The sequence below is a fragment of the Homo sapiens genome, chromosome X (genome assembly GCF_000001405.40).
Source record: "Homo sapiens chromosome X, GRCh38.p14 Primary Assembly".
In the NCBI taxonomy this organism is placed as follows: domain Eukaryota; kingdom Metazoa; phylum Chordata; class Mammalia; order Primates; family Hominidae; genus Homo; species Homo sapiens.
The window spans coordinates 46776065-47285837 of record NC_000023.11 but is presented as its reverse complement, the minus strand read 5'-3'; the positions used below and the strand labels follow the sequence as shown (position 1 = coordinate 47285837).

At 44.0% G+C, this 509773-nt stretch overlaps 8 protein-coding genes, 5 long non-coding RNA genes, 1 other non-coding gene and 5 pseudogenes across 64 annotated transcripts, besides 38 other annotated features; 7 read left to right on the top strand and 12 right to left on the bottom strand.

The window, feature by feature from the left end:
• RN7SL785P (RNA, 7SL, cytoplasmic 785, pseudogene) lies at nt 4775-5027 on the top strand (annotated as a pseudogene).
• On the bottom strand, nt 6608-6711 carry LOC124905277 (small nucleolar RNA U13). Its single transcript, XR_007068440.1, has one exon. It is a non-coding gene; the product is annotated as a small nucleolar RNA U13 (small nucleolar RNA).
• Nucleotides 11376-13697, top strand: NICN2P (nicolin 2, pseudogene; annotated as a pseudogene).
• On the bottom strand, nt 37510-52829 carry USP11 (ubiquitin specific peptidase 11). Its single transcript, NM_001371072.1, has 21 exons — nt 52619-52829; nt 46659-46768; nt 46357-46487; nt 45931-46048; nt 45388-45533; nt 45190-45251; nt 44962-45064; nt 44388-44561; nt 44139-44297; nt 43532-43756; nt 43316-43399; nt 43118-43212; nt 42236-42442; nt 41288-41340; nt 40914-41156; nt 40752-40822; nt 40356-40468; nt 38617-38766; nt 38419-38534; nt 38139-38227; nt 37510-38045 (listed from the first exon to the last, which is right to left on the bottom strand). The coding sequence occupies exons 1-21, from the start codon at nt 52792-52794 to the stop codon at nt 37908-37910; spliced, it is 2763 nt and encodes a 920-aa protein (NP_001358001.1). The 5' UTR covers nt 52795-52829; the 3' UTR covers nt 37510-37907.
• Nucleotides 51891-52474: an enhancer, noted in NCBI's record as "NANOG-H3K27ac-H3K4me1 hESC enhancer chrX:47092763-47093346 (GRCh37/hg19 assembly coordinates)". NCBI's record gives its function as "activates a minimal SCP1, AML or CMV promoter by ChIP-STARR-seq in primed H9 embryonic stem cells {active_cell/tissue: H9 hESC(primed)}" and the evidence as "EXISTENCE:reporter gene assay evidence [ECO:0000049][PMID:30033119]".
• Nucleotides 51891-53174: a biological region, named in NCBI's record as "CRISPRi-FlowFISH-validated HDAC6 regulatory element 1". NCBI's record gives its function as "regulatory_interactions: HDAC6".
• Nucleotides 51952-53174: a transcriptional cis regulatory region, noted in NCBI's record as "promoter|chrX:47092063-47093285 region (GRCh37/hg19 assembly coordinates) targeted for CRISPR interference". NCBI's record gives its function as "positively regulates HDAC6 gene expression in K562 cells {active_cell/tissue: K562}" and the evidence as "EXISTENCE:mutant phenotype evidence [ECO:0000015][PMID:31784727]".
• Nucleotides 52900-52949: an enhancer, noted in NCBI's record as "active region_29588". NCBI's record gives its function as "activates an Ori minimal core promoter by ATAC-STARR-seq in GM12878 lymphoblastoid cells {active_cell/tissue: GM12878}" and the evidence as "EXISTENCE:reporter gene assay evidence [ECO:0000049][PMID:35858748]".
• On the bottom strand, nt 55841-67535 carry CDK16 (cyclin dependent kinase 16). Of its 14 annotated transcripts, none has more exons than NM_001440783.1 (17): nt 67174-67535; nt 63496-63577; nt 62079-62286; nt 61320-61453; nt 61095-61220; nt 60948-61004; nt 60736-60850; nt 59972-60066; nt 59811-59873; nt 59436-59559; nt 59135-59255; nt 58929-59026; nt 58739-58844; nt 58615-58657; nt 58369-58459; nt 57194-57271; nt 55841-57107 (listed from the first exon to the last, which is right to left on the bottom strand). In NM_001440783.1, exons 1-17 carry the CDS (start codon nt 67224-67226, stop codon nt 57070-57072), a joined length of 1632 nt encoding a protein of 543 aa, NP_001427712.1. In that variant the 5' UTR covers nt 67227-67535; the 3' UTR covers nt 55841-57069. The 14 variants fall into 14 exon arrangements, with proteins under 14 accessions (NP_001427712.1, XP_011542223.1, NP_001427713.1 ...); XM_011543921.2 differs by having other exon boundaries at nt 55841-56818; NM_001440784.1 differs by having other exon boundaries at nt 63496-63565.
• Nucleotides 56448-56948: an enhancer, noted in NCBI's record as "H3K4me1 hESC enhancer chrX:47088289-47088789 (GRCh37/hg19 assembly coordinates)". NCBI's record gives its function as "activates a minimal SCP1, AML or CMV promoter by ChIP-STARR-seq in primed H9 embryonic stem cells {active_cell/tissue: H9 hESC(primed)}" and the evidence as "EXISTENCE:reporter gene assay evidence [ECO:0000049][PMID:30033119]".
• Nucleotides 56949-57449: an enhancer, noted in NCBI's record as "H3K4me1 hESC enhancer chrX:47087788-47088288 (GRCh37/hg19 assembly coordinates)". NCBI's record gives its function as "activates a minimal SCP1, AML or CMV promoter by ChIP-STARR-seq in primed H9 embryonic stem cells {active_cell/tissue: H9 hESC(primed)}" and the evidence as "EXISTENCE:reporter gene assay evidence [ECO:0000049][PMID:30033119]".
• Nucleotides 66431-67070: an enhancer, noted in NCBI's record as "NANOG-H3K27ac-H3K4me1 hESC enhancer chrX:47078167-47078806 (GRCh37/hg19 assembly coordinates)". NCBI's record gives its function as "activates a minimal SCP1, AML or CMV promoter by ChIP-STARR-seq in naive H9 embryonic stem cells {active_cell/tissue: H9 hESC(naive)}" and the evidence as "EXISTENCE:reporter gene assay evidence [ECO:0000049][PMID:30033119]".
• Nucleotides 66644-66713: a silencer, noted in NCBI's record as "silent region_20802". NCBI's record gives its function as "represses an Ori minimal core promoter by ATAC-STARR-seq in GM12878 lymphoblastoid cells {active_cell/tissue: GM12878}" and the evidence as "EXISTENCE:reporter gene assay evidence [ECO:0000049][PMID:35858748]".
• Nucleotides 66724-66833: a silencer, noted in NCBI's record as "silent region_20801". NCBI's record gives its function as "represses an Ori minimal core promoter by ATAC-STARR-seq in GM12878 lymphoblastoid cells {active_cell/tissue: GM12878}" and the evidence as "EXISTENCE:reporter gene assay evidence [ECO:0000049][PMID:35858748]".
• Nucleotides 66854-67013: a silencer, noted in NCBI's record as "silent region_20800". NCBI's record gives its function as "represses an Ori minimal core promoter by ATAC-STARR-seq in GM12878 lymphoblastoid cells {active_cell/tissue: GM12878}" and the evidence as "EXISTENCE:reporter gene assay evidence [ECO:0000049][PMID:35858748]".
• LOC105373194 (uncharacterized) lies at nt 67188-81570 on the top strand. Its single transcript, XR_949047.4, has 3 exons — nt 67188-67335; nt 68704-68832; nt 80488-81570. It is a non-coding gene; the product is annotated as an uncharacterized LOC105373194 (long non-coding RNA).
• Nucleotides 67214-67283: an enhancer, noted in NCBI's record as "active region_29587". NCBI's record gives its function as "activates an Ori minimal core promoter by ATAC-STARR-seq in GM12878 lymphoblastoid cells {active_cell/tissue: GM12878}" and the evidence as "EXISTENCE:reporter gene assay evidence [ECO:0000049][PMID:35858748]".
• Nucleotides 67404-67523: an enhancer, noted in NCBI's record as "active region_29586". NCBI's record gives its function as "activates an Ori minimal core promoter by ATAC-STARR-seq in GM12878 lymphoblastoid cells {active_cell/tissue: GM12878}" and the evidence as "EXISTENCE:reporter gene assay evidence [ECO:0000049][PMID:35858748]".
• Nucleotides 67714-67823: a silencer, noted in NCBI's record as "silent region_20799". NCBI's record gives its function as "represses an Ori minimal core promoter by ATAC-STARR-seq in GM12878 lymphoblastoid cells {active_cell/tissue: GM12878}" and the evidence as "EXISTENCE:reporter gene assay evidence [ECO:0000049][PMID:35858748]".
• UBA1 (ubiquitin like modifier activating enzyme 1) lies at nt 70710-94991 on the bottom strand. 15 transcript variants are annotated; one of them, XM_047442421.1, is made up of 28 exons: nt 91814-92009; nt 88814-88891; nt 87483-87529; nt 86919-87035; nt 86732-86790; nt 86461-86629; nt 86224-86358; nt 84838-84944; nt 84472-84562; nt 84228-84360; nt 83585-83682; nt 83334-83480; nt 83024-83200; nt 82791-82895; nt 82624-82704; nt 82142-82297; nt 79725-79890; nt 79394-79590; nt 76151-76215; nt 75715-75910; nt 74922-74996; nt 74613-74802; nt 73326-73414; nt 72975-73067; nt 72657-72848; nt 71410-71511; nt 71201-71301; nt 70710-71044 (listed from the first exon to the last, which is right to left on the bottom strand). In XM_047442421.1, exons 2-28 carry the CDS (start codon nt 88845-88847, stop codon nt 70909-70911), a joined length of 3258 nt encoding a protein of 1085 aa, XP_047298377.1. In that variant the 5' UTR covers nt 88848-88891; nt 91814-92009; the 3' UTR covers nt 70710-70908. The 15 variants fall into 15 exon arrangements, with proteins under 15 accessions (XP_047298377.1, XP_047298378.1, NP_001427740.1 ...); XM_047442422.1 differs by having other exon boundaries at nt 88814-88888; NM_001440811.1 differs by lacking the exons at nt 87483-87529; nt 88814-88891 and adding an exon at nt 89369-89482.
• INE1 (inactivation escape 1) lies at nt 79977-80990 on the bottom strand. Its single transcript, NR_024616.1, has one exon. It is a non-coding gene; the product is annotated as an inactivation escape 1 (long non-coding RNA).
• Nucleotides 86445-87644: an enhancer, noted in NCBI's record as "CDK7 strongly-dependent group 2 enhancer chrX:47057593-47058792 (GRCh37/hg19 assembly coordinates)". NCBI's record gives its function as "activates an origin of replication core promoter dependent on BRD2, BRD4, P300/CBP, MED14 and CDK7 cofactors, with strong dependence on CDK7, by STARR-seq in HCT116 cells {active_cell/tissue: HCT116}" and the evidence as "EXISTENCE:reporter gene assay evidence [ECO:0000049][PMID:35650434]".
• Nucleotides 91737-91886: a silencer, noted in NCBI's record as "silent region_20798". NCBI's record gives its function as "represses an Ori minimal core promoter by ATAC-STARR-seq in GM12878 lymphoblastoid cells {active_cell/tissue: GM12878}" and the evidence as "EXISTENCE:reporter gene assay evidence [ECO:0000049][PMID:35858748]".
• Nucleotides 91927-92106: an enhancer, noted in NCBI's record as "active region_29585". NCBI's record gives its function as "activates an Ori minimal core promoter by ATAC-STARR-seq in GM12878 lymphoblastoid cells {active_cell/tissue: GM12878}" and the evidence as "EXISTENCE:reporter gene assay evidence [ECO:0000049][PMID:35858748]".
• Nucleotides 91927-92169: a biological region, named in NCBI's record as "ReSE screen-validated silencer GRCh37_chrX:47053068-47053256".
• Nucleotides 91981-92169: a silencer, noted in NCBI's record as "fragment chrX:47053068-47053256 (GRCh37/hg19 assembly coordinates)". NCBI's record gives its function as "represses an EF-1alpha promoter that drives an FKBP-Casp9 reporter gene in an ReSE screen in K562 erythroleukemia cells {active_cell/tissue: K562}" and the evidence as "EXISTENCE:reporter gene assay evidence [ECO:0000049][PMID:32094911]".
• Nucleotides 94304-94844: an enhancer, noted in NCBI's record as "H3K27ac-H3K4me1 hESC enhancer chrX:47050393-47050933 (GRCh37/hg19 assembly coordinates)". NCBI's record gives its function as "activates a minimal SCP1, AML or CMV promoter by ChIP-STARR-seq in naive and primed H9 embryonic stem cells {active_cell/tissue: H9 hESC(naive and primed)}" and the evidence as "EXISTENCE:reporter gene assay evidence [ECO:0000049][PMID:30033119]".
• Nucleotides 94304-94874: a biological region, named in NCBI's record as "H3K27ac-H3K4me1 hESC enhancer GRCh37_chrX:47050393-47050933".
• Nucleotides 94825-94874: an enhancer, noted in NCBI's record as "active region_29584". NCBI's record gives its function as "activates an Ori minimal core promoter by ATAC-STARR-seq in GM12878 lymphoblastoid cells {active_cell/tissue: GM12878}" and the evidence as "EXISTENCE:reporter gene assay evidence [ECO:0000049][PMID:35858748]".
• Nucleotides 94905-94954: an enhancer, noted in NCBI's record as "active region_29583". NCBI's record gives its function as "activates an Ori minimal core promoter by ATAC-STARR-seq in GM12878 lymphoblastoid cells {active_cell/tissue: GM12878}" and the evidence as "EXISTENCE:reporter gene assay evidence [ECO:0000049][PMID:35858748]".
• On the bottom strand, nt 99025-140617 carry RBM10 (RNA binding motif protein 10). 14 transcript variants are annotated; one of them, NM_001204468.2, is made up of 24 exons: nt 140322-140617; nt 138340-138481; nt 116340-116523; nt 114580-114810; nt 112641-112710; nt 110746-110819; nt 109252-109338; nt 106675-106735; nt 106343-106519; nt 105798-105958; nt 105529-105626; nt 105332-105419; nt 104437-104623; nt 104192-104331; nt 103972-104089; nt 103796-103887; nt 103512-103676; nt 100634-100783; nt 100471-100536; nt 100208-100396; nt 100048-100122; nt 99667-99773; nt 99451-99580; nt 99025-99364 (listed from the first exon to the last, which is right to left on the bottom strand). In NM_001204468.2, the coding sequence occupies exons 1-24, from the start codon at nt 140389-140391 to the stop codon at nt 99239-99241; spliced, it is 2988 nt and encodes a 995-aa protein (NP_001191397.1). In that variant the 5' UTR covers nt 140392-140617; the 3' UTR covers nt 99025-99238. The 14 variants fall into 14 exon arrangements, with proteins under 14 accessions (NP_001191397.1, NP_001427790.1, NP_005667.2 ...); NM_001440861.1 differs by having other exon boundaries at nt 105801-105958; NM_005676.5 differs by having other exon boundaries at nt 140353-140617.
• Nucleotides 106115-107314: an enhancer, noted in NCBI's record as "CDK7 strongly-dependent group 2 enhancer chrX:47037923-47039122 (GRCh37/hg19 assembly coordinates)". NCBI's record gives its function as "activates an origin of replication core promoter dependent on BRD2, BRD4, P300/CBP, MED14 and CDK7 cofactors, with strong dependence on CDK7, by STARR-seq in HCT116 cells {active_cell/tissue: HCT116}" and the evidence as "EXISTENCE:reporter gene assay evidence [ECO:0000049][PMID:35650434]".
• Nucleotides 128063-129451, top strand: ITPK1P1 (ITPK1 pseudogene 1; annotated as a pseudogene).
• Nucleotides 140324-140593: an enhancer, noted in NCBI's record as "active region_29582". NCBI's record gives its function as "activates an Ori minimal core promoter by ATAC-STARR-seq in GM12878 lymphoblastoid cells {active_cell/tissue: GM12878}" and the evidence as "EXISTENCE:reporter gene assay evidence [ECO:0000049][PMID:35858748]".
• NDUFB11 (NADH:ubiquinone oxidoreductase subunit B11) lies at nt 140347-143622 on the top strand. 2 transcript variants are annotated; one of them, NM_019056.7, is made up of 3 exons: nt 140347-141365; nt 143094-143254; nt 143398-143622. In NM_019056.7, the coding sequence occupies exons 1-3, from the start codon at nt 141159-141161 to the stop codon at nt 143519-143521; spliced, it is 492 nt and encodes a 163-aa protein (NP_061929.2). In that variant the 5' UTR covers nt 140347-141158; the 3' UTR covers nt 143522-143622. The 2 variants fall into 2 exon arrangements, with proteins under 2 accessions (NP_061929.2, NP_001129470.1); NM_001135998.3 differs by having other exon boundaries at nt 141136-141365; nt 143094-143224.
• RNU12-2P (RNA, U12 small nuclear 2, pseudogene) lies at nt 153014-153166 on the bottom strand (annotated as a pseudogene).
• Nucleotides 154648-156514, bottom strand: LOC107985720 (uncharacterized). The gene is made up of 2 exons (XR_001756002.2): nt 156395-156514; nt 154648-156289 (listed from the first exon to the last, which is right to left on the bottom strand). It is a non-coding gene; the product is annotated as an uncharacterized LOC107985720 (long non-coding RNA).
• Nucleotides 155984-156063: an enhancer, noted in NCBI's record as "active region_29581". NCBI's record gives its function as "activates an Ori minimal core promoter by ATAC-STARR-seq in GM12878 lymphoblastoid cells {active_cell/tissue: GM12878}" and the evidence as "EXISTENCE:reporter gene assay evidence [ECO:0000049][PMID:35858748]".
• Nucleotides 156094-156203: an enhancer, noted in NCBI's record as "active region_29580". NCBI's record gives its function as "activates an Ori minimal core promoter by ATAC-STARR-seq in GM12878 lymphoblastoid cells {active_cell/tissue: GM12878}" and the evidence as "EXISTENCE:reporter gene assay evidence [ECO:0000049][PMID:35858748]".
• Nucleotides 156288-160118, top strand: LOC105373193 (uncharacterized). 3 transcript variants are annotated; one of them, XR_949046.3, is made up of 3 exons: nt 156384-156473; nt 159463-159592; nt 159995-160118. It is a non-coding gene; the product is annotated as an uncharacterized LOC105373193 (long non-coding RNA). The 3 variants fall into 3 exon arrangements; XR_949045.2 differs by having other exon boundaries at nt 159988-160118; XR_007068223.1 differs by having other exon boundaries at nt 156288-156473; nt 159463-160118.
• Nucleotides 160119-192524: 32406 nt separating this feature from the next.
• On the bottom strand, nt 192525-207395 carry RGN (regucalcin). 7 transcript variants are annotated; one of them, NM_152869.4, is made up of 8 exons: nt 207129-207395; nt 204902-205521; nt 204531-204708; nt 201238-201420; nt 195847-196062; nt 194029-194160; nt 193623-193777; nt 192525-192941 (listed from the first exon to the last, which is right to left on the bottom strand). In NM_152869.4, exons 3-8 carry the CDS (start codon nt 204691-204693, stop codon nt 192891-192893), a joined length of 900 nt encoding a protein of 299 aa, NP_690608.1. In that variant the 5' UTR covers nt 204694-204708; nt 204902-205521; nt 207129-207395; the 3' UTR covers nt 192525-192890. The 7 variants fall into 7 exon arrangements, with proteins under 7 accessions (NP_690608.1, NP_001269777.1, NP_001269778.1 ...); NM_001282848.2 differs by having other exon boundaries at nt 204531-204659; NM_001282849.2 differs by lacking the exon at nt 195847-196062.
• RNU6-1189P (RNA, U6 small nuclear 1189, pseudogene) lies at nt 198226-198332 on the bottom strand (annotated as a pseudogene).
• JADE3 (jade family PHD finger 3) lies at nt 224596-373537 on the bottom strand. Of its 2 annotated transcripts, none has more exons than NM_001077445.3 (11): nt 373498-373537; nt 300898-300954; nt 300046-300125; nt 287561-287718; nt 260924-261114; nt 257735-257946; nt 252050-252217; nt 246773-246889; nt 231210-231680; nt 229639-229756; nt 224596-227671 (listed from the first exon to the last, which is right to left on the bottom strand). In NM_001077445.3, the coding sequence occupies exons 2-11, from the start codon at nt 300941-300943 to the stop codon at nt 226761-226763; spliced, it is 2472 nt and encodes an 823-aa protein (NP_001070913.1). In that variant the 5' UTR covers nt 300944-300954; nt 373498-373537; the 3' UTR covers nt 224596-226760. The 2 variants fall into 2 exon arrangements, with proteins under 2 accessions (NP_001070913.1, NP_055550.1); NM_014735.5 differs by lacking the exon at nt 373498-373537 and adding an exon at nt 373119-373417.
• Nucleotides 237537-237831: an enhancer, noted in NCBI's record as "tiled region #7060; HepG2 Activating non-DNase unmatched - State 7:EnhWF, and K562 Activating DNase unmatched - State 5:Enh". NCBI's record gives its function as "activates a minimal TATA promoter and a strong SV40 promoter by Sharpr-MPRA in HepG2 and K562 cells {active_cell/tissue: HepG2 | K562}" and the evidence as "EXISTENCE:reporter gene assay evidence [ECO:0000049][PMID:27701403]".
• Nucleotides 322020-322199: an enhancer, noted in NCBI's record as "active region_29579". NCBI's record gives its function as "activates an Ori minimal core promoter by ATAC-STARR-seq in GM12878 lymphoblastoid cells {active_cell/tissue: GM12878}" and the evidence as "EXISTENCE:reporter gene assay evidence [ECO:0000049][PMID:35858748]".
• Nucleotides 372630-373039: a silencer, noted in NCBI's record as "silent region_20797". NCBI's record gives its function as "represses an Ori minimal core promoter by ATAC-STARR-seq in GM12878 lymphoblastoid cells {active_cell/tissue: GM12878}" and the evidence as "EXISTENCE:reporter gene assay evidence [ECO:0000049][PMID:35858748]".
• Nucleotides 373350-373644: an enhancer, noted in NCBI's record as "tiled region #4088; K562 Activating DNase matched - State 4:PromP". NCBI's record gives its function as "activates a minimal TATA promoter and a strong SV40 promoter by Sharpr-MPRA in K562 cells {active_cell/tissue: K562}" and the evidence as "EXISTENCE:reporter gene assay evidence [ECO:0000049][PMID:27701403]".
• Nucleotides 373480-373609: a silencer, noted in NCBI's record as "silent region_20796". NCBI's record gives its function as "represses an Ori minimal core promoter by ATAC-STARR-seq in GM12878 lymphoblastoid cells {active_cell/tissue: GM12878}" and the evidence as "EXISTENCE:reporter gene assay evidence [ECO:0000049][PMID:35858748]".
• Nucleotides 381627-381886: an enhancer, noted in NCBI's record as "active region_29578". NCBI's record gives its function as "activates an Ori minimal core promoter by ATAC-STARR-seq in GM12878 lymphoblastoid cells {active_cell/tissue: GM12878}" and the evidence as "EXISTENCE:reporter gene assay evidence [ECO:0000049][PMID:35858748]".
• On the top strand, nt 386134-398421 carry LINC01545 (long intergenic non-protein coding RNA 1545). Its single transcript, NR_046101.1, has 4 exons — nt 386134-386234; nt 391257-391314; nt 395459-395545; nt 398146-398421. It is a non-coding gene; the product is annotated as a long intergenic non-protein coding RNA 1545 (long non-coding RNA).
• On the bottom strand, nt 403480-448795 carry RP2 (RP2 activator of ARL3 GTPase). Its single transcript, NM_006915.3, has 5 exons — nt 448636-448795; nt 431697-432362; nt 425736-425850; nt 408248-408333; nt 403480-406152 (listed from the first exon to the last, which is right to left on the bottom strand). The coding sequence occupies exons 1-5, from the start codon at nt 448735-448737 to the stop codon at nt 406069-406071; spliced, it is 1053 nt and encodes a 350-aa protein (NP_008846.2). The 5' UTR covers nt 448738-448795; the 3' UTR covers nt 403480-406068.
• Nucleotides 448664-448803: an enhancer, noted in NCBI's record as "active region_29577". NCBI's record gives its function as "activates an Ori minimal core promoter by ATAC-STARR-seq in GM12878 lymphoblastoid cells {active_cell/tissue: GM12878}" and the evidence as "EXISTENCE:reporter gene assay evidence [ECO:0000049][PMID:35858748]".
• Nucleotides 449114-449193: a silencer, noted in NCBI's record as "silent region_20795". NCBI's record gives its function as "represses an Ori minimal core promoter by ATAC-STARR-seq in GM12878 lymphoblastoid cells {active_cell/tissue: GM12878}" and the evidence as "EXISTENCE:reporter gene assay evidence [ECO:0000049][PMID:35858748]".
• Nucleotides 471916-472041: a silencer, noted in NCBI's record as "fragment chrX:46673232-46673357 (GRCh37/hg19 assembly coordinates)". NCBI's record gives its function as "represses an EF-1alpha promoter that drives an FKBP-Casp9 reporter gene in an ReSE screen in phorbol 12-myristate 13-acetate-treated (for megakaryocytic differentiation) K562 erythroleukemia cells {active_cell/tissue: K562(+PMA)}" and the evidence as "EXISTENCE:reporter gene assay evidence [ECO:0000049][PMID:32094911]".
• Nucleotides 473010-473304: an enhancer, noted in NCBI's record as "tiled region #10799; HepG2 Activating DNase matched - State 8:EnhW". NCBI's record gives its function as "activates a minimal TATA promoter and a strong SV40 promoter by Sharpr-MPRA in HepG2 cells {active_cell/tissue: HepG2}" and the evidence as "EXISTENCE:reporter gene assay evidence [ECO:0000049][PMID:27701403]".
• Nucleotides 488955-489004: an enhancer, noted in NCBI's record as "active region_29576". NCBI's record gives its function as "activates an Ori minimal core promoter by ATAC-STARR-seq in GM12878 lymphoblastoid cells {active_cell/tissue: GM12878}" and the evidence as "EXISTENCE:reporter gene assay evidence [ECO:0000049][PMID:35858748]".
• Nucleotides 489095-489144: an enhancer, noted in NCBI's record as "active region_29575". NCBI's record gives its function as "activates an Ori minimal core promoter by ATAC-STARR-seq in GM12878 lymphoblastoid cells {active_cell/tissue: GM12878}" and the evidence as "EXISTENCE:reporter gene assay evidence [ECO:0000049][PMID:35858748]".

The window sequence follows — 509773 nt, the reverse complement described above, 5'->3', positions numbered from 1 at the left end:
TCACGCATTTCAAGGAAATCACTTCTCTTCTAACTACAAGCAGCCAGAAAAGAACAGACAATAAAACACAGATAAGACAGCTCAGGCACAGAGGAAGGCAGGGAGAAAGTCTCTTGGGTAACTGCCAAACTTCACCTTCATACAAGGGGCCCCAGTGAAACAGTGGGCCTTAATAAGCACATTCCTTTCCCTTCAGGTGCACTAAGATAGGGAAGCTAAAGGCAGACTCGGGATGCCTGCAACTGCAGGAAGATGTATTGGAACAGACACAAAACTCTCCCTCCCAGATAAGCACAACAAAGAGACACAGAAGCAGTCCAAGCCTCTGATAAACTCTCCCACCCTAAATCCTTAAAAATTCTTAGTCTGTAAGAGAGTGCGGCTTCTGACGTAACTCAGAAGGGTCAGAAGTCCCTCCCAGGTTTAAAATAAATCTGTTGACTGTCAAGCCACCCTTCATGTTTCTCTCCTCTTTCTTTAATTCTTACAGAGGCTGCAGTGAGCTATCATACCACTGCACTCCAGCCTGGGTGACAGACCAAGACCCTGTCTCAAAAAAAAAAAAAAAAAGAAGCCCTGGCGAGGTGGCTCATGCCTGTAATCCCAGCACTTTGGGAGGCCGAGAAGGGTAGATCACTTGAGGTAAGGATTTCAAGACCAGCCTGGCCAACATGGCGAAAACCCATCTCTACTAAAAATACAAAAATGGGCTGGGCGCAATGGCTCATGCCTGTAATCCCAGCACTTTGGGAGGCCGAGGTGCATGGATCACCTGAGGTCAAGAGTTCTCGACCAGCCTGGTCAACATGGTGAAACCCCGTCTCTACTAAAAATACAAAAAATTAGCTGGGCATGGTGGCGGATGCCTGTAATCCTAGCTACTCGGGAGTCTGAGGCAGGAGAATCACTTGAACCCAGGAGGCGGAGGTTGCAGTGAGCCGAGATTGCACCATTGCACTCCAGCCTGGGCAACAAGAGCAAAACTCCGTCTCAAAAAAAAAAAAAAATTAGCTGGGCCTGGTGGTGGGTGCCTGTAATTGCAGCTATTTGGGAGGCGGAGGCAGGAGAATCACTGGAACCCAGGAGACAGAGGCTGCAGTGAGCCGAGATTGCACGACTACACTCCAGCCTGGGCGACAGAGTGAGACTCCACCCCACCACCCGTCCCCACCCTCAAAAAAAAAACAAAAAAAATCCAGGGTCTTAAACTCTAGCTACAGTTCATGCCCCAAGAGGGGACCTCGTCTTACAAGGACATCAGGCCTACACTTGCTTGCACACACAGACCAGACTAAGCTCTCCAACATGAATGGTGAGGAGCAGTCATATTGCCCTGGATTTCCTGCTGGTGGCCAGGGCTGGCTGTGTGCAGTTGCCGACACCTCTTGCTGCACCTGGATTAATGACCGACTTAGCTGGCTTGGCTTTGACCAGGAGCCTGACTGTGGTCTGTTCTCCAGGTGGGTCTGATCATTCTACTTGATCATAGCCACAGTTATTCTCATCTGATGTCACTTAACGCCAATAGAAAGGATTTCATCCATGCCACTGTCACAGTACAATTAATTGGGGCATCTGATAGGGTGGCCTGTGTTTTTTTTTTTTTTTTAGTCAGAGTCTTGCTCTGTCGTCCAGGCTGGAGTGCAGTCGCACCATCTCGGCTCACTGCAACCTCCGCCTCCTGGGTTCAAGTGATTCTCCTGCCTCAGCCACCCGAGTAGCTGGGACTACAGGTGTGTGCCACCATGCCTGCTGATTTTTGTATTTTTGGGGTGTGTGTGTGTGTGTGTGTGTGTGTGTGTGTGTGTTTTGAGACGGAGTTATGTTCTTGTTGCCCAGGCTGGAGTGCCGTGGCTCGATTTCGGCTCACTGCAACTTCTGCCTCCTGGGTTCAAGAAATTCTCCTGCCTCAGCCTCCCAAGTAGCTGGGATTACAGGCGTCCGCCACCATGCCTGGATAATTTTTTGTATTTTTAGTAGAGATGGAGTTTCACCATGTTGGCCAGGCTGGTCTCGAACTGCTGAGCTCAGGTGATCTACCCACCTCAGCCTCTCAAAGTGCTGGGATTACAGGTGTGAGCCACCGCACCTGACCTGGCCTGTGCTTCTTGAAAACAAATTCTTAGCTGGTTACACAAAAGGCCAGGCAGTGCAGTTGTAGGGACCAGGTCTGCCATGATGCCATGGAGACCTTGCACATCTCCACGTGGGCGAAGGCAAAGGCTTACCTGAAGTCTGACTTGAGTCTTGGCAGAACGTCCTGTGATTTTTTTCCAGGAAGTGGGCAAGACAAGAAGCCTGGTGAGGAGCCACCGTGAGGCAGTTTCTCATCGGCCTCCCTGGCTCTGGTGTGGTATCGGGCTTTCTACCTTGCCCAGACTTAATTTCCAGCTGCAGGCTTCTGTGTAAGTCTATTACAAAACTGCTTGTGGTCGTTTTTGAGTTGGCCCTTCAATGTCACCTGGCCCCTCTGGTTCAGTGTCATCCTGTGGGACTAAGGATGTTGGAGCTGACACCATGATGGTCTTACTGTCTCTTTAAGCAATAAACTGTCTGAATGCAGTTGGGCTCACCATTTCTTTAGCGGCTGAATCCGTGGACACGTGACAAGCCAGCCTAGCAACCGCCTCCGCACCGTTGCTTAGGAACTGTTTGACCACTTGACACAAATGTGCAGAAATGTGAGGGAGGATATGCTCTCGCACACTTCGGCATTTTGATGAAATATCTTTCTAATGTCACCTTACTTTACAATTTCCCGCAGCAGCTTCCTGGGTCACATTGCCCTAATATATCAATACCCGTGAGCACTAAGGAACCCTGCACCATATTAGGACTGGAAACCCACTGGGAGCTTGGATGTGGGGCGTTACTTAAGATATTCTAAAAAGGAAGACAAGAAACCATAACTGTACTCTTACTAGAAAAAAACTGCAGTGCAAAGAAATTACTGCATCAGTGTAACCTAAGATTGCAGATCACAAACATTTCACAGTAAAAAAGGGTATTTGGAGATCAGTTAAGCCCAAAACCAAACTAAACCAAATGGGTCCATAGTCTTGTGTCTGTCATACAGGTCAGGAAACAGAAACACCAAACTGTAAAGTAACTTATCCAATATCTCACTTGTGCAGTTGAGACTGACAGTTTCCCTTTCTTCCATCAAAAATTGGTCTCCTTACACAAGCTGTGTAAGGGGCTGTGAACAAACACGTACACCTACAACAAAGAATATGCTCTTAGTCTTTAGTTTGCAATTCTCTTCCCCTTTGAAAAGTTAGGACAGCCTGTAATCTCAACACTTTGGGAGACCGAGGTGGGCAGATCGCTTGAGGCCAGGAGTTCGAGACCAGCCTGGACAACATAGTGAAAGCCTGTCTCTACGAAAAGTACAAAAAAAAAAAAAAATTAGCTGGGTGTGGTGGCACGTGCCTGTGGTCTTAGCAACTTGGGAGGCTGAGCTGGGAAGATCACTTAAGCCAGGGAGGTTGAGGCTGCAGTGAGACGAGATCACATCACTGCACTCCAGCCTGGGCAACAGAGCAAGCCTCTGTCTCAAAAAGAAAGAAAGAGACAGACAGGGAAGGGAAGGGAAGGGGAGGGGAGGGGAGGGGAGGGAGAAAGGAAGAAGGATGGAAGGGAGAAAGGAAGGAGGAAGGAAGGAAGGAAGGAAAGAAAAGGGAAGGGAAGGGAAGAAAGAAAAGTTAAAGCATATTGTTGCATTAAGCAAAATCTTGAAGCAGACCAACAGATGAAATTTTTCACTCTTATAGAAAGTGTATGCCCTACATGTTGGCGCGTGCCTGTAGTCCCAGCTACTCCAGAGGCGGAGGCAGGAAAATCACTTGAACCTGGGAAGTGGAGGTTGCAGTGAGCCGAGATCACACCACTGCACTCCAGCCTGAGCAACAGAGCCAGACTGTCTCAAAACAAACAAGCAAACAAAAAAACACAACAAAAAGAAAACATATGCCCTAAAAATGTGACTATCTGGGGTGCTCTGGGAATGTGGCAAATGCTAGTCTATAGCACTGGTAGTTTCGGGGGTGCAATACTAGCGTGCAAGTGATAGTCTTTCTCTCGGTACTCACACGTGAAGGGCATCACTTGCCTGCGCGCCACTGTGCCAGTGTTTGTAATGATTTCGCCTCTATGGCTGGCCACCCTCTCACTCCTGATCTCTGTTCTGAGGCCATCACCCCACCCTTGCATGTTGCATATTCAGATGTCTATCTGGGTTTGTAGAGGGATATTAACAAGATAACCAAAAGTTTATTTTATTTGCAGTTTTTGATTATACACATTAATCACACTTTTTGCACTACTTATAGTGAGTTACATAACAAACATAGTCTCAATATTCGAATAAGAAGCAAAATACTAGAAAGATCTGCCTTCTCTACCTGGCTTTTTTATTTCTTTTCTAAGTTGCAATGTGGCTGTTAGAAAATATCCTTACAGTAACTGAATCACTTTGATTAAATTAAAGTGATAGCAACATGTTGATGTTTAACATGTTAACTTATATCTTTTTAAAGAAAATTAACTTTATTTCATAATTTGTGTCCTTAAAAGAGAATGTTTGTGTAATCACAAAACATTTTTCCAAGTTATTGGGTTTTTTGTTTGTTTGTTTGTTTTTGTTTGTTTTTTTCCTTTCTATACTGGGGTCAGCACTACAAAAACAAAAGTTACTGAATTTCAGCTGAATACTACTGTTTGGTAGAAGCTCTGGGCCTGAAATCTGCTCCTCTGTTGTCAAAAGATGTACTAGGCCAGGCACGGTGGCTCATGCCTGTAATCCCAGCTACCCAGGAGGCTGAGGCAGGAGGATTCCTTGAGCCCAGGAGTTTCAGGCTTCAGTGAGCTATGATTGCACCACTGCACTCCAGCCTGGATGACAGTGAGACTCTCTCTCTCTTTTTAAGAGACAAGGTCTCAATCTCTGGTCCAGGCTGGAGTGCAGTGATGCAATCATAGCTCACTGCAGGCTCGAACTCCTGGGCTCAAGTGATCCTCCCACCTCAGCCTCCCAAGTAGCTGAGACTGCAGGTGAGAGCCACCATACCTTCCTTGTAGAGACAGGGGACTCACTAAATTGTGCAGGCTGGTCTCAAACTCCGGTCCTCAAGTCATCCTCCTATCTCAGCCTCCCAAAATGTTGGAATTACAGGTGTAAGCTACCTTGCCTGGCTCCTGCCTTTTAAAAAAAAAAAAAAAAAAAAAAAAAAAAAAAAAAAAAAGATATACACCATGGAGGCTGAAGGAAACTGGGGAAGGTACCGTCTGTTTCCTGCTGTGCCCATTAGTTCCATCAGAGATAAATAAATGCAGTTTTACTTATGTTTTAAAATGTGGGCCAGGAGTGATGGCTCACACCTGTAATCCCAGCACTCTGAGAGGCCGAGGCCAGTGGATCACCTGAGGTCAGGAGTTCGAGACCAGCCTGGCCAACATGGTGAAACCCCGTCTCTACTAAAAATACAAAAATTAGCTGGGCGCAGTGGTGGGCACCTGTAATCCAGCTACTCAGGGGACTGAGGCAGGAGAATCACTTGAACCTGGGAGGTGGAGGTTGCAGTAAGCTGAGATCACGCCACTGCACTCCAGCCTAGGCGACAGAGTAAGATCCTGTCTCAAAAATAAATAGGCCAGGCGCGATGGCTCACACTTGTAATTCCAGCACTTTGGGAGACCGAGGCGGGCAGATCACGAGGTCAGGAGATCGAGATCATCCTGGCTAACATGGTGAAACCCCGTCTCTACTAAAAATACAAAAAATTAGCTGGGCATGGTGGCACCCACCTGTAGTCCCAGCTACTCAGGAGGCTGAGGCAGGAGAATCGCTTGAACCCGGGAGGCAGAGGTTGCAGTGAGCCAAGATCACGCCACTGCGCTCCAGCCTGGACGACAGAATGAGACTCCATCTCAAAAATACAAATAAATAAAAATAAATAAATAAATAATAAATAAAATGTGCACCAATTTAAAGAAACATGTTAAGTAAATAATGTTCATTTGGTACGTGGATATGGCAAAAGTGATGGTTGTATCTGAAGTACTGAAGTCTACGCTACCCTGGCCTATCTCTTGTCATGTGCATATGCTTTATGTGTGTGTCATATATAACATATATAATATGAAATACAAATATATTTTAATATATACCCTCCATGTTAAAACTTGGGAATTATGAAGAAAGTATCACAGTCTTTGGATTTCTTTTCTTTTCTGTTTTGTTTTGTTTTGTTTTGTTTTTTGAGACAGGGTTCCACTCTGTCACTCAGGCTGGAGTGCAGCGGCACGATCTCAGCCCACAGCAACCTCCGCCTCCCAGGTTCAAGCGATCCTCCCACCTCAGAGTTCCGAGTAACTGGGACTATAGGTGCCCACCACCATGCATGGCTAATTTTTGTTTTTTGGTTTTTTTTGTAGAGACAGGATTTCGCCATGTTGACCAGGTTGGTCTCAAACTCCTGACCTCAAGTGATCTGCCCACCTTGGCCTCCCAAAGTGCTGGAATTACAGGCATGGGCTACTGCTCCTGGCCGGATTTCTTTTTCTTTTCCAAAAATGGCATTTAGAACCATAACCTTTTTTCCCCTCATGTCAGATGGGTAATGTGCCTGTGCTGTAACAAGGTTGGAGAGAGGCATGTCTCACACATAAGCATGAAAACCGAACCACCATACTTATGAACCACAAAAGGGTGGGCAGCTACCATCTTTATGAAACAGTGTATTGAGGAGAAGTCAAAAGGAGAATTAGGCTATGAATTTATACATCACACACCAACTTCAGAGAATGGGCTTTTGTGGCCATGGCTGTGTTTTGAGCACCACCTGGTTAGCAAGCTGGAACTCAAACCAGTTCTCTGAACTCCAGTGTTAGAGTAGCTTACACGATGCTATGTACTGAGAAAACCATACGGGATGAGAAAAACATATGGTAATGGTAACAGAAATTGATTCATTCCACTGTTCACACAATGCAAACATGCCAAAGGAAGGACTCAGCCTGAACATATTTCCATTATGATGTAATTCTACAACTACAATCTAGTGTCTACACTTTACTTTTCTTTTTATTTTATTTTATTTTATTTTATTTTATTTTATTTTATTTTATTTTATTTTATTTTATTTTATTTTTGCGACGGAGTTTCGCTCTTGTTGCCCAGGCTGGAGTGCAATGGCACGATCTCAGCTCACTGCAACTTCTGCCTCCTGGGTTCAAGCAATTCTGAGGGATGCCTCAGCCTTCTGAGTAGCTGGGATTACAGGCACGCGCCACCACGCCCAGCTAATTTTGTATTTTAGTAGAGACGGGGTTTCCCCATGTTGGTCAGACTGGTCTCGAACTCCTGACCTCAGGTGATCTGCCTGCCCTGGCCTCCCAAAGTGCTGGATTACAGGCATGAGCCACCGCGCCCGGCCAGTGTCTACACTATTACAGGTGAGTGACAAAAATGAATATTATGGAACATTTCAATTCAGAATGTTGCCCTGTAGTGTTAAAAACGGAGTAGGGGGAGATATGTGTATTTACCGGTGAGGGTGAGATATTTATTTTATAGTGTTTAAAATGAAGCAATCCAGCCAGGGGCAGTGGCTCACACCTGTAATCCTAGCACTTTGGGAGGCCAAGGCAAGAGGATGGCTCGAGCCCAGGAGCTCGAGACCAGCCTGGCCAACATGGTGAAACCCCGTCTCGACAAAAAATACAAAAATCAGCCAGGCATGGTGGGGTGCACCTGTAGTCCTACTTGAGAGGCTGGGGCAGGAGAATTGCTTGAGCCCAGGAGGTTGAGGCTGCAGTGAGCCATGATCGCGTTACTACACTCCAGCCTAGGAGATAGAGAGCCTGTCTCAAAAAAAAGTTATTTATGACCACCACGGTGGCTCACACCTGTAATTCCAGCACTTTGGGAGGTCGAGGCAGGTGGATCACTTGAGCTCAGGTGTTCGAGACCAGCCTGGCCAGCATAGTGAAACCTTGTGTCTACTAAAAATACAAAAATTAGCCAGGCGATGTGGATTACAGCCAGGCGTCTGTAATCCCAGCTACTCGGGAGGCTAAGGCAAGAGAATCACTTGAACCCAGGAGGTGGAGGTTGCAATGAGCTGAGATCACGCCACGGCACTCCAGTCTGGACGACAGAGCAAGACTCCATCTCAAAAATAAAAAAAAGAGAGGGTCCCAATCCTGTTGTGTTGCCAGTGTCCACATTCCAGCTTTTTGCTAATCAACAAAGCCATTCTTTTTTTTTTTTTTTTTTGAGACATAATCTCACTCTGTCACCCAGGCTGGAGTGCAGGGCTTGAGGGTTCCAGCAAACACCTCTGCCATCTGTCTGCCTGCTTTTTCTGTCACTTTTGAAATTCTGGTATCATGCCCATGGTCAAAGCAACTAACTTCTGTGGCTACTAGAACTTTCTTCTTCCTTTTTTTTTGAGACGGTGTCTTGCTCTGTCGCCCAGACTGGAGTGCAATGGCGCGGATCTCTGCTCGCTGCAACCTCCGCCTCCTGGGTTCAAGCGATTCTCCTGCCTCAGTCTCCCAAGTAGCTGGGACTACAGGCACGTGCCACCATCCCTGGCTAATGTTTTGTATTTTTAGTAGAAACAGGGTTTCACCATGTTGGCCAGGCTGGTCTCGAACTCCTGACCTCAGGTGGTCTGCCTGCCTCGGCCTCCCAAAATGCTGGGATTATAGGCGTGAGCAACTGTGCCCTGCCTTCTTCCTGCTTTTCTCACTCTGCATTTCCTGCTGCTGTCGATGAAACTCAGCTTCTTATTCCCAGGCACTCTCAGAGTGAGGATCCATAGGAGGCTTTGATTCTCAGGACAGATAACCCCATCTTTCCTTTGGTTCTGACCTATTTTTCTGTGTCCTTGTTACTGTGGTCATACCCAGAGAAGTAACATTTTGTCTTGCATTTGCAAAAATCTCCACCTTTCCCCACAAAGGGATTTCAGCACAGTGGCTATTTTAACAGATACCATGCAGCACGTACCACACATTCCCTTCCTGAGTCCTCGAAAGTAATTTTCAGCTTTTGATTGGTTATATTTTTCTTCCCAGCTACATTTTTGGGAAGTCCAGCAGAATAACTTGCTACTCTTTTAAAGGTTCTAATGATAAAATGAAACAAAACATCCCCTTTATATCATCACCCACAAAGCCCTAATGCGTGCAACAAAGATTGTGAAATGGCCAGAGAACAGTTTGTGAGACAGAAAGGATGGCTTTGATGGCCAGGCATGATGGCTCATGCCTATAATCCCAGCACTTTGGGAGATCGAGGTGGGTGGATCACAAGGTCAGGAGTTCAAGACCTGCCTGGCCAACATGGTGAAACCCCTTCTCCACTAAAAATACAAAAATTATCCAGGCGCAGTGGCAGGCGCCTGCAATCCCAGCTACTCAGGAGGCTGAGGCAGGAGAATCACTTGAAGCCGGGAGGCGGAGGCTGCAGTGAGCCGAGATCATGCCACAGCACTCCAGCCTGGGCAACAGAGCGAGACTCCGTTTCAAAAAAAGAAAAAAAAAAGAGAAAATATATTCTATGGGCCATGTGCGCTGGCTCACGCTTATAATCCCAGCAGTTTGGGAGGCAGGAGGATCGCTTGGTCCTAGGAGTTCAAGACCAGCCTGGGCAATATGGAAAGACTCTGTCTCTATTAAAAAAAAAAAAAAAAAGGCCGGGCACAGTGGCTCATGCCTGTAATCCCAGCACTTTGGGAGGCCGAGGCAGGTGGATCACCTGAGGTCAGGAGTTCAAGACTAGCCTGGCCAACATGGTGAAACCCCATCGCTACTAAAATACAAAAACAGCTGGGCATGGTGGTGGGTGCGTGTAATCCCAGCTACTTGGGAGGCTGAGGCAGGAGAATCACTTGAACCCGGGAGAGGTTGCAGTAAGCTGAGATCGCACCACTGCACTCCAGCCTGGGCAACAGAGCAAGACTCCATCTAAAAAAAGAATGAGGCGAGGCAAGGCGAGGCGGGGCGGCTTGGGGTGGGACGAGGCGAGGCGTTGCGTTCTGCGCTTGTGGTCCCAACTACTCTAGAGGCTGAGGTGGGAGGATCACAAAAAATACAACCCTGTACATGAATGTTCATAGCAGCTTTATTTGTAATAGCCACAAAGTGAAACAGCCCAAATGCCTTTTCAACATTAGGGATGAATGTTTATCTCTGTGATATGTCCATACTATGGAACAGTGCTCAGCAATACAAAGGAGCAAACCCTTGATACATGCAACGATTTGGATGGATTTCCACGGGATTATGCTGAGTGAAAAAGCCAATCTGAAAAAACTGAGTATTGTATGATTTCTTTTATACAATAACCCTGAAATAAGAAAATAGAGATTAGGTGCTGCGAGGGATTAGGGTGGTGGAGAAGGTAGGTGTCTGTTCCGTTTATAAAGGGGTAGCACAAGAGAGCTTTGTGGGGATGGAAGCCTTCTCTGTTGAATGTGGTAGTGGTTACACGTGAAATAACTGAATGGAATTAAACTCACACACATAAGTGCACACAAAACTGGTGAAATCTGAATACACTCTGGATTGCACCAACGTTAATATCCTGGTTTTGACATGGTACTAAATTTATGCCAGATGTTACCATTTGGGGAATTGAGTGGAGTGCATGGGTCCTCCCTTATAATTTTTGTTACCACTGCATGTGAATCTATACTTATTTTAAAACAAAAAGTTAAAAATCAAAATAGGCCGGGCATGGTAGCTCACGCCTGTAATCCCAGCACTTTGGGAGGCCGAGGTGGGTGAATCACCCGAGGTCAGGAGTTTGAGACCAGCCTGACCAACATGGAGAAACCCCATCTCTACTACAAATACAAAATTAGCAGGACATGGTGACACATGCCTGTAATCCCAGCTACTCACGAGGCTGAGGCAGGAGAATTGCTTGAAACCGGGAGGCAGAGGTTGCGGTGAGCCGAGATCGTGCCATTGCACTCCAGCCTGGGCAACAAAAGCAAAACTCCGTCTCAAAAAAAAAAAGAAAAGAAAAAGAAAAAGAAAAAAGAATCAAAATAAATAATGAAAGGAATGAATTATATAACCTATTGAATAAATTAGAAAACCGTGAGTCCATACTGCCATAAATAAATTAATGAATAAATGGAAAGTTTGATGAGGAATGGGATATTGACATAGCCTCAAAGTACCTCCCCACTCCGAACTGAAATAGGAAAATAATAACTTTAAAGTACAGAAACATGGCAAATACCATCTTAACGAAGGAATCAAAGTGAATATCATCAGTATTCAAATCCTGTGCCACCTCATAGGCTGAAATGAGGACACAGCATCACCTCTATGATCTTCCTATCCAAGATGAGAACCTGAGGATGGCAGGAAGGGCTGGAGGTCGGGGCCTGGAGCAGCTATTGCACTTAATCGCGGCTGCTAGCACCATGTCCCGCGTTTTGGTGCCTTGCCATGTGAAAGGCACCGTAGCCCTGCAGGTGGGGGACGTATGGACCTCCCAAGGCCGGCCTAGTGTGCTGGTCATTGATGTCACCTTCCCCTGTGTCACTCCGTTCGAGGGGATCACATTTAAGAATTATTACACAGCGGCCGGGCATGGTGGCTCACGCCTGTAATCTCAGCACTCTGGGAGACCGAGGCAGGTGGATCACCAGAGGTCAAAAGTTTGAGACCAGCCTGGCCAACATGGTGAAACCTTGTCTCTACTAAAAACACAAAAATTAGCCAGGTGTGATGGTGGGAGTTCAAGATCAGCCTGACCAACATGGAGAAACCCCGTCTCTACTAAAAATACAAAATTAGCCGGGGTGGTGGTGCATGCCTGTAATCCCAGCTACTTGGGAGGCTGAGGCAGGAGAATTGCTTGAAGCCGGGAGGTGGAGGTTGCAGTGAGCCGAGATCGCACCATTGCACTCCAACCTGGGCAAAAAGAGCGAAACTCCATCTCAAAAAAAAATAAAAAGAATTACTACACAGCTTTTTTGAGCATCCTGTCTGTCAGCACACCTCAGCACACACACCGGCCAAGTGGGTGACCTGCCTGTGGGACTACTGTCTGATGCCCAACCCACACAGTGAGGAGGGAGCCCAGGAGTATGTGTCGCTGTTCAAGCAACAGATACTGTGTGACATGGCCAGAATATCGGAGCTACACCTGATTCTGCAGCAGCCATCACCACTGTGGCTGTCTTTCACAGTGGAGGAGCTGCAGATCTATCAGCAGGGACCAAAGAGCCCCTCCATGATCTTCCCCAAGTGGCTCTCCCACCCAGTGCCCTGTGAGCAACCTGCACTCCTCCATGAGGGTCTCCCAGACCCCAGCAGGGTATCCTCTGAGGTGCAGCAGATGTGGGCACTGACAGAGATGATCCGGGCCAGTCACACCTCCGCGAGGATAGGCCACTTTGATGTAGATGGCTGTTATGACCTGAACTTACTCTCCTACACTTGAGTGGTGGCTCCTAGCCAAGATGTTGGCCTTTCTGTGCCCACTCAGACTTGGTTTGGGCCACCAGAGGCCGAAATGTGTTTTCTGTGCATTCCAAGTGTTGCCTGCATGCCTGTTCTGTCTGGGCAGCATTCACAGATTCAAGATTCTCCGGGGCTGACTGTGTTGCTTCAGCATGAGCTCCTGGCAAGGGGGCACTCTGTCTTCACCTGGCTGCAACTCAGTTCTTCCTTCTACCCAAAAACACTCCAGTCAGTTGTACTTACTAAGAATCCCTGAGTGCCCTCTGCCCCTCCTGCCAACATGCACTCTCCTGTCTTCTGCCTGCTCCTTCACCTCAGTGCAGTTGGGCTGGGCTGACCTACTAGAACGTGCTCCATGTATGGACCCAGAAGGCCATTGCTGCCATGGCACTTGGGATACTTGAGGAAGAAACAGAAACCTTATTTCTTCCTGTGTGTCCCCTAGTGACTTTCTTTCCCTTTGTGTTATGCCATAAAAAGAAAATTTCCTGTCTAAACTCTTCTGCTGCCTGCCTAGGAAGCAAAGCTGAAGATTTGGGCAGCCTGAGTCTCTCAGTTTCTGAGCTGGCTCCTGAATATATGTCCAAATGGGTGTGCCCATAGGGCCTCGGCAGGTGTCTCTAGCAAAGCCAGGGCCTGAGAATAAGAACTGGGATCTGTCTGCCATCTGACATAGCCCAAAGCACATTCCTATCCTTTCTCCCAGTTGCCCCTTTCCAAGAGACATGCTCAGCATGATGAGAGATCAACCATGGTGGGGAATGGGTCCAAGTAAGGGTTCTCATTGGTGCCTTTTAAGAGGCCTAGGTCCTCCATTAACTCAGGCCAACCATTAAGTGATGCAGGCTGCTCTTCCTTCATGTGAGAAAACCCTGTTTCCCTCTGGTTCTTCCTGGCTTCACCCCTGGTGGCTATTATAAAGCAGTACTGTTGTATGTCTTGGACCTGGAAAACTGGACATGTGTGCGACTCAACAGTTTTCTTGGGGGAGTTCAGTGACCTTTTGGTGGTCACCCTCTGCTCTCATCCATGAGTTCTTACATAGCCCCATTCAGCTGCTTCTGAAAGGGTGATGGAACAGTAGTCCTCAGTGTGTGTGTGAGTGAAGAGGACCTTGTGGTGGCAGGGACCATGCTTCATTCGTGGCTGTGTCCCCAGCCCAGGGCCTGGTATGCAGCAAGATCAGTAAATACTTGTGGAATGCAAAAAAAAAGAAGAAGATGCAGAACCTGACCTAGCCAGAAGGAAACATCAGACAAACCCAAACTGAGGGACAGGCTACAAAATAACAGGCTTCTAACCTTCAAAAGTATCAAGGTCATGAAAGTCCAGAATTTCTTTTTTTTTTTTTTTTTTGAGACAGTCTCACTCTGTTGCCCAGGCTGGAAGTGCAGTGGCGCAATCTCGGCTCTCTGCAGCCTCCGCCTCCTGGGTTCAGGTGATTCGCATGCCTCAGTAGCTGGGATTACAGGGGTGCACCACCACACCCAGCTAATTTTTGTATTTTTAGTAGAGACGGGGTTTCACCATTTTGCCTAGGCTGGTCTCGAATCCCTGACCTCAGGTGATCCACCGGCTTCAGCCTCCCAAACTGCTGGGATTACAGGCACGAGCCACCGGGCCTGGACTTCTTCCTTTTTTTTTTTTTTTTTTTTTTTTTGAGACAGGTTCTCCCTCGGTTGCCCAGGCTGGAGTGCAGTGGCGCAATCACAGCTCACTGCAGCCTTGACCTCCTGGGTTCAAAGGATCCTCCCACCTCAGCTTCCTGAGTAGCTGTGACTGCAGGCTCGAACCAACAGGCTCAGATGGTTTTTGTATTTTTTGTGGAGACAGGATCTCCCTATGTTGCCCTAGCTGGTCTGGAACTCCTGGGCTCAAGCAATCTGCCCACCTCAACTTCCTAACGTGCTAGAATTACAGACGCGAGCCACCATGCCTGACTAGAAAGGACCTTATTGAGACAACTGATAAAACTTAAATGGGGTTTGAGATTAGATGGTAATAACATATTACATTTTGATGGCTATATTTTGGTTATATGAGAATGTTCTTTTTTTTTTTTTTTTTTGAGACAGAGTCTCCCTCTGTCACCCACCCTGGAGTGCAGTGGTGTGATCTCGGCTCACTGCAACTTCTGCCTCCCAGGTTCAAGTGATTATCCTGCCTCAGCCCCCTGAGTATCTGGGACTGTAGGCGCCCGCCACCACATCTGGCTAATTTTTGTATTTTTAGTAGAGATGGGGTTTCACCATGTTTGGTCAGGCTGGTCTTGAACTCCTAACCTCAGGTGACCCACCGGCCTCCGCCTACCAAAGTGCTGGGATTACAGGCATGAGCCACTGCGCCTGGCCAACGTTCTCATTTGTAGGAAATACACACTACAGCATTCAGGGATGATCAGGCATCAGGTTAACAATTATTTTTTTCAACCAAAGTATGTGACTAAGCACCTTAACTTTAAGTGGTTCAGAGAGAAAAGTTATGTGTACTATACCTGTGACTTTTCTGTAAGTTTGGGATTGTTTTAAAGTAATATATTCTAAAACACTAACCAAGGTTATCTGCACACTTTTTTTTTTTTTTTTTTTTTTTTTGAGAGGTAGTTTCACTCTTTCGCCCAGGCCAGAGTGCAATCTCAGCTCACTGCAACCTCTGCCTCCCGGGTTCAAGCAATTTCCTGCCTCCAGAGTAGCTGGGATAACAGGCCCCTGCAACCACACTCGGCTAATTTTTATATCTTTAGTAGAGATGGGGGTTTCACTATGTTGGTCAGGCTGGTCTCGAACTCCTGGCCTCATGATCCACCCACCTCAGCCTCCCAAAGTGTTGGGATTACAGGCGTGAGCCACTGAGCCCAGCTTACTTAAGGTTTTGCACATGGCTGGGCACGGTGGCTCACTCCTGTAATCCCAGCACTCTGGGAGGCTGAGGTGGGTGGATCATGAGGTCAGGAGATCGAGACCATCCTGGCTAACACGGTGAAACCCCGTCTCTACTAAAAATACAAAAAAAAAAATTAGCCGGGCGTGGTGGTGGGCACCTGTAGTCCCAGTTACTCGGGAGGCTGAGGCAGGAGAATGGCGTGAACCCGGGAGGTGGAGCTTGCAGTGAGCCCAGATAGTGCCTCTGCACTCCAGCCTGGGCGACAGAGCAAGACTCCATCTCAAAAAAAAAAAAAAGGTTTTGTACGGAGACTAGTACAATAAATGTTCATATGTCCACCATCTAGATTTAATAATTATTAAAATGTCATCAGGCAAAAATTTCCAGACTGAGCACTGGGGTCATGTGAGGTCCAGCAAAGAAAAATAACGTGCCCAAGGCCACACAGTCGGCTAGTTGTGACAGAGCTTGACTTTGAACCCTGGCAGTCTGGCTCCAGGATCTTTTTTTTTTTTTCTTTTTATTGAGATGGAGTCTCGTTCTGTCACCCAGGCTGGAGTGCAGTGGCGCAATCTTGGCTCACTGCAAGCTCCGCCTCCCGGGTTCACGCCATCCTCCTGCCTCAGCCTCCCGAGTAGCTGGGACTACAGGCACCCGCCACTATGCCCGGCTAATTTCTTTTTTTGTATTTTTGGTAGAGACGGAGTTTCACCGTGTTAGCCAGTATGGTCTCGATCTCCTGACCTTGTGATCCGCCCGTCTCGGCCTCCCAAAGTGCTGGGATTACAGGCGTGAGCCACCACGCCCAGCCAGCTCCAGAATCTTAATTACTACGTGAAACTGCCTCTGTACAGATATAAGGAAATGTTTATGTAGTTTAATTTCAGTCATGTGTCTGTACATGACTTACAGTCTTTTCTGTACTTTTTCCTGCAAGGTTGCATTTATTTATTTATTTTTTATTTTTATTTTTATTTTTATTTTTTGAGACTGAGTCTCGCTCTTGTTGCCCAGGCTGGAGTGCAGTGGTGCAATCTCAGCTTACTGCAACCTCTGCCTCCCGGGTTCAAGCAATTCTCCTGCCTCAGTCTCACGAGTAGCTGGGATTACAGGTGCCCACCACAATGCCCAGCTAATTTTTTATATTTTTAGTAGAGACAGGATTTCGCCATGTTGGCCAGGCTGGTGTCTAAGTCCTGACCTCAGGTGATTCGCTGCCTGGGCCTCCCAAAGTGCTGGGATTACAGGCATGAGCCACTGTGCTCGGCCTCCAGCCATTTGAAAGTAAGTTGCAGACAGCAATCTCCTTCAATTCTAAATTCTTCAGCATGCATCTCCTAAAAGTAAGTACATTCTCTTACATTATCATGTTACGTTTACACACCTAAGACAATTAGCAATAATTCCCTAATATCACTTAATATCCAGTCCATGTTTAATTTTCCCCAGTTGTCCCATACATCTTTTATAACTTTTTTAAAAGACAAGATTCAGTCCAGGCTCATTTATTCCATACACATGCACCTCTTTAGTCTCTTAAACTAAAACAGTGTGTTCATTTTAAAGATGCCAATCCCCAGCATTTAAAGACCCCTGTAATCCCAGCATTTTGGGAGGCCAAGGCAGGAGAATCACTTGACATCAGGAATTTGAGATCGGCCTGGACAGCATAGTGAGACCCCCCCCTTAATCTCTACAAAATAAATAAATAAATAAAATAGGCAGTGTTTTGTTTTGTTTTTGAGACAGGGTCTCACTCTGTCACCCAGGCTTGAGCGCAGCAATGCAATCTCAGCTCTCTGTAGCCTTGGCCTCCCAGACTCAGATGATCCTCCCATCTCAGCCTCCTGAGTAGCTGGGACTACAGGGGTACACCACCACACGTGGCTAATTTTTGTTTTTTTTTTTTAAGGGACGGGATCTCACTATGTTGTTCACAATTCACAATGTCATCCAACTCATCTTTTAACTTTTTCTGTGAAGAAGACAAAATGCCACCATCAGGCACGGTGGCTCATGCCTGTAATCCCAGCACTTTGGGAGGCCAAGGCTGGCAGATCACTTGAGACTGGGAGTTCAAGACCAGCCTGGGCAACATAGCAACACCACCTCTTGATTATAACATTATTACTTTTTGAAAAATGCCACCAGTTCATGTATTTAGACAACTTTATCACTATTGCTCAGGGGAAAAGCCTGTCTTGGTCTAGGAGAATTCCACAGAACATTCTTTTATTTGGTAAAGTGGGAAATTCTAGGATCTGGTAGTGCATTAATCTAATTACCAAAATGATACCACTCATACCACGCTTGGATTAGTAACTTTTCAAATAATTTGGAAACAAACAAAAAAACCATTTAACATTAAAATTGAAAATAATTCCAACTTTGTTTCACTTGAAGAAGGCGGGTCCCAATCCTGTTGTGTTGCCGGTGTCCACGTTCCAGCTTTTTGCTAATCAACAAAGCCATCCTTTCTGTCTCACAAACTGTTCCCTGGACGTTTCACAATCTTTGTTGCACGCATTAGGGCTTTGTGGGTGATGATAAAAAGGGGATGTTTTGTTTCGTTTTATCATTAGGACCTTTAAAAGAGTAGCAAGTTATTCTGCTGGACTTCCCAAAATGTAGCTGGGAAGAACAATATAGCCGATCAAAAGCTGAAAATTACTTTCAAGGACTCAGGAAGGGAACGTGTGGTACGTGCTGCACGGTATCTGTTAAAATAGCCACTGTGCTGAAATCCCTTTGTGGGGAAAGGTAGAGATTTTTACAAATTCAAGACAAAATGTTACTTCTCTGGGTATGACCACAGTAACAAGGACACAGAAAAATAGGTCAGAACCAGAGGAAAGATGGGGTTATCTGTCCTGAGAATCAAAGCCTCCTATGGATCCTCACTCTGAGAGTGCCTGGGAATAAGAAGCTGAGTTTCATTGACAGCAGCAGGAAGTGCAGAGTGAGAAAAGCAGGAAGAAAGTTCTAGTAGCCACAGAAGTTAGTTGCTTTGACCACGGGCATGATACCAGAATTTCAGAAGTGACAGAAAAAGCAGGCAGACAGATGGCAGAGATGTTTGCTGGAACCCTCAAGCCCTAAGGAAGAGTCTTGATTATGTTATCATCACTTCTGATCACTTTAGCGACCATAGCTCTCAGTCTGTGAGGAAAAGCCCTGCTGGCCTTTGAGACTGGTGTGAGGGACTGTCCTGCTCTGGGAAATGTGGGAGGGCTAAATCGGAAAAGCCCAGGCAGGGTTTCCAATCTTTTGGCCTCTCTGGGCCACACTGGAAGAAGAAGAATTGTCTTGGGCCACACATAAAATACGCTAACACTAATGATAGCTGATGAGCTAAAAAATAAATGGCAAAAGCATCTTGTAATGTTTTAAGGAAGTGTAGGAATTTGTGTTGGGCCTCATTCAAAGCCGTCCTGGGCCACATGTGGCCCAGCTTGTGCACAAGCTTGGCCTAGGGTTTCTTGGTTAGATAAAAGCTGTGATGGGGCTTTGAAGCTCAAAGCATCATTTTTTCACAGTCGTTTTGGTGAGTAATCAATTAGCATTTTCTGCGTGGTTGTTTGGGCATCACAAGAAAAGGGCTTCTGAGAAAGCCCCGGCTCCTGGGACAACAGCACAGGTCACACCTTCAACCTCCAGCCCTTGCAATGCGCAAGGAGAGAACAATCGTGCTTCCTGTGGCCATATTGGCACGATTGTTCCAACACCTTTATCATGGCCCATGGGTCACAGAGGGACTCAGGCCCTGCCTGGCTCCTTCTTAGAATGTGCATTTTCACAGCTCATGGGGCAGGAGCTGGTGAAACTGGCCCCTTCCCCAGGGAGCACTGATGCATTTCTAATACCAGGATGAAAACCAGTGCCAGGCCATGGAGACAGCTCTGTCACCCAGGCTGGAGTGCAGTGGTGCAAACTTGGCCTACTGCAGCCTCAACTTCTTGGGCTCAGGCAGTAATTCTCCCACGTCAGCCTCCCAAGTAGCTGGAACTACAGGTGCATGTAACCATGCCTGGCTAGTTTTTTAATTTTTTGTAGAGACAGGGTCTCACTATGTTGCCCAGGCTGGTCTTGAACTTCCGGCCTCAAGCAAACCTCCCACCTTGGCCTCCCAAGTCATTAGTATTACATTTGTGAGCCACAACACCCAGCCAGGGTCTGAATCTATAATTCAGTGTCCTAGCTGTGACCCCAGGAAGCCTCAGATTTGTCATGTTAGACTTTGCATGGCCATCTGGTTTAATGGGGCTGATGAAGATGCTTCTTAGCAGTTCTTAAACTCCCATCATGAGATGTTAGCAATTGAGGCCCTCAAAGAGTTGTCCCCAACGAGCATAGTACAACCCAGTGTCTCACCAAAAAATTTCCTCCAGACTCATTTAAATAAAGAAGCTGAGCTGGGTGTGGTGGCTCACATCTATAATCCCAGCACTTTGGGAAGCTGAGAGGGGTGGATCACCTGTCGTCAGGAGTTTGAGACTAGCCTGGCCAATGTGGTGAAACCCTGCCTCTATTAAAAATACAAAAATTGGCTGGGTGCAGTGGCTCATGCCTGTAATCCCAGCACTTTGGGAGGCCAAGGTGGACAGATCACCTGAGGTCAGGAGTTCAAGACCAGCCTAGCCAACATGATGAAACCCTGTCTTTACTAAAAATACAAAAATTAGCCTGGCATGGTGGCGGGTTCCTGTATTCCCAGCTACTCGGGAGGTTGAGGCAGAAGAATCTCTTGAACCCGAGAGGCGAGGTTGCAGTGAGCCAAGATTGTGCCACTGTACTCCAGCCTGGGTGACAGAGCAAGACTCTATCTCAAAAAAAAAAAAAAAACCCAAAACAAAAACAAAAAACAAAATTATCCTGGCATGGTGGCAGGGCACCTGTAGTCCCAGCTACTCAGGAGGCTGAGGCAGGAGAATTGCTTGAACCCGGGAGGCGGGGGTTGTAGTTAGCCGAGATTGCACCACTGCACTCCGGCCCTGGCAACAGAGAGAGACTCTGTCTCAAAAAAAAAAAAAAAAAAAAAGAAAGAAGGAAAGAAAGAAAAAAACGGAAGCTGGCCGGGCACAGTGGCTCAAGCCTGTAACCCTAGCACTTTGGGAGGTGGAGGTGGAAGATTGTTTGAGCCCAGGGGTTCAAGACCAGCCCGCGCAAAGTAGTGAGACCATATCTCTACAAAAAATTTAAAAATTGGCTGGGCAAGGTGGTGCATGCTTGTAGTCACAGCTACTCAGGATGCTGAGGTGGGAGGATCCTTTAAGCCTGGGAGATGAAGGCTGCAGTGAGCTGTGATTGTGCCCCTGTCCTCCAGCCTGCGTGACAGAGTGAGACCCTGTCTCAAAAACAAAAGAACAGAAGCCCCAGCCTGATGGCAGTGCTTAAAGGACAGGGTCAACGCAGACAGGCATGTCTACATCACCATGAACAGCTCATGGGGGTGGTGGGAGGAAGTACATACTGAAGTCATCTTTTTCTGAAGTAATCACTTGTTTGTTCCAGAAAAGGTTAAAATGAGTCATCTCTCTCCCGGTGTGTCCTCCCCCAACCTCCTCCACAGCTTTTCTGATTCCAGAGCAGAAACAATAGCGGAATTATCACAGCCACAAATAATTGATGGTCACAAAATCATGATCATCAACATAAGATCATTTATATTTTAAAATGTGATTCACCAAAATGAGTAAAACATGCATACACAGGGTCAACAGAGGTTGCCATAGAGATGGTCAGCCATATTGCGCCCAGTTTTATTGTTTATCGTTGCTTGGAAGCACATTCACTGCAATTCTTGTCTTCCCAGAATACTAAAACACACACACAGGCTAGATACAGTCAAGTGAGTGTCACGTTCCTATAAAATTTAGGTTATGCTGTGATTTCATTTGTGCTCTTGGAACCATGAAAACTCAGAGCTACAGGAGCTCTCTGTTCATAGGATCATTCAATTTATTACTTTTACAGCTGTAGAGAATGAGATCAAGGCCAGAAATGGAGGTTAGGAGGAGGGCTCTGACCGGAACCCAAGTATGCTCCTTTACCTGAGAGCAAGACGGCATGGAAGAGACACCAGGGAAATGCGACCTTCAGACCAAGGAAAGACTCGGTGACATTTGAGAATGATGTCTATGACATATAAAGCACCTTTTTCAGGACATTACGGAGCTCTGGGATGTGAATTGTTCCTTTATGTCTAATTCACTCATCTAAATGTTTTAAGAGTGCAAATATCACTTTTTGAAGCTATACTTTCAGTGAAAGTGTTAAGTGAATGCTGTAGTTTTTAAAATTGTGCTTCCAAAATAGACACATAACTCCTGATTTCTTGGGAATACTCATAAAATTCTAACTTAGAAAGACGCAAACATATTTTCCATAAATCCTACTCAGGAGACTGTTGGAGGAAAAGTGGGGGAAGGGAGCAGATGGAATGCTTAGAAGGGAGAGAAATGAGAAACATCACAGCAGTCCAATAAGAAATTAAAGATGGCGGCCGGGATAGCTCACGCCTGTAATCCCAGCACTTTGGGAGGCTGAGGCAGGCGGATCAGTTGAGGTCAGGAGTTCCAGACCAGCCTGGCCAACACGGTGAAACTCCATCTCTACTAAAAATACAAAAATTAGCTGGGCATGGTGGCGGGCGCCTGTAATCCCAGCTACTTGAGAGGCTGAGGCAGGAGAATTGCTTGAACCCAGGAGGCAGAGGTTGCAGTGAACCAAGATCGCACCACTGCACTCAGGCCTGGGTGACAAGAGCTTAACTCTGTCTCAAAAAAAAGAAGAAGAAGAAATTAAAGATGTCTCTTCTTCCCTCAAAAAGCTCTCTGGAGCAAGGTGCAGTGGCTTATACCTGTAATCCCAGCACTTTGGGAGGCCGAGGCAGGCAGATCACCCAAGGTCAGGAGTTCAAGACCAGCCTGGCCAACATGTTGAAACCCTGTCTCTACTAAAAATACAAAAAAAAAAAATAAGCTGGATGTGGTAGTGGGCGCCTGTAATTCCAGCTATTCGGGAGGCTGAGGCTGGAGAATCACTTGAACCTGGGAGGCGGAGGTTGCAGTGAGCCAAGATTATGCCACTGCACTCCACCTTGAGCAACACAGCCAAACTCCGTCAAAAAAAAAAAAATTCTCTGGAGCAAGGTGCAGTGGCTCACACCTGTAATCACAGCACTTTGGGAGGCTGAGGCAGGAGGATTGCTTGAGCCCAGGAGTTCGAGACCAGCTTGAGCAACAGAAGGAGACCCTGTCTCTACAAAAATAAAAAACTACCCAGATGTGGTGGTGCACACCTGTAGTCCTAGGTACTCAGGAGGCTGAGGTGGGGGCGATTGCTTGAGCCTGGCTGGTCAAGCCTGCAACCGTGATTGTGCCTGGATAACGGAGTGAGAGACTCTGTCTCAAAAAAAACAAAACAAAACAAAACAAAACAAAACAAAACAAAAAAACCTCCCTGGAGAACACAGCAGCTGTGGATTCAGTGCACTCTCTCCTTGCATGCTCAGACCCCTTTGCTGACATTAGGGCTTCAGATGTAGTCAACGACAAGTAACACATGCACTGGATACATTTCCTTGTTATCTATTTAATTCAGTAAATCCCATCAAAGTAGCCTCCTTGCTGGGGTCTGATGCTACTGGGCAGTTCTCTGGCCTACAATCTCCAAGTTTCTGTTGCAGCTTTTTTTTTTTTTTTTGAGACACAGTCTCGCTCTGTCGCCCAGGCTGGAGTGCAGTGGTGCGATCTCGGCTCACTGCAAGCTCCGCCTCCCGGGTTCACGCCATTCTCCTGCCTCAGCCTCCCAAGTAACTGGTACTACAGGTGCCTGCCACCATGCCCAGCTAATTTTCTGTATTTTTAGTAGAGACGGGGCTTTGCTATGTTGGCCAGGCTGGTCTCGAACTCCTGACCTCAAGTTATCCGCCTGCTGCAGCCTCCCAAAGTGCTGGGTTACAGGTGTGATCCACTGCGCCCAGCCTCTGTTGCAGCTTTCTGCTGTTTTAACATCAGAAGAGATGTAAGCTTTGGAATATGATTGTTACAAACTCTCTTCATTCTCCAAATACAAAAAATAATCTTTTTTAGCTTCTTTTCTTGTCAGCGTTCACCTGAACTCTGGCTATTTCCACAACAGCACAATCTGAGGCTTTTGGTGTTTCTATGTCCTGTAAAAATGGGGAGGCAGTCCTGTGACCTTGGTGGTTATGGGAGGTAGGAATGGAGACATAGATGAAATACATTGTACCAGTCAAAGCAGGTGATGTTCTCTCTTTGTTCCAGCAACAGAATAACAAACCTCCAGTTTTTGGATTCCGGATTAAGACAAAGAGATACTGCAAATAGCTGAAATTTGAAAACAAAAATCCTAGAGAAAGTCAGTTACTGGTTGCTTTCAAACCTCATGCCAGAGCCACAAATAAAGTAGCAATCCCAGCAAATTCGCAACATCTGCTGCCTTGCCCATCCTGTGATGGAATGCCCTTCACAAGCTAAGATGTCATTAATCCCACCATGGCAGGGTAGAAAGAAGTAAAGCTAAAGAATAAGATGATCTAGAGCAGGGGTCCCCATCCCTGGTCCGTGGGTCCATACCAGTCCATGGCCTGTTAGGAACCAGCCACACAGCAGGAGGTGAGCAGTGGGTGAGCCAGCATTACCGCCTGAGCTTCGCCTCCCATCAGAGCAGTGGCGGCGGTAGATTATCATAGGAATTCAGACCCTATTGTTAACTATGCAGGTTCTCCTTATGAGAATCTAATACCTGATGATCTGTCACTGTCTCCCATCAGCCCCAGATGGGACTGCCTAGTTGCAGGAAAATAGGCTCAGGGCTCCCACTGATTCTACATTATAGTGAGTTGTATAATTATTTCATTGTGTATGACAATGTAATAATAATAATGGAAATAAAGTGCACAATAATGTAATGGCTTGAATCATCCTGAAACCATCCCCCTCCAACCCCTGGTCTATGGAAAAATCATCTTCCATGAAACCGGTCCCTTGTGCCAAAAAAAGTTGGGGACTGCTGATCTAGAATAACTAACTGATTTCTAAAGAGTTGACCCTATTCACATGGCTCACCCCTTTGAATAATAGGAATACATTTCTTTTCTTACATTTTTTTTTTTTTGAGACAGTCTCGCTCTGTCTCCCAGGCTGGAGTGCAGTGGCCCAATCTCGGCTCACTGCAACCTCCGCCTCCCGGGTTCAAGCGATTCTCCTGCCTCAGCCTCCTGAGTAGCTGGGACTACAGGCATCCACCACCACTCCTGGCTAATTTTTGTATTTTTAGTAGAAACAGGGTTTCACTATATTGACCAGGCTGGTCTCGAACTCCTGACCTCGTGATCTGCCCGCCTTGGCATCCCAAAGTGTTGGGATTACAGGCATGAGCCACCACGCCCGGCCTCTTAAAATTTTTTTATTGGCCGGGTGCAGTGGCTTACACCTGTAATCCCAGCACTTTGGGAGGCTGAGGCGGGCGGATCCCGAGGTCAAGAGATTGAGACCATCCTGGCTAACACAGTGAAACACCGACTCTACTAAAATACAAAAAATTAGCTGGGCGTGGTGGTGGGTGCCTGTAGTCCCAGCTACTTGGGAGGCTGAGGCAGGAGAATGGCATGAACCCGGGAGGCGGAGCTTGCAGTGAGCCGAGATCGCACCACTGCACTCCAGCCTGGGTGACAGAGCGAGAACCTGCCTCAAAAAAAAAAAAATTATTTATTTTTATTTTTTGAGACAGGGGTCTCACTTTATCACCCAGGATAGCGTGCAGTGGCACCATCTCGGCTTATGGCAGCTTAGAACCTCCTGGGCTCAAGCAATCCTCCTGGCTCAGCCTCCCAAATAGCTGGGACTATAGATGCACCCCACCACACCTGGTAATTTTTTTTTTTTTGTAAAGATGAGGTCTCACTATGTGCCCAGGCTGGTCTCCAACTCCTGGGCTCAAGGGATCCACCTGCCCCTCCCAAAGTGCTGGGATTACAGGCATGAGCCATCATGTCTGGCTCACATTTCCTTTTTTTTTTAAGCTTACATATAATCATATTCGTTAGGAGGACTGAAAAGTAGTTTCTTTTACTGTAAGCAAATAAAATTGCTTTTAGGTACATGTTAGAAGCAACACAGTAGAAAGGGTGTGGCTCTGGAGAGAAGACCTAGCTAAAGATACCCCTTACGTGCTACATGACCTTGGGCGAGATGCCCAACCTCCCAAGCGGCTGCTCCACATCCCAGAGCATTATCACAGAGGACAAACGAGAATCTACCTGAAAGCCCTTTGCAATTTCTTTTTCTTTTCTTTTCTTTTTTTTTTTTTTTTTTTTTTTTGAGACGGAGTTTCACTCTTGTTGTCCAGGCTGGAGTGCAGTGGTGCAATCTCAGCTCATTGCGGCCTCCACCTCTCGGGTTCAAGCAATTCTCCTGCCTCAGCCTCCCGAATAGCTAGGATTACAGGCGTCTACCACCACGCCCAGCTAATTTTTGTATTTTTAGTAGACACAGGCCTCAGATGATCTGCCCACCTCAGCCTCCCAAAGTGCTGGGATTATAGGCATGAGTCACTGTGTCTGGCCGCCCTTTGTAATTTCTGAAGTCCCCTATACATTATTGCTTTTATGTCATTGGAGCAGTGCACAGTTTTTGTTGTTGTTGTTGTTTTGAGACGGAGTCTCGCTCTGTTGCCCAGGCTGGAGTGCAGTGGCGTGATCTCAGTTCACTGCAACCTCTGCCTCCTGGGTTCAGGCAATTCTCCTACCTCAGCTTCCAGAGTAGCTGGGATTATAGGCATGCTCCACCATGCCCAGCTAATTTTTGTATTTTTAGTAGAGACGGGGTTTCACCATGTTGGCCAGACTGGTCTAGAACTCCTGACCTCATGATCTGCCCCCCTCGGCCTCCCAAAGTGCTGGGATTACAGGTGTTAGCCACCGTGCCCAGCCAGCAGTCCACAGTTTTTAATAATTATTAAAGTATTTTTGTAGCTTATGCTTGTAATCTCAGCATTTTGGGAGACCAAGGTGGGAGGATAGCTTGAGCCCAGGAATTCCAGACCAGCCTGGGCAACATGGCGAGACCCTGTCTCTACAAAAAATATAAAAATTAGCCTGGCATGGTGCCACACGCTCGTAGTCCCAGCTACTTGGGAGGCTGAGATGTGAGGATCACCTGATCCTGGGAGGCAGAGGTTGCAGTGAGCTGTGATCGTGCCACTGAACTCCAATCTGGACAACAGAGCGAGACACTGTCTCATAAAAAAAAAAGAAAAGAAAAGAAGGAAGGAAGGAAGGAAAGAGAGAGAGCGAAAAACAAAGAAAGAAAGAAAGAGGAAGAAGAAAGAAAAGAAAAGAAAAAAGAAAAGAAAAGAGATGAGTTTAAAGCTGGAGACAAGGACAGGAGTTTGGGAAGAGGCAGTAGTGTTACCAAGAGGACACAAAATCTGCTGCCTTCAGAACAATTTCCTTTTGGAAAGAGAAGAGTCCTCTCCACCTCTGCCCCATTACCAGCTAGGCACAGAGAAGCCTACTGCCTGGGAAAGAAAGAAGCAGAAAATACCCTCAGCCAGGGTAGTGCTATAGCAAACCAACACCAAAATGTTGTTGGGTTCTAGGATGAAAAGAAACAAGATTCTAGAGCTGCTCAGAAGTTAGGACATAGATTGTCTATGACAATGGGAAAAAACTGGGTGGTCCCTTGGAACCCTGGTTTCAGACACTGTTCATTTTTAACAATACCAAAAAGCTATATTCATACTTAAGTTTTCTTCTATGGTGTTGTTACATATTGTTTTTACCATTTTATAGAGTAGCTAACACAGGTAGTGATCAGATCAGTGGGGTGGGTGGCAAATGCATGTGGACCATGATCAGCTATGCATTGCATTCTATGGAAACTTTAACTAAAGATTCAGAAATGGTGAGGGATTACACGCCATTTCTGTAAAGGTCGTCCATGTGCTACTCATTTTCCCTACTTTTCTATTCCTCCTTCTCCTTGTTTTCATCTGCCTTCTTCTCTTTTTAATTTCTGTATTTCTCTCTGTCCTATCTCCTTATTACACTGAAAGAATGTGCAACTTTTTTTTTTTTTAATGGAGTCTTGCTATATCGCCCAGGCTGGAGTGCAGTGGTGTGATCTGGGCTCACTGCAACCTCTGCCTCCCAGGTTGAAGCAATTCTTATGCCTCAGCCTCCCGAGTAGCTGGGATTACAGGCGCCTGCCACTATGCCCAGCTAATTTTTGTAGTTTTAGTAGAGACGGGGTTTCACCATATTGACCAGGCTGGTCTCGAACTCCTGACCTCGTGATCTGCCCGCCTCAGGCTCCCAAAGTGCTAGGATTACAGGTGTGAGCCACTGCGCCCAGCCTTTTATTTTTTTATTTTTTTGAGATGGAGTCTCACTTTGTTGCCCAGGCTGGATGAAGTGCAGTGGTGCAATCTCAGCTCACAGCAACTTCTGCCACCCAGGTTGAAGCGATTCTCCTGCCTCAGCCTCCTGAATAGCTGGGATTACGGGAGCACGCCACCACGCCCAGCTAATTTTTGTATTTTCAGTAGAGATGGGGTTTCACCATGCTGGCCAGGCTGGTCTCAAACTCCTGACCTTAACCGATCCGCCCACCTCAGCCTCCCAAAGTGCTCGGATTACAGGCGTGAGCCACCGCGCCCGGCCAGAATGTGCAACTTTTAAAAGGTGCAGTAAGAAAAACTTTAAAATCATATAGGTACCCATGTTGATATCAATTTTTGTCCGGTTGCTAAGGAAACATTTTTAATGATGAGAGCTGTGATGGCACACACAAAAAAGACTGTAAGCATTTCACAAAATGGATTACATTTTTTGGATATAAAGAATTATAAAAATCCAACAGTGTTAAAAGTAATAAATATATGTATATGGAGTTTTTGCTGTCTTTTAGTATCTATGATTAGAAACATATCAAGGCAAAAAGTTTGAATAAGTACTGAGCTAAGTAAGCCTCTATCTCAAGAAATGAAAAAGAAGAAGAGCAAAGTACATTTGTAAAAGTTGTGGGAAAGCACTTCTGCTTCTGGTCAAGATGGAGTAACAGGGACAAGACTTACTACCTGCTTCAAACAATAGATTTACACAAAATACATGCAATGACAGCTTTCAAAACAATAACATCAGAAAATGGAGGACAGTGGAAACAAATGATGTGAGCCTGTTAGCAGTGGCAAATCTGTCCAGGTCTACAGCAACCTCAATTCTTGCCTCCTCAGAAGAAAGAATTTGACTGGGCGTGGTGGCTCACACCTGTAATCCCAGCACTTTGGGAGGCTGAGGTGGGATGATCTCTTCAGCTCAGGAGTTTGAGACTGGCCGGGGCAATACAGTAAGACTTTGTTTCTACAAAAAATATTTTTAAAAAATAGCCAGGTGTGGTGGTGCACACCTGTGGTCCCAGATACTTGGGAGGCTGTGGTGGGAAGAACCCTTCAGCCCAGGAGATCAAGGCTGCAGTAAGCCATGATCATGCCACTGCACCCCAGCCTGGGCAACAGAGTGAGACTCTGTCTCAAAAAACAAAAAATACCAGCCGGGCGCAGTGGCTCACGTCTGTGATCCTAGCACTTTGGGAGGCCGAGTCGGGTGGATCACTTGAGGTCAGGAGTTCGTAACCAGCTTGGCCAACCTGGTGAAACCCCGTCTCTACTAAAAATACAAAAATTAGCCGGGCATAGTGGCAGGCGCCTGTAATCCCAGCTACTCGGGAGGCTGAGGCATAAGAATTGCTTCAACCTGGGAGACAGAGGTTGCAGTGAGCCCAGATCACACCACTGCACTCCAACCTGGGTGACAGAGTGAGACGCTGTGTCAAAAAAAAAAAAAAAAAAAAAAAAACCCAGAAAACAATGACATTCTTCACAGAAATAGAAAAAACAATCCTAAAATTTATATGGAATCACAAAAGACCCAGAACATCCAGTCTGTCCCTGGATCTAAGGAAAAAGGAAAATAAAAAAGAGAGAGAGAGAGAGAGGCTCCTAAAAGCCAAGAGATCTTGAGCAAAAAGAATAAAGTTGGCCGGGCACGGTGGCTCACGCCTATAATCCCAGCACTTTGAAAGGCCGAGGCAGGTGGATCACTTGAGATCAGGAGTTCGAGACCAGCCTGGCCAACAGGGTGAAACCCCATCTCTACTAAAAATACAAAAGCTGCGCATGTTGGAGTGCCCCTGTAGTCCCAGCTACCAGGGAGGCTGAGGCAGGAGGATCACTTGAACCCAGGGGACAGAGGTTGCAGTGAGCCGAGATTGTGCCACTACACTCCAGCCTGGGCGACAGAGTGAGACTCCGTCTCAAAAAAAAAGAAAAGAAAAAAAGAAGGGCAAAGAAACTGAATAGACATTTCTCAAAAGAAGACATATGAATGGTCAACAGGTATATGAGAAAAATGCTCAACATCACTAATCATCAGTGAAATACAAATCAAAACCACAATGAGATACCACCTCACACCTGGTAGAATGACTATTATCAGAAAGGCAAAAGATAACAAGTGTTGGTGAGGATATGGCATGAAGGGAACACTTGCAGGCTGTTGGTGGGAATGTAAATTAGTATAGCCATTATGGAAAAGTGTATGGAGGTTCCTCAAAAAGTTAACAATAGAACCACCATATGATCCAGCAAACCCACTACTGGGTATATATCCGAAGGATATGAAATCATGTTGAAGAGATATCTGCACTCCCATGCTTGCTGCAGCACTATTCACAACAGCCAAGAAAGAAAGAAAGAAAGAAACAATGAAATGCATCCCAGAACAAAAGCTCCAGGATACTTATAGGAATACAAAATATCCAGCAACCATAAGGTAAAATGCACAATGTCTGAGATCCAACCAAAGATTACCAGGAATGCCTTTGAAGGGAAAAAGGACCCATAATGAGGAGAATAATCAATCAAAACAGACTCAGAACCAACAAGGATGTTAGAATTAGCAGTGAAGGACATTAATACAATTATTATTATAACTTTATGTGTGATATTGTGATATAAGAGTAAGTATATATTTGGTCTTTGTTCCTGGTTCCTGGCACAGAGCTCTTAAAACTCTTACAATTTCCTGAATGGCGAGGTGAGAGGATCATCTTGTTGTTCATAACATGCCTCTTTCAATCATCCCTGAGTTTATGATCATCCCTGAGTTTATGCTAATGAGGTGACTCTTGGAGGGCCCCTAGATAGCTTCAAATAAGGGCTGTTTGCCAGCCCCACCCTGGGCCTCTGGGGAGGGGAGAGGGTCTGGAGATTGAGGTAATCATCCATCTCCAGCCAATGGCTTCATCAATCATGCCTACATGATGGAAAGTCCATAAAAACCCCTGAATGAAGGGTTTGGAGGGTTTCTGGGTTGGTAAACACATCAACATGCTGGGAGGGTGCCCCTTCCATATCTAGTCCTATACATCTCTTCCATTTAGCTGTCCCTGAGTCGTATCCTTTATAATAAACCAGTCATAGTAAATAATGTGCCTTCTTGAGTTCTGTGAGCCATTCTAACAAATTATCCAACCCGAGGAAGGGGTTGTGGGAACCCCTGATTTACAGCCGATCAATCAGAAGTATGGGAGGCCTAGGGTTTTCAATTGGTGTCTCAAGTGGAGGCAGTTATGTGGGACCAAGCCCTTAACTTGTGGGGTCTGACACCAATGCCAGGTAGTTAGTGTTAGAATTGAATTGAATTGTTGGACACCCAGTTGGCATCTGGAGAGTTGGCGAACTGGTTGTTGGTATGGAAAAAACCCACACATTTGGTGTCAGAAGTGTTCTGAGGAAAAACAATTCAGAGTATGCCATATGTTAAAAAAGTTAAATAGAGACATTGAGGATATAAAAAATACATTGAATGGAATTAATAGCACATTAGACATTGCAGAAGGAAATATTAGTTAACTTGAAAGCATAGCAATAAAAGCAATTGAAAACAAAACACACAGAGAAAAAAAACTCCAAAAATTCAAAAGAGCATCAATGAGCCACGGGACTTCAAGCAGTCTAATTTATGAGTAATTTGTATCCATGAAGGAAAATAGAGGAGAACTTCAGAAAAAAAAATTGTTTTTGAAGAAATACTGGACAAAATTTTTCCAAATTTGATGAACACCAGAAACCTACATATCCAGAAGGCTCAAACGACCTCAAACACATGAAGAAAATTACACCAAGGTATACCATAACGGAATTGCTCAAAACCAGCGCTAAAGAGAAAATCTTAAATGCAGCCAGTGGGAAAAATGGGACATGTTATATACATAGGAACAAAGAGAAGGATGACATCAGATTTCTCACTTGAAACAATGCAAACAAGAAGACTGGGAAGCGGCCGGGCGTAGTGGCTCACGCCTGTAATCCCAGCACTTTGGGAGGCCGAGGCAGGTGGATCACCTGAGGTCAGAAGTTTGAGACCAGCCTGGCCAACATGATGAAACTCCGTGTCTACTAAAAATACAAAAATTAGCCAGGTATGGTGGCATACACCTGTAGTCCAAGCTACTCAGGAGGCTGAGACAGGAGAATTGCTTAAACCCAGGAGGTGGAGGCTGCAGTGAGCCGAGATCACACCACTGCTGTCCAGCCTGGGTGAGACAGAGCAAGACTCCATCTCAAAAACAAAAACAAAAAATCTTCAAAGTAATAAAAAATTTTTTAAAAACTGTCAACCTAAAATTCTATACTCATGAAAATATCTTTAAAAAAATAAGGTGAGTCAGGGCACAGTAGCTTTTTGCAGAGACCCTCCTCTCTACAAAAAATTGTATTTCTTTTTTTTTCTTTTTTCTTTTTTCTTTTTTTTGAGACAGAGTCTCACTCTGTCGCCAGGCTGGAGTGCAGTGGCGCAATCTCAGCTCACCGCAACCTCCGACTCCCAGGTTCAAGCGATTCTCCTGCCTCAGCCTCCTGAGTAGCTGAGATTACAGGTATGTGCCACCAAGCCTGGCTAATTTTGTATTTTTAGTAGAGATGGGGTTTCTCCATGTTGGTCAGGCTGGTCTCAAACTCCCAACCTCAGGTGATCCACCCACCTCAGCCTCCCAAAGTGCTGGGATTACAGGTGTGAGCCACCGCGCCTGGCCAAAAAATTGTATTTCATGTGTACAGAATCCCAGTGCTTTGGGAGGCCGAGGTGGAAAGAGTGCTTGAGCCCAGGAGTTCAAGGCTGCAGTGAGCTATGATTTTGCCACTGCACTCCAGCCTGGACAACAGAGTGAGACCCTGTCTCACAATAAAAAGAAAAAGAAAAGAAAAAAGAAAATGGACTGTTTCAATAAAAATAACAGTGTATTTTGGGGTTTATAACATACGTAAAAGTAAAATGCATGATACAACAGCATAAAGGCTGAGCAAGAAGAAATGGAAGTACACTAAACATCTTATACTGTATGCAAAGTGGTATATATCACTTGAAGGTAGACTATGATAAGTTAGAGGTGAATAATATAAACCCTAAAGCAATCGCTAAAATAAAACCAACAGTTGGCTGGGCGTGGTGGCCCATGCCTGCAACCCCAGCACTTGGGGAAGCTGAGGCAGGAGGCTCACTTGAGCCCAGAAGTTTGAGACCAGCCCTGGCAACATAGCGAGACACCATTTCTACAAAAAATAAAAAAAAAAATAGCTGGGCATGGTGGCACACGCCTGTAGTCCTAGCTACTTGGGGGGCTGAACTGGGAAGATCGCTTGAGCCCAGGAAGTCAAGGCTGCAGTGAGCCATGATTGCACCACTGGACTCCAGCCTAGGCAACAGAGTAAAACCCCGTCTCTAAAAATTAAACAAGAAACCCAACTTTTACACTGTTGGCAGGACTGTAAACTAGTTCAACCATTGTGGAAGTCAGTGTGGCGATTCCTCAGGGATTTAGAACTAGAAATACCATTTGACCCAGCCATCCCATTATTGGGTATATACCCAAATGACTATAAAACATGCTGCTATAAAGACACATGCACACGTATGTTTACTGCGGCACTATTCACAATAGCAAAGACTTGGAACCAATCCAAATGTCCAACAATGATAGACTGGATTAAGAAAATGTGGCACATATACACCATGGAATACTATGCAGCCATAAAGAATGATGAGTTCATGTCCTTTGTAGGGACATGGATGAAGCTGGAAACCATCATTCTCAGCAAACTATCGCAAGAACAAAAAACCAAACACCACATATTCTCACTCATAGGTGGGACTTGAACAATGAGAACACATGGACACAGGAAGGGGAACATCACACTCTGGGGACTGTTGTGGGGTGGGGGGAGGGGGGAGGGATAGCATTGGGAGATATACCTAATGCTAAATGACGAGTTAATGGGTGCAGCGCACCAGCATGTCACATGTATACATATGTAACTAACCTGCACATTGTGCACATGTACCCTAAAACTTAAAGTATAATAATAATAATTTTTTTTAAAAAAAAGAAACCCAAACCAAAAATCTAAGAGTTATAGTTGATAAGCCAAGAAAAGATAAAGCGGGCTAGGCATAGTGGAGTGGCTCAGGCCTATAATTCCAGCCACTTGAGAGGCTAAGGCAGGGAAGATCCCTTGAGCCCAGGAGTTTGAGACCAGGCTGGGCAACATAGTGAGATCCTATACCACCCCCCCAAAAAAAAGAAAAGAAAAGAAAAAGAAAAGATAAAAATCCATGTTGTGTGTGGAAAAAAAAAAAAACCCATAACACAGAAGAGGAGTGATGTCAGCCAGGCATGGTGGCTCACGCCTGTAATCCCGGCACTTTGGGAGGCCAAGGCAGGTGGATCATGAGGTCAAGAGATTGAGATCATCCTGGCCAACATGGTGAAACCCCGTCTCTATTAAAAATACAAAAAAATTAGGCCGGGCATGGTGGCTCACGCCTGTAATCCTAGCACTTTGGGAGGCTGAGGCGGGTGGATCACGAGGTCAGGAGTTTGAGACCAGCCTGGCCAAGATGGTGAAACCCTGTCTCTACTAAAAATACAAAAATTAGCCGGTTGTCGTGGCGCGTGCCTGTAATCCCAGCTACTCAGGAGGCTGAGGCAGGAGAATCGCTTGAACCTGGGAGGTGGAGGTTGCAGTGAGCCAAGATCATGCCATTGCACTCCAGCCTGGGCGACAGAGCAAGACTCCATCTCCAAAAAAAAAAAAAAAAAAAAAAAAAAATACAAAAAATTAGCTGGGCATGGTGGCACGCACCTGTAGTCCCAGCTACTCAGGAGGCTGAGGCAGGAGAATGGCATGAACCCAGGAGGCAGAGCTTGCAGTGAGCCAAGATGGCACCATTGCACCCCAGCCTGGGCAATAGAGTGAGACTCCATCTCAAAAAAAAGAGTGATGTCACCAAAATGGAAGACTAGGAAGCTCCAGGCTCTGGCTCCTTAACAGAAACATCAAAAAGCAAACAGAATTGTTAGAGCTAACTGTGTCAGAGTGCTGGAAAATAGTTGATATGGTTTGGACTTGTGTCCCCGCTCAACTCTCATATAAATTGCAATCCCCATTGTTGGAGAAGTGGCCTGGTAGGTGACTGGATCATGGGGGCAGATTTCTCCCTTGCTCTTCTCACCATAGTGAGTTCTCATGACATCTGGTTGTTTAAAAGTGTGTGGCACCTCCCCACTTCACTCTCTTCCTCCTGCTTCAGGGCAGGTAAGACGTGCCTGCTTCCCCTTCACCTTCCACTGTGATTGTAAGTTTCCTAAGACCTCTCAGCCATACTTCCTGTACAGCCTGCAGAACCATGAGCCTTTTTTATAAATTACCCAGTCTCGGGTATTTCTTTATAAATTACCCAGTCTCAGGTATTTCTTTACAGCAGTGCGAGAACAGACAAATACAATGGTCAAAAGTTTACAGCAGGCCGAGCGCGGTGGCTCACGCCTGTAATCCCAGCACTTTGGGAGGCCCAGGTGGGCGGATCACGAGGTCAGGAGATCGAGACCATCCTGGCTAACATGGTGAAACCCCGTCTCTACTGAAAATACAAAAAATTATCCAGGCGTGGTTGCAGGCGCCTGTAGTCCCAGCTACTCGGGAGGCTGAGCCATGAGAAAGGCCTGAACCCGGGAGGCGGAGCTTGCAGTGAGCGGAGATCGCGCCACTGCACTGCAGCCTAGGCAACAGAGCGAGCCCCATCTCAAAAAAAAAAAAAAAAAAAAAAAGTTTACAGCAACTGTCCAACCAAGAAAAAGCCATCTTCAAAATGGGAGTATTGTGGCATTTTTACTTGCCCTTCCCCCACTGTCTGCCTGGCACGATGGCAGTCTTGATCAGTCTCAAAGCAGCTGCCTCATTCCCAGTTCCCTCCCTTGAACTGGAGGGAGCAGAGATCTTATCTGCAAATTGTTGTGTACGTGCTATTTGTCCACCTGTTCTCTATTTCTTTATTCTTGCCTTCTTCTGGATTATTATTCTTCATTCTATTCTCCCCGTTTGTTTGAAACTTACTATTTTTCTGTTCTTTAGTATGATATCCTTTTTTTCTTTGAGATGGAGTCTTGCTCTGTTGCCCAGGCTGGAGTGCAGTGGCGCAATCTCAGCTCACTGCAACCTCCGCCTCCTGGGTTCAAGCAATTCTCCTGCCTCAGCCTCCCAAGTGGCTGGGATTACAGGCATGTGCCACCATGCCTGGGTAATTTTTGTATTTTTAGTAGAGATGGGGTTTCGCCATGCTGGCCAGGCTGGTCTCGAACTCCTGACCTCAGGTGATCCACCCACCTCGGCCTCCCAAAGTGCTGGGATTACAGTCATGAGCCACTGCGCCTGGCCCTTACAGCCCATTCTCACCCAGCTCTTTATGCCTGCTTCCTTATCTGCAAAATGGGGTGATTGTAGTGCTTCAGTCATATGGTCTTCACGAGCCTTCGATGACAGCTTCTGAGTTCCTGGATCCAGTCATACCTGAAACTAGTATTTCTGTTCTTACTTTTGCTAAGTCAGTTTGAGCTGGGCTCCTCACAGCAACTGCCTTGACTTCTGCCTGTGTCAGCAGAGTGACTGGGAGGTTTGCGGGTGGCGATGCTGGGGCTGAGTGACCCTCACAGTGGGTCTGCCCAGACCCAGTGCAAAGGCAGAAGGCTGGGGGGAGTGTTGAGGCCCTGGCCATGAGAATGGCCTCTCAGCTGCCACCGATCAGGATTCCCCTCACCCATCAGTGTGAAGGGTTGGATGGCTTATTTATGTCCAAATTCCTGCGGCAGGTGTTCAGTGTCGTCTGGGGTGAGGTTGGAGGGAACCTGCCTGGTGTGGGAGCTGGGGTCATGATGGGAGAGGGGGCTGACTACAGGGGCCACACACAGACAGCACATTTGTCCTGGCAGGTTGGCTGGTCTGCCAAATGCATGTACCATCTCCAAAGGAGGTCTCAGGGGGACAAAATCTTCTCAGAGGACACTACTGGGGGTCTGTGAGGTGGTCTGGGGAATAGCATCCTTTTTTTGAGATGGGGTCTTGCTCTGTGGCCCAGACTGGAGTGCAGTGGCACGATCATAGATCACTGCAACCTCAACATCCAGGGCCCAAGTGATCCTCCTGCCTTGGCCTCCCAAAGTGTTGAGATAACAGGTGGCACCTGGCCTGAGAGGAGTATTTTTATGTCCCCAAACCACAAATTTGCCCACATGGATGCATCCGTCCCACGTGCTCCATTTCCACATTGCCTGTAGGGCAGCTCATGTCTGCAGATTGAGTAGCAGTCCTGGGTCCAGACAAGCCAAGCACCCACTCCAGGGACCGACTCGGGTAGCACATGAGGTATACTGACCTCCTGACAAGCCCTGAGCAATTCTGTGACCTCTGTACCTCAGTATCCCCATCCGAAACTGGAGATGACAACTCTTGCATGAGATTGTTGTGAGGATTACGTATCAATATTTGGAAAATATTTTGGAAAAAACTGGGCATGCCATTGGTGCTTGGAATCGTGCCTGGCACACAGAGGGTGCTTTCAAAGCACTTAGAACAGCAGTACCCAGCCCACAGCTGGTGCTCACTAACCACTCAGAGCTGCACCCATCACACATCTGGCCTTTGATAAGAACACAGAACACAGGCACAAAACTGGTGCTTAGTTAAGTCCATGGAGGAAAAAACCACACTGCTGAGTGGGGAGCAGACTGGTGCTTTATATATACACACACACAGCAGAAGGTACAGGGCCTCAATAAGAAAATACACTCTGTGTTCAGGTGAACCCCCATCACCACCCACGCAGAACACTCTGGGCTGAGGAGAGGGAAGGGCACGACCATAAATAAAGACTAGAAGGGAGGGTCACTGCTGGAAGGGCAAACACAGGCGGGGCGCGCACTGCTAGGAGGAGACACGACCTGTTCTTTCCCGGGAGAGAGCGATGCAGCGGCACAGGAGAACAGTAGCCACGACTAAGCCTGCAATGCCTGGCGGGGGCACCTAACACGAATAAGAGAAGCGGGGCGGACACGAGAAGCGAGATTGCAGAGAGGGCTTTTTTTTTTTTTTTTCTGTGGCAGGACCCAGGGCTCTCAATTAACATCCATGAACTCAGAGCTGGGTGGGGAGCTGCAGGCAGGGGAGGCTGGGGCGCCAGATGAGCCGGCCGGGGACAGCAGGCGTCGCGCCACGTCCTGGCGTTGGTAGAAGAGGACATAGGCTGCCTTGGACTGTGGGGAGAGGACAGGAGTCAGTGTGGATTGTGGGGGTGGGGAGGTGGAATCAGAAAGGAAGAAGGGGAGGAGGTAGGATGGAAGTCACACCTCGATCTGATTCTCATTGACAGGGGAGACGCTGTTGTCATCAAAGTAGTGCCACTGGCCGCTGTCCTTGTTGCAGGCAAATGTTGTGTCTGAAAGGGAAGGAGAGTTATCCTCGCCTACCCTTCCTGCCTCTCAGAAGTGTCCAGATTCACTCTTGTCACTCCTCCCACCACGATAACCTCACCACTGGCTCACATCCCTAGTCACTCACTGGGAAGGTCCTGATCGCCCCCCTGCCCAGAACCCCCAGGGCAGGCCCCACCCACAGCCTGGCACATACAGTGTCCATCACGCATGCCCCCATAATGGTTGGAAACCGCGATGAGGTCATATTTGTACAGCTCCGGATTCGACTCATTCTGTGGCTGGATGACAAACTCAGAGAAGTCCAGGTCCCTGTGGGTGGGGAGAGGGTTAATACTGGTACACCCCCTCCTTTCCCTGCCTTCCCCCAGCCATCCTCTCCCTGGCCCCTGACCGGATAGGAAACTCCACGAGGGTGTCCAGCTTCTCTCGGGAGAACTTGGTGTAGGAAAAGCGTTTCAGGTGGATGATGAGAATCTCCGGCAGCATCCACAGGTCCAGCTTCTTGGTTGCCAGCTGGTGCTGCTTGCAGGAAGGGCAGTACCTACAGACAGAGCCCGAGTCAGCAAACGGACTTTTTCTTTTTTTTTTTTTTGAGACAGAGAATCGCTCTGTTGCCCAGGCTGGAGTACAGTGGCGCGATCTCGGATCACTGCAGCCTCCACCTCCTGGGTTCAAGCGATTCTCCTGCCTCAGCCTCCCGAGTAGCTGGAATTACAGGCATGCACCACCATGCCCTGCTAATTTGTGTATTTTTAATAGAGACAGGGTTTCACCATGTTGGCCAGGCTGGCCTTGAATTCCTGACCTCAGGTGATCCACCCGTGTCGGCCTCCCAAGGTACTCGGATGACAGGCATGAGCCACAATGCCCAGCCAAAACAGACTTTTTCTGAGCACCTACTGTGCGCCCTTTGTACTGCCTCTCACGTGCCATGTCTGGCTCACAGAAACACTGCTCTTACTATTAGCCCATCTAGTATTCTAGTTTGCTCTGTTCCTGTTAAAATCCTTTCACTCACTCGTCAAGTGCTTACTATCTTTTGTATATGTGCTCATACTATTTTTTGTATTTTTGTTTGATTTCTGTTCCATGAGATGCTAGTCTTATTTTAGAGCCCACCTCTATCCTTCTAGTTTCCTCTCTTCGTATTTTAGTCATTCATTCACTCCCCAGTATTTATTGATTGCTTGTTTAACCCTTTGGAACTATTTTGTATTTCTGTTCCATTTCTGCTCCACGGACATGCTGCTCTTATTTCTGAGACTAGGGAGTGTGGTTTTGGTTCTCTTTTTGTTTATTCTGCAAGTGTCTACTGAGCATCAACCGAACACTCAACACTATTATAAACAGGTAGAAGCAACACACAGTGAACTTAAGTCTTCACCCTCGAGGAGTTGACTCTAACGAAGATGACAAATAACACAAAAGTGGATACAGGACATCACATCAAGTGGCATCGCTGAGCTAGAAAGTAATGCTTGGCTAGGAAGAAAAGAGCAGAGAGGGGATGGAGAGGGATGGTGGGGAAGGGTGATTTTTAACAGGGTAGTCAGAGGAGGTCTCTCTGATGAGGTCACATTTGATCGGAGACCTGAGCATCGTAAGGAGTGAAGTCCTGTAGATCACTGGGAACAACATTCCTGGAGAAGGAACAGCACAGGCCAAGGCTCTGGGGTAGGAGTCTGCTCAGGAGATTGGTGGCCAGGTTGGCAAGAAGGGTTTGAGTGTGGAGGAGGGAGGAGGAAGGTATACTTAAAGAGCTAAATATAGGCCAGGTGTGGTGGCTCACGCCTGTAATCCCAGCACTTTGGAAGGCCAAGGCGGGTGGATCATCTTTAGTCAGGAGTTCGAGACCAGCCTGGCCAACGTGGCAAAACCTGTTTCTACTAAAAATATAAAAATTAGCCAGGCATGGTAGTGGGTGCCTATAATCCCAGCTACTCAGGAGACTTAGGCAGGAGAACAGCTTGATCCTGGGAGGCAGAGGTTGCACTGAGCCGAGATTGTACCACTGCACTTCAGCCTGGGTTGACAGAGCCAGACTCTGTCTCAAAAAAAAAAAAAAAAAGCTAAATATAGTAGTTCCATCCAATGAAACCCCCACACACAGGCCCCGCTCTGGCCCCTCACCAGGGGTTTTCCTTCTCCAGGGTCTCCACAGTGGTGAAGAGCTCAATGCACTCCTGCAGCCGCACGGGAGCCTTCTTCATCACGTACCCGACGCAGTCATGCTTCACGTAGCCCTAGGATTGGGTGAACAGACAACCAGATGGCCGGCTGTGAGGACAGATGGAGAAATGGGGAGTGGGGGCCCAGCGGGGGAGACACACACTGAGTGGGTCAGAGCACCGACTTTGAAGCTAGGAACCTCAGGCCCTGGAGCTCTCAGTAGGTGTTCAGGCCCCAAGGCCAAGCTTGACCTGGATCTCTTGGCTCTGTTCCCAGCTAGAGGAGTTGTGGGGAGGATGTACGAAGAGTTGAGGGGCAAGAGCTGGAAGTACCCCCCATCCCTGGGATCTCATTTACCTCAGCCTCTACCTCGTCATAGTAACGCTTCTTCATCTCTGGCTCCCAGTCGATAGCAATGTACGGCTGGGCTGGGGGTGAGGGAGAGGTGGTCATGGATCCTGCTGCCAGGAAATCTCCCCTCCAGCCTCCCCAGCCCTCGCTGATAGCCAAAGGAAATACCATGGACTTCTTCAGGGGAGGTTGTGCGGTCGCTGGTCCCATTGGAGTTCACCGTCTGCAGGGTGAACAGCTGCTTGCGTCGTCGCCTTGGGGGCCACTGAGATGTGCCAAGGCAATTGTCCAGGAGGAACGGGCACCTGTTCGTGACTCCAGAGCTGGGCCCAGCCTGCTCTGGCTCAGGGTCTCGGAGGCTGCCCCCAGTTGAGGGCCCAGGGACGTCATCTTTATCCTCCTCGTCATCTTCTAGGACAGGAGGATGTCAGAGATGGGAAGGTGTGAGCCTCAAGTGCTAAGCTGCAATGCACACCTAGACGAACCCTACGTGGGTCAGACCTAACCCAGAGCCCCCGCCCACTGACTGTTAGCCCCCTCACCTTTCTCATCCCCATCGTCCTCATCATCTGAGTTGGGTTTGGTCACGTAGCGTCTGCAACAGAGCAGAGGAGACTCCCAAGACGGGTACAAGGACAGTGGGGATAGAGCCCGGGATTTTACTTAAGATAATGGGAAGCCATTGGTAGATCCACATGTAAACCGTTCTGAATCTGAGGTGTGAGAGGGCTGAAGGGGTGACGCGTAAATGCATGAAGAGGCCAAGGCTGTCAGCAGTGGCCTGAGAATGAAGGAACTTGTGTCCCAGTCAGAGGTGTGGAGTGTGATTAGCTGGGCGTGGTGGCGCGCGGCTGTAATTGCAGCTATTTGGGAGGCTGAGGCAGGAGAATCGCTTGAATCCGGGAGATGGAGGTTGCAGTGAGCCAAGATCATGTCACTACACTCCAGCCTGGGCAACAGAGCAAGACTCCATCTCAAAAAAAAAAAAAAAAAAAGGTATGGAGCGTGGACTTTTACTCTAATAAGCCACTGCTAGACAAGACACATACCGGCTGTAACTTCCCATCAGGGAAAGCCTCTGGGGAATGACTTTTGAATGCAAAATGAGGGGGGAGAATTCTGATAACACAATGCTTTGTGTGCCACAGTAAAGACTCTAGATTTTAGGCAAAATGAAAATTTGTCAGCAAAAAGACAAAAAAACCAAGACTCTCCCAGGAGGGACAACAGTCTCCAGGAGAGACAACTGAAGACAAGATGAAGTTGTCTGTTTTGTGCATCTTGTTCACCTCTGTATCCCTAGCACCCAAGACAGGCAGTAGCAAAGCCAGAGGTCTAGAGAAAGAAAAAACCCTACAAGTTCTTCTATGGCCATGTTAAGTTTGGACTGTCTTTTGTTTGTTACAGGGGAGGTGTCAAATAAGCAGCTAAACACCCAAGTCGGAGTTCAGACCCCTCCGCCCCCCACCCCCGGGGAAGAGGACACTTACGAGAGCCGGTACATCAGGACGTTATACAGGCCCTCCCAGGTGAAGCGGTCCCGGGGCACTGATACCAGGAGGGGGTGTCCAAAAAGCATCAGGCCGTAGTAGGAGTTGTTGTAGTCACGGGCAGGGGTGCGCTCCCGCAGGTAGACAGGAACCACGATGTCCTCTCTTGAGCCCTCAATGGCCTCAATGCGACCTGACACCTCATAGCTGTGGGGGGTGGACAGCAGGCACACCTGATCAGGGCCCCCAGAGACTCCCTGACTCTGCCCTGGCTGCCCCACCCACTCATCCTCACAGCCTGAAGGCATTTTTATTTTTATTTATTTATTTATTTATTTTTGAGACGGAGTCTCGCTCTGTTGCCCAGGCTGCAGTGCAGTGGCACGATCTCGGCTCACTGCAAGCTCCGCCTCCCGGGTTCATGCCATTCTCCTGCCTCAGCCTCCCGAGTAGCTGGGACTACAGGCACCTGCCACCACGCCCGGCTAATTTTTTGTATTTTTAGTAGAGACGGGGTTTCACCGTGTTAGCCAGGATGGTCTCCATCTCCTGACCTCGTGATCTGCCTGCTTCAGCCTCCCAAAGTGCTGGGATTACAGGCGTGAGCCACCGCGCCCGGCTTTATTTATTTTTGAGATGGAGTTTTGCCCTGTCGCCCAGACTGGAGTGCAGTGGCGTGATCTTGGCTCACTTGAACCTCTCGGGTTCAAGTGATTCTCCTGCCTCAGCCTCCCAAGGCATGTGGCTGAAGCTCTGCGCAGGGCAGGTGCCCAGTGAACGAGGCAGAGGCAGGGAAGAGAGAAGGTGGTTAAGGCAGGACCATACAAAAGGAAGTGGACCAAGTTCCTGAGGAACCACCACCTCCCTGCCATCCCCACTCACACGAAGATATCATCACGGTCCAAGATGCTGCTCAGAGGCTCCTCTAGCTGATAGAGCTTATAGAAGCGGTGACTGAAGACATCAGCCACCATCATCTAGGAATGGGATATGGAGAGGGGACTGTTAGTCTGCACGGCCTCCCAGGCCCTTCTGCCTCCTTGCCCTGGAATCCCATCCAGCCTCCTTCTGCAGTCTCACCCTCTCTGGCGAGATGCCCGTGTGTTTGGACAGAGCCACACATAGATCCGAGATCTTGCCTTTCTTGGGGACCACGAGCCGGTGCTAAGGGAAAAACGGTATCCACAAAAGACCAAAAGGGCTTGTGGTGAGTTAATGCAAGAAGCCTTGAGCTATGGCAGCTAATCAAACTCTATGTGTCCATCATCATCTCCCCAGGCCCCCACTGCCCCACACCTGCTCTGGCTTGCGGCGCGGATCCATGGGGATAAAGAAGACCTCCAAGACCCTCTTGTGGCTGATAGGCAGTGGAACACTGAGGTAGCAGAAGGGGTCGAAGGTCACAGATACATTGCCACAATCGGGGCACACCAGCGTGGACTTGAAGAGGCCGTGGAAAGTGTCCACGATCACAGAATCGTTCCGCCGTTTGTGGTTTTGCCATGCCTCCTGTGCCACCTCCTGTTGATAGTGTCATGGTGGGTGGTGGGGCTTGCCCAGGGTAAGAGGAAACCATGGCTTGGGGTGCATTCAAATGGGGTGAAGCGGAAGGCCACTGCTAAAGTCCAGAGGCAGAGCTCCAGCTAGGGATACACAGAGACTATGTTCACGGTCAAGACTGGGGGTCATTTAGGGCAGGAGACTGCGCTGGGGTTTACTCTGGGTTGACTGTGGGGGCAGATATGGTATTGCAACTAAGGTTAAGAGTAAGGCTGGAGTTGAGGTCAGGTAGAGAAACTTAACAGAAAATGGTGGCGTGTTAGATACCCCAGGGAGGCCAGAAAATCCCCGAGGCAGAGGCCTTGGTGATGTTAATTGGACTGCAAATGCGGGGGCAGCCTACCTGATCCGGTCGCCCAGCAGCATCGCACAGCTCCACATACTCCTTCTTCTTCACCCGATTAAGGTCCTCATGCAGCCCGTCCAGGAGGAATGACAGCAGCTCCTGAGAGTCATGCTGCTGGTAGCCCAGAAATTGGGATGCAAAATGGCCAACCTTGTTCTAAGAAGATGGGCAGGGTCATCAGAGAGAGAGGGAGTTAGGAGAGCCAAGAGACGTAGGGGGTCGGGGGTGCCCAGGGTTGAGTCACACCTTGAACACATGTGGCACAATGGAGCGGTGGTGGCCAGACCACGCCTGCTTCACCAGGTCTGCATAGGCCTCTGCGATCTCACCCTTCATGCCCAGTGGGTTGCGGAAGTTGAGCTCCTCCAGGTAGCAGTTGTTGAGGAAGTACTCGGTGAGCTGTGGCACATTGCTGAGGCACTGCAGAGGCCAGAGACCAGGTGAATGAGGCAGAGGGGAGACAGAAGGTTCAAAGTGAGGATACACAAAAAGAAGCCAGGAGGAAAGAGAGAGGAAAACAAGAGAGAAGGGGAAGGGAGGAGAGAGAGGAGCAGGAGAGTAGGGGAGAGAAGGCATTAGGATTTCACGAGAAGGAAGAACGTGGGAACAGGGAAGAGAAGAGGGAAAATGAGGGCAAGCTGAGAGAAGAGGCTGATAGTTCAGGAATGAACGTGGGCGTGCCACTTCAGACTTGTGGGGCCTCAGCTTTCATCCTGACCCCTTGCCCTGTAGTCCCCTCAGGACCCCAGCTCTGTCCCCAATCCTCAGCTCTTGAAGCCCAACCACGTGGCTGTGCCAGACACAACTATAATGGCCCAACCTGCAGGGCCGAGTTCATGAAGCACGTGTTGCCCAGATTGGTGAGGCCACAGATGCCTGGCTGACCCTTGAAGTCCTCATCCTCTTCCGACATGTTGTTGTTCCTGGGGTTAGATGAGAAACTGTCAGCTGAGGGCCTGCTGCATGGGGGTGCAATGTGCTCATGGGCTAAATCATTTTGCCTACTGTGGGACGCCCCCGCTCTGGACCAGATACCCCAAGGGCTCACATGACATGCAGCTGTGCGCTGGGCCAAGTGCCATCTTTCTTGCGGGTCTCCATGATGATCAACTGGGTTGGAGAAAGAGAAAGAAGGAAAGGTATTAATGGAGGACATTATGGGTACCTAGCCTTCATTTCCCCCGAGTACTGCCAGGTGAGTCTATCTGCCAGTCCACCTGAACAGAAAAGCCCTCCCCACCCTTACCTGCCCAGTCTCAAGGGCCGCATCGAGAACCGTGATGTGTGTGTCATACAACCTATCCAAAGAGCCTTCTGAGTTCTTGGCCCAAAGCCGAGTGTCTTCCTGGGGCTCCACCAGAAACCGCTCCCGAGCTGTGCGCAATACTAGGCCTGTGCGGGGTGATGGAGTACATTCAAGATCTTTGTGAGACCCAAAATGATCAATCCATCTGGGCATACCTGACTCATCCCTACGGACCTCACATGCTTGGCCAATACCTGTGTCCTCAATCAGTCTCCAAATGACTGGCCCACACTCCAGACTGGAGATCTCCAGCAAATATCCTCTGCCACACCACGTAAGCCACTAGAATGTAGCTCACATACCCTCAGGGCTCTAGTAGATCCCCTCAGTGCCTCCACCCAACTTAGCCAATGCCTTCTGGGTCTTCCAAAGTCTGACCAGTGCCTTCTCAGTCAGCTTCAGCTTAACCCTATGCAACCTCAAGTCACTGAGTTGGGACTAGTAGCTAGGAACACCAACCCATTGCGTGACCCTTAGACTCACCAATAGAATCGGTATGGCTGAACTGAACAGTGTGAGATTTGCCCAAATCATTGTGCCGGACAAGCAGCAGTTCTACTGGGTACACTTCGACCTTCTGGATGTTGGGCAGCTCTATGACCTGTAAGAGTAGAGGGGTGCAGACACAGGTGTACTCACACAGACACAGCGCTGTGACCTCTCAAATGAGAGGAGCACACACTCTGCCTTACAAACATAGCATACAAACACACATATACAATGGTCTGTAAAGAGAGCCACACAGGGGAACACACACAGCAGACAAAGATACCTGTATGATGAGCTAGGAGGGGGAAGAGAGCAGACATATGTGTACCTACCCAGCATACATGGATCTGTACCCATGCTGGGCCTACAAGGCTTTCTTACTACGCACTCCCCGCCATGCACCCTCCCCATCCATTATACCTTGCGTTCAATGGGTGGCTGGCCATGCTCTAGACCATACCAGCTGACCAGGTAATGCCAAGCAGCTGCTGGGAGCAGCACATAATCCTCGCCTTCCACCAGTCCCTCCTTGAGGCGCCAGTTTATCTCATCTGTGGGGCGGGGGTGGAGGTGGCAGAGGAAGAATCAACAAAGGAAACTGACGAATGACTCTGGCCACCCCACCAGTGACCTAGCACACAGAATGGGCTTATGATCATCTGTAGGGACGGAAGGGACAAGAACTCCAGGGCTAGGGTGAGAAGGAGGCAAAGGCCTTGTACCTTGAAAGAGTGTGGCATTGTTGATGCAGCCAGGGAAGGTGCTGGAGTCCTGGTCCCCTCCCTGCACGTATGCCTCCCACTGCTTATACCAGTGCTTCTCCACAAGGAACCTGGGGCCCAGACAGGTAACAAGGGTGTTACATGGGTAGCTGAGGGTTAGCTATACAACTTCCCATGCCCAACAGACTGAAAGTATTGACACATTATAATTTAAGATGAAAAGTTTCAGCATCATATAAAAATAAATTCGAAGCAAAATTTATTCAGTGAAACTCAGATTTGTATGTTAGATAACTTCTTAGTATTAAAAAAGAAATCTGATTAAAAACAGAAAATGTGGTTAACAATGGCAAACAAACCAACAAAAAATCCATACTTATAGTGCTAGGAAACATGAGGTTTTATTATAGAATAAAAGATGATTCATTTGAATTAGTCTGTGGGATAACCCAGTTAAGTTAGGCTCAAGATATGTGCCATCTGCAGCTAATTTTATAAGGCTTTAGCCATTCATTATGTGTTTGTTTCTAAAGGATCTATCAATGGAAGCATAATTCTTCAGCTAAGAACTAGATTTGATAAATGGTGAAAAATCTGCTTTTAAAAGGAGCAAAGAATTTAAAATGCTAAAAAGAATCATAAGGTTTTCCTTCAAAAACTGCATACTGAAAAAAAAAAAAAAAAAAAAAAAAGACCGGGCACAGTGGCTCACGCCAGTAATCCCAGCACTTTGGGAGGTCAAGACGGGTGGATCACCTGAGGTCAGGAGTTCAAGACCAGCCTGGCTGACATGGTGAAACCGTCTCTACTAAAAAATACAACAAATTAGCCAGGTGTGCTGGCACGTGCCTGTAATCCCAGCTACTTGGGAGGCAGAGGCATGAGAATCACTTGAACCCTGGAGGCAGAGGTTGCAGTGAGCCGAGACTGCATCACTGCACTCCAGCCTGTGCGACAGAGTGACTCCATCTCAAAAAAAAAAAAAAAAAAAAGAACTGCATATTGCTATTGTTCATCATTTTTTAATTTAGAATTTACTTTGGCTTTATAGTAAATTCCTGAGCTTATGGTTCTCTTAAAAACTGTGATAAAAACATGTAACATAAAACTTACCATCAAGCATTTTTCAGTATACAGTTCAACTAGCTCTCTTTTAAAGGTGAAACTTATATGTACTACAAGGATAACCATTTAGAACTATATTGAAATCTACCTTTGTGAGAAATCCTGAAGTTTGGAAAATACTTGACATATAATAAGTGCTAAATGAATTTTAGCTGTCATTGTTCTGACAGCTTGGACTTCAGGACTTGGACATAAAAGCTCACAGACATAAACCTCCTCCTGCCTAAACACACACACACACACACACACACACACACACACACACACATACACACACACCTGTTCTGCTGTGGCATTTCTGACACATAAAAGGCTATCCCAAATACTGAGCAGCCTCAAATAAATGCTTTTTAAAAAATAACCAAATTTGATGAAATGCACATAACATTATATTGGCTGGTTTTCAAGCAATTTAACCTCATTATTATTATTATCATTTTTTGAGACAGAGTCTTGCTCTGTCGCCCAGGCTGGAGTGCAGTGGCACAATCTCAGCTCACTGCGACCTTTGCCTGCCGGGTTCAAGCGATTCTCCCAATTTAACCTCATCAATGTGATTCTTTAAAATGTCAACTTTCCCTTGTTCATGAAAGGATCAGAGAGGTGGGAGGATGGAGGGACAGACAAATCTTGGAATAGTCACAAGTCACCTAGATAGGCAAACATTTCTGTGGGTTTTTTGTTGGTTTTGTTTTTTTGCTGCACTGACCCCCACAGACCCTGCCCCATATCACTCACACCAGGGAAACAAACCCTTCTGTGCCGGTGGCTCAATGCTCAGACCCAACCCTGCACCCCACACACCACCATCCACCCTTTGTGGCTTTACTTGCCTCCATAGCCAGTCTATGAAGTTAATTTGTTCAGTAAAGCTATAGTTAACAGTACCTTCCAATGCAAAGGTAGGCACTGCTCAACTTCTTTTTAAGAGCAGATTTTGAACAAAAAATAACATTAAAATCACGCTGTAGAGTGGTAAGCAAAACTTCCAGACCTGGTCACAGGCTGAACTTCTATAGATTTCATAGAGGACTGACATTTTACATAATTTTTCACAGAAAATTATTACCATATTGCTTCAAGTCAAAGACACTTTAAAAAAATCATTGTTAACATCTCTGAAATCAGGATGTCTCACAATCTCTGTCAGGCCAGGTGGCAGTCACAACAAAGGTGTCATGGTCTGTATCAATAACACCCAAATTATTATATTTACAGCTGGGTATTCAATTTTTTGGATGCTATCATAAATGGTATCATAAATTTTAATTTTCTAGTTTCTTGCTGCCAGTATATACAGGTACAACTGATCTTGCTAAAGTCACTTAGGTTTATTCGTGCTTCCTCAAATTTGTTGAAATGATATGAAATATGTGCTTATGGAAAAAAGTTGCTAAACAATTCTTTATTTTCTGTCTTCTAGTTTTCTCTTGTGTCTGATTTGTGTTTGAAGATGGTTCATCCCACAAAAGGAAAAAGTGAAAATTTCCAAGGAGGCTATATTATTACAGATTTGAATTTGCCTTAAAATACAAGCTTCTCCCAGAAATTAAATCAGTTGTGATGACCAAATTAATTAACTACCCTCACCCAAATCTGCCAGCTGACAAAAGACAGAAGGTGCAAATATTAATACTGATACAAGATATATGATTTGGGGTTAGTCCATGACTTCAAAATGCTTTATAAACACATATATCCTGGCCACTTAAGCAAACCCCTGTAAAATGGAAAATGGACAGCAATAAAGAACCTTGAGATGCTTTGCTCTTACTAGAGAAGCATTAACAAAGTGGAGTTTAGCAAAAATGCTTCATGATAATACCCATGACAGCAGAGACAAACCGGCTTCAACACTGAACCAACACTGGTGTGGTAATTTTTTTAATGAGGTGAAATTCACATAACATAACATTAACCATCTTAAAGTGAACAATTCAGCGGCATTTAGAACATTCACAATGTTGTACAACCACAACCTCTCCCTAGTTCCAAAATATTTCATCATCCCAAAAGAAAACCCAGTACTGGTGGGGTAATTTTAAAGCGTATTATCAAGGATGACAGGATGTCATGTCCTACCAGTGACACAATCACAAGGCTACAAAGGTAGGAAGAGGCAAGGATCAAAGCCTCAAGGCCCTTTTGAACATCTTCAAATGAGTTACAAAACACTGTGGTTATTTTGTTTATTCTCAGGATGAAATGAGGCTTTTTCTTGCTGGAAAAGTGTGACGTAATGGCAGAAAAACACGGCTTGGGTTTGTATTCCCGATTTGGAAAATCTCAACTCATCTCCCCAGTAACAGAGATACACATTTCACTGGTGTGGTTATTAAAGAACTCTGTAGTGAGTAAACCTCACTCGAAAAAGCCCTAAGGTTAGATGTGTTTGAGGAACAGCAAGAGTCCAATATGGCCGGCCTGGATGGAGACAGGGAGGGAGTGCGTAATCAGAGGAGAGATATGGGAAGACATCAGAATGCAAGCAGGAGACCAGCTTCATAAAGGCTTGCAATTCATTGTAAGGATTTTAGCATCTACGCTGCAAGAGATGGGAAGCTGTTAAGAGTATTTTGAGGAATGGCTGGACATGATACATGTTTTAAAAATAATTACTGCATATGTAAAGAGGAAAATGGTACCTTTACAGTTGAGAAAGCTGGCCAACACTACCATAACCAAGTGATCAAGGTTAACATCACCAATGATGCCATGTGGATACCATGTATTACCCGATGCGAAGATAAGGGCTCACAGTATGCATCCAGTAGAATTTTATATATATGTATTCCATATATGTATAAAGTGAAAGCTTAGACAATACATACCGCTTAGGGATGCATACAGCTGTGGTAAAACATTAAAGAAAAGGAAGAGACTGTTAACTCAAAATTCAGGATAACAGTTTCCCATGGAGCAAGGAGGGGAATTTCCATCTGGGAGGGGCACAGAAGGATTTCTTAAGACAGTGTTCTGAATCTTAACATGGATGGTGAATTCACACGTTTTTATTTATTATTTAATTTTTAAACTTTGAAATAGATTGAGAAAAATGGCAAAAATAATACAGAGAATCCCCATATGTCCTTCATCCAGATTCTCCAAATCTAATATTTTACTCATTTGCTCAATCGTTGTTTCTTTACATGCATTTTTTGGTATTTTTATTTATTTTAAAATGGACAAAAATTGCATATATTTAGAGTGTACAGCATGAAGTTTTGACTTATGTATACATTGTGGAATGACTAAGTCAAGGCAATTAACACATCCATTACGTCACATACTTATTTTTTGGGGGGTGGTAGAACATGTAAAATCTTCTCTCAGTAATTTTCAAGTATACAATGAATTTATTAACTATAGTTGTACAATAGATCTGAACTTATTTTTCTTGTCTAACTGAAATGTTGTATCCTTTGACCAACATCTCCCCAATTTTATTTCCCCTCGCCATATATAAATTTATATATGCTAATTTTTCAGGCATTTGAGAATAAACTGCTTACACGATGCGTTCTTATCCCTAAATTTTTCAGTATTTCCTATAAACAAGGATATTATTTTTCACAGCCACAATGATCACAATTATTAGTAGTACTAGTATCTACCCACTTTAATAAAATTTCACCGACGTTTCCATTGCCTTTTACAGTAAAAGAGACAAAAATAATCTTATGATAAAAAATTGATTTTTAAAATAATTTTTTTTTCTGTTCCAGGATCCAATCGAGGATCACATGTTGCATTTAGTTATCATGACTCGTTAAATTGCATTAATTCCTTCAATTTGGAACAGTTCTTCAGCCTTTGTCTTTCATGATCCTGACATTTTTGAAGAGTGTAGGCCGTTTATTTTAACAGGATGTCCGTCAATCTGGGCTGCGTAAATGTTTTATATAATCTTTTTAAGTCTTACGTATTTCACAATTAAAAAACGAGATGCAACTCGGCGAGAAATAAAATGAACTCAGAAGCAGTAAATTTCAAGAAGGACTGTTTAGCAAGAAATCAGTAAAACAAGCCGATTTATCAAAATTCTATTTTTTAAAAAAACGACTTTTTCTTGATTCTAAAAACAAAACAGTACCAACACAGAAAACCAATTAAACATGGAAGGCCCCTCCGGTGCTAATCACCTGCACGTTCTCTCGACTCGGGAAGGCTTCCGCCAGAATCAAAAACCACGGCGCGTCATAAACTTTGCTTATTCGCAGGCGCCATTTTCTGCCTCATAGGCACCACCTCCCCTCCACTGTCGTCCCTCGGCCTCAGAGCACGCCCCTCAGCTCACGTCACCAACCTAACCTCGTTCCCAGGCTCCAGGCTCCTCCCCCCTCCCCCACGGAGGTCCCCGCTCCCTCCCTCGGACCGTTCGGCTCCATCCCGCTCTTCTGCTGACGTCACAAAGCTCGCCTCGTTCCCAGCCGCCCCGGAGCAATCGGAAACCGCTCCTCGCCCCCAAAAGTTGCATTACGCAGCGCAGGCCGCGCCCCCGCCTTATGTAGCAGAACCCACCTTCTTCCCAGGTTCCTACGCAGTTTCACTACGCAGGCCCGGCCCCACCTCCAGGACCGAAACTGGTCTCATCACAACAAACCCCATTTTGTTCTCAGGCGTCAGACTGCACCACACAGGCCCCGCCCCTTTTCCAGACGTTGCGATTCATTCAAAGGCACTTCCCCGCCCCTTTAGCCCGCTGTCCCGCCGGCCACTCCCCCGCCCCCGCACCCCGCAGCAGCTTTCCCGCGGCCCTCGGCCGCCGAATCCCCAGCGGTTGTCAATGCCCCCACCGTTCCCTCTGCCGAGGCTCCACCGCAGCCCAGCCTCACCAGCTTTCGCCGGCCCGCAGTGGACGTTCTCGCCCACTCTCGCCGTTTTCTATCTGGCGCCACTGGCTGTCCAGGCCTGGCAGCTCCTCGTGCTGTGGCTCTCTATCCTCAGTCACCGCCGCTGCCGCCGCCACAGCCGCCGCAGCAGCAGCTGGATTTGCTGCGACCGTCGCCATCGCCGTCCGTTCTCTTCTACAGCCAACGCAGCTGTGCGAGATTGGAAGACGCCCCTCAACAGCCACTTCCGGATTCTGGTCCCGGAAACGGAAGCAGAGCCCCCCAAACAGTCGCGGGGCTACTGCCATATTGGAAATGGCCCCGTGCACAGACGCGTCGAAGGGCTAGGTGGGGTAAAATCTTCAGTGGGAACCAAGAAAGACAAAAGTGCCTTGTGGGGTCCTAACGCCCTGTAGACTTAGGGCACAGGTGGCATGGAAAGTGGAGGCTGAGGTTCCCGAGGTGGGCTAGGACTCCTACCCTGGGAGCAGTGTTTTTGTTAGCCTGATCAGAATGCCCTTCATTGTACCATCAAAACCCAATGCAAAAGAGGTTTCCACCTCCAGAGACCCACCGAGGCCTGCGGGCTGTTGTTTCTCTTCCTGAACTAGATTTATTCACTAGACAAGGTGTTGAAGACAAGTTAGCCCCAGGCCCTATGTTTGTTGGAGTCATAGCAATCATAACTAAACTAGCTGTCCGCCCAGTTTAAGTGCTTTATTGGACTAAAATAGTAGCCTCAGGCAGCAGGTACTGTCCTTGTCACCCATGGGTAACAATGGGGACGCTGAGTACCAGAAACGTCCCTCAGCTAATTAGTGGTGGAGCTGCAGTTTAGACTTGAGAAATCTGGTTTCAGAGCTGTGACCTTAAACACCAGGCCAAACATTCTCCAACCGTGTGGTCCCAGTGGTCCCAGCCTGTCTACCGGTCCAAAAATCCTCTTGGGGTTTCACAAAATGAAAACTATTTTCACAATACTTTTTCACTCTCATTCTCTCAGGGGTGTACAGTGTGATTATCCAGAGGCTTCTGAATCCAGAGGCTATATGACATAAGCAAAAACTCTTTTGAATATCTTAAACTTTTAAGAACATAAAGGAATCCCGAGACCCAAAGTTTGAGAACCCTTGGACTAGGCCAGGGTCTCTCAACCTCAGCACTGTCATTTCTTTGTTGTGGGCATTGCAGGATATGTAGCAGCATCCCTGGCCTCTACCTACTAGATACCAAGTAGTACCCCTCAGGACAACCAAGTATCTCCAGACATTACCAAATGTCCTTTGGGGGAAAAATGTCTCTGGTTGAGAACCACTGCTCTAGGCTATGCTATTCTTTCCTCTGCTGGGGCTGCCAGCCCCGTTGATGATGACTTTAATTTCGAACCTCCCTTCCCCCTCACAATTTCATAATTTACCTATTTTCAGTTAATCTCTGCGGGGCAGGGATTGTGTCTTTATTACTGTGATTCCAGCCCCCAGCCCAGACCTGGCATAGATGAGGGGTCACAAACTCAGTTGTGTAAGCTCTGGGTGAGGAAAGGGAGCAGGCCTTTCACTTAAGGGTCCCCAAAGAAAGTGGCATTTGAGTTGAGTCAGACACATGGCAGATAGCTGCTCTTCAAGCCCAGTTGAATCTTGTCAGATTCTCTGAATTGATTCTCCCCATTGCCCCTCTGCAGACTCCCCCTCCCCATTTATCTGGGCAGCCAGGTAAATCCAAGAGACCTCCTTTCCCAGCCCTAGACCGTTTTTTTTTTTCCACCTTCCAGAGGCCAACCTCTGCCCACACCAGTGACCCTACCACTTCCCAGAGCAGTTGGGTGAGTTCTAGACCTTTTAAATCCAGCCTGGCAATCCTGTCCCCCTTTGCAAGGCCCTCCTTTTCCCATCCTCCCTTGCTGCCAGAAGTGGCCATGTCATCTGATTCTAGCCAAGAAATGGCACAGGAAGTCTGCTGAGGAGCTTGTGGAAGTTCCAGCCGTTAAAAGAACACAGACAGGTAAGGAAGGTGTTCTGTCTTCCCTGCTTGCTTTTCCATCTCTGGGGACATGGCAGTCATCATGGCACCATGAGGCTGCAAGCTGAAACATCACTAAAGTGCTTAGAAAGACACGGTAGAGGCTGGGCTTGGTGGCTCACACCTGTAATCACAGCACTTTGGGAAGCCGAGGTGGGTGGATCACTTGAGGTCAGGAGTTCGAGACTAACCTGGTCAATATGGTGAAACCCCATCTTTACTAAAAATAAAAAATTAGGTGGGCGTGGTTGTGCACGCCTGTAATCCCAGCTACTCAGGAGGCTGAGGCAGGAAAATCGCTTGAACCCAGGAGGCAAAGGTTGCAGTGAGCCAAGATTGTGCCGCCACATTCCAGCCTGGGCGACAGAGACTCTGTCTCAAAAAACAAACACACACAGTAGAGTGATTAGAAGTTCATGGGCCCCCACCACTGGGCTTTAGTAAACAGCCACTTAATTAGGGTTGCCATTACTTGCAGTATTTGCCTGGCCCTGCTCACCCCCTCTTCTGCTTAGAAAACAATCCTTGGCTTTGCCCAAGATGGTGGGACTGGGGCTGGAACTCACAGGACAAAGAAAATAAGTTTCAATTATCCTCATATCTGAGGGCAAACCCCAGGTTGTGTCATTGATCCCTGGCCTCTTGCAAACTCTCTCACCCATGCCCATGGTTTCTGTTACTTCCTGGACACTAATAATTGAAATTTCCAGGTCCATCTATGGCCCCACTGCTTAATTTGATCCATGTATTAAAGGATTTCTCTACCTACTCAGTGGTCCAAAATCTACCCCCTACCGTCCTGAACATTCCCTCCTCTTCATGGTTTCCTAGTCAGATGGCCATACTGGGCCTTTGCCTCATCTTCCCATCCATGGTTCTATTGGGCCGTCCAGTGTCTTTCAAACATCGTCTCTCCACTTCCCTGCCTCCACCCTCTTATCAGGCTTCCTCATATTCCTGGGCAAATCTAACTCCCCTTTCTGCTTCTCAACCCATCAACACCATTCAGCCTGCCCTACCTGCTTCAACTCCATGTTCTACTGTTACATATGCAATACCTTAGATGCCTTTTTCATAGTCGTGACGTGTCCCTGGCCCACTCCCAGTGTTTTCCTAGACAGTGGTGATGAGGTATGAATTCTCCAAGGTCCCAATAATCACCCCAGCTCGGCCACCCTCCACCCCTACAGGGATTTGCAAGCAGGCTTTTCACTTTAGACTTTTTAATATTTCATACAGCGATTATGGTGCATTCAGGAACCCAACCCCCCAAACCCACTAGGAGGGCTCCCACCCCTGCCCTCCCACCCCATTTCAGGGCCCCAGGGCTTAGGGTGGAGGAAGGGGAGGTAACCACCCATCCAGGGACTGACCCTGGAGACTGTCCCTGCCCTGCCTCACCCTCCCCAGGAGATAGGGGGCAACACCTGGGCACAACCCCTCACACCCCCCTCCCCCAACCCTGCTTGTGCACATATGCACATTATGGCTCCTCGCTGAGCTGGTCAGTTCCTGGCAGGGCCCCTACCCAACAGCACCGAGTGGGATGGGAGCAAGGGGACTGGGCTGGGGAGACCCTGAGAAGGAAGGAGGCCCCAGCTACGGGACTGCAGGAGAGAAAGAGTGGGGCCCCCCACCTTGTCCATTTCCCAGAGTCTCTGGTAGTCCCCAGATCCCCCTGCAACTGGGGATGGCGGGCGGGGGTAGGAAGGCGAGTGGCTGTGGCATGCTTTCCCATAGCCAATCCCAGGGTCTGGTGATGATCAGGGTTCCAAATAGGGGCTGTGTCCCTGTCTCTGAAAGGCTGGGAGCAGGGCTTCATTGCACAAAATACTGTGGGAGGGCCACACGCAGGGGGTGGGGCCCAGCCAGTCTGTATACAGAGATATTGCATTTAAAAAAAACAAAAATCTCATTTAAAATAATTAAAAAAAAAAAAACAATGAATGAAACAAACAAAAAAAGGCCCACACAATATGAGGCAGGTGGGGCAGGCAGGAAAGCAGGCAGAGGATGCCTCAGACTCAAGGCATTGTCACCATCTTGTCTGAGTCGAGATCCCCAGCCTGGGCTAGCTCTGGACCCCTGGCTGGCCGTGGGGTAGTGGTCCTGGGGGCTGGTATGATGGGGGGTAGACCTGGCCTCAGTGTGGGAGGCTGGCACGGCCATGCTGTCCACCGGCAACTACCAAGACAGAGACAGACAGACCAAGTGAAGGAGTGATGAGAGCTTTGTTAGCACCCAGCAGACAGGCCAATGGGTGGGTTGACAGGCCAATGGTGGGGTGTTTGGGCAGGCAGCAGGGGACAAGTGGGCAGGTGAACATGGCTCAGGCAGGTAGGCAGAGAGTAAGCAGGGAAGATGTAGTTGGGGGCTGCCCTGTGAGGGGTGTGGCATCCCTCCAGCCGCTGCCTGCTGGGGCCTCGGTCTGTGGCTTAGAACTCGGTGTCCACCACGCGGAAAGCTGGCCTGCCTGTGGGGGAAAGCAGAGCAGATGGCTGTTGGTGGGTAAGCAGGTAGGTGGGTGGGGCAGGGAGGAAGACAAGGGGCTATACCTACCTGAGTCAGGCATCGACGAAGACCGAAGGCTGGCCTCCTTTTGTAGCTGAATCTCCTTTAGTGCAAATATGGAAGTAGCTACAGATGGGGGAGACATAGAAGTGGGGGATGACCCATGAGGTCATCTAGGACCAGCCCCATATGACCCCATGGGAAGAATTAGAAAAAGCTGCCCCTTCTCTGAGAGGCTTGACCTTTATCTGTCAAACAATTCCATACACAAACCAGCTACAACCAGGGAAGATGAAATATAGACTATTACATGACACAAAGAAATCATTATTAACTTTGTCAAGTGAATTATGGTATTGCAATTACCACCTGTTAAGTCTAGGTGATGGGTGGTGTTTGGGGTTTGCTTTATATATTAATCCAGTGGGAAGATAGGGAAAGTGAGCAAATGTTTTTTGTAGGTTTGATAATAATATTGTTGTTTTAAAAAAATCTTTTATAGGTATATGCTGAAATTATTTAAGGATAAATGCTATGATGTCTGGGATTGGATGTGATTCAAAATAATCAGAGAGAATATAGATAAAACCAGATTGACCATGAATTGATGACTCACTGGAGTACTTAGGGACTCATCATATTACTTTGACTAATATATAAATACATATATTTGAAAATATCCATATTAAAAAGTTTTTAAAAGCCAGATATAAAAAGAACATCACATGTGATTCTATTTCTATAAAGTACAAGGACAGAAAAAACTTATCCTTGCTGTTAGAGGTCAAAACAGTGGCCACCCTTTGGGAAGGGGCTGGGAATAACTGAAGGAGATGCAAGGGAGCTGGGGGTGGGGAGCTTTTAACATTCTGTTTCTTGACTTTTGTGCTAGTTACAAGGATGTGTTTCATTTATGAAAATTCATTGTATAGTATACTTATGATTTGTGCATTTTTTAGCACATGTAAGGAAATGTCTACTTTAAAAAAAGTAAAGTGCTATTGCATATATTTTTATGTATGTTTTAAATTTTTCATGAAAGGTAAAAGGAACTGAAAACTAAAAAATGTTTTCATAACAAATACAACCCATCACACACGTGAACAAGATGTCCCCCCACGTAGAGGTGGCACAGCCAGAATCCTACACAACCCGCCAGCTGGCCCCAGCAGTCCTGTTTCCCAGTCCCCACGCTGGCCGGTCCATTCCCCAGCTCCACTCACTGTCAGGAAGTTTGTGGATCCGCTCCCCCAGACTGAGGAAGAATGGATGTTTCATGGCATCCTCTGCGGAGATCCGATTTCGACCCTCAAACTGAGTGGGGGTGCGGGGAGGGGGATAGTATTGATATCTTCAACAAGTAGGTCTCTCTGCCCACCTCAGACCCTGCCCCTGGTTTGAGGGGGGGGGTCCCTGTTTCCCCACACTTGGAATCCCATACCCCCAAGGCTGACCCAAGGTGGTCTCACCTGCAACAGCTTGGTGAGGAGGTCGGCCCCGTCGCTATCAAGTCTGCCACAAGGACAAAGAGACCTGATTTAAAATGAGTTTGGACACTCTGGCCCCTAACGCCCACCCACCCACCAGCCTCACCGGGGTGCGTGGCTCAAAAGGGCCTCGGCTCGGTACTTGGGGTAGTTGTATGTCTTGAACTCCTCGTTGGACAGGATGCCTGGCCACGTCTCCTCAGTTGGGGTTCCTAGTAGGGAAGAGGAGTTATCCCAAACATTTCACAGGTCCTCCCCGTGTGTCTCCACAGCGCCTAGGGCCCATGCCTCCTCACCTAAGATACGGAAGATGAAGTGTAGCTGTTCCTCCACCGTGGAGCCCGGAAAGAGGGGACGGCCTGTGGCCATCTCATAGAAGATGCAGCCCACACCCCTGGGCAGGGAGGGCACAGTGAATAGAAAGGCAGCTGGCTGGGTGGCTGTTGTGACCAAGCCACCCCCTTTACCACATGGCCCCTGCCACACTTCCACCTGTCCTTACCACATGTCAATCTGAGTGGAGTAGTCCGTGGACCCAAGCAGGATGTCAGGGGGCCGGTACCACAGTGTCACCACCTCATTGGAGTATGTCTTTGTTGGGATTGACTTGGCTCGGGCCAGGCCTGGAAATCAGAGAAAGGACAGCTAGAATGAGGGAGTCATGGGCAAAGTCTCGGGGAGAGTGCAGTTGAGACTGAGGGTGTCCTAGGCAAAATCTGGCAAGGCTGAAGGGAAGTGAGACTAAGTGGTCATGGGAAAGTAGGAGGCTGGGGAGCCAATAAGAAAGGGGAGGCCAGTGGTACCAAAGTCAGCCAGCTTGAGCTCTCCCCTCTCGTTGATGAGCAGGTTCTGGGGCTTGAGGTCTCGGTGTAGCACCTTCTGCCGGTGGCAGTAGGCCAGGCCACGGAGCAGCTGGAACAGGAACAGCTGGGGACCCAGGAATGGCAGGCAGAGGTCAAAGACTATCCACTAGCCCGACCCCCAGCAGGCACTGCTCCCCTCCCAAACACAGACACTAGGCCCAGAGCCTTGTCACACAAAAGAGGACAGGGTCCCAGTGCCCTCCAAGGGCTCCTAGCAAAAAAAGCCAAAGGGAAAAGTCCGTTTCTGGGAGATTTGTGGGTTGGAGTGGGTGAGTGGGGGCCCCCTTGTGCCCCTGCTTCCTGCCCCACACCCACTTTCACGTTGTGCATGTTGATGATGTTCCCACAGTCATCCAGGTACTGCTTCAGGTCCTTGTCCTGAGGAAAGAAGAGGTGGTACAGGAATGAGGGTTACTTCCTATGGCTCCTGGCCTTCTCCTCACCTCCCCCTGGGACCTACTGCCACTCAACCTTACCAGGTACTCAAAGACAAGGGTGAGGGACTTCTCCGTGTGGATAATGTCATGTAGCGTAACGATGTTGGCGTGTTTGAGGTCCTTGAGCAGGGACACTGCAGGAAGCATGGGAGTGGGACAGGGGAAGAGTCAGGGTCCTACCCTCAGGACAGAGGTGAGGACAAGGACTAGAAAGGGACAAGCCCAGGTTTTCTTTCTTTCTCTAGACAGTTCAGGGTAATGCCTCGGAGCCACCAGCTCTAACCCGCCTCATGCCAGAAGAAAGTTGTGTCTCCATGTTGCAGATGTGGAAAATAAGACTCAGAGGAGAGTATGGAGCAAGAACCTGGGATTGCAGCCCCAGGCTCATGTGACACTAGATTTTCACAACCTGTTTTTGGTTTCTGGGAAGGGGCCTGGCTCCAACCCTCAGTACATAGGCCTGCAGCATCGCGTGAAATCGAATTTGCACACTAAATTTCAGTGCAATTCAAATTCATTCCATGTGATATTCTGACTAGAAATTGTTACAGTAAATAAACTGGTGAGCACTTTCAGGGGTGTTCTCAGAACCAAACCCTGGTTTGCAATTCATCTACCTTTTATCCAAATGGGAACAGATTCCTGGTTACCCTGATTATTACCTGGATATGTGGGTGACAGGCATTCCCATGAAAGCCAGAGTGTTTTGGGGGGTCTTAGAACCAGTCTTTGTTCTCATTATGGAGTGTGTGCGCCAGGGGTGGGTTGGGGAAGCCTGGGGCAGATGGGATGGGGGTGTGTACCTTCCCGGATGGCGGTGCAGGGTGCCCCCTCTTCATGTTCCAGTCTGATCTCCTTGAGTGCCACAAGGTTGTCTGTGAGCTTGCTTTTGCCTTTGTAGACGGTGGCATAGGTACCCTGGAATGTGAGGAAGTGTGACAGGAGAGGTGCTATGAGATTCCAGGAGTTCCCACTGACCTTCATCCCCACCATGGGCCTCCTATTTGCCTCTCACCTCGCCCAGTTTGTCCAGCTTAATGTAGGTCTCCAGTTTCCCAAAGCCAATCTCAGACTGTGGGACAAATGAGGCAGGTTAAAGCTGGCTCAGGAGAAGGGTCTGGGAGAGAAGAAAAAGGAGAGGACGGGAACAGAAGGTGCTTACTAGGCTGACACGACGGAGGCGGCGGCTGAGGGGCTTGTCAAAGATGGGGCTATTGAGGGTCAGCTTCTCCAGGTAGCCCTCAGGCAGCCGGATGTCAGCTGGTAGTGATAGGCGCTTGTTGATGTCCTAGCAGGTAAGGCAAGAGAGAAACAGGATCATGAGCTCCACCTCCCCAGGTCCAACCCCCTTTTCCAGTTCCTCCACCATCCAGACGGGGTCAAGCACCTCAGTGGAGATCTTGCGTGGGGGATGGTTGCGCATACGCACTCTCACTGGAGACTGCACCTCATCCGAGGACGTGGCTGAAGCCTGGTCACTCTCCCCATCAGACCCCATCTTCAAGTCCTCGTGCACAATCTCTGGTGGCAGGGAGAGGGGTAGGGCAGGCCAGGTGGGGTCAGGAACCACAGGACACCCCATCCCCCACGAAACATATTCCATCATCACACATGTGTGCACGTGGCCCCCACAGGAAACCTGGAGTCCCTCGGGGAGAGGGTGATGTACCTGAGCCCAGGGAAGCTCAGGTACATCTAGGGCAGGTTGAACTGGGGGGTGGGGAAGCAAAAGTCACCTAGTGGAACCCTTCCTTCCAAGGGCAAGCTGAGCTCAGAGCCGGCAGCTAGGTGGTGGCAGGGGAAGCCAAGGGTCCTGGGAAGGCAGGCCCAGGGCAGGCAGGTACCAGAGGACTGAGGAGGCCATCATAGAGGGCAGAAGGGCAGAGGGAGCCTTGGGGCAGCTGTGACAGGCAAGGCACCTTCTGTCCCCCACCACGGGGCCTGGGCAGAAAGGCAAGAAGAGGAGCGCAGATGGACAGATAGACAGACGGTGTTGAGAGAAGATGGGAGGGAAGGGGGAGAAGAGAGCACATGGGGGGCAGAGAAAGGGCAGAAAATTTAGAGGAAAATGAGGAATGTGACCAGGAGGCAACACCTGGGAAGCAGCCTGGGGCCATATGGGAGAGGGGATAGCCAGTGGACCCACCTGGTGCAGAGCTGAGTGGGCCCCGTGCAGAACGAAGTTCCCCAGGAGCAGCACGTGTGGGGGCCTCTCCAGGGTCACTGCCGCCACCACCACCACTCTCATCCAGGCCTATCTGCTCAGGGGCACCATTGGTCTTGTCTATGCCTCGGCCACCTCGGAGTGTCATTGACAGCTGCCGTTTGATCTTCTTCATCCGATCCATGGCGATCTGAGCAAGGGACAAGGATGGAAATGGGTCTCTTATTAGCATTTGCTTGATCACCATGGGTTCCCTAAAGCCCACAGCCTAGCAGGGGGCACTGACATGAACTTGTCAGTGCTCACTCAACCACTATGGACCCCAGAGCCACTCAGGAGTTCTGGAAACCCAGCATGGATGGGGATCTTTGTCAGTACCTGCCCACCCACACAGCCAGCCCCACTGGGACCCTGCTCCTACGTAGCCCACCTGAGTTCTCAGATTTAGGTGGCTGATTGAGGGCAAGGGCCCTAACGATGGATTGTTGGGATCTAGGGGAAAAGCCCCACTGCAGGAGCAGAAGGCTCCATTGCAGATCTTCTCAGGTACAGCTGCAGTGATGGGCCCAGCCATGGGTCGGCCAGGGCGTGTGCCCAGAATTGAAGGATGGGTGACATGGTCTCGAGCACGGCCATAGAGTGGCATAGTTCCCCTAGCACCACCCTCAAAGGCCAAGGCAGACTATTCCCTGTGGCCACAGGGACCCTCTTCCTGACTTCTCTAGCACTCATCGTCATGACAACCACTGCATCATCCCATTCATCTACCCAGGTGGGGGGGGGGAGGGGAGCGTGTGTCAGGGTGTCCTGCCCAGACCCAACCACTGGGTGGGATTGTGTGGAGGGCGGGGGGGTCTCAGTGTACACCAGCTCTTCTCAGGGCTGCCAGAACGGTTTGATCAGGTTAGGACCCCTAGGGTCCAATCTAGACTTTTACAAGCCAAGTCACATTTCTCCTCTACTCAAGAATGTACATTTTTCATCACCCCAAATACACGCCCCAGTCCTCAATGTGGCCCACAGGTGTTTCTTTACCTCATTTGCCCCTATTGCCTCTTGCCCACGGCCCCCCCCCACCCCCACACCCCCCCGCCATCATTCCTAGTTGCTGTTCTGCAACCACACCCAGTAGAGTCCCACCTCGGGGCCTTTACACTGGCTGTTCCTGGTACCTGGAACACCCTTCCCCTAAATTTCGAAATGGCTCACTCCCCTCTCCCTTTGGGCCATTGCTCAAAGGTCACCTTTTTCATGAGGCCTCTGTGAATAACCCTATTTAAAATCTCAACCATCCCGAACTCCCTCACCTTGCCAGTTATCCCCCCAGCACTCATTACCTCCTCAGAAATGACACCACCTACTTATTGGTTTCTTTAGTCTTTACTGTCTATCTCCTCACCGCCACAACTAGAAGATCAGCTCCGCCAGGGTAGATTTCTGTGTTTAGGTCACGGCTATATCCTGAGGACCTGGAATAGTGACTGACACAGAGTAGATGCTCAAAAAGTGCTTATGGCAGAAATAAGTGAATCAGGGGGCTGAGGGCCTAGGACCAACCTCTGCTGAGGTGATGAGTCCCTGCTATTCATTGAACAACCCTAAACAAGGTAGCCCAGGGATGCTGGCATCGACAGGAAGATGACCTAGATGGATTGCTGAAGGGAATGGGGCCACCAAAAGGCTTAGGCCAGCCGTCTTCTGCTTCCTCTTGGGCTCTGGGCCAGCAAGGAGGGGGAAAGACCTGACCCAGGAACCATCTGGACTCACAGCAGGGCCTAAGATGGCCCTGGGCCCAAGGGAAGTAGAGCTAGATAGGAGGTCGAGGATGAGACTGGGGCTGGATTTGAGGAGAGAAATGGGTCATCTGCTACCTTGAAATCAGGTGCTTCCCCCAGCAGTTCTCGCCCCCACCTGGCTGAACTCACTATCCCCAGGAGGGGTAGGGGCCACCCTAGCAGAAAGACCTCAGATACAGGATGAGGTCCATCCATGGAGAACCCAGGATAACCACAAAACATCCTGACCTGGGAGGCTGAATACTGGGCCTAAGGCAAGGAAGGTAAAGCATGGCCAGCTCCCAAAGACAACCTTGTGTCCCCATATGGCACAGATACCCAGTTGCTTTGCATGTTGTGACAGGGAGTAGGGGAGGGGCTGGGGGAGACTGGAAGTAGGGCTGAATGGAGGATGGGGAGGAAGCCAGGAGGAGCCATGGGTCCACGACCTCTAACTGGAAACCCCAAGGGCTGGACATGCTCTGGAGTTCAGTTTTTTGGGATTTTAGGAAGATGGGGTGTAAAATCTGTATATCACATAACACTCCCAGAAAGGGGGATGGGGGTCTCAGACATGCCCCTGTGAACAGAGATAATTGAACATTTATACGCAAGGAAACTTTTAAATATCATTTCAGTTGAATGAGCTTTTTAGATTTCAAAAAAGGAGGGAGCAAGAAACTGGACATAAAACCTTACCCCAAAAAAGGCACATGTCCTGCCTGACCCTTCCTGATCCCCAAAGACATACACCCATCCTCAGACTACTCTCATACTCAAGGATACTCAACACACCAACCACTAAGGACTTGGTCATCGCACCCTATGTCCTGATCCCCATTAATACACGCTAGACCCTCAAGGAGGCCTCACTACATCTTACCTGCTATTATCTCATATACCCATCAGCATTCAAAGCCCTAACACATAACATACCGCCCTGAACTCTGTCAGCACACACTTAGCCTCCTCTAAGTAACTCTTGCCACCACATTCTTGGGCCCCTCCCTGGCCTAGCTGCTTGTTACCTTCTCCATAGTACTGACTCCCCTCATTAACGTACTGTTCCCCCTACATGATTCTGACCTCTATTAACATGCACTTGGGGTACTCTATAGCTGACCCACATTAGCACTCACTGGACCTTCTTCATGCTGCTCTGAATGCTATTAACATAAAGTGAACCTTACAGATAGATCTCTAACCAGTGTTACCCACACTCAGGCCCCTTCACAGCTACGACCATCCTTAACACACATTCCAGTCCTTCCACTGTCCTGTCCCCTCTGTCAGCACAAACTGAGTCTTCACTCAGGCCTGATTTCTATTAGCACACGCCGGGCCTCACACAGTCCTGCCTCCCCATTAGTGCACCCTGAACCCTTACTCAGCCCTATTCCGCAGGGACACACAAACACACTGTTCTACCATGGCCTGACCCTCATTAGTGCACACAGGTCTCATTCAGCCCTGACTCCCATTAGCACACACTTCAGCCCTCCCTAGCTGTAATCCACTTTAGCACACCGAGATCATCACACATTCCTGTCCTCTATTGCTCTCTGCTCAGAGATATCTCCACAGATATAATCCTTGTTGGTTCACACTTAGATCCCTTCATGAAAGCCCTGATCCCCCTTATTACACACTAGATCCCCTCCGCAGCCCTACCCCCGAGTAGCACCCCCTGGAACCTCAACATACTCTGGTCCTCCGCGGACACAAGGGCACAATCTTCACAAGGTTCTGATGCTTATTAGCATATTCCAGACTTCACACAGCTGACTCTCGAAATGGCACACATTGAAGTGCCTCTATGTCTCTAAACCCACATTAGCAACCACCAGTACTTCTATTACCCTGCTCCTTCCTAGTGTGCCCTCGAGACTCACATTCCCTGTGTCCATGGACACACTCACACCTCACATCACCTTTACCCTTCGTCCACTAAGCCTCTGACAGTGCTAAGACACTTCCCCACCACTCCTTCCTGGGCCCAGACAGACACGCAATTCTCATCTCCTTTAGGCCAGGCTCAGGTATTCCACAGTCCTTCCTCCGTTAGATACCCTCAGGTCCTTCCTCCACTCTGCCCTCATTAGCATATACTGGGTCCCAAACTACCTAGACCTTCGAGGCCACAGGCATACACCCTCTACAGCCATGACCCCCACTGGCGCACACACCACACTCGAGTCCTTCAGCTACCTGCCCTCCACAAGCACACACTGCATTCTCACACACTGCAGGCCCCACGGACAGACACGCAGTATTAACACCATCCAGGGCCTCATCGCCACGCACCAGGCCTCAGAGCCCTGACCCCACCAACACACGTTCTGGTACCTGTGCCACCCTGTCCCCCATGAACACACACCGGGCCTCTCTGCGGACATAATCCCTATGAGCATGTCTTAGAACTTCCTCGACACCCTACCCCCCGTTATACACCCTCGGGTCCCTCACCCGCTCCGCACCCCGCCCTCCTTCCACAAGCACACACGGGGCCTTGAACCTTACACGACTTATTGGCGTGAGGCTTACTGCCACATGCTCCGACCCCCATCAGCAACCCCCCCAAGTCTTTCACCCCATTGTCACCCATTTCCACACCCTTTGGTCCTTTGACTCCCCCAGGTCCCCATTAGCACCCACAGCACTACCCAACCCCAGCTCCCAGGACAGGCCCAGGGCGGGGCCAAGGTCAGGGAGGCCCCAAATGACCCCCCGCCCCGGTGCATTCTGGGAAATTCGCCGGGGGTGGGGGCACCTGCCAGCCCCGCAGCCCAGACCCCTGGGCACCGCCCGAGGTGGGTTCTGAAGGAGGAGGGGCAGCCTCCACGCCTCGGGGACGCGCTCACCGGCGGGGGCGCGCGAGCAACCTCAGAGCCGCGGGGCCGGCGCGGCGGCGCCTGGGGCGGCGGCCCGGGATGAGGCCGCGCGACCTCCTTCTCCTCCTGTTCGCCGCAGGCGCCCGTCCCAGTAGTCTTCAGCCATGGTTGCTGGGCCCGGGCCGCCGCCGGCTGAGGAGGAGGAGGCGGCGGCGGCGGCGGTGGCTGAGGCGGAGGCGGCGTCCCGCTCAGCCGGCCATGAGCTTGGCCGCTGCGGGCGATGCCCCCGGACTCGTTGGCGCCGGCTTGAATCCGAGTGCTCACGGCGGCTCGCGGCACAGAGCGGTCTGATCGCGGAGTGGCGGCGGATCCCAGGGCCGAACAGCCAACGGCCCAACCGCCGCGCGCGCCGCGCTCCGCGCATGCGCACGCAGGCGCTCGGAAGGGTGAAGTGGAAAGGAGGGGACTCACCTCGGACTGCATGTACCAAAGGACCCGTCCGCAGCGGGAGGGGACGCGGCCATCGCGAGCCCAGAGGAGGATGCGGCGCCAAGCCGGAGACGGCACCAGGGAGAACTGTGGAGGCTGTTTAGTACTCAGTTCCGATCTTGGCAGAAGTTTGCTAGCGCCTAGGTGAGCAGTGGCCAGTAACCTGGCGCGTCAATCACCACTCGTTCCCCCTACTCGGTCTCACTTGGTACATCCCCATGGTGGCAAACGGGACTTTTGCAAGGAGGAAAAAAGACAAATGAAGCACTCAGTTCTAGTCCCTTGAGGTGCTTGGGGAGGAAGGCATTTTAAAGGTTCGCGAGAAGATGACTTTTCGAGGAGAGGCAGCCTGAAGAGTTATTGGCCTTTACCACCTTAGCTAGGACGGCCTATCCCCGCCCAACTGCCCCCTCCACCGCTACCTCATTCCCGTAGTGAACGTGTGCAGCCCCGCCCTTTGAGGTTGTCGCCCAGCCAATCTGATTTGCTCTCTGTGGCGAGGCCGAGCAAGAATAAAGGGCGTGGCTGACTGAAGAGGCGTGATTTCGCTCTCTACCCGACTCCGCACGCCTCCGCCCAGGTTTCATAGGTTTTCACCGTCGGCGGGGGTGGGGTCTCCTTTTTGTTCTGAGCTCCTCCTTCGCTATAGGCCGAATATTCCGCAAGGTGATTGGTCATAATTGCGCTCAATCGAGTCTCGTCCCGCCTTTAGCCCGCCCTCCATCTCATACAGCGGGCCTCCCGGGGTGGAACCCAGGCTGAGAAAGAAGGAAAGAGGCGGATCCTTAGAGGCGCAGGAGCCGCTACTGCGCATGCTTGGAACTTCGAGCGGGGCGGAGCCTCTTTTCTGCCTCACACGAGTATTTGCATAGGCGCCGTGCGTTGGATTTTCCTGCCACCTCTCTTGCCCGGCACAGCCCCTCCCGTGCCTCCCCTCACTCTGAGGGTTTTTTGTTTTGTTTTGATGTCAGTCAACACAAGTAGAACACTCCGCGGTTTTATTTCCATTTTATTTATTGGGCGCATGTTGTGTGCCAAGTACTACCAGGCCGACCTAATCCTTCACTTCCTTCTGCCTGGAAAACCACACTATCCCCAAGTCCAGCTCAAAGGGCTGCAACCTCCAGCAGGCCTTCTGGCACATCCTTACACTACCCTGTTCCAAGGCAGCCTCCCCGCCTCTTCCGGGCTTCCCTTTATGGCAGCCTTGATCACAGCAGTTAGGATTTTCAGTAAGGTTTACATTAGTGAGATTTCCCGGGCCATGATGGGAGTGGAAATATTTGACAAAGATAAAAGTCCTCGCCTTGGCATAGAACAGGCTCATCACTTCTCTGACCTCATCTCTTCCTCTTCTTCCCCTGACTCACTGCCACCATACTAGCGCTCTTTCTAGCTGTTTGAGTGAAACGGGCACAATCCAGCCTCAGGGGTTTTGCATTTGCTGTGGTTCCCTTTGCCTGGAATGCTGCTGGCCCACATCCACGTGCCTCATTCTCTCACTTCTTCCAGGTGCTTGCTTCAAAGTCATCTCCATGAAGCCTTTCCGATTTAAAAATTCCTACCTGCACTGCCATCATTCCAGATCCCCAGATCGGGCTCTATTCCTCGCCTTTTGAAGAGCACTGATCAACTTCTAAGGTACAATTTGCTTACTGTGTTTATAATCTATTCTGGGTGTCAACCTAGCAGAACGTAAAACCCCAAGAGGACAGGGATCTTTGTTTTATCCACTGCTGTCTCACGTGCCTAGAAAGTGACTGGCACACAGCACACAACAAATGTTTGTTGAATGCCTGCCAGAGCAGGCCAAGAAAATAAAATGATCAGAAGGAGGTGGGCAAATAGTTCCAGGCAGTGACAAGAGAAACCTTTGTCCCACCCTATCCTTTGTGGCTGCTGGGTGCAGGGGGCTCGGTGCAATGACGCAACCCCCGCCTGCTAAGCCCTGATCTCCCATCTGGCTGGTGTTAACAATGGTAGACTGGTAGACAAACCGCAGAAGTAAAATGGAATGAGGTGGAGGGGGAACAACTAAGATGCAACCAGGATTCATGCATGACTCAAAAGCTTGTTTTGATGGAGAAGGGTGTCAGGCACGAATAAGGTGTCAAGGAGATCCAGGAGTTGTGGTGGGGAAGACATGGAGCCGTAATGGGGGAGGTGCAGTGAACAAGGTGTCTATAGAGTATCCGCAAAGGAGCTGGCATACTGGAGAAAGAAGACAACAGTTGTGTTCAAGCCTCAGCTGCTGTAGTGGTGTGGCCAGTGGACTGCGGTGTGGAGTGTCTAGGGTACTCTAGAGCAATAATGGGAAAGTTCCTGTGGTGGGAAAAACTTTCCCTTTGACAGTATCACCACTAGATACCAAAGGGAAAATGCCTCTGTCCTCAACGTCCTAGTGGGGAAGAAGAAACTGTGGAAGGATAAGGTCACCCAAGCAGAGCAGGCCAAGAAAATAAAATGATCAGAAGGAGGTGGACAAGGGCATATACTGTGCCCAGGACCAGGAACTACTGGCCCAGGAGGCAGCAGATGTGGGCACAGGCTGTGATGGGAATCAAGCCAGTTCAGAACAGGTTGAGCTATTCCTTACACTCAGGTTTGAGTAGAAGAGTGAGGGATCTTGTTTCTAAGTAAGGTAGATAAATTATTGGTTAGTTGAGGAACAGAAGTATGAATGGACTCCTCAGGCACCAGGAGCCAGTACAATAGAAGAAGGCAAAGATGTAGCAGTGGCCAGACTGGTGCTTTCAATTGTCTGGAGCACTCAGCCAAGACCAAGGACAGAGCACGGTAACTCTGCAGTCCCGGTGGGGCTGGTGTTAGGCCTCCTGCTACCTGCTCTAAGCGATGAACACCCCTCAGTCCCCACAGCCAGCTGTCTTCTCCAAAGTAGGAGGCTGAAGATCCTCAAGGGGAATACAGGCAGACCTGGGGCTGGGGCGGCGGCAGGGCCGGGGGAAGCGTAAGGCAAGCAACGGGCTTTTCCTCTACAGATGTTCTCAAGTATTTCCATAAAAATCACGAAGTATGCCTGCAGGCACTGGCATTCGGCAGAGCTGTTTAAGACACCCCTGCAGCAAGGAAATTGAACTAAGAGCAGCACAGGCATTCCTGGTGCTGGGAACCATGACCACAAAAGGCTGCCCAGGGTCTGAGTGCTTTGAGCCAGGTGGGAGGGGATCTGCCCTAAGGACATAAGGCACGCTGGCCATGCCCTAGCAGCCTGGTCACCGTAACTTTCCTCTTCACAGAGCAAGGAGTTAGGACATGGAGAAGGTGAGAATTGAACCCAGCTCAAATTAACAGTCACATGGACCCAAGTACCTGCTCACTATGGCCTCACTGGTGCCTCCATCTCTTCCTAGGCAGAGAGGGCAGGAAGAGGTGGCAATTACATTTTCTTTGTCCAGAAAACTGGCAGGTGTGGTGGGGTTGAGCCCTCTGAGTTATCATCTGAACCAGACAGCTCCAGGAAGTCCCTTCCTTCCCTGGAACCAGCAGGGCAGGCGATGTGGGAGTTATTAATTCTTTATTAGGATTCAGGTTTCAAACAAGGTAGAAGGCAGTGGCAAGAGGGGTTCAGGTAGGGGGATGATGAGGGAACACCAGACTTGGCTAGTTGGGCCACTGCCAGAAGCCAAATGGGAACCCTGGGCTGGAAGGGGTGTGGAGAGGGGTGGACAAGGGGCCAGCCTAGAGGAGCAGACGGGGTCAGCGGATGGTGTATCGGACATAGGGAACCTCGACATCCTCGCCGCTCTCGTCGTTACAGCACAGCTCAAGCACCAGCGCCCGCACGTGGCGGCCCAGCTTTCGCTTCGACACACGGCTCACAATCTCTGTCATCCTGGGGATAGGGGGATGGGAGTATAGGGTCAGGAGGGCAGAAAGCAAGAGAGGATGGGCAGGTAGGTAGGGGCAGTGAACTGGAGTGGGACAGCTGGATGATGAGGCTCCCCAACCCATACAGGGCCTCCCCTAGCCTGGCCAGTGTCCAACTCACGGCTGATCCAACCGTTCCTTGAGCTTGGCAGCTGGCATGAAGAAGGAATAGAGCATGGACACGCCCTGGGACAGCATGGTGATCTCTAATTTGTGCTCTGTCTGGAGAGGGAGGGGGAACAGCAGGGTCATGGAGGTGGACAGGCCAGCAAGTCACCGTGTACACCTCGCCCCCTGAGGTGGGGTGACAGAGTAAGGGAGGGGCCTTACCTTAAAATAGTCGAGGAACTGTTTGAGGGTCATCTCCTCACCATTAGGCTGCAGCCCTTGTACCTCAAAGCGATCCCACAATGTCCACTCTTGGTTATAGTACTGCAAGACAAAGAGGGGAGTGTAAGATGGAGACCATCCCAGAGGGTCCAGCCCCCATCTGTCTCCATCCCCCCTACCCCCATGCAGACGTGTTTAGTCAGATCACAACCCTCTTTTGTTCGAAATCCTCTTGTGGTTCCTATCTCACCCTAAGCAATGAAATTCTGTTTTCTTCTCATCTCCTACCCTCCTCAATCTCACACTCACTCTGGGGACTTTGAATTCCTCCAACTTGCCAGGCACACCCCTATCTTGGTACCCTTTCAAGAACTGGTCCCTCTGCCTGGAATGTGTCCCCACTCGCCACCAAGCCTGCACAGTTTGTCCCCTTACATCCTCCAAGTCTGATCTCAAATGTCATCTTTTCAGCAAGGCCTTTTCTGACCATCCTACACAAAATCTCAAATACATCCCCTCGCCCCCTGGTATTCTCAAGTCCTCTTTATCTTTTTTTTTTTTTGAGATGCAGTCTCGCTCTGTCACCCAGGCGGGAGTGCAATGGCGCCATCTTGGCTCACTGCAACCTCCGCCTCCCGGGTTCAAGTGATTCTCTTGCCTCAGCCTCCCGAGTAGCTGGGATTACAGGTGCCTACCACTACGCCTGGCTAATTTTTTGTATTTTTAGTAGAGACAGGGTTTCATCATGTTGGCCAGGCTGGTCTCAAACTCCTGACTTCAGGTGAACCACGTGCCTCGGCCTCCCAAAGTGCTGGGATTACAGGCGTAAGCCACCACGCCCGGCCTCTTTTTATCCTTTTTTGATTCCAAAATCATTTAATAGGTTATTTATATAATCTACTTGAGGAACATAACTTAGAAGAGTCCCTGCACACAAAAGGTGCTCAATAAATATTTGAGTGAATTCATTAATGAAGCAAGCAAAGCACTTAAGTGTAGGAAGCGTCCAATAAATTTTGGCTGCCATTATTGTGTAGTTACTAATAATCTCCCAGGGCACAATTCAAATATCCCATCTTTTCGCACGTACTCAAATAATGTGATTAATGAATAAGTGAAAAAGGATACACAAAAAGGGTAGGTACACAGACAGAAACCCTCACCTGGTGACAGGGTATGACGTGAATCAGAACCAGATCTACACAGATACACCCCACCCAAACCCTGCTTCGGATGCAGGCCCCCACCTGGTGACGTGGTGCGGCAAGGGGTTCAGAGAAACCAAAGAAAGGCAGGGCCAAGTTGAGGAAACCATTCTTGTAGGAGTCAAGCTGTCGGTGCCCCTGCACAACCTTGTACAGCTCCAGACACACAAGGCCAACCACGGCTGCTGTGGTCGTGGCAATGGCTGGGATGATCTTCCCTGCAATCAGCTTGCTCTGAGAGACAGAAGGGACAAAAGAAGGTGGTAGTTAAGTACAAGAGCCTCAGGGTCTACAGAGGGGCTAAGTGTGGGTAACTCAAACCTGGAGGAGGGTGGAACATCAGATTTAGATTCCCCTCACCTTGTGCCGGTCTGCAGAAGGAATGTCATAGTTTTCTGCCCGGAGGTTGGATGCAGCCACGATGAAATCCATATGAAAGTTGCTGTCATCATCCTGTTATGAGTGGGGAGGGTGTGAAGGCAGTGGGGAGAGGATCAGATAAAGAAGATGTGTATCCTCCACTGCAATTGCCTGCTGGACTCTCCCAGATCACAAAGGGATGGCTGGGAACACCTACTCATTCAGAGCCATATGGCAGGCCCACAATCTGATCCCCACAAAGGCCCGGGGCTGGCTCCAGATACTCCTGTTTTCTCCAGCCTGTCTATGCTTTGCCCATCCTCCTTCCCTGTCCTGAGCCCCACCCCATACCTTCTCAAAGTCAATGGGGTACATCTTGAATCCAGGGAGCTTGTCTGGGCTGGGCAGAGTGGCTTTGAGCTCCTCTAGACGACTGTCATCTGCATGAAGAAAGGGACACTGTCAGCCCTTTAGATCCCAGGCTAAGGTCTGAGATGGAAATGAGAGCCCAGGGTGGGGCAAAAGGTATTCAGGTACAAAAAGGATTTGGAAAGGAGAGACATCCTGGGAGAGAAAAGGGGCAAGGAGGAGAGGTAGAGCAGAGCAGAATACAAACCTGAAAAACACAGAGAAAGAGCTGAGGCTATCAAGAATGATCTCTCTAGAGACACTAAGGAACGGAAATGAAAATGTTAGGAGAAAGTGGAGATGGAGAGATCAAGATGGGAGACGTAAAGATCTTGGGAAGAATGATGTAGAGCAAGATGGGGGGAACACAGAGGATACAGGGAGGAAAAGGGGAGTAAAAAAGATATATGGAGGGGAAGTTGGGGGGAATACACAGATGTGGACATAGAGGAAAGATATGGGGGGAGATGGAGAAGATATAAAAGGGGGAGAGTGGGGGTATATACAGAGGGCGAGGCAGGTGGGAGGAGAAAGATGGAAGAAATATATGAAGGTGATGAGAGCTATGGAAGGAAAGATTGGAAGACATACATAAAGGAACATGAAGGAGTAGACATTTCAGAAGGAAGATGGGGACCATGGAAGGGGAAATGGGAGGAGATCTATGGAGAGGAAGACGGGGGAGATATAAGGAAGGTAAATGTAGGGGGCGTTACAGAGCTACAGAAGCATCATATACAGAAGGGAGGGGTGGTGAAAAAATATGCAGATGGGGTGGGGTGGGGGTGTCAGTAAACCGCAGCCCCAAACTATGGAGGGTGAAGATGCACAGAGAAACATGCAGGTAGATGTACAGATGGGGGCGGATCTGGAAGGAGACAAGGCAGGAAAGTATCAAGGGAGAGAGACTGCTGGTAGAGATCATACCTCCTAGATGAACAGATCAAGAAGAAACAGAAGAAAGAACAAAACTAAGGGAAATACACAGAGCAAGAGTAAAACAGCAAGTTCTCCTGAGGGCCAGATAGTGGGAAGGAGGAGGAGGGAGGGAGATAATTTGCCCCAACCTACCCTCTTCATGTCAAAGGGAGGCTCAAAGGAAGGTGTGGGTAAACCTCAGGCCTGGGGTCACAGAGCAGAGCAGAACCAGGGGTAGAGGACTGGTGGGGAGGCTGGACTAGGCCGGGGACATGTGGGGTGACTCCTGGCCAACTGGCCAAACACCCTCACCAACAGAGGCATTGGCGCTCTGCAGCTCCTGGTCAGAAACATGGATCTTGACGCCAGACTTGGGGGTGAATTCGGGGACCTGCACAGACTGCAGGAATGTGGCCACAGCAGCTCGGTCCTGAGAGCCTGTCAGCCCGTAGGTCTGGGCAAACAGGTTGGCAGCAGCCATCACATAGTCCAGATGCAGGGGCTAGGAGAAGGCAGGGCAGGGAAGGGTGAGCACATCAGCCCTCGAGTGGGGAGCCGCCACCTCCTTCCCACCTATTCACCCTCCACCTGACCCCAGAAGACCCTAGAAAGGAGACTTACATTGTTGACATCAAAGGTGAGCGGGTGTGGACAGCGTTTGGGCCCAGACCAGAACGGCGCTCCTGAGCTTGTGAGCTAAGGGATGGAGAGATTTTTGAGAACAGGACCTGAGAGTGAAGGCCTCTCTGACAATCTTCACGCTTCACCTAGGCCCCAGATGTGCCCCCAATTCACTATCTTGGGTTGGGCACTCGATGCGGACTGGAGCCAATCACAAAATACCTCAACTGTAGGGTCCCACAGGTTGAACCAGAGATCTGGCTGAGAGAACAATTACCAATCACTGGGTAGCCATTTTGTGCTAAACAGCCCATCATTTAACAAACTCTCATGGATTACCAGGCATTGTACTAACTTCATTTTAATAAATACCAGTTAATCCTCCCCAAACCCCCCATGAGATAGATCACTATTATTTCTACTTCACAGACGAGGAAACTGAGGTACAGAGAGAAGTTACGTGATTTGCCTAAGTTCAAGTAGAGTTTGGATTTGAACCCATATTGATTCCTGTGCTCTTAACTCCAGAATTTCTCCCCCATAATCCCTACAGCCCTGACTGGGAATCAGGTATGACGCAGCCCACACCACAGTCAAGGGCAATAGCAACCAAGCCTCTTTGCTCAAAGGAACTAGGGTGAGGAAAAAGCAGGTCAGGATCAATCACTCTTCTCAGATCCCCATGCCTCAGGGCACCTGCCACAGCTGGACTCCACAGTGGGAGGACCCACACTGCAGGCTCCCATTTCAGGGAAACACATTCTGCCAAATGGACCCAACAACTGGGCATTACCTGGTCAGGAGGGAAGTTGTGCAGCAGCTGCCGGATGTTGTTCGAGTACTGGGTGTGCCAGTGGTGGCAGGCCCAGGTCACGCAGTCAGCCCAGGTCTGTGGTCGCTGCAGCACCAGGCTGCGCTGCACAGCCTCCAGCACCTCCAAGGGCTGAGTGCCTGCCAGCCGCAGTGTTCGCTCCACAAACTTGGGGTCTCTATCAGGAATCGAAGAGGACAGAGGATAGGATTACATGTCAGCCTCAAGAGTGGGCTCCAGAGCAATCTTACTTTCTCCATGGAAAACTAGTCCCGACCCCAAACAACATGAGGCCCCAACAGCCACTCATTCATGTGAAAAGTGTGCCTGGTGCCAAGTGTTACTGTCATGAGGAAAGCAGCCGGGATGCCTTGGCTGGTGGACAGGGACAGGGCGAGAGGGCACTCGAGTTACTCACGTGAGGTACTGGTTGACATTTTCTGCTGGCTGCTTGAAGAGGCCTTCAAACTCATCCCGAGCCCACTGCAGACAGAGCAAACAGATTACATGTGGCCACAGTTGACAAAATGGGTTTCCGCAGGCATTATTAGAAGGACCATCAGTGAATAAAGCAAGTACAAGGCGCACAGCTACTCTGGAAGTGGGGAAGCCCTCTAGCCTTCCCCATTCCCCCACCTCAATTGAAAAACCAGGCCAGGCACAGTAGCTCACACCTGTAATCCCAGCACTTTGGGAGGCTAAGGCAGATGGATCACCTGAGGTCAAGGGTTCGAGACCAGCCTGACCAACATGGTGAAACCCCATCTCTACTAAAAATACAAAAAGTAGCTGGGCGTGGTGGCAGATGCCTGTAATCCCAGCTACTCAGGAGGCTGAGGCAGGAAATCTCTTGAACCCGGGAGGCGGAGGTTGCAGTGAGCCGAGATCATGCCATTGCACTCCAGCCTGGGTGACAGAGGAAGACTGTCTCAAAAAAAGAAAAATCAATGAAGTTGATTTGGGCAGTGGTTACAATAGTGCTGTGTATGTGGAAAACTGTTTTGTTTTGTTGTTTGAGACAAAGTCTCACACTGTCACCCGAGCTGGAGTGCAGCGATGCAATCACGGCTCACAGCAGCCTTGACCTCCCAGGTTGAAACGATCCTCCCACCTCAGCCTCCCGAATAGCTGGGACAGCAGGCACATGCCACCACACCCGGCTAATTTTTAAGATTTGTTGTAGAGACAGGGTCTTGCTATGTTGCCTAGGCTGGTCTTGAACTCCTGGGCTCAAACAAACCTCACTCCTTGGCCTCCTGAGTGCTGAGATTATAGGTGTCAGCCGCCATGCCCAGCCTAAAAATGTATTAAGATCTGAGTGCCAGGCGAGGTGGCTCACGCCTGTATTCCCAGCACTTTGGAAGGCTGAGGCAGGAGAATCGCTTGAACCTGGGAGGCGGAGGCTGCAGTGAGCCGAGACTGCGCCACTGCACTCCAACCTGGGCAACATGAGCAAAACTCCACCTCAAAAAAAAAAAAAAAAAAATCTGTGTACCTTATTCTAGATATGTTATGCCTCCATAAAAAATAAAAACTTCAATTAGGTATATCTTACCACAGTTTTTTAAAACACAAAAAACTCAGACCAAACCAACAATGATCCCTATCCAGGCCCTGAGGACTTGGCAGAAAACAAGACAGAGGCCGGACACAGAGGCTTACACATGTAATCCCAGCACTTTTGGAGGCTGAGGCAGGTGGATCACTTGAGCCCAGGAGTTTACAACCAGCCTGGTCAACGTAACGGGCACGCGTGCGTGCGCACACACACACACACACACGTACACACACTTACACGTACACACAGACACTTACACACACACACACACACACGTACAGACACTTCCCAGGAGTTGGAAGGTTGCAGTGAGCTATGATTGTGCCAATACACTTCAGCCTGAATGGCAGAATGAGACCTGTCTCAAAAAATAAAATAGCAAACAAGACAGAACTTCTGGCCTCTGAGAATTCCTAGGACAGTTCGCAGTCATTAGCGAGGTGGTTTGGAGTGTACAGATGTTAGAAATTCAGGTTCAGATTCCAGCTATGCCACGTATTACCTAGTTTTGTGACTTCAGGCACACAGGATAACATCTTTACCTCTGTGCCTTGTCTCTAAAACAGGTGTTACAACAGTGATACCTACCTTCATGGGGTTGCTAGGAAGAAATGAGCAAATACATATATATTTAAAGCTTGGTTAAAACAGTGCCAGGCACACAGTAAATGCCAAGTGGTTCACAATAGTCCTGTGAGGTAGATGCTGTCATTCCCATTTTACAGAACAGGAATCTGCGGCACAGAGAGGTTAAGTTCAAGGTTACACATGACCTAGCAAGACTGTGGTTGGTGCACAAATACAAACATACCCACTCTGGAACTGCAGTGTCAGAAGGGAGAAAGTGACAGATGGAACTGTTTTTTTTTTCCCTTCCCTATTTTGTTCCCACCCTCATACTCCTACTATTCTAAATGGTTTGGCCTCAAACACTGCACTAAGAATTATTCTGACAGCACAATGGTAATCCCTAGGTTCTGTTTCTTGGCCCAGGTGGTGGTCACCTGTGTGTTCACTTTGTAAAACTTCAGCTAGATCAAGCTTGTCTAACCTGTGGCCCATATGCAGCCCAGGATGACTTTGAATGCTGCCCAACACAAATTTGTAAATTTTCTTAAGACATTATGAGATTTATGCACGGATCTTTTTTTCTTTTATTTTTTCAGCTCATCAGCTATCGTTAGTATTAGTATATTTTATGTGTGGCCCGAGACAATTCTTCTTCCAATGTGGCCCAGGGAAGCCAAATGATTGGACACCCCGAGCTAGATAATATATGCACTGTTCTGTAGATAAATGCACCATACACACAGAATCATCCTGACAAACCAGCTGTTAAACTCATTTTGAGTAACAGCTGGGGAAAACCTGAATATGGACCATTAGAGACAAATAAATAACTAGAAGAGATGGTAAGAATGATTGTTAATTTTGCTGAGCATGAAAATGATGTTTCTGTTAGACAGAAGTAGTTCTCAACTGGGAGTGATGTGGCACCCCTGGGGACATCTGGCAATGTCTGGAGACATTTTGAGATGTCATGATGGAGGGAGAGTGCTATTGGCATCTAGTGGGCAGAAGTCAGGAATGCTGAGAAACATCCTACAGTGCACAGGGCATCCCCTCTCCCATGACAAATAAATAACCAGCCCCAAATGTCAGTAGTGCTGAAGCTAAGAAACCCTGTTCTACAGCAACATATCCTCACTTGGCAGAGGCACTGAAATAGTAGGGAGTAAAGGGCTGTGATGTCTGTGACACATTTAAGCACAAAGAAGAAAAATCTACATAAATCTAAGAAGAAAATGTGGCAAAACATTAAGAATTGTTAAATTTAGGTGAGGAATGGTATTTGAGTATTCATCATAATATTCTTAATATTTGTCTATGTGTTGAAAAAAAAATCAAAATAAAAGTGAAAAAAGAATGAGTCATTCTAGAAACCTAGGCTGCCTGGTGGGAAGTGAGGGAGGGAGGTTTGGAGAAAAGGCACATCTTACACTTAGGCATGCAACATCTGAAGGCAAGGCAAGGGCCTGGGGGCGGAGAGGCAGCAGCCTGGCCAGATGCCTGGCCTCTTTCCCTTCTCCCACAGCTTATCACCTGCAGGGTGTGCTCGATGGCATTAGGGAAGTTCTTCAGGGTACAGATGGGGATGGACTTCTCAGGTGGGTCCTGGCTGGAACTGTACGACTCTGTCAGGAAGGGGATCACCACCTGCACATTGCCTTTGGTGCCCAGTGTGCCTGACTCCAGCAGTGGCTTCCGGTAGTAGACACAGCGGCGGTCCATGTACATGCCTGTGGGGAGCACAAAGCGAGAGCTAGGAAAGAAACATCAGGAGAGGACAGAAAGACGGACACCCCTCTTGGTATATACACACCGAAACACACACAACTTTGCCCGTGACCACCTCACCCGCCTCCAAACTCACGGGCATCCACGTTGTCCAGGGCATTGGCCACGCCATCTAGGTTTTGGAAAAAATCGTCATCATAGATGCGCTCCGTGTCAGGACCCACACGGTTCTGGTGGCTTGTCACCCGGATATGTGGATTCATTTGGCGCACAGCTGCAGCAGCCGTGTCAGACTTTAACTTCTAAAGGGTTAAGAAAGTGCAGTTCCAGGGTGGGGATGGGGGAACAAAGCTCACTTATTTGTGCATTCACCCAACAAACATCTTTATTTTTTTTGAGACAGGGTCTCTCTCCATCACACAGGCTGGAATGCAGTGGCATGATCACGGCTCACTGCAGCCTCAACTTCCCAGGCTCCAGCGATCCTCCCACCTCAGCCTCCCGAGTAGCTGGGACCACAGGTGTGTGCCACCATGCGTGGCTAATTTTTGTATTTTTGGTAGAGACAGGGTTTTGTCATGCTGCCCAGGCTGGTCTTGAACTCCTGAGCTCAAAGACCTCGGCCCCACAAAGAGCTGGGATTACAGGCGTGAGCCACCGCACCTGGCCCAAACACCTATAAAGGGCTGTCTGCCTGAGACTGATTTACTTAATGCTGGGGAAGACCCAGGCCCTGAGTTAGGAGGCTAGCAGGAGAGACGGTCTGTGACAATGCCACATGGCCAGGATGATGATGCATGTGGCAGGGGCTCAGCATAAAGGGAAGCTGTGGACAGGAACAGACTGGAGACAATGGGCCAGACATCTGTTCTTTCGTCTAACACCTGCTATTTTTTCAGGTAACAGCACCCAGGATTGATGCAGACTCCCCCAACCACCACCAGGATGCTGGCACACAGACAAGCAGGATCCTTTCAAAGCCCAAATTGGGCCACGTCCCTCCTCTGCTCAGAATCCTCCCCTGGATCCCACCTCCACTTACCGTAAAATGAGTTGGCTCCCTGACCCCTCCCACCTCAGGATCTTTGCGCAGGCTCTTCCACAGCAGAGGGCACTCTAGTCCCTCATATCCTTGAGGTCTTTGCAGAACTCAGGCCTTCCTTAACCATTGTCATCAATACTACAAACCATTCTCCCTGACACCCCGACTTCCCTTGTCTGGTTTTAGTTGTTTCCTTTGAGGAGCACTCATCACCAACATTAACTATATACCTCACGATCGTATTGTGTCTATTGTTTGCTGTCCGTTCCCCTCTCCCTCCAGGAATCTTGTTTTATTCCTTGGTATATCCCCAATACCTAAAACAGTACTAAAACTATCTGGTGAATAAATGAAATAAATGAAAGGGGGAATAAATCCTGGGTAAGCAAAAACGACACTGCTCCTTACAGAAAGCTTCTCAGAGAACCCTGCATAACCAACCCAGTTTCCATATGTGCAGAGAAGTGTAAGCCTAGGAGACTGAAACTACAACCCTTGGAAAGGCCTGCTTCCAAGGTCGGCTCCTTGGCTGGTGTCTGGGAACTTGGAATTCAGGAAGGTTCCCACCGCTCCCTACCTGGTATCAGTGGTTCACTGTGCCTAAACCGTTCATGCAAACAATACAGTTTACGCTGAACACCTTTCCTTCTGGGAGTCTGGAAATTTTGTTATGTGCCAGGAAGGGGGCGCCTACATGACCAGCCCCAAGTAAAAGAGGTGGTGCTGAGTCTAACAAGCTTCCCTGGTTGGCAACATTTCATGTCTTGTTACACCTTGTTGCTGTTATTTCTGTAGTTACTGTTGCTACTGGGGAAATAAAGGCCGCCTTGTTTAACTCCCGCTGGGAGAAGACTCCTAGAAACTTGCACCAGCCTTTTCCCTTTGCTGATTTTGGTCTGTATCCTTTTGCTGTAATAAATTGTAGCCACAAGCACGACTATATGCTGAGTCCTGTAAGTACTCTAGGTGAATTGAGCTTGAGAGTAGTTTTGAGGACCCCAGACACACTGTCCCAACCAGCACTAAAAAGAGGTTAAGGCAAAAAAAAAAAAAAAAAAAAAAAAAAAACAGAAGCTGAGGGAAAGAAAGGCCAAAAAGAAGGGCTTCTGGCAGAGGCAGAAAGATCTCTGACAGAAAGAATGGGAACAAGAAAAAGGAGGGGTGAGGTGTGGTGGCTCACGCCTGTAATACCAACACTTTGGGAGGCTGAAGCAGGCAGATCACCTGAGGTCGGGAATTCGAGACCAGCCTGACCAACATGGAGAAACCCTGTCTCTACTTAAAATGCAAAATCAGCCGGGCGTGGTGGCGCATGCCTGTAGTCCCAGCTACTCAGGAGGCTGAGGCAGGAGAATCGCTTGAACCCAGGAGGCAGAGGTTGTGGTGGGCCAGAGATCACGCCACTGCACTACAGCCTGGGCAACAAGAGCGAAACTCCGTCTCAAAAAAAAAAAAAAAAAGAAAAAGGAGGAAAGTGAGACGACAAAGCCCCAACCTCCTACCCTACTCACCGTGACATCCCAGGGCCGGAAAAGAAACTGTCGATTCAGATTTGACTTCTCAATGGTGTCCATGTCTGTAACGATGATTTCTCCACCCTCCCCGCAGCCCAGCCCAATCATGGCAAAGTTCTTGAGCAGCTCACAGCCAATGGCCCCCGCACCCACCTAAGAAGCAACCAAGAAGACAGGCAGAGGCTGGTCAGGGTGATGCAGGTTAGTGTGAAGCTACCCATCACCCCTCACTCCCCTGAGAGACGGGGAGAGGGGCTAACACCACATCTTCAGGTTGCAGGACTCTAAGAAATGACACGCAGTCATGTGAGGAAGGAGGCACCAGAAGGGGAAACGAGGGATGCACTGGGCTTCCCTTCAAGATAAGGAGAATGGCAAAGAGAATGCGCCACCGGTTGCATTGAGATGCCGAAGGAAGCCCCAGGGGTGATGGCCAGAGGCCAAGATGAGGGGAGCAGACATCCAAGGGGACCACTTACCAGGAAATACTTCTGCTTGCCCAGCTTCTCTTGCAGGTCTGAGCCAAACACAGCCACTTGCCCGTCATAACGGTTCTGGCGCTAAGGAATGCAAAGGGAGGAGGGTTAGAGAGGCCTCCCCAGAAATGTCCCCAATGATGCCCTCCCCACAGGTCCCACCCACATACCTGGAGGCACTTGTCCTCTGTGAGGACCTCTTTGTCCTCAGGGAGACACTCAAGGGCATCAAAGTATAGCCACTGCATGATGGGCATGAACTTCCCGGAGCAGGCCTGGAGAGGGGAAGGGAGAGAGGGGGTGGTCAGTGGTTAACAGGGGCCTGACACAGACAGAGAGCAAGTGACAGAGTCATGGAGGAACCTGGCCCACCCCAATCCTGCCTCTCCCCACCCGTGCTGACCTTCATGACTTCCTGGGCAGCCAGGCCCCCAATGAAGGCGTTTATGGGTGCCAGATCCCCAGCAGCCACATATGCCAGCTTCCGGATGAGGTCCTCGTCCAGGTTATTTTGCTGCACTGCTGGCAGGGCTCGAGCATTCACAGCCTGTGCTAAGGCTACCAGTTCTGCTGCATCCTCCTGGTGGGCCAGAAAGAACCAAGAGAGGATATGTCAGGCCACAGTGAGGGCAGGGAGTGTGGACACGCAGAGAGGCATGGTGAGCCTGCAGTGCCAGGCATGTCTGCGCTGGCTGGCTCGCCCACTCACCCACCTCATTGCGGGGCCGAGGTGGCCGGCCATGCTGAGCACAGAACTGGTGCAGGGCCTGGAAGCCAATGTGCAGCTGGGCAGGGCGAGAAAACTTGGCGAAGTCCGTCACCACAAAGTCAGGTTCTGCCAGTGAGGCCACCAAGGATTTCTGTGGCGGGGGGAGAGGTCATCAGAACCAGAAGAGAGGAATGGAGAACTAGGGAATGCCTAGAACCACCCCCCACAGCCCACTGATCCCATCGACACACTCACAAAGCTAATCTTCTTAGGTACTTTGACCTGACTGACGATGCCTCCACGGATGTAGTCGGAGAAGTTGGAGGTGTCACAGATGCTAAAGGTATAAGGACCTACAGAGGGCAGGAAGAGAGCTGTCAGTCTACCCATTCTCCCTAAAATCCACAACCCCTGCAAGATAAGGAACCTCCTGCCCCGACTCAGCTCAGACATCAGAAGCTGTCTTCCCTCAGCTCCAGGCTCCACTTGGACATCAGAAACCATCTCTCCTGTGCCCCAGACTCAGCTCAGACCCCGTGAGACCCTGTGTCCCTGGCTCCAAGTCTACACGGGAAGACCTTCTCTGCTTCCCATCCAAATCAGCTCACACACAAGTAGATCCGCTGATCTGCCCTGTTCAAACACCAGAGACTTTTTCCCCACTCAGCTCAGATACCAGGGACACATTCTCCCAGGAATAGCTCAAACACAGTACCTCTCCCCCATGCCCACCAGCTCTTATTGGACCCCACAGGATTGTCTGTAGTTCATCTCAAACACCAGGATGTGTCTTCCCAACTCTGAACCAAGGGCCATGTCTTCTCCCTTCAACTCCCCGGCCAGAACCCAGGAACATATCTTCTAGTTCCCCTCTGCTTCCCCCATGGTCGCAGCTCACCCAGGACTTTGATCTCCATGGGCTGATTTCCGTTGAGTTCAACCATGCCCTGTACTTCTGAAAAGGAGACAAAGTCCCCGCTCTCAAACCCGTGTCGGGCCTCATCCAGGCAGGTAACCACACCGGGGTTGTCCTGGTTAAAGGAAGAGTGAGTCTCAGAAACAGGCCCAGGGTACCAAGAGCAGACAGGAAGGACTACTGCAGCCCACCTGCCTGCCAGGAACCCTAGGGCTGGTCTCCTTACCTTGGTAACCATAGAAACCATAGCACTGAGTGGCTGCTCCCCATTGGAATCTGTGAGGATCATTTCCTCTCCAAAGTCACAGAAGAGCTGCCTGTAGAGGGAAGCAATAGGGCTGGTGCCTGTGTCCCATGCACATACAGGTCCCACGGGTCCCTCAAGATGTAGTGAAAACTTGCTGAGCAAACTCAGCCTATCACTGCTGGGATGTAAGATGGTACTTGTGCCACATGGGGAGAGATGAAAACACAGAACCCAAAACCTGGGTAGCTGAGAAGGGATGAGGGCAGGGAGAGCCTAGAGTCTTGGCCTGGGCTTGGTAGGAGTTGGGGGAAAAGGGGACAGGGAGGGAGGTGGGCTGCCACTCACCCAAACAGGCCCCGCGTGTCTGCCACCACCAGCTTGATGCCACGGTTGTGACAGAACTCACCCACTCGCAGCTGGTCCTCCAGGGGGGTGTTGGTGAGCACCACCACCTGTGGAGAGATGGAGGCTCAGGCCCAGCATTGGGGTGAAGGGGAAAAAATGGAGGGCTGGTGTGGAGGACTCAGGCAGTCCTCAAGGCAAACACATCCAGGCTTTGCTGGGTCAGCCTCTTTCACAAACACATAGCACCTACTGTGTATCAGACTCTGTGGGGGTCGAAAATGAACCCCTGGACTATACCAGGAAAGGTGAAGAGGTAGCTGGGAGGAGGGAGTTTGGAGAAGAGCTGACTCATTTATTTGACAAACACCCGCTGCTGTCTGTCTGCCATGCCCTGTGAGACACTGGAGTAAAACTCTGTCTCCAGCCAAAGTCTGAGCTCACTCCTACCACACCCACCTGCTTCCAATTCTCAAGACGACGCCTGCTCCGCCATGATCTTTGGGATTTTGCTCTCTGCCTGAATGTCCATCCTTCCCCACCAGGGTGAGCTCCTACTCCTCCATCAGGATTTAGCTGCAGTGCCCTGGCAACCTGGGATACTCCAGGGACAACTCTCAGCTTCCAGAGCACCTCTTTCCGGCCTGGACTTTTTAATTAACAAACACCCATCCAGTCCTTATATGCCAGCTGCAATTCCACGTGTTTAACCCTCACAAAAAGTCCATGAAGTCAGTGCTGCTACCACGCACTGACTACAAACAGGAAAACAAAGGTACAGGAGATGAAACAACCTGCTTGAAGTCACACTACCAAGGCTGGAGGCCTGCAGCAAGGCAGTATGGCTCTACAGTCTGTGCCCACAACCACTATGCTGTACTGTCTGTACACATCTTCCCCACTTGAAAAGGCGGGGCCAGGCCGGGTGCGGTGGCTCACACCTGTAATCCCAGCACTTTGGGAGGCGGAGGCGGGCGGATCACAAGGTCAGGAGATCGAGACCACCCTGGCTAACACAGTGAAACCCCGTCTCTACTAAAAATACAAAAAAAAATTAGCCGGGCGTGGTGGCAGGCGCCTGTAGTCCCAGCTACTCGGGAGGCTGAGGCAGGAGAATGGCGTGAACCCAGGAGGTGTAGCTTGCAGTGAGCCGAGATCGCGCCACTGCACTCTAGCTTGGGCGACAGAGCAAGACTCCGTCTCAAAAAAAAAAAAAGAAGAAAAGAAAAGGCAGGGCCAGGGGCTAACTGCTGCCTGCATACTCTAGTCCCCCAGCACAAAACCTGACATTCAGGCCGACCCATTAAATCAATATTGAACACTACTGAATAAACCAGAGATGGGCTCTGAGAAAACTGGGCAGAAGGCTGGGTAGTACCCCCAAGATACCTGGAAACCACTAAGGAAGTCCTCAACGAGGGGTCCAGTGTAGGCAGTGACAGGCACATAGCTGTTGAGCTCAGCGAGGCGGGGCTGTGATACCTCGGCCCGGTTTTTACCGATGTCCTCCTCCCGCAGGTAGAACTGTAAGGGTGTGCAGTAGGGAAAAAGATGAAATGGCTGTGGCACCGGGAACAGTGGTGCCTCGGGAAGGGGGAAAGGGGGAAGGGTGCTAGGAAGAGGTACCTGGGAGGAAAGATCAGCCCACTGGGCAGTGCCCTGGTCATGTAGGGTAACAGCCTTGACCCCACCAAGGATGATGTTCTTAGCGATCTCCACGCCCAGGCCCCGCAGGCCTGATACCAGGACACTGGATGTCTGGAGCCGCTTCATTGCCTCATGGCCCAACACATACCTGCCAGGTTAGGGGGTACTCTAGGTCAGGGCCTGCCCCACCCAACCTTATCCTCTCAATGTCCCATTCCACACCCCTCAGCCCGGCCTTGGCCCCACTTACAGCTGCCGGGAGTAAAGGCCCTCGTCTATGTCTGCTTCACTGCCGTTCTTGGCCATTCCCTAGGAATAGAGGAAAAGAACAAGTTTAGGGAGACACACAGGAGTGGAGCATGGATAGACAGACAGTGATACAAAAGACTTTCCCACCCACCACCTCGTCTGCCAGTCTCCACGGAGAGGACACTCACGTTGGTTGGCACCGAGGGCACTTCGGACAACACGGACTGGGCAGGGGAGCAGTTAGAACCCGGCTTTGGATCAGGCCCGGACACGCGACGTTTCTTGGACAGCGGCGAGCTGGACATCTGGAGGAAAAAAAGGTCAGAGGTGACCCTGGAGCACATGGGTACCGTTTTTCTGTTTGTTAGTAGCAACTGTGGGGGAAGGGAAGACTTAAGTATTAGTACCCCCATTTTACAGCAAAGAGGGGACAGGCACAGAAAGGTGAGGACTTGCCCAGGGTAACACAGCTGTCAGACCTAAGATCTGAACCCAGGTGGTCTGATTTGCAAATCCACACTGCTGACCACTAAGCCATTTGCTTCTTCCCAGCCCAGCATAATGAGGGAGAGACTCCAATCCTGGAGTGAAAGGAATGACAAGAATGTACTTGTGTCGAGGTCAGGGGAAGGATGTGGATTCAGGACAGACCTGGTTTCAAATCTTGAGCCTGCCACGCACTAACAGTAATAATTAACCGCCACAGGCCTCAGTTTTCTCACCTGTGAAACAGGGGTGATAATACCACTTACCTTCCCCACGGGGTTATCGAGATGATAAATAACACAGAGCATAGAACCTGGCACAGAGTAGGTAGGCAGTAACAAGCAGCCATTCTCCTCTCCCTTAATCCCAGGGATGGCGGCGGGAGCGGGGAGTGCAGGAGGGAAGTGAGGCTTGGACATCCATCAGGGTGGCATGATGGCAGGAGCGGTAACTTGCTGAGAACCCAGTCCCCAGAGGGGCTCAAGTTTTATAAAGCCCAACCCTGCCCCCAGCTTTGGGAGGGGAAAACCGACACAGACCAATAAAAGAGGTTGCAAAAAGATAGAAAACAAACACATCCCAAGCCTCATCTGCATGCGGAGTCCCTTAAACAGGTTAACCACAATGATAAATGAGTATTAGATTGATCAGGAGTCCTCCTTGTGCCAGATGCCATAGTAAGCACTTCTCTAAACCTCGTCTCACTCTGTCCTCAGGGTACTCCTGTGGGGTTTGGACTGCTATCAATAATACCCCCAACTTTAAAGTGATGGAAAAAAATTCACTCAGGGACGTTCGGTGACCAAGGTTCCCACACACTGAGCTGGGACCAGACCAGGATCTGCTGACTCTGAAGCCCAGGCTGCTTCCTCGTGTTATCACGTTTCATCCCCTCCATGACCCTGACCCAGCAAGGCAGAGTTTAGTGTCCTTGCCGGACAAATGAGAAGTAACTTGCCCAGGGTCACCTGCTAGGTCCCAGAGACAGAACAATAAAGCCTGCTGTGGAAGTGAAATCTGGTGGTGGGGGTGACTGGGTCCACATGCTGGAGATGGGAGGACCCAGCGTCACTTCCCCTCACCCCAAGTGCTCCTCTAGGCACTGAGTCTTCTGTTCACACAAGTCCTCCCACACTGAGACTTTTATGACACTAAGTATCCCAATGTACCTAAGATTCCATCTTGGCACTTGTCACTAGCACCAACCACAATGACAAGAGCTCCCTACTATCTACCAAGAGCATACTGTGTGTCAATCAAAGAGGAAAGGGCTTTGTCTAATCTTAACAATCCCCATGACCCAGATAACCCTATGCCCAAATCACAAATGGGAAAAGAAAGGCTTAGAGAACCCCATTCACTCGCCCAGAGGCATGCAGCTGGTGGGGGACTGTTTGCCAAATGCCCCTGGGCTCAGGGCCCAGTCCACAGGGCTAAGGAATGGGAGATGAGGGGAGGCAGCAGGCTGGCTGGAGCCCCTGAGATAGCCAGGTGAATTGCTTAGAATGCTAAGAGCCAACCTGGGTAGCAAGAGGCTTGGTGAGTTAGTAGAGACAAAGGTGAACCATATTTTCCATTTACTGACTCTCTGACTGACCTGGGGTAGAGATCTCATTTCCTCTGAGCCTCATTTTCTCCAAAAGCTGGGACAAATGAAACTGTCTTCAAGGGGCTGCTGGCAGGGTTAAAGAAGCCAAGGTCTGTGGTCAGAACTCACTGACCTGAGGATGTGAGTTCCTCCCTGGGCACGTGTAGTGGCCTCTATTACTTAGTTATCTCCTTGCCTTGTCATTGGTCAGTTTGTTTGGGACATGCCATTTCCTCACTCCATAAATTAGAGATGATCCAGGGCCAGAGAGCACTTTAATATCTGGACATTTCACCTCTGGATCCCCAGTGCAGGCAGCAAGAGTCTAAGAAGTTTCAGATGATTGTTCAAGTGGATTTTGACTGCAAAGGTTTGGAACAGCCCTGTCTCAAGGCAAGCAGGAGTCTGGGACAGAAACTCTGCAGAGGAGCTAAAGATCCCCCACCCCCAGCAGAAAAACAATCTACACCCTTCCTACCTCAACATTTGCTCAGGCCCCCACCATAACATACACACTGTGAACTGTTTGGCAAAGCTGAGCTGTGGCTTAGTTTCTAAACATACCTGAGTCTCCAAACTGAAGATTTTCAAGCGTAAGCATTCTCTATTCCCAAACCAGAGGGTTTGAGGGAGGAGTCTTGGAGGTGTGAGAGGAGGCAGGTTAGCAGGATGGAGAAGCTAGGGCATAGAGAAGGGGGGCTGGAGCATGTCAAGCTTTCTGGGAGGGGTTAACTGAGAAGTCCATGGGAACGTGAGAGGAGAATCAGGAAGTGGGTGTCTAAGAGCAAGGAGGCTCTGAGACAAATGGGAAAGGAGATGTTAGAAGTCCTGGGAGGGAAAGGACTAGGCTAGGGTATTAGGAAAAGACTCAAATTCGGATCTCTGGAAAAGGATCTTTTGGAGAAAGGCTGAAAAATTGCAGTGGAGGCCCCCAAGGCTGCAAGGAGGTAGGAGGACAGTTGCTGGGCCCCATGGAAGCTGCAAAGGGAATGGGTGGGGGATTCTAGAGTCTGAGGAGGCAGCAGGAAGATGTTGGGGTCTGGGGGGAGAGGCAGCCTCCATCAGGAGGATGTTGAGGCTCTGGAGGACTCTGGAGACAGATGCTGGTAGCAGAGAGAAATCTTTAACCAAAAATAATAGATAGGGACATGCAAGAGGAGAGGTGTATCTGACATTCCTACTACAGAGTCCCAGGAGGCTGTGAGGGTGGATGGTGAGGGGCTGGGAGAGGTTTCTAATGGAACACAAAGGCCCTGTGTCAATCTCTGACAGGACATGCTAGGTATCACAGCTGCTCTGAGGGTGTGGAAACGGGAAGCTGGGCCCAGATAGTGCAGGCCTTAAAAAGGTTAATAAGCAAACACTGGCTAGGTCCCCAAATGGGGTTGGGTTTCTCTGACCAATTATGTAGGACCCCATGGAGGCGCTGAAGGTAGATGCTGAGAAGAGGGTTTTCTACTGCAGTAGAAAACAAGAGGGCCATGGCCAGGCGCGGTGGCTCACGCCTGCAATCCCAGCACTTTGGGAGGCCGAGGCAGGTGGATCACCTGAGGTCAGGAGTTCGAGACCAGCCTGGGCAATATGGTGAAACCCCATCTCTACTAAAAATACAAAAAATTAGCCAGGCGTGGTGGTGCATGCCTGTAATCCCAGCTACTCGGGAGGCTGAGGCAGGAGAATCGCTTGAACCCAGGAGGTGGAGGTTGCAGTGAGCTGAGATGGCGCCACTGCACTCCAGCCTGGACGACATAGTGAAACAATTCTGTCTCGGAAAAAAGAAAAAGAAAAAGAAAACAAGAAGGCCTGTGGGGGGAAGGGACATCTGACAATGATCCTGGGGTCCAAGGAGGCTGAAAGCAGAAGCTGAAAACCCCTGACTGCAGACGTTAGGGACCTTGAAACGATCTGAGGGCAGATTCTGAGGCCTGATGTGAGGATAAGGGATCTGTGAAAAAAGCAGCTAGAACCCAGGTTGGTTTTTGAAGGCAGAGGCTGGGTCTAGGGTGGGGTTGGGGAGGCGAGTCTCTGATGGAAGGGGCTAGAAGCCAACGGGATCTGCAAGAGCAGATGCTCGCAGGGGCTCTTTGATGGAGGATTATGTATCCAAACAGTTCCTCCCTGGTATCTGGTGCACTGGAAGGCTCTGGGGGTTCAAGGTGCCTGATGGGGAAGATGCTGAGGCCTCTCAGTAGTCTCTGAATACTGGAAGTATAAAAAGCGAGAAATTCCATAAAAGTAGAGAAAGTGTCAAAGGACAGAGTCTAGGAATTGAAGAGTCTCTCAAGGCAGATGGTAAGAGGGGTCTCTGAGTAGAAATACTGGGCAGAGTCTCTGATGGAAGATGCTAGGGCCAGGGTGGGGTTAGGAGACCTGACGTGTGGCGAAGAGGGGCCCCCGACACAAAGGCCAGGCCCAAATGGCCTTTCACAGGGTCTAGTACCCCTGGAAGCTCTGAGCGCGGCTAGCATGTGTGTGGGATGGGGGTCTGAAGGAAAATGCTAAAGAGGACTCTCTTACAGAGATAAAGGGCCTATGGACCCCTTCGAGATCTAGCCCGTCCTGGAAGCCTTGAGGACAAATACTGAGAAGCTAGGAAGTGTCTCAAAGGAGATTCTGGGGCAGGTCTTTAACGGCATTCAATGGTGAGGAGCTCTGATCAGCAATGCTGATCCACGTAAATCTCTATTGGAGACTGGGGAAGAGTTCTGATCTGAGATACAAGGTTCGGGACGGAGTCAGGTCCCAGACTAGAGATGTTGGGCGTGAGTCTCTAAAAGCACATCCTGGGGGTCCGACTCCAAGGTCAGATTTTGCAACCAGAGGGAGCCGGAGTGGTCCTGGCCGGGGAAAGTCGGCCCCGCCCCAGGATCCGCTCCCCCTCCCTACTCCGCTGATTCCTGGCTCCCGAGTCACCGCGGCCCGCCCCGACAGCAGCGTGGCTCAGGGCCCTCCAGTGCCTCCCCGAAACCCCTGCCCAGGGCGAGGCGCAGTGAAAGGACGTTTTTTTACCAATGCCGGTTCCCCGGGTCGCGCCGCCGCCAACTCCTCAAGGAGCCGAAGCCAAGCCCGGCCGCCACCCTCCTCCTTCTCCTCCTCCCCGCCGCCTGGGCCGCCTAGAATCGCCGCTGCCGCCTTCTCCTCCCCCGGCCGTTGTGGTTGTGGTTGTCCCTGCCACCTCCTTACAGCCGAGCCGCCGACACAAGATGGCGGACGCTGAGCCTGGGGCCGGAACAAAACCTTGGGCCCCACCCCCAGAAACCCGGATGCAAGCGGGCCGCGCCTACTTATGAATCATGCATAAAGTTCCCTACTCGGTTGCGATTCATTCGGTTAGAAGTGGAACAGCACCACCTGGTGGACATTGTGGCAGTAACAACGAAAACAGGTAAAACAGAGGCCACGCCTCATGGAATGCGACTAATGAATGAATTGTTGCAGCCAGGCTGTCAAGGAAGCGAAGAAAAACCGTTAAGGCCATGCTTCCTGATTATAAGTTATGCATGAAGTTGAGTGGTTGGTAGACTAACAACCAGCAACCAGAAAGCAGATGTTAAAACATGGAAGCCACACACCCCCATTCATGAATAATGATGATCTTGCAGGGGCCCGGAAGCCAAGGAGACCCAGGCCACAACTTACTCATGAATAATGCATGAGGCCCAGTGGGTTGGAATAAAAGGGGCACGCCCGCCTATTGCTGCATCTAATACACTGTAAGCAGGGAAATGGGGCTGCTGCAGGGAAAACACACTCTCCCAGGTCCTGAATAATGAATTATGCTGCTGCAGTAGCTCAACCTGGAAACTCAGAGAGGTCAAGAAAGGTTCCACCCAATTTATGAATTATGCATAAGGCGAAGAAACACCCAAGACTGCCCTGCCCAGCAAATAGGGATTACGATGCTATAGCCAAGGCAAAGTGAGCACGCCTTCCTGTTCATGAATAATGAAAGATGTCACTGCAGTGCCACCAGAAAACCCAGGGGACGTGTACTCCCTGCCCCCACCTCCCCTCTCCACGCCTCCCTCCATTCTCCCCGCCTCAGGAACAAGGGCTGCCTTGGTCCAATCAAACCCAAACTCACTACATGTCTTTGGCAGGTGCCTCAGTTTCCACAACTGTAAAATGAGGATAGTAATGTGTTATTATGAAAATCAGATGACGCCTGTAATCCCAGCACTTTAGGAGGCCGAGGCGGGTGGATCACCTGAGGTCAGGAATTGGAGACCAGCCTGGCCAAGATGGTGAAACCCTGTCTCTACTAAAAATACAAAAATTAGCTGGGCATGTTGGCGGGCGCCTGTAATCCCAGCTACTGGGGAGGCTGAGGCAGGAGAATCGCTTGAACTCGGGAAGCAGAGGTTGCAGTCAGCCGAGATCGCGCCATTGCACTCCAGCTTGGGCGACAAGAGAGAAACTCCGTCTCAAACAAAAGAAAATCAGAGAATATAAATTATGGGATGAGCCTTAGAACATTGCTGGCACAAGGCACTGTTAAATTTTTAAAATATTATATATTAATATAAAAGTAATATGTTAAGATATGTAAATATATATTTACATTAATATAAAATTAGTTATGAATACTCAGCCACTAGAGAAACCCCCAACTTGGGCCACTGCTTCCCCATCCATAAAATAGGAATAACAGCAACTTACCTTGCGATGGAGTTTAAATGAAGAAATAAGTAGAAAGGGCTTAGACCAGTGCCTGGCACATGCTAAGTGTTATATTAGTAGTAGTAGTACTATCAAATGGCGGCGCAGGGGAATGGGGAGGGGAGACATTATGGCATCTGGTTAAGACTACAGATTGCGGAACTAGACCCCAATTTGAATCCCGGCCCAGCCACTCACTGATTGTGTGACCTTAGGCAAATTACTTAGCCTTCCTGTGTCCCAGTTTCCTTATCTATAAAGTGGGGGTAATAATGACCTACCTCCTAGGATTGTCGTGAAGATTAAATGCGCTAAGTAGCTAAACGAGTGTAAGCTAATCTTATCGTTATCCTCATACCCATTATTCAGGCTTACAAAACGATTTGCCAAAGATCACACAACTGGAAAGGATCGATGGGATTTGAATCCAGAGCCGGCTGATTATCTGGGATTACCAGGCCATAAGAAATGAACAATGTAGGAGGCCTCATCCCTTTGCTAGACGCCAGGTTTTAACTCTGGTACCTGCAAGGGAAAGCTAACCGCGGATCACGCAGACAAAGCTGCAAAAGCCACGCTCCTCATGAATTAAGCACGGAACCCCTAGAAAAGCCACTGAAAACTCAGGGTGCTACTTAACTTTTGCGAATCATCAATGAACTCGTTTGCGCGGCAGACTTCAGAACGCCCCTTCAGCACGTCCCTTCGGCACGCTGATCCGCCCCTCGTGAATAATTCACAAGCCGAGAACCTTCAGCGGACCAGGTGCGAAAGAGGCAAAAAAACTGCCGCCTACCACAGCCCCACCTTATTATGAATAATGAATAAAGGCCGGGTGGCGCCTCGTCAGCTCAGGAAGAGCTGGGCTCCGGTGTCCCTTCCCTAGCCTGAGCTGGGAGGCTCCTCTCCCTAGAAACATCTGGGCCCCCGACGTGTCCAGTCTCGCAGTCCTGAGCCTCCAGGCGCGGGGAGGACCTCATCACAAAACCAGAGGTCACAAAGGCCTGACACCTCCACAATGCCACGTCGGTCCCGATTGTTCTGTCACCAGGACCCCGTCCTGAAACAAGCCCTCCCCCAGTCCCGCCTTGACTTTAGTAACCTCAAGCTTTGCTTCTCCCCTTGAAGAATAACCCAAATCCTGCTCCACGGACAAGGGTGCCCATACACGGACCCTAAGAATCTCCCCAAAGCCCCCCAAACCCTGCCTCCGAGGGGTGCTCCCCGAAACAGACTCCCAAATCCCACCCCGAAGTCCCCAAACGGCACCCCTTAAGGGTCTCAAAAGCAGACGCCCCCTAAATATCACCCCGGGCCCGGAGGCTCCAAATACGCCCATGAGGGGTTTCCCCGAAGTTGGGATTAGGGAAGCACCCTCCTCCAAATGCTGTCCAGAGGCTTGGGGGCACGGTGCTCCAGCTCACCCCCTGTGCCGGGCGGAAGCCTCGCCTTCCTGCCAAAGATGAGCTGAAGCCACGGGGCAACGGAAGAGCAAACCACCTCTGTCGTACAAGAGAAGCCAGAGTTTGCGCGGAGCTCGGAAGCGCGGGGCCTTGGAGAGCCCCGGGTCTGGGATGTACCACAGATGCTTTGCTAGAGGGGCGTCAGTCCCTGCTCCCGCGTCGCTGGTGCCCGTTTCAGACCCAGATGACCCTACAGGTTGTGGTACGGCCCAAATGCGCGCGGCATGCTGGGGGTGGTAGTTCTGTCTGGCCAGTGCCTGGTGCACGTGGTGGGCACCAGCGTCCAGAATATGGGAAAATGTAAGCCTGAGCTGTGGAATTGCCGGAGCCGTGCTCTGTAGGGTGGGAAGAGGAAACGGAACGTGTGGGTGCCTCCACATGGAAAGGCACACCCATCCTACAGATGGGGAGACCGAGACTCAGGTGGCCAAAAAAGTTCATTTGACATGGGCCAGGTGCTGGAAATTCTTCCTTGGGCTCATGGAGCTGACATTCTAGCAAGATACACAGACCATAAACATAACAATAAGTAAAATTATAGTTTCACATACAAACCCGTATTATAATAGATATCTGTGACTATATACAGTAATATAAATTATGGATATACAATCATGTGCTGCATAACATTTTGGTCAACGGTCCTATAACACAGAAAAAATTTTACTGTTATCTTTTCTATGTTTACATGTTACCATAGTGGAGACGGGATTTCGCCACGTTAGCCAGACTGGACTAGAGCTCCTGAGCTCAGGCGATACCGCCCGCTCGGCCTCCCAAAGTGCTGGGACTATAGGCGCGAGCCGCCGCGCCTGGCAAAATTCTTTAGCCTTTTAATAAATGGAGTCTTGGCCGGGCGCGGCGGCTCACGCCTATAATCCCATCACTTTGGCAGGCTGAGGCAGGATGATTGCTTGAGCCCAGGAGTTCAAGACCAGCCTGGGCAACAAAGTGAGACCCCCCCACGCCCCAACATACACACACACACACCCCACCACCACCACCTGGTCTCCACAAAAAATCAAAGAATTAGCTGGGCATAGTGGGGTGCATCTGTGGTCCCACAGTGAGCCCTGTGGAGGCAGGAAAATAGACAAAGGAGAGGGAGAGGGAGGGTGGAAGAGAGGGTTGTACTATTTTGCATTGCCTCCAGCGATGTATGAGAGTGCCTCTTCCTTCGCAGCTTCAGCTAACACTAGCCTGTTAAAATAGACATCTTTTCTTTTTTCTAATATCTAGAACAACTTTAATAAGAAAGGAATTAACTTTAATAAGAAAGGAATCCTTGGGAGTTTGGTAGAATGCTCTTATAAAAACCATCTGGGCCAGGCGAGGTGGCTCATGCCTGTAATCACAGCACTTTGGGAGGCCAAGGAGGGTGGATCACCTGAGGTCAGGAGTTCAAGACCAGCTGGCCAACATAGCGAAACCCCATCTCTACTAAGAATACAAAATATTCCCTGGGTGTGGTGGTGCACACCTGTAATCCCAGCTACTCAGGAGGCTGAGGCAAGAGAATTGCTTGAACCCAGAAGGTGGAGGTTGCGGTAAACTGAGATCGCACCACTGCACTCCAGCCTGGGTGACAGAGTAAGACTCCATCTAAAAAAAAAAAAAGAAAGAAAGAAAGGAACACACACATACACACATCATCTGGGCCCTTTTTTTTTTTTTGTGGGGAAAGGGAAGATCTTGACAACCATTTCAATTTCTATATTACTAATTGCTCCATTTGAGTAATCAGTTTCTCCATGGAACAGTTTTGGCATTTGATATTTCTCTAGGAATATATTCATTTCATCTAGATTTTCAGATACATTCTTTATTTTTAAAAGCTCTGTTGCATTTGCATCTTCTATCTTCTTCAATTGACCAGTCTTGCCAAAAGTGTTTCCTCTTAATTTTTGTTTTCAGATTCTGCTTTTGGTTTCTATTAATCTGTCATTTTTTGTTCTCTATATCATCAATTTCTGTTCATTATTTCCTTCTTATTTATTGAGGTTTGCTGTGGTGGTGATTTTCCAACTTCTTGTATAATTTACATACAATAAAACACTCAGATTTTAGTTATACAGCTTGTTGGACTTTTAAATAGGTATACACCCATGTGACCAGCACCCCAATCAAGACATAGAAACTTTTCATGATTCCAGAAAGCTACCTTGCAACCCTTTCCAGTGACACCCTCCTCACCTCAACCCTCTTCTACTATCACCATAAAATTGTTCTGCCTGCCTTAGAACTTCATATAAATGGAATGAAACATTATGTGTTTTTTGTGTCTGGCTTCTTTCACCATGTGAACAATCTCACCATGTGAGACTCATCCTTTGATATCTGTATCAGCATTGTGTTCCTTTTGATTGCTGAGCTGTAGTCCATCCTTTGAATATACCACACTGTATCCATTCTCCTCTAGTTGGACATTTGGGTTGTTCCCAGTTTTTGGCTATTAGGAATACAGCTGCTACAAATATATGTATGCAAGTCTTTTGTTGACATGTTTTCATGTATTTGGAGCTAAATATCTAAGAGTAGAATTGCTGGGCCATAGGTTAAGCATATGTTAACTTTATAGGAAGCAGCCAGTTTTCCAGAGTGGCTGTATCATTTTGCACTCCTGCCAGTTGAGCTTTGAGGGTTCCTTGTGGGATTTTGGGAGCAGTGCTCTGGGGTGGGAAGAGGGAAGGGAATGTGGAGGCGTCTCTGCTAAAAGACACACCCATCCTGAGACTAGGGCAGCCTCTTTTTTTCAAGAAAGGGTTTCACTCTTGTCCCCCAGACTTGGGTGCAGGGGCGTGATCTCGGCTCGCTGCAACCTCCACCTCCCGGGCTCAAGCAATCCTCCCACTACAGCTTCCTGAGTAGCTGGGATTACAGGTGTGTGCCACTACAGCTGGCTAATTTTTGTACTTTTTTTTTTGTAGAGACGGGGTTTCACCTTGTTGCCCAGGCTGGTTTCAAACTCCTGAGCTCCAGTGATCCATCTGCCTCGGCCTCCCAGAATGCTGGGATTACAGGCGCGAATCACTGCGCCCAGCCTAATTTTATTTATTTATTTATTTTTGTAGAGACAGGGCCTGGCTATGTTATCCAGGCTGGTCTTGAACTCCTGAGCTCAAGTGATCCGCCTGCCTCAGCCTCCTAAATTGCTGGGATTACTTACAGGTGCAACTCACTGTGCCCAGGCCCAGGAGGCCTCTTTTTAATCCTGTTTCCTTCACCCTTTTTTTCTCCCATCCCCTTCCTTCATTGGGCAACACCCACCACCCCAGATCAGCACCATCCTACCTCTAGGGGTCCCCTTCTAACCCCACCTCCTATGACTGTTGCAGGGTGGTGTCACAATGTATATTAATAAATGGGGGAGGGGCTTTGCACCAACTGGTCTTCTAGCACCATCCCCCTTTCACGCTGTGGCCCTCTGAGGCTTGGAAGAGGGCAGCCCCAGCGTCACGGTCCACTGTACCCAGAACCTCTGCCGAGAGCACAAGCACATACTTGGGAATCATGGGTTGCAGTGACTAGAGGGGTGGGGCACTGTGGTAACAACAGAGAAGGTAGGCCTGAATGGTTCTCAAAGGGCATCCCTGGGACCTGGCCTTGGATTTGCAGGCCAAGCTCCACCTCCACCCCTCTGTCATCAGCCTGTTGAGGGCTCTGGGCCAACTGGAACCTGAGTACCTCTTGTATTCTACTTGGAGATGCCTGAGGGCATTGTCTCCAGATCTAGGGATGGCAAAATGCAGTTTAGCCTTGGGACTGCAGGCTAAGTAAAGCCAGGGGGCAGCAAGGACAGGGGATGGGGGTTCCCAGTCCTAGCTCTGATCAGGGGGCGCTTCATGCCTGGTGGTGCTAGATTTCCTGGTACAACATAACCTGCTGGAACCAACAAGGGAGAGGGGCCATAACCAGGATATTATGGGTCGGGGTACAGGTCAGAACCCCATGTTCTAGTAGCCATTATGTTCCAGACACTGAATGCCACCACTGCCATCCACCTTGGCCTGATAAGGTCCCCTGTCCATCTGCTTGGGTCCCCGTGTCTGTATAGGCTATACAACTGTGCTAGAGCACGAGAAAGAGGAGAGGCCAACATGCAGACTTTTCAGCTTTTATTACAAAACAGGACGTGATCCCAGCCCAATTTTCCAACAAAAGTCACCACCTCAATTTGATTTGGTCAAGCCCTCTCTGGCTGGGGAGTGGGCTGGCCGACAAGAGCAAGGCCCCGTCCCAGCCATCCAACACTCTGTCCTTCCCTGCCCCAGGATGGACACCCAACATGTGGAGAAGTTGCTCTTGAAGCTGCTCACTGGGCCTCGTTGAAGCGGGTCACCATTGTCTTGTGCAGTGTCTCCTTGTAGGACTCGGTTGAGGTGACCCCGTAGGAGCTGCCCCGTGCACCCAGGCCGGAGCCCCGCACCCGTGTTTGGGCCTGTGTGAGGGAGGCAGGCTCTGTCAGGCTGGTGGGGGATGCTGTGAGGGGTGCTGGGGGATGGGACAGGACTGCCTGAGACTCACCTCGATAGGCGTTACAATGCCCTGCTTCTTGCGGCCCAGGCCGCTGCCCTCTTTCCAGCCCATGGCCTGCAGCATCCGACTGCCAATGTTGTCACTGCCCAGCCCGTCCCGAGTAGGCTGCTCGAAGTCTCTGCAGGGGCGGTGCACAGCATGAGTGGTCGGCCTGCCGGCCCCGGCCCCGGGCTCCAGACCCCCTCACCTGGCCCAGCCACTCACACAGAGGCTGTGGATATGCCGCCGTACTTCCTCCTCTTGGGCTCTGGCGGCTCGGGGATGCCATACTTTTCTCTGCGTTCAGCTGCACGGTCCCGGTACTTCATTTGCTGAAAGTTTGTATGTGTATGTGAATGTTGGGGAGCTGGTCTCTTTTCTCAGGCAACACAGGCATGGGGAGTGGGGTCCCACAGGGCATGCCATCTGGCTAATGAGGCTCAGGTCCTGAGGGTCAGGCCATCACAGGCACAAGCAGCCAGGATAGGAAAATGGGGAAGAAGGCTCACGGGGTTAACACGTGAGAAATTGAACTCCAGCTGCCTGAGGTGATGGGGACTTGGAAGGGACACAGGGGAGGGAGCCCAGGGTCAGGTCACACCTCACCTCCATGTCATTCTTCTCTAGTGCTTCTAGCTCGTTTTCTGACAAGTGGGCTCGCCGGTGAATCTCAAGGTTTTGCTGCAAGAGGGACAGGATGAGAAGTGAAGAGGATGAGCCTCAGTGGGCCAGGCCCCAGCATGCCCTGCCAACCATCCGCTGTTACCTTGTGGAGCCCTGAGAGCTGCTGGTGCCGGATGAGCGCCTCTTTGCTGGGGAACTGGCGTCGGCAGAGCAGACAGGCCAGCTTCTGCCAGTCGGTGAGCTTCTCCTCCCGCTCAGGGCCCCCACGCTCCTGCTCCTCCTCACTGTCACTCTCCCCGCTGTAGGCTGCCACCAGTCCTCGCGGAGGGCTCTGTAGAGGGTGAGGGTGGGCGGTCAGGCCTGGCCAGATCAGAGCCCCCGCCCCTCTCTGCCTTGGGCACTCACTGGGCGGTCGTCACTGGCCAATTTCGGGAGATCCATGCTGGTGTGCTGTCTCTCGGCTAGTGCTCCCTGGGGTGGAGGGACACAGAAATTCAGGGACTCCACAGAGGGCCCAAAGGAAGGACAAGATTGTGGGGCAGGGTGCAGGGGGGTGGCCCCAACACACCTTCTTCTCGAGGATGGCATAGCCAGCATCTGCAGTGGCTGACTCCCGCCTCTCGTCATCTCGCAGGGAGCTGATAGGCTGGAAGCTATTTTTGAAGTTTTCTTTTTGTTTGTTGAGACTGCGGGCCCAGCGTTCCATGTCCTTGGCAATCTGGGGGTGAGGGTGGAGGTGAGGTTCCCAGAACCCTCATGACCCTGGGGCTACTAACTCTATCTGCTGACCCACTGCCCTGCATCCTCAAACACGGGCCAGCCACTATCCCTAGTCCGAACCACTGCAGAAGGCTTCATCTGGCCTCTGGGCTACGGCTCCTGACCACCTTTCCCAGCAGAGCGCTCTTTCATGAAGTATAAGCCACTCCCACCCCCAAATACAATGTCCTTAAAACCCTTCCTTCGCCTCCCATCACACCAAGAATAAACCCAAACTCGCAACCACAGCCTGCAAGGCACTTGGCACCTGGCTACTCCTGACCTCATCACTGAACACACCCTGTGCCCCCACCCCCACTGGTTTGCAATGGTGAGGTGGCAGAAGCAGTGTGGACAGAGTGGCGGGCCCATCTGGGAGGCAGATGAGTGGAAGCTGAGGCAGAACAATCAGAAGGTGAGGGACACAGTAGTGCAAGTTCCTATTTTCTGTCACCAGTCACCAGTGCTTCTTGCCAAGCCCCTCTCTGGCTGTGTTCTCTGCTATGTTTTTTGTCCCTCAAAGTTCATGTGTCAGAAATGTAATCCCTAATGCAACAGTGTTCACAGGTGGAGCCTTTATCCCGGCTGAGTGCAGTGGCTCACACCTGTAATCCCAGCACTTTGGGAGGCCAAGGCGGGTGGATCACTTGAGGTCAGGAGTTTGAGACCAGCCTGGCTAACACAGTGAAACCCCAGCTCTACTAAAAAAATACAAAATTAGCTGGGCGTGGTGGTGGATGCCTGTAATCCCAGCTACTTGGAAGGCTGAGGCAGGAGAATTCCTTGAACCCGGGAGGCGGAGGCTGCAGTGTGCTGAGATTGCACCATTGCACTCCAGCCCAGGCAACAAGAGTGAAACTCCATCTCAAAAGATAAATTTAATCCCTGATGCAACAGTGTTGACAGGCAGGGCCTTTCAGAGGTGATTAGGTCACAAAGGCTCTGCCCTCCTCAAGAGATCGCGGCTGCTTTTTAAAGAAATTGTATAAGTTTATGGGGTAACAAGTGCTTTTGTAGCCAGGCGCGGTAGCTCATGCCTATAATCCCAGCACTTTGGGAGGCCGAGACAGACACATCACCTGAGGTCAGGAGTTTGAGACCAGCCTGGCCAACATGGCGAAAACCCGTCTCTACTAAAATTACAAAAAAATTAGCTGGGCATGGTGGCGGATGCCTGTAATCCCAGCTACTCGGGAGGCTGAGGGAGGAGAATTGCTTGAACCCAGGAGGTGGAGGCTGCAGTGATCCGAGATTGCACCACTGCACTCCAGCCTGGATGATAAGAGCGAAACTCCATCTCAAAAAAATAATAAATAAATAAATAAAATAAACAAGTGCTTTTGTTACATGCACAGATTGTATAGTGCTGAAGTCAGGGTTCTTAGAGCATCCATCAGCCAAATAATGTACATCATACCCATTAAGTAATTTTTCATCCTTCACCCCCTCCCATCTCCTCCACCTTTATATATATATAATATATATATATTTTGAGAAGGAGTCTCGTTCTTGTTGCCCAGGCTGGAGTGCAATGGCACGATCTCAGCTCACTGCAACCTCCGCCTCCTGGGTTCAAGTGATTCTCCTGCCTCAGCTTCCTGAGTAGCCGGGATTACAGGCGCCTGCCACCACGCCTGGCTAATTTTTGTATTTTTAGTAGAGACGGGGTTTCGCCATGTTGGCCAGGCTGGTCTCAAACTCCTGACCTCAGGTGATCTGCCCACCCCAGCCTCCCAAACTGCTGGGATTACAGGCATGAGCCACGGCTCCCGGCCCCCCTCCACCTTTTGAGTCTCCATTTAATGCCATCACTGAGTGGGTTCCAGATAAAAAGGGGGAGTTTGGCCCAATTTTCTCTTGCTCTCATGCATGCTCTCTTGCCCTTTGCCATGTTATGATGCGGCAAGAAGGCCCTCACCAGATGCCAACACCACTGGGCTTCCCTGCCTACAGAACTGTGAGCCAAATCAATCTCTTTTCCTTATAAATTACCCAGTCTGTGGTATTGTTATGGAGCAGCAAATGGATGAAGACACTCCTCTTCCCCTGACATACACCCACGCTGTCACATTTGTTGTGCATTTCCATTTTATCATTTAAAAATGCATAGGAATGTTTATTTGTGTATAACTTTATATGCATGACACAATGCCACATTCTATATTTCCATGTTCCCCCCAGCACAGCACCATTTTTAGAATTCATCAGGTTGCTAAGGTAACACTTAGTGCTTGCTTGTAAACGCTACGCTCACAGTGTCACACCCTTTCTCCACAGAGAGACACTGAGGTGCCCTCCATCTGCCCACTCCCACAAAACATTGCAGGGCTTTTTTCCTGCCCACCCCCTTATGGCCTGTGAGAATTTCTCTGGCATACATGTATATTCACCAGCAGAATGTGAGGGTCCCCACCATGGGACAGAAGACACCTGACAGGGCTCACTCGGATGGCACAAGCCACCTCCTGGAGTTGGGCAACCCTGCCACACACTGAGGAGACTGCTCTGGCTCAAGGCCATTCAGCAAAGAGCAGAGCTGGGGCAAGAGCATGGTCTGCTAAGCAGTCACTGCCCACATCCACACCTGCCCGCCATCTCCCTTGGCAGGAGAGGGCAAGAGCTGACAGAGTGCCGTTGCTGGAAGACACCACACAGCCAGCCAGTGACTGCTGGACCCTGGTGTTCACCTGTTGAGCTGTCTTGGTCTTGTGCTTCTCCTTCTTCTCTTTGCCCTCCTTCGAGGGTGCCCCTGTCTCCTTATGTCCGTCGGCCGACTGCTCCAGGGCGGGAACATAGGTCCGCCTCTCCCCATCCCAGTACAGGTACTGCTGGCTCTGAGCATTGTAGTAATACTGAGGGAGGAGGAGGGAAGAGGGGATGTGAGGGAAGACCTTGTGAAGGGAACCTGCAGGGCTAGCTGTTCCTGACGCGACCTGACCCGATCCCATCCCTCCCTGGGCTGCCCTATTACCTGGGAGTTGGGGTCATAGTAGAGGCCGGTCTGGGGGTCATAGTAGTAGCCGGAGGTCTCATCGTACTGGTAGGTAGAGACGTCGGGAACAGCTAGGGGGTGAGGGGAACGGGGTCACACTATTCCCTGCTTTATTAAGAACTCCCCACCCCTACCCACAGGCTGTGGCTACTCACGGTACTGGCTGTAGGATTCCTGGGCAGTGGGGCTGGTAGCCGGTGGGAGAGCAGAACTAGGATGGGTAGGGCTCTGGAGCTCAGATTTGAGCACAGCGGGTGACATGATGGTATACGACTGGTCATGGGGCCAGACAGGAGAACAGGGCTCAGTGTCTGCCCATGCCACCCCTGCCGCCTGCCTGCCTCCCCGGGATACATACCCACAGGGCTCACTCACCTGGCTGTTGGCAGCAGTGCCCTGGCTACTGCTCGCCTCGGCTGATTGTTGGTAGATGCCAGGAGCAGCACCAGGCTGGGCGCGAGAGAAAGCCTGCATCGACACAGAGTCGGCCCCAGGCTCTAGGGAGGCCTCGGGACCTGTAAGGAGGGACAGGGCAGGGACAATGCCTGTGAATAATGGGGCCGGGGACTTTATGCCTGCTGGCCCCCACCACAGCTGCAGAGAGAGATGCTGGGGCTCACCTGCTCCAGTGGGATCCCCTTTGGTTCCAGTGATGCCAGGGCCCTTGGTGCCCTTGAGGTAGCCATGGGCATAGAGGGAAGACTCTGTGCCCTGGCTGTTGCCATAGCCCTCATCCTGTTGGTAGTAGCTGTAGTCGACCGGCGGCTCCTCGGAGGTGGCCCAGGTACCCTCCCCACCTTGGGAGGCCTGAAGGGCAGGTGGGAGGGGTTCATTAGAACAGGAAGGTGTGGGGGTGGGGGGTGGGGAACCTGCTAGAAGCATCTGTCCCACACGTGGGGCTAGTATTTCTACCTGACAGACAAAGCATGCAGCCTTAAGACAAGTGGAAAGCGAGGGTTGCCTGGCCACAAGAGAACAAATAGGCCAGTGGCAAACACAAGACAGAAAAACAGATGAACGCCAAAATGTTCCAGGGCTGATTCTGCTGATTCTGCTGTGTGTGGCGTGTGTGTTGGGTGTCAGGCCAAGGAAGACACCATCTTCTTACTTCTTTATTCTCTTCTCCCAATTTTCTCTCAACCACTTATACGTTATTTTTATTCAGGAACATATGATACGTGTATATCATATATGTATATATTACATATAAGGATATGTGTATATCATACCTATTCAGGACAATAAAAACCCCACCAAACAGCACAGAATGCCAGGCACAATGGCGTCGTACATGAGCGCATGGGAGGCAATTGGGAAGAAAGCTGCGGTGATGATGAAGGGGAATGTCCCAGGGGGTCTAGAGAGCCAGGAGCAAGGTAGAATAGCCATGCCAGCTACTGGGAGAGGGTTTTGCATCCATGGATAGCAAGCCAGCCTTCCTGCTTCAGAGAGGGTGCAGGAGGGTTGAGAAAGCCCAGGTCTCAGGACGCTGGGAGGCACAAGGGGTCTGAGTACCTGTGAGATGGCCCACTGGGCCGCAGCAATGGCAGTGCTGGCCACAGAGGCAGCACTGATGCGACTGCCTTCATTGGAGGCCATGTCCCTGAGGAGGATGTTAGAGACTGGGAGTGAGATAGGAGGCCCCAAGCGGTAGGGGGGAGTGGGAGGGTGGGGAGGGGAAGGGTGGGAAGGCACACAGGTGGGGCCCTGACCTCTTAGAACCCTTGGCAAACTCAACATTGATGGTCTTGCCGTCGATAGTGAGTGGTGGGTGCAGGGCCTGCAGGATCTGCAGCAGCTGGGCTGCCTCCTGTGGGAGGAGGGGAGGCAGGGACAGAAGGGTCAGGCCCGGGGAGGCCCCCGGCTCCATTGCCCGATTTCCAGGCTGGCAGCCGCGGTGGGAGGCTGGGGAAAAGGACCCTCGTCTCCACCCCGGGGGCCGGGACCCTGGCTGCCCGGCCCCCAACTGTGCCGCCCTCACCACGATGGTGGAGAGCTGGATGAAGGCAAAGCCGCGGTTCAGTTGGGTCTGCTTGTCCTTTATGACGCGCACGTTGGAGGAGGACAGCACCGCGTAGGGTGCCAGGGCCCCCAGGATGGAATCCATGGTGCTGTGTGGGTTCAGGTTGCGCAAAATGATGGCTGTGGGAAGGGGCCCAATGTTAGAGGACACCCCTGGCACTCTTGCCAGCCCTGCCCTTCAATGCCCCCACTGCTCCCTTTCCTCTGCCCCCACTCACTCCGTGCCTTTGCAACTGCCGCTTCCCTCACTGCTTCCTCCAGGATCAACTCTGCTTGGCGGTCCAGGTGCCAGCCTGGCTGCCTGTCTGCTGAGAACCTTCCCGACACACCCCCAAAGTCAGGTGGGATGTTGCCACTCCCCCTGTTCTCCCTACATCAAATGTCTATCCCCGCACCAAGTGGAGATTCCATGAGGATGAGGTCCTGCTCACTGCCATTTCTCTGGTCTTGGTGAGCCCAGCCCGACACCCTAGGGCACAGAGGAAGAAGGAACAACTGACTCACTGTCATTGGCGTTCTCTGAGCTTGGCTCCGAGCCCTGTGACAGGGCTTGGGAGGCCAGGACTCCCTGGGCCTGGTAGGGCTGCGGCAGGGGAAGCAGGCCCTGGCTCAGCTCCCGGCCACCCAGTGGCAGTGTCTGCTGATCCAGCCTCGTGCCGAGGGGCAGCTTCTGCTCTGCCTCTGTCAGGGGCAGTGGGAGACAGGCTGGTGATAAGGGGAAGGCTCCACGACTGGTCACCCTCCTCCCTATACCAAGCCCTGAGCACAGACCCCTCACCCTTCCCTTCTCCCCAACCGCTCCGCCCTGGAGAGCACGAGAGGTAGGTGGGCCTCACCTGACTTGGGCACGCCACATTTGAAGCACTTCTCTCGGCGTTTGAAGTTCTGGACGCCACACTGTGAGGCACAGGCCAGGCCGTCAGAGGGAGCAGGGATTTCCCACTGCACCCTCCAAACTTGGATGAAGAGATCTCCCAGGGACCCCGCAGTGCCCCAGGAAGGAAAGCCCCTAGGCAATGGTGGCAGGTGCCTTCTGAACCTTCTGATGTTGTTCTCAGTACTGTGCATCTTCCCTTTCCAGACTCTCATTTGTCCTCTGTGCCAACCCACTCAGCTCAGGAATAAACAACTCCCCCATTTGGTACAACAACTCCCTCCTCTCCTTCCTCTGCCTTCTTAAGGCCACCAACTCCCAGGACTGTTCCCCGCCTCAGGTATTCAATCCCTTTATTAGGTTCCTCTCCCTGAAACTTGCTCCTCTATTCAGAAACCTTTCAGTGTTTCAGCCCTAGAAGTCAGTAGCCAGACCCGCACCCCTCCTCTTAGCTCTAGGACTGGGTTGGATCCTGCTACGCTTGAGAAATTTTCCTTGAATGTTCCAGCATCTGGAGACCCAGCTTCTACCACACTCCATCTCTGTTCCAGACTCAGGTACTAAGCACCACTCCTGGGCCAGGCCCTGCTGCACATGGCCAGAACATGGTCTCTGCCCTCATGGCCTAATAGCACAGGGGCAGATGCAGCATGAAGAGGGGCAGGTCGGTCTGCATGGACCATCCAGCAGGGGCTCGGGGAGGGAAATGGGCTGGGGGTGGGGTGCCATTTACTCGGCAGGGACAGTCCCTGCACAGAAGCAGGGAGGTTTGACCTGGGATGCCCAGAAGTTTCATTTTGTTAAGCCTTGCTGGGGAGGGATTGTTATCGGAGGGAACAATGGACTTTCCGAAACTGGTGTGGGAGAGTAAGGGGAGAAGCAAAAGCCAAGGCCGGGGAAGGAAGCCAGTTAGGTAATGGAGGATCTTATGCTTAAGCTGAGCTGGGGCTGGTTAAGCAGAGGAGGAGAGGCGTGGGTAGTCAGAGGTGGTTTTGAGGAATGTTCCAGGTGAGGGCGTGGGAGAAAGAGGACAAGAGGCCAGCATACCAGAGAGGGCTCCACAGTGAGTGGGTGAGAGCGTGACGATTGGCATGAGCAGCGGGAATGGCGAGGGAGGGAAGGTGGCGTTTCTGTGATGGAAGTGACAGGACCTGGTGGCCAACAGGATGCAGGGGAGGGGAAGGAGTTCAAGAGAATTCCCTGGTTTTGGGCTGGGCGTGGTGGCTCACGCCTGTAATCCCAGCACTTTGGGAGGCTGAGGCGTGAGGACTGCTTGAGCTCAGGAGTTCAAGACCAGCCTGGCAAACATGACGAAACCCTGTCTCTACCAAAAAAAATAAAAATAAAAAGGCAAAAATTAGTGGGTGTGGTGGCATGCGCCTGTGGTCCCAGCTACTCTGGAGGCTGATGGCTTGAGCGCTGGAGACAGAGGTTGCAGTGAGCCCAGATTGCTGCACTCCAGCCTGGGCGACAGAGCCAGATCCTGTCTCAAAAAAAAAAAAAAGAGAATTCCCTGGTTTTGAGGCTATCTGGAAACACAGGAAGGAGTTCCACTGTCACTTTGTCTTTATCTCTCCAGAAATGTTAAGCACCAATCCTCTGATGGGACTTTTTTTTTTAAAACAGATGCACCACTCTCCCTGACTAGGCAGAGTACTTCCTGGGGAGAGGGTTGGGGCCTCTACAAACTGTGGAATCACAATGCTGGCCCCAGGGCAGACCTGAAGCCACTGTGGCATCCAAGTCCCTGTGATCAGGAGCAAGGCACAGGGCACAGCTAAAGGTTCACCCATGGTTCCACCTCTCTGAGCCTCAGCTTCCCCTCAGGGAAGACAGAGGTGACTACAAAACCACAGCCTCCAGTTTCAGGTTTGACTTGGCCTGGTCAGAGTGGCCTTCAGGCTTGAGCTACCTGCTATGGGCTCTCAGAACGCTCTGTGCTTTTCTTTCATGATTACAGTTAACAATTCGACTGTGTTAAATGTGGGCCAGGCACTGTTCTGAGTGTTACTCTCTCATTAACACAGCTGAATCCTCCCAACCACCTTTTGGGAGAGGTGTCATTAATATTCACATTTTAGAGATGGGGAAAGTGAGGCAAAGAGAGGCTAAGCACCTTGGCCAAAATCAAGGCCGATCTGGGATAGTCTCATTTCAGCCAGTCTGGCTCTGAAGCCCACATTCTCCACACCACCACTTCAAGTCTACACTGTCACTAATTCATCATCCACGTATATATTTCCTTAAAGTCTACTGGAACTCCAGGCAAGACTGCATTTTAGGAGGACAGAGCCTGCACCAAGTGAACGCTCACTACACATTTGTATATGGCTGGCTAGGAATGGTGACTACTCAAGCTGAGCTAGCAAGGGATAGAGAATGAGAGAGAGAGAGAGAGAGAGAGAGAGAGACAGAGGGAGAGGAGAGATTGGGGGAGGGGGAGAGATGGAGGGAGAAAGAGCGGGAGAGGAAGGGAGAGATCGCCGCCACTGCTGTTGCTGTCTCTGTCCATGACAACTGCTGCCCACCGCCCCTGTACCTTATTGCACAGCCAGTCCTCATTGATCTTGGGCTTGGGGTCACTGTAGTGCATCGACACCTTCTGGCCCAGGATGTTGAGGGAGTGCTGCGGGAAAAAGCAGAGCACAGTGAGGTCCAGGCAGCAGTGCCCCACGCACCGTTTCAGCATAGGAGAAGAGAGTGAGCGAGCCCTTCAGCTGGATGGATGAGGGACAGGGAACGGAGGGAGGTCGGAGAGCGGATGGAGGGAAGAAGGGAGGTAGGGAGGGAAAGCGCCACAGCTCTCGGGCGCAGCTGTTTGCTGCTCTGCCGGGCACACGCACGCACACATGTGAACACACACCACCAGGCACACAGTGTTCGGCTGACCGACGCTTGCCGGACAGTGGGGAGAAACCCCCACTCGGCCCTGACACTGCCAGGCCACACCCAGGGCCAGGACTACACAGGCTACACTTGGGGGGTGAGGGGAGACAGGGAGGGGGAGGGAGAGGGGAGAAAAAGAGAAAGAGAGCGCAGGTGCGCTAGTGCTGGAGAAGGGGAAAAAGAAAGAGCCATTTCGAACAGATGGAAGTTTCTGCCATGAGGCCGTCTTCCCATGGATGGCTGGGTCCTGGGCCCATGGCACTAGCCTACCAACCCCGAGGAGACGGCCCCAGGGCTGCCTCTGCCGGGATCCCCCATTCTACCACCTCTGCCCCTTCCTCCCCTGAAACTGCTCTCCAGTGCCCTACACCAGGGATCTGGGCAGGGGTGGGTGACCAGGCAGATCTTTGGGTCTCGGAGGTCCCAAAGCTGCTGAGTTGGGATCCCGTGCCAGGCTTGGGGGACAGGCTCCCCCCAGGGCTGACTGTGCACAGGTCCTTGCCGAGAAGACAGAGCTGCCTGAGGTGGTGCCTCCTGCGAGTGTGGAGATGTGATAGGAAGGGTAGGGGCGGCGAAGTGAGGCCAGGGTGTCGATAAAACTATCATACTCGACGGGAACTTGAGATCAACAGAGCAGTGCTGTCCCCTTGCATGAAAATCAAAGGGCCAAATTCACATGCAGGGATGGGGCTGACAAAATGAGTCTTGCTAGTGACTGTGCCAATAGCTAAGCTCCTCACTGGCAGGACTTCCAGTGGTCCTGAGGGTGGAATGAGGTCCTGGCTCTGGCTAACCCCAGAGAGGGGTGCCCCCCCCACCAGCCCCGGGGGAGTGGGAAGCTAGGTGAAAGAACCCACCCTGGCAGCTCTTTCTCTGAACGCTCAGCTGGGAGAGGTGAAGGGGCAGCACTAGTGCCTGGTGGTAGGAAGGGGCCAGTGGTGAGTGTGGGCTCTGGATGAGAAGCCCAGTGGGGTAGCGAGAGATGGGAAGAGGAGATAGTGAGGGTCAGGAAGGGGAGAGAGGGGGCGGGGGGATGGGACACAGGGCCACAGGGCAGGGAACTGTGTCCATAAGAATCAGGCGATGGGGAGCGCTCGATTACAAAGTAGTATTTGTTTGGGGGGGGGTTCAAGTGCGGCAAAGCAACCTGATTGGCTTCCATCCATCGTGTAGCGTCCTGCAAGTGACTAAACTCGACGAAGGCGAAGCCCCGGCTCTGACCTGGAGACAGCATTCAGATACAGACGCAGTGGGTTAGTCAACAGCTTTGGACACACGGCGTTCCCGGGGGCGGGACCCGAGGGGAGAGGACGGGGGGCAGAGAGGGAAAGGGGAAGAGGAAAAAGGAAGAAAGAGAAAGAGGCAATCAGAGAGAGAAAGACTAGCGGGCGTGGGGGGCAAGGTAGATGGCCAGGTGGGGCAGGGAAGGTGGAGGGAGAAAAACAGAGGCCAGAGGTCGGTAGGGGGAGAGACACACACACCAACTGGGAAGAGAGAGATGGGGCTCGGGCAGACCTGCCCAGCCAGCCTGGGGTGACAGAGACGGAGAGAAGCAGCTGGGAGGGAAAGAATACGAGAGATCTGCCTCCAAAGAAGGAGGGAGGGGATGGTGGGCAGGCTGCTGGCTCCACACAAGCCACAATACGTAACTCCAGGGCGGGCCCAGCTCAAGGCCAGGGGTGCCCAGGAGGGGTCCTGTAACAGGTGTTGAATCACAGGAGCAAAAGAGAAGCTGGGCCAGGCTGCTCTGCGAGGCTAGGAAGGCTCTTGGCCCATTGGAAACCAGGGGCGGTTAAAGACACGACCTCATCTCAGCCTCACCGCAGCGCAGGGGAGGCGGGCCTCGCTAGGGAGCCACCTCAGGGCCACAGGGTGGAGACTACAGCCACAAACAGTCCAGGTTCCCCTGGACAAAAGGAGAATGGTGGCCAGGATTGGCCAGGAGGACCTTAGAGGTAAGAATCAATGGGTGCCTGGGAGAAGCGCCCAGGGCCATTGAGAAGGCCGCACCTGGAACACCTCCTTGTGGAGAGAGAGACCCAGAAGCTGTCCGTGTGTGGTGTAGTTGGGGTGATGCAGAGCAAGACCTACATGCAACCAAGATTCCAGGCTTGGGAAAGGGATTCAGGGTTGAGGCCTCAGGATAGCATGTCCTTTAGAGGCAGATACATGGGGAGGGCTTGGATGAGAGGGGCTTGGGGGGGCATGCTTAATGTTCAAAAGAATAACCGTTAGGATGCATAGGAGGATGGAATGAATAATATAGTTGGGGGGGGCAGAGAGAGAGAAAGAGAGAGAGGGAGAAAGAGAGAGAGAGAGAGAGAGAGAGAGAGAGAGAGAGAGAGAGAGATGGAGGTGTGGGGAGGAGAGACTGAGAGATGGAGAGAGAAGCCCAGGCAGAGTGAGGCCCCACTGTGCCTGCCTTGGGGAGCCTGGGCAGAGGTCCTGTAGAGACAACTCCCCCCACCACCACCCTGCTAACCTCAGGCCAGCTCCAAGCAGCCTGCAAGAGGGAGGGAGGGAGGGAACAGGCGAGGCCAGGAAGTCCTGGCTGTTCCTTGGGATGTGTCCTTGGATAAGAGCCATCCCCTGCTTCCCCCTTGGGACACACATGTGGGACCACCACGTCAGAGCTACTTTCTGGTCAGAGGCTGTTACCAAAAAATGTGGGGGAAAGTGAGGGGCAGAGGAAGGAGAAGAAAGGAGAGGGAAGGGAGTGTATGGGAGGGGGTTACCATCTCAGATACTCAGAGTCCCAGAGAGGAGGTGCCTGGGAGCCTGGCCCTGGCCCTGACCCCAGGGAGCACCCAGCTCAGCTCAGAGCTGCACCCCTGCCCCGACAGCCCCATTGAAGAGGCTTTTGGCTGGAGCTGTGAGGAGAGTGTGGGGAGTGGGAGAGAAGAGAGGGCACCCCCCACGCTGCCCATTCCCAGCTGTGGCAGGAAGGTGGTGGAGGGAGTGGGGGAGAAGGCAGAGGCAGGAGGGAGATTCGGAGGCTGAGGCTGGCCACTTGAAGGGGAGGGCACTAGAACAAAAGCTCACCTGAAGATTTGTTCCGCATCAGCCGAACCTCCCGTGCTTGCACGCCGTGCGACTGCAGCTGGCCACGGATCTATACGGGGAGATACAGAGTAGGGCAGGCTCAGCACAATGGGGCCGCTGGGTACCTGAGGCTGGCTGGAGGCCTCTGGATCCCGAGGGGTCATCGGTGATGTGCACACAGTCTCCTCCGCCTCTTTCGCAGCTTTTCCCTGAGTGACAACAGCCCCAGGCCCACACCAGTTCACAGTCTTGACTTTCAGCCCCAGACTTGCAGAAAGTGAATCAAATGAAGAAATGGGCACAGAGCAAGGTAAAGCATGGCAGCAGGACGACCCTCAGGGGCACAGAGAACAAGAGAGCAAGTGAGCCAGCCACTTAAGAACGGTGGGCAGGGTGATCTGACAAAGGGCTCGCTGGCAGCCACGAAGTAAGGAAACCTGGGATGCAATTCTTGCCCTTGGCAAGGGGATAACCCGCACCCCCGCCCCTGCCCTGCTGACCTGCAGCTTGCGTCAAAAGAGATCCATGACATAAATGTCAAACTGGGGAGGACAGGAGTCTGAGCAAATCCCAGCCATGTGCCCTAGACCATGACTGTAGCAATAACTTAGGGTGGAGACAAAAAGCAAAAAGATGTAGTCCTGGGGATTGCTTCCCAGATGGAGTAGGCCAGAGGGAAACTGCAGAGGCAATTCAGGATTTGGCCCAGGTGAGGCAGGGTCTCTAGGCCAGTGAGGTCTCTCACTGAGGACCAGGAGCCTATGCCAGCCATTCTTGGGAAGGAGTCTTCATGTCTCTGGGCCTCAGTTTCCCCACCAGGTTAAACAACAGACAGGACATTAGCCTTACACACACCCATACACAGGGTGAAAAGGAAAAACACACAGAAGAGCTTATCAGGACTCCAAACTCAGGGAAGGCTGAGGAAGCAGCAAAAAGTGGGCTCTAGGGTCCAGCTGCCCGGGTTCAGACTCCAGCTCTGCTCTGCCACTCACTGGCTATGAGACCTGGGGCAAGTCACATTCCCACTCAGGGCTTGGTTTCCTCATCCGAAGGATGGAATACAAAGAGTACCTTCCCTGCTGGGCTGCCATGGGGACTGAATCATACCTAACACATGGCCCACCCTGAGATACATTCTCAACAAATGTCAGCAACCAGCTACTGTCTGACCCTGAACAGGGCAGGTGGGCCAGACCTTAGAAACCCTCAAATACACAAGTGGGATTTTCTCTGTTACAAAATGAGCAGCTAGCAGATTTCAGAGGAGGGCTGATCAGAGAATTCATGGGGGTAGGGGGTGAGGGGCGGCGGAGTAGACTAAGAAGGACCAAGATCAGGACACTATTCTTGGAGGTTATTCTGGTAGGCCTCGTGGGGCTTCAGTGTGGCTGTCATGAGAAGTATGTATGAAAAGGAAACAGGAGGAAAGGGAGGCAGGCGTGGAGGCTGTTAGCAGCCACCCAAGGCTCTGAGGCCAGGCCAGGCTGCTGACAAAAAAGGATGGGGGAAAAAGAGAAGGAAATTTCAGAAAATCCCATCCCTCCCCCAATGGTTACAGGGCCCCAGTGTCATCTCTGCTACCAGCAATAGCCAGCACTGGCCCGGTGAGCGTCTGGCCCATGATGCACACATGCAAAATGGCTGGATGACCAGTGGAATGTGCAGGACTGCTCTTCTCCCGCCCATACCCACCACTACCAGACACCCATGGCCAATGTCCCTTGGCCAAGCCGGCCTCTCTGACACTCCTCCCTCCAGACCGGGGGGCCGATGGGACCTGCCCACAGAGGACGGATCAGTGCTGGGGGATAGGAGCTGGAGGGGGAGAAGGGATGAAAGGCGCTGAGGTTGCAGGTGAGGGAGGGGTGGGGAGAAGTTGAGGGCCCTGGAGGAGACCCAGCCTGGCCTCCTGCCCGGGGCCATGGGGGGCACGTACGTCATCCTCAGTGGCTGCCTGTGGCAGCATCCTCAGCATGACGATGTTACTGGCCTTCTCCTCCTCCTCCTCATCCTCCTCCTCCTCCTCCTCCTCCCCTTGCTCGGTCCGATAGTCCTGGTCCCGATAGTCGCCGTCTCGGGGGAAGCCTGGCGGGCCGGTGGGGCTGTGCCTGTGCCGCCGCCGCCGCCTACGCTGAGTCTCGGAGCCCGGGGAGGCCTCGTAGGAATCCTGGCCGACAGAATGAGATGAGTGACACCAGACGGGCAGTCAGTCTGGGCAGGCCTAGGAGCTGGCCGCTGGCTCTGTGAGGCAGGCAGGCTCTGAAAGCCAGGGATGTGCGGGCTCCGGCTAAAGGCTCAGGCAGGCAGGGTGGGCAGGCCCCGGCCTGCAATCTTTCTGGGACTGTAAATTCTCCATGGGGTCCTTTTGGGGGCTGCCTTCAGTGGGTGGGGAGAGGTAGGTGACAGTATTGGTGTGGGGGGAACTCCCAAAGGTAGCTGACAAGACACAGCTTAAACCTCCTTGGGGCAAGATGGCCTGGGGTCAGCACACCAGACCCCACCCTTGATTTTCCTCTCCTCTCTGGCCAGCTCAGGGGGTGTGCTCAATTGCTTCACTGTACCACCGAAGGCTGCATGTCTCCTACGGTTCCACCCTGCAACCAAGCTGGGGGCATAAGAACAGCTTCAGATCTCAGCCAGAGCCAGGCAGCAGGAGCTGGTGGAGGTGGTGTGAGGGCTGCAGACACTCCCTCCTCAGTCCCTGATCCTCAGCCTTGGCCAGTCCTCCACCACACACCACGCTCAAAACGGTATGGCTGTTGGGCTCTGGGCTGTTGCCCAATCCATCCATTCCAGGACTAAGCAGAGCAGGCCTGGGGCCAAAGCCCTCCCGCCCACAGTGGGGAAGCACCAGATAACTTGGTGCTCCATTCCCACCCTGGCCAGGGCCCAGTGCTCCTGGAGACGTCTGGGCACAGCTTGACAGCTGCCACTGGAGAAGCCTGGCAGTCCACCAAAGGGGTTTTTGCCCTGGACCCTCCAGAGGGCAGTGGGCAGCTCACAGACTGCCCCCCAGGGCTGGGCTTGCAAGAACTCCCTTCCCAGCCTGCTGGACAGGAGAGCTGCCTGCTCGCATGGACCAGGTCCCTGACTGCCCCTCCAACTGGGATTCCCCTAAGGCAAGCCTGTTTCTTCCCCTCGGGTGGGGGCTCCCTGATGGTGTAAACATCGCGCCTCATCCCGCAGGCTAGGGTGAACTACCCAACATGGCACTGGCTTCTCCAGAAGGGTCCTTCCCTTCTGTCTAGGGGCTCTATCACCACTGGGAATGCCCATGGCTGGCCTCCCAGAGCTCCTCAGCTTGGTGGTCTGCAGTCCCCTTGTTGTCCTCCCAACCCCAGACGCCGGGTCCCATGGAAGAGGCTCTTCAAGTGCCCAAGTTGGCTGGGAGCGGGCAGTACAGGGTTCACAGTGAGCCATGGGCCCGAACTGAACAACAGGGAGAAAGGGAAAGAGTGGTGGCCAGGGGCCCTCAGAAGTACAGAGCCAAGCATGTGGAAGCCAGGGAGACCCAGGTTGGGAGAGGAGCCCTCAGAGAGGGGAGTGGGAACAGGCCCTCCAGGTGAGGCAAAGCCACCGAGCACAGTCTGAAGGCACGGGAGTGGAGAGCTGCCTGCACACGGTGCTGCAGCCAGACACAGAGGGCCCTTGGGAGCCCATCCCAGCCAGGCCTGGCGCAGCGCGCCCCCTCCTCACCTCCGCACTCTGCTCCTCAGATGAGTCGTCATAGTCATGCTTGCCCTCCTGGCTGCCATACTCGCGAGGATATGAACGGTAGTCCATGTCCCGGTAGTCGTGGTCTCGGCTGCGGTTCTCCCCACCATCATCCTGCGAGCGGTCAGTGGCTCCATAGCGGCCAGTCCTGTCACCACGACCACCACTAGTGGAGGAAGAAGGATGGGGAGGGATCAGAAGGTTGCCCTTTCTAAAAGGTGCAAGAGGCCCAGGTGATGTGTTCTCGTAGGGTTTTGGTTTTTTTGGAGGAGCATACAACAGAAGTGAGGTGCCCTTCTGATCCTATCAGAGAAAGAAGTACATGATACCACCATGACTTAGCTCTGGTGATGTTAACCATGGTCATCTGGTTAAGGCAGTGTCTGCCAGGTTTCTCACCCTGTAAACTTTCTATTTTTCCCTCCCCCTACTCTATTCTTTGGAAGCCCTCAGGCCCGCCCCCATACAGGGATTCCTAAATCCCTGCTCCACATCTCTGAAGTGCAACCTGCCTCTCTCCATCCCTATGTCACTCTCTGGTCCATGCCACTGGCTTCCCTCATGGGGCACCTTGGTTGTGGCCTGGCTGTTCTCCTCACTTCTACCTGGACCTCCCCAGTTCAGTCTCTACATCCCAAATCCCAAATGTGAGTGCTTTCTAAGGCAAAGCCACTCAAACCCATCTCACTCCCTTTAGTGGCTCCCCCTCAGTCTCAGGATCAAATACCAAAATGCTCACCAAGGTCTCATTCGGCTTGCAGGATCCCCGGGGGTGAGGCTCCTCCTCCCTGTCTTGCACCACGTCCCCTGCCCCTGCTTCACTGTCACCTTGCCGACACTAGCAGCTCTTTCATTAAAATTTCTCCTACCGCAATAACTGTAAAATAATGATCTCAAAGCTGATTTCATCTGCATTTCTTTTCTTTTTTTTTTGAGAATGGATCTGGCACTGTTGCCCAGGCTGGAGGGCAGTGGCATTATCAGGGCTCACTGCAGCCTCAACCTCCCAAGCTCAAGCCATCCTCCCACCTCAGCCTCCTGAGTAGTTGGGACCACAGGCACGCACCACCACGCCCAGCTCATTTTTGTATTTTTTGTAGAGATGGGGTTTCACCACATTGCCAGGCTGGTCTCAAATTCCTGGGCTTAAGTGATCCACCCACCTCAGCCTTCCAAAGTGCTGGGATTACAGGCGTCCACCACTGTGCATGGCCTAATCTGTGTTTCTTTGGTGAGTTAAAAAATTACTAGAATATGGGCTCCAGGAAATGAGGGGACCCTTAGCTCACTGCCATATTCCCTAGCACTCAGTAGGCGCTCAACAATTATTTTGAACAAATAATGACTAAAAAAGCATTCTAAGAGCAACCAATATATGTTTATTTAAAATAGAAAAAACTAGATGCCACAGAAGAATGCTACTATACTAACAGGATTCCAATTCTGGTCGGGAACAACATTAGAATGTCCGTTATCAACAGCATTCTTAACATTATTCTAAAGACACTAGCTAAAGCAATTAAACAGGGAAGGAAGAAAAGAGGTTAAAAGCTGGAAAGGAGAAGGTAAAATTACCATTATTTGTAAATGATATGAGAGTATACCTGCAAAGCCTAAGAGAATCAACTGAAAAACTTGTTATAAATAATAAATCAGTAAGGATGCTGGGTACAAATTAATGTAACCACTGTTTAGAAAATAGAAAGGTCCCAAGTACAATTCATCAAAAAGGTTAAATACCTAGACATGTGCAAGATATTATGACTATACTTCACATATATACCAGGATATATTTGAAATAGATCAAAGATTTAAACATAAGAAATGAAACCATAGGCCAGGCGTGGGTGGCACCCTGGGAGGCCGAGGTGGGCAGATCACTTGAGGTCAGGAATTCGAGACCAGCCTGGCCAACATGGTGAAACCCCATCTCTACCAAAAATACAAAAATTAGCTGGGTGTGGTGGCATACGCCTGTAATCTCAGCTACTTGGGAGGCTGAGGCAGGAGAATCGCTTGAACCCGGGAGGCGGAGGCTGCGGTGAGCCACTGCCAGTCTGGGTGACAGAGTAAGACTCTGTCTTAAAAAAAAAAAAAAAAAAGAAATGAAATCATAAAAGAAAATATAGAATAACTGAATAATTTCTTTATAATCTTGAAATGGGGAAACCTATAATCCAAATCCAGAAGCCACAGAAAAGATTACTAAATTCAACTACATAAAAATAAAATACTTTTGCTTGGAGAAAAAAACAGAAAAATAAAAAACATCATTAACCAAGTCAAAAGACAATAAACTAGGAAAAAATATGGGGAAAGGAAGTAAACAGAATTCACAGATAAAAATATCAATGATGTGTATCTGAAAAGATGCTCTATCTCACTCATAATGAAAGATGAAAATTTTGCCGGGCGCGGTGGCTCACACCTGTAATCCCAGCACTTTGGGAGGGTGAGGTAGGCGGATCACAAGGTCCAGAGATAGAGACCATCCTGGCTAACATGGTGAAACCCCGTCTCTACTAAAAATAAAAAAAATCAGCTGGGTGTGGTGACACGCACCTGTAGTCCCAGCTACTCGGGAGGGCGAGACAGGAGAATCGCTTGAACCCAGAAGGCGGAGGTTGCAATGAGCCGAGATCGCACCACTGCACTCCAGCTTGGGCGACAGAGCGAGACTCAGTCAAAAAAAAAAAAAAAAGAAAATTTTGCTAGGTGAGATGGCTCATCCTGTAATCCCAGCACTTTGCGGGGTGAAAGTGGGAGGATTGCTCGAGGCCAAGACCAGCCTGGACAACATAGCAAGATCCCGTCTTTACAAAACCACCATCACCACCACAACATATTAGTTGGGCATGGTGGTGTACATCTATAGTCCCAGCTACTCAGGAGGCTGAGGCGAAAGGACTGCTTGAGCCTAGGAGTTCTAGGTTACAGTGAGCTATGATTGTACCACTGCGCTCCAGCCTGAGTGACAGAGCGAGACTCCATCTCAAGAAAAAAAAAAAAGAGAGAGAGAAAGATGAGAATTAAAACTACATTGGATAGACTGTTTCAAAATAAATTTTATTTTACTTGAGACAAGGTCTCGGTCTGTTGCCCAGGCTGAGTGCAGTGGTGCAATCATAGCTTACTGTAGCCTCCACCTCCTGGGCTTAAGCAATCTTCCCATCTCAGCCCCAACCAGCTGGGACTACAGGAATGCACCACCACATCCAGCTAATTTTCAAATTTTTTGTAGATACAGGACCTCACTATGTTGCCCAGCCTGATCCTGAACTTTTGGACTAAAGTGAGCCTGTCGCCTCAGCCTCCCAAAGTGCTGAGATTACAGACGGGAGCCACTGCACATGGCCTAAAATAAACTTAAAATTTTAATTTTTGTATATTTTTTCTAGATCATTTTGTATTGTGGTAAAATATACATTTACCATTTAACCATCCTTTTTTTTTTAAATTTTGAGATGGAGTCTCGCTCTGTCACCCAGGCTGGAGTGCAGTGGCACAATCTCGGCTCACTGCAGCCTCCGCCTCCTGGGTTCAAGCGATTCTCCTGCCTCAGTCTCCCGAGTAGTTAGGACTATAGATGCACGCAGCCACGCCCGGATAATTTTTGTATTTTTAGTAGAGACGGGGTTTCACTATGCTGGCCAGGCTGGTCTCGAACTCCTGACCTCGTGATCTGCCCACCTTGGTCTCCCAAAATGCTGGGATTACAGGCGTGAGCCACTGGGCCGGGCCTCAAGCAATTCTTGTGCCTCAACCTCCCGAGTAGCTGGGACTACAGGTGTGTGCCACCATGCCTGGCTAATTTTTGTATTTTTAGTAGAGATGGAGTTTCACCATGTTGGCCAGGCCAGTCTCGAACTTCTGACTTCAGGTGATCCGCCTGCCTCAGCCTCCCAAAGTGCTGGGATTACAGGTGTGAGCCACCGCGCCCAGCCTCTTTTTTTTTTTTTTTCTTTTGAGACAAGTTTCACTCTTGTTGCCCAGGCTGGAGTCCAATGGCGCAATCTTGGCTCACTGTAACCTCTGCCTCCCGGGTTCAAGCGATTCTCCTGCCTCAGCCTCCCGAGTAGCTGGGATTACAGACATGCACCACCACTCCCGGCTAATTTTGTACTTTTAGTAGAGACAGGGTTTCTCCAAGTTGGTCAGGCTGCTCTCGAACTCCCTACCTCAGGTGATCCGCCCGTCTCGGCCTCCCAAAGTGCTGGGATTACAGGTATGAGCCACCGCGCCCAGCCAACCATTCTTAATTATCTAATTCAGTGGCATTAAGTATACTGACAATGTTATGCAACCATCACCTTTTCCAGGAATTTTTCATCATCCCAAACAAAACCTTTGTACCCATTAAACAATTCTCACCCCACCCCACAGCCTCTATTCTACTTTCTGTCTCAATGAATTTGCCTATTCTAGGTACTTCATAGTAGTGGAATCATATATTTGTCCCTATGTGTCTAGCTTATTTCACCTGGCATGTTTTCAAGGTTCATCCACAAGGCAGTATGTTAGAATTTCCTTCCTTTTTATGGTGGAATAATACTCTTCTATTGTAGTATGCATATTTTGTTCATTCATCTGTTCGTGCACACTTGGGTTGTTTCCACCCCTTGGTTATTTTGGACATTGTGAATAACGCTGCTATGAATATTGGTGTCCAAGTATCTGTTTGAATTATTGCTTTCAATTCTTTTGGGTATATATCTAGGAGTGGAATTGCTGGATCATATGGTAATCCTGTGTTTAACTTTTTCTGGAACCGCCAAACTGTTTTCCACAGCAGCTGTACCATTTTACATTCCTACCAGTGTTGCACAAGGGTTCCAATTTCCCCGCATCCTCACCAACACTTGTTATTTTGCATCTTTTCATGTGCTTACTGGCCACTTGTATATCTTTCTTGGAGAAATGTCTATTCAAGTCCTTTTGCCAATTTTTTTTTTTTTTTTTGAGATGGAGTACAACTCTGTCACCCAGGCTGGAGGGCAGTGGCATGATCTCAGCTCACTGCAACCTCTGCCTCCCAGGTTCAGCCTCCCGAGTAGCAGTGATTACAGGCGCCTGCCACCACACCTGGCTGATGTTTTGTATTTTTAGTAGAGACAGGGGTTTCACCATGTTAAGTCAAGCTGGTCATGAATCCTTTGCCCATTTTTAAATTGGATAATTTTGTTGTTGTAAGAGTTCATATATTCTGGATGTTAATCCCTTACCAGATATATTATTTACAAATATGTTTTCCCATTGTGGGTTGTCTTTTCACTTTCTTGATAGTGTCTTTGGAAGTATAAAAGTTTCTAATCGGCCAGGCACAGTGACTCACGCCTGTAATCCCAGCACTTTGGGAGGCCAATGTGGGCAGATCGCAAGGTCAGGAGATCGAGACAATCCTGGCTAACACGGTGAAACCCCGTCTCTACTAAAAAATACAAAAAATTAGCCGGGCGTGGTGGCGGGCGCCTGCAGTCCCAGCTACTCAGGAGGCTGAGGCAGGAGAATGGCGTGAATCCGGGAGGTGGAGCTTGCAGTGAGCAGAGATCGCGCCACTGCACTCCAGCCTGGGCGACAGAGTGAGACTCCGTCTCAAAAAAAAAAAAAAAAAAAAAAAAAAATTAGCCAGGCGTGGTGGCAGGCGCCTGTAGTCCCAGCTATTTGGGAGGCTGAGGCAGGACAATGGCGTGAACCTGGGAGGCGGAGCTTGCAGTGAGCCGAGATCGCGCCACTGCACTCCAGCCTGGGCAGCAGAGTGAGACTACGTCTCAAAAAAAAAAGTTTCTAATCTTTTGTTGTTGTTACCAGCAGTCCCTGAACCAGAATAGGTTCAGAGAGACTTCCAAAAGTTTCTAATTGTGGCCAGGCGTGGTGGGCTCACACCTGTAATTCCAGCACTTTGGGAGGCCAAGACGGGCGGATCACATGAACCCAAGAGTTTGAGACCAGCCTGGGCAACATACCGAAAACTCATCGCTATAAAACCAACAAAAATAAACAAAAGTTTCTAATTTTGATGAAGTCAAACTTCTTATTTTGAAATAATTTTACATTTGCAGAAAAGTTCAAAGAATCCCTGTATACCCTTCACCCAGCTTCCCCTAATATTAACAAAACTAAGGCACATTTGTCAAAACTAAGGAATTAACTAAACTACAGATTATATTAGGATTCCACCAATTTTCTCGTTAATATCCTTTTTCTGATCCAAGATTTAATCCTAAATATTACATTACATGTAGTTGTCATGTTCCCTCAGTCTCCTCTGGCCTGTGAAGGTTTATCAGTCTGTCCTTGTTTGTTTTTAATGACCTTAACAGTTTTGAAGAGCACTGGCCAGGTATTTTGTAGAATGCCCTTTAACTGGTTTTGTTTGATGTGTTCTCATGATTAGACCTAAGATTATGGATTTTTTTTTTTTTTTGGAGAAGCATACAACAGAAGTGAGATAGTGAAATGCCCTTCTGATCATATCACAGAAGAGTACATGATAACAACATGACTTATCTCTGGTGATGTTAACCATGATCACCTAGTTAAGGTGCTGTCTGCCAGGTTTCTTCCCTGTAAAATTTCTCTATTTCTCTCTCCATACTCTATTTTTTTTTTTTGAGATGGAGTCTCGCTTTGTTGCCAGGCTGGAGTGCGGTGGCGCCATCTCAGCTCATTGCAACCTCCACCCGGGTTCAAGCGATTCTCCTGCCTCAGCCTCCCAAGTAGCTGGGATTACAGGCACCTGCCACCACCCCCAGCTAATTTTTGCATTTTTAGTAGAGACGGGGTTTCATCATGTTGGCCAGGCTGGTCTCGATCTCCTGACTTCACGATCCGCCCCCCTCGCCCTCCCAAAGTGCTGGGATTACAGGCGTGAGCCACCACACCCGGCCTCCATACTCTATTCTTTAGAGGTGAGTCTCTAAGACCAGCCCACAGTCAAAAGGAGGGTAATTAAGCTCTACCTCCTAGAGGAGGGAGTATCTACATTATTTGGAGTTATATTAAAATTATTATTTATGATAACTATTAAATAATATAGTATTGTACTATACAATAATCACTAGTAAGGAAGATTTGATAGAACATTTTTAATCTAACAGATTTACAACAGTCCAATGTTTGAAAACAAACAGCAAGACTGTATGGAAAACAGGTACTTTCATATTGCTGGTAGGAGTTAAAAATGGAATAATCCTTATAGAGGAGAATTCGGCAATAGCTGACAAAACTAAAAATCTATATACCCTTTGACCCACAGTTCTACTTCTGGGAATTTAAAGTATACACATACTTGCACATGTACAAAAAAGTTACTGTAGCATTGTTTTAAAAAACAAAGGACAGGCTGGGCGCAGTGGCTCACGCCTGTAATCCCAGCACTGTGGGAGGCCAAGGCAGGCGGATCACGAGATCAGGAGATGGAGACCAGCCTGGCCAACATGGTGAAACCCCGTCTCTACTAAAAATACAAAAATTAGCTGGGTGTGGTAACGCGTGCCTGTAATCCCAGCTACTCAGGAGGCTGAGGCAGGAGAATCTCATGAACCCAGGGAGCAAAGATTGCAGTGAGCCGAGATTGCGCCACTGCACTACAGCCTGGCAACAGAGTGAGACTCTGTCTCAAAACAAACAAAAACAAAAAACAAAGGATAAGCCAGGAGCAGTGGCTCATGCCCCTAATCCCAGCACTTTGGGAGGATGAGGTGGGCGGATCGCTCGAGCCCGGGAGTTCAAGACCAGCCTGGGTGACATGGCAAAACCTCATCTCTACAAAGAAATACAAAAAGTAGTTAGGCGTGGTGGTGCGTGTTTGTATCCCCAGCTACTTGGGAGGCTGAGGCAGGAGAATCACTTGAGGCCAGGAGGTCAAGGATGCAGTGAGCCATGATCGCGCCACTGCACCTGGGCGACAAAGCCAGACCCTCTCTCTCTCTCTCTCTCTCTCTCACTAAAAAAAAAAAAAAAAAAAACTAATGAGTTGAGAGGAACTCTAGCAAATATTAAAACATTATAAAGGTAAATTAATTAAAACATGAATAGACAGATCAGTGAAATAGAATAGAATCTACAGCATACAAAAACACACTTGGAAATTCAGTATAAGCCAAAGGTTATATTTCAAACTAACAAGGGGAAAACAAATTAGTCAATAAATAATAGTTACAATAACTATCTGGCCTAGGAATCAGCAAACTATAGCCAGTGGACCAAATCCAGTCTCCTTAAATAAAGTTTTAGTGGAGGCCAGATGTAGTGGCTCACATCTGTAATCCCAACACTTTGGAAGGCCAAGGCAGGAGTAACCCTTGAGTTCCAGACCCAGCCTGGGTAACACAGTAGTCAGACCTCGTCTCTACTGGAAAAAGAAAAAAAGAAAGAAAGAAAGAAAGAAATTAGCTGTGTGTGAGGCTGAGGTGGGAGGATCCCTTGAGCCAGGGAGACAGAGGCTGCAGTGAGCTCTGATCGCGCCACTGCACTCCAGCCAGCCAGGGCAACACAGCAAGACCTTGTTTCAAAAAAAAAATTAATTAAATAAAGTTTTACTGGAACACAGCTATATTCATTCATTCATAAATTGTCCGTGACTGCTTTCAGTTTAGTTGCAACAGAGACAGTCCTGCAATGCAATGCCAAAAATATTTACTATCTGATCCTTCACAGAAAAGTGTTGCCCACTAAGAAAACAAAGTTTACCTCACTTCTTACGCCAAATAAATTATGGATGGGTGAAAACTTAAATTCCCAAATAGAAACCATAAAAATATTAAAGAAATCTCTCTCTCCAAAAAAAAATCTCGAAACTGCTTTCTCCCATGACCAAACTAGTTTGCATTCCCACCAACAGTATATAAGCATTCTTTTCTTTGCAGCCTCACTAACATGTTTTTTTTTTTTTACTTTTTAATAATTGCCATCTGACTGGCATGAGACGGTGTCTCCTTGTGGTTTTGATTTGCATTTCTCTGATGATTAGTGATGATGAGCATTTTTTCATGTTTGTTGGCCACTTGTATGTTATCTTTTGAGAAGTATCTGTTCATGTCCTTTGCCCATTTTTTAATTGGAAATTTTGCTTTTTGCCTATTGATTTAACTTCCTTGTAGATTCTGGATATTAGACCTTTGTCAGATGTGTAGCTTATGATTTTCTCCTATTCTGTAGGCTGTCCATTTACTCTGTTGGTAGTTTCTTTTGCTGTGCAGAAGCTGTTTAATTAGGTCCAAATTGTCAATTTTTGGTTTTGTTGCAATTGCTTTTGGGGACTTAGCCATAAATTCTTTGCCAAACCCTGTATCGAGGAGGGCATTTCCTAGGTTTTCTTCTAGGATTTTTTTTCTTTTTTTTTGAGGCAGAGTTTCACTCTTGTCGCCCAGGCTGGAGTGCAATGGCACAATCTTGGCTCACTGCAACCTCCGCCTCTCAGGTTCAAGTGATTCTCCTGCCTCAGCCTCCCAAGTAGCTGGGATTATAGGCATGCGCCACCACGCCTGGCTAATTCTGTATTTTTAGTAGAGATGGGGTTTCTCCATGTTGGTCAGGCTCGTCTCGAACTCTCGACCTCAGGTGATCCGCCTGCCTCGGCCTCCCAAAGTGCTGGGATTACAGGCATGAGCCACCGCGCCTGGCCTTCTAGGATTTTTATAGTCTGAGGTCTTACATCTTAATTTTTGTATATGGTGAGAGGTAAGGGTCCGGTTTCATTCTTCTGAATATGGCTAGCCACCTATCCCAGCACTTATTGAACAGGGAGTCCTTTCCCCCTTGCTTACTTTTGTTGATTTTGTCAAAGATCAGATGGTTCTATGTGTGCGGGTTTATTTCTGTGTTCTCTACTCTGTTCCACTGGTTTATGTGTCTGTTTTTGCACCAGGACCATGCTATTTTGATTACTGTAGCCTTACAGTATAGTTTGAAGTTGGACAATGTGATGCCTCTGGCTTTGTTCTTTTTGCTTAGGATTGCTTTGGCTATTCGACCCAGTAATCCTGCTACCGGGTATATACCCAAAGGAAAATAATTTATTCTATCACATGCACCCATGTTCAAAGCGGCACTTTTTTTTTTTTTTTTTTTTGAGACGGAGTTTCGCTCTTGTTGCCCAGGCTGGAGTGCAATGGTGCAATCTCGGCTCACCGCAACCTCCACCTCCTGGTTCAAGAGATTCTCCTGCCTCAGCCTCCCGAGTAGCTGTGATTACAGGCACGTGCCACCACGCCTGGCTAATTTTTTATTTTTAGTAGAGATGGCGTTTCTCCATGTTGGTCAGGCTGGTCTCGAACTCCCTACCTCAGGTGATCTGCCCACCTCGGCCTCTCAAAGTGATGGGATTACTGGCATGGGCCATGGCGCCTGGCCACTGCAGCACTATTCACAATAGCAAGGACATGGAATCAGCCTGAATGCCCATCAATAGTGGACAGGATAAAGAAAAATGTGGTACATATACACCATGGAATACTATGCAGCCATAAAAAAGACAAAATCATGTCCTTCACAGCCATATAGATGGAGCTGGAGGCTGTTATCCTAAGCCACCTGCCACGAAAACAGAAAACCAAGTACTGCATGTTCTCACTTATAAATGGGAGTTAAATGTTGAATGTACATGAATGTAAATATTGGAATATCAGACATTGGGGATCACTAGACCGGGAAGGTGGGAAGGGGGGCATGGGCTGAAGGACCATCTGTCGGGAACTAAGCTTACTGCTTGGGTGATGGGATCAACGGGGCCTCAAGCTTCAGTGTCACGCAATTTACCCATGTAAAAAAACCTGTACAGGCCAGATGCGGTGGCCCATGCCTGTAATCCTAGCACTTTGGGAGGCCGAGGGGGGCAGATCACTGAGGTCAGGAGTTTGAGACCAGCCTGGGCAACATGGTGAAACCTCGTCTCTACTAAAAAATACCAAAATTAGCTGGGCATGGTGGTGCACACCTACAGTCCCAGCTACTGGGCAGGCTGAGGCACGAGAATTGCTTGAACCAGGGAGGCGGAGGTTACAGTGAGCCGATCGCACCACTGTACTCCAGCCTGGGCGACAGAGTGAAACTGCGTATGAAAAAAAGAACAACCTGTATGTGGGCCGTGAGCTCCAGCTGGGTGGCCAGGGGTGGGGGGGTTGTGGAGACCGTGACACCACGCGGCCCTAACCCCGCACCCCGAGCCCTTTCCACACCCCTGCCACCAGGGGGTGCCCGCACGCTCCCAGCGCTCACTGGCCAACAGACTCAGCCTATGGGCAATTTCCTCAGGACCCAGGCTCCTTGCCCGAGGAGGAAGATATAGACCTTTATGAAAGGGAAGAGAGTTGGCTACTGGCTGCATGAGAAGAAAATCAAGAAGCTCAATTTCCCGGCTTTAGCGGAGGTGTGCAGGAAGTGAGGGATAGAAGTGGTGCAGCTGAGGCCGGGCGCGGTGGCTCACGCCTGTAATCCCAGCACTTTGGGAGGCCGAGGCGGGTGGATCACCTGAGGTCGAGAGTTCAAGACCAGCCTGGCCAACATGGTGAAACTCTGTCTCTACTAAAAATACAAAAACTAGCCGTAGTGGCAAGTGCCTGTAATCCTAGCTACTCGGGAGGCTGAGGGAGGAGAATCGCTTGAACCTGGGGGGCAGAGGTTGCAACGAGCTGAGATCACACCACTGCACTTCAGCCTGGGCGACTGAGTGAGACTGATCTCAAAAAAAAAAAAAAAAAAGTCATGCAGCTGAACCTCAGCCGGCCAATCGAGGAGCAGGGACCCCTGGACGTCATCATTCACAAGTTGACTGATGTCATCCTTGAAGCCGACCAGAATGACAGCCAGTCCCTGGAGCTGGTGCACAGGTTTCAGGACTACATCGATGCCCACCCTGAAACCATCGTCCTGGACTCCTTCCCTGCCGTCAGAACCCTGCTCGACCGCTCCAAGTCCTGCAAACTCATCTGGAAGATTGAGATCTACATGGAAGGCGGCAGGATCTGCTTGCTGCCCTTCATGGAGGTCACAAGCCTGTGCGGGGATGACACCATGTGGCTGCTGGAGAAGAACAGCCTGGCTTTCCTGTTCATGTGCAAAACTAGAGTGGCTCACGGCACCAACTCTCACGAGATGTCTACTGTATTCAATCAGGAGGGCCTGAATGGCATACAGCCACCCTGTGTGGTCTAGAATTTCATCAACCACAACACCGTTCTGTACAAGGTGTTCGTGGTCAGCAAGTCCTACACCGTGGTCCAGAGGCCCTTGCTCAAGAAATTCTCCGCGGACACAATGTGACCACGAATCCATCTTCCTCAATAGCCACAGTGTGTCAAAGCCAGAGTCATCATTGGTCCTGATGGAGCTGGACAAGATCAAGGGGTCTGGTCTGTTCAAGAGCAGCCGAGCAAAGAGGTCATCCGGGAACTCCCCCGGGCCCTGCGGCAGGCACTGGGAGTATTGCTGTTCGGCACCGACATCATCATCAACAACCAGATGGGGCAGCATGCCGTCATCGACATCAACGCCTTCCCAGCCTACGAGGGTGTGAGCAGGTTCTTCACAGACCTCTGGAACCACATCGCCACCATTTTCCAAGACCAGAGCACAGCCACAGCAGCCACAGGGGATGTGGCCCCACTGAGGCACAGCAAGCTCCTGGCCAAGCCGGCGAGCAGCCTAGCAGGCAAGCAGACATGCAGCACCAGCCACAGCTGCTGCAGCAGCATGATGGGCCAGGATGCACCCTGGAAGGCCAATGCCTATGTGGGTAGTACCTCCAAGCTGCCGCACCCGAGACTCTGCTGCACCACCAGTATGTCGCCCAGCTTCTAGCAGCACAGCGTGGCCTCCCTGGCCAACAAGGCCTCCTCCCAGTACCCATGGAGCCAAGATCCAGAGGGGTGGCATGGGGAATACCCGCTGGGCTAGCAGCTCCCAATGGCGATGCTACTACTAAGAATCCCCAATGATCTGATTCTTCTTTTTCTTAACTTTAACCTGATTTTCTGATGTCATGATCTAAATGAGGGTTGGGGGAAGATGGAAGAGAACATCAAGTGGTCCAGCGTTAGGAAAAAGGGCCATCCCATCCCACATGATTCCTGCTGTGCAGACATCTTCACTGAGTTAAAAAAAAAAACTGTATGTGTATCCTTTAATCTATAATAAAAGTTGAACTTTTAAAAAAAGAAAACAAATATTAGAAAACATAAGAAAAAAATGTATCACCTTAAGAGTGGGGAAGGCCTTCCTCAGCAAGACAAATCCCAGCAGTCATAAAAGGAAAATGAATAAATCTGGCTTTGTAAAAATTATAAATCTCTATAGAGTGTAAAAAATACGAGAAACTTAGAAGTAAATATGTAATAAAGCAAGTATGGTAAAACGTTAATAGTAGAATCTAGTGGGCTGGGCACGGTGGCTCACACCTATAATCCGAGCACTTTGGGAGGCCGAGGCAGGCAGATCACCTGAGGTCGGGAGTTTGAGACCAGCCTGAGCAACATGGAGAAACGCCGTCTCTACTAAAAATACAAAATTAGCCAGGTGTGGTGGCGCGTGCCTGTAATCCTAGCTACTCGGGAGGCTGAGGCAGGAGAATCACTTGAACCCAGGAGGCAGAGGTTGCGGTGAGCTGAGATTGTGTCATTGCACTCCAGCCTAGGCAACAAGAACAAAACTCCATCTCAAAAAAAAAAAAAAGAAAGAAAGAAGAAAAAAAAAGAATCTAGTGGATGGGTATATATGGTGTTCATTGTAAAATTCTTTTTTTTTTTTTTTTTTTGAGATGGAGTCTCGCTCTGTTGCCCAGGCTGGAGTGCAGTGGCGATCTCGGCTCACTGCAAGCTCCGCCACCCGGGTTCATGACATTCTCCTGCCTCAGCCTCCCAAGTAGCTGGGACTACAGGCGCCCGCCACCACAGCCGGCTAATTTTTTTGTATTTTTAGTAGAGATGGGGTTTCACTGTGTTAGCCAGGATGGTCTTGATCTCCTGACCTCGTGATCTGCCCACCTCAGCCTCCCAAAGTGCTGGGATTACAGGCATGAGCCACCGCACCAGGCCCATTGTAAAATTCTTTAAACTTTGCTACATGCTTGAAATTTCACACTAAACTATGGAAAACACCATAAAGATAAGTAACAAATGGGGCAAATATCCATTAAACATGTTTTCAAACATTTTGGTTGACTTCCATTTTTTTAAACAATTATTTGTTCATGCATTCATTCAACAAATATTAACCTAACATTGGCTATACGATAAGTACTGTTCTAGGTAATGGGGATACTGCTGTGAACAAAATAAAGTCCCTGTCCCCACGAACTCAGCTTGGAACCCAAACTCTTTTTTTTTTTTTTTTTTTTTTGAGAGGGAGTCTCGCACTGTCCTCCGGGCTGGAGTGCAGTGGCGTGATCTTGGCTCACTGCAACTTCCACCTCCTGGGTTCAAGCGATTGTCCTTCCTCAGCCTCCCGAGTAGCTGGGATTACAGGTGCCTGCCACCACACCCAGCTAATTTTTTGTATTTTTAGTAGAGATGGGGTTTCATCATGTTGGCCAGGCTGGTCCCAAACTCCTGACCTCGTGATTCACCCGCCTCGGCCTCCCAAAGTGCTGGGATTACAGGCGTGAGCCACCACACCTGGCCCCAAATTGTTTCCCTACCGTAAATGCCTAGAGAAGAAATCACTGTCAGTGGTATGAGTAGTTATAAGGTTCTTGATACAATCAATTTGAACTGTAGTCATCAAAATTCAAGAACTGGGCCATCATGGTGGCTCACACCTGTAATCCCAGCACTTTCGGAGGCTGAAGCGAGTGGATCACCTGAGGTACGGAGTTCGAGACCAGTCTGGCAAACATGGTGAAACCCCGTCTCTACTAAAATACAAAAATTAGCCGGGTGTGGTGGCACGGGCCTGTAATCCTTGCTACTCAGGAAGCTGAGGCACAAGAATCCCCTGAGCCTGGAAAGCAGAGGTTGCGGTGAGCCAAGATCGCACCACTGAACTCCAGCCTGGAAGACAGAGTGAGACTATCTCCACAAACAAAAACAAACAAACAAACAAACAAAAAAAAAAGGAAAAAAAATCAAGAACTGAACAGATATGAATAAATTTATAAATTTTCAGATGAAATTATCCTGAACTCTCTTGACATCCAATATCCAAACCAAATAAATTCAGGTATTGAACTCTTGCTATCTAAACTCAGGAAGGGAACATATTTGGATAGAAAGGAATATTTTTAATTGGCCACCAAAGCACTCTGAACAAACACCTTCCAAAGGCATATCCCTTTTATAAAGCATTTCTAGGATGCTGGACTGAATCATCATATATGAGGATCTTCACAAAATGAGTATATTTCTAGAAAATATAAAATGCTAAAATTGGCAGAAGAGATGAAATGGTAATCAAAAACCAGCTCCAGATGCTTTTATTTTATTATTTTTTGAGACAGGGTGTCACTCTGTCACTGAGGCTGGAGTGCAGTGGCATGATCATGGCTTACCACAGTCTCAACCTCCCAGACTCAGGTAATCCTCCTGCCTCAGCCTCCTGAGTAGTTAGAACTATAGGCACCTGCCACCACGCCCAGCTAATTTTTGTATTTTTTGTAGAGACAGAGTTTCGCCATGTTGCCCAGGATCGTCTCGAATTCCTGGGTTCAAGTGATCCAACTGCCTCAGCCCACTGCGCCCAGCCTCCAGATGCTTTTAAAGGTGAGTCCTACCAAGTTTTTCGAGGTACAGATAATTCTTATACAAGTTTCTCCAATAAAGAGAGAATAACAAAGGCTGCCCAATTCATGTAATGAGGCTACCTTGATTCCAATGCCAGATAAATACTGAAAATAAAAATATTGGACTACCTCACTGATAAATACAGGTGTAGATATCCTAGATGATACAATGGCTAATAAAATCTAACAAGGTTTTAAAAATATACATAAATCACTTAAATAACATTTCTGCCAAAAACTCATGAGTAAGCATCAGAAAAATCCAAACTGAGAAACATTCTATAAAACAACTAACTTTAAAACATGCTTTCAATATAATCCATAGGTTCAGGAAAAAAAAAAATGACAAGGTCATAAAAGACAAAGATAGAATAACTGTTTCAGATTAAAGGAGACAAGGAGCTCAATGCAATACATGATCTTGGACTGGATCCTGGATTGGGGAAAACCATTATAAAGGACATTATTGAGAAGAGTGATAACATCTGAATATGGGCTTTATATAGAATAAAAGTACTATATAATTGTTTAATTTCCTGATATTGATAAGTATATTGTGGTTATGGAAGAGAACACCTTTGTTCTTAAGACGTACATGCTGCCAGACTTAAAAGGTCATGTCAGGCTGGATGTGGTGGCTCATGCCTGTAATCCCAGCACTTTGGGAGGCCGAGATGGGCGGATCACCTGAGGTCGGGAGTTTGAAACCAGCCTGATCAACATGGAAAAATCCTGTCTCTACTAAAAATACAAAATTAGCTGGGTGTGGTGACGCATGCCTGTAATCCCAGCTACTTGGGAGACTGAGGCAGGAGAATCGCTTGAATGCAGGAGGAAGAGGTTGCAGTGGGCCGAGATTGCACCATTGCACTCCAGCCTGGGCAACAAGAGTGAAACTCTGACTCAAAAAGAAAAGTCATGGCTGCCACCAACTCAAACGATTAAAAAAAACGTGTGTGTGTGTGTGTGTGTGTGTGTGTGTGTGTGTGTGTGTCTATGTAAAGATATAGAGCTATAGGGTGGGCCAGGCGCGGTAGCTCACGCCTGTAATTCCAGCACTTTGGGAAGCTGAGGCAGGTGGATCACCTGAGGTCAGGAGTTTGAGACCAACCTGACCAACATGGTGAAACCTCGTTTCTAATAAAAATACAAAAATTAGCCAGGCGTACTGGCAGGCGCGTGTAATCCCAGCTACTTGGAAGGCTGAGGCAGGAGAATTGCTTGAACACAGGAGGCGGAGGTTGCAGTGAGCCAAGATCACGCCATTGCACTCCAGCCTGGGTGACAGAGTGATTCCGTCTCAAAAAAAAAAAAAAAAAAAAAAAAAGATATAGAGTGATAGAGCAAATGTGGCAAAATACTTAAAACAAGTAATTCTGAGTAGAGGATATATGGGAATTCATTATACTTTTTCTTGCAACCTTTCTGTAAATTTGAGATATTTTCAAAGTAAGAAGTCATAAACATATACATACATACCATGATCAAGTGGGGTATAGCTCAAGAATGCCAAGGATATCATTTAATGCAATTTACAAAATTTTTATTTATTTTTTTGATATGGAGTCTCACTCTGTTGCCCAGGATGGAGTGCAGTGGCACGATCTCAGCTTATTGCAACCTCCACCTCCCAGGTTCAAGCGATTCTCATGTCTCAGTCTCCCCAGTAGCTGGGATTACAGACATGCTTCACCACGCCTGGCTGATTTTTTTATTTTTAGTAGAAATGAGGTTTCACCATGTTGGCCAGGCTGGTCTTGAACTCCTGGCCTCAAGCGATCCAACCACCTTGGCCTCCCAAGGTGCTGTGATCCACCATGCCAGGCCACAATTTATGAAATTAATGGACAAAGGGAGAAAAAAAGCACAGGATTTTGAAGTTCAATACTTATTTATGGTCAATCTTAGCAAACGAAGATTAGATAATTTTCTTGATTTATTAAAGGATACATTCTAAAAACTTACTGCATGCACCATACTTAATGGAGAAACTTTAGACACATTCCCTTTTATTCCTCTCCCTTCTTCCTACTGTCTCAACTGCCATGTGCTGAGGATGGCTACACAGAAGGGGCTGCCTGTCAGCCCTAGATTAATTGCTCTTCTGCAGACTGCCTTTATGGGAAAGAAAAGTAAACTATCTTGTCTAAGCCATTATCCTTTGGACTTTCTGCCACAACCAGCCAAAGTAAATCTTAATTTGTGTACCCAGTATCACTTATACTATTTAATATGGTACTAAAAGTCCTGGACAATACTATAAATGAAGAAAAATAAATAAGTGACAGGATAGATTTGCATACAATATGACCAACTACTTAGAAAGAACATCAGAATCAACAATGAAGTATTAGAAATAATAAGGGCATACAGCAGGGGTAACTTACAGAAATCAACAGCTTTCCTCTACCCCAGCAAATACCAGCATGAAAAATATTTTTTAAAAAATAAGATAATGGCCTGTAATCCCAGAACTTTGGGAGGCCAAGGTGGGTGGATTGCTGGAGCTCAGGAGTTCAAGATCAGCCTGGACAACATGGTGAAACTCCGTCTCTACAAAAAATTAGCTGGGCGTGGTGGTGCGTGCCTGTAGTCCTAGCTACTTGGAAGGCTGAGGTAGGAAGATCACTTGAGCCTGTGGAGGTCGCCACTGCACTCCAGCCTGGGTGACAGAGCAAGACCAAGTCTCGAGAAAAAAAAAAAAAGATAATGAAAGTGACTGAAGTACCTAGGGATTACTTTAACAAAGAATACATAAGACCTGTATTTCCATTTATGAAAATGAAAGCTTTTTATGCTCTTTACATAAATTTCAAAATATTCTCTACAAAGGTCTTAGATGAAATGACTACTTACAAAGATAATTTTCCCCAAATTAATAGAGAAGTTCAGTGTAACATCGATCAAAATTCTTGTTGTTTTTGAGGGACTTTGATAACTTTTGATATATAATAAAGCCCCATAAATGATTAAACCAGCTTTGAAAAATAAGTGCAAAGGAGCTACTAAGACATTCTATAAAGCCATAATAATAAAAACAGTAAGGTGCTGGCACAAGAATGTGCAAATAGACCAATGGAACAAATCACATCACTCAAGACGGATCCATGTACATGAGGGAACCTGAAATCAGATGAGGTACCACAGATCAATAAAGAAAGAATGGACTATTTAGGAGGTGGTACTGGAAAAACTGCCTACTATATGGAAGAAAATAAAACCGGAGCCTACCGTATGCCATATTCAAGAGTGGAATCTAGATGGATTAAAGATCTGAATGCAAAAGGTAAAAACTACATTAGGCTGGGCGCAGTGGCTCACACCTGTAATCCTAGCATTTTGGGAGGCCAAGGCGGGTGGATCACCAGGTCAGGAGATCGAGACCATCCTGGCTAACACAGTGAAACCCCATCTCTACTAAAAATACAAAAAATTAGCCAGGTGTGGTGGCGGGCGCCTGTAGCACCAGCTACTCGGGAGGCTGAGGCAGGAGAATGGTGTGAACCCGGGAGGCGAAGTTTGCAGTGAGCCGAGATCGTGCCACTGCACTCCAGCATGGGTGACAGAGCGAGACTCATCTCAAAACAAACAAACAAACAAACAAAAAACACTATACATTAACAGATAAAGCAAAAAAGGTGACGTTGGGCTGGGCACGGTGGCTCACGCCTGTAATCCCAACACTTTGGGAGGCCGAGGCAGGCGGATCACCTGAGGTCAGGAGTTCGAGACCAGCCTGACCAACATGGAGAAACCCCATCTCTACTAAAAATACAAAAAATTAGCTGGGCGTGGTGGCGCATGCCTGTAATCCCAGCTACTTGGGAGGCTGAGGCAGGAGAATTGCTTGAACCTGGGAGGTGGAGGTTGTGGTGAGCCGAGATCGCGCCATTGTACTCCAGCCTGGGCAACAAGAGCGAAACTCCGTCTCAAAAAAAAAAAAAAAAAAAATGATGCTAGCACATCAAAATTAACAACAGGCATCTACTCTTGGGGGAAGTATTAAGTAAAACTCAGTAGACATGCCCCATGATGCCCTTGCCAGCAATTAGAAACAAAGTAGTAACATATACATGGCAATACAGACAGATGTTAAAAATACAGCACTGTGCCGGGTGTGGTGGCTCATGCCCATAATCCCAGCACTTTGGGAGGCCAAGATGGGAGGATCACCTGAAGTCGAGAGTTCGAGACCAGCCTGACCAGCATGGAGAAACCCCATCTCTACTAAAAATACAAAATTAGCCAGGCGTGGTGGCACATGCCTGAAATCCCAGCTATGTGGGAGGCTAAGGCAGGAGAATCGCTTGAAACCGGGAGGCAGAGGTTGTGGTCAGCCAAGACTGCGCCATTGCACTCCAGCCTGGGCAACAAGAGTGAAACTCTTTCTCAAAACAAAGAAACAAAACAAAACAAAACAAACAAACAAAAAAAAACAGCACTGTTGGCCAGTTACAGCGGCTCATGCCTTTAATCCCAGCACTTTGGGAGGCCAAGGGAGGAGAATTGCCTGAGCCCAGGAGTTTGAGACCAGCCTGGGCAACATAGAGACACCCTGTCTCAAAACAAAAAACAAAAAACAAAAAAAACCTCCCACTCTGAGTAATACAAAGTTCAGGAAACAAAACGAAGACTGTGGCACCATGCCATGTGTGTCAACTGAAAACACAGTCACTCAAAACAACACTTCATATTTTCATTTTCTATGAAAATGTATCTATATGATACATTTATGTATGTATTTATATGATACATGTATCTATATGATACATTTATATGAAAATGATCTATATGATAAATCTATGATACATTTTCTATGATATGTATCATAGAAGGATACATTTTCTATGATATGTATCATAGAAGGATACATTTTCTATGATATGTATCATAGAAGGATACATTTTCTATGATATGTATCATAGAAGGATACATTTTCTATGATATGTATCATAGAAGGATACATTTTCTATGATATGTATCATAGAAGGATACATTTTCTATGATATGTATCATAGAAGGATACATTTTCTATGATATGTATCATAGAAGGATACATTTTCTATGATATGTATCATAGAAGGATACATTTTCTATGATATGTATCATAGAAGGATACATTTTCTATGATATGTATCATAGAAGGATACATTTTCTATGATATGTATCATAGAAGGATACATATCAAACACGACAGAGCAGCTGCCCACAGAGGTGGGAATTGGGAATAAAAATGAAAAAATAAACATGACAAGAGGAAGCCTTTTGCTGACCTATGACAGAAACCTACCTTGAACTGGAAAGTATGATGAACTCAAACCTCTGCACTTGAGGGCTTTTAAAAGTCAATGGTTTTACTTGGTAATAAAGTTTGAACAAAGTATGTATGTCAGCTACTCAAATTCAGAAATGGCCACAGAGCACTTCTAGTGAATACCGTCCAAAATCAAATGTCTTTCAAAAAACATTTCTAATGAAAGCCAAGACTGAATAACACTAGGTGATGACCTTATCTCAAATTTGGGCTCACTTTTCAGAAAACAAAATATTACAATTCTACATTTTTAAAAGGAGTGGTGGTAGAAGAAACACTTCGTAAAACATTTTAAAAATTATTTTCTCTTTTTATAAAGCTATTGACTCTTGAGTCTTAATAGAGGCTTTCTGAGAGAGTTAGGTCTGCTTTTCTAGGCAATCTTCAAGTGTCATGGCTGGGTCACCTGCCTCGGAATCACCTGGATGGCGAGGGATCACTGAATTTTACTCAGGATTTCTGTATTTTACCCAGTGTTCCAGCTATTCCTTGTTCATAGCAGAGCTGAAGAAATAACTGTCTGAGAGTATCCATTCCCAGCAAGTATCATGCCAACTGTAGCCCATACTGTCCCTGGAGTCTTCCACTATCTGACCTGGCTTGTCCCCTAGTGGTCCCGGGCAAATCCTGACTCTGATGGTGCCATTCCCACCCATCCCTCATACCCCAGGCTATAGCCCCAACCTCAACCTCCCACCCGTTAACTGCATAGCGTCCCTGTGACACCCTGAGTACTGAGAAGGATGCAATCTCATGTCTCATTCATCACTGCACTATCAGAGCCTAGCACAGGTCCTGGCTCACAACAGGTGCCAAACACCTGTCTGCTGAAAAGAAACCCATCATCTGCTATGCTGTTTCCTCTACCCAGAAGCCCCATCCTAGCACCTTCTTGGATCAATTCTCACATAGACGCAAGCCTAGGCTGTCTGGGAAGCTGAGAACAGATAACTCACCGTCTTTCATACTCCATGTCCTGATAGGGCCTTCGGGGGCTGCTGGGGCCCCTCCTCAGCCGCTGGCTCCGTTTCACTTCCCAGCCACCCCCGCTGCTGCTACCATGATCTGCCAGCCTGGGTGATGCTTCCTGCAGGGACTCTGGGGAGAGTGGAGGGAAGAAAGGGGTCAAAACTGTTGGGACTGAGAGGGCCTCCTTGAGAAACTCTTATTGTCAAGGCTCTCCGCTGCCCCTTAGCCCAGGGACATTGTCTTCCAGCTCCCAGCACTCCTGTGCATCACAGTATGAAGGTAGCCCCTACTTGGCCTGCTCCTCCCTTTCCCCGCAAACATAAGGCTAGAGCCCACTGCCCTAGAAAACAGCAAGGACTTCAGCAGACAGGGGGCATCTTGCAGAGAGACCTGGCGGGGCCACCCACAGTGTGATCAGGGCTTTGCCACCTAAGACAGGTAGACAAATTCAAGCCTGGGGCTGCATCCCAGGGTGGGGGTAGGGGACTCTCAGGGCTGAAAGTCTTGCCTGAGATTCAGCACATCAGACAAGACTTCACAACAATGGGGGCCCCAGGCTCCTTCCACAGGCCCCAAGGGACCATCTCATCCTCCCAACAAGCTGCTGGCTGTCCCCTATAAGGCAGCAAAAGACCATGAAAGGCTCTTGGGGGGGTGTGTGAAGGGGCGAACTTGGCGACGAGACAGCTGCCACCTCCCTGGGCTCCTGGCCAACACAGCCTTGGCCCTCACACAGCAACTGGCTCAGCCCTGAGCCCTGTCTCTTATGTGCAGCCCGGTCCTAAGGTGGTTCCCTCCCCAGGGCTCAAGCCCGGTTTCCAGAGGCAAAAGGGGCCCTTTTGGAGGCTGTTCTGAACCACTGTGCTCTTCTATTGGGATGGAGCAGCAGCCACTTCATCCAACCCTCAGGGCTGTGGTGAGAACTCAGGGAGTCCTGAGAACCCTGTGACCCAGCCAGAGGTCAGGATGAATCCCAGATCTTCAGGCCCCACCCTCTGAATAAGAAGCAGGTAAAGCCAGGCAATAATAGCACCTGCTCAACACTAGGTTGCTGCCACACCTTTGCTCTATGCTCGTGCACACACATACACAGACAAACACACTCCAATTTTCTCTTCCTCCTCAAGCCACAGGGAACCCGAGTTACCTGCTCCCAGGTGGGCAAGAGTTAGAATCACACAGAGGCACTGGCGTCTGAGAGCACAAAAACCTTCAAGAGACTCTGGCAAAGGGGCCAGAGTCACACAGTAACATCCACCACAGCCAAGGGCCAGTCACAGACACGAGCCCCAAATAACTACGGGCCCACATCACAGAAGGAACACACAGTAAGGACCACAATTACACAGTGGGTCCCCTTTCCATGGATGAGCGTCAGTGTCACAGATACAAACTCCCCAAAAGAAGGGGCAATGAGTCACACACACATTCCCTGCATGCCCCTTCCCACCCAATAAGTGGGTTAGGGTCAATCAAAAGACAGTCGTCCCCCAAGCCCCGCCCCATGGATAAGGATCAGAGTCACAGACCGCCCCCCCTCAAAGGGTAAAGACCAGAGTCACATCCCCCCTCCGATCCCCCAGGAATAGAGACCAGAACCACAGAATATTTCCCCATGGACCGATAAACACCAGAGTAACACAGAGCAGCATCCCCTCTCCTATGCACAAACTCAAAGTCGCAGACAACCGCTTCCCCACTGATAAACTTCGATGTAGCCGACACAGTGATCCACAGTAGCCCACTCCCATCCGTCCCTCCCTTCCCCCAACCCGCATGCACCCATCCCATGTCCCAGTCGCGCACGCGCCTTTGCTCACACCAAAAAAAAAAAAAAAAAAAAAAAAAACCAAAAAAAAAAAAACCCTCCCGGGTTGAGACATTGCACCAACCCCTCCGTTCCGCGCATCTCCCCCGACCCGAAGTCCGCCCTCGCGCCTCCTCTACGTCCCCGCCCCGGGCCCCTTACCTCCGCCCCCACGACCAGCGTCGACGCTCACCTTCTCGGCCCGGGCTGTCAAGGAAGGGCTCCCAGACATCACCTCTGCCCGCCGCCACCTCCTCCAACTCTCCCAGCTCAGCCGGAGCCGGAGCGCGCAACAACCAAGTCCGAGACTGGAGGCAGATCGGGGGGAGGGGAGAAGCGCCAAGCGCGCTGCCCTCCCAGGGAAACTCACTGCCGCCTACTCCCAGCCGGCCACAGTCACCAGCTCAAAATGGCGACGACGAGAAGGGAGTCGGCGCTCCGACCACCATCCACCTACTAAGGAAGCGCGCTCTGGCCGGCCCCGGCGATTGGTCACCGCCCGCTAGGGGACAGCCCTGGCCTCCTCTGATTGGCAAGCGCTGGCCACCTCCCCACACCCCTTGCGAACGCTCCCCTAGTGGAGAAAAGGAGTAGCTATTAGCCAATTCGGCAGGGCCCGCTTTTTAGAAGCTTGATTTCCTTTGAAGATGAAAGACTAGCGGAAGCTCTGCCTCTTTCCCCAGTGGGCGAGGGAACTCGGGGCGATTGGCTGGGAACTGTATCCACCCAAATGTCACCGATTTCTTCCTATGCAGGAAATGAGCAGACCCATCAATAAGAAATTTCTCAGCCTGGCCGAAAATGGTTGGCCCCACGAAGCCACGACAACTGGAGGCAAAGAGGGTTGCTCAACGCCCCGCCTCATTGGAAAACCAAATCAGATCTGGGACCTATATAGCGTGGCGGAGGCGGGGCGATGATTGTCGCGCTCGCACCCACTGCAGCTGCGCACAGTCGCATTTCTTTCCCCGCCCCTGAGACCCTGCAGCACCATCTGTCATGGCGGCTGGGCTGTTTGGTTTGAGCGCTCGCCGTCTTTTGGCGGCAGCGGCGACGCGAGGGCTCCCGGCCGCCCGCGTCCGCTGGGAATCTAGCTTCTCCAGGACTGTGGTCGCCCCGTCCGCTGTGGCGGGAAAGCGGCCCCCAGAACCGACCACACCGTGGCAAGAGGACCCAGAACCCGAGGACGAAAACTTGTATGAGAAGGTGAGAGGCGGGGGGGGGGGGGGGGGTAGTGGGGACGGAACCCCGAAGGGGTCAGTCCGGGATCGGCAGATGGGGCGCTGTAGAGGACGTTCTTAGGCAGTAGAGGACTGCGCGGCCGGCGAAAGCCTAGAAGACTTGGGAATTTTGCCTACCTTGTGTTCCTCCTTTGTCTCTCGGTATCTTCGTTCCAGGGCCAGAGGCAGGATTGGTTTTATTTTGCAGACAGAAATCACACCTCAAGTGGACAGCGCTCAAAACACGTTAGAAGCAGTATAGTACAACGATAATACTAAACACCGATATGGCACTTGCTCGTTGCCGTCTGCATTCTTTTTTTTTTTTTTATAGGGACGAGATCTCGCTATGTTGCCCAGGCTGGTCTCGAACTCCTGGCTCAAGCGATCCTCTCGCCTCGGCCTCCCAAGGTGCTGGGATTACAGGCATGAGCCACCGCTCCGGGCCCCGTCTGTGTTCTAAACACTTGACATGCATTAGCTCATCTTATACTCGAAACAAACCCCATTTCGAGGTGGGCTCTATTATTATACTCATCCTACAGATGAGGAAACTGAGGCACAGAGATGTTAAGTGGATTGCCCTAGCTCACATAACTGAATACATGGTGGAGGTGGAACTGGTATTTGAATTTAGGGCTACCAGGTCTGCTGTGCTGTATTAATAGCAGACGCTGTGAAATCAGGCAGCACTGACGGTTACCCACCCGTGTGATCTTGGTAGCATAAACCCTTGGTGCCTCAGTTTCTTTGTCTGTAAGATGGGAACAGTAATAGGACACCTTCTAAAAAATAGGACACCCCACCTGCCTCATGTAATTAAATGAGTAAAAATGGTCAGAACAGCAGCTGGCACTTCGTAAGTATGTACTCAGCACTAGAATGTGTTTATTATTGCCATGTTTCACCTCACTGAGATATTGTGAGGTGTTTCTATGTGAAAAGACTGGCACATAATAAGTACTTCATCAATACTAACCTCTGGTTAAGGGGCTTGGATATATAGGATGCTTGTTCATTCTGTAAATATGTATTGAGGGCCTGCTGTATGCCAGGCTCAGTTCAGGGCCCTGGGGATACAGCAGTGTGGAAATCAGACAAAGCCCATGCTCTCATAGAGCTTACATGATAGTGGGGAAGACAGAAAATAAACAGTAAAATATTAGAAAACAATAATACAAAGTAGTATAATAGATAATATAACATGAGAATGTATGATATACAGAGAATGGGGAAAGTATGCTACTTAGGTAAACATAGACTAGAAAGAGACAGAAGGAAGAGAGGATGTGAAGACAAAGTTAAGCAAGATAAGTGGATAGAGAATGACTTGGGTGTAGGGGGCTATTTCATTAGCTTGAGCTATAAGAAATTGCCAGTATTCAACCATTTGTGACCTATAAAAATAGCAGTTTCCTATGCTTCAACTTTGAAAGACAAGGTAACTAGGGAGTGCCTCCTGAAGGAAGTGGTGATGAATCTAAAACCTTGAATGAGGAGACAGATCCAGCCATGACTAGAGCTGGAAGAAAGGCTTTCCAGGCAGAGAGAGCAGCAAGTGCAGTGGCCCTGCAGTGGGAAGGAGCTTGACATATCCCAAGAATGGAAACAGAGGAATTTAGTGAGAGGGGCACATGGAGACCAAGTTATGCAGGGCCAGAATAAGGCTTTGTGGAGCAGCAGGAAGCCCTCATTGACCTCTATTTCTCCACAGAACCCAGACTCCCATGGTTATGACAAGGACCCCGTTTTGGACGTCTGGAACATGCGACTTGTCTTCTTCTTTGGCGTCTCCATCATCCTGGTCCTTGGCAGCACCTTTGTGGCCTATCTGCCTGACTACAGGTGCACAGGGTGTCCAAGAGCGTGGGATGGGTAAGAGGCAGAGGCAGGGATGGAGGTTGAAGGGGATTCTGCCAGGAGTTTTGTTCCTGCACCATTGGGAATGGGGAGCTGAGATGAGGGATTGGTATCAGTTGAGGCTCCCTCACGTCTACCCCTGCTATTTGCACTACCAGGATGAAAGAGTGGTCCCGCCGCGAAGCTGAGAGGCTTGTGAAATACCGAGAGGCCAATGGCCTTCCCATCATGGAATCCAACTGCTTCGACCCCAGCAAGATCCAGCTGCCAGAGGATGAGTGACCAGTTGCTAAGTGGGGCTCAAGAAGCACCGCCTTCCCCACCCCCTGCCTGCCATTCTGACCTCTTCTCAGAGCACCTAATTAAAGGGGCTGAAAGTCTGACTCGCTAGTGTTGATTGTGTTGTGAAGGGGATATGGGATGGGGGTGTCAAAAGCTTTAAAAGGGCTGCTGCAACCTTCCCTGGGTGTTCTGGCTGTATATTGCTGTGTAGCAAACACCTAAAAACTTAGTGGCTTAAAACCACAATTCAGTCTTCTCTTTCATGGCCCTGTGGGTTGACTGGGCTCAGTAAGGTGGCTCTTCTAGGGGTCTCAGGTAGTTGTAGTTAGATGGTGGCTGGGACTGGAGTCATCTGAAGGCTCAACTGGGCTGGGTATCTAAGATGGCTTCTTCACTCACATGTCTGGCACTTCAGTCCTCTTCCATATGGCCTCTCTCCAGCAGAACAGCCTTGACTTTTTTTTTTTTTTTTTTTTTGAGATGGAGCCTTGCTCTGTCACCCAGGCTAGAGTGCAGTGGCACAATCTCTGCTCACTGCAATCTCCACCTCCCGGGTTCAAGCGATTCTCCTGCCTCAGCCTCCAGAGTAGCTGGGACTACAGGTGCCCGCCACCATACCTGGCTAATTTTTGTATTTTTAGTGGAGACAGGGTTTCACCATGTTGGCCAGGATGGTCTCAATCTCCTGACCTCGTGATCCGCCCGCCTCGGCCTCCCAAAGTGCTGGGATTAGCGGTGTGAGCCACCGTACCCAGCCTTTTTTTTTTTTTTTTTAAGAAGGAGTTTCACTCTTATCACCCAGGCTGGAATGCAGTGGCACCATCTCGGCTCACTGCAACCTCTGCCTCCGAGGTTCAAGCAATTCTCCTGCCTCAGCCTCCCGAGTAGCTGGGATTACAGGCGCCCGCCCCATGCCCAGCTAATTTTTCTATTTTTAGTAGAGATGGGGTTTCACCATGTTGGCCAGGCTGGTTTAGAACTCCTGACCGTAGGTCATCCACCTGCCTCGGTCTCCCAAAGTGCTGGGATTACAGGCATGAGCCACTGTGCCCAGCCTAACCTCAGCTTCTTACATGACGGCTTGGGGCTCCTCTGGATGACAGCGTGGCACATGGGAAGAAATTGTTGGCAGCTATCTTTAGAGCCAGACCACCTCACTGGGACCTCCTACGTTTGAAGAGAAGCCAGGGAGACCAGGGATTAAGGTGGAGGGTGAGTGCAGGGCTTTCTCTTTCTAAGGGTGGGTGTTTTGTCTCCCCTCCCTGTCCTCTCTGCTTCTCTCTGGGCTTTAGGGTTTGCCCCTGTCCTGTGTGTTGGTGAGTCTGGATGCCTGTATTCCCTTCTGCCCCAAATCTGGATGACCTCTAACTCAAGATATGCATCTGTGTGTGTGTATGTGTGTGCACGTGTGTCTGTTTCTCTCCTCACCCCCTTTCCTCTCTTTGTCTTTCTGTGTCTCGAAATCAAGAAGTCTTTTCTCCCTTACTTTCTTCCTCTGTGGAAATAGGCTGTCTCCTTGCACCAGGGTTGCTGTCTCTCAGTCTGGCAGATGGAGTAGGGGACTTGTTCTGGCCCTGGCTGAGTTTGTTTCTTTCAAAAGCATCTCTGTTAAGTGTGGGCTTCCCTTCACCCTCTTGGCATCTCTTCCTTCCACAGCTCCCACATTCAAATCACCACCTCATATATTCATTGCTACCATCTCTGTGCTTGTCCCTGCCTGGGGCTTTGGAGGGTGTGGGAGCCTCCAGCCACTGGCTACAGGAAGAAAATCTGGCTTGCCAAATTCACCACTAGAGGCAATGCCCTACTTCTAGCTACTGGGTCTCAGGAGAACCCAAATCCACTTACATGTGGCTGAGGCGGGAGCCATATCTGCATGAGCCTTCCTGCAAGTGAGGAAGACCCTGAGGGCTTCCCCTGCCCCAGTGCTGCTTTGTGGGGCCAGTCTCCCAACTCGAGTGTACCCCAAAGCAGAGAGTACTAATGTATAAAGGGAGCACTCTCTACCCTCCCCCTGCAGTTAGTGGGACTATGGAAGTGAAAGGGGCATGTTACCCCAGCCACCAAGTACCTGGGTATATTGGTGCAATAACCCCTATAATAAGCCTCAGCCTGGTGCCTAGAGAGCACATTCTCTCCACTCACCACCCACCAGGATGTAAATTCCAGAAGGGCAGGTATTCACATATGTTCTGTTCACTTAGAGCAGTGACTGGCATGGTATGTGCTTGATAAACATTTGGTATTGATACCTCCTGTGTAGGTGACATCCCATACCCATCCTTGCCTTCTGGCTTACCCCCCTGAGGATGAACACTTCTCATTCCCTTCTGCTCTGCCTCATCAAGCTCCAGGGCTCTCCAGAAGCCTCCATTCTGGTCAAACAGAAGGCTGCACTTAGACTTAATCCTAAAATCCGAGCCCTGGCCCCATTCTGACAATACTACCTTCCCCTCCCTCATCATGGCCCAGCCACACTGACTGACTCTTTATAAATCATTGAATTAAAATACACATGCAGAAAAGCTCACAAAGCTCATTTACTTTTTATAAATTGGGCACACCCATATAACCAGCACTCAGGTCAAGAAACATACTTTGAGAGGCAGAGGCAGACTGGTGTCTCAAGCTTGGGAGTTTGAGACTAGCCTGGGCAACATGGTGAAACCTCGTCTCTACAAAAAATACAAAAATTAGCGAGGCATGATGGTCCCAGCTAGTAAGGGTGCTGAGGTGGGAGGATCGCTTGAGCCTAGGAGGCAGAGGTTGCAGTGAGCCGAGATCGCACCGTGCCACTACACTCCAGCCTGGGCCACAGAGCGAGACCCTGTCTCAAAAACAAAAAGACAAACAAAAATCACAACATGGCAAACCCCAGAAGCTCCCTTCAGGTCTTCCCTCTTCCCCACCAAAGGTAGCCACTCTCCTGACTTCTAACAATGTTAGGTTACTTTGGTCTGGTTTTGTGTCCAGTTTCTTTCATTCTGTACAACGTTTGTGAGACTGATCAACATCGTCACATACATGAGTAGTTTGTTCATCCTCATTGCTGTATTCCATTTCATTGTATGAACAGACCAGACTTTAGCCATTCTTACGTTGCTGAGCATTTGAGTTGTTTTATATTTGGGGCTATTAAGAATTTTTTTTTCTTTTGAGACAGAGTCTTGCTCTGTCGCTCAGGCTGGAGTGCAGTGGTGCGATCTTGGCTCACTGCAACCTCCACCTCCCTGGGTTGGAGTGATTCTCATGCCTCAGCCTCCCGAGTAGCTGGGGTTATAGGCGTGACCCACCAGGCCCAGCTAATTTTTGTATTTTTAGTAGAGACAGTGTTTCACCAGGTTGGCCAGGCTGATCTCAAACCCCTGATCTTAAGTGATCCACCTACCTTGGCCTCCCAGAGTGCTGGGATTACAAGCATGAGCCACTGTGCCTGGCTAAGAATAATTCTGTGAACATTCTTGTACACATCTTTTGATAGACATATGTACTCATTTCTTGGGTATATAACCTAGGAATGGAATTGCTAAGTCATTGCGTAGACATGTGACCAATCAGCTTCAGTAAATCATGCCAATTTTCCAATCTACACTTTCCCAGAGTTGACTCCCCATCATTCGGCATTTCCCATCTTTTTCACTGCAGCCATTCTGGCGGATGACTAACCTTTTTTTTTTTCTTTTCTTGAGACAGGGTCTCACTCTGTTGCCCAGGCTGGAATGCAGTGGCATGATCTCGGCTCTCTGCAACCTCCTTCTCCCAGGTTCAAACGATTCTCCTGCCTCAGCCTCCTGAGTAGCTGGAACTACAGGCACCCACCACCACGCCCGGCTAATTTTGTTTGTATTTTTTTTTTAGTAGAGACAGGGTTTCACCATGTTGGCCAGGCTGGGGATGACTGACCTTTTAAGGACCACATTGGGATGAAGAGGGAGGGAGTGCCTACTGAGTGCCAAGCCCCAACAGTGTGCCAGGCACTGGCGGATATCAGGGTCCCTGCCCTTAGGAATTTCCCAGGATGAGGGCAGAGGCTGGTGTGAGTGATCAGAGACCTTAATACAATGTTTTCACCCTACTGTTCGACCCCAGGGACCTTTGAACTTTCATATTTTGGACGCAACTTTGTTCTGCCCACATAATAGATACTGGCCTCCTTTATCCTTCAATCTAATAGGACATCACCCAGAAAATAAAAATAGAACATCTTACCAGATTAACAGTGACTATTACCAATAAACATAAGCACCACAGAATAAACTGACAGCAGCCAAAACTGTGAACCTGAAACTGTGTTGAGGGAAAATTGATGGAAGTTTTTGATGTTCTCAACAAAATGTGGACCTGCAAATTTTGATCCTGAAATATTAGACTCAATGGAAACTGTCCACAAATAAAGCTCAGAATGACAGGAGGTATTCATTCAACAAATATTTATTGAAGTGCCTACAGGGTCCTAGGCACTGTTCCTGTTGTTTTGTTTTTATTTTTGTTTTGAGATAGGGTCTTGCTCTGTTGGTCAGGCTGGAGTGCAGTGGCATGACTATGGCTCACTGCAGCCTGGACCCTGGACTGAAGCGATCCTCCTGCCCAGGCACTGTTACAGGCAAAGGGGATACAGCAGGGAACAAAAGATTTAAAAATGCCCGCCCTCATGGAGCCTGTATTCCAGCTGGGAGAGACAGAAAATAAACAGCACAATTTGTGTGTTATATGTATGTAGGGAAGTGATAAGTATGGATTAAGTTAAAAATAAATCCAGAGGCTGGGTGTGGTGGCTCACGCCTGTAATCCCAGCACTTTGGGAGGCTGAGGTGGGCAGATCACTTGAGGCCAGGAGCCTGAGGCCAGCCTGGGCAACTGGGCTGGGCATGGTGTCACACGCCTGTAATTCCAGCTACTCGGAAGGCTGAGGTGGAGAATTGCTGGAGCACGGGAGGCAAAGGTTGCAGTGAGCTGAGATCGGGCCACTGCACTCCAGCCTGGGTGACCGAGCAAGACCCTATCCCAAAAATAAATAAATAAGTAAATCTGGTAAGGGGGGTGTCAGGGAGTTGGGGGGAGAGGAGAACCTGAATTTAAATAGGATAGTCAGCAAAGGTGATTACTTGAAGGAAAAAAATGTGAAGGAAGCCAGAGATGAACTACACAGATGCAAGAGCATTTCTGGCAGAAGGAACAATAAGTACCAAGTTCCAGAAGCAAGAATGTATGTGCCTGAGATGGTCAAGGAGCAGCCTGAGGCCAAGGAGCTATCTGAGGGAAGCTGTTACTGCTTGAATTTGACACAGATAAGAGAATCAATGTATGGATTGAATCATCGTTGCAAAAATTAACCAGAAAATGATCACGATGAAAATAACTTCAGAGAAATGAGACAGCCAAAATTGGTTTTGGGTTAACTGCACCACTGTATGGCATTGATCAAGGAATTAAATTGGCTCAGGAGAATTCACTCCGGTTCAAAGTTGCTCAGTAAAAATTCACCTGAGTTGAGTTGGTCTAATTCCAATTTTTTTTTAAATTTTTTTTTTTTTGAGACAGAGTCTTGCTCTGTCACCAGGCTGGAGTGCAGTGGTGGCACAATCTCGGCTCACCGCAATCTCTGTCTCCCGGGTTCAAGTGATTCTCCTGCCTCAGCCTCCCGAGTAGCTGGGACTACAGGTGCGTGCCACTACACCCAGCTAATTTTTGTATTTTTAGTAGAGACAGTTTCACTATGTTGGCCAGGATGGTCTCCATCTCTTGACTTTGTGATCTGCCTGCCTCGGCCTCCCAAAGTGTTGGAATTACAGGTGTGAGCCACCGCCCCGGCCTTTTTTTTTTTTTTTTTTTTTGAGATGGAGTATCGCTCTGTCGCCCTGGCTGGAGTACAGTGGCAAGATCTTGGCTCACTGCAACCTCCACCTCCCGAGTTCAAGCGATTCTTGTGCCTCAGCTGACAGAGTAGCTGGGACTACAGTCGTGCACTACCATGCCTGGCTAATTTTTTGTATTTTTAGTAGGGACAGGGTTTTACCATGTTGCCCAGGCTGGTCTCAAACTCCTGGGCTCAAGCAATCCACCCGCCTTGGCCTCCCAAAGTGCTGGGATTACAGGCATGAGCCACCACGACTGGCCTTAATTCCAATTAAATTAAATTAAATTAATTAATTAATTTTTGAGACAGAGTCTCACTCTGTCATCCCAGCTGGAGTACAGTGGTGCGATCTTGGCTCACTGCAACCTCTGCCTTCTTGGTCCAAGCGATTCTCGTGCTTCAGCCTCCCAAGTAGCTGGGACTACAGTTGAGCACCATCATGCTGGGCTAATTTTTGTAATTTTAGTAGAAACGGGGTTTCACCATGTTGGCCAGGCTGGTCTAAAACTCCTGACCTCAAGTGATCCACCAGCCTCAGCCTCCCAAAGAGCTGGGATTACAGGCGTGAGCCACCGCCCCTGGCCTGATTCCAATTTTAAATGTTAGTATTCGTAAGCAGAGCCAATACTTTAGAGGTCAAGTGCATGTGAGTCAGAGGGGTGAATCCAGGGCCAGTTGAAGGCGCAGGACCCAGGCAAAGCAGCTGGGAATCAACAACCATTACCTATACATAAGTGTGAAGAAGGATTCATTTGTTCATTCAATCATTTATTCATTCATCTCACAAATATTGATCAAGTGCCTACTATGTGACAGGGATACAGCAGTGAATAAAACAGGCAAAAATTCCTGCCCTCTTGGGGCTTCCTTCAAGAGGAAGGAAGCTTATTGATTTATTAAGCTTATTTATTATCTGTAGGGGACAGATAATAAATTTAAAGAATAATTAACAATTTGGAGTAAAGATAATAGCTAAATAAGTAAAATACAGGCTGGGGACCATGGCTCATGCCTGTAATCCCAGAACTTTGGGAGGCTGAGGGGTGCAGATCCCTTGAGCTCAGGAGTTCAAGACCAGCCTGGGCAACATGGCGAGACCCCCATTTCTACTAAAAATACAAAAAATTAGCTAAGCATGGTGGCATGTGCCTGTGGTCCCAGCTACTTGGGAGGCTGAGGTGGGAGGATCGCAGAGGTCTAGGCTGCAGTGAGCTGAGATTGTGCCACTGCACTCCAGCCTGGGTGACAGAGTGAGACCCTGCCTCAAAAAAAAAAAAAAGTAAAATATATAATATGATAGTGATATATGTTGAGGAGAAAAATGAAGCAGGGAAGAATATAGTATTTGTGTGTATGTGTTTGTATGTGCGCGCACACCTGTAGTCCTAGCTACTGAGGCAGGAGGATCCCTTGAGCCCAGGATGTCAAGGCTGCAGTCAGCTATGATCCCTGCCACTGTATTCCACCCTGGGCAACAGAGCAAGACCCCCATCTCTTAAAAAAAAATTAAATTTAAAAATGACGTTTGATGAAGATCTGAGGGAAGTGTCTAATTGAAGAGAGAACTTTGAAAGACGAGTAAAACTTTCAAGACAGTCTAACACAGGGGTTAGGGTAACGTCCCCTGGAGCCATACTGCCTTGGTTCAAATCCCAGCTTCCTCCATACTAAATGTGTGACCTCATACTCCTATTTTCCCCCTCTGTAAACTGGGGCTAATGATGTTAACTACCTCGTAAGGATATCGAGAGGATTAATCTGAGTGCTTACAATGTTGTTTGACACAGATTAGCTGTTTGTAAACATTGGCTGGCTGAATGAATTAATCTTCATATTAATACAGTAATCATGGAAGTTTTTAAATTAAAAAAAACTTCTTCAAAAATGAGATTGTGGGACAATGGTTTGGGGAATGTTCAAATTGTGGACCCCAAAATGGAAGGTGGTTTTGGAACCCTGGCAGTCACTACTTCGAAGTTTTGGCTCTGTTATTGAAAGTGGTGGGGCAGGATATGGTGGCTCATGCCTGTAATTCCAGCACTTGATAGGCCAAGGCGGATAGATTGATTGAGCTCAGGAGTTCGAGACCAGCCTGGGCAACATGGCAAAACCTCGTCTCTGAAAATTTAAAAAATTACCCAGGTGGTAGCGCACACCTGTGGTTCCAGCTACTTGGGAAGCTGAGGTGGAAGGATTGCTTGGGCCCGGGAATTCGAGGCTGCAGTGAGCCATGATTATGCCACTGTACTCCAGCCTGGGTGACAGAGTGAGACCCTGTCTCGAAAAAAAAAAAAAAAAGTGGTATATATTTACTTATTTAGCTATTATCATTACCCCAAATTATTATTTGTTCTTTTTTAAAAAGATTTTTTTGGTCCTGCATGGTGGCTTACACCTGTAATCCCAGTACTTTGGGAGGGCAAGGCGGGTGGATCACCTGAGATCGGGAGTTCAAGACCAGCCTGACCAATGTGGAGAAACACCATCTCTACAAAAAATAGAAAAAATTAGCCAGGCGTGGTGGCACATGCCTGTAATGCTAGCTACTTGGGAGGCTGAGGCAGGAGAATTGCTTGAATCCGGGAAGTGGAGGTTGTAGTGAGCCGAGATTGTGCCACTGCACTCCAGCCTGGGCAACAAGAGCGAAACTCTGTCTCAAAAAAAAAAAAAAAAAAATAGTCTCCATAGTCTTGTTATGTTCCCCAGGCTAGTCTGGAACTCCTGGGCTCAAGGAGTCTCCCCGCCTTGGCCTCCCAAAGTGTTGGGATTACAGGTGAGAGCCACTGTGCCCAGCCAGCCTTGTCTTTTTGTTTTCTTTCCAACTCCTTCACCTCCTTCAAGTCGTTGGTAAACATCACCTTCTTAAAGTGGACTTTCCTTATTTAAAATTCCAATCCCCTTTTATTACTCACTCTCCAAATGTTTTCCCTGCATATCACACACAAACTGCATTAGGCATGGTGTCCTTTTAGTTATAGTCATGGTACTGGGAAATTTTTTATTTTTTTTATTTTTGAGACAGGGTCTCACTCTGTCACCCAGGCTGGAGGGTAGTGGCACGATCTCAGCTCACTGCAACCTCGGCCTATGGGGTTCAAGTGATTCTCATGCCTCAGCCTCCAGAGCAGCTGGGATTACAGGTGTGTGCCACGACACCCAACTAATTTTTGTATTTTTAGTAGAAACCGGGTTTCACCATGCTGGTCAGGCTGGTCTGGAACTCCTGACCTCAAGCGATCCACCCACCTTGGCCTCCCAAAATGCTAGGATTACAGGTGTGAGCCACGGCACCCGGCCCCAGTCTACTTCTTTTTTTTTTTTGAGACGGAGTCTCGCTCTGTTGCCCGGGCTGGAGTGCAGTGGCGCAATCTAGGCTCACTGCAAGCTCCACCTCCTGGGTTCAAACCATTCTCCTGCCTCAGCCTCCTGAGTAGCTGGGACTGCAGGAGCCCGCCACCACGCCTGGCTAATTTCTTTTTGTATTTTTAGTAGAGACGGAGTTTCACCATGTTAGCCAGATGGTCTCTATCTCCTGACCTCGTGATCCGCCCTCCTCAGCCTCCCAAAGTGATGGGATTACAGGCGTGAGCCACCGCGCCAGGCCCCCAGTCTACTTTTTAGGTGTAAAGGTGTCAGGCAGATCGCGACTCCTAGGCATCCCGCAAAGTAGGCTGGTCACCTTAGGGGCGACCTTTACCAGCTCAAAAATTCGTCTCACATTAGCAGTGAGGATTCGGGCATCACCCCGAATAACAATCGTTATTTTCCTTACTCATAAGTTTAAGACATGGTACTGGGAATTTAAAAAAATAAATTAGGTTATTTTACTGAGAGAGAAAGAGCGAGAGAGAGAGAGAGAAAGAAGAAGAGGAGGAGGAAGAAAGGGAGGAAGGAAAGAAACCATCATATTCTTTTTTTTTTAAACCATTATATTCTAAATGAAGTAACTCAGGAATGGAAAAGCAAACATCGTATGTTCTCACTTTTTTGTTCTGTTTTGTTTTTTAAGATGGAGTTTCGCTCTGTCGTCCAGTCTGGAGTGCAGTGGCGTGATCTCGGTTCACTGCAACCTTTGCCTCCCGGATTTAAGCGATTCTCCTGCCTCAGCCTCCCAAGTAGCTGGGATTACAGGTGTGTACCACTAGGCCCGGCTAATTTTTGTATTTTTAGTAGAGACAGGGTTTCGCCATGTTGGTCAGGCTGGTCTGGAACTCCTGACCTCAATTGATCCACCCGCCTCAGCCTCCCAAAGTGCTGGGATCACAGGCGTGAGCCATCGCGTCCGCCCTGTTCTCTCTTACAAGTGGGAGCTAAACTATGAGGACCCAAAGGCATAAGAATGATACAATGGGCTCTGGGGACTGGGGGGAGGGGGTGGGAAGGGGGTGAGGGGTAAAAAACTCCACATCGGATGATGGGTGCACCAAAATCTCAGAAATCACCACTAAAGGACTTTTTCATGTGACCAAACACCACCTGTTCCCCCAAAACTACTGAAATAATACTAATAAAATAAAAATAAATTTTAAAAACCCCTAAATCCATTAAGATAAGGCAGGACTGGTGGGTTGGGGCCAGATCACACAGGGGTTTGACATGTGTGTGTTCAGAAACTTATTTGTTTATTTTTAGAGATGGGTTCTTGCTATATTGCCCAGGCTGGACTTGAATTCCTGGGCTCAAGCAATCCTCCCACCTAAGCCCCCCGAGAAGCTGGGACTATAGGTGCATGCCACCGTACCCAGCTTAGAAATATATTTAAATTTTATGAATCAAAAGCCTTAATGCACCAAGAGTTCATCCAGAGTAGGGTGTGGAACTTGGGAAGGGTTTATAGCAGGAAAATGACCACAGCATGAGCCCAGCTAGGCCATGTACCGAGTGGCCTTGGGCAAGTCATTTATTCTCTCAGAACCTGTTTCTTCTTGTAGAAAAGGGGGATCATGTTGATCCCTAACTCACAGGGTGGCTGGGAGCCTTAAACAAGGCCATAACTGCAGTAAGTTCTGCCATGTATTCAGAGCTAACTATATGTTCTAATCACTTTACATGTATTATTACCCCCATTTTAGAAAACAAAAAACACCGTTCCAGTGCAGTCCTTAAGACGGCTTGGGTTCAAATCCCATCTCTGCCACTTACGGATGTTTCCCCATCTGTAGTATGACGAGAATAAATGTGCCTATTTGTGAGGATTAAATGAGACAATACATGAAGGGCATTTAGAATGACAAATAAAAAGAAAAAAAGAGAAAAAAATAACACATGATCAGCATTTAGAATTATTCCTAGTACATACAAGCAGTCAATAAATGTTAGTCAGACATCGAAGTCTCCCTGTGCAAAATTGCTCACAATTTTCTCACAAACCAGCTAGGAGAAAAAGAAAGACAATCCCACTTCTATGCAATGCATGATGAATATTACTGGCAGATATAATCAACACAAAATTACACAGTACTTAACTGAATCTCTTAACAGTTTCTATCTTACTTTCATTGACGGTTATTATTAATAATTAGTAATAACCATTAATTATTTATAAGATATTCCCCACCAGGCCTTAGTATTCTGGGGATATATAAAGCAGGGTTTTTAGAATGAAATAATTAATGAATAAAGTACTCTATATATTATCAATAGCTCCAAAGCATCATAAATGTATGTCTCCAGACCTGTTAACACCAGAGGAATCAATACATTTTCTTGTAATTTTAATTTAAAAAGCCAGAAACTCAGGATCTAGAAGAATTTGCTTTAAAAATAAGTAAGGCCAGGCGCGGTGGCTCACGCCTGTAATCCCAGCACTTTGGGAGGCCGAGGCGGGTGGATCATGAGGTAAGGAGTCCGAGACAAGCCTGGCCAACATAGTGAAACCCAGTCTCTACTAAAAATACAAAAATCAGCCAGGCATGGTGGCGCGTGCCTGTAGTCCCAGCTACTCGGGAGGCCGAGGCAGGAGAATTGCTTGAACCCGGGAGGCGGAGGTTGTGGTGAGCTGAGATCGCGCCACTGCACTCCAGCCTGGGCAACAGAGCGAGACTCCGTCTCAAAATTAATTAATGAATTAATTAAAAGCCAGTAGCAATAAAATTTAATTATACAATTTTTAAGAATATGAAATAAAAAAACAGCAAAATTAAACTTCGAAGATAAAAACTAAGTGAAAAAAAGAAACAGAAAATTAAAAATCCAAAATATTAAAAACAAAGGCACATAACCTTCGCACCTTTCCAAACTAGGATTCGTACAGATGCCACCTAAATGAAAAACACTGCTCGCTTTCCCCAGCCTCTGCCTCTGCCAAGACTCTTAAGTCATAGCGACTTCTGGGCCACCATTGTCCTCATCCAGAATCCGCTTTCTCCCTTTTCCAAAAAATTCCACTAGCCCTACAAACGTGGCCTCTTTGGGAAAGCTTTCATTTTGGAAAAAAAAAAAAAAAAAAAAAAGCGGGGGGTGGGCGCCAGAAGGGTCGGTCTGGAATCTGACCTTGAAAAAGGCTGATTCATCAAATTGAAATATATTAAAAACAATCATATGCACACATACGGGTAACATTTCTATACCAGGGTTCATTCCGGGGGGGTGGGGGGGGGGCGGTCTGGATAAAAGCCACTACCAAAGCGCTATAGGAGAAAACCAAACCATCAGCGCGTTCAATCAATCTTAGTGTTTTGAACCCGCCTCCAGATTGTTTTCCTGAATTGTGGCTGCGCAGAGACTCCGGGGTGGGATGAGAACCAAGACTGCCCCACTGCCTCCCTACCCGACTGACATTGGACACGGAACAAGAGACCTGACAGGGTCCAACAGAGAAACGCGGATGGGCTCAGAGCTTCTTTCCAGACCCGCCAGTCTCTGGTGCAACAGATGATGTCCGGGAAGAGGCGGAGCCAGGTGTGACAGTTCTGAGGGCCAAAGACAGCCGTTGGGTTAATCAATTGTTCTTTGGAGCAGCTTGGACACCTTTAGAGGGTGGGCTCTATAGGTGAAAGAACGGCAGGCGGACCGACCAGAAGTTCGTGCTCTGATGGCCGGGGATGTGCAGAACTAGAGGATGCGGAGCCGATTGACAGCAGGCCTGAGAGAGAGGTTAGCACCCATAGTTCTTCCGCGAGAAGGGGGCGGGGATTGAAACTTGATTGATGGCATTTCCGACCAGTGAGAACGTCTGAGTCAGGGGCCCTTGAGTAGTATGTGTCTTTTGGCAGTAGAGGGTTGGTCCTTACTTTGACTGACCCTCTTATCATCCAATAAACATGCCTACTTGCGTTGGGGGCGGGGCGACTGAGTGCAGAAAAGACGGGATCTTGTCCTTGTCCTCGTTTCCCTTAAAGAGGAAACTCAGTTCCACCGGTAGCTCCCTACCCGCTTATCTGTTTTTTATTTTATATTTTTTATTTTTTTGAGACGGAATCTAGCTCTGTCGCCCAGGCTGGAGTGCAGTGGCACGATCTCCGCTCACTGCAACCTCCGCCTCCCGGGTTCCAGCGATTCTCGTGCCTCAGCCTCCTGAGTAGCTGGGATTACAGGCGCCCACCATCACGCCCGGCTAATTTTTGTATTTTTAGTAGAGACGGGGTTTCACCATGTTGGCCAGGCTGGTCTCGATCTCCTGACCTCAATTGATCCGCCCGCCTCGGACTCCCAAAGTACTGGAATTACAGGCGTGAGCCACCGCGCCCGGCCTTATCTGTTTTTTAAAAGGCATATGATGCTTTAAAAAATTCGAAAGTCACAGATTTAGAACAGTTTAGCTTTTCCGCGCTGTACAGAAACGATGGCCTCACTGCACCTGTGAAAAAAGAGCCGCCCCAGAAAAGGCAGTCTTAGGGTTGGGGAGTTGGCCTAGGATTGGAATTTGATTTGAGATTTTAGGCCTGAGAGGCTACAATGGAGGGCGGGTGTTTCTGATAGAAGATTTCTGGGGTGAGTGATGGAAGGGTTCTAGGGACAATATTGGGGTCTGTGGAGATCAGTAATAGATGGTTAGTGGAAAAGCTAAACTGTTCTAAAGCTGAGACTTTCAAACGTTTTAAAACATCATATGCCTTTTTAACAGATAAGCGGGTAGAGAGCTACTGGTGGAATTGGTCAGTCTGGGTCACCCATGTAGACGCCCATAGTAAGAGCCTATTCTCTGATGAGGCCGACTGGAATCAAACAGCTGATGCACTTCTAGTTCACTGCCCCCTGAACATGGCAATGCATCCACCATCATAGACTGGGCACAAAGTAAAGGACTCTATGTTTCTGACACAGACCATTTGCAGTCTGGCAGTGGTGTGCCTTTTGTTGCAAAGGCCACCCAACTATGGGTCAGTAGTCAAAGCCTTCCATAGATGTTCTATGTGCCCTACCATGGGCAGGTATCTGATATTGTTAAATATTGAAATGGCCTCCTCAAAAATGAACTCAAAAGGATTGCAGAACCTACCTCTCTCTCCTTCTCCTGGTCCACTCACCTTAGTAAGGCAGTTTGGTCACTAAATGTGGCTGTCCCAAGAATGGCATTATCTCCCATTGGGTACCTCAGATAATGGTCGGAACAAAAGGGGTGGGCTATAGAGGCATTTGGGATTCTGCCCTGGCCGTTCCTGGACGTGATGTATTTTTCTTTCCTTTAACAGTAATCACAGGTTCCAGGCTAGCCTAGTTGGTAACCCTCCAGGCAGCAGCCCAGCCCAAAAGAGCCCTAGGGGACTTAAACTTTTTTTTTTTTTTTTTGAGACTGAGTCTCGCTCTGTTGCCCAGGCTGGAGTGCAGTGGCGCAATCTCAGCTCACTGCCACCTCTGCCTCCTGGGTTCAAGTGATTCTCGTGCCTCAGCCTCCCAAGTAGCTGGGATTACAGGCACCTACCACCACGCCTGGCTAATTTTTGTATTTTCAGTAGAGACAGGGTTTCACCATGTTGGCCAGGCCGGTCTCGAACTCCTGACCTCAGGTGATCTGCCCACCTTGGCCCCCCAAAGTGCTGGGATTACAAGTGTGAGCCACCATGCCTGGCTCGGACTTAAAGTTAATTCTGGTCAGTCACCTGAATTCTCTTGTTGGGTGGACACGGTCCTAGATCCTAATGACAATGACCACTTGATTGAGTACACCACTCACCAAGTTCCCATACAGCAGCTCACACTGACTAAGATAGAAGACATAAAAAAAAAATCTCTGTAAATTTTATAAAAATGCCTTTGGCCCTCTTGTACTTGACCCTTCTGGATGAAAGGTCTGGGTACAAATAGGGGATGATTGGGAAAAAGTGAAGTTACAGGCTCTGGGATGGGATACATTGATTTCATGAGGTGTGGAAGGAGAGCATTTGGGGAGTGATATGGTTGGTTTGGCTCTGTGTCCCCACCCAAATCTCACTTCGAATGGTAATCCCCCTGTGTCAGGGGAGGGACCTGATGGGAGGTGATTGGATTATGGGGGGAGTTTCCCCCATGCTGTTCTTGTGATAGTGAGTGAATGAGTTCTTACGAGATCTGATGGTTTAAAAAGTGCATGGTGCTGGGCACGGTGGCTCACGTCTGTAATCCTAGCACTTTGGGAGGCCAAGGTGGGCAGATTGCCTGAGTTCAGGAGTTTGAGACCACCCTGGGCAACATGGTGAAACTCTGTCTCTACTAAAAATACAAAAGGTAGCTGGGCGTGGTGGTGTGTGCCTGTGGTACTAGCTACTCAGGAGGCTGAGGCGGGAGAATGTCTTGAACCTGGGAGGTGGAGGTTGTAGTGAGCCGAGATCACGCCACTGCACTCCAGCCTGGGTGACAGAGCAACACCCTGTCTCAAAAAAAAAAAAAAAAAAAAAGTGGGTGGCTTTCTTCCCTCGCTTTCTCTCCTGCTACCTTGTGAAGAAGGTTCTTGCTTCTGCTTCACCTTCTGCCATGATCGTGAGTTTCCTGAGGCCTCCCCAGCCATGCAGAACTCTGAGTCAATTAAACCTCTTTTCTTCGTAAGTTACCCAGTCTCAGGTAGCTCTTTATAGCAGTGTGAAAATGGACTAATACAGGGAGGGAATATCTTAGACCCTGAGAGGTGCAAGATGGGGAGAAAATGAATGCTCTCTTTGTCCCCTAGATCGAGCACTCACAGCCCAACAAAACAATCATCTGCTCTGCTGGAGTCAAGCAGCAGGTGCAGCTGGCAATCTAACCTGCTGCTAGGTTTGCCATCACCGTCCTTGGGTGACAAAACCAGAAAAAAGCATGTGAGTATGGCTGCTCCTGAATTACTCTGCTGTGCCTGATGCCATCAACAGCAGCTCCTAAACACAGGCTTCCCTCATACCTGTAGACATACGTGGGCCAGCACAACCTTGTTTAGATCTGATTGATCCAAATTCATCTGCTTCTCCTGGCACCCAAGTGGCCTTGGATTATGCCACGTTTAGAGATTTAAGTACAAGCACTAAGATGCTACTTGCTATAGGTGGAATGTTTATGTTACCTCAAAATTCATATGTTGGAATCCTAAGCCCCAAGGTATTAGAAGGTAGGGTCTTTGGGAGGTGATTAGGTCTTGAGGGCAGAGCCCTCATGAAAGGAATTAGTGCCCTTATAAACGGGGCCCCAGAGTGCTCCCTTGTTATTTTCTCCATGTGAGGACACAGTGAGAGGATGGCCATCTGTGAACCAGGAAGTGGACCCTCACCAGATGCAGAAATCTGCTGGCACCTTGATCTTCGACTTCCAGCCTCCAGACGTGTGAGAAATAAACTTGTTGGTTATATGCTACCCTGTCTATTGTATTCCATTATAGCAGCCTGAATAGACTACTGCTCATAACACTTTACCAAACCAATGTAATGGTGAGTCCAATCAAGTTGAACAACAAATGCTGAAGTGAAATGAACTGTTCCCCTTTGGATGGTATATTTGTATATGGGGGGAACAGTAGGTAACAGAATGTCTCTCCACTGGGACAGGGTTTGCTTTGGGGCCCATGTATTGCCCCCTAAATTATTGACAGTATGCCAAACGTCAGCGCATCAGTCTAAATTCCTTTGTGTGGGTTGTAGCGTATAGTAACCTGGCCTTAGTTTTACTACTTTGTAGCTGCCTAAAGATACAAGGCCCCAATCACTGATTACCCCAGCCATTTCTCAGGGTTGTGATGACACCGAGCAACCCTGTGGGATGAGGCAATGTCTCCCTCTGGGGCAAAAAACAGGCTGGATCACCCATGCTCAGTGTTTCTTGGCTGTGATGTAAACCTATTGTGTGTGCAATGTCCACCAGGGACCCTCTGCATCACTGCTGTGGGACTTGGAGGACATGGGGAGCAGGTGCCCACGTGACGTGCAAGCTGCTTGCTGTCCTAGGAGCAGGAAAATCCTTTGTCTCAGCCTCAGGAGTCTCATGTTTTCTGTCAGCATCTCTAAAACATGTTAGCTTGTAAGAGGGTGAAGTCTCAGACCTTTCGCAGACCCTGACAATCAACAGTGGAGGGATTTTTCTTTATGCTCTGACAGTCTCTATGGTCTGGCCACAGTTTTGGAAGATCAGTGATTGGTTGCCAGTGGTGTCAGGATGAGGCTCCAGGGACTCGAATCCTGAGGTAATTAATAATTGGAGGCCTTTGAGGCTACTGATTGAGGGTCTGTGGCTGTCAATCATTGGGAGAGGGGCCATAGTGGTAGTGTTCGTGTGAGCCAGTGATGAGTGACGCTCTGTGCTTCCTTCCTTCCTTCCTCCCTCCCTCCCTCTCTTTCTTCTTTCTTTCTCTCTCTCTCTTTCTTTCTTTCTCTTTTCCTTCCTTCCTTTCTTTCTCTTTTCCTTCCTTCCTTCCTTCCCTCCTTCCTTCCTTCCCTCCTTCCTTCCTTTCCTTCCTTCTTCTTTCTTTCTTTTCTTTCTCTAATTCTTTCTCTTTCTCTCTCTTTCATTCTTTCTCTTTCTCTCTCTCTCTATTTTTTTTTTTTTTTTTTGACAGAGTCTCGCTCTGTTGTCCAGGCTGGAGTGCAATGGCACAATCTCAGTTCACTGCAAGCTCCACCTCCTGGGTTCAAGCGAGCACGCCCAGCTAATTTTTGTATTTTTAGTAGAGATGAGGTTTCACCATGTTGGCCTGGCTGGTCTCAAACTCCTGACCTCAAGTGATCCGCCCACCTCAGCCTCCCAAAGTGCTGGGATTACAGGCATGAGCCACTGCCCCCGGCCTCTTTCTCTTTCTTCTTTCTTTCTTGATCTGTCACCCAGGCTGGAGTGCAGTGGTTCAATCATAGCTCACTGCAGCCTCAAACTCCTCCACTCAAGAGGTCCCCTACCTTGGCCTCCCAAAGCACTGGGATTACAGGCATGAGCCACAGTGCCCGGCCTTGATTGTGGTTTCTTTGGTTCCTTAATTGGATTCTTGGAGGGTCAGTGATTGGGCCTATGTGTGATTACTGTTTGGAGACTTTGGAGGACCCTGTGGGAAACAGCTGCCCCAGGCAGGTGGGAATGGGTCTCCAGGAAAGCACAGAGTTGAATTTTTTAGGTAATAGTCTCCCTTTAGATTCAGACCTACATTTATTTGGTACATAGCTCTACTACTTACTAACATAGTATGACCTTGGTCGAGTTTCTGATTCCTTCTGAGCCTCAGAAGTTTCCTTATCTAGAAAATGGAGATAATATAGAATGCATATGCTATATAATACTGTAATATATATAGTATATAATATATACAATGTCCTAGTATTGTTGTGGAAAGTCCTTTCCATAGCGCAAAGCCATAGAAGATTTGTGGGAATAGGGGCAGTGACACACTGGGATACACCCCTGTGGATTCAGGACTTGCAGGGCGAGAGGTGGGGAGATCATGAATGGGGACTGGCTTTGCTGCAGGGCAGCTGCTCCCCCACCTCTCTGTGGTAAATCCTATCTCCATGTATCCTGTGAGGTACTTCCACTCCCTCGGACAAATCCGACCTTCACGTGTCCTACCAGGTTCACAGTTTGACTCAGAGAAAGGCTAGCATGGAGACAGTCCTAGGACAGATCTCCTGGTTTTCGGCCTAGGCAGGTAATCTTGTCAGCAGAGAAGTTTGTAATCTTGTCAGCAGAGGGTAGGCAGTGTAGGTTGCCCAGGATGCGCACTGAAATATTCAGGAGCTTTATTTTAAGTAACCCTGACATTGTCATCCTGCAGCCTGAGCTCTTGACCTGAGCCTCACAGATGCCCCCTGCCCTCCACAATCACTGACCTCCACAGACTACTCATTCTTAAAGTTTCGTTTCTTTTTCTAGTTTTCCTGAACTGGCTAGATTCTTCAGTACAATGTGTTTTTTGTTGTTGTTGTTTGTTTTTTGAGGCGGAGTCTTACTCTGTCGCCCAGGCTGGAGTGCAGTGGCGTGATCTCGGCTCATTGCAACCTCTGCCTCCCGAGTTCAAGCGATTCTCCCACTTCAGCCTCCTGAGAAGCTGGGATTACATATGCCTGCCACCACACCCGGCTAATTTCAGTACAATGTTGAATGGCAATATTGATACTAGAACCCTTGTCTTTTTCCTGATTTAAAGGAAAATCTTTCAACTTTTCCCATTGAGAACATATTTTGTAGAGACTATCACGTTAAAAAAAAAGTCCTGTCTTTTCCTAGTTTGATAGGAGTTTGTTTTTTTGACAGGGTCTTGCTCTGTTGCCCACGTTGGAGTGCAGTGGCGCCATCATTGCTCACTGCTCACTGCAGCCTTGACCTCCCAGGGCTCAAGCGATCCTCCCATCTCAGCCTCCCAAGTAGGTAGGATAAGCTCACACCACCATGCTCAGCTAATTTTTTTTTTTTTTTTTTTCTGTAGAGACGAGGTTTTGCCATGTTGCCCGTGGCTGGTCTTGAACTTCTGGACTCAAGCAATCTGCCTGCTTCAGCTACCCAAAGGGCTAGGATGCTGGGAATAGAGGTGTGAGCCATCATGCTCAGCTTTTTTTTTTTTTTTTAGACAGGGTCTCATTCTGTCACCCTGGCTGGAGTGCAGTGATGCAATCATAGCTCACTGCAGCTTCGACCTCCTGGGCTCAAGTCATCCTCCCCCCTTGGCCTCCTAAGTAGCTAGGACTAAAGGTGTGCACCACCACACCTGGCTAATTCTTTAATTAAAAAAATTATAAATGGATGTTAAGATTTGTCAGATGCTTTTTCTGTGTCTTTCTTGGCAACCACAAGAGTTTTATCTTTTAATCTGTAAATATGGTAAATTGGCCAGGCAAGGTGGCTCATGCCTGTAATCCCAGCATTTTGGGAGGCTGAGGCAGGTGGATCACTTGAGACCAGGAGTTTGAGACCAGCCTGGGCAACATGGCGAAACCCCCTCTCTACTAAAAATACAAAAAATTAGCCAGGTGTGGTGGTACATGCCTGTAGTCCCAGCTACTTGGGAGGCAGGCGAATCGCTTGAAACTGGGAGGCAGAGATTGCAGTGAGCTGAGATCATGCCACTGCACTCCAGCCTGGGGACAAGAGCGAAACTCTGTCTCAAAAAAAAAAAAAAGTAAATTACATTATTTAATTTTCCAATATTAAACTAACATTGTATTCCAGGAATAAACCCAACTTGTTTATTGTTTATAATATATTAACATTTTTATGTATTACTAGTATTTCATTTAGGATTTTTGCATCTATGTTCATGAAGGAGATAAACCTGAAAATTTCCTTTATTTAAAAAAATTTTATTATTACTTTTATTTTTTAGAGACAGGGTCTCATTCTATTGCCCAGGCTGAAGTGCAGTGATGCGATCATGGCTTACTGCAGCCTTGAATTCCTGGGCTTAAGTGATCCTCCTACCTCAGCCTCCCCAGTAGCTGGAACTACAGGTGCACGCCACCACATCTGGCTAAATTTTTATTTATTTACAGACAGAGTCTCACCATATTGCCCAGGCTGGTCTTAAATTCCTGGCCTCAAGTGATCCTTGTTTGTTATGCTATCTTTTATGGGTTGAATTGTGTTCCCCGCCAAAAAGATGTTGAAGTCCTAACCCCTAGTAGCTCAGAATATGATCTTATGTAAAGTTTGGAAATAAGGTTGTTGCAGATGTAATTAGTTAGGATGATGTCCTTATAAGAAGATGGCCATGTGAAGACAGAAACATACTGGGAGAATGCCATGTGGCCACGGAGGCAGAGATTGGAGTTTTGCAGCTGCAAGCCAAGGAACGCCAAAAATTGCTGGCAAACCACCAGAATCTAGGAGAGGAGAGGAAGGATTCACCGACAGGTTTCAGAGGGAGCACGGCCCTGCAGACACCTTGACTTCAGACTTCCAGCTTCCAGAACTGTGAGAGAATAAATTTTTGTTGTTTTAAGCCACTCAGTTGGTGGTCGTCTATAATGGCACTTCTATGGAGCTAATACACTATCCTCTTAAAATGAATTGGAGATTTAAGCCTCTTTTTTCCGCTTCTCTGTAAGAGTTTATGCAGTACTAAAGTAATCTGTTCCTTGAGTGTTTCGTAGAACTCAACTGCAAAGCCCTCTGGGCTATTTTCTTTGCAGGAAGGTATTTCTTGAATAGGAACTAAACTCTTAGTCAGCTACTGTGTATCTTGAGCACTGAATATACAGGTGGGAACAAGACAGGCAAAGTCTTTGCCCTCATGGAGTGCCAATGGACAGAAAAAATACATTCTGGGTATATCTATCTATCTATCTATCTATCTATCTATCTATCTATCTATCTATCTATCTATCCCATTGGTAATATCCAGTAGGCAATTGGATATGTGTGTCTGGGCTCTGCAGAGGGGCCTGGGATGCATGTTCAGAAGTGGATGGTTGTGGCTGGGCACAGTGGCTCACGCCTGTAATCCCAGCACTTTGAGAGGCCGAGGCAGGTGCATCACCTGAGTCCAGGAGTTCGAGACTAGCTGGCCAACATGGTGAAACCCTGTCTCCACTGAAATACAAAAATTAGCCAGGTGTAGCAGCAGGTGCCTGTAATCCCAGATACTCAGGAGGCTGAGACATGAGAATCGCTTGAACACAGGAGGTGGAGGTTGCAATGAGCCAATATCATGCCATTGCACTTCAGCCTGGGTGACAGAGTGAGACTCCATCTCAAGAAAAATAAAAGTGGATGGTTGTTGAGACTTTGGGAAAAGATGAGTTTGTCCAGAAGGAGAGGATACATTCCTTCATATAAAATTATTTCTGATGCAATAAATTCCTCCTTATACTATTTGTGCAACCTCAGGTCTGTGATATCTTTTCCAGAAAAGTTTGTGTAGGATTGGTGTTTTATGTATTTTTGAGACAGGTTCTCACTCTGTCGCCCAGGCTGGAGTGCAGTGGTGTGAACATGGCTCACCGCAGCCTCAACCTCCTGGGCTCAAGCAATCCTTTCACCTCAACCTCCTGAATAACTGGGACCACAGGTGTGCACCACCACATTTGGCTAATTTTAAAATTTGTTGTAGAGATGGGGTCTTGCTGTTTTGTCCAGACTGGTCTCAAACTCTGGGGCTCAAGCAGTCTTCCCGCCTTGGCCTCCTTAAAGTGATGGGATTACAGGTGTAAGCCGCTGTGTCTGGCCTAGGATTAGTGTTTTCTTCCTCTTTAAATGTTTGCTAGAATTCACTGGTGAAGCCAGTTAGAACTTTGGGTACAATATTGAAGAGAAGTGATAAGTGTAGATATTCCTGTCTTATTCCAGATCTTACGAGGAAAGCATTGTTTTTCACCATTAAGTATGATGTTAGATGTAGGATTTTTGTAGAAGCCCTTTATTTGGGGATTTTACAAGAATCTTTCCATTATTGATTTCAAATTTAGTTCCAATGTGTTCAGAGAACATTTCTCATTTGACTTGAGTCCTTTTTAATGTATTGAGGCCTGTCGATGGCCCAGAATATACGTTTGTAAGCTTTCTATGTGCACTTGAAAATAATGTGTATTCTGCTGTTGTTGAAGGAGTATTCTACAAATGTTATTAAGGTTTAGTTGGTTAGTAGTGTTGCTCATGTCTACTATGTCGTTGCTGATATTGACTGACTACTTATTCTGTTAATTATTAAGAAGTCTTATTGCCCGGGTGCGGTGGCTTATGCCTGTAATCCCAGCACTTTGGGAGGCCGAGGAGGGCGGATCGCCTGAGGCCAGGAGTTCAAGACCAGCCTGGCCAAAATGGTGAAACCCCATCTCTACTAAAAATAATTAAAAAAAAAAATTTAGCTGGGCATGGTGGCACATATCTGTGATCTCAGCTACTCGGGAGGCTGAGGCACGAGAATTGCTTGAATGCAGGAGGCAGAGGTTGCAGTGAGCCAATATCGCGCCACTGCACTCCAGCCTGGGCGACAGAGTGAGACTCCATCTCAAAAAAAAAAAAAAAAAAAGAAAAAGAAAAAAGAAAAAAAAGGAGGCTTATTGAGGCCGGCAAGGTGGCTCACACCTGTAATCCCAGCACTTTGGGAGGCTGAGGTGGGTGGATCACCTGAGGTCAGGAGTTCAAGACCAGCCTGACCAACATGGAGAAACCCCGTCTCTACTAAAAATACAAAAATTAGCTGTGCATGGTGGTGGGAACCTGTAATCTCAGCTACTGAGGGAGCTAAGGCAGGAGAATCGCTTGAACCTGGGAGGCGGAGGTTGCAGTGAGCCGAGATTGCGCCACTGCACTCCAGCCTGGGCAACACAGCAAGACTCCATCTCAAAAACAAAAAACAAAACAAAAACAAATAAACAAACAAAAACACGAAGGCTTATTGAAAGCTCCAACTATGATTGTGGGTTTGTCTATATCTTCTTGCAGTTCTATCAGTTTTTGCTTCATGCATTTTGAGCTCTGTTTTCAGGCTATAAATGTTAAGGCTCTTAATATCTTCTTGACTTTCTTTATCCCTGAAATTGACCTTTTTCAATATTAATAGTCACTCCAAGTTTTTTGAAAATATGAGCATGATATATTTTTTCTATCCTTTTACTTTTTTTAATTAGCGTCTTTGTATTTGAAGTGCATTCCTTGTAGGGGGCATGGAGATTGGTCTTGCTTTTTTATCCAATCTGGCAATGTCTGCCTTTGTATTGGAGTGTTTAAACCACTTATATTTAATGTCATATTGATGTGGTAGTTAGATTTGATTCTATCACCTTCCTATTTGTTTTCTATTTGTCCCGTCTGTTCTTTGTTCCAAATTTAATTTTTTTCTGTGTTCTTTTGGATCAATTAAATACATTTATGATTCTATTTCATGTCTTTTGTTGTCTAATAAGCTATAAGTCTTTGTTTTTTGCTTTAGTGGTTGCCTTATATAGTATACATTGTTATACTATATAGTATATATTGTTACTATATTTATACATATAGGGTTTATAGTATACATTGTTAACTTATCAGAGTCCACTTTCAAGGGGTATATCACTTCATGTGTAGTATAAAAAAACCTTACAATATTATACTTTTATCTCTCTCCTTTTAGCCTTTATGCTATTAGTTAATGCGTTCCACTTTTATATATGTTGTAAATCTTAAGGAGCCAATTATATTTTAAAAATATTTAAATAATAGAAAATACATATATTTATCCATATAATTACCATTTATTTATTTACAACTGGAGAATTTTCCTTTTGCTTGATGCATTTCTGTAACATTTCTTTTTTTTTTTTTTTTTTTTTTTTTTTTGAGATGGAGTCTCGCTCTGTTGCCCAGGCTGGAGTGTAGTGGCGTGATCTTGGCTCACTGCAACCTCCACCTCCTGGGTTCGAGCGATTATTTTGCCTCAGCCTCCCAAGTAGCTGGGACTACAGGCACATGCCACCACACCCAGCTAATTTTTGTATTTTTAGTAGAGATGGGGTTTCACCTTATTGGCCAGGTTGGTCTTGAACTCCTGACCTCGTGATCCGCCTGCCTCGGCCTCCCAAAGTGCTGGGATTACAGGCATGAGCCACCGTGCCCGGCTTCTGTAACATTTCTTATAGTGTGGCTCACTGTAGCTTCAACCTCCTGAACTAAAGCAATTCTCCTTCCTCAGTCTCCAAATAGCTGTGACTACAGGCATGTGCTACCACACCTGGCTAATTATTTTATGCTTTTGTAGAGATGGGGGTCTCGATGCTACTCATTTTTGTATGGTGATTTTGTATCCTGCAACTTTCCTGAATTTGTTCATCAGTTCTAATAGTTTTTTGGTGGAGTCTTTAGGTTTTTCCAAATATAAGCTCAGATCATCTGCAAAAAAGTATAATTTGATTTCTTCCTTTCCACTTTGGATGCCCTTTTTCCTTTCTCTCTCTCTCTCTTTCGTTTTTTTCTTTGAGACGAAGTCTCGCTCTGTCACCCAGGCTGGAGTGCAGTGGCTCGATCTTGGCTCACTACAACCTCTGCCTCCTGGATTCAAGCGATTATCTCCTGCCTCAGCCTCCGGAGTAGCTGGGATTATAGGCGCACGCCACCACACCCAGCTAATTTTTTTTGCATTTTTTGTAGAGACGGGGTTTCACCATGTTGGCTAGGCTGGTCTTGAACTGACCTCAGTTGATCCGCCCACCTTGGCCTCCCAAAGTGTTGGGATTACACTTGTGAGTCATCCTGCCCCGCCATATTTCTTTCTCTTGTCTGATTATTCTAGCTAGGACTTCCAGTGCTATGTTGAGTAACAGTGGTGAAAGTGGGCATCCTTGTCTTGTTCCAGGTCTTAGAGGAAAGGCTTTCAGTTTTTCCCCATTCAGAATGACACTAGCTGTGGGTCTATCATATACGGTTTCATTGTGTTGAGATATGTTCCTTCTACACTCAGTTTTTTGAGGATTGTTATCATGAAGGGATGTTGAGCTTTATCAATTCCTGCCATTTGGTTGTTTGTTTTCTGATTGTTTTGTGGTCTTCTCTTCCTCCTTTCCTTTTTTCTGTCTTCCTTTTAGTGAGGGTGGTTTTCTCAGGTGGTATGTTTTAATTTCTTGCTTTTTTATTTTTTGTGTATCTGTTGTATGTTTTTTGGTTTGAGGTTACCATGAACCTTGCAAATATCTTATAACCCATTATTTTAAACTCATGACAAAGTAACACTGATGGTATAAACATACAAACAAACAAACAAACAAGCAAAGAGAAAACTAATAAAAACTCTTACACTTTAACCTCATCCCCCATTTTTTAACTTTTTGTTGTTCCTATTTCTATCTTATTGTACTATGTCTTGAAATGCTGTCGTAGTTATCATTTTCAACTGGCACATCTTTTAGTGTTTTTTTGTTTTTTTTTTTTATTTTTGAGATGGAGTTTCCCTCTTGTTGCCCAGGCTGGAGTGCAATGGCACGATCTCGGCTCACGAAAAACTCTGCCTCCTGGGTTCAAGCGATTCTCCTGCCTCAGCCTCCCGAGTAGCTGGGATTACAGGCATGTGCCACTATGCCTGGCTAATTTTGTATTTTCAGTAGAGATAGGGTTTCTCCATATTGGTCAGGCTGGTCTTGAACTCCCGACCTCAGGTGATCTGCCTGCCTTGGCCTCCCAAAGTGCTGGGATTACAGGCGTGAGCCACTGTGCCCAGCCTCCTTCAGGACTTTAAATATGTCATGCCATTATCTCCTGGCTTGTAAGGTTTCCACTGAGAAGTCTGCTGCCAGATGTATTAGAGCTCCATAGTGTTATTTGTTTCTTTTCTCTTGCTGATTTTAAGGTCTTTTCTTTATCCTTGTCCCTTGGGGTTTTATTATTATTTTTGAGACAGGATCTTGCTCTGTTGCCTGGGCTGGAGTGCAGTGGTGCAATCATGGCTCACTACAGCCTTGGCTTCCTGAGCTCAAGTGATCCTCCCATCTCAGCCTCTCAAGTAGCTGGGACTACAGGCGCATGACCCCACATCTGGCTAAATTTTGTGGGTTTTTTTTTGGGTAGAAAGAAATGGGATTTTGCCATGTTGCCCAGGCTGGTCTCAAACTCCTGGGGTCACGTGATTTACCCACCTCAGCCTCCCAGAAAGCTAGGATTACAGGCATGAGCTGACACGCCTGGCCAGGAGTTTGATTATTAAATATCCTAAGGTAGTCTTATTTTGGTTAAATCTGCTTGGTGTTCTGTAACCTTGTACTTGAATATTGAAATCTTTCTCTATGTTTGGGACGTTCTCTGTTATTAGCCCTTAACAGAAAACTTTTTTCCCTATCTCTCTTTCTGTCTCCTTTTTAAGGCCAATAACTTTTAGATTTGCCCTTTGAGGCTATTTTCTGGATTCTGTAGGCATTCTTCTTTCTTTTTTGTTCTTTTTTCTTTCTTTCTTTCTTTCTTTTTTTTTTGTGAGACGGAGTCTTATTCTGTCACCCAGGCTGGAGTGCAATGGCGCGATCTCAGCTCACTGCAACCTCTGCCTCCTGGGCTCAAGTGATGCTCCTGCCTCAGCCCCCTGAGTAGCTGAGATTACAGGCCTGGCTAATTTTTATATATTTAGTAGAGGTGGGGTTTCACCATCTTGGCCAGGCTGGTCTCAAACTCCTGACCTTGTGATCCGCCCACCTCGGCCTCCCAAAGTGCTGGGATTACAGGCGTGAGCCACCACGCCTGGCGTCTTTTTTCTTTTGTCTCCTCTGACTATGTGTTTTCAAATAGCCTGTTTTCAAGCTCACTAATTATTTCCTCTGCTTGATCAATTCTGCTATTAAATGACTCTGATGCATTCTTCAGTCTGTCAATTGCATTTTTCAGCTCCAGAATTTCTGCTTTATTCTTTTTTCATTATTGCAATGTCTTTGTTAAATTTATCTGATAGGATTCTGAATTCCTTCTTTATGTTATCTTGAGTATCTGTGAGTTTCCGTGAGTTTCCTCAAGACAGCTATTTTGAATTCTCTGTATGAGAGGTCACATATCTCTGTCTTTCCAGGATTGATACCTGGTGTCTTATGTAGTTCATTTGGTAAGGTCATGTTTTCCTGGGTGGTCATAATGCTTGCCTGGGCATTGATGAGTTAGGTATTTACTGCAATCTTTGCATCCTGGGCTTGTTTGTACCCAACCTTCTTGGGAAGCCTTTCCAGGCATTCAAAGGGACTTGGGTGTTGTGATCTATGTTTTTTGTCATCAAAGCCATATTTGCATTGGGGGGACTCCAAGCCCAATAACACTGTGGCTCTTGTAGACTCATAGAGGTACCACCTTTGTGGTCTTGGATAAGATCCAAAAGATTCCTTTGGATTACCAGGGAAACATTCTTGTTCTCTTCCTTTACTTTCTCCCAAACACACAGTTTCTCTCTCTGTTCTGAGCCACCTAGAGCTAGGGGAGAGGTGACACAAACACCCCGGTGGCCACCACCAGTGGGACTGCACCAGGTCAAACCTGAAGCCAGCTCAGTACTGAGTCGTGCCCAAGGCCCATGGTAACCACTGCCTGGCTACCACTAATGTCCACTCAAGGCCCTAGAGCTCTACAATGAGCAGGTGGCAATGCCAGCCTGGCTTGTGTCCTTCCCTTCAGAGCAGCAAGTTTCCCCAGTCTTGAGCAGGCCTAGAGATGCCATCCAGGAGCCAGGGCCTGGGCACGGAAACCTTGTGAATCTACCTGGTACTCTATTTTATGGTGGCTGAGCTGGCACCCAAGCCACAAGACAAAGTCATTCTCACTCTTCCTTCCCCTTTCCATAAGCAAAGGAGTCTCTCTCCATGGCCAAAACTGACCCAGGTCCTTGGCAAATATTGCCTGGCTACCATTGCTATTCACTCAGGGCCCAAGGGCTCCTTATTCAGCTTGTTGTGAATGCTGTCAGGCCTGCAACTCACTCTTCAGGCTAGTGGGCTTTCCTCTGGCCCAGGGAAGGTCCAGAAATGTTGTCTAAGAGCCAAGGCCTGGAATCAGGGACCCCAAGAGCCTATTTGGTGCTCTACCCCCGTGTGGTGAAGTGGAACATAAACTGCAAGACAAAGTCCCCTTTACTCTTTCCTCTCCTTTCCTCAAGCAGAGGGGGTCTTTCCCTGTGGCCACCACAGCAGGGAATATGCTGGGTCACACCTAAAGCCAGCATGTTTCAGTGTCTTACCCAAGGCCCATGGTGTACTACCTGGGTGCCACTGTTTGTTATTCAGGGCCCGGGGGCTCTTTAGTCAGCAGATGTTGAATTATACCAGGACTAGAGCCTTCCCTTCAAGGCAGCAGGTTCTCTTATGGCCCAAAGTGTGTCTAGAAATGTCATTTGGGGCCAGGCACAGTGGCTCACGCCTGTAATCCCAGCACTTTAGGAGGCCGAGGTGGGCGGATCACTTGAGGCCAGGAGTTTGAGACCAGCCTGGCCAACATGGTGAAACCCCGTCTCTACTAAAAATACAAAAATTAGCCAGGCGTGATGGCACGTGACTGTAATCCCAGCTACTTGGGAGGCTGAGGCAGGGAGAATTGCTTGAACCTGGGAGGCGGAGTTTGCAGTGAGCCGAGATCGCACCACTGCACTCCAGCCTGGGTGACAGAATGAGACTCCTTCTAAAAAAAGTGTGAAAAATGTCATCTGGGAGCTAGGGCCTGGAATGGGGACTTCAGGACTCTGCCTGGTGCCATATCCTACTGTGGCTGAGCTGGCTTCCAAGTTGCAAGACAAAGTCCTCTTTACTCTCCCCGCTCCTCTCCTCAAGTAGAGGAAAGGAATCTCTTTCAGTGGTTTGAGCTGCACTGCTTGGGGTTGGGAGAGGGGTGGCTCAAGCACTCCCTTGGCCACCCCAGCTGATGTTTCACTGGGTTGTGTGTCCAAATCCACTGGCTCCAAGCCCAGCACAGCAACAGGACTTGCCCAGGAACGGCAGTCCTTGTAGCCCAGACTGACTTTCAAGTTTATTTAGGACTGCAGAGCACTTTAGCCCACGGTGGTGAGGCTTGCCAAAACTCAGGTTCTGACTGCTGGGATGGACAGTTTGCCTCTGGCTAGGGCTGGTCCAAGTGCTCCCCTTATGGGTGCCGGCTTAGTTCTCTCCGGTTTTTGCTTTCTGTTGTGACAGGGAAGCACCGAGTTCCAGCGCAAAGTCTCACGATTGCTGTGCTCTCCTGCCCCCAAGTGCACAGATTCTCTCTCTCTGCCACACACCTACTACCAGGGGATGGGGGCGGGGTGGTGTAGGTGATTCAAAGCTGTCTTCCCTACCCACTTTAGTGCCTCTTTCAGTGATAGGAAGTTAAAACCAGGTACTGTGATTGCTCACCTGATTTTTGGTTCTTATGAAGGTGCTTTATTGTGTGGATAGGTGTTCAATTCAGCATTCCTGTGAAGAGGATGATCAGGAGGCTTTTATTCAGCCATCTTGCTCCCTAGGTTGACAGTTTTTAAAATTCATTCTTTTAAAAATGTTGCACCATTGGGTCATTTTTATATCTTCTATGTCTCTTGTTGAACTCTTATGAACTTGTGGAACATAGCTTTAATAACTCTTAATGTCCTTATCTGCTAATTAATTTATGCATCAAATCTGGGTTGGTTTTCCTTGATTGACTGTTGTCTTCATATTTTCCTGCCTTGTTGCATGATTAGTAAGCTTTTTTTTCCCCCCCAAGATGGAGTCTTGCCCTATCGCCCAGGCTGGAGTGCAGTGGTGCGATCTCAGCTCACTGCAACCTCCGCCTCCCGGGCTGAAGCAATTCTCTTGCCTCAGCCTCCCGAGTAGCTGGGATTACAGGTGCCCGTCACCACACTCAGCTAATTTTTGTATTTTTAGTAGAGACGGGGTTTTACTATGTTGGCTAAGCTAGTCTTGAACTCCTGACCTCATGATCCACCTGCCTTGGCCTCCCAAAGTGCTGGGATTACAGGCGTGAGCCACCATGCCCGGCCTGACTAGTAAGTTTTTTGTTTGTTTGTTTGTTTTTAGAGACAGGGTCAGCTCTGTCACTCAGGCTGGAGTGCAGTGATGCCATCATAGCTCATTGCCTCCTTGAACTACTGAGTTCCAGCAATCCTCCCAAATAGCCTCTAGAATACCTAGTGAGAGGTGACAGCGTGCTGGCAGTCCTCACAGCCCTCGCTCGCTCGCTCTTGGCGCCTCCTCTGCCTGGGCTCCCACTTTGGCAGCACTTGAGGAGCCCTTCAGCCCACCGCTGCACTGTGGGAGCCCCTTTCTGGGCTGGCCAAGGCCAGAGCCGGCTCGCTCAGCTTGCGGGGAGGTGTGGAGGGAGAGGCGTGAGCGGGAACCGGGGCTGCGCGTGGCGCTTGCGGGCCAGCTGGAGTTCTGGGTGGGCGTGGGCTTGGCGGGCCCCGCACTCGGAGCAGCCGGCTGGCCCTGCCGGCCCCGGGCAATGAGGGGCTTAGCACCCGGGCTAGTGGCTGTGGAGGGTGTACTGGGTCCCCCAGCAGTGCCAGCCAACCAGTGCTGCGCTCGATTTTTCGCCGGGCCTTAGCTGCCTTCCCGCAGGGCAGGGCTCGGGACCTGCAGCCCACCATACCTCAGCCTCCCACCCCCTCCATGGGCTCCTGTGAGGCCAGAACCTCCCCGATGAGCACCGCCCCCTGCTCCATGGCGCCCAGTCCCATCGACCACACAAGGGCTGAGGAGTGCGGGCGCACGGCGCGGGACTGGCAGGCAGCTCCACCTGCAGCCCAGGTGCGGGATCCACTGGGTGAAGCCAGCTGGGCTCCTGAGTCTGGTGGGGACGTGGAGAACCTTTATATCTAGCTCAGGGATTGTAAATACACCAATCGGCACTCTGTATCTAGCTCAAGGTTTGTAAATACACCATCAGCACCCTAGCTGTGTCTAGCTCAGGGTTTGTGAAAGCACCAATCGACACTCTGTATCTAGCTACTCTGGTGGGGCCTTGGAGAACCTTTATGTCTAGCCCAGGGATTGTAAATACAGCAATCGACACTCTGTATCTAGCTACTCTGGTGGGGCCTTGGAGAACCTTTATGCCTAGCTCAGGGTTTGTGAAAGCACCAATCGACACTCTGTATCTAGCTACTCTGGTGGGGCCTTGGAGAACCTTTATGTCTAGCCCAGGAATTGTAAATACAGCAATCGACACTCTGTATCTAGCTACTCTGGTGGGGCCTTGGAGAACCTTTATGTCTAGCCCAGGGATTGTAAATACAGCAATCGACACTCTGTATCTAGCTACTCTGGTGGGGCCTTGGAGAACCTTTATGTCTAGCCCAGGGATTGTAAATACAGCAATCGACACTCTGTATCTAGCTACTCTGGTGGGGCCTTGGAGAACCTTTATGTCTAGCCCGGGGATTGTAAATACAGCAATCGATACTCTGTATCTAGCTACTCTGGTGGGGCCTTGGAGAACCTTTATGTCTAGCTCGGGGTTTGTGAATGCACCAATTGACACTCTGTATCTAGCTACTCTGGTGGGGCCTTGGAGAAACTTTATGTCTAGCCCAGGGATTGTAAATACAGCAATCGACACTCTGTATCTAGCTACTCTGGTGGGGCCTTGGAGAACCTTTATGTCTAGCCCGGGGATTGTAAATACAGCAATCGACACTCTGTATCTAGCTACTCTGGTGGGACCTTGGAGAACCTTTATGTCTAGCCCGGGGATTGTAAATACAGCAATCGACACTCTGTATCTAGCTACTCTGGTGGGGCCTTGGAGAACCTTTGTGTCCACACTCTGTATCTAGCTAATCTGGTGGGGACGTGGAGAACCTTTGTGTCTAGCTCAGGGATTGTAAACGCACCAGTCAGCGCCCTGTCAAAACAGACCACTCGGCTCTACCAATCAGCAGGATGTGGGTGGGGCCAGATAAGAGAATAAAAGTAGGCTGCCCGAGCCAGCAGTGGCAACCTGCTCGGGTCCCCTTCTACACTGTGGAAGCTTGGATCTTTCGCTCTTTGCAATAAATCTTGCTACTGCTCACTCTTTGGGTCCACACTGCTTTTATGAGCTGTAACACTCACCACGAGGGTCTGCAGCTTCACTCCTGAAGCCAGCGAGACCACAAGCCCACCGGGAGGAATGAACAACTCCAGAAGCACCGCCTTAAGAGCTGTAACACTCACCACGAAGGTCTGCAGCTTCACTCCTGAGCCAGCGAGACCACGAACCCACCAGAAGGAAGAAACTCCGAACACATCCGAACATCAGAAGGAACAAACTCCAGACGCGCCACCTTAAGAGCTGTAACACTCACCGCGAGGGTCTGCGGCTTCATTCTTGAAGTCAGTGAGACCAAGAAACCACCAATTCCGGACACACTAGGACTACAGGCATGCGCCACCACACCTAGCTAATTTTTGAATTTTTTGTAGAGACAGGGTCTTGCTATGTTGCCCAGGCTGCTCTGGAACTCCTGGCCTCAAATAATCCACCTTCCTCAGCCTTCTAAAGTACTGGGTTAGAGGCATGAGCCATTGTGCCTGGCCCCATTAAGTTTTTCTTTTCTTTTTTTTTTTTTGAGACGGAGTCTCACTCTGTCGCCCAGGTTGGAGTGCAGTGGCGCCATCTCGGCTCACTGATGTGGCCGCCTCCCATGTTCAAGCGATTCTCCTCAGCCTCCCGAGTAGCTGGGATTACAGGAATGCGCCACCACACCTGGCTAATTTTTTTGTATTTTTAGTAGAGACAGGGTTTCACCATTTTGGACAGTCTGGTCTTGAACTTCTGACCTCAGGTGATCCACCCACCTCGGCCTTCCAAAGTGCTGAGATTACAGGCGTGAGCCACTGCACCCGGCCCTATTAAGTTTTGATTGGATGTCAAACATTGTGATTTTTTTTTTCTTTTTGGGTGCTGGATATTTTTGTATTCAATATAAATCTTCTTGAACTTTGTTGAGTTGCAGTTAAGTTTCCTTGGAAATATTTTTATCCTTTAAGGTCTAGCTTTTATGATCTGTTTGATGGAGTCGAGCAGTGCTTTGTGTAGGGCTAATTATTCTCCACAACTGAGAAAAGAACTTCCTGAGGACTCTACCCAATACCTCATAAATTATGCGTTTTTTCCAATCTGACTGGTGGGAGCAGGCACTATTACTGGCTCTGTGTGAGCATGAGGCACTATTCCCTCTAATCCTTTCAGGTGTTCTCTCCCTGGCCCCAGGCAGTTTCCTCACACGCATATACTGATCAGTAAGTACTCTTTTGAATACTGAAGGGTATGCTCTTCAGATCTCCAGGGTTCTCTGTCTATTAGGGTTCTCCAGAGAAACAGCACCAATGGGATATATTAGGATATATGTATCTATATCTACCTATCTACCTACCTATCTATCTATCTATCCATCCCCAAAGATTTTAAGGAATTGGCTCACATGATTGTGGAGGCTGGCAAAGTTCAAAATCTTCAAGGTAGACCAGCAAGCTGGAGACCCAGGGAAGCATTGATGCTTTAGTGTGAGTCTGAAGGCAGTCTCCTGGCAGAATTCCCTCTTCTGGGGAGATCAGTCTTTTTCTATTAAGGTCTTCAGCTGATAGGATGAGGCCCGTGTGCATTATGGAGGGTAATCTGCTTTACTCAAAGTCTACTGATTCAATGTGAATCTCATTTAAAAACTACCTTCATAGAAACATCTAGAATAATGTTTCACCAAATATCTGGGTTCCAAGGCCTAGCCAGGTTGACATATAAAATTAACCATCACACTCTTTGTGTAGCTTTTTGCTTTCTGGTACGCTGTTCTATCAACTCTAGCTATTTTGATCTCCCAGAAGTCTTAGCTCCAAATCCTCAACTCAGGGAGTCAGGTGGGCTCTACCTCAGTTCTCCCATCTTGTGCCATAGCCTGAACACTTTCTCAAGGGGGCAAACTGGTCTTCCGGGTGTGGTGGCTCACGCCTCTAAATCCTAGCACTTTGGGAGACAAAGGCAGGAGGATCACTTGAGCCCAGGAGTTTGAGATCAGCCTGAGCAACACAGGGAGATGCTGTCTCTACTAAAAATTAAATAAAAAAATTAGCTGCATATGATGGTGCACCCCTTTAGTCCCAGCTACTCGGGAAGCTGAGGCAGGAGGATCCCTTGAGCCTAGGAGGTCGAGGCTGCAGTGAGCCGTGATCATGCCACATGCACTCCAGCCTGGGCAACATAGCGAGACCCTGTCTCAAAAAAAAAAAAAAAAGGCAGTAAACTGGGGAATGGTAACTCTTCATCTCATTTGTTTCCCATCTCTCAGCCCTTGGTTGCCTGCTGTCCATTGTTCAAAACCTGTTGTTTCATGTATTTTATTTTTTTTTTTGGTTTATTTGGTTGTTTCAGGTGGGAGGGTAAATCTGATCCCTGTCCATCTTTGGGACAATCAAATCTGAATCATACATTCTTCTCCAGTATAGCCTCTCAATATCTCAATATGATTTAGAAGAAATCTAGATGAGACTAAGCAGTTTACCTTTTTTTTTTTTTTTTTTTTTGAGACGGAGTCTCGCTCTGTCACCCAGGCTGGAGTGCAGTGGCGCCATCTCGGCTCACTGCAAGCTCTGCCTCCCGGGTTCATGCCATTCTCCTGCCTCAGCCTCCCGAGTAGCTGGGACCACAGGCGCCCACCACCACGCCTGGCTAATTTTTTTGTATTTTTAGTAGAGACAAGGTTTCACCATGTTAGCCAGGATGGTCTGGATCTCCTGACCTTGTGATCTGCCCGCCTCAGCCTCCCAAAGTGCTGGGATTACAGGTGTGAGCCACTGTGCCCGGTCAAGCAGTTTACTTTCAAATAACTTGGGCCCTAAAAAATTCTTAACTGATTAAAGTAAATCTAAATGAAACTGAGTAATTGATGTGAAAACAAGCTCAGAATCACACATTCTACTCCAATGTAACTTCTCAATGAGTTAGAATAAATCCAGCAAAATTAAGCAATTTATGTATAAAATAACTTAGAATCACATATTTTCCCTAAATAAAATTTTATAGTGAGTTAATCTAGGTGAAACTAAGAGCTTTATTTTAAAATATTCAGAATCACAATTTTTTTCTCAAAAGTAATATCTTATGGAGAGTTAAGAGTATGTGAAGATGAAACTAAGCTGTATATGTACTAACAAGCACAAGATCAGACATAGTTCTAAAAAATAACTGCATATGGTGACTTAGTGCAACTCTAGGTAAAATTAAGCAATATAAATGAAAACAAGCTTAGAATGACACATTCTTCTCAAAAGTAATTTCCCACTGTGAGTTAGGGCAAAATTAGATGAAAAGAAGCAGCATGTCTTAAAACAAGCTCAGAACCTCACCTTCTTTGGCAAGGAAACCAATTCTTGAAAGTTTGAGCAAATTTAGATTAGTCTAAGCATAAGCATTATAAGTAAAGATGTGCTTAGAATCACACTTTCTTTTCTTTCTTTCTTTTCTTTCTTCTCTTTCTTTTTCTTCTTTCTTTCTTTCTTTTTCTTCTTTCTTTCTTCCTTTTTTTTTTTTTTTTGAGACAGTCTTGCTCTGTTGCCCAGGCTGGAGTGCAGTGGCGTGATCTTGGCTCACTGCAACCTCTGCCTCCTGGGTTCAAGTGATTCTCCTGCCTCAGCCTCTGGAATAGTTGGGACTACAGGCATGTGCCACTATGCCCGGCTAATTTTTTTGTGTTTTTAGTAGAGACAGGATTTCACCATGTTGGCCAGGCTCGTCTCGAACTCCTGACTTCAAGTGATCCCCCCGCCTTGGCCTCCCAAAGTGCTGGGATCACAAGCATGTGCCACTGCGCCTGGCCAAAATCACTCACACATTCTTCTTCCAAAGTAATTAACTTTTCTCTCTTTGTTTTTATTTTTATTTTTTTTAATTGAGACAGAGTCTCGCTCTGTCACCCTGGCTGGAGTGCAGTGGCACGATCTTGGCTCACTGCAACCTCCACTGCCCGAGTTCAAGCAATTCTCATGCCTCAGCCTCAGCCTCCCAAGTAGCCATGTGTCACCACACCCGGCTAATTTTTTTTTGTATTTTTAGTGGAGACAGGTTTCACCATGTTAGCCAGGCTGGTCTTGAACGCCTGACCACAGGTGATCTGCCCACCTTGTTCTCCCAAAGTGCTGGGATTACAGGCGTGAGGCACTGCGCCTGGTCCCAAAGTAACTTTTTACTGTGAGTTGGAATAAACTTAGATGAAATCAGAGTATTTGTGAGAATAAGCTCAGTGAAAAGACCAAAATAACACATTCTTCTCAAAGTAACTTCTTATGGCTAATTGGAGAAAATATTATTATTATTATTATTATTATTATTATTATTATTATTATTATTATTTGAGATGGAGCTTCGCTCTGTGGCCCAGGCTGGAGTGCAGTGGCGCAATCTCGGCTCACTGCAACCTCCGCCTCCCGGGTTCAAGTGATTCTCCTGCCTCAGCTTCCCAAGTAGCTGGGATTACAGGTGCCCGCCACCACGCCCGGCTATTTTTGTTTGTATTTTTAGTAGAGATGGGGTTGCACCATGTTGGCCAGGCTGGTTTTGAACTCCTGACCTCAAGTGATCTGCCCTCCTCGGCCTCCCAAAGTGCTAGGATTAGAGGCATAAGCCACTGCACCTAGCCAGAAATCTTGTTATTATAAACAGTGTATACGAAAACAAGATCACGGCTGGGCACGTGATTACAGATCACGCCTGTAATCCCAGCACTTAGGGAGGCCGAGGCGGGTGGATCACTTGAGGTCAGGAGTTAGAGACCAGCCTGGCCAACATGGTGAAACCCTGTCTCTACTAAAAATACAAAAACTAGCCGGGCGTGGTGGTTTGAGCCTGTAATCCCAGCTACTTGGGAGGCTAAGGCAGGAGAATTGCTTGAACTGGGACCTGGGAGGCGGAGGTTGCAGTGAGCCGAGATCACGCCACTGCACTCCAGCCTGGGCTACAGAGCGAGACTCTGTCTCAAAAACAAACAAACAAACAAAAACGAAACAAAACAAATAAACAAGATCAGTCAGAATAACACATTTTCCTACAAAGTCAGCATGAAGGTTAGGTTAAGGGATAATGTTAGTGTTAGGGTTATGGTTAGGTTTAGGATCAAGGTAAGGTTCAGGACCAGGGCAACAGTTAATTTCTTTTTTTTAAAAAAATTTTTAAATTATAAATAGAGATGGGGTCTTGCTATGTTGCCCAGGCTGGTCTTTAACTGCTGGGCTCAAGCGATCTGCCCACCTCAGCCTCCCAAAGTGTTAGAATTACAGGCGTGAGGCAAGACACCTGGCCAGGAAACAGTTAATTTCACTATTAGGGTCAGGTTCATGGTCAGAGTTTGAGTATCAATTTCAGAATCGATGTCACGATGAGTCAAGTTAGTTTTCGATATCAAGATTAGGGTTTAGCATCACGGTCAGGATTAGGGTCAGGGCAGGTTCTGGGTCATGGTCAATGTTCTGGTTAGGTTTAGGTCAGGGTCAGCTTCATGGTCAGGGAAATGTTTAAGGTAAAGATCAAGTTTATGGTTAAGTTAGGGGTTATGGTTGAAGTCAGGGTCATGACCAGGTCATATTTAGGATCTAGTTTATGGTCAGCGTTAGCATTAAGGTTTATTTTTTTATTTTTATTTTTTTATTTTTTGAGATGGAGTCTTGCTCTGTCACCCAGGCTGGAGTGCAGTGGCACGATCTTGGCCCACTGCAACCTCCACCTCCTGGGTTCAAGCGATTCTCCTGCCTCAGCCTCCCTAGTAATTGGGATTATAGGCATGTACCACTGCGCCCAGCTAATTTTTGTGTTTTTAGTAGAGACGGGGGTTTTGCCATGTTGGCCAGGCTGGTCTTGAACTCCTGGCCTCAAGTGATCTGCCTGCCTTGGCTTCCCAAAGTGCTGGGCTTACAGGCATAAGCCACCATGCCTGGCCTAGCATTAAGGTTTATAGTCAGGTTTATAATCAGGTTTAGGATTATAATTAATGGGAGGGTCAGGTTCATGGTCAGGGTTAATGTTAGGGTTACGTTTAAGTTGAGGTCAATGTTCAGTTGTTCAATTTCAGGGTTAGGGCCAGAATTAGGTGTGGGTTAGAAACAGGGCTGGGGTTCCCTACTTGAGGTTGGTTAACTAGCTGACTGCAGCTGGGATTGGAGGAGCACATCCAGGGGATTTGGATCACCCTCGTTCCATTCCAAGGAAGACCTCTTCTTTTTTTTTTGAGATGGAGTTTCACTCTTGTTGCCCAGGCTGAAGTGCAGTGGCACAATCTTGGCCCACTGCAACCTCCACCTCCTGGGTTCAAGCGATTCTCCTGCCTCAGCCTCCTGGTAGTTGGGATTACAGGCATGTGCCACCACGCCTGGTTAATTTTTGTATTTTTAGTAGAGATGGGGTTTCACTATGTTGGCCAGGCTGGTCTTGAACTCCTGCCCTCAGGTGATCTGCCCGCCTCGGCCTACCCAAAGTGCTGGGATTATAGGCGTGAGCCACTGTGCCCGGTCCATGGAAGACCTCTTCTAAAAGGCCTCTGAACTCTGTGTTGGCTGTTATGGACTTCCCAGAGATGTCCCTCACAAACAGCTTCTGCACCCTCTGCACAGATCCGTGGGACCTTCTGGTGCTGGTCTCGCTCCTCTCTGATGTCCCCATGTTATGAATGGGGATTGGAGACAACTGGGACTATGCGAAATAGCAAGCTATCTACATACAGGGAAGCACAGTATGCAGTGATGGATGCCCCCACCCCCAACCTGGTCTGCTGTAGTCCCTCCTAAAAGGCTTCTTTCTTCACTGTGGAGGCCTTCAGGTGTTCATGAAGTCATTCTAGCTGCTATCTGATTTCTCCCAGCTGAGTAAAGGCTGGCTTGAAATAGCATGCTTAACCTGCTGCAGTTGGAGGAGCTTGGTCTAGAGGTAGGGACCAGCCCTGGATGTTGGGTCATCCCTCAAAAAGGCCTCTTGGCTGGCCGCAGTGGCTCACGCCTGTAATCCCAGCACTTTGGGAGGCCAAGGTGGGTGGATCACCTCAGGTCAGGAGTTCAAGACCAGCCTGGCCAACATGGTGAAACCCCATCTCTACTAAAAATATAAAAATTTGGCTGGGCATGGTGGCTCATGTCTGTAATCCCAACAGTTTGGGAGGCCGAGGCAGGCAGATCACCTGAGGTCAGGAGTTTGAGACCAGCCTGGCCAACATGGAGAAACCCTGTCTCTAATGAAAATACAAAAATTAGCCGGGTGTGGTGGTGCATGCCTGTAATCCCAGCTACTCAGGAGGCTGAGGCACAAGAATTGCTTGAATCTGGGAGGCAGAGGTTGCAGTGAGCCGAGATTGCGCCACTTTACTCCAGCCTGGGCGACAGAGTGAGACCCTGTCTCAAAAGAAAAGAAAAGAAAAAAAAAAGCCTCTATAACCTCCAGAGGTTGCTGGTGCTAGTCCTGCTGATTGCTGAGGAAGGAGCCTGGGAGCCCAGCATGCCTGTTCTCCATGGGAGCCTCGAAAGGACCAGCAAGCCTGTCCTACTTCTCTCTGACCTCACCTGCTGAGAGCTGGAGCTGGAAAGCCATGGGGTGGGGGTCACACAGTTAGTCTTGGCCGGGTGCAGTGGCTCATACCTGTAATCCCAGCACTTTAAGAGGCCGAGGCAGGAGGATCATTTGAGGCCAGGATCTCAAGACCAGCCTGGGCAACATGAAAAGACCACATCTCTATAAAAAATATAAAAATTAGCTGGGCATGATGGTGTGTGCTTGTAGTCCCAGCTACTCGGGAGGGTCGCTTAAGGCCAGGAATTTGAGGCTGCAGTGAGCTGAGATTGTACTACTGTACTCCAGCCTAGGCAACAGAGCAAGACCTTATATCGAAACAAACAAACAAAAAACCCCAAAACAGCCTCCTGAGGTGTGAGGAGCTTGATCTGGGGCTTTTGTACACCTAGAGATAGGTATCTGGAGGGGACCTTCAGAAAGGCCTTTGCACTTTATGCAGAAGCCCCTGGGGGCTGAGCAAGTCAATCTGGCTTCCAGACCATGGTGTGAGAGAGTGACCAGGACGATTGCAGGTGGCCAATTGGCTGGAGAGGATGGAGCCCAGATGGGTTTTCAAAGAGCCCTTGTTCCACAGAAGGTCTCCCTGAAAGTTCCCTTCCCCCCTCACAGTGGCCACTGGGGTCATCCCATGGGGTTCCATCACTCTTCAGCCTCCTCCATGTGATAAACTGGGCCGTAAGTCCCTGGTAGTTATTGGAAAGCCGGCTGGCTGCATGGAGTGGGTAGGGAGGCTTCTTGGGATATCAGATGCCCTCAGTTCCTGTAGTGCCCCTCCTGAAAGGCCACTGCACTCACCACGGAGAACCCCAGTGCTGATCTGTGCCATTCTCCCCAATTCTTTTCTTCCCTGCCCAAGAGATGGGGCCACTAAGTGCCCGAGTCAGGTTGTGTGTCTAGCCACCTGTGTTGGGAAAGCATGTACTGGTGTTTGGCTTTGCTTCTGTTCCCCAGTGGGTCCTCCCTAAAGGGACTGGGCACCCTTAGTGTTAGCGCCTGGGGATTTTCCCATGTCAGTCTTGCTGCCCTCCAAACTCCTTTACCCAAGAAATAGGGCCACCAGGTGCCTGGGTTATTATCTAAAGACCAGACAGACACAGAGGGCTGGGGATCCCTGCTCAGAGTTCTTATTGTTCCTGCTTTCCCTTAGGTCTGTTCTTTTTCTTTCTTTTTTTTTTTTTGAGGTGGAGTTTTGTTCTTGTTGCCCAGGCTGGAGTGCAATGGTGCCGTCTCGGCTCACTGCAACCTCTGCCTCCCAGGTTCAAGCGATTCTCCTGCCTCAGACTCCCAAGTAGGCGGGATTACAGGCGCCCACCACCATGCCTAGCTAATTTTTTTGTATTTTTAGTAGAGATGGAGTTTCACCATGTTGGCCAGGCTGGTCTCAAACTCCTGACCTCAGGTGATCTGCCTGCCTCGGCCTCCCAAAGTGCTGGGATTACAGGCGTTGAGTCACTGTGCCCGGCCTCCCTTAGGTCTGTTCTAAAAGGACTCTGCATCCTCTGTGGAAGTCTCCAGGGCTACCTCTGTCAATCCCTCTCTTCTCCTTTCTCCCCTGCATGAGAAATGGGGTCACAAAATCCCCAGGCTGAGGTCGAATGGTAAGACAGCTTCAGTGAATGCTTATGACAGTTGGGACTTAGCCTCTGCAGAGAAAATTAGAGACTTCCTATCAGGACTATGAAGTGGGGACTTAGACTTGGGAGCTGAAATCAGAATTTAGCATCTGTAGGGGCAGTGGAGGAGAGTTGGTCCCTGGAGGGGGATTCGGGGAACCTAGTGCTGGTGGCATAAATTGGGACTTATCCTCTGGAGGCAGAGATCCCGACTTGCTTTCTGGCAAGATAGGTCAAGACTCAGCCTTGAAGCATAAAGTAGGACTTAGGTCCTAGAGCTATTAATGTGGAGTTAGCTTCTGAAGGGGGAATTGGGGACCTAGTAGTAGGCGACATAGTATCTGGCAGGGGGAAGGCAGGACTTAGTGTCTGGTGTGAGGAGTCTGGTGTTAGTGCCTGCCTGAGGACCCTAAACTCAGTGTCTGATGGGTGAGAATCAATGTCTAGAACTGTAAAGGGATTGAGGTTTTACCCTATTTTCAAGCCAACAAGATGTCTTATATCATGGAGGCAAGCAGAAGACAAGAGATTCCTTGGTCAGAGATAAAGGATTATACTATTCACAGCAAAAGCAGTAGCCAGAGTATCAGCATGATGTTTGGGCTGGTTTGCCATGCCCCCAGGTCTCAGAGGGGTATGCAGGTGGGCCTAGATGCATGTGTGCGCACATAGTGGGGTTGTGTTATAGGAGAGGTACACTGAATGTGGTGGATTCATTGCTTTTATAATGAGCAGTGACAAGCTCTGCTTTTGTCTGGAAGGAGATATTACCTGATTTCTCAAGGGAGCTCATTGAGCCACTGCCTCTGTAAAGAGTGGTCAGGGACTCGCATTCTTGGCATGCCTAGCACAAATGTGCAGGGACCCTCAGGAACCACGGCGCATTGCCTTTTGGTAAGTCAGATTGACCAAATGGCCTGCTTTGTGATTTGATAAGATGTTCTGATTTGGGGGTTGACCATAAGTCTGGGTTCACAGGTTGACCAGATGTCTTGATTCAACCAACTGTTCCTTTTAGAAGTTTGGTTGACTAGATGTCCATTTAGATAATTGGCCAAAAAAGACTCAGATAGTGCTGGGCTTTAATGTTTGTCAGGGCGGAGGCTTCCACCACTGGGGAGTGGAGCTAGAGCCTGTGCCCCAATAGATTGAGTTCCCAGGTCCAGGAGTTCCAGAGAGGGCAAGAGAGCCACACTGGGGGCCTTGGATTACCTGTAATTCCTGGTGATCTCCTCCTCAGACTTCTCAGAACACACCACTGTGGCCCCTGGAGCTCCCTGGAACCATTCCACTCCTCTCCCCTCTACCTTGATTGAGAAATGGGCTGGAAGTGACTGGGTTAGGAGGCTAGCCAGTTCTGTTGCGGTGGGGGACGGTTCCCTATTTTAGGCTTCGGATCATCCCTGGTCTTCTGAGGGTCTTCAATAAAGACCTCTATACTCTCTTTGGAGCCTTGGGAACCTCCCTGTGCCAGCCCTGTTGCTCTCTCAATACCCTCTTTTGAGAAATGGGGATGAAAAAGAACCAAGTAGAGATCAGACAACTAGTAGGCCACAGTGAGGGTTGGGGATGGGGAGGAGGAGGCCAGCCTGGACCATCATATCCACCTGGTACCTTGGAGAGCTCCAATGAAATGGCCTTTGTAGGTTAGGGTTGAGCCCAGGAATTCATAAACAACTTTATGACATTGCTTTCCCCAGCTCCTGACCTCATGTGCATGGATTGGATCCTGATTTACATACCAAAGACTGTGAGCTGAGCTAATGCTCCGTCCAAGTCCTAGACTAACTACTGGGTGGTACACAATGGGATGGACCTGAATAACACTGTAAAGTCTGTAAAAACTGAATGGAAAAAAAACCCACACCAACAGAAGGCAGGATGGAACTTGTGGCCTGAACCTAACCGTATAGATTGCATGCTAAAACAAATGTATCAACATTCTTCATATGATTTAAACAAGGCCCATATTATGTATTATGAATACACAATATTCAAAATGGCCAGGATACAATCCAAAATTACTCAGCATGCAAAGAATAATGAAATGCTCAATTCAAATGGGGAACAACAACCAGTAGATGCCAAGAATAAGATGATGCAGATGTTGGAATAATCTGACAAGCACTTTAAAGCAGCTTTATAAAAATGATTGAATGAGCAATCATCCTTGAAACAAATATTAAAATGGAAAGTATTGGAATAGAAAAGAGGAGACATAAAGACTAATCAAATGGAAATTTTGAAACTGAAAGATAAAATTTTAAAAAATCACTGGGTAGGCACAACAGCAGAATAGAGATGACAGAGTGAAGAGCCAGTGAACTTAAAAATAGATCAATAAAAAATATGAAACCTGAGCAACACAGAGAAAAAAAGATTGAAAAACAACAACAGTCTGAGGAACTTGTGGGGTAACAACAAAAAGTCTAATATTCAAGCTATTGGAGTCCCAGAAAGAGAGGAGTGTGGGGCAGAAAAAATATTTGAGGCCGGGTGAAGGCAGTGGCTCAAGCCTGTAATTTCGGCACTACAGAGGGGGCCAAGGCGGGAGGATCATCTGAGCCCATGAGTTTGAGACCAGCCTGAGCAACATAAGGAGACCCTGTCTCTAAAATAATAATAATAATAAAATAAAAAAATAAAATAAAAAAAAAGCTAGGCGTGGTGGCATTTGCCTGTGGTCCCAGCTACTTGGGAGGTTGAGGTGGGAGGATTGCTTGAGCTCAGGAGGTCAAGGCTGCAGTGAGCTGTGATTGTGCCACTGCACTACAGGCCTGGGTGACAGAGCAAGACCCTGTCTCAAAAAATATACATATTTAAAGCAATAATGGCCCCAAACTTTCCAAGTTAGGTGAAGACATAAAGTCAAGAAGATGGGCAAACCCCCAATAGGATAAAGCTAAAGAAATCCACATCCAGACACATAATCAAATTGCTGAAAACTAACGGCAAAATAAAATATCTTGAAAGCAGTGAGAGAAAAATGGCTCATTACCTGTAGGAGAACAGTGATTTCAATGACTATGGATTTCTCATCACAAACCGTGAAGGCCAGTGCTATGGTTTGAGCATACCCACCAAAACTCACATTGGAACCTTAGTTTCCAGTGCAACAATGTTGGCAGATGGTGCCTTTAAGATATGATTAGGTTGTTAAGATACATTAATGTCTTTCTCGTGAGACTAGATTAGTTCTGATGGATTAGTTCTCTCTGAAATGCATTAGCTCCTATGAGAGCGGGTTGTTATAAAGTGAGGTTGTCTCTTGTGTTTGGTTTCTCTGCATGCACCTGCTGCCCCTTTGCCTTCTCTGCTATCTTGTGATGCAGCACGTGGCCCTCACCAGAAGCTAAGCAGATGCCAGCACCATGCTGTTAACCTTTCCAGCCACCAGAGTTGTGAGCCAAATAAATCTCTTTCTTCGTAAGTTACCCAGACCCAGGTATTCTATGATAGCAATACAAAACAGATTCAGACAGACAGAAGGAAATTACACACTTTTAAAGTGCCAAAAGGCTGAAAGAAAAGAACTATTGACCCTGAATTGCATATCCAGTGAAAATAGCCTTCATGTGAAATAAAGACATTCTCATATGAAAGAGTGAAATAAAGACATTCTCATATGAAAGAAAAGAAAACTAAGGGAATTCATAGCCAGGATACCTGTTCTAAAAGAATTGCTAAAGGATACTTGTTCTAAAAGAATTGCTAAAGGAAGTTCCTTTTTTTTTTTTTAAATCGAATTTTCCAGGCTGGAATGCAGTGGTGCGATCTCAGCTCACTGCGACCTCCACTTCCCTCCACTTCCCGGGTTCAGGCCATTCTCCTGCCTCAGCCTCCTGAGTAGCTGGGATTACAGGCTCCCGCCATGATGCCCGGCTAATTTTTGTATTTTTAGTAGAGACAGGGTTTCACCATGTTGGCCAGGCTGGTCTTCAACTCCTGACCTCAGGTGATCCACCTGCCTCGGGCTCCCAAACTGCTGGGATTACAGGCAAGAGCCACCGTTCCCAGCCAGGAAGTTCTGTAAACTATAAAAAGGATACAAGAAGGAAACTTGGAACATCAGGAATGAAGGAAGAAGAACAGGAATGGTAAACATCTTGGTAAATATAATGGACTATTCTCCTTTTGAGTTCTTTAAAACATGTTTGACAGTTCAAAGCAAAAGTTTTTAACACTGATGAGTTTTCAATGTATACAGAATATATAATACACTTGTAACATGAAGGAGAAAGGGTCATGCCTGTAATCCCAACACTTTGGGAGGCCAAGGTCAGGAGTTCGAGACCAGCCTAGTCAACATGGCGAAACCCCATCTCTACTAAAAATACAAAAATTAGCTGGGCTTGGTGGTGGGCACCTGTAATCCCAGCTACTCAGGAGGCTGAGGTGGGAGAATCACTTGAACCCGGGAGGTGGAGGTTGAAGTGAGCTGAGATCACACCACTGCACTCCAGCCTGGGCAACAGAGTGAGAGACTCCATCTCAAAACAAAAACAAAAAACAAATCCAACTTGAATTTCAAAGAACTGAAATAAAAAATATGCTCTCTGACCATAATAGAATTAAATCTGAAATCAATACCCAAAAAGATAATAATAAAATCTCCAATCATTTAGAAATTAAACACACTTCTAAATAATCCATGGGTCAAAGAAAATGTCTCCAAGGAAATTAGAAAATATTTTTAATTTAACAAAAATGAAAATACAATATATCAGACTTTGTGGGCTGCAGAAAGAGCAGTACTGAGAGGAAAATGTATAGCATTAAATGTTATTTTAGAACAGAAGAAATGTCTCAAATCCATAATCTGAGATTCCAATTTAAGAAACTAGAAAAAGAGCAAAATAAATCAGAATAAAGCAGAAGGAAGGAATAACAAAGATAAAAGGATAAATCAATGAAATTGACAACCAAAAAATGAAATCAAAAGCTAGGTCTTTGAAAGATCAATGCAACTGATAAACCTCTAGCAAGACTGACAAAGAAAAAAGACACAAATAACCAATAGCAGGTAAAAAAGGGGATATCACTACAAACCTCTCAGGCATTATTAAAAGGATAATAAGGAAATACTATTAATAACTCTACATACATAAATTTGACAACTTAGATGAAAAGGATCAATTCCTTGGAAGCCGCAAACTAACAGACCTCACCAAAATTAAGTAAGGCAACCAAGTGGCCTTGTCATTATTAAGGAATGTTAAAAAGCTTCTGAAAAAGAAATCTCCGGGTCCAAATGTTTTCGCTGATGAATTTTGCCAAATATTTAAAGAAGAATAATAATTATACATTTTCTTTTCCAGATAGTAGAAGAAGGAATACTTTCCAATTCATTTTATAAGGCCAGAATTACCCTGATGTCAACCACAGACAAAAGATAGTAGCTGCAAAAATCCTCAACAAAATATTAGAAAATGGAATTCAGCAACACATAAAAGTAGTAATATGTCATGACCAAGGGAGGTTTATCTCAGGAATGCAAGAATTGATCATATTAACAGTCTAAAGAAGGAAAACCACATAATCACATTAATACATGCAGAAAAGTAAATGAGAAGGGAACTTCCTCAATTTGAGAAAGGCCATCCACAAAAATACATATAACTAATATCATATTTAATAATAAAAGACTGCATGCTTTTCTCTTGAGATTGGGAACAAGACAAGGCTGTCTACTCTTACTATTTCCATTCAACATAATAGTGGCAATTTTAGCCAGTGTAATAATGCAAGAAAAATAAAAACATACAAACTGGAAAGAAAGAAAGAAAATTGTCTCTATTCACAGAAGACATGATTATACACCCAAAGAATCTCAGAGAAGCTACAGAAATACTCTTAGAACCAATTAGTGAGGTTAGCAAACTCATCAGATACAAAGTCAACCTATAAACGCCAATCACACTTCTATAAACAAGCAATGATCAACTGGAAACAAATCCAAAAAATAATAATAAGGTTGGGTGTGGTGGCTCACGCCTGTAATCCCAGCACTTTGGGAGGCTGAGGTGTGTGGATCGCTTGAATACAGGAGTGCAAGGTTGCAGTGAGCTATGATCGTGCCACTTCACTCTAGCCTGGCCCATAGAGCAAGACCCTGTCTCAAATAATAATAATAATAACATTTACAATAGCTCCCAAAAGTGAAATACTTGGATATAAATCTAACAAAACATGTACAAGATCTGTATGCTGAAACCTACAAAACACTGATGACAAAAATTGAAGAAGGCCTAAATAACGGGAGAGACATGCCCTGTTCATGGATAAGACTCAGAATAGTAAAGAAGTCAATTATCTCCAAATCGTTTTACAGATTTAAAGCAATTTCAGGCCTGGCGCGGTGGCTCATTCCTGTAATCCCAGAGCTTTGGGAAGTCAAGGCGGGAGGATCACCAGGAGTTTGAGGCCAGCCTGGGCAGCATAACAAGACTTCGTCTCTGAAAAGCAAAAAATCCAAAAAACCAACCAACCAAACAAACGAAAAAATGACCATAGTGGCACGCACCTGCAGTCTCAGCCCAGCTACTCGGGAGACTGACGTGGGAGGGTTGCTTCAGCCTGGGAGGTAGAGGCAGCAATGAACCATGATCGTGCCCCTGCACTCCGACCTGGGTGACAGAGTAGATCCTGTCTAAAAAAAAAAAAGCAATTCCAATTAAAAAATTGTAGCTTGATTTCTTTTGTAGATATCGTCAAGCTGATTTGAAAATTTATATGGAAGGTCAAAGGAATTAAAATAGCCAAAACAATTTTGAAAAAGAGCAAAGTTACAGAAATCACACTACCTAATTTTAAGACTAATTTATAGTGACAGAAAGCAGATCAGTGGTTTCCTGGGAGCAGGGGACAGGCAGGCAGAGGGGCTGAAGAAAAGGATTATGACAGGACAAGAAAAGTTTTGGGGTAGTGGATAGATTCATTATCTTGTTTGTGGTGTTGGTTTCATGAATGTATATATGTGACAAATTTGTCAAATTATACACTTTAAATATGTACAGGCCAATTATAACTCAATAAAGCTATTTTTAAAATAAGTATTCTTTCCAAAGAGACATATTACTTTTACATCCAGTAGGTGGCAGCTGGAACCATGGATTTTGACAGCATGTTTGAGTCTAACCCTCCAGCCGTATTTTAGTTTGTAAAATAACATATAGGAGATGAAATATCTATGTAGGTTAGTTAGCATTGTGGTATATTTTATAAGATTGTGATGAAAATAAAAAGGAACATAATAGGTCATTACCAGGTTACTATTTATTGTTCCTTGAAGCTTTAATATAGTTAAGTATGAAATGCAGAATCAAGAAGAGATATGTACCCACCCACCCTGGCAATTTACAAAGAATCAAGAGGCTGATTGACAGTTGAACGATTCTTCGCCCTTCTATAGTACCTTTTACAGAAAGCCTTATAAGTGTGTTATCAAAACCACCTGTCACCCCTTGTTAAAAATGCTCTGCCTTTTAAAAGTTGTAAATTAAAACTTAACGCTGTTAATAAAATCATTGCCTCATTTTTCTTTCTAACTAGATTGAAATTTCAGGCCCAGAATTCTCTAGTTGTCTTCAGAGCTCCCTCTGGCAGGAAAGAAGACCTGTCCTCATCCCGCATAGGAGTAGGGAGCAATTCCTTTGACCCCCAGACCAGTTATCTGTTGAAAAAGAAAAGAGGGAATCTCAGGTGAAAGGTAATTCACAAGTATTCTTCAAAAGCATTTTTATGATTTGTAGTAATATACTTAGCCACCTATTATCTTTGTTTTATCTCCTATCATAAAAAGGAATTACCTGACTGGATATTTATGGTCCAACCCAATTATTCATATAGTTAATAATTCAACTAGCAATCATTTACGACTAACTTAGATTTAAAACTGGATTACTCCTATCATCTGCCGCCTGCTAAGAAAGGGGTTTCTACATTATGTATTTCTTTTCAGCTCAAAAGCTCTACGATTTTTATCAGTGTTTATTCTGCTGCCAAAAGATGTTTAAAATCTGAAAAATCCTTAAGACATCAAAACAATCAACTGATCTTCTAGGCATGTTGTAAATACTGGCTTTCCAAGTTCATTCTACTGATCTGAAGAATTTCAATAAACAGGAAGTAAAAAAATTAATGTACAAAGTAGGCTAAACAGATCATCTTGGACTTCAGATAACTTACTCTCTAGAAAATTGAAATAAAATGTTTTTCAGTCTAGTATGATGAGCTTAACATGCTAAATAGGATTATGCTTTGGAAGTATGCAAAAGTACCAATCACTCAGTTACTTACCCCTGTAAGTATTTGGGATCCCCCACCCCCAAAATAAAAGAAATAGCCATATCACCTTGAAAATTCCACCAGCTTCAGGTTGCCTCAAAAGACCCTCGGGGTCCATCCCATCCCGGGCGCAGGTCACATACATTTCAGAGTAATTCTTCCCTCCAAAGCAGCATGAAGTTGTTTTATCAACAGGCAACTTCACAGTTTGAAGTCTTTTCCCTAGACCACCAAATATTTTATTTTAAGTTTAGTTGTAGCAATTTCCAACCTGTGTATTGTTTCTAGGGAAGATCTAAGAAGACTGTGGAGGTCAGGATTCATCTGTGCATTTAATATTTAATCTACTTTCCCTGACAATTTATTTTGAGCAAAAAGTCGCACCTCTACAGGAAAAGAAATTCTGACTGTAACTTTCGGGCTATATCTCTGCCTAGCCATGACAAGGATTTTTCATTTTGCTGCAGGCCTACCTGTCACAGGATCTAAACGAATCACTCTTCCTCCATTGTAACAGGCCACCCAGAGCTTCCCCTCAGCATCAATACACATTCCATCTGGGATTTGTTCTTCCTTTTCTAGCTTGTAAACACTTCTGCGGTTGGCTATGGTTAAAAGGCAAAAACAAAAACAGAACCACAACAAAACAACAGGCCACTAAATACTGAGAATCAAACCGAGAGCTCTCAAGCTGGTTATAAATACAGATCACTTCAGCTTATCCAGTGTCTGGCATGTGAACAAAGGATTTTTACCACATGATTGGGATGGATTCATTGTCTTTTGTTTGGGTACAGGCATATCTGTTTAAGCATTCAGATGGAGAGAGAAAAAAGAAAGCAGAATTCTTACTAAAATACCAATAATACTTCTTTTTGAAGCTGACCTGAACTGGGGCCCTGCATGTCTATGTCAAGTACATGTCAGCTTGTGGTTAGACCTTTGCTGTTTCAGTTACAAAACTCTTGAGATCCGCAAGGCAACTTAATGGTACCACGTGAACAGTTCATGCACAAAAACTAGCAAGATACATGAATTCTTTTTCTGCCTGACTGAGTGCTCCAAATTCAAGACTAAATATTAGAAGAGCCTGTTTCTTGCAGGAGGGGCACTCAGAAACAAACTAGGTGCCCTTAAAGGGGGGTAACCGTGGTATACAAAAAACAAATATCAAAATCCAAAACTTTATACTACAAAGTCCAGGTCACTACAGTCATTAGATTGAGGTATAATGGAAAAATGTTAAAACCACATACAATGACAATGGGTAAAAACTGTCATAAAAAAGAGCACTACATCTTTCTTTCTTTCTTTCTTTCTTTCTTTCTTTCTTTCTTTCTTTCTTTCTTTCTTTCTTTCTTTCTTTCCTTCTTCTTTCTTTCTTTCTTTCTTCTTCTTTTCTTTCTTTCTTTCTTTTTTTTTTGACAGTGTCTCGCTCTGTCGTCAGGCAGGAGTACAGTGGCGCGATCTCGGCTCACTGCAACCCCTGCCTCCCGGGTTCAAGCGATTCTCCTGCTTCAGCCTCCCGAGCACTACATATTTCAAAGCAAAACATCTGCACCAGAATAGTTTGCCTCTGATTAAATCTGCATGCAGAGTTCTGGGGATATTTTTTCCAAGTCATTTTTATTATTAATGTTGCTCTTTTGTTTCATAAAAGGTTTGGCACCTTTCATGAAACAGTTTCAAGGACTCCCTTCTAGATTCTAAATAATTCCTTCCCTCCCAGTTTCCAACTATGGCTCCTTTCAAGCGTATTGATGGAGTTGGACAACGTGCAATTACTTTTTTTTTTTGCTTTTCCATTTTGAAAGGTTGGTAATTAGCTTCTGAGTACTTGCCTATGGTTAACTAAAGTACAAACAAGAAATAGCAATCAAAAACCTCAAGTTTTCTGCTCTTTTGCGCCAATACTCCATTAAGTATTATCTGCCTTTAGGCACCTCCTGGTAGAATAGGATCTCTTTTGCAGTGAACCTCTTTCTGGTGATGATGGCAAGGAAAAGGATTGAGAATCTACCCATATTTGTATTAATTATTTTTTATTAGCTTCCCCAGATCTATCCATATTATGCCAAACTCTTGCCATATTTAAATATGTTGAGGACCATGATTTGATTGGCAGCACAGTCAAGTCTGTGCTGTCGTTACTATATTAGAATAGTAGCATCAGAAAGCTCTCCATTTAAGTGAAGACTTCTTCACATGAGGCGAGGGAGAGGCGCCTTACTAGTCACAAACATATGAAAACAATAGTGGCAGCACTGAGACAAATAATGAAAAATACATACAGATCTGTCCTGTCTGCAGGTCATAGTCAAAGGCATCCACGGAGTAGGACAGGCTGTCAATGTAATAGAAGATTTTGTGGTCTAGCGACCAATCCAAACCATTGGAAATGTCCACCTGGTCAAAGTACTTTTTCACGTGGTGATCAGGAAAGAGGGAGTACAGGGCCCCCTGGTGCCGCTCAAGAACTGCTGGAGCTGTTTCCTCAGCCATGGTGCCTACAAAAACCAAAGAGCACTGAGCTCTGCCCCATAGCATCTTACCCCATGCACGACACCATCCTTTCTCACCAGGGATCCTTTCCAGTGATTAAATCAAAGGAAATCACTATACAATTCCAATCTGGGCCATATATATATATGTGTGTGTGTGTGTGTGTGTGTGTGTGTGTGTGTATATATATATATATATATAAAGTATATATAATATGTATATATAAGTGTATATAATATGTATATATATGAGTATATATAATATGTATATATAAGTATATATAATATGTATATATAAGTATATATAATATATGTATATATAATTTTATATTATATTTATATAATATAATATTATATAAATTATATTATATGATTATATATTATATTATATTATAATTATATAATATAATTTTATATTATATATACTTATATATATATAAAATGACAATTATCTTGCATATAATGCAAATTAAAACTGTGCCTAGAAGTTCTGGTTCAAGATAAGAAGGAGTAAACATGCACGAACCTCATTTTCTCCCACTGAGCACAGCTATAAAACCTGGATAAAATACATGGCACAGCCATCTTGGAACTCTGAAAAGCCTGGTTGCCCAGGCTGGAGTGCAGTAATGCAGTCTCGGCTCATGCAGCCTCCACCTCCCCCAGGCTCAGGTGATTCTCCTACCTCAGCCTCCCGAGTAGCTCAAGCAGCTCAAGCAATCCACCTGCCTTGGCCTCCAAAGTGCTGGGGTCACAGGCATGAGCTGCCATGCCAAGCCTCCTCCTTCTCCTTCTCCGTCTCCTTCTTCTTCTATCTTCTTCTTCTTCTTCTTCTTTTTTTTTTTTTTTTGGCAGAGTGTTGCTCTGTTGCCCAGGCTGGAGTGCAGTGGCGTGATCACAGCTCATTGCAGCCTCAACCTCCCGGACTGAAGCATTCCTCCCACCTCCGCCTCTGAGCAGCTGGGACTATGGGAGTAAGCCACCATGCCTGGCTCATTTGTTTTATTTTTTTTGTAGAGACGGGGTTTCACTGTGTTGCCCAGGCTGGTCTCAGACTCCCGAGCTCAAGTGATCTACTTGCCTCGGCCTCCCAAAGTGCTGGGATTATAGGCTTGAGCCACCGCGCCCGGCCAAAGGATTTCAACAAGACTCAGGGCCTCATAATATTCAAAATGTCTAGAACACAACCCCAGATTACTTGGCAACACAAAGAAACATGGAAATCTCAACTCACATAGGAGAAGAGAATCAACAGATGCCGAAAATGAGATGGCACAGATGCCAGAGACAATGTAGATGGGAAGCCTGAATAGCAAGCAAGACAGGGTCGATCCTCCCTCCCTGGGGAGAAGGATGTTCCCTCGGCAGTTTCCTGCTCTAGGGCAGTTGGGTTTATTTCATGACTCTCCCTGCACATTATCTGCCTCACAGAAAAAGAGGCCTGGAACATGCATGTGAATCTCCTGCTGCTTGGAAAGCCTCTTCCTTGGTGGATAGAATAATCTAGAGCCCTGGCTTCATTATCTAGTAACAAGCATAGACAGGTCAGATCTTGGGTGTGGTGATATATTCAGGGTGCGATCACCTTGAGAATCCATCTAGACTATAAGATAACCCCACCTTTTTCTGGGCCTGGGGCACCTCCGAGCACCTGCCAAGAGCTATGACCTCTCTTGAGAAAGAGTCTCAGGTGCTTCTGGCAGATGCATAGCACTAGTATATACCTAACAGGTATATACTAGTGTACTAGTGTTATGCATCTGCCAGAATACTACAGTATTATATTATAATTATATATAATATAATATTATATATTAATATAATATATATAGTTGTATTATATATTATATAATATATAATTATATTTATATATAATATGATTATATTATATATGCTTATATAATTATAATACTATATTATAATATATAATTTAAAATTATATATGATAATACATAAAGTAAAACTATATATTATTATAAGTATAATATTATAGTATTGGTATTAGTACTATAGAATACTATAGTAATACCTAATAGTTACACCTACAATGACACCTGCAATTTTAAGAGGTCTCCTGATGGCCCAGAGACTCCATGCTTAGAATGGAGGCCTTGGAGGCCATCTTTATTTTTGTCTCACAGAGTGCCTCAGAACTGTAAACTTTGTAAGAAAAATATGGAGCTCTTCATGCATTTGCATGTCATCCTTGTGCAGAGGCCATGCTAATCTTCTCTCTATCGTTCCAACTTTAGTAGATGTGCTGCTGAAGCGAGCACAGAACTGTCAACTTCTACTTAAAAGAAGGAGAGAAAATCAATTTCACCAGGAGGTGAAATATCCAATCACATATCTTTATCTTGCAGAAATTACTGCAGAAGGGCTTCCAACAGATTCTCATCTTTAATCTTTCAACCTGTCCCGGACCATATCTGTGGTTGTATAAAGTCCAGGAAGATGGGAAGCAGTCTACAGTCAGCTGCTCTGACCTCTCCTGCCTTCCATATTGAAGTTGCACAGGGCCAGGACAGCAGGGCCAACAATGTGAGGCGGCAGTGTGGGAAGGTGGGAATAGTAGAGATGGAGAATCAACTTCGGCTAACTCAGAAGGTTATTATGATGAGAAATATATGTGAAGTGCAGTATCTAATTTAAAACTGTAGATAAAATTCTTTTAAACCTGCATGTAAGTCATTCTGCAACCATCATAGTAAACTTTGGTTCAAGAAAGAATCATCAATGAATGTAAAACTTAAGGAAGAAATTTTGATGAGGACCAGGATATTTGTGTGGACTTAGAGTATCTCCCCATGTTGTAGCCAGCCTCCAAGATAGCCCCTAATGATTCCCACCTTTCAGCATTCTCACCCTTGGATAGTTCCCTCTGTCATTGTCTGTGTGACCAATAGCATATGGCATAAGTGATGGTATGTCACTTCCGATTGGTTAAAGACTGTAGCTTGCATCTTGGATCTTGGGTGCATGCGTTCTCTCTCTCTTTCTCTCTCTCTCTCTCTCTCTCTCTCTCTCTCTCTCTCTCTCTCTCTCTCCTGTTATCACTGGTTCTAGGGGCAGCCATGTCCTGAGCAGCCCTGTGGAGAGACCCACCAGCTAAGGAACTGAAGCCTCCTGCCAACCCCTATGTGAATGAGCTTGGAAGTGGATCTTTCAGACCTCTGCAGAGAATCCAGCCTTTTCCGAGGCTGCAGCCCCTGTGGAAAGCTTGACTACAGTCTTATGAGATAGCCTGAACTGGATCCATCCAGCTAAGCTGCACCCAGATTCTTGACCTTCAGAAACCATCTGAGATAATAAATATTTCTTATTTTAAGCCTCTAAGTTTCAGGGTAATTTGTTATCCAGCAATAGATAACTAACAACCCCCACAAATTGCTTATAAATTGCATTAAAAATAGTTATTCAGTAGAGAAATCTGACAGGGCCTTAACCTGGTGATCAAAATCACTAACGAGGGGACACACGGACATCGTGTACCTCCAGATGGGTTACCCTGAGAACAGAACATTATCTATGCGGTATTCCAGTCAGGAATGTATAACATCAACTTAATCACAAACAAACACTAGACAAATACTAAATAAGGAATGCCCTATTAAAAAAGGGGGAGTTGGGTAGGCCTGGCTGTATTCTTCAAAAATGGCAATGTTATAAAAAACAAACAAAAAAAGCTATGAAAATGTTCCAGTTTTAAAAAAGATCAAAGAGATATGAAAAGGAAATGCAATCCATGAGCCTAGACTGCATCCTGTGCTGGAGGGAAAAATGTGAGAAAGAACACTTTTTGTACAATTGACAAAACTGGGATTTAGATAGTATATCAGATAAAATGACTGTGTCAATGCTAAACTTCTCTAAGTTGATCACTGTAACTGTGGTCATGTAAGAATATGTCGTCTTTCTTGGGAAATTCACACTGCAGCATTTTAGGGGTAAAGGCACATAGGATATACATGCAACCTACTCTCACATGATTCTGGAGATAGGCCAGGTGCAGTGGCTCACACCTGTAATCCCAGCACTTGGGAGGAAGAGGTGTGAGGATCACTTGAGCTCAGGAGTTTGAGACCAGCCTGGGCAACATAGTGAGATCTCATCTCTATTTTTTTTTTAAATAAAGGACTCTGGAGATAAAGATGTTTAGATATATACAGACAGCAAATGATAAAGCAAATGGAACAAAATGTTAGCAATAGGTGAACCCGGGTAAAAGGTATACAAGTGTTGTTTGTACTATTCTTTTTTTTTTTGAGATGGAGTCTCGCTCTATTGCCCAGGCTGGAGTGCAGTGGTGCGACCACAGCTTACTGCAAGCTCCACCTCCCAGGTGCATGCCATTCTCCTGCCTCAGCCTCCCGAGTAGCTGGGACTACAGGCGCCCACCACGCCCGGCTAATTTTTTGTATTTTTAGTAGAGACGGGGTTTCACCGTGTTAGCCAGGATGGTCTCAAATCTCCTGACCTCGTGATCTGCCCGCCTCGGCCTTCCCAAAGTGCTGGGATTACAGGCGTGAGCCACCACGCCTGGCCTGTACTATTCTTATTTTTCTCTGTAAATTTGAAAATATTTCTGATTTAAACATCAACAACAAAACCCCTGTATTTAAAACTCATTTAAACCACCAAAATACCATACAGATTTTAGTCTCTGCTAGAGATGGAAATGCAAATGAAGATTTTATCATAGAATTTTTTTTTTGTCCTACAACTTACTCAGGCAATAATAAAAGAAGAACCCAAGATTCATTATAAATAACACTTTTGAGGTAGTGAGAACTAACTAACTTACTTACTTTCTTTCTTTCTTTTTTCGAGACCGGGTCTCACTCTGTCACCCAGGTTAGAGTGCAGTGGCACGATCTTGGCTCACTGCAGCCTCAAACTCCTGGGCTCAGATGATCCTTCCAACTCAGCCTCCTGAGTAGCTGGGAACACAGATGCATGCCACCAGGCCCAGCTAATTTTTTGTATTTTTGGTAGAGACAGGGTTTCACTATGTTGCCCAGGCAGTTATCGAACTCCTGGGCTCATGCGACCTACTCGCCTTGGCTCCCAAAGTGCTGGATTACAGGCGGGAGCCACCACCCTGGTCAGTAGTGAGAACTTTGTATGTCAAAGTATTTCCTCCAAGGCTCAGTAATAAGTAGGTGTTAAGAGAAATCTTACCAGCAAAGTACCTCCCGGCGGGATCCACCTTCCCATCATTGAAGCGATTGTTTTTCTTGTCGTTATCCACCGTGGCCAAGACAACTGCTGATTGTTCTTTCCAGTTCAAAGCACAGAACTTTGTTCCAATGGTGGCAACATAGCCTCCCGACTGGCGAAGAGCCACGGAGCTGACTGGGGCATCTGTAGAGGTAAAGCAACAGTTAAAAAACAGTACCAGTTTAGTGGCTGAGGCCACTGAGATCACTGTGCTACCTGGCATCTCTTAGAGCGGGAGCCCAGCTCTCGTGACAATGGGAGCGCTCTCTTCCTTCTGTTGAGTAGGGAAGGCTATGTAACCTAGTACATTTGTTGAGTATGAATTTTGTGTGCTGATCTGGGCAGCAATAGATAGAAATGTGAAAAAAACCCAACTCCTCTGGAAGCTCCCAGTCTTGTGGGAAAAGCAGAGAAGTGAAAGCCCAGTGGCCATGATATGGGGCAGGTGCCACATCCAGTTCAGAGGAGGAGTTTCTAATCTAGGGGCACCAGGACAGTCATCACAGAGCGAGTGATGCCCCATTTTGCCAGAAAATGCTCCAGAAAATTCAGAGACACAAACCGAGTTTATTTACAGCAACTAGGTTTTGTGACATCTCTCTCCCTCTCCAATCCAGGATTTGCATTTTTTTTTTTGTTTGTTTTGTTTGAGACAGAGTTTTGCTCTTGTTTCCCAGGCTGGAGTGCAATGGTGCAATCTCAACTCACTGCAACCTCTGCCTCCTGGGTTCAAGCAATTCTCCTGCCTCAGCCTCCTGAGTAGCTGGGATTACAGGCATGCACCACGCCTAGCTAATTTTTATTTGTATTTTTAGTAGAGATGGGGTTTCACCATGTTGGCCAGGCTGATTTCGAACTCCTGACCTCAGGTGATCCACCCGCCTTGGCCTCACAAAGTGTTGGGATATTAGGCGTGAGCCACCACGCCAGGCCCAGGATTCGTCTTTTCTAAGGGGCCCTATTTTATATGTATTTAATTGCAAATTGTTTCTCAGATCCTTTTTTGGAAGTAAGCATGGTAAAAAATAATAAACAGATAGGAATGTAGATGCAGAGATAGTACAATCACATCTCTTCATTATATTACTACATTTTATGTTTTTAAATTTTAGGTTTTCTTCATTTAATATTTTTCCATGTATAAGAAAACTTTTTTTTTTTTTGAGATGGAGTCTTGCTCTGTTGCCCAGGCTGGAGTGCAGTGTCGTGATCTTGACTCACTGCAACCTCCGCCTCCCAGGTTCAAAGGATTCTCCTGCCTCAGCCTCCCTAGTAGCTGGGACTACAGGCTGTGCTACCATGCCTGGCTAATTTTTGTATTTTTAGTAGAGACACGGTTTCACCATGATGGTCAGGCTGGTCTTGAACTCCTGGCCTCAAGTGATCCACCCACCTCAGCCTCCCAAAAGTGTTGAGATTACAGGCATGAGCTACTGCACCCGGCCAAGAAAGCTTTTTTTTTAAATTTATTTTATTTTTTTAAGTGGAGAGATTGATTGCTGTGGTGAATGGTCACAGGAAATAAATTTATCAGAATAGATTTTGAAAGCATTTCCTAAGCACCCCTTCAGTGTAAGATAATGGGAGCTTCAGGAGCCACCCTTAGCTCAAAGCCCTGCTCACACTTTGATTGGAGCCATCAAGGGTCCCAAGGAATGTGTAGGACACACTCTCATTGGGGATCCCAACCTGCAGCCTGAGACTTCTCTTGGTAGCTCTCTAAGCTACTGCTGACACCACAGCTTTTTCCATGGGTTGGGGGCGGGTGGTGGTGGGGGCGGGCTTTTCAGATCACAGGTTGGCATGTGTGTCTGCTGCAAAAGAGACTAGAAAAGGCAAGGGGACCCCATCCCCATTCTACCCTCAGAGGTCACAGTCACTTTACCACAGTCATACTTCTGGGTGAATTAAAAATTTGTTCCCTTTCATTTAAAAATAAAGAAGTTTAAGGCTGGGCGTGGTGGCCCACACCTGTAATCTCAGCACTTTGGGAGGCCAAGGCAGGAGGATTGCTTGAGCCCAAGAGTTCAAGACCAGCCTGGGCAATATAGGGAGACCCTGTCTCTACAAAAAATAAATAAAAATTAGCTAGGTGTGGTGGCACATGCCTGTGGTTCCAGCTACTCAGGAAGCTAAGGTGGGAGGATCGCTTGAGCCTGGGAGATTGAGGCTGTAGTAAGCCATGTTTGCATTATTGCACTCCAGCCTGGGTGGCAGAGCCAGACCTTGTCTCAAAAAAAAAAAAAAAAAAAAAAAAAGTTGAGGTCCCAGTTCTGGGTTGAGAAAGAATGTCCCAAGATTATAGGAATTCCTGATATTTTTTCCCATGGGCTCAGTGAAAACAAGAAACTTCTTTCTCTATCAGTAATTACATTAAGCCTATTCCCTTGGGCCATAGAAAGTGATAAATCCCTTCTTTAGAATTCGCAGGGCCATAAACGCATCACACTCAAATGCACATGAAATTCCATCATGAATTCTATTTTGTGCAGTAAACAAAGACGGTCCTGGTTGATGCTTTATACATCCAAAAGCTAGTTTTCACTTTCAAGGAAGAGAGGCACCTGTTTTTGTTTTGTTTTGTTTTGTTTGAAAATTAAGGTCTTGGCCTGACCCAAGGCAGATAACTGGGTCTTTAACTTTCCATGGTTATCTGAAGGTATTAAGGAAAGACAGGAACTAGAGTGCCCCAGCATCCAAACAAAACTGGGAATGGGCTGGGCGTGGTAGCTCACGCTTGTAATCCCAACACTTTGGGAGGTCGAAGTGGGTGGATCTCTTGAGCCCAGGAGTTTGAGACTAGCCTGGGCAACATGGTGAAACACCATCTCTACAAAAAATACAAACTAGCTGGACATAGTGGCACGCACCTGTAGTCACAGCTACTAGGGAGGCTGAGGCAGGAGGATCCCTTGAGCCCCAGGAGATCAAGGCTGCAGTGAGCCGTGATCACACCATGGCACTCCAGCCAGGGCAACACGGTGAGACCCTGTCTCAACAAAAACAAAACAAAAAATAAACAAAAACACCCCCCCCCCCAAAAAAAAACTAGGAATGTTGCCCCTCATTCAAAGAGGAAGAGGAAAGTATTGACCATCCATAATTAAACCCTGGGTCAAAGTGGGAGGATATGGAGTGGGGACAGACAGCGTGACAAGTGTAGTCAGTGTGCTTTAACAAGAAGGGTGCCGTGGTGACCGCCCCTCCCCTGGGAAAAGGTAGCTGGCTGATCTGAGTCCAGCCTTCATCCTTACCCATGGTCACTCGCTGTACTTGCTTGGTGAATGAATCCCACCGGCAAACCTTTTTTGCAGGAATGTCTACAAAGAGCAGAGAGTTGGACACTTCCTCCCATACTGGAGACTCACCACACCGGCAGTTCTCTGGCAAAACACACTCAATCTTAATGGAAGACATGGTCGCAGGGGAGATCTATTGAAGGTAACAGAGGTGAGTGAAAGGTCATCGCACAGAACAAATACAGTAAAACACCTGGCTAAGAACTGGCAAGGCTGGATACACTTCCCCCAGATCAGAGCAGGATATGCAATGTGACAGGGAGAGACACATAGGCAAAAGAAAAGAGCTGATAACAGGGACCATGAAACATCTTCAACCAACTTACCAGTGACGTGTTTCTCGAATGATCTTTCAAAAAGAAAACAAAAAAGTGACACTCTGACCTCCACTCCTTGGTGTTTGTGACCCTCAGAGAACTGGCTGTTGAAATAGTGCAAGGCCGTCCTTTATGTCAATACCCTGGGCCCCAGGGCGGGTCAGGGAGCTGGCAGTTTGCTCATTGGTGGCCCCTCTGGGTGTCTGCAGGGCACCTTCTGCTCCCCCACCTTCTGTTGATGCTGTTGAGCCCCTCTATGAGGGTGCAGAGGCCAGGGCCCGCCACACCTGCATTTTTCTGAGCTGCTTTACTGATTTATTTATTTTTCTTCTCTGTGTGGTTGATTTTTATGAACTGCATTTTTAGGACTATGTTCACCCCAATGAGAACTCGCTGAATTCGAACTAACACACATTTTCCAACGCAGACCATGGAAGGAGTGGAGAAAAGGACAGCATCGAACCACCCTGGCAGGAACTGACAGGCCCTCAGTGATTTCTTGCTTCCCAGGAAGACACCGTGCCAGTTTGGCAAAGAGTGTTAGACTCCACAGGAGAGGAACAGTCTATGCTGGGACTTTAGGCCAGAGACCATGACCAGCGAACTGGGAGAAGACAGAGAAAAATTATCTGAAAAGGAGAAAAAATCAGATAAGAATCCCATGTGGGAGAGGAAAGACAGGCAACTTTCAAGAGCAATCTTTTCTTTCTGTACCTCTGCCCTGAGTAGGCGGTTTCCAGGAATGATCCACACTGCCTGCATTTGTCAGGCACAGGGGCTCAGGCCTGTAATCCCAGCTCTTTAGGAGGCTGAGGCAGGAAGATTGCTTGGGCCCAGGAGTCTGGGACTGGTGTGGGCAACATAGTGAGACCCTGACTCTACAAAACAACAAAAAATTAGCGGGTGTAGTGGCACATGCCTGTGGTCCTAGCTACTCGGGAGCCTGAGGTGGGAGGATCATTTGAGTTCAGGAGGTGGAGGCTGCAATGAGCCGTGATCATGCCACTGCACTCCAGCCTGGGCAACAGAGCGAGAACCTGTCTCTAAATAAATAAATAAAAATGGCCTGCATCTTCATCCTTCTCCCAGGGTAGCTATCTGCTTTGAAGTAAGTGGTCCTACACATGATGGGCAAATGAATAGAGAGGGAAAAAAGAAAAATAATGTTTGATCTAATATTTCCTTCAATAAACTACATTTTAAAAAAGAAACACAGGCCGGGCATGGTGGCTCATGCCTGTAATCTCAGCACTTTGGGAGGCCGAGCTGGGTGGATCATGAGGTCAGGAGTTCAAGACCAGCCTGACCAACATGGTGAAACCCCATCTCTACTAAAAATACAAAAAAATTGGCTGGGCACAGTGGCGGGTGCCTGTAATCCCAGCGACTCATGAGGCTGAAGCAGGAGAATCGTTTGAACCCGGGAGGCAGAGGTTGCAGTGAGCCGAGATTGCGCCACTGCATTCTAGCCTGAGCGACAGAGTAAGACTCCGTCTCAAAAAAAAAACCAAAAAAACAAAAAAACAAAACAAAACAAAACAAAAACAGAAACCAAACCAAACCAAACCAAAACAAAACAAAAAAAAAAACAAACAAAAAAACCTCAGCCCAAACTGGTCCCAAATACAAACTGCCTGCATCTGCAGCAGCATTTGAAATGTTTTTTGGCTATTAAAAATGGGCTCAGGCCGGTGCTGGTGGCTCGTGCCTGTAATTCCAGCACTTTGGGAGGCTGAGGTGGGAGGAACATTGAGGTCAGGAGTTTGAGACCAGCCTGGGCAACATGGTGAAAGCCCGTCTCTACAAAAAATACAAAAAATTAGCCGGGCTTAGTGGTTCGAGCCTGTGGTCCTAGCTACTAGGAAGGCTGAGGCCGGAGAATCGCTTGAACCTGGGAGGAGGAGGTTGCAGTGAGCTGAGATTGGGCCATGGCGCTCCAGCCTGGGCGACAGACTGAGACCTTGTCTCGGAAAAAAAAAAAAAAAAAAAAGCGGGGGTGGGGGGCAGTGTTCAGACTACAAAGGCCTTCATCCTATCAGTCTTAGATAAGGCTCAAGAGCAGTGGCACGACTTTTGCAATAGCGACTTTTAACCCCATGCTCCCTAGTAGAAGCCGGTGGGGAGGGGACGGGGGTGCCAAATGTTCCATTTAGGCCCGGCCCGTGACCACAAAGGGGTGGCTGGGCAGCAGGGAGCGGGGACGGGGCTTCAGGTGCCCGCGCTGCACCCGGGGTACCTGTGCGGGTGAGAGGCCTCCACAACAATCTGGTAGAGCCGCTGGGACCTCGGGCGACGGCGACGGCGACAGCGACAGAGAGGCCCTGGGAATCTGAAGGTTGAGCCTGCCTCCTCCCTGGCGCAGGCTTTGCAGAGGGCGCACCAGCCAGCCCGGCTGAACGGGCCCGGGTCCCCGGGTGGGCACAGAGCAGTCAGTCTCCTGGCGCGATCTCCTTCTGGCAGTCAGCTGTCAGTCGCCTTCTGGGAGATCGGGATGAGCGGGTCTGGCTCTGTTGTCGCCGGGGCCTTTCCTTTCCAGGGAGGGGGCGGGGAGGCCGGCCTGGCTCGGGCACTCGCCAGGATGGAGATTTCTCAGGCGGCTCGAAGGTCAGGCAGCGGGCCGAGGGGAGGGGAAACGCCTCCCGGGACCCGGCGGCTTGGCAGGTGGATGGCATGGGCCTGGGACCCCGCCCCGTCCCCGTCCCCGTCCCCCGCGGCTGGAAGAATCCTGCAAAGCCGCCCCTGGCAGGCCCGGGGATGGTGGGTACAGGCTTACGGCCCAGTGAACCTGAGCTTTGGAGTTTGGACGAATAGCTAGTTTACCTCTTACTTCAACCAAGAAAAGTTGTTAAATGCCGAACAGAGAGAGACTGGGACGGTTAAACCCAAACAGGTTAAAAAGGAAAGAACAAAGCTCCTCTCCATCCTAGTGGAGAAGACCCTGGTGGCTGAAGGCCAACTCTTGCAAAAACGTTTTTGGTGGGGGAAGAGGAAAGGCTCGATTTCATTTTCAAATCATATGGAAAACACATTCCTCAACAACACAGCTCCACAACCCCATTCTCAGCCTAAATGTATTCCTGGTCCTGCCATCTGACAGTCTGGGCTTTCTCCAAATAACCCATATTAAAAAAAAAAATGGCCAGGGCCGGCACAGTGGCTCAGGCCTATAATCTCAGTGCTTTGGGAGGCCGAGGAGGGTGGATCGCTTGAGCCCAGGAGTTTGAGATGAACCTGGCAACAAAGTGAGACTTCGTCTCTACTAAAAATTTAAAAAAACCCAAAAAACAACAAAACAAAACAAAACAAAACAAAACTGGCCAAGTGTGGTGGCTCATGCCTGTAATCCCAGCATTTTGGGAGGCTGAGGCAGGCAGATCACCTAAGGTCAGGAGTTTGAGACCAGCCTGACCAACATGGTGAAACCCCGTCTCTACTAAAAATACAAAATTAGCCGGGCGTGGTGGCACATGCCTGTAATCCCAGCTACTCGGGAGGCTGAGACAGGAGAATTGCTTGAATCCGGGAGGCGGAGGTTGCAGTGAGCTGAAATTGTGCCATTGCACTCCAGCCTGGGCAACAAGAGTGAAACTACTTCTCAAACATATATATGTATTTCTGGGTGTGGTGGTGCATGCCTATAGTTCCGGCTACTCAGGAGGCTGAGGCAAGAGGATCACTTGAGTCCAGGAGGTTGAAGCTACAGTGAGCTGAGTTTATGCCACTGCACTCCAGCCTGGGTGACAGAGTGAGACTGTCTCAAAAACAAACAAACAAAAATAACTCTCTTCCTCTACTTCCTCAGTGCTGATGTCTCCCTAACCTTATCTCAGCCCAGATGTCGCCCCCAGGATACAGGCCAGCAGCTTAACTGAGCTGACCCAAACCAATCACATCATTTCCCACCAACCTCCTGAGCACTCTGTCCTGGGAAATGGGCTGTGGTGCAGCCAACTGGCTGTGCAAGAAGCCCTGACACCTCGCGAGCCTCCTCTTGGTCCCTAACTCAAGTCCAGTTAGTCACCAGGTCATAGAATTGTCCCTTTAATGTCCTTCTATGTTGGCACTGCCTTAATTCATTCAGGCTTTCCCCATTTCTTGCCTAGATTGTTTTAATCTTCCCGGAGGCCTCATCTCATCCCTGTGGATCTGCTGCCAAAATGACCTGCTAGACCGTGAGTCTTGCAGGGGAGGGGATGTATCTTATTCACCCTCACCTCCCTGGGTCCTGCCACAGTGCTGACACATAGAGGTTGTTCAACTATATGCTTTTCAGGCTGGGCACCGTGGCTCACCCCTGTAATCCCAGCACTTTGGGGGGCTGAGGCAGGAGGACCACTTGAGGCCAGGAGTTTGACACCAGCCTGGGCAACACAGAAAGATCTCATCTCTATTAAAAAAAAAATAGCCAGGCGTGGTGGCTGTGATCCCAGTTACTGAGGAGGCTGAGGTGGGAACATCGCTTGAGCCTGGGAGATCAAGCTTGCAGTGAGCCGTGATAGCGACACTGCACTTCAGCCTGGGTGACAGAGTGGGATGTGGGATCCTGTCTCTAAAAACAAAACAACAACAACAAAAACTATATGCTTTTTTTTCTTTTTCTTTTTTTTTGCTGAGAGGGGTACCTTTATTTAGAAAAAAATTTCAGTTTTACAGAAAAGCTGCAAGAATAATAGAAAAAATTCATGATTACCCTTCACCCAGATTCCCCAAATGTTAAGTTTACCACATTTGCTTTACCCTTCTCTCTCTTATTTACATATACATCTATATATAATTTTTTTCTGACCAGTTTGGGAGCAAGTTGCAGACATGATGCTCCTTTACCTTTAAATACTGTAGTTCAGTGTGTGTTTCCTGAAAGCAAGGGTATTCTCTTCCATAAACACAGCACGATGGTCAAAATCAGGTAAATTAACATTGATACAGGATTATCTATTGGAGTCTCACCAATTGTCCAACTAATGTCCTTTATAATAAAAGGAAAAAAGATGTTTCATGCCCAAACCCAATCCAGGGCGAGGCATTGCATTTAGCTGCATTTAGTTGCTTTTCACCTGGAACAGCTCCTCAGCCTTTTATTTTTGTTTCCTGACATCATTGACATTTTTGGAATTCAAAATGTAGAATGTCCCTTAATTTGGGATTCCTTGATTTTTCCTCATGGTCAATTCAGGCTATGCCTTTTTGGCAATGCTACAAAAGTGATGCTGTATCCTCACCATCTGCAGGCAAACGAATGTTGATTTGTTAACTTTGATCATAATATGTGGTTATGAATCTTTTTAAATTGGCTGGGCATGGTGGCTTATGCCTGTAATCCCGGCACTTTGGGAGGCCGAGGCGGGTGGATCACTTGAGGTCCCAGCCTGGCCAACATGGTGAAACCCCATTTCTACTAGCTGGGCATGGTGGCGTGTGCCTGTAATCCCAGCTATTTGAGAGGCTGAGGCAGGAGAATTGCTTGAACCCGGGAGGCGGAGGTTGCGGTGAGCCAAGATCATGCCACTGCACTCCAGCCTGGGCAAGAGAGTGAGACACTGTCTCAAAAAATAATAATAAATAAAATAAAAAAAAAAGTGTAGTCATAGCACCCTGCAATGGACCCCGAGCACACAAGGCTCTTCGAATTTGTGGGGAGTCCCTTCTTGACCTCTCTCATGTTCTAGCCATGTTCTCTGCTTCTTGACTTTGAACTTGCTATTCCCTCTGCCTAGAACACTTCTCTCTGACCACTAATCCAATGCTTCCTTCTGCACTGGACTAACTTCTAACTAAGAGTCAGTTGAATGTCCCCTCCATCAGGAAGACTTCGCTGACCCTCCTCGCTCTCTGACCTATTGCTCTTCCAGGAGCGCCTCTTTATGTTTTATTACATTACTCATCACACTGAGATCCATTGGTTTATGTGTCTCTCCTGCTTTATCAGGAGCTCTCTGAGGATACATAGGGATCTTTTATTACAATATAAGTGCTCTTTATTCGCAGACCACCTGCAGTCAAACACATCTGGGTTCATTGACTCTTTACAGTGAGGAGGGAGAACACACACCACAGGGTACCCTGGGACATCTCAGTAACAGGCTGTTAGAAAGAACCTACTATAGGCCAGGCACAGTGGTTTATGCCTGTAATTCCAGCACTTTGGGAGGCAGAGGAGGGTGGATCACTTGAGGTCTGGAGTTCAAGACCAGCCTGACCAACATAGGGAACGCTGTCTTTACAAAAAATACAAAAATTAGTGCATGTGGCGGTGCATGCCTGTAATCCAAGCTACTTGGGGGGCTGGGGCTTGAATCTGGTGGGTGGAGGTTGCAGTGAGTGAGCGGAGATCGTGCCATTGCACTCCAGCTGGGGTGACAGAGCGAGATTCTGTCTCAAAAAAAAAAGTTGTTTTTTTTTTTTAAAAAGAAACTACTATAGAATTTGGCCTTGTATTAGGTGATGTGATTTTGGGGCGAGTCCAAGGATTGAATGCTGTCAGGGAGTAGGGGTGACTCCATGATTGGGCATTTTAATTTTCATCTAGAAGACAAGGAGAATGGGCTGAAGAACAAGCAGCCCTCACTCAGATAAGCCAGGATGGGGCGATGTTGAGTCATTTTTGTGATTCATTCTTTCCTTCCTTCCTTCCTTCCTTCCTTCCTTCCTTCCTTCCTTCCTTCCTTCCTTCCTTCCTTCCTTCCTTCCTTTCTTTCTTTCTTTCTTTCTTTCTTTCTTTCTTTCTTTCTTTCTTTCTTTCTTTCTTTCTTTCTTTTTCTTTCTTTCCTTTTTTTGAGACGGAATCTTGCTCTGTTGCCCAGGCTGGAATGCAGTGGCGTGATCTCCACTCACTGCAACCTCCACCTCCTGGGCTCAAGCAATTCTCCTGCCTCAGCCTCCTGAGTAGCTGGGACTACAGGCACGTGCCACCACACCTGGCTAATTTTTTGTATTTTTAGTAGAGACGGGGTTTCACCGTATTAGCCAGGATGGTCTCGATCTTCTGACCTCGTGAACTGCCCACCTTGGCCTCCCAAAGTGCTGGGTTACAGGCGTGAGCCACTGTGCCCGGCCTGTGATTTTTTTTTTTTTTTTTAGTAGAGACGGGGTCTCACTTTGTTTTGCCCAGGCTGGTCTCGAGCTCCTGGCCTTAAGCAATCCTCCTGTCTCAGCCTTCCAAAAGTGCTGGGATTACAGGTGTGAGCCACCACACCTGGCCCAGATTTTTAATTTTTTGTAGAGATGAGGTCTCCCTGTGTTGTCCAGGCTGGTCTCGAACTCCTGGGCTCAAGTGATTCTTCCACCTCTGCCTCCTGAAATGCTGGGATTACAGGCATGAGCCATCAGGTCCAGTCCATTTTTGTCATTTGGTCAGTCTATGATTAATCTTGTTTTTGTCTTGATCCATTGCAGTCCCAGAATGGCCTTGTCTGATGTTGGTGACCTCTGAAATTGTTCATGTTCAGCAGGAGAATGCCAAGGCCTAGCTGTGGGTGCCATGGCGGATTTTGGATGTCACAGACTGCTTTTCTTTCTTTTTTTTGGCTGTTGATCTTTTTTTTTTTTTTTTTTTACACTTTAAGTTTTAGGGTACATGTGCACATTGTGCAGGTTAGTTACAGATGTATACATGTGCCATGCTGGTGCGCTGCACCCACCAACTCGTCATCTAGCATTAGGTATATCTCCCAATGCTATCCCTCCCCCCTCCCCCCACCCCACCACAGTCCCCGGAGTGTGATATTCCCCTTCCTGTGTCCATGTGATCTCATTGTTCAATTCCCACCTATGAGTGAGAATATGCGGTGTTTGGTTTTTTGTTCTTGCGATAGTTTACTGAGAATGATGATTTCCAATTTCATCCATGTCCCTACAAAGGACATGAACTCATCATTTTTTATGGCTGCATAGTATTCCATGGTGTATATGTGCCACATTTTCTTAATCCAGTCTATCATTGTTGGACATTTGTGCTGTTTCCAAGTCTTTGCTATTGTGAATAATGACGCAATAAACATACGTGTGCATGTGTCTTTAGAGCAGCAAGATTTATAGTCCTTTGGGTATATACCCAGTAATGGGATGGCTGGGTCAAATGGTATTTCTAGTTCTAGATCCCTGAGGAATCGCCACACTGACTTCCACAATGGTTGAACTAGTTTACAGTCCCACCAACAGTGTAAAAGTGTTCCTATTTCTCCACCTCCTCTCCAGCACCTGTTGTTTCCTGACTTTTTAATGATTGCCATTCTAACTGGTGTGAGATGGTATCTCATTGTGGTTTTGATTTGCATTTCTCTGATGGCCAGTGATGATGAGCATTTTTAATTTCCCCTTTTGTCCAAGGTCAGATTAAGTAAAGGCCATAGGATGTGAATCGATGATTTTCTGATCTTCACCATTTACCAGGATTTTGCTGATCTACAGGTGGCTCCAAGAAAATTGTCTGTAGTAGGACAAGGGTTAGTCTCCCCACCCTTTAAAAAAATTTTTTGAGACAGTGTCTTGCTCTGTCACCTAGGCTGGAGTGCAGTGGCAGGACTGTGGCTTATTGCAGCCTTGACCTCCTGGGCTCAAGCAATCTTCCCATCTCAGCCTTGTGATTAGCTAGGACTATAGGCACACATCACCACCCCTGGCTAATTTTTTTTCTTATTTTTTGTAGAGATGGGGGTCACACTATGTTGGCCACGCTAGTCTCGAACTCCTGGGCTCAAGCAATCCTCCCACCTCAGCCTCCCAAAGTGCTGGGATTACAGGCGCAAGCCACTGTGCCTGGCCAGTTTTTATAAGACCAAAGTTTGGGGTTAATGATGCAAGGGAAACTTAAGAACCAGAAGGGGCTTACTAAAGGAAATGTACCTTCTGTAGTGTTTAAGGAAGAATGATTAATTTTTTTTGTCAGCAAACAGTTAAATTCAGAGCAGTAGCTATGCTCTGAGAAAAATCTATCAGGATGCTTTGTTTTTCTTTTTTTAATTTATTTCTGAGATGGGGTCTTGCCCTGTCACCCAGGCTGCAGTGCAGTGGCACGATCACGGCTCATTGCAGCCTCAACCTCCTGGGCTCAAGTGATCCTCCCACCTCAGCCTCCCAAGTAGCTGGGACTACAGGCACACTCCACCAAGTCTGGCTGATTTTTGTACTTGTTTTGTAGAGAGGGGGTTTTGCCATGTTGCCCAGGCTGTGTTTTTTCTTAAGTGAGAGGGGACTGTAAGGGTTCAGAAGTCACAGGATGAGGGTAAGGGAGAACACACTGAGAAGCCTTTTCGTCTGTTAGTATCATAGAGAGAGTGTAAAGCACAATAGGCAAGATGAGCAGGAGAGTGAAAGGAAAGAAAAGGGCTGCTAAGAATCAGAAAATTAACCTTGAGTTGAAGCTGGCCACTTCTGCAGTCAGCAGTTTCTGGAGGGCTTCTAAGAATGTCTTAATTTAAAGTGTCCCGATGGAATGGACATCCAGGAGTCAGGATAAACTGACTTTTTAAGTTGGGAAATGGGAACTTAAGTGTCCCGTTGGAGTTTTATTGCTGTGCAAGTTGCTAACAGTCCCTGATAAGGTCTTTTCCACGGAGACTCAAGTAGTTTTTCTCTGATGTCTTTTCAGAAAACCAAACCTTCAGGTTTGAGATCCTGCAGAGGCTGCTGAGGTGGGGGTTTTGAAAACGCAATTTACTAGGCGGGCGTGGTGGCATACGCCTGTAATCCCAGCTACTCAGGAAGCTGAGGCAGGAGAATCACTTGAACCTGGGAGGCATAGGTTGCAGTGAGCGGAGATTGGGCCACTGCACTCTAGCCTGGGCAATAGACAGAGCCAAACTCCGTCTCAAAACAAACAAAAAAGAAAATGCAGTTTATACCTGTTGGTGAGAAAGCTGGAGGTATTGTAGGAGTCCCCTGCAGTAATGAGTCATATCAGCCTGTAATAGAGTGGAGTCTAGCATTGGGAATACTTTCCAAATGCATAGGGAAACCTGTTATTATCTCAGAAGCAGATAACTTGTGAATCCTTTGGGGGGGGATGCAGATCTTATTGCCATGAAAAATAATGGCAATACTTGAGGCTATGGAAGTTCAAGGGGTTTCTAAGAGCTTTGATTATTGTGGTTTTCGAATTCCAAGAGTTCTCTGTTTTTTTTTGTTTTGTTTTGTTTTGTTTTTTGAGACAGAGTCTCGCTCTGTCACCCAGGCTGGAGTGCAGTGGTGCAATCTCGGCTCACTGCAACCTCCACCTCCCAGGTTCAAGCAATTCTCCTGCCTCAGCCTCCCAAGTAGCTGAGACTACAGGCGTGCACCACCACGCCCGGCAATTTTTTTTTTTATTTTTTTATTTTTAGTAGAGACGGAGTTTCACCATGTTGGCCAGGCTGGTCTCGAACTCCTGACCTCAGGTGATCAGCCTGTCTTGGCTTCTCAAAGTGCTGAGATTACAGGCGTAAGCCACCATGCCTGGCCAGTTCTTTGCAATTTTTCTGAATTGACAGTTGATAAGGACCGTGCCACTTTAGGAAATGAGAATAAAAAATCACCTTCAGTGACTAGTGTTTTCTATCTATTCCTTACTCAGAAACTGTCAGTTTCTTATGTGTCCAAAGATTATTTATTAATGAACTTAATCTTTTGTCTTAAGTCTTAAAGTTGGGATCTAGAGATTTCAATTTTAGCCAATACATTAAATCCTTATGATTTGTAGAAATTTAAGAATTTTTCAGGCTGGGTGCAGTGGCTCACACCTGTAATCCCAGCACTTTGGGAGGCTGAGGCAGGAGGATCACTTGAGCCCAGGAGTTTGAGACCAGCCTGGGCAACATAGGAAGACACTGTATCTACAAACAAAAACAAAAACAACAACAAAAATTATTTCATGAAGGTGCAGAATGACAAAATATAATAAAACAGAAAAAAAATTAGCCAGGCCTGGTGGCTCATGCCTGTAGTCCCAGCTACTCAGGAGGCTGAGGTGGGAGGATCGCTTGAGCCCAGGAGGTCGAGGCTGCAGTGAGTTATGATTGCACCACTGCACTCCAGCCTGTGTGACAGAGTGAGACCCTGTCTCAAAAAAATTTTTTTTTTCATAAAATTAAACTATTTAAAAAGACACCTGTTAGTATTATTCCTTTCAGTCGTTCATATATATATGAAGTTATAGAAACAATGGTAATTTACTTAACCCATAAAATCAGTGTAGGAAATTTAGAAAGCTTAAGTAATTTAATCCTGATTTTTGTACAAGCAAAAATATTGTTCTGACATTACTTTAAAATGGTAAACTATTTTTAAAGATCTTCAATCATAATTGAAAGCTCTTCTTTATCTTGAAATTAAATTCTTTTCTTATTTTTTCATAAGTATAATAACAAAGACTATTGTGTTAAATATACTTTCTAGTGTCCCCGAAAAGAAACACATTCAATAACTTTTTCTTTCCTTTAGACACTTTTGACAGTTTATCCAGACTAGATATTTCTAGAGTGTACGCAGAACAACTAAATTTTTTTTTTTGAGACAAAGTCTCGCTCTGTTGCCCAAGATGGAGTGCAGTGGTGTGATCTTGGTTCACTGCAACCTCCGCCTCCTGGGTTCAAGGGATTCTTTTGCCTCAGCCTCCCAGGTAGCTGGGTGCCCACCACCACACTTGGCTAATTTTTGTATTTTTAGTAGAGACGGGGTTTCACCATGTTGGCCAGGCTGGTCTTGAACTCCTGACCTCAAATGATCCACCTGCCCTGGCCTCCCAAAATGCTGGGATTACAGGCGTGAGCCACTGTGCCTGGCCCTGAATTTTTTTTTTTTTTTTGATCAGTTAATCTTTAAAGTTTCCCAAGGGAGTAAAAGAGAGGGAGAGGAACAACAACAACAAAAAGCCAGCTTCAGACAAATATGAAATTATCATTTATTAGGTTGGTGCAAAAGGAACTGCCATTACTTTTAATGGCAAAAGCTACAGTTACTTTTGCATCAACATAATAAAAGGTTAATTTTGTTCTTTCTTGAAGGACAGGGAAGAATATATAAACATAGAAAGACCATTTTGACAAGCACACTGGGGGGTGGGGAGGGAGACAGAGTACAGAGTACAGTATTGTCTAAACCAAGTTATTGGTTTAGACAATAACTTGGGCCTTTGACAGTTTTATCCATGTAAAGAATTTTAAAGCTACCACTCATTAATCCTTGAAATGTGGAAACAAAGGAGGGGGGGTCACCTACCCCCCAAAATAATTTTTCTTTTAGGCAAAACCAAATAATCTCCTAATAAGGTTTTCTTCACTCTTTGTTCTAAGATGCCTCTTAAATGAACAATCTTGTTCATCTCAAAAGTTCCCCAATGTGGCCGCAGTAATTTCAAACTGACCCTAGAGAAATTTTGCCATATGGTGAATATTATAGTAGGAAAACATGAAGGAAGCAGGTATTTAGTATCAAAGACTTGCAGTTTTAGACTTGGAAGACCCCATGTGAATGTTCATGGGCTGTAATGATGACGCTTGGGCAACTTTGTGTCTATGGAACCTGGCTGAAGGCCAATCATTACCCGTCAAGAGGCCATGTAAAACTTCCTGATTCCAGGCTGATTAGTTTGTTTTTAACTTTGAGACTGGGTTTCACTCTGTTGCCTAGGCTAGAGTGCAGTGGTGTGATCATGGCTCACTGCAGCTTTGACCTCCTGGGCTTAGGTGATCCTCCTGACTCAGTTTCCCTAGTAGCTGAGACCACGGATGCATGCTGCCACACCCAGCTAATTTTTAAAATTTTTGTAGAGACAGAGTCTTGCTATGTTGCCCAGACTGGTCTTGAACTCCTGGGCTCAAGCGATCCTCCTGCCTCGGCCTCCTGAAGTGCTGAGATCACAGGGATGAGTCACCCACGCCTGGCCAGAGTATAATTTGATTAGTTTTGACATATGTATACATGTCTAGAACTATCTCCACCACCAAGATAATGAACATTCTGGTCACCCCCAAAAGTTTCCTCCTGCCCTTTTATTATCCCTTCCTCCCACCTTTCCCTGCTCCTAACCCCCAGGCAACCACTAGTCTGCTCTCTGTCACTCCAGATTTGCTCCTATTTTGTAGTTTTTTTGGTACCTGGGATTATATTTATACAGTATGTATTCTGTTTTGTCTGGCTGAGCATAATTACTTTGAAATTCTTCTCTCCCAGTCTGTGATTTCTCTTTTCAGTCTATTAATAGCATCTTGCAAAAAGTAGTGGTTTCGGCTGGGCATGGTGGCTCACGCCTATGATCCCAGCACTTTGGGAGGCCAAGGTGGGAGGATTGCTTGAGTCTAGGAGTTCAAAACCAGCCTGGGCAACATGATGAGACTCTGTCTCTATTAAAAAAAAAAACAACCTATCTCTCACCATATACAAAAATCAAATCAAAATGGACTTCAAACTATGAAACTACTACAAGAAAACATTGGGGAAAATCTCCAGGACATTAGTCTGGGCAAAGATTTCTTGAGTAATAACCCACAAGCACAGGCAACCAAAGAAAAATGGACAAATGGGATCACATCAAGTTAAAAAGCTTCTGCACAGCAAAGGGAACAATCAACAAAGGGAAGAGACAACCCACAGAATAGGAGAAAATATTCACAAACTACCCATCTGACAAGGGATTAATAACCAGAATATATAAGGAGTTCATACTATAGGAAAAAAATCTAATGATCTGATAAAAAAAATGGGTATGCCCCCACACCCTAATTTTTAATTTTTAATTTTTTTGTACAGATGGGGTCTCACTGTGTTACTCAGGCTGGTCTGGAACTCCTGGGCTCAAGTGATCCTCCCACCTCGGCCTCCCAAAGTGCTGGGATTACAGGTGTGAGCTAATGTGCCTGGCCAACTGTAGGGTTTTTTGTAGGTGTTCTTTATAAGGTTCTGGGTAGATATCCTTTATTCAGCTTCTATTCACAGTTTGCTGAACACTATTATCAGCAGTAGATACTGTCAAATGTTTTTATTTATTTATTTTATTTTTTTGAGACAGAGTCTCGCTCTGTCACCCAGGCTGGAGTGCAGTGGCACAATCTTGGCTCACTGCAACCTCTGCCTTCAGGGTTCAAGCGATTCTCATGCATCAGCCTACCAAGTAGCTGGGATTACAGGCACCTGCCACCACGCCCGGCTAATTTTTGTATTTTTAGTAGAGACGGGGTTTTGCCGTGTTGGCCAGACTGGTCTCAAACTCCTGGCTTCAAGCGATCCACCCGCCTCAGCCTCCCAAAAAGTGCTGGGATAACAGGTGTGAGCTACAGCACCTGGCCTCAAATGCTTTTTATGTATCTATTGAGATATGGTAAATTACACTGATTGATTTTCAAATGTTAAGTCAACCTGCATGTCTGGGATAAATCTTACTTTTGATATATTCTTCGATTAAATTAGCTAACGTTTTGTTAAGAACTTTTGCATTGTTTTTATTTTTATTTTTGAGAGGGAGTCTCACTCTGTCACCCAGGCTGGAGTGCTGTGGCATGATCTCAGCTCACTGCAACCTCTGCCTCCTGGGTTCAAGTGATTCTCCTGCCTCAGTCTCCCAAGCAGCTGGGGTTACAGGCACCCACTACCACGCCCAGCTAATTTTTGTATTTTTAGTAGAGACAGGGACTTCACCATCTTGGCGAGGTTGGGTCTTGAACTCCCAGCCTCAAGTGATCCTCCTGCCTTGCCCTCCCAAAGTGCTGTGATTACAAGCATGAGCCACCACGCCCAGCCACTTTTTGCATTAATTTTTATGAAGGATATTGGTCTCTAGTTTTCTTATGTATTTGTCTGGTTTTGGTATCGGGGTAATGCTGGCTTCATGGAATGAGTTGAGAAGTATTCTCTCCTGTCCAATTTTTTGGAAGAGTTTATGTATAATTAGTATTATCTGTTTCTTAAGAGCTTGTTAGAATTTACCAGTGAAGTCATCTGGGCAGAGTTTCTTCAAAGGAAAGTTTGACTGCAAATTCAATTCATTTAATAATAAGGAGCTATTCAGGTTATCTCCTTTTTTTTTTGAGATGGAGTCTCACTCTGTCACCCAGGCTGGAGTGCAGCGGCACAATCTCGGCTTACTGCAACCTCTGCCTCCTGGGTTCAAGTGATTCTCGTGCCTCAGCCTCCTGAGTAGCTGGACTACAGGTGCGCACCACCATGCCCGTACTTTTAGTAGCAATCTGTACTTTTAGTAGAGATGGGGTTTCACCATGTTGGCCAGGCTGGTCTCGAACTTCTGACCTCAGGTGATCCACCCACATTGGCCTCTCAAAGTGCTGGGATTACAGGCATGAGCCACCGCGCCCAGCCTGTATGTTTGTTTGTATTTATTTATTTATTTATTGAGACGGAGTTTCCCTCTTGTTGCCCAGGCTGAAGTACAATGGCACAATCTCGGCTCACTGCAACCTCCACCTCCTGGGTTCAAGCGATTCTCCTGCCTCAGTCTCCAGAGTAGCTGGGATTACAGGCTGGTCTCGAACTGCCAACCTCAGGTGATCTGCCCGCCTTGGCCTCCCCGACTGCTGGGATTACAGGCGTGAGCCACTGTGCCCGGCCAATATTTAAAGTGGGCTTCTTGTAGGCAGCATAGAGTTGCATTCTTTAACCTCCAAGCTTGGCTCAGGTATCTGGGGTGTTTTAAGAACTCAACTCTCAGGCCATTCACTTCCTTTTAGGAAGCTCTGATAACGAAAGCATTTATCATAATGAGCTACATGTGCCTTCTATAACTTCCCCCGTGGAGTAACACTCAAGGAATTATTTCTACTTCCCCAGGACAGTTTTTCAGACAACAGGACCATACAAACCTATGGGCAACTCCTCAGGCAGTGCCAGATTCAGCCACGGTGGATCCAGCAGGCCCATGGAGGATTATCCAAGGCTACCTAAGAAGTACCAAAGGCTACCTTGGAAAAAGTGTTGGGGGGATGGGACGAGAAAGAGAAAACTAATTTCTCTAGGGGAGGATTCTATTGATCAAAAAAAAACACTGGTTTTCCATTTAATGGAAAGAGTTTCAACTAATGAAAGTACAGGACCAACCTAGAGTATCACAGCAGAGATGGACATACTGGGAAAGGAACATTCCCCCAAAAGGGTAGGGAGCACTTGCAGTATGCCTAGTGTATTAGTTTTCTATTTCTGCTGTAAAAATTACCACAAATTTAGTGGCTTAAAACAACACAAATATATTCTCTTAAGAGTTCAGGAGGTCAAACGTCTAAAATCACAGCATAGGCAGGGCTGAGTTGTTTCTGAAAACCTTCTGAGGTGGGGTCTGTTTCTTGTCTTTTTCCATTTCTAGAGACTGTCTGCATTCCTTGGCTCATGGCTCTTCTTTGCATCATTCCAACCTCCCGCTTCCATTGTCACATCTCTTATTACTGACTTGGATACTCCTGCCTCCCTCTTATAAGCACCCTTGTGACTATATTGGTTGGGCCCACCTAGATAATCCAGGATAACTTCCCCATCTTAAGGCCCTTAAATTTTTATTTTAGAGTCGGGGGTATATGTGCTTGTGTGCTACATGTGTAATGGTTGGGGTCGAAAGCCCTTAACTTTAATTACATCTGCTAAACCCCTCTTACCATGCAAGGTAGCATATTCGCAGGCTCCAGGGATTAGGACATGGACATCTTTGGGGGGGCATTATCTATCTTTACTATGCCCAGTTGCAAGTTAGATTAGCTACGGAGAAGGCAAATCCACCAGGTCCTAGATCTGTGAGGTCTGTACTGTTCAGATTTGTGTGACGTATCTTGTGTTTTGGATGTGAACCTCTAAACTGACTTTGTGTTAGATGACTAATTGTGGTCCAATCAACTCTGTCCAGGCATCACGGATAAAGTGGTACAGAATCCTTACAACCAAACCCCAACTCAGGTTGGTTTCCTCAGGAAGAAACTGAGTAAGAGTGTTTAGAGAGGGGGCTTTGGGCACAGGAGTCAAGCAAAGTGACTAAAAGTATGAGTTGTAGAGGCAAGCTCACAGGTTCTAGCTTTGAACAACTGTCTTAAACATTTGGCCTCAGTTTTCACGTATCAAATGCAGCTGATAGTATTATCTTCATATGGTTGTTGTGAGAACTAAATATAAGGTAGCCCCATGTAAAAGGCTTAGCAAAAGGCCTGCCATAGGTTAAGGGCTTGATGAATATTGTAACTTTTATTATTTGAAGGCTTGACTGGTCCCAAACAAGTTTCCTGGCTTGTCCGACCAAGGTTTTTTTTTATTTATTTTTATTTTTTTTTAATAAGATGGAGTTTCATCATGTTGCCCAGGCTGGTCTCGAACTCCTGGGCTCCAGCGATCCTCCCCACCTCAGCCTGCCAAAGTGGTGGGATTACAGGCATGAGCCACCATGCCCGGCCCCAAGTAGCTGTCTTGAAACTGACCTTTAGCTTGAAACTGCTCATGCAGCTCTCAGTCCATCTTTAAGGACTGGAGGACAAGACACGGGCACAAATTCTGCCCCAAAGATGCAGGCAGCACTGTCTGATCTTGTTCATTGTTGTCCTTGAAGGCAAATATGACTGAAAAGACTGAGTGGCCACAGTACTGCACACAGCTAACCACCACTTTGTGAACACTGTTGTTGCTTAACCCCTAGAGCCACCTTTGTTTGAAGAGCTAGGGGGAGGGGAAAGAACCAGAGATCCAGTTTTGTAAAGTAGAAAAGTTAAGGTGAAGAGAGGAAAAATCTGTTACCAGAACACTGGCACCTATGCCAGGCTTATCTGAAGCAGGAATACGTATTTAATGTTTTTTTCCCTAAGCAGCAGCTGAAAGATCTAAAATGGTACTGGTCCAACCCGAAGTGTCTTTCTGTTGTGAGGCTGAAGTGATTATAATTTTCAAAATTTCAGCAATTTTTCGAATGAAGTTTTCTCATGTGAGAAATGACTATAAAATAACGAGATCCATTTCCACGTGTGGTGTATGAAAGCAGTGTCATTACATTATGGCAATACTTTAGAAAGCAATGTTGAGCAAAAAGTGGTTCCGCAAATGGCCTCCCAATTCAGATAACTCGCTGTAATCAGTACAGCTTGAACAGACCAATTCCATCTTTCCACCTTGTTTATAACCTGATATTCAGTTATAATAAATGAAATTGAGAAGAAGAGTGCAAGTAGTGAGAGGAGGGGAAAGAAATTTAAAGCTTGGGGCATTCAAGCCTTGAGGCTGGACTGCTCATATCCAAATCCATCTTAACAAAATGAGAAATGATGGATGCTCTAAGACCCTAAAAAAAAAAAAATCATCAGTGGCAGGCATCATGGCTCATATGCCTGTAATGCCAGCACTTTGGAAGGCCGAGGCGTGAGGATTGCTTGAGCCCAGGAGTTTGAGACCAGCCTGGGCAATATAGTGAGACTCCATCTCTACAAATAGAAAAATGTAGCCAGGCATGGTGGCATGCTCCTGTAGTCCCCAGTTACTCTGGACCTGAGGCGGGAGGATTGTTTGAGTCCACGAGTTGGAGGTTACAGTGAGCTCTGATCATGCTGCTGCACTCCAGCCTGTGTGACAGAACGAGACCCCAACTCAAGAAAAAAAAAGATGATCAGTGACTACATAGAGTAGGGGACACTAGTCTGGGGCTTGATCCTCCTTAACCTTGATTTATTTGAAGAACAACTATCCTCACATCTTCAGGTCATGCAATTTGTTCCAATCTGTATAGTATAATTAACCGTATTCAAAGGAACTTCTTTTACAGTGCTAGATTGTTATAAAGCTCCCACATAGAAGTGATAGCCTCAGGGTGGGTCTTTATTAACTAAAAATTACTTAAAAAAATCCAAGCTTGCATGGTTGTTAGTTAAAAGAATAAAAAAACCCCACACAATTGCTGCTTTCTATTAATATTAAACTTGAAAATAGCTGAATTAAGGTTGTGAAAATCTAATAAAATTTATAAATAAGTTAGATTTTTTGGAAAATATCACATGAAAGCTATTCAGTGGTAAATAAGTTTTCATTTCTATCATGTACTTTTCCTCAATTCTGAAAGGTCAGCAAGCATACTGAGGATTTTAAAGTCCTAGAAGGAAAATAACCCAGGATTGTGCATTCTTTGGCTTATCCTCTGAATTTAAAGTTGCTTCAACACAAGGACAAAGATTCATCTCCCATTGGAAATGTACACATTAGTATAAACTCAATAGCTTTTGTTGGCTATAACAGGGTATACCTGTAGTTTCAGTTCTCTAGCAGAGAGAGAGAGAAAGAGAGAGAGAGAGAGAGAGAACCAACTTCACCTTTTACCTATCTTCACTACTGATTTACCCAATGACCTTTGGCAAGTACATTTTTCAATCATGAAAATGTTTATAATGCCTAAAAGCCCCCCTTGACACCACATAACCCCATGACATCAACATACTCACAAGACTCCAAATAGAGATGCCTGACTGAAGCCTTTTCAATCTTGTCACTTTAGATAGGATCTATCTCTCTGGTGATGTTTTATGATGATCCTAAGGCCTTTATCTTAACAGTCTGATAAAATCATGATTTCTGGGTAAAGTTCAAGTATCCAGAGTTCTCCTGGGTCCCCGGTATTGACTCGAATGTTGAATGTGTGCTTCTAAACATTCAATTCCTCCTCTTCCTCCTCCCTCTCCCCACACTATCTGTTTTGTTCAGTGAATATAATTTTTTAAATATAAAAGGAACATGTGTAACCAATATGCCAAAATAAAAAACACACTGACAGTAGGTAGCAGTTTTCATAATTTAATGAAAAAGTATTGGTAAAAAGGGGACATTTGAAAAAGGACTGAGCTTATCTTGGAAAACTGGACTATATAAGACAAAATGAAAAAAATTAACAAAGAAGGTTAAGAGGTAATACTTCAAACAACAAAATGTAGCAAATACATTTTGGGGTAATTGAAATTTACAACTGAAGGCTCCTTCATTTACCTAGGAATATCCTGTAAAAATATTACAACTATATTTCCCTGACGAATGATATTTTAGTCAATACTCTCCCAATGGCATTACATATGGAATTTGGCTGAAGCACTGTTTTGATGTTTGCTTTTCCTCCCACTCAGAATTGAAAGGCATGAAGGGACAAAGGCTACCGCACTGGCCTCTGACATAAGGAATTTATAACACAGCTCCATCATAATTTCATTACCATGAAGGTATCAAATTAATATCTACTCCAGAGAACTCAAAGAAAAAGCACAGAAACCTAGTGCATAAATAGGGGAAATTCTCTTCCTCATTTTGATAGTTTTTTTCCCAAACAAAATACAGGACACCTACCACACATGCTATGGCATGTTTACACATGTACATAGGCACAAAAGAAATATTTTGAAGATGTAGCCAAAAGAGAGGCAAAACACATACATTTTCAGAAAAGGAGAAAGCAAAAAGCAAAGGAACCCATTAACAACGTTACAAGAACACAACTGGGGGAGAGGAAAACTGCTGAGTTTTCCATATTGACGGAGAGAGGGCCCCTGCCTTGACTGACTGGCACCTACTACAACTGGGCTGTTTCACCAGTAAGAAGCTTTAAAAATGGAAAATGGCCTCTTTTGTCTGAATATTCCCACTACACTTTCCAAAACTAGAAGAAAGAGAATATTAATTTAAGGCTAAGAAGAAAAGAGAGCTGAGAATTATAGTCTGCTTCACATTTAAAAAACGGCATCATTTCTCTCTTATTTAAATGAGAAGCAGACATGTTTTTATCCACCCCCCCCCCCGCAAATGTAATTATTCTCTTCCTACTAGAAATTAATCAAGGCTGATAGTTTGGGAACAGGGTATAAGCAACTTCTGAAAAATGGCTCCAGCCTTTTTGTTTGGGAAACTGCCTCAGATTCAAAGGTGACACAAAGCTAAATTATATCCATGTGTTAAACACATGCTTTCAAATTCTGTTTGACAATAAAAATCTGTTTCAAAATTAAAGCAGGTAAGAATACTTAACCTCTGTGCATTTTACTATATTTTAATTATACCTCAATAAAAATTTTATAAACATTAAAGCAGGTATACAAAAACTGTCAGCCAAACTTATTTTAGTCAAACTTATTTGAAAACAACACAAAAACCCTGACCTGGTACAAATACCCCAGAAATGGTCTCACTTTGGGAAAGGCTCTGGAATCCTTCACAAATGCCTAAACAGAGAATCAGAGCATTTTCCTTGGAAGTAGTACTTTTGTACTTTTGTAAACACTATCCACAAGTTAGCCTTTTATGCTTGTCAGTCAGGTGAAATAGTTATGAGTGTGTCCCCAACAAGCAAGTTTAGGAACAGGCACTGGACACTGATAAGCATGAGGAGTATTGACTCAGTAAGTTAAGATACTGTGAAAGAAACTCAACCTTGTGCAGAACAAAGGAAGACAGTAGTGAGTTTGACAGTATCTAAGATGGTGGTCTCCTGGTCTCTCCCCTGAAAAGGGTTTATAGATACCAGTGGAATTAGAAACTTCCTACAGACAGGAGCTCTGGGGAGTCACATGCTGTAGCTTCAAAAGATAAGTAGTTTTAGTGTCTGATAATCATGGTCTCTTGCAAATCAGTTAACAATGCAAGGACTCTTAATACATATACTTGTCAATGTGTTATATAACCGGAAAGCTGCCCCAAAATATTTACTGAGCAAATACCCTGGGCCCAGCTGTTCCCAATAGCCTCTGACAAACCAACCTCTGGACAACCTGCAATTACTGTAATGTGCTTGTAAAAACTAGACTTGAAACATTTTCAAAAACTGCAAGACAATTTACTATGGAAAAATGTTATCCTTTTCACTGCAATTCCTCTTAACATATGCTAAAATCCTTTTGGTGTATGGGTTTTCCCCAATATATGGGGCAAAGGCAAAGGTTGGGTCATCCTTGGAAGTTTCTAATCACCTTTGCATTGAACTGTGGGAAAGGGGATGTGTCTTGCTTTTACCATGGCAATCCCGTCTAGAGTCATGGGGAGGATTTTCCCTGTCTGAGCTATCTTTCCTTACCCTGACTTTTTCTTTATTCCCATCACTTTCTGCCTCTGAATCACTCAGCTCCAAATCTGGGCAATAGCCATCATTTTCCTGATATGGAGCTCTCCCTGCAGACCGCCTGAGAACCTGTCTACCCCAGAACTGCTCCTTGGGGCTCATATTCTTGGTTGGCTTCACATAGCACTGGAGGTCCTCTGTGTTCTTCACCCACCTATTGGTGGTCTCTTTAAAGGACCTACTAAAGTGTTCTACAGTGGATTTTCTAAAGCTGCCCTGACTGACCAAGTGGGGGCTGAACACAGGCTCCTGGTCACAGAACATCTCACTCGAGCTGTCTTTTTGGGTGACATTCCCAGACCAGCTGCCCTCCAGGCCATTGGATTTGGCAAACTTGGAGTTAGGCTGACTTTTCCCATTCCCAATGGAAGACTGTCCATGGAGGGCAGCCTGAAGGACCAGAGGCTTTCCCAGTGACTGCCCATGATAGCACTCCGAGGACGGGGTTCTCCAAGCAGGACTGGACTCCTTTGCTTCACTCCTAGAATGGCTGAGACTGGCCAGCAAACGGTTATTCTTGCTCTCTAGTGGGTATCTCGGATACGATTTTGTTCTCATTTCTAGTGACTCCTGAGGCACCTGCATGTTCCTTATACTGTGAACAGATGAGCTGCTGTCAGGAGAGTGGGGCTGCTGATCGGTTTCTGTGGAGCTGTTTCTGTGGTCTTCTGGGGTTGATTTGGGCATTTTTAACTTCAAGGTAATTCTTGGTGGTGGGTAAAACAGTGAGTTTTCAAGTGCATTTGTCAAAGGAAGCCCTGAGATAAAAAAGAAAGATTCGTTTTAACAACCGATTTAAATAATGGCTTTTGTGCTTATGGCAGAGTGAGTTCACATACCTACTCTTCCAAATGTTTAACAAGCACCTGGCTCTGCTATGTATGTATATCATGGTGTAGCAGCTGGAGTGAGCTGAACTAGAGGTTGGGGCCAAGAATGAACTCAGCAATGCCACTGTTTGCTATATGGCTCCACACCTCTTCACCTCTGCTCTTTCAGTCTGTAAAATGATCACAAACTAGTGTGTTGCCTCCTGCGTCCCATCTCTGCCCTTCCATTTCTGAGAAGAATGTCTCTAGCAATGGTTTAGAATAGGGTCTTCCTATTTGTGTGTCTGTGCATGCATGTGTTGGTATGGCACAGCACTTAGTATGTGTCTTAAACACACACATTTCAGGCCCCATCCTCTAATCTCTTCTGGCCTTCCTGAAGCAAGGCAAACACAAACCTTCAGAAACGTTGCAAGGGTTTTGGTGGGTGAAGAGTATGTATGTGTTTGAACTTGGCATTAGAGGTGATAGTTGGGTGGTTCCCATAAATTTTATATCCTTAACCTAGAATAATTTCCTGACTACAAATGAACATTATGGTGGTGGGAGGTTTTGTAGTGGTAAGGCCAGCAGAAAAGAATCATAACATTCCTGCCAACCAGCCTGCTATAGGATTGGTTGGGGAGTATCGGCAATCAGTTTCTCAGTTAAGTCATCCTACAATCACAGTCAGAGCAGGTCTTCTTCTATTATTTCAAGTACTTTGAAATTTAAAAAGCACTATCAAACAATTCCTCCTTGTATATGGACTTGACCTTTGCCCATTACCATCTTACTGTACCCTCACAAAAATGAGATATCAAGAGGACAGCTCTTAGGTATCCCAGTGGGCAGCATTTGTTCCCCAAAGGTCCACCTTGAACACCCACAACCCCCATCTCTGTCAGGAGCTGTCACCTGCTGATGCTGCAAGTCATAATGAGGTTGACTCCTACACATCAGAAGGCATGTGGGTAGGAGCCAATTTCCTTGGCATGCAGGGACTCTCCCTGTTGTCCTCTGCTTCTCCTTGTTTTGCTTGTCATGTTGCCCTTTGTGGCTGAGCAGTCTTGCTGCCTCCTGCTACACTACTCTGTTGAGACCCATGACACTCAGATACCCCAAGGCCTCTGACACCCACCTGTCACCTCATTTCTGAGTCTCTCTCATGCTCCATGGCTGACCCTCCCTTGGCAGGAGCTGATTCTGCACACCCTGTCCAGTGACCCCTAGTTGCCCAGGCTCTGCCATTGACCTCTGTGTTAAATGAGGCACAGGGAGTTTACAGGTGTCACTGAATATGACTGTCATCATTCCAGCCCAGCTCCCTATGCTTAGGGCACTATAATTATGCTCACCTGTCTTGCTCACCAAGTGGGCAGTGTACCCTACAGGCAGGGATTTTGTCTTGCTTTCTACTGTATCTTGTAGCTCAGCTCTTAGTCCACTGTAGGTGCTCAACAAATATTAGTGAATAAATGAAAAGATAACAACTCAGATCTCCAAACTTACTTCTGGCTAAGGATTTGTTTTAATAGACTATTGTTAAGATGAGTAACCCTAGAATTAAGTGTTTTCTGGAAACGTGTTAGATCCTATCCCGTCAATTTCTAAATGAATTTGATAATTACAGAATAATTTCATGGCTTCCACTAATGGCCTCGAATATCTGTTTGGGACCTAGATTACCTGCCCTAGACCTGCAACTCCTCCTACCCCACCCTGGGATTTCTTGCCTTATGAACTGACAGTGAAATGGGCCAGGTTATATTAAGATTAGACTGAAGCAAATGAGATATCTGACAAGAATTTTAAAAGATTTTTAAGTGGAATGACTGGCATGAAATTTAAATTGTTAAGATAGGATATAACCAGAGTCTACATATTTGTTAGGACATTTTAAATATACAGGTTACCTGCATCAATTTCTTGGTTAAGAAGCTGGACTTGCAAACCGAAGATCTGTTCCTGTATTTTGTTGTGTGACAGCTTCAGCTTCTCTCGTCTGCTTATCATATAGCACAGATTTCGGACCTGAAAGCCCAATCCCCAACAAATAGAGATGTTTGTCATGTTAAGCAAACCTGACAACTGAAATTGTTTGGCTAAAATAAAGACCTAAAGTCAGGTGGGGGTGAGGAGAGAAGACAGAATCCAAGAGCTGCAGAATGAGACCCACTCCACAGGAATTCACACAGCATGGTCAATTCTGGGATCTATCAACCAATAGTAAAAGCAAAATGCTCCAAATCTGCCTTCTGAAACCTACTCTCTTTGCAGTGTCATGGGCTTGATATTTATTTGCACAGCCAGGTTGGGAAGCTGAATAATGGTTTAACAATTCAGCCTTCCCTTTAGATCCCTGAGTACGAATGATGGCAATGCTGGCTGTATCCAGTACAATTTTCTAATCAGTGCCGGACGAGCAGGATACAGTTCCACTGGGAAGACTAGAAGTGTTTTTTTTGCTCACACTTTCAGCTCAACCAAGTTTCCACAGCCACAAAGGTGAAATACTCTCTCTCTCATACTCCCTACCTAGGCAAGTTACACAAACTTTCTTTGCCCCAGTTTGTTCATCTGTAAATAGTGATGATGATAATAATAGTTTTTCATGGGCATGTTAGAATTAAATGAATTAATATTTATAAAATGCTTAGGACAGTGTTGGCAATAATAGTAATAGTAGGTGCTATATGTGAGTGTCTTAAATTTTTAAAAGTGAGCCAAATCTATTAGTTCTCTTTCAAATTCTGGTAGCAGAGAAAAAAAAACACAAGCCATTTATAGATTTACATTTAATTAGAAAATTCTCTAGGATAAACACAGGGCTTAACTTACCTTTGAAGCCCTGCAGTATCTCATTTAGTAGATACCTGATAAATATACCATGAGTTATATTGAATTATCATGTGGAGTGGCTCTCAACTGGAGAGCAAATTTGGTAATTTGCAGACATTTTTGGTTGTCACGCTGGGGGTGTGTGTGCGGGTGCTACTGGCATCTAGTGGGTAGAGGCCAGGGATGCTGGTAAACATCTTAAATTGCCCCTACAACAAAGGACAGCCCCCTAACAACAAACAACTATCCAGTCCAAAATGTCAACAGTGCCAAGTTTGTGAAACTCTAATTTGGTGTTTTCCTGAACAAAATTCACTCTTTCTTCAGCCTAAAGTCTCATAAATATGTCAGTAAAATATGGATGGGCCAATTTAGGCTCAACAGTGAATAAAAAGTAAACCAAATGAGAGTTTATTTCAAATGTAAAGTTCATAGAGCATATACCCGAGGCCTCCCAAATCCCCTGGATGTGCCTGTCAGAATTTACACAGAGCCCAATGTCTGGGGCCATAAAGAGATCAGAAGATAAGCAAGGACACAGAAGCCCACACTATTATGAGCTGACTGACCATTATTAAACCAGAAGTGGGACCTCCATTTCTACACAGACCGAGGCCTATATACTAGTCACAGCTGGTCACCTTACCCTCTCCAGGTCCTGGCGTAGATGCATAAACATTCTCATTCGAGTGTGAATGCTTTCCTCTTTTGGCTGCACCAGCCCATTTTCTTCATCCTCCTTTGGAGGAAATAATGGCTTATTGAAGTTACTTTTCCGCTTCAGTTTCCAGTAGTTATAGATAAAGTCCACAGCTAGCGTGGGCATACCCAGCTCTGCGGCCACATCTTCCACTCGTACCAAGGAATAGAACTCCTCCTCCAGCTCCCGAAGCTTCTGTGCCCGCAGGCTGGTTTTCTCACTTTTGGCCTGGCTCTGCTCTTTAGCCCTGTGGTGGGGGTACTCAGCTTCTCCAAGTTTCTGCCTGTTTTGGCTATGCTTGAGGCAATATGACTTGAACTTCACTTCGTCTCCCTCATCTAGGATGGTCTTCATCTCTAGGCCGTGCTCAAAGGCACAGGTGACGTGGAAGGCAGTGATGCAGCTTTTTATAGAGCACTGTAGGAAGAAAATAGGTGTCAAGGTAGCAGAGTTGGAGGAAAAGGGAGAGACCTATGTTTCTGGACCTAAATTGATAGCTTGTAGGAAGCAAAAGAAAGACCGGGAGAAAGTTAGTCCTAAACTGACCATAACAGATGCTTTACAAGTAACCCAAGAAACCTGTTCTTACAGAAAACAGCAAACACAGAGGCCAAAAATAATTCAAACACTCCTTTTGAGGTTTCAGCTCAAGCATTCAAGCATCAAGTTTTCTGAGATGCTTTCCTGGGCTCCTGTAAACAGTCATGTAGTCTCTTCTCTGTGTCTCCCACATCACCCTATGAATGCTTTTAAAATGGTACTTTTCACACTGTACCTATAACAATTGTCAAGTCCTTAGGGATAGATCTTAAAAACAGAAGCTGTGTCTTTCATTTTGCATCGTCATTAACTATTGAAGAAGCAGTTGCTCAGAAAATGTTTCTAAACAAACAAAAGAAAACACACAAAGTGAGTATTATTGCTAGAGCATCCACTGGTTCTAAAAAAGTCATAGGAATTCCAATATCTAAGTAACCTAACTTCTTGAATTTTTTTTTTAAACATAAAAATTTTAGGCCAGAGCACAGTGGCTTACGCCTGTGATCCCAGCACTTTGGGAGGCCAAGGCAGGTGGATCACTTGAGGCCAGGAGTTCGAGACCAGCTTGGGCAACATGGCGAAACCCTGTCTCTACTAAAAATACAAAAGCTTTCTGGGCATGGTGGTGCATGTCTGTAGTCCCAGCTACTTGGGAGGCTGAGGCATGAGAATTGCCTGAACCCGGGAGGTCCAAGCTGCAGTGAGCCGAGATCACACCAATGTACTCCAGCCTGGGCAACAGAGTGAGAACCTATCTCAAAAAGAATTTTTTAAAATATTTAAAAATAGAGAATCTATGTTGCTCAGGCTGGTCTTGAACTCCTGGGCTCAAGTGATCCACCAGCCTCAGCCTCCTAAAGCGTTGGGATTACAGGTGTGAGCCACCATGCCCCGTGAAATTGTTGTTATAGAACTGAGCTGTCCAACTTGGTGGCCAAGTAGCCATGAGTGGCTATTTCATTTTTTAAAAAAATTTTTTTAGACGGTGTCTCACTTTGTCACCCAGGCTGGAGTGCAGTGGTGCAATCTCGGCTCACTGCAACCTCTGCCTCCCAGGTTCAAGCAATTCTCCTGCCTCAGCCTCCCGAGTAGCTGGGATTACAGGCATGTGCCACCATGCCCGGCTAATTTTTGTATTTTTAGTAGAGATGGGGTTTCACTATGTTGGTCAGGCTGGTCTCAAACTCCTGACCTCAAGTGATTTGACTGCCTTAGCCTCCCAAAGTGCTGGGATTACAGGTGTGAGCCACTGCGCTTAGCCTTAAATTTAATTAAAATTATGTATAATTAAAAAATTTAGTTTCTCAGTCACAGTAGCCACATTTTAACTACACTAGACAGCACAGACATAAAACATTTCCATCACTGTGGAAAGTTTTTTTTTTTTTTTTTTTTTTTTTTGAGACAGAGTCTCACTCTGTTGCTGAGGCTGGAGGGCAGTGGCACAATCTCGGCTCATTGCAACCTCCACCTCCAGGGTTCAAGTGATTCTCCTGCCTCAGCCTCCCAAGTAGCTGGGACTACACGTGCCTGCCACCACACCTGGCTAATTTTTTTGTATTTTTGGTAGAGACAGGGTTTCACTATGTTGGCCAGCCTGGTCTCGAATGCTTGGCCTCAGGTGATCCGCCCGCCTCAGCATGCCAAAGTGCTGGGATTACAGGTGTGAGCCACTGTGCCTGGCCCACTGTGGAAAGTTCTATTGAACAATATGGTTACAGACAATCTGAAATTAAGTTTATAATATTCTGCCATTCAGTCATAGATTTAACACATTTATTAAGCATTACTATGCAGTATGTACTGACTATTCATAGGGGGGGGCAAAGGGGGAAGGACCTGGCCCATGACTACTATACTCCTGTGCTTCAGTTAGCCTTAATTACTATTTGTTATGGTTACAATGTTACAGCTTTCCTTCCAAAGACTGACTGATTGATTGAGACTGGGTCTCACTCTGTTGCCCAGGCTGGAGTGCAGTGGCGCGATTTTGGCTCGCTGCAACCTCTGCCTCCCAGGCTCAAGTGATCCTCCCACCTTAGCCTTGTGAGTAGCTGGGATTATAGGCGTGCGCCACCAAGTCCTGCTAATTTTTGTATTTTAGTAGAGACGGGGTTTCACCAATTAGCCAGGCTGGTCTCAAACTCCTGACCTCAAATGATCTGCCCACCTCGGCCTCCCAAAGTGCTGGGATTACAGGCATAAGCCACTGTGCCAGGCCTAATTTTTTTTTTTTGGGAGACAGAGTCTCACTCTGTTGCCCAGGCTGGAGTGCAGTGGCGTGATCTCGGCTCACTGTAACCTCTGCCTCCTGGGTTCAATCGATTCTCTTGCCTCAGCCTCCCGAGTAGCTGGGACTACAGGTGTGCACCACCATGCCTGGCTAATTTTTGTATTTATAGTAGAGACGGGGTTTCACCATGTTGGCCAGGCTGGTCTGGTCTTGAACTCCTGGCCTCAAGTTATCCGCCCACCTTGGCCTCCCAAAGTGCTGGGATTACAGGCATGAGCCACTGCACCCTGCTGCCCAAAGATTTAAAATGCATGAGTGCATCTATGTGTTTATGTAGAGGAAGTGGGGAAAGTAAGGGAAGATTCGTTTCTAAGGAAATATTGGGAATTCTTATGGTTAAAGCCAAGTGTTAATTCTTACATATGAATAAAGACAAAAAGAATGCAAAGGCCCAATAGATCATCTTAGATTGAGAAATTCAACACCTAAGAGGATACTGGCAACTGTCAAAGTTTTAAAGGGGCATATTCCATATTTCATTTAAACTAATTTCATATGATAAAGAATTCCAGGGATGAAATATAATTCTAAGATCATCTAATCCAGCCTTACATTTATTATTGCTTGAATTTCCTCGAGAGTACCTGATTTTCTGCCTCCATCCCCCACTCTATACACCTCCCCCTCCACTTTCCAATTAAGTGGTAATCTAGCCACTTACTGAATTCTTCCAGATAAGAAGCTCCTAAGATGGTCCACCCCGGCTTTTAACACCACTATCAGAAAAGTTTGTTATATTACACTGAAGCCTCTCGAAAATGAGGATGATGAAAGTTCAAGATGTACTTTTACCTGGGTACCTTTTGTTATCACTTGGCTAAGAAACTAGTCAGACGTTTGAAAAACAAAGTAAAAGGTATTCTTTAGTAAAAGATTTAAAGTGTTGGGCACAGTACTCTTTTGCTGTTTAATAACTGTTAAAGATATGGGAAGAAAAAGCAAATGATTTTCTATTCAAGGGAATGAGTAAGTGACATCAAACTACTATTATTGGGAAGCTAAAAACAGATCTTCTCAGGTCAAATTTATAGAATGTTTATAGAATGTAGAGACAAATATAAACATAAATTACTCAAAATAAAAGATAATGCATAGGTAAGAATTGGGTACTTATATGAAAAATATAATACCTTTTAGGAAACTGCCATAAAATCCAACTCTTTTCAAAAAAAGGTAATTCTGTGGTATTTATAGCTGGAGATCTATATATTTTGGTGGTGAAAAATGCTGGTCAATGGGTACGAAGTTATAATTGGGAGGAATAAGTTCTGGTGTTCCATTGCACAGGGTGACGACAGTTAACAGAAGGGTATTATATTTTACAAAATAGCTAGAAGAGAGGCTTTTGAATGTTCTCACCATAAACAAATGATAAACGCATGAGATGACAGATATGCTAAATATCCTGATTTGACTATACAACATATATAAAGACATCAAATTATACCCCACAAATATGTACAACTACAATGTGTTAATAAAAATTGCAATTTAAAAGATAAAACTTGGGCTGAGCATGGTGGCTCATGCCTATAATCCCAGCACCTTGGGAGGCTGAGGCAAGAGGATCGCTTGAGCTCAAAGGTTTGAGACCAGCCTGGGTAACATAGTGAGACCTCGTCTCTAATAAAAATAAAAAAACTAGCAGAGTGTGGTGGTGCACGCCTGTGGTACTCGGAAGGCTGAGGTGGGAGGATTACTTGAGCTCAGGAGGTCGAGGCTAAAAGGAGCCACGATTGTGCCACTGCACTCCAGCTAGACTGTAAAACAACAAAAAACGTACAATAATATTACCATTAAAAAAAAGAAGAAGAGTGCCGGGTGCAGTGACACACGCCTGTAATCCCAGCTACTTGGGAGGCTGAGGCAGGAGAATTGCTTGAACCCAGGAGGCAGAGGTTGCAGTGAGCCAAGATCGCGCCATTGCACTCCAGCCTGGACGACAGGGCGAGACTCCCTCTCAAAAAAAAAAAAAAAAAAAAAAAAGAAGAAGAAGAGCCAGGCGCAGTGGCTCACGCCTATAATCCCAGCACTTTGGGAGGCCAAGACGCAAGGACTGTTACAGTCCAGGAGTTCAAGACCAGCCTGGGAAACATGACGAAACCCTGTCTCTACAAAAAATACAAAAATTAGCTGGGTGTGGTGGTGCACACCTGTGGTCTCAGCTACTAGGGAGGCTGAGGTGGGAGCCTGGGAAGTTGAGGCTGCAGTGAGCCGTGATTGTGCCACTGCACTCCGGCCTGGGCGATAGGAGTGAGACCCTGAAAAAAAAAAAGGGTTGGGCGCGGTGGCTCACGCCTATAATCCCAGCATTTTGGGAGGCTGAGGCAGTTGGATCATGGGTCAGGAGTTCAAGACCAGCCTGGCCAAGATGGTGAAACCCCATCCCTACTAAAAATTACAGGCGGGCACCTGTAATCCCAGCTACTCAGGAGGCTGAGGCAGAGAATTGCTTGAACCTGGGAGGTGGAGGTTGCAGTGAGCCGAGATCGCGCCACTGCACTCCAGCCTGGGCGACAGAGCAAGACTCAGTCTCAGGGAAAAAAAAAAAAAAAAAAAAGAAGAAGAAAGGTGCCAGTCAGATACCAGATACCTATTTGTTTTCTTCTAAAACATATGTCTGGCGCATTCTATTAAACAAAATGCCTTTGCATACATCTCACTTATTTCCACTGTAACCACGGAAGGTGATAGAGAGGTTTTATTATGCCCATTTAAAAAATATTTTTATCTTTACAAATTTAAAATAAAAAATTGAGATAGCACTGTTCTCATTGTGGCAAGCAAATAGCACTTGTACAAAGCATCTTTTATACATGTGTCTTTAAACACTTTACTACGTGCATTACAGCATGGTCATTATATTCATTCACTGAAATGACAGAAATAGCTTTATTAAGATATATTTTATATACCATAAAGTTCACCAGTTTAATGTGTACATTTCAATGGTTTTCAATATATTTACAGTCATGCAACCATTGCCACTACCTAATCCCAGGATATTTTCATCACCACCAACCCCAAATCTTGTGTCCATTTGTAGTTACTCCCTGTTACCAACTCCAGCCCCAAGCAACTACTAATCTACTTTCTGTCTCTATTGATGTGCCTATTCTGGACATTTCATATAAGTGGAATTACAACAATATGTGGCTGTGTGAGTCTGGCTTCTTTCACTTAGCATGTTCTTCAGGTTCCTCTATGTTGTAGCATGTATTAGAACTTCATTCCTTTTTATGGGCAAAAAATAATTGTATGGATATACCCCATTTCATCGAGTTGATGGACATTTGGGTTGTTTTAACTTTTTGTCTGTTATGAAATAATGGTGCTATGAAAATTCATGCAGCAGTTTTTGTGTGGATATATGTTTTTGTTTCTCTTGGGTATTGTGCGGTAAAGGATAACCTTGTCTAAAAAAAAAGTTTGGCTGTTTGTCTTTAGCTCCTTAGAAGTAACCTTTAAGCCCCTGGAATGTCCTGCCTGATAAGAGTGTCTTTGTTTACCTTGGGTCCTTGGGCCAAGTGAGATAGTCTATGCTAACGATGTGATTTATGGTAGAGACTTTGGGGCACCTTCTATCAGCCTGACCTCTGGAGGGACTGGAGAGTAACATCAGCCACGTGGATGGTGAGCAATGCCTACGTGGCCAACTCTCAATAAAATCGCTGAACACCAAGGGTGAGCTTTCCTGGCTAGCAATACTCTATGTGTATTATACATTGCTGCTGGGAGAAATAAGCACTATCTGCACCACTCCACTGGCAGGGGTAACTGGAAGCTGCATTCCAGGTCTCTCCTGGACCATGCCTTATGTGCCTCTATCCTTGGCTAATTTTAAATCTGTATCTTTTCACTATAATAAACTATAACTGTGAGTATAACTGTTCTTCTGAGTTCTGTGAGTCCTTCTAGTGAATTACTGAACCTGAGAATGGTCTTGGTGATCTCTTAAACTGCAGTATATACTTAGGAGTAGAATTACTGGTTTATAAGGTAACTCTATGTTTAACATTTTGAGGAGCTGCCAAACTTTTTTCACAGCAGCTGCATCGTTTTTACTTCCACCAACAATGCATGAGGGTTCCAATTTTCCCACATCCTTGATTGTTTGCCTTTCTTATTACTGCCACCCTAGTAGGTATGAAATGGTATCTCACTGTGGTTTATTTACTTTTTTTTTTTTTTTGTAATGGAGTTTCGCTCTTGTTGCCCAGGCTGGAGTGCAATGGTGCGATCTCGGCTCACCGCAACCTCTGCCTCTCCTGGGTTCAAGCGATTCTCCTGTCTCAGCCTCCCAAGTAGCTGGGATTACAGGCACATGCCACCATGCCCAACTACTTTTTGTATTTTTAGTAGAGACGGAGTTTCATCAAGTTGGTCAGGCTGGTCTTGAACTCCTGGCCTCAGGTGATCTGCTCACCTTGGCCTCCCGAAGTGCTGGGATTACAGGCATGAGCAACCGTGCCCAGCTGGAAAAACAATTTTCTACATATTCTTCAGGAATTGTAGAAGAAAAATACTTTTTCAAATGCTTTCACTAGAGGAAAAATGCTACCTTTTACAAATCCACATTTATAAGAAGAGTTTCCGTGCCCAGGCTTATCTTGAACTTCTGGCTTTAAACAATCCTCTTGCCTCGGGCTCCCAAAGCACTGGGATTTTAGGTATGAGCCACTGCATCCAACCCAAAGTTTCTTCAAAGAGGAATGATATGCCTTAATTCCTAAATCAGTCTCTGGTGTTCTTTTTCAAGATTTTTATTCTAGCCACTCTATGTTATTCAATTTCTATCCCACACCTCAAGCATTTATCCTTTATGTTACAAACAATCCAATTATACCCTTTTAGTTATTTTAAAACAATCATTCATCATGACCAAGTGGGATTTATCCTAGGGATGCAAGGATGGCTCAACATATGCAAATCAAGCAGTGTGAAAAATCGTATCTTCAGCATGAGGGACAAAAACCGTATGATCGTTTCAACTGATGCTGAAAAAGCATTTGATAAAATTCAACATCCTTCATGATAAAAACCCTCAATAAACTGGTCATGGTGAATGATCTTTTCAAAGTATTGTTAAATTTGGTGTTCCAGTACTTTGTTGAGGATTTCTGCATCAATGTTCATCCAGAATACTGGCCTGTAGTTTTCTTTTTTTGATGTGTCTTTGTCTGATTTTGGTATCAGGGTAATACTGGCTTTGTAGAATGAGTTTAAAAGTATTCCCTTCTCTTCTATTTTTTGGAATAGTTTGAGTAACACTGGTACTAGTTCTTCTTTAAATGTTTTGTAAAATTCAGTAGAGAAGCCACTGGGTCCCAGGATTTTCTTTGAAGGGAAACTTTTTATAACGACTTCAATCTCACCATCTGTTACTGGTCCGTTCAGATTTTAAATTTCATCATGGTTCAATCTTGGTAGGTTGTATGTGTCTAGGAATCTGTTCACTTCTTCTAGGTTTTCCAGTTTGTTGGCATATATAGTTGCTCATAGCAGCCTCTAATGATCCTTTGAATTTCTGCAGTATCAGTAGCAATGTCTCCTTTTTCATCTCTGATTTTATTTATTTGGGGTTTCTCTCTTTTTTTTTCTCAGTGAGTTGGGCTAAAGGTTTGGTGATTTTATCTTTTCAAAAAACCAACTTTTTGTTTTGTTGATCTTTTTTTTCCATTTCAACTTCACTTATTTCTGCTCTGATCTTTATATTTCCTTTCTTCTACTAATTTAGGGTTTTGTTTGCTCGTTTTTCTAGTTCTTTAAGATGCATCATAAGGTTGAAGTTTTTCTACTTTTTTGATATACATGCTTATTGTTATAAACTTTCCTCTTAGTACTGCTTTTGCTATATCCCATAGGTTTTGGTATGTTGTGTTCCCATTTTTTTTTTTTTGTTTCAAGACAGTTTTAAATTTTCTTCTTAATTCCTTCATTGACCTACTGGTCGTTCAGGAGCATGTTGTTTAATTTCTAAGTGTTTGTATAGTTTCCAAAATTCTTCGTTATTGATTTCTAGTTTTATTCCACTGTGGCCAGAGAAGATAATTGATGATTTCAATTTTTAAAAATTATTTTAAGACTTGTTTTGGCACCTGACACATGGTCTATCCTTGAGAATACTCCATGTGCTGAGGAGAAGAATGTATATTCTGCAGCTGTTGGATGAAATGTTCTGTAAATATCTACTTGGTTGATTTGGTCTACAGTACAGATTAAGTCTGATACTTCATTTTTTATCTGGATGATTTGTCCAATGCTGAAAGCAAGGTATTAAAGTCTCTAGCTATTATTTTATTGAGGTCTATCTCTTTAACTCTAATAATATTTGCTTTATATTTCTGGTTGCTCCAGAATTGGGTGTATATATATTTACAACTGTTCTATCTTCTTGCTGAACTGAATCCTTTATCATTATATAATGATCTTTTTGTCTCCTTTTATAGTTTTTTTCTATTAAGTATAGCTACTCCTGCTTTTTGATTTCCATTTGCATGGAATATATTTTTCCATCCCTTTATTTTCAGCCTATATGTGTATGTATAGTGAAGCATGTTTCCTGTAAGCAACAGATCATTGGGCCTTGTTTTTTGTATTGATTCAGCCACTCTGTGTCTTTTGGAGAGTTTTGTCCATTTACATTCAATGTTATTGATAAGTAAGGACTTATTCCTGCCATTTTATTTGTTTTCTGGTTGTCTTGTGGTCTTTTCTTCCTTCCTTCTTTTGTTCTTGTCTTCCTTTTAGTGAAGGTGATATTCTCAGGTGGTATGTCTTAACTTCTTGCTTTTTATTTTTGTGTGTATCTGTTGTATGTTTTTGATTTGAGGTTTACCATGGGCCTTGCGGATAATATCTTATAACCCATTATTTTAAACTGATGACAACTTAACACTGATTGCATAAACAAATTAACAAAGAAGCAAGGAGAAAACAAAAACTCTACACTTCAACTTCATCCCCTTAACTTTTTGCTGTTTCTACTTACATCTTATTATACTGTCCATGTCTTCAAAAGTTGTTGTAATTATTATTTTTGACTGGCTAATCTTTTAGTCTTTCTATTCAAGATAGGAGTTTTCATACCACAATTACAATATTATAATATTCCATGTTTTTCTGTGTACTATTACCAGTGAGTTTTGCACCTTCAGATGATTTCTTATTGCCATTAACATCCTTTTCTTTCAAGACTGAAGAACTCCCTTTAACATTTTTTGTAGGACAGGCCTGGTGTTGATGAAATCCCTCAGCTTTTGTTTATTTGGGAAAGTCCTTATTTCTCCTTCACGTTTGAATGATATTTTCACTGGATATACTATTCTAGGATAAAAGTTTTTCTCCTTCAAAACTTTTAATATGTCATGCCACTCTCTCCTGGCCTGTAAGGTTTCCAATGAAAAGTCTGCTGCTAGATGTATTGGAGCTCCATTGTATGTTATTTGTTTCTTTTCTCTTGCTGTTTTTAGGGTCCTTTCTTTATCCTTGACCTTTGGGAGTTTGATTATTACATGTCTTGAGGTAGTCTTATTTCAGTTAAATATGCTTGATGTTTTATAATCTTCTTGTACTTGAATATTGATATACATTTCTCTACATTTGGGAAGTTCTCTGTTATTATCCCTTTGAATAAACTTTCTACTCTGATCTCTCTCTCTACCTCCTCTTTAAGGCCAGTCATTCTTAGATTTGCCCTTCTGAGGCTATTTTCTACATCTTGTAGGCATGCTTCATTCTTTTTCCTTTTGTCACCTCTCATTGTGCATTTTCAAATAGCTTGTCTTCAGGCTCACTAATTCTTCTGCTTAAGTCTGCTGTTAAGAGACTCTGATGTATTCTTCAGTCTGTCAATTGCATTTTTCAGCTCCAGAATTTCTGCTTGATTCTTTTCCATTATTTCTTTCTTTTTTTTTTTTTTTTGAAACAGAGTCTCACTCTGTCGCCCAGGCTGGAGTGCAGTGGCATGATCTTGGCTCACTGCAAGCTCCGCCTCCCAGGTTCACACTATTCTCCTGCCTCAGCCTCCCGGGTAGCTGGGACTACAGGCGCCCACCACCACACCTGGCTAATTTTTTGTATTTTTAGTAGAGACGGGGTTTCACCATGTTAGCCAGGATGGTCTCAATCTCCTGACCTTGCGATCCACCCGCCTTGGCCTCCCAAAGTGCTGGGATTACAGGCGTGAGCCACTGCACCCAGCCTCTTTTCCATTACTTCAATGTCTTTGTTAAATTTACCTGATGGGATTCTGAATTCCTTCTCTGTGTTATCTTGGATTTTGCTGAGCTTCCTCAAAATAGCTACATTGAATTTTCCATCTGAAAGGTTATATATCTGTCTCTCCAGGATTAATCACTGTTGCCTTATTTAGTTCATTTTGTGAGGTCATGTTTTCCTGGATGGTCTTGATGCTTGTGGATGTTCATCAGTGTCTGGGCATTGAAGAGTCAGCATTTATTGTAGTCTTTGCAGTCTGGGCTTGTTTGTATCCATCCTTCTTCGGAAGACTTTCCAGGTATTCAGAGGGACTTGGGTGTTGTGATCTAAGTCTTTGGTCACTACGGCCATATCTGCTTTAGGAGGCACTGCAAGCCTAGTAATGCCATGGCTCTTGCAGACTTGTAGATATACTACGTTGGTGTTACTGGGTAATATCTGGAAGAACTCCCTGGATTAACAGGCAGAGATTCTTGTTCTTCTCCCTTACTTCCCTCTAAACAAATGAAGTCTCTCTCTGTGCTGAGTTGCCTGGAGATGGAGGAGGGCTAATACAAGCACCCCTATGGCCACCACCACTGGGACTGCACCCAGTCAGATCTAAAGCCAGCACAGCATTGGGTCTCGCCCAAGGCCTGCAGTGATCACTGCCTGGCTACTACCTATGTTCGTTCACATCCCAAGGGCTCTACAATCAGTAGGTGGCAAATCCAGCAAGGCTTGTGTCCTTCCTTTCAGGGTGGCGAATTCCTCCTGGCCTTGGGTGGGTCCAGAGATACTATCTGGGACCCAAGGCCTGGAGTCAAGAACCTTAGGAATCTTATCTGATGCTTTCTTCTACTGTGGCTGAGCTGGCACCCAAGCTGTATGACAAAGTCCTTTCTACGTTTCCTCCCCTTTCCTCATGCAGAGGAGTCTCTGTAATGAAATTCCTTATAATCAAAATTGTAAGAGTCTCAATTTGGTAAGACCTTTATAAAATAAAGAAGCTGAACTCAAGTAATGAAAGTAAGAATCATTGCTCTGCAAATGAGAAACTTACACCAGAATGTTTCATCTCTCAAACTGTTCATCCATCATCCATCCATCAATCTATTAATTGTCTGTCTACTAGATTCGGGTATAGGGGATCTAAGGATGAAAGTCTAAGTTTACAGTCTACTAGGGCAGATAAAACTCATAGATAAATAACCATAATAGTGGCAGAATGTGGTACATCAGGGCTGTAATACAAATCCAGGTCTGTTAAGGTCAAGGCCAATATTTTCTCTCACCAAAGTCTTATTGCCAATTACTAATTATTGTAGAAAAAAATAAGCCTGGGCAACACAGCAAGACCCTATCTCTACAAAACAAAAAAATTAGCCAGCCATGGTGGCATGTGCCTACAGACCTAGCTACTTGGGAGACTGAGGTGGAAGGATTGCTTGAGCTCAGAAGTTCAAGGTTATAGTGAGCTATGATCTCACCACTGCACTCCAGCCTAAGTGACAAAGCAAGGCTCTGTCTCTCTTTAAAAAAAAAAGAAAAAAAGAAAGAAAAGAAAAAAAAAGGCCAGGTGTGGTGGCTCATGCCTGTAATCCCAGCACTTTGGGAGGCCAAGGCGAGTGGATCACCTGAGGTTCGAGACCAGCCTGGCCAACATGGTGAAATCTCATCTCTACTAAAGATACAAAAAATTAGCTGGGTGTGGTGGTGTGTGCCTGTAATCCCAGCTACTTGGGAGGCTGAGGCAGGGGAATCACTTGAACCCAGGAGGCAGAGGTTGCAGTGAGCTGAGATTGCGCCATTGCACTCAAGCCTGGGCAACAAGGAGAGACTCGGACCAAAAAAAAAAAAGAGCACAGTGCTCATGCCTGTAATCCCAGCACTTTGGATTGGAAGGCCAAGGCAGGAGGCTCACTTGAGGCCAGGAGTTCGAGACCAGCCTGGACAACACAGCGAAATCCTGTCTCTACAAAAAAAAAATTTTTTAAATGAGCCAGGTGTAGTGGCGTGTACCTGTGGTATCAGCTACTCGGGAGGATCATTTGAGCCCGGGAGTTCAAGGCTGCAGTGAGCTATGATTGTGTCACTGCACTCCAGCCTAGGTGACAGAGTGAGACCCTGTCCCACAACAAAAGCAAAAATGGGGGAAACTACAGTGACCACAATAAAGAAAATAAGTTACTGGATATAAATCCAATGTGCTACTATAAAATGACCAATAACTGAAAAATGAAAAATATATTATTTTTAGAGGGGGAAATGCATATCACAAATGAATCCATGGTACAATAAAACATGAATGTATTTATTTGATAAACCATAATTAAGTACTAACAATGGGCAGGCTCTCTACTTTGTGCCAGGGAAATTCACAGAAAAATGATGCACAATCTTGGCCCTCAAGGGACTCACACATGGGCAGCAACCAGGAGAGAGCTTAGATAAACACACAGGCAATGTCCTAGGGTAGTAGTCTCCATGGAAAGAGTTTTCCTTTAAATATTTTTCCTTTATGATTTTTAAAGTGCCATAGTTAAAATAAATAAAATCATCCAAGAAAGGTTAAAAAAAAGAAGAAGTAGCCAATTCTGTCAAATATAAGAATGAATTCAAAAAATTAAAAGGGCCTTTGGGGGTCCAGATTGTGTTCTTCAATTACAACTTCCCAGTAAAAGACCCTGGGTTCCTTGGAAGAATAGCTAATCCCAGGTCTAGAGCAAGAAATCTACACGATAAGCCTGGAAAATATTATCATGCCAGACAGCAAGAAATGTCACAAAGCACCTAGAGTCATTATCCCTAAAGCCAGTGGTCCCCAGCCTTTTTGGCACCAGGGACCAGTTTTGTGAAAGATAATTTTTCCATGGACTGGAGGGAGATGGTTTTGGGATGATTCAAGCACATTACATTTATTGTACACTTTATTTCTATTATTATTACATTGTAATATATAATGAAATAACTATACAACTCACCATAATGTAGAATCAGTGGGAGCCCTGAGCTTGTTTTCCTGCAACTAGACGATCCCATCTGGGGGTGATGGGAGACGGTGACAGATCATCAGGCATTACATTCTCATAAGGAGTGCTCAACCTAGATCCCTCGCATGCGCAGTTCACAACACGGTTCACACTCCTATGAGAATCTAATGCCACTGCTGATCTGACAGGAGGCGGAGTTCAAGTGGTAATGCTCACTTGCTCACCACTTATCTCCTGCTGTGCGGCCCGGTTCCTAACAGGCCATGGACCAGTACCTGTCTGTGGCAGGTTGCGGACCCCTGCACTGTGCAATGTCCCCTCTTCACCAAAGAAGGTCGGCAGGCAAATATAACTCCAACCAGCTTGCAGTTCACATGTAGGAGGTCTGAGAGGTGAAAGGTCAGCCCTTCCATCCCTCTAGCCAGAAGAGCCATCTTATTACATTTGGGATAGAAGGAGAAATAACATGGAAAGAGAAAGCAACCTTTGTGCCTTTGCTGGAGGTAACTGGCCCTTCCCAATCCCATCCACGTCTCCCCTAATTGCAGAAAACCATATACTGCATGTTCTCACTTATAAGTGGAGCTAAACATTGAGTAGGCATGGACACAAAGAAGGGAACAACAGACATTGGGGCCTACTTGAGGGTTAGGATTGAAAAACTACCTGTTGGGTATTATGCTGATTACCTGGGTGAGAAAATTATCTGTACACCAAACCTCTGCAACACACAATTTACCCATGTAACAAACCTGGACATGTACCCTTGAACAGAAAATAAAAGTTGGAAAGACAGAAAAAACAAAAAAAGAAATCATGTCCTTTGCAGCAACATGGGTGCAGCTGGAGGCCATTATTCTAAGCAAATTAATTCAGAAACAGAAAACCAAATACCACATGTTCTCACTTACAAACGGGAGCTAAACAGTGGGTATACACAGACATAAAGACAGGAAAAATAGACAGTGGGGATTACTAGAGGGAGGAGGGAGAGTACAAGGGTTAAAAAACTACCTATTGGGTACTTACTATGCTCACTATATGGGTGATACAACCAAATGTATTTCAAACCTCAGCATTACACAATATACCCATGTAACAAATGTGCACATGTAACCCCAAAATTGAAAATAAAAGTTGAAATTAAAAAAAAAAAAAAGAACATGGGCCTGGTTGTTTCAGAATTATAGCCGATTTCCACCCAGGATGGTATCAACTAGCTTTAGAACTCACTTAATTCATCAGCTCTGACAGCAAAGGATGAAGATAAACTATCACTACGAATATTGAAAAGAATAAGCTGAATGGTCCAGAGGCAATATCCAAAAAAGGGATTTCCAGAAATGGTCCGTACAATGGCAGAGCCCTAAGAGTGGGTGGGCGATCTCCTGAGTGACCTTTCAGTCGACAGGACACTCTCACTGGGAGGGTGAGTCCAGCTAATTTGGTGTTAGCCCACTCTACCACTTCTCATGGGGACTTACCTGAATACAAGCCCCCGTCTTCAACTTGCACAAGTTGCAGACTAAGGCCCACCGACTGGGTGGGATGTGGGAGATCTTCGTGATCGGTTCCATCCTCTCAGGACAAGCAATGCTGACCTACAAATAAAATACCACCATAAGGCAGAAGTACCAAGGCATCCCAGAAGTACCTTTCACAAACCATAAACGATGTTACATAAAGCTAAGAACATCAAAACAATGAGGTAAGTCACATCTCTTAAGGTTAATATGGAATCAAGAATAAACAAAACTTATTTCCACTGCTCAGTCCTTCACTCATTTCCAGTAATGTAAATAATTCACATATGGGATGAGAGAGCAGGAGTATAGACTAGGCATGATTACCTTTTACTTTTCTTTCTTTCTTTCTTCTTTTTTTTTTTTTTTTTTAGAGACAAGGTCTCCCTCTGTCACTCAGGCTAGAGTTCAGTGGTGCAATCATGGCTTACTACAGCCTTGAACTGCTGGGTTCAAGTGATCCTCCCACCACAGCCTCTACCACACCTGGCTAATTAAAAAAAAATATTTTTGGCTTTTATCTAAATGACAGGCAATAACAAATGCTGGTGAGGAGTGGAGAAAAGGGAACCCTCAAACACTGTGGAGAAAAGGAAATGTTTATACACTGTTGGTGGGAATGTAAATTAGTACAACCACTATGGAGAATAGTTTGGAGGATTCTAAAAAAAACACAAAAAATAGAGCTACCATATTATCCAGCAATCCCACTGTTGGGTATATACCCAAAAGAAAGGAAAACGGTATATCAAAGAGGTATCTGCACTCCCATATTTTTTGCAGCAATGTTCACGATAGTCAAGATTTGGAAATAAGCTAAGTGTCCATCAACAGACGAATGGATAAAGAAAATGTGGTACATATATACAATGGAGTACTATTCAACCATATAAAAGAACGAAATCCTGTCATTTCCAACAACGTGGACAGAACTGGAGGTCATTACGTCAAGTGAAATAAGCCAGGCACAGAAAGACACACATTGCATGTTCTCATTTATTTGTGGGATCTAAAAATAAAAACAACTGAACTCAAGGAGATAGACTGTAGGAGGATGGTTACCAGAGGGTGGGAAGGGTAGTGGGGGGAACAGGGCAGGAGGAGGGTGACGATAATTAATGGGTACAAAAAGGATAGTCAGAAAGAATGAATAAGACCTACTATTTGATGGCACAACAGGGTGACTATAGTCAAAATAACTTAACTGTACATATAAAAATAACTACAAGAACATAACTGGATTGTTTGTAACACAAAAAGGATAAATGCTTGAAGGGGATGAATACCCCATGTTTCATGATGTCATTATTAGGCATTACATGCCTGTATCAAAATCTCATGCATCCCGTAAATATATACACCTAATATGTACCCACAAAATTAAAAATTATTATTATTTTTTTTGTAGAGACCAGGTCTTGCTATGTTACCTCAGGCTGGTCTTGAACTCCTGGCCTCAAGTGATCCTCCTGCCTTGGCCTCCCAAAGTACTGGGATTACAGGCATGAGCCACTGCGCCCAGCCAAGGTTACCGTAATGGACACTTTTACTTAGGAACCAAAGAAAGCTACTGAAAGTAACTAAATCGAGTATCTATTATGTTAAGAGATGGTGCTACATGCCTTGTTGTTTCATTTAATCAACTAAGGATAAAAAACAGAGGGAGTGACAAGTCTTTCCATTTGATTTACAAAGGAACCATGATATTGTTGAAAAACAGCACATCCGTGTAATGAAGAGACTGCAGAATGTAAGTAGAAAGGAGGAGGATGACATTTTAAAACAAAAGTCTTTAAAACCACATAACTATCATGAGCTTACCCTACTCCCTCAGCCAAAGTAGCTTCAAAGTGAAATTAAGTCTTTGGGAGAGTGCTGAAAAGAAAGGGATGCTTTTTTTTTTTCCTTTTTTTTTTTATTATACTTTAAGTTTTAGGGTACATGTGCACATTGTGCAGGTTAGTTACAGATGTATACATGTGCCATGCTGGTGCGCTGCACCCACCAACTCGTCATCTAGCATTAGGTATATCTCCCAATGCTATCCCTCCCCCCTCCCCCTACCCCACCACAGTCCCCAGAGTGTGATATTCCCCTTCCTGTGTCCATGTGATCTCATTGTTCAATTCCCACCTATGAGTGAGAATATGCGGTGTTTGGTTTTTTGTTCTTGCGATAGTTTACTGAGAATGATGATTTCCAATTTCATCCATGTCCCTACAAAGGACATGAACTCATCATTTTTTATGGCTGCATAGTATTCCATGGTGTATATGTGCCACATTTTCTTAATCCAGTCTATCATTGTTGGACATTTGGGTTGGTTCCAAGTCTTTGCTATTGTGAATAATGCCGCAATAAACATACGTGTGCATGTGTCTTTATAGCAGCAAGATTTATAGTCCTTTGGGTATATACCCAGTAATGGGATGGCTGGGTCAAATGGTATTTCTACTTCTAGATCCCTGAGGAATCGCCACACTGACTTCCACAATGGTTGAACTAGTTTACAGTCCCACCAACAGTGTAAAAGTGTTCCTATTTCTCCACATCCTCTCCAGCACCTGTTGTTTCCTGACTTTTTTAATGATTGCCATTCTAACTGGTGTGAGATGGTATCTCATCGTGGTTTTGATTTGCATTTCTCTGATGGCCAGTGATGATGAGCATTTTTTCATGTGTTTTTTGGCTGCATAAATGTCTTCTTTTGAGAAGTGTCTGTTCATGAGTGAACAGGCAACCTACAAAATGGGAGAAAATTTTCACAACCTACTCATCTGACAAAGGGCTAATATCCAGAATCTACAATGAACTCAACCAAATTTACAAGAAAAAAACAAACAACCCCATCAAAAAAGGGATGCTTTTTCTGTTTTCCTTTTTGAATCAGGGTCTCACTCTGTCACCCAGGCTAGAGTGCAGTGGCAGGATCAGGGCTCACTGCAGCCTCGACCTCCCAGGCTCAAGTGATCCTGCCGCCTCAGCCCCCTGAATATCTGGGACTACAGGCATGCACCACCACACCTGGCTAATTTTTTGTATTTGTAGTAGAGATGGGGTTTTGCCATGTTGCCCAGGCTGGTCTCAAACTCCTGGACTCAAGTGATCTGCCTGCCTCGACCTCCCAAAGTGCTGGGATTATAGGCGTGAGTCACCACACCCAGCAGAAAGGGATGTTTTTTAAAAAGATGGAAATATTCTTTTCCATGTGAAAATAAGGGGTCAAGCAACTGCTGGTAAAAAGTATTTTCATTCCCCCCACCCCGCCAAATATATACATGAGTTTCTAAGAGAGATACAGCTTTAAAAGGTGAAGAACTGTCAAATAAGGATGCCAAACTAGTACTGGTTCTGCCCACATCAGGAAACTAACAGATCTTGAGTAGTCCAGAAGGCACTGGAAACCAAGAACTAGAAATCATAAGAGAATGTCAATAACTGAGAAAGTCTATTTTGTTTTTAAAGAGCTCTTCCTGAGTCATGTTCTGGACTTTTATAAGCTGAGAGAGCCTACTCTATTAGCTGAGGGATTTGCTGTTGGAAAACAGTCATTCTCAAGCCAGAAACCTGAGTTTATTTTATGTCTAGATGTTCTTAGTGAGAAAAAGAAACTACTATTCAAATATTTTTTTAAAATACTGATGTCTATAGCCATAGGAATACAAAAGTATATATATGGGACTTTTAGTGTAACTCTGAGCTTCTTTATTAGACAATAACTCCCCTGGAACCAATATTAACAAGATTAAAAACAAGAAAATCTTAAAGGAGAATGAGTTACTGATATAATGTCAGCTCCCCATTAACTAGATTCTGCAGTCTCTCTTGTCATGCAGTTAAACTGCCTAACAAATTTGCTGGTTTGGATAGTGGCTGGGGAGAGAGGGCATGAGTGGGATATCCACACAGCTAAAGAAAAAAAAAGGCAGCCATAAGAAGAAATGTCTTCAAGCCCCATTTTAATTAAGTTAGTGTACATGTAGCCACTCAGGAAATACCAGCAACTGAAGGACCAGGCTAGATAATGATAAAAAATTGAATTTTGAGTAAAGAAGGTCTTTGGCAGGTGTTGAGTGTAAGCCCTAAAAAGAGCTTCAAAAAGTAAAGGGCATCGGCCGGGCGCAGTGGCTCACGCCTGTAATCCCAGCACTTTGGGAGGCCTAGACAGGTGGATCACGTGAGGTCAGGAGATCGAGACCATGCTGGCTAACACGGTGAAACCCCGTCTCTACTAAAAATACCAAAAAAAAAAAAAAAAAATTAGCCAGGCATGGTGGCGGGCACCTGTAGTCCCAGCTACTCGGGAGGCTGAGGCAGAAGAATGGCGTGAACCTGAGAGGTGAAGTTTGCAGTGAGCCGAGATAGCGCCACTGCACTCCAGCCTGGGTGACAGAGCGAGACTCTGTCTCAAAAATAAAATAAAATAAATAAAAATAAAAAAGTAAAGGGCATCATCACAGTAGACAAAGAGTTACTGCTCACTTTATTTGTAATAGCCTAAACCTGTAAACAACCCAAATGCCCATCAAAGGAAAATGAATAAATCAGAGTATATCCATACAATGGAATATTAGCAATAGAAAGGAATAAACTATTGATATACACCACAACATGGAGTGTTAGCCAGACCGAAAAAAATACATACTGTATGAAGTTTAAAACCAGATAAAATTAATCTATCATGATCAAGACAAAAATGGTGGTTATTCTTGGGGGATAGAGACTGGAAAGTGGGTATAGAGGATCTTTCTGGGGTGCTTTATGTCTATTTTTAGGGTATTTCATGTCTTGGTCTGAGTTGTGGTTACAGATACAAACGTGTAAAATATCACAAAACTCTACACTTAAAATTTGGCATCTAAATATAAGTTTTACCTTAAAAAATTCTGCTGCTCACACCCTGGTCTTTTGTGTCTCTCCTCTCATACAAATTTATCAATTTATACATGATATACCCAAATATCATGTATATATTTGGGTATTATCCCAAATATCGTGTATATATTCGGGTATTATCCCAAATACCACTGGGAATACCACCTATATATTAATCACCATGGGCTTACATGCAAGTGTGCATCCAATAAGGATCTGAGGTAGCTCAAGTGGAAGTACTATTACTTCAGAAACATGGGCAAGCATGAAGCATTTCCATACTGAGCCTGAGTCAGTCTGAATGCTGTGGGGAACAGGGACACCCTGGAGCAAATGGTCTCACGGGCCTGGATGAATTCTTACCTCTGGGATCCACAGGGCACAGCTGACATGAGCCCATTTAGTCCCTGTCTTGGTGGTCTTCAGGGCTCCACCTTTCTTTGGACATAACACACATTGCGGATAAATGCCCAGGACACAGGAGCGACACAGCCAGCTGCCTTCTGGGACCTTGAGGATGCCATAGCAGGCCTGGAGGTATGAGGAGGAGAGGGGAGAATGGTCAGCACCTTCTCACCAGGGTTGGTATCTGTTCTGATACACAGTCACAGAGTATCCTCTGCTTTTGGGAGAAAGGCAAATAAAGCCGAACAAGCTTATATCCAGTATCGAGTGATTTAAAAATACTCAAAAAAGCAACTTCCAGCATCTCTCCTAAGATCAGCATGTCTGTCCATGAGAACTGACTTTAAGGATGATAGAACAAGACGAGGAGATACAGCCAACCGTTAACCCAACTGTTATCTGAGTGTTGTGATTACAGCATTTTTTGGTCTGTTTTCTAAAGCTTCTTCAATGACTATGTATTATAATTAGTCAAACACTTATTGAACATTTCCTAAAAGTCATACACTGTTGTGATCAAGAAAAAAGTTTTAGAAAATAAAGAGAATGAAACTTCTGAGGAGCAAATGAACTGACGTTTATAAAAAGCCTATTAACGCCTGGTGCATAAAAAGTACTCAGTAAATCGTAGCAATTGCTTGCTTGGGTTGAAGAAACAGGGACTTGTGAATGAATCTTGAATAGAATATTACACTAATCACAATAATTCATAATGAGTTCTGGAAGGTGCTTCAAATCCTTTATGGAATGAAGTTGGACAAATAATTACTGTGAGAAACTGGAGATTAGTTTGGGAAACATTCTAGACTCCCTTTTTGCTATCCCCAATTTTGCCCATCATTTCCTCCTTACTGCTCTACTCTATTAGAGACTAACTGATTCAATATGGCAGCTTCAAAATTTCTGTCTGCCTCAGGAGATTCACCCTCAACTCAGATTCAAGTTATAACAGTTACCATAATATCGGTCCCCCCACAACCTGGTCCTTTTCCAAGCTCCTTCTTTCCGTGTCACCACCATACTTCCTATCTTCCAGATCCAAATTCCTAGACTTGTATTACTCACTTTCTTTCATCTGCTGACCTGGTACTTGCTATTCTCCCTACAGTGGCCCCAAGACTCTGACGTTCCTCTCCGTCCTCACCACTTGCTCTATCCAAGTTCTCATTATGCCATGCCTGGATTGATTAATTTCTACATTTTCTTTTTCCCCCTGCACGCCTTCAACCCTTCTTCTACTTGACTGCCAGATTCTCCTCACTAAAAGAATTCATACCATTGTACAGTGGCAAGCCCTTTAGATATTCCTTCTGCTCTTACCTGCTCCCCACTATCCAAACTAGGGGTTGGCTATTTTCCAAGGTCTGTTTTATAAAGCCAACAAGCTAAGAATGGTTTTCACATTTTTAAAGGGTTGTAAAGAGAAGAAGAAGAACATGTAACAGAGACTGTATGTGGCTATAAAGACTGAAATATTTACAGCGGATCCTTAAAGAAAAAGTTTGCCGGTTCCTTATCTAAAGCCTGTTGTTCCTTGTACTTCACTATCTGATCTCATGCCCCACTATACCCAAACACAGGGCTTCTGACTTGGACAGGCAGGCCTCCTGGTTTTCTCCATAACTGGTCATTCTTATTTTCACATCCATGTGTCTAAGCAGCTTCCCTGCTCTACATGGTCAACTGTTGTTTGCATAGTTGGACCTTTCTCACCCTTCCAGACCCGGTTCAAACTCCAGGCCCCTCCAAAAATCCTGCTCAGGTCACTGTAGCCCCTTGCGTTTGTCCCACTGCCTGACTCCCATCCTCCACTCCATGCAATTTCCCTCACCAAGTACATAGTCAGCATCATGTGTTCTTTAATTTTATTATTATTTTTTTTGAGACAGGGTCTTGCTCTGTCACCCAGGCTGGAATGCTGTGGCATGATCTTGGCTCACTGTAGCCTCAACCTCCTGGGCTCAAGCAATCGTCCTACCTTAGCCTCCCGAGTACCTAGGAGCACAGGCATGTGCCACTCTGCCCAGCTAATTTTTGTAGAGACGAGGTTTTGCAATACTGCCCAGGCTACTCTCAAAATCCTGGGCTCAAGTGATCCACACTTTGGTCTCCCAAAGTGCTGGAATTACAGGTGTGAGTCACAGCACCCGGCCAGCATCATGTATTCTTTTTCTCTACATTTGCTGTTGTGTTTCTTCTCCTCAGTGACATTTTTAGTATTTTTTTTTCTTTTAATTAACCCTGGCCTACAGAACTCAATGAGATTTTAAAGTCACTAGAGGTAGAGCTGTTATCATCAATTTACCTGGAATGCCCCCTATGCTGAGCTTGAGTAGGTGGTTGGATAAAACAAATGTATTTAGCTCAAGAACTGAAGCTGGACTCTAGGTAGGCTCCTCTCACAAGAGCAAGGCATCATTTTATAAGGTTTCTAACCTTTAAAGCTCTTTGTCTGAGGCCCAGAATGTTTGCTAGGAAATGAAAGCAAGCTTCCTCCCTAAAATAGAGTCTCTTTCAGACTGGCAGAAGAGAGGTCAGGTCAGTGACTGGCTCTTGGAATATCCTTTAGCTCCTGGCCAGTCTATAGGGCAGAACATCATTTACTGAGCCCTTTTGTGGACTTACTCACAGTCATAAGATCATAGATACATGTAAAAGGATTTAGAATGGCCCTAACTTTCACATTTTTTTTTTTTTGAGATGGAGTCTCACTCTGTCGCCCAGGCTGGAGTGCAGTGGCGCAATCTTGGCTCACTGCAATGTCCACCTCCTGGGTTCAAGCAATTCTTCTGCCTCAGCCTCCCGAGCAGCTGGGACTACAGGTGCATGCCACCACACCCAGCTCATTTTTGTATTTTTAATAGAGACGGGGTTTCACCATATTGGCCAGGCTGGTATTGAACTCCTGACCTCGTGATCCACCCGCCTCGGCCTCCCAAAGTGCTGGGATTACAGGCGTGAGCCACCATGCCCGGCCCAACTTTCACATTTTTTAAAGAAAAAATGTTAAATTCATTGTTAAAATCTAAAGGCTACTTATGTACACATCTCTTCTAAAGTACACATAAGTGTATTTTTTGTCACTGAGGAACAAACACTGAAATGTAATATGGTGTCACTAAAGAAGAAAAATCATGTTTAATAAATTCAGATGTCAACATGTCCCCATTCTGTTAGGGAGTAAACCAAATCTTCCAAGGTATTTTAAGTCACTTTTCAGCCAACAGAGGGAGCTCTAAGCCAAGTATCTCTTTAGAATCCAAGTAAATATACTCACTTTGGAAGAATCTCTTATGTGAAACTTTATAGGGTACCAATGTCCCAGCTTTAATACATACCAGTTTACATACTGCAAGGTCTGGTCAGTTATTGCCATCTCATCTCTTTCTATGTGAGAAAGGGGTATCATTTATATTCATTACCGGAATCGTTTTTAAGACTAATAAATAGCATTGGAGATAATTATGCTACATTTGAGTTTGTTAAAGAACCTGAGAATACTTACTATTTTGTCCCAACTGTAAAGGACAAACATAGGAAATATATACAGATGACCTTTATGCTATTCCTTTTAAGCCTACTACAGATCCACAATCATTTATCTGAAACCTCTAGGGTAAGAAAAATTAGGAAATTCAGAATTGCTCAGATCTTAGGAAAGTATATATATATATATAGTATATGACCTAAGCCCCCAGTGGGACCAGGGGCAATACCATATAACCAAACACATTAATAGTTCTCTAACAAAATATATGAGTATTTAAACAAAATGGATAAGGACTACAAATGGCCTCATACTGGGTGGGTTGTGGTATTGTCCTCAAATCAGTTCTGGTGTGAAACTTCAGCAAAAACATGCGTTTTTCAGAACTTTATAATTTTGGAATTGCAGAGAAAGGACTCTGGGCTTGTATTGTGAGATATAATACTTAAGTTCATAGTTAAATGGTAAAGATTTTCTGCTCTCACTTAAAGTCTGATATAAATGCCAATAATTGGTAAAGTGAAGACAAATTTTCAAAATTCACTTTGTTAAAGGTAAATGAAGAAAAAGACCCAATTGGTCACAGAATAATTCTGAGTACCTTTTACATACAGGGTGGTTAGGTTAAGAGGCCCAGGGAATTAAAATAATCTTAAGCCCTGGTTTCTATCTGCTATGTTATCTATTCTAATTACTTTAGTCATTTTGTAGCCAGAATGATCTTTCTAAAATACATATCATATCCTCCAGGGTTGACAGGACAGAACTGAAGTTCCTTAGTTTGTCAGACGGTCCTTTACACACGTCTCTTGTATCCCTCTCTACCCTCACTTTCCATGCCTTCCCTACTCTACTCTGCCACTTTACAGTTTCTGAAGGCTTCAGTTGCCTCTGACATATTTTGCCTGCTTTCACTACCCTGTCTGAACATTTCTCCTCTCTGCCTGAACACACATTGCTGGTTTACTTGACATCTCCTTTTGGACATTAAGATTTAGCTTGGGTGCTACCTCCTGGAAGTTGTCCCTGACCCTCGTTTCTCACAGATGCATTTCCACAGCAGCTTGGACTTATATCTATAAAAACACTTGGCATATGATGCTAAATTGGCAGTTTCCTTATATTTCTTTCACCAGACTATGATCTCCCTGGGGGCACAGACCATGTCTGCCTCTTCATCACTGACTGTGTCCTCAGCATGCATCACAATCCTGGCCCACGGAGTACTGTACCTATTTGCTAGACAAATTAACAAAATGAATGAAATATACAACAGGTTCAGAAGAATGAAAAATCACTTAGGGTAAGGGAGTTCAAGAAAGGATTTGAACTAGACCTTGAAAAATATATAGATTTTTGATAGCTGGGACATAGGAGGAGGCATTTACAAATTGGAGTGTGGCTGAAACATGGGAGATAGGACAGTGTCAGGAATATTCATCACTGCACCTTGAGTAACCTTATTTTGTTGGAACACAGTGCTTGTGGGGGAAAAAATGGAAAGAGCTGAAAGGAGGGTTGATATCATAATCATCATTATTAATTAAAAAGGCAGTATAGTAGAAAGAATGACAAATAACCAGCTTGGGTAAAGTCACTTCACCTCTCCCGGTATTTGTGTAAAATTGAGGAGTTAGACAGTCTTTTGCAGTCCTAAAATTCTGTGATCTTTAAAAGTGGGGTGGACATTCTTAGGAGTGGCATGTTTAGGGGATGGGGGAGGGTTACAAGTGCCAGGATAAGGAGTCTGGACTTCTATTTGTAGGAAGTGTAAACTCACCAAGGTTACTGACCATGGGTGTAACCTCATGAGGCCATGGAGATTTGAAGGAAGAGGAGAGACCTCAGACAGGCAGCAATGAGATCCCCCTGGGGCAGGGGCCTAGGGGCAAGCTGAACAAGGCAATCCCAATGGTCTGGGCATAAAGTGACACAATAAAGACCTGGGTTTAGCCCCATGGGGTAAAGTTAGTCAGCAAGTCATCTTGGGGGTCATAAGAAGCATTGTTTCTAGAGGAAATACTGAAGAACAACCAGGCCAAATCTTTATTTTCACCCTTAAATGCAAGCTGCTACCCAGATATGCGTGCTGGAGATCATCACTGAGCTTCAGAAAGGCTGACCGTAGGGAGATGACGGTCTCCACTCTCACTAACCTGATGCACACAGACGTTACACTTATCACAGAACACCATATCATTCCCTTCTTCACTGTCTGGAGACCGGCACACATCACAGATCACATCTTCATCATACTCTATGCCTAGCCCTTCCTCTGTCTCAATAGCATGGTTCATATTTTCATGGCAATGGCGTTCCAGGACTTCTACTGTCTTTTCCATAAGATTCTCATCAACTGGCCCACAACCTGCACAGAAATACAAACAATCAATCAACCCATCAGTCAGCTGTCATTCCCAAAACACCTACTGTGAGCCCAGTGCAGGAGTGGGTAGGATTCTAAAGGATAAAAACATCTCTTTCCTGCTCTAAAACAACCAGATTTCAAAAAATCTTTTGCTAGTGCTACTCTAACATTTACCTATAATCATATATTAGTGTTTGACACATGAAAGGAGATGTATATTTCACCATGTTCCTTAGAAGATATATTACTGACCCTTTCGATTTCTTGTCCAAATCCTTGCCAGTCTCCTCTTAAATCTCTATATTTTCTCTTATTCTCACTGTAGGAGGACTTTCACCAAGCTTTATAATTCTGGACACGATAATTTGTAGCATAGTAATTAAAATCACATAACTATTTGGATATAATAATTCATTCTTAGCAAGTTAGCTTCAATGAGCATATCTAATGATTATACAAGGAAATTTTCATATAAAAATGTATGAAGCCCATAAAAGAAAATTCTAGGTCCCATGTGTAGGTGATTACACATATAAAATATTTTGTTTTTCAAATATGACTTTTAAAAAATCTAATAATATTTTTCAATGGCAAACTATAACAACATATAAACCTGTTAATATTCACAAAGGTCTAACTTCAATTCTGGAATTACCTTCTTTGCTTCCTGATTCCTTTTCTCAGCTATAACTTTATCTTAGCCTTCCACACTTATTAATCAAATTTTGTGACAGCACTTATGTATTTATTCTAACAACTTGTAAACTCCGGAATAATCCTCAAGATGATCCAAAACAAATGTACCCAAGTATTCCACTTCATTTGTAATATAAGATGTCCTAAGAAACTTTAGAATTCCACATAAACTACCATTTTAAGGTGTGGCTACTTATGAAACCAAAAACTGCCCAGGCCTTATGTTTCATTTTTCCAGCCAAGACAAGTTACACATTTTTTTTTTGGAGTAAAGGAATATAGTGTCTGGTTACAAGAAAACTTGGATTAAAATTCCAACCTTACCTCATATTAGCTATGTAAACTTTGACACGTTATTTATCCTCTTTAGGGCTTAGTGTTCTTATCTATGAAATTAGTATAATAATAAGAAACCCACTGATTTGTTGTGAAGCTGAGATGAAGTAATATTGGTACATTGCTTAGTATGGTGCTTAATATGTAGTCAGCACTCAACTTAAAAAGTTCTTAATTCATAATACGCTTAATATTGTTTTTAAAAAGTTTACTTTAAGCTCTTAGACACCTCACTGCAATATCATTCACCCTAAAGAAAAGCTTGAGATACTGCAATCCTCTTTTAAAATTCTTACAAGCCTAAATGCAATGTGGTATACTTGATGGGATCCTGGAACAGAAAAAGGTTGTAAGTGGAAAAAAAAACCTTGAAATCCCAATAAAGTCTGAAGTTAACAGTAATGTACCAGTATTGGTTTTGTAGTTTTGACATATGTACCATGGTAAAGTAAGATGTTAACATTAGGGGAACTGAAACTGTGAGGTGTATATGAGAACTCCCTGTACTAACTGCAACTTTTCTGTAAATCAAACTATTCCAAAATAAAAAGTTTATTTAAAAAACTCACCCAAGGAGAATTAATTACAAAATACCAAAGGAACCTCATAATAAGGTAGTTTCATGCCAAAGGCAGCCTTGCAATGATTGTGATAGCTATGGATATTATATGCATTATGAACACAAGCGCACATTGAGCCATGAATCCATTTGATTATGTCCTCATATTCTGATTTTACTTCTCTGTCAGTCTTTCATTCCCTTCTCTTTGTGGTTGCCACCCTAAATTTACCACTCCCCTCTCCTCTTAGGGGGCAGAGCAAGAAAAGACATAAAACAAAAAGCTTTAAAAATCAAGGAATAAGGATTGGTTACTGGCAGAGTAACTATCATTCCCATGCCAAACTGCTTTAATATAATTTCAGTTTTTTATTCATGTGCATTCAGATACTAGCCTCAAAAGAAAGAAAGGAAAAAGGGAGGGCGGGAAGAAAAGAAAAACCACTGATCCTTATACTAACAATGAACAAATGTGATTCAAACAAAAATGAAATAAAATGTGATTCAAACAAAAATGAGATCAAATGTATCCTTCACCATATCTTATACGGAGTCTTAAAAACTACCCACAGATCTACAGGAAAACTTGGACGTGAACACTGCTTAGACTGAAAACAGATGAACAAGAACTGTGTGTAAGTATAAAATGAGTTATCTTTCAGCCTAGCATTTCTCAGTATTGTTGGTATGGTATTGTATGGCACACATTTACTTTAAAATTATTAATTATGTTTACTTCCATATGTAAACATAAATTTATTTGCTTGTTTTTGTTTCATTTTATCTTTTGAATATTGTATGACAACTCTAGAACTCCGTGGAAGTAGCTAAGAACTGCTTTGTGAATGTTTTGCTCTAGGCCTGCAACTTTTCTTCCAGGTAGCAAGTCCTGCATTAAGGGGTACTGTCACAGCAATCTGTCAGTTGCAGTGGTGCTGCTCAATACTGAAGTTGGAGATTCTCTCCAAGCCCCTGCCAGAGGGGCCTCTACCTCTGGCCCTGCTCACTGATCACACTGCTTTTCAGGCCAGGAACCTGCCTCAGAATTCTCAACCAGAAGTCCAATCAGCTATGGCCAATCAGCTATGGCCATTCTCAAACTTCCTGAATTGGGAAACAACTTCATGAGACCTATATGCTATCCTTGATCTGTGCCATTAACTATGAATGAGGAAAGAAAAGGTCATATTTAAATATTATTGCTTTATTTCTATGTATGCATTTGAAGAAATATCTCACTGAAATAAGATAAAATCAATGAGAAAAATAAATGAAAAGGCCAGAAAAGAAAGGAGGCAACAAAAATAAAAACAAGCTAAAGGGTTCTGATAACTTAAAAAAAAAACATGAATTAAGTCACAACTTACTTGTGAGAAAAGAACTTACCCATTTCTGCAAGGTCTTCATTGAGTTCCTGAAGCCAGAAGATGTCCATGTCATCTAGGTCATAGCGGCAAACAGATGCTGCCAACTCCATGATGTTGATGTAGCCAGGCTCTGTGGTGTCTGGGCTGGAGCAGTGAATATACTTCCGGGGTCGGATAAACAGAACGTCCTTTACCTTCTCAGCTATAATCCTAGAAAAGCAACAGAAAGACAATGATAACAATCAACAAATGACAGATTTCAGGCACTGAATGGATGGCTAAATGCCCTCTGGGAGGTATGGCAGATTCCTTTCTAGAAAGCAAATGGTTTTACAAATTTAGTTTTGTCATGTGCTGTTAACTCACTGACTGCTTACAATATTCTTTATTCACCCTCATGGATCCTGGTTCCCAACATTCTAATTTTTAAAAAAATTTTTAGAGACAAGCTCTTGCTCAACCACCCAGGCTGGAATGCAGTGGCAAGGTCATAGCTTACCATAGCCTTGAACTCCTGGGCTCCAGTGATCCTCCTGCCTCAGCTTCTCAAGTAGCTGAGACTACAGGCACATGCCACCATGCCTGGCTAACGTTTGAAAAATTTTTTTTTGGGTAAGAGATGGGGTCTCACTATGTTGTCCAGGCTGGTCTTGAATTCCTGGCCTTAAGCAATCCTTCTAACTTGGCCTCCTAAAGTGTTGGGATTACTGGCGTGAGCCACCACGACTGGCCCATTCATTCTAATAAAATGTCGTCACATTAGTGTGTTCTTGGTACAATGGCCACCAAGTTTATTTAGAAGAGGAAACCAACCTGGGAGGGGGCGATATCTGCACAAAGGCACAGCCAGATCCCATACCAAAGATATATTTCAGCCAAATTAATAATTTTCTGTCACGGAGACAATACTGGATGGTGGTAAAGAAAACAAGCTTTAGTCTCACAGAGGCTTGTTTTTTTCTGTCACTCACTTACATGGTGATCTCAGGCTATTACTTTATTTGTTTGTTTGTTTATTCATTTATTTTGAGATGGAGTCTTGCTCTGTTGCCCAGGGTAGAGTGCAGTGGCATGGTCTCGGCTCACTGCAACCTCCGCCTCCCGGGTTCAAGTGATTCTCCTGCCTCAGCCTCCCAGTAGCTGGGATTACAGGCAAGTGCCACCACGCCCAGCTAATTTTTTGTATTTTTAGTAGAGAAGGGGTTTCACCATGTTGGCCAGGCTGGTCTCGAACTCCTGACCTCATGATCCGCCCACCTTGGCCTCCCAAAGCGCTGGGATTACAGGCGTGAGCCACTGTGCCTGGCCACTTACTTTATATAAGGTTCAGTTTTCTTAGCTAAAATGTAAGGATAACAATCATTAAATATGATAAAAATAATATCTAGCAAAGACATGGAATTAACCTAAATGCCCATCAATGATAGACTGGATAAAGAAAATGTGGTACATATTCACCATGGAATACTAGGCAGCCAAAAAAAAATGAGATCATGTCCTTTGCAGGGACATGGATGGAGTTGGAAGCCATTATCCTCAGCAAACTAACGCAGGAACAGAAAACCAAAACCTGCATGTTCTCACTTATAAGTGGGAGCTGAATGATGAAAACACATGAACACATGGTAGGGGGAACAACACACACTGCTGCCTGTCAGTGAGGGGAGGGAGAGCATCAGGAAGAATAGCTAATGCATGCTAGGCTTAACAGCTTGGTGATGGGATGATTTGTGCAGCAAACGACCATGGCACACGTTTATTTATGTAACAAACCTATACATCCTGCACATGTACCCCTGAACTTAAAAGTTGAAGGGAAAAAATGCCAAATTTGTAGGACTATTATAACAATTATATAGAAAAAAACAGAAAGTGTTTGGCTTAGTGTACAGTAAAAATAGATGCTCAATAACGTCATTGTTATTGTTTTTATATTCCTTATTATTTTCACTATTTATGCAAATGAGTTAAAGCCAAGAGGCCATGGAGCTATGCACACTCAATCCATTTCCCAACCATAAACAATAGCAACCATAAATCTAAGCCCAAGCAGACTGATATTTCCCCTCACCCTTCCTGACATCCAAGGGCTCAAGGCAAGGAAACCAGAGAAAAAAATAAATTTTTTTCATGCCAACAAGTTATTATTGGTGGTTTAAATACTGTATGAGGCCTCAGAAAATTTAACCAAGAGAAAAATCTGGATTATTATTCTGTGGCAATTTTAAAGAACAAGGTGGTCCATCTAAAAAAAGAAATAAACACACGTATGTCATCATAAAATAATGAAAATCATTTCTCCGGAAGGCTTCTAGAGCCAGTTTCTTTACTCTAGAGTCATCACATATATGGAAGGATTTACAAACACAAACATATTCCAATGAATAAACATAAAATATATACAGGCATAGTCCACCCTATAAATGTAGAGAATACTGCCTCCTAATAAGCATTCTTCCAAAAGCCTGATTCCAAATAATGAACCTGAATAAAGCTAATAACAACGACACACATTTGCACATTTTAATTTTTCTACTATATGGAGTTTTTAAAGCCAAAGGGAACAAATATTTGAGGAAAAATGCAGAAACCTCAAATACTAATTGAAACTAAAATTTTGGGAATTGCTGTTAGAGGCCTGCTTCCAACTGAAACATACCCAACTAAAAAGGGTAGGACAGACATATGAATTCTTTAGAGACTATGAGATTAAATATGTCATGTTTCTTTAGTGCATGGCCTAGAAGGGAGAATACCCAATTTTTTGTCAAGAGTTATCTTCTTCTAAAAGGAAGACCGTTTTGCTAACTATTCATCTCAATCGCCTCAAATTCTACATGGAACAAGGTAGGCTATAAATGTTTTTCTATACCAATATGCTCATTAAGCTTCTGGAAGAAAACAGAGGAGAATATATTTATGACCTTGGGGCAGGCAAAGATATTTTAAATAAGACACAAAAGCCATTAACCATAAAGGAAGAGACTGAAAAATGAAACTAGAACTTCTGGTTATCAAAAGAGACAATTAAGAGAATAAAAAGGCAATCCATGGGACAGGAGAAGATATTTGCAATTGCACATAGACAACAAAGGACTTACATCTACAATATATAATAAACTCTTACAAATTAATTAGAAAAAGACAACCCAATTAAAAGCTGGGCAAAAAAACTTAAAGAGATACTTCACAAGTAAGGCTATCCAGATGGCAAATAAACTTTTAAAAGGTTCTCAACCTCATTAGTTATCACGGAAATGCAAACTGAAATTACAATCACTATTATCTACCAGAATAATTAAACTTAAAAAGACTGTCCAAAAATTGAAAATACTAAATGTTGGTAAGGAAATGGAGCAAATAGATTATCTCTTATGCTGCTGGTGGGAGTGTGAATTTGAACAACCACTTTGGCAGCAGATATTATAGCTGAACGTACACATACCCATGACCTAGCAAACCCACACTAGGTATATACTTAGCAAAAGTGTACACAGATGCATGCCAAATGATAAATAAAAAGGCTCATATCAGCATTTTTATGGTAGGTAAAAACTGGAAACAACCCAAATATATATCAAGAGCAGAATAAAAAATGTGGCATATTCACACAATGCATGACACAGAAGTGAAAATTAATGAATTACTACATGCAACAGGATGGATGGATGGCAAAATCCTACTGATGAGCAAAACAATTCAGTCTCAAATGACTACACTGTAGGAGTCTATTCATAGGAAGCTCAAAAACTGGCAAAACTGATACCTTGGGTGAGGGAGGTCAGTTACTGGCAGGGAGAAGAAGGAGGGGTTCTTGGGTGTTGGTAATATTTTCTTTTTTTTTTTTAGGTAGTTCTCAGTGGCATGACCAAAGCTCCTGCAGCCTCAACCTCCTGGGCTCAAGTGATCCTGCCACCTCAGCCTCCTAAGTAGCTGAAACTACAGGTACACACCACCACGATGGCTAGTTTTAAAATCTTTTGTAGAGATGGGGTCTCACTGTGTTGCCCAGGCTAGTCTTGAACTCCTGGGCTCAAGTGATACTCCCATCTTGGCCTTGCAAAGTGCTGGTATTACAGGCATGAGCCACCGTGCCCAGCCATGTTTTATTTCCCCATCTGGGTGGCAGATAAATGAGTGCATTTAATTTGTGAAAATTCATTCAGCTGTACAGCTTTGTGTACTTTTCTGTGTGGATATTATACTTCGATGCAAAATTTACAATAATGATAATGACAGCAATGTCATCTCACTCATCTTTCCTCGTGTATCTTGAACTAAAGGTCTGCATCTAAGGACCAAGACCATGACAATAAATTATATACTAAAACAGTAACACCAACTACAAGAAAATACATGGGTAAAAGATGAAGTTAATATAAACTCACAAGGAGAAATTATTGTACTTATAATGATAGAGGGGGAAGGGCTGTGAGAATTAGTGAAAAAAAATATGTTTGGGATTTTTTAAATGCAGCTTCAATATCTTCGAGTATATATAACATGGCTAAAGCTGGAGGAAATCCCAGGATTATCCTCCCTGGATGGGTGATTTTCTTTCTTGGCTATGTACTATGGATAGACACACTTTTTTTTTTTTTTTGAGACCAAGTCTCACTCTGTTGCCCAGGCTAGAGTGCAGTGGCATGATCACAGCTTACTGTAACCTCTGCCTACCAGGTTGAAATGATTCTCCTGCCTCAGCCTCCCAAGTAGCTGGGATTACAGGTGCATGCCACCATGCCAGGCTAATTTTTGTATTTTTAGCAGAGATGGGGTTTCACCATGTTGGCCAGGCTGGTCTCAAACTCCTGACCTCAGGTGATCCACCTGCCTCAGCCTCCCAAAGTGGTGGGATTACAGGCGTGAGCCACCGCGCCCGGCCTGATACTCTTTAAATGGTCACTAGACCATTGACCAAATCAGCAAAAGCTCGCAAGCCCAGAAGCATGAGCAATTTTGTTAGGATGAGGTAACCTCAACTTTCAATTTGGATGCTTGCATGTAAATGAATGTTGTAATAACTTTCCAGATGACTAGCCTTTGGTGAAAGGACCCACAATCACATCTGCTCTCCAGGGGAGACCAGTGGCTGGAACACTACTACCTCTGGCCTTTGTGGATACTGCTGTGCCAACTAAGGAGGCAATAAAAAGGTAACTGCAGTCACTCTAACCTGATCTATGGCCTCCTCCAGTGTCTTATGTACAGAGACCCCTCAGTGTCTCTTCAGTTGATCTAAATATTTGGCAGGTACAGACTATGCTACATTTCCTAATAAGTGGATTAGAATCATTTGTGAACACTGCAGAAACTGCATAAAACCAAAACCTCATAGGTTTTGTAAAGGTTTGAAATAAATGCCTTAAAAATGAACTAGATAGAGTTGGGTGTGGTGGTATGTTCCTATAGTCCCAGCTACTCAGGAGGCTGAGGCAGGAAGATCACTTGAGCCCAGGAATTTGAGGCTGTAGAGAGCTATGATTACACCACTGCACTCCAGCCTGGGTGACAGAGTGCGACCCTATCTCTAAACACACAAATAAAACTAACTAGATAGTAGTTACTGTAATAACAACTCTAGGAATCATTTCCCAAGATGACCCTTGTTCATCCTACCACTCTGGGATAATCACTTCTCTCCAAGTCTCCATGACTCAAAACAAAGGACAATGATAACCCCTGCGACAGATGGTATTTTCCAAATCCCACATTCTTCTGCAATGTGACTTTGTCATCTTCATCAAGTAGTGAAGTCTATCTCCCTTCCCCTTAAATAGGGGAGGGCTTGTGATGGTTTTTGATCAATAGAAGTGATGCCATGAGAACTGCAAGGCTGGGTCATAAAATGGAATGTAGCTCCCTCCTGGTTTGCAGGAACGCATGCACTTGGAGCCCTGTGCCTGACTCCTGTAAGAAATCTGACTATGCTGAGGTTGTTAGGCTATGAGGAAGCCAAACTAATGGAAAGGCCATGTGTAGTCTATGTTATCCAAGCCCAGGGATGGGCTGTTACACAGACACGCAGTGAATAAGCCTTCAGTTGATTCCAGTGCCCAGCTGTTGGGTCACTCTCAAACTTTGTCTTCCTTGATGAGGCCCTAGACACATCATGGAGCAGAGGGAAGCCATCTCCACTGTGCCCTATCTGATTTCCTGACCCACAGAATCAATGGGTATAACACAGCTGCTCTAAGCTGCTAAGTTTGGGGGCAAATTATCATCAGCAATAGTAACTGGAAAACTGCAAAAGGACTGTTTTAAATTTTAAATAAGATAAATGTGTAGGAAAGTGCTCTGGGCCGGGCGCGGCGGCTCACACCTGTAATCCCAGCACTTTGGGAGGCCGAGGCGGGTGGATCACGAGGTCAGGAGATCGAGACCATCCTGGCTAACACAGTGAAACCCCGTCTCTACTAAAAAATACAAAAAATTAGCTGGGCGTGGTGGCAGGTGCCTGTAGTCCCAGCTACTCGGGAGGCTGAGGCAGGAGAATGGCATGAACCCGGGAGGCGGAGCTTGCAGTGAGCCCAGATCGCGCCACTGCACTCCAGCCTGGGTGACAGAGCGAGACTCCATCTCAAAAAAAAAAAAGAAAGTGCTCTGTACATTGTGCTCCTTACTGAATTCTCATAATTGAAAGTAAAAGTGATAGAATGCTGCTGCCTAAAATGGGATGAAAAAGGAGGTGTGGGAAGAAGGAGGTGTGGGAAGAAGGAGATGGGGTGAGGAGAGTAAGGGGAGATGGGAGGGGCCTAGATGACCAAATACAGCAGTGGAGTGGGAGGCAGGCATGTGTTTCCATTTATCATTAGGGGTTGTTCTTTTACTATATGAAATATGGATATATTTTGAAAGTAGAGTTAATGGGATATCCTGTTATATTGAATATGGGATATAAGACAATGAAGAATCAAAGATGACTAAGAATTTTGGCTTAAACTGAAAAGACAGAGTTACAGCTAGAAGGATAGATTTTTCTATCAGCTAAAGCTAGAGAACTACAAATAGAACTGGTTTGGGAAGATCAGTAGTTCAGTTTGGGACATTTTTAGTCTGAGATGTCTACTGGACATCCAAGTGGAACTGTTGAATTGACAGTTGTATATTTGAGTCTAGAGTTTAGTAAAGAAAGCACTGATCTCCATAGCCCAGTAAGTCCAGAGTTTACATTGCAAGGGGAAATAGGGACCTATCTATATCCAATCATTTCCTCTTTCAGTTTTATTAACGATGCAGAAGTATATATTAAGTGAAAAAAGCAAGTTATAGAACAATCCCATTTATATATACATATATGCATGTGTATAAGCATACACTACACAGTTAATTTTTTTGTATTCTGATTGTTTTTATTTGTATGATAGTTCATCCGTAATTTTAAAAACATACACACATGCACACACACACAGTAAAACTTCATTAATCATTGTGTATTATACAACTTATAATGTATGTTTGCTTTCAACAAAAAATGAAGCATTGTTTTCCTTCTATTGGAATCTTACTGCAATAGAAACTGATTAAAATATATAAATGAATACCCAAAAAGAAATATCTGAAGCTCACTGTTAATGACTCAAAATCCTTCAGTCTACCTAGAGACATGTAAATAGGGTTAACACCATCTTTATTTGTTGAACTCACTGTCGAAAAATTTCTTTTGGTCATCAGTACTTACCTAAGCAGCTATAACTTACAGTGCAAGATGGCTCTGTAATCTCTGTACCCCTCCCCTCAATCACCACATATATACACTATACTGAACTAACAGGGAAACTGCAGAAAGGACAGTGAAACAGATGGGAAAACCTCATCTGAAAGCCAGAACAAAGATTCTGAAAGGATGTGCTCTATCTATTCTTATTTCTCCCTCATCCATTTTCAGTTACTATAGCTCGAGTAGAGTAATTCTAGCACCCAAGGATCATGTCAATTAATTTATACATATATCCAAAATTACTGCTCTAAGTCCATTAGGAAATAAGATGCTAAAGCATTTTGATAACCTTATAAATTAGTTAATAAATAAAAAGCAAGAGTGTACTTTAGTCTTATTAGTAAAGTTTCTCTAGCTGACTAATCTGTCTATAGGCAACAAAACAAGTAACTCAAGACAGGCATGGTAGCTTGTGCCTGTAGTTCCAGCTCATCACGAGGCTGAGGCGGGAGGATAGCTTGAGCCCAGGAGTTTGAATCTAGCCTGAGCAACATAGCAAGATCTGTCTCTTAAAAAAAAAAAAAAAGACAAACATTAAAAATATTATGACGTGGTAGATCAAAGACGGCCACAAATCCTTTGATATGCCTTTTATTGAGAAATGGGGCCTATTTTCCTTTCCTTCAATTTGGAAGCCCTCTGCAACTGCTCTAATAAAATATAGTGCAAGTAATACTGTGTCAGTTTCTGAGCCTAGGCTTTGAAATGAGCACCTTCCACTTCTTACCTCTTAAAACATTCACTCTTGGAGTCCTGAACTGTCTGTAAGAAGTCAGACTATCCTGCTGAGACACTAGGTGGAAAGATCCTAAGACTATATGGAAATCTGTGCAGTGTAGACCATAGCATCAACTACAGGGTTACAGTGGTGAATAAAACCAATAAGGTTCCTGTGATCTCATAGCTTTGACTTTGTAATGCCACTATCAAAGAGCAGCAGAGAAGTGCGAGGTGTTCACCAAACCCTATTTCCATTTCCACCTGCACACATAGCAAGACTGCGTTCTCCAGCCCCCTTTGCTGTTAGGTGGGCCACAGGAGTGAGTTCTGGCTAATGATATGTAGGTAGGTAAGTCACTTCAAAGCCTACCCCCGCTGCCCCCACCAGAAAAAAACCCCAACTGTATAACCCTCCACTCTTTTCATGCTGACTGGATTGAGAAGTTAGAGAGTAGAAAAGAGAATGGGTAGTAAATAAAAGCGCCATTCATAAAAAGAGCTTGTGTCCCTAAATAACTGTGTGGGGCAGAGGGGATCCACATTCAAACCCACATTGGATGGAGACATGTGCGAAAAATAAAGACTTCATTGTATTAAGATGCTGAGACTGGTTGGGTGCAGTGGCTCACGTCTGTAGTCCCAGCTACTCAGGAGGCTGAGATAGGAGGATCTCTTGAGCCTGGGAGATCGAGGCTGCAGTGAGCTATGATCATGCCACTGCACTCCAGCCCAAGTGACAGAGATCCTGTCTCAAAAAAAAAAAAAAAAAAAAAGATGCTGAGACTTTTGAGGATGTTTGCTATAACAAATGGCGTATCCCAATACATAATAATTATTTCCAAATATTTTCAAGTACATTTTAACTTAATTTACTATTGTATTACATTAGATCAATTCCTTTTTTTTTTTTTTGAGACAGTCTTGCTCTGTCACTCAGGGTGGAGTGCAGTGGCACAATCTTGGCTCACTGCAACCTCTGTTTCCCAGGTTCAAGCGATTCTCATGCCTCAGCCTCCCGAGTAGCTGGGATTACAGGCATAAGCCACCACACCCAGCTAATTTTTTTGTATTTTTGGTAGAGATGGGGTTTTACCATGTTGGCCAGGCTGGTCTCGAACTCCTGATCTCAAGCGATCCACTCACCTTGGCCTCCCAAAGTGCTGGGATTACAGGCGTGAGCCACCACACCCGGCCAGATTCATTCTTAAATTTCTCTAACAGATTTACATTTTGTAATATTTTCTCCATAGAAGTGAGATTTCCATCAGCAGAAACTAACCAATTGGGTTTTAATTTTACCAAAACTAATATGAAGTAGCAAGCCCAAAATAATATATTCATAATTTTTTGTTTTTACATTCTGATACTTTCCACATGTTATTGTGAATTGCTATAACATTCTTTATTAAAAACCTTCAGTGCAGAATTAAGGAATGTCATCATGCTTTCAATGCACTCTGACTTACAATTTTTAAAATTTGGAAGGTGGAGATAATTTTTACAATTCAACAATTATTAACATAGTAATACATAATCACTGAAGATAAGAGTTTTAAATCTAAAAATAATTATTGCAAGGGTTTGTTATAGAACACTTACATTTATTTAAACTTGGCAATTACATTGGAAGAGAACATTTTTATTTATGGTTTTTGAGAATAAAGCTATTTTTAATTTCAAAAACTGTTTAAAATACACAAAAGGAAAACTAACACAAAAGTTATAAAATTAACCAATAAAAATTAACATAATGCTGTTTTGTCATGTAGGGTGGGAAAACAGTAACATATAAGAGGTCTTCAAAAAGTTCATGGAAAATAAAAAACTATATGTAGATTTCAAAAATTTACACAAAAATAAATTCATACTAACTTTTACAGGCACTAAGAAGGATAAGACATCAGTTTGAAAAGGGCCCCTATTAGAGCAATAGGAATTTGGCTAAAACTGAAGCAAGAACAAACATCAAATTTATGGTGAAATCTGGGTAGAAGAAAGGAGAAATCGCTGTTTTACAAAAAGTTCATGGGGACAATGCCCCAAAGAAATCAGCAGTTTACAAATGGATAGCTTGTTTTAAGAAGGGAAGAGACAAAGTTGAAGATAAAGCCCACATTCACATCATTTTTACATCTCATCAATTTGCAAGGAAAAAATTCATCTTGTTCATGCCCTAATTAAAGAGGACTGATGATTAACAGCACAAACAACAGCCAACACCACAGACATCTCAACTGGTTCAGCATACAGTCACAGTTCTTCAGTCACAATTCTGACTGAAAAATTAAAGTTAAGCAAACCTTTCACTCAATGGGTGCTGAAACTGGTTACAGCCAGATCAGCTACAGACAAGTGCAGAGCTTTCAATGGAAATTTTAAACAAGTGGGATCAAGATCCTGAAGCATTTCTTTGAAGAATTATAATAGGAGATGAAACATGGCTTTATGAGTACAATCCTGAAGACAAAGCACATTCAAAACAATGGCTACCAAGAGGCGGCAGTGGCCCAGTCAAAGCAAAAGTGGGTCAGTCAAGAGTAAAGGTCATGGCAACAGTTTTTGGGGATGTTCAAGGCATTTTGCTTGTTGACTTTTTGGAGGGCCAAAGAATGATAACATCTGCTTATTATGAGTGTTTTGAGAGAGTTAGCCAAAGCTTTACAGAAAACTGCTCAAGAAAGCTTTACCAGAACGTCTTTTGCTATCACAACAATGCTCCAGTTCATTCTTCTCATCAAACAAGAGTAATTTTGTGAGAGTTTCAATGGGAAATCATTAAGCATCCACCTTACGGTCCTGTTTTGCCTCCTTCTGACTTCTTTTTGTGTCCTAATATTAAAAAATCTTTAAGGGTACCCATTTTCCTTCAGTTAATAATGCAAAAAAGACTGCACTGACATGGTTAAATTCCCAGGACGCTCAGTTCTCTAGGGAAGAACTAAATGGCTGGTATCATTGCTTACAAAAGTGTCTTGACCTTGATGGAGCTTACGTTGAGAAATGAAGTTTATATTTTTAATTTTCATCACTTAATTCCATTATTCCATTAACTTTTAAAAAGTTCCCTTATATTTGGACAGAGTGAAGCATAAAGTACAGAAATTAGCATCTCAAACTAGATAAAAAAATTTTAAGTCACTTTGGTAGATCTGTGAAACAGGAGATTAAAAAAATAAAACTGGCTGGGTGCAGTGGCTCATGTTTGTAATCTTAGCACTTTGGGAAGCCAAGATGGGATAACTGCTTGAGGCCAGGAGTTTGAGACCAGCCTGGGCAACATAGCGAGATCCCATCTCTAAAAAAATAATAAAAAATAACTGGGTACAGTGGCATGTGCCTGTAGTCCCAACTAATTGGGGAGGCTAAGGCAGGAGGATTGCTTGAGCCCAGGAGTTCAAGATTACAGTGAGCTATGATTGTGCCACTGCATTCCAGGCTGGGCAACAGAGAACGAGACGCTGTCTCTGAAAAAAGAACTAAGATTTCAAAATATAAAACTAGGATTTCTTGCTAATTCAATAACTATGCTTTCTTTCATAGCAGCCTGACTTATAAGGAATACATGGAACCAAGGTAGGTGGGTTTGGGGTACAGTGTTCATCATTTTCAAAAAGGAAGCTACCCAACAAATGGTGTTGTGACAACTAGATATCCACACATAAAAAAAAATGAACTTGGACCCCTAATACCTCAAGCCAGATACAAAAATGAATTCAAATGGATCAAAGACCTAAATGTAATAGCCAAACTATAAAATTCTTAGAAGAAAATATAGGTATAAAACTTCTTGACCTTGGCTTAGGCAATATTTGCTATTTCTTGGATATAACATCAAAAGGACAAGCAACAACAACAACAACAAAAAAAAAAACAGATAAACTGGACTTCATCACAATTAAAAACTTTTTTTTTTGAGGCAGGGTCTCACTCTGTCACCCAGGCTGGAGTGCAGTGGTGTGATCATAGGTCACTGCAGCCTTAAACTCCTGGGCTCAAGCAATCCTTCCACGTAAGTCTCTTGAACAGCTGGGACTATAGGTATGCGCCACCATGGCTAGCTAATTTTTTATTTTTTGTAGAGATGAGGACTTGCTATGTTGCCTAGTATGGCCTTGAGATCCTGGTTTCAAGCCATCCTCCCACCTCAGCCTCCCAAAGTGTTGGGATTACAGGTGTGAGTCACTGCACCTGGCCCAAAATTAAAAACTGTCGTTCCTCAAAGGACACCATGAGGAAAGTAAAAAGAGAATCAATAGAATGGGAGAAAATATTTGCAAATCATATTTCTGATAAGAGACTTGTATCCAGAATATGTAAAGAACTCTTATGACTCAATAAAAAGACTGCCCGTTTAAAAAAATTGAGTTAAGGATCTGAATAATTTCTCCAAAGACAACATAGGAGGTGTGCATGGATGCAGTATTAAAAAATGGGACATTCTAGAACACTGATGGTCAGGGAACTTTGCTGCCCTATTCATTAAAGGGTCAGATTTTCAGCAGCCAAGGACATACATACTCAAATGAATGTGATGGGACTTAAGACGACTCATTCTGGCTGTGTGAACAGCAGCATTTCATAGAAGACAAAGATAAAATCTTGTGTTTTCTGACCTCATAAAGGCTTTTTTGTGTGATAAAGTAGAAAAGGTCTCTTCAAAAGATATATAAATGGCTAAGAAGGACATCGAGAAAAGCTGTTCAACATCATTAGCCATTAGACAAATGCAAATCATAATCACAGTGAAATACACTTCATACCCACTAGAAAGGCTATAACAAAAAGACAGACAATAACAAGTATTGGTGAGGATGTGGAGAAAATGTAACCTTCACACATTACTGACAGGAATGTAAAATGTTGCAGATGCTATAAAAAATAGTTTGACAATTCCTCAAAATGTTAAAGATAGAGTTACCATATGACTCAATAATTCTATTCCTAGGTATGTACCCAAGAGAAATGAAAACATATGTGCACTCAAAAACCTGTATGAATTTTCTTCTAGAGGACCTGATTAAAATTTAAAAAAAAACTGTATGAGGATGTTTATAGCACCATTATTCGTAACAGCCCATATGTGGAAACAACCCAAATATCCATCAACTGCTGAAAGGATTAACAAAATGTGGTGTATCCATATAACAGAATATTATTTGGTCATAAAAGTAATGAATACTGATACATATAACACGGATGAACTTCCAAAACATTATGCTACATGAAAAAAGTCAGACTCAAAATGCCATACATTGTATGATTCCATTTATATGAAATGTCCAGAGTGGGCAGTTCCATAAGAACAGAAAGCAGACTAGTGGTTGTTATGAACTCAATAGGCCCTTCTCAAATTCATGTTGAAGACCTAACCCATGATGTGACTTTATTTGGAGACAGGGCCTATAAGTAGGTAATAAAGGTTATGAGAGGTCATAAGGATGGGGCCTTAGTCTGATAGGGCTGGTGTCCTTAGAAGGAGACACCCCAGAGCTCCACCCCCACAAACTGTGCACGTACAGAAGAAAGGCCATGTGAGGACACAGTGAGAAGGTGGCTGTTTACACACTAGGAAGAGAGGCCTCACCAGACGTCAACCCTGATGACACCTTGATCTTGGATTTCTAGACTCTAGAACTATGAAAAAATAATTTTTTTTTGAGAGAGAAAGAGAGGGAGAGAGAGAGAAAGAGAAACGTCTGAAAAAGTCCAAATTTTTGTTCTTTAAGCCACCCAGTCTGTGGTATTTTGTTATGGCAGCCCTAGCAGACTAATACAGTGGTTGCCAGGGGCTGGGGGAAGCGGAGAATGACTAGTAACTGCTAACAGATGTGGGATTTCTTTCTAGGGTGATAAAAACGTTTTGGAATTACACAGGGATGATGATTGTATAACTCTGTGAATATACTAAAAACCACCATATAATTTAAAAGGGTGAATTTTATGGTATGTGAATTCTATCTTGATTTAAAAATTTACATGGCCGGGCGCGGTGGCTCACGCCTGTAATCCCAGCCAAGCCAGGCGGATCACCTGAGGTCGGGAGTTCGAGACCAGCCTGACCAACATGGAGAAACCCTGTCTCTACTAAAACTACAAAATTAGCCAGTTGTGGTGGCACATGCCTGTAATCTCAGCTACTCGGGAGGCTGAGGCAGGAGAATCGGTTGAACTGGGGAGACGGAGGTTGTGGTGAGCCTAGATCGCACCATTGCACTCCAGCCTGGGCAACAAGAGCGAAACTCCGTCTCAAAATAAATAAATAAAAATAAAAATTTATAATAGGTGAATTATCTCACTTAAAAAAATCTAAGAAAAGCAAGCTGCACATTTATGAAAACCACAGAGGTCATGTGACAAACTTAAAACTTGATCTGACTGAGGAACTTAGTAAAATTTCCCTACCTCCCATTCCCCTATTTTGATTTAAAACATCACTTATTAGTTGTAATGTTATGTCTACTTACATTAAACTCTTTCAATCAAGCACTTGAGAAAGTGAAAAAATCTTTTTTTTTTTTGAGATGCCCGGCCAAAAAAATCTTTTTATTTTAGTATAAGAAAGGCAAGTGGGCCAGGCATAGTGGTTCACACCTGTAATCCCGGTATTTTGGGAGGCCGAGGTGGGAGAATTGCTTGAGCCTGGGAGTTCGAGACCAGCCTGGGCAACACAAGGAGATCCCATCTCTACAAAAGATACAAAAATTAGCCAGGTACGGTGGTGTGCGCCTGTAGTCCTAGCTACTTGGAAGGCTGAGGTGAGAGGATCCCTTGAACCTGGGAGGTCGAGGCTGCAGTGAGCTGTGATTGTGCCACCATGCTCCAGCCTGGGCAAGAGAGTAAGATCCTGTCTCAAAAATGAAAAGAAAAAAAAAAAAAAGAAAGGAATGCAAATGGTGAAAATGGAAGGCTTAGTTTCCTCCTGTTCTCATCTTTGTTTTTCTGACTTATATTTTGGCCCTTCTCAAATTTTCTTAATTAACATCCACCATTTTCCTCTTTGTTTTCTTTTCCTATTCTCCTTACAACACATATTTACTGAAAACCTTTTTATCTGAACAGTAGGGGTTCTGCCCTTAGGTAGTTTACAGTCACATCTTGTCTTTCTCCTTTTCTAACCACCCATGATTGTGTCTTCATGTAGCCACTATCACATTTCTTTTTGAGACAGGGTCTTGCTCTGTTATCTAGGCTGGAGTGTAGTGGTACTCTCTGCAGCCTGCAGTGGCTCACTGCAGCCTCAACCTCCTAGGCTCAAGCGATCCTTCCAACTCGGCCTCCCGAGCAGCTCCACTACAGGCGCATGCCACCATGCCCAGCTAATTTTTTTACTTTTTGTAGAGACGAGGTCTCACTATGTTGCCCAAGCTGGTCTTGAACTCCTGGGCTCAAGTAATCCTCCCGCCTTGGCTTCCCAAAGTGCTGGGATTACAGGTGTGAGCCACTACACTCGACCCCACTATCACATTTTCTTACCCATCTATACATATACTCATCTCTACTTGTGATGATTGTTCATATACTTATAATGTATCTATGTGTATATATGAATATAAAAGTATTATATTCATCATATACATGATTTGGGTATACAATAAACTGTATATATCTTAAATGTATAAAGTTTTGACACACACATCTACATACATTTGTACAACTAGCATCACAACCAAGATAATGTGTCCATCACCCCCAAAAGTTTCCTTGTATCCTCCTGCTTCCCTGTCTCCTCCCAGAAAACCAATGATCTGCTTTCTGTCACTAAAGATTACAGATAGTCCTTGCTTTGCATGGTGGTATGATACTGTAAAAATGACTGTGCAAGCTAAAACTGTGAAAAGCAATCTTAATAAACAATGGGGAAAACTGTCATTAATGACCTTTAAAAATTTTGTCAAAACATTAAAAAGCTATCTTCCCATTGACTATAAACATATAGTGAAATAAAAAATAATAAAACCAATATGTATTTAATATAATATAATTTGAAACACTAGAAACATTGAGAATTACACTTTTATTTATTTGTAAAAACTTATCAAGATTACAATGCTTAACTCCTTTTCATTGCATAACTTACAACATGGAGCAAGCACCTTTTCTACCCCTTGGCAAATTGTCATATTCCCTTCTAAGTGTGGATTAGTTTTCAACATTTTGTTCTTTGTACCTTCAATGTTGTAAAATACTTCCAAGAATTCCTTTAATGTGCACTTTTTCACTAGTATCACTTCCTCTGGGACATCTTCATTCTTTTCACCATAACCATTTTCTTCATTTATGTTGATAAGTTTGCCTTCACTAAGTTCTTTTTGGCTGTAAACCTAGAGCTTCTAAAACAGCAGCATATCCCCATATTCCCATGGTTAGCTATTTCTTTTATAACTCTATTCATCTTTGATTCAAATTTCTCTTCTACTGTTATCACTTGTTATTTCTTTCAATGTTTGGTAGAATTCTCAGTGAAACCATCTGGGCCTGGAGGTATTTTTAGGGGAAGTTTTTAATTACAAATTCAATGTTACTAATAGCTTTGGGGCTATTCAAATGATCTATTTCACATGGATCGAGTTTGGTAGTTTGTTCAGGGAACCTCCAAGGAAGGTAGGAAAAATAAAACAGAGAAATGAAAAACAGAGAACACACACACACACACACACACACACACACACACACACACACACACACAAAATAAAAGGACACGCTGAAGTCCTAACATATTAATAATTGCATCAAATATAAGTGGTCTAAACCAATTAAAAGACAGATTGATACAGCAGATTTAAAAATATGATCCAAATATATGCTGTCTAAATAAAACATACTTAAAATATAAGGATATAAGTAGGTTGAAAGTAAAATAATGGAGAAAGACATATGATGCAAACATCACTCAAAAGAAAGCAAAAGTGACTATACTAACATCAGATAAAGTAGACTGCATAGTAAAGAAAATTACCAGAGATGAAGAGGAATATTATATAATGATAAAAGTGTCATCAAGAAGACATAGCAATCATAAATGTGTGTGCACCAAACAACAGTGCTCCAAAACGTGAAGCAAAAATGAACTGAACTCAAAGTGGAAATGGACAAATCCATGATTATAGCTATAGACCTCAACCTCTCTCAATAATTGATAGAACCAACAAACAGAAAATCAACAAGGGTACAGAAGAACTCAACACTACCACCAACTAACAGAGTTGAACGAATTGACATTTATGGAATACTCTACCCAACAAGAGCAGCATACACTTATTTTTAAGCACCCATGGAACATGTACCATGACAGACCATATCCTGGGCCATAAAATAAACCTCAACAAATTTAAATAACTGGAATTATATAGAGTGTGTTTTCTGATCACAGTGGAATCAAAACTAGAAACTGGCCACGCGCAGTGGCTCACACCCATAATCCCAGCACTTTGGGAGGTCAAGGTGGGAGGATTGCTTGAGCCCAGGAGTTCGAGACCAGCCTGGACAATATAGTGAGATCTCATCTCTTAAAAGAAAAGAAAAAAAAAAAGAAAACTAGAAATCAGCAACAGAAAGATAACAAGAAAACCTCCAAACACCTGGAAACCAAAAATCACACTTTGAAATAATCCATGGGTGAAAGAAGAAATTTCAAGAGAAGTTAAAAAAATATATACTTAAGAGAACGAAAATGAAATTCAACATATCAAAATTTATGAGACACAGTTAAAGCAGGTGCTGAGAGGAAAATTTATAGTACTACATGCTTACATTAGATAAGAGAAACAGCTTCAAATCAATAAATTAAGTTCTCAACACTAGAAACGAGAAAAAAGCAAAATAAACCCAAAGTAAGCAGAAGGATAAAAATAATAAAGACCAGGAATCAATGAGATTAAAAACAGAAAAGTAATGGGCTGGGCGCATTGGCTCACACTTGTAATCCCAGCACTTTGGGAGGCCGAGGTGGTCGGATTGCTTGAGCCCGGGAGTTCAAGACCAGCCTGGGCAACATGGCGAAACCCCTGTCTCTAAAAAAAAAAAAAAAAAAAAAACTACAAAAATTAGCCTGGCGTGGTGGCATGCGCCTGTAGTCCCAGCTACTTAGGAGGCTGAGGCAGGAGGATCACTTGAGCCCAAAAGGTCCAGGCTGTAGTGAGCTGTGATCATGCCACTGTACTCCAGCGTGAGTGACAGAGTAAGACCCTGTCTCTAAAAACAAACAAAAATAAGAAGAGTGTTCTGTGAAATGATCAAGATAACTGACCAACCTATAGCAAGAAAAAAAGATAATACAAAAATTGCCAATAATAGGAATGAAAGAGGGATACTATTTTTTTTTAACTTATTTCAAGTATGTTCACAATTGTTCACTGAAGCATTTTTATGTTGGCTGTTTTAAAATCTTCGTTAAACTATTCTAATATCTGGCATCTTGATGTCGGCATCTGTCTTTGGTCAAGTTGAGACCTTCCTGATTCTTGATGAGTAATTTTTTACTAAAACCTAGACATTTGGGGCATTATGAGACTCTGGATCTTATGCAAACCTTCGATTTTGGCTGGCTTCCTATGACACTATCTGGCTGGAGATCAGGGTTGGGGGCATTGCCTTGTTACCACCAGGTGGTTGTATAAGACCTAGTTCACCATTTGGCCTGTGTCAACATCCCTGTTACTGTTGGGTGGGGCTGAGAGTTTCAGCCCCCCACTAGGCTTCCATGGATACCTCCATCACTGGGATTGGTGAGAATGCCTTGCTATTGTTTCCTGCATGGCCTCCACTGACACTGCTGAACAGAGGTGAAAATCCTGACTGTCCACTCAGTCTCCTCTAACACAACCCCAAATGGGGTACATCATTGCTGTCTAGGCTCCCTACTCCATCTTTGCTGGAGAAGGTTGGGGTGGCCCAAAGTATTTTTCTGTGGTGTTTGACTGGAGAAGAGTTTTCTGTCTAAAAGTTTTCCATGTTGGCCAGGCACAGTGATTGACACCTGTAATCCCAGCCCTTTGGGAGGCCGAAGTGGGTGGATCACTTGAGGTCAAGAGTTTGAGACCAGCCCGGCCAACGTGGTGAAACCCCACCTCTACTAAAAATACAAAAATTAGCTGGGTGTGATGGTGTGCACCTGCAATCCCAGCTACTTGGGAGGCTGAGGCAGGAGAATCATTTTAACCAGGGAGGCGAAGGTTGCAGTAAGCAGAGATGGCACCATTGCACTCCAGCCTGGGCGACAGAGATTCAGTCTCAAAAAAATAATAAAATAATAAAAAAAAGGTTTCCTGTCTGATAGGCGGTCCCTTTCCTGGTCATTTGGCTAGAGAGGACAGGCTTTTCTTAGTTTTTGTTTTTTGTTTTTGCTGGTTTGTGCTTCTGGGTTGCTAGCTTCTCCAGCACCAACTCTGGGAACAAAAAGAAATCCCAGGGAACATAAAACTGGGTTGTTCCTCAGGTCTCAAGGACTCTAGCTGTTCTGCTTTCTTCTCCTGATCTTTCAAAGTCTTATGTTTGCATTATATAAAATGCTCAGGGTTTTTAATTGTACTTAGTGGGAGGCATAGGGAAAAGCATACCTACTCCATCTTTTTGGAAGTAGAAGTCTAGCCAAGATTGAATTTTAAAATGAAAGCAACACAGGGAATACTATGAGCCATTCTATACATGTAAATTCAACAACTTAGATGAAACAAACCAGTACCTTAAACTACAAACTAACCAAAGTCACTCAACATGAAATAGTTACAGGGCTATTCAAATTATCTATTAAAGGACTCAAATTTGCCATGTGCAGTGGCTCACGCCCGTAATCCCAACATTTTGGTAGGCTGAGGCGGGAGGATCACTTGAGCCCAGGAGTTTCAGACCAGACTGGCCAACATAGGAAGACTTCATCTCTACAAAAAATTCTTAAAAAATTAGCCGCATATGGCGGCACAGGCCTGTGGTCCCAGCTCTTGGGAGGCTGAGGTGGGAAGATTGCTTGGGCTTAGGAGGTTGAGGCTGCAGTGAGCCGTGATTGTGCCATTTCACTGCAGCCTGGGTGACAGAGCAAGGCCTCAAACAAACAAACAAAAAAAAGAACTCAAATTTATACTTAAGCAAATCCCCAAAGAGAAGCCTCCAGGTCTGGAGTGTTTCATTGGAGAATTCCATCAAACATTTTAATAAGAATTAACCCCAGTTCTATACCATTTCTTCCAAAAACTAGAAGAGGAAGGAATATTTCCCAACTAATTTTATAAGACCAGTACTACCCTGATACAATACAGATATAAATATCATGAGAGGTTGGGTGCACTGGCTCCTGCCTGTAATCCCAGCACTTTGGGAGGCCAATGCTGGAGGGCTGCTTGAGGTCAGGAGCTTGAGACCAGCCTGGGCAACATGGTGAAACCCTGTCTCTACAAAAAATACAAAAATCAGCTGGGCGTGGCGATGAACACTTGTAATCCCAGCTACTCAGGAGGCTGAGGCAGGAGGATCACTTGAGCCTAGGAGGTGGAAGTTGTACTGAGCTTGAGGTGGTGCCACTGCACTCCAGCCTGGGCAACAGAGCGAGACCCTGTCTCTCACATTATTTATATATATAAATAATTTATAAATTTATATATATAATAAATTTATATATAAAAATATAAATATATAAAAATAAATTTATATATATAAATTTATAAATATATATAAATTTATAATTTTGGTGTATGTCACCAAAATTATATATAAAACATATATAAATTATATATAATTATTTTATATATAAATTATATATAAATTACAAATTTAATTATAATTTGTAATTTTTATATATACATTAATTATATATAACATATACATTAATTATAATATATAATTAATATATATATAAATTTATATCTATATAAATATATAAATTTATATATATACATTAATTATATATAATTATTTTTATATATATAAGACTACAGGTCAATATTCCTCGGGAACATAAAAATAAGACATAAAAATACATAGACATAAAAATTTCCAACAAGATATTTGCAAGTCAAATCAAGCAGTATAAAAATATAATATAATCCCTGATCAACTTGGTGTTATGGACTGAATTGTGTCACCCCCAAAATTTAACCCCCAATGTGACTGTATTTGGAGACAAGGCCTACAGGAGGTAATTAAGCTTAAATAAGGTCATAAGGGAAAGGCCATGTGAGCACACAGTGAGAAGGTAGCAAGCAAGGAAGAGAGCCCTCACCAAAACTGAACTCTGCAAGACCTTGATCTAGGACTTTCAGACTCCAGAACTTTGAGAAATAAATTTCTGTTGTTTAAGCTATCCAGCCTGTGATATTTTGTTATGGCAGCCCAAGCTGACTAATACTCAGGTTTGCTCAAGCAATGCAAGGCTTGTTCAATATTAAAAAAAATCAATCAATGTAATCTATAACATTAACAGGCTGAAGAAGAAAAAAAATCACCTGATCATATCATTTGATAGGGATCATTTCAGTTGACAAAATTCAATACCCATTTATGAAAAAAACTACCACACATTAGGAGTAGAGGTGAACTTCCTCAACTTGACAAAGAATATCTATGAAAAACCCTATAGTTAATATCATACTTAATATATTGAAAGACTGAAAGCCTTCCGCCTAAGATTGGGAACAAGACAATGATGTCTGCTCTCTCCACTGCTATTTGACATACTACAAGACATTTTAGCTACTAGAATAAGGCAAGAAAAGAAATAAAAAGTAAACAGATTGGAAAGGAAGAAATAAAACCATCTTTATTTGCAGGTAACATGATGGTCTACACAGAAAATCCTAAGGAACCTCTTTTTTTTTTTTTTTTTTAAATAAAACTGCCAGAACTAAGTAATTCAGCAGGGTTATAGAAAACACAACATCAACACACAAAAATTGGTTGTATTTGTATGTACTAGCAATGACCATGTGGAAACCTAAATTATAAATATAATACCATTAACAACTGCTCAAAAAATTTTAACACTTAAGCATAAATTTAGCAAAATGTGTACAGGACTTGTACAGATGTCAATTCTTCCCAAGTGATAAAGGTTTAATATAATCCTTATGAAAATCCAGCAAGATTTTTTGTACATATGGAAAGCTTATTATAAAATTTGAATGGAAAGACAAAGAAAGTGGAATAGCCACAGCAATTTTGAAAAATGAATAAAGTGGGAAGAATCAACTTACCTGATTTTGAACTTTGATCTATGCCTCATATCTTACACAAAATTAATTCAAAATGGTTCACGCATTTAAATGTAAAACTATAAAACTCTTAAAAGAAAACATAGAAGAATATTTTTGAGACATAGAGCTAAGTGAAAAGTTCACAGCATGACATTAAAAGCATGATCCAGAAGAAAAAAAAAATCAATAAATTGAACTTCATCAAAATCACAAACTTATACTTTGTGAACGACCCTCTTAACTGGACGAAAAGTCAATCTATAAATAGACTGGGAGAAAATATTTGCAAACCACATATTTGACAATGGATTCATATCTCAAATTTATAAGTAATTCTCAACACTCAATAGTAAAAAAACAAAGAATCTGATTAGAAAACAGGCAAAAGACAAAGATATATTTCACTGAAAAGGGTATATGGATGGCAAATAGAAAGCTCTGCCAAAAAACCTTAAGACTAGTTCCTAGTTAAAAGGCAAGTCTGAGAGTAACTTCATACCATGGGGTATCTAAATAGGCCTGAATTTATATAGTACTTAAAAATGTTAATTGAAGTCATTTGATTTTGAAAATCTGTTGAAGGACATGAAAACAAATTATTTATTAATGTTCCAATATAATTTCATATCACAAAGATTTAATTTTTAAGGTGACTTACAAAATTCAGAAAGTAAAAATCACAAGACATAGTTTGACCCATGCAAAATGATGATAGTTAAGGGTTGCTGTGATAAGCAGCTGTGGTTGAGGAAATTAGGTACTCCAAACAAAGTTTAGGTACTCCAACCAAATCCTAAATAGGTTGAGCCTCCAATATGGCTGGCTTATATTGAAAGCCAAAAGAGAAATCCAAGGAAGATGATAAAAGTATGGAGATTTCCATTAAATTCAGGAAATGAGATAAACATATTTCATAACAAAATTGTTCTCAAAGTGTCATCCCCAGACTAGTGGCATCAGTATCATGTCAGGAGTTGTTAGAAATGCAAATTCTCAGACCTCACACCTCAGATCTACTGAATCAAAAACTAGGGGTGAGGTTAAGAAATCTGTTCTAACAAGCCCTCCAAATGATTCTGATGCACCCTAAAATTTGAGAATTACTGTTCCATAGGAAAGGCTACATACTACAGTACAAGTCTTATTGATATTTTCTAAAAAACAGAAACTGATATACCTACCAAGAGCAACCAGTTAAGGATTTCATTAAGGAATTCAATATGATCAATAATTTAATAGTCTGCCTTGTTGTTCCATTAAAATTAAGAGTTTCGTATGATAGGCAAAGAACTATGGGAAACAGAAGAGATTTACCAACAATTCACAGCACTTATAATGGTAAATATGTGAAGCCCTCGGAACAAATAATAGAGCACTGAAGCCACACATGAATTAGGAACGCACATCCCTATATTTGAAAACAAGTTAAACTCTTTTAGTTTCTAAAATTACTGTTGTTCTTAGGCTGAGGGCGGGGGCTCACACATTTAATTCTAGCACTTGGGAGGCCAAGGCGGACAAATTACTCGAGGCTAGGAGTTTGAGACCAGCCTGGCCAACATGGTGAAACCCCGTCTCTATTAAAAATACAAAAATATCCAGGCATGGTGGCACATGCCTGTAACCCCAGCTATTCAAGTGGCTGAGGCATGAGAATCACTTGAACTCAGGAGGCGGAGGTTGCAGTGAGCTGACAACATGCCACTGCACTCCAGCCTGAGTGACAGAGCGAGACCCTATCTCAAAAAATTAAAAAAATGAAAATAAATTACTGTTCTTAAACTGTTGCTCCATTCTTGCTACCCTACTTACCCATGGCTCACTTATCAGATAACATTTTTAAAGTGGTACAGGGGACATTTTCCACTCAACCTAAAAGATTAAAATCACCTCCAATAAGTAGATAATTGATACTGACTTACCAACGAGACTAAAGTCAAGATGCTAGTCACACTCAATAATCCTCGGAGTATCAATGGAATGGTGATGGTCAACTCAGCACCAGGGCTGCTATATTTGTATAAAAATACTGACAACAAGGACATGAAAACACTCAACTCATATGTTCATTCATGATGCTACTCTGATTTTTAGGGGGCAGGAGATGGTGTTGATGATGAACCAGTGAGTTTTGGGACATGTGCTGAGCAAGGCTGTGGAGCTTTCCTTAACAGAGCATAGGCAGCCTCTCTGTGGGTAGGACAGCCTCTGTGGGTAGGACAGCCTGGGTTTCTAGAAATGATTCCAACAAGCATTTCTGGAGCATGACTAGGTCTTAAAAACCTAGTACTAGGAGCAGAGAATTCAAGGATGTTATCTCTGCCCTTAAAAAAATCTAATATGTAACAGAAATTGATGGGTGTACAATAAGATCTGCAATTTCTCACAGTAACCAGTAGGTCCCACTAGCCCCTTTATTTGGCACTCTACATTCTACCCATTCATTCATTCACTCAAACTTTTACTCAGCATTTTGTTTAATGCCAACCTTTGTGTAAAGTATTGGAAACACAAAGACCAGAAAGAAAAAATGGCTTCCAAAACCAGTCGCTACTCTTTAACTGAACTTATTACTTATTACTTCCTCTGGCAGAAAAGTCCTTCTCTCCTCTTTCTAAAACCAAAGCCCTCTCCTATTTCAATTTTCTTCTCAGGTCTAATGCAAATGAAGGCCATGTGCTTAGAGTCAACTCAATCATTCAGTAATCCCCTTTTATTTGGGTTTATGCATTTACAAACTCTATGTTTTTGGCCCTCTATTTACAGGTACCATTACTCTATGTTTTTGACCCTCTATTTATAGATACCATTACTTTAAGACCCTATTTTATATATATATATGTTATATATGTATATATATGTTATATATATATATATATGTTATATATGTATATATATGTTATATATATATATATAAAACTTCCCACAGGTGTTTCTATAGTTTGAATGTGTCACCAAAAGTTTGTGTATTGGAACCTTAATTCCCAATGTGATGGTGTTGGGAGGTGGGGTCTTTAAGAGATAATTGGGTATTGAGGGTGGAGTGCTCATGAATTGACTAATGCTGTTATAGCAGCAGTTAGTTCTTGTGGGAATGAGTTCCTGCAGGAGTGAATTAATTCTCACAAGAGTGGGTCATCATAAAAGTGAGCTTGGCTCACTCTTGTGATCTCTTAAACACATGTTCACTTGTCCTTCTTCTTTTCTCACATGTTATAACACAGTATAAAAGCCCTTCAGAAGCTGCTGCCATGCCCTTGGACTTCCCAGTCTTTAGAACTGTGAGCCAAATATTTCTTTATAAATTATACAGACTCGGCCAGGCGCGGTGGCTCAGGCCTGTAATCCCAGCACTTTGGGAGGCCAAGGTGGGCAGATCATGAAGTCAGGAGTTCAAGAACGGCCTGGCCAGCATGATGAAACCCTGTCTCTATTAAAACAAATACCAAAAAAATTAGCTGGGCAAGGTGGTGCACGCCTGTAATTCCAACTACTTGGGAGGGTAAGGCAGGAGAATCTCTTGAACCCGGGAGGCAGAGGTTGCAGTGAGCCAAGATGGTGCCACTGCACTCCAGCCTGGGTGACAGAGTAAGACTCCATCTCAAAATAAATAAACAAACAAACAAACAAATAAATAAATAAAACAGACTCAGGTATTGTTATAACAACAGTAAACAGACTAAGACAGGCATTATGTAATTAATTCTGTTTCTCTCAGAAGACTAATAAATGCTACTGACTGTTGAGTCAAGACTTGGAAATTCTTGTCTCCAAAATTTTATCATAATTTCAGATTGGACTTCAAATGGTTTTATCCTATGAATAATGGGCACATACTATGTCCCTAAATACATGAGCCTGACTTTATTGCTTATTATAGCCTGGTAAAATCTGCCACTGGTCTGAGTGAATTGGTGAAAATGGTATGTGACTTTGTACTATAAATGCATAATTAGCCACTCTAAGTTTCTCCCCAAGCAGCAGACAAACATGAGAGCATTCATTCCCTAAGTCAAAGGTGCAAGCATGCAAATACCTGAGAGAAGGCTGTGGAACGGTGTCTGGACTGGCTGGTACCTGGACTCCCTTTTCCCATTCTTCCTTCCATGTATCAGCAAAGAGGTAATAGCTATCAGGATTAATGTGGTGAGAATCTGGAAGTTTCATGGCACTGATGAGGTCCTTCCGGAATACCTGGAAAGATATTGCACATATCTTGAGAAGACCATCACTATGCAACTGATACCATTCAATGTTCTCCTTTTAAAAAGACCATCCCCATCCACTCTGCTTCCAACAAGAGAAACATCTCTAACTTCCTAAATGGCCAGATCAACTTCTGTTTGGAAAGGTTTGAAGTACTGACAAGGAAGCCAGCTTATTTGGGATTTAATAAAGGGTAATGCAGTCCTTCCTGAATTATTTTCTTGGGTTCTCTAAATTTAAACCAACAATACAGGTTACTCAAAACAGTTTGTATAAAACAATCCTTAACTTTCTTAAATTAAGTAACAAGTATCCACTGATAGTTAATAATTATTTGGGCATCATTTCATTTTAAAATTTATTTAGAAATAATTTTAGACTTAAAGAAAAGTTATCAAATAGTAAAGTTTCCATATATCCTTCACTTAGTTTCCTCTAATTGTTTACAGTTTATATAACCAGAGTTCAATTACCTAAACCAGGAAAGTAGCAATGCTATAATACTATTAACTAATGTATAGAATTCATTCAAATTTTCACTATTTTTCTCCCTAATGTCTTTCTGTTCCAGAATTTAATTTTATTTTTTTGAGACAGGGTCTCACTATGTTACCTAGGCTGGAGTGCGATAGCGTGACTTTGGCTCACTGCAACCTCTGCCTCCCAGGCTCAAGCGATCCTCCCACCTCAGCCTCCTGAGTAGCTGGGACTACAGGCACATACCACCATGCCCAGCTAATTTTTGTAATTTTTTTTTTTGTAATTTTTGTAGAGGCAGGGTTTCGACAGGTTGCCCAGGCTGGTCTCAAACTGCTAAACTCAAGTGATCTGCCCGCCTTGGCCTCTCAAAGTGCTGGGATTATAGGCGTGAGGCACGGTGCCTGGCCTCAGAGTATCTTTAATGAGGCAGTGGTTAAGTAGTGGTGGCAATTTCCAATTTGCTAAACTACTATCTTTGGGAAAGATGGTGCTGTGGGAAATCCTTCCTTAGTTCTGGAAAGTATGTGTCAACATCCTAAAATATTTCATTATTTTCCAAGTGATAGTCTTTATAAAATATATCAATTGATTACAAGATCATGCTTTGGGCTTGACTAATAATGAATAATGCCAAATGATCTAATTACAAAGCATAAGCCGTACCTTCATACTTGCCATAACTGCTTATGAAATCTGCTCTACATAGTTTCCTAACCTGAAAACATATTGCAGTGGATTGAATGGTGGCCTCCAAAAAGATATGTCCACATCCTAGTTCCCAGAAACTATGGATATTACCTTATTTGGAAAAAGGGTCTTTGCAGATGTAATTAAGTTAAGAATCTTCAGGTGAAGATATCATTCTGGAATATCCAAGTGGGCTCTAAGTCCATTGACAAGTGTCCTTACAAGAGAAAGGTGGAGGGAGATTTGAGATGGAAGAGGAGAAGGTAGTGTGATCATGGAGGCAGAGATTAGAGTGATTCATTGATCCACAAATCAATCAATGCTGACATCCACCAAAAGCTGGAAGAGGCAAAGAATGAATCGCCCTTAAAACCTACGGAGGGAGCACAGACTGGCTGATTTTTTACTTTTGGCCTTCATACTGTGAAAGAATAAATTCCTACTGTTTTAAGCTACCTCGTTTATGTTAATTTATTATAGCCCTAGGAAACTAATATACATGTTTACCAAACAGAAGAGTAACTTGAAGACTACAGACAAAGGTATACAAAAGCAGAGGCCAATGAAATGTGGTCCTTGTCTATGGCTTCAGAAATACTCAAACCTGGCCGGGTGCAGTGGCTCACGCCTGTAATCCCAGCACTTTGGGAGTCCGAGGTGGGTGGATCACGAGGTCAGGAGATCAAGACCATCCTGGCCAACATGGTGAAACCTCGTCTCTACTAAAAATACAAAAATTAGCCAGGTGTGGCGGTGCATGCCTGTAGTCCCAGCTACTTGGGAGGCTGAGGCAGGAGAATTGCTTGAACCCAGGAGGCGGAGGCTGCAGTGAGCCGAGATCGCGTCACTGCACTCCAGCCTGGGCGACAGAGCGAGACTCTGCCTCAAAAAAAAGAGAGAAATACTCAAACCTCCACGAAGGTGAAGTCTGGGAAACCACCAACCAATTCATACCTGTTTTTCTTAAGCAAATGAAAACTGAATCCAATGACTATTATAATTTTTCCTTCCCCTTTAGAGAAAAACAGGCATATGATAAGCCTGATTTCAATTTTACAAGCTAGCCAGATTAAAGAGCATCAGATCTAAGTTTTCTAGAGAAGCATTTTTACTTAAGGCAGAGTGTGAGAGGCTGCCTTATTTTGCTATGGAAGTCAATCTCAAGCATGAGACAGAACATAAAATGCTGAGTGGATGGGAATGTCAGTTCAGTACTCAGGCAGAAGATATCTGCAAAGTGATATAAAACATATTTACCAGACTGGTCTCATTAACCCGCTTTTGATAAGAAAAGGCATTTTTAAAGTTTTTGAACTGAAAACAAAATAACTATAGCAAATCCCGATTAGTGAGGAGAATTTTATATACAGAAGTGGCACACACATACATACATATTTGTATATATTTTCATAAAGAAACAATAAAAGAATAAACCAAAAACTTAACAAAAAAGGTTAACTCTGCAGAGTGAGGAGAAAACAGGGAGGGGAGAGAGACTTATAGAAAAGTTACCAAAATAGTTGAGCTGAATCTAGCTGGATCTCTCAATATATTTTGTTTTACAGTTTAAAGTCTGAAGCAGGCAAATACTTTATATAATTAAAAAATCTTAGGCCAGGCGTGGTGGCTCACACCTGTAATCCCAGCACTTTGGGAGGCCAAGGCGGGTGGATTACGAGGTCAGGAGATCGAGACCATCCTGGTTAACACGGTGAAACCACGTCTCTACTAAAAATACAAAAAATTAGCTGGGTGTGGTGGCGGGTGCCTGTAGACCCAGCTACTAGGGAGACTGAGGCAGGAGAATGGCATGAACCCAGGAGGCGGAGCTTGCAGTGAGCTGAGATCACACCACTGCACTCCAGCCTGGGCGACAGAGCAAGACTCCATCTCAAAAAAAAAAAAAAAAAATCTTAAAGGAATATGGGTCTGGGACAGACCACCTGGATTGGTATACTGATTTCACTACTGTAGCTTTCAGCAAGTTATCCAAATTCTGCGTCTCAACTTATCTATAAAATGGGGATAATAACACTCACCTCATAGGGGTTGTTGTAAAGATTAAATGGGTGAACTTGTATAAAGGACTTAGCACAGTATGGAGCTCACAGTAATTTCCAAATAAATGCTAGATGGTGTTATTTTATTATCATCACCATAGCATTCCTTCTAAAATCAGAAACAAGTATATAACTGAGTTCTTCTCTATAGTCCACAAAGTAATTGTTGATGGGGTAAGAGAGATATGAGTTCACAGCTCAGTTAAAATGTGCATGGTTTGGCTCCCAAAGACACAGTTCCCAAGCAAGAGCCCCATCAAGAACTTTAACTAACGTTCCAAAGGCCACAAGGTAATGTAGAAACTTCACAAAATAAAACACAGCCATTTGTTGCTAAATTAAAGATAATGAAGGAGGGATCTAGATGCTGACCCTGACCTTTCTAGGTAATGAAGTTGAGAAGTTTTACAAGTTCTTAATAGTGTGTCTATTTTATATGCACTGGTAGTTTTCCCAAAAGTTCCTGAAACAAAAAGGCTTTGTACTTACCAGATAACTGTTCATTTATGGTCAAAGAGGGGATTCACTGGCTAACATACAGTCCAGAAGCTATGCCAAGCCCAACACTGTGTGCACATCTGGCCTGTCAGATGCTTGCAGAAACAAAGGAGGCCTCACTATGAATTCAATTAGAACATCAATGCTTAACCTGCCAGAGCCACAAAATGAAAATGCCCTTTGCAGACAACTCTGGCTTTTATTGCTCTCATTAACATCTCTCAGTTGGCAGTTTTTTAAAGCACAGCTCCTCTGAACATTTGTGTGACATTTTTCATAGGAAAAGTCAAAACATTAACTTCCTGTATGACACAAAGAGTAACACTGTCTGGTCCGTGTGAATAAAGCAGAGAGATTGAACAATTTTGATTCAGTCACTGAAATCTGAAGCTACACATAACTGACCACAAACTAACATGTCACCCCAAAAGCATAAAACAGCTACAAACTGGTAATTATATTTAAGCAAAAGGAATTAATTATAATTATACAATCTTTAGGCAAAAAAAGTTGTCAGGTTATCCAGAAAATCAATAGCAGAGAAAACTTAGCAAAGAACACTGTGCCTAAAACCCTTAAAAACTCTGTTCTTGTTTTGTCAAGACATTGCATCCCACATTGATTTTTTTCAATGAATCAAAAAGCTTATGTAATTTCTAAATTTGAAACTTTAAAACCCATGGAAATATTTTTCAAATAGTTTAAAATAACTCTCAGGTTTCTTATAAAGAATAAACAGAACGTTTTGATGGCTATGGGCTAACACCAACTGCAACATCAATTACCATAAAGCAATGTACCTTTGGGTTGCTTAAGTTGGATTATTCCCTTTCCCCCATATCAAACAGAGGTATAACGGAGAAGGGGGAGCAACAAAGTCTGATTTAGAGATCTGAGCAATTTCAGCACAAGAAATAACATTTGAAGGCTGCTTTGCAAATTATTCTCCCTTCCCTCAATGTCCCTTTTTGTGTAATAAGTATGCACTTGTAGCTCAGTGCTTTTTATCTGCTGTAGGTCAGAAAACCAAGTAATTAAGCTTGTTAGAAATATAGGTACAATGATGTAAACAGGCTTTACTAGAGAGTATGTAGTGCTCTCCACTGAATTAAAATATATGAGCTTTCATTCTGTTGCTATGAAAGTCTTGGATAATAATGAGACTCCAGGCCTACAGATGATATGCAGTCAATGTTTTAAGATAGGTTGATATGTTTTACACACCAGACTAGTAGTCAAAAATATCCTAGCTTTTGATAAAGAATGGAAGACTTTTTAATAGTCTCCCAAAGTGCTGGGATTATAGGCATGAGCCACAGCACCCAGCCAGTTACTATGTACTTTTTCTAGGGATTAAAAACAACAACAACAACTTTACGAGTATGGGCCCTTTTAAGAATCAGATAAGGCTACTATCTCAGAAAAAAAAATTAACAAAGAACATACCCTTAAAAATCTGTATACAATTTCCAGAAGGTACACAAAGCCCCTGAACCATACAGGGGATTCACATATCCCTAGGAAACTCTTCTCTACAGGATAAATTAGAGGGAGATTTGCACAAGAATCTCACTGATACACTAAATATCAAAGAAAAATATGTATCTTTTAATGCAGCCAATTAATCCTCTGCAAAAGGGGTAATTTATATTGCATGTCAGTGACTAATTCCCAGTAAAATCATAAGGCTCAAGAATTCTGGTTTTGTCTCAGACCTGTAGTCAGAAAACAAAAAACAAAACAAAACAACCTCCCGTTTTTATAAGAAGCAAATGGCAGGACAGGCAGCAAATTAACAAATTTTCATGAACCCATCAGAGAAGTGAATCACAGCACAAATACCCAATTCAGAGAGACAGGTGCCTGCAGGGAGACACAGGGCAGAGCATTTGGTTACCTGTGGCAGAAGCCACAGCAGGAACATTAAACTAGAAATTTTGAATCGCTGGATGCTGCGTGGGGACTGATATGAGAATATGAAGTTCTTGGGGGCTGTAGTTATGGGGGGGGGGGTCCCACCCGCTTGCAAGCTTTTTCTTCAGGAACCCAATTAGGCTCACACAGGGAAGCTGGGGTGGGGGCAGGGCCGGGGCAGGGGGCGGTACCTGGAGAAAGCACCAGAGTGGTGCTGTCTGGGTACTTGGTGCTTAGTGCCCTGGTTCCCTTACCAAACAAAAGGCTTCATCTGCAGGGGAAGGGTATCAAGTCAGGACAATGGTGTAGTTTCATTACTGCTGGGAGAAGGGAAAAGCATCCAGCCTCAGCCTCCCTGTGTTACCTAACGGGCAAAAAGGTAATCTACAGGAGAGAGAACCTCAAGGACAAAGGCTGAGAACATCAGAAGATACCTGCTACAGGCCAATGAGGGAACAGGGGGCAGTGGCAAAAAGGCTCTACCTGAAGACTACCTTCCCTACCACCACTTCCACCCCCAGAAACAGGACCACTATGCACCCTAAAGACTAAGAAAGAGTTAATGAGAAGATTAGCGAATACTGCCCCTCCCCCATACCCTCTACTACGCTAAAGACTCCAGGGATAATAACACTGGCTAACAGCTTGGGAGAGCTGCAAGAAACAAAATTCCTATGAGGACAAGCACAAAGAGACCTTGAGCCAAGAGGAGAGACAAAAACAGTGTCACTAGAAGAATTTGAAGTCTCTGTTACAGCAATAACAAATTTCTAACACTCTCATATATTGCTGGTGTGACTGAAAAATGATGAGCCCCTTTGGAAAACAGACTCGTAGTTCTTTAAGTAGTTAAATGGTTAAGTAGAGTTACTATATGACCCAACAATTCCACTCCTATGTGTATAGTCAAGACAACTGAAAACGTACGTCAACATAAAAACTTGTACCTGAATGTTCATAGCAGAATTACTCATAATACTCCAAAAGTGGAAACAACCCAAATGTCCACCAACTGATGAACGGATAAACAAAATGTGGTGTACTGATAAAATGTAATATCATTCAGTCATAAAAAGAAATGAAGTGGCCAGGTGCAGTGACTCACACCTGTAATCCCAGCACTTTGGGAGGCTGAGGTGGGTGGATCACCTGAGGTCGGGAGTTCAAGACCAGCCTGACCAACATGGAGAAACTCCGTCTCTATTAAAAATACAAAATTAGCCAGGCATGGTGGTGCATGCCTGTAATCCCAGCTACTCAGGAGGCTGAGACAGGAGAATCGCTTGAACGTAGGAGGCGGAGGTTGCAGTGAGCCGAGATTGCGCCATTGCACTCCAGCCTGGGCAACAAGAGTGAAACTCTGCCAAAAGAAAGAAAGAAAGTGGGGGGGGGGGGGGAGGGAGGGAGTGAGGGAGGGAGGGAGGGAAGGAAGGAAAGAAGGAAGGAAGGAACTAATACATGTTACAACATGAGAGGTGAAAACACTATGTTCAGTGAAAGAAGCCAGACACAAAGGGCACGTATTGTATGATTCCATTTATATGAAATGTCTAGAATAGGCAAATCCATAGAGAAGGAAGGTAAATTAGTGGTTGCCAGGGGTTGCAGGTAGGGAGATTGGGGAGTAACTGCTAATGGGTAAGGGGTTTCTTTCTGAGATGATGAAAATGTTCTAAATTATGATTGTAATGGTTACACAACTCTGAACATACTAAAACCCACTGAATTATACACTTAAAATGGGTGAATTGTATGCTACAAGAATTATATTTCAAGAAAAGATGTTAAAAATGGTTTTTAAAAGAGGGTGATTATTGGGGTGTCAATGTACACCACATGAGAGGTCTTGATGTTCACTCTCTCCCAGCAATAATGAGGCACCTCTCCTCCTCAATGTGATGTTGGCAGACTGGGTAGGGAGCCTGGGCTGTCACCATCACTGATCAATAAGGTGGTACCTTCACTACCACCATACCCTCCATCATCAGTGGGGGCAACAAAGTGGTGGGAATTTCCACCTCTATGAAGCAGTAGAGACTCCCCAGTGCTGCTTCCCAGAGAGTGAAAGAGCTAGGATGGGGAGCTCAGGAATTCTACAACAGGTAGTAGAGAGTCAGGACCCCTCTTCCCCACTTGCCTGGTTATAGCAGAGGACTACTAAAACAGAAGATTTAAATAAGACTCAGTGTCTAATGACATAATACTAAAAAAGTCCAGGATACAACTGAAAATCACTCATCATACTAAGAACTGGGAACGAGAAGAGACAATCAACAGGCATCAACACTGAGATCCACAGATGTTAGAATTATCTGACAAGGATTTTAAAACATCCATGATAAAAATGTTTCAACAAGAAATTACAAACACTTTTGAAACAAAAAACAGAAAGTCTCAGTGAAGAAATGGAATATATATATAAAGAATAACCAAATGGAAATTTTAGGATGGAATAATGCAATTACTGAAATAACAAACTCATAAGATAGGCTCAACTAATGAATGGAATTAACAAACAGAAGATGGAACCAATGAACAAGAGAAATTATTCAATCTGTTCAACAGAATATACACTGAAAAAAAAAAGAAAAGTGCCTGAGGGACCTGTGGGAAAATAACAAAAGATCTACCATTCATGCAACTGAAGCCCCAAAAGGAGGGGAAAAAGAAGGTGGAGTTGAAAAATATTTGAAGAAATAATGGCTGAAAATTTCCCAAACTTAGTGGAAGATATAAATCTACAGATTCAAGAAGCTGACTAAAGCCCAAAGAGGATAAGCCAAAAGAAATCCATGCCCAGGTACATCATAATCTAACTTTTAAAAACTAAAGACAAAGAAAAATCTCAAAAACAACTGGGAAAGAAATGACTACCTAGAGGAGAACAACCTATTTGAATGGGGGCAGATTTCTCATCAGAGACCATGGAGGCCAGAAGGAAGTAGCACAACATTTTCCAAGTGCTGAAAGAAAAGTACTGTGAAACCAGAATTCTATATCAAGTGAAAATATCCTTCAGGAATGAAGGAGAAATCAAGACATCCTCAAATGAAGGAAAACTAAGCGAATTTATCACCAGCAGACCTATCCTAAAATAACAGCTAAAGGAAATTCTTCAAACAGAAACAAATGAACAAAAAAGAAAAATGGGAACATCAGAAATAAAGAAGCATACAAATATGTCATATTTCTTAAGTGAACCTTAAAACAACTGTTTGAAGCAAACAGGTGCAGCAAGTAAGGCCAGGAAAATCAGAAATTGAGAGAAAAGTGATAGTCTGCTATCAGAAATAGGGCATAAACTGACGCTTTGAAAAAAGCAGCCAATGGCGGCAGGGCGCAGTGGCTCACGTCTGTAATCCCAGCACTTTGGGAGGCCAAGGTGGGTGGATCACGAGGTCAGGAGTTCAAGAACAGCCTGACCAAGATGGTAAAACCCTGTCTCTACTAAAAACACAAAAATTACCCAGGCACGGTGGCAGGCACCTGTACTCCCAGCTACTTGGGAGGCTGAGGCAGGAAAATCGCTTGAACCTGGGAGGCGGAGGTTGCAGTGAGCTGAGATCGCACCACTGCACTCTAGCCTGAGCGACAGAGCGAGACTCCGTCTCAAAATAAGTAAATAAATAAAAAGCAGCCAATGGCAATATTGCTTCAGTTTCAGGGGCCAAATAGGAAGAAAGAATTCACAGTGGTTCCATCTGATTCCTCAAAGGCTGCCTTCAGACTCACCTGTGAGTAGTGTGTGCTTGTCACCTTTGCCAATTCCCACTTAACTTTTACTTTTCTTCTTTTACCAAGGGTTCCTACCATATTCTCCTTGCTGCCTGGGTTCCCAGCCCCTGTTCAATTCCAGGTTTGTTCTCTCTAATCTTGAGTTTTGCTCTCACTCCATTATGGAAACTTTGATTATAACTACTCATGAGAAAACACTGGTGCTGTCCCATATTTCTTAACTGCCAAAGTTTCAACAAATGTTTACTATATACTTATTGTACCCTACATAATATGTCCAATGCATACTGGTTAATAAAACAAGATTCAGGATGAATAAAAACTTGAATGTCAGTTCTGCTTTTTTTTAATGACCCTGGGCAAGTAACTTCTCTGAGCCTCATCACCTGCAAAACAAACAAACAAAAAACCGGAAAGTACCTACTTTATAGTGTTACTGGAGGAATAGAACAAGAGTATATTACTTCCCCGACGTGCTTGATTATAAAAATCACCTGAGTCACTTTTTAAAATCCAGATCCCAGGCACTTTTCTTGGAAATACTAATTCAGTAGTGTCACAGGGTGGGGTAAGTCTGGAATCATTATTTTAAACAGGCATCCAAGGAGAGTCTCATAATTGTTTAAATTTGGGAAACAAACTATTTAATGTAAAGCTTTTGGCACATAAAACTTCAATAAATGATAGGTATGAGAGATAGGTATGATAATGTCCATGTTATGCTGACAAATTATCTCAGAGAGATGAAATAAGCCAGCAAAGCAGAACATGGGATCAAGCTCTTCTAATGCAAAGGCTAGTTTTGTCCTACAATATCACCAGGTTTTCCTTTTTATAACAGAATATTAAATATAAACGAAAACAATTTGCTTTCAGCAGCCCAGGTCCCCTATCCCTTGCAACAAAAAAGACTACTATTACCACTGCCTGGGAGGCAGTAGGCCTCAAAACCCAAAGCCCTTGAATTGCCTTATGTCCTAGAACCAGCTGTCGTCCTAAAAGGGTAGGTAGCGAGGTTTCTTTCTCACCATTCTGTAGTCAAAGTCTCCTCTAGACAGGTGGGAAATTTCTTCCACTCCTGTTTATGTGTGTTATATTCCCTAAGTCTTTCTGTATGACATGGACATATATAAATAAACTCTTACATTCTATTGTGCCCAGAAAAATCCCTGGCAAAAGAAACAAATGAAAAGTGACCTCCAAGGAAGAGAGAAATGCTCTCTGGTGGACACACCCAAAAGTAACCCACAAAGAGTCACTCCCTTTCTACTAAGGCAGTGGGACCTGTGACTTGCTTCTAAACAACAGAATATGGCAAACATGATGGGATGTCATTCCTTTGATTAGGTCACATTATATAGCAAATGTGGTGGGGATGCCACTCCCATGATTATATTATGTTATGTAACACTACATCTTAGCTGACTGGAGGGAAAGACTCTCCTTGCTGGCGCTGAATAAGTACGCTACCATGTTGTGAGAGGATCTATGGAAAAGGCCATGTGGCAAGAAACTACAAGTGGCTTTTAGAAACTGAGAGTGCTCTCTGCCAAAAGCAAGAAGGAAAACAGAAACCTCAGTCCTTCAGCTCCAAGGAGACAAATTCTGCCTACAACATGAGCTTGGTGGCAAATTCTTCCCTAGGCAAGCCTCCAGGTGAGAACACATCCCATTTTCCACAGTGATTTCAGCCCTGAAAGATCCTGAACAAAGAATCTAGTCACATCATGCCCAGATTACTGACCCACAGAAACTGAGATATAAGTGTGTGCTGCTTTAAGACACGAATTTTGTGATAATTTGTAATGTAGCAATACATAACTAATATATTCTCTGTTCCTTTACAGCTAAGGAAGTCTACTCATAGTAGAAGTGAAGATATACAAAGTCATTTTATCATTTAATTATCACAGAGGAAAGTCTGTAGGATCCACTAAACCATTATCAAGTCCAAGAGGAACGCTGGCACTTTGCTGCCCTTTGTGGAAAAGATGACCAGCCTGATAAGGATTGACCTACTCTTTCTGGGCCAGCAGTGATCCAAAGGCTGTAAGGACCCATCACAGCTTCACAGACCATGACCCATATGATCTTTAATGTAGTCCATCTACAACCTACTCACCTATACCTTTCTGTACTATCTCTCCTCACCTGCTAACTTAGCTTTTCCCAATCATAGGCCAGGAGATCTCTAGGTCCTTCCCAGTTCCCCTAGTCTGGCTCTCTTTGACTTCCTGGTTAGGGGAGGAATATTCTAAAGCCAGGCACTATGTGTCATCACAGTGTGAAGATGATTGAAATCACAAAATGAAATCACAGTGTGAAGATTATTGTTCTCCTAAAGGAGATAGAAAATGAAATCTTTCTTGGAAAACAAATAAGTTCATCAGAAAACAAGCCTACCCACTGACACATTCTTTATTCTTCACATCTTCAGATTCTGGGTATTGTTGGTATATAGTTAGGAGGCAGACATTTATATTTTTAAAAGTTGTCTTAGTTTATTTAGTATTGCTATAAAGGAATACCTGAGGCTAAGTATTTATAAAGAAAAGAGGTTTATTTAGCTTATGGTTCTGCTGGCTGGAAGGTTCAAGACTGGGCAGCTGGTAAGGGCCTCAGGCTGCTTCTACTCATGGTGGAAGGCAAAGGAGAGCTAGCATATGTGATCACATGGCCAGAGACGAAGCAAGAGAGAATGGGAGGAGGTGCCAGACTCTTTGTAACAACCAGCTCTGAAGGGAACTAACGGAGTGAAAAACTCACTTACCCCCCTGCTCTGGGAGGGCATTAATCTATTTATGAGGGATATATTCCCATGATCCAAACATCTCCCATTAGGCCTGCACCTCCAACATTGGGATATAATTTCAACATGAGGTTTTGGAAGACAAGCATCCAAACTATAGCTTAAGTCTAAAAATTGAGAATACGATCTCACCTCAGCAGGTTTCTTGTGTTCATTTGGAATTTTTGACTTGATCCTATACATTGAGCCAGAAGTAAAGGAAGTGGAAGGACCTGTGAAAGATAATTAGAAAAAAATACTGAGACACATTACCTATTAATATAACTAAATGTCATAAAACTAAATGTCACCCAAGAGAATATGAAAAATATGATGGAGAAACCAGAGAGCTCATACCACTGAAGAAAACAGTCAAACTGCACTGAAGAGTGCCTCATAATGGAGTTTAGTGACATTTATAGATGATCTCCTACAGTGCAAAAGCTTCAACAATGCTAAGGATGAGATTATCTGATTTGGTATAATCACACCTCATAATGTTCTGCAATAACACAATTCATATTCCACTTGAAGAAAAAGTATCTCCAAAAACAACTGGAAAAACTACAAATGTGGAGCAAGTAATCTGTGTATCCTTCAGCACTTCCCCAAAGGCTATTGCTAATAAGGTTACTGCCTTTTACAAATGATGATTGACTCACAGTCAAACACTTAGTACCTAAGCTACAATTAGAATCAGGGCCTACAATTTATGCTCTTGTACTTTTCTTCTTTCTAGAGAAGCTCTGTTAAAGCATTACTAGATCTGGCTTTTGTTATTTAGGTAAATGAAAAGTGAAAAGTTATATGCCACACACAATCAATTCTTCTAATTTATCTATCTCTAATGAAATTTAAATAAGATAATGGTGCCCTGAATTTTCCTTCTCAGAAACATTTTTCAACCATTGAAAAAAGCATGAAATGGTTTATCCTCAAATGAAAGGAAAAATCCTCAAGGGATATAGATAGAAAGGTTACCAGCTGCCAGCCGGTTCTACTCACTTTCGTCTGAACTGTCACTGCTGCTGACAGGCCTATGGCGTTTCATCCTGGAGCATCCTGGGAAAAAGAAAAACACTGAATAAAACAGTTCACACACACCCATCCCAGAGGGCAGTCAACACTGTCCCATGGATCCCAGAAATAGCAGCAAGCAAATCATACAAACTGAATGATTTTTGTCAAGAATATTCTCAAATGACTTAGAATAATGACAGAAGAGTACTACCAGATCTTTCAATACAAAGCATGTCAAAGACTAAGAAAGGCCACATTAGCCTTAGGAGGAAGCCCAAGCCACAAATGAGTGGTACAGCACTAACTGGAGCCTCAGATGTGGCCACATGGCCACTGTCCACCAAAACAAAGGGTGGGGCAGCCATGGGGCCATAACCAGCCAGTGATCCCCAATAAGAGACGAACAGGTCAGTCATGAGGGCAGGGCCATCAAGAGCCAAGGTTGAAAAGCATGAGACATAGTTGGCTGAAGAAAGAACAAGTGAGGCACATCCACCTTTAAGAACACGACCACACTGATTTTCTGCCTGCCCTTTATCCCTCTCTCACTCTCTTCCTGTCCCCATATCCCAAATAAGTAGCCTAAAGTCAAAATTATATATACACTACAAGGAATGTTAAACAAAGCTCCTATATTGTGAAGGGTAAATAAAAATGCTTTGGACTAAAACTTCCAACGGTTCAAGTGTACTTCCCTGAGTATGGCCAATGACAGATAAAAAAGAAGCATCACCCTTCTGGGAACACACTAGCACTGGAGTGTAAGAAAAAAGGAAGACACAGTTAAGCACTTTAAGTCACAAACGAAGTGCTGAAAATGTAAACTTGAAAAGACAGCAATATAGCCAGTGACTGACATTCTTTTATGTGCCACAACATACAACATGCTACCAGGGGCTATCATGATTCCATAATGAATAAAGGTCAGGGCTACTGCCTTCAAGCTATTTACAATCTACTGAGGAGGTAGAAATCCAAATACAAGGCCACTCTGAGCAATTAAGAATAGCAGCAACAAAATTTTACATTAAAAAGCTCACAGAGTTCCACTTCTGGCATAACAGTGTGAGCAGCTCCATGGACGACCCTCTTCCCAGCAAAATTGGTGAAAGTTATTTCAATTAAAAAAAAACCAACCATTTAAAGTCTCTGGAAATGGTTTTAAGGGCATACAGCAAATGAAGTACTTATTCGAGAAAATCTACTAAAATTCATAAAGTAAAGTCAAAGTCTGCAGTATTTGGATCTAGAACCACTTCCTCCATCTTCCCTCCCAGCAAAGATCTCATGCCAGAGTACAGTAGCCAAGAACACAGGGTTCCTTCTACCCCAGCTCCAAGCTCCTTTCTTCCTGGGAAGAACAGGATGTCGGCATCTCTTATCCCGTTCCCAGCTACTTTTGCTGAGGCTACGTTCCAGGAGAATGTGGCTGAGAGGTGGGGGCTCCCTTCTTCCACCTAGCCCCCAACTCATGGGATGGAGGCTATGCCTTGGGTGTTGTGCCACCAAGAATACCAGAGCCTTGATTGCTCTGGCGTTACCTTGTGGGGTGGGGGTTCTATACCAGAAGAGGCAAACCTGGGAGACCTGGGGCTGACACTCAGAGGGAAGCTCACCATTTATCTCCATCCACTGCGCCAGAGCTGTGGCTCAAAGATTTTTCCCAGGGAGAGAGGCAGGGCATAGAATAGGGGGCTTCAATTCTCCTGCAATGAAACTGACTTCATTTGCAACTGAGTGTACAGAAGTTCAAGCCTAGGCTGCCTAATATGCCAGAGAGAACCAGAGAAAGAGACAGCAGGGAAAGAGCCTCTTGCGGTCAGAAGAAATCTCAAACACAGATCTCAGGAACTATCTTCAAAGGAGCCCTAATTTGATTGGATCAGTTTGTGGAGCAATTTATATTCCAGGACATGATTAAAACAACAGAGCAGCTGGGAATGGTGGCAGGCGCCTGTAATCTCAGCTACTCGGGAGGCTGAGTCAGGAGAACTGCTTGAACCCGGGAGGTGGAGGTTGCAGTGAGCTGAGATCGCGCCACTGCACTCCAGCCTGGGCGACAAGAGTGAAACTCCATCTCAAAAAAACAAAAACAAAACAAGAGCAACCAGTCAACAATTAGTAGACCATAACAGCATGGTGTGGTCAAGTAAAGAGACAGCCAAGGAGAGCCTCACCAAACCCACTGTCATCCCAGGGTGACTGTGGGCATACACAAGCTTGTACCCCCGAAGAGCAACATTAGAGGCTTCATACTGCAGGGTGAGAATGGGGGTTGAGGAAATAGACTTCAATAAAATAATCCAGGCAGTTACTAAAGCAGTAAACAAGCAAATAATAATAAAGAACCCTGGTGGAGGGGTAGTACCCACAATTGTTACAATATATTATCCAAAATGCCCAGTTTCCAACAAAAACTTAAGAGATATGCAAAGAAACAGGAAAGTATGACCCATACAACCACATGTCAGATTTAACAGGCAAAACCTTCAAATTAGCCATATAAATATGTTCGAAGAACTAAAGAAAACCATGATTAAAGAAGTAAAGGAAGGTATGATGACAATATTTTACAAAACAGAGACTATCAATAAAGAAATAGGAAGTATAAAAAATAACCAAATAGAAATTCTGGTGATGAAAGCACAATTGAAATGAAAAATTCACTGAAGGGCCTCAACAGTAGATTGAACAAGCAGAAAAAAGAATTAATGAACTTGAAGTAGGTCAACAGTGATTAGGCAAGTTGAAGAACAGATGGAAAAAAGAAGAAGAAACAGCCTCAGAGAAATGTAGAACATCATTAAGTTCATCAACATATACATAATGGGAGTACCAAAAGGAAAAGTGAATGAGAAAGGAGCAGAAAAAATATTAGAAAAACTCCCCAAATTTACTGAAAAACATTAATTTACATATTCAGGAAACTCAAAGAACTCCAAGTAGGATAAATGCAAAGAGATCCAGAAAGAGATTCCTCATAGTAAAATTACTGAAAGCCAAAGACAAGGAGAAAATCTTGAAAGCAGCCCGGGAAAAAAAACAACTCATCACTTACAAGAGAACTCCAATAAAATTAACAGCTAATTTCTCAGAAACAAAATTAGAAGACAGTGTGAAAACATATTGTGTCCTTTGGTGATTGGTTGCACATATCTGTGAATATATTAAAATAACTGAATTGTATACTTTAAGTGGGTAAGCTGCATGGTATACAAATTATATCTCAAAGCTGTCATTTAAAAAACTAATAAAATTAGTACAAGAATCAGAACCATTAACTAAGGTTCTGTTTGTCCTACAGTCAAAGTCAATTGAATATTTTTAAAAAAGAGCCTCCCATCACATAAATTTTTGGGGCTACATTTGGCTCTCTGGTGCAAAATTTCATTCAAATCTCTTCTGAAACGCAAACAAAACCAACAGTAACAACAAGACACTTCCTATTAAAAAGTAGTAGTGGGGAATTTAAAGTCACAATGAATGTAGAAATTTAAGCAGAAATAAAAGTAATACATTTTCTAACTATTCCCCACTGAATGCACAGATCTACTTAGAGTAGCACTTCATTTATCTGATATCATGGGGATGTTGCATATATAAAAATTGTTCAGATACACAGTATACCCAAATGTATAAAATCCTATTTTAATAGAAGCTTTTCTAAAACACCTATTAGTTTTCTAACGTTACAGTAACAAATTATCACAAACTCAGTGGCTTAAAACTACATAAATTTACTATCTTATAGTTTAGTGGGTCAGGATTTTGACACAGGTCTCACAGAGCTAAAATCAAGATGTCATCAGGACTGCGTTCCTTTCTAGAGGCTACAGGGGAGAACTCATTTCCTTGCCTATTACAGCTTTTAGAGGACACTCTTACTCCCTTGATCTTGGCTGTCTTCTTCCATCTTCAAGGCAAACAACACTGAATCTCTCTGATCCTGTTTCTGTCATCGCATCTCATTCTCTGACCCTTCTGTTCTGCTTCCCTCTTCCACTTTTAAGAACCCATGTAATTACATTGGACCCACCCAGATAATCCAGGATAATGTCCCTATTTTATAGTCAGCTAAATAGCAATCTTAACATATTCATAGGTTGCAGAGATTAGGACACGGACATCTCTGCCTACCACAACCTAATATACAAAATGTAACTCAAAATGGATCACAGACTTAAATGAAAAATGTAAAATTATAAAATATTTACAAAAAGCATAAGAGAAAGTCTTCAGGATCTAGGGCTAAGCAAAGAGTTCTCAGACTTGATACCTAAAGCATGATTGGCAAAGAAAAATGTGTTTTCATCAAAATTAAAGACTTTTGCTCTCAGAAGCATATCCAGGGCAACTTGAATCTATGCTGCTGGGTTGTGGTCTTCAAACTTGGCCCAAATAAACTATCTACTTATATTTTTAAAAAAACTTCTGCTCTGAGAAAGCCCCTGTTAAGAAGACGCAAAAGCAAGCAGAATGGGACAGAATATTTACACATATTACACACACGTGTAATATCAAATGCTGGAGAAGATGTGAAGAAACTATCACTCATACATTGCTGGTGGGAATGTAAAAAGGAATCGCTATTCTAGAAAATATTTTGGTCATTTCTTAGAAATATTATACATGTAATATTTATTATAAAACACATATCTGACAATGAACTTATATTACAGAATGCATAAGGAACTCTAAAAATTCAACAGTAAGGAAACAAATGACCTAATTAAAAATCAAGAGATGGGCCGGGCATGGTGGCTCGCACCTGTAATCCCAGCACTTTGGGAGGCTAAGGCGGACGGATCATTTGAGGTCAGGAGTTCGAGACCAGCCTGGCCAACATGGTGAAACCCCGTCTGTACTAAAAATACAAAAATTAGCTGGGTGTGGTGGCATGCACCTGTAATCCCAGCTACTCGGGAGGCTGAGGCATGAGAATTGCTTGAACCTGGGAGGCGGAGGTTGCAGTGAGCCTAGATTGCATCACTGTACTCCAGCCTGGGTGACAGCGAGACTCTGTCTCAAAAAAAAAAAAAAAAAAAAAAAAAATCAGCAGACATTTTACCAAAGAGGAACGCAAATGGCATTTAAGCCCGTGAAAAGACATTCAGTATCACCAGCCATTAGGGAAATGCCAGTTAAAACCACAAGATATTATTACATACTTATTATTACAATAGCTGAAATAAAGAAATAGTGAAAATATCAAATCATGGAGAAAGTGTAGAGAAACTATATCACTCGTACATGGCTTGTGGGAATGTAAAATAGTATAGCTATTCTAGAAAATATTTCGGTCATTTCTTTAAAAATTAAATATGCAACTATGACTCAGCAATTGCACTCCTGGGCATTTATCCCAGAGAAATGAAAGTTTATGTTCCCACTGAATATAACCTCCATATGGATGACTCATGATGGGATCAAGGGCAACAAATGTCATAGAAAAAACAGTTTTATTCTCTAAAAATCTCAGTGAAGAAAGCCAACTGACCATGGACCCTCTCTCCTCACCTCCCTGAGAGTTTCAGAAGACCTAAGACTTCTTGTGAGATGGATACTCCTCTCATCTGAAGTTCTGGGTATGTGTACTTTGGATAAAACAGTTTCTCCATTTTCTATAATATTCTGTTCTTTAAGTAAAAGAGTTATCAAACTGTTCTTGACAGAGGGAGATTTTAAAGAATAGGCAAAATTTGGCATTTTTAAAACAATTACAGTAACAACTATTTTTTATTATAGATGGAAACAAAAAATCTTGTATTATCAGTAAAAAGCCTAGGAAACAGATTATCTAATACGAGTTACACCAGTCCTGGGAAATAAGAAAATGAGTCATCAATGACTTTTAGAAAAGAAAACAAAGCAAGTTAATTTTTGGGTATGGGCTGTTTAAAGTCCAGTGATTTGTCTGTCCATTTCTGTGACATACTGCTGTTTTAATTATTGTAGGAAAATGACAGAAAACAATAAATATCAGCAGAATAATTCAATGATGGTAAATCTTTATATCTCTATTTATTATTTCTAAGCACAACAACAGTCCTACACATAGCAGCAGCAGCCATTTTACAGATGAGGAAATTGGGGCTCAGAAGCATTAAAGCGACATGCTTAGAGCAACATGGCCACCAGGGGGCAGTCAGGTACATTGACAATGAGCACTCCAAGTTGATCCAGAAGCCAGAGGACAGGCTGGAGGGATGACAGCAAGAATGGTGCCCCTTCTAAGCCCAATCTCCTCAGCATGGCTTGCGAGGCCCAGTTCTGGCTCCCAGTCTCTCAGGCCTCATCAACTGCTGTTCCCCCCAATCCACTCCAATTGTTTGGCATATACTATGCCCCATGTGATTCCGGGAACACGTTCGTCTTGTTTCATACTTGCTTGCCAGCCTTTGCACAGGGCTCTTCCTTCTACCTACAATTCCTCCCCATGTTTTCCTTGACCAGCCCATTTTCCCCAACCCTGGTTCTATTCATTCATTGGATGTCCTCGATGAAGCTTCCCAGACGTCCCTCCCCCACAATTATTCACTCCTTTGCTTTCCATCCAAGTACATGCAAAGAAGCACCTCACTTGCACCATCAATATTCTTTACATCAAGCTTGTCCAACCCGCAGCCTGCATGTGGCACAGGACGGCTGTGAATGCCACCAAACACACATTCATAAACTTTCTTTAAACACTGAGATTTTTTTTGTGATTCTTTAAAGCTCATCAGCTATCGTTAGGTGTTAGTGCATTTTATGTGTGACCCAAGAGAATTCTTCCAATGTGGCCTAGGGCAGCCAAAAGATTGGACACTGCTGCTTTACATGGTCAGCCCTGTTGTCACTAGACCACAAGCATCTTGAAAGCAGGGACTGTGTCACATTCATTTTTTACCCCTAGCTCTTAGCACAGTATCCTGCACAAAATAAACAGGCAAAGGAATAACACACTGTGCTGCCCCCACCCAATCCTGTTTACCTAGCTAGCATACTGTACCCATTTTCCAGCTACTTCTTGTTGGCTGCTAATGGCTCACAATGGCCCCTCTCTTCCCAAGAACTGGGGATTACACTCTTCCAGTCTCCCTCCCAGAGGCAGCCTGCAGTCAATAATTGTTCTGCCATCACCTCAAACAGGCTATGGCTAGATTTTCTTAAGACCCTAACTGGCTGCTCCTTCCTTACCCGGTTACCCTCTTCCCCTTACAGGTTTCTCCTGAGAACACTCCTCAATAAATCATGTGCATTTGAATACTGTCTCAGGTTCTGCTTCTAGGCACCCCTACTTAACATGTGAATCCTTATTAAGTGGTAATTTTAAGAATGTACTACTTAATTTAAGGTAAGTCCTAGAGATCTTTTGTACAGCAGAGTGCTATAGTTAACAATACTATATTGTATACCTAAAAGTTTGCTAACAGGATAGGCCTTTATATTGTGTTCTTACCACGACAGAAGAATAGAGCAAAGGGAAACTTTTGGGGGTGATAGATAGGTTTATGGCATAGATTGTGATGATAGTTTATAGGTATATACTTATCTCCAAACTCATTTAGTAGCTGTTGTTGTTTTTGAGACAGAGTCTCACTCCGTCACCCAGGCTAGAGTGCAGTGGTGCAATCTCAGCTCACTGCAACCTCTGCCTCCCGGATTCAGGCGATTCTCATGCCTCAGCCCCTGAGTAGCTGGAATTACAGGCATGCTCTGCCACACCTGGCTAGTTTTTGTATTTTTAGTAGAGATGGGGTTTCACCATGCTGGCCAGGCTGGTCTCCAACTCCTGACCTCAAGTGATTCACCCACCTTGGCCTCCCAAAGTGCTGGGATTGCAGGCGTGAGCCACCACACCCAGCCAAACTCATCTAGTTGTATATATTAACTATGTACAGCTTTTTGTATGTCAAAAAAATTTTTTTAAGAAAGAAAAGCCCCATAGAAGGACTAGCCCTCTTTAGTTGACCAGGCAGATCTCAAAGTCACAGCAGCCCAGGGGCTGAGCATGATGCTTGATGACACCTGAAAGCATACGGCAAACAATTGTTTTCTGTGATGTCCCTGTCATGAATATTCATTTAAGAACTAGAAGGGAAAGAGGCCCAATAAGGTCTGTGATTGTCAAAGTAACTTCTTGGGAAGAAAAGAGGAATAAGGAACATAAAACAAGCAAATAAATTTATTTGTACCATGAAAAAAATTACCTTAGAATAAAATGTTTTGTTAAACAAAACCATAAATCAGTATAGTGTAATCCTGGAGTAACTGTGATATATCTCGATGTCTTACACTTGGTTATATTATTCAGCTGTTTATTTTCTAGTCCTCAGATCAGAGCACAGACTTTATAAAGGCATTCTTTTCTTCCTTACCTTCATTTTGGCAGAAACAAAATGTACACTAGACCTCACCTTGCACCACTGGGAACAGTAATTTGATGGCAGTTTTCAGATCTTATTCCTACTATCATCTCAAGTACAATAATTAACAGCACAGTGGTTTAACAGTGACTGCAAACCAGGCAAAATACAAATGTCTGGAGTAAATGTCTTCCTTGAGTAAAATACCCTTTTAAAGGAGGACTGTCTGGAAGTCAACCCAACTGGGATTATTTGGGACTGGAACCTAAGCCTGCGGTTTGGTGGCTACTTGACTCCCCATTAATATTCCCACGGAAGAACATGCAGGCCAAGGAAAGGAAAAGTGATTAGCTCAAACATAGCCCTTTCCTTTCCTACTATATACCCATGAGACATACTTTTGAAATGCATGGTCAGTGCAAGGGGCCCCTATTCACTGCCCTCTGCAGGGCCATGTAGCAGTTTAAAAAATAATGCTCTACTTTAAACATATTCACACCGTTTGACCTAGGAATTCTATTTCTAACATTCGTCCTTGAAAATTAATACAGGCTGGGCACGGTGGTTCACGCCTATAATCCCAGAACTTTGGAAGGTCGAGGTGGGCAGATCACTTGAGGCCAGGATCAGATAACTTCGAGACCAGCCTGGCCAACATGGTGAAACCGCGTCTCTACTAAAAATACAAAAATTAGCTGGGTGTGGTGGCAGGTGCCTGTAATCCCAGCCACTCAGGAGGCTGAGGCATGAGAATCGCTTGAACCTGGGAGGCGGAGGTTGCAGTGAGCTGAGATCATGCCACTGCACACCAGCCTGGGTGACAGAGCGAGACTCTGTCCCAAAAAAAAAAAAAAAAAAAAAAAGAAAAAGAAAAAAGAAAGAAAAATAATTTGAAACACGGAAAATGATTTATGAACCAAAATGTCCATTAAAACTTTATAATAAAAATAAAACCGACCTATCACACAAAAGAGGAATAATTAAGGTACATTAATATTATGGTATTTCATCCAGTCATTTAAACATGGTATACAGGGAAACATTTATGCTAAGATGTTTTAAAATGTATAAAAATTGGTTTTACAGTGAAATTACTATACATGTATGAAATAAAATATATAGAAAGCAAAAACCATAAACCAATTTACTAACATTAGTTGCACTGAAGTGACAGATTTCTGGTTGATAAAAACATTCTTTCTGAATTTTTCCATTCCCCACAGTTTTAGAGTAAACATATAGGACGTTTACAACCGGAAAAAATACTTTTCTAAGATTTCAAGATATCTGTTCCCATGTCACTCCCAAATGATTCAGCTGACTTGAAACATTGAAACTATAAAAGTGGCCATCACTGTCATTCAAGATGGACATTAACCAGAGCTGAAAGAAATCCAGAAAAGTGCAATATAATCAATTAAACAGAGACATCTCTGTGTCATAAAGACAGTCGCACAGACTTTGCATTTTGGAAAAGCCAAAGATCTAAGCAGTGATTCTTAACTGAAGACAATTTTGCCCCCCCCAGGGGACATTTGGCAATATCTGGAGACATTTATCGGTTATCACAATAATTGATGTTACTGGCATCTAGGGATAGAGGTCAGGAGGGATGCCGTTAAACATCCTACAAGGCACAGAAATAGTCCCCTACAATGTGCAGACTTATCTGGCTCAAAATGTCAACAGTGCCAAGGCTGAGAAATCTTGCTCTAAAGGGATGAAACAGAAATCAATGAGCTATTAAGAAGAGTGTAGAAATGATCAGCTTGATTTTATTCATCCAATTATAGAATTAAATAACAAAGGGGTATTCCCTGAAACCTAAAGGCAATTTTATCAAAAGGAAAACAGGACTTTCAGCCATGCTTAGGGAACTAACTTAGAGAACTCATCAGTTCAAGAAGTGAAACAAAATGAAAATGTAAACAAGTTCAAGAAGGACTGAGATAAAAATCAGAATAAATCTGTGATGGTATTTGGAAGTAATCCTTAAGGAAAGAAACATCTGAAAGTCTAGCTCCCTTAGGCTTTCAGGAAAATATTCAGAGCCATTATCAGAGACAGACATTTCAGTTAAGCCACTGGTCAGACCAGAGCAGCATGTTTCTTATATCCCGAAGGGTGAATTCCTGCCCATGTGGTCAAAGAACCTCCCAAACTTTTTTTTTTTGAGACAGAGTCTCACTCTGTCGCCCAAGCTGGAGTACAGTGGCGCGATCTTGGCTCACTGCAACCTCCGCCTCCCAGGTTCAAGCAATTCTCCTGTCTCAGCCTCCCGAGGACTGGGACTACAGGCATGCGCCACCACACCCAGCTAATTTTTTTGTATTTTTAGTAGAGACGGGGTTTCACCATGTTGGTCAGGCTGGTCTCGAACTCCTGACCTCAAATGATCCGCCCGCCTGGGCCTCCCAAAGTGCTGGGATTACAGGCGTGAGCTACTGCACCCGGCCCAAACTATTTCTTTGTTTTGTTTTGTTTTGTTTTGTTTTCTGAGATGGAGTTTCGCTCTTGTTGCCCAGGCTGGAGTGCAATAGCGCAATCTTGGCTCACTGCAACCTCCGCCTCCCTGGTTCAAGCGATTGTCCTGCCTCAGCCTCCCTAGTAGCTGGGATTGCAGGCATGCACCACCATACCTGGTTAATTTTGTATTTTTAGTAGAGATGGGGTTTTGTCATGTTGGTCAGGCTGGTCTCGAACTCCTGACCTCAGGTGATCCACCCACTTCGGCCTCCCAAAGTGCTGGGATTACAGGCATAAGCCACCACGTCCGGCCAACTATTTCTTAAATAGAAGTCATGAATGCTATAAATGTGTTTCTTGAGCTGATTATCCTCTGCTTTGGGGCAAACAATCCTAACCTCTATAGTAAGACAGTTTAAGTGCCTGTGCTTTAATTCAGAATTCACCCCTCTCTACAAAACAATTCTATCCCTGCTTCAATGTCATGGAAACAAAACTCTATCCTTCAAATCTGTTCATCTTGTGTATCTTTCATTTCTACCACTTCTCAGTAGTCCAGTAATTAAAGCCATAAACATCTATCTAGAGATTGAATAAACAAAAAATAAGAAGAGAACATATTCTACATATGTCACTGCTTCTCCTCACCCCTAACAAATCTTTGAAAGAGATAGCAGAAGTTGGGATAATGAACTTTTCTAAATGAAGACTTTATCTCAGCATTTCAAAGCTTATTTTTTAAAATTAAGATATACCATATGACTCATGAATCTTGTGACCAGATGAGGAGTCTGGAGGTCAACTCTTTTCCAAAGCCCTCAAAAAACATCCAAGGAAAAATAAAGGAAGAACATACAAATTTACCTAGGCAGATTCCTGCCACAGACAAGTATTTCTTTGTCAACCACAATTATCTCTGTCACCAGGAACCAGGCTTACCCTCTTTAATATAAAGACTTGTTAGCAAATTATTTGGGAATTTCAAACTCTGTGAGTAGAAATCACCTTGCATGAGAAGGCCAGGTTGGGAAGTGTGTCTAAACCAGGGGTCACCCAACTTTTTCTGTAAAGGACCAGATAGGAAATATCTTTGGCTTTGAGGGCCACATGGTCTCTGTCACAACTACTCAAATCTGCCATTGTAGCATGAAGGCAGCCATAGACAGTACATAAACAAATGAACACAACTCTCTTCGGAATAAAACTTTATTCCAGCCGGGCGCGGTGGCTCACGCCTATAATCCTAGCACTTTGGGACACTGAGGCAGTGGATCACCTGAGATCAGGGGTTTGAGACCAGCCTGGCCAACATGGTGAAATCCCCTCTCTACTAAAAATACAAAAATTAGCCAGGCATGGGGGCACATGCCTGTAATCCCAGCTGCTCGGGAGGCTGAGGCACAAGAAATGCTTTAACCTGGGAGGCGGAGATTGCAGTGAGCCGAGATCGTGCCACTGCACTCCAGCCTGGGCGACAGAGTGAGACTGTCTCAAAAAAGAAAAAAACAGAAAGACTACAAGTTCTCCAAACACTTGGAAACTAAACATCACACTTCTCTCAATACAGTGACTTGAATGCCTGAATGTAGATGAAAATACAGCATATCAAAACTTGTGGCCGGGTGCAGTGGCTCACGCCTGTAATCCCAGCATTTTGGGAGGCCGAGGCAGACAGATAACCTGAGGTCAGGAGTTCGAGATCAGCCTGGACAACACGGCAAAACCACATCTCTACTTAAAATACAAAAATTAGCCAGGCGTGGTGGTGAATGCCTATAATCCCAGCTATTCAGGAAGCTGAGGCATGAGAATTGCTTGAACCCAGGAGGTGGAGGTCGCAGTGAGCCAAGATCATGCACTGCACTCCAGCCTGGGCAACAGAGTGAGACTCTGTCTCAAAAAAGAAAAAAAAACTTTATTATACTATTTGAATTTCATATAATTTTCATGTGTTATGAAATATTATTCTTCCTTTCATTATTTTTCAATGATTTAAAAATGTAAAAACCATTCTGTATGCTTGTAGGCCATATCAAAATAAGTGACAAGCTAGATTTAGCTCACACGCTGATTTGTCAACCTCCGGTCTAAACTAAAAAAAATGTTTACTGAAAGAAAGAACATTGAAAATTTGAAGAATACAATTGAATTATCACTCTCCTAACACTCCCCACCCCAATCCCTAATTTCTCAGCTCACTGTTTGGCTGCTATAGACCTCACTCGGTGGTCAACTCTATAATGTTATCTTGACAGATTTTAATGGTGCTAGCCCTTTCTAAATTAAAATCTGCTTTATGTCTTTTTTTTTTTTTTTTAGACGGAGTCTCGCTCTGTCGCCCAGGCTGGAGTGCAGTAGCGCAATCTCAGCTCACTGCAAGCTCCGCCTCCCAGGTTCACGCCATTCTCCTGCCTCAGCCTCCCAAGTAGCTGGGACTACAGGCGCCCGCCACCACGCCCGGCTAATTTTTTGTATTTTTTAGTAGAGACAGGGTTTCACCGTGTTAGCCAGGATGGTCTCGATCTCCTGACCTCGTGATCTGCCCGCCTCAGCCTTCCAAAGTGCTGGGATTACAGGCGTGAGCCACTGTGCCCGGCCTGCTTTATGTCTTTTGAAGAAAAGGCCCCCAGTTCCAATAACTTTTAAAAATTTTGCAGTACATTTTCTTAATTTATGTACATATATTCAAAAATTTCAGCTGGGCACGGGGGCTTACGCCTGTAATCCCAGCACGTTGGGAGGCCGAGGCAGGCGGATCACTTGAGGTCAGGAGTTTCAGACCAGCCTGGCCAACATGGTGAAACCCCGTCTCTACTAAAAATACAAAAATTAGCTGGGCATGGTGGCAGTCGCCTGTAATCCCACTTACTCGGGAGGCTGAGGCTGGAGAATTGCTTGAACCCAGGAGGCAGAGGTTGCAGTGAGCCGAGATCGCGCCATTGCACTCCAGCCTGGGCAACAATAGTGAAACTCCGTTTCAAAAAAAAAAAAAAAAAAAAAAAATTTCAACTACCCAGATAAGTCAACTTGGTATCTTAAGAATAAAAAGATATATACATGTACAAAACAAGTCCCTTTAAGATAAAATACCATTTGCAGATAAGACCTCTTAAGAGTAAAGTAAATCAATAAGAGATGCTTTTACTATGAAATACACAATTCTTTCTCCAGATAGAAACTCAAACGATTTAAAAAAACGATTTCCCATTGTTTTATCTGCTGCTGTGAGTTGTTTCCACACTGAAATTTTTACCCACATGTACCCATTATACATTTACAATAACGTTCATGTGATTTAAAGTAATCATCCCAATTTATTAGAAGGAAAAACAACCTTTATCCCAGGTTTTCGTAACAACGTAACATGCCTTATATGTGAGGCATGTAAACCTCACATATAAGGTTAAACACACAGAAATGACCCCAAACTTACTGAGCAAGTTCAAATCCACTGCACACCAACTTTTAATACTGTGCTAACAGAGGGCAGGCACTGTACTGGCCACCAGAAAGAGGACAGACAAGGAAAAAACTGAGAAACCAAGTCCTTTGGCTCCCACAGAGCCAGGGTCACAGGACCAGGTGCACCAAACACTGTGGCTTGGGTGATCACAGCCTAAAACTGTTAACCAATGATGTGTGACAAACCAATTAGAGGGGGGTTTGAGTTAATCCCAAGATCAATCAAATAGGATATGGGTGTGACATGAAGGAGGGTTACTGTTAAACCCTCACCTCTGGTCAGATCAATGCCCATGGCAAAGGAGCAGTCAGACATGGAAGTTAACATACAAGTCAGTACTGACTTTGAAGGCAACAAAAAATGAGGGAAAATGAAATGGCAACAAATTTCCCTGGGGAGAAATCAAAGGGTCTGGTAGATAAATGCCAATACATGTTAAATCCCAAAAAAATGTATTTGGCCTCCCCAGCAGAGGTTCTCAACCCCCATTACACATGGGAATCATATGGAGAACTTACAAAAATCCCAATGTCCAAATTGCACCCATTACCAATTAAGTCAGAATCTCTCTTTTGGAAGAACCAGTTTTTAGATGGATTGCTTTTTCTGTTTTTCTGTTTTTGATTACATTGACTTTTGTTCTTTTATTATTTCCTTCCTTCACTTACTTTGGGTTTATCTTGCTCTTCTTTTTCTAGTTAAAGTGGGAGCTTAGATTATTCATTTGAGGCCTTTCATCTTTTCCTCATATAAGCATTCAGTGCTCTAAATTTCCTTCTTAGCACTCATTTAAGTTACGCCCCACAAGTTTTTCTTTTTGAGATGGAGTTTCGCTCTTGTCACCCAGGCTGGAGTGCAGTGGAGCGATCTTGGCTCACTGCAACCTCTGCCTCCCGGGTTCGAGCAATTCTTGTGCCTCAGCCTCCTGAGTAGCTGGGTGCCTGCCACCACACTCACCTAATTTTTGTATTTTAAGTAGAGACAGGGTTTCGCCATGTTGGCCAGGCTGGTCTTGAACTCCTGACCTCAGGTGATCTGTCCGCCTTGGCCTCCCAAAGTGCTGGGATTACAGGCGTGAGCCACTGCGCCCTGCCACGAGTTTTGATATGGTATATTTTCATCTACATTCAGGCATTCAAGCCACTGTACTGATGAGAAGTGTGACGCTTAGTTTCCAAGTGTTTGGAGAACTTCTTGTAGTCTTTCTGTTTTGTTTTGTTTTTTTCCTTTTTTGAGACAGAGTCTCACTCTGTTGCCCAGGCTGGAGTGCAGTGGCACGATCTCAGCTCACTGCAACCTCCGCCTCCTGGGTTAAAGCAATTCTCGTGCCTCAGCCTCCTGAGCAGCTGGGATTACAGGCATGTGCCACCACGCCCGGCTGATTTTTGTATTTTTAGTAGAGAGGGGATTTCACCATGTTGGCCAGGCTGGTCTCGAACTCCTGACCTTAAGTGATCTGTCCGCCTTGGCCTCCCAAAGTGCTAGGATTAGAGGCGTGAGCCACCACACCCAGCCGTCTTTCTGTTTTTGATTTCTACTTTGATTCTATTATGGTCTGAGAATATACTCTATATGATTTCACTTCTTTTCCATTTGTTGAGGTTTGTTTTATGACCTGGGATGTAGTCAACCTTGGTGAATGTTGCTTGTGCACTTGAAAAGTAAGTATATTATGCTGTTGTTGGGTGAAGCATTCTATAAATGTCAATTAAATCTGGTTGACTGGTGGTGTTATTTCTTCTATATCTTTGCTGATTTTCTGTCTACTGGTTCTATCAATTACTGAAAGAGGGGTATTAACATTCTCAAGCATAATTGTGGGTTTGGGTTTGTCTATTTCTCAATTCAGGTCTGTTGGGTTTTGCTTTGTGTTCTTTGAAGCTCTGTTATGTGGTGCATACACATTTAAAATTGCTATGCCTTCTTGGTGGATCGACCCTTTGTATCATTCTTTTAGTCCCTGGTAATTTTCTTTGCTGTGATATCTAATTATCTGATATTAGTATAGCCACTCCAGTTTTCTTTTGATTGGTGTTTGCATGATATTTTTTTTCCATCCATTTACTTTTTATTTTGAGATACGGTCTTGCTCTGTCACACAGGCTGGAGTGCAGTGGCACAATCGTAGCTCACCATAACCTCCAATTCCTGGGCTCAAGCAATCCTCCTGCCTCAGCCTCCCAGGTAGCTAGGACTACAGGTGTGCACTACTGTGCCTGGTTAATTTTCCATTTACCTTTAAACTCACTGTATCATTACTTTGAATTGGAATAGACTGAAATGTGTCTACTCCATCCTGTCTGGAATGGGAAGTTTGCTCTCTGCACTATTTTTGCAACTCCTGTCTAAATTTATTATCTCAAAATCTCTTAACTCAAAATAAAAAATTAACTCAAAATTTAAAAATTAACTATTAAAAAAGCAAGTATATGATAAAAAGAGCAGTTTATTAATGTTCCTACATATCTGGAAAGTATTAATTTGAGAAAGAGAAAGAATCAACCTATCATTTTGTGAGATTTTCACTTACTGTACTCTTCCAGAGTGAGGAAACAAACAGGCTAAGAAACGGGTAAAACTTACAAGCCTGGGGATAATTGGGAGGCTGACCCCCTATCTGTGGGCCCAGAAGAAAGCAAGTCACTTTGTAACAAGGAAGTATATCTATTTTTCCTCAAAAGATAAATATTCACCACACCTGGTATTCCTGGTTTTGCCTTGGGAGCGGGGAGCTGTTTTCTCAGTCCTTGCATTTTCTAGTCTCCCTGCCTGGATTTTAGTCATTTCACTACTTATTAGCATTCTGAAAGGTTAACAGAATTTAAAATGTGTAACTCGAGAAGAAATAAAAGGCTAATCAGTTAGTTACAACACTTGTTAGTTCTGTAAAAGCAATGATGAGTGAGAAAGCTGGAAAGTACTGACTAAAATATGGCTTTCTGAGAATTAGTTGAGTTCAGTCATTTTTGCTGTTCATGCTCCAGTAGCCGCCCCAGGAAGCCAGATTTGGAAACAGTACCTGAGTCATTTGAGACAAAACAACAAGTTACCCCTGAATTGTTTTAAATGTTAACGAAAGAGATCACTAAAAGATCTAAGTCATGGATGGAACCTAATTACCTCCCCTTGGCCCTAGAAAACCAAAAACATCCAGATAGGAATATGAAACACAGAAGAAAGCAGGTTTTTCCTTTCTATTCATTTCTCCTATTATCTTAGCCCTATTTTAATTATTCTGAGTTAACGCCATTTTACAAAAATGGACAGATAAAAAATTAAACTCAAAATTTTGAAACAAAGACTCTTTGTTGCTGTGTGTGGAAAGTGACCATCTTGTCAAAAAAATACCTGTGAGCCTACAGCATGATTGATTGTTCAATGTGATGAAACTTTCCTGGACCCTAAGCCTCAATATTTTGTTATCTGAAAATCTGCAGTTTAATTTCATCCTTCAAGATCAAAGGCAAATAAATTAACTTGGTCTAGTGATTCCACAAATCTCTAGAGAGCTGCCAGGCAAGGCAGATCCACAGAATAACTCATTAACTTATAATGCTTAAAGCAACTTTGGGAAAACTGTTAGGAATTGAACACAGGCTAAAACTCCTGAAGGCACTCACCAATGTATCTTTCTACACAGTTGACCAGAAAACAGCTAAGCTCTGCTTGACTACTCCAGTGACCAGGAGCTCACTATCTAACAAGCAATTTATTCTAATGTCTAGACAGCTCTAAACATATGGATGATTTTCTATGAACAGAAAAAATCTGCCTTTTAACTTCCAAATTCTGCCTTTATGCTGGATTTCTTTCTGTTAACAGGTTCCAACCTCTCTACCTTTATTCCCAAACCATCTCTTGACCCTACTTCATTTTTCTCTAGCTAATATCCACTTTCTTTCTTTCTTTGCCTTCTCTTGCAAACTCCTCAAAAAGTAGTTTACAGTCTGTAACTCCTTCCTTACTCTCAATCTCTCCTTAATTGCTTCTATCTCACCAGAATTCTTGGAAAAATGTGCATACTTCCCAACCCTCATCTTTAAGTATCTGTATGCTGCATTTGACACGCTGATCACTCTGGCCTTCTTGAAACTACTCCTTTGGCTTCCAGAAGCTTTTTTCAAGTTCCCTGTGTTGCTAACACTTTTTTTCTTCCTCTAACCATCTTGTAGGTGATGGTGGTTCCCTGAAGTGCCCTACCCACATGCTTATGGCTCCCAAAACAAGGTCCTCTGGTCCAGAGCTGGAGATAGAAAGGAAAGGCGAAAGAGACAGGAAGGTAGGAGGGAAAAGCAAAGCAAAGAAGGAAGGAAGAAAGAATAGGAAAGATACATCAACAAAAAGAAAAAAGTCCTGACAACCAGATACATCAAGCTGGAAGACGATCAACACTGAGGAAACTATGTTCTGTTTTCCACTAGTTCTTCCTACCTTCTAACTGGTCTCAGTTGGCACCTTCCTCTATGCCATCACAAAATCTAGAAAAATCTCTGAACTCTTTCCTATATCTTACCCTGGAACATCCAATCAATTATTAAGCCCTGTCAGTTAACCTCTAAAATAATCTTCCAAATCAATGTTCCTTTCCCATCTCAGCTGTCATTTTCTTAGTTTAGGACCTATCTATTTCCTCAAACCTAGAATGCAAGAGCAGTTTCCTAACTGGCTTTAAAAGTCCTAATCTTGTTGTCCCCAAATTTACCCTCCACCCAACTGCCAGAGACCTATCTAAAACACAAATTGGATCATGTGCCTCCACGGTCAAGAGATTTCAATGGCTGTCCTTTGCTCCTAGGATCTTTATTAAGGTCCTCATCAAGGCCAACACAGCCCTCCACAATCAAGCCATGTCTACTTCTGCAGCTTTATCCCTCACCACATTCTGCCCCAGTTTTATGCTCAAACAATGCTGAACCTCTGCAGTTCCTACCTCTAGGCTTTATACCATCCCTTCTCCCAGGAGGACCCTCTTCTTGCTTCCTCACTTTTAAAACATATAAACTAATTCTTATAAGGCTCAGCAAACAGGAGCCTTATCCTTATAAGGCACAGCAAATCTCTTCTAGGATGCCTCCCCTACTATGACTCACCCACACTTTGACAATCAACAGCAGTATGCTCTCAGAGTGGCCTGTGTATAGTACCATCACTAACTTAAAGTATTTTTAACCACTAATATTATCAAATCTCCGAGAATGAGTTCCTACCAGGTATGGACTGGACTTTAAAAATTTTGTAATGGATGTTATTCTTCCTTTATCTCTTTGAAAATCTTCCAGATTTAGACAGTGAGCCAATAATACATTTGTCCCTGGTCCTAAGTCTCTCTCTGCTCTCCTGCCTGCCACTCTGAACAGAAGCAACATCTTTTTACTGTCTCTGTTCATGGGCAATCTCTGACTTCACAGTCAGGGATCATTTCCTCCATTCACTGAATGTTTTAATCCCATTATCTACAGAAATACAATTCCCAGCCATCTCTACCTTTTTCTGGACCTAAGAGTCCAGAATGTCCATAACTATAGGCCTGTAACTAATAATCCTCACTTATTGTCTGATCTGTTTCTGGTCCAGAGATTTATACTTTCTTGACCACAGATATGTCTAATTTTTTACTTTATTATCACTTTTAAAGAAAGGAGATATGAATTTAAAGTATGAAATCAGAGCCATCTTGACGAGAAGCCCTCAAGTTTAAATTTTATGACTATTACACAACCTTTTAGATCGGGGTCAGCAAACTACAGCCCATGGGCCAAATCTAGCATACTGCTTATTTTTAGTATGGCCTGGAGGCTAAGAATGGTTTTTACATTTTTAAATGGTTGAAAACAATTTAAAAAATATTTTGTGACATATAAAAATTATGTGAAATTCATATTTCAGTGTCCATAAACTTTTATTGGAACACACCCATGACCATTCACTTATGCTGTTCCAGTTACTGACTGTTGTGCAACAAACAACTGCAAAATTTAGTGGCATAAAACCACCACCACTTTATCACTTCATGAATTTTGTGGGTCAGGAATTCAGATAGGCACAGCAGTGATGACTTTTTTCTACTCCACAATGTATGGGACCTCAGTTGGGAAGATTCAAACAGCTGGATCATCTGGAGACGTCTTCACTCATCTGGCATCTTTGACTGGGATGGCTGGGCTTAGCAGAGACTACCTCCAGAGTGCCTATCTAAGGCCTCTCTGGCATAGGTGGCTTCTCAATAGTCAAACTTCTTACATGGCAGCTCAGGAGTCCTAGTATGAGTGTTCCAATGAACAAGGCAGATTGCCTTTTATGATTTAGCCTCAGAAGTCTCATACTCTATTGTATTGAAGTAGTCACAAGCTCACCCAGATTTAAGTGGAAGGAGGCACAGATCCTACCTCCCGAGGAGAAGAGAATAAAAAAATTTGCAGCTGTGTTTTAAACCTTCATTTATGGGTTTCACATCATTTTATTGCAAGGATCCAGGATTAATGACTGATTTAAAATGTGATACACATCCAGGTCTCAGAGCATCCAAGCTTCAAAACAATTTAGCTTCACAAGAGGACCATCATCAGGGTCATGACATGTGAACAATTTTAATACTTTCCTATTTGCTTCTGGTCAGTCTTTAATTCCAAACACATAGAACACATGTGTTTTTAAGTGTTATAGGAGTAGACTGGTGCCTTAAAAAAGAGTAATTTGTATCTGTGTGATAGATAGCAAAAATGGCCCCAATTCTTTATCCATGCCCTTTCCTTATGGATGCTCCTTGAATCTGGACTGGCTTTGTGGCTTGCTTAGGGCAATCGAGTACAGTATGAGGTGATGGTGTGCCAGTTCAGAGCCTAGGCCTCAAGAGGCCTTGCTGCTTCTATTCACTCTTAGAAACCTGACCAACTACCATGAGAACAAGTCTGGGCTAGCCTGCTGCAGGATGAGAGATGCATAGCTCTGTGCTCCTACCTCCTACCACTGCCCCAGTTGACAGCCGTTGGACTTCAAAAGCAGAGCTCCCTGCTGACCTGTAGTTGACCATAGGCATAAGGGGAGACCAGCTGAGAACAGCAGAACTGCTCAGCTGAACCCAGCCCAAATGACTGACCCATAGAATGAACTAAGTAATTACTATTTTAAGCCACTAACTTTTGAAGTGGTCGTTATACAGCAATAGTTAACTGACAGAATTTGAAACACAGCTTTTAATGATTAACTGTAGAGTGGAAATTTCATCACAAACCTCAGTCGTACTACACTAAATCACTTTGGGTACTAATTTTCCAAAGTAGGCATTACTGCTGGGATCCACAGAGGAAGGCACTGTAGCTAATGCCAAGATCACAGATGGGTCAAGCACTTGACCCAAAAGAAGTACATAACAGCAGCCATACGAGTAGCAAATGTCACTCTATCTGGAAGTTTCTAATCCTGTCTGATGCCAAGGCAGCCATAAGGTACCTCCCCTGTCCAGAGATAAGCGTGGCACCTGCAACCAGTGGTTAACTATTTAACTGGAATGTCAGAGTAACACATCAGAGCACCCCTATAATCCCAGCACTTTGGGAGGCCGAGGCGGGTGGACCACAAGGTCAGGAGTTCGAGACCAGCCTGGCCAACATGGTGAAACCCCGTCTCTACTAACAATACAAAAATTAGCTGGGCGTGGCGGCAGGCACGCATAATCCCAGCTACTTGGGAGGCTTAGGCAGGAGAATCGTTTGAACCTGGGAGGCAGAGGTTGCAGTGAGCGGAGACTGAGCCAGTGCACTTCAGCCTGGGAGACAGGGCAAGACTCTTTCTCCAAAAAAAAAAAAAAAAATTAGTTTATATTAGGTTGAACCATATGAAACTGCCATTGTTGCAAGTCAAAATGTTTGCATATCAGCAATTTCATAGGGTTCAATCTAATACTGCAGGATTTGGCTCATGAACAAAAATAAGCAAAAAATAAAAGCTTCCTTCCTTTGCTTCTCTTAGTCTCCAAAGCCCTCACATATTCTAGAGAAGTTTAATTCCTATGAACTTTTAAGGACATATATTAAGAAATACATAAAGCCTCGCTTATAAATACATTTTTTTTTCTCAATTCAAAACACCTAGTTTCCTTTAGGAGTTGTATTCCACTTACCAGACTTAAGGTAATTAGCCTGTGGGTCCCCAGTGGAGTATTAGGTCTCTCTACCTACATCTCAAATTTCTAGATCAGATCTGAGCACCCTCTTTTCATGTGCCATTTGTACACGGCGAACCAGGATTCCAGAATGTTGTTTAACACAAGAGGAGGTTGTTGACAAAAAAGTATTCTGATTATTACTATCAGTGTGTGCTTGGTGTCAGTGGGGGGAGGATATATTTGATTTTATTCTAGTTTCTGCTTTTTCTGCCCCAGAGTTGCAACCAGATGGCTAGACTATCATCTCTGGGTCTCTTGTCAGTCAGAGCAGGAGAAGCCTAAGAGGCAGGATTCCTACCCCTGCATATGTGACTAGAGTGGTGAGGCAGTTTTCCTCCATCTTCCTGGGCAGCCACAACAAGACCCTGTGAGGAGGCGCAGGTGCTTCGAATAACTGGCACTCTCCCAGGCCACAGCCGAAGCCACATGCTCAGAACAGAGGCTCAATTTTAATCCTTCTGAGACACCATTTCAGGGATTGGCCAATATACAAACATGTAATCAATGTAATGCTTTTGTGTGCTCGTGTGGGTCTTGAGCTTGTGAATTTTTTGCATTAACGGTTTTAGAATTTTCTGCCTAGAAATTTTTAGAATTACCCAAGTATAAACGCAGTCTTTTTTATGGTAAATGTTATTTCATGAGAAACACTGCATACATAATTTCAGCTTCAATGGTCAGAAGATCCTGTGCTTTCAAGCTTACTGTTAGAAATGCAAAACAGGGACACCAAAACTCCATCATCCCACCTCAGTTCCCTCAGTACAGGATGTTTCCCTCCTTCAAAGGTTTTTTATAAGATCTTTCGTCCAGTGTATTTTACATAACCAGCTTTCTCTATTTCCCAAAGAAAATTATTGCACAGTCTAATTAAGTTTTCCCTTAGGAAACACCACTCCTGACACACAAAGGAAGACAAAACAATGGTGGCAGACTGTGGAAACAGAAATATTTCATTTTTACCAGCTGAAAAACTATAAAAATTAAAACTACCCCTAAGCTATTAATATGCAACGATTTGAAATATCAGCAATTCACAGGAGACTGGTAAAAAGTCCTTTGTTCATTTACTGTTTTTATCAAGTTCTGAATTCAGAACCCCACATAACTACTTTGACAACTGATAGCATCACAACCACCTAAAAACAAGTTCAGAGCGTTCCGTTGTAGACAGTATAAATGATGCTTGTTTTTGCATGATCTGTCTCAGAAGTACAGCCAAGGAGGAACTAAGTCTCACATGTTCACTCTCACAGGGCCCATCAAAGAACTCAATAAAGATCTGATGAAGGAACTTAGGCTGGAATTTGGAAAATGTGGATAACACCAATTTCTAGTCCATTATCATATTATTTTTATTATAATGGCTTTGTAGTAAGTTTTAATTTGATAAAGCAAACTCCCCTCACAAATTTTCCTGCTTCTGGGGCATTTATTCTTTCCAAAATGCAAACCTGATTATGATACTTGATGTAAAACCCTTCTGTTGCTTCCCAGTGCTCACAGACTCCCTTTTAGGCCCCTGCAGAACTGCGGTTTAGTAGAGTGGAGAGTGCGAGTTTAGGGTGAAATCTGACTGCTCAACAGGAGAGTCACTGCCACCATCAGAGAACCTCTCTCTCTGACCTGGTTCCTTACCAGGCTCACTCTCTCCTTTAAATATGCATTGAACAAATAATGGTTTTTGCAAGGGTGCTGTGTAAGGGGTTCCCAAGATCACCCCTAGGTTCAGTGATTCACAAGGAAGACTCACAGGATTCGGCATATAATCATACTCATGGCTATGATTTATTACACTGTAAGGATACAAAGCAAAATTAGCAAAGGGAAAAGGCTCATGGGATGCAGTGCAGGGGAGACAAGGCACAAGCTTCTAAGAGTCCTCTCCTAGTGCATACACAGAACACAATTTCCCTAGCAACAAGTTGTGATGATACATGTGAAATGTTGTCTACTAGGGAAGCCCACTAGAGACTCTGCCCCAGGGTTTTTATTGGTGACTGGTCACATAGGCACCCTCTGACTGGTACAGACCAAAATTTTAGACTTCAAGAAATAAAGCAGGTATTCAGCATAAACCATATTACTTGTATAAACAATTCCGGCACAATGAGCCACCCTTATCCGTTCTGGGAAGGTCAAGAACCATCCCCAAAATAAAGTTCTTATTCGCCAGCCCAGAGTCAACCTTGTAAGCAGGCCTTTTCAAAGTCAGGTCTGCTATGATAACATTTTTTTTTTTTTTGTTGCACAGATGCCAATCATTAGCTTGGCTGGGCACCTACACATTCTGCCCAGACCTGGATGGGGTAAACAAAACTGTGACAGTACTCTGAGCAGGGGACTAAGGGAACAGGAATAGAGGAACACCCATCCTTTTCCAGTGGCTTGAAAGAAGGGGCAATGAGGACTGCTTCTTGGGAGAGGCAATGCCTGAGCCCAGTTTGAACATGATAGATATTGTGGTGTCCATAGATTTAAATGCTAACCAGGTAAGTGAGCTTGGTAAATTAATGAGACTAAGCTGTATCTCAGAAAGTGAGTTACCCATATGGACCAGGGCTATTAATCACTTTGATTCCCTGCTTTAAACTTTGTATGGCTTCTAAATCTCCTGCAAAGCATGCAGCTCTGTCAGAGGTGGTGCCAACCTAATTTTCCAGTCCTACCTGTGATACTCTGCCCCTTCAGTCTCTGTGGTCCCAACATCCGGTATTCTTTTCAGTGCCTGGAGTATGTTCCTTTCTACCTCCAATACTATCCTACCCCCTACTCTGGACTGCTCATCATCACCCTATCCTACTTCACATGGCTATCTCCTAGTCATGTCAGATTTCAATCCAAACAACATTTCCTCAGGATAGCCTTCTGTCCCCTACCCCAGAGTAGGTAGGGACCCATGTCATTTGCTTCCCAGCACCAAGTAACTTCTCCTTTATCACTGTGGGCACATTAAAGTCCATTTCCTTACACATTGACACTTCAAGAGGGCAGAGACTATGCCTGTGTTGTTCACTGTGATAACCACAGAGCCTAACACGGTGCCTGGTACATACTGGGCACTCATCAAACATATGAATGAAGAATGAATCAGGGCTCACTCCCCTTCCCCAACACTACACACCTCCTGTGTCTAAGGCACATGGCCTAAGCTAGGTCGACAAGTCAGCCAAGTGTTTTGACAGAGGTATTGGGAAAGAGGCACTGCATTGCTACAGATACAGTCTGCCTGAGAGTGAAACTAAATCACAGGAACACACAGGTGAGAAAAGGAGATTTGGGGCTGCAATAACAGCCTGGATGTTGCCATTCCTAAAGTCAGCAGCCTGTGGACTTCATTTACCAGTAAACCCTCTTTCTGTTACTTAGGCTAATTTAAGTCAGGACTCTGAGATGTATAACTAAGAATCCTTATAGAAAAATAGTAACTGGAATTAGGCACGTGGTTGGTCCTAAAGAACAAGAGAAAGACTACCAGGAAGCCTAACTTGTGATGTCCCAAGCTACTGGCCTAGGGAGTCCTTACAGTTCCTTAAATTATAAAAAGGGTTGGTTATTGTTCAGGGAGAAAAGATGCCCTGGCTGGGAAGTAGAGCACAAGCATCCTGGCTGGTCATTATCCTAAAAACTACTTTATTTGTGGAAACTCAAACCAGATCTCCCAATAGGCTACAGAGAGACAAAAATCTCCCTTATTTTCAATGGGGGTAGATATAATTATTGCAAATAAAAAGCTTGAATATCACTTCAAACTAGATTCTAAACCACATTAATAAAGCATTGGCTGGATAAGCACTTGAAAAAGAAAACAGTCACTAGCAGCCAGCATAGGCTCTCTAAGAACATGACACACCCAACTTACTTTAGGCTCTTTTCTGTTCCAGTCACTCATTTATTGAGAAAATTGTTTATAGGTACAGTAATACGTGGAGGCAGCTGACAGGATTTTCCTGCTGATAGATTAAAAAAAATGCAGGCTGCAGGCAGGTAATCCTGAAGGTAGGAGTCTTCTGGTGGGACACAGAGCTATGCCCTTGGCCCTATCTTGATCAAAACTTTGATGAGTAACATAGATGAATTTAGGGTTATTGACCCTAAGAGGGATAACATTCATCAAAGAAAAGAGGAGAATTCAAAAGCAAATATTATAAGCAAAAACAGGATGAAATTTAACTAGAACATATGTAAAGTCACTGCAATTAAATTGTTTCCCAAATACAGGATGATAGCAGTTTCAGCTTTTGATGTCAGTAAACACCACAGTTTAGTGATGCAGCTACTAAACTCGGGCTGAATTCAGAAACATAATGTCTACCTCAGTTGGACAACAACTGGACAACCATGTTCCAATCTGAGTACCATTAATGGTGACCAATGAAAGTGCATCCAGAGAGGGGAACCAAGACTAGAAAAAGTTTGGGGATCATATCACATAAATGACCATTGAAAGGGTGAGAGATGGTGTAGCCGCCTGGGAAAGCAAAGACAGAATCCTATAAAACTGAAAATATCCAAACCCTATGACCCAGCAATCCTATTTCTAAACATATATCTGGAGAAACTCTCACAAATTTGCACAATGATCAACATAGAACTGTTTATAAAAGCAAAATTCAGAAAGTAGTTAGGTTTCCATCAATAGAACGGCTAGACAGAATAAGGTTCATTCATACTCTGGAATACTTTGCAGCAGTTAAAAACAATGAAGTGGGTCTATAATCAATCAGGATAGACTAAGTTTGCCAAGGTAACAAAAGGAACCTAAAATCTGAGTGGCTTAACACAACCAAAGTCTGTTTATTCCGTATGCTACATATTTAAAGTGAGTTGGTAGGAGAGCTTATTGTAGTTATTCTTGACCTAAGCTGTCAGAAGCTCCATCTCTACCGGCCAGGGGAATGGAATGTGGCAAATCTCATATTAGCTCTTAAAATTTCCATTTGGAAGTGCATTCATTACTTTTACTGACATTTCAATGACCAAAGCAAGTCACAGGGCCACGCCTAACCTCAAAAGGGACAGGAACTACAATCCTACCACATGCCCAAATGGCAGACAGCCAAAAACATCATGTGACATATAATAATACATACTATGCAAAGATTAATAGAAAACATATGAAAAGATCTAAGATATTTTGCTGTGTAGAAAAAACAGACACATTCATAATACCACCATTTATGTAAATTAAAACATAGATCCAAAACAAATCTATATATCGTTTATATCTATCTATCTATCTATCTATCTATCTATCTATCTATCTATCTAATCTATCTGAAACTGAGGAGGGAGGAGGATGACATTAGAAGAGGTGACCAAAGGAGAAATAAGCATTTCTGTAATGTTTTAGTCCCTTTATTTAAAAATGGTGGCTCATGCCTATAATCCCGGCACTTTGGGAGGCTGAGGCAGGTGGACTGCTTGAGCTCAGGAGTTTGAGATCAGCCTTGGCAACATGGAGAAACCTCATTTCTACCAAAAATTAAAAAAAAATTAGCTGGAAGTGGTGGTGCACATCTGTGGTCCCAGCTACTCAGGAGGCTGAGGTGGGAGGCTCACTGGAGCCCGGGAGGCAGAGGTTTCAGTGAGCCGAGATCATGCCACTGCACTCCAGCCTGGGCAACAGAGACCCTGAGAAAGAAAAGAAAAGAAAAAAGAAAGGAAAGGGGAGGGGAGGGGAAGGGGAAGGGGAGAAAACAAAGGGGAAAAGGAAAAGGAAAGAAAAGAAAGAAAAAAAAGAAAAAAGGAAGGAAGGAAAGAAAGAAAGGAAAGGAAGGGAAGGAAGAAAGTAGCTGGGCATAGTGATGCACACCTGCAGTACCAGCTACTTGGGAGTCTGAGGTGGGAGGATCGCTTGAGCCCAGGAGTTCGAGGCTGCACTGAGCCATGATTGCGCGACCGCACTCCAGCCTGGCTGACAGAGTGAAACCCTGTCTCTAAAATAAACAAGCAAGAAAAAAAGAAAAAAAGATATTACAAAATCTTAATTGTTGATAATTCTGGCTGGTAGAGAATATGAGTATTTATCATATTATTCTTTGAATTTTTCCATTATATTAAAATCCTTGAAATAAGTTGTTACATGAATCAGAAATGTTTTAGCTTAAAAGGCCACGGGGGCCAAGCGCGGTGGCTCAGCCTGTAATCCCAGCACTTTGGGAGGCCGAGGCAGGTGGATCACTTGAGGTCACGAGTTCAAGGCCAGCCTGGCCAACATGGTGAAACCCCTTGTCTACTAAAAATACAAAAATTAGCCAGGTGTGGTGGTGTGTGCCTCTAATCCCAGCTACTTGGGAGGCTGAGGCAGGAGAATCACTTGAACCCGGGAGGCAGAGGTTTCAGTGAGCCAAGATGGCACCACTACACTCCAGCCTGGGCAACAGAGCGAGACTCTGTCTCAAACAAAACAAAACAAAACACACAAAAAAAGGCCACGGGTGGGAGAAAGGGGAATGGGAAGTAGGAAAATAGATAGCTTTAAATATTTTGGACAAAAGAGATTTGCTGTGTGTGACTATGGAGAGGAGAGCCAGGAATGATACTGACAGTTCCTGAAAGGCAGATTTTGGCTTGGGAATAAAGAACCACCAATCTGTTAAGGTTTTTGGTCTTATTTTTTTTAGTAGCCTCAAAACTGTATGGAGGAAAAATATGTATTCTTTGGGGTAAAAAATAATGTTGTCAAGAGTCAGACAACCACCTGTCTGACAAATACTGTGGCAAGGATTCCTGCACTGGGAAGGAATTTGGATTTGGTAATCTCCAAGTTCCCTACAATTCTCACGTTCCATCAACCTTGGACTGGAACCTCTCAGTTTCTAAATTCTAGTTCACAGGCTCTGGGAAATGCACCACAGTTATCCCAAGGAAAACTTCAAAAGATAATGCAACAGTCTGAACACAATACAAATCTGAATTGTGTTACCTGGGAATATTTCACAATCAATAAGGAATAAATCACTTAATTGGGACTAATAGTTATTATAGGCAAGAGAGTCACAAGAATTATACTGGCCTTGAATAAAGCTAGCTTTAATTCTCACACCCCGATCAACCTTATGCACATAATTAAATCAGTATTATTTGGAGAACTATTGCCTGTTTAATTACTGTTTCTGTGACTTGTTATTTGTTCTCCCAGTACCAAAGGCAAATTGCTCCCACAGCTAAAGAGATCTCCACAGAAACATCCCACTGAAATAAACATTCCTTTATAAAATGGAAGAGTAAGAATAATGAATGTGTTTTCTTTTAAACTAGTTGCTTTGGCTGCTGTCAAAAGAAAAAATAAAAGTCTTAGCAATGGAAAACAAGTATCACTTCTATGAGGAGGGCCAGTCTGGCATAAAGATAGTGAGGTAAAAACTCAAGCAGCTCTCTGCTGCTACCCTGCTCCCAGCCAAGAAGATAAGGGATTTCAATAGGAGTAAATGAGACAACATGTTATAGCTGAGGATTTTCTTTCAAAAAGGTACCATACCTTTTAAACCAGTAAGGTTCTTTGCTGTACACAGTTAATATATGCCTAGAAGGTTATAAGTTGAGCAGCCTTTGCATGCCTGGAACCTGACAGATCTCAACAGACACCTGGGAAGCCCACTGTGGCTTTTAAAGAATGCATATTTCTGGCTGGGTGCGGTGGCTCACACCTATAATCCTAGCACTTTGGGAGGCCAAGGTGGGCAGATCACTTGAGGTCAGGAGTTTGAGACCAGCCTGGCCAACATGGCGAAACTTTGTCTCTATTAAAAATATAAAAATTAGCTGGGTGTGGTGGTGCATGCCTGTAATCCCAGCTACTCAGGAGGCTGAGGTAGGAGAATAGCTTGAACCCGGGAGGCAGAGGCTGCAGCGAGCCGAGATCGCACCACTGCACTCCAGCCTGGGCAACAAAGTGAGACTCCATCTCAAAAAATAAAAATAAAAATAAAAAATAAAGAATGCATATTTCTACCACAAAAATACTGAAAGCATGCTGCAACATAAAAACATGTGCTCTGCCCATGTGTTTTTGCTCGTTTAGGATTTCCTTCCTTCAGTGATTCTGTACCACATAACTAACAATAGGAAATACTTTCATAAAAGTGACTGTTATTTAGTAGTTTCTTCTATTAACTTTCAAAACTAAAACCAAACCAAACAAAACCAAAAAACAGCCCACAAAGCTCTTAAATATTCCCAAGTTAATGAGGTTAGTATGGCTTAAATATACCTTCTTTCTAGACCCACATTCCTGACTGTGCTGGAGTTTCATGTGTCCTGGTCTCTGTTACCCACCAGAAATACCATGTGAGGCAGAAAGCCCCAATATGCTGGAAAAGCAGCTGCCTAGACCACCACAATGCCTTGCAGAGACACAGTTGGGGCCCTAATCTATGAGCAAAACCTGATTCCCACCCCCCTCCAGGTTTCTCCATCCTTCAAATGCAAGCACTTAACATCCTAAAATGTCACAAAGCAGTGCATTTATCCTTGGGAGATAGAATTTGGTGATAAAATGCAAGACTGTAATGTTAGGAAGGACAGAGTGTGGGGAAAGCCAGAGACAAACAGGAGAGGGAGGAGGAGAAAGGGGTTGAGGAATGAAGTTCTGCAGGGCAAAGGTTACTGGAAAACAGCAGGACAGAAGCAAGAGACTACGACAGAGAGGCAGGGCCAAGGAAAACAACGAGGTCAATGATATGCTACACAAAGACAAAGAACTGTGCTTCCAGATGAGATTACCACATATGCCTTTAGAGAAGTGGTTCTGTTTTTCAGGGGGTCATTATGTATTCAGCCAATAGTGCAGCTAATCTGCTTACTCTTAGCAACTTTTGTCCACCTAACTGCACCAAACACTACATATCTGAAACTATTATTTCAGAGATATAAATACTTTAAGGGGGAGGGAAAGCAACCCAAAACATCCATTAAAATATCAGTGAAGACTTCCGGTTCCAAGTAAGATGGTATAAACACACACGTAACCTTTCTGTTGACCAAATGCAACTATAAAATCTGTAAAGAAAATATGGGCAACTATTAGAGAACTCTTAAAAGTATATAACAGCAGGCGATCAAGAAAGAATGCCAGAATGCGGAGTACAACTGAACTGGCAGTGACTTAACCACTTTTTTTCTTCCAGTATTCACTGGCCTGAATTCAACACAATGAAATCTGAAAGTGAGCACTGTGGTTAGAGCACATGTTCTGGTTCAAGGTGCTTTTTTGGAAAAGGGAACTACTAATGCTCAGAGAAACTGGAGTGGTGAGGTGGCGGTGGGGGGCGGTGGGGGGGGAATCCCCTGGGTTTTTCTCTCCTTTTTCTCCCCTTTCTAATGTCTAGAAAATCCCATGGTAGAGGCTGTGGCAGCAGCAACAAAAAGTAACTGGCATAGGGAGACTGTACGAGCTAAAACTCTGAAAGAGAGAGAAGAAACTTCTGTCCATTTGGTGGAACTATGGCTCCAAAAGGGCAAAGCCAAATCCCATTGCTTTTTTTTTTTTTGAGACAGTCTCGCTCTGTCACCCAGGCTGGACTGCAGCGATATTGGCTCACTGCCACCTCTGCCTCCTGGGCTCAAGAGATTCTCCTGCCTCAGCCTCCTGAGTAGCTGGGATTACAGGCACACACCACCATGCCCGGCTAAATTTTATATTTTCAGTAGAGATGGGGTTTCACCATGTTGGCCAGGCTGGTCTCAAACTCCTGACCTCACGTGATCCATACGCCTCGGCCTCCCAAAGTGCTGGGATTACAGGCGTGAGCCACCGCACCTGGCCTCCCATTGATTTTTCTTACTTTTTTTCTCTCTGTTTGCCTGCCCCTTGTGCCCTAGAGGCAGTGTATTGTGAAAGTGTGTAGTTTCTCACTGGAGGACTAAAAAGGAAAGCCCTGGAAAAGTAGAAAGTACCAGAGAAATAACAACGAAGGAAGAGCTCAGGAAAACAAACTCACAAAAAGTTGCTTACAAACTCCTGGGAAGGCCTCCACTTCCTCACAGGTGGATCTGATTCTAATTAGCATATCAAAGACTTGGAGAAATGAGTTAACACACACTTAGGTCCCTGACTGACAGGTGGGTGGCACACACACGACAGAGGTGAACAGCACTGCAAAGCCATTGAATACTGAACTGATATTTGAACTACACCCCACAGAAAGTGAGATGGAACTTGCAGTCTGAACCTAACCAGACCAACTGCTGCTGAAACAAATACATTGACATTCTCCATGGGGTTGAAACAAGATCCAGAGTCTCATAACATAATATCCAAAACATCCAGGATAAAATCCAAAATTATGCGATATACAAAGAACCATGAAAATGCCAGCTCACATGAGAAAAGACAACAGATGCCAACAATGAGATGACACAAATGTTGAAATTATCTAACAAGGACTTTAAAGCAGCAACTCTAAAAATGCTCAGATTGCCATGCATGGTGGTCTGCACCTATAGTTTCAGCTACCCAGGAGGCTGAGGTGGGCAGATCACTTGAGCCCAGGAGTTTGAGTCCAGCCTGGGCAATAGAACAAGATCTTGCTTCTAAAACAACCACCACCACACACTCAAACAGGCAATCACCAAACCTGAACACTCTTGAAAGAATGTTAAAATAGAAAATATCAGTAAAAAGAAGATATAATGATAACCAAATGGAAACTCTAGAACTGAAAAAACAACCGAAATAAAAATTAACTGGAAGAACACAACAGCAGAATGGAGGAGGCAGGCAACCTGAAGACAGATAAACTGGCCAATCTAAACGAAAAAAAGATTGGAAAAAAAAAATAACAAAGCCTCAGGGACCTGTGGGATAACAATAAAGGATCTAACATCTAACATTTGTATAACTAGAATCTAACACAGAGACGAAAAAGAGTGTGATGATAATTTTTTTTTTTTTTTGAGACGGAGTCTCACTCTGTTGCCAGGCTGGAGTGCAGTGGTGCAATCTCCGCTCACCGCAACCTCCACCTCCCGGGTTCAAGCAATTCTCCTGCCTCAGCCTCCCAAGTAGCTGGGACTACAGGCGCATGCCACCATGCCTGGCTAATTTTTGTATTTTTAGTAGAGACGGGGTTTCACCATGTTGGCCAGGCTGGTCTCGAACTCCTGACCTCAAGTGATCTGCCTGCCTCGGCCTCCCAAAGTGCTGGGATTACAGGCTGGGTGCGGTGGCTCATGCCTGTAATCCCAGCACTTTGGGAGGCCGAGGCAGGCGGATCACTTGAGGTCAGGAGTTCGAGACCAGCCTGGCCAACATGGTGAAACTCCGTCTCTATTAAAAACACAAAAGTTAGCCAGAAATCGCTTGAACCCGGGAGGCGGAGGTTGCAGTGAGCCGAGACTGTGCCACTGCACTACAGCCTGGGCAACAGAGCGAGACTCTGTCTCAAAAAAATAAATAAAAATAAAAAATAAAAATAAAAAAAAGTTTAAAACTGCCAAGACACTAAGAACACCAAACAGAATAAATACAAAGGAATCTACACCTAGGCACATCATGATCAAACTGCTGAAAACTAAAGACAAAGAACTGAAGAAACAGACAATTGGACACTAACAGAGTTTAACATTCCACTCTTGGTAATAAATAGAACTAGAAAAAAATAAAGAATATACAAAACCTAAACAAGAACTATTTTAAAAATTGACCTAACTGGTATCTACAAAACACTCCAAGAAAAGCAAAATATACATGCTTTTCAAGTACACAAGCTATATTTCCCAGGAATTATTGGTAGGACTATAAAAGGGTTCAGCCACCTTGGAAAACTGGCAGTTTCTTTAAAAAATTAAATATAAATTTAACATACAGCCCAGCAATTCTACTCCTAAAATTCTACCCAAGAGAAATGAAAACTTATGTCTACACAAGGATATGTACATGAATGCTCACTGCAGCACTGTTCATGAGAACCAAAAGCTGGAACTATCCCAAATACCCATCTGCTAGCAAAGGAATAACCACGATGTGGTACATCCACATGATGGAATATTATTCAGCAACAAAAAGGAATGAATTATTGATATGTTGTACCACCACAGATAAACCCCCAAAACATTATACTACGTGAAAGAATCTGGACACACAAGACCATATGTTATACGCTTCTATTTATATGAAATGTCCACATCTACAATGGCAGAAAGTAGATTAGTAGTTGCTTAGGGCTGAGGGGAGAAGAGTGGAGTGACTGCAAATGAGTACAAGGGATTTTATTAGCGTGATGGAAATATTCTAAAACTGAGTTATGGAGATGGTTGCACAACTTAGTAAATTCATTAAAAGGCATTGAATTATATACTTATGCAGGTGAATTTTGTGGTATATAAATTATACTTCAATAAAGTTGTCATTTTAATAATTTTACATAAGTGAAACTATACAGTATGTAAACTTTTGAGATAGGCTATTTTTCATTCAGCATAATGCTTTTGAGAGCCACCCAAGTTGATCCACTTATGAATAGTTTGTTTCTTTTATTACATTTTATGAATGCACCACAGTTTAACCATTTACTTACTGGAGGGCATTTGGGTTGTTTCCAGTCTTTGGTTATTAGAAATATAGCTGATATGAATATTCCTCTACATCATGGATGAATCTCAGAAACATTATATTGAGGAAAATAAACCAAAAATAAGCCAGATACAAGAATATATATACTATATTATTTCATTTACATGAAGTTCAGTCATAGGAAAAACTATATGGTGACAGAAATCAGAATAGGAGTAGCTACCTCCGCTTAGAGGGGACTGACTGAAAAGAGACACAATGATACTTTCAGGGACATAGAAATGTTTTATATCTTGATTAGGGTGTGGGCTATGTGGGTACATACATTTGTCAAAACTCAAACTGTACTCTTAAAATCTCTGCATTTTACTATACGTAAATTATGCCTCAATAAAAGAGAAATAAGGAAGTCACCACTACTACTCATCAAAATGGCTAAAATTCGAAACATCAACAATACAAGTGTTGTTGGCAAAGTGCCTCTTTATGCTGCTGGTGAGAATGTAAATTAGGATAAAATCTTCGGAAAGCTGTTTTACAATAGCTACTGAAGCTTACTTAACATGTGCACACCCTATGACCCAGCTACTTTACTCCTAATTATATATACAACAGAAATGTACACAAATGTTCCTGAAGACATGTATGAGAATGCTCAGATAAGCACTATATGTAACAGCCCCAAGCTAGAAACAACCCAGAAATGTTCATCACTAGTAGAGTAGATTTGGCTGGGCATGGTGGCTCATGCCTATAATCCCAGCTCTTTGGGAGGCCAAGGCAGGCAGATCACTTAAGCCCAGGAGTTTGAGACCAGCCTGGGCAACATGGCGAAACCCCATCTCTACCAAAAAAAAAATACAAAAATTAGCCGGGCATGGTGGCATGTACCTGTAGTCCCAACTACTCTGGAAGTTGAGGTGGGAGGATCACTTAAGTCCAGTGAGTCAAGGCTGCAGTGGGCCATGATTGTGCCACTGCATTCCAGTCTGGGTGACAAAGACCCTGTCTCAAAAAAAAAAGTAGAGTTTTTTTAAAAAATTGTGATATGTTTGTGTATGTGTATTGTCCATCTACACAAAGTGTGAAAATGACATTAGTCTATAGTGACAGAATTCAAGATAGCAGTAACCTGGTAACCCCTGCGGTAGAAGAAAGGGGTACTCAGGAAGAAGGCCTCTGAGGTGCTTATAATGTTCTTCTTGACTGGGGCACTGGTTGAATGTGTAAGTTCACTTTGAGATTATTAATAGCGTTGTACCCTTATGACTTGTTCACTTTTTCTTCAGGTATATTATACTTCTACTTATATGCTATATACTTTCCTTTATGCTCTATGTACATATATTTAAGGCTTTCCCTCTTTGACACTATCTTTATCCTTCTTTGCATTCTCTCTCTACATTCTTGTCTGCTGAACTATCAATAATATATTGTATTTAACCTGTATCTTCATTGCCAATGATTAGGAACACTTAAGTCAAAACTGATGCAAATAAAGCGAGCCCACAAAATGAATGCAGGGAGAATACAGGCATCCTTTACACAGGCAGAATTTCATGAGTTAGCATCAAACAATCTGGCCTGTCTATCCATAGAAGGGAAACCATCCTTTAAATAGAAGGATTAGTTTATTTATCCACATAATTCCAGGACAAAGGTGTAGGTCAGGAGTGACATTCCTTTGCGTGCTCCTTCCTATATAGGGAATCTGTCCAAAGGCACTTTCACATACTTTAGCAATTATCAAAGCTGAGAAATATTATAAAGGAGGCAAAAAGCTGCCCAGGAATTGATTCTTAACTGACAGTACACAACTTGAATTTAGACAGTGATCTTAATCTTAAAAACTCCCACAGGCTAACAACTTTCACCGACCCTTTAATTTCACATAATTTTATTAATCTATCCACATGCCAAATTCATCTAGAGGCCTGATACAGTTGTGGTATCAGATACCAGGGACAGATAATTGCAGGTCTGTAATCTCCAGGAACGTGGGCTCTGGTGGAGGGATAAGGAAGAAAGGAAAACAAATTACCAGAACCCAGAGTAACAGGTTGTATAACAGAGGAAGAAAGGAAGGCTCCAAATTTCCTGGGGGCATGATAGAATATTGACTAAATCTGTCCAGAGACGGCATGGAGGCTCCATGTTGGAAGTGACACATTATCAGGACATGGACCAAACGGCACGGTACCTCTCATGCTGGGGATGAGCAAAATGCAGATTTTTATTATGAAAGATAAACTGGTAAAATCTGCATTCAGATGTAATTGGACAGCTAAGGGGACAAACCCTGATATTGCCTATATAGGAGCCAAAAAAGCTCATCAATATCCAAAACTCCAAATTAATTTGGGAATGGCATGGATACAAAAAACAGTTACGTCTGACTTCATTTCAGGGAGGCAGGATTAGAATATGACTACAGTTTAGTAAAAACAAGCAACTGTAGTTTATATTCTACTTAGGATGGAAAAAGACTAAAAATAAAAGGGGGATCAGTCTGAAGGAGTACAAAAACGAAAGTTACACAGCTTGAAATTCCTATGTAAGCATGGTCCAGAGGAGATACAGTCCATGTCCAAGTATCTACCCCTCCGGGCTCAAGGACAAGAACACCGCAGTTTCAGAAAAAGACCAAAAGGCCAGGCGCGGTGGCTCATGCCTGTAATCCCAGCACCTTAGGAGGCTGAGGTAGGTGATCACTTGAGGCCAGGAGTTCAAGACTAGCCTGGCCAACATGGTGAAACCCTGTCTCTACAAAAAACACAAAAATTAGCCGGGCATGGTGGCGCGCACCTATAATCCCAGCTACTCAGGAGGCTGAGACATGAGAATCACTTGAGCCTGGGAGGGGGAGGTTGCAGTGAGCTGAGATTGTGCCACTGCACTCCAGCCTGGGTGACAGAGTGAGACTCCGTCTCAAAGAGAAAAGAAAAGAAAAGAAGAGAAAAGAAAAGGACCAAAAGCAACTCTCATGCTGATGGCATCAAACATGAGAATCATGGAACTAAAGTCCCTGGTCCAAGTCCACACTTGGGATGTAATCTTGTGAAGATGGCTTGGCCTACCACACAACTCACCCAAAGACAGAGAGATAGTATCAGTGATATGCTGATAAATGTTTATCATCAGGCTCTTCAAGAGGGAGAAAAAGCCCTGATTTGTAGTTTACTGATTCCTGTGATATAGATACTCCCAAGATGGTCAATTTCAAGCTACTAAGATGATGTCACTCATCATGGAATTTGAAAGCCATGCACGCAAATCGGCTCTTGCAATCCGGTGTGAGGTGGCTCCATCATATGAAAATGCAATCACAGTTGAATCTTCACTATATATCAATAAACTGCCATCTTAGCTCATACAGATCAGATCTCAAGAGCTAGGTGACCTCAAGTCCCTCCCCAAGTACAGGAGGATATACTCATGGAGGCACTATTTTAATTCATTTAATCATACATGCCACATGATAGTATCTATTTACACAGAACAGCTTCAGGGAGCTGAGATCTGAACCCATGGACTGATTCCCAAAGACACATCTTTCCACTACATTATGCTACCTCCATGGGAGGGCTGGGTGATGACGTAAGAACACACCCCCACCCCCATCCTGCCAACTGCCTCTTAAGTCCTCTACATTTACCTTAACTTCCAAAAGGGAGAATATGGACATTTTTTTCTCAGGCCTAGCCAGGAAATTCTACTATATTCCTTTGGGACCCATTTCAACAGTTGTCAGAAATACTTCCTTATTTTCTTAAACCTATCATAGCAAGAAAGTCTTTATATTATTCTCAGTACCCATAATTATAACTGGCTACTACCTATTTTCATTTAAAATGTTCCAAGTACTGAAAGGGCACCCTCTTGATCTTCTCTTTTGCAAGGTTAGTAATCGTAATTCTTTACCTGCTACTCTGAAGTCTTGCTTTCCAACAGGAATGTATGCACTATAAGGAATATACTATCAATACATACACAAATCCTCACATATGCCCTACTTAAGCATAAGGAGATGAACACACCAGGAGGATTCTCACCTGTTAGGGAGTGCCTAGGAGCGGCCTATCCTACCAGAAATTTGTATTATTGAGGGAACAGGAATCTCCTGTTAAAGAAGGGGCCCCAAGAGAAAATGGTAGCTCACCAACTGAATCTGGTGGCAATATTCCAAGGCGTGAGGGAGCAGTAATTCATAAAACTGTGTGAAGTGTGTTACTCAGGTTCATTCTTTAGCTCAGCTAGCTTGCAAGGACTCAGTTCAGAATCCTAGTGAGAGGCTCTTCACAGAAACCTAAACAAGCTGACATGCAGCTCCCACAGCTCCAGGAGTCCCAGCTACAGCAGAAAGATGAGAGAGCCAAGAACCTTAGCACAGACACTAGTACCCTTAGTTGAGTACTGCATGAGTGGGTCAGCCAAATGGGAAGTCAAGCAAGTCAGTGGTAGCAGCAGCACTGGGGGCTGTGCAAACATATTAATAGAAGAGAAGCTTCCAGAGGTTGAAATCAATAGTAGTCCAGGAAAGACCCTGCCCAAGAGGTCACCAAAAGTGCTAAGAGGAAAGAAGAGAGAAGGGACATTAGGTGCTATAAAGTACCTAGTCAGGAAAACATAGCAGATACCTCCAGGGCAAAATGGGTATAGCTGAAGACTGCTCTGGAAGCTGGAGAACTATAACAGCTAAAGTCTATGAGTGACTATCATCCAGACTCTGGTTTTACCCTCCTGGATGATGTGGCCCAGGGCATTTAGGACAGCTGTATTTCATGGTAGTAACAGATCCAAGAGTGAATAGCTATAAAATACACATATGGACTGGGCACCTCCCAGCACTTTGGGAGGTCAAGGTGGGAGGAACTGTTTGAGCCTAGGAGTTTGAGACTAGCCTGGGCAACATGGTGAAATCTCATCTTTACAAAAATTATCAAAAAAAAAAAAAAATTCAGCCAGGTGTGGTGGTGTGCGCCTGTAGTCTCAGCTACTTGGGAGGCTGAAGTGGGAGGATTGCTTGAGCCCAGGAGGTCGAGGCTGTACTGAGCCATAATTATGCCACTGCACTCCAACCTGGCTGACAGAGTGAGACCCGGTCTTAAACAAAAAGAACACACATATGTATTGAAAATACATATGCATGAATAGTACAAAATTTGTTTTTCTGTCACCTAAAAGATAAGTTTCCAAATCAAGAGAGTAACATTTTTATTAGCCTAAAAATTAATGTGTACAGAACATTTAAAATTGGTGGTTTCCAGAGACACGGTATACCAAAATCTCTGGGATGTAAAAAAGGCAGTGTTAAGAGGAAAGTTTACAGTACTAAATGCCTATATCAAGAAGTGAGAAAAGGCCAGGCGTGGTGGCTCACTCCTGTAATCCCAGAACTTTGGGAGGCCAAGGCGGGTGGATCATCTGAGGTCAGGAGTTCGAGATCAGCCTGGACAATATGGTGAAACCCCATCTCTACTAAAAATACAAAAACATTAGTTGGGCATGGTGGTGGGCACCTGTAATCCTAGCTACTTGGGAGGCTGAGGTAGGAGAATCGCTTGAACCCAGGAGGCGGAGGTTGCAGTGAGCCAAGATCACACCATTGCACTCCAGCCTGGGCGACAACAGCAATACTCAGTCTCAAAAAAAAAAAAAAAGAAGTGAGAAAGATCTCAATTCAATGATCTAACAGCCCACCTAGAAGAACTAGAAAAACAAGAACCCCAAAAACTAGCAGAAGAAAATAACTAAAATCAGAGCAGAACCAAATGAAACTGAGACCCGGAAATCCACACACAGAATTAACAAAAAGTTGGTTATTTGAAAGGCTAAATAAGACTGATAGACTGCTTACTAGACTAACAAAAAGGAGAGAAGATCCAAATAAGCACAATCAGAAATGACAAGGGTAACATTACACTGACCCCACAGAAATACAAGAGATCCTCAGAGACTATTATAAACACCTCTATGCACACAAACTAAAAAATCTAGAGGAAACGGATGAATTCCTGGAAAAATACAACCTCCCAGGATTGAATCATGAAGAAATTTAAACCCTAAACAGATCAAGTTCTAAAACTAAATCAATAATAAAAAAAATCTACCAACCAAAAAACGCTCTGGAACAGATGTATTCACAGCCAAATTCCACCAGATATACAAAGAAGAACTAGTACCAATCCTACTGAAATTATTCCAAAAAAATTGAGGAGGAGGGGCTCCTCCCTAATGCATTCTATGAAGCCAACATCATCCTGATAACCAAATCAGGCAAAGGCAAAACAAAAGAAAACTATAGGCCAAAATCCCTGATGAAGGTAGACAAAAATCCTCAACAAAATACTAGCAAACCAAATCCAGCAACACATTAAAAAGTTAATTCACCATGATCAAGTAGGCTTTATTCCTGGGATACTAGGTTAGTTCAACATATGCAATTCAATAAATGTGATTCACCACATAAACAATTAAAAACAAAAACCATATGATCATCTAAATAGATGCATTTATGCCAAATAGATGCAGCAAAAGCTTTTGATAAAATCCAACATCTCTTCATGATAAAAACCTTCAATAAACTAGGCATCAAAAAAAATACCTCAAAATAATAAGAGCCACCTATGACAAACCCAAAGCCAACACCATAATCAATGGGCAAAAGCTGGAAGCATTCCCCTTAAGAACAGGAACAAGACAAGGATGCCCATTCTCACCACTATTATTCAACATAGTACCAGGAGTCTTAGCCAGAGCCATTAGGCAAGAGAAAAAAATAAAAGGCATCCAAATTGGAAAAGAGGAAGCCAAATTATCTGTTTTCTGATTATATGATCTTATGTCTAGAAAACCCTAAAGAATTCTCCAAAAGACTCTTAGATTCTGTAAATGAATTCAGTAAAGTTTTAGGATAATCAATATATGAAAATCAGTAGCATTTCTATACACCAATAACATTCAAACTGAGAAATAAATCAAGAATGCAATCCCATTTACAATAGCCAGACACACAAAAATAAAATACCTAGAATACATCTAACCAAGGAGGTTAAAGATCTTTACAAGGAGAACTACAAAACACTGCTGAAAGAAATCACAATGACATAAACAAATGAAAAAACATGCCATGCTCATGGATTGGAAGAATCAATATCATTAAAATGGCCATAATGCCCAAAGCAATTTACGGATTCAACACTGTTCCTATCAAATTAGCAACATCATTTTTCACAGAATTAGAAAAATATTCTAAAATTCATATGGAACAACAACAACAAAAAAGAGCCTAAATAGCCAAAGCAATCCTAGTCAAAAAGAACAAAGCTGGAGACATCACATCACCCAACTTCAAAACATAAGGCTACAATAACCAAAACAGGATGGTACTGGTACGAAAAGACAAATAGACCAATGGAACAAAACAGAAAACCCAGAAATAAAGCCACACACCTACAACTATCTGATCTTTGACAAAGTTAAAAATAAGCAACGGGGAAAGGACTCCCTACTCAATAAATGGTGCTGGGATAATTAGCTAGCCATATGCCGAAGAAACTGAACCCTTACCTTTCACCATATACAAAAATTAACTCAAGCTGGATTAAAGATTTAAATGTAAGACCTCAAACTATAAATATACAAGAAGAAAATCTAGGAAATACCTTCTGGACATCAGCCTTGCCAAAGAATTTATGGTTAAGTCTTCAAAAGCAACTGCAACAAAACCAAAAATTGACCAGTGGGACCTAATAAGAGCTTCTGCACAGCAAAAGAAACCATCAACAGAGTAAACAGACACCCTAACAAATGGGAGAAAAATATTCACAAACTGTGCATCCAACAAAGGTCTAATATCTAGAATCTATAAGGAACTTAAAAAATTCAACAAGTGAAAAAACAACCCCATTAAAAGGTGGACAAAAGGCCAGGCACAATGGCTCACGCCTGTAATCCCAGCACTTTTGGGAGGTTAAAGTGGGCAGATTGCTTGAGACCAGGAGTTCAAGACTAGCCTGGGCAACATGGTGAAACCCTGCCTCTACAAAAAAAAAAAAAAAAAATTAGCCAGGCATGGTGGCACCTGCCTATAGTCCCAGCTACTCGAGGGGCTGAGGCAGGGGGATCACCTGAGCCTGGGAGCTTGAGTCTGCAGTGAGCTGAGACTGACTGTACAACTGCACTCCAGCCTGGGCAACAGAGTGAGTCCCTGTATCCAAAAAAAAAAAAAATGTGGGCAAAGGACATGGACACTTCTTAAAAGAAGTCATATACAAGTGGCCAACAGACATATGAAAAAAATGCTCAACAAAACTAATTGTCAGAGAAATGCAAATCAAAACCACAATGAGATACCATCTCACTCCAGTCAGAATGGCTATTATTAAAAAGTCAAAAAGTAACAGATGCTGGTGAGGCTGCAGAGAAAAAGGAACTTAGACACTGTTGATGGGAATGTAAATTAGTCCAGCCACTGTGGAAAGTGGTTTGGGGAGTTCTCAAAGAATGTGAAATCAAACCACTATTCAACCCAGCAATTCCACTACTAGGTATATCACCCAAAGGAAAATAAATTATTCTACCATAAAGACACATGCACTCATATGTTCATCACAGCACTATTCACAATAGCAAAGACACGGTATCAACCTAGGAGGACTGGATAAAGAAAATATGGTACTTATATACCATAGAATACTATGTAGCCATAAAAAAGAATGAAATCATGTTCTCTGCAGCAACATGGATGCAGCTGGAGGCCATTATCCTAAGTGAATTAATACAGAAAACCAAATACCGCATGTTGTCGTCTATAAGCAGGAGCTAAACACTGGGTACACACAGACATAAAGATGGGGACTACTAGATGGGGAGAGAGGGAAGAGGAAGGGCTGAAACACTACCTATCAGGTACTATGCTCACTGCCTGGGTGACAGGACCATCTGTGCCCTAAACCTCGATGTCATGCAACAAACCCACGTGACAGACCTGCACATGTATCTTCTCAATCTAAAATAAAAGCTGAAATTATATTTTTAAATGAAAAAATAAAATTGGCAGTTTCTAGGTTGTTTCTTAGGTGACCCAACTAAGCTTAAATTTCAGTGGGTAACAAGATGATTTGTGCCTTAAAAAAAATCCTTAAATGTATACGTAGTGTAGATGTAGCTCATTTGGTCTTTGAAAAGAAGGGGAGAAAACGGGAAGAGGTTGGGAACAACAGGCTATGGACATCTCAATAGGCTTCTGATGTCAGCTGGCAAGGTGGGTCTATAGGCTCAGAAGAAAGGCCTCTATAGGGGTAAGGGACAATGTCAGGCTGAGGTCCTGGTAAGAGTTGGGCTTTCCTCTTCATTTAAAAATGACCAGCCATTTCCTCCCACTAGCCATAGAGAAACACCCTCACAAAAGAAGCCTGCAGAAAGGCAACTAGGTAACTAACTAGACCTATAAAAAGCCCAACTCTAGGAAAACAGAAATATAACCAGGAAAACACAGAATTTTAAATAAGAGCCTTTATCTCCTCCAGCCAGTAAAGGCTTCCTAAGTCCCTTATGCATGAGTCTCAATGCCTCCAACAATTTTCAAATACCTAGGTAGAAACAACTCCAACTTTTCCTCCTATCAACCTCTCCTGATCTGATGGGCTAATTTAAAAAGTACAGATAATGTGGAATATTGCTGTAGGACTGATAATGTTTAATATATGTTAATAGACTAGGATTATAATCAGTTAACTCTCATCTTCTAATTTTCTCACATCTAAGATACTTATTCAAAGAGTAAAGTTTGAATCCTAGCTACCCTTTTCACACAGTTCAGATTACTGACACTCTAACCTAATTCACTCAACATTATTGTAAACCAGGAGTTAGCGAACTTTTTCTGTAAAGGGCTAATCAGTAAATATTTTTTGCTTTGCAGGCTATTTGGTCTGTGTCCTAATCAATTCTGCCATTGTAGTGTAAAATAAACCATGGGCAATATGTAAACAAACTGATGTGGTTGGGTTCCAATAAAATTTGACTTATGGACACTGAAATTTGAATTTCATATAATTTTTACATGTCATGAACTATTCTGAGTTTTTTCCCAACCATTTAAAAATGAAAAGCCCATTCTTAGCTTATGGACTGTACAAAAACAGGTAGCAGACTAGATTTGGCTGGCAGGCCACAGGGTGCCAATCGTGCTCTTAACTAAGACTTGATGCCTCACTGAAGAAACTGAAAATTTAGACTTTTCCTGATAAAAAGTAGATATTTCAAACCAGTATCTCACCATAAACCTATGTTAAAGTTTCAGCTTGAGGGAGGCGAAAATTCTGTAAGTACACAGCAATACATTACAGTGGAAACAGTACCTGAAAATAAGACCTGCAACTTACTAGGTATGTAAAGCTACAAAACTCACTTATTTTTTCTGGGGCTTAATTCCTTCCATTCTAGTCCGTTTTTAACAATCTTCCACATCATTGAAAGAGAGCAGGAGTTACAACTAGAATTTACTAACGTTAAATTCTGTCTGAGATGTATAGTAAATACTTATATATTTCACTGTGCAATTCCCTATGATGCCAAGCCACTTTCAAAAGAAGTCTTTTATCAATATTATTCCAGTCTATTATAAAATCTAGAGCTGACTTATACTTTCAATAGCCTGAGCAGTGAAAAATCCCAACAGAAAAAAAAAAAATTAACCCACGTCCAGGCATACCTAAATCAAACTGCTGAAAGTAATACAAAGAAAAAAATCTTGAAAGCAGCAGCTATTACATTACCTTATGGGGGTACAACATTTAGAATGACAGTGGATTTTTAATCAGAAACCATGGAGGCCAGGCTGGGTGTGGTGGCTCACGCCTGTAACCCCAGTACTTTGGGAGGCCAAGGTGAGTGGATCACTTGAGGTCAGGAGTTTGAGACCAGCCTGGCAAACATGGTGAAACCTCATCTCTACTAAAGATACAAAAAATTAGCTGCATGGTGGCACGTGCCTGTAGTCCCACTTACTCAGGAGGCAGAGACAGGAGAATCACTTGAACCAGGGAGGCGGAGGTTGCAGTGAGCTGAGATCATGCTACTGCACACCGGCCTGGGCAACAGAGCGAGACTCCGTCTCAAAAAAGAAACCATGGAGGTCAGAAGGAAGTGGCACAACACGTTTGAAGTGCTGGGGGTAAAAAAAATGTCAACACAGAATTCTATACTCAGCAAAAATGTCCTTCAGAAATGAGAATTTATAGCCAGCAGACCTACTCTAAACGAACTGCTAGAGGATGTTCTTCAGACAATTGGTAAATGATACCAGAAGGAAACTTAGAATATTAGGAATGAAAAGAGCAACATAAATGGTGAATATTTGGATAAATACAATATACTATCCTTTTCTTGAGTTCTTTAAAATATGTTTGGTGGCTGACAGCAAAAATGGTAACAATGTGTGAAGGAATTTTCAACAGGTATAGGTGTAATATATAAGACAACTATGACATAAAGAAAGGAGGATAAAGGGACCTATAGGGTGGTAAGGTTTCTGCATTCCTCTTGAAGTGGTAAAGCACTTACTCTAAGTAGACTGTATAAAACTATGTATATTATAATCCCTAGAACAACCACAAAAAACAAAGAGATAACTAAAAAATCACAGTAGGTAAATAAAAATGTAGTAGCACTAAAAATGTTCACATAACCAAAAGAAGACAGGAAAATGGGAAAAAAGAGGAAATAAAAACAGGTATCAAAAATAAAAAACGACAGATGTAAAACAATCATATCAATAATTACATTAAATGTAGTGGTCTAAACATTACAATTTAAAGACAGATTTTTAGAATGGATTTTTAAAACATGACCCAACTACACACTATCTGTAAGAAAATCACTTCAAATACAATGATATAAGTAAGTGAAAAGCAAAAGGATGGAAAAAGATATGTGATGCAAACACTGATTAAAAGAAACAATTTATTTATTTGTTTATTTATTTGAGATGCAGTTTTGCTCATCGCCCAGGATGGAGTGCAGTGGCGTGATCTCAGCTCACTGCAACCTCCACCTCCCAGGTTCAAATGATTCTCCTGCCTCAGCTCCCAAGCAGCTGGAATTATAGGCGCCCACCACCATGCCCGGCTACTTTTTGTATTTTTAATAGAGATGGGGTTTCACCATGTTGGTCAGGCTGGTTTCAAACTCCTGACCTCAGGTGATCTGCCCGCCTCGGCCTCCCAAAGTGCTGGGATTACAGGCGTGAGCCACCACGCCTGGCCAAAAGGAGTAATTTAGAGCAAAGAAAATTACCAAGATAGAAGAGGGATGCAGAGGGACATGACATAATGTTAAAAGGGTTAACATACCCAAAAGACTTAACAATCCTAAATGTGTAAACATTTACAATAGTGTTTCAAAATACGTGAAGCAAAACTCTAAGATCTAAAATAATAGAAAAATCCAATTACACTTGGAGGTTTCAACACTCTAATTAATATACAGAACTAGTAGACAGAAAATCAGCAAAAATATACAAGAACTGAACACCATCATCAACCGTCATTACCTGACATGTACAGAACACTTCACCCCAAAATAGCAGAATACGTGTTCTTTCAATAAGATAGACCATATCCTAGATCATAAAACAAACCTTCCAAAATATAAAATATGGAAATCATAAAGAGCATGTTCCCTGACCATAAAGGAATTAAGAATCAACAACAGAGACATAAGAGGAAGATCTCCAAACACTTGGATATTAGACAGCATATATTTAAATAATCCACGAATCAAAGAGAAACTTTCAAGATAAATTATAAAATATTTTGAACTCAAGAAAACCAAAAATATAACCCATTTTGTGGACTACAGTGGAAACAGTGCTTAGAGAGAAATTTATAGGATTAAATTCTCTTTTAGGAGGAAAAAAGGTCTCAAAAAAACAACCTACACTTTTACCTTAGGGAACTATGAAAAGAAGAGCAAAATAAATCCAAAGCAAGATGATTAGGAAACAGTCAAGATAAAGGACTAAACAGAAAAACAACAGAGAAAAATCGATGAAGCCAAAAGTTGGTTCTTTGAAAAGATCAACAAAATTGATAAACCTCTAGCACAATTGAAAAGCAAAAAAGAACACTCAAATTACTAATATCAAGAATGAAAGAGGGGATATTACTACAGGTCCTGCAGATATTAAAAGGATAATAAATGGACACTATGAACAACTGCACACATAGACAACTTAAATGAAATGGAGCAATCCCCTGTAAATAACAAACTACTAAAACTCATTGAAAATAAAATAAATAACCTGAATACTCCCATAACTACTAAGGAAACTGAATTCAAAGTTTAAAACCTTTTAAAAAAGAAATGCCCAGACCCAGATAGTTTTACTGGCAAATTCCAACAAACATAAAAAAAAAATCTACAAGATCTCTTCCAGAATATGGGCAAGGAGGGAAGCTTTCCCAACTCATTTTATGAAGCCTTGATACCAAACACAGACAATACATACAAAAAGAGAAAACTACAGACCAATATCCCTCATGAACATAGAAACAAACACCTCCAACAAAATATTAGCAAATCTAACAGCAATATGTAAAAATAATAATACCCCTCAACCAAGTGGGGTTTACCCTAGGAATGTAAGGCAGGTTGGGTTCAGTGTTCAAAAATCAATGTATTCTTGGGAGGCTGAGATGGGCGGATCACCTGAGATCAGGAATTCAAGACCAGCTTGGCCAACATGGCGAAACCCCGTTTCTACTAAAAATACAAAAATTAGCTGGGTATGGTAGCAGGCGCCTGTAATCCCAGCTACTCAGGAGGCTGAGGCAGGAGAATTGCTTGAACCCAGGAAGCGGAGGTTTCAGTGAGCCAAGATCGTGCCACTGCACTCCAGCCTGGGTGACAGAGTGAGACTCTATCTCAAAAAAAAAAAAAAAAAAATCAATGTATTCAACCACGTTAAATCTAAAAAAAGAAAAATCAGCCAGGCGTGGTGGCTCATACCTGTAATCTCAGGAGGTCGAGGCTTTAGCCCAGGAGATCAAGGCTGCAGTGAGCCGTGTTCACGCCACTGCACTCCAGCCTGGGTGACAGAGAGAAACCTTGCCTCAAAAAAAAAAAAAAAAAAAAAAGTGAAAGACTTAAAGTTGAAACAAGAAAAAGATGCCCTTTCTCATGACTCCTATTCAATGTCATACTGGAAGTATCAGCCTGTACAATAAGGCAGCAGTCCCCAACCTTTTTGGCACCAGGGACAGGTTTCAATTTTCCACGGACGGGGGAAGGGAGGATGATTTTCCAGATGAAACTGTTCCATCTCAGATCATCAGGTATTAGATTCTCATAAGGAGTGTGCAACCTAGATCCCTCACATTAGCGGTTCACAACAGGGTTTGTGCTCCTATGAGAATCTAATGCAACCACTGATCTGATAGGAGGTGGAGCTCAGGCAGGAATGTTTGCTTGCCCACTGTTCACCTCCTCCTGTGTGGCCTGGTTCCTAACAGGCCACAGACTGGTAAGAGTCCACAGCCTATTTTTTGTAGAGAGAGACAAGCAGCTTCTAAAATTTATAAAGAACAGCAAAAGAACTAGAAGAGCCAAAAACGCTTTTTAAAAAGAAGAATAAAATTGGAGGAATAATAACAATTGAATTTAAAACTTACTATAAAGCTATAGTAATCAAGATAGTGGTATTGGCAAAGTGATTAAAAACAGACCAGCAAGCTGGGCACAGTGGCTCATGTCTGTAATCCCAGCACTTTGGGAGGTTGAAGCAGGTGAATCACTTGAGGTCAGGAGTTTGAGACCAGCCTGGCCAACATGGCAAAACCCCGTCTCTACTAAAAATACAAAAATTAGCTGGGCATGGTGGTGGGCACCTATAATACCAGCTACTCGGGAGGCTGAGGCACGAGAATGGCTTGAACCTGGGAGGTGGAGGTTGCAGTGTGCTGAGATCGCACCACTGTACACGCCAGCCTGGGAGCCAGAGTGAGACTGAGAATAAACCAACAGAACAAAAGAGAGACCAGAAACTGACCCTCATAAATATAGGCAACTGATTTTCAACAAAGATGCAAAAGTAAATTAAAGACATCCATATACACAAAAATAGACCTTCACCTAAACCTCACTCCATTTACAAAGATTAACTCAAAATAGACATAAATGTAAAATTATAAAACTTTTATAAGCAAGTTTTTCTTATAAACATAGAAGAAGGCCGGGCACGGTGGCTCAGGCTTGTAATCCCAGCACTTTGGGAGGCCGAGGTAGTTGGATCGCTTGAGATCAGGAGTTGGAGACCAGCCTGGCCAACATGGTAAAACCTCACATCTACTAAAAATACAAAAAAAAAGGCCGGGCGCGGTGACTCACGCCTGTAATCCCAGCACTTTGGGAGGCCGAGGCGGGCAGATCACGAGGTCAGGAGATCGAGACCATCCTGGCTAACACAGTGAAACCCCGTCTCTACTAAAAATATAAAAAATTAGCCAGGCGTGGTGGCAGGCACCTGTAGTCCCAGCTACTCGGGAGGCTGAGGCAGGAGAATCGCTTGAACCCGGGAGGCGGAGCTTGCAGTGAGCCGAGATCGCGCCACTGTACTCCAGCCTGGGTGACAGAGGGAGACTCCGTCTCAAAAAAAAAAAAAATTTGCCAGGCGTGGTGGTGTGCGCCTGTAGTCCCACCTACTCGGGAGGCTGAGGCATGAGAATTGCTTGAATCTGGGAGGCAGAGGTTGCAGTGAGCCAAGATTGTACCACTGCACTCCAGCTTGGGTGACAGAGCCGAGACTCCGTCTTAAAAAAAACAAAATGAAAATCTTGCTTAGTGAATGACACCATTAAGACAATGAAAAGCCAAGTTACATACAAAAAATATTTGCTGATAAATCAAATAACCAAAGGATTTTTACCCAGACTATTAGGGAAAAAACCTCAAAAACAACAGTAAGAAACAACCCAACTTAAATAAGAAACACTTGAACAAATACTTCTCTGAACTAATACTTGGGCAAAATACTTCTCTCTGATGGGTTTGACAAAAGTCATGAATTTGAAATTAGCCCAGCATTTTTTTTTTTTTAATTTTAAGGATGTGAACAACACTGCTTCCAGCTTTCTACATCCTGGGGCAGAAGCTGGCCGAGCTAATTACTTTTTCTAAAACACTTTATTGTGAAACATTAAATAGTAGATTTTTTGTTTTTAAATAATCACCAGGAAAAGTGGGTTGAAATTTTTTCTTCCACTCCTGTTCTCAATCCACTCCACCTCATCCTCCCTGGTATTTTAAAAGTTTGGTTCACACTTCCTCTGCAGAGGATTCCCTATACTGCATACGAAGTTGGCACTTTGATCCTTTTGTATGAATGGGAATCACACCTGGATTACTTCTGAGTTTGAATTTTTATTGTAAGATGTTTCATGCTTCTTTCAATAAAGTTGTCAAGCTGACTCAGAATACTTATAAATACCAGAATTAGTGAACCATGTTTTAACCTGTTCTTCCTGGTTCTCTGCATATTTCAAATTTGTGTGTTTAATATTCAGTGGTCTTATACTGTATATAACTAAGCTTTTGTTAATGTGAAGGAGTTCCACTCTTTTGCATTACTCCATTTTTAGTTCTTTGGGTAATGACAAGGCCGACTGCCACCCTCCGTTTGGGCTCTGCTCTCCATTTTTATTCTGGACAACCGCAAATCAGTGATTGACATTAACAACCAGTGGAGCTAGTTTTTGACAAAGGGGAGAGGGAACATGGGGATGTGCAGGGCCAAGCACAGTGCCCACAACACAATGGCCATTAGCTGAATTTGTTGATTTGATTATGCTGTTCAGTAGTATGAAAAGGAAAAGTATTAAAATCTGTTAGAGAAAAAGAGGATATACATGAGCTATAGTATATTTTGCCAAAGCTATTAGATTTTTGAGGCAGCTGATAGTTTATCAATTTTTATTGCTATGATATAGTTATTTTATGGCCATTACTAGGAAAGCCAGATTATAGAAATATTGTTTAACAAGAAAGACCCTGTGAGTCTGTTTGCCATGGATCTCCTAAAACAAAGGCTCTTAATGTCATCCTCTCAGCTTATAGACAGAACAATAACATGATAGGAAGGAACATTAGTTTCTCATTTTGTGAGAGAAGTCCCAGAAAGTCTTTCTGCAGTGTTCTTGAGTACCTGCAGAGGTATCCAAAATTATTCCTGTGAAGACCTCTTCAAGTACTAGCATGATCACAAAGGTATTTGAAGGTGCTAGCACAGCATCAAAACCAACAGTCAGTAATGGATTTCAGGGACTCTGTACAGGATGGGTCATGACCCACAGGCAATGTTGTAGAATGTTTGGGTATCGAAATATAATTTTCAAAATTAAAAACATGACTCATACAAATGTAGACTGAACACATGTCAAAGACATTTAACTTATTAGGGAACTAACAGGATTTAAAGCTTATTCAAAGAATATTTGAGAGACTTGCTATATATAGGCCTTGAAAGAATGCTCGAATAAAATTGCTAAATTAGAAAAGTGGTTATGCCCTATAGGAAAATTAATCTGTAGTCTTTAGGATAATTTCTTCTACCAAACAGAAAATTTTACATCTCTACCAGGCAAAAATCTATAAGTTAACATGTTGCTTGAAAAGGTCTCGACTCTAATCATTAGTGAACAGTGAGCCAAACAAAGATGCAATCCCCTAGAGAACTAAGTAATTCTTGGGTGGGCCCGTCAGCCAATGCTCCAGTACGACACTGAAAGGATATTCAGACATCCTTTTGCTTTAAGTAACTTCTATTAACAGGGGACTAGTTATTTTGTAACTAAGTCTTTGAAAGTAAAATTAAGGTCCTAGGGGGCCACCTTTTAGAACAGTGTTGTAGTGCTTACGTATTTTTACTTTACACAGGCATTTCAAAACAGTCATTTATTTACCTTTTAAACAAATCATAGAATCTTAGAAGTCAGATCAGATCCAGCTATCTTCTAGTACAAGAATGCTTTCTTTAGTAGCCTTGACAGGTGATCATGAAGCATTGGTATACAAGGAAGAAGGAAACTAACATTGAGTGCCTATTATATGCAAGTTTATTTTCAAAGGGCCAAACTTCTTTTCACATAGTAACATGTTACCTATATATTTAGCCACATTTATCAAATAAATGGATTTCTTCAGCATAATTGCTTTGATTACGCTTTAATTTAAAAAAATTTATATAGGCTGGGCGTAGTGGCTCATGCCTGTAATCGCAGCACTTTGGGAGGCCGAGGCAGGTGGATCGCCTGAGGTTAGGAGTTCAAGACCAGCCTGGCCAACATAGTGAAACCCCCGTCTCTACTAAAAATACAAAAAATTAGCTGGGCATGGTGGCGGGCACCTGTAATCCCAGCTACTCAGGAGGCTGAGGCAGGAGAATCGCTTGAACCCGGGAGGCAGAGGTTGCAGTGAGCTGAGATCGTGCCATTGCATTCCAGCCTGGGCAACAAGAGCAAGACTCTGTCTCAAATAAAAAAAAAAAAATTTACATATACTCTAATTTACCCTTTTTAACGTACAGTTAAAGTTTTGACAAATGTATACTATTGTAATCACTACCACAAACAATATATTAAAAAGTTCCAGGCATAATTGTTTTTAAAATGTCAATTAATCAACAGGTATTTATTGACTACTGATGTGTCTAGTAGTCGCTGGTTAGTCTTTAAGTGGAGATATGCTGGCAATGAGAAAAGGCATAAGTAAAAGGTATTATGCCTGCCTCCAAAGAATTCCCATAGTTTAATCATTAAAGGCATTGTCCTACACATAAACCAAGCACCAGATGCAGGAAAACACAGGCAATCCACTAGGTAATCATCTGTGTGAGATGTGGGCTCTACTTTTGACATTGCCTCCATGTGACTTTGAATAAGCCATTTATTATTATTTCTTATCTGGGCCTTCCTTTCCTCATTCATAACTAGAAGGGGCTGTCTCAATTTCTAAGGTTCCTCCTAATTATAAGCACATGTGATTCAGGTAGTGCGCGTTCAGGGTATGGATGGGGGGCTGGGAAGTTGAGAAGAGCTTTATGGCACTGAGGTGGTCAATGGGTTGACCCCACAGGGTTAGAGAATAAGGGTAAGTAGGAGGGACGCAACATGGAGCTGAGGTGGGGTGTAATGAACTGTCTGTCATAGGGCTGTGATGGGGGCAAATGGATGGATGCTGGTGCAGTGGGGCAAAGAAGAACTTCAAGGTGTTATTCTGGAAGAATGTGTTGAAGTCAAGCTTTGAACTTTTGTGAGAGCCAAGAGGACTGGGAAGTTTGGTTGTCTATTAAGCAAAGAGAGGAGTGACACCACAATGACAGTAATCCACAACAGTCTTTTACTGAAAACCTGCCATGGTCATGCCCTCTAGGCCCTGGGGATATAGCAGTACAAACCCTGCCCTTTCAGTTATTTATTGCTATGTAATTCACCCCAAAACTTAGTAGCTTAAAATAATAACCATTTTATTAGCTCACAATTCTGTGGATTAGCAATTTCGGCTAGAATCAGCTAGGTGGTTGTTCTGCTGGTCTTTTCTGTGGTCCTTCATATGGTTACAGTCATCTGCCAATGTGACTGGGGCTGAATGTTCTAAGATGGCTTCACTCACATATCTGATGGCTGGTTGATGACTGGATCTCTCTCTCCCTCTCCATACCATCTCTCTTCCTCCAGCAGGTTAGCTGGGGCTTCCTCACATGGTTGCCTCAGAATGGAGAGTAAGAAAGAAGCTACAACACTTCTTGAGACCTAGGCTCATAAGTCATCTGGAGTTACCTGTGCCATGTTTTACTGACCAAAGTGAGTCACAAGGACAGCCCAGATTCAAGGAGTAGAGAAACAGACTCCACCTCTTGTTGCAAGGATCTGCAAAATCACACTCTAAGTGTACATACAGAGATGAAAGGACATTGTAGCCAGTAAGTACTCTACCACACTATCCCATCTGGGTAAATGAGTGTTGAGCACATTTAGTCCTGTGGGGCTTCAGAGGTGGAAGAAACCACTGTAGTGAAAAGATGAGCTTTTCACTGGGTCCTGAAGAACACACAGGATGGAACAAACTCAGAGCAATATGGAGAACACTCCAGGCAGAGGCAGACGGTCAGAATGACTCATGGTATGTTTAGACTCTAGTGAATACATGCTTGGACAGAGTGGCTAGAGAAAAGTATTTGAGAGGAGTCAAGGGTAGTGGGAAAGATTATGATTGGGTATGGGGGACCTTGAATGTCAGGTTCTAGAGGGTACACACACTACTTACTGTGCAGTGCACAGCCAGAGGTCAGTGGTAGCCTAGTGGTGAGGGTGGGAAACAAGGGTATAGTGAAAAAGCCTTTTGAGTCTGCATCTTTATGGACAGCAGTCCAGAAGGAAGTTGAGTCGGACTTGGAATATGGTGACACAGAGATTATGGGAAGAAAGTAGCCTAGAGACAATTACCCTAAAGGCAAGTGTCTACACGGATTATCCTTAAGAGGCTAAGGGGCATAATTGGAGCTCTTTCAAGTAAGTTTATTTAGAAGTCTAAAAAAGCTCCTTCTTGCATGTTAATTTTCTAATCCATACTATCAACTAAAGAAAGAAAAAAGTTTCTTCTGGATTTATGTTAGTTATTCCAAAGAGAGCTAAATTTAGGCTTATCACACACACATACACAAACACCGCTCCTGTATAAGTTTCATGTGAGACAAGTAGGATACAGCTGTTTATAGTCAAAGTTTTGTCTATATTTGAAAAGACAAAATTCCTGGTGTTAACATTGTTTAAGTGGGCAAGGAATCATGAGGAAGGCTAGAAACCAAACTGGAGCCAGGGAAGAGCTGTCTGCAATCTACACTCTGAAGCCATACTTTACCCAGGCAGACTGTACAGCCACACTTTTCACAACGGTAGCATGGCAAAGCAGCAGTTTTGACAATCTGCAAAATGTGTATTTCTTTTCCTAACTATTGTTTTCCACAGGAAGTATATAGCCATTAGATCACGCTACATGCAGCTGGGGAGGGTGGCTCACATTTGTAATCTCAGCACTTTGGGAGGCTGAGGCAGGAGAATCACTTGAGGCCAGGAATTTAAGACCAGCCTGCACAATATAGTGAGACCCTGTCTCTACAAAAAACAAAACAAAACAAAACAAAACAAAACCCACCATTTAATTAGCTAGGCATGGTGGTGTGCACCTGTAGTCCTAGCTACTCAGGAAGCTGAGGTAGAACAATTGCTTGAGCCCAGAAGTTCAAGGTTACAGTGAGCTATGATAGCACCACTGTACTCCAGCCTCGGTGACAGAGTGAAATCCTGTCTTTAAGAAAAACCAAAAAACACAAATAAGAACATGTTACATGTAATTTTTTTTTACACAAAATGATAATCGATATTTGGTTTGTTAATTGAATAAGAGGCAGCAAGTCCCCTTCAGGTATTTGTGGGAGATAAGATGCAGAGAACCTGAAGGTTTTCTATCACTCTGTCTAGCTGTATACCTGCAAGTCACATGTACACAAATAGGTCACAGAGTAAGGAAGTATGGCATTAGGGCCAAAGTGAATAGAAAAGACAGGACTTAATGAGGAAATATGTAGTAGGGGATGGCATCCAAAAGAATAGAGTTGGGGATAGTGGAAAATCTCTCGCTGAGATAGAATTTACAGGAATTTGGAAGAATTGGCCCAGGCAGGATTGGCAGGGCAAAGAGGGAAGGATTTCCCAGCTGTGAGGAAAGGTGCAGGTAAACATGAGTGTTGGATTGTTGATGGTACGGGAGAGGGAAGGCAGTGCAGAAACAGTCCAGAGGTGACATCTCTTAAGATTGTGTGCTCAAGACTTTTTGTTCCACCCAGTTCTGCTGAAATCCCAGATAAAGAACTGTCACAGTTGATGGACTGTACCATGTGAAAACATTACAAAATGATGAACAGACAATAAAAGAACATTTAGGTTCCTTATTGCAAATGCTGAATTTCATCCACTGCCTGGTGAGTGAATGGGTAGTCTTCTGTGCGCACCTCATAGGATACGGGAAAATTCTCCAGGGGAAAACATATCCTCTCTGCCCTTGGTGCCTGCTCAGACTGAGCCAGACCATACTATGTGGCAGTTATGCAAGAAAGGGTCTCCACTGCATTTTCTAATGGTATAGTGCTCTAGGGCAAGACTTGCTGAGTATTTCTGTAATTCCGACCTCAATGTGTTTCTCAAAACTGGGGAGATTAAGCCAGGTGGTGGCTCCCACCTGTAATCCCAGCACTTTCTGAGGCCAAAGCAGGTGGATCTCCTGAGCTCAATAAGTGTTCACTGATTCTGAGCTACTTTTTGCAGCTTCTTACATGAAATATAGCAATGTACTCAATTTTTGGTGAATCTGATTCTTCAGTGTTGACAGGGCAAGTCAAACCACCAAACTTGGGCATCTGGTCCAACCTTTGGATGTTATACAAGACTCTCATACATCTATGTTCCTAAACCTTTTCACCACTGAGGACTTCTGAAATTTTCCCCAGGGACAACATATTTTGAAGGCTTGCCTACCAAACACGCCACACTTATAGATTACTTAATTTCTCCATTTTAATTCATCAAAGATGAATGTTTCTCACAAAAAGGGTTCTATTAAACATGAGATAATAATATATTCAGTATGTCATACATTGCTCAGCATTTTATCCTTAATATGTCATTTATTTCACACAATACCAGTGGTTAACTTCATTTTACAAACGAGGAAACTGAGGCACAAAGAGGTTAAACTGACTCAAGGTTGCAGAGCTAGTAAAAAGAAAAAGCAGGATTCAAACTTGGGTCTCTGCTACTCTATCCATCCTAGCATTCAAACTCTAGCTAACTAGTTTTACCATGAATGGTAGTACAATTCTAGCCATCATACTCCCAGGTATTTATCCTAGAGAAATGCAAACTTATATGCACACAAACACATGTACATGAATTTTTATAGCGGCTCTACTCAATCAACAAAAACTGGAAACAACTCAAATGCCTTTCAATGGTGAATGATTAAACAAGCTGTGGTATATTTGGACAATGGAATACTACTCAGCAATAAAAAGGAACAAACCATTGATATATACAACTTGGATGAATCTCAAAAGCATTACCCTGAGAGAGGAAAATGAGACTCAAAAGATTACAGTTTGACTCCATTTATGTGATACTCTCAAAATAACAAAACTGTAGTGATAGAACACAGATCAGTGGCTGCCAGAGTTTAGGATGGAAAGAGAGTATGACTAAAGAGTCAGCACAAAGGAATTTTTTGGGTAATAGAACTGTTCTGCACCTTGATTGTGGTGGATTGTGGTGGTGGTTGCACTGATCTATTTATGTGTTAAAAATCCACAGAACGGGGTCAGGTGTGGTGGCTCACGCCTGTAATCCCAGCACTTTGGGAGGCCAAGGTGGGAGGATCACTTGAGCCCAGGAGTTCAAGACTAGCCTGGGCAACATAGTGAGACCTCGTCTCTACAAAAAAACTAAAACATTAGCTAGGTGTGGTAATGCGTGCCTGTAGGCCTAGCTACTCAGGAGGCTAAGGTAGGAGGATTGCTTGAGCCCAGGAGTTCGAAGCTACAGTGAGTGACAACTGTGACACTCCAGCTTGGGCAACAAAGTGACACCCTGTCTTAAAAAAAAAATCCACAGAACCATAAATAACCCCAAAAAAGTCCAACCTACTGTATAATTTTTTTAAGTCAATAGGCCAGGTGTAGTGCCTCAGGCCTACAATCCCAGCACTTTGGGAAGCTGAGGCAGAAGGATTGCTTGAGCCCAGGAGTTCAAGACCAGCCTGGGCAACACAGTAAGGTCCCATCTCTTAAAATAAAATAAAATAAAATAAAATAAAATAAAATAAAATAAAATAAAATAAAATTAGCTGGGCATGGTGGTGTACACCTGTAGTCCTAGCTACTCAGGAAGCTGAGGTGGGAAGATTACTTGAGCCCAGGAGTTTGAGGCTGCAGTCAGCTATGATAGGGCCAGTGCACTCCAGCCTGGGTGATGGAGTAAGACCCTGACTCTCAAAAAAGAAAAAAAAAAGTCAATAGGTCATCTTTTTTTTTTTTTTTTTTAGACGGAGTCTTGCTCTGTTGCCCAGGCTGGAGTGCAGTACTGTGATCTCGGCTCACTGCAAGCTCTGCCTCCCGGGTTCACGCCATTCTCCTGCCTCAGCCTCCCAGGTAGCTGGGACTACAGGCGCCTGCCACCACGCCCAGCTAATTTCTTTTTGTATTTTTAGTAGAGACCGGGTTTCACTGTGTTAGCCAGGATGGTCTCGATCTCCTGACCTCATGATCCCCCTGCCTCAGCCTCCCAGAGTGCTGGGATGACAGGCGTGAGCCACTGCGCCCAGCCAATAGGTCATCTTTTTGGTCACTACTAATTTCTGTGTTTCCCATTTACTACAACATTTCCACTGACCACTAACGTAGGATTTAACAATTAAAATAGCTATACTATAAAGTGAAACAAAGAACTATCATCAGGTCACACATCCCCACTGAATGATAATAGTCATCTCTTTAAATAAGCATTCCTTAAAAGTTAAATAAATTTGAGAGCTTATTCCCTTAAAAATAAAAGTATTTACTAAGTTATTAGATGGCATGATATTTCACACAGCAATTTCTACAGTCAAACAGAAATAGTAATCAAAATTAACCCTGGGAAGGAGAATGTGATAGGAGGAGGATGTCAAGAACAACCATGGCTCTTTCTACAATTTTTCAATTTTTTGCTAGGATGCATTCATGTATCATTAGTATAAAAATAGAATTCTTAAAAGAATTAAACCTTTCTAGATTGAAATGGAGATACTGTGCAAGTTGCAATATCCTTCCCTCCATGGAGTTTCCACTGCCCTTGGGGACCCCTTGGTTATTCCACTTACCTAGTCAGGTTTGTATTCTACTCAATACCTAGTGCCTCACTCATAGTACAGTGGGCACTCAACAAATGTCTGCTGAAGCGAATGGCACCTGGCGATGTGGATAACAAAAATGACAAAAACATGGTCACTAACAAAATCTACAATCTAAATAGATAAAATCATGCTCTAATTTTCAGTGACGCAAATTACTGAGTGCTAATGACATATTCAAAAACTACAAAGGCATACATTGAATTTTGGAAGAAAGCAAGACAAACGTATAATGTTTAAGTGGTATAGAGGATTTTTAAGCCTAAAACAGGGAGAAACCAAACTAGAATCAATTATTCCTGGCTCCCTAGTCATAAAACCATAAAATTCAAGAGAGTAAGAAAAAGAAACATAAAGGAAAACTAACCTGTACTGAGTTTCTATGTACCATGCATTGCATTAGACATTTATATAGATTAAAACTTCCAGGTTTCAGCTTGGATATAAAGCACTGGGATGCTACCATCTCCACTCTCACTAAAAGAAAAATGCTAGACAAACTGAAAAGCAACTACTTTTCTTCAATATGACAGAACTGAGGTCCTAGGACAAACCACTGTCCCACAATCCCAATATATGGAAATACTCATACCCGCAGGGAGACACAGGATCCGAGCATATAAACTTGTAGGAGGACCAAACTAGAAGTTCTGACAAATTACTGGAGACCAGAGTATGAGCTGGCATGAGAGTGTGAAGCTTGTAAGAGGTTGCTACACTCTTACAAGCTTTTCCTACAGGAATTCCACCAGGCTCTCACAGGGAAGATCAGGGAAAAATCTCAGAGAAAGCGCCCACCATGGTGCTGGCTAGCTGGCTGAGGAAAACAGCACCCACTGTGAAACCTACCCAGATCCCTTTATCCCCAATACAGAAAAAAAGGCTTAGTCTTTGGGGGAAGGACTTGAAACCCATGGTTGGAGAACACTGGTGGATACCCACTGCAGCTAGGGTAAAGGAACATGGGAAAAAGAAAAAGAAGCTCCAGTCCAGGAGGAGGAAAAGTAAATCTTGCCAAGGACACACTCAAGACCCAGGCTCTAGTACCTGTCTAAGTAAGGTTTAATCAGATCATCAGAGAACTCCCTCCTCCCCTACTAACCACAACCTGGCAAACCAGCTCCATGGTTAAGAACAATAGAATACAACTGGGAGAGCTGTTAGAGCTAGCTCTTGGGAAGCAGCACAAAGTAAAAACCCAAAGCTAAGCAAGAGTCAAAATGAATGTATCACTAGAGAAATCAGAAATCTCTGGTGCCTGGTGGAGCACAGTGGCTCATGCCTGTAATCTCAGCACTTTGGGAAGCCAAGGCAGGAGGATCGCTTGAACCTAGAAATTCAAGACCAGACTGGGCAACACAGGGAAACCCCATCCCTACAAAAAAAAATTTAAAAATTAGCTGGGCATGGTAGCATGCACTTGTGGTCCCAGATACTCAGGAGGCTGAGGTTGGAGGACTGCTTGAGCCCAGAAGGTTGAGAGGCTGAGGCTGCAGTGAGCCATGATCGTGTCACTGTACTCCAGTTTGGGTGACAGAGGAAGACCCTGCCTCAAAAAAAAAAAAAAAAAAAAAAAAAAAAGAGAGAGAGAGAGAGAGAAAAGAAATCTCTGGTACCCACAGCAAAACAAAACAAACCCAATATCAAACAGGTCAACTCTTGCTGGGCGCAGTGGCTCACACTTGTAATCCCAGCACTTTGAGAGGTCAAGGCGGGCAGATCACCTGAACCCAGGAGTTCCAGACCTACTCTGGGCAACATGGTGAAACCCCATCTCTACAAAAGATCTTAAAAACTAGCTGGACATGGTGGAGCACACCTATAGTCCCAGCTACTTGGGAGCCTGAGATGGGAGGATAGCTTGAGCCCAGGAGGTCGAGGCTGCAGTGAGCCATGATCATGCCACTGCACTCCAGCCTGGGTAACGGAGAGAGACCTTATCTCAAAAGCAAAAACACAAAAACAAAAAAACACAGGCCAACTCCTGACCAAATTAACACAAATTTCCATAAATATGTTCTTCTCCAAACATATCAAATATTTACCTAAGCATCTCCTGCCCATGTTCAGCTTTCAGCATATTTAGGAGGCGTAACAAAAGGCAAGAAAACATTCCAAGTGACAAAGGAATTACTAAATCCAGACTCAGTAAATGCAGATGTTGAGACTATCAGAAAAAAATGTAAAAGAACTATGATTAATATCTTAAAGACTCTAATGTAAAAAATAGACAATATGCAAGACCAGACAGATAATTTCAGCAAAGAGATAGAAACTGTAAGAATGAATCAAAGGGAAATGCTAGAAATTAAAAAAAAAACAGTAAGAAAAACAATGGGCTGAACAGTAGACTTGACATAGCCAAGGAAAGACTCAGTGAGCTTGAAGATCAAGGTTATTGATCAGTCAATAAAAATTAAAAAGAGACGAATGAAAATACTGAAGAGCACTCAAGAACTGTGGGGCAATAACAAACAGTATAACACACTTGTAATTAGAATCCCAGAAAGAGAAAAAAAAAAGAACAAGATAGAATTATTTGAAGAAATAATGGCTGAGAAACTTTCCAAAATTAGTGACAGGCAACAAACCACAGATATAATAAAGTTTAGAGAACACAAAGCAGGACAAAAATGAAAAAATTTTAAAAGCCACAATTAGGCATATCATATTCAAGCTGCTGAAAACCAAAGACAAAAAGAAAATCTTCAAAGTAGTCAGAGGAAAAAAGACACATTAACTATGGAGGAACAAGGATAAGAATTAAAGCAGCCTCAAACTAACGCGGGAACAGACAGCCAAACACCACATGTTCTCATTCATGGGTGGGAGAGTCGAACAATGGGAACATATCGACGCAGGGAGGGGAGCATCACACACTGGAGTCTGTTGGGGGATGGGGGACTGGGGGAGGGATAGCATTGGGAGAGGTGCCTGAAGTGGGTGACGGGTTGATGGGTGCAGCGGGCCACCATGACACATATATACCTATGTGGCAGACCTGCACATTCTGTACATGTATCCCAGAACTTAAGGTATTAAAAAAAAAAAAAAGGATTACAGCAGCCTTCTCATCAGAAATCACGTAAGCCAGGCAATGGTGGAGTACTATGTTGAAAGAGGAAAAACAACTGTCAACCCACAAAAGTGTCCTTTCAAAAGTGAAGGAAAATGAAAACTTTCTCAGACAACCAAAAACAGAGAATTTACTGCCAGCAGATCTGCCCTCAAAAGATAGGTTAAAGGGGATTCTTTAAGCAGAAAGACTGTGATCAAGGTAGGAAACCTGGATTACCATAAAGAAATGAAAAGCATTGGAAAAGGAATAAATGAAGGTAGAATATAATCTTTTCTTTTTAAACATTTGAAAAGCCAATTTCCCAAACACCAGCTAAGGGCCAATCGTGCACGTTGGCCTTCTAAAGACAGCAGCCTCAGGTCTGCTATGTTAACTCTTTTCTGCACAACACAGTATATTAAAAAAAAATCCTACAACATCATACTTGATGGTGAGAGATGGAATGCTTTCCAAGATTGGAACAAGTTAAGGATGTCCTCTCTCACCACTACAACTCTGAAAAAGAAGAAAAAAGCCAGGCCAGGTGCAGTGGCTGACGCCTGTAATTCCAACACTTTGGGAAGCCAAAGCAGGAGGATCACTTGAGGCAGGAGTTCAAGACCAGCCCGGGGAACATAGCAAGACCTTATCTCTGCACAAAAAATATTTAAAAATAGGTGGGCATAGTGGCATGTGCCCATAGCCCCATCTACTCAAGACGCTGAGGCAGGAGGATCACTTGAGCCCAGGAGTTCAAGGCTGCAGTGAGCTATGATGGGGCCACTGCACTCTAGCCTAGGTGACAGAGCAAGACCCTGTCTCTTAAAAAGCAAAAAAAGCCAGACGTGGTGGCTCATGCCTGTAATCTCAGCACTTTGGGAAGCCAAAGTGGGAAGACTGCTTAAGACCAAGAGTTTGAGACTAGCCTGGCCAATACAGTGAGACCCTGTTTCTATAAAAAAATTTTTTTAAAAAGTAACTTAAGCATACCCTGAGAGAAAGATTTTAAAAAGCCAGAGTACTCTATTACCTGATTTCTAGGCTTATTATAAAGCTATAATAATCAAGACTGTGTGTTAATGGAGAAATGATAGATATATAGATCAATGCAACAGAGAGCCCAGAAATAGATCCACAGAAGGATAGTCAACTGATTTTTGACACATATGCAAAGGCAATTCAATGGAGAAAGGGTAGTCTTTTCAACAAGTGGTGCTGGGACAACTAGACATCCATACGTGGAATCACATTCATGGCAGGAGAATATAAAATGGTAGAACCACTTTGGAACATAGTTTGGTAATTTCTGTCAAAGAAAAATCCACTAATCCCATTCCTACGTATTTACCCCAATAAACTGCAAACTTATGTCCACACAGAGATCTGTACACTAATGTTTACCACAGCTCTATTGAAAACCACCAAAAAACTGGTAACAACTAAGTCGTCCTTCGACAGGTGAATGAACAAACTGTGGTACATCCATACAATGGAATAGTATTCAGTAATGAAAAGGAACAGGCTATTCATTCACATAATATGGATGAATCCACTAAAAGCAAGACCAAAAAAAGGCTACATATTGCATGATTCCACTCATGTGATATTCTGGAAAAGGCAGAATTATAGTTAAAAATTCAGAAGTACACTATCGTGAGGCATTTCTAGGGGGAAAAACTGGCTAGATTTTTTTTGAACAGGAATAGCTCTGATCAGGTCAACTCGGATAGGAGTCTATGGAATTTTGCATCACTATATATCATCTCTTTAAAAAATGTATTTAACTTTTAAAATAAGAAAATATATTCACATTGCTTAAAATTCAAAACACATACGTAAAAGTTTATGTAGTGAAAAGTCTCCCTCTCACCCTCTACCTGCTTGGTCATGCGTGTTCCAAAACTATCAGTGTCTTCAATATTCTTGATTGACCCTTAGGATATTACCAATCTTTTGCTACTACAAGCAATACTCCAATTAATATGCAAATATTTGTTGAATAAATTCCTGGAAGTGTTTGTGGGGTCTAATGATGTGTGTGTTTATAAATTTTGATTGCTCTTTCAAGTCACTGACTTTTAAAATGTCAGAGATTTTTAATTTTTATCCTAGGAGGAAAGAAGAAAAGCTAACATTCTACCACCAGGCAATTTTCTGGGGGAATGTACATCTCTAAGACATACAAAATGAGCCTTGTATAGTTTCCCACACATACTTCCTGGGGTCCAGTTGCATTTTCATGTAATATATTTCAGGCCACAAGCTGTTGTGAAGCCTATTTCAGTTATGTGGAAAGTGTTACTTCTGAGATCTTCACAAGCAAAGGTCAAAGGCTGATGCCCCAAATTGGTAATTCCTGGCCACTCACTTCACAGTACAATGCTGGATTTTTCACTGCAACCACAGGAAGATTTTTAAATCTTAACCAATTAAAACACATTTACAGAGAATCCCTTGTCCTTATTACCAATGCTCAAATACGGATTTCCTCTCTTAGGTACAAATTATAAATCATATAAAGGTTCCAAGGAAAGACTGCAAATGTTTCTTTCATCTCTTAAGTGGTGGTGGTTCCCAAATAACGGTCTTTTGGCTTGACCACAAAATCTAGTAGAGTCTAATACACTAGGGTTTTCGTGATAATGCTTGAATGGAAGGTTGAGGAAATCTAGAGACTCCTTTGATAATAGCCACACAAGATCAGAAAGCAGTTAAGCCACTCACAAGAATATCTATGTCCAAAACCACACTGTCTGCCTTTGGCTTCTTCCCAGAAAAACCATCACTCCATTCCACACTTGGTGGAAGAGGTGTTACCAATGGCACAATCACATTATTTAGTCTCTAGAATACACTACATTCAGAAATGGGTGTTTAACAAGATTTATCAAAGCTTAACAGCTTACATTCATTGCTAATTATTATGAATTATTGCAGTAATGGCCCCCAATTTTTTCACATCTCCCTGTATCCACACCTTTGAATGGTCACCACCCACAATGACTCTGGGCTTGGCCACAGAAGCACTTCCATGCTTTAGCTTATGGGACAATAGCAAATGTGACACAGCAAACATTTGAAAAGTGCTTGTGCACTGGTGCTTGCTCTCACTTGCTACTCTGTGACTTCAAGACCACCATGTTAGTAAGTCCAGACTAGCCAGCTGGAGGGCAGACCACATAGAATGGAGATGAACCATCCCGGCTTAGGGCCTCCTAGACCAACCAGCCTGCCAACCACCAGATGTGTGAGTAAGGCTATCCCAGATCATCTAGCCACCAGCTAACCACCCTCCCCCAAAAAGCTAATTGACACAGGCTACTTAAAAGTAAATATGTTTGTGGCCTAGTACTTATGGGAAGGGGAACAGAACACTGGTTTTCCTCCTGTGAAGTTTACTCTGTAGATAAGAAATAGTTTCAAACAGAAAAACTTCTAGTACCTGGATGAGAATAAATATAAATATATAAGTATTGAAAAAATACTTAAGTCTTCCCAGATTCTAACAAATGTGCTGTCTGCCATCACAGATGGCACACACATGCAAAAAACAAAAAACATAAAAAAATTTCCATTTAGTCACTGAAGTATCTTTATCATGATATATTTAAACCAAAGTCTTATACTCGATAGTTCCATTTCTAACACTGAACAACAACTCAGGTTTCCAGGAATTATGTTTTCTCTCAATTCTACTTTTTCCCCATGTGACAGGGATCAGTGAGAGCTGAAAGAGCTCCCTTAATGCAGCCTAAAAAGCATCAGCTATATGAGCCTAATTAAACCTCCTTCTAGAAGCATTCTGAAGGACCAGCTTCTTCCAGCATCATAGAAACTCTTTTTAGCCATGTTAATGGCAGTCGATAAAAACTGTTTAAGACCTACACATTTGGTCCAGAGACATTGCCTCTATTGGATTGCAAGGTGGGACACTGAAGGGGAAATGACTTTCTTAAACCATTTTTGTTTAGGCCTCACTATATGCTTCCCTGGATGAGAGAGGATGAGAGAGGATGAGAGAGAGAGAGGATGAGAGAGAGAGAGAGAGAGAGAGAGAGGATGAGAGAGAGAGAGAGAGAGAGGATGAGAGAGAGTGAGAGAGAGAGAGAGAGAGAGACAGACCTCCCATTAGAGAGAGAGAGAGAGAGAGAAAGAAACACCTCTCATTGTACTTGGAATAAAACACAAGCTCTTTAATGAGGTCCCGTAAGGCCCTGTCAATCTTTCCCTGCCCACCTCATCTCTCTTACCCCAAGTCCTAGCCAAACCTCTGTGGATCCTTTCCACATCTCTCTTCCACCTCAGTGCCCTCACAACACCTGCTGCTACCCCTGCCTGGCAATCCCTTCTCTCTAACCCTTACCTTGCTTATTCCTGCTCATTCTCAAGGCTCAGGGCACCATGCTGGTCTCCCTCACAGGGACATTCTACCTTATACTTGCTGCGTGACCTTGGGCAAGTTACCTTTGCTTCACCTTTCTGAGTCTCACACCTCAGAGAGAGAGATCCTCTGTTAGTTAAGCACTTAGCACAGTACTCGGGACACAGGAAATGTTTAAGAAATCATTGCTGCTGTTATTGTTATTATCCTATATGGTAATGTCCATCATAGCTCTTAGTGCAATTAGATATTTATTTGTTGAAAAAATAGAAACACACCGAGCCACCCCCACCCGCCCCCACCAGCTTGGATCCCACCTTAATACCTATTACTTTTCAGGCAATTTCCCCATACATTGCATTTTTGTAGAGTAAGATGAAATGAATGTTTACAGAGCATTGATCAATTCTCACTACCACCCTCAGAGATATGGTTTGACAAAGAAATTGAGGCACAGAGAAGTTAAATAACTGGCCAAGAGCAAGTGGTAGAGTTAGGATTTGAATCCAAGTTGGCCTGACCTCACAGCCTGTGCTGGGTATATGACACCAAAGGCTTCTCTAACTCATGAACCTTGTCATCTAAGAGCAGGCCTCAGAGAAGACAGATCTTCATAGTTACACCCATCCCAAATGACTCCCAGAGATCTACTTCTCAGATCCTTAACCAGGATGGTGCTCCCATCACTCCCTGTGAACCCCTTCAGCAGAGCACTCTTCCTCCTGACTGTGAGAAGATGACTTAATTCCTTTCCACTGGAAGTTGAGCTGTTAAGGGGGTATCTTTCACCTCTTATACCCCTAGCAAACAGAAGGTATTTAATACATGTTTGCTGAATGAATTAAATGAAAATCTTGGAGAATATATTATTGTTGCAAAGTTGGGGAGTGGAGTGAATTTTCATTAACAGTATTAAAGTTTGGCATAGTTAAGAACAAACTTGACAAGAATGGTGAGAAAAGTGGAGTTTATCTTAACCACTTTTACAATCGATAATGATTTCTATATCTAGCCCTAGAGATTCTACACGGTTTACAAACTGTGTGCTTCACAGCTGTAGGTAGACTTTGCTCTACCTCTGGACCCTGCCTCACCACCACTGTTCTGCTATACCCAGTGGCTGCAACTGAGCCACTGTTCAGGACAGGATGCCCTTGATAAGTACCAATCTCTCAGTGATTACTAACAAATGGCTTGAAAGAAACAACAAATAATAAATTTCAGTGATTACTAACAAATGGTTTGGAAAGAGAACTAAAAGAGCAAGTGATAAAGCAAATGAGAGCAAACCGTTACTAATTGGGAATATAGTGAGTTCTTTGTACTATTCTTATAACAGTTTGTAATTATCAAAATAAGTTTTTAAAATTTAAAAAAGAATGTGTCCCAGAAGATTCCAACACACAAAGTCTAGTGTATTGGCCATGCTGGTATCATATATTCTTGTCATGTGTCTCAAAACAAAACAAAACAAAACAAAACAAAAAAACACATTCTAGGCTTGGGTTTCCTTGCCCATCAGCCAATACCAAGGGAAAAGGAGCTCCTTGGGTAGCAGGGCACAGCCATAGTTCCTGGGTTTTGGCAAAGATTAAATTATTTGCTGCTTGAAAAGCATTGATGAACTCATAGGTGTTTCCTATTGGTCAAAGCCCCAGTACTATTTCCTCACACCAGGTCCTTTATTCAGTCGGCTGTCTTCTGACTTATCACCTTCCTTTTCACAAGCCTAGCTATGAAATCGGGCAAGTTTTTCCCAGGACCCTTTTTTTTTTTTTACTTTCTCCCAAGAAAAGCACAGAGGCAGTTCTAATGGTAAGAATTTTGTTGTTATTATCTATGGAAAGACCTACAGGAACAAGGCAAAAATAACCATGAGGGAGTCATAAAGATTCCAGAAATCAGAAAACTCAAAGTGGTAGTTATTTGGTTTGTAATGACCACTTACTTGCTAGTACCCGTTTATTTGTTCATCACTTTTACCCATTCACCCTAGATCCTCCCCACCATACAAACCAGAATGTTTCAGCTTTCCCAGCCACTGTAACTGGAACAACAGAAACTTGTGAGCCATTAAAGTGTCCCCATGTTAGGAGAGTGCCAGACAGGTGTCACCTAACACTCACTTCTCACCTATATTGTGGGACAAGTCAAGATCATAGTAAATCATACCTCAATGAGAGATTTTCTTAATGTAAGACAGCATATTACCTCTGTCTTCTCAGCTCCTATTTTGTGTAAGCTCCACAAGGAGGTAGGTGCATTATGTCCCCTGATAATGCTCAGCTTCATTTTTGGACTGGCTCTCTGTAACTCTGATCAAGGCTTGTAAGAGCCCTCCCTAATGCCATGTCTTTACCAGCACCTGATGCCTCCTACCTCCCCCACCTCTTCCAAAATACTTGCCTAGTTCCAGCCAGACCTCAAAGCAGTGGGCAGAAAGAAGATATGGCTTTGTGTAGGTTAGGGGAAAAAATGGGTTGTTATGGTTGGTGGAACACAAGAGAGGGAAAAGACAAGCATTATTAAAGGAGAGGACAATACTAAACCTACAAGTCTTCAACACCCTTTCTTCTTTAACTTTCACCAATCCATACTTCTTAGCTATGATGCCAGCCCTGCACCATCACCTGTCCTGCTCCTGGGAATCTCCCCTACGGGCCTGAAGGTGGGTCACAACACTTCAGGGAGGAGTGGGAAGCCTTTCTCTACTTTTTTCTACCTATGACCAGATTCACATCGCATTGCCGAGGGCAAGCAACATGACTCAGAGAAGAGGGGAGAGAGAAAGTGTGAATTCTAGAGCCAGACTTGCACCCCTGAGTATTCCAGAATTGACTGGACAGAAAGCAAGGCAACAATATTGGGTTAAAAGCTATTCTCTAGCAAACAAAAGCATAAAGAAGAGCACAACTGGAGAAAAGGTGGCAAAGATGGTGGCTAACATCGATTGAAAGTTGAATACACGCTGGGCACTGAAACACTTCTCAACGGTCTCAGGTAATCCTTGAAGAGAGGGTATTATCCTTTTACAGTTCAAGTATTTAAGCTCAGAGCTCACTTTAAACGAAAGAGAAAATGATATGTTATGGAGGTAGAATACTCTTAGGTTAAACAAAAAAGAAAAAAAATCTATTTTTACGTATCCGAAGAGTAATCACATGATGCTACAAAAGCATGAGAACCACACTACTCAAAGGGTACGAAGGCCGGGACCCATACTCCCATTGTCTACAGATGTTTTGGAAGTATTAAACTAAATAAAAACACAATGCTTTGTTCAGACCGACTCCTCTCTCAGCCCTACTCTTTCCCCCTCCCAGCCTAGGCTGACAAGAAGTGGCTAAAGGGAAAGTATTTAACAGGAGAACTGGTCTGGGAAAGTGGATTGTGGGTTGCTTAAACTAAGCAAAGACGTTGTGCAACCAGTTTTTACCTAAATTATTTTTCATTACTTCCCAAGTTTAGAGAGCAGCAGTTCACTTTATCAGACTGAACACAGGGAATGAGGTCGCCTTTCCCTCCAGGCCACCACTGGAATCACCTTCAACACGGTTTTGACTTCTTACACAATCAGACGGCGGGAGGGGGGAATCTCATCCTCAGCTTCATAGATAAACGCACCTCACGGCACACACACACAAACAACTCGCGCACATCTGAGGCCACGGATTTCCTTGCAACTCAAAGTCGGAGAAGCGGCCAAACAAGTTTCTTGCCAAATCCCTAGTAGCCACATATGTCCCAGGGCCGCACAGCGATAAAAACTTTGAAACATGCCTCCACATACCACCATTGTGGTCACTCACTCCAGATCCCGCCACCCCCTCCTCACAAATAACAAACTCAGGCTGCCCTGTGCAATTTAAAGCTAGACTCCACCGAAGCACTGGCTCTGCTGTGAAAAGCGGGAGAAAAAGATTGAAGGCTATTAAAAAAAACAACAAACAAACAAAAAACAAAACAAAACAAAACAAAAAAACAAACTACGGCCCCCGGGGCGGAGGGAATAAAACGAACTCGAAAGCTGGAGAAAAGTTAACTTTGCCGTGCCCAGCGGTGGGAAAATTTCCCCGGAAGACTAGCAAAGCCCTCACGATTTTCCCACCCCCGGACCGCCCGACGCTCGGCGGCCACGGACCCGCAGTTCGAACAATGCCGCCAGTGGGAGGGAAAGTTCGCCAGCCCGCCGGGCGCCCGCGCTCCCGCTCCCGCCGGGTGGGCACCCGGGCTTCCCGGGGTGCCTCGCCGCACCCAGCACCACCCGTTCTCCCCTCTCCAGGCACTCGGTTCTTTCCGCCCCCCAACAGCTAAACAGCCAGGGCGCGCCCTCGCTCCCTGGAGCATCCGACCCCTGGCGGCCGACAGAGCAGGTCCTCCCGCCACGGGTCTGGCCCCGTCAGCCCCGAAGCCAGGCAAAGGGCAGGAACGGAGGAGGGGGCGCCAGGAGGGGGCACCGGAGGAAAGAGCCGCAACAGTTATGGCGCTCAATTCCTGCCCGGTGTAGCCGGGAGCTGCAGCCGAGCTCGCGCGTCCGCCCCCGCCCCCCGCCCGGGCCACCAGGCACTACCCGGGCGGGCAGAGGGGCCACCAGGCACTTTACCTCAGCCCACACACGCTCTCGGCCCCAAGGCGCCGGGGACGCCGGAGGCGACCACGATGTGGAACCGGAGCGACCCGGAGCGCGGCGAGGCCGGGCCGGGACTGTGCGCTCCGCGCCGCCCGCTTCCACTCCCGGAGGCCGCCGCTCCCGCCGCCCAGCCGGTGCGACGCCCCCAACCTCGCCCGCGCCGGGTCCGGCCTCCGCGGCGCCTACCTTCGCGCAGCTGGCTCGCGGCTCCTGCCCGGCTCCACGCCGCGGCCCGGCAATGTGCCGGGTGAGTCCGGTCGGAGTGGTAACCGCCCCCCTAACCGCTCGCTTTCTTCTCTTCCCTCCCTCGCACCTGCCCCTTAATCCCCTCCTCGCCCCCGCCCCCCGCCGGGGCCGCCCCCCGCGCCTCAGCTCCCGCCCTCGGCCCTCGTCCGCCCGGCCCGTCAGGCCTCAGCGCTGGGCAGGCGGTTGGGCGGCGGCGGCGGCTGAGGCGGCGCGGAGCACTATTGTATTCCTGACACTGTGCGCTCCCACGCTCCGCCTCTTCCCTTTCCTTCCTCCCCCAACCTCTCCTCCCACCCACCGCCGGCCGCGCTCGCCCTACCGGAGCGGCTCCCAGCCGTCTGCCCGCCGCGCGTTCTTCTGGCGGGCTGGGCGCCGTCGCCACCCGCCGCCTCGACGCCCCGCCCACTCGCCGCTCCCGCACCCGCGGCGCCGCGTTCCAGGTGGGCTCCCCTCCCGTCCAGCTGGGTGCGCCACTGCCCGAGACGCCCCAGCCCCGCCGAGCGCTAGAGAGGACGAGGTGCAGATGCCTCGGCTGTGTTGAAATACAAACTAAGCTTTTCATGGCCCCTTCCAACTCTGAAGTTCCAAAGTGGGACTCTCATACATCAACTCGGTGGCCGCTATTGATTTATGTCGCTTGTGCTTGAATTACCTGTAATAATAAAGCCAAGGTGGCTATTAACATAATTCATTTATTCAGTTGCCAGCACAGGTGGTTTGTGATGTTGTGTGGCTTTTTCGATGTGTCCACTGGTTAGGCTATCGCCCACAGTTATTTGATCGAATGCCAATCCAGGTGTTGCTCTGGAGGTATTTTGCTGATGTAATTAAAGCTCCTAATCAGTTGACTTAAAGTTAGGGAGATAATCCTGGATAATCTAGGTGGGCCTGACGGAATCAGTTGGAAAGCCTTTCAATCAGGGCTGAGGGTGCTGAGTACGTCAGAGAAAGAGAATTTCCCCTATGGATGACACCTTTGGCCTATGTCCATTGGTTCCAGCCTGCTCCTGATCTTCCCTTCCTGACTGTATGCCCTACAGATTTTGGATTTACTTGGCCACCATAATCGTCTAAGACAATAGCTTCGAAGAAATGAATGAACAGGGAGTATATATACGTATATTCCCACCACGCATTCTTCTGGCAGGCTGGGCACCGTGGGTGTATGTGTGTGTGTGTGTATATATATATGTATGTGTGTGTGTATGTATATATATATGTGTGTGTGTATATATATATGTGTGTGTGTGTATATATATATATATATATATAATTTCCTACTGGTTCTGATCCTTTGGTTGAATCCTAATATAGATGTTTAAGCAACAAACCTTTTTGGCTTACCTCTCTGGGTTTGGAAATGTGCTATATGCAACTATGATGAACTCATTCTCTTTCTTTTTTCTTTTCCTTTTTTTTTTGAGTCAGGGTCTCACTCTGTCGCCAGGCTGGAATGCAGTGGCTCGATCTCGGCTCACTGCAACCTCTGGGCTCCCTGTCACCCAGGCTAGAATGCAGTGGTGAGATCTCTTGGCTCACTGCAACCTCTTGGCTCCCTTCAACCTCCACCTCCGGGGCTGAAGTGATTCTCCCACCTCAGCCTCCCAAGTAGCTGGGACTACAGGCACATGCCACCATGGCCCAACTTATTTATTTATTTATTTATTTGGTAGAGACAGTTTCACCATGTTGCTCAGGCTGGTCTTGAATTCCTAAGCTCAAGCTATCTGCCTGCCTGGGCCTCCCAAAGTGCTAGGATTACAGGCATGAGCTACTGTCCTGGGCTATTTTCGTTTACATTTCTAGGATGAACAATAATGTAGGCTCTTTTGTATTTTGTCTGTTTTCCATGTTAAAGATCTAGTTATATTCCATAATATGGAAATGCGTGAGTTCTAAAATATTCGTAGTCCTTCAGACTTATCTCACTTTATTATACTTATTTAAAAATAATTATAGATTCATCAGAAGTTGTAAAAAAAAATGTACAGAGTGGTCCCATGTACCCTTTGCCCAGTTTCCCCCAATGGTAATAGATAACTATAATACAATATAGATATTAACATTAATACAGTCCACAGACCTTATCCAGATTTCATCAATTTTCATGCACTGATTTCTGAGTCTGTGTATATAGTTCTGTGCAATTTTAACACATTTAAATTTGTGTAATCACCACAATCAACTTTTTCTCCACCACAAAGATTCCTCCTGCTACACTTTGTAGTCACAGTCACCGCTTTCTCCTCCTCTAATTTCTGGCAACCCCTAACACGTTCTCCATCTCTATAAATTTGTCATTTCAAGAGTATTACATAAATGGAATCATACCTTTTGAAATCAGCTTTTCTTCACTCAGCATGATTTTCTTGAGATGTACCCAAGTTTGTTGCATGTCTCAATGATTTGTTGCTTTTTATTACTGAGTAGTATTCTGTAGTATGGATGTCCTACAGTTTGTTTATTCATGCATTGAAGGTCATTTGAGTTGTTTCCAATGTCTGCCTATTAAGAATAGAACTGCTATGAGCATTAATGTAGAAGTTTTTGTGTAAACATAAGTTTTCATTTCTCTGTGACAGATGCTCAGGAGTGCAATTGCTGGGTCAGATGGTAAGTGTATATTTAGTGTTACAAGAAAATGCCAAACTTTTCCAGACTATACCACTTTATATTACCACCAGCAATGTATAAGAGATCTAGTTTCTCCACATCTTTGTCAGCATTTGGTATTGTCACTATCTTTTTCTTTTAGCCATTCTAATAGGTGTGTAGTGATACCTCATTGTTGTTTTAAATTGCATTTCCTTAATGGCTAATGCTGTTGAGCATCTTTTCATGTGCTTATTTGCCATCTGTATAACCTCTTTGGTGAAATGTCCGTTCAAGTCTTTTGCCCATTTTCTAATCAGATTGTTTCCTACTGTTAAATTTTGAGAATTCTGTATACTACATTCTAGATACAAGTCCTCTGTCAGATATGTGATCTGCAAATATTTTTCCCAGTTTGTAGCTGGTCTTTTCATCCTCTTAAGAGATTTTGCAGACCAAATTTTAAATTTTGATGATGTCCAATTTATCAATTTTTGCATTTATGTATCATGTTTTTGTGTCATGGCTAAGACATCTTCATCTAGCTCCAGGTCCTGAAGATTTTCTCTTATCTTTCCTTCTATAAGTGTTATAGTTTTATATTTTACATTTAAGTGCATGATTCATTTACTTTTTATATAGGATCTAAACCTAAGGTTGAGGTTCATATTTTTGTCTATGGTTGTCTGATGGCTCAAATAAAATGACTACTTTTCCTCCACTGAATTGCTTCTGCACGTTTGAAAAAATCGATTGGGCATATTTGTGTGGGGCTATTTGTGTGGGGCTGTTTCTGGGTTCGCTATTCTGTTCTATCGATCTATGTGCCTATACCTCTGTGAATACCAGTCTTGATTACTCTAGCTATATAATAAGCCTTAACATTGGGTAGAGCACTTCCTCCCACTTTATTGTTCTTTCTCAGAATTGTTTTAGCCATTCAAGGTCATTTGCCTTTCCATATAAATTTTGGAATGAGTGTATTCTGTATCTACGAAAACCTTGCTGGGATTTTGAAAGAAATTGTGTTAAGCCTATAGATCAGTTTAAGGTGAATTGACATCTTTACTATTGTATATTGAATTTTCCAATCCATGAACACGATATGTCTATCTCTCCATTTATTTAGATCTTCCTTGACTTCTTTCGTCAGCATTTTTGAATTTCCAGCATACAGAACCTATGCATGTTTTGTTAAATATATACCTAAGTATTTCATTTTCTTTGTCATGATTGTAAGTGGTATTGTGTTTTTAATTTGTCTTCACATTCATTGGTCATTGTTAATATATAGAAATGCAATTAATTTTTATGTGTTGATCTTGTTTCCTCTGACCTTACTAAACTCACTTACTAGTTCTAGGAATTTTTCAGCAGATTCTTTGGGATTTTCTATGTAGACAATCATATTATCTGTGAATAGGGACAGTTTTATTTCTTCCTTTCCAATCTGTGCGCATTTTATTTCCTTTTCTTGCCGTCTTGTTCTAGCTAGAACATTCAGTACAATGTTGAATAAGAGTGGAGAGAGTGGACATACTTGCCTTGTTCCTTATCTTAAGGGGAAACATTGTCTTTCGCCATTAAATATGATAGTTGCAGGTTTTTTGTAGATGCTCTTTATTGAGTTGAGAAAGTACCTCTCTATTCACAGTTTGCTGAGAGTTTTTATTATGAGTGAATGCTGAATTTTGTCAAATGCCTTTTCTGCATCAAGTTATATGATCGTGTGATTTTTCTTCTTTAGCCTGTGGATATGGTAGATTACATTGATAGAATATTGATTTTTGAACCAACCTTTCATAGCTGGAATAAACCCCATTTGGCCATAAAATAATTATTTTTATACCTTGCTGGATTCTATATTGCTAATGTTTTGTTGCAGATTTTTGTGTTAAAGCCCATAAGAGATAAAAGTCTGTAGTTTGGGGGAGATTTTTGCTACAGTCCTTGTCTGGTTTTGGTATTAGGGTAATACTGGCCTTATAAAATGAGTTGAGGAAGTTGTGCAGAAAAGAGTTAACATAACAGGCTCTTGGCAGGCATCTGTGAACTTGGATTTCAGGAGAGCTCTCATTGTTCCCAGAACTGATAAGAATGGCTAACTATATCTAAGCTGTTTGTACAAATGTTATTTATGCTGGGACTAGAACTCAAGTCTCCTGATTCTCAAGCTGTGCAGAAAAGAGTTAACGTGAAAGGCCTCAGTGCTATCCTTTGAAAGCCCTGCATGCAAGGTCGGTCCTTGGATGGCATTTGGAACTTAGATTTGAAGAGGGCTCTCACCATTCCCAGGGCTGATGAGACTGTTCACTGGGCCTAAACTGTTCGTACAAACAATATGGTTTATGCTGAACACTTGTTTTCCTTCTAGGAGTCTGGAGTTTTGGTAAGCGCTAGGCAGAGGGTGCCTATATGACCAACCCCCAGTAAATGTCCTGGGAGCTGAGTTTTTAATGAACTTCCCTGATAGACAACATTTCACACGTGTTGTCACAACTTGTTGCTGGAGGAATTAGTACATCCTGCGTGACTCCACTGGGAGAGGACTCTTGGAAGCTTGTACCTCGTTTCTTCTATACTTCCATGTGCCTTTTGCCTTTGAAGATTTTGTTCTGTGTGCTCTCACCATGAATGTGACTGTCTGCTGCATTCTGAGTCCTCATAGTGAATCATCAAGCCTGGGAATGGTTTGGGGGACCCCTAGCACAGAAGTGTTCCCTCCTCTTTGGTATTATAGAATCTATTGTGTAAAATCGGTGTTAGTTCTTTAAATGTTGGGTAAAATATTCCAGTGAAACCATGTGGACCTGGAGCCTTCTTTTTTCAATAATTTTTACATTATAAATCCTATTTTAAAATAGTTATTAGACTATTCAGATGATAAATTTCATATTGGTCGAGTTTTGGTAGTTTGTAGTTTCAAGGAATTGGTCCATTCCATCTAAGTCGTTGAATTTATATATGTAGGGTTCTTGATAGAATTTCTCTATTTTCCTTTCAATGCCTGCAGGATCTGTAGTAAGATCCCCTGTCTCATTTGTGATTATAGTGACTTATGCCTTCTCTCTTTTTATCTTAGTCAATCTTGCTATAGGTTTATCAACTGTACTGATCTTTTCAGAGGAACAGCGTTTTGCTTAATTGATTTTATCTATTGTTTTCCTATTTTCAATTTCATTGATTTCTGCTGTTGTCTCTTTCCTTCTGCTTGCTTTGAAGTTTTAATTTTGCTCTTCTTTTTATAGTCTCTTGAGGTGGGAGCTTACCTGATTGATTTAAGACCTTACCTCTTCTTTTTTAAAAATTTTAAAAAAATATATTACAAATTTTTCTTTTAGTGGCAAGTGACCGGCAGCCTCTTTTCTAATGTAAGGATTTAGTGCCATAAACTCTCTTGTCAGCACTGCTTTAGCTCCATTCCACAAATTTTAATATGTTATATTTTCATTTTCATTCAGTTCATTGTATTTTTAAAAAATTTCCCTTGAGACTCCTTTTTTGACCTATGTATTAATGAGAAGTGTGTTGTCTAGTTTTCAAATATTTGGAGATTTTCCTGCTGACTTTGTTATTGATTTCTGGTTTGACTCCCTTATAGTCAGAGAACATGACACAGTGGTTCATGCCTGTAATCCCAGCACTTTGGGAGGCTGAGGCAGGAGGATTGCTTGAAGCCAGGAGTTCAAGAGAACATACTCTGCATGGTTTCAATTCTTTTACATTTGTTGAAATTTTGTATGATGCAAAATATGGGTTATGTTGGTGAATGTTTCATGGGTATTTGAAAAGAATGTGAGTTATGCTATTGGGTAGAATGTCCTATAAATTAGGTCCTGTTGCTTTATGGTATTGTTGAGTTCTATAATCCTGCTGATTTTCTGTCTAGTATTTCTATTGCTGAGAGGAGGGTATTGAAGTCTCCAACTATAATCATGGATTTACCTGTTTTTCTTTCAGTTCTATCAGATTTTACTTCATGTATTTTGAAGCCTTATTTATTGGTGCATACATGTTTAGGATTTCTTTGTCTTCTTGGTGGATTGACTCATTTATCATTGTGTAATATCTCTCTTTGTCCTTGGTAATTTTATTTGCTCCAAAGTCTACTTTTCTGATATTAACATATAGCCATATCTGTTTTTATAAATGAATGTCTGTGTAGTATATCTTTTTCTTTTCACTTTCTACCTATGTTATCGTATTTGAAGTAGTTTCATATAGACAGCACATAGAGGGTTATTTTTTTAAAAATCCATTTTGTGATTCTCTGCCTTTTAATTCATGTATTTAGACCATTTAATTAGAAGATAATTATTGGTATCTTAGGGCTTAAGTCTAATGTTTTATTATTTGCTTTTTGTCTGTTCCCTCTATTTCTCATTCCTCTGTTTGCTGTTTCTGGCCTTACTGTGGGTTACTTGAATATGTTTTAGAACTCCGTTTTACTTTATTATAATGTTTTTGAGTATATCAGTGTGTATAGTTTTCTGTTTTTTAGGTGTTAAAATATACACATATAACTTATAGTGTATTGTTATCAACATTTTACCACTTTTAGTAAGGGGTAGAAACTTTATTTTCCTTTAGGTTCCTTTATCCCTTACCCTCCCACTTTTTTTTCTTTTTTAGACATAGTCTTGCTCTGTCGCCCAGGCTGGAGTGCATGGCGCAACCTGAGCTTACTGCAACCTCTGCCTCCTGGGTTCAAACGATTCTCGTGCCTCAGCCTCCCGAGTAGCTGGGACTGCAGACATGCACCACCACGCCTGGCTAATTTTTGTATTTTTAATAGAGCTGAGGTTTCTCCATGTTGGTCAGGCTTCTCTCGAACTCCTGGCCTCAAGTGATCTGCCTGCCTCGGCCTCCCAAAGGGCTGGGATTACAGGCGTGAGCCACCGCACCCGGCCTGTCCTCCCACTTTAAAAATATAATTTCTATTTCTTGTACATACATTGAACCCACATCAGATGGTGTTACAATTTTTGCTTCAACAATTCAACATAATTGAAAGAAATTCATTAGGAAAAGGATAGTCTATTTATATTTATCCTTATTTTTTATACATTTCATTGTTTTCCTTCCTTTCTGAAGTTTCAGGCCTCCTCCTGCTATCATTTCCTTTTCGTTTGGAGAACTTCCTTTAGCTATTCATTAATAGTAAGTCTGCTAGTGAAATTTTTATAAATTTTCTGTCATCTGAGAATGTCTTTATTTCCCCTTTATTCCTGAAGGATATTTTCACTGAACATGGAATTCCAAGTTGACAGTTCTTTTCTTTCATCACTTGAAAAATGTACCACTTCCTTCCGGCCTTTATGGTTTCAGATGAGAAATCCACTATGATTTAAATCAGTGTTCCTCTATAGGTAATGTGTGTTTTTCTCTCTAGCTGCTTTCAAGATTTTTTTTCTCTATCTTTAGTTTTCAAAAGTTAGTTATGATGTGTCTTGGTGTGGATATTTTTGGGTTTTCCTGGCCTACTTTTGTGGACTGTGTAGTTCCAATGACAGTTTAGTTTTTAGAACCCTTGTGGCACTATTCTGGTCTGCTTTGTGTGCTACTCCCAAGCCACGTTGAAAACCTGAGTGGTATGCCACACAGTAGTTCAGTTGTCAGACCTGCAGACCTGGTGATTTACTTAGTTTCACGCTTGGGTCAGACAGGTGTCTTTCCAGGACTTCCTATGCAGATGTAAAGAATGCCTTTCTGCAGCTCCTTCCTCTCTAAGATCCCTTCTGCACTCTAATTGGAAGGGTGAGGGGCACCAGCTGCCACTGGCAGATAAGGGTGAAAGTCCAGACTCCTCACTCAGTCTCCACTGACATGGCAACAGTGGGGAGGGGAGCACCTGTCTGCATCCTCTGCTGATGCCTGCTGGGAGCCGGGCAGCAGATGTCCAGATTCCCCACTAGTTCTCTGCTGACACCACTGGTGGGAAAGTAAAGTACCTTCCCAGCTGCCTGCCACTTGATGGGGCTCGGGAGACTCCCCACTTGGTCCCCGTCATGGTGCCTGTGATGGAAAGTGCCTCCCTGGGCCGTCTGGTGCCACTGGGTGAGGGGTTGGGAGATGCTAGGCCGGTAGGGGTTGAAAGTACTAATCCTGCCTACCTGCTGCTGCTGGGTCGGGGACAAGCGTCTGGACTCCGTGCTGGGTATACGCTGATGCTGCCAGCAGGGCTGAGCACGCCTCCTCCGGCTGCCTGGTGTGACTGGGGCTCCCCCTAGCTCTTGGCTGTTGCCCAGCGTGGTAGGAAAGTGCTTCCCTGGTACCGCTGGGACTCCCACTCAATCCTGTCTGGTGTTCCCATGGGGGAAGAAGGCGGCTTTTTGCCCAGCCACCTGAGGCTACTGAATGGGGGACAGAGCTCTTCCAGTCCCTACTCAGTCTCACTCTGCTGACACCACAGGGTTCAGCTTGGGTAGGGCTGGTGCTGTCCACAGGGTTTTACTTATGCTGGGCTGGGTTTTTCTCCTTTCCCAGTCCTTTGGCCACAAAGAACAGGTTTTTGTTTTGTTTTGTTTGTCTGCTCTGATTGGAGATTCTAGGTTGCAGGCTTCTCCAGCACCCAGTCTGGAACATACAGAAGATAAAAAGAAAAGCCAGGAGCCCATCACAGTGTCGTTCCTCAAGTCCTGAAGTCTCTAGCCAGTCCACTTTCTTCTTTCCACCTACCAGTCCCCTTATGATGGACTTTTGTATTACTTTTAGGAATTTTAATTGTACTTAGCATGGAAAAGCAAAGAGAAATGGGTCTATGTCATCTTGTTTGAAGCTTGGTTACCTTACATTTTAAAATAAATTAATGAGGGCGGGCACGGTGGCTCACGCCTGTAATCCCAGCAATTTGGGAGGCCAAGGCAGGCGGATCACTTGAGGTCAGGAGTTCGAGACCAGCCTAGCCAACATGGCAAAACCTCGTCTCTACTAAAAATACAAAAATTAGCCAGGCATGGTGGCAAGCGCGGGTAATCCCAGCTACTTGGGAGGCTGAGGCAGGAGAATTGCTTGAACCTGGGAGGTGGAGGTTGCAGTGAGCAGAGATCATGCCACTGTACTCCAGCCTGGGTGACAGAGTGAAACTCTGTCTCGAAAAAAAGAGAGAAAAATTAATGAAATAATTAACAGATAAAGTTTTCAGTTTCAGTTGGAAAACACAAAGAATTTACACCTCCCGGGCTCAAGTGATTCTCGTGCCTCAGCCTCCTGAGTAGGGATTACAGGTGTGCGTCATCACACCTGGCTAATTTTTGTATTTTTAGTAGAGATGGAGTTTCACCATGTTGGCCAGGCTGCTCTCAAACTTCTGAGCTGAAGTGATCCACCTGCCTCAGCCTCCCAAATTGCTGAGATTACGGGCATGAGCCACCGCACCTGGCCTCTTTTTTTTTTCCCTTTTTTTTTCTTTTTTTCATTCATAAAATGAAACTGATAATGCTTGGACTTTGGTGGAAAGATACTTTCAGAAAGTATAGGGGATTATTTATCTGTCTTTGTTGAGCCACTGGTTGATGAAACTGGATGCAAGAGCTTTAAACTGCTGAAACACTCTGATAGTGTAACTCACCTAAAATGGGCTCAAGGAACCAAAAAAGAAAAGGCCAAAGAACTATAAAGAAGTAAAAGATCAATCTTGGCAAGACCTCCCTTCCTTTTTCTCCTTTCTCTCCAATCTCTTTCTTGCCCATCACGCCAAATTTCATATGATAAAAATCAATAACTGGCCCAATTTTCCTTAGACAAGTAAAATACCTACTTTCCATGAGTTACTTTGTCTGTGCACAGTAATACCTATGTAAATCCATACACAAATGCTCTGGAAGGATACAGACCAAACTGATAATTGTAGTTCCCAATGGGAGTGGGGATTGAAGAAGATTTTAGATTTATCTCCAATTTTTTCATGTAAAAAAAAAACAAAACCCTGTATTATTTGTGTAATTAACAATTAATAGCTGGGCACAGTGGCTCATGCCTGTAATCCCAGCACTTTGGGAGGCCGAGGTGGGCGGATCACAAGGTCAGGAGATCGAGACCATCCTGGTGGTTTCACCAACATGGTGAAACCCCGTCTCTACTAAAAATACAAAAATTAGCCGGGCGTGGTGGCGCGTGCCTGTAGTCCTAGCTACTTGGGAGGCTGAGGCAGGAGAGTCACTTGAACCAGGGAGGCGGAGGCTGCAGTGAGCAGAGATCATGCCACTGCACTCCAGCCTGGCAACAGAGCGAGACTCCATCTCAAAAAAAAAAATTAATAATGAAACAAAAACAATGTGTGCATTTGCCAAGACATGTGAGTCTGATATTGAACAGAATTTAAGATATGCTTTTTTCTCAATCAAAAATTATTTCACACTCTTGAAAACTAGTGACACCTAATATTTGCTCAGAATTTCACCACCATGACTCCGAAGAACATTTTCAGATAAAATTAGGAAAATTGCTGATTTTTCAAATAAAAAGCAATTGTAAACTCCAGCAACTTTATCTGTATTTATTGTTGAAGTGATAACATGTAAAAATGGTCTCCCTATGCACATAAGTAAATACAAAGCCACCTACAGTGAATCTTTATAGTCAATTTGATAAATTAATGAGCACTGGAAACCTCACTTGATTCTTCGCTACACAGTGATATCCAAAATAGTGCTGCTAGATAGAATCTGCAAAAAAATTGGAGAGGACTTTTAACTCATAGGACTTCACTTATGAAGTCTGTATTCATAGAAGGAGGCAAAAAAAATCAATATTTGTGGAACATCTACTGTGTTTCAAGTGTCTAACTTATGTTTTCTCATCTAATCCTTCCCAAGCCCTCAAGACAATAATCATTATTTCCCATTTTACAGGTAAGCAAACTAAGGCTCAGAGAGAAAATAACTTGTCCAACATTATTACTGGACAGTAGGCACACTTCAAAATAAAATGCTTTCTGCTCTTGTGTAGGTTCAAGTATTTCAAAGCACCTACCATTTCTAACTCAAGGGAGAGTGGATTCATTAAACATTTGTGACATGAGAAAATGATTTCTACAAATGAAATACACATCTGTTCTTTGAAATCCTTCTCAGGTGTTAACTTCAATTGAATTGAATAACTAACTTTTTAAATCAATGAACGGAAAACAGTTTAGTGGAATTAGGTAATAGCATACACCCAATGAGTGAGTTATAATCAGTATAGCTTCCTTTTACCAGATGGCTAATGACCTTCATAGACCAAATACATGTTACAACTGATGCCATGGATCCGTAATATTGACACTCTCTCCATAGAAGCCTATCTTAGCTTGTGATTTATTTTCACAAAGAACAAAATGTTCACTGATGGAAGTTAAAATCAAAATGAAACACCAAACATCACTGTAGTGGTCAGTTTTGTTTTTTGTTTTGTTTTGTTTTGAGACGGAGTCTTACTCTGTTGCCTAGGCTGGAGTATGGTGGTGTGATCTCGGCTCACTGCAACCTCCACTTGCTGGATTCAAGTGATTCTCCTGCCTCAGCCTCTCAAGTAGCTGGGATTACAGGCACTCACCACCACGTCTGGCTAATTTTTGTATTATTAGTAGAGACGAGGTTTCACCAGCCTTGAGGCCAGGCTGGTCTCGAACTCCTGGTCTCAAGTGACCCGCCCGCTTCAGCCTCCCAAAGTGCTGGGGTTATAGGCATGAGCCACTGTGCACCTGGCCTGTAATGGTCAGTTTTATGTGTTAACATAGCTAGGCTATAGTCCCTAGTTTATAACTGGCTAACATAAGCCAGTTATTCCATTAAAATCTAATCTAGGTGGTGCTGAGAGGTATTTTGTAGATGTGAATCAAGTCTATAATCAGTTGACTTTATGTAAACAAGATTATCCTAGATAATCTGGTGGGCCTGAATCAATCAGTTAAAGGCCTTAATAGCAGAATGGAGGCTTTCCTGAAGAAGAAATTCTGCCCATAGACAGCAGCATTGGCTTGTGCTCGAGAACTCCTGCCTGTCCTTTCTGATGGCCTGCTCTAAGGATTTCAGATTTCAGGCTTGCCTAGCTAGCCACCACAATCACATAAGCCAGTTCATCTATATCTATACCTATATCTATATCTATATCTACATGTGTCTCCTAATGGTTCTGTTTCTCTGTTAGAATCCTGACTGATACAATCACTATCTTTATTTTATATATAAATCCATAACTTATATGCACTTAAGAAAAAAAAACTAATTTTCCCTGGATTTCATATTCTTTCTTTGGATTGGATTTTTCTCCATCAGAAATTTCAAAAGGGATTAAGAAAGTGTCTGACTCCAGAGAATGCTCAGCTTCAGAGACTATCCATAATTTTCTTTCTTTCTTTTCTTTCTTTTTTTTAGATGAAGTCTTGCTCTGTCGCCCAGACTAGAGTGCGGTGGTGCGATCTCAGCTCACTGCAACCTCTGCCTCCTGGATTCAAGCAATTCTCCTGCCTCAGCCTCCCAGGTGCACGCCACCATGCCTGGCTAATTTTTGTAGAGACAGGGTTTTGCCATGTTGGCCAGGCTGGTCTTGAACTCCTGACCTCAAGTGATCTGCCCGCCTTGGCCTCCCAAAGTACTGGGATTACAAGCATGAGCCACCATGCCCGACCCATAATTTTCCATATTAGAAGTAAACTGCCCCATGTGTGGCTTAGGAGAGAGTTGTTCCTCTTGGGAACCATCATCTAAGTGAATTCTCAGAAGCCTCTGTATTTAGCTTCCTGAAGATAGACGCACCAGGGCCATAGGAGACAAAAGCCCATGAAAACTGCTCCAGGCCTTCCTCTATGCTCTATCCAAGTCCATTCATAAATCCTATGTGTCTGTTGAGGTGCAAGAACCAGTTTTCAAAAAATTTGTGTACATTTAAGGGGTAAAAGTGCAGTTTTGTTACGTGGATATAATGCATAGTTGTAACGTCCAGGCTTTTAGCATAACCATCACCTGAATAATATACATTGTACCCATTAAGTAATTTCTTATTCCTCACCACCCTCCCATCCTTCTGAGTTGCCAATGTCTATTATTCTATAGTAGAACCAGTTTGTTTGTTTGTTTTTTAATCATAACATCAATAATTTTCCTTAATTCCTTCAGAAATTTCTTGGGAATACTTTACTTGTCTGGGAGACATTACCCAAATGATTTCATTCCACTGTTTCATTTTTGTTTTTGAGACAGGGTCGCCTAGGCTGGAGTGCAGTGGTGTGATCATAGCTTACTGTAACCTTGAACTCCTGGGCTCAAGTGATCTTCCTGCCTCAGCCTCCCAAGTAGCTAGGACTATAGGTACATGCCATTATGCCCAGCTAATTAAATTTTTTTTTTTTTTTTTTTTTTTTTGTAGAGACAGGATCTTGCCGTCTTGTCCAAGCTGGTCTCAAACTCCTGGTCTCAGCTAATCCTCTCACCTCGACCTCCCAAATCATCCCACTTTTTATCCCCCTGAAGAAATTTTGGGGTTACTTTTAGAAATGTTCTTAAATCTTTTCTCTCCCTTTTTTTAACTGCTATTTTTTTATTCATCTATTTATTTAAAACTGATCTTCCAGAAATGATTTAATGTGGCCTGTGATGATACAATTAAATACAGCACAAAGATAAAAACTAAAATTGGCAGGAAAAAAGAGAAAGTAAAGAAGGAAAATAAAAAAGAGTAGGAGAGAAAAGGAGAAAGTGAAAAAGAAAAAAGGAAACAGATTAAAAATGAATAGTAGTCTATAAAATGTATGTGGCTCAAAAATTGGAAAAAAATAAGAAAAAATATATACTTCAAAATGTCCATGAGATAAAACCAAACCAACTAAGAGAATAACAACTATTTTTGGTGTGAAGACAGGAATTCCCCCAGAGATTTACTACAATATTCCCATTCTGTTGCTTTTTAAAAAGAGTAAACAAAGCATTGCTTCTAACCCCAGGTACCATGGTGAGGTTTAAAAAAAGACATCTTTAGGTAGCAACTGATTCCAGTTACATATTTTATTCTTACTTCTCCTAACTTTGGAAAGAATTTATCTGAAACTGCACACAAATTATGAAATCTTCATATTCCTTACTTAGTGCTTGACTCAAGAACCTATTTTGTCCAGTGGAGATAGTCAGGTATGGGGTATCAGAGACCAAGGAGTACTTAGAGAGAATCCTCCTAAAGTGACCTTGTGCGGGCATCAAACATCAAAGCTCAAACAGGATAAGGGGGTATCCACACGTGGTGGTGGTGGTGGAGGGGGATGCTCCCCAGCTTAGGGCATTGGAGTTTGAGCCAGTTGAAGAGTTCCTCCCACCTATCTATAGTGTTTCTTTTTTTGTTTGTTTTTGTTTTGTTTTGTTTTGTTTAGGAGCAGAGGTTTAATAGGCAGAAGAGAAGAGAAAGAGAAACAGCTCTCTCTATATATAGAGAGAGGGGTCTCCGAACAGAAAGGACCAGCAGGCGGCCCATGTGCCAGATTTTATAGTCAGGTTTGAGGAGGGGTGTCTGATTTACATGGGGCTCACAGATTGGTTTGATCAGGTATGACGTTTACATGGACTATGACATTCCCTGGTCTTGCCAAACAAGATTACTTCCCTGAACTGTAAAGCTTCCCACACATTGCATACAGAGAGGATAAGAGATATGGCGGTCGCAGACAGGAAAGGAGGAAATTACAAAAGGAAAGTTGGAGATCCTGTTGCCGACACCCCATCGAGGCAATTGGAGGCTGGGGCCAGTCCAGAAGCCTTTGGATAACACTGGGAGCTAGCCCTGGTCAGAAATCCTCAGCTGCCTCAGGACTTCTTCCAGCCCCACCTGATGGCTAAGTCTTCCGTGAAAGGAAGCTGGTTCAAACATGGCCAATATGCCCAGCAACCCATGGGTGCCGGGAGATTCTCCATGTTCTCCCTAGTAAGCCTGTCCCCCAAGTCTTTTAAGGCTGGCAGCCACACTAATCGTTTTTAAATGGCTGAAGGGGGCCCAGTATTTGGTTTGATTTGGTTCTAAAATGGAAGCCAAGAGCCTCGAAATGAAAGGACAGAGTTGGAGTCCCCTCATCTATTCATCGTTTCGGTGAATGTTGCACCTTGGTATCTCGGATGAGGTCCCCATTATGAAGTGACTACGTTGTCTGGGGTATATACCCTGGGGTTCATTGTCACGCGACAGGAAAATTTAGGACACGGACACACACAAGGAGTTTAGGAGTGGAGGTTTAATAGGCAGAAGACAAGAGAAAGAGAAACAGCTCTCTGTCTATAGAAAGAGAGGTCTCCGAGCGGAAAGGACCCTATGGTGTATTTTAAACTAAACAGATAATGCATGCTTCGTGTGGCAAATACTGATAGTTGCTTACCCAATAGCCACTCTTTTCACCTTTACTTTCAGAACTTCAATTTTTCAGCAAAACAATGTGCCTAGTAAAAATAATTCCTCAGACTCCCTTGAAGCCAGAATGGACATGTGATCCAGCTCTGGCAAATGAGATCTAAGCAGAAGTCTACTGCATGAGGCTTCTGGGAAAGTTATTGTTTTCCTGATGAAAGGGGACAGACTTAGCTGGCCTTTTGCCACTCTCTTTATTCTTTCTGCCTAGAATGCAGTCACAATACTTAAGAGGTATGAGAGCTATCTTACCAGCAAATAGAAAAAACTACATGATTAGGATGGCCAGGAAGGAAGACAGAAAGAGCCCAGGACCTTTCTATCGCACTAACCCACTTTCTAACCCACTGTGGGTTGCCTCCCTCAAGCCTTTGTGTTACATGAGAACCAGGTATGAGAGCTATCTTACCAGCAAATAGAAAAAACTACATGATTAGGATGGCCAGGAAGGAAGACAGAGCCCAGGACCTTTCTATCCCACTAACCCACTTTCTAACCCACTGTGGGTTGCCTCCCTCAAGCCTTTGTGTTACATGAGAACCAGCATGTTATTCCTTTTTTGGTAACCTGCTAACGGTTCTCTTCACCCTCCTACCCCCATCCTACAGTGTTCAGCTCATTTCAATAAGTTACTGATTTAGTGGTATTAATGTACTAGAACCTCCTCGAACATATTCATATTTGCATTCATCCTACCAGCTTCTGCCTCAGGCAGTATTTGGCTGCCTAAGGCCAAGATGGGGCAGATATAGAAGTCTTGGTGTTGTCCACAGTGGGTTTTGTGTCATTTTGGAAAAAATAAGACATAAGAGAAGTAATACTTCAATGTTTTATATGATTAAGGGGAAGGAGAACTAACACTAGGGCTGGTGCTTTTACTTATAGAATGCTCAAAATAACTGCAAAGCATGCATCACTCTCTTTTTGCAGAGGAGGAAACTAAAGACATTACATAGCTGATGAAGATCTAGGCAGGTAGTATGTAGCAGAATATAAGTCAAACTCAGGTCTGATGGTTCTCAAATCCACACTTGTTCTTTGCAACTCTGACACAACTAGCCAAAATGATCATGGGTCAGTGGCTTCCTGGAGGAGATAGAACTTGGACTAGTCCTGAAGGATGGGCAAAATTTGAAGCTTCGAGGTAGGGAGTAGAAAAAGGGATTGCAGGTATGGAAAGGAACATAAGCAAAGACCAGCTTTCATTGATCATGCCCCATTCAATAGTCAGGAGATGAAATCACTAAAGCAGAGGACTCAGTTCTTTAAACACATAATATCTATTGACTTATCTCCTGTGATATCCTGTGATAGTCACTGTGAGATATGCCAAGGTTAATTTTTTGAAAGTACCTGGCATGTAGTTGCTGCCTGTTTTTTGTTTGTTTGTTTTAGTTTTGTTTTGTTTTTTGAGACAGAGCCTCACTCTGTCACCCAGGCTGGAGTGCAGTAGCATGATGTAGAGACAGGGTCTTGCCATGTTGCCCAGGCTGGTCTCAAACTCCTGGGCTCAAGCGATCCTCCCACCTTGGCCTCCCAAAGTGCTGGGATTACAAGTACAGGTGTAAGCCACTGTACCTGGCCATTTTTTTTGTCCTTTAAGAAAGTGCTGGCTGGGCGCAGTGGCTCATGCCTGTAATCCCAGCACTTTGGGAGGCCGAGGTGGGTGGATTATATGAGGTCTGGAGTTCAAGACCAGCCTGGCCAACATGGTGAAACCCCATCTCTACTAAAAATACAAAAAAATTAGCCAGGCGTGGTGGCAGGCACCTGTAATCCCAGCTACTCGGGAGGCTGAGGCAAGAGAATCACTTGAATCCGGGAGGCAGAGGTTGCAGTGAGCCGAGATCACGCCATTGCACTCCAGCCTGGGCAACAAGAGTGAAACTCCATCTCAAAAAAAAAAAAAAAAAAAAAAAAGAAAGAAAGAAAGAAAGTGCTCTCCTTTCTCAAAGTGAAGGTACTCATCATTTGGATTACTCAGAAAGCTGACAATCTAGCTAGGGAGATTTTTAAATTATTTAAGAGTTCCAAAATAGAAAGTGTCACAAGATGATATAAGACTGGTGATAACAGCCCCAGGGGCTATGCTCTTAACTACTATGCTCTTTTACCCTGCAGTGTATAGGATGTACAGGATGAAAAGATCCCAAGTGAGGACCCCAATCAGGAGGCTGATGTAAGTAACCATGGGGTCATTAGGTTGATGATGAGGGACATGAAAAGGAGAGGATGGAGAAGAAAAACATTTCAACAACAAGGCTAGTTAACAGCTGCTTAGCAGAGTGGAAAAAAGAACAAGCTAAAATGACCCCAAAATGTCAATGGTATAACTAAGATAACTGCATGTCATCGATGGAAATGGAAATGCCAGGACAGGGAGACCATCTGGGAAAGAGAAATATAATGAGTTGAATTTAGTACATGGTGAGACGAGGAGAACAATTATTTAACTATTCAAGTGAGCATATTTGGTAGAGAGTTGGCAGATTGAGGAATGGCAGTCAGATGAATGGCTGTGCTCTGTAGTGACAGTTGAATCTGTGGTGAGAAGGGTTCATGTACTTGAAGGAAAGAATATATAGGGCTGCAGCCACCCATTGAAACCTCTTTGTCCTCCTTGCCCTTGTTGTCGACATCACGTTCCAGTTCCTGCTTGCACTTGCTTTTGGCAATGTGGTTGGAATGTATGTGGCTCAGAACTATGACATACCAAATCTAGCTAAAACATGTGAAGAAATTAAAAAGGAATTGGGTGCCAAGAAGACACCCCCTAGTTCATGAGGTTGACTCCAGCACTGCCTTCTGGATACACCGATTCCACTGCTCTTCAGGCCCTCCTTTACCATCTGAACCAAAAACTTTTGCTTTGTCTTCAGCCTCAGTGATTTTTCTTCTTTGCTAGACCCTGCATTGCCTTAGAACAAAAATGGAGCTAAAAACTATCCTTACTTTCCAACATCTTTGCCTCTTCCCATCCTCCTTTCAGCTGCTTGGGAGGTTCTAAGACTGGAAATATGGTGCTAAATTAGTAAACTAGTAGACTCTCCCGTACTCTTCAGGATTTCTACTATAGGTTGAACATCCCTGGTCCAAAAATCTGAAATCTAAAATGTTCCAAGATCTGAAACTTGAGTGGTCATGCTCAAAGGAAATGCTCATTGGAGCATTTTGGATTTCAGATTTTTGGATTAGGGATGCCCAACTGGGAAGTATAATACAAATATTCTAGTCCGAAAAAATTAAAAAATCCAAAACACTTCTGGTCCCAAGCATTTCAGATAAAGGATACGCAACCCGTATTTTTTATCAAAAGAAAAATTGATGAGTATTATATAATTGGTCAGATACAAATAATGCTGATTTTCCAGTTTAGCAATTGTAATGGTTAAACATTTGATACTAAGTTAGGTTGCTTCAAAGTAATTAAAATTAATATTTAGAAGCAAAAAAAATAACATAAGGATAAAAGCAGAGGACTCAAGACTGAGTCTTGTACTGTGATGACAGCTGAGGTGGAGGAGGGTAGAGGAAAAAAGAAATGAGGAGCTAGCCAAAAAGACTAAGTCTCAGAGAAGTAGAAAACACTGAGTCTGGCACAGTTCCTGGCCCAAGAAGCAGTGCTCAGTGAATTCATAGATGGGGGACAACTGCATTCAATATCCCAGGAACCAAAATTGGAAGAAATTTTGAAGAAAAATGGAGTGATTTTCACTGATGTAAAAAATGCTACAGGGGCCGGGAGCAGTAGCTCACACCTGTAATCCCAGCACTTTGGGAGGCTGAGGCAGGTGGATCACCTGAGGTCAGGAGTTCGAGACCAGCCTGGCCAACATGGTGAAACCCCATCTCTACTAAAAATACAAAAATTAGCTGGGTGTAGTGGCGGGCGCCTGTAGTCCCAGCTACTTAGGAGGCTGAGGCAGGAGAATCGCTTGAACCCAGGAGGCAGAGGTTGCAGTGAGCCGAGACCTCGCCACTGCACTCCAGCCTGGGCGACAGAGCAAGACTCCATCTCAAAGAAAAAAAGAAGCTATAGGGAACAAAGTGTGATTTTTAAAACACACCTATAGATCCTGACAAGATTTAGAAGCACGCTTCTGGAGTATAAGTGGTATTAACACTGGTAACTTTTTGTTGTTGTTGTTGTTGTTGTTGAGACAAGGTCTTGTTCTATCACCCAGGCTGGAGTGCAGTGGCATGATCATGGCTCACTACAGCCTTGACCTCCTGGGCTCACGCAATCCTCCCACTTCAGCATCCCAAGTAACTGGGACTACAGACACACACCACCACGCCCAGCTTAATTTTTAAATTTTTTGTAGAGATAGGCTCTTGTCATGTTGCCTAGGCTGGTCTTGAACTCCTGGGCTCAAGCAAACTTCTTGCGTCAGCCTCCCAGTAGCTGGGATTATAGGCACATTATAGGTGTAGTGACACCTGGCTAATTTTTTCATAGTTTTTGTGGAGACAAGGCCCTACTATGTTGCACAGGCTGATCTAGAACTTCTGGGCTCAAGTGATCTTCCTTCCTCGGCCCCCCAAAGTGCTGGGTTTATAGGCGTGAGCCACCACATCTGGCCTGATAGCATTCTTAGGAGGTAAAAAGGAGTAATGCACATGAACAACAATAAAAGTTGTGCCAACTGACTTGGTGACTCTTAATTAATCTCAATCTCTTAATTGAGTTGGAGTTCTTCATCAGCTACTTTAGTTGCTGAGGAAACATCTTTTATTCTGGGCTCCAGGTCCAGTCTATGATATCCAGCCAAAAGCCATCTCTTTCCAGCCATCTCTGAGCACTAATTTTTTTGCTTTCCCTGCATTCCACCCCAAGTAAAAAAAGACCACCCAACTAATTTTTGGAAAAGTATTCCCGTGATTTTTTCTACTTATTCTTTTCTCCTTCACTCTCTACCACATTCTTTGTTTTTTACCCCCAACTTTTATTTTAAAACAGATAGTATATTTATGAAGTTCAAAAATCAAAACTGTAAAAGGTATACATTTTAAAAGTCTCATTTCCTTGGCTGGGCACATTGGCTCACACCTGTAATCTCAGCACTTTGGGAGGCCGAGGCAGGAGGATTGCTTGAGCCCATGGGCAACATAGTGAGACCCTCTCTGTACAACAAAAAGAGTCTAATTCTCACTTTTGACCCCACTCCCCTTGTTTCCCCTTGTCTTCTATAAGTAACTTGTATTAGTTTCTTATTTGCCCTTTCAGTGGTTCTTTTTTGGGTTTTTTTGTTTGGTTGTTTTGTTGTTGTTGTTGTTTGTTTTTTTTTGAGACAGTCTCATTCTGTCACCTAGGCTGGAGTGCAGTGGCATAATCTCAGCTCACTGCAACCTCCGCCTCCCGGGTTCAAGCAATTCTCCTGCCTCAGCTTCTTAAGTAGCTGGGATTACAGGTGCCTGCCACCACACCTGGCTAATTTTTGTATTTTTAGTAGAGATGGGATTTCACCATGTTGCCCAGGCTGGCCTTGAACTCCTCACCTCAGGAGTTTGCCTTGGCCTCCAAAAGTGCTGGGATTACAGGCATGAGCCACTGTGCCCAGCCCTTTCAGTGGTTCTTGATGTAAAATTAAGCATACACACACACACACACACACACACACACACACACACAATCTCCCCTTTCTTAACACATAAGGTAGCATAGTGAGTACACTGTTCCAGATCTTGGTTTTGTCATCTAACAGTAAGATTTCTCCTGATCAGTACTTAGAGAGATAGATCTTTGGGTTTTTGTTTTTGAGATAGAGTCTTGCTCTGCCACCCAGGCTGGAGGGCAGTGGCACAATCTCAGCTCACTGCAACCTCCACCTCCCAGGTTCAAGCGATTCTCCTGCCTTAGCCTCCCGAGTAGCTGGGATTACAGGTGTGCACCACCATGCTTGGCTAATTTTTCTATTTTTAGTAGAGATGGGGTTTCACCACGTTGGCCAGGTCTCGAACTCCTGGCGTCAAGTGGTCCGCCTGCCTCAGCCTCCCAAAGTGCTGGGATTACAGGCGTGAGCCACCACACCTGGCCTGTTTTTGTTTTTGACTTCGTGTTTATTTGAATGTTGTTTCTTTACCCATCTTCAGTCTTTTCTCCCATCTTTAATGCTTTGCACAATACCATGTTTAGGCTTTATAACTGCCTGGAGGGTTATATGTAATTTTGATATGCCCCTCCCACTGGAATAGTGGTTAAGAGCACAGATACTGGTTTAGATCCCAGTTCAGACACTTACTTGCTGTGGTAATGCTGGTCTTAAGGGTAAAGGAAGCTCAGATTTTCTCTTCTCTTTTTCTCCTCCAACCCCCCCACCCAGAAGGAATGTTAATCTGGATTGGGAAGATTCCATGGCACTAGGCTGTACCACAGTCATAGAAAGAGGAACTTTAAGAAGACTAAAGAGGTAAGTGGTTGTCTCCATCTTCTGCCTGGAAGTGCCCTGTTGCTCATTCTCCCTTTCTCTCCCTTTGCAGCAGCCAGGCCTAGAGGTACAGGCTCCCAAGCATCAATACAACCATCTTTCTTTCAATTTTCTCCTCCTCTAGCACTCATAGGCAGGCCCTCGTCCCATCAGTGGAGGAAGAGCAGATCCTAGAATGTGTGCTTTGGGGGCCGCAGGCCAATCTAGCACAGGAAAACTGCTATGGGCCAGCGCGAGTCCTTACAGTTCTACACTGGTGGTTAGGGCCAAAGCTCCAGCTAATAATGAAGAATCTTTGCTTTGTTTTCTACTCTGGGCATAGATTTCCCTGAGATCGCCTGGAAACAGGTAGTTGGGGCAAGATTCAGGTTCTATTCTGGTTCTACTCCATTTTGGCCAAATACATCCTTAACCATATTGATCTCATCCTTTAATAGGTCCCCTCTTCCCAGTTTTCAAACATGTGACCCTGAACAAATGAGGTACTTGACCTAAGTGTCAATTTCTTCATCTGGCAAAATGGGACCAGTAATGCAGTCTTCATACACTTGATGTGAAGGTTAAATGACTTAATATATGCAAAATAGTGAGCACAGTGCCTGGCTATTATAGCAGGTGCTCAGTAAATGGTTGCTATTATTTTTATTGCTAAGCAGTATAGTGTAGTGGCTAAGAGCATGGCTTTCGGAGTTAAACGGCTCTCTCTGGCCTTGGATCCAGACTCTGAGCTTAGCACCTGTTTGACCAAGGGAAATTAGCTCTCTAAGCTTCAATTTCCTCAATAATAATAATAATAAAGGAATAGTAATAGTACCTCTCTTAGGGTTGCTGAGAAGATTAAATGAGATTCTATATGTAAAGTACTTAACACAGAAACACAGAGTTTGATATATAAGTAGCTGCTATATCTTAACAGCATTTAAAAACTCAAACCCAACTATACTTAAATGATTTATGTCCCTTCAGATACAGTGAGAGGAACCTCTTTACATATACTTGAGCTGGGGAAGAAAGTAACATTTACCCATAAAAATGCACTCATAGTCTATATTTGTATACTTAAATTTTTGTTATGACATAGACTTCATCTCTACAAAAAAATTAATAAATTAGCAAGGCATGGTGGCATGCACCTATAGTCCCAGCTACTTAAGGAGCTGAGGTGGGAGGATCCCTTGAGCCTGGGAGGTCACAGCTGCAGTGAGCCATGATTGCACCACTGCACTCCAGCCTGGGTGACAGAGCAAGACCCTGTCTCAAAATTTTTTTTTGTTAAGGGAGTAGATTTTGTGTCACCTATTTTTCACAATTTTTTTTAAAAAAGCACTCATACAAACAAGTTTTAAGACCAGGCATAGTGGCTCACGCCTATAATCCCAGCACTTTGGGAGGCTGAGGCAGGAGGATTACTTGAGCCTAGGAGTTCAAGAACAGCCTGGGCAACATAGCAAGACCCCATCTCTACAAACAATTTAAAAATTAATTGGGCATTGTGACATGTGCGTGTAGTCCCAGCTACTTGGGGGACTCAGGTAGGAGGCTCACTTGAGCCCAGGAGTTCGAGGTTACAGTGAGCTGTGATGACACCATTGCACTCCAGCCTGGGTGACAGAGCAAGATCCTGTTCCTAAAAAACAAAGAAAAAAAATTAAGCAAGTTTATAAGGGTGAAGGGAGGACACTGTGAGATTCTGAGCATTTACTGTGTCCTATGGTTTACATCTTTCCTTATACTTATGCTAATATAAAAATATAAAATACAGATAACATATATAACATATATAAAATAATATAAAAATAATCGGAACATTATTTTTGGAGTGTTATTTTGTAGTGGGGTTAGATTCAGTATGAACAGCACCATATAGGTATCAAATGCTGCCCTACCTATTGCTCTAACCTTTGATTATTTGCTTTACACAATAGTAACACAAAAGGATTTGTAGTATTATACACCTGATCAAAGTTGTATAAAGAATGTCTGCATTTGTTTTTATTTCAAGCTGCTGAGCCCTGGCTCAAGTCAGAAACGTCTGACTCTTCAAATCTAAGCACCACATTTATACACTTGTTTTCTGTTTTTTTTGTGTTATGCTACCTTTAAAACAGTAATTAGAAGGGGATAATCATCTGCCACCTGAATCCTGGTCTACTGCTACCATTGAATAAATGCAAAAAAAAAAAAACCTTTCTTTTCAAAAAAATTTGGTAGAGATGGTATCTCGTTATGTCACCCAGGCTGGTCTCAAATTCCTGGCCTCAAGCTATCTTCCCGCTTCGGCCTCCCAAAGTGCTGGGATTACAGGCATGAGCCCTGTGTCTGGCCACACACAAAATAAATAAGTAAATAAATAAATAAAAATTTAAAAAAAGCTTCCTAAATAAGAAATTACAATTAAGACTCATATGAAGACATCAATGTATTTATACTAAAGAAACAGAAAAAAAATTCAAAGTAAATAAAGGTAGAGTGTGCATTTAGAATTTTACTTTTCTTCCAAATTTTAGATTTACAACTAAGCCTTTATTCCAGGAAAGAAAGAAAAGCCACTGTTAACTATCATATTCTCCCCCAAATATTAGAGCAACACTGAACACTTTCCTGGACAGTCCTGTACATGTTTTATTGGTGATGCCCAAGCTTATCCCTGAACACTGGGAAAAGTGGGAAGATGTCAAGAGATAAAAGACAGAGGATGACAGATCTGAGAGGGACCGAGTGACTAACTTTCCTCTGCAAGCTCAAAGCAAGAAGTTGACTGCTTTTTCATTTGAACTCTGCCCCAGCATCAACAAATCACCACTCTGGGTTTATGCAACTTGTTTCCTAATTGAATAAAATAAGCCTGAATATGAAAACATATCAGAAGAAAATTTAAGTCAGAAAAAATTTAAGTTAGAAACTGCTGTGCTCTTATCTGTTTCCAATGAATACCAATGATGTTCTTAAAGCTTCCTAGGAGCCTCAATGGGCAGAAACCATAGTTACTATTTCAGTACAAAACAGAAAAAATAGAGATTGTAGAAGGATTGTTACTCGAAAGCCAATCAAGGAGAGTACCTGAAAGGAGGAATTACAGAAGAGACTAAAGTCTGATAGAGTAGAATGAAACACTGGATTGTGAATATTCAATTAAAAAATATTAAACATAGATCACTTTACTGGACTCTAAGCTACTCTCTAGGAATAGAACAATTTCTAAGCCTTGATTCTAGAGCCAATAGTCTAGGCCAAGGCTTCTTAAACTTTAATGTGCATATGAATCCCCTGAAAATCTTGGCTCATGCCTGTAATCCCAGAACTTTGGGAGGCTGAGGTGGGCAGATCACTGGAGGGCAAGAGTTCGAGACCAGCCTGACCAACATAGCGAAACTCCATCTCTACTAAAAATACAAAAAAAAAAAAATTAGCTGTGCATGGTGGCACACAACTGTAATCCCAGCTACTCCGGAGGCTGAGGCACAAGAATTGCTTGAACCCAGGAGGTGGAGGTTGCAGTGAGCTGAGATCGTACCACTGCACTCCAGCCTGGGTAACAGAGCATCTCAAAAAAAAAAAAAAAAAAAAAAGTCGAGGCTTATTCAAGAGATCTGGAGTAGAGCCTTAAATTCTAACAAATTCCTAGGTGATACTGATGCTGCTGGCCCATGGACTACACTTTGAGTAGCAAGAAACGCATGGATAAAGAAATAGAGTGAAGTGTTGCAGGTACTTGGAAATCTATAAAGAGTACTATGTGAGCACCATGGAGGGCCTTTCTACCTCAGAGTATTAGAAAAGGCTTCATACAGGAAGGGATGGATGGGCTGAGTCTTCTCCTGGTAATCATGGGGATAAAGTCAAGAGGTCAACATTAAAGTTCAGTGACTATGGTGTGAGTTGGACAGGCCGTCTAAACTTTCTGGCCCTCAATTTTCTTTCTTTTTTTCTTTTTTGAAATGGAGTCTCATTCTATCACCCAGGCTGGAGTGCAGTGGTGCTATCATCTCAGCTCAGTGCAACCTCCGCCAATCAAGCCATTCTCCTAGCTCAGCCTCCCAAGTAGCTGGGATTATAGGGGCGTGTGACCACACCCAGCTAAGTTTTGTATTTTTAGTAGAGATGGGGTTTTACCACGTTGGCCAGGCTGGTCTTGAACTCCTCACCTCAGGTGATCCACCCACCTTGGCCTCCCAAAGTGCTGGGATTACAGGCGTGAGCCACTGTGCCCAGCCTCAATTTTCTTCCTCATCAGTAAAATGAGGGATTAAAAATGTCCAGACCCTACATGATCCTAAAACCAGATTACTGTGAGACAAGTTTTAAAATATTTAATATAAGATCAGTTTAGAAGTTAGGGTGAAATAGTATAAAAGATTCTAAGCCAGGTACGGTGGCTCGTGCCTGTAATCCTAGCACTTTGGGAGGCCAAGGCGGGTGGATCACCTGAGGTCAAGAGTTCGAGGCCAGGCTGGCCAACATGGTGAAACCTCATCTCTATTAAAAATACAAAAATTAGCTGGGTTTGGTGTTGAGTGCCTGTAATCCCAGCTACTTGGGAGGCTGAAGCAGGAGAATTGCTTGAACCGAGGCGGAGGTTGCAGTGAGCCAAGATCGCACCATTTGCACTCCACCTGGGCAACAGAGCAAAAACTCCATCTCAAAAAAAAAAAAAAGTATAAAAGGTTCTATCAATTCACCTAACAAACAAACCAACATACATTTGACAAATGAAAGTACATCAATCAATAGGAAAACCGCAGTAAGTCTTGTATTTTTAGTAGAGACGAGGTTTCACCTTGTTGTCCAGGCCGGTCTCGAATTCCTGACCTCAAGTGATCCTCCAACCTTGGCCTCCCAAAGTACTGGGATTACAGGCGTGAGCCTCCATGCCTGGCCCAAACCGCAGGAAGTCTTAACAGCATCTTGCACTTGTTTTTTCCTGTTCAGTTGCCTATTTGTAGCCGAGTGTATGGCTTCACAGCAGAACTGCTTTAAAAGAATACCATATAGAAGTCTTTCTTTATTTGCAGCGATACATTCCAAGACCCCTAGCGGATGCCAGAAACCATGGATAGTACCAGACCCTATATAAACTATGATTTTTCCTATATATACATACGTATATACATATAACATTTAATTTATAAATTAAGCACAGTAAGAGATTAATAAAACAGAACAATTATAACAATATACTGTAATAAAAGTTATGTGAAGGTGATGTCTCTCAAAATATCTTATTGTTCTGTACTCAGGTATTTTGGGACTGTTGGTTGACCACGGGTAACTGAAACCACAGAAAGTGAAACGCAGATAAGTGGGGAGTCCTACTGTACTCATTTTGCTCAGCACAATAATGCTTAATATTTATAAAGTACCTTTCATTTTCAAGGCACTTTACAAACATCAGTTAATTACTTGTCACACAATTTGCAAGTTAATTTTCATTAGTCCAATTAGGAGTGGACCAGATAAAACTGAAAGAGTAAAGGCAGGCCCCAGAGGGAGGATCCAAGCCAAGGTGAGAATGGTGGGGCTGTGTATGACTTATGCTCACAGTTTTTATAGGTGAGAAACAGCCCTCACCAGGAGAGCACTAAAACACTAGAAAAGGAAGAAATTGCCATTTCTGAACATCTTGCTGGAGTTTGCCACTAAGAACCAAAACATATAAGGAAAGAGGTGAAGTATTTTAAAGGCTTATTACCCCACCCCATCTACAAAAAAAGAAGTCAACAGTGAATGACTCCATTTTCACAAAAAAGATGTCTATTATGAAAATTCAAATGAAGTTTAGCTTTCTTCGTGTTGTAGTTTTAAAGGATAAAATATTTTCTAGAATGAGTTTCGAAGAAGTGATCATATCCTAATTACAATACTTTCTCTTTGTATAGAGAATGGTTAAGTATGGCTAGGTGCGGTGGCTCATGCCTGTAATCCCAGCACTTTGGGAGGCCAAGGCAGTCAGATCACTTGAGGTGAGGAGTTTGAGACCAGCTTGGCCAATATGGTAAAACCCCATCTCTACTAAAAATACAAAAAATAGCTGGATTAGCCAGGCATGGTGGTGCGCACCTGTAATCCTGGCTACTCGGGAGGCTGAGCCAGGACAATCACTTGAACTGAGGAGGCAGAGGTTGCAGTGAGCCGAGACTGCATCACTGCACTCCATAGCAAAACTCCGTCTCCAAAACAACAACAAACAGCTAAGTATGTTCCTTTTAAATGAGAAAAACAAATTTTAAACATCAAGAATTATCCAATAATCTGGCTGGGCGCAGTGGCTCATGCCTGTAATCCCAGCACTTTCGGAGGCCTAGGTGGGCAGATCACCTCAGGTCAGGAGTTTGACACCAGCCTAGCCAACATGGTGAAACCCTGTCTCTACTAAAAATACAAAAGTTAGCTGGGCATGGTGTCACGCGTCTGTAATCCCAGCTACTCGGGAGGCTGAGGCAGGAGAATCACTTGAACCCAAGAGGCGGAGGTTGCAGTGAGCCAAGATTGTGCCATTGCACTCCAGCCTGGGCAACAAGAGTGAAACTCCATCTCAGAAAAAAAAAAAATTATCCAATAATCCAGGCTGTCACTACTAAAAAAAAATTATCCAATAAAAAATAATTTTTGTTATTGTCTTGTGCATGTTTTTTCTCAGTGCTCCAAATGCTGCAAATGTACATGCAGAACCTTTATAAAAATAATAAATGTTATTTTAAAAACTAATCAATCTGCAGTTGTTTCAGTCCTTCTGATTTATGGGCTAGGAGAGGGAGAAGTTGGGTACAAAAGACTGGAAAATTTGTAATTTTAAAATAAGGTCCATTTGTATAAACCTGAAAGTGTATCACTATTTTTGTTAAATATGGAAGAGAAAGATACCTAATCTTACTATCCATTCATAATAACATTCAAAATAAAATTCCTTTTAGCAAAGGAAGCATTATATTGGAAATTCCTTAGATTAAAATAGGTTTTCTACTTCCTTTGCATTGCTCCAGCGTCTTACACACACACACAGACACACACACACACAGCTCACAGCTCATATCTCATTAACTTAAGATGTAGATTAGAGCATTTTACATTTAATATTTAAAAAATTACGTCAAGTTTTGGCACATGTATGAGTAAATGCATGTTATAGAGTGCTCTTAGTGGTAAGTCATTTTATCAGTCCATTTCAGGTTACTATAAAAGAATGTCTGAGACTGGGTAATTTATAAAGAAAAGAGTTTCTGGGCCGGGCGAGGTGGCTCACGCCTGTAATCCCAGCACTTTGGGAGGCCAAGGCGGGTGGATCACTGGAGGTCAGGAGTTCGAGACCAGTCTAGCCAACATGGCGAAACCCCATCATCTCTATTAAAAATTCAAAAATTAGCTGGGCGTGGTGGCATGTGCCTGTAATCTCAGCTACTCAGGAGGCTGAGGAAGAATTGTTTGAACCTGGGAGGTGGAGGTTGCAGTGAGCTGAGATCACGCCACTGCACTCCAGCCTGGACGACAGAAGGAGACTCCGTCTCAAAAAAATAAAGAAAAAAGAAAAAGAGGTTCTGTAGGCTCTCTTAAAGAGGTTCTTTATAAAGAAAAGAGGTACTTTATAAAGAAAAGGGGTTCTGTAGGCTGAGAGGTTCAAGGGCATGGCTCTGGCTTCTGGTGAAGGCTTTTGTGCTACATCACAACATTGTGGAGAAGGTTAATGGGGAAGTGGACATTAGCAAAGAGAAGGAAACCCTTACCCTGCTTTATAGCAACTCACTCTCACGGAGCTAATCCAGTCTCTCTAGAGACAGGACCAAGCCATTCAGGAGGGATTGGGCTGCATAATTCAAACACCTCCCACTAGGCCCCATCTCCCAACACTGCCACACTGGGGATCAAATTTCAACATGAGCTTTGGTGGGGACAAACAGACCATATACAAACCATTGCAGCCATTTTCATTTTAACAACATTTATTACAAATCACATTTTATAAACACTAGATAAATTACATATAAAAGCTAGACATAAATATAAAGAAGCAAAACAAAAACAGCAGTACTATTAATGCAAGAGAAATAAGCTAATATAATATTTAAACACATATAACTTAATAAAATTACCAATTTTTCATTGTTAATAATTTTTCATAAATTCAAAAGCTATTCAGAAATGAAATGTAATACATTCTGATTACTATCAAAGGTTAGAATTATAGAAACAACCATAGCACTACTTATTTTTTAAAATCGTTTCAAACATTCAGAAGCCAAATGACTGTCCTTAAAGACAAATTAAATGGGTAAAAGGTCTTATCTAACAGAAGAATACAAAATTTTAAGCTTTGGTTAATAGATAATAAGTGTAGTGGAAATTTTTAAATTAACATCTCCCTTATATGTTATATTCCTGAGTTGTTGCTCAAATATCATAAAGAACTTAGTTTATAGCTTTATATAACATTGCATTTTATTTTTGAAAAACAAAAAGTATTGTTATTATTTGAAATGTGAATAATGGTGTTTAATAATATCATCATGGCCAGGCGCGGTAGCTCACACCTGTAATCCCAGCTCTTTGGGAGGCTGAGGTGGACGGATCACCTGAGGTCAGGAGTTCGAGACCAGCCTGACCAACGTGGAAAAACCCCATCTCAACTAAAAATACAAAAATTAGCCAGGTGTAGTGGCGCATGCCTGTATTCCCAGCTACTCAGGAGGCTGAGGCAGGAGAATCGCTTGAACCCAGGAGGCGGATGTTGTGGTGAGCCGAGATCGCGCCATTGCACTCCAGCTTGGGCAACAAGAGTGAAACTCCACCTCAAAAATAATAATAATAATAATAATAATATAATCATAACAGGATGGAGTCCCTTTAATTTAGCTTAACTAAGGGAAAAACTAATGCCGTCTGACCACTATTTGCAAAGATCATTTGTAAATTGTGATCAAAATTATATTAAATCTGTCACCAACTTTTATTTGCACCTTATGAAATCATGTTGATTTTGTAGTATTGAATGCCCTTATAAAAGAATTGAAATGATGCAGTGCTAATGGTTAGCACAAGGCCACGCACAGGGTGAGCGCTCAATATTACTAATTAATTTAAAGTGAAAATCTTTTAATGTATTATTTCTGCACCTTAACATGCAATTCAATGTAGTAGTTATTAACCCAAAAATATCCAAAAACATTTTAAACATGAAAATACATTTTAGTAACAATCATAGGAATGTTTACAAGTGGTTATTTTCAGTCTTAGTTTTATCAAAATAGAATTAAATTTCAGATTCCTTTTAAAAATAGGCCTATGAAAGCTGATTTCATAATAGCTGCTATATGTGATGTGGATGGCAGATTCAGTGCCTTCTCACAAGTTCAACCTATTGACACCTCCTGAACCAATTACTTTAGATTACAACATACCCCTTAAAACAGAGTTTCCCCTGAAGACTGAATCCGTGCATCTGAGGATTGGGTCCAAGAATGTGGATTTTTAAACAAGTAGCTCTCCTCTGCTTCCTGGTAAATTATTATGATCAGGTAGATTTGGGAAACAGTGCTTTAAAGCAACCAAAATAATTTTATCATACTTGAACATTACTTGATATGAATGGCATATCTAATGAAAAATCAAATGTATCAAGCTTTTTAATAATCTGCATAGCTTATCATCATGCCTATTTCTTACCTAAAAGTCACAAGGTTTTGTTCCAATTCTCTTGATAGCCCACAAGAGCTAATAAAAGTTATCACCTTTTTAAAAACTGCTGGTGATTGGGCTTCTACAGTTTTAGCATTGCATATACCTTTTCTTATCAGGAAGCAGAAGAGTCATATAGCAGTTGTATTAAAAAACTAAACAATGTGTAATTTATTCAAATAATCATACTACTTACGAAGTAGTCTTTAAATAGCTATACCAACATCTGTTAGTAGAGTTACTTGCCAAGCTGGTTATCAAATGCCTATTTCTTTAAAAAATTCAATTTACAAAGTATTATGTCAACTCCATGTACAAAATCTCATTTGCCATATAATGCAACTAGGAAGCAATTATATAACTGGATATGTGTACATAAAAATGTGCATAGGTTCATTCTAATTGATCGACTAGTAACAAATCCCTCTAAATTGAAAAAGGTAAAATAAGCAATGATATGGAGTCTCAAAAAAAGTATCATGGAGCACTGAGGAAAGTTTAAATTATTAGAGATTTGAAAGAACATTTAAATAGGATTAAAATAATAAACTTTTAGCTACTTCTGTTTTCTAATAAGAATATCATATGCAGAGAAACAAAACTGCAAGCTTATTAAAATGGGTTAAATAGCTTTTAAGCTGATTAAAACTACTTAATTTAAAATGAATTATTTTTGAACCTCAAGTAAATGATGTAATACTCAACAATTTATTAAAAAATAAACTTTAAAAGTTTTAGCATTAGTAAAAACCATTGCTAATACACAAAAGTGTATTATCAAATTCTATATTCACAAGTTGGGAAAGGCTTAATACCAAGTCCTGGTTCCACATTGCACTTCATATTCCCATCTGTATATCAGCAAAGTTGTAGAAGCTGTCTACATCTCCAGATGCCGTCTCCTTGCTTTCAGATACAAACATCTATTTTAAATAGAAAATTAAAAAAAAAAATCAGTACCAAGTACTTCAGAATGCCAAAGCCCATGTTCTCCACAGAACAAAGTTCCAAGCTAATTATTCAAAAGAAGTTCAAGTACATCATTTATAATGACAATATTTAATCTGTAGATTTTCTTTAGAATTCATGTAATACACTTTGAATAGCTATAATGTAAATTAAGCTCTTTTGGAAGCACTTATATAATTAAGGTCTCTGCTTTCATAATACTTGAGTTGTATTTTATTACATCTGGACTTTTACAACACTCAATATTACGGAAGCTACTGAATAAGAGTCACTTAAAAAACTCTTTGTTTCTTCTATTTTCTAATAATAATCTCAGTAGTCTGAGCAGCAAAACTTGAGATTATCCCTTTCAAAGCTGCTAAAGATATATTATTATTTTTTATTTTATTTTATTTATTTTTGAGACAGAGTCTTGCTCTGTTGCCCAGGCTGGAGTGCAGTGGTGCAATCATGGCTCACTGCAGCCTAGACTTCTGGACTCAAGTGATTCTCCTGCCTCAGCCCCCCAAGTAGCTGGTACTAATGGTGTGTACCACCATGCCTAGCTAGTTTTTTTTTTTTTTTTTTTTTTTTTTTTACTTTTTGTAGAGTCTCACTATGTTGCCCAGACTGGTCTTGAACTCCTGGGCTCAAGCAGTCTTCCCGCTTCAGCCTCCCAAAGTGCTGGGATTACAGGTGTGAGCCACCACACCCAGCCTGTTATTTTTAAATAAACTATCTGCTAAACATCAATGAAGCAATACTCAATAGAACCCTTCTAAAGTAGCTTTTACAAATGTCAGCAAGGAATTAGAGCAGATGTGGGTTCTATTCTAGCTTTATCGTAAACTAGCATATGATGCTGACAATTTAATAAACCTCTGTGGGCTCAGTAACTACACCTGTAAAATGAGAAAGCTGGATTAGATAATCTCTAAATCATTCAGCTCTAAAAGTCCAAATTCTAACCATTTTATCTCTCAGTTTCCTTTTCTATTCAACCTGGTATTTTCCCTCTCCCTTAGTACTACTGTGATGATAAAATGAGATCAAAGACAAAGTACTTTAATTTTTGTAAATTCAAGGAATCATAAGCCAAATCAGATGATAAAACCAAAATGTCCTCCCAGGTATTTATCAAAAAGTAGTCAATTATAGATTTGCTAATGTAATCCTCTATGTTTGGTTTTAAATTTATTTATGTCTGCAATTCTTAGATACAGCAACTTCATCAATATATTTAGAAAATGCCTACATGTGATGATTTCTTTTTTTTTTTTTTTTGAGACAGAGTCTCGCTCTGTCGCCCAGGCTGGAGTGCAGTGGCGGGATCTCGGCTCACTGCAAGCTCCGCCTCCCGGGTTCACGCCATTCTCCTGCCTCAGCCTCCCAAGCAGCTGGGACTACAGGCGCCCGCCACTACGCCCGGCTAATTTTTTTTTGTATTTTTAGTAGAGACGGGGTTTCACCGTTTTAGCCGGGATGGTCTCGATCTCCTGACCTCGTGATCCGCCCACCTCGGCCTCCCAAAGTGCTGGGATTACAGGCGTGAGCCACCGCGCCCGGCCTACATGTGATGATTTCTATGTATATCTGAAGTTCAATTTTTGGTGAAGCATTACTGAAGCAAGTAAAAATGAACCCTGGGCGTAAAAATGAACCCTGGGCAACAGAATCGTCCATCTAAAGACTATAATCTTAGAAATAAAATATTTTCAACAAATCAGTATTTTTAAAAATGCAAAGACTTGAAAAGACATTTGATGAGACTTTTTACTTTAGAAACATATACTATAGAAGGTTTTTAATAAATAGATTCTTATTTTGTAATTATTTTAAACAATTAAAGTTTAGTTTGGCAAGAAAAAAATCACAGCTTAGTTCCCAATTATTTATCAAAGGTTCTAAAAATCATGATCTGCTTTAAACACACACACACACACACACACACACACACCCCAAAAATTCCAAGCAACATTAGGGACAAAAGTATTAAAGTATTATTTGACTGTAAGGAAAAGGAGATGAAATGAAAAGTTAGATTGAAATACAGTCAATAAAATCTTGTACCTTGGTCCCATTGAATATCTCGTTTACAATAAGTTGACATACTTCTACAGCACCATCCCCATTAAACTCCAAGGCAATAACAGGACCTATAAGCAAACCCAAGAAACATTTTCTTAACACAAATACAAATATATTCTAAATTTAATCTTTTTATTCTTCCCTGAAGAATCTCCAGCATCTTCTTTGAGGGTGAAAGAGAAGGAAGAGGAAAGCAGACAGATGGGACATATCACCTCAGCTGCTTCTTCCTACGCTAATCATAAAACAAATTAACACAGTCTCATAACAAGTAGCTTCAGTACTATTATAGGACTAGTGTCACATTTTTAAAGTGTTGTAAATAGTCTGGCTTTTCTGGTTCTCATTCTTCTATAAAAACCACAGAAATTCTACTCATTTAGGAGTATAAAAATAGTTGATAAAATAGCAAATAAGATCAAAAGCAATCCAAGTCAACATAAGTAGGTTTTGCCAGGCAGCCAGCCTTGCTTCCAACTCTCCTACTTACCAGCCAAGTTCTAGGCCACCAATAATGAAGCTAAGCCAAATAAGAATTGAGGCCAGGCACCAAAAGTGATGACCATCTGAAAGTATTTTCCTTGAGTGTGTCTTAAAGCTACATTCTAGAAACATAGACAAAGTTTTTATTTTTTAATCCTTTTAATAGAATATCTGTGCCTCCTTTCTCATACATTAATTTGAAAACATTAAAAACCTCCTACAGTGATGGAAAAGTCTTGATCTCCAGGAAATTACAAATGTATTGAAAGAAGACATAAACCCATTAAACAAATACAAACCAACACAGAATAATGAAGTACGAAGTAATGAAATACTAGAGTGAATGAATATGAAACACTAAATTGAATGTAACCGTGTGCTGCAGTACAAGGTACAAGAATGAGAAAGAAAAGGTTACACTACATTGGGCATCAAGATAACTGAAGGCTTGTGATTTTTTTTTTCTTGGAGGCTTGTGATATAATACAGGCAACAAATACAGAAAAGGCAGGATATAGTGGTCCCTAGGTATCTGCAAGGATTGGTTCCATTTGTTGCTCAAATCCCTTATATATTAATAAAATGGTATAGTATTTGCATATAACTTATGCACATCCTCCTGTATACTTTATTAAAAATGTATTAAAATTTCTTTTAGAGATAGAATCTCACGGCTGGGCACAGTGGTTCATGCTTGTAATCGTAGAATTTTGGGAGGCCTAGGCAGGAGGATCACAAGCCCTGGAGTTGAAGACCAGCCTAGGCAACAAAGCAAGACCCCGTCTCTACAAAAAATTAAAAAATTAGCTGGGTGCAGGGTCACAGGCCTGTAGTCCCAGCTACTCGAGGGACTGAGATGGAAAGATCACTTGACCCCAGGAGTTTGAGGTTATAGCAAGCCATGATCAAGCCACTGCACTCTAGCCTGGACAACAGAGCGAGACCATGTCTCAAAAAAAAAATAGATATGGGGTCTCACTATGTTGCTCAGTCTGGTCTCAAACTCTTGGCCTCAAGCAATCCTCTTGCCTTCAGCCCTGGCCAGGAGTTCAAGAACATATTGTAATAAAACATCTAACCTTACAAAAGAAAAGCTTAAAATCTTAAATTTTTATTTAGAAATATCAATGTAAACTCATGATCTTTTCCTTTTTAAAAATACATAGTTTCTAGCTATGTCCACTGAAAAAGCTTAAAAGAAATGACAACCCAGTAATACATAGCACCTAACATGTATTTCTAAATATCATTCCCCACTAAAAATAACTAAGTAATCTTAGAAAAATAGATGATTCCATGTCTGGGGCAAGAAATGGATTAAGGTCAATGTGGAATATTTTCTTCAGCCAAAAAGTAATGAAGCTATCAAAGGCCAGTGGGGTTCTATCAAAAGGAGACAGAAGCCAGCCTGAAGGGGCTCCCAATGGCCAAAGATGAGACATAGTGAAACAGAAGGAATAATGACTCTGATTTATTAAAATTAATATATAAAAAGTCATGAGTTCATAATGATACTTAGAGAGATCCTCCTTACTACCAGATATTTTTAAGGAAAATAAAAAAAGAAGAGAGAAACAAAATTCACTGTATACCAATGGAGGTTGCTAGGGCACCAATTCACTACTCTGAAAATTGATGCTTATTTTTCTCTTTATTTATTCTGCTTTTCTGACATGAAGCATATTTCAAGTTAACCAAACAGCTCTGGCATACGAGGAGTTCTGTTAACATCTGTTAATAAATGCAGAGGTAGTGACAAGATTAAAAAGTAAGTTTGCTAAAAAAAAAAAAAAAGAAAGAAAATACAGAAAACAGTCATTTTGCAACGCCTATTAAAACAATTGGTTCAGGCAACAATCATCAATGGTTTTAGCATCCCACAGAGAAGACTGCAGGAAACTCTACAATAAAAAGAGAAGGTCGTCACCGTGTAAACCCAACCATTAAATCTTAGTATCCCTAAAAGTACAACAATCAAACATTATGTGCCTTCTCAATTAATGCAACAGGAAACAGTACCATCTATGTATTCCTGCCAAAAAAAATTAAAAAATAAAAGTAAAAAAATAACTAAACCTGAACGTAAACAAGGCTTTGATCTAACTTCTAGTCTGCAAGAAATATGGAGGAACGAATTAAACAACCTCATAAATACTATAACATAATTGACCAAGCTTCTTTCCCAAGACAAAGGCAAGAAAAAAGTAGTAGAGGGGGAACACCTGTTTTTGATTTAAGAGCGATAGAAGATTAAAAAAAAAAAACCAAATACAGTAAGTGGGTCTATTTTAGATCTGGATCAAATTAACTGTAAAAACACAAAGAATTATTTTAGTAAGTAGGTAAATCTGCATATAGACTGAATATTAGAGGATACTAAGGAATTATTGTTAATTCTGTTAAATGTGATAATGCACTGTAGTTAAGAAAACATTTTTAATTTTGTTTTAAGATAATGAAATATTTAGGGATGAAATGACAGGATGAATCAATTTGATTAAAATGTTTTAGCAAACAATGAGTTTTTTTTTTAAGTATGGCAAGAAGTTGATGAAACTGGGTGATGGGTACACATGGGGGTCATTGTACTCTCTACATTTAGTACATTTGGAAATTTGCAAAATGAGTTTAAAAAGTACTTTAAACCTAATAAATACTGAACTAAAAAGAAAAGGTTGATAATAAATGTAGGGTTTCCAGTTTTGCAAGGTAGAAAGTTTGAATTAAGGTAGAATATAGTTTCATCACTACAAGGAAATATAGTGTGTGTGTGTATTTAAGTTAGACATTTATTATTAAAAGTTCCAGTCTTTCTATAAAGAACATGTAATCTAGAATTCAGAAATACAATCTTGGTAGAATTACTCAGGTATATAACTTGATTGATATTGACTAGAATATGATAAACTTCCAATAAATGACCTAATAATTTTCCAACAAAAAAGTGGACAAATGCATTTGTTTTAACATGTGTGGATAATCTTAAATTTAAAAAGACTACAATGTTTGTCTTATATGCTTGACATAGATTTGCAACTCAGTAGTTTATGGTGTTCCTAGAACGCAGCTGAAGACCTGGTATGTAGAGGAAATATGAGGGGTGGTGCTAGAAGACAGACATCTGTGGAATGATTCACATCCTCTCAAATTAGGAGGATGGAGGCCTGCTTCATTAAGAAGCTCAGGGTCAGGTGGGGGTGGGGAAAACACTTAGCAACATGGGGAACCGTCAGGGGAGTCTCCTTATTTCTGTTCTGCATATGAAGACTCCTATAGCAGCCAGGTGAGGCTCTCTAGTTTAATAAAAATCATGGGAAGAGTCTGAAGACTCTTCATAAGTGTTAATAGGGATTTTTATCAGCTTATTTTGGTTGCAGTTTCCAATTTTTGAAAATGTTTAGGTAATCTTTTCCACCTTCCCAAATCCTAATTCTTTAGATTCATTAGTGTTGAACCAATGCTTTCTCATGTCTCAATTCTTTGTTTATGCATTCTTTTCATATGTATTAAACAAACAAAAACCCTTAAAAAAACTACAGTGTTGACAATGCACTTGCTAAGCACTACTAAATTTTTTAAAAACTACAATGTTGACAACACACTTGTTAAACACTACTATTTGTCCCTCTATCTAATGATGATGCCAATTACTGTGATTATTTCTAACTGAACTATGAGGTCAACAAGGATTACTGGTCATGTTTTTAGTGTTTTAATATGAACATCTTATTCAGAGAGTTCATGGTAGCTTTAGATCTAAATATTTCAGCTGTCATGAAAAATTGTGAGACTCTGAAGCAGACAAAAAAGATTTCTGGATGTCTTATCTAGTGAACCCTTCTGAGATCTAACATGACCTTGGAACAAGCCACTATGTCTCAATTAGATTACTGCAACAGCCTCCTAGCTGGTCTTTCTGCTTCCCCATTAAAGCGACCAGTGACAGGATTTACACTTTAAAAGGACCATGACATTCCTCTGCTCTAAAACTGCCTATAAAGTATGATCTATATTTTTATTTTTAATTGCTCTAAAAATAAGTGACGGTTCAGGCCAGGCACAGTGGCTCACTCCTGTATTCCTAGCAGTTTGGGAGGCTGAGGCAGGCAGATCGCTTTAGCCCAGGAGTTCAAGACCAGCCTAGGCAACATGGCAAAGCCCCATCTCTACAAAAAAATACAAAAATTAGCCAGGCGTAGTAGCCCATGTCTGTAGTCCAAGCTATTCGGGAGACTGAGGTAGAAGAATCACCTGAGCTCTGGAGGTCGAAGCTGCAGTGAGCCGAGATCAAGCCACTGCGCTCCAGCCTGGGCATCAAAGTGAGATCCTGTCTCAAAAACAAACACACAAACAAACAAACAAACAAAAAAACACCAGACAGTTCAAAGCAATAACATTAACAACGTATTAGGTGTTTATAGCATATACAACAGTAATATATGACAATAATGACACAGAGATGAGAAGGAAGAATTAAGAATATAATGTTATCAGGTCCTTAGATGACAGGTGAAGTTGTGTAATATTAGAAGGTAGACTCAAATTATTTAAAAATATTTGCTGTAAAACCCAACATAACCATTAAATAAGTTTTTGAAGAAGAGGTATAAATATGTCAATAGACAAGATTAAGTGGAATTACAAAACTGCTAAAAAGAAAAAGAGGTAATAAGAAAAAAAGAACAACTGGAACAAATCAGCTAGCAAAATGAAAGATTTTGATCCAACTGTATCAATAATCCCTTTCAATGTGAATGGTCTAAATACAGCAGTTAAAAGAGACTGGATTGAAAAGCAAAAACCAACTACATGCTGTCTACAGAACACTCACTTTAAATATACAGCCTTGATAAGCTACAAGAAAAAAAGATAAATCTTTACAATAAAACACTAACCAAATGAAAGCTAGAGTAGCTATATTAATTTGAGATGAAGTAGATTTCAGAACAAGGAAAATTATCAGAGATAAAGAAAGACATCAGAGTCGGACATGGTGGCTTGTGCCTGTAATCCCAGCTACTGAGGAGGCTGAGGTGGGAGGATTACTTGAGCCCCAGGAGTTCGAGGCTGCAGTTGAGCTATGACTGCACCACTGTACCCCAGACTGGGTGACAGAGCAAGAACCCCTCTCTTAAAAAAATGAGGGACATCACATAACCATGAAGGATTCTCCAAGAAGATATAACAATCCTAAATGTGTATGCACATAATAACAGAGCTTCAAAATACATGAGACAAAACCTGACAGGATCTGAAAAGAGAAACAGACAAATCCAAAATTACAGTTGGAGGCTTCAACACTCCTCTCTCATTGATTTATGGAACAAGTAGGCAGAAAATCAGCAAGGATACAGATAACCTGAATAGCACTATCAACCAACTTGACCTAGTGGACATTTATAGAAAATTCAACCAAGCAACAGCAGATTACACATTCTTCTCAGATGCACATAGAATATTCACCAAGATAAGCCATATTCTGTGCCATAAAATACATTTTAATATAAAAAACAGAAATCATACAAATGTGTATTCTTGGACCATAACAGGATTTAGAAATCAATAATAGAAATACACTTGGGCAATCCCCAAATGTTTGGAAATTAAACAATTATACTTCTAAATAATCCGTGGATCAAGTGAGGTCTCAAGGGAAACTAAAAAATAGTTTTAACTAAATCAGTGGTCAACATACTTTTTCTGTAAAGGGCCAGACAGGAAATATTTCAGGCTTTGTGCACCATAATGTAATAGATAAAAGAATGAGTGGCCGGGTGTGGTGGCTCGCACCTGTAATCCCAGCACTTTGGGAGGCTGAGGCGGGCAGATCACCTGATGTCAGGAGTTTGAGACTAGCCTGGCCAACATGGTGAAACCCCATCTCTACTGAAAATACAAATATTAGCCGGGCGTGGTGGCGGGCACCTGTAATCCCAGCTACTCGGGAGGCTGAGGCAGGACAATTGCTTGAACCCGGGAGGCGGAGGTTGCAGTGTGCCACTGCACTCCAGCCTGGGTGACGAGAGCAAAACTCCATCTCACAAAAAAAAAAAAAAAAAAAAAAAAAAGGAATGAGCGTGGCTGTGCTCCAATAAGACTTCACTTATTAAAGCAGGCAGTGGGCCATAATTTGCCAAACTCTGAATTAAATAAAAATGAAAATACAACATATCAAAATTTGTGAGATGTGCTAAAGCAGTGCTTAAAGGAAAAATTGTAACATTAAATAACAGATATAGTCAATCCTCATTATATGCAGATCCCTTCATTTCAAATTTACCTACTTGCTAAAATTCATTTCTAACTCCCCAAATCAATGCTTGCAGTGCTTTCATGGTTATTTGTGGACATGCACAGTGGCAAAAAATTAGAATTGCCTGATGTGCATGCTCCCAGCTGAGGCTGAACAAGGTGATACTCTGCCTGTTTCAGCTATTGTAGTATAAGAAAGTGTCCTTTGTGAGGTCTAGGTAGTGCCGTATTTTTCACATTTTTGTGCTTTTTGTTGGTGATTTTACCTGTTTAAAATATCCCCTAGGCCAGGCACAGTGGCTCATGCCTGTAATCCCAGCACTTTGGGAGGCTGAGGAGGGAGGATTGCTTGAGGCCAGAAGTTCAAGATCAGCCTGGGTAACATGGCAAGACCCCAACTCTACAACATTGTTTAAAAAAATAGCTGGGGGCTGGGCGTGGTGGCTCATACCTGTAATCCCAGCACTTTGGGAGGCCAAGTTGGGTGGATCACCTGAGCCCAGCAGTTCAAGACCAGCCTGGGCAACAAAGCAAGACCCTGTCTCTTTTATGTTAAAAAAAAAATAGCTGGGCATGGTGGAGTGAACCTGTAGTCCTAGCTCCTTGCGAGTCTGAGGTGGGAGGATCACCTGAGCCCATGAGTTTGAGGTTACAGTGAGCTATGGTCATACCACTGCACTCTACCCTGGCTGACAGAGCAAGACCCTGTCTCCAAAAAAATAAAATAGCCCCCAAACACAGTGCTGAAGTGCTGTCTAATGGCTCCTAAACTGAGGAAAGTTGTGATGTGCCTCATGAGAAAATGTGTTAGATAAGCTTTGCTCCAGCATCAGTTCTAGTGCTGTTGGCTGTGAGTTCAATGTTAACGAATCAACAGTATATGCTAAATAAGGTATCTTTAAACACACATTAAACAAAGTTATGTATTGCACCAGGCGCGGTGGCTCACGCCTGTAATCCCAGCACTTTGGGAGGCCGAGGCAGGCGGATCACCTGAGGTCAGGAGTTTGAGACCAGCCTGACCAACATGGAGAAACCCCATCTCTACTAAAAATACAAAATTAGCCGGGCGTGGTGGCACATGCCTGTAATCTCAGCTACTCAGGAGGCTGAGGCAGGAGAATCACCTGAACCCGGGAGGCGGGGGTTGCGGTGAGCCGAGATCACACCATTGCACTCCAGCCTGGGCAACAAGAGCAAAACTCTGCCTCAAAAAAAAAAAAAAAAAAAAGTATGTATGAAAACCTACAACTGACGGCCGGGCACGGTAGCTCACGCCTGTAATCCCAGCGCTTTGGGAGGCCGAGGTGGGCGGATCACCGAGACCAGCCTGACCAACATGGAGAAACCCCGTCTTCATTAAAAATACAAAATTAGCCGGGCGTGGTGGCGTGCCTGTAATCCCAGCTACTCAAGAGGCTGAGGCAGGAGAATCACTTGAACCTGGGAGGCAGAGGTTGCGGTGAGCCAAGATCGCGCCATCGCAGTCCAGCCTGGGCAACAAAGAGCAAAACTCCGTCTTAAAAAAAAAAAAAAAGAAAAACTACAACTGACATAATTCCTTTTAAAATTTTTAATTTAATTTTTTTAAGAGATGGGGGTCTCACTTTGTTGTTCAGGCTGGTCTTGAACTCTTTGCTTCAAGCAATCTTCCTGCCTTGGCCTCCCAAATTGCTGGGATTACAGGCATAAGCAACTGTGCCTAAACCTGACATCGATGTTTTTGTTGTTTTGAGACAGGATCTCCTTGGGTCACTCCCCCCAAGGCTGGAGTGCAGTGATGTGATCTCAGCTAACTGCAACCTCTGCCTCCCAGGCTCAAGTGATCCTCCCACCTCAGTCTCCCAAGTAGCTGGGACTACAGGCACGCACCATCACACACCCAACTAATTTTTGTATTTTTTTGTAGAGATGAGGCTTTGCCTTGTTGCCCACGCTGGTCTCAAACTCCTGGGCTCAAGTGATCCACCTGCCTCAGCCTCCCTAAGTGCTGGGACTACAGGCATGAGCCACTGCGCCTGGCCACTGACATTCTTTTTTTTTTTTTTTTTTGAGATGGAGTATCGCCCTGTCTCCTAGGCTGGAGTGCAGTGGCGCGATCTTGGCTCACTGCAACCTCCACCTGCCGGGCTCAAGCGATTCTCCTGCCTCAGCCTCCCAAATAGCTGGGATTACAGACAAGTGCCACCACGCCCGGCTAATTTTTTGTATTTTTAGTAGAGACCCGGGTTTCATCATGTTGGCAGGCTGGTCTCGAACTTCTGGCCTCAAGTGATCCACCCACCTTGGCCTCCTAAAGTGCTGGGATTACAGGTGTGAGCCACTGCGCCCGGCCTACATCATTCCTAAGGGTGAGACTGAACACTTGCAGAATAGTGATGGAAGGCATCTTTGCCTTGCTCCTGAGATCAGCCTCCAGAGTAGCTGGGGCTACAGGCGCATGACACCATGCTCGGCTCATTTTTTTTTTCTTTTTGTAGAGACAAAGTCTCATTATGTTGCCTAGGCTGGTTTCGAACTCCTGGGCTCAAGCAATCCTCCTGCCTCGGCCTCCCAAAGTGTTGGGATTACAGGCATGAGCCACCACGCCTGGCCTATCTTGACAAATTCCCTGTGAATCTAAAATTGTTTCAAAATTAAAAGTTGATTTAAAAAACACAATGAGATATCATGACACACCTATTGGAAAACTGACAATAGCAAATGCTAGCAAATTACCCAAGTGACTTGAAAAGTTATGTACACTCAAAAACCTATATACAATGCAGGTCCCTCAAAAAACTAAAAATAGAACTACAACATGATCCAGCAATTCCACAACTGGGTATAGATCCAAAAGCAAGGAAATCAGTATGTCAAAGAGATAGTTGCACTCATGATCACTGCAGCACTATTCATAATTGTCAAAATATGAAATCGGCCTAATTGCCCATCAACAGATAAATGGATAAAGAAAATGTGTTACCCTTATACAATGGAATATTAGTCAGCCATAAAAGGAATGAAATCCTGTCATTTGCAGCAACATGGATGGAACTAGGGACCACTAGTTAAGTGAAATAAGCCAAGCACAGAAAGACAAATATCACATGCTCTCACTCATATGTGGGGGCTAAAAAAAGTGGATCTCATGAAGATAGAGAGTAGACTGGTGGTTATCAGAGGCTGGAAAAGGGGACAGTGGGGTGGGGGGGAATGTGGAGAAAAAAAGAGAATGTAAATGTATTACCACTGAACTGTATACTTAAAAATGGTAAAGGTGGTAAATTATGTATGTATATTTTACCTTAATAAAAAAACTTACACACAAATGTTTATACTGGCTTTATTCATAATTGGCAAAACTGGAAACAAGCAGGATGTCCAACAATTGAATGGAAAAACAAACTGGTACATCAATACAAGGAATACTATTCAGCAATAAAAAGGAACAAGTTGGCTAGGAGCGGTGGCTCACGCCTGTAATCCCAGCACTTTGGGAGGCCGAGGCGGGCGGATCGCCTGAGGTCGGGAGTTCGAGACCAGCCTGGCCAGCATGGTGAAACGCCATCTCTACTAAAAATACAAAAATTAGTCGGGCGTGGTGGCAGGCATCTGTAATCCCCGCTACTCGGGAAGCTGAGGCAGGAGAATCGCTTGAACCCAGGAGGTGGAGGTTGCAGTGAGCCAAGATCACGCCATTGCACTCCAGCCTGGGCAACAGAGCGAGACTCCTTGTCAAAAAAAAAGACAAAAGAAAAAAAAAGGAACAAGTTATTGAGTCACCTAGCAAGAAGACTGAATCACAAATGCATTTTAATAAATGAAGCCAGACCCAAAAGGCTACATGTTGTATGATTCCATTTATGGTACACTCTGGAAAAGACAAAATCATAGGGACAGGAGACAAATCAGTTGCCAGGAGTTGTGGTTGACTGACTAAAGGGGCCACACAAGGGAAATTTTTAGGGAGAACTGTTTTCCATGGTACTGGGGTGATAAGTGGGGTGGTGGACTTTATGCACTCATCAAAACTCATGCCAACTGAATGTTACTGTATGCAAATTTTAAAAAATTAACCAAGATGTCACAGTATCCAAGGATGGAATGAAGCTTGTAACAAATGAATCTAACAGTATTAGAAATGTGTGCCAATACTTCAATGAAGGGGATAAGGGAAAAAGGAGCTAACCTCAGGACTTTGGAAAACTGTTTTGAGTGGCTACTGTAAGGCTAAAGACAAGACTGTACAATACCAACTGCACTCTAGTTGGCAAATAAGTTTCTCACAGGGGTATGGGTTAGTAATTCTAAAAATATATTATATTTATACTAGGGTTAAACAAATAAGTGAATAAAATGGACATAATGGAAGCCAGGTTTCTCACTTTCAGAGTAAGAAGTCACAAAAAAGCAAGGGAAGGGATGCTAGAATGAACCCTGTGGTGCTGGATTAGGGTCAGAGGTATTTTAATAGATAGATAGATAGATACAGGATTATAGATGTGTGTGTATATACAGGTTAATAGTCATACATGTATTTTTTACCTTTGTCTGTTGAAAGGGCCTAGAACCAGTGGTACCCCATTAGTAAAGGGCACACCTAGCACCCAGATCATGGTTTCTAACTATCATTCTAGAATAAAAGAAACCAGCGTTCCTTGGAGAAATGGTTGATACTAGTTCTGGAGCAAGGAAAAATACAGGATGAGCCTGGAGCATCTTGTAGGGCCAGGAAGTAAGGAAGTGTTCAAAATTCAAAAGGATGGGGCATGTCAAAGGGACAAAAAAGCCAACCTAAAAGAGCTCCAGATGGTTAAAACCAGAACAATTTGATAGTATTGGATTATAACTTAAAAGAACAAAATACACACCCATGAGAAATAAATGATTGAATAAATGGGGAGAAGGGACAAATCTTTTTTTTTTTTTTGAGACAGAGTCTCACTCTGTCGCCCAGGCTGGACTGCGGTGGCAATCTTGGCTCACTGCAATCTCCGCCTCCCAGGTTCAAGTGATTCTCCTGCCTCAGCCTCCCGAGTAGCTGGGACTACAGGCATGCGCCACCACATCCAGCTAATTTATGTATTTTTAGTAGAGATGGGGTTTCACCATGTTGGCCAGGATGGTCTCGATCTCTTGACCTCGTGATCCGCCTGCCTCAGCCTCCCAAAGTGCTGGGATTATAGGCGTGAGCCACCACACCCAGCCAGGACAAATGTTTCTTACAGAATTCCAAATAATGTATGTGGATATTCCTGTCTCCCGATGGTAGAGCTTAATTCTCCTCTCCTTGATTGTGTGTTGATCTTAGTGACTCATTTTCAAAGAATGGAGTATGGAAAGGGAAACATGGAAACTTTACGGCAGAGAAATCTGGCAGATATCACCTCATATTGACATCATGTGCCCTGTGATGTCGTGATGAGAAGGGCACTTCCTCTTCCTAAAAACCCATAACCCTAGTCTAACCAGAGGAAAATGTCAGATAAACATAAATTGAGGAACATTCTACAAAATAATTGACCACTACTATTCAAAAGTTTCAAGATTATGAGAAACAAGGAAGACTGAAGAAATGTCACATCTGTCACAGGAAATTAAGGAGACATGGCAACAAAAAGCAATGTGGGATCTTGGATTGAATTCTGGAACTGAAAAAGGACATAAGTTGAAAAACTGGTAAAATTTGAATAAAGTCTGTAGTTTAAGTTAGCATTTTACCAATGTAAATTTCTTAGCTTTGACAAATGTACTATGGTTATGTTAACATTTAGGGAAGCTGGGTAAGGGATATACAGAAACTTTCTGTACTATCTTTGCAATTTTTCTGTAAACCTAAAATCATTCCAATATAAAAAGTTTATTTTAAAAAAGCCCACAAATGTCCAGTAGCATCTCATCTCACTCAGACTACTATAGAAGCCAAAGTCTCTACAGTGGCCTACAAGGCCCTTCATTATCTCTCTCTCTACTTCTCAGACCTCATCTACTATGTTTGTTGAATAATTGAATGAATTACTCCCTAAAACAAAAGAACCCAAGTCTGACTAATCTGGAGAACTATCAAAAAAGGAACATTCCAAGGGTACATCTCAAAGATTTCTGAATCAGGCTTTCTGGGGTGGGAGTAGAAAATTTGTTTATTGGCTGGGCTTGGTGGCTTATGCCTATAATCTCAGCACTTTAGGAGGCTGAGGCGGACGCATCACATGAGCCCAGGAGCTTGAGACTAGCCTGGGCAACATGGCAAAATGCCATCTCTACAAAAAATACAAAAATTAGCTGGGTATGGTGGTGCACGCCTGTAGTCCCAGCTACCCAGGAGGCTGAGGTGAATGGATCGCTTGAGCCCAGGAGTCAGAGGTGGGAGGATTGCTCGAGCTCCGGAGTCAGAGGTGGGAGGATTGCTTGAGCCCCGAAGACAGGGTTTGCAGTGAGCCGAGATTGCAGCACTGCACTCTAGCCTGGACAACACAGTGAGACCCTGTCTCAAAAAAAAAAAAAAAAAGAAAGGAAGGAAGGAAGGAAAATTTGTTTATGTATTTATGTATTTGAGACAAGGTCTCGCTCTGCTGCCCAAGCTCGAGTGCAGTGGCACGATCATGGGTCACTGCAGCCTCAACCTCCCTGGGCTCAGGTGATCCTCCCACCTCAGCCTCCAAGTAGCTGGGACTACAGGTGCACACCATCACACCCAGCTAATTTTTGTAGAGACAGGGTTTTGCCATGTTGCCCAGGCTGGTCTTGAACTCCTAGGCTCAAGTGATCCGCCTGCCTCAGCCTCCCAAAGTGCTGGAATTACAGGTGTGAGCCACCGTGCCTGGCTGAAAATTTACATTTTTAAAAGCACCCTGGATGGTTCTGAGGATTAGTCAGATTTGGAGATCCTCATGATGGAAAACAATGAATTCTCTTATTAAGCAGTCAAATAGCTTTATTAAATATTAAAAATAAATGTGACTATTGCAACTGAAGAGGAAAATTGAGAGACTCTGAGGTGCAAACTATTTAAGATACATGTGAATTCTCAAAAGAAATAAATAAATAAGACCACCCTTAGTTCAGTACAGTGATTCTCAACTGGGAGCAATTTTGCCTCCCTCCCACACCCCTGGGGACATCTGGAAACATTTTTCGTTGCCACAACTGGGGTGGTGTTTTATTGGCATCTAATAGGTAGAGGCCAGAGATGCTGCCAAACATCTTGTAAGGTATAGGACAGCCTCTCATAACAAAGAATTACCTGGCCTAAAATGTCTGTAGTGCCACAGTTGAGAAACCCTGCCTTAGAATGACTGATGGCCACTTTTAGATAAGGGCCCAGTCCATCCAACTCCTGCTAGAATATCTCCACTGCCAGCCTACTCAGTATTCCACAGGAATCAGCGCACTGCTGAGCAGCTTAAAAGTTTTCCCCAACTTTTTATTTTGAAAATTTCTATACATTATAGAAGAATTGAAAGAATAGCATAAATATGCATTTGCCCTTCACCTACACCCACCAAAAGTTAACATTTGTCCCCATTTGCTTTATTACAAAATAAACACCATCTATCTGCACATATATGCTTTGTTTTGCTGAGTCATTTGAAAGTAGCAGACATAAGAACACTTCAGCATGTATCTCCTGCATAACCACACCACCATTATTATACCAAAGGATCAACGATAATTCTATCTCATCTTCAAACTTCCCCACTTGTCCCAAAAATGCTTTTTACAGCTCACTCCAACCCAACCTAAGATCCAATCAAGGTTCACTCATTGCATTTAGTTGTTATATCTCTTTAGTCTCTTAATCCAGAATAATTCCCCCATATTTTTTGTTTTCCATTATACTGTCTGAAGAGACCTAGCCAGTTGTCTTGTAGAATGTCTTCTATTTTGGATTTGTCTTATTTCCTTATGGTGTCATTTAACATATTTCTTTTCTTCCTACACTACAAACTACAAGTTAAGTCTTGGCTCAATTAGATTCAGGTTACTTTGGCAAGAACACTCTACATATGATGTTGTGTATTTTTCAATGCATCACATCACAAATAACACGTTAGGCTGTCCATCAATGATGCTGTTTGATCACTGGGTTAACATGGTGATCACCAAATCTCTGCTGTAAAGGTACACTTCCCCTTTGAATTAGGATGTATAAATATCCTGTTGGGTTTTTTTGTTTGTTTGTTTGTTTGTTTTTTTGAGACAGAGTCTTGCTCTGTCGCCCAGGCTGGAGTGCAGTGGCGCGATCTTGGCTCACTGCAAGCTCCACCTCCCGGGTTCACGCCATTCTCCTGCCTCAGCCTCCTGAGTAGCTGGGACTACAGGCGCCCGCCACCACGCCCGGCTAATTTTTTGTATTTTTAGTAGAGACGGGGTTTCACCGTGTTAGCCAGGATGGTCTTGATCTCCTGACCTTGTGATCTGCCCGCCTTGGCCTCCCAAAGTGTTGGGATTACAGGCGTGAGCCACCACACCCGGCCATTTTTTTTTGAGACAGAGTCTTGCTCTTTTGCCCAGGCTGGAGTGCAGCAGCGATCTTGGCTCACTGCAACCTCCGCCTCCCAGGTTCAAGCAATTATCTGCCTCAGCCTCCCTAGTAGCTGTGATTACAGGCAACCGCCATCACACCCGGCTAATTTTTGTATTTTTAGTAGAGACAGGGTTTCACCATGTTGGCCAGGCTGGTCTTGAACTCCTGACCTCGTGATCTACCCGCCTCAGCCTCCCAAAGTGTTGGGATTACAGGTATGAGCCACTACGCCCAGCCAAATATCCTACTTCTTAGCAACTTTTACCCCAATAGTTTTAGCACCCACTGATAATCTTTGTCTGAAATAATTATTACATTGGGGTTGGAAATGGTGATTTCCAAAGTCCAGCATTCCTTCTGCATTTTTTAGCTCACAATATTCCATAAACAGCAGATGAACATTCTTTTCTTCTCTCCCCTTTTTGTTTAACAATATGGATGCATAGATTTCTGTTGTTAAATCATTACCTTCATTCTTCTCTTTTTTTGAGACAAGGTCTTGCTCTGTTGCCCAGGCTGCAGTGCAGTGGCATGAGCATAACTCACTGCAGCCTCAAGCTCCTGGGCTCAAGCAACCCTCCCACCTCAGCTCCTGAGTAGCTGGGACTACAGGTATGCATCACCCCTAGCTAATTTTTGTATTTTTTGTAGTGACAAGGTCTTGCAACGTTGCCCAGATGGGTTTCAAACTCCTGGCCTTAAGCAATCCTTCCACTTCACCCTCCCAAAATGCTGGGATTACAGGGGTTCGGCACTACATCCAGTCCCAGTATTCCTTTTAATTGTTAAATTGTCCCAAATTTGGCCCATGGAAACTCCTTCAAGCTGGCTCCTAAGATCTTTTGATATGAACTCATCAGTCTTTGAATACTTCCTATAGGCATCTCTTGTTTTTAAGACTTGTTTATATAATATTTATTTGCTGAAATTCCTGCAACATCTGCTTATTGGTTTTAGTTCTACTTTTTGCAGCAATAGAACATTTTACTTCTTCCATGTGGAATGTTCTGTTACTTAAATGCAGATATTATATTTGGGTTGGAGCAATTCTACAATACGACTTCACTAACATCACACAGGTACATAAATCATTAATTTAGCTCTACCGATATGCTCACTTTATTCCTAACTCTCACACTTTAGGATGTCCAATACACTTATTACCTGATTCAATTTCCAAAAGCTGCTAAGAAGTTAAACATTCATTTTCAAGCTTCCAAATGTTCCCATGTCAAAATGGTTGCATCAAAGGGGCCAGGTCAGAATTTCCTACATATATTCTGGGGTAGATTCATGCAGTGGGTCACAGCAAGTCCTTGCTACCACTACAGTAACCACAGAAGTATTATCAAATACTGCATTAATACTTACCAGCTGAGTTACACCCAGCATTACTTATTATCCTAACATTCCTCTAACATTTGCATACAGATTTTTGCAGTTTATTATAATATTTTTATACATAAAGAGCACATAAAATGCAGATGTGCCCTCTCTCTAGGGAATACCCAATCAACACTGCGTATTACTATACATATTTGCTCAGGCCAGTCAAGGAAAGCCTGATGAGCCTTGAGCAAACAATGGCCCCACTCTGAACAGATAAAGAGTACTCTGTCCTCTAGAATCAATACACCTTCAAATACAGGTAGGCAGACAGTAACCCTTCAAGTGGGCACACATACTCAAGTTCCTCTCTTTGAAGACCTATATCCAGTATCTGAAATTTATTGGTGGCATTTACCCACTAGGGAAAACAATTCTAATTATACATGGAAGTTAATCAATCATATTAAATACATAAAATAGTATACCACTTTATATTTCTTATTTCTTTTCCAGTATGATTAAAGCACACTGAAGGTAGAAAGAATCTTCATCAAGTGCTTTGCAACTCTGAGCAGGGAGCATGAAATATTTATCACTACACTATAAAGGTACAACAATAATACAACAATTAAAATGATAATAAGATACATAATAAAATGTGACTTTCAGTACTAAGAACAGAGGATAGGGAAAAAAAAAGAATGCCTAATTTCTAGTTAGTTGTCTAGGGCTCCTTGAGTGATGTGAAATTTTGACATTTCAGAACAATAATAGAAAAAAAACAAAGAACAAATGAGAAAGAGAAGGCAATGTAAAACAAATGTTAAAGGCAAAAGTAAATCAAATCAGCATGTAAAGAAAATATCCACAAAAGTATACCAATCATCCAGAAGGTACCTTTGTTCAGAAGAGGAAGGAAGTCAGGTGCTTTTTCCCGAAAAACCCTTTGAGCATCCTCAGCTTTCATGGACACTTCCTTTGTCTGAACTAGGAAAAAGCCTTTACCAACCATCTGTGAAAATAAAATTTCATTGAGATTTTAAAATGAACTTCTGAGACTAAAACAATGATTTCCTATTCTAGTATTTCTCTGTATAAAATGCAACAACAGCACACTGATTTTTGTTTTAATTATAAGTCTAATTCAGGGTGTTTGCTATAATAAGTTCTCACTATATGAGATTCTTTCTTACAGATGGGTGGTTCTGGTTTAGTACTGCAGTTAAGGTTAAGGGTCAAATAAATGTGAATTATCTCTCAAGTTTAAAACATGATTAAAATTTTTCTACAACCAGATGGAAGTTTTAGTTTGGTGATACTGCAAATGTCCAATAAGAAGAGAATGGTTAAGTAAATTATGGTACAGTCACATGATGAAATGCCACAGTTCATTACATTTATCACAGTTCATTAAATACAACAAAGATGTTATAATAAAATGAGGAAAAGCTTATGTAATAATGTTAATTTTACTTTTATTTGTTTATTTTTCTTTCTTTTTTTTTTTTTTTGAGATAGGGTGTCACTCTGTTGCCCTGGCTGGAATGTAGTGGTGCAATCATAGCTCACTGCAGCCTCAAACGCCTGGGTTCAAACGATTCTCCCACCTCAGCCTCCCAGGCAGCTAGCTGGGACTACAAGCTCGTGCCACCATGCCTGGCTAATTTTTAAAATTTTTTTTGTAGAAACAGGTTCTTGCCATGTTGCCAGGCTGATCTTGAACTCCTGGGCTCAAGCCATCCTCCTGCCTCAGCCACCCAAGATGCTGGAATTATAAGCATGAGCCACTGTACCTGGCCAATAATGTTAATTTTAAAAGGCATGATACAAATTTATATAGTATAGCACAATAATGGTAGATCACACTTATGGAGCACTTACCATGTGGCAGGCAGTTTTATGTACTTTACATATATATATTTAACCCTCTCACGAAGTAGGTATCATTACCCTCATTGTACAGATATGAAAACTAAGGCGCACAGTGATTAAGGAACTTGCCCAAGGACATTCAACAATTAAGTGACAGAGCTGTGATTCAAACCTAGTTAATCTAATTACAGACTAAATAAATTTAAAAATGATTCCTAAAAAGATTATTCAAGGTATGGTACAATTATGTATTGATTTTAAACTTATTTTACTCTTTCTTATTTCTATAATTCTCCACAATGAGGGCATATTAATTTTTAAAGTAATTATGAAAGTAGTTTTTAAAAATGCAGTCAGCCCAGCATCATGGCTCACACATGCATCCCAAGCACTCTGAGAGGCCAAGGTGGGAGGACTGCTTGAGACCAGGAGTTTGAGACCAGCCTGGGCAACACAGCAAGACCCCATCTTTATAAAAAAAAATTTAAAATTAGCCAGGTGTGGTGGTGTGTGCCTGTAGTCCTAGCTACTCAGGAGGCTGAGGTGGGAGGATCCCTTAAGCCCAGGAGTTAGAGGCTACACTGAGCTATGATCTCACCACTGCACTCCAGCCTGGACAATAGAGCAAAACCTTGTCTTTAAAAAAAAAAAAATGTAGTCATATTCCAACCACTTAATTTTTAGCAAAGCTTGTTAGGTTTTTAATAATTAAAAGTAACATATATTCTCAACACAGAACATTTGAAAAATAAAAAATAGAAATGAAGAAATATCAACCAGGGTGCTGCAACTAAAAGATGCTACTGCCATACAGGTATACCCTCCCAGTTTTCTTTTTCTCCCATTACAGAAATAATATATGCTCACTGTTAAATCCATAGAACTACAAAAAAAGAAAACCCTGCTGTTAATCAACTGCCTAAGAATAAGCATGCCTGTTAACATTTAAGTATCTATAACTTTCCAGACTTACCTACTTAAAAAAATCAGTTACTTACCTAATATTCTACAAATTTTCACTTACTTAATTGTGACATTTTCTACATAAAGTCAGTTTTAATGGCTGATAGTATTTCATCCTATGGCTACATTATTCCATACCATTCCATCGAATTTTATTAAACTCAAATCCTATTTCAGAACCCTCATTCAATGCTGCCTCCAAAAAAAGAAACATACATTTAAAAATTGTAGAGAATTACATGGACATCACTGCCAGATGACTGTAAAATAAAAATATCAGAAACAATTCTACCTCTCTTATTTTCTAGAGTGCTTATCATCTCTGATTTTATAAACACAAACTGATGAGATTATGATGATTACTTCAAAATAATGTTACCTAAATAATAAACTATATTTTAATATTTCACTGCAGATATTTGAAGAGACTCCTTTTCATGAAAATTCTACTTTTAAAGACTTGAAAATAGTGGTAACTACCCAACTTCAATTTCAGATGATGAAGTACTCTCAAACTATTTTACTCTATTTTATCCTGTACATATCTGTGATGTAGGTAAGAGAAGTCGAGGAAAGAAAAACAATTTTTATTGTTTGTTTGTTTTTGAGACGGAGTCTTGCCCTCTCGCCCAGGCTGGAGTGCAGTGGTGGGATCTCAGCTCACTGCAACCTCCGCCTCGTGGGTTCAGGCAATTCCCTGCCACAGCCTCCCGAGTAGCTGGGATTACAAGCACCCACCACCACGCCTGGCTAATTTTTGTATTTTTAGTACAGACGGGGTTTCACCATCTTGGCCAGGCTGGTCTTGAACTCCTGACCTCGTGATCCACCCGCCTCGGCCTCCCAAAGTGCTGGGATTACAGGCGTGAGCCACTGCGCCCGGCTGGAATCTGATTTTTAGGTGAGAAAACCAAAGTCTAGTAACTTCTCTTGGCTCCCTATGGAATGTCTTTTTGCTTTACCCAGCCTTTTTGGACTTCCTAACCTCTCTCAAATTGTATACTTCCTATTGCGAAAAAAAAAAAATCATTATTTAATGCATTAAAACAATGTGAAACAAAATTCTGTAATCCTCCTGGGGTTTAACAAATATAGAGTTAGCAATCATAGTTTCAGTCTAAGCTGTCCTAAGACATTTGTGTTATGACATGAGAAAGACTCAAGTTTTATTTTTTTCATCTCAAGATTCACTAGCTTCTATACATATTTCCCTGCGAACTCATCTCATTTTTTAAAAAATGTAATCTCTCAATATAATATATAAGTCTTTTGTCTTTCAGCATGTTTTGATACCCTCTTCACATGTACTTGGTATTTTATTTTTTATTTTTGTTTGTTCTCTTCATTCCTTAATTCTGTACTTTCAGAATAAGATAGGATAACTATAGCCAAATAGTCCCTAGACTGGAAGGCCCTAGAGTCCACATGCTTTCAGTCACATTCCTGCTCCACCAGGCATTCAGCAACTTTCCTTTACCACTGAGGGAGCATAACAGCATCATGTTTAAGGGTTAAGGTGTGGCCTACACAGCCAGACTGCCTGGATTGGAATCATGGCTCTGCTTTTTCCAGCTGAATGACCTTTTGCAAGGTACTTACCCTCTTTATGGTCTATTTTTCATATCTGTAAAATGGGGAATAATAGCACCTATTTCATAGAGTTGTTTTGAGTATTGAGTTAATTCATTTAAATTCCTTACAATAGTGCCTGGCATATAGTAAACACTATGTAAGTGTTAGTTATTATTATCGCTGTGGGATTGTTTATATTGTATTCCAGAGGATATCTAAAGAATATCATTCTTCCTGGTCATATTCTTTTCAAGGGCACACAACACTGCCATTTCACATACCAGATACCAAAGGTTAAAAGGTTAAGAACATTTGGTGATTCATGAAGAAACACTGTTTTGATGGCTTTTTCTTTAAACATGCTAAATATTCTTTATGTCCACTCCTCATTACCTATGAAAAAGGAGTTTAACCTAAATAATTACATATTTTGAAAACTGTTTGTAGTTTTTTTTTAAATCACCATACTGCATAATGAAAGCATTTACCTCTCAGATGTTGGATTAACATGTGATCAGATAGCTCAAAAGCCAGAAGCACATTTTTCTGTATCTTACCAGATTCATGGAATGTTTTTATCACATAGGCATAAGCAAAAGAGAAAATATAAAAGTCTTAAAATTAAACTTTGGCTTCTGTTGGTTTAAAAACTATACCTCAGATATACTTTGTGGATTTCAGACATTTCTACATGGGTTTTCTACATTGTGGAATATATAGCTATTGAGAGGTATTCATTTTTAGTATTTTCCTAAAATCATTCCTTTTGATATGTTCCAACTTAAAAAAAAAAAATCCATTCAAAAAGAGACTTGATGAGTTTTCCGGCCGAGCGTGGTGGCTCTCGCCTATAATCCCAGCACTTTGGGAGGCCGAGGCGGGTGGACTGCTTGAGGTCAGGAGTTCGAGACCAGCCTAACCAACATGGCAAAACCCTGTCTCTACTAAAAATACAAAAATTAGCGGGCATGGTGGCAGGCATCTGTAATCCCAGCTACTCGGGAGGCTGAGGCAGGAGAATCGCTTAAACCCGGGAGGCAGAGGTTGCAGTGAGCTGAGATCGCGCCACTGCACTCCAGCCTGGGAGACAAAGTGAGACTCCGTCTCAAAAAAATAAAAAGAGACTTGATGAGTTTTCCATTCACTTCTCTATGTCTTTAAGTTTGGTTTTTAAATTCAAACAGATTCCTCCTGAAGGAACCTGATTAATGGATAATCAATACATCCTACTGCTGCCTTCCCACTGGAGCACCCACCAACTAAGGAACTGCTGCTTCTGGAGCCCCTAACCTCTGTATCTCCAATTATTTTTCAAGCAGAAGCTGCTACCCCAAAAAGCCTTCTCTATTCATGAGCTCACCAAGACCCACTGTTCATGAGCCTATGAGCTTTGCCAACCTAGCTTCCATCTCACTCTTCTGCATCAAGCTCCCTTCTATGGCAATAAAGGAAAATAAGGAACGTAATGTGGAGGTTGCTCTCACAGTCACAACAGGGTCCAAAAGTTGTATTCCTAAATGTACTTTTGGCTGGGTGCAGTGGCTCATGCCTGTAATCCCAGCACTTTGGGAGGCTTAGGCAGGTGGATCATGAGGTCAAAAGATCGAGACCATCCTGGCCAACGTGGTGAAACCCCGTCTCTACTAACAATACAAAAAAAATTAGCTGGGTGTGGTGGCGCCCACCTATAGTTCCAGCTACTTGGGAGGCTGAGGCAGGAGAATTGCTTGAACCCAGGAGGCAGAAGTTGCGGTGAGCCGAGATCGCACCACTGCACTCCGGCTGGGTGACAGAGCAAGACCCCGTCACAAAAAAAAAAAATTGCATTTTCTTACCCCCTAACCAATTAGAACTCTAAAGAAATTTCCCCACTAAATAATTATAAAATGTCATGCTTTACTAAGCAGTACTACTTTTGTGAGCTTCTCTGGAAATCATCTAGTATAATGGAAACTCTTTAAGGGCAGAGAATTTTGTCTATGTATCTTCATCTCCAGCATACACTATAGTTCATCATTTCTGAGTTGCTATCAATTATAAGATGCATTCCAGATAAGCAAAATCATGGAAAACAAATAGGCATCCTATCATCAGTGAAATATGATAACAGTAACTAGCACATAATAGGTGCTTAATGCTTACTGATTTGAATTATATTTTTTTAAAGTTTCTTTGGGAAAGTATTTTGAGGCCCAAGCAATCTACTTACAAACAAATGCTTAATGCTTACTGAATTGAATTATATTTTTTAAAAGTTTCTTTGAGAAAGTATTTTGAGGCCCAAGCAATCTACTTACAGATGAGTCTGTTGGGAGAGGGGGTGGTGGCAAAGGACTATAACTTGAGGGTTGCCTGTATTTCCAATAGCCAATTTGAAAAGAATGGAAGTACTCCAGAGTGGTACATTTTTAAATCTAGGTGTATGACTATTTCTCTTCTCTTTCTCCTTACCTCATCAATTAGTTTTCTGGCATTTGCAATAGTGTAATCACCAGCAAATAATACCACTAAGCATGATTCATCGCTGCTCTTCTGTCTCTGACCCCGGGATATTGGAACAATGCTTCTATTGGCTTCTGTGGAAACACGAACAGCTTTGAGCTCTTCGGTAGTAGGTATAGGAACATAGTCCTGAACCACAGCATCTTCTGGAAGAAGGCTCCAGTTGAGTTCTCCTGACACAGGTGTAAAGTCATGAATGTTACTCCATGTATTGTTGAAGATACTTAGCCCTGCATCTTTGAACTGGAAAGCTAATTCAGGATAGTACCATTGAAAACATCCAAATTTGATATTTGAGGAAGACTCAATGATGGGTTGAGTGGCACAACACAAAAAGACTTCCAGCTTTCTACAATCTCGCACACGAAATTGTTGGCAGGCTAATGTGCACTTGCAATCTCTGCAATTCCGGAAAAACACGCTGCCTTTCACGGGTCCCAGAAAAATTATGCAGTTAGTACAGTCATCAATGGTAACTGTAGCAGAGTGATCAAAAATATAGATGTTACAGTTCTCACAGTCTTGAATGAGAAACTGTTGTCCTGCTACCGTCCCAGGTAAGCGACCTACTGTTTCATCCTTCAGTCCACTGAACATGTAGTCTTTTGGATCAACCTGCAGGAACAAAACACAGACCTTGAGTATTATTAACATTATTCAACAAGTATCAACTAAAGGACTATTGGCTGCCAGGCACAGTTCTTAGTGCTGAAATATAAATTCTTAATCTCAATGACTTTGAAACACAGTAACAAAATGAACAGGACAAATTGTTTCTCTCAATAATAATATAAAACCTATGATCTTAGTCAACATACACACCTCCCAGAAGACAGATCCCCTCTCTTTGCTATTAAATTGTGTTCTGGGCATGCAAAGCTAAAGGGTAGCCTCTGTGACACTATGGTTTGAGTTTTCCCATGACTTAACCCAAGTGACACCTACATCATCATTGCTACTGTCAATATTGTCAGTAGGCTTTTAGCCTATTTGGAATTTATAAAAGTAAAAAATGTACTAAGCTTTGTAGAGTACCAGGGTCAAAAATATATTTTTAAATGATTGTTTTAATAAAAGCGCTATGAAAAATTCAACTCATATCCTATGTATCTAATGATCTTAACCATGACCTTGCTATTTCAGCTTTCTGATACTTTTTCTTTTTTGATGCTTCATTTTTAAAACTTCTAATTTCTAAAAAAATCTGAGGCTGGGTGCAGTGGCTCTTGCTTTTAATCCCAGCACTTTGGGAGGCCGAGGTGGGAGGATCAGATGAGACCAGGAGTTCGAGACCAGCCTGGCCAACATGGCGAAACCCCGTCTCTATTAAAAATACAAAAATTACCCAGGCGTGGTGGCGCATGTCTGTAATCCCAGCTACTCGGGAGGCTGAGGCACAAGAATAGCTTGAGCCTCGGAGGTGGAGGTTGCAGTGAGCCGAGATCGCACCACTGCACTCCAGCCTGGGGGACACAGTGAGACTCTGTCCCAAAAATAATAATAATAATAAAATAAAATTCTGAAATTGGGAATGTACCCAGACTGAAATATATTTCTCTATCCTTTTTCAAATCAATGTATGGTCTCAGTTTCTAAACCCCAACTGATTTCTGCAATATGCTACAGAAAACAGAAGAACCTGAAGGCACAAGAATCACAATATGTAAATGCAAGCAAATTTGATTCAAGCATTTATTAAGCTACAACGCAATTTTTCAAATTTGGCCATTTCTATTCTTAGATCTTCCAAACTATAGCTCGCTCCTTCCTTCACTCCTTCTTTCGCTCCTTTCTTCCTTCGCTACTTCCTTCCTTCCTTCCTCCCTCCCTCCCTTCCTCTCTTCCTTCCCTTCCTTCCCTCCCTCCTTTCTCTCTCTCTCTTTCGAGACGGAGTCTCGCTCTGTCGCCCAGGCTGGAATGCAATGGCGCAATCTCAGCTCACTGCAAGCTCCACCTCCTGGGTTCAGGCCATTCTCCGCCTCAGCCTCCCAAGTAGCTGGGACCACAGGTGCCTGCCACCACACCCGGCTAATTTTGTTTTTGTATTTTTTTTTCTGAGATGGAGTCTCGCCCTGTTGCCCAGGCTGGAGTGCAGTGGCATGAACTCGGCTCTCTCCTGTCTCAGCCTCCCGAGTTGCTGGGACTACAGGCACCCGCCACCATGCCTGGCTAATTTTTTGTATTTTTTAGTAGAGATGGGGTTTCACTGTGTTACCCAGGATGGTCTTGATCTCCTGACCTCGTGATCTGCCCGCCTCAGCCTCCCAAAATGCTGGGATTACAGGCGTGAGCCACCACGCCTGGCCCCTGTTTTTGTATTTTTAGTACAGATGGGGTTTCACCATGTTAGCCAGGATGGTCTCGATCTCCTGGCTTTGTGATCCACCTGCCTCGGCCTCCCAAAGTGCTGGGATTACAGGCGTGAGCCACCGTGCCCGGCCTTTTTCTTTTTTTGAGATGGAGTTTCACTCTTGTCACCCAGGCTGGAGTGCAATGGCGCAATCTTGGCTCACTGCAACCTCCACCTCCCGGGTTCAAGTGATTCTCCTGCCTCAGCCTCCTGAGTAGCTGGGATTACAGGCGTGTGCAACCATGCCCAGCTAATGTTGTATTTTTAGTAGAGATGGGGTTTCACCATGTTAGCCGGGCTGGTCTTAAACTCCTGACCTTGGATGATCTGCCTGCCTTGGCCTCCCAAAGTGCTGGGATTACAGGTGTGAGCCACCGAGCCCGGCCCACATAATCTTTTAAACAGTATGCCTGGAAAATGTCACATTAATTTTTTTTATTTTACCTGACCTATCAAAATATGGTCACTAAAAGCCTATTTTTGTTTCTTCCATGTGACTTTCTTATCTACTTCAACTGTTTTAACTGTTTGTGACTATATAAACTTCATGCAAAACCATTCATGCACCATAGGCTCCCATATATACAATATGTAAAAATTTGATTTACAAAGCAAAATTTAATCATCTTAATGATTAGCAAATGAGCTTAAATTGACTTAGTAATTGCACAATAGATATTGTACTTAGCCAGTTTTACATGCTGTACTAGGAGGAACACTGGTCTGCAGTATGAGGCAATAAAAGAAGTACTCATTTTCCAGTCCCAATTTTGTCCCCTATAAGCAACCGGATCTTGAAAAAATCCCCTTAACTTTCTGGATGTTCAGTCACTCTACCAATATTTGAATACCCAGTATGAGCCAGACATTGTTTTAGGCACTAAAATGAATAGGACCAGCTCTTTCCATAAAAGTAAACATTCATCTAAACTAAAAACAACTTGACCATGTAATGAGAGATGCTGAGAATATTTTGGAGGGGACAGAGAAGGGACATCTGGGGCGGGGAAGAGAAGTGGGGCGGAAGTTCTGCAAAACATGAGAATGGATAAGCTAGAGCTCATTAGGTAAAAGGGGTAGGAATAAAGGACCCTCCCTTCCCATGCCAGGCAAAAGTAACAGACGGAACAAAGTAAAATTCTTCAGGGAGTAGGAGGAAAACTGAAAGTAGTTTGGTGTTACACATGCTATCAGAATGCTAGTAGATGAAGCTACAGAGGTAGGCAGAAACCGTATTATATAAAGCTTAGAAGTTATCCACAGACAAGAGGGAACCACAGAAAGATTTAAATAAGCAAAATTTACATGTCAGGATAATTACTCTGATGAGATAAGGACACATGCAACATGGATTGATCGGAGAGACTATTGTAGTCATACAGAAAGGGCTGGAACCAGAGCTGTAATTAGTAGGGAAGAAGAAGATGGGATGAATTTGAGAAATACTGAGGAAACAGAATCAGCAGACTGGTAATTCAATGGCTGTAGGAGGTAAGGCAGAAGGATGAATCACAGAGGAAAGGCCATGTGAGGACACAGCAAGAAGGCAGCTGTCTGTAAGCCAGGAAGAGAGCCCTCACCAGACACTGAATCTGCTAGCACCTTGATCTTGGACTTCCCAGGCTCTAGAGCTGTGAGAAATAAACTTCTGTTATTTAAGCCACCAGTCTGTGGTATTTTGTTATGGCAGCCTGTTTTAGTCTGCTCAGACTGCAAAAGCCAACCTCTTGCTATGTCATCACCAGACCTGTCCTCTGTGTGAAGGAGAGGGAGGGAGCAAGTGCAAGCTAACTGAATCTTCTTATAAGGACACTAATCCTATCAGATCAGCACTCTACCTTTATGACCTCACTTAACCTTAATTACTTCCTTAGAGGTCCCATCTCCAAATACAGCCATGTGTAGGGGGGTAGGGCTTCAACATATGAATTTGACAAACATTCAGTCCATAACAGCTGCCAATGCTGAGGAGTTAAATGTAATTTACTACCCTAAGTATTTTCTCTGGACGCTCCACTTTTCCTAGCTCATAGGGAGAAATTAATCTGATAGCTAAAGATTTTATAGCTAAATAGTTCTGTAGTATAAAATTAGTTGGATTGTCAGCACGGCCTTCCAAGGAGAAATTTAAGATTTATGTTGCTGTACTTTCTCAACAATTCCTGAAAGTTTTTCAAAACAAAAAGCATTAGGAGCTAGACACAGTGGCTCACATCTGTAATCCCAGCTACTTGAGAGTGGGCCAGTGGCCTAGTGAGACTAGGAGTTTGAGACTGGCCTGGGTGACACAGTGACACTCCCCTAGCTCTAAAAAAGTTTTTTAAAACTTAGCAGATTATTTGAAGTGAGTTGGTGGAAGGGGGGTAAAAAAACACAAAAACCCTTAGCTGGGCATGGTGGTGTGCGCCTGTAGTCCTAGCTACTCAGAAGGCTGAGGCAGGAGGACTGCTTGTGCCTGGGAGTTCAAGGCTGCAGTGAGCCATGATCATGCCACTGCACTCCAGCCTGGGTGACAAAGCAAGACCCTGACACTTTAAAAAAAAAAAAGTAATAATAAACAACTGAAACTGAAATCCTTCGTAATTTTGCAGGTTACTAGTTCTGAAATAAAGTGTCTAGAATCACAAACATGGAAAGGTCATGTTTTAAATTATTTTTTCCTAAGAGCCACTTATGAAGTGAGTTTAGTTTAGACTGTATTTTTTTTTTCTGACACAGGGTCTCACTCTGTTGCCCAGGTTGGAGTGCAGTGGCACACTCACAGCTCACTGCAGCCTCGACCTCCACCGTTCAAGCAATCCTCCCCGCCTCAGTCTCCTGAGTAGCTGGGACTACAAGTGCACACCACCATGCACAACTAATTTTTGTATTTTCTGTAGAGATGGGGTTTCGCCATGTTGTCCAGGCTGGTCTCGAACTCCTGGACTCAAGCGATCCACCCACCTCAGCCTCCCAAAGTGCTGGAATTACAGGCATGCGCCACCGTGTCTGGCCTAGACTATTTCTTACTACAATCCTTAAAAGGTAATGGATATACTTTAAAAAATCAAGGAAAGTGGCCAGGCGTGGTGGCTCACGCCTGTAATCCCAGCACATTGGGAGGCCGAGGCGGGTGGATCACCTGAGGTCAGGAGTTCCAGACCAGCCTGGCCAACATGGTGAAACCCCGTCTCTACTAAAAATACAAAACTTAGCTGGGCATGGTGGTGGGCGCCTGTAATTCCAGCTACTTGGGAGGCTGAGGCAGGAGAATCGCTTGAACCCAGGAGGCAGAGTTGCAGTGAGCCGAGATCGCACCACTGCACTGCAGCGTGGAAGACAAGAGCCAAATTCTGTCTCAAAAAAAAAAAAAAAAATCAAAGAAAAATTTCAAGAGTTGTAATTCGTCTGATATCAATTTAATGTCCTACAGCTATTAAACCAAGTTAAGCATTATTTTCCTAACAGAAAACAAAAATGAACATCTTATTATCTTACTAAGCGGCAATACAAATTTTTCATTAAAATTCATCTCCACAGTTAAATTTCCATAATGATAATGTGAGATAAAATAATGGGATTTGTTAATTCCAATGAAAATCCAGTCTGAATAGAAGTAAAAAGATTCAGGAGTATAAGAAGCACTATATATGTACCAGGCACCATACTAAGTGCTCTATAATCATTCACTCAATCCATAAAAACCCCATAAGGGTTGTGTACTATAATTATCTCTGTTTTATACTTGAGAAAATTGAGGCACACAGAGACTATATAACTTGTCCAAGGACACACTGTGAGTCCATATATATATATATATATATATATATATGTATATACACATATATGAGTCCATATATATGTATATACGCATATATATGCGTGTATATATATACACACACATATATACACATATATACACACATATATACACATATACACATATATGTGTGTATATATATACACACACACATGTGTGTATGTACACACACACATGTGTGTATATACACACACACATATGTGTGTATATACACACACACATATATGTGTGTATATATACACACACACATATATATAGTGTGATCGATATAGATATATATATGTAAAGAGAGATATGCCTGTTTATGAACTCTCTATTCCATTGATTTGTGCATCTAGTAAGCAATTGTTTTGTATATGTATGTATATATATACACACATATATATGGTGTATGTGTATATACATACATACATACATACATATACATATAGTGCAGTGAACCGAGATCGCGCCACTGTACTCCAACCTGGCGACACAGCAAGACTCCGTCTCAGAAAAAGAAAAAAAATTCCTAGATGTGAAACCAAAAACACAATCCACAAAAGAAAAAGTGAGTGGAAATTGGACTTTTACTCAAATTGAAAATGTTTGCTCTTCAAAAGACACTCTTAAGAGAAGGCAAGTTATTAACTGGGAAAAAAGTATTTGCAAAACATATATATAACAGGGGACTTGTATCCAGGACATATAAAGAGCTCTGAAAAACTCAATAATAAGAAAACAAATAACCCAATAAAAAAATGGGCAAATGATTTGAATAAACATTTTACCAAAGATATATGGATGGCAAATAAGTACATGAAAAATGCTCAACATTTAGGTAAATACAAGTCATTTGGGAAATGCAAGTTAAACTACAATGAAACATCACTACACACCTATTAGAATGGCTAAACATTTTTTTTTAAAGCTAGGCGAGGTGCAGTAGCTCACAGCTGTAATGCCAGCACTTTGGGAGGCCAAGGTGGGACGATCGCTTGAAGCCAGGAGTTTCAGACCAGCCTGAGCAACACAGCCAGACCTTGTCTCTACAAAAAATAAAAATATTAGCCGAGTGTGGTGGCAGACACATGTAGTGTAGTCCTAGCTACTTGGGAGGCTGAAGTGGGAAGATTGCTGGAGCCCAGGCAGTCCAGGCTGCAGTGAGCCATGATCATGCCACTGTACTCCAACCTGGGAGACTGAGCAGACCCTGTCTCTTAAAAACAAATTAACCTGACAATACCAAGCAAGTGATGTGAGGATGCAGAGCAACTGTATCTCTCATATACTGCTGGTAGGCAAAATGGCATAGCCACTTTGAAAAATAGTTTGGCAGTTTCTTTTTTAAATTTTTAATTAATTTTTTTTTTATAGAGACAGGGTCTTGCTCTGTTGCCCACACTGGAGTGCAGTGGTGCAATCAGAGCTCACTGCAGCTTCAAACTCCTGGGCTCAAGCAATCCTCCTGTCTCAGCCTCCCAAGTAGCTGGGACTACAGGCATATGCCACTCTGCCTGGCTATGTTTATCCATTTTGTAGAGGTGGGGTCTCACTATGTTGCCCAAGCGGGTCTTGAACTCCTGGCCTCAAGCGATCCTTCTGCCTTCACCTCCCAAAGTGCTGTGATTACAGGTGTGAGCCACTGACCTGGCAGTTTTTTGTAAAGTTTAATAAACAATTTCCATATGATCAGCAATCCCACTCATGAGTATTTACCCAAGTGAAATGAAAACTTATGTTCACTCAAAAACCTGTACACAAATATTTATGGTAGCTTTATTCATAATTACCAAAATTGGAAACAACCCAAATGTCCTTTAACTGATGAATGGATAAACAAACTGTGATATATCCATACAACGGAATACCACTCAGCAATTAAAAAGGAACTCCCGGCTGGGTGTGGTGGTTCATGCCTGTAATTCCAGCACTTTGGGAGGCCAAGGTGGGCGGATCACCTGAGCTCAGGAGTGCAAGACCAGCCTGGGCAACGTGTTGAAACCCCATCTCTACCAAAAAGATACAAAAAATTAGCTGAGTATGGTGGCACTCGCCTGTTGTCTCCACTACTTGGGAGGCTGAGATGGGAGATCACTTGAGCCCCGGAGGCTGAGGCTGCAGTGCGCCAAGATTGTGCCACTGCATTCCAGCCTGGGTGACACAGTGAGACCCCATCTCAAAAAAAAAAACTCTTGATACATGCAACAACATGGATAAATCTTAAATGCATTATGGTTAAGTGAAAGAAGCCAGACTCAAAAGGTTACGTATTGTATGATTCCATGTATATGACATTCTCAAAAAGACAAAACTATAGGGATAGAAAACTTATCAGGAGCTGGGAGTGGGGCTGACTACAAAGGAGCAAACTGACTATACAAAGGAAGAACTTTTGGGGGCGATGGAACCATTTTATATCTTGATTGGTGATAGCTCCACAACTGTATTTATTTGTCAAAACTCATAGAACCGTACACTTAACAAGGGTAAATTTTACTGTATATAAATTACACTTCAATTAAAACAAATACTTAAAGTTTAAACATTGTTAAGTCAGCTTCAGGGCTAGATAGCTATGTAGCTGAGAGGTTATTTCACAAATGAAAACATTAGTGCCACATAATTATAGAACTAATAGTGCTGAAATATAAATTCTTAATCTCAATGACTTTGAAACATAATAAGAAAATGAACAGGACAAATAGTTTCTCTCAATAATAATATAAAACTTATGATCTTAGTCAATATACACACCTCCCAGAAGACAGATCCACTATCTTTGCTATTAAATTGTGTTCTGGGCATGCAAAGCTAAAGGGTAGCCTCTGTGACACTATGGTTTGAGTTTTCCTGTGACTTAACCCAAGTGACACCTACATCATCATTGCTACTGTCAATACTGTCAGTAGGCTTTTAGCCTATTTGGAATTTATACAAGTAAAAAATGTACTAAGCTTTTATGAACAGACACTTCTCAAAAGAAGACATTTATGCAAGCCAACAGACACATGAAAAAATATTCATCATCCCTGGCCATCAGAGAAATGCAAATCAAAACCACAGTGAGATAACCATCTCACACCAGTTAGAATGGCGATCATTAAAAAGTCAGGAAACAACAGGTGCTGGAGAGGAGGTGGAGAAATAGGAACACTTTTACACTGTTGGTGAGACTGTAAACTAGTTCAACCATTGTGGAAGACGGTGTGGCGATTCCTCAAGGATCTAGAACTAGAAATACCATTTGACCCAGCCATCCCATTACTGGGTATATACCCAAAGGATTATAAATCATGCTGCTATAAAGACACATGCACATGTATGTTTATTGCGGCACTATTCACAATAGGAAAGACTTGGAACCAACCCAAATGTCCATCAATGATAGACTGGATTAAGAAAATGTGGCACATAAACACCATGGAATACTATGCAGCCATAAAAAAGAATGAGTTCATGTCCTTTGTAGGGACATGGATGAAGCTGGAAACCATAATTCTCAGCAAACTATAGCAAGGACAAAAAACCAAACACTGCATGTTCTCACTCATAGGTGGGAATTGAACAATGAGAACACTTGGACACAGGAAGGGGAACATCACACACCGGGGCCTGTCGTGGGGTTGGGGGAGGGGGGAGGGATAGCATTAGGAGATATACCTAATGTAAATGACAAGTTAATGGGTACAGCACACCAACATGGCACATGCATACATATGTAACAAACCTGCACGTTGTGCATATGTACCCTACAACTTAAAGTATAATAAAAAAATTTTTTTAAATAAAAAAAATGTACTAAGCTTTGTAGAGTACCAGGGTCAAAAATATATTTTTTAAATGATTGTTTTAATAAAAGGGGCTATGAAAAATTCAACTCATATCCTATGTATCTAATGATCTTAACCACGACCTTGCTATTTCAGCTTTCTGATACCTTTTCTTTTTTGATGCTTCATTCTTAAAACTTCTATAAAAATTTCTGAGGCTGGGTGCAGTGGCTCTTGCTTTTAATCCCAGCACTTTGGGAGGCCGAGGTGGGAGGATCAGATGAGACCAGGAGTTCGAGACCAGCCTGGCCAATATGGCAAAACCCTGTCTCTATTAAAAATACAAAAATTACCCTGTATCTTGAGCTTATATAGTATAAGCTCAAGACCAGTATCTTGAGCTTATATACTATTGATGATTCGAGAAACTGAAGTACTACATTTATATTAGCTTACCATTTTGTGAAATATATAACAACAAAATAGAATTATGAAATTTTAGGATTGAAAAGATTCCCCATATCATCTAATCTAATCTGAATCTATTTTTACATCCTATCACATTCCCTTTGTTCATCCAGATTTGCCTGAATGTTTCTAGCAATGCTTACCTCCCCTCATGGGCTGCTCAAAGAATTCAAGAACTGGAAGGGATCTTAGGAAACTGAGGGCTAAAAGCTAAATTAGTTTACCAGTGAGGTGTAGTTAGGTGCAGAATACAAATTAAAATTCCAGCCCCATATACTTTTCACTCTCTATGCTTTTTACCTTTATCAAAATTTTATATGGGTGAAGAAACAACACTCACACATTGCTGGTGGAAATATAAATGGTGCAGGCACTCTAAAAAACTGTTTAGCAGTTCCTCAAAAAGTTAAACATAGGCCAGTCGCGGTGGCTCACGCCTGTAATCCCAGCACTTTGGGAGGCCAAGGTGGGCAGATCACGCAGTCAGGAGATCGAGACCATCCTGGCTAACATGGTGAAACCCCGTCTCTACTAAAAATACAAAAAATTAGCCGGGCGTGGCGGCGGGCGCCTGTAATCTCAGCTGCTGGGGAGGCCGAGACAGGAGAATGGCGTGAACCCGGGAGGCGGAGCTTGCAGTGAGCTGAGATCACACCACTGCACTCCAGCCTGGGCGACAGAGTGAGACTACGTCTCAAAAAAAAAAAAAAAAAAAAGTTAAACATAGAGTTACCATATGACCCAGCAATTCCAAACCTAGATGTGTACACAACAGAAATGAAAACATGTCCAGACAAAAACTTGTATACAAATGTTCATAGCACCATTATCCATAATAGACAAAAAGTAGAAACAACCCAAATGTCCATCAGCTGATGAATAGATAAATAAAATGTGGTATATCCATACAATAGAATAAAGTCTTGATACATGTTACGATATGGACAAACTTCAAAAACATGCTAAGTGAAAGATGCCAGTCACAAAAGGCTAAATATTGTGGCTCCAATGAAGTGAAATGTCCAAAATAGGAACACTTATAGAGACAGAAAATAAGTTTGTGGTTTCCAGGGGCTCGGAGAGACGAGAATGGGGAATGACTACTAATGGGTACAGGGTTTCTTTTTCCAGGGATGAAAATGTTCTAAAATTAGACCATGGTGATAAGCCTGTGAACTTACTAAAAAATACTGAATTATATACTTTATTTTTAAACTAAATTTATTTTAAATTTTTATGGATATATAATAATAGTAGTATGCATTTATGGGGTACATGTGATATTTTCATACAAGCATACAACAATGTAATGATCAAATATGGGTAACTGGGATATCCATTACCTCAAACACTTATCATGTCTTTGTGTTGGGAACATTCCACATTTTCTCTTCTAGCTATTTTGAAATATACAATAAATTATTATCAACAATAGTTGGCTGTGGTGGGTAGTGGGGAGGAGAGGATGAAGAGTGGTTGGTTAATGAGTACAAAAACACAGTTAGACGGCTAGGCACTGTGGCTCATGCCTGTAATCCCAGCACTTTGAGAGGTCGAGGCAGGCAGATTGCCTGCGGCCAGGAGTTTCGAGACCAGCCTGGCCAACATGGTGAAACCTCATCTCTACTAAAAAATACAAAAACTAGCTGGGTGTGGTGGCACGCGCCTATAATCCCAGCTACTTGGGAGGCTGAGGTGAGAGAATCGCTTGAATCCAGGAGGCGGAGCAGTGAGCGGAGATCATACCACTGCATTCCAGCCTGGGCAACAGAGTGAGACTCCATCTCAAAAATATATATACAGTTAGATAGAATGAATTATATACTTTAAATGGGTGAATTGTATGGCATATGAATTATATCTCTAAAAAGCTATTTTTAAAATTAATAAACAAAGAACTAGTTATATCCTTTAAACAACTTTATATAGAGGATTTAAAACCTACTGGCAAATTCTTTGACACTCCTCCCATTGAGAGGTCACCTCCTCTTGGAACTGGGTGGGCATTTGTGACTGCCTCAGCATTACTCCTGCCACATCCAAATTAAGTCTAATTAAGTGACTTAAGAATTCACTTAATAAGCTAGTTAGAAAAAAACCATGCAGCTTCTGCCAGTCTCTCTTAGGATGCTTGCCCTTGGAACCCTGCCATCACACTGTAAGGAAGCCAGGAATACATGGAGAGGCCCCAGCTGAGCTCCCAGCCCAAAGCCAGCATCAACTTGCCAGCCAGCTATGTGGTCAAGCCATCTTGAAAGCTGTCACGGTTGATGCCACATTGAGCAGAGTCAACCCTGCTTAACCTTATGCAAATTAAAGAGTTATGAACAAAATATCTGCCATTATTTTAAACCATTAAGTTTTAGGGTGGTTTGGTACACAGCAATGGGTAACTAGAATACTTTTCATACTTAAAAGAAGGCTAAAAACAGTATCTAGCCTCCTCCTACTTAGTGCAGACACTTCTTTCTAGCAGATTACCACCCTAACTGTCTGACAATTTTGACTAACATGGAGATCAGGTCCTCAACGAAGCCACCCCTTCCACTGATGACCAATCCTGGGAATTATGATCTGCCTTATGTTAAAACCAGTTCTGTCATGCCCAACCTCTGGTTTAAGTTCTTTCCTCAGAGGTGACCATTACTGTCTAAACCTCTTCTTCAGGACAGGCCTTTACCTTACTAAACAGTAGAGAAATCTTTAGCATTGTCCTACTATATAGCTGAGGAACCTGAAGTGCACAAATTGGCTGCTTTACCCAAAGTTACACAATAGATACTCGAATTTCTGGTATAAGATTTTTGTTTAGTATTATTTCTATTGAATATGAGACAAATATAACAGACACATGTGTTGTCCTTACTCAAATCACAATTTTCACACTTAAGCCATAATTGTTTAGAGTTAATCCTCATTTCTATTATCTAGGAGGAAAAGTATGGGCATGAATACTGGAAGATGAAAACTACTTTTCCGTATCACTCTTCCTCACCTCATATGTACTTAAATGTTTCCTGTTTTAACTCCAGAAAGCCAGTAAACTCTTTTAGGGCAGGGATAAGTCTTATAATTTTGAGACTTACTTGGTGTTTGAGTACATACATACTGAATAATTTGCCTACCTATGGGTGGCAGCATACAGATAAGGATAAAAACATTTCTTTTGAAATAATTTAAACACAAGTCTTACAATCCAAAAATATTTCTCATCACATCAGTGTAAGAATTGTAATCTTTTTTCTTTTTCAAAGTCAGTAGCAATAGAAAATGAGCTTCTTACACTGTTGACTACAGTATGTCAGTTGCTATGACAATGCTTAGTCCCCAGACATTCCTTCTAAATGAGACAATTTCTCCCAGCTTCAGTCCCCTAAGACTGACCCAATTACACAACTCAAACCCCAAAACCCAAGGGGTGCCCTTCAATAAAGATACTCTGGGCTGGGAGCGGTGGCTCACGCCTGTAATCCCAGCACTTTGGGAGGCTGAGGCAGGTGGATCACCTGAGGTCAGGAGTTCAGGACTAGCCTGGCCAACAAGGTGAAACCCTGTCTCTACTAAAAATATACAAAAATTAGCCAGGCGTGGTGGTGCACGCCTGTAATTCCAGCTACTCAGGAGGCTGAGGCTGGAGAATCGCTTGAACCCAGGAGGCAGAGGTTGCAGTGAGCCGAGATCGCGCCACTGCATTCCAGCCTGGGCGATGACAGAGCCAGACTCCATCTCAAAAAGAAAACATCAAAAAAAGATACTCTGATTACACAACCTAAGGAAAAATGTAAACACCCTTTTCTAAGCTGCAAGGAAATTTTTCAGGCAACCCATTTTGTTTTTACATGTAAAAGTCTTACAAGTTGAATGGTAATTGTCTGATATAACTTTAAAACTGTATATGCTATAATCCATAACCACATTCCAGAAGCCTAAACTTTTAATATAAATCATTTCTATTAATATGCATGCATCATATCTCATTTATGTTCTCTGGGCTGTATTTGCAATCTGTTCCTTTTAAGGTACAACTGAAATCTTCTAGGAGCAAGCAAGGCCATGCTCAGTAAACGTATCATTGGACTAATACAGAACATTTGCACACTAGCCCAAATTAACCTCACGGGAGGCAAGGAACTAGGAAAAAATATTTTATTTATTTATTTTTTTTTTTTGGAAACAGGGTCTCACTCTGTTGCCCAAGCTGGAGGGCAGTGGCCCGATCATGACTCATTGCAGCCTCTAAGTCCCAGGCTCAGGTGATCCTCCCACCTCAGCCTACTGAGTAGCTGGGACTACAGGTGTGCACCACCATGCCCCACTAATTTTTGTATTTTTAGTAGGAATGAGGTTTCGCCATATTGCCCAGGCTGGTCTGGAACTCCTGGGCTCAAGAGAGCCACCAGCCTTGGCCTCCCAAAGTCCTGGGATTACAGGCATGAGTCACCATGCCTGGCCCTAGAAAAAAATATTTTAAATTGTATAAAATTTAACAAGCTATCAAAATGAGGCAACTTAGAAAGAATTCCTAGTAATTCCAAAAGAAAAAAAAACTAAAAAGAAAAAGCTATGTTGGGAAATGTGGTATCTGCATTGTCTCAAAATGTAAGCTGGTAATTCTCTTCAACAGTCCAAAATATTTTAAAACTGGGGTTTTTTTCAGAATGCTCATTTGGTTAGAAATTCTCATTTTGATTGGCTGAGTTGATCAAGATTTTAACTTTTATTATACACACACTCAGAAGCATGAGCTTATTTTATATATCCAATAACATCTCTTACAACTCTACAACTACAGAACTTAGTAGTGTTCTCAAAAAAAAAGGTTCTCTGTAAGCTCAAAACAGTTTCTACAATTGAAAGTTTATTACACACTCATTTGTGGGGAAAAAGCTTAGATGTTGGTGTCCAATGTTATATTTCTCAATGCATTTACTTAGCCAATGGGCAAAAGAAGAAAAAAAATCACAGGACACACACACTTATCTAAAAGAAGGATTAACATGAGAAGTCCTAACTAACCTGAATATTATGTTAATAAACATTAACTGTAAAACAATTTATTGTGAAACGATGAGTCATAGGCAGCCAAGACTACTATAAATAAAAAAGGCATTTTATTTAGTTTAGATTTAGCCTGAGTTCAAAAGAAAAAACTAAAATAAAAATGAAATATGCAACTTTCTCTAAGGCAGACAATTCAAGCTAAAAGAACATTGTTAGAAAGCCAAAGGCTGAGGAAAACAATATCTTTTAAAAACCGCCCATCAGATAACTTTAAATGGCAGGTGCAATCTTCTTGTGAAATAGAAAGCATAGTACTTTCTTCCCCTACATTATAAAATGCTACTATCGAGTATGACTAACAGAGAATAAAGGTACCATGTGACCCAAGAAGGGTGTGTATGAGAAGTAGGGGCAGAAAGACGGGGCTGAGAAAAGCTGCAAAAAGCTTTCAATTTCCTAACTCTGACTCTTAGAGACCAGAGCTTACCTGAATACATTCTGCTGGGGATTGGAAATCATGCAGAAAGGTCTGTGATTCCAAAACGTTAATACATTTATTATAAAGTAATCTTGGGTAAAGATATGTTGCCTTAAGCAAAGAGTTAACTGTTCATAATACCCATTTGAAAAATCTCTCATTTTGTTTGGGAGAAATAATTGATAAGTCCATCAAAGTAGTTTAGTAAGCACAAATGGAGAACTATGTAGAAAGAGGAACTATTATGAAATGTATGACCGAGTGTGTTTTGTGTAAGACTAATGGAGGTTTTCAAAGGTTTTTCGTTTCTGGCTATATACAAAAATAAAAATAAGGGCGTTTTCATTCATTTAAACCAGCAGTAAAATACTGCCTGGTTTATGCCGCTTATTTTCACCTTACAGTCTTAATACACATTCCAAGACTGATGCGATATTCATTATTTCTTTCGGATAACTGGAAGAGGAGGGGGAGTAAAGCTGTACATTAAACAGTCCACTTGGTAATTGAGAAAATTCAGCAGTGAAATATATCATGAGGCACCAAAGAGATTTGCCGGGGAGGGCAGACAAAAGAGAAAACAGCCACAGAACATTAAGCCCCGGAAGAGATGAGAATCGGTCCCATATACGTAACTCGACGACTGGACAAAACCCCGCTTGACGCTGCCGGTGGGTGAAACGAGGTGATTTGAGATTCAGGGCGTTCTCGGCTCTTTCCCTCTCTCGAATCGATCATCTCCAACAGGAAGTCAGAGCAAGGCAGGGTTCGGAGTCAGAGAAAGCTCCCGGGGGAGTCTGTCTACCACGACAACAAACTCCTAAGGCTCCTTCCGGAGCTCCACAGCCCTCTGGGCGGCCTCTCTAGCGCTGTACTTCACGTCCCCGCTCCCCAAAAAAGTCGTGCACCCCGACTTCAGCTATCCGCGTTCAAGAGAGTGCGGCAGCAGTTGGGTCGGCCCCCTCAGCGGTCCCGGGCCGTAAGGGACCTGGCGGAGCGGCTCAGGGAGGCTGAGACGGCGGCTACACGACTTTCATTACCTTCTCGCGCTGATCCCAGCTGTACTGCTTTGGCCGCTCCTCCTCGTTCTCGGGCCGCGACTCCTTGTCAGCCTTCCGTCTCTTGGAGAAGAAGCAGCCCATGGTCCCAGCCCGCGGAGCTCGTTGGCCAGCTCACTAGCTCAGGCACTTCCTAGAGTGTGGCGTGAACCCTGGGAACCCCGGCCTCGCAGCTCTCCGGACAACGCCCCGCGGAACCGCCCAACGGTCCGCAGCCTTAGTTTGCCCGCCAGGCCCAGCACCCCTTCCCCTTTTTCGTCGCCCTGACGACCCAGCGCAGCCAATGAACGCTCAGCGCCTGTTGAGCCAATCAAAGCCTCTCGAGCAATCCTGCGCGGCCTATGAAGAGAGGCCGACATACCCACATACCAATCCACGCCTGGCTCCTGCGACAGCCCCTGGCGGCGGGGCGGGCCGGCTCTGGCGCAAGCACGGACAACCCCGCCCACAGCTGTGGCACGGACCGCCCTCGGCCCCGCCCCTCCTGGAACTTGGTGGGTTCTCTAGCTGGTGGGAGGCCAGGCTCGGTATCCGGGTTTTTTTTGCCCCTGATTCATAAATTTGCAAGTTCAAGGCGCGGGAGAGATCTCTAGTTGAACATTAGATTTATCTTATGATGAAAGTTGTGAGGGACAGAAATTCCCGCTGACACAAGAAGACCCTGAAATTTGTATTTCTAAATCCTCTTCTCCCCTCATCACCCTTCCTACCGCCCTCTCATCGCCTGGCCAGGGTCACCCCCTCAAGAATTGTACCCCATAACCTCCCAATCCTCTTCTGTGCTCTTTCTTTCTTTCTTTCTTTCTTTCTTTCTTTCTTTCTTTCTTTCTTTCTTTCTTTCTTTCTTTTTCTTTCACAGGGTCTCGCTATGTCACTCAGGCTGCAGTGGCACAATCATAACTCACTGCAACCTTGCAACTTTGCAACCTTGACTTCCTGGGCTCAAGCGATCCTCCTGCCTCAGCCTCCTTCCTGAGTAGCTGGAACTACAAGCAAGCACCACCATGCCCACCTATTTTTTTTTTTTTTTACTTTTGTAGAAATGGGGTCTTGCTATGTCGCCCAGGCTGGTCTTGAACTCCTGGGCCCAAGCGATCATCCTGCCTCAGCCTCTCAAGGTGCTGGGATTACAGGCAGGACCCACCGCACCCCAGGCTGCTTCTGTGTTTTCTTAAGACTTTCACATATGGCTCTAAAATTGCACAAGTACTTAGTAAAATAGTTAATTGTGTATTGTTTCCCTATTTGAACTGTGACTTTCTTGAGATCAAAAAGGTATATCTTTTTTTTTTTTTTTTTTTTTTGATGGAGTTTTTGCTCTTGTCGCCCAGGCTGGAGTGCAGCAGTGCCATCTCGGCTCACTGCAACCTCCGCCTCCCGGGTTCAAGTGATTATCCTGCCTCAGCCTCCAGAGTAGCTGGGACTGCAGGCGCCTGCCACTACGCCCGGCTAATTTTTGTATTTTTAGTAGAGACGGGGTTTCACCATGTTGGGCAGGCTGGTCTCGATCTCCTGACCTCAGGTGATCTGCCCGCCTCGGCCTCCCAAAGTGCTGGGATGACAGGCATGAGCCACCGCGCCTGGCCTAAAAGGTATGTCATAAAGGGCATGCAGGGCCGGGCGCGGTGGCTCACGGCTGTCATCCCAGCACTTTGGGAGGCCGAGGCGGTAGGATCATGAGGTCAGGAGATCGAGACCATCCTGCTCAACACAGTGAAACCCCGTCTGGTGAAACCCCGTCTCTACTAAAAATACAAAAATTAGCCGGGCGTAGTGGCGTGTGCCTGTAGTCCCAGCTACTCGGGAGGCTGAGGCAGGAGAATTGCTTGAACCCAGGAGGTGGAGGTTGCAGTGAGCCAAGATGGCGCCGCTGCACTCCAGCCTGGGCGACAGAGGGAGACTCTGTCTAAAAAAAAAAAAAAAAAAAAAAACCAGAGCCGGGGGGGGCGGGCACGGTGGCTCACGCCTGTAATCCCAGCACTTTGGGAAGCCAAGGCGGGCGGATCACAAGGTCAGGAGTTCGAGACCAGCCTGGCCAATATGGTGAAACCTCATCTCTACTAAAAATACAAAAATTAACCGGGCATGGTGGCGGGCGCCTGTAGTCCCACCTACTCGGGAGGCTGAGGCAGGAGAATAGCTTGAACCCAGAAGGCGGAGGTTGCAGTGAGCCGAGATGGCGCCACTCCACTCCAGCCTGGGCGACAGAGCAAGACTCCGTCTCAAAAAAAAAAAAAAAAAAAGGCAGTGGGGAGGAAAGCTGAGGGGAGGGATGTACCTTTGAATCTCCTACACCTGGCCCAAGTCCATACTAGGTGCTCAATACAACGTTTGTCAAATGAATGAATGCATGCATGGGTGCTAGTGAAGGAAGCATTTATAAACTTCCCCCATCCCTTCCCAAAGAAAGTGACCAAACTGTGGGGGTGGGAGGCATGTGGATTTATGGTAAAGGGGTTCTCCTCATGGAGTTTATAGCCTCGTTGAGGACATAAGCATTGCATATGAACGATCAGATCTGTTCTAAGCAAATGGCATAGGGTTCGTCAGAATATATTTAAAGATATATACACTAAATATAAACATTTGTTATACTTGGGTCGAATTTTACTGCAATACACATGCATTGCCTATGTAATAGAAAAGAAAGGTAAGTCAGTTTCTCTGAGAAACAGTATTTTGACATCTCAGTAGGATATCAAATGCTGATCACTTCAGGTTCAAATTTGGTTATCTTTTAAATTTCCCATACTTATTCACATCTAGTTTGTATCCTAAATGAGCCTCTGACTTTTTTTTTTTTTTTTTTTTTTGAGACAGAGTCTCGCTTTATCACCCAGGCTGGAGTGCAATGACATGATCTCAGCTCACTGCAACCTCCACCTCCCAGGTTCAAGCAATTCTCCTGCCTCAGCCTCCCGAGTAGCTGGGGCTACAGGCGCACAAAACCACACCTGGCTAATTTTTGTATTTTTAGTAGAGACGGGGTTTCACCATGTTGGCCAGGCTGGTCTCGATCTCCTGACCTCAGGTGATCCACCCACCTCGGCCTCCCAAAATGTTGGGATTACAGGCGTGAGCTACAGTGCCCGGCCGACTTAATTTGAACATAAAGAATGTTCCCCTTTTTACTTCCCGTCCTTTATTGCACAATCGGGAAGAAAAGTACATGTGCTTAAGTATTAGAAATTACTGCAAATTTAAGTTCCAGATCTTAGGCAATAGAGTCTTTACCCAGTGCACACTTTTTCTCCTTCAGAGTGAGATGAAAGTTTTATGTGAAGATGTTTTTGGATAAGACCCTCATTCGATATTTTATAATCTATTATTATATTTATAATCTATGGTCTATGATTATAAAACATCTGTGACCAGATATAAATATATAACTATGACCACTACTTAGTGTAGCAGAGGAGGCAGAGATCCAGAGAGGTGAAGGGATGAATCTGTGGTCACGATGAGAGTGGCTGAGCAGGGACTGGAAAAATCCACATCCTGTGTTTCCCAGTGCCTCCTCCTGCCTTAAGTTTGTTCCTCTCTAATTCATCTGAAATAAGTATCTGCCTCGGCCTTCTGATGCCTATGGGAGCTCTGTCCCACAGTGATGCTATTCCTCTTAATGAACAAACAATATAACAAAACTAATTCTAGAGAAACAACCTCTGAAACTCTCACTGTTTTGAAGTATTCATTAATGAGAAAAGCTCAAATCTACAATAAAACCTATATCCAAGAGTGATCTTTTCAGGGACCCTTAAAAGTGAAGATAAAGTCCCTTTTCTGTTCATTCCCATCCTACCATCACTCTTGACCAAAAACAAAATTACAAAAAGAAAATTAAATCAAATGTTAAGAACTGGGGACTAGAAAGCTAATGAACAGAGCTAATACTAGTGCTGTCTCATCCTTTTTCTTTCTCTCTTATTCTTTCTTTCTTTTCTGCCCCATCTCTTTTTCACCTGTCCCCATGAATTCTCATCACTACTTATTTTTGCAAACCAGCTCTCTACTTACTCATCAGCATTTACATGGTTGACAACAGCTATCCCACCCTGATTCCTCATGGCCTTTCTGTCCAAGGGCATGCTACAGTCTCAGACTCTCAAGGGAGATAATCATATACATTGCTGGCCAGTCAATAACAGATTGGCTCTAGGTTGGTATGCACCCCTGGTCCCATTGCTGCAGCTGCAGGGGCGAATTCCAAACATGGGTGTTACAGATATGGGTGGGAAGCAGGTCCTGAAAAGGGAACGCTAACTCTGAAGAGTTCAGGCAGAAGTTGGTTGCTTGTTCTGCTTGTGCTCCTCCTGCTATTTATATTCTAGTGATTTCTTTTCTATAGAAGGCTGCCCTTCCTGTTCAGCTTGATGTATCTATTCATCTATATTAAAATGTTGAGTTGTGGGTTTACACCTGGCCACAAGCTCCAGAGATGGCTCTGGGTCCCCTGAGTCTTGACCACAGAAGTGATATAGTTACTTCTCAGAAGACAGTCCTGGCCGGGCACGGTGGCTCACACCTGTAATCCCAGCACTTTGGGAGGCCGAGGCAGGTGGATCACTTGAGGTCAGGAGTTTGAGACCAGCTTGGTCAACATGGTGAAAATACTAAACATACTAAAAATGCAAAAATTAGCCAGGCGTGGTGGTGCGCCCCTGTAATCCCGGCTACTCAGAAGGCTGAGGTGGGAGAATTGCTTGAACCCGGGAGGCAGAGGCTGTAGTGAGCCAAGATCGCACCACTGCACTCCAGCCTGGGCAACAGAGTGAGATCCCATCTCAAAAACAACAACAACAAAAAGACAGTCCTGAAGCAGTGTATCTCTACAGCATGAATAAGTCAATTACCCCAGCAACGATGGCTGGAAAATTCCCTATGTTTGAGTTGACCTGACACATCCTTGCTCACTCTGCACTCACCTAAGGAAATACTTCACATCAAGTGAAAGAGGAGTGTTTCAGTCATCTATTGCTGAGTAACAAACCACCTGAAACGTAATCGCTTAAAGCAATAATAACTTAATATTTCTTTTACTCATGAACCTTGGTGGGGACAACTCAATTCTGTTCCACAGTACATCTGGAGCCTCAGCTGGGATGACTCAAATGGCTGGGGTGCTGGCCAAGAATCATTCTACATGAAATCTCAGAGCCTCTCCACCCAGTCTCTCCTGCAAGGTGGCTTTAGGGTATTTGAACTCCATACATCATGCTCAGGGCTCCAAGAGTGAGTGTTCCATGAGACCAACGTGGAAGCTGCAAGGCTTCTTATGGTGTGGCCTCGGAAGACATGCAACATCACTTCACTGGATTCTATTGGTCACCCAGGGCTGGCCCTGACTCACTAAGGGAGGAGATGAAACAAGAGACATGAATACTCGAAGGTGCAGATCTTTGAGGTGTCATCTCTGTGGCTAGTCTCCATGGCAGGAGTCAAATCTGTTCAATTCATATACTGATGAAGAGGATTGGAAGGTTTAAAAAAATATATAGGCAGATAACTTTTTTCCCCTTTTCATAAGTGTTTTTTTTTTTTAACAGGGTCTCATTCTGTCACCCAGGCTAAAGTGCAGTGTGCATTCATGGCTTACTGCAGCCTCGACCTTCTGGGCTTAAGCAATCCTCCCATCTCAGCCTCCTGAGTAGCTAGGACCATAAGTGCCCACCACTACACCTGGCTAATTTTTTTTTTTCTTTTTTGAGACAGGGCCTCACTTTGTCGCCCAGACTGGAGTGCACAATCTTGGCTCACTGCAACCTCTGTCTCCTGGGCTCAAATGATCCTCCAACCTCAGCCTCCCAAGTAGCTGGGACTACAGGCATGTGCCACCACGCCAGGCTAATTTTTGTACTTTTTGTAGAGACCGGGTTTCACCATGTTGCCCAGGCTGGTCTCAAACTCCTGGACTCAAGCAATCCACCCACCTTGGCCTCACAAAGTGCTGGGATTACAGGCATGAGCCACAGTGCCTGGCCACACATGGCTAATTTTTCAAATTTTTTGTGGAGACAGGGGGCTCACTATGTTGCCCAGGGTGGTCTCAAACTCCTGGGCTCAGCAATCCTGTCTCAACCTCCCAAAGTGCTGGGATTACAGGCATGACCCACCACGCTCGGCTCCTTTTCATAAGTTTTTGAGTCAACATTTCTTCTCCCTCTTTATTTTTTTCTTTCTTTTTTTTTTTTGGAGACGGAGTCTTGAGGTCACTGCAACTTCTAACTCCTGGACTCAAGCGATCTTCCTACCTCAACCTCCCAAGTAACTGAAACTACATGTGTGCAACACTGTGCCCAGCTAATTATTTGTTAAATTTTTTAGAGACGGGGGCTAATTATTTTTAATTTTTTTTTCTAGAGACAGTGTCTCACTGTGTTGCCCAGGCTGGTCTCAAACTCCTGGTCTCAAGCGATCCTCTCACACTTAACTTTTAAATAATTCTTATCAATTTTCTTTCAATATCTTATTGACCAGTTCCAATTATTTTTAAAAGCATTGAAAATTGTGTATAATCAATTTATAAAGACTATATATTTTTTTCTTACCATGAGGTATCTTATTCACTGTTGTTGGTAAAAGTCTTAATTTAGGCAAAGTAAAAAATATTTGTCTGTCAATGATCTGACTTCCTAGTCAGCTTTCTGAGTACGTGACTATAACATTTATTGAATTCTGTGTGTTTCTTCCTTCTTCTTTCTATTACTAACCAGTGACTCTATCCTCCCATGTACATGTGAACTCATAGACTGTGATATCATACTGGGCTGTCTGACAACACTATCATTCATTCTTATTTAAAAAGTTCATGAATATCCCAGTGTGCTAGGCACTGTGCTAGGTAATGAAATGAAAAAGCATCAAACTGTCAGTTTAGTGGAAAAGATGGTCCAGAAAATAAATGATCACAGTACAATGTTATAGTAAAGATATAACAGAGAGTTGGAAGTTAGTACAAAAGAGGAAAAACAGAGGAAACAGACTTCTAACTCAGACAGGGGTGGGGAGGATAGAAGAGTCAAGAAAGGCTTCTCAGAAGTAAATGGTCTCAGCAGCAGAAAATTATAAATTCTAGTAACTAGTAACTTTTTACAACAAAGCAGTTCCAATGGGGACTTTTTTTCTTTCTTTTTTTTTTTTTTTTTTTGAGACGGAGTCTCACTCTGTTGCCAGGCTGGAGTGCAATGGCACGATCTTGCCTCACTGCAACCTCTGCCTCCCGGGTTCAAGTGATTCTCCTGTCTCAGCCTCCCTAGTAGCTGAGACTACAGGCAACCACCATCACGCCCAGCTAATTTTTGTATTTTTAGTAGAGATGGGGTTTCACCATGTTGGCCAGGATGGTCTTGATCTCTTGACCTTATGATCCGCCCGCTTCGGCCTCCCAAAGTGCTGGGATTACAGGCGTGAGCCACCGCACCTGGCTTTTTTTTTTTTTTAGACAGAGTCTCACTGTGTCACCCAGGCTGGAGTGCAGTGGAATGATCTCAGTTCACTGCAGCCTCTGACTCCCGGGTTCAAGCAATTCTCATGCCTCAGTCTCCCGAGTAGCTGGTATTACAGGCGTGCGTCACCACGCCTGGCTAATTTTTGTTTTTTTAGTAGAGACAGTTTTTCACCGTGTTGCCGGGGTTGGTCTCGAACTCCTGAGCACAAGCAAGATCTACCCGCCTCGGCCTCCCAAAGTGCTGGGATAACAGGCATGAGCCACCGCGCCCAGCCTACCCAATGGAGACTATTTTTAAAAGATAGTTTCGGCTGGGTGCGGTGCTCACGCCTGCAATCCCAGCACTTTGGGAGGCCGAGGCAGGTGGTTCACGCGGTCAGGAGATCGAGACCATCCTGGCCAACATGGTGAAACCTCTTCTCTCCTAAAAATAGAAAAATTAGCTGGGCGTGGTGGTACGCACCTGTAGTCACAGCTACTCGGGAGGCTGAAGCAGGAGAATCACTTGAACCCGGGAGGTGGAGGTTGCAGTGGGTGAAGATCGCATCACAGCACTTCAGCCTGGGCGACAGAATGAGACTCCATCTCAGAAAAAAAAAAAAAGATAGTTTCTGGACTTACAAAAATCTTTTTTTTTGTCCTAGCAGAATTCCCATTTTCCTTCCTTCCTTCCTTCCTTCCTTCCTTCTTTCATTTCTTTCTTTCTTTCCCTCCCTCCCTCCCTCTCTCTTTCTCTTTTCTTTTTTTCCTGAGACAGGGTCTCACTCTTTCGCCCAGGCTGGAGTACAGTGGTGCAATCTCGGCTCACTGCAACCTCCGCCTCCTGGGTTCAGGTGATTCTCCCGCCTCAGCCTCCCGAATGTCTAGGATTACAGGCACCCACCACGACGCCCGGCTAATTTTCTTTTGTATTTTTAGTAGAGACGGGGTTTCACCATGTTGGCCAGGCTGGTCTCGAACTCCTGATCTCAAGTGATCCGCCTGCCTTGGCCTCCCAAAGTGCTGGGATTACAGGTGTGAGCCACTGTGCCCAGGCCAGTTTTCCCATGTTCTAAACATTCATTTTAATACTTTTCAGGAAAGGGATAAACTCTGAGCAAACTAAAACTACAGAGTTAATTAGAGTATGTTAGAAAATCTGTTTTCATCCTTGGGATTTTATTAGGACTACTTCCCATTTCATCCAAGCTAAATAAGAGATATAGTTTCTTCCTCTTCCTCTTCCTCTTCCTTTTCTTCTTGTTCTTCTTCTCCTCCTCCTTCTTCTTTTAGACAGAGCCTGGCTCTGTCACCCAGACTGGAGTGCAGTGGTGCGATCTCAGCTTACTGCAACCTCCGCTTCCCGAGTTCAAGCCATTCTCTTGCCTCAGCCTCCCGAGTAACTGGGATTATGGGCACCCACCACCATGCCTGGCTAATTTTTGTATTTTTAGTAGAGACGGGGTTTTGCCATGTTGGCCAGGCTAGTCTCGAACTTCTGACCTCAGGTGATCCATCCGCCTCGGCCTCCCAAAGTGCTGGGATTACAGGCGTGAGCCACCGTGCCCAGCCTAGTTTCCTCTTCTTAATGTTTACCAGACTCTCAGTCTGACATTTAGAAGATCCCAACTCACATAATTGCTACTCATCAACATTTATATAGTTTAAAAATAATTTCAAGGTAGTGAAAAAAAGATTTGGGCAAGATAACTGATGCCACAAGAAAAAAGTATCAGTAAAAGAATAACATTTCCTAAATCTTACAGAAGAAAATGGTTAATATCATATAGATGGCCAATACCTAAGCAGTCCCAACAGTCCCTGGATTTATATGAGTAGGATCTCTTTCCTACTTTCCACTCTTCCTCTCCCCTGGTTTTGAACAAAGTGAACAAAAGTTAGGGGTAATTCTAGATAAAATCTTCCTTCAGAGATGCTCTGCTAGGCTTGGTATAATTCCCACTTCCTCACCTCCCCCACCACATACATCCAGCTGCACAGTACGTTCTTAGATTTCCTACATTCAGGATAAGAAAGTGAATTGGGGAGGAAGACATCTCTTTATCTCTTTCTTTCTTTCTTTCTTTCTTTCTTTCTTTCTTTCTTTCTTTCTTTCTTTCTTTCTTTCCTTCTTTCTTTCTTTCCTTCCTTCCTTCCTTCCTTCCTTCCTTCCTTCCTTCCTTCCTTCCTTCCTTCCTTCCTTCTTTCTTTCTTTCTTTCTTTCTTTTTTTTTTTTGATAGAGTTTCACTCTTGTTGCCCAGGCTGGAGCACAGTGGCAATGGCGTGATCTCAGCTCACCGCAACCTCCATCTCCCAGGTTCAAGCAATTCTCCTGCCTCAGCCTCCCGAGTAGCTGGGTTACAGGCATGGGCCACCATGCCCGGCTAATTTTGTATTTTTAGTAGAGACAGGGTTTCTCCATGTTGGTCAGGCTGGTCTCGAACTCCTGACCTCAGGTGATCTGCCCACCTCAGCCTCCAAAAGTGCTGGGATTACAGGCATGAGCCACTGTGCCCGGCCTTTATCACTTCTTTCATATATTCCCTAATTATCACAATGCTCAGAATGGCACCTAATAAATAATAATTCACTCTGAGACAGGGAAAATTTCAGGATTTGTAGGCTCTAACGTCTATACAATGTGGATTGGGTCCTCTGAAGAAAAATAACACTGATTATTAATGTAAAATTTCCAGGGCCTTTCCTGGGGTGTGTACAGGACCCATACAAGCAAAGGGCTCTCAAGTTTATATTTCATTAACCATATTATAAAATTACCTGTCCAGAGGTATTCAGAATATTATCTCTTGAAGAGTCAGGATCTAAATTCACAAAGGCTACCTGTTTTCATATACCGATTGGCTTCAAAATGTCTACATGACAGCACATTATACAGACAAAGAACTAAGAAGACCATATTCTCCTAGCAGTGCTGCCAATCTGCCACAACTTATTAAAAACCTCAATGGGAACAGAGAAATCAATAGGTGCAAGCTCATAAAAGCCAATAAAAAATTAGCTATTAATACTACTCTGGGCACACTGCCTATGGGGTAGCCCTGCTCCATAAGGAGTAGCATAAAAAATTAGCTAATGGAGCCAGATGTACATGAAACAAAATTCCTAATGTAACGTGTACTGACTTGTTAGTAATAAGCAGAGACAACTACACAATCAAGCATTCAGATGACCAAAGGCACAAATTTAGTCAAACTCTTAAAAAGTTTGGCAAGAGAAAGAAATAAGGGGAATTCAAATTGGAAAAAGGAAAGTCAGATTGTCCCTCTTTGCAGATGACATGATCTTATATACAGAAAAACCTAAAGACTCCACCAAAAAAAAAGCTTGGAACTGATTCTTAAACAAATTCAAGGTCAGGTGCAGTGGCTCATGCCTGTAATCCCAGCACTTTGGGAGGCTGAGGTGCCTGGATCACTTGAGTCCAGGAGTTCAAGACCAGCCTGGGCAACATGGCAAAACCCTGTCTCTACAAAAAAATGCAAAAGTTAGCCAGACATGGTGGCACATGCCTGTAGTCCCAGCCACTTGGGAGGCTGAAGAAGGAGGATCATTTGAGCCCAGGATGCAGAGGTTGCAGTGAGCCAAGAAGATGGCACCATTGCATTCCAGCCTGGGTGACAGAGCAAGACCCTGTCTTAAAAAAAAAAAAAAAGGAACAAATTCAGTAAAATTACAGGATATGAAATCAACATACAAAAATCAGTAGCATTTTTATACACCAATAATGAACTATTTGAAAAAGAACTAAGAAAGCAATCCCATTTACCATAGCTACAAAAAATAATACCTAGGAATAAATTTAACCAAGGCAGAGAAAGAGCTATACAATGAAAACTACAAAACACTGATGAAAGAAATTGAAGAGAACACCAAAACATGGAAAAACATCCCATATTCATGGATTGAAAGAATTAATATTGTGAAAATAATTGTACTACCCAAAACAATCTACAGATTCAGTGCAATCCCTATGAAAATACCAATGACATTTTTCACAAAAATAGGAAAAAAATCCCAAAATTCGTATGAAGCCACAAAAGATCCAAAATACCCAAAGTGATATTAAGCAAAAAGAACAAAGCTGGAGATATCACAGTACCTGACATCCAAATTTCCTACAAAGCTATAGAAACCAAAACAGCATGACCTTGGCATAAAAACAGACACATAGACCAATAGAACAGAATAGAGAACCCAGAGATAAACCTATGCATTTACAGCCAAGTCATCTTTGACAGAGGTGTCAAAAACATACACTGGGGAAAGTACAGCCTCTTCAATAAACGGTGCTGGGAAAACTGGATATACATATGTAGAAGAATGAAACTAGACCCTTGTCTCTCACCGTATTAAAAAAAAATCAGGCCAGGCACAGTGATTCATGCCTGTAATCCCAGCACTTTGGGAGGCCAAGGCAGGCGGATCACCTGAGCTCAGGATTTCTAGACTAGCCTGGCCAACATGGTGAAACCCTGTCTCTACTAAAAAGTAAAGTACAGGCGGGGCATGGTAGCTCACACCTGTAATCCTAGCACTTTGGGAAGCCGAGGCGGGTGGATCACTTGAGGTTAGGAGTTTGAAATTGGCTGGCCAACATGGTGAAAACTCGTCTCTACTAAAAGTACAAAAATTAGCTGGGCATGGTGGTGGGTGCCTGTAATCCCAGCTACTCAGGAAGCTGAGGCAGGAGAATTGCTTGAGCCTGGGAGGCAGAGGTTGCGGTGAGCCGAGATCAAGCCTTTGCATTCCAGCCTGGGTGACAGAGCGAGACTCCATCTCAAAACAAACAAACAAACAAACAAAACAGATTAGCCTGGTGTGGTGGCGCACACCTGTAATCCCAGCTATTCTGGAGGCTGAGGCAGGAGAATGGCTTGAACCGGGAGGCAGAGGCTGCAGTGAGCCAAGATCGTGCCACTGCACTCCAGCCTGGGCGACAGACAGAGACCCTGTCTCACAAAAAAAAAAAAAAAGAAAAAAAAAGAAAAAAAAGAAAAGAAAAGAAAAAATGAAAGAAAGAAATGAAGTTTTCTCAAAACTCCCTAAATTGAAAAAAGGTCCAAAAAGAATTCCAGGCTGGGCACAGTGGTTCACGCCTGTAATCCCAGCACTTTGGGAGGCTGAGGCCGGAGGATCACCTGAACCCAGGAGTTTAAGACCAGCCTGGGCAACATAGGGAGCCCCTGTCTCGACAAATAATAAAAAGATGGATTAGCCAGGCATGGTGGCATGCACCTGTGGTCCCAGCTACTCAGGAGGCTGAGGTGGGAGGATCGCTTGAGCACCGGAGGTCGAGGCTGCAGTGAGCAGTGATCACATCACTGCACTCCAGCCTGGGTGACAGAGTGATACCCTGTCTCAAAATAAAACACACAGAATTCCAAGACTCTTTACCTGCATCGTATGCAGCAGTGGCTCCACCATGGTGTTCTGGTAACCTTGCATATATCCACACAGGACACAGCTGAATCAAAGTCTTGGCAGAACACCTTGTGATCTTTCTGGAACACTAGGGGACGGGAGGTTTGTGAGGAGCTACAACAAAGCTGTTTCCCACTCACCTCCCTATCTTCCCTGGAAGATATCAGCCTGGAAAGCTGTCATCAGGTAGTTTCTTTTTTTATTTGAGTTTTTTCGTTTGTTTGCTTGTTTGTTTGTTTGTTGAGACAGAGTCTCACTCTGTCGCCCAGGTTGGAGTGCAGTGGTGAGATCTTGGCTCACTGCAGCCTCTGCCTCCTGGGTTCAAGCGATTCTCGTGCCTCAGCCTCCTGAGTAGCTGGGATCACAGGCACCCACCACTATGCCCAGCTAATTTTCTTATTTTTAGTAGAGATAGCGTTTTGCCATGTTAGCCAGGCTGGTCTTGAACTCCTGTCCTCAAGTGATCCACCTGCCTTGGCCTCCCAAAGTGCTGTGATAACAGGCATGAGCCACTGTGCCTGGCCAACATAGTTTCCTATAGCCATCTGGATTTTGATGAAGCAGCTTTCTGTCTCACCCGCTTAGGGCACAGCTGCAGGCCATAAAAATCACTTTGCTGCAGTCTGGAATGGGCCCCTCAGTGACAGGGTGTCACATCATTTTTGTTGTAGTCATTTGGCTCTTTGTTTTAGTGTTGCCCTGCTCAAAGGCCATGGGGAGCTGGCACCCTTGGCTACCCTTCCTTTCACTGTCTTTGTAAGTAATAAACTGTCTGAATCTAAAATGTGCTCGTTGTAGAGTCTGTCAGGCCTAGACTTGCCTTGTGCTTGACATACATTTCCCCTGCTCTCCAGGTGGGTAGAAAGGCCAAGAACTTGCGGGAAGAGAGAGTGTGGAAAAGTTTTCCTGGGGCAAATCAGAGTGTGTCCTCCAATTTTCAGAACCAGAGCACCCTTATTTTCTTCCCCAAAACCTACCTCCACTCACAGTCCTTTAATGTTTTTATATTGGTGGTATTTGATTAAAAAGAGCAGCAAATAAATAGGCAAATGACATGAACAAACAATTGACAATCATGGAAATGCAAAGAACTATTAAATACTTAAAATACTTAATATATTTAATTGCACTAGTAATGAAAATGTGAAGACTAAAATTAACAAAGTGCTGGCAAGAGTCAGGGAGCAAGTAGGTACCACCTTTCAGGAAAGCAAATTGGCAATATGTAGAAAGAGCTTTAAAAATGTTTATTCCTGGCTGGGCACAGTGGCTCACGCCTGTAATCCCAGCACTTTGGGAGGCCGAGGCGGGTGGATCACCTGAAGTCAGGAGTTCGAGACCAGCCTGACCAATATGGTGAAACCCTGTCTGTACTAAAAATGCAAAAGTTAGCTGGGTGTGGTGGCGGGTGCCTGTAATCCCAGCTACTTGGGAGGCTGACGCAGGAGAATCGCTTCAACCTGGGAGGTGGAGGTTGCAGTGAGCTGAGATCACGCCATTGCACTCCAGCCTGAGCAACAAGAGCGAGACTCCATCTCAAAAAAAAAAAAAAAAAGATTTTTGACTATAGTCATCCTGTTATGGTAGCAAATACTAAGTCTTATTCTAACTATTTTTTGTTGGATGCATATATATTTAAAATTGTTATATCCTCTTGCTGAATTGACCCCTTTATCATTATATAGTGACCTTTTCTCTTCTTATAAGTTTTGTCTTGATATCTATTTTGTCTGCTAGAAGTACAGCAACCCCTGCTCTTTTTCTGTTTCCATTGGCATGGAATATATTTTCCCGTCCCTTTATTTTCAGTCTATGTGTGTCTTTATAGGTGAAGCATGTTTCTTGTAGGCAACAGATCATTGAGTCTTGTTTTTTAATCCATTCATACACTCTATGTCCTTTGATTGGATAGTTTTGTCCTTTACATTCAATGTTATTATTGATAAGTAAGGATTTACTCCTGCCATTTTGTTATTTGTTTTCCAGCTGTTTTGTGTCCTTCTCTTTCCTTCCTTCCTTCCTGTCTTCTTTTTTAGTGAAGGTGAGTTTCTTTGGTGGTATGATTCAGTTTCTTGCTTTTTATTTTTTACGTATTCATTGCATGTTTTTGATTTGAGGTTACCATGAGGCTTGTAAATACTATCTTCTAACCCATGATTTTAACCTGATAACAACAACACTGCATAAACAAACAAACAAAAAGAAAACTAACAAAAACTCTACAGTTCAACTTCATCCCCTCATTTTTTAACTTTTTGTTGCTTCTATTTATATCTTATGTACTGTCTATGTCTTGAAAAGTTACTGTAGTTATTATTTCTGATTGGTTCATAATTTAGTCTTTCTACTTAGGATAAGAGTAGTTTACATACCACAGTTACAGTGTTATAGTGTTTTTCTGTGTACTTACTATTAAATATTACCAGTGATTTCTTTACCTGCAGATGAGTTCTTATTGCTCACTAATGTCCTTTTGTTCTTGATCAAAATACTCTCTTTAGCTTTTCTTGTAGGACAGGCCTGGCATTGAAAAAAATCCCTCAGCTTTTCTTTGCCTGGGGAAGTTTTTATTTCTCCTTCATGTTTGAAGAATATTTTCACAAGATAAACTATTCTAGGGTAAAAGTTTTTTTTTTTCCCCTCAGCACTTTAAATATATCATGCCACTCTCTCCTGGCCTGTAAGGTTTCCACTGAAAAGTCTGCTTCCAGATATATTGGAGCTCCATTGAATGTTATTTGTTTCTTTTATCCTGTTGCCTTTAGGGTCCTTTATCCTTGATCTTTGGGAGTTTGATTATTAAATGCCTTGGGGTAGTCTTCTTTGGGTTAAATCTGCTTGGTATTCTATAACCTTCTTGTACTTGGATATTGGTATATTTCTCTAGGCTTGGGATGTTCTCCGTTATTATCCCTTTGGGTAAATTCTCTATCCCTATCTCTTTCTCTACCTCCTCTTTAAGGCCAATAGCTCTTAGATTTGCCCTTTTGAGGCTATTTTCTAGATCTTGTAGGTGTGCATCATTGTTTTTTATTCTTTTTTCTTCTGTCTCCTCATATAGCCTGTCTTCAAGCTCACTAATTCTTTCTTCTGCTTGATCAATTCTGCTATTAAAAGACTCTGATGCATTCTTCAATATGCCAATTGCATTTTTCAGCTCCAGAATTTCTACTTGATTCTTTTAAATTATTTCAATATCTTTGTTAAACTTATCTGGTAGAATTCTGAATTCCTACTCTGTGTTATCTTGATTCTCTGAGTTTCCTTAGAATTGTTCCCTGGTTCCTTATTTCATTCATTTGGTGAGGTCATGTTTTCCTGGATGGTCTTGATGTTTGTGGATGTTTGTCTGTGTCCGGGCATTGAAGCATTAGGTGTTTATTACAGTCTTTGCAGTCTGGGCTTGTTTCTACCTGTCCTTCTTAGGAAGGCTGTTCAGGTATTTGAAAGGACTTGGGTGTTATGATCTAAGCCATATCTGCGTTAGGAGATATGCCCCCAGCCCAAAAATGCTGTGGTTCTTGCAGACTCATAGAGGTACTGCCTTGATGTTCTTAGATAAGATCTGGAAGATTTCTCTGGATTACCAGGCAGAGACTTTTATCTTCTCACAAACAGAGTCTCTCTCTCCTCTCTCTCTCTCTCTGTTCTGAGCTGCTTGGAGCTGGGGGTGGGGCGACACAAGCACCCCTGTGGCCACCATCACTGGGATTATTCTGGGTCAGACCTGAAGCCGGCACAACACAACACTGGGTCTTGCCCAAGGCCCTCTGTAACCACCACCTGGTTACCATCTATGTTCACTCAAGGCCCTGAGGCTCTACAATCAGCAGGTGGCAAAGCCAGCCAGGCATGTGTCCTTTCTTTCTGGGCAGTAAGTTCCCCCAGGCCCTGGGTAGGTCCATAGGTGCTATCTGGGAGCCAGAGACTGGAGTCAAAAACCTTAGAAATCTACCTGGTGTTTTAGTGTACTGTGGCTGAGCTGGCACTCAACCTGCAAGACAAAGTCCTTCCCACTCTTCCCTCCCCTTTCCACAGGCAGAGGAGGCTCACCCCATGGCCACCACCATCACAGGCCCACAGGGAGTACTGCCAAGCTACTGCTGATGCTTCCTTAAGGCCCAAGGGCTCTTCAGTCAACTCTTGGTGAATGCTGTCTGGACTGGGACTCACTCTTCAGGGTAGTGGGCTCCCCTCTGGCCCAGGCCAGGTCCAGAAATGCCATCTAAGAGCCAAGGCCTGAAATTGGGGACCCTAAGGAGCCCACTTCGTGCTCTATCCCCTGTAGCCAAGATGGTACATAAGGTGCAAGACAAAGTCCTCTTTCCTTTTCCCTCCACTTTTCTCAAGTAGGAGTCTCTCCCTAAGCTACTATAGCTGGGAATGTACTGAGTCTCATCTAAAACTGGCAAGTCTCAGAGTGTCACCCAAGGCCCATGGTGTACAACCTGGGTATTACTGCTTGTTATTCAGGGCCCAGGGGCTCTTTAGTCAACAGGTGACAGGTCCTGCCAGGACTGGGTCCTTCCTTCAAGGCAGCAGGTTCCCCTCTGGCCCAGGATGTATCTAGAAATGTTGTCTGGGAGGTAGGGCCTGGAAAGGGGTCCTTGTGACCCTGACCAGTGCCCTATCCTACTGTGGCTGAGCTAGTATCCAAGATGTAAGACAAAGTACAAAGTCCTCTTTTCTCTCTCCTCTCCTCAAGCAGATGGAAGGGATCTCTTTTTAAGCTGTGAGCTGTGCAGCCTGGGGTAGGAATAGGGGTGGCACAAGCACTCCCTTGGCCACCCTGGCTATTGTCTCAGTAGGCTGTGGGCTCCCCCGGTCCACTGGCTCTGAGCCCAGTTCAGCACTAGGACTTGCCTAGGAGTTGCAGTCCTTGTGGCCTAGACTGCCTTTCGAGTTTATTTAGGGCCCCAGAGTACTCTAGCCCACAGTGGTGAGGCTTGAAAGAATTCAAGTTCCAACTGCTGGGATAGGCATTTCCCCTCTGGCTAGAGCTGGTTTAAATATTCTCTCTGTTAGTGCGCATCAGCTGATTTCAGCCTGTTTTGGCTTTCTGCTGTGACAGGGCACCACTGAGTTCAATGCAATGTCTCGCAATTGCTGTGCTCTCTCTCTCCCGAGCACACAGCATGGCTACTGCCAGGGGATGGGGAAGGGGTGGCATTGGCAGTGCAAAACTGTCTCCTACCTTCTTCAGTGCCTCTTTCAATAATATTAAGTTAATACCAAGTAGCGTGAGTGGTCACCTGATTTTTGTTTTTTATGAATGTGCTTTTTCTGTGTGTTGATAGTTGTTAAATTAGTTTCCTTGTGGCAGGAGGAGAGGGAGAAAATTGGTGAAGCCATCTGTTCTGCAATCTTGCTCTGTCCCACTCCCTAATAACAATTTTGAAACCAGGTACAAGAATAATAAGAAAAACTACTATTAATTGACCTCTTGATGTGGCAAACACAATTCCAAGTTATCAAATCATTTAGTTCTCCTAAACGCTCTATGAGGAGGGGCTCTTATTACTCTAGTTTTGCAGATGAGGAAATTGAAACCCAGAGAATAACTTGCCCAAGGTTGCATAGTAAGTGGGTAAGCTGGGCTCTGATCCCTGGCAGATGGCTCTGAGCTTGTTCTAAACCACTACATAGGCTGCCTCCAGCAAGAACTAGAAACTGGAGTAAGGTCCCTACTGCTCTTGTTTCCAGTGGTCCTCAGAGTGGCTTTTGAAGCCTGGTCCTGGCCAGTCATATGGACATTTGTCCTCTCAGCAAGGATGCTCATTTTCAGATGGGTCCCCCTACACACCTAGATGATGTCACTCCCATAGCCTCAAAGGTTATGGCTCTGTGGTTCACATTCGCATGCTGAGCAACTCCCCTCTACCGGAACACCACACCAGGATGGCTTTGTCTTGGGAGGCCTCTAGCGTCAGCCTTATCAACCCTTACCCCCTAGTGCTGGGCTGGGGTTTCTCATCCCAATTTCTTCTTTCCTCCCAGTAAATTCCTTTTTGGGATCATTGACATCCTTTCCTTCCGGTAAATCTTAATTGGAGCCACCCAGATCCAGAGTGACAAGGTTCTCTAACCATCCATCTCAGGGAGCTGCACACCAAGGAGTATTAAGAGAGTTCTCACTTTGACAAGCCACAAAAAGGTTTCTCACATCCTTGTCTCAGAAAAATGGAAAGCTGTTATGACTTCCCCAACATTGCCATAATGTTGGGCGGCTACTAGTATGAACTCAAGAAGGTGTGACAGGAAGCTTCTGACATCCTCTTGCATAAAATCAACACATTGGCTGGGTGCAGTGGCTCATGCTTATAGTCCCAGCACTTTGGGAGGCTGAGGTGGGGGAATCACTTAAGCCCAGGATTTTGAGACCAGCCTGGGCAACATAGCAAGACCTTGTCTCTACCAAAAGTAAAAAATTAGCTGGGCATGGTAGCACATGCCTGTAGACCCAGCTACTTGGGAGACTGAGGTAGAACGATTGCTTGAGCCCAGGAATTTGAGGTGGCAGTGAACTGTGATGATGCTACTGCACTCCAACCTGGGTGACAAAGTACAATCCTGTCTGTAAAAAATAATTACAATGAAGTAAAATAAATAAAATAAACACTCTTGCAAGTTGGTATATATAGGCTGAATTGTGCCCCCCACCACCCAATTCATATTTGAAAGTCCTAACTCCAACTGCCTTGGAATATGACTGTTATTTGGAGATAGGGCATTTAAAATGAGGTAAAATGAGGTCACATGGGTGGGCCTCGATCCAGTCTGACCGATGTCCTTATAAGAAGAGGAAGGTAACACGCAGACCTGCATGCACACAAAGGAAAGACCATGAGGACAAAGTGAGAAGGTGGTGATCTTCAAGCCAAGGAGAGAGGGCTTAGAAGCACCCAAACTTGCTGGCACCTTGATCTTGGACTTTCCAGCCTCTGGAACCATAAGAAAATAAATTTCTGTTGTTTAAGTCACTCAAGTCTATGGTATTCTGTTATGGCAGCCCTAGCAAACTAATGAACAAGGGAAAAGGATAGATGATGATACTGCAGGTACAAGCCAATGACATGCATTCCTGAGAGCCAGTGTATATAGAAGTAGAGAGACGGCATTGGAGCTGGGCAGCCCATGCCTCCGAAGCCTCCTTTTCCCCACCTTCCTGCCTTCCTGTCCACAGTCTCAGAAGGGGAGGAGGCAATGGGAGGCCTGTGATTACTGCCTCAACCGCCCAGATACTTTTCTCTCACAGTGGATTCATGGGGTTTGTGTGTGTGTCTACGCTCACTGACAGTACTATCTTATTCCACCTCTGCCTTTCGAAGTTCAGAAAATCCTAAACTTCTGGTATATGTTGGTCAATTAGCTATTTCTATTTCATCTTATTAAAGCACTCTCTAGTAGATGTAAAATGGAGAATTTTAGCCTGCTCAGTTATCTAAACTGAGGTCTGAAAAATGCTATTGAACTTTTTAATCTTCGTAGATTTTTTTTGAACAACAGCAAAAGGCAGACTATGTTGTTATTCGGACTGGCAAGACCCAGAAGATGTGGGTGGACCAGCCCCAGGACTCATCATTTATTTATTTTTATTCTTTTTTTTTTCGAGATGGAGTCTCACTCTGTCTCCCAGCAGGCTGGAGTGCAGTGGCACGATCTCAGCTCACTGCAACCTCTGCCTCCCAGGTTCAAGTGATTCTCCTGCCTCAGCCTCCCAAGTAGCTGGGATTATAAGCTCCCACCACCATGCCCTGCTAATTTCTGTATTTTTAACAGAGACAGGGTTTTGCCGTGTTGGCCAGGCTGGTCTTGAACTCCTGACCTCAAGTGATCCGCCCACTTTGGCCTCCCAAAGTGCTGGGATTACAGGTGTGAGCTACCGTGCCCGGCCCATCATTGATTGTTAATAGCCAAACCTGTCCCAACCTCTCTGAAGTGTTTGCAGGAGGAAGATTTTAGGGAAAAGGAGCCAAGTCAGCATACCCCAGTTTAGAGCCAGCTCTTCTGTGAATCAATATTCCATGTACCAAAGTGTTTCTATTTGGCTTCCATTCAGTTGGCATTGCAGTTATGATAGTAGCCAGATTCCTTTCCTGGGTGGCCAGAAAAACTCCCTTTATAGAATCTAGAAAAGAAGTATTTAATATATTTTCTCCCTTTGTAGCTTTGTTGGTGTATTGTCACCTTGAGTCAGAAAAAGAGAAGAATTGAGCAAACTTAATATGATTGTCTATAATCAAAATAATCTAAGTTTAATTTTCACCCCATATTTCTCTTTGTTTGTTTGAAGTGTAGGGGATCTAATTTGACTCATCTTCTAAATGTGTGGTACAATAGCACTGTTCATTTCCTATTCCCTGGAATTCTACCGAAAGGATAAGGTTTTTTTTCTCCTTTTATGGTTCTTATCAGCATTAGAAAATAAGCAGAAAATGTTATTGGATTAAATATTATAATCATAATAACAAAAAAGTCCCTTCATGCATTGTTTATAAGCATAGGGAAAGCTCCTTCCGAATACATTATTGAAGCATTTGCCTTGGGCTTCTGTTGGAGGTTAGAGTGGGAGGAATCTAAGATGACAGGAGAGACAGCAGGCGTTTGTGGCTCTTCATCCTAGTGCCCCACTGTTATTATGCTTAAGCTACTCTCCACATGTCTGTTTGTTTCTATCTGACTACCATTTACCTTCTCACTCTATATCTTTTCAGTACCTCATAGCTTTTTTTTTTTTTTGAGATGGAGTTTCACCCTTGTTGCCCAGTCTGGAGTGCAATGGTGCCATCTCGGCTCACTGCAACCTCTGACCTCCCAGATTCAAGTGATTCTCCTGCCTCAGCCTCCTGAGTTGCTGGGATTACAGGCACCCACCACCACTCCCGGCTAATTTTTTTGTATTTTTACTAAAGACCAGGTTTCACCATACTGACCAGGCCGGTCTCGAACTCCTGACCTCAGGTGATCCGCCCACCTCGGCCTCCCAAAGTGCCGGGATTACAGGCATGAGCCACTGCACCTGGCCTCATAGCTTCTTTTATTCCTACGTTCTGTTCTCTCATAATTTCTCCTTACACATGGCCCATCACAGACACTAGTCATCCAGTTTTTTTGGCATTTCCCAGTGAAATGCCTGAGGACGGATTGTGACTCAGCTAATCTCTTCTTTGCAGGCGAAATCATAGATTACACACGTGTCTATGGATTTGGTGCTTTTGGGCCAGACCTTCAGTTTAGAGTGACATGTGTGGCTAGTAAGACATCTTGGGGAAATGGTACAAGCCTAATGGCTGTCTCTTGAGTAGGAGCTGTGGGTGGGGCCTACAGTATACTTCACTTGTGGATACAAAGTCCTCTGCCTCCCTGTACTCAATTAACTGGCTGATTTCGTTACTGGTTATTACATATATCTTCTTTGCTTGCCTTCAATAAAGTGTCTCAGAAATTTGGGGGCTACTTGAAAGGTTAAGAATGAGTAGGGACTGTGACTGGTGACAAGAAAATTTCCCTTTGACTCTGGATATGACTTTTCTGAAGAGGAGGCTTATGTAATAACCACATAATATCCTTAAGCTTTGGTATAGACAGAAGCGTGCCTCTTTCCAGGTCCACAAACCCCTGAGGACTTCACCTCTATTCTTCTATGGTGCATGTTTTCACCACAGGTAAAATCTGTAAACTTCTGTTTGTATTGTAAGATGATGATGATGATTATTATTATTATTGTTATTTGAGGCAGTGTCACACTCTGTTGCCCAAGCTGGAGTGCAGTGGCACGATCATGGCTCACTGCCGCCTCCACTTCCTTGGCTCAAGAAATCCTCCCACCTCAGCCTCCTGAGTAGCTGGGACCACAGATGTACACCACCATGCCTGGCTAATTTTTTAAAAAACAATTTTTGTAGAGATGAGGTCTCCCTATGTTGCCCATACTGGTCTGGGCTCAAGCAGTCCCCCTGCCTTGGCCTCCCAAAGTGCTGCAATTACAGGTGTGAGCCACCACGCCCAACCCATAAAATTGTAATTAAAGATATATAGTAAAATATTGGACCAGATGTCAGCAGAGCTTAACAATTGTAGGAACAGTAATTCAGATGTTTTTTGGTGGTTTGTGTGTGTGTGTGTGTGTGTGTGTGTGTTTAGTAAGGAATCACCAAAGTTTACCTCTTGAATTTATTAACAAAATAGTTGATCACCTACTATGTGCCAAGTACTGTTCTGGGCACTGGGGGTATAATAGTGAACTTATAGATAACCTCTTGCTCTCACAGACCTAGTGATATAAACCAATATGAGGGCCAAGCACAGTGGCTCACCCCTGCAATCCCAGCACTTTGGGAGGCCAAGATTGGTAGATCGCTTGAGCTCAGGAGTTTGAGACCAGCCTGGGCAACAGAGCAAAACCCCATCTCTACAAAAAATAGAAAAATTAACCAGGCATGGTGGTGTGCACCTGTAGTCCCAGCTACTTGGGAGGCTGAGGTGCGAGGATCACTTGAGCCTGGGAGGCAGAGGTTGCAGTGAGCCGAGATCCTGCCATTGCACTCCAGCCTGGGCAACAGAGAGAGACTGTATCTCAAAAACAAACAAACAAACAAAACAAAACAAACAAAACCTAATATGAATAATGTCAGGTGGTAAATTCTGTGGTATTATAAATAATCTCCAAAGATAGCCATGGCTATCATCAGTTCTTTCCCTTCCTGCACATGCATGCTGTTCCTTCTACCAAGTGGTAGAATATATTTTCTCTCTTCTTCTATGAGCTGGCCTTGTTTCCTTCCTTGACCAAGAGCATGTTGCAGAAGTGTTGCTATATCAGTTCTGGGCCCACCTCTGTAAAAGCCTGGCAATTTCCACTTCATCTAAGAGAGAAGTCAGCCACCATGTAAGATATCCAACTACTCTGAGACCACCTCGCTGTGAGGAATGAGGAATTCCAAGCTAGTTACATGGAGAGTCCTTTATGCAGGAGATGTGAGGAGCTCAGATACAGCAAAAGTGAGACCCAATGCATGTGAGGCTCACTCTCAGCCATTAAATCCATCCCAACTGAGGCCCCAAGATGCTTGAACTTTTTTTTTTTTTTTTTGAGACGGAATCTTACTCTGTCGCCCAGGCTGGAGTGCAGTGGCCCGATCTCGGCTGACTGCAACCCCCGCCTCCCGGGTTCAAGTGATTCTCTTGCCTTAGCCTCCCTAGTGGCTGGGATTACAAGTGCCCACCACCACTCCTGGCTAATTTTTGTATTTTTAGTAGAGACAGGGTTTTGCCATGTTAGCCAGGCTGGTCTCAAACTCCTGACCTCAGGTGATCGGCTGCCTCGGCCTCCCAAAGTGCTAGGATTACAGGTGTGAGCCACCGCTCCCAGCCTCAGGATGCCTGAACACCTATCCCACAAAATTGTGAGTAAAATGGTTGTTATTTAAAACCACTAAGTTTTGGGATGGCTTGTTAGGCAACAGTAGCTAACTGGGACAAATGCTAAAGAGAAAAATAAATGAGGGCAAAGAAAGAAAGACAGGTAAGGGTACTATTTTAGAGGGAATGATCAGGGAGGGCCTCTCTGATAAGGAATGAGTCATTTGAGCAGAAACCTAAGGGCAATGAGTGACCAGGCTATTTGGCTATCCGGAACAAGTGCATTCCAGGTGGAAGAGACAGCAAATATTGACGCTGAAAGGCAGGAAATGTTTGGCATAGTCTAAGAACAGCACAAAAGCCAGTGTGGATACAGCACAGTGGCCAAAAAGAAGACTGGTAGGAGATCAAGGCAGAGGAGTAGCAGCACCAGATCAGGGAGGAGAATGATAAGGACTCTGAGTTTGACTCAGGAATTTTTTAGCAGAGGTGTGACATGATCTGATTTGCACGTAAAAGCCTTGCTTTGATGCGAAGACCAGCATATGGGGAAGGCAAGAAAGAAAGCAGGGCAACCAGTTAGCATGCTATTCCACTAATTCAAGTAAGAGTTGATATTAGGTTGGACCAGGAAGGTAGCTGTGGAAATGATGAGAAGTGATTGGCTTTTGGTTTTATTTTGAAGGTAGTACCAACAAGAAGTCCTGATGGATTAGATTGGGGTATGAGAAAAAGAGAGGAATCAAAGATAATCTAAGCACCTAGCAGAATAAGGTTTCTATTTACTGAGATGAGTAAGAATGAAGGAGCAAGTTCAAACAGAAAAGTTGAATTTGGTTCTGTAAGTGTTTAGTTTGAGGTGTCTACTAGACAACTAAGGTGGTTTAATATGTGAGTCTGGGGTTCGAGAGAATGGTCATAGTTGAAGATATTTATTTGAGAGCTACTTATAATGGCAATTAAAGTCACAGCATTTGATGAGACTAGATAGAGATGAACACAGCTACAGAAAAAAAGAGGTCTCAAGAGAGAGCCACGGGGAATATGAAGAAGGACCAAAACCAAAAACCTAGACTGGCTGTCTGGGTTTTCTTCAAATTGATGGGAGTGACAGGGTGGAATGTTCCACCCTGTCACTCCCATTAATTTAAAAAATGGGAGTGACTCTCACCTGTAATCCTAGGTCTTTGGGAGGCTGAGGCAGGTAGATCACTTGAGCTCAGGAGTTTGAGACAAGCCTGGGCAACATGGCAAAACCCCACCTCTACAAAAAATACAAAAAATAGCCAGGTGTGGTGGCACGTGCCTGTAGTCCCAGCTACTCGGGAGGCTGATGCAGGAGAATCTCTTAAGCCCAGGAGGTGGAGTTTGCAGTGAGCCAAGATCGTGCCACTGCACTCCAGCCTGGGCGACAGAGTGAGATCCTATCTCAAAAAACAAAAATGAAAACAAAACAAACATACAAAAAGCCTATACAAATTTGATAAAGCACCCATCAGAAGACTCTGAAATGTGAAGAAAAAAAGGCAGAATGATTGGGAACCTTGAGAATTAAGAAACAATCCAGAGGTGACTTCCCTGTTTATTTGTTTTGTTTTGTCTCCTATATACAATAGCCTGCTCCCTGGAGAAGCCCACATTCCAGAAATGTCAGTAAGCACAGACCAAAAAAATGCCCCAAGAAAAGTCCACTTTCCTTTGCCAAAAAATCAGGAAAAGCGTGGCTCAGCAGGACAGAAACATTTTGATTATACCTGCCTTATTCCAGGTGAACACCACAAGCAAAGCCTCACTCCTCTCTCTCCCAACTAGAAAGTGGAAAGGATTACTGAGAAAAGGGAGCTAAAGAAAGTGATCTTTAAAATCTGTGTACGAAATCCTTGGCAGACCTCTGAACAACTCATGTGTGAGACTGACTAGAAATAACACAACAAAAAGCTTCAGGACTGAACAATGGTCTGGAACATCACCCAGGTTTCAGATTGACCTGTGGGTAGCACACACATGAGCAGACCAAAATAGTATTGCAAAGCCTTTGAAAACTAAATGTGTATTTGGACCACAGCCCACAAAAGTAGGCTGATAGGCTTTGGCTGTGTCCCCACCCAAATCTCATCTTGAATTGTAGCTCCCATAATTCCCAGGTGTTGTAGGAGGGGCCTGGTGGGAGATAATTGAATCATGGGGGGCAGTTTCCCCCAACTGTTCTTGTGCTAGTGAATAAGTCTCACAAGATCTGATGGTTTTATAAGGAGTTTCCTCTTTTGCTTGGCTCTCATTCTCTCTTCCCCCTGCCGTGTAAGACGTGCCTTTTGCCTTCTGCCATGATTATGAGGCCTCCCATGCCTCCCATGTGGAACTGTGAGTCCATTAAACCTCCTTTTCTTTATAAATTACCCAGTCTTGGGTATGTCTTTATCAGCAGTGTGAAAATGGACTAGTACATAGGCCAAGATATGTGTTCTTAACTTAAACAGGTTAACTGCCTGCTATAATAGATTTGAATAAGGACCAAAGTCTCATAAAATAATACTCAAACTGTCTAGGATATAATAAAAATGACCCATCATACCAAGAATTATGAGAATCTCAGCCTGAATGAGAAAAGACAACCAACGCTAGCCAACATTGAGATGACACAGGCGTTGAAATTATTTGACAATAATTTTGAAGCAACTATGATAAAAGTGCTCCAACAAGCAGTCATGAACATTCTTGAAACTAATGAAAAAATAGAAAGCCTCAGCAAAGAAATAAAAGATATAAAAATGAACCAAATGGGAAGTGTAGAGCTATACAATAACTGAAATAACTCACTTGATGGGCTCAATAACAGAATGGAGATGACAGAGGAAAGAACCAGTGAACTTAAAGATAGATCAATAGGAATTACCCAATATGAATAAGAGAGAAAATAGACTGGAAAATAATGAACAGAGCCTCAGGGACCTATGGGACAATAACAAAATTTAGTAAAAGACATAAACCTAAAAACTTAAGAAGCTGAGCAAATCCTAACAGGATAGACCTAAAGGAATCGGCAGTCAGACACATCATAATCAAATTTCTGAAAAGTAATGACAAAGGAAAAATTCTTGAAAGCAGCCAGAGAAAAACGATGCATTCCCCATAAGTAATGTTCACAGTAGCTTTATTTGTAATAGCCAGAAACTCGGAACAAGCCAAATGCCCTTTAATGGGCAAATAGGTAAAGTGGTACATCCATACAGTGAACTACTACTCAGGCAGAACAAGGAATATATTACTGATACATGTAACAACTTGAATTATGTTTTTTCTCATGTTTTCTCATGTTATTATGCTGAGTGAAAAAAGACAATTTGCTGTGTTGTTTCTCAAAATGTTCAATTTATATGACACTCTTGAAATGACAAAATTTTAATGATGAGAACAGATTAATGGTTGGCGGGGGCTAGGGATAGGGTATAATTATAAAGAGGTAGCAAAAGGAAGTTTCTTTGTGGCAGTGGACTAGTTCTGTGTCCTGATTGTGGTGGTGGTTACATGAATCTATACTATACAATCACCCCTCAAAGTAAACATATATAAAAACTGGTGAAATCCACCAGTTCTATAGTTCTGTAGTTTCATTAAGTTCATTCAGTTCCATAGTTTCTGTTCTTTCTTCCTTCCTGCCTTCCTCCCTTTCTCCCTTCCTCTCCTTCTCTCCTTCTCTCCTTCTCTCTTTCTCTCTTTCTTTCTTCACAGTTTCGCTCTTGTGGCCCAGGCTGGAGTGCAGTGGCATGATCTCGGCACACTGCAACCTCCACCTCCCAGGTTCAAGGATTCTCCTGCCTCAGCCTCCTGAGTAGCTGGGATTACAGGTGCCTGCCACCATGCCTGGCTAATTTTTGTATTTTTAGTAGAGACGGGTTTTCACCATGTTGGCCAGGCTAGTCTTGAACTCCTGACCGCAAGTGATCTGCCTGCCTTGGCCTCCCAAAGTGCTGGGATTACAGGCGTGAGCCACCCGCACCCGGCCAGTTCTGTAGTTTCATTAAGAGTATTGTGACAATGTCAGTTTACTGCTTTTGATTATATACTATGGTTATGTCAAAAGCTATCGTTACAGGAAAGCTGGGAACAGGTATATGGGATCTCTCTATAGTATTTTTGCAACTTCTTGTGAGTCTTAAATTATTCCAAAATAAAAAGTTAAATAAAAACTAATAAGAAATAATCAATGAGGTGGAAGAAGAGTCCAGAGGCCACAAGAAGAAAGTCTTTCACGTAGACTGAAATGACCACAGGATTTGGTTACGTGGAGGTTGTTAGGGACTTAGGACAAGAGCAGTTTTTGTGGAGATACAGGAACGAAAGCCTGACTGGAGGGTGTTCAAGAGAGACTGAAAGGAGAGGAGATGGGAACAATGAATATAGTGTGGAAAAGTTAAGGTTCATTTTGAAAAACAACAACAACAACAACAACAACAACAACAACAACAACAAAACAGGCTGGAGGTGGTGGCTCACGTCTGTAATCCCAGCACTTTGGGAGGCAGAGGTGGGTGGATCACTTGAAGTCAGGAGTTTGGGACCAGCCTGGCCAACATGGTGAAACTTTGCCTCTACTAAAACTACAAAAAGTAGCTGGGCATGGCGGTGCATGCCTGTAATCCCAGCTACTAGGGAGGCTGAGACAGGAGAATCACTTGAACCCGGGAGGTGGAAGTTGCAGTGAGCCGAGATTGTGCCACTGCACTCCAGACCGGCTGACAGAGCGAGATTCTGTCTCACAAAACAAACAAACAAACACCCTCAAAACCAAATAGAAGGTCAGTCATGGTGGCTCACGCCTGTAGTCCCAGAACTTCGGGAAGCTGAGGTAGGAGGATCTTTTGAGACCAGGACGTTGAGACCAGCCTGGGCATTATGGCGAAGCCCATCTCTTCCAAAAAAATACACAAATTAGCCAGGCGTGGTGACACATGCCTGTTGTCCCAGCTACTTGGGAGGCTGAGATGGGAGGAACACCTGAGCCAAGGACATCAAGGCTACAGTGAGCCATGTTTGCACCACTGCACTCCAGCCTGGGTGACAGAATGAGACCCTGTCTCAAAACAAACAAACAAACAACCTGAAAAAACAACAAAACACATTAATTTCTATCTCATAGATTTTTTTTCATGTTACATAAGCTACATGTTAAGTTGTAAATCACCATTAAATTATTTAACTTTGTAAGTAGGCTCTGGTGTTATAAAATACGTGATACTTTCCTGCCTTGTTTTGTACATCTGTTTTTAAAAATACAATTATGTCACTCTGAGGGCCTCTGAGGGATAAATTATACTACTTGTTAATAACCAGGGTAGCAAGAGACAGTGTTTGAAGATAAGATGGAAAAATAATGCAGCAGATTAATTAATAATGTGACACATCTGGATGTTTTCAACTCTCAGACTGCAGTAATGATCCTATCTCCTTGACTACCAGCAGTTCATGCTTGTTGTCAAAAACAAAAACAGTCTTGCAGAAGCTTAAAGTAGAAATAGTAAATAGAAAACTGCTTTCTCTCTGCAAAAAACAAACAGAAAACTCCACCAAAATGCTTTTCCTGTAATCCCAATAATACGATTTGTTATAAACAGATAAACAATGTAAGTTAAAGGCGAGGCCTTATGCTTGACAAAATTAAGAGATCTACGTAGCACTTTCAGAAGAAGACTTAACTGAGATTCCAACTATAGCATCTGTGTTGGAAGAAAAAAGTCAAGACCAAAAAAACATAATCAAAGAGTCAGAGGCCAGGTGCGTTGGCTCACGTCTGTAATCCCAGCACTTTGGGAGGCTGAGGTGGGCAGATCACTTGAAGTCAGGAGTTCAAGACCAGCCTGGCCACTGTTGTGGAACCCCATCTCTACTAAAAATACAAAAATTAGCCAGGTGTGGTGGCACACACCTGTAGTCCCAGCTACTCGGGAGGCTGAGGCAGGAGAATCGCTTGAACCTGGGAGGCGGAGATTGCAGTGAGCTGAGATCACACCACTGCACTCCAGCCTGAGTGACAGAGTGAGATTGTCTCAAAGAAATAATTTAAAAAATTAAAAAATTTTTAAAAGGCCGGGCACAGTGGCTCACGCCTGTAATCCCAGCACTTTGAGTGGCCGAGGTGGGTGGATTACCTGAGGTCGGGAGTTCGAGACCAGCCTGGCTAACATGGTGAAAACCCATCTCTACTAAAAATACAAAAATTAGCCAGGTGTGGTGGTGGGTGCCTGTAATCCCAGATACTGGGGAGGCTGAGGCAGGAGAATCACTTGAACCTGGGAGGCGGACGTTGCAGTGAGCCGAGATCGCACCACTGCACTCCAGCCTGGGAGACAGAGCGAGACTCCATCTCAAATAAAATAAAATATAAGAAAGAATCTGGTTCAACATGCCCTGTGATCCTATCTAATCAGGACTCTGAGACAACTTCACCACATTGTTGTAATGAGAGAACCTAATGAATACCTGAAGCTCTGTTCTTAAAGAATAAGAGATAATACCAGTGTACATACGTGTAGCAGTTCAGTTCATCAATATCGCATCACTAATAAGTTTGTTTGTTTACTCTCTTGCTGATTCATTCGTTCATTCATGTATTTAACAGTTATTTATTGAGTACACCTACTATGCTAGACCCTGAGAATATAAGAATGGACAAGGTATGGTCCCTGCTGTCCACACAGTGCTTGCAATCTAGAGGGGAAAACCAAACAAAACAAAAACAGACAATTACAAGATAATGTAGTAATTATTATTATTGCTAACCTTTATTGTGTTCCACCCATGTGCTAGGTGCTATCCTAAATATTTGTCATGCATTATCTTAGTGAATTCACGCAACACCCTTATGAGTTAAGTGCTATTATCATTCCTATGTCAAAGATGAGAATAATAAAACCAAGAGTGCTTTGGTAACTTAATCAAGGCCACGCAATTTGGACAACGCCAGGGATGTCTTATTCCAAAGTCAGAAGTCAACTATAACAGCATCTGAAGCCTAGGGACTCAGGTAAGTTTTCCTAGACTGGGTAGCTTTAGCAGGAGGTGAGTTTAGAGAGATGACCAGGGGTCACATCATCACAGGTCTTTCAAACCCTCTAAGGATGTATCCTGAAAGCAATGCAATAGCATTTGTTTTAGTTATTATAACCTTGTAACTGTCAGTTCCAAAATGTAGGGGCTTAAAACAAGTACCATTTAATTGCTCACAATTCTGTCAGTTGGGAATCTGAGGATGGCTTAGTAGGGGCAGCTTGATCCCTCTCCATGTGTTGTCAACTGGGGTGGCTCCACAAGCAGTGAAGGATCCTAGATTACCTCATTCACATGTCTAGGACCTTGGTGGAGGATTTTGGCTGGGTGGCTTGCTTCTCTTTCACATAGCTTCCAAAAGAGCAGAAACGGAAGCTGCAAGGTCTCTTAAGGCTTAGGCCTTGAGCTGAACTGGCATAGCACCCATTTCCATCACATTCTATTGGTCAAAGCAGGCTACAAGATCAGACATGATTCAAGGGGAAGAAAGAGGCTCCACCTCTTGATAGTAAGAGTGGCAAAGTCATGGTGAAAAAGGCATTCAGGATGGGAAGGAGTGTTGTGGCAATCTTTGGAAGCAATCTACTACATCACAATGTTTTAAGAAGGGGCACAGCACGCAGGAAGGAGTAAGAAGACTGCTGCAGTTACCTGGGGCAGCAAGGGGGTAGGCCTGAATCCCAACCTGATTGACAACCAGAATTATCTGAGGCACTTATTAAAAATACAGATTCCCAGGCCCTGCCACAGACCTACTGAATCTGAACCCCTAGAAGTGAAGCCTGAAAATATACATTTTTAATGCTCTTTCTTTCAACAGATATTTGTTGGACACCTACTCTGTGCTAGGCACTATTCTGTGCTCTGGGGATAAAAAGTAGTGAATGATATAGACAAGGTTCCTGTTTTCTCCTGGGGGCAGGGAGTGAGGTGGGGGAAACAGACAAAAAAAAATTGAACAACTAAATAAACAAATGAATATATTTTTGTACCAAGATTATCCTTTCTGAAAATAAACAAAATCGGTTACTGTAAAATCATGACAAATACTTGAGAAAACAGGTGGAGATGAAAAAAATGGACATGTATATAAAGGTTATTTATTATAGCATTGTGGTAATGGCATTAGATTTGCGAAAAGTAGTTTTATTGAAGTGTGATTTAGGTACAATAAACTGCACTCACCTAAAGTGTACAATTCAGTAATTATTTTTTGAGATGGAGTCTCGCTCTGTCACACAGGCTGGAGTGCAGTGGCGTGATCTCTGCTCACTGCAACCTCCACCTCCTGGATTCAAGCGATTCTCCTGCCTCAGTCTCCTGAGTAGCTGGGATTACAGGTGTGCACCACCACACCCAGCTAATTTTTTATATTTTTGGTAGAGATGGGGTTTCACCATGTTGACCAGGCTGGTCTCAAACTCCTGACTTCAAGAGATCCACCCTCCCAGCCCCCTGCGCTTGGCCTACCAAAGTGCTGGGATTACAGGCGTGAGCCACCACGCCTGGCCCAATTCAGCAAATTTTGACAGATGTCACATCCCCTTATTCCCATATCCAATCCCCAGAACAACCACTGATCTGCTTTCTGTCACTATAGATCATCTTGCAATATTTAGAATTTCATGCAAATGGAATCATACAGTACATAATAGCAAGAGATCTTTCCTCACCTAAATGAACAGCAATAGTGGTACTTTGTGGTACATCTATTCAATAAAGTATTATGCAGCTGGGGGAGGGGAAGCTTTTCATGTATTAACCTGAAATAATTTCCCAAAAATATTGTTCAGTGGAAAATGCATGGCACAGAACAGTGTGTAAAGTGTGGTGCCACTTATATACAAAGGGAAAAAAATATACCCATATATCTGCTTGTCTACACATAGACCATCTCTGATAAAAGCTGGCAACATAGGTTGCCTCATGGGAAGAAAACTGGGTGTCTGGGAGATGGGATGGGGAAATGACTTTTCACTATAAAATGTTTTGTTCTGGCCGGGTGCGGTGGTTCACACCTGTAATCCCAGCACTTTGGGAGGCTGAGGCGGTCGGATCACCTGAGCTCAGGAGTTCGAGACCAGCCTGGCCAACATGGCGAAACTCCGTCTCTACTAAAAATATAAAAATTAGCAGGGCATGGTGGCAGGCGCCTGTAATCCCAGCTACTCAAGAGGCTGAGGCACAAGAATCGCTTGAACCTAGGAGGCGGAGGTTGCAGTGAGCTCAGATCATGCCACTGCACTCCAGCCTGGGCAACGAGAGCAAAACTCTGTCTCAATAAATAAATAAATAAATAAAATGTTTTGTTCCTTTTGAATTTTGCACCGCACGAGTTTATCACTGTCTTAGTCTGTTTGTTCTGCTATAACAAAATAACCTAAGACTAGGTAATTTATAAAGAACAGAAATTTATTTCTTACACTTCTGGAGGCTGGGAAGTCCAAGATCAGGGTTCTGGCACTGATATCTGGTGAGGGCTGCTCTCTGCTTCCAAGACAACACCTGTTGCTGTGCCCTCACATGGTGGAACGTGGAAGGGCAAGAAAGAGCCCTTTCCCTTCAAACTTAAGCGCTTTTATCAGGGTGCTGATCCCATTCATAAGGGTGGAGCCCTCATGACACAATCACCTCTCAAAGGTCATACTTCTTAACACTATTGCATTGGGGATAAAGTTTTAACATGAATTTCCCAGGGGACACAAACATTCAAATCACAACAATCACCTATTCAAAGAACAACTAAAGGCTGGGCACGGTGGCTCATGCCTGTAATCCCAGCACTTTGGGAGACCCAGGTAGGTGAATCACGAGGTCAGGAGTTAGAGACCAGCCTGGCCAACATGGTGAAACCCCGTTTCTATTAAAAATACAAAAAATTAGCTGGGTGTGGTGGCAGGCACCTGTAATCCCAGCTACTCAGGAGGCTGAGGCAGGAGAATTGCTTGAAGCCAGGAGGGGGAGGTTGCAGTGAGCTGAGATCGAATACTGCACTCCAGCCTGGGCGACAGAGCAAGACTCCATCTCAAAAAAACAAAACAAGACAACAACAACAACAAAACAAAGAACGGCTAAAATTTTAAAAATTTAAATTATAATAAATAGAATGAGAAATTTCCCTAACCTTGGTAGATGACTTTATATATTATGTAATGTCAAATGGACTATAAACTTCAAATGTTCTAATTCAAATTCGATTAAAATTATAGTCAAAACCAGAAGCCACAACTAAACAAACTGATCTTGAAATGCATATGGAAAAGGTAGCCAGAGAAATCTGAAAAAACAGAAGAGCAATGATAGAGGAACCAGAATGATCAGATATTAAGACATATTATAAAGCCTTAAGAGTGTAACTAGGGCCAGGCACAGTGACTCATGCCTGTAATCCCAGAACTTTGGGAGGCTGAGACTGGAGGATTAAGTGAGCCATGATTGTGCTACTGCACTCCAGCTTAGGAGACAAGGTGAAACCCTGTCTCAAAAAAAAAAGAGAGTGAACTTCAATATAAAGAGATAGACCGAGGGAATAGAAGAGGAAACCCAGGAATGGAAATTGATACATAATAATTGAATCAGTAGGAAAAAAATGGACTCAGTGGAGTACCAAGCTAGGAAGAGGGACAGTGCGATGGCTCACCCTAAGTATAGAAGCATAGGGGTTCACCATTATGAAGAATTTGCAAACAATAATAAGGATGGATAAATCAGTCTTATTTTTATCATCATCAGGCATCAGTGATTCTGAAGAATGTCAATGATAAAATTCTCCTCCTACTCCAGCTGCTGAATGGACTGCTCCTACCCCCACCCCCACCTTCTTTGGAATGCTACTGAATGGAATATTTAATATAGTATGTTGGGACAAGTGGATAGCAACAAAGAAATAAATGAAAATGATTCAAATAGAGATTAAAGGCTTTATATAGCCAATGGGCATCTGGGAGCACCTCAAAAGTAGGTAACTTCCTGAGCCAAAGCAGAATTGGAGTTGTCATCAGTAGGGAGAAGAGAGGAGTAAATGACTTTGGTCTTGTCCCAGATGCAGTTTCTTTATCTGTAACCATTGCAAAACTTGCAGTTAGAATGAATGGAACAGGTTTGGTTTTTCAGCTCTTTCTTGGGATGGTTGGTGTAAGGTGCAATTTCACGTTGACAGCTGTGTGTATGCGTGTGTGTGTGTGTGTGTGTGTGTGTGTGAAAGAGAGAGAGAGACAAAGAGAGTGAGAAAGACAGAGATAGACATAGAGACAAAGAGGTGACGAGTTAAGAAAGGGGGGCAGGGAAAGAGAGAGTGGAAGTGAGGGAGTGAGTGAGGGAGGGAAAGGGGGAGAGAGAAAGAGAGAAAATTTACAATCAAACCAAGGAATAAATGTTCTCTACTTGACACCTCTTAGGCCAGTTTGGGTCATTGGTCATTACCTCTGGAGTCATAACAGTTCCCAGAGAGAAATGCTGGATTAATTGTTGTAAGCCTGGGATTTGGCTTCTCAGGTAGGGGCAATAGGATTACCATGACTAGCCTAGACTTCTCAGGACCTGCCCCTCAAGGTGAGCTGGTATCACCTTCACTAAATTATAAAGGCTGAACAAATGGAGGGAGAGATACTTAAATAAAATTGGGGTTTCTTCAACAAGCAGGATAAAGGATGGATGCTGGGTAGGTAACCAACAATGTCACCACATATACACTTATTCCAAAGTGAAGTGCACATGTAGAAATTTTATTTATTTATTTATTGAGATGGATTTTCTCTCTTGTTGCCCAGGCTGGAGTGCAATGGTGCAATCTCAGCTCACTGCAACCTCCGCCTCCTGGGTTCAAGCAATTATCCTGCCTCAGCCTCCCGAGTAGCTGGGATTACAGGCGTCTGCCACCACTCCTGGCTAATTTTTGTATTTTTAGTAGAGATGGGGTTTCTCCATGTCAGTCAGGCTGGTCTCGAGCTCCTGACCTCGGGTGATCCACCCGCCTTGGCCTCCAAAAGTGCTGAGATTACAGGCGTGAGCGACCGTGCCCAGCCAGAAATTTTATTATAGTGAACTTTTAAAGTACCTATAAAGGTATAGGTACTATACCTATACTATACTATACCTATAAAGGTATAGGTACTATAAAGTTTTGTAAGTAAACATGGGGGCCACAGAAGGCAAAACAGTACAGTGTTTGAGCATGAGCTGTGAGGTCAGATTACAGTGGCTTGAATCCCAGGAACTTGTGACCACAGCCAAGTTAAGATTCCTGAACTTCACTTTCCTCCTATGTAAAATGGGGATAATGGCTGGGAGCAGTGCAAAGGACATGAACAAGCAATTCCCAGTCATGGAAATGCAAAAGAGCTACTAAATATTTAAAATAATTTAGGCTGGGCATGATGGCTCATGCCTGGCACTTTGGGAGGCAGAGACAGAGGATGCTTGAGCTCAGGAATGCAAGACCAGTCTGGGCAACATAGCAAGACCCCATCTCTACAAAAGAATTTAAAAATTAGCTGGACATGGTGGCGTGTGCCTGTGGTCCCAGGTACTTGGGAGACTGAGATGCGAGGATCACTTGAGCCTGGGAAGTCGAGGCTGCAGTGAGCTCTGATTGCACTCCAGCCTGGGCAACAGAGTGAGACCCTGTCTCAAAAGTAAAATAAAATAAGGATGGTGCTGCTGATGATAGTATGGTGCTTTCATAGAATTGTTGTGAGGATTAAAAGAAACAATGTATGCTAAATCAGAGTAGTTAGTAAGTGCTCAAAATCACTATTAAATAATTGACCAAAGATTAAAATGTTTTGTAATACTGAATTTGATTAACAATTGCTCTTATTTTATTAGGATTTGACAGAATTTCTTGAGATGTTTTACACGACTCAGCCTATTAGCATCTGTTTTCCCCCTGGTAGGATTGACATGTGTTAACATACCCATCGCTAGATTCCTATGGCAAGAACAAGAAGTTCACCTGACGAAGCATGGGCTGATCTACCTGGCCCCTCCACCTGAAAGAACCAAATCTATGATGACATTTATTTTATTTTATTTTATTTTATTTTATTTTATTTTATTTTATTTATTTTGAGACGGAGTTTTGCTCTTGTTGCCCAGGTGGGAGTGCAATGGCATGATCTTGGCTCACCACAACCTCCAACTCTGGGGTTCAAGTGATTCTCCTGCCTCAGCTTCCCGAATAGGTGTGACTACAGGCATGTGCCACTACACCTGGCTAATTTTCTGTATTTTTAGTAGAGATGGGGTTTCTCCATGTTGGTCAGGCTGGTCTCGAACTCCCAACCTCCGGCGATCCACCTGCCTCAGCCTCCCAAATTGCTGGGATTACAGGCATGAGCCACTGTGCCTGGCCTTATTTATTTCTTTTTGAGACAGAGTCTCACTCTGTTACCCAGAATAGAGTGCAGTGGTGCGATCTTGGCTCACTGCAGCCTCTGCCTCCTGGGTTCAAGCAATTCTCGAGGCCCAGCCTCCTGAGTAGCTGGGATTACAGGTGTGCACCACCACACCAGCCAATTTTTTTGTTGTTGTATTTTTAATAAAGATGGAGTTTCACCATGTTGGCCAGGCTGGTCTCAAACTCCTGACCTCAAATAATCTGCATGCTTTGGCCTCCCAAAGTGCTGGGATTACAGGCATGAGACATCATGCTGGCTTATGATGACATTTTCAAGGTAGCATTTATTAAAGACCTTCTCCCTTTCCCACCTTTCAAGGCAATGTCTGTAAGTTGACTCCTCGCTCATAATTTTGATGTGATTCAGAGTCTCTGTAAAGCTCTAAGGCTTCAGGCAATAGAAGTTTTATGTAATTTTTTTTTCTTTTTTTTTTTTTTTGAGACAGAGTCTCACTCTGTCACCCAGGCTGGAGTGCAGTGGCATGAACACAGCTCACTGCTGCCTCAAACTCCTGGACTCAGGGTCTCCTCTCACCTTGGCCTCCCAAAGAGCTTGGACTACAGGCACACACCACCACACCCAGCTAACTTTGTTATTTTTGGTAGAGACGGGGGTCTCGCTATGTTGCCCAGGCTGGTCTCAAACTCTTGGCCTCAAGGGATCCTTCCTCCTTGGCCTCCCAAAGAGCTGGGATTACAGGCATGAGCCACTGCACCCAGCCTCTTTTCCCAACTCTTACACTGCCCTTAAAAATAATACACTGCCATGGCCCAGCACAGTGGCTCACACCTGTAATCCCAGCACTTTGGGAGGCTGAGGCCGGTGGATTGCCTGAGCTCAGGAGTTCGAGACCAGCCTGGATAACATGGTGAAACCCCATCTCTACTAAAATACAAAAAAATTAGCTGGGTGTGGCAGCGTGCGCCTGTAGTCCCAGCTACTCAGGAGGCTGAGACAGGATAATTGCTTGAACCCAGGAGGCAGAGGTTGCAATGAGCTGAGATCACCCCACTGCACTCCAGCCTGGGCAACAGAGCAAGACTCCGTGTCAAATAATGATAATAATGATAATAATAATAATAATAATAATACAGCGCCCTGTAAAAAATATTTTCAGGCCAGATGTGGTGGCTCACACCTGTAATCTCAGCACTTTGGAAGGCCAAGGCAAGAGAATCTCTTGAGGCCAGGAGTTCAAGACCAACCTGGGCAACAAAGCAAGACTCCCTATCTCTGTACTTTTTTTTTTTTTTTTTGAGACAGAGGCTCATTCTCTTATCCAGGCTGCAGTGCAGTGGTGCAATCTCGGCTCACTGCGGCCTCCGCCTCCCGAGTTCAAGTGATTCTCTTGCCTCAGCCTCCCAAGTAGCTGGGATTACAGGCACACACCACCACGCCTGGCTAATTTTTGTATTTTTAGTAGAGACAGGGTTTTGCCATGTTGGCCAGGCTGGTCTTGAACTCCTTACTTCAGGTGATCTGCCCACCTTGGCCACCCAAAGTGCCGGGATTACAGGTGTGAGCCACCGAGCTTGGCCAAAATTTTTTTTAAAAGATAAAATAAATTAAAAAATATATATTTCCAGTGCCACTGACCTCCCCTGTTATAACGAGAGGTCATGACAGGATGGATGTCTCTTATGTACATGTGCTGGAAACAAGTTCAATGTGAAGTGAGAAGACAAAGCAGGAACCTGGGGTGGAGGGAAGGTGAAAGAAACAATAATAAATAAAGATGTAGTCAGAAATTCTTAATTTTAATGCCTTACCCTCCAATGCCCAGGCTTGGACTCTTATGCGTTTTCAGTTTTGCCCATTCACAAATTAGTTTCATCTATAAACACAAAATTGACTCTTCATTCTTAGCTCTCCTTATTTCAAAAGGGCCAAAGAATCTGTAAAGTAATTCTTGTTGTATTTCCACAGATTTTGTTTTTATGTCTGTATTAAAGTTTAAAATAACAACAATAAACAATCTTGTCTGGGGCCGGGCACAGTGGCTCACGCTTGTAATCCCAACACTTTGGGAGGCCAAGGCAGGTGGATCACTTGAGGTCAGGAGTTCAAGACCAGCCTAGCCAACATGGTGAAACCCCCTCTCTACCAAAAAATACAAAAACTTAGCCGAGCATGGTAGCGTGTGCCTGTAGTCCCAGCTACTCAGGAGGCTGAGGTGGGAGAATCGCTTGAGCCCGGGAGGTGGAGGTTGCAGTGAACTGAGATCGCACCAGTGCACTCCAGCCTGGGTGACAGAGTGAGACCCTGTCTCACACACACACACAAAAATCTTGTCTGGTTTTGAAGTGTTTTCAAAAGATTTTCGAAATATTTTACCAGTTTCAAAGAAAACTTGGTATTTAGCATTTTATGTATTATCCACAATTCAACTTATTTGAATGTAATATAATTGCTGTCAGGGAGCTAATGAGAACTGATATACATTTGACTCTTTTGTCCTTTTGCAAATTGCAGTGCCCAAATACAGAGATGTTTCTTTAGGTTTGGGCAAGTCTGGTGAGACCATCTGTGACCTGCACACAGATTTGCTAAAGGACTTTTCTTTAAAAAATAGAACAAGGTGAAAATACTGTAAAGAAAAAAAATTTAGGTAGATGAAATTCTTATCCCATGATGGATGATAGGATGGGAAAGACTAACTCCCTTCATACAGGTCTCATGAATAGGAAACAATACCCATAGCGGCATCGATGGATACAGCCAGCAGGTGGCAGCAGGGGGCCGTGCCAGAAGAATTTACTAACTTGGAAAGGCCCTAGCTAAACTGCAACATGGGCCTTTGGGCTTAGGAGACAGCATCTGTGAGTGGTTGGAAGAGGGTATGATGTGTTTCCCAGCAGAAAAAGAAACGTGAAAGGGTCTTCCAGAAGCCCAGGATTAGCATCTGGTGTCTAAAATGAAGGACCCAGGCCGGGCGCGGCAGCTCATGCCTGTATCCCTGCACTTTGGGAAGCCGAGGCAGGTGGATAGCTTGAGCCCAGGAGTTCGAGACCAGCCTGAGCAAACTGGTGAAACCTCGTCTCTACTAAAAACACAAAAATTAGCCAGGCGTGGTGACGGGCGCCTGTAATCCCAGCTACTCGGGAGGCTGAGGCAGGAGAATCACTTGAACCCAGGAGGCAGAGGTTGCAGTGAGCCGAGATCGCACCACTGCACTCCAGCCTGGGTGACAGAGCGATACTCTGTCTTTAAAATAAAATAAAATAAAAGACCCAGAGTTGGGGTTGGTTGGCAGGGAACAGGGATGGATGCAAAAGAAAGGAGGGGTGGCATAGGAGTGAAACCATCCTCAAGGCAAGGAGGAAGGCATAGGAGAAAGAAGGGAGGAGGGTCAGCCTCTGACAAACAAATGGCAGTGCAGAGTAGGAAGCAGGGTAGAAAGGGTGGGGATCATTTATTTTTGTGTGAACTGGGAGTGGCACTAATTTTAAAAAGCTCTGAGGATAAGTGGAAGCAACTGAAATGTCCATGGATGAATAAATGGATAAGCAAAATGTGGTATATACATAGAATGGAATACTATTCAGCCTTAAAAAGGAAGGGGCCGGGCGCAGTAGCTCATGCCTGTAATCCCAGCACTTTGGGAGGCCAAGGCGGGCGGATCACCTGAGGTCAGGAGTTCAAGACCAGCTTGGCCAACATGGCAAAACCTCGTCTCTACTAAAAATACAAAAATTAGCCGAGCATGGTGCCGGGTGCCTGTAATCCCAACTACTAGGGAGACTGAGGTGGGAGAATCGCTTGAACCCAGGAGGTAGAGGTTACAGTGACCCGAGATTGCGCCATTGCACTCCGGCCTGGGTGACAAGAACAAAACTCTGTCTCAAAAAAAAAAAAAAAAAAAGAAAAGAAAAGAAAAGAAAGAAAGAAAGAAAGAGAAAAAGGAAGGCAATTCGACACATGTTGCAACATGGATGAACCTTCAGGACATTGTGACAAGTGAAATAAGCCAGTCACAAAAAAAGATAAATAGTGTATGATCCCACTTATATGATGTACCTAGAGTAGTCAAATTCATAGAGACAGAAAGTAGAAGGTGGTTACCAAGAGCTGAGGGGAAGGGAAAATGGAGAGTTGGTGTTTAATGGATAATGGATATACAGTTTTAGTTGTTTTTTGTTTTCGTTTTTTTTTTGAGATGGAGTCTTGCTCTTGTTGCCCAGGCTGGAGTACAGTGGCGTGATCTCGGCTCACTGCAACCTCCACCTCCTGGGTTCAAGTGATTCTCCTATCTCAGCCTCCCGAGTAGCTGGGATTGCAGGCGCCCGCCACCACACCCAGCTAATTTTTGTATTTTTAGTAGAGACAGGGTTTTGCCACATTGGCCAGGCTGGTCTTGAACTCCTGACCTCAAGTGATCCACCTGCCTCAGCCTCCCAAAGTGCTGGAATTACAGGCATGTGCCACCGCACCTGGCCTTACAATTTTCGTTTTGCAGGATGAAAATGTTCTGGAGATTGGATGCACAACAATGTGAATATATTTATCGATACTGAACTATATCCTTATAAAGAAATGATTAGGATAGTACATGTTGGTAGGGGTGGTGGCTCAGGCCTTTAATCACAACACTTTGGGAGGCTGAGGCAGAAGGGTCACTTGAGCCCAGGAAGTCAAGACCACCCTGGACAACATAGTGAGGCGAGGTGTCTCACACCTGTAATTGCAGCACTTTGGGAGGCCGAGGTAGGTGGATCACAAGGTCAGGAGTTCGAGACCAGACAGGCCAACATAGTGAAACCCTGTTTCTACTAAAAATACAAAAATTAGCTGGGCGTGGTGGCGGGCACCTGTAGTCCCAGCTACTTGGGAGGCTGAGGCAGGAGAATCGCTTGAATCCGGGAAGCAGAGGGTTGCAATGAGCCGAGATTGCACCACTGTACTCCAGCCTGGGTGACAGAGCAAGACTCAGTCTCAAATAGAGATAATAATCATATTTTTTTTTAATTAGCCAGGCATGGTAGTGCGTGCCTGTGGTCCCAGCTACTCAGGAGGCTGAGGCAGGAGGATACCTTGAGCCCAGGAGATCAAGACTACTGTGAGTCATGATCGTGTCACTGCACTGCTGCACCTGGGTGACAGGGTGAGACCTTGTCTCAAAAAAAAAAAAAAGTACATTTTATGTTAAGTGTGTTTTACCACAAAAAAAAAAACAAAAAACTCTCCAGCCCAGCCTGACCAACATGGTGAAACCCCGTCTCTACTAAAAGTACAAAAATTAGCCAGGCGTGGTGGCGCGTGCTTGTAATCCCAGCTACTCAGGAGGCTGAGGCAGGAGAATCACTTGAACCAGGGAGGCGGAGGCTGCAGTGAGCCGAGATTGCACCACTGCACTCCAGCCTGGGTGACAGATCGAGACTCTGTCTCAAAAAAAAAAAAAAAAAGAAGAAGAATTAGATTCCATTCCAGGCAATGTGGTAGAACAGGACGCAACATCAAATTAGTATAAATAATAATAATACCTCACATTTAAATGGCACTTTACAATTTACACAGTTCTATTGTGAAATACCTTACCTTGTTAAGTTCTCCTAGCAACTAGGATGGAGTGGGGTGGGTCTCTGTGTTCAAAGTGCATAGGCTATAGGAAGGGTGATTAGGAAAGTGGAGGATGAGTGGGCTAACAAGGCATAGAGAGACAAATGCTAGAATTGATGAGTGAATACAGAAGAAATGGAATAGAAAGATGCAAAACAACCAGCTCATGATCTACCTGATTCCTCTGTTTTTCCTTGGATGTGATAGGGGGTAACCATACTCTTGTGTATTCAAATGTTTCCTACTGTTTCTAGGCCCCGTTTTTCATAAGCTCTGTTCCAAGAAGCAGTACTGCTTCCTAGTCAAAGGTGCCCCAGTGTTCAAAGTTTGGCCCTACCCCTTCCTGATTACATGATCTTGCGCAGGTTACTATCTCTCGGCTTTAGTTCTCTATGTGATAATAATAGTTCCTGCCACCTCTAAGCCTTCAATACATATTTTCTCCATTTCATTTTCTCAGCCCTGTAACCTCAGGATCAAATGCTGCCTACTGACTGAAGTGACAAAGAATACCTTTTTGAGGTTTTTCTTCTTTCAACTTGTCCTACCATAGTATTATCGGGAAGATCCCCCAATATCATCCCCCAATATCATTAAGTAGGAAGAGAAATTGTTTGCAATATATAGGTTTCATGTTAAGTAAAAATTGTTGACGTCAAGGGTTTAGAAGAAAACAGTTTGACTGGAGTCAAAAGTCACTTTTCTTCTAAGTCACTTTTCAGAGGTGAGATGGAAACCTTGAGGTATGTTTCTGGCAAGTGATCTCCAACAATTTCTCTAAAGTATCTGATTAGAATAAGTAGGGAGACATTATAGGTAATAAGGTAGATATTTTCCTTAATCCAACCCCTAGAATTTAAACCATATTGAGCACCAGGAAAATTTCGCTCTGCAATTTCCCGAGGCATTTTACTTGTTACATTGGGTACATTATGACCTGTTGAAGATGGTGGTTTTCAGTTCCTTCCATTTAATGAGTCTTTACATTCTAATTAAAACCGAAAGTGGAATTCCTCACTTCTTCTGTTTGTTAATGATATAAATTATCTTAGCTGCTATGAAAATAAAAGGACTTCCTTCATTTGGATTGCTCAAACACTGATATTCACGCTCACTTGGAGGTATCTGGAAACATTATCTAAATGAGATTATTTTATCCAGAGAGAAAATTCTTAGCTTTAAAAGCTATTTAACTAAGATGGCTTGATATATTTTATGACTAACGCAACTGGGCCAACCTGTATCTTATGTTTAGTCAATGCAAAATGAAACAAAAATCCAGTGCCAACCAGATTAAATTGCAAAACATGCACACAGTATTTTGGATCAGGAACTAAACTTGTGTGGTTAATGACTAATTTCCTACATCCTCTGAGGCATCTACATGCTTGGATTTTTTTAGAATGGCTGGGCTTCATTTGTCACAAACTTGCCTCTTGAAGCAAAGCACACAGTAGACCTCCAAAAACTAGGCTTTAAATCTAGAAATTCTACTTTTTAATTCTTCCAAAGGAAGAATTTCTTTGAGTCATTTCCAGGTCCCTGCAGAGCCAAAAGACACACAGAACATATTCTATAAGCGTGCACAGGCTGTCCAGAGCATTTATCATTGCTCATAGTAAGCTTTGTATCCTGCGTGTTCTGGCTACCTAATTGCTTGGTAATAAATTACCCCAAAACTTCGAGGCTTACAATAACCACCTTATTATGCCCACTAATTTTGTGGGTCAGGAGTTCAGACAAAGCACACAGTGGGAGTCCATTGTCTCTGCTCCACGATGTTTAGGGCCTCAGCTGGGAAGACTTGATGACTGGGGTGACTCAGCGGCTGGGGGCTGGAACCACAAGGAAGTATCTCCATTTACGTGTCTGAATGTTGGCTGGGACCTCAGCTGAGAGTGCTGACTAGAACACCTCTATGTGACCTTTCCATATGGCCTGGACTGTCCCACAGCATGGTGGCCTCAGGATAATCCAACTTTTTACATGGTGAATTAGGGACTCAAAAGTCAAAGTCCCAGGGAAGAAGTCAGGAGCTGCCTCGCCTTTTCTGGCCTAGCTTTGGAAGTCATGCGGCATCATTTCTTCCTCTTTCTAGCGGCTACAAACCAGTCACAATCCTGTCCCAGTTCAAAGAAAAGGTGCATAAGCCACACTTCTCAATGGAAGAAGAATCAAAGAATTTGTGGACATATATTTATTTATTTATTTGAGACAGTCTTGCTCTGTCACCCAGGCTGGAGTGCAAGGGCATGATCTTGGCTCACTGCAACCTCCGCCTCCCAGCTTCAAGTGATTCTCCTGCCTCAGCCCCTCCCCCCACCCAGTAGCTGGGATTACAGGTGCCCACCACCACACCCAGCTAATTTTTGTATTTTTAGTAGAGACGGGGTTTCACCATGTTGGCCAGGCTGATCTCAAACTCCTGGCCTCAAGTGATCCGCCTGCCTGGGCTCCCAAAGTGCTGGGATTACAGGCGTGAGCCACCGCACCCGGCCTGTGGACATGTTTTTAAATTGCCACAACATGTTAAGCTCTATGTGTTTATAGCTGCAAAGTTATGTCATGATTCCCAAATAATAAATCAGACTGGACAAAAATGACGGAAAAAAAAGAACTCCAATCTCAGAGGTGACTGAAAGAAACACTGTAGAATTGCTGTCAGAGACTGAGCTTGGGGCCCTGCATTTAAGATTGATTCAGGAGGGCCGGGTGCAGTGGCCCATGCCTGTAATCCCAGTACTTTGGGAGACTGAGGTGGGTGGATCGTCTGAGCTCAGGAGTTTGACACCAGCCTGGGCAACATGGTGAAACCCCGTCTCTACTAAAAATACAAAAAATTAGCTGGATGTGGCAGTGTGCAGTTGTAGTCCCAGCTACTCAGGAGGCTGAGGCAGGAGAATCACTTGAACCCAGGATGCGGAGGCTGCAGTGAGCTGAGATTGCACCACTGCACTCCAGCCTGGGCGACAGAGTGAGACTCTGGCTCAAAAAAAAAAAATTGATTCAGGCAAACCTATAGGAGCAGGAACTTAAGCGTTTTAAAGGAACATAAGGTCTCCAAATTGCTGTCTGTGGTTAACACTGTCATCCACCTCTCAGGTCTCCCACCAAGGAGAAACTCGTCCCAGTTGCTAGGACAGCTATAGGTAGGCAGCCTTCAGCTCTTGGCCCTTTCAGAGATTGCCTCAGTTGCAGAGTCGCCCCGTTCAAGGTGATGACGCACCTCCTGGTGGCTCATATCCAGTGACTGATGGATGCGGGAATATAAGGCCTGGTCTTTTTGGCCCAGCCTTAGACAACTCTGAAGGGTCATTTTATTTCTATCGTTTCTCATGAGGCTGGTTGAGACCGTTGGGCCTATTTTGCAGCTTGACTTTTCTGTCTGACCTGTTCTCCATCCTTCCCTTTCCATTGCAGGTGTTGTCTGTAAGGACGCTCTTTAATAAATATCTTGCGAACTAAGCTTCGTCTCAGTGTCTGCTTCTTAGGGACCCAAATGTGTGACATTATCTGGACTCCTGAATTTTACCTCCATGTTATCTCCTACCAACTTTGCCCTTGACTGGGCCCAGTGTCTTGAATGCTCATACATTTTCTGCCTAGTCAGGTTGTCTCTCTGTGCTAGCTTAAGGTTTGATATGGCTTTACTCTCCATTCAGCTTTTATTGCATAGATTGAGCTTAGAGTCCAGTCTGATCATCCAACCCGTAATATGCTTTGGTATACACTTTGGGCGCTCAGTTTGGAGCACAATGCTCACCAACATTAAGTACTTACAGAAGACCAGGTCAGTAATTTAGGATAAGTTGACATGGAAGAAAAATGATCATAGTGTTTTAGACACTTTACTTATTTTACTTTATTTTTTTGAGACATGGTCTTACTCCTAACGCCCAGGCTGGAGTGCAGTGGCATGACCATGGCTCACTGCAGCCTTGACCTCCCTGGCTGAGGTGATCCTTCTACCCTCAGCATCTCGAGTGTCTGGGAGTATAGGCGCCCACCACCACACCCGGTTAATTTTTTGTATTTTTAGTAGAGATGGGGTTTCACAATGTTGCCCAGGCTGGTCTCAAACTCCTGACCTCAAGTGATCCACCTGCCTCGGCCTCCCAAAGTGTTGAGATTATAGGCGTGAACCACTGTGCCCAGCCTGTTTTAGACACTTTAGGAATCACATAGCCATAGGATTGAGGAAAGTCAAGAATTTGGTTCAGATGGAAAGAGAGAACATACAGATGATGACTGATCTAAAGCATATAAAAAGAAGTTAGCAGGCTGGGCAAGGTGGCTCACGCCTGTAATTCCAGCACTTTGGGAGGCTGAGGTGGGCAGATCACCTGAGGTCAGGAGTTCAAGACCAGCCTGCCCAACATGGCGAAACCCTGTCTCTACTAAAAATACAAAAAATTAGCTGGGCATGGTGGTGGGCACCTGTAATCCCAGCTACTCGGGAGACTGAGGCAGGAGAATTGCTTGAACCCTGGAGGTAGAGGTTGAAGTGAGTTGAGATCACACCACTGTACTCCAGCCTGGGTGACAAGAGCGAAACTCCATCAAAAAGAAAGAAGAAAAGAAAAAGAAAAAAGAAAAAAAGAAGAAGTTAGCATGGTCAGATACACAGCTAGAAATCAGTAAATATTTTCCAGTGACAGAGGAAGGTTTTTGACTCCAGATCCCCAAAACGACCTCACTAGTGGAAACACAGCTGTAAATAACAAGTCTGAGTGAGGTAAGGTCACATCCAGCTTTTGAAAGCTCAGCAATTTGGCGACAGAGAACAGTTCAGACCCTTAGGCATGAGCACAGCCCTTATTTCCCACCCACGGCTCAACTAAACCAGCCTAGCCTGGGCCAGATGCTTTTCAGAGCTTAGAGCTGTGAGATTGGAATGCAAATCAGTGGCCCATTCATCTATCTGTGTCTTAGACCAGCCCTAGAGCTAATCCTGAAAGGATGTGCTGGGAGAGTAATGATGATATCAAAGTGATGTGCAAGAATGAAGACTGAGGTCACAAAATGCATTGCGGCCAGGGAGGGTGCCAAAGATTAGAGCCTCGCACCATGATTTTAGTAGACTGGTTGCATTAATGTTCCCAATTATTCACTCCTCCTCCTGTATCTGTACCTTTGACACGTAACTTTGAAACTCCTTTGATCGAAGAGACAGAGTATATTTCTGTGCCCCTTGATTCTGAGGCTAGCCATGTAACTTTCTTTGGACAATGGGATGTTAGCAGATGTGATGCATGCAGAGGTGTTTTTTGTTTGTTTGTTTTTTGGTTTTTTTTGAGTCAGAGACTTGCTGTGTCACTCAGGCTGGAGTGCTGTGGTGCGATCTCGGTTCACTACAACCTTCGCCTCCTGGGTTCAAGCGGTTCTCCTGCCTCAGCCTCCCCAGTAGCTGGGATTACAGGTGCGTGCCACCATGCCCAGCTAATTTTTGTATTTTTAGTAGGGTTTTGCCATGTTGGCCAGGCTGGTCTCGAACTCCTGACCTCAGGTGATCAGCCCGCCTCAGCCTCCCAAAGTGCAGGGATTACAGGCGTGAGCCACCATGCCCCGCCATGCAGAGGTTTTAAAAAGCACTTACAGGTATACACTTCTGCTCTTCCTCTTCCGCCCTCACCATGAGAACATGCTCAGGCTAGCCTGCCAGAGGATGAAATATATGTGGTGAATATATGAAAAATATATGGAACAGTCAAGTGACCCCAGTAGCAGCCAACGCCATCTGAGATAAGTTGACAGCTAGCCAACCCCGAGACAATAGAGTGATCCTAGTGAAGACCAGAGATATTCCCCGATTTGAGTTCAGTCTAAATTGTTGAGCCACATATTTGTGAGCTAAATACATGCTTATGGTTATAAGCCACTGAATTTTGGTGTAATTTGATATGCAGCAATATTGCAGAAATAGATAACAGTCAAGACTGTGTACATTCTGAGGATGTGCACAGAGATGAAGAATAGGTAAGCAAAAGCAGTGTCAGAGTGTCAGAGTAGTATTCATGGGTTATGCAGGGTAAAGCGTGCTTCCCTAGAGTGAAGCAAATGGTTCTGCCCTCTGCCCACACTCCATCTCCATTGCTATCCTTTCCACCCCTGTTTTTCAATAGTTATCCAGCATACATATTCTATATGTGTTTTCTTAGATTTATACCTAAGTATTTCATTTTTGGAGATAATATAAATGATATCGTTTTAACTTCTATTTGTAATTATTTGTTACTAATGTATAAAAAATAGAATTGATCTCTGTATGTTGGCCTTGTATTCAGTGACCTTGTTAAACTCACTTATTAGTTTCATGTCATTTTGTGGATTCTTTGGGATTTTCTATGTAGATAAACATCATGTTGTCTTCATACAGGGAAAAGTCTCTTCTTTTCTTTCTAACCTGTGTCCTTTTTTTGTGCCTAGTATAGTGGCTAGGACTTCCAGTACTGTCCCTCTTTGTAGACAACATGCCGAATAGTATATAATGATCACATGGCATTTATTCTTGGAATGCAAGACTGGTTCAATACTCAAAATTAATCAGCAAGGCCGGGTGTGGTGGCTGATGCATGTAATCCCAGCACTTTGGGAGGCCGAGGCGGGTGGATCACCTGAGGTCAGGAGTTCAAGACCAGCTTGGCAAATATGATGAAACCCCATCTACAAAAATACAAAAACTAGCCAGGTATGATGGCGGGTGCCTGTAATCTCAGCTACTCAGGAGGCAGAGGCTGGAGAATCGCTTGAACCCAGGGGGCGGAGGTTGCAGTGAGCCAAGATCGCACCATTGCACTCCAGCCTGGGTGACGGAGTGAGACTCTGTCTCAAAAACAAAACAAAACAAACAAAAAATTCAATCAACGGATTCCACTATATTAAAAAAGAATAAAAACCACATGACCACATCAATTGATGGAGAAAAAGCATTTGACAAATTCAACATCAATTTATTAAAAAAAAAAAAAACTCTCGGTAGGCCAGGCACAGTGGCTCACGCCTGTAATCCCAGCAATTTGGGAGGCCGAGGAGGGCGAATCATGAGGTCAGGAATTCGAGACCAGCTTGGCCAACATGGTGAAACCCCGTCTCTACTAAAAATACAAAAATTTAGCCAGGCGTGGTGGCATGTACCTGTAATCCCAGCTACTCGGGAGGCTGGGGCAGGAGAATCGCTTGAACCTGGGAGGTGGAGGTTGCAGTGAACTGTGATCATGCCACTGCACTCCAACCTGGGTGACAGAGTGAAAGTCCATCTCGCAGGGCAGCGGGGGGTGGGGCAAGGGGAAACAAACAAACAAACTCTCAGCAAACTAGGAAGATAAGGGAATTTGCACAATCTGAAAAAGGCATGCACAAACAAACAAGCAAAAACCCTATAGATAACATCATACTTAATGGTGAAAGTCTGAATGCTTAGGTTCACAGCAAAAATTTTAAATATATATATATGATAGAGATGAGGTCTCACTATGTAGCCCAGGCTGGTCTCAAACTCTTGAGGTCAAGCGATCCTCCCACCTCGGCCTCCCAAAGTGCTGGGATCACAGGCATGAGCCACCAAGCCTGGCCTCACAGCAAAATTAAGTGGAAATACAGAGTTCCCAGATGCTCCCTGATCCCACCCCACTCTAACAGCTCCCACCCCACTCTAACAGCTCCCACTATCAGCCTTCCCCACCAGAGTGGTACATTTGTTCCAACTGATGAACCTCCATTGACACATCATTATCACCCAAAGTCCACAGTGTACATTAGAGTTCACCCTTGGTGTACATTGAATGGGTTTGGAAAAATGTATAACAACATGTATCCACCATTGTAGTATCTTACAGCGTAGTTTCACTGCCCTAAAAATCCTCTGTGCTCCATCTATTCATCCCTCCCTCTCTCCTAACCCATAGTTTTCCAGAATGTCATATAGTTGGAATCATATAGTACGTAGCCTTTTCCTTTTTATTTTTTAAGACGAAGTTTCGCTCTTGTTGCCCAGGCTAGAGTGCAATGGTGTGATCTCAGCTCACCGCAACCTCCACCTGCCCGGTGCAAGGGATTCTCCTGCCTCAGCCTCCCGAGTAGTTGAGATTACAGGCATGCGCCACCATGCCCAGCTAATTTTGTATTTTTAGTAGAGACAGGGTTTCTCCATGTTGGTCAGGCTGGTCTCGAGCTCCCGGCCTCAGGTGATTCACTCGCCTCGGCCTCCCAAAGTGCTGGGATTACAGGTGTGAGCCACCGCCCCGGGCCATATGTAGCCTTTTCAGATTGGCTTCTTTCACTTAGTAATATACATTTAAGATTTCTTGTTTTTTGGTGGCTTGATAGTTCCTTTCTCTTTATTGCTGAATAATATTCTGTTCCCTGGATATACCATAGTTTATTTATCCATTTACCTACTGAAGGACATCTTGGTTGTTTCCAAGTTTTGGCAATTATGAATAAAGCTGCTATAAACATCTATGAGCAGGTTTTTGTGTGGCTACAGATGTTTACTTTCTAACCATTTGGCAAAATGTGCCTATAATTTGTATTTGTGTGTACTTCACAAGGAAATGTCTTTGTATCATATTTTTGTTGTTTTATTAAAACATTTAAACAACTTTTTAAATTGATAGATAAAATGATATGTGTTTGTCATGTACACCATGATGTTTCAAAGTATATACGCATTGTGGAATGACCAAATCTAGCTAATTAAAACATGTATCACCTCACATAGTTATCATTTTTATGGTGAGAACACTTAACATCCACTCTCTTAGCAATTTTCAAGAATACAATATCTTCTTATTAACTATAGTCACCATGCTGCACAGTAGATCTCTTGAACTTATTTCTCCCATGTAACTGAATTGAAACGTTTCAAAATGAGCAAATACATGAAAAGCACATATTGAAGCTTAATAATGCTACCTGTTATGATTAAGTGATATATATTCATCTCCTTCAAAAAAAGAAATTGTGTACCATCTATTTTTTTCTTTTTTGAGACAGGGTCTCACTTTGTTGCCCAGCCTAGAGTGCAGTGGCATGATCACAGATCACTGCAGCCTGGACCTCCTGGGCTCAAAGCCTCCTGAGTAGCTGGGACCAAGCCCAGCTAATTTTTTTGTATAGAAGGGATTTTGCCATGTTGCCCAGGCTGGTCTCAAACTCCTGGGCTCAAATGATTCACTTGCCTTGGCCTCCCAAAGTGCTGGGATTACAGGGGTGAGCCACCATGCCTGGCCATCTATTTCTAATTAATTAATTAATTTTTTTTTTAGAGATGAGGTCTCACTCTGTTGCCCAGGCTGGAGTGCAGTGATGCAATCATAGCTCACTGCAGCCTTGAAATTCTGGCCTGTGGTTGGTGATTGCAGAAGTGATTCTCCCACCTCAGCCTCCCAAAGAGCTGGGATTGCAGGCATGTGCCACCATGCCCAGCCTTAAGGGAAGGATACCATTTAAATCAAGGGGCCTGACCAAGGCCAAACATGGCAAATATAGAATTTTTTTACAATACATTTCTGTTAACAAAATAGTTCTACTTTTTATAAAGATAGATTATGGCACAAAGGCCTTATTCTGCCTTATCAGGTATTTCCATAAATATACTTTCCTTTATATGTGCTTCCAGGCTTTGCTTAAGGTGTTAAAGGTGCTAACATTTTAAAGTAACCAGCAAGCTTTATAAGCATTATCTCAATCACTATTTTTAGATCACCAGTAAGACTATTCAGACACTTACTTGACTCTTGTGGGCCAGGCTTGGACTTACCTTTCTTCTCCAGGCCTGTGCCCTTCATGTGTTTGAGAATGTGAGAGTGTACGTGTATTGGGGCTGTGGGGAGACAGCTCAGAGGAATACCAGACACTGGAGACTCGGAGGGGTGGGATGTGAGAGGCGGGTGAGGGATGAGAAATTAATGGATGCATGTGCACTATTCGGGTGACGGCTACACTAGATGCCCAGACTTCACCACTACGCAACATATTCATGTAATGAAACTGCACTTATGCCCCCAAATCTATACATATTTTTAAAATTTTTTTAAATAATAAAAAAGAAATGAAGATCTACTTGTCTTGGGTTTGGCTGCAGCTGTTGCACGCAGACATCTCCAACCCTGCCCAGCACTACTCCACGGTGCTCTAGCCTTTCCTCGAGTCCCCTGTATGCTGCAGTCCCCATCAGCCCCACCCCCATGCTGATGTCCACTCTCAAGGCCAAGGATGAATGACATCTTGTGAGGGTTGTTCCTTCACTATGTTCCTCCTATGTGCTCCAGCAATGTGTCTTTTTTTTTTTTTTTTTTTGAGATGGAGTTTCGTTCTTGTTGCCCAGGCTAGAGTGCAATGGTGCAATCTTGCCTCACTGCAACCTCTGCCTCCCGGATTCAAGCGATTCTCCTGCTTCAGCCTCCCGAGTAGCTGGGATTACAGGCATGCGCCATCACACCTGGCTAAGTTTGTATTTTTAGTAGAGATGAGATTTCTCCATGTTGGTCAGGCTGGTCTCGAACTCCCAACCTCAGGTGATCCACCCGCCTCGGCCTCCCGAAGTGCTGGGATTACAGGCATGAGCCACTGCGCCTGGACTTAGTAATGTCTTATTTACCCAAGTAAATGAGCTTTCTGGGGTAGGAATTGCTGTACATAAGGGAATTGTCCGTGGAACTCAAGTTACTCCTTTTAATGACAATTTTTTTCTTTAAAATTTAACCCTTTTAATAGAAAAAAATCTTGAAATAGATTGTAAAATTATTGCCTTCTTTTAAGATGGATAATAAATATAATTTAGCCTTTCTTTGGTATGCCATAGTTCCATGGGCACCAAGATATGTGGGACAATTTGCCCTATGGCCCACCCTGGAGTGCTTTATACTAGTTCTAACAGCTATGGTTTTAATATAACACTTGTTTTCCCCCTTATATAAAAGTATTATGGGTTAGGTGTGGTGACTCATGCTTGTAATCCCAGCACTTTTGGAGGCTGAGGCGGGCAGATGGCTTGAGGTCAGGAGTTTGAGACCAGCCTGGGCAACATGAGGAAACCCCCGTCCCTACAAACAACAACAACAACAAAAACACAAAAACAAATCCAAAAATTTAGCCAGGCATGGTGGCATGCGCCTGTAGTTCCAGCTACTTGGGGGGCTGAGGCGAGAAGACCGCTTGAGCTCAGGAGGCCAAGACTGCAATGAGCCACATTTGTGCACTCCAGCCTGGGTGACAAAGTAAGACCCTGTCTCAAAAAAAAAAAAAAAAAAAAAAGTATTATGTCCTTATAGGAAATTTGGAAAGTCATAAAAAGGGTGAAGGAAAATTGCTCTTTTAGGCCTAGAAACATTTTGGTGCATTTTCTTTCACTCTTTTAAAAGACTTATGTGAGCCTGTTTTTTCTCTATAGCTTATTTATTCAATTTAGTTGCAATCTCTTACATCTTACCTAAATGGTTCTGTCTCCTCTCTCTCTTTTAACCAGTTAGTCATCCCTTCTCACTGCCTCTAGGGTCACTTGGCCTGCTACCTCCTCGCTTCTATAATCTGTGACTTCTAAATTGTGAGCTGAGGGAACAAGTTTACCATGATCATTCAACTGTAAGTAAAGGTAACAATGGACAGGCTCTGCAGGAAAGCCTGAAGCTCACATGACCAGAGTCAGATTTGTGGGCTTCGAGATGGCTGCTCTAGCCAATCAGCAGACATTTTTGTTTTCCTGCCCCATCCCACATGTGTGAGATTCTCAGAACGTCTACTCTCACTTTTCTTTTGAGACAGGGTCTCACTCTGTCACCCAGGCTGGAGAGCAGTGGCATGATCATGACTCGCTGGGATCCTTGACCTCCCAAGCTCAAGTGATCCTCCCACATCAGTCTTTCAAGTAGCTGGGACCACAGGTACGAGCCACCATACTCAGCTAAATTTTTGTCTTTTATAAAGATAGGATCTCACTGTGTTGCAGTCTGGTCTTGAACTCCTGGCTCAAGCAATCCTCCAGCCTTGGCCTTCTAAAGTGCTGGGACTGCAGGCACATGACACCACGCCTGGCCTACTCTCACTTTAAACGTGTTGATGTTATTCTGCAAGTGCAGAATGAGTATATATTCAATCAGACTTTAAATATCTTGAGGGTAGAGACTCTCTATCTTCTAACAATACCTTGTATTATGCTCTACACACAGCAGGTATTCCAGAAATGATTTTTGAATAGCATTCAATGAGATATTCCCAGTCTCATTCCAGAATCCATTTTACCTATATCCTTTACCTTTACCGAAGTTTAGACTTTTAATCGGAATAAGGTTAAAACTGACTCAAGGAGTGATTGTGGGGGACATTTCTGAGCAAAAAGATTTTCACCCACTGCTGACCACACCTCCGAGCTTTCATTTGGCAAATTATTCCTCTCCCACCCTCACACTCTCAGTGTGAAGCATATGACCTACACCTGAAGAAAATCAGCATCACCTTCTCCCAGCCACAGTGATTGGTTCAGAGTTGGGCACTTGACCCATGCTAGCCCTGTTACTGTGAACTTCAAGAATTCTGGGGATGCTGGGATAAAGATGCTTGCTCCTTTTTGCTGGGTGTGAAATGGAAGGATATCATCCCAGGAGTTCCTGGCAGCCACCTTCCAGCCATGAGGTGGCCTCTTATGAATGGGTCAACAGACAGATGAGAGCAGAGTTGTACTGAGAGACGGAAGACAGGGCTTGATTGTATATTTTTGAGCTCTGTATTCCCATGTGCAACCATGGCCAAAGCCAAATTTACCAATGGCCAGCTAAGTTACCGTGATGGTTAATATTAGGTGTCAACTTGATTGGATAGAAGGGTAGCTACATAGCTGGTATTGTTTCTGGGTGTGTCTGTGAGGCTGTTGCCAGAGGAAATTGACATTTGAGTCAGTGGGCTGGGAAAGGAAGACCTATCCTCAATGTGGGTGGACACCATTCCATTGGCTGCTAGCACAGCTAGAACGAAGCAGGTGGAAGAAGGTGGGATAAGCTGGCTTGCTGAGTCTTCTGGCTTCCTTCTTTTTCCTGTGCTGGATGCTTCCTTCTGCTCCTCCTGCCCTTGGACATCAGACTCCAGGTTCTTTGGCCTTTGGACTCTGGGACTTGGACCAGTGGCTTACCGGGGACTCTCAGGCCCTTCAGCCTCCGACTGGGGGCTGCACTGTCGGCTTCCCTGGTTTTGAGGTTTTTGGACTCCGACTGAGCCACTACCGGCTTCTCTCTTTCCTCAGCTTGCAGACGGCCTGTCATGGGACTTTGCCTTGTGATCGCGTGAGCCAGTTCTCCTTAGTAAAGTCCCTTTCATATATACATATGTCCTATTGGCTCTGTCCCTCTGGAAAACCCTGACTAAACAGTTACTGTGGCAGGCTGGGTCCCTCAGAGGCTGACACTGAGATGGAGTTCGGGATGCAAAGTGTTTATAAGGAAGGGATAATACCTGTGAAAGAAGGATGACACAGGATTGGGCCGAGCGATGCTGAGCGATGCCGAACGATGCTGAAGCAGGTCTGATGAAGCCTTAGCCAGTCCAGCAGGGAGCTCTGGAAGTATTTTCAGTCAGAGTTGTCTCAAGGTGGGTGTTTACAGCTCTGCCTCACACAGTCATTGGATGTGGGTTGTATAGAGAGGGTATGACTTCAAGGGAGATGGCTCTCCCCACCAGAGGCAGCCCCAGAAGAAACTGACAAACTGGAGCTGGAGCTATCTGGCGACTGCAGTCCCTGCAGCTGTGCAGCAAGTCCTTCCCTTGAGGGGGATCCGGGTGGTGCATCTCTGTGTCTAGTGCTGTTACGAAGGATTATTATCATTATTATTATATGATGCTAAACAAGTTTGAGCTGAGTTTCCTGGCACTTGAAGCCACAAAAGTTCAAACTAATACAGTAATTGTTTTCATAGCCAAATTCCCACTGTGATTTGACAATGAGACTTGAGCTATCAAGTTCTCTCAAAACTGCCAAGAAGGTTTGTTTCTCGAAAGAAATGGACATTTGCAGTTATCCACTGAAAACGCTGGACCTACAGGAGTATTAAGAAAATTAGTGTAGGCTGGGCAAGGTGGCTCACACCTATAATCCCAGCACTTTGCGAGGTTGAGGCGGGTTAATCACCTGAGGTCAGGAGTTCGGGACCAGCATGATCAACATGGTGAAACCCTGTTTCTACTAAAAATACAAAAATTAGCCCGCTGTGTTGGTGCATGCCTGTAATCCCAGCTACTCAGGAGGCTGAGGCAGGAGAATCGCTTAAACCCGGGAGGCGGAGGCTACACTGAGCCGAGATCATGCCACTGTACTCCAGTCTGGGCGATAGAGTGAGACTCTGTCTCAAAGGAAGGAAGGAAGGAAAGGAAGGAAGAAAGGAAGGAAAGGAAGGAAGGAAGGAAGAAAGGAAGGAAGGAAGGAAGGAAGGAAAGCAAAGCAAAGCAGGGTATTCTGCTGATAGCCTGTAGTATATTTCAAGAACACTGCTTTAACATATAGGGAAGATTTTGATATTAAAGATGTGTTTAAACACTGAAGTGATCTACTAATGTAGTAAATATATACTGAATGTCTATTATGTCCTTTATGTATGTTAAGTCATTTAGCCTTCATTAGATAGTGAGATAGGTACTATTATCCCCATTTTACATATGAAGACAGTGAGGCACAAAGAAAGTAAATAATGTATCTAGGGTCATACAGACAGTTCATGGTAGAGCCCAGGCTTAAACCCAAGCAGTCTGGCTTTAAAGCTTGTGCTCTTAACCATTATGCCACAGCTTCTTTAAAATAATTTTACTAATTTCTTTAAAAGGTCTGCCGTCTAGATTACAGGCGTGAGCCCCCGTGCCTGGTCTCACTGTCACGATCTCCAGGCTGGATTGCAGTGGCACCATCTCAGCTCACTGCCACCTCGACTTCCTGGGCTCAAGCTATCCTCCTGTGTTGGCTACCCAAGAAGCTGGGACTACAGGCGCGCACCACCACGCCCAGCTAATTTTTGTATTTTTTGTAGAGACGTGGCTTTGCCACATTGGCCAGGCTGGTCTTGAACTCTTGGGCTCAAGCGATCCTCCTGTCTTGGCCTCCTAAAGTACTGGGCTTATAGGTGTGAGCCACCATGCCTGGCCACATTTCTAAATTCATATTAAAGCAGATTAAAAAGAAGAGTGCCTAAGGAAGAACATCATCTATATTTACTCTCTAGCCATGGAGATAACAATGTTTTCATTTAAAAAATATATATTGAGCATGTAAACCAAATAGTATCTGAGACAGGTCTCAATCCATTTAGAAGTTTATTTTACCAAGGTTAAGGACATGCCCGGAGGAGAGGAAACAGAGAATCACAGAAACAGTCTGTGGTCTGTGCCTTTCTCCAAAGATGATTTTGAGGGCTTCAGTTTTTAAAGGGGAAAAGCAGGCTGGAGGGGAAAGAGGGAGGAGGGTATGATATTCACATGTTGCAAGAGAAAAGGAGCAGGTAGGGGAAGAGTCAATTATGTATTCGTCTCTCACTCAGTAAATCACTGTACATAAGATAAGGTGAACACAGAGTAGCTACCTGCAGAGATATTTAACCTTTTATCTGTAGCTATCAGCTTAGGAACAAAGGGAAAGGCAGCTTCTGGCATGACTCAGCTTTCAGCTTCATTTTTTCCTTTTGGCAGTGAATTGGTGTCCTGCGTTTTTATTTTCCTTTCACAAGCCGCTAGAATCTGCCAAGCTCTTTGTGGGGTAAACAAGACAGATAATATTTCTGATCTCAAAGCTTAATGTTAATGTAATGGGAGAGACACAAACACACAAATAAGCCAAACCAAGATAGCAGCAGATTGTGAACACTGCTGAGAAAGAATTAAAGAGAGCGCTGTAGTAGTAACTGGCAGGGGAAGAGGCGCATTGAGATAGGGTCGACAGGAAAGGTCTCTTTGTGACAGTGATGTGTAAACTGAAACTTGGAGGCTAAGAAGGAGCCAGCAGAGAGGCAGGCAGAGAGATAGGGTGGTAAGATATTTTCAGCCAAGGGAACAGCACGTGCAAAGTCCCTGATACAAGTTCCCACACAAGAAAAACATTGCCCCTACTATTTTTCTCTGCCACTTAAAAACAGTACAAATTTTCGCTCCCTAGAGCAACAGTAAACTGCTACCCACAGGTATCCCTTCCACTTCTGTTGTTTTATTTCATTCATTAGCAGATAATGATGTTTTATGCTTATAACTATAAAGGCTGTGCAAGCAAGTAGAAGAGGTAAATCTCAACACAATGATATGATCTGGTCAGATTGACCATCAGCGCTGCCTCTCACACTCATCTTCTAAGCGATGCTGTTACTGGAAAGGGATCCTGATCCAGACCCCAAGAGAGGGTTCTTGGATCTTGCATAAGAAAGAATTCAGGGTGAGTCCCTAGAGTAAAGTGAAGCCAGCTCTATTAAGATGCTGAGGCAGATGGATCACTTGAGGTCAGGAGTTCGAGACCAGCCTGGCCAACATGGTGAAACCCTGTCTCTAATAAAAATACAAAAATTAGCCGGGTGCGGTGGTGAGTGCCTGTAATCCCAGCTACTGGAGAGGCTGAGGCAGGAGAATTACTTGAACCCAGGAGGCAGAGGTTGCAGTGAGCCGAGATTGTGCCATTGCACTCCAGCCTAGGCAACAAGAGTGAAACAATCTAAAAAAAGAAAAGAAAAAGAAAGAAAGAAAAGGAATAAAGAATGGTTACTTCATTGGCAGAGGAGTGGCTTGAGCTACTCGACTAAGGATACTTATTGTTACTTCTTGATTATATGCTAAACAAGGGGTAGATTACTCCAGAGTTTTATGAGAAAGGGGTGGGCAATTCCCAGAGCTGAGGGCAATTCCCCTTTTTAGACCATGTAGGGTAACTTCTGGATGTTGCCATGGCATCTGTAAACTGTCATGGCGTTGGTGAGAGTGTCTTTTAGCATGCTAATGTATTATAATTAGCATATAATGAGCAGTGAGAACAACCAGAAGTCACTTTTGTTGCCATCTTGGTTTTGGTGGGATTTTGCTAGCTTCTTTACCTCATGCTGTTTTATCAGCAAGGTCTTTATGACCCATATCTTGTGCCAACCTCCTGTCATCCTGTGACTAAGAATGCCTTAACCTCCTTAACAAACCCAAAAATGCTTTAGTTAAGGCATTCTTTTTTTTTTTTAAGATGGAGTTTCGCTCTTGTTGCCCAGGCTGGAATGCAATGGCACGATCTTGGCTCACTGCAACCTCTACCTCCTGGGTTCAGGCGATTCTCCTGCCTCAGCCTCCTGAGTAGCTGGGACTACAGGCATGCACCACCATGCCCGGCTAATTTTGTATTTTTAGTAGAGATGTGGTTTCCCATGTTGGCCAGGATGGTCTCGAACTCCTGACCTCAGGTGATCTGCCTGCCTCAGCCTCCCAAAGGGCTAGGATTACAGGCGTGAGCCACTGCGCCTGGCCTAGTTAAGGCATTCCTAATTAAGAATGCCTTAATGCAGCCCAGTATGGCTCAGCCTTATTTTACCCAGCCCCTATTCAAGATGGAGTTGCTCTGGTTCAAATACCTCTGACAATGCCATCAATCTCTTCATCACCCGAGTCAGAACCAGAGGACCCAGCCAATCCCCAAATGATCACTGACTTCTCCCAACTCAGTCTCTCATCCATCTCCATTGTCATTAATTCAGTTCTATTCCTCTTACTTATTTCCTTCTGAATTATAAAATGTTACTTCCTAGCTGGTGTAGTGGACTGTAGAGATGGCCACAAATAATTGCAGCTCCTTCCATCAAGAAATGGAATCGGCTGGGCGTGGTGGCTAATGCCTGTAATCCCAGCACTTTGGGAGGCCGAGGCAGGCGGATCACAATCAATCCTGATCAATCCTGATCACAT

What these genes read in the sequence shown, in the direction of transcription:
- RGN (NM_152869.4), bottom strand. Translation starts at nt 204,693, where the DNA reads ATGTCTTCCATTAAGATTGAGTGTGTTTTGCCAGAGAACTGCCGGTGT. An exon ending in AGTACAGCGAGTGACCATGG is followed by an intron (nt 201,421 to 204,530) that starts GTAAGGATGAAG and finishes TTACCTCTACAG; the next exon opens with ATGCCCCAGTCAGCTCCGTG. An exon ending in AAGCTGGTGGAATTTTCAAG is followed by an intron (nt 192,942 to 193,622) that starts GTGATATGGCTA and finishes CTTTTTCAACAG; the next exon opens with ATAACTGGTCTGGGGGTCAA.
- CDK16 (XM_011543920.4), bottom strand. Translation starts at nt 62,742, where the DNA reads ATGCCACTCTATGGCCGTGCTCGAGACCATGTCACCCATCCTTCAATT. An exon ending in GCCTCCGTCGTGTCAGCCTA is followed by an intron (nt 61,005 to 61,094) that starts GTAAGCACCTTC and finishes TTTGTCCCACAG; the next exon opens with TCTGAGATTGGCTTTGGGAA. An exon ending in TCCTCACCAAGCTGTTGCAG is followed by an intron (nt 58,460 to 58,614) that starts GTGAGACCACCT and finishes ACCCCCACTCAG; the next exon opens with TTTGAGGGTCGAAATCGGAT.
- RP2 (NM_006915.3), bottom strand. Translation starts at nt 448,737, where the DNA reads ATGGGCTGCTTCTTCTCCAAGAGACGGAAGGCTGACAAGGAGTCGCGG. An exon ending in CCAGAAAACTAATTGATGAG is followed by an intron (nt 425,851 to 431,696) that starts GTAAGGAGAAAG and finishes TTATTTTCACAG; the next exon opens with ATGGTTGGTAAAGGCTTTTT. An exon ending in CCTTCCTCTTCTGAACAAAG is followed by an intron (nt 408,334 to 425,735) that starts GTACCTTCTGGA and finishes GTTTGCTTATAG; the next exon opens with GTCCTGTTATTGCCTTGGAG.
- USP11 (NM_001371072.1), bottom strand. Translation starts at nt 52,794, where the DNA reads ATGGCGACGGTCGCAGCAAATCCAGCTGCTGCTGCGGCGGCTGTGGCG. An exon ending in TCATGAACTCGGCCCTGCAG is followed by an intron (nt 44,562 to 44,961) that starts GTTGGGCCATTA and finishes TGGCCTCTGCAG; the next exon opens with TGCCTCAGCAATGTGCCACA. An exon ending in CGCGCCGCAAGCCAGAGCAG is followed by an intron (nt 43,400 to 43,531) that starts GTGTGGGGCAGT and finishes TTTTTCCCTTAG; the next exon opens with CACCGGCTCGTGGTCCCCAA.
- NDUFB11 (NM_019056.7), top strand. Translation starts at nt 141,159, where the DNA reads ATGGCGGCTGGGCTGTTTGGTTTGAGCGCTCGCCGTCTTTTGGCGGCA. An exon ending in ACGAAAACTTGTATGAGAAG is followed by an intron (nt 141,366 to 143,093) that starts GTGAGAGGCGGG and finishes ATTTCTCCACAG; the next exon opens with AACCCAGACTCCCATGGTTA. An exon ending in TGTCCAAGAGCGTGGGATGG is followed by an intron (nt 143,255 to 143,397) that starts GTAAGAGGCAGA and finishes TTGCACTACCAG; the next exon opens with GATGAAAGAGTGGTCCCGCC.
- JADE3 (NM_001077445.3), bottom strand. Translation starts at nt 300,943, where the DNA reads ATGAAACGCCATAGGCCTGTCAGCAGCAGTGACAGTTCAGACGAAA. An exon ending in TGAAGACCTTGCAGAAATGG is followed by an intron (nt 257,947 to 260,923) that starts GTAAGTTCTTTT and finishes ATTTCTGTGCAG; the next exon opens with GTTGTGGGCCAGTTGATGAG. An exon ending in TACGCCAGGACCTGGAGAGG is followed by an intron (nt 229,757 to 231,209) that starts GTAAGGTGACCA and finishes TTGGGCTTTCAG; the next exon opens with GTCCGAAATCTGTGCTATAT.
- UBA1 (XM_017029777.2), bottom strand. Translation starts at nt 87,635, where the DNA reads ATGTCCAAGCCTCACTTCCCTCCTGCACTCCCCGCTCCCGCCGCCATC. An exon ending in TCCGGCCCTGGGATGTCACG is followed by an intron (nt 79,891 to 82,141) that starts GTGAGTAGGGTA and finishes TTAACCCTTTAG; the next exon opens with AAGTTAAAGTCTGACACGGC. An exon ending in ACAACTTCCCTCCTGACCAG is followed by an intron (nt 74,997 to 75,714) that starts GTAATGCCCAGT and finishes TCCATCCCTTAG; the next exon opens with CTCACAAGCTCAGGAGCGCC.
- RBM10 (NM_001204468.2), bottom strand. Translation starts at nt 140,391, where the DNA reads ATGTCTGGGAGCCCTTCCTTGACAGCCCGGGCCGAGAAGGTGAGCGTC. An exon ending in GACATGGAGTATGAAAGACG is followed by an intron (nt 116,524 to 138,339) that starts GTGAGTTATCTG and finishes TTCCTCCACTAG; the next exon opens with TGGTGGTCGTGGTGACAGGA. An exon ending in AGGCAGCCACTGAGGATGAC is followed by an intron (nt 112,711 to 114,579) that starts GTACGTGCCCCC and finishes CTCCCCGTATAG; the next exon opens with ATCCGTGGCCAGCTGCAGTC.